Source organism: Thunnus thynnus, chromosome 6 (assembly GCF_963924715.1).
Source record: "Thunnus thynnus chromosome 6, fThuThy2.1, whole genome shotgun sequence".
NCBI classification, from domain to species: Eukaryota; Metazoa; Chordata; class Actinopteri; order Scombriformes; family Scombridae; genus Thunnus; species Thunnus thynnus.
The window spans coordinates 22579197-23155912 of NC_089522.1; the positions used below are offsets into that span (position 1 = coordinate 22579197).

At 39.8% G+C, this 576716-nt stretch overlaps 13 protein-coding genes and 1 long non-coding RNA gene across 23 annotated transcripts; 6 read left to right on the plus strand and 8 right to left on the minus strand.

Annotated features, from left to right (window-relative positions):
* Positions 1-402: 402 nt before the first annotated feature.
* LOC137184740 (5-aminolevulinate synthase, non-specific, mitochondrial-like) lies at positions 403-5380 on the minus strand. Its single transcript, XM_067592704.1, has 11 exons — positions 5250-5380; positions 3848-4053; positions 3534-3710; positions 3240-3368; positions 2918-3137; positions 2611-2795; positions 2309-2488; positions 1804-1968; positions 1444-1712; positions 1058-1220; positions 403-872 (listed from the first exon to the last, which is right to left on the minus strand). Exons 2-11 carry the CDS (start codon positions 4035-4037, stop codon positions 712-714), a joined length of 1839 nt encoding a protein of 612 aa, XP_067448805.1. The 5' UTR covers positions 4038-4053; positions 5250-5380; the 3' UTR covers positions 403-711.
* A 1934-nt stretch (positions 5381-7314) lies between these two features.
* On the minus strand, positions 7315-13292 carry spo11 (SPO11 initiator of meiotic double stranded breaks). 3 transcript variants are annotated; one of them, XM_067592707.1, is made up of 13 exons: positions 13138-13292; positions 12651-12761; positions 11760-11848; positions 11276-11342; positions 11054-11162; positions 10616-10702; positions 10155-10191; positions 9840-9949; positions 9595-9694; positions 9172-9209; positions 8701-8777; positions 8177-8288; positions 7315-7637 (listed from the first exon to the last, which is right to left on the minus strand). In XM_067592707.1, the coding sequence occupies exons 1-13, from the start codon at positions 13248-13250 to the stop codon at positions 7518-7520; spliced, it is 1170 nt and encodes a 389-aa protein (XP_067448808.1). In that variant the 5' UTR covers positions 13251-13292; the 3' UTR covers positions 7315-7517. The 3 variants fall into 3 exon arrangements, with proteins under 3 accessions (XP_067448808.1, XP_067448807.1, XP_067448809.1); XM_067592706.1 differs by having other exon boundaries at positions 12651-12764; positions 13138-13291; XM_067592708.1 differs by lacking the exon at positions 10616-10702 and having other exon boundaries at positions 12651-12764.
* A 7651-nt stretch (positions 13293-20943) lies between these two features.
* On the plus strand, positions 20944-45752 carry bmp7b (bone morphogenetic protein 7b). Its single transcript, XM_067592709.1, has 7 exons — positions 20944-21629; positions 37544-37736; positions 39291-39439; positions 41248-41451; positions 42594-42670; positions 44345-44455; positions 44750-45752. The coding sequence occupies exons 1-7, from the start codon at positions 21230-21232 to the stop codon at positions 44897-44899; spliced, it is 1284 nt and encodes a 427-aa protein (XP_067448810.1). The 5' UTR covers positions 20944-21229; the 3' UTR covers positions 44900-45752.
* Positions 45753-47711: 1959 nt separating this feature from the next.
* On the plus strand, positions 47712-55303 carry irf10 (interferon regulatory factor 10). Its single transcript, XM_067592721.1, has 8 exons — positions 47712-48626; positions 50068-50263; positions 50463-50539; positions 51118-51175; positions 53502-53606; positions 53710-54096; positions 54215-54333; positions 54825-55303. The coding sequence occupies exons 1-8, from the start codon at positions 48456-48458 to the stop codon at positions 54927-54929; spliced, it is 1218 nt and encodes a 405-aa protein (XP_067448822.1). The 5' UTR covers positions 47712-48455; the 3' UTR covers positions 54930-55303.
* An 85-nt stretch (positions 55304-55388) lies between these two features.
* Positions 55389-144544, minus strand: zmp:0000000926 (ataxin-1-like). 6 transcript variants are annotated; one of them, XM_067592715.1, is made up of 7 exons: positions 143703-144544; positions 142514-142645; positions 142170-142328; positions 141947-142051; positions 73377-73522; positions 57399-59134; positions 55389-57130 (listed from the first exon to the last, which is right to left on the minus strand). In XM_067592715.1, the coding sequence occupies exons 6-7, from the start codon at positions 58974-58976 to the stop codon at positions 56654-56656; spliced, it is 2055 nt and encodes a 684-aa protein (XP_067448816.1). In that variant the 5' UTR covers positions 58977-59134; positions 73377-73522; positions 141947-142051; positions 142170-142328; positions 142514-142645; positions 143703-144544; the 3' UTR covers positions 55389-56653. The 6 variants fall into 6 exon arrangements, with proteins under 6 accessions (XP_067448816.1, XP_067448812.1, XP_067448814.1 ...); XM_067592711.1 differs by lacking the exon at positions 143703-144544 and adding an exon at positions 143446-143677; XM_067592713.1 differs by lacking the exon at positions 143703-144544 and adding an exon at positions 143192-143677.
* LOC137184743 (dysbindin-like) lies at positions 91000-104236 on the plus strand. The gene is made up of 4 exons (XM_067592710.1): positions 91000-91438; positions 100774-100923; positions 101280-101429; positions 102548-104236. The coding sequence occupies exons 1-4, from the start codon at positions 91396-91398 to the stop codon at positions 102835-102837; spliced, it is 633 nt and encodes a 210-aa protein (XP_067448811.1). The 5' UTR covers positions 91000-91395; the 3' UTR covers positions 102838-104236.
* cdh26.1 (cadherin 26, tandem duplicate 1) lies at positions 112560-121566 on the plus strand. Its single transcript, XM_067592722.1, has 16 exons — positions 112560-112721; positions 112822-112969; positions 113222-113391; positions 113503-113631; positions 113714-113899; positions 114022-114293; positions 115281-115426; positions 115531-115761; positions 115852-116073; positions 116802-116926; positions 117066-117140; positions 117922-117987; positions 118210-118293; positions 119044-119085; positions 119570-119641; positions 119950-121566. The coding sequence occupies exons 1-16, from the start codon at positions 112560-112562 to the stop codon at positions 120166-120168; spliced, it is 2349 nt and encodes a 782-aa protein (XP_067448823.1). The 3' UTR covers positions 120169-121566.
* On the plus strand, positions 131746-141951 carry cdh26.2 (cadherin 26, tandem duplicate 2; the record flags this gene model as incomplete). Its single annotated transcript, XM_067593619.1, has 11 exons — positions 131746-131880; positions 131984-132130; positions 132283-132427; positions 132554-132729; positions 134008-134139; positions 134256-134438; positions 135042-135360; positions 135472-135630; positions 135730-135954; positions 136062-136321; positions 139080-141951. Coding segments are annotated over 11 exons (2163 nt in total), but the record flags the coding sequence as incomplete, so codon positions are not given.
* Positions 144545-144968: 424 nt separating the features above from the next.
* Positions 144969-148791, minus strand: mtg2 (mitochondrial ribosome-associated GTPase 2). Its single transcript, XM_067592718.1, has 6 exons — positions 148300-148791; positions 147396-147543; positions 146994-147109; positions 146149-146367; positions 145911-146049; positions 144969-145750 (listed from the first exon to the last, which is right to left on the minus strand). Exons 1-6 carry the CDS (start codon positions 148543-148545, stop codon positions 145353-145355), a joined length of 1266 nt encoding a protein of 421 aa, XP_067448819.1. The 5' UTR covers positions 148546-148791; the 3' UTR covers positions 144969-145352.
* A 352-nt stretch (positions 148792-149143) lies between these two features.
* LOC137184746 (calcium-responsive transactivator-like) lies at positions 149144-158274 on the minus strand. Of its 2 annotated transcripts, XM_067592719.1 has the most exons (11): positions 158105-158274; positions 157221-157297; positions 157054-157138; positions 156607-156739; positions 155924-156178; positions 155129-155293; positions 153547-153648; positions 152935-153027; positions 152643-152762; positions 152421-152548; positions 149144-151269 (listed from the first exon to the last, which is right to left on the minus strand). In XM_067592719.1, exons 1-11 carry the CDS (start codon positions 158171-158173, stop codon positions 151243-151245), a joined length of 1254 nt encoding a protein of 417 aa, XP_067448820.1. In that variant the 5' UTR covers positions 158174-158274; the 3' UTR covers positions 149144-151242. The 2 variants fall into 2 exon arrangements, with proteins under 2 accessions (XP_067448820.1, XP_067448821.1); XM_067592720.1 differs by lacking the exon at positions 153547-153648.
* A 1448-nt stretch (positions 158275-159722) lies between these two features.
* On the minus strand, positions 159723-163096 carry lsm14b (LSM family member 14B). Its single transcript, XM_067592725.1, has 8 exons — positions 162574-163096; positions 162282-162445; positions 162032-162161; positions 161712-161906; positions 161439-161525; positions 161157-161315; positions 160637-160772; positions 159723-160556 (listed from the first exon to the last, which is right to left on the minus strand). Exons 1-8 carry the CDS (start codon positions 162692-162694, stop codon positions 160397-160399), a joined length of 1152 nt encoding a protein of 383 aa, XP_067448826.1. The 5' UTR covers positions 162695-163096; the 3' UTR covers positions 159723-160396.
* Positions 163097-163184: 88 nt separating this feature from the next.
* On the plus strand, positions 163185-179119 carry LOC137184749 (transcription initiation factor TFIID subunit 4-like). Its single transcript, XM_067592724.1, has 16 exons — positions 163185-163769; positions 163925-164728; positions 166229-166383; positions 167834-167953; positions 169481-169636; positions 169782-169904; positions 170072-170161; positions 172761-172988; positions 173142-173277; positions 173786-173903; positions 175492-175661; positions 175797-175927; positions 176049-176174; positions 176410-176466; positions 176552-176671; positions 176798-179119. The coding sequence occupies exons 1-16, from the start codon at positions 163499-163501 to the stop codon at positions 176963-176965; spliced, it is 2973 nt and encodes a 990-aa protein (XP_067448825.1). The 5' UTR covers positions 163185-163498; the 3' UTR covers positions 176966-179119.
* A 17692-nt stretch (positions 179120-196811) lies between these two features.
* LOC137184751 (cadherin-4-like) lies at positions 196812-451876 on the minus strand. 2 transcript variants are annotated; one of them, XM_067592727.1, is made up of 18 exons: positions 451598-451876; positions 446441-446548; positions 440585-440696; positions 337355-337378; positions 281583-281809; positions 269476-269673; positions 247663-247818; positions 241086-241230; positions 238772-238944; positions 229564-229701; positions 224660-224845; positions 220322-220578; positions 214077-214219; positions 209083-209322; positions 208586-208822; positions 206705-206844; positions 206447-206611; positions 196812-201197 (listed from the first exon to the last, which is right to left on the minus strand). In XM_067592727.1, exons 2-18 carry the CDS (start codon positions 446495-446497, stop codon positions 200991-200993), a joined length of 2805 nt encoding a protein of 934 aa, XP_067448828.1. In that variant the 5' UTR covers positions 446498-446548; positions 451598-451876; the 3' UTR covers positions 196812-200990. The 2 variants fall into 2 exon arrangements, with proteins under 2 accessions (XP_067448828.1, XP_067448827.1); XM_067592726.1 differs by lacking the exons at positions 446441-446548; positions 451598-451876 and adding an exon at positions 442044-442609.
* A 39440-nt stretch (positions 451877-491316) lies between these two features.
* On the minus strand, positions 491317-506726 carry LOC137185362 (uncharacterized). The gene is made up of 5 exons (XR_010928842.1): positions 506410-506726; positions 502158-502328; positions 491943-492032; positions 491776-491840; positions 491317-491694 (listed from the first exon to the last, which is right to left on the minus strand). It is a non-coding gene; the product is annotated as an uncharacterized lncRNA (long non-coding RNA).
* Between the last annotated feature and the right edge of the window lie 69990 nt (positions 506727-576716).

Below are 576716 nucleotides of genomic sequence, written 5' to 3' on the forward strand. Positions count from 1 at the left end.
AGAGGCAGCATAAGAAAATCATAGAAATGCACAAAGCTTGTGCCTGATACTGGTCGCTACAAGCACAGCACCCGTTCTGACGTGGTGCTTAAACAATCAATAGGATTTAGAAAATGTTTAACCTTTAGATGCTGTAGATACTCTCAAACCTTTGGCCTCGTTCAAATGTGCATTTACTTTTTTATAGAGGTGTCTTATCCAACATATTAATGTAGATTATGCATTGATATAATTGTTGGCATGTATGTATTTGTCCCATGTTGTTCTTGCTGTTTGTTATATGTGGAGGACCACAATGAAAATGAGCCTTTTTGGCTTTTTTGTGATTTAATCATCAATGATTGTAACTATTTTAAATTTGTATATTCTGGATCATCAAATAAATTCATTCAGACAAACATATCAAATAATATGTATTTATAAATGCTTATCCTTTTGATCCTGTTGGTTCAGTTCTCCATTTTTTTTATGATTCCATAGTTTATGTTGTTCCTGAAAGTCACATTTTCACACATGAAAAAAATCAATTCATGTCATTTCAAGTCATAATCAACACATTTAACATGATCACACAAGGGTAAATACACATTTTCACCGCACATTTTTTGGTGACTCACTGGTGATTTTATATGCAGAGATAAATTAAATACAATAAATAGCTTGGATACTGGGGAGTGGGTGTTGCTGGAATTTAGTGTTTTTTTATGGATATCAGGCGACTGCTGATACCATGTGACTGAGGCCTGTGAAGTAGGACTTCTCCCTTTCACTCATCAGCTCGAAGTAAAGAGGCTGCTGGCAGAAGTTACACTCCGCTGAGGAGTGTGGCTGCAGCTCCAAACCCACCTCTTTCCACGTCTTAACCAGCCGATCTGTGGTGACGAAGCAGAGAACAAACAGGTGAGGATACTGCCATCTTCTTGCCAGAAATGATGGATGTTAGATGTACCTTATAATCTAAACAGTGTCTAAATAATCTAGATAGTATTTGGGTTTGTAGTAAATTACTTAGCTCACTATTCATTCAGACTTAAGATTCAAATTGAAATGGACATACCAACAAAGTAGTGCATCATCTGGGGAGTGTGGTGTGGTGTGGGGGCGATGCGAAGCAGTTCCTCTCCTTTAGCCACAGTGGGGTAGTTGATTGCCTGGACGTAGATGTTGTAACGAGACATCATGATGTCACAGATCTCAGTGTTCTTCTCTGCATCTGCCACCTGCCCAACAGATACGCAATATGTCAGATTCACAATTTGAACCTTGAGCCTTAAATTTTATTTTGACAGAAACAGAACAACAAGGCATTCTATAACATTGATTTTAGTAGTAAAAATAAGGTCTTTCAAACAATGAAACAACAATGGTTACAGTGGTTCCTATAAGTGAAGGTCAAACCCTGCATCAGCATCAGTTAAATGGGTAAATTATTAATTTTCTTACCCGGACAGGAATAATGTGGCTTGGGCAGTGGACCACAGGAAGGCCTGAGTCCATCAGCATCTGTCGGAGCAACTTGACACTCCTCTGATGTTTCCTCCTGAGCATCTGACCTTCTTTGCTTTTCAGGATCTTGATGGACTCTTTTGCCCCTGCCAGCAGCATGGGGGGCAGTGAAGTGGTGAAAATGAAGCCTGCAGCGTAGGAACGTATTGTGTCCACCAGGCCGCTGGTGCTGGCGATATAACCACCAACGCAGCCAAATGCCTTGCCTGGAGACGAAATAACAAGTCAGAGAGGCACATATCTAACTGATAGAAGTGTTATGAGAGGTTTCACCTCGTTAACGAGGGTTCTACTCACCAAGGGTACCAGAGATGATGTCCATCTTATGCATGACTTTGTCTCTGTCTCCGATCCCTCCTCCTCTGGGTCCATACAAGCCCACCGCATGCACTTCATCCACAAAGGTAATAGCACCAAACTTGTGGGCAATATCACACATCTCTTCTAGTGGACACACAGCCCCTGTAAAGATCATAGCGTTCATTTAAGACAATTTATCATAAAAATTAATTTGTGGATATCAAATGAAGGGATGTAATGCTTGCTTTTGTAAACACAGTAAACAAATATTACTTTTGTCATTTGAATGTTGGTGGTTTTGTGTATACACAGTAATATATGCTCTTTTTAGTAAATAATTTTAAGGAGACGATTACACTGCAATGCTATAAATCCTGTATGTCCTTGTTTTCCTACTAACAATTTATTAAAAACACTTCAATTTAGTAATGAATAAATAATACAGGTCTTTTGAATGCCCTATTAAAAACACTGACACATTAATGGAGGGCTGAGTACTTACCGTCCATTGAATGCACTGTCTCAAAGGCAACAATTTTTGGAGTGGAAGGGTCTGACTTCTCAAGTAGCTCTTGTAAGTGGCTGACGTCATTGTGACGGAAAATAAACTTCTTGACCCCGCTGTTTCGTATACCCTGGATCATTGACGCATGGTTGCCGGCATCAGAGTAGATTTCACAACCTTGAGGGATAAATAAAAAGAGGAACACGTAAGCTTTTCGATTCTCTGCTACAGATTTCAGTTTCGATAGGAAAATATATGGGAACACATACATTATGATCATGTATCAAGTATAATTGTACCTGGAAGCATTTTTGCCAAAGTAAACAATGTGGAGTCGTTGGCTACAAAGCAGGAAGTGAACAGCAGTGCAGCATCTTTGCCGTGCAGGTCAGCGAGCTCATACTCCAGTTCCACGTGGAATTTGCTTGTCCCTGAAATGTTTCGTGTGCCTCCTGCACCAGCACCATGATTTCGTAAAGTCAACCTTGTAGGAAAAATTTAATAAGTTTACTACTTAGAAACAACCTTTTTTTGTATTTGATCAGTGCTGAATATGTAATTATCACCGTCTATTGACACTAATTGCTGATCAGTGTGCCCACTCACATGATAGCCTGGGTGACTTTAGGGTGACGGCTCATGCCGAGGTAGTCGTTGCTGCACCACACAGACACGTCTCTTTTGGCATGAAGAGACTCTGAGTAGTCGTCTGCCATGGGGAACGAGGGGGCACGCCGGTTCACCGTTTTAAAGACCCTGTATGTGTGATCCATCTTCTTGCTGTCAATCTTCTCCTCAAAGAACTTGTCGTACTTGAACGTGACAGCTGATGGAGGAAGAAACGGCAGGAGAGTTTTATAAGATTCAAAGTGTACTTCCGATCTTTTTGGAGATTTATTGTTCATTTAAAAAAACATGGCTTTCTTACCCTCATGCAGATTATCCTTCAGTAGATGAGACACTTTGGAAGATACTGGTTTTAAAAGGTTTTTTGGCAACCTTGTGTTGGCCTTGTCTGCCTCGATAAGATCCACAACTGATAAATCCACGTTTTTCCCTGTTAAAAAATGGTGTGCACTGTCAGTGATCTCTAAATAAATGCATCACTGATTTGTTATGCACTTTAAATGTCACTAGAGAGTGTGTATGCTCAAAACAATGCATACATAACTGACTTACTGTATGGGTATCAAGTTACAGGTGTTGCCGTGCGACTGCTTACCTGTGCGGAAAGAGTGCATCTCCTTGACGTCCTCCTGCAGCTCCATGCTGGCCTCCCTTACTACCCTGTTGTTTTTCTGCACCATCTCTGCAGCCAGGAAAGGGCATTTGGACCCTACAGCCTGGCCAGCAGGTGGCGTGGCATGGCCTGGAGGCAACTTTACTTCATGCCTCCCATCTACAGAAAACAGCAGTACATTCCCAAATTATAATCAATCCCCAAAATTCAATATAGATCACATGTTTGCATTCAAATCACGATCTAACAATAAATAATATAAGAAGATGGAGTAAAATATTTGCCTTATAACTGACCCTCATTTGTTGGAGTGCCTTTAGATACAGAGGCTGAAGAGGACAGAGCTCTGGCCAGAGGTCTGGAGGCCAGGTCCATCATCACAGGGCAATTTTGGGCATAGCTGGCCAGCGATGACTTCCCAGTCAGCTGCAGGAAAACACTGGGCACAGCAGTCAGAAAAGGGCACCGGCGGAGCACTGCGTCCATATGAGATACTCTTGACCTGAATCAGAAAGAGAGCATTAAAATATGAGAAGACAGACTTTTCCATGAAGGTCAGATCATTGAAGGCAACTTGATCCTGGCTACTTTTGACTGACATTAAACAATAAATAAAAAGACAAATGAATAAAGAAATATGCTTTAAAATTAAAAATCCAGTCAAAGATTCATTCTCAACAATGTGAAAAGGTTTAACTATTCAGATAACATTCAAGAATATCTTCTACCAAATCTGATCCTTTAAAAAACACCACCTTTCTCTAAAGAGCAATCTTCTTTACCTGACCCCATCCCAGTCCGATTTGATGTAACAGAAGGAAAACGCCTTACGAAACATGACTGACTCCACACTTATCTGAGACCCAGAGAGGATGTTATGTTAAAAGCCCAAGAGACTATTTTCATTTACTCTGCGCTGTAGTCAGCTGTCCTTGACAAGTGTAAAAGGGAAGGCCTCTCAAGGACCTGTCTTGCTTCTACACCCGTATGATTTTACCAAAGACAGAAGAAGAAGAGCCATCTGGAGATAGCTATATGAACTGTTACAGACAGAGCCCCCACCACCCTGTATTGCAAAACAGGGGGCTGGGTTTCTGTAGCAGATCACGAGATCCACAAAGTCAAATGTAATGCTATAGCATTACAGTCTCTTGTTAGAATTACCAGTCTTACCTATGGATGAATACTTTAAGGTAACTGACCTTGACCCAGAGATCATTATTGAGTAAACACACAGACAGAATACTACTCTAATTTACTATACATTTACTTTTATTCACTTTATTACTTTCACTTGTCTTTAGTTATTATCAGAGCATCCACGAACTTATCAATTAAAAAAGGGATTTCAGCTGAAAACTGGTATTGACAGAGATATAAAGCTTCATACAGTCAGTGCCAAAAAACATCTGTTATCCCATAGCTTCCAGTTATTTTTAAGTTAATACAAATAGTGGCTTTAACTAAAGATTGGTACAGCAACATTATACAGAATCAAGAAGAACATTACATTACATTAAACCGTGTATTATCCAAAATCAGTTTAGTCCAGTATCAGCCTATCAAGACAAGGTTTAATTGATGGCAGAAAAGAAAGCTCGTTATTAGCTTATCTTCAACTAGCTGGATATAGGAATAAACCACGACATGTAAACTATCCCTGCGATATATTCTCACACGGTTCCTGTATTAACTCACCTGTTTTATCCTGTTTAATTAAAATAATGCAGTCCTCCGTTTCTTGGAAGTTGGTCCACGTTGAGGAGAATCCAGCCGGCTGAAATACACCACGTCGGTCACTGTGGTGACGTAGCTGCTAGTATGTTGCACAATCTTACAGCCACGCCCACCGGCAGTCATGTAATAGTACCGAAGATCGTCTATTCAACAGCGACAGGACGCACTACACGTTCAACATTATTTCACGAAGTTTCATTAAACCGAACAGAAACTACTTGGACACATTTATTTCTTCCTTTTTTGGCTGAAGTGGATTCACTTCCCTTACTGTTACAAGAAGTAAAGGAAATCTTAAAATGATGACTTCTTAAGTAGGGCTAAAGTGACAAAAGAAAAAAAAATTAAGCAAAAATGCATTTTTTTCCCCTCAGATGTTAATATTTTCTGGATTTCTTGGCATTTTATGATAGGAAATGGAATATTGGATTGGATTTTGGAGAACTCGCTGGAGTTCATGAAGTCATCATTGTTTTGAGTCATTATTTAAGAAGAAATGACCAAATTTCCTGATTTTAGCTTCGCAAATGTGAATATTTTCTGGTTTCTTTAGTCCTCTTACATGGTGGACTAAATATCTTTGGGTTATGGACTGTTGGTTGGGACAAAAGAAGACTTTTGAGGATGTCATCTTGGGCTTTAGGAAACAGGTATTGACATTTTTTATAACTTTCTTCCACCAAATGAGTAATCGATTAACTGAGAAAATAATTGACAGATTAAACAATAATGAAAATAAATGGTAGTTTCAGCCCCTCTTTTGTAATTAAAAAAAACAAAAATCAAGAAAGTATTTGACAGATTAATTGATGATGGAAAAAATTCTGTTAACGCTAGTTACAGCCCTAATTTGAACAAATCTCGTTAGTAAACAGAGCCAGTTCCTCTATTATTTGCCGCACTATTTTAATTAATTTCTTTAAGATCCCCTCAAGACATTTTTTAAGATGTAAATAAAATATTCTACTTTGAATAATAATTTGTGTCTGAAATGGTTTTTCCACAAAAGTTGTCTTGTTAAAATCCTTAAAATGTCACCTTCTTCTCCCTCATTAAAAACTCCAGTCTATGAATATGTAAATATATTTCATGTTTAAAGATCTCCTGCTGGACACCAGATGTCGCCTACTTCACTGTTAAGTCCATTCTCAGTGTTTGTGCAATGGAGGCTTCAACTTTCCACATTACACTTGTGTAAGTTGATATTGGACCAGGATTGACTTCCAGACTAGTAATGATGTCACAAATAATGCTCATAGGTCCACCAACTTAAAATTTGATTTTCAATGAACACAGAAAAACTTTCCCCCTTCAGCAGATGAAGTGAAAACAGCCTTCTAGTGTCAAAATCTGCACATATGTCATTCGGCACATTGAAGCTCCAACATTCAACTGATGTAAAAAAGAAGAAAAACACATTTTTCTCTGGAGGTGGACTTTAAGTATTTCTAAAATACAATGTAAAAAAATACACACCCAATTAACTAATAAAAAAGAGGAAACACTTCTCTACACTTCTTTTCTATCTGATAAGGCTCAACTTCTTTCACAGTGAGGCGGACGACTGCTGGAACACAGTTTTTGTTGTAGAAAGCTGTCCATCACTTTGTTTATGCAGTTTTTGTCAGTGTGCATGTGATGATCGCTAATGCTGACTTTAGCCACTTTTTTTTAACAGCTCTTGACTTCATCATAGTGTGTGCTCTCTACCTTGTCCTCCCCTGATGATGCTCACTACATTACCAAAGTCTACATTACATGAGCACTGTCCCCCCCTGCTGGAGATTAGATCATATAAAGAACGGCAACATGAGCCCTGTTATGCATTAATGAATGAACACACGCTCACAGATACTCCAATTTCAACCCTTGAACTCATCATCCTTGTATCCTTTGCACCAGCACACACAGTGTCATTCAGTGGTTGTGGAGCCTGTAGAATAATTCACACATTGTGTTGCCGAACCAAACAAAATCTTGTGAATATAAATAAGGCCATTGAGAATATAAAGATAAAAATGTGCTCTGACTTTGGGATTACAGTGTTTTAATGATAAGATGAGATATTCCTGAAACATAAACACAATCACTGACAAACATTACAAACCGAACAAACTCATATTTCTCTGTGACAAGGTTAGGCAGGACTGTTACATAGAAGATCTTTTCTTGGTTTTGCAACCAGTTTTAGCTGTTCATTTTTTATTCCACTAGGTGGCAGCATTGTGCTCATACCCAGCCTCCATAGCGCAGCTTGTTGGGCAGGTAGATGCTGGTGAGGAAATCAGGAGCTATGGCTGCCAGGGACTGTATTTCAGCCTTGACCTTACTCTGCTTCATTAGTTCCATCTAAGACGAGAGCAAACACGCAATTTTAAGGAGCGTGCAAGAGAGCAAGTCGTGCAAACAAGCATAAATCATCATGTGGTTGCCTCCAGCAGCCACTCCACACCAGAGTGGCTACTCTGTATCCTCAGTACCAACGAGCTAAGAGTCCTCTCACGCAAATTCCTCCGCCATGCGTCACATGAGCAAAATGTTAAAACTGTGTAAACCTCTGAAGAAGAACACCTTCTTCCTTTGGGAAAGCAACGGATCAAAAATAACCGATAACCAAAATCACATGGAAAAGGTTAAAACTCACGTTCATCCAATCAAGTAAAATTTACTTTAGTGCTTCAGTAGAACAAAATCACATGCATTGAAAAACGGTTGGTAAGAGTTTTCATGGACATAGGGAAGTTATAAACAGTAATACTGGATCACTGAATGATCTTTCAGCCCTACAACTAAGTTACTCCAAGTGAAACGTTTCAATAACGTTACTTTCACATATTACCCTTCACTCTACCTTGAAAGCACTTTCCTCAACCTTCTTTCTCTCTCACCTCTTTCTGCCACTCCGGTTGGTTAGTTAAGTACGGCCTTTGGAGGAGGCTGTTGAGTTTGCTTTCATCTCTCTTGGTGAGGGGGATCAGGGCATCCTCCGGAACACGCAATCTGAAGGATGAAATGTCGATTTTACTACACACGAGCGAATCGATTTCCAAAAAATGACAGCAGGCGGTTCTGTTGATGGATGACGCCCTTACATTATTATTCCTTTCATTCTCAACAAACTCACATTGAGGAGTTATTATGTTTATGTTTAGAGGTAAATATAAGAGGGAAAAATGTACACGCTACAATTAAACCTATGTCAAAAACCCATTTTGGCCTAAATTTGTACAAGGGGACGTATACTTAAAACTCAATACGCTCTCAGACTCAGATCTTTGAAAGAGAAAAAAAAAAAAAAAAGTGAGGGCGACAGCAACAGAAACCAAAACAAACAATCTAAAATGTCCCCAGAATATAATCCCAATTAGAGGCAGAAGGAGGAAGTAGGAAGTAGCGAATGTTGAGTCCAAACCTCTGGAGGTCAGAGGGGAGGAGGCCTAGCCACATAAGGCTGGGGACGGTCAGACTGTGGGCCTCAAACGACATGGCCTGTGGAAAAACCCACACAGACACACACACACAGACACACACACAGACACAGCATGCATACACACAAGAGTACATCTCAAATAAACACACAGATAATCAGCACTGTACCTACATTATGCGGTTATGCCCAACACATGTTCACAATGAAGTTAATGAACACAAGGATGATTACACAAACATCACAGAGATCAACAAAGACACTGCCACACAATCATTCGACATGTTCACTCCATACCATGTCAGTTTAAATATTCTGGGATGGATGATTGGTCCATTTTTTTTTTTTTTTTTTTTTACTTAAAGAGGGGCATAATTACATATTGCTAACAGAGACACTGAACAGGCCACATTGGATAATATACAGTACAGGAATAACTGGCATGGCAGGACTCACCACTGATCCGTACTTGTAGATACACATGATCTCAATGCCTGGGAAAATCAGAGGGAGAGACAGAGACACGCTGCAATCACCGACATACCAGAGCAATTATCCTCTGAGATGTGTAACGGAGCTTAGAACAAAGTAAAGCATTACATATGTGTCTCGCCATGCAATGGGAAAAGGAGAGGTATCAAGACTAATGGAAAACTGAGCCATCCTGCCTGGACGAGATCACGCTAACGGAAATAATAGCCTGACTAGGCACTATGACACAGTGGGACAGGTGCTAACATCTGCTGGCTTAGTGGCACATGAAACCTCACTGTGTGTGTGAGATGAAAAGACGAGTCAAGTGTTGTGAAAAGTGCGGAAATATGCGAAATATGCGCGAGGGGTAAAACCGGTTTGCGCTCAACAACAGATGACGTGTACCATGAGGGTCAGCATCCACCAGAGCGAAGATGGGGATATGCAGCGTGTCCCAGAGCTTTCTCACCATCAACCTGCTGTTCACATCTGGCACGCCTTTACCCTGATCCACACAGACACATCTGTTATGTATACAGAATACTGATACTGCCCCTTTGAGAGGAGACAATGTTAAAATGACTATTATTCAAGTCAGATTTACAACATCAAATAAAAAAAAAGTAGTGGCAAAAAAGAAGGAAACACACTGTGATTATGATGCAAGGAGAGAGTTTTGTGCAGAAGTCGTCATCCAGCAGTCTCTGAAATGTTGCATCCTTTTCGACTATCAGGACAAATTTGGCAGATGATACGATATCTGTACACGGTTAAGGAAAAACACCTTGATCCCCCAACCATATCCACACAGATAGTAAAAAAAAAAAAAAAAAAAGTACATAATATGACATTTTAAGAAGTATCTAGAGGCGACCAAAAATTAGAGAAGTAAATGAGAGAAGAAACAGGAACCTATTTTTATAAAGCATAAACAGTAAAGTTCACACACAAATGACAAAGGACACCTCTAATCCCACCGATGTTTGATGAAACTGCAACAGCCTAAAACCAAACATGGACATGTTAAAGAGGTTCAACGAGTAAAAGATGTCACTCAAATATTTTCCTTTCTCTTATAAACCTGGTAATACTACTGTTGGTTTGGTAGGCCACACTCTGAGGTTCCCTGTAAAGTTGCTGACACCTAATTTTTTTTTTTTTTAAAATCACATGTTTAAACCAGTACACGCATGCAGATGCACATGAACACCAAGATGGCGTGTTACACATGTCTGCTGACTAATGTTTTATAAGGTAGGAAATGTATCCAGCATAGTTTTTTGGCCTTATGGATACAAATAATGCTTTTTGGTGATAAAAACATATGAACAACTGCTTACGATGATACCTTCAGGATACGTTTCAAGTCATATGAAGACTATTTCAGTCAATGAGGTAGTTGGTGTCAGATGTTGGTGGAACTTACAGCAGAGCTGGAATGGCAGTCAATCCTTGTGCCATCCTCTTCCATGTAACAAAGATCACCTGATATTAATCCCTTGGACGTGGCCAACTGGTGACATACACACAAGTTAATGTGTGTTTGTATTAACACACACACACACACACACACACACACAGACACACATGTGTGCACATACTTCTGACAGTGCCTCTTTGAATTCAACTTTATTTCAATGTCTGTTTGATCAGGTGTTTCCACAGGTGTTTCCTCAGATATGAAGCAGAACAAAATGCTTAAAATACCCCACTGACCTAACAGATTTCATCTGTGGGACCTAAACTAATAAAGCATATCCAGAGGAATTTTGCTACAAGGTTTTAATATCTGAGGTGTGTGTTTTCTGCGGTAGAATCACACATGTACACTGTCTCTCACATTAACACACGCATGCACACTTACCACATGTAGTGATCTGCGAGGAACCTTTAGCATGCAGGAGATATCATCCACTATATTATCAACAGTTTTCTGTGAACCAAACAGCTGTGTATTGTTGTAGTAGATGTCTCTGTGGGGAAAAAAATAAAGAAACCTTCATGTGAACAAATTTAAAAAGCTATTTTCAGATTTTATCCAGCTTTAATGTTTATTTGAAATGGGAATATGTGGATTGATGACAACCTTTTTGTAGCATATGAGTTGCTCTGCACAAGTCTGTAGATGACTGAGAGCATCTTAAGAATTTGTGCTTTAAACAGAGAGACAAATATAAATAATTACTAATTTTATCCAGAACATTAAACAGTATACTTACTATCATGAGTGTTATTTCTTTAAAGGACTGGAGTTAAAAACATCAACATATTCTGTTCTTAATTAGGATATCCATGTGGTAAACCGATCCTTAAAAGCCTCTTTCAACATGTTCTGTCTCTGCCAATTTGTCACTTAAAAATAAGTCTGACTTTTACTGCCGTTTGTGCAGTTTATGCATGTGTTCACAATGAATATAAATGAAAGCCACATGAAGTACAGTACAACTGTAAAGGTTTTTTTTTTTTACTAAAAGGAATGTCGGTTGACAAGAACAGAAAAGCCGCATGTGAAACAAAATGAGAAAATATAAGAACAGAGGTGTGTGTGTGTGTGTGTGTGTGTATCTCACCAAATTTAGTGACAGACGAAGGACAGTCGCTCCTAATGGTGGTGACAGAACTTTCGGAACTCATTTGAAGCCCGATGGCACTGTCAAAACTTAAGTGGGAAGTAATAAAGTGAAGTAATGAAAGACAAACTTATGGAAACTCAAGTGGAAAACAAGAAAAGAAAAGAAAAATACACAGATCGTGCGTGATACATTTACAGCTTTGAAAATCAGCTCCCCCACCTGTAAGCCATCTAAAACTCCCCACACCCCGAGGGCTACCTGTGAGAAGGCCTCCCCCGTACCTCACCGCCCCGATTCCTCCGTGTTGGCGTTCAATCTGTGGGATTCTCACATTTGAAAGGACTGAGCCAGAATGTGCTTTAAGCTGCAGCAATGTTTGATCCAAACAAGACTAGACAGTCTGCTTTGTTCTGAGCATAAGTTCTCCGCAACCTAGTCACATTAAAGCCTTTCGCAAATTTGTGTGTGTGTGGTTGTAGGCCAGCGCTTTTTAATTCCTTATCACTCTATCATCTTTTAAGCAGCAGGAAGTTTTTTCAACTTCAATCTCGCTGAAGTTGAAAGTTACGATTTTTCTTTCCTCCCACCTGGTTTGCCCCCGCAGTCTTTTTAAACCCCCCCCTTATACAAATTCAGACAGAGGTGAAGTGTTTTTCCTTTTTACAGGAAATTAAACAGCAATCTGGGCATCTTGTGTGGCCTGACCTCTAAAAATAAGACATATGTAGGTAAATGTTTATTTATTTCTTTACAAAACATGATTGCTTGTGTTTATCTTTTAGAGGTCAGGCAGCTTACGGGGATCCCACACAGTCGGTGTGTCAAATGACTGCAGTGTTCAGGGTGGAGAAAAACTTTTCATGCTACAGTACATTGAAATGAAGTTACCTGATGTTGACCCAACTGGATCTGTTGGGCAGCGTCAGGACAGGGGCCTTATCTTCAGACAGACTGGTCACTGTTCCCAGAATTATGTTTTCGATGCGGGTGAAAATTTCACTGCTGGAAACAAAGGTACAGAGAGGACAACAATATATGAAAATCATGAATAAAACAGCGGTCAGACAAGCTACTTTAAAAAAAGATAGCCCTGTATATTGATAGCCCTGCATATTAGTATTTTATATTAGCCCTGTATATTTAATTTTACATTGCTATATTAATGTATAAGTTCTTATATAGTTGAATTTATGGGAAAAACTGAGAAACTATTAATAGATCAAATTCAGAGAGGGGTGTTTGTTTTTACTAATCCTGTGAATTAATACCGGATGACACCAATACCGGAAAACACCAATGGATGAAATGCTAACGCTAGCTAGCTCAGTTTAACATCACGTTAGTTGGCAGCAGGGTAAAGTAACTGTAATCTTACGTGTTTATTTCTTTGTCGACACGCTGGCAGTCTGTCACGACTTCAGCATTGATCAGCAGTTGAGCACAAAGTTTGTCAGTTTCAGTAAACAGCTCCGCTACATGGGATCCCATCCTGTATCATCGCTTTATTGTTCCCGCGTCAGGTTTTTTGGCGGAAGTCTCGCGCGGTTTGTGCGTTTGATTGGCAGAATTTTCGCGAGGAAGAATTTTGCCTGTTCTATTTTTTTGAAAGAGGGAAAAGACCATGGGAACTTATACATATATGTATTATCATTTCCATCATATTTCCACCACTATGTTAACTACTTAGTATTTCAATTTCCTGCTGTTACTTTATACTACTCTGCTAGGTGTACTTTTTACTCCACTACATTTCATCAAAAATACCCCAACAGGTTATGGAATCAGATCTGCCACAGCCAAATGCTGCTTATATTCTAATGTGTTAGAAATTATAATTCAGAGGTAAAATCTATACACTAATGTTTTTCCTGTTCAGTGAGTACTTTTACTTTTATACCTATATATGTGAATTTAGATGATAATGTACATCAACATTTTGAATGTAATGGAGTAATTTTACAATGTTGAATTACTACTTTTACTTAAGTAAAGGATCTGAATGCTTCTTCCACCACTGAATTCATGAAAGACACAAACTGCGACTCTATACAGACTACATATGACAATATTATTGTACCTAAGTGTTTCCATTTTATGTCATTTTTAAATTTTACTTTAAACTTTTTACTTTTTACTTTTACTTAAACATACTTTTACATTTCAGAGGCAGACATTTTGCATTTGACTCCCCTGCATTTATTTGACAGCTGCAGTTACTAGTTATATAGCATACTGAATACTTTTACTTTAAAGTCCCCCTGCACTCAAAAATATGTTTTTCTTCTGGTTCCTACAGTTGGTTATTTGAGCTTTACTTCACTTGTGCAGAATGATGTATGTGCAGAGTTTGACACTGAAAGGCTGTTTTCACATCCATCTACTGAATGGGGAAAGTTTCTCTGTGTTCATTGAAAATCAAATTTTAAAGGAGGGGCCTATAAGCATGATTTGTGACATCACAAATAGTTGGAAGCTAATCCTGGAGCAATATTCAACTTAGACAAGTGTGATGTATAAACTTGAAACCTCCAGCGCACAAACACTGAGAATGGACTTTACAGTGAAGTAAGAGACATCTTGTGTCCAGCAGTTAAACTTCTGAAATGAAAAATATTTGCATATTCATAGATTCTGGATTTTTTTTTAAATGGAGAAGGAGGAGATGCTATTTTAAGGATTTTAACAACAAAATTGAACTTCTTTTCTGGAAAAAACATACTAGACACAGATTATTATTAAAGGTAGAGTACTTTATATACATCTTATAACATGTCTTGAGAGGATCTTTAAGTATATTTTGCTATACCTCCCAACGTTTACTTAATTACACAAACTTTCCTACATTGTAGTATTGGTGCTTTAACTTAAATAATCAGTATACTATGTGTAAACAATTAATCATTCTGCATTTATGATATGCTTTCACATCTTAATAAAAGCAGCCTCTTGTGAATCCTCTCCAATCTGTATATGTGTTGATAAGGTTGCCACAGATGCAGAAATACCAGACTAAATAATCTACAAGAAGTATTTATGTTCTGACAGGCACATAGCAGCTTGGACGTGACTGCGAGAAGCTACCAGTCTTCCTCTGCTAAAGGTCAGTGCACATTTGCAACCTGCGTCCATTAATAAGATCCAGGAATGTGTGTGGGCCAGTTAGCACCTCATTGTAGAAAGGTAGTAAGCCTATGCTGGTGGTGTTTTGAAAAATCCCCATTAGCACCCTCTGTGGTGCTCAGTAATGAGACCCTTGTGACGTCCCTCTCTCTGCCTTCTGCCTGTGAGGTTGGTTTTGGCTTCCTGGCTCAGGAGCCGGTGGGTGGGGTTGGAGAGGCCGTCAGGAAACTACCTCCACCTTTAGGCCTCAGCCTATCTGGGTGGCTTCCTTGTCTTTCTTTTCTCATCCTGCCAGGCCTCCACCAGCCAGATGGGTTAGGGTTTTGTGTTTTGTTTGCACGCACGCGCACACACACACACATACTTCACTCATAAACACACTGCATTACTGACCTAGCTAAGTTAATCATTATATTTTATCTTAAGTTAACAATAAATGGAATTTTAGAGACTTTATTCATGTGTGGTTCCCCTTTTTTGTCGCTGACTCTGAGCCAGTTCGTGACACCCTGTATGTGAGCTTGCTGTTACTTGTCCAAAGGTGTGTCTACTGTATGTGTGTCTTTCTGTTTCTGTGTGTAGTGGTTTCAGTAGGGGGGTTGCCGAACTAATTGGCTGCGATTAGAGCCCCAAAGAAACCAAACACATAATGTATCTGTCAGCAATGTGGAAGTGATTTTTGAATATAAATTTGATGATAGGTGTGTGTGTGACGATAATGTTGGCCAACATGTTTTAAGAGCTGTGAGATGCTATAAATGTTGTTCTTTTTTCTTTCTTTCTTTTTTTTTTTAGCAGTTTTTCAGCTCATTGTGTCAGACACTTATTGGCTAATTACAGCTGTTTTTGAGCACCAAACATTCAAATAACATTAAATAAGAACAACGCCTTGAGGAAATCCCACATTCTGCTTTATCAACAACCTTTCAAAACCTGTTTTTTGTCTCTTCATTGCATCATCTTACAATCATGTCACTTTATTGTTAAAACAGAGAAATTTGCTTAGATTCTATAACTATTAGGTCATCCAGAGTCCCCACCTTCAAGAACTGCTGGCAGGCATGCTGTGTGTGTTTGTGGAGGCACTGCAGTCTTTCTTTCACAGTGTGAAGGCCTGGTCAGAGTGTGTGGGAGCCAGGATCTAAAGAGAAGAGGTCTGTGCCCCTGACCTGACCCTGAATATTTCCTAATGTGCAGCTTTACCAAAGGTACCCCTTAGTGGCTTTGACAAGCTGCTTCCGTAGTAATGGCTCTTAATTTCTGAGTAATTGCTATCTCTAAGTGATGAGGGACAACCCCTCACCCAAGCTGAAAAAAATCTTAATATGTGGAAGACCACAGGTTGTGGGGGTCCTTTTTCTTCTGTTCCAGAAAGGCTGAGACCCCTGCTGTTTCTTTGGCCCGGGAGAGATTTGTGTCGAGTGTGAGGCCCTAACCTGAGGAGACAGAGTGCAACGAGTCATGTGCTTGTCTCGGGATGAGTGTTTGTACTGGGCAGGAGGGGGGAACACGGGGGAAGTAGGGGGCTGCAGGGTCAGAGGAAAGAGAAGGGGGGCACCCGCTGCAGGTGAGGGGGATTAGCTGCAGCTAGAGGCCCAAAGAAACTAAATACAGATCTGTCAACCTAATCCTCACAAATAGAAAACAGAGCTGCCCTCCCTTCCCAATCCACATAGTTCAGCACATCCACCTCCTGCTCCTCTGCCCCCACCCCCCACCCCCCACTTTCTACCTCAGGCTCTCTTGCTCCTCTGTTTCTCATCAGCTTTTGGCCTGGGCCAGTCTGCCAATGCCGCCTCCTCTCCTCTCCTCTCTAATGGCTACTCAGACCAGTATCCCTAAAGAGGAGCTGACTGATCACCCAGGGTCCTCTCTGATTGACAGAGCTACACAGCCTTACAGAGTGATGAGAGCAAGAGTCAAAGGGGCAAGGCCTCTCACTGCAGAGACAAGAATCTAAATGGGACCTCAGCTTAGAGCTGCATGGAACTGGGAAGACCTTTATCAGGCCCTCACACCTCAGTAATGGATGCTGATAAGTATGTGGCTGGGTGAGGAGACCAGCTCAGTGTCAAACTCTGCGCTGATGACACAAGTGACAGAGTGCCTGAGTGATAACATCCTGCAATGGATAAGCCCAACTAAGTCGGGCATTATGGGAAGCTTAACTAAAACGGTATCTCTGACTGTCCGTGACACCAACCATAACTGATGGGTCTGGCTGGACTGCTGAGAGCTATGAATCAGATCTGAGCTACTTTGGTGTTCCCAAGTGCCATATCCGGCTGCAGACAGACATGCGAGTGACAGAACAGGACCGGATACAGGTGAAAGTAGGTACTGAGTGATAGGAAACCTGCAAGGTGCAGCATTTCAAATAAGATAGACATGTATTATTCAGCAAAAAATCTCTGCATGTCATTTGGACATGTGATGCTGTCATGAAACTTGTTTGTTATGCAAAATGAATAGTGTGGAAATCCCATAAAGACTGGGATAGGAGTTGGGTTGCAATTGCTAGCTCCAAATTGGTAAAATATTTGGCTAATCCGTGTGGAAAAAATTGTGTTTTAGTTCTTTGAACATCAATCTTTGGAGATTTAGTTCTTAAAAATTAAATGCTTTGTAACTGTTTTTTAAAAAATGTAAAACGAGAGACTTGACAAGGGATTTGAAAGGATTTGGATTTGATACATGGATTCAGTGCTGGATCCAGATTTGCATCCAAAATGCTATCAAACCCAAAAACTAAATTGGATATACAAAGTGAACTATTTCAAAGATGTTTCATGTACCCACCCCCTCTCTCTTTCTTCTGCCTGTCTCACAGCTGTGTCTCATATGTTCATGAGGCCCCTGGAAGTGTGAGACACCAGAAGGGGAGCATTTGCAATAGCTCAGCTCCACCTGGTTAGGCTGTTTTAACAGGCCGCTGGTCTGTGCAGCGCACGCAGTGGGGTTACGCCAAAAAGGTAGACAAGGGTGGGTAGGACAGGCAGACAGGGGGGAGAGGAAAAAATGTGCCTCCGCCCTCTGCTGTCCTTGCACTACGACCCCACACTGCTTCATTTGAGGGTCAGTTTACCCTAAAAAAAAGTTTTACTGTATCGTCTGTGGGTCTGCTTGGCTAGACCACCCCCCACCACCCACCCCCCAATGAACCTCATCCGCCTCCCTGCATCCACAGGCCTTCAAAGGACTGCTGCCTGCTGTTCTCTGAGGCAACACATGAAATAAATATTAATCTGACCTCTGACCGCATGCTTTGAGCTCCTAAATAGAGATAACTAGACAGATAGAAAGAGCATCAGCTCTTACCATGGAGAAAAACATAAATAAATAGAGGACATTATTACTTGGAGATTGAGGGTGTGAATTTGTCTTGTGTTTGTAGGGGTGTGAGACGGTTTCCAGGGACGTTTCACTGCACTGCTGTGTGGTCTTCTTTGGAGCTTAGTATCATGCTCCAACCTGTTGGAGTGTAGTGGGGAGTGTGTTTGTGCAGGTTGTCTGAGATCATAGTGGAAAGTGAGTGTGTGTATGTGCGTGTGTGCACTCCAAATGCTCCAGGCCAAATGCTGAATTTGAGCTAAATGATATGAGGATTAAAACATATGTAAAGATTTTGTGAGCTTACCTTTGTAAGAGCCCTAATATTATAATCCGTGAATCAGTCATAAATGTACAGCTGTCCAGCTGAACACAGTTCTGCCTTCAAATGCTTATACACATTTACACTGTATTATCAATTCATGTATCATTTTACAAGCTTATTGTCGTAATGGTACATTTGTACACTTACTTAAATAGCCTACGTTACATTTTGTGTGTATCTTATCGTCTGTCCACCACTTCAGTCCCTACTAAAATATCTCAACAGGTATTTGATGGATTGCTATGAACTTTTCTACAGACATTCGTGGTCCCCAGATTATGCGTCCCAGTGACTCTGACTTTTCCTCTAGTGCGACCATGAGGCTGATATTTTATTTCTTATTAAAATATTTCAACAGCTATTGGATGGATTGATTCATTTTGTCCAATACTTTTGTTTATGACCAAATAGCTGCAAAATCTGTTGTACTTAGCGCTACTTAGTGTGTTTAGAGCTAATTAGCAAATGTTTGCATGCCAACACGATAAACAAATATGGTAAAAAAAAAAAAGATGTGCTAAAAATCAACATGCTAGTATTGTCATTTTGAGCATGTTAGCATGCTAATGTGTGCATTTCGTTCAAGTACAGCCTCACAGAGCCGCTAGCATGACTGCAGACTCTTAGTCTTGTTTTTCTATGTGTGTGTTGTCGATAGGTTCAAGCACTGTTTGTTCTGCTTTTCTGTTTTAGTTCTCCTTGTCAAAGGCCTCTCAGTGAAGCTCACCCAGCCTGGCCTCCGCCTGTGCCCACTGTTTACTGTGACTGTCACCAGGCCCATGGAGGCCTAAACAAAGGGGGGTCTGTTCCTATTGTCCTGCCCGGGATTGTCATCCCGTCTCTGGGCACAAACTGAGCTGAGGGCTAGGGGTTGTTGGAGGAGCACCGGGGGGTTTGACCTCACCAACCCTACAGCAACGGGAGAGGAAGGGTGAGAGAGCAGGAGAGGGAGTGTTACAATGAGAGAGAGAGAGAAAAGAAAGTGAGAGAGAGAGAAAGAGAGGAAGATGTATAGTTATAACTGAAGGCAAGACCCTTTCATGTCCCCTGTCGGAAACTGCTGTAATGTAAACACCTGCGGCCATTAGCTGATTCTATCTGAGGCACCGGATAGAAATGTTTATATGTTACAGGCTACTACTGAAAGGCCATTTAAAAGCAAATAGAGGATTAGATATACAGAATGAGTAGGGGAAGGCTATGTAAGCTTTCAGGCTTTCAGCCATGTTGAATTGTCATTGGAAAAAGAGGAGTGGAACGCCTTTGAAGACAAGAACAACCACATTAAATGGGCAGGAAGGTGAGCTAAGTGTAGAAGACCCCAAGACACGCTCTGCCTCCTTTCCTCCCTTCCTCTGTTTGCAATCATAGCTTAAGCCGTCTGGCAGCCTCTCTTGCTGTGCCATTGAAGTCTAATTTTATTGTCATAAAAATCACCTGGCAAGCTGTAGCCCTAAAACATCTCAACTACAGAGCCTATAAAACTCCACTCTCTATGTAGTGAAAAGGTTTTAGGAGTTCTGTCTAGATAAAGCAGCCGTTCCTGGTGCAAGGGCCATCTGAAATCCCTCCGCCTGTGTCAGCGAGAGCAGAGCGCACAAGAGGGTCAGGAGCGTTCCATTAAAGTGTGGTGTTTAAGAGGTGCTGGGGCCAGGGGGGCAGATGGAGGGATGAAGCAGCTGCCAAACATCTGCACCCCTCCTTCGCAGTCTGCGCTCTGTCTGTGCACCGCTGCCTTTGTCACAAACTTCCTGCCCCAGCAGTGGGGATAGAAAGCTCGGATATCTTCAAAAATGCAGCGTGAAATGGCAGTTGTACGGGCCGCAGTACTAGGTCTTTGACATCAAAAGACAACTGACTTTTAAGTCTCACAACCCACGTGACCCAAGGTATTCAGAGAGTGCACCTGCAGATCACTGAGTAACTATTATAGTGGCAGCACTGCAACTGCATGTTGCAACCTCTCCCACAGAGGCAAATAATTACTCTCTGATATGAAGTCTGTTATTTTCCATAAGCACACTAACACTGAAAGGTCTATTGTCACTGTCTGCACATCTGTCATTATTGAATCCACACAGGCTCATGGAATTGTGGGAAAGGAATGACGAAATACGCTTTATCATAAACTGAAGCATCATGATACAAATCCCGTGATAATCCGTTTTGTATTTGCACATGTAGCCTCAAGCCCTTCTCCAACAAACAAAGGCCAACGCTCTATCTCTATTAGACAACCACAAAACTCTCTCTCTCTCTCTCTCTCTCTCTCTCTCTCTCTCTCTCTCTCTATCTCTCTATCACTCTCTCTCTCCCTCCCTCTCTCTCTCTCTCTCCCTCTCTCTCTCTCTCTCTTTCTTTCTTTCTCCTGCTCCTCCCAGCACACAGAGCGCCTCCTCAGAACTTGTTCGTGTCTCTCCCGTGTCTCTCTGCAGTTGCAGGCTGCACTACAGTTGGTAGCTGTTGGCCACAGGTTGTGGATGAGGGCACGCGCACACAATCCGCCTGAAAACCAATCAATAAAAGGACTCTGAAGTGAAGTTGATGTTTCATTTGGGAGCACTTCCCTCAACATGAGGGTCCGTAACTGATTTTGGATATTGAACACAGGCTACCAGTTGCTAAAAGTTCAATATCCATTTTCTAGAGTTTCGGCGAACAGAACTGGGCGCAATTACGCACGGCGTTTACTATGGCACCGATTTTGGATAGACGAGCTCCCGCTTTACTCTTGGTTTGGAGTTACTGCGTACTGGCGGATACTGCTTTTACGAACTTTACTTTGGACAACGAGTTCCACTCCAGTTTTATCCATCGTCGGCTCAAGAGCCAGGAGCGCAGAGAGATGCAGCGGGAGATCCTGTCGATCCTGGGGCTGCCGCACCGGCCGCGACCCCACCTCCACGGAAAGCACAACGCTGCCCCGATGTTTATGTTGGACTTGTACAACGCCATGTCCACTGAGGGGGACGAGGACAGATACTCCTACCCCTACAAGCCCGTCTTCACCACCCAGGGGCCCCCGATAGCCAGCCTGCAAGACAACAACTTCTTGAACGATGCAGACATGGTCATGAGCTTTGTCAATTTAGGTAGGCTGCATGTTCTCTCATCCCTTATATGACCAAAAACTATTGTTTAGTGTAGATAAAACTGAAAATCAATTTTTACAAGAGTTTAATACAGCAAAACAAGCACCTGAAGGATAAATCAAGCTATAATGATGGCAAAGATTAAAGCCACTGAAGTCAATATTGTGTAAGTGTCAGTTCTCAAGTCTCTCAAGTACCATATTTTAATGACACTATTTTAGCATTAAAAAGTAACGTATAGTGTGACTAGGTCATTATTTTGGCACCCTCAGGCACGTGAGAAAGTCATGAAGAACAAAACAGAAAGACTTATGTAGTTTTTGTTAAGGATACACACTGTTTTCATACATTTTTGGTTTGTAGTCAGTTGTCAAGTGATCACCTGCAGGTCTTTATATGCTGTAACTGACTGTCAGGGTGAATTAATAACCCTAAGTACTGCTCTCCACTTTTTGCCTTTAGGGCACATCATGAGTATTTTAGACAACAGTGATAGGGCATTTTATCTTGTTATCTCACCTTACAGAGCAACACATGTATTTCCCTGATGGTACACCTGCAAGCACACAGAAGAGGCGCACAATAACCATGTCTACACAAACTAGGTGCAGTTAGAGTCACATTCCTGCACCCTCCTCTGTTTAACAGCTGTGCAACCAGCTAATGTTCAGGTGCTCAAGCTGTGGATGATGGAGCAGCCAGCAGCTAATATGTCAACCATGTGTTATCTAAAGAATGAGTAAGTCAACAGCAGAGTGGGATCAAAGTGCACTGGGTCCTCCCTTCACTCTGATTTGGAGACATCCATATAAACACTCAGAACACAGAATGAAACCAGTCAATGAAGATCCAAAGTTAGTTTGGTCAAGGAGATGGTCACACAATGAGTCTTTATGTTTCAGGATGCACTTTCCGATAGAATTGTTGTTTTGTTTTCTTTTTTAGTTGTTGGTTGTTAAATATTATCTCCTGGATGTTTGTTCCCTGTTTATCTAATCAGTATGTTTATTAAATTCAAAAAATCTATTTTATGGCTGTCAGCAACAATCAGAGGTTGTCAAGAGCAAATAATAACAGCATTAGCAGGCAGTGTCTGATTTATGGACGGAGAAACACACCATAATAATTCAGTTTGCCCAACAAATCATGCAGTCACAGCAACTCTCCCAGTCTTGATGATGAGTAGTCATACTTCATTCGAGCTTATTCGTCTTTACCATAATTTGGCGCCTGACAGGTGGTACAGGAAATGAAATTCGGTGAAGGCATACTGTAGTTACATGTTTGCAAGCCTACAACATTTTAGTGAAGTCCTGCTTGCAAGGAGCTGGAAGTTTACATTCAATCCTGGAAAGATCATTGTTGGAGTGTCTTGGCAAGAGAGAGGGAGGTGACACTGGTTCCTCCACTGCACTGTGTAATTACTGTGGGAGCTGCTGCATTGTGACTATTTTTGACAGGCTGTGACACAGATGGATTTGACCACAGAGCTTGCAAAGTCAAGGGCCTCGCAAAGTAAAGGACCGAGGCTGCAGTAAGCTGACAGAGAAGAAGGGAGCTTTTGAGAGAGAAAGAATGATGAGAGATGGTTGGGACTCGGGGGTCAGTCTCTTTTGCAAGAAAGATGCTTAAAGCGCACAGAAAATCTAAACAAAGACGGGTCACGTCAGCTAGGGAGAACATTTTTATTTAATATATTAAAGTATCATGGAAAGAAAGTCACACTACTGTCCTGAAGCTAATGCAATTACCAATGGAACTGGCCCAGGTTGAGTCTTCGTCATGGCACATGTTCAATATTCCCATATATATCTCTAATTTGGATATTAAGTGGGCGTTTGTCATTAAATAGAGTACGCTATCTGTCACGTGTTGCATCTGTCGGTGTTGTTCATTGTTAGGTTTTTCCCTGAGCCTCATGTGATACCATCAAATATGTATCCAGACAGCTTGATTCAAATCAGCAGATAATATGCTGTTTCATTACCCTTCACATGAAAGAGAGAGAGAGAGAGAGAGAGAGAAAAAGAGAGAGGGACACAGAGAAGTAAGTGATGGCTATCAAATGGATTGACGATTTCCTCCAAATTCCTTCCTTTCCACATTTGCTCATTGTGGGTTTGTTTTCTTATTTAGGTTGTCTGAGAGCAAAATGAGTGTGGCTTTTATTTAAAAACTGTCCCTCTAAACGCTGCATGTCTCCATAACTACCGTGCCAAGGTACATTAGTCAGACTTTGTACACTGGTTACTGCTTCCTGAGAGGCCTTTTTTCATGCACTGGTTTGTATTTTTATTTAGGGCTAAAAACTACAACAAGAACAGAGAGCTACAGTCATTGAATGTAAATTACCCATCTAAGTCATCACAGCAGTGTTAAAGAACATATGTCAGTACAATGAGCCACTTAATTGTTTTAAGTAAGCCTTAATATGAAAAAAATGATTTCCTCTTCCTTCCTGATTGCCACTCAGGGGAGCTGAAACACTTTGTTGTCAGTTTGTGTGAGTGCGGCAGAGTCCAGTGCAGCCAGTTAGGGCGGGTGTTGGGCTTTGGGACAGACCCCAGGCCAGGGACGTCCTCTCACTGAGTCACTACAGTTTAAAAGCCCAGCTGTGTAAATGGCTTACAGCATACATTCAGAATGTACACTGCTACATGCAACACAGGTCACCCTGACACTGGGTGTGTGCCGGACATGCCATGATAACACGCCAGCAAGTTAACTCAGCACACACACACTCTCTGTCTTTCAAGGTGGCATTCACTGTCAACAGAAAAGAGGGGAAAATAGATAAAAGGTGGATTTTAACATATTACTTTCCAACATTTATAAAGAAATCTATCAATCTGTCTGCTGGTCAGTTGTCTATACAAACATACGATACACTCATACGTATCCTTTTTATAATTATTTAATGTAATCCCAGTGGTCTCTGGCAGCATTAGCCCTCACCCACCGTGAATTAAGGCATTTCCTCCTTAACAAACCACAGCTTCCAGTGCTTTTGGCCACTATTTTGGCCTGCGCTGAGCTGTAGTTCAGCTCAGTTCATGTTAAACTCTCACACAGGCCGAGCTTACTCAGCCATCCGGGCACTAGCACAAACACTCATAATGCTCAACCTCACAACCTCTATTGACACCTCCCAGTCCACAGGAAAGGACTGTGACTTTGACGTCTGCTATTTGCATCCTGGATGACTGAAACAGTAGCAACATCATCATCTGTGTTTATGTGGGAGGGAGGAGGGGATGGGGACTTCTAGCCTTTTACTGTAAAATGTTATCATGAGGTATCATTAGTCATTAGTAACAGCTTTCCTGTTCTCATAAAATCCTGCATGGATTAACGTAGCCCTAGGTGAGTCTGAGGAAAAGACGCAGCTCTACATTCCATGTTCATGTGTGTGGACATTAGAGCTAGGTGATAATTCTGTATAGCGGTTTATTCAGCGGATTCATATTATGATGATATGGTCTTAAAGGATTAGACAGATGTTATTCTACATTTTTCTAATCGTCAACTATTCTGAGCCCAAAACCAACAATGTGTTAGTCTGTCTCCGTTCCTCTATGTCTGTGGCACTCAAACCTAAGGCCACTGCCTCCTACTGAAGATGTTAATCTTTAAAAACAAGTCACAAATATATACTTCCATTTTTAAAAAAGGCTCAGTAATTTCGTAAAACAGCTGGTCACTGTAGTTTTTAGCAAACATTACTCAATCGGGAGTAAATGGTGCATTTAGTGGACACTATTTTCAGCCGCAGACTACTGTCATACACATTTTAGAGAGTGTGTACCGCAGCAGGACAATTATGTGGAAATGACTCAAAATAAACTTCAGTGCGTGTGTCTTTTTAATCGTTTTTTGGAAAACAATGAAGGTCTATGGCACAGAGGAACCATCATGATTTGGCTATACGGACAAATCTTGATCAATTCATTGTTGGTTTTGGTGTTTTATGAGATTTGTTGACAATAAGAGAAATATATCAGCAGCATCAGCCTTTAATGATTCATAGCTGTAATTAAAAACTAACTAAATTAATTACTGAAGATTTTGTTTTACACATAAAGTAGAAGGAGTTTGGGTTTGCATAACAGTAACACAGTTTATAGCTTTAAACATATATTTGAACATTTGTTTATATGTGATTTTGCCAAATGATATGTATCAACATAAAATATATTTATTGATATCATGATAAGGACTTAGACCATATCACACAGTTCTTGTGTGTATGTTCAATCAATCACCCATTACGTTCATATGTGTGACTGTTCTTTCTATATGTTCCTGTGTTTGGAACCTTGTAGATGTTCATATAAAGAAGGTTTTTGGTACCTAAACTCTTACTGATGGGTCTCTGCATGCGTAACAGTGATGTAAGTCAGGCTCTATGTCTGGACTCTCAGAGGGGGTGCTGTTGTAAACTAAAAGCATCTAAAAAGTGAACAATTATCAAGCCAATGAAAAACATGCGCTACCAGGGTGCATTTAATTTCTCAGTGCTCTGCTGCTGTTAATCAGCACCAGATGTGATACATTTCACTAAATGGAGCTGAGGAGGAGTAAACAAACAAATCTCCTCTGCTTTCTTTCTCTCTTTGTTGAAATAAGCAAACATTCGTATCTTTGTTATCTCACCCAAACCAAGCCGTGACCTTACACATGGTGAACAGTCCAGATGAAAATGTGTCATGTCCAAGCTCCATCTATATTTAACTAGTGATTTAAGGCTGTGATGAGAGAAGGAAGAAGTATCGTACAGACTTGGCATGCGAGGTGAGTCAGTGTACTAGCAGGTAATTATCCTCTGCGTTACCTTGGTGACCTGACAGGGCACCACCTGGCCCTCCACCATTCACGGCCCTGTGTCTGCTCCCATAGGAGCTGCCACACGTTTGTCTGCTAGCTCTCCCTGCTTTATAGAACATGTTAATCGTAAGGTAATGGAAAGCAGAGAGTTGAAGAAATGTCTAACTGGTAAATTAGTTTGGATTTATTAGAGGCTTTGGCTTTCAGACAGCATTGTATCACCGGCACACACACGTATGGCTGCATGCTCAGAAGCAGTTGTGTCACACTACAGTCACGCTAGAAGCATGTGTTTAACCCAGCTTTAGTTTTATAGCTGATAGCAGAGAAGCAGAGTCGTCCACGTTTGTAATTTCAAGTACTCCAATACCCCCTCTTTTTTTAAAAACATATCTCCCGTTCATTCTCTCCCCACCCTTCTCTCTATTGCTCCTTGCATTCCTCTCCAGAGTGGGCTGCCCGTGGTGCTGAGGTTAATACAGATGTTTCCCTCTGTCTGCAGGCCAAAGCAGCTGTGCAGAGAAACTTTATCTTTTCAGAGTCCAGCAAGTCCCCTCATCGCGACCTCCACCATCATGTCTGGCCCTGTCTCCACTCCATTCCACACGCAGGACCATCTGACACCAAATTTCCCTTCCTGCCTTCCTGAACTAGCAGTATTGATTATCAGCACTGGCCTCCTAGCTTTAATTAGTTAGTTATCATATGGTCCCAGTAGTGTTGTGCGGTGTTTAGTCTCCAACCTCCAGCTCTGGCCCTCACCTCCAGAGGTTTAAACCTCCCGTGCTCCCAGACATAAAACATTTCAACACTTTCTCAAGTTCTTTTGTGTGTTTTTCCACTCCCCACCTCTCTCTCTCTCTCTCTTTCTCTCTTTCACACACACACACACACACACACACACACACACACACACACACACACACACACACACACACACACACACACACACACACACACTTTCTCTGAATCTAAAACACAACTTGTCCTTTCTCTGTACTTCACTTTTCTCTGTTCTCACTTTTTTGTCTATGTATCTCACATTGTTGAGTTGTTGTAATCTGTCGATCTCACCATTTCACGCCAGAAGCTGCTTCCCCAAATGTGTCTAAAGAGGCTTCACATGAGGGCCAGAAAATTAAAACACAAGTATGTGTTGAAGGCCGGTCATTCCTCTGTGCATGCAGTCTGTCCTTGACACTGTTAGTATGTCTTTCTCCTTCCCGTAGATTTATGTAATCGCTTCTGTATACTCTCCCAGCGGACTGAAAGCGCACGCATGTGTATGTACACGCATGCACTCATGTGTGGACATGGAGAGAAACACACATACACTTTTTTTTATGGCCAAAAGGAATGTTTCTGGAGCTAATTAGTGTTATTGAGTGCATGTTTTATTGCCTTCTGCAGGACAGGGAGTGAGCAGAAGCAGAGGAATGTAACAGTTGGTACAGATAGCCCTGCCGTCCTGTCAGGTAATTTCTCTTAATGCACTCCACAATTTGATGTATTACATGGAGGTCTGGTGTGTAAATAAATACCACAAATGGAGACAAAGAATCTCTTCTCGCATGCGCTTCAGGCAGTTTTACAAAGTCCACAGCCGGCAAGATCCAGGAAAATCCTGTTTTTTTCCATTTGTTATCTCTGAGATTCACCTGTTGAACCCAGGAGTCCAGAATGACATCTGGATGTACATAGCAGAGCCTCTGTGCTCTTGGCCAGGCCGGGGCACTTGCTGGGAGAGATGATGAAACACTCCACGGGTGGGACTTGACAATGTGGCGAGTGGTCAAAAGGCCCAGATGTACTAAGCAGCAGGCGTTCTCACTCTGCTTCAATGATGGACGGAGCTCCTTCTCTGCCAGGAATGTTGGGCTCATTTTAGTTTTTTTTTTAATAATTTTACTGTCTTGCTCTGCTGCTTTCTTCTTTCTCTCTGAATGTGGCTCCAGTTTTGTGGTATACTGACAATAATTTGCCCATCAGACAACATGTGACCACCACAAAGTTGCATTCAGAAAGAAGGGAAAGTGAGCTGTGTGATTATAAAATGTGCACAGGAAGACACCCATTCAGCCAATTTTCTTTCATCTGGGTTACTTTGGCCTTGCCTTATCAGTGACCGGCAGCTTATAAGACTCCCCTGCACTTCCATGACGGCGGGTACCAAGCAGTGAAGCTGTGAGAGCAGATGTGGGCCAGAGCACAGCCAGAGATCCTGGGACCAACAGCTCTGCTGCTTTAAAAACAAATACGGCACTCTTTGCTTGGTACTGGGGCACTGATGGGGAGGAGAAGAGAGGAGGAATGAGATGAGGGAAGAAGGAAAAGAGAGAAGTGGAAAGGAGAGAGAAGAGAAAAGGATAACGGAAGAGGAGAGGAGTGGGGAAAGGTGGATCACGAATGGATGCCATGAATTTCTTTTCTTTCTTTCTTTCTTTCCTCTTGGGAACATTGTGTGCTTGAGAACATTTGCGTTCGAGCTGTTATGTGTGTGTTTGTGCAAAGTAAAACACTATTTTAGAGCCACCTACCCTGCCCAGTCACCAGCTGCACTGTGTGATGTGTGTTAGGTCTCCTAACGGAAGATTGCGTTAGCGGAAGCCCATAATACTGACCAGATTCCTCACCAGACTCCAACAGCCAAATCAAAGATTGTAAAAGCCAAGCAACAACTGTATGCGAGTGTTTTTACGATAAGTGATGAAATATTGCGTCTGTGCAGCATGGAGTATGAACTGCATGTGGTAGGTTTCTATTTATTTAGGCAAGCTTGCAGCTGTGTTTCCCTTGTGTTTCCTCCACAGCTATTTTGTTTATTTTAGAAAGGAACGGGCTGTAATTAAACAAAATAAACAACAAGCTGTTAAAATCAGGGTGCCAATGTGCCTGTCATGTGTGCATAAGATGCCACTCTACCACTCTGGGATGCAGGAGGTTTTATGTAGACACCGGGAAATGTCTGTGTCTCTTTTATGCCAATGTGTGTATTGTATGTGAATTTTCCTGAGGTCTATAATAAGAGGCGGCTTGGCTGGTTGAGGAGGGTGCGGCTCCTGTGGCCGCAAAAGGATAAAAACAAGGGGATGAGGGTAAGAGTGAGTGGGGGAATGACTGTGGTTCCACGTCTCAGAGTTGTTTTATCCTCCAGCTAAGAGGAAGTGCAGATGGTAATAGTGGCATTAGCACAGAGAGAGATCCCTGTCCACACTCCTTCACCCCTGTCTCTCAACACATCATACATCACACCACAGCGCAACGACCGCTGAGCATGAAGATGAAAGATGTGGGTTTTGTTTTGTTTTGTTTTTGTCACCATCGCTTTTCACTAATGTACAATCTCGCTTGACAGACCTCTGAGGGAACGTGATGATTTCAGAGATGACTCAATTTGTCCTGCAGGGCTCCTCAGATTCATCACTTTAGGTTCACCCAAATTATAAAGAAATTATATTTTCTCACATACCACTAATGGTGCCTAGTATAGCCCCAACAAAGGATTTTTTAGGCCGATAGCAAGACTTCAATTTCTCATCAGTTATTGGCTGACATATGCACCAATACAAATATACAGTACCAGTCAAAAGTTTGGACACACCTTCTCATTCAAGACAATGGGAAAGTGTCCAAACTTTTGACTGGTACTGTATCTGCTATGAGCTAATATTGGCCGATATATTGGTCGGCCTTTAGTATCTAGCCCCGCATTTATCTTTGGGTCTATGGAACTACTTTCCACCATGTGTATTATACAGAGTAACTGTTACACTGATTTTGGAAAGAGATGTTGCTGTTGAATTATAAAAGGGGCATATCATGCACAGTTCCTGGTCTGTATTTTTATTCTGGTGCTCTACTCAAATATCTTTGCATGATTTACAGTTTAAAAAACTCCTTATTGATCTTAGACTGGCCCTTTAGGCAGCCCCTCAGTTCAGCCTCTGTCTGAAACAGGCCATTTTAGCTCCTGTCTCTTTAAGGCCCCCTCCCCCTGAGGCTACTCTGTTCTCATTGGTCAGCTTCAGTAAGATGCCCCTGGGCAGATCCCTCTGGCTCCAGAGGCTACATTAACAAACAGTAGTTGTAGGAATTCACCTCTTTTTCTCGTTCTTTACCCAAATTGTTATATACATGTGTACGGATGTTCAAGCTGAAATCCGATCTGAAATATGTGAGTGAACAATGTGAAAAACCCATGGAACAACCTTAGCAAAAACCTTAGCAACAAAGGATGTGGAACGGACGGCCATTTGTGGGCATGTGCGAACAATCTAAAATCAGTTCAATGGGGAAGTAGAGGTAACATCGAAGACTGAGCATGTTTAACCTAGACATTATAACAGTATACAGAATAACAGAAAATCACAAAAAGCATAATATATCCCCTTTAAATGTCATTTTTCAACATTGTGTGCACCACAAATGAAATTGCATTCACTACTATTGGATTGGAGTAGCAGCAGACATGGATATACTGTTTCTCAAAACCTATCTGCATAGCTAAATACCACTATGGGAAAGTGAAAAAATATGTGTTTTTGTAGATGAAGATGAACTACCCCTTTAACACAGCCGCTGCCTGAGTGCTGTGTAAAGGGCAGAGGTAGAGCGCCAAAGAGTCAGATACATTCCTGTGAGTTCCAGGCTGTTACATATCCAGTAAATCTCTGGTCCATGATGCCCAGCGAAGCATGAGGTGGAACCCAGCACTACAGTTTATGGGTGCAGAGGGCAAGCATGTTTGATGGCTGCAGTGAGAGGGAGAGGGAGAGGTCAACATTGCCGCTGTGAGTATAATCTGAGACCTGTCAATGGCTGACAGGCTAGAGAACTCAGAAAAATTTGGTTTGACCACAAGTCTTAAATGTAAAAGACTCTTCTTCCTGTGGTTACTGCCTCTACTTGCACACAGGCAGGAAGGCAGGCTCAAAGGCATGTGTACATGATCGCGCACACACGCACACACGCTGCGGTGAGTTAATGATCGTTAAGTGTGAGTTAAGTTATAGCATGAAACTCTTTTGACCCTTTCCCAGGGAGCCAGTGCTGTCAGGCCCTGCAGCAGTATAAATACATCACACAGGCATGATGTCATCAGTAGTCGCCAGTGGGCAGGATGTTTCCTAACGTGGTAATCGCCCTACTGTGGGTAGTCACCCGGTACCCAAGAGATCAAACCCTCTTTACTCTTTATAGGATAAACATCTTGAGCAATCTGCCCCTTCCTTGCACTCCGTTTTTCTTCCTCTCTCTCCTTTTAGCATTCGGAAACTATGACTTACTTGTTCCCAGTACTGTAATTAAAACATTGTTGGCGTAAGAGCAACTGAAAGGAAGAAAGAGACAGATCGTTATGGTGCATCAGTCAAATCGGCATGACTATGTAGCGTTACAGTTCCTTCATGATCCTCCAGATCACTGTCATAAAACTATCTGAGCCTGATTCGAGTGACCTCGCCTTGATGCTTTACTAGTGTCTGTTTTTAGGAATCAAGTGTGCTGTTAGAGTTAATGGGCTCTACAGGGATGCAGAATGAGGTGCAGATAGTGATGGCACAATTATCTCAAGAGAACTGAGGGCAGGAGGGGAGGGGGCTAAGCTTAAGCCATCGGTTTAGAGAAGTGAGAGCAGTGCCAGGGGTGAGATCCCCCCTGTGGAGCAGCGGAAGTGTGCAGGGCGGGACTGAGGGGTGTGAGGGTGCTGAACAGACACTTGGGCTAATGCGAGCCGTCAGATCTGTCCGCTGCTGCTCCGGAGCCTGAGGTGTTGGAGAAGTGTCTTAGGTCTACAAGCCCGGCAGGAGAGGGGGATAGGAGGGAGAGGAGAATAAAGGAGAAGAGAAGGAAGCATGCAAGTAGAGAGAAAAAGGAATTACACTGATGATATTTGATATTTTTGTTGTTGTTCAAAAACTCCCATGAAAAGACCAAAACCATGTGTTTGTTCGTCTCTCAGTACTTTTCTCCAGCCTGTTTATGCCTTTCAGCCCCAAACCCAGTAGTTCCATGAGACGTAAATATTTAAAAAGAGGTCATAAATGTATGATTTTATTGTTAAAAAAGGCTAAATGATTCTTCAAAACAGATGGGCACTGTAGTTTTTTAGCAAATGTTATTCAAAAAGGAGTAAATGGTGTACTTGTTGGGGACTATTTTTAGCTGCAGATTGGGTGCGTTAGCGAGTATAAACGCCACCAAGATGGTGTATGTGGGATCAACTCAAAATAAACTACATTGACCATTTTCACGATATTGAAGCAACATGTCATCCAGTGCTACAGTGTGGCCCACTGATGTGTTTTTAATCATTTTTGGACAATCTATGGCACAGAGGAAAAAGATATATAAGGCTTTCATGCCACAGACAATACTTTTTAGGGATTTGTTGAAAATAAGAAATAAATAACATATCACCAGACTTGGTCTTTAAAGACAGCCAATGGTTTACTACAGACAGAACAAGTTTTCATTCTTTTTGATGGATTTAGAGCTTTTTAGAAGAAATATATTATTTATGAAAGAAAAATAAAGCGAATTGAAATAAAATTGGGAAATCATTGCAAGTAGAGCCTTAAATAACTGTTGATCATTTTCTGGGAAAAGATCTGAGGTTTTGACTTTTAGCAGGCGCAGCCTCTCTGTTGTGTAGAACGTGATAAGGAAGCTGTATGCCCCATGGGGAAGCATAAATCTTGGAAGATGCGAACAGAGTGATCATATGGTAGTAACCCTCTGGTTGCCAGGTGCACTGAAGGCTTGGAGGATGGTGAATTCATCATCATTTCGACATCTCTGATGTGCGCTGCTGTGCACGTGTGTGGTCTGCTCAAGTCAATTGATGTGGGACAACTGTGCATCATCAGCAGTTTGTATAAAAAGCAAATCAGACGTCAGACTGAATGATAAAAGCAGCTCACAGTGTATGTGTATAGGTTTGTGTGCTTGTGTGTGTTTGTCTGTGTCTGCATGTATGTGTGTTGTTGCATCTCTAATTATGGATTACAGAAACCCATAATGATTGTGTTACCGTGTTGTGACGCACAAGACCATTCACTTCACAGGCAATACTTTATGATAGTTGTTTGTGTGCACGGGAGTGTGTGTGTGTGTGTGTGTGTGTGTGTGTCCATGTGAGGAGCAGCAACTGATCTGGACGCCGGGTGCTCTGAATGAAGGGCTCATATGGCAAGAGAGGGTGTGTTTGCCATGTTTGCGGTGTGTGTATGTTTGTGACACAGGTGGGGCGATGGCTACTCACTTCCTCCCAGAGGAAGTCATAAATGCACCCGCTTGGCTTTAACTGTGCCTCTTCCCCTCATCTAATGATTGCCATACTGCTATAATGGCCTGTACGAGAAAGAGAAAGAAACAGAGAGACAAACGGCAGAATCACAGCAGAGGATAAAGCTACACTCGATCTAATTTTATCTCAAACTATACAGATGAAATTCATGCATTGAGGAGTGGAAATGGAAAGCGATGTGAGAGAAATAGTCAGTGTGGGAGTTTCACAGCAGCATCCAGCTGTTCTCACAAGCACAAAGATAAAGAGCTTTTACAGTTAAGGGGTGGGTCGGCTGCTCCGGAGGCTAAAGAACAGGTCTGGCTTTCTCCCTAGAGGGAGTGCACCTGCACTGGGCTACAGGAGGAGGGAGAGGTCCCTGATGTGGTAGAAGAATAAGCAAGCCTTGGAGCCAAGAGGTATGAAGGAGAAATGAAAATGTGTGAGAGGGTACCAAAAGCATGAAGTAATTGTTTCCTGGCTGAATAATAAAATGAAAATGGTGGTCGTTATTTTTTTATGGTCCTCCTTTGAATACAGAACACATCCTCTGCTATGATCTGTGTGTTTGCAGTAAGGCTGGGAGTGATCGTACAACTCAATATTACCATATTAGTGAGAGTATTTTTTGTGATACCAATTTTTTATATGTTTCTTGTTGTCAACACATTTTATGTGCAGAGCCGAACCCAAAATGAACTGATCCAACTTACAAGTATTATGTGTGTATCCAAAGTCTGATATATCATTTTCCAATTTGCTGTAGGCCTCCATTGTTGTCCAAAAATGATGAAAAACACATCAATGAGCCACACCGCTGCACTGGGTGACATGTTCCTTCGCCACGAAGATTACAGTGAAAGTAGTTTGTTTAGAAACAGCTCCAAAGACTAATACCAGCGATCACATTTTCAGTCTCAGGAGAGTAGTTCTGTGTAAAGCATGCGTGAGAATATGGTTCCATTTACAGAGCTTTTCTAACTTGTGCTACATATCACAACCGACTTTGGTCTCAAGAACTCAAGTTTTTGGATAACAACAGAGGTCTACAGCACAGAGTAACAAGATATATCAGGCTTTGGATACACACACACAATACTTGTAAGCAGATCAAGTCATTTTTGGTTTGGCTCTGCACATGAGATTTGCTTACAATAAGAAAAACATAGAAAATTGCAGCCTTATCCTTTAAAACATGTTTTGCTCAATAACCCATTTTCAACAACTTACTAACTAACAGTGTGGTCATATCATCACGATACAATTCCAGTAAAAGATAATGAACTAGAAAATGTTGAATTATTGCCCTAGTCTGCAGGCTAGTATAGGAGAACCAGACTGTGAGGTGAGCTGCAGGTGTTGCAGTGTAAACCAGGCTGATGACTCCCGTGAGATTTAGACTTTTACAGCAGTAGAATGTATGCGTTGTCAACACACTCAGTGTAATGTTGTAAAGTGTTACTTGGGGGGCGGGGACTCGATGAAAGCCTGGATTGATCGAGTGATTCATCAGTGTGGACAGAGAGTGGGGCTGGAAGAATGAAAAGAAGTAATAAAATAAGGGGGGGGGGGTGATGTAGGAAGTGACGTTGAATCGATAAAGGTCTACAGTGAAGTAAACATAACCTTGAACTCCTTTGTTTTCAAGAGGAGTCAAACAGATTTCCAAACCAGTCCAGTGTGTGCCTATAGCAGATGGAGGACAATGGGAGCCTAAAGCTAGAGCATCTAATGGCCAACAGAGAGCAGAACTGTCCCTCATTGAAGAGTAATTAGATCCTTTCTGTTGCTCCTGCTCCGGCCAATCATCTCACAGTGCTGCCTTTGTATAATGTCCTTCAGCAACTGGGTTTAATAGAGGCATAAATGAAAAGGGGATGCAAGGGAGAGAGTCTGCTGGGAAAACCACATAAGAGGCAAGAGGGGAAACAGGGCTGAGGAAGACAAAGAGGCAGGTGTACAGTGAAGGAAATAACAACACACTAGCAGTGTAGTGAAACTTGCATAACGTTTAGATCATTGCACATTTATATTACTGACAGCTGCTACAGAGCAAGTATGCTATCATCAGAAATTCTTTTGCATTGTAATAGTGGTTTGTATGTGTTGTTGTCCATTTATGTACATATGTGATGTTGGCTTGGCAGAGATCCTCAGATGTTTTTCATGCCAAAGTTGTGCAGAGTTCAGAGGCAGTCGACTTTGATGAGGTATTGTTGAGTAGCAGTGGTTGGTCGATGGATGGTGCAGAGGAGGGAAGAGGGTTTTCCTATGTCACCTATGTCAACTCGGACTCAGGCCTGCAGCGGCATGTGGTTGAGATTGGAGCTGACACAATTAGTCAATTAGTTGATTGGCAGAAAATTAATCTGCAACAATTTAGATAATTGCTAAACTGTTTAAGTCACCTATAAAGTGAAAATACCAAATATTCTCTGGTTTCCGCTCCTTCAATGTGAGGATTTCCTGCTTTTCTTTGTTTAATATAATCAAAATATTTGTTTGTTTGTTTGTTTCGGACCGTTGGTCGCACAAAACTGTATTAGGACTACAAACAGTTATTTTCATTATTGATGAATCTGTTTTCAGAAATCATACTTATATCCAGTATGTATAATGTCAGAAAATAGTAAAGAAAAATGCCCATCACAATTTTCCAGAGCCAGAGGTGATGCCTTTAAATAGCTTGTTTTGTCTGACCAACAGTCTAAAACCCAAAGATTTGCAATGGTATAAAACAGAGCAAATATCTACACACTTATGCTTTCTGGCGTTACCTGCTCTGCATTTTTTGCTAATACATTACTTAAAAATGCAATCAAAAATCACTATTAATTAATTTTCTGTCACTAAATCAATAAATGAATCCATTGCTTTAATGTATAGAGGGATGTCCAGGTTAAAGAACAAAAAGAAGACAGATGAAATGCCACCATGACTGGATAGATAATATATTGTTTTTATTTTGCAAGTTTATAAATCACTTAGTGTGTTTGTGTGTGTCTTTATGTATCTGTTTGTATGTGTATGGATGTGTGTGGGGTCTGTCTGACAGTTGATAAAGAGGGAAGTGGAGGGAGAGCGAGATGATGAGAGACAAGGCACTGACCCCTGGGATGTCCTGCTGGGACATGAGAGGAGCAGGGTCAGGGTGGGAAGGGGGGCATGTCTTGGGGGTACAGGGAGGGGGTTGGAAAGCTCGGACGTAAGGAAGAGAGAGAGAGGAGGGGATGGGGAAGGGGTACACCAAGCATGGAGCCCCAACTCATGAGAACCAGATGAAGGGCAGACTGGATGACTCTCTGGGGCTATGAGAGGAAGAGAGGGAGAAGAAAGGCACTCATAAAGCTGTCAGAGTCCGCCTGCATCTCTCTATCATTGCTTGGTGTGCGCCAGATGCATTTCTCCTAGTCCTGCTCCTCATGAATGTTTCAATCATAAGACAACACGTGTACTGCATATCTATAGATGTGTTTAATCTGGGACTGACCCTGAGTCTGACAAGCTATGTCAGCTCCTTGCTAACAACTAAGCGTAATGGACTGTGGTGGAAGGATAAATCTGAGAAGAAAAGACGTCTTCTCTACCTCTTTTCGAAAAATGTAGTTTATTTCTAAGCAACTTAATGTCACACAAAAAGCTGAAGTCACATCATCCCAAATTGTCTCCTTGCAGTCATTTTGTATCCCTGCTGGTAAGTGACTCAATTGGGGATGCAAAATAGCTCATGTAAAAAAAAAAAAACAGTCTCTGCATACATAAAATCTGTCTGACACATTTTTCGTTTCATGTTTACTTCTTGCAGTGGAGCACGACAAGGAATTCCTACCAGTGCGGCGGCATCATCGAGAGTTCAGATTCGACCTATCACGGATCCCCGAGGGCGAAGCAGTCACTGCTGCTGAGTTTCGTATATATAAAGACTTCATCCATGAACGTTACGATAATGAGACCTTCCGCATCAGTGTCTACCAGGTGCTGGAGGAACACTCTGATAGGTGAGCATGGGTATATGGTTCTGTGGCCATTTTTATTATTGATTAATTGTTAAAGGATAAGTCTGTTGATATTCTGTATTATATGCCATGAACAGACCAACAATGAATTGATTCTACTAACATATTTTGTCTGTGTAGCCAAAGTCAGATATAGCATTATCCCTCTGTGCCATAGACCTCCATTGTTGTCCAAATTTATTAAAAACACATCATTGAACCAGTTGCACTTAGTAAAATGTTCCTTCATTGCCAGGAATATGGGAATTTATTTGGTCAGTCCCATGTACATCATCTTAGTATAGTAGTACCAAATGTAGATTAATCCATGCCTGGCTGTTCTAGGAAATAATTGTAAAAAAAAAACAACAACTGTATTTGTGAGCTGTTTTTAAAGATCCACATCTTGAACGGCCTTAGGGTTGAGTGGGAAATCAGCAAGAATTGATAGATGGACAAATACATTGTTGGGTTTAGAAAAAATGGCACACACTTGCTGTTTCCATTTTTTTTAAATGTGAGGAATTGCGACTTTTCTCTGTTTTATATCTTTGTTAATTGAATCTCTTTGGGTTTTGGACTGATGACTGAATTTGTGATTGGCCTTTTTACTATATTCTGATATTTTATAGACTGTAGAATTAATGAATTACTAAAGAACACAACATATTAATCAATAATGAAAACAAGAATAAATCCCAGTCCTGTTCTGGAAGCTTATCCAATCAAAGCAGGATTTTGCCCCACCTTCTCCATGCGTCTAATCCGGGCTGTCCAGAAGGTGTATGTAACTCTGGAATGGCCCATGTCCTGCTCTCTTCGACCCCTCCTAAAGGTTTCTGTTGTCCGGAGGGAACAACACAGTCATTTATTCCTCTGCCAGAGACAGGCCTGGGTACATGAATGAAGCAGAGCTCTGTGACACACTATCTGCCCAGTCAGAAAATAGGTCGGGATACATGAATGGCCACATGAAGAACAAGGGATTTTAGTCTCCAATGGTGAAAGAGTAGAAAATCCAGAGTTCAGAGTTGGACAATAGGACTGACTTGGACATGCAGTATTTCACTCGCTACTTTTCACACAGTTTTTTTCCTCTTTCGCAGCTGTGTTTTCTCTCTCTCTCTCACTCTCTCTCTCTCTCTCTCTCTCTCTCGCTCTCTCTCTCTCTCTCTCTGTGGCTTTCTGGCTCTCCCACAAAATTCCAGCCAGTGATGGACTGTGCGTAGTGTATGAAAGGACCCGTCGTTTATAAAGCCATTATTGTCAATTAAGAAAATGAAGTGTTCCCCTGGGCCTCACCATCTGGAGCCTCCCTCCCCTACCTCCCTCACTAGTTTCTTGCTCCATCTCTCTCTCCCTTTGTTTCACTCCATCACACTCCTCTGAATCCCTCTCTGCGCTCCATTACTTTGCTTTGCGCTTCGGTCACTTGGTTTTACACTCTGTCACATGGTTTCGACCTATCTTTTGTAATTGTGCATTTAATCCCTGTTGACTTATGTTCGTCTCTGACTGCAAGTGTGAACTTTTATTGTCTCCTGTGTACTTTTTCAGGGAGTCTGACCTGTTTCTCCTGGACTCAAGGGTGATCTGGGCAGCACAGGAGGGCTGGCTGGTTTTTGACGTGACAGCCACCAGTAACCACTGGGTCCTGAACCCAGGCAGAAACCTGGGTCTACAGTTGGCTCTGGAGAGCACAAATGGTGAGTGTCACTATCATCAGTGTATTCCATAAAAAAGATGGATGTAGCAAGGTATGATGTCAGCCACTGGTTTTCACTGGAGCCAGTATGAAGCCCAGATCTGCAGCTTATGGTCATTGCCACCTTTTCCATTTGGAGCCAGGACCTTGCAGGAGTGCAGGGTGTTGCCTTTCACACTCTGGAAACATGCTCCGCTACCTCAGGCTGAAGTGAATGTTAGCTACTTTAGCTCAATTGTGCTAACAGGGCAGGTATCATAAACAAGTCACATTAAACTTATCTAAATATTGCAACAATAATCTGACTCAGTATGAGTCCTGGAGCCAGGGAGAGCAGCAGGCAAGCGAACTGTCAATCAAAGCTGTCAATCAACGCCCACATGCCATCAAAACCCACTATATGTCTTCAAATCTTATTAACAGAGCAATAATTTCCGAAATGACCACCAGCACACTTATTAGACGGCCCGAATTTAGCAATTGAGACCTTAATACTCATTGAAAAAAATGATCGACTGTATTGTAGTGATTGTATTTCTGGAGAGAAGTTGACACTTTTTGAATGGGAGCCAATTGGAGCCCATGATTTTTTTGGAGCCAGCATCTAGCAAGTGTTAGTGGCATTGCACTGGTGCTTCCGCATTGGCTTCAGCCTCAAGCATTTAGAAAGTTATAGGTGGTCATGTTGCCAATGTGAGGTGCTGTGTACATGAAAATATAACAAACTTACTTTTTTATTATTGTAATTAGTTACCACTCCTATGTAGAAACCACTCAACCATCACATTAACATATTTCTCAAACAGATCCAAGTTAACCATTTGTATTGCTGTAATGAGGAGTTGATATTGTTGGACATCTAACAAACAAAAGGGTCTGTAGTATAATATAACATGTATAAGCCCACATCATGGCTGTTTAGGATTTAATATCCTGAAGGCCAAAGAATCAGTTGATTCATTGTCTGTGTTTACACAGCAAAGATAAATCAAACCCTGCTTCTCGTCATTCATCATCAATCATTCATCACCATCATCATCCGTCATACCCTCAGCATCATTAGAAGGCATGCAGAAAATACACTGCGTTATCGTAACGATAACATCTCAGCGGGAGTTTGTCATCACGAAGCTTGGATGTTAGTCACTGGAGAACTTTGTCAACAAACACTGTAGAGCACAAGAGTGTGTCTGAGAATATTATCTCTAGCAAGATGGCAGGATGTTACATGTTAGGTGAGGAAAACAGACACAGTATTGCTTTCATGTTGCGGGAGGGGAGTGCTGGGGAGGCTGTATCCATGAGTGTGTGTTTGTGTGTTGGATCGGGTATGAAGGGTTAGCGAGCATGTACAGACAGGCACACGGGACGTCCCGTCGCCAGCAGCGACCAGAAGCCTTGATTAACCACCAAACGGTGATCAGACACACATTCTTCCGCGTGAGAACAAGATAGACACTGCAGACAACGCACGCACGTGCGCGCACAAACACACCCACACACACAAACACAAGCAGGGCGGCTTTGATGTTCATTGCTACGTTTGTTCTTGGCATTTCAGAGTTAGAAAGGGGGGGAAAAAAGGGAAAGGAATTCACAGAGGAAAATCTCATTTGTAAAACTGAATGCAACATTATAAACACAACAAAAGTGGTTTCAGTTAGAAAACAGAAGACCACACGCACACCAACATTTATTGGATTTCAAAAGTATTCCCTTTCTCTTTGTGCATTTCCATGTATGAATAAAATCTAGATTTCTTTGACATGCCAACACCTGTTGTACTGTTCTCTTCGTTGCCCCCTACAGGAGAGAGTATTAATCCTCGTGTGGCGGGGTTGATTGGTCGTAGTGGGCCTCAGAATAAACAGCCCTTCATGGTGGCCTTCTTCAAAGCCACTGAGGTGCACCTGCGAAGCATCCGCTCAGCACCAGGGGGGGCCAAACAGCGTAACCCCAACCGCTCCAAAGGGGCAAAGAGCCAAGAGGCACTCAGAGTGGCCAACGTTGCAGGTAAAGGCAGAAAATGTGTGTGCTGTATATACAGTCAGTGCTGATTTATACTGTTGTGTTGGGCTGACTTCTGGTTTAATCTGGCTTTTGTTGGCTCTGTGAGGAATCCATGGAATGGCACACAGATGACTTGTACTTGTCGGTCCATATGAGAATTCTCTACATTTACACAGTACAATGGCCAACACATACAGTATGAACACATATACATGCAAACAAGCACCCAAAAATATACAATAGGTGCAGAACAAACAATAGTATGTCATTGGAATTTATATGATTCTTGCACAACAAAGCATGCAATGTATATTTGGGGCCTTTGTTTTGTAGGTGTGAGAGGGCTGTGTTTATGTGAAGCGCTGAAACATTAGACTGTAATGCCTGAGCTTCAAATATCCCTCTGCTGTCTTTGTTTATTTACACAAGCATTACAGAGCAGTCGGGGCCAAGTTCCCTGCATGGAGGTAAGGCAGCGCAGGCTTTTATGGCAGAACACATCTGCGGTGTGCTGTGGGGCAACCGGGGCCACAACACATGGGCCAAATGGGCCTGTTTGGAACTTTGGATACCAGCAGTCTTTAACTGGATGATGAGAACCAGTCGCTCATGATCATTTCCAATGTGAACCACTCTTAGGAACTAATGTACCACAGAGCCCCAGAGATCACTAGAAAAAAAGAGAGATACCATTAGATAGAAAACAGACTATTCTTATTTAACACACGGATGGGGTGAAAGGAAAAAAGAATCATGAAGAGAAAGGAGAGAAAACAAATACAAGTAGAGTTATGAAAAATGTGGAGAGCCTTCTCTGTGTGCACATCTGTTTCAGCCAGTGGAAACTCAAAGCCCAGCAGAGAGTGACCTCTAAGCAGGGTGGCCCATTCATTTGAAACAATTACCAAACTGCTGCTGTATCTGGAGGTGATTTCCTTCAGCCATTGTTTAAATGTTAATGTTTTGTATGAGGACATTTGCTGTGTTTAGGTCTGTTCTTTATCATCTTTTACCTAATTGAGGTCTGACTGCAGTAAATAGTTACTTTTGTCGCTGAATTGGATAACAACACGTGTACTAAAGTATACTCTCTCTGTTTCTTTCTTTCTTTCTCTATCTGTCTGTCTGTCTATCCTCTTTCTCAGAAAACAGCAGTACTGATCAGAAGCAGGCGTGTAAGAAGCATGAGCTCTACGTCAGTTTCAGAGACCTGGGGTGGCAGGTATGGAAAGCATTCCTCACCCAAGTAGCCAAAATTGCTTGGCCCAACAGAAGCCTAAATCAGGCACTCCTGGTTGCAGGTTTTATCCAAGAAATCAGCTTGATGTTCTCACTGAAATCTAAACGGTGTCTTACTGTCCAGCTGCCACAATCCAGATGAAAAAGGTTTTGGGTGATAAAAGATCTACAGATCTTACCTCTGTAAAAAAAAAAATAAAAAAAATACATCAAACCCCTTTGCATGTTAAAAAAAGTCATGTAGAACTGAATCAATTAGCTGATCAATTGAATCAATCACAGTTAGTTGACCAATTGAATCAATCACTCGATTGGCACAACATTAATTAGCAACTATTTTGATTATACTGTTAATCATTTTAATAATTTTTCAAGTAAAAATGTCACTGGTTCCAGCTTTTCAAACATGAATATCTTATGGTTGTGGGGATTTTTTTTCTAACATTTTATAGACCAAATGATTGTGATTAATTGAAAAAATAATTGGCAGATTAATAGATAATGAAAATAGTCTTTGGTTGCAGCCTTAAATGTATGTTTTGATTAACAGTTGACAATGTGCAATTATAATACTCCCCTAAAAGATGCTAGAATGGACTATTTAGTAAAGATGCAAAATACAACAGTATTTATAATCAAGTGCCTCCATTACAGAAAACAGCATAACCAAATTTCATCATAACAGTATAAACAAAACAACTACATAAACTTATGTTTATGTAGTTGTTTATAAAAGCAGGAAATAGCATTTGCATAGAAGAACCCTTGACTGCGTTAAGCGGGGCAGAGCAGGTGAACTCAAGTGCAGACACTCATGGCGAGGGGACAGGGATATGGTAGAAACAGATTTATTTATTGTGAAGGCTGGGGAAAGGGAATGCAGTCCTGGGGAAGTTTAGGCTGGTAACTAGGGAAACTGGGTCTGGGGCTTGGGCTGGAAGCTGGGAATCTAGGGCTGAAGCTTGGACTGGAAGGTGGGAAGATGAGGGATCCAGGGCAGGGAAGCAGGGCTGATGAGACAAGACGAGGGGCTCGAGACAGCGGCTGGAACCAGAGCAGACAGGACTGTGGGGAGACAGGGTTAGGCAAAGGAAAAAACTGGCAACAATAGGAAAACTGATAATATATGAAGAAAAAAAAAATGGCTCAACACATCAACTGACTGGTGCAGAGGCTATGGTCTGGCAGAGTGGAAGTGGCAGGGCTGAGTATTTGTAGAGGTCTTGATTATTGAGATGAGGTGCAGCTGTTGTGGCTCTGCTCTGACTCCAGCACACCTGTCTCCACTCACACAATCAGACACACATATACACACACACACACACGGGGATAGAGAGCCACTGGGAGAGTGGCAGCAGGTTAAGGAAACACAGAATCATAACAGACTTCATTGTGTCTAAAACTAAATCTATTGTTCCAGGCCCAAATGTGGCTCAAGCGCCAATAACTGGAGCCGATATTCAAACGAATTTATAGCCGTATATGGGCCAGATCTGTCTTAAATTTGGTCTTCAGACGCACAATCACACCTTTAGTGTGCTGAGGGACGCTCAGCTGGGCTCTTTCTTTCTCTCTCAATGTCTGTTTTCAACACAATACGCCCTTTTCCCTAGTCCCTGACCTAAATTTCTGTCCCTGTCACCCTCCCTGTTCTCAGGACTGGATCATCGCTCCAGAAGGATATGCAGCGTACTATTGCGAGGGAGAGTGTGCCTTCCCACTGAACTCCTACATGAACGCCACAAACCATGCTATTGTGCAAACCCTTGTGAGTAACCATGAAAGTAGGGAACACAAACCCAGCAGTCATGTTAAGAGTCTAATCATCTCATCAACTGTCAAGACAATGTAGCCGCTGTTGGAACTGTTGTATTTAATGATCCAAAGCAATTGCAGAGTGTATTTTAAAGCAAACTGTCATCAGTGATTTGTAAGTGATGTGACACAAAAGATGTATATGACCCTGTGTGACCCATCTTTTTTTTTTTTTACCATTTACCAATATTCATTTATGGCATAATTATTAATTTAATATTTGATTTTCCTCTGCTCCAATACGCAGGTCCATTTCATTAACCCAGAGACGGTTCCGAAGCCTTGTTGTGCTCCCACGCAGCTCCATGCCATCTCAGTGCTCTACTTTGATGACAGCTCTAACGTCATCCTCAAGAAATACCGCAACATGGTGGTCAGAGCTTGTGGCTGCCACTAGATTGTCAGCATCTTCACATAGAGACACACACATACACACACACACACACACACACACTCAAACAAACACACACGAGTAGAGAGGGCTTCTCTTTGCTGTCAGACACCATTTGAAACTTTGAGAGCGAATTACAGTGCATGCTCATGCATTTTATGAACGTTCAGAGAGTTCAAGACGGTTTCCTGTGTGGAAAAAGCTCTCATTTCATTCTCAAGGTTGTCTTGAAGTAAACATGATGTTGTGTGGCCAAACAGGGATTTCAGTCAATTTTAGATTCCTCTCCACAAGTACACACACGCACGCGCGCAAACAAACACGCACATACACACCCTTTTGTGCTTTCTACTGTGTATACAAGACATTTAAAGCAGTGATTGTACTGTATATTCATTCACAGTCAACAGTCTTTTGTTTATTTCAGTAACTGTTATTGTAGTTCATTCTTTTACTGTAGATTTTATTATATATATTATATTTTTATGACTGAGAGACCCGGATGGAAGTTCTGAATTTATGAACTCTTCTATGTACAATACTGTGTAAATAATTTTTCAAACAAAGCAAGAAGTGTATTTATTTCCTGGAATGTCAATAGGGTATGTGTTTTCTCATGTATGTACTGCTTCCTGTTTTCTTTCACATGATAGTACATATATAAACTCTGCAAAAACGAAAACAAAGTTGACAGGATACTACTTTGACACGAGTTCAGGCTCACACGCCTCTCTCTGCCTGACGTGTGGTGGGAGGCAATTTATGACAACTTGGACCTGTGGAAATGTCTACAGATTTTTATCATTCGAAGCTGTTACATAAAACCTGCACATTTTCACGACAACAATCAACTGAACTGTCGGGGGTGCGGGCGGATGGGGTGGGGTTGGGGGTGGGAGGGGGGTTGTTTTGTGCGAAGCATCTTGTTCTGTGTGCTAGACATTTTCAGGTTTATATTCCTCTGCTGTAATACAATCTGTCATATTTAAAAGTTCTATTTATTGAGAGCTGGCTAAGATGTTCTACAGTGTGCTCCGATATCTCAAACATGTTTTACTGCTGAACTGGTACAACAATAGACTGGGAGAAAAGCAACAAAACCACCTTGAGATGTATTGTTTAATCTGGATGAAAAGCAGAATTAAATTGCCAAGTTCAAGAAGGACTCGTGCTTGTATTGAACTTTGTTTCACACGTTCCTGCACAAATATTTGCTTGGATTGTAGCTACATCTTTTACCTGCTGACCTGAGATCTGTCTCCACATTCAAAAGCAAACTGAAACCTTTCTGTTTTCTCAGGTTCATGGTGAGTTACTGTGGTGTGTGTGTGTGTGTGTGTGTGTGTGTGTTGTGCATTGCTGTATCTGTGAGGTGGATGTGGATCTTTACTACCTTCGGGTAGGTGGATGTTTGCACATGCATTTTTAATGAAAAACACATCGAGTTTACATGTAATGAAATGTGCTACATAAATACAAAGGCCTTGCATAGTAATTCACTGACATTATGCATACTGTGCATACAAGCAGCTTGTGTGGGCGGTATTGTATTTCTTAATAATAATACAAATATGAATAATGATAATTGTTTATACTTTTCAAAAGTGTGTCACACAAAATCAATGAATCATAAAATAATCAGATTCATAATGAAACCGATAAAACAATTCCTGTAATGTAAAACAGAACAAAAGAAAATTAAAATGAAATAAACACAGAAATAAAAGGCAGTTTTAAGAAAAGAGAAACGCAAGTAAAATCAGGAAAAGCTCTGATGTGATCACACCAGTTCTGGTTAAGAGCCTGACAGCTGAGTTCTGTATAGTCTGTAGATGATCAATAGATGTTTGGTTAAGGGAAGTAAAACGGCTGTTACAAAAAGTTTTGTCTACCATGAATCCATTCACAGCTATATTACTTTTGCCATGACATGAGGGAATTTTGGAGTGGCTCAGTATAATCCAATACAACAGTCTCGTATCAAATACCCATTTGTCATTTTAAATCAAAGAGCTGTTACCTAAACTGGTCGTTTTTGAGGCAGATGTTTATGGTGTTGTGTTGGACATAATACATTGAAAGAAGTTTTTAATATTTTGCTCACCCCATACCATAGAGCCTTTAAAATGAACCCCTCTGTGACACGGTGTCAGCAATTAAAGGTACTCGACTGTTATATTGGATTGTATCAGGAATTTCTATTTACCATTGTATTTCTATTTGCTGCTGTTCTTTTACTCACTTGGTGTAGTTAACTCCAACCAACACCACCTGCAAGCTGCCATGAGACAGAATGTTGTTTGTTAGTGACGGACAAAGCAGCTCAAGTCCTGGTTACACTTGAATACAGATGGATTTCGATAACAAGGTGATTGCATCCTCCTCCAAACTACATATTAATTTTATTATTTTTTTTAAAATTCACAACATGTCTCTCCTGTGCACAGTTGCTTGTTTGATAACAGATTACTTATGTGTGATATGTTTGAATAGGCAGTAACACAGATTTATACTCCCCTCTGCTGGTAAGAGCTACAAAGTGTGTTTGTCTTCAACTACTTTGACCTCTGTTTATACACTTTTCTTATCAAGTGTCTGAACTTTAGATAATTATTATCTGAATTCTCAGTTTAAGACATGGCTGTGTCTTCAGTCAGCACCATAAACCCTGTAAAATGGAGGAGGGGCTTCTGAGAAAGAAAAAAAAAAAACCGCTTACACCCACATGCTTTCATTTTCACATGAACGTTTCGGTATGATTCGGGCAAGCAGGGCTTCATGTGTGCTTATCTCTGTGAGTGTGTGTTTGTGTCATTTTGTCTACGTGATTAATACGTACTGGTCATGTCCTGTTGATTTTCCTGTGTGGGCAAATCATAAGAACATTTCCCAATAATAAAACAAAACATTTTTATTTAGTTTTACGCACTAGGAAAGATACCTGCCTACACTTGAATTTCTGCTGTCTTCTTTTTTAAATTTATTTAGTCTTCTCGGATCTTATAAGGAATAGTTATAAGAGTGAGTTATGTGATCAGTGTCATATAATAACGGGTAAAAATTTGATTAGGTCATATGGCCAAATAAAGTTCACTTTAAAATAATCAAAAACATGGCATTGGCCCTTTAGTTCATTCTGTCACTGATTTTAAACTCAGTGACCTTTCTGTTTATCGGGCTCCGTTATGTACCATGCTTGGAAATGATTAAACTTTCGCTGCAACCGTACATGCAGGAGGAAACCGAAAGTATCAAATGAGCTCGAAGCTTTCGCTTTCGCTTCCAAGAGCGCACTTAATTTTAGTTACGACTTCTGCATTTAAGTTTGCGGTGGGGTCTCAGTCTAGAATTTTTTATCAACGTCATTGTATTTTTAAGCTATTGCATTGTGTTTACAAACATATTGGAAGCTGGAACGGCGTTAAAAAATAATAAACTTGTTGATAATTGATATTTCGTTTGCGGTGGGAACGTGATTAAAGTGCGCTCGAGTCACTTTGCACATGTCTCCCTGACATTTGAAAGTAGACTATTGTTGCTGTGAACGCGGTATGTGTTGAAGATGGAAACAGGAGTTAAGATGCACCTGAAAGAGTGGCTGGTAGCTCAGGTAGACAGTGGACAATATGAAGGACTGTCCTGGGAGGATGAGGACAAAACCATGTTCAGGATCCCGTGGAAGCACGCAGCCAAGAAGGACTACAAACAGACTGAGGATGCGGCTCTTTTCAAGGTCAACATTTCACTCAGTTTCTAATATATTATATCATATCATAATACATATAATGTGGGTCTATTTTAGCATGTTCTGGGTTTATTATAAGAAAGAAATTGATCCGCATCTGCCCCTGGTAAGGTTGTCAGGAGATGTTCCATATATGAGCCTAATTAAAGTCCATAATGTCCAAAATGTTGATTGATAAAGGGGAAAATCTAAATTATTATCACATTCTTATCAGCTAAATATGTACTATCACTATTGGACAAAGTAGCAATGCCTATGCCGCTTTCTAATATCCAATACGGAGGCAGCATTGTTGTTCACTTCCTACACTTATAAAACATTACTACAAGGAATTGTTTATGAATATTATTTCGCAAAGTTGAAAGTTAGGCAGACAGAAGTGTCTGTGGTTTCAAAGCGCAAACACACATCCGTGTCTCTGTGGAAGTTACTTTTTGCAGCCCACCCAAATCGTTTCTTCTCACACTTAACTAGATTTAAGGAATGTGTTTTGTAAAACAGTGCCTTAATGTGCACGCACTTTCCTGATAAGACGTACATTTTTGCTGCGTTGCGTAAGTTGAACAATGGTTCGACTATGATTTCGCTTTTTTCTTATCATGTCGGAACAATGAAACGTGTCATTTTATTGTGTTGAGCATTTACAGAGAGGTTCAGAGTGTCTCTAAAGGAAAGATTGAATGAGTGAGTGAATGAACGAGGTAACCAGAACACTGTCATTATACCCCAACTCTATTGAATGACTTCAGATGATCTTTTGTAAATAAAGTCATTAGTTTCATCAACCAAACGTTTCTAGTCGTCACGATCGGAACCACTTGGAATTAGTTCTTCTTATGAACCAAAATGCTGAGTTGACTAATTGACCAACAAGTTCACAAGTTCAAGTTCACACATGTTAATTCAGTGAGACTGTTAACTGTGCATGTCATGAACAAACTGAACAAATTATTCAGCAATCGTTCAATAATCTAAGTTTTAAGACTATATAATAAATTCCGTTTGCTGCTGTCAAAATACTCTGAATAGATGTAGCCAATGATTATTAATAACAACAGAATATAGTGTTTTAGGCAAACATTCCCTTTGATGAAAATGGCACTGCCAGTCAATGAATTACTACAAATGATGTAGTGTACATGTTGAAATATATGGAAAAGGATTAGGGCCTCATGTGAAAAATTTATTTGAGCTCTCAGTTTAGTCAGAATTCTGACAAACTCAGAATTCTGCAAATAAAGTTTTATTTCAGAAATGTCAGTATTCTGCGATTAAAGTTAGAATTCTGAGTTTAGTCATTTTTCACGTGGCCCTAACCCTCTTCCATACAAATACATTTAACCAGTACTTAATTATTTTTTTCATTCAGTTCATTTTTCCACACATGTAATTATGCATAAGTATCTGATAGTTCATTCTTTACATTCAGGCCTGGGCTGTGTACAAAGGGAAATACAGGGAGGGAAAGGATAAAGCCGACCCCACCATGTGGAAGACCCGTCTCCGCTGTGCACTCAACAAAAGCACAGACTTCCAGGAGGTCCCTGAACGCAACCAACTGGACATCACTGAGCCCTATAAAGTGTACCGTATCCACTACGATACTGGGCCGACCAAGCCAGCAGGTAAAGAATACAAAATCTCTTTTTCTTATATATATATATATATATATATCGTCTTTTTGATTATATCTGCACTGTTGAGCAGCAGTGTCCTCTTTGAACTCCTCATAGAGAGACGTACGATTAAAAAGGAAAAAAGAAAAAAAAAATCAAGGATTGAGACTCTGTATTTACATATTTTCTCATGTGTTTTTCTCCCCAGAGTCTCCTCAGATAAAGGATCAAGTAATCATCCAAGCTAAGAAGTCTCCAGTGAGCCACAGTTTTCTGGACAAACAGGTCAAATAAAAACATTACCAAATGTCTCTAAAAGGAAAAGCCTTTAGCACTGAATAATTCTCTGGTCAGCCAAGGGCTGAAAAGCTATGAATTGACAAAATGTAGCACTGAAAGTGCTGAATATTTGGATTATATAATAAATTTACACTGGACACAGTGTCCAAGAGAGGTGAACAGCAAAGTCACTTCATACTAAGAACTGCTGTAGAGAGATTCTGTTTATTAAGAGTTTTAGAAAAAGGGGGAAATCAGATTTGCTTTTGGGTTTTTTTTTTGTTTTTCTTTGTGGAAAAATTAGAAAATAACAGTGAAAATTTGCATATCTTCTCTGATTTACATTTCTTTCCATTTTTCCTTTGACTTTACATCAGTGGCAAGTTTTTTCTGAACTGTCCTCATCAGAGGACTTTATGCTGTGTTGAATAGTGTCCTCTTGCAGCAGAAAACACAGCTTTTGAACACAAAATTCATCTGATCTTTTTTTTTTTTTTTTTTTAATCTTTGATATACAAAAAGAAATCCTTCGCTGTAAATCCCATGCTATGTTTAGCTAATTTTGGTTTCTGTTCCTGCTGTAGCTTCATTATCAAAATGAATCATTTCAAGTGAATAAAGAAGAAGAAAAACCACTGACTGGTAAGTTTTACTCACAAACAGGTACTCTGTCATCCTTTACTATGGATTTGTAAGTAATCTTTAACCATTTTGCTTTACAACCAACAATTAAGTTGAGTCTACCTGTGACCCTCAAAACAAACAATAAACTCAAATGATCAAGTCATCAAATGGTAATTTTTATCCGAGTCAAAATATCCATGTGGGCATAGATTTGCTTTGGCATTTGAATCCCATTTGAGCCATGCAACCAGGGTCATTCACCCAATGAGTGGTTGCCCTTGTGGGTTGCTAGTTGGGCTAAGGTCAGCTACAAGTGGTACTCATGTGAGATATTCTCACCAGGCCCCATATTGGCTCCCTTTTCGTGCCCCCTTACAGTATGTGAGATAATTGGGTAAATGCAGGCATCAAATTGGCTGTGTATGGGCAAAAGTGGGCCCCAAATGGGATATTGTTGAGAGTGACTATATTACAGTAGTTAATACTTTAAATAGTGTGATAACTTAAATGTTTCAATTTTGTGTTTGTTTGTTTGTTTGTTAACCTTCTGGCTTGGATTTGGTCAGTTCACGTACTGACAGATTAGGTCTTAGACTGGTTGTAGACTAGTTGTTTGTGCCTGGGTGGTCCAGAGAAAAAGTACTCAACTACTACTAAGCCCCAGTGGGGGTTAAACCTCGGCTGCTGTGCCTCTGGTTTCAGAGTATTTGTGGATGAGAATTTGGCAATGAAACGTGTCCTTGTCACCACAACAGAAACTCCTACTGTGTGAATGGGATATCTATTTAGGGGGAATGGATTTTAAAAAAGTTACTAAAATAGATATGTTGTAGTCAAAGTTGGTCCAGTTTTTCCTAGAAGGACCCCTACGTAAAACTTTCCTGGCCCCTGGCCCCTGGCCCCTGGCCTGGATTAACACAGTGTTGTGCCCTAGGGTGACAACACTTGAAGTGCCCCTGTCCTCCCACTTTACATGTAAAAAAAAAAAAAAAGAAATTTACTATGGGTATAAAGACCATAGATTTACATTAACTTATTGCTGAAGTACAGGATCAACACACATACTACAGAAAATTATAAGACACAACCAAAAAACCTGACACCATAGATACATGTGGCTACAAATACCATGCTAACCCTTACACTGATGCTCAAATCTGAACGCAACTCATATCCCAATGCAACACGTCATGCTAAATATCATTATTTCCATCGTAAATGGCCTGTATGAGGACTACATGCAAAACAATTACAGAGTATGTCTAAAAGAATCTTTACACACTAAATAAGGCAAGCCCAATAACAACTGTTGCAAGCAACCATTTCAACAGTTGAATGATCATAGAGCGAGAAAATGTATTGCAATGTGATGGCTTTTAAAAATTATGGTTGTTGTGTTGTTTTCAGAAACAGAAATTAAAGTAATGAAAACAGAATATTGATTTGATTTTCATTTCAAAATCTACAAACAAAAAGGCATTTTTTGTTTTACTGGCCAGAAACAGCAGATACAACATTTATAAAGGACTTGATTTTCCTTCTCGCCTTTGTAAAACAGAAAATAAAATAGTTAACTAATGTATGAACTGTAGCACTCGGGAATACGAAGGTGTACTTATCTCACGCGGGAGGGTGGATTAGTAAAATGGTCTTTGAACATTCTATCAGCAATAAAGTAAACTACTCTTATTATTGAAATAAATAGCTTCTCTCTCTCTCTCTCTCTCTCTCACCTCTCTCCACGCCTCCGCGGTGCTGAAAGACGCACAGCAGCGGCTACTTTTCAACTGCTTTCTTATTGTAACGATAAATAAAAGCTAAATGAAGTTCTTTATAAATGTTGTATCTGCCATTTATGACTATGAAATCTATTTACATTTTTCATTTTTTTCATGCTGCCAGCACGGCAAATTGGCTGGTGCCCCTGGGCACTTGCCTGATTCAATATATGGATAATCCAGCCCAGTTTGGCTCAGCTATGACTCTAAGTATAGAATGTGTACCATGTGGGGCTTGGGAATGTTTGCTTTCAAGGGCCCAGCTTGTATCCCATTTTTGCCAACATTTGGCCCCCATGACATACTTGGGGCTTAAATGGATCCAGTGAACAAATATTCACTTGCTTTGCTCAAATGGGACTTAAATGTCCCCCATCTAACCCATGTTAAGCCCACATGGACATGTTGGTGGGGACTCTCTTCTTGCTAACTTGTTCTTGTAAACAACAACAAAACACATTATTTTTCTAACTCCGTAAGTAATCTTGCAGCTTTCCCTGCAGGATCCCAATATGTTTACAGTATTGACAAAGTGCTGACTGAATTATGTCTCTGTTCCGCTTTAGAGGATCTGATGAGGGAGCACATGTATTGTGAGCTCACAGGAAAAAGAACTCAACATCAGATTCCTAGTCCTTCAACCTTCCTCAGCCCCCCATTTACTGTATCAGGTAAGAGAACTTTTGCGGTTACACACAGAAACAAAACCAACTGAACATATCACTGACCAGTCCATTGTATGACCTGGAACCTAAATTGCAATTGTGTGTGCAGACTTTCGTATGCAGGTGACGTTGTTGTACCACGGACAGAGGGTGACGAGAGTGATCACCAGGAGTCCCGATGGATGCTTTATCCTGCAGGGTCGTGTTCCCTTGGGAAATGAACGGATATATGGACCCTGCAGTGCCCAGCAGCTCTCCTTCCCTTCCCCGAACTCCATATCCCTGCCACCGAGCATGGTTGAAGCGATGAACCGCCTTCTTTGTCATTTGGAGAGGGGCGTGTTATTATGGGTGGCCCCAGATGGGGTGTTCATCAAGCGGTTCTGCCAGGGCAGGGTGTACTGGAGCGGTCCCATGGCCCAACACACCGACCGACCCAACAAACTGGAGCGAGAGAAGACCTTCAAACTGCTTGATGTAGCCACATTTCTGAGTGGTAAGACAGTGTTTAGCAGAATAAAAGCTACTTAAAAAGCAGATTGAATTCAGTTAGTCATGTAAATCCAAATGTGTTTATACATTCAGTCTGAATATACCAATTCATATTTGTGCAGAGCTTCAGAGCTGTTTACAAGGGAAGGGACCTACACCTTCTTATGGCATTGAGCTCTGCTTTGGAGAGGAGTATCCAGACCCAAACATACCTAAAAGCAGGAAGCTGATCATGACACAGGTGGGTCACAATTAATATATAATTATTAATATTCAATATGTTGGAAAAAGGGTCAATCATTCATTTATTTTTTTTTGCTGAAACACATTTACTCTGAATGCATATGTGTAGATTCTGGGTGTAGACAAGGTGTCATATTTAAATTTTTGATTTCATGTTTGTAGATCAGGAATTGACTGTAGAAATAGTTTACTTCTCCTCTCACAGTCTCACACCTGTAGATTTTTGTCATTTAAATTTGTATCTTTTGTTTAAATTTTTGTATGAAGTGACGGAAAGCAGAGTTGCATTCAGACAAGAGAAATGTGTCGGTGTGATTTGCTTTTTCTTAAACGCCAAACACTATGAGTTACAATTATGTCAAATCTTTGGTGTTCAATCCACGGTGAATACTCCCTGTCAAGTCGAAGTGTAGCGGTAGTATTTTCAACCACCAATAGAGGTCCTCCTAAGCGTACTGATTGGGCGCTGCACTGTGTCCTGTTTGCCAGGTGGTGCCCTTGTTTGCGGTAGAGCTGCTGCAGAGGTTCAACTTGGGGGAGACCGAGGAAAAGCGTCCGACTCTTACCATCAACATAGACGGAGAGAAGATGTAAGAATGCTGGGAAGAGCCACCCTGCGCCAGAGCAGGCATGAACAATGTACAAGTGAAGCTGTATTCCTTCCCTGTCATCATCACAAACGACAGCCTAAGGGCAGAGCAAAAAATACAGAGAATCGTCAGTGGAGATGTATATATGATGAATCTATTTGTAATGCATCAAGGGAAATTTAATGTAATGTCCTTTATTATTACCTTGTAATTGATTTTTTTTCTCTGTCCACCATGCAGCTAGACTTGCAAGAGTTTAATGTCAGCAAATAAAATATGCTAACATGTATGTTGACTTTTCACCACACTTTTTTGTCAATCTCATATTTGTCATATATATTAAATGATAATTTAACTGTATAGTACTTTACAATGCAAGCAGGGAATAAATTGACACCTTTAATTAAATCTATAAAGCTTTTTTCCTTTATTTCTAGCGAACATCATATAACAGATTCACAATTTTTAAAAATATACATTTTTGTAGCTATAACATTTAAAAAGAAAAATCAACAGGTAAAGTTTTCTTTTTGAAAATAAAAAAACAAACACAAAAACTAAAGTGAGAGAGTGTGCTGAATCAGAGGAGATACCCGTATCTGAGTTTAAAATACTTTCATCATTTTCCCTGCCTTCAAACATATACAGTACGTAAAAAATGAGATGGGAACAGAAGCGTACAGTACATGGGGGTCAAGAGTATTCACAAAGCATCATCTTCCAACGTGTTATTAGCACCATTACTCTTCAGCCATACTGCACTTTTTACTCTTTCCATCACAGTTTTTAATGGAAAAACACCATGAGTGTCGAGGCGATGTGGTACAGACCTGCCTGTGTAGGTGGGATTGTCTGTTACGCAGTTTCATTAGTGTTCTCCCTTTCTCAGAGATAATGTTAAGAACATATTGGAGTGTAATGCCTTGAAGAACAATTGTTTGAAATGACTCCCAGTGACGAGAATAAAAAAAGGCGAAGAGTTGCTCATACATTCACCTTGCCTGCCCAGGCCGACACGTAGACATCGGCTCAGAAGCAAGATAATAAAAAAACAAAACAAAATGCATTGCGAAATTGACAGAGAGATTGCATTAAATCTGTTTAGCATATTTACTGTATATAACATCTGTAATGTAATATATAGTCAATTTTTGTTCATATATATCTGCACTTTTTCAATAGCGTTTACTTTCATAACACTGATTGAAATCGATACCCTGCAGGAAACACTGTCAGTAGGTAGGTGTGTGGGACAACCATTACAAAAACAGAGTGAACACAGACAAGTGCTTTGATTGTCTCACTAAATGTCTTCAGTGTGTCTGTAAGGAGCCATCCATAGATCCTTCAGCTGCTGCTCCTTTCAGGGCTGTGCTAAATAAAGTTGAGGAAAGTTGAGAAAAGTTGAGGAGAGGAGAGGAAAGGAAAGGAAAGGAAGGGAAGGGAAAGGAAAGGAAAGGAAAGGAAAGGAAAGGAAAGGAAAGGAAAGGAAAGGAAAGGAGAGATGCAACAAGGGTTAGACTAGAGTGGACTAGGTTAATCTTTTGGGCAGCAGTGTGGACACCCGTAATTGCGTTTTCTATTGTTTTTATTCCCTCCCTGCAACCCTGCCTTGAGGTCTCCCCATTGTTTGTCTTGGTGGGTGCAGCAGAGACAAGGAGGGTGTGTATGTGCTTATGTGTGTGTGTGTGTGTAAGTATGCATGTATTTGTATGCATGTGCAAGTTTCTACTGCCACTTCATTAGCTTGGAGCCATGAGGTAAATCCAGGAGGCTGTCATCAGTTCTAGTTGAGGGAAGGGTGTCTGGGGCAGACCAGCGCCGTTTGCGTGGACGCGCCTGCTCCTGAGTGGGAGGCTCTGCAGCCAGGGCACGTGGAGGGGCCGGCACAGCAGGAGGTGGGTGGTGGGGAAGAGGGGGAGGAGGAGGGGGAGGTGGCATCTCCTCCCTGTGTGAGCTGCTGGACTCTCCTGCGGGCCGGGAGGGGAGTTGCGTGCGATGGGCCCTGGAGCTGGTACGCGTGTGTGTCCGGTGGGTCTGGGTGGGTGTAGGGGTTGGGGTTGGGGTGAGAGCCAGGCAGACGTCCCCCTCCATGAGCTGGCGACAGGGCAGGCCATACAGCTGTGTGGTTCTCTGGGGACAGCAAGAAGACCAGCCTCGGTCCTGCACAAAGAATGGATACTCCACCAAGACCTTCAGTAACTCCTACACAAAACCACAACATTGTTATACACTAAACCAAGAGGTTCTTGCATGTATTTCACTTATTATCACCACAATCTAATAAGTGTAAGGAGGTAAACTGATCTGGATTGGTTCACTTGTCATCTAAAGGCTAAGCCGATAATTCACAGTCATCTTTTCATGCAGTTATTATCAGTGATAATGCTGTATTGAGATATCTGTTACTAAAATCAGAATAAATAAGCTGAAGCATATATATATTATATATATATATAAAGAGAAAGCTGACCTGAGTGTTGCGGTCTGTGAGGTGGACCTGCAGGTGACTGAAGCCCTGTGCACTGCTGGGGGAAATAAGTAGCACAGTGCAGGTGCTGAGGTGGAACTCTGGGGAGGTATCTGCACTCCTCAGGAAGTCCTCGGTCCGCAGCTCCTCCACGTGCTTCAACCGCCCGCTGGCCAACTCAATCAGAGAACCCTTGGTGAAGTGAGGTAGGAGCGCAGGGGGAGATGGGTGAAGGGATGGTGGTGAGGTGCGAAGATTGGAAGGAGATAAATCTCTTCCTCTGTCTCTTTCCCGATGTCTCTCGCGCTCTCTGTCTCTTTCTGGGTCTTTGTCATGTTGTAGGTGCTTCTCTTTGTCTTTACTTCGCTCCCTGTCCCTTTGTGGGAGTTTTTCTCTGTCTCTTTCTTGGTCTCTGTCCCGGTCTCTTTGTGACCTGTCATGGCTATTAGGCAGACCCAGGGGTGAATGTGGTGAGTTCCTTAGATTGTGCTGCCTGGGGCCTGGCTCCCTGTGCAGGTTGTACAGAGGGGTTCTTGAAGGGCTATAGAGTGGGTAGCCCTGAGGGCTTGGGTGGCACACTGATTCCAAGGAGTAGTAGATGTGGGCTTCAGCTGGTGAGGCCCCCAGGGGGTCTAATAGTCCCCCTCTACCTGCCCTGGGGTCTGGTCCGAGGGGATGGGGACTGGTGGAGAGTAAATTCGAGCTGGCCTTAAGTATTCCATGCGGATGTCTGTCCTGCAGTGAGGAATGTGGCTCAGGGCCCTCCTGAGCTTGAGAGTCTGACAAAAATGGCCCTCCAGATTGGACATGGGATGTTAGATCCTCCTGCTGTCTCCGTCCACCATTTGTATGGGAGCTATGTGGACTGAAATCCAATCTGGTTCTGCTGCTGTCATTTACATATTCTCCTGTGAGCAGAGGCCTGGAGGTTGAGGCAGTCCTGCTGCCCGGCCCATCCAGTCCGTTGTGCCTCTTGCCCAGGTACCTGTGTCTGGCTTCAACTAAACTTGGGTCTTGGGGATAGAGAGAGTGGTGGCCATACAAGTATGACGGGGAAAAGAGAGAAGAGCTGTAGTCCCGTCGGCCACTGTTAATGTAGGACCACATCTCTCTAGAGTCGGCTGGGAGGGGAGCTTTAAAGGAGGAAGCGGAGGAGGAAGATGGCAAGGAGAGGGGGCCTTCCCCTCTAAGCCACCTGGAGTGGTGGGGCAGGGAGGAGAGAGGATCATCTCTCCAAGCAGGAGACCCTGAGCCCCTCCTCTCGCCTACCTGTGCTGGGAAAAGGGGAAGAGAGACAGAGGGAGAGTAGCCCAGGTGCCATGGTAGGGGCAGGGGGAGACCTGGTGCTGGAGCAGGCAGGGGTGGAGGAGTATGTAGGAGATGGGGGTTTGGGTTAGTCAGAGCTCGGTCCCTGTCACTGGCCTCCCTGCCTCCCTCCCCTCTCCCTGTGCTGGTCCTACTCCGAAGTGGCACAGGGGGTTTAAATTCGTCCAGGGGGACGTGGTGTTCTGCCGATCCTTGCCGAGACTCCCTCTTCTTAGGAGGGAGGCACTCTTTGCCACGGTCGGGGCTGGGATTCATGGGTGGGCTCCAGCGGCAGTGGGGGCCCCCTGTGAGTGGGTGTAGGCTAGGTCACATGGGCCTCACGGGAAAACGAGGGGCGCAGACAGAGGGGAAGGCTGCTACACAGCATCACTGTCAGATCACTGTTGAGTCTTCTGTACTGAAGCACCACTCACCTAGAGAGCGGATGAAAGAGGGGAGAAACAGAGATAAGGTCGGGAAAAGGAGGAAGGGGGGCATGGAAAATGGACAGTCTGTCAGGTCCTGGCATCAGTTGTAGTTAAGATTTTCCCGTAAGTCTGGTCAGACATGCAAATAAACATTCAGCTGCATCAGACAGACAGAAAGAAATCAGCCAGTGACTACCTCATTCAAACTATTTTAAACAGGTTTGCACTCTTAGTGTTCGGATAGCTGTCACTAATTAGTCACTACCTATGTGGACTGTGGCAGGACTGAAACTACCCAACTTACTTGTTTCATTCAAACACATTACTCCCACATGTGGGCTAAAAATACATTTTACAGCCAATGAAGTTCAGAGGCAGTGAGGCATGTGTGTGTAGAACACACACACACACACACACACACACACACACATACAGAGCACTCACACAGCAGGAGAGTTTTCTTCTCTGACTCTCGGGGGATGATTAGAATATGTAGATATGTTTTTGTGCCACTTTCATGAACCACCCCCACGACACCCGCGGGTGTTCTCTATATTCTATATAAGATTACTACTAGCACCCCCCACCCCTTCTTTTTCAGAAACACACACGGACAGCAACAGACACACAAATACTCCCTCAGGCGGCTGTACTTACTCCCCCAGTGATAGGCAAAGCTGGTCACCACCCACCCAAAAGCTGACAGAAACACTGTTGATATTACCACCAGTTGTTGTGGATACAGGATATGTGTCTTTGCATATTAATTATTTGTCACAGCAGGGGTGTGTGGAAAAGTGTGCGTGTGCATGCATGTATGCTGTTTGTCTATGTGCGTGTGTAATTTTTTTTTTTCTGGGAGAATGTGTTTATTTGTTTAGGTCTTTGTGTGTGTGTGTGTGTGTGTGTATGTGTTTGTGTTTGAGTCCTCGAATGTGTCAGAGATTTTTACAGCCTTGTTTCATTCAGTGAGAAGTGCGGGGGAGCTCTACTAATTCTTTTCCAAACGTTTTAAATGAGCTCTTTTGAAGTGATGGCTGCCGCGCCGCTAGCCCAGCTATTCCCTCCACCACCACTACCACCACCACCACCACAATCGCTGCTCCCGCTGCCGCCACAACACCACAGTGCCATGCTGCCACTCAGCCCCGCACTCACCCGCAAGTCTGTCTCAACAGCCTACCAACTCCCTGCCGTTTCACCATCCGCCACACTGTCACCATGGCAACTGTGTCCACACACACATCCAGTCGGTTGGAGAGGTTAGATGGGGATACTCCATGGAGAGGCGGATAAACTGTTACTCATCAAGTGACTTGGTCCAAAAACAGAATAAGTGTTAGAGTGGAGCAAGCTGTTTGTGCATCTGAGTGGAAAACTGAAAACTGGGCGGTGAGAGGAGGGGGATCCATTGTCCCAGACACTGACAGGACGGGTATGACGGAGTAGAACATGAAAAGGGACCTCAGCGGTGACAAATGCCCTTACTGAGTTAATGACAATGTTGCTGTTATGATGTGAAATCGTATAAGTCTCATTTTAGTGGTATATTTCAGTTTAGGTCAAAGTTAAAATGGTCCTCTGTGGGCTCAAAAAACCCAATGAACCCTCTTGAGTTCATGAAAACTGATAATGTATTCTGGAGATATAGTGTAAAGCCGTCTGCCAGAAGCAACATCTGGAATTCATTCCTTAAGTAGGTCTATGTTACGTCTAGAAGAATCCCCTTTTGATCAAATTAATTATGACGACCGTATAAGACTAACATGGCATCAATACTCTCACAATTAAGCAATTTATTGACTAAATAGAAAAAAAAAAGTGAAAACAGCAAACATTTTTTCCATTTTCAAAAAATCTGTGTTTTATAAACAAAGAAAAGAAGCAATAACAACCCACTTGGAAAAGCTAACTCAAAAAGGAAAAAAATGAAAATTGTATAAATTTTAGTTATTTAACTAACTTATCACATTTTTTTTGTGTGAAAGAACTCTTATGTGTACTTTGGCTGCACAACAAGTTGTTTAGACCCATGTTTCTAAAATTAAAAAAGAATCTGGTTTCAGTTTTTGTCCTGAAATGACTCTTACTCTCTTGTCATTTTGAAAGCCCTCGTGAAAATGGTTGACCAAACAGACCTGAAGTAAACTTGCCAAAAAAAAAAATACAAGAAAACAAAGAACACAATTGTACATGTGGAGGAGTTTGCAGAGAAACGTCTTCTAACAGAATACTCCTACACTGTGCAGACATGCACGCAGAGCTGGAGTTTAGCTGGAGCTACTGTGCTGTGGTACAATTTAAATATATCAAACCCAACAAATTATAGGCATAATGATGGTACACAGTCCTTTCAATGAAATATTCCTAAAAGCTTTTGATTTGCCACGTAAGCACAAATACAATTAATTTGAAGTTTTTTTCACTTTTTTTCCTTAACAGTGATAAAAAAATAAACACTCTCAAAACATATTTTATGTTCGAACGTAAAACGCTCACATTATTCAACATAATCTCAAGTAATTTTTTGATTTCCACCGCTCCTCCTCATCCCGCCTTTTCTCTACATGCATTTATCGGGAGATCTCTCAAATGTACCTCCATGCTCATGACTGCAAACCTCAGAAAAACAAAACTACAGAACATAAGTTGCTAATTTATCATATTGTACTGTCAAAAACACATAAATTGATATACCAGTAGACCTAATGCAATAGAAAAGCAGCTCTTATTATCAACAAGAGTAGTTTGAGAATGTGGGTGCAGGCAGACAGGTTGATGGAGTTGGTAGTTGTTGTGATGTGATGTGAGACTGACCTTAGTGCTGGCTGAGCAGATGTCCCAGTATTGGCAGTCATTCATATTCCAGTCCTCCCAGAGGGTCAACCCTCTCCTCAGCTCCTTACTGTGCTACACTGCTCCTCCACAGCACCACCGCTAGTTACAACACCCGCAGATATCAGCAGCCTCCAGCTACACACTGCCTCTGATCTCTGTGCGCATGAAATAACACCAGCGAGCCCACCAAACTGAGGGAAAGAACTGAGAGCCTATCTATCTCTGTGTCTGTTGTGTATGTGAGTGTGTGTGTGTGTGTGTCAAGAGTGTGTGTGTGTGTGCGCACGCTTGTGTGTGCAAAGGGCTGAGGAAATGAGTAATATCTAGCAGTGAGAAACATGTCTGCTATGCAGAGCCACACAGGCAGACCAGTTGCTGCTGCCGCCCACTTGCTTTAATCACTGTGAGGGATACAAACATGCATACACACACACATATATATATATATTTTTATATATATATATATATATATATAAATGCACACACATATACAAGCACACAAAAATTCAAGGATGCAGCACATACTGATTATATATTGGGCAGTTGACTGTATGCTGCCTTTGTACTGCTCAATTTTATGCTTTCCACTTATGTTTTACCAGTGAAATGTGTCATTTAACATTAAAAGTCATGAATCAATCAACCATTAATCAAATCATTAAAATCGGTTACTGCGTTTACTGTCATTAAAATACTGTGTTTTTAGAAGACATGTTGGCACAGAAAAGAGAGGGAAGGACGGAAGGGAGGCAGAGAGACAGTTGATGAGAGACAGGGAGGGACATGGTAGGAGGCTCATCCTACACACACTCTCAGACTCAGGCTTTCGCTGCTGCCTCTGACTCAAAACTAAACTTCACATCCATCATGCACACACACACACACACACACACACACACACATACACACACATACACACACACTCACACACTTGTTCTTTTTGTTTGTCTGTAGTTTTCATCTGATTTTGTGTCCTTTGTTCTCATCAAAGCACTTTGTGATGAACCTGCTTGTTAAAAGAGCTTTTATGAATAAATTTAATTTGACTTTGAATGCGTGCGCGCGCACACACACACACACACACACATACACACATACACACAGGCTCATACGCTAACAGGAGCGCTGCGGGAGAGCTCTGAATGATTTGCTTCAGCGATTCAGTCAATGCAAGTGAAGTGTGTATGGCTGGTACGGCTTATTAGGACTGAATTGGTGAGAGCAGTGTCATTCATTCACAGCAAGGAATCAGAAACCTGTCAGTATAAAAACTTTTTATAAAATACTGAACAGGCCCAAGGTTGAAAATGTAACACTATGTTAATAACCCTATCAAACTTCACAAGCTTATTTTAATTATCAGCACAGAAATGCAACAAAAGGAGCAAGAACATAACTTGGAGCACAGGGGGAAAATAGGATTTAATGAAGCAATCAAATCATTATTGGTGACTAATCATAAAAGCAATATTTATGTTCTTTCATATTTCATATTTCTTTCTTATTTTATTTAAGAGAAATTCAGCCTTGCAAACACAGAGCAAAATGTAGACTCGCATTGACCAGCTGTAAATTAGAAGTTAACCTTGTCTAACTTCTCAACCTCGATGGAATGGAAAGCTAATCAGACTTGGAGGTGTGTGCAGACACATCAGCTAGAAGGCCACATTATAACATTCTCGCAGTGAGGTGACAATTGCCAAGAAAGGCTCCTCTGACATTTAGGAAAACATTACATTTATTTTTCACACTGAATGCTTCTTGAATATGACATGCACTGAGGTTGTGTGGGCCTAGGCACTGCCTGCCGTGTCATTAGTTGTATTTGTGTGGGTTCATTACAAAGTTTCAAAATTAACAGAGTCAAGACTCATAAATAAAAATTTTGTAACATTATAGGTTGAGATGATACAAACGTGAGATTTTTTTTTGGACAATCACATGGAAATTTAATCAATCTTCAAACTTGGCAAACAAAAGTAATAAAAATATCCAGCTGTTCAGCTATAAATTAGAAAACAGTCTTTAAAAAAATGAAATGAATAAAAATCTATTTATTCATAATTGCATTAATTCATATTCAATAAAAAAAAGTTCAAGAATAGCAGCTTTCTTTCTTATTTATGAAAGCTAGTTTACAAACAGGAAATTTTTCATTTTATATTTTTTAAGATTTAAAAACCTTAATGACTGATTTAATTCCAGAGTCAGCAGCAGCAAAAATGCAGCTGCTTTTATCATTATTTTTCTATGATTATATTACACAAAGCAACACACCGGTCATAAGGGGTCAGAGTTAATTTGGCAGTTTAAATTAAACTATCCAACACATGATTATACGAGATAACAACCCGCATAATGAACACATTCTTAACTCATACTATTAAAACTCAAGGTCAGTAAGTTAGTGAGGAAACATACCTCGTATATTAAAATACAAAAAGCAATCAATAGGAAATAAAAAAAATATAATGAAGAAAATAAAATAATTACTTTCCTCTAAAGATCCTTGACTCCTCTGCCCTTCAATCAGCATGTAGTACTAATGGATGCATTCATCAGATTGAACAATGTAATTAAATATAATTCTAAAAAAAATCATAACACTTGTCAGTGTTTGGTGTAAATTTACAGTCCAGTCATAGTGAAAGAGAAGGAAATAGAGGAAGGACCAGGTTCATCAAAGGGTGTTTACTACAATATAGAGATGTAGAAATGACTGTTGTGCTCTACTTATACACGCACACTTTGATATTTAGCATATTGAACCCACACACAGACAACCATCAACATGAGCAAACACACCGTGGAGTCACACTGTGCTGTCAATCATTTATGGCACCACTGAGGCATTTGGCGTACACTCTTCCTCCACCTCATGCTTGCTGTTTCTGTCTGTCTCCCGCTCCGGCTTTGCACTAAGTAATCTGTCCATCACACACACACACTCTCACACTCACACACACACACACACACACACACACACACACACACACACACACAGACACAGGGTCAGGCCGAGACAAGAAAGGTCAGATGAGTCAGACTTCACCCAGCAAATCATAGCAGTAGAAGTGTAAAGTAGCAACAGAGGTCAAATACTTCCACAGGTGAGAGTCTGGCAGATATGAGCATGGGGAACTTTCTTTGTCATAGTTTGTAGTCCTTTTTTTAAAAAATCAAAATGACATTTTGCATTGTTTTTTATTATTTTCACCCCCCCTTCCTCATGCGTAGCCTTGGATCGGGTGTCTGATCACGTTTCAGGCTGAGTGGGGGATCTATGATGGACGTCTGATGCAGCAGAAATTTGTTGCTGAATGTAACAGATCTGAACAGAGGCGGGAGTAGAGGAGAGGGGGGAGATAGAGGACACGGCAAATAGATAGATAGAAAGCTATAGATAGATAGATAGACAGACAGCAAACTTAGGTAGAGTTGGAGTGATGGAGGGAGGGGGGTGAGGGGGTGAGGAGGGGAGTACTACTAGCCTTGTGTGGTGGCTTACTCTACAAGGAGCCGGGATAAGCTGATAAAAGGACAGGGTGATACGGGCGATAGCTTATTGGGCAAAGGGCCAGGTCAGCCTTCAGGGCCCTGACCCATTCTTCAGCAGGATGAGCCAGCAGCCCTGCCCGCAGCCGGCTCAACCACAACGAGGATGGGCTTATGGCTCAGGAGTTACTATTAACACCCACACACACACACACACACACACACACACACACACACACGCACCCAGACACCAAACAAGGTATACTGCATGTACACAATAACATAAACATGCATCCAAAGAGTAATAGAAAGGTTTATTCTTTGTGTATGTGCGCACTCATGACAGACTTGCACACATTCCTGTGCCACAAATTGATGAAAGTATCAAGAGTGTCTACCTTAAGTGCAGCAAAAAAAACCCCCATAAAAACAGAATATACCATCTTCTAAAAAGCAGAAATGTAAACAGAATATGCTAAACATTTAAAGTGAAGAGCAGACAGGTAGAGAGTAGAAGTGTGAGTGATGCAGACTACAGGGTGACGCTTGTAATGTATTGCTGGGTTAATCCCTGTGAATCCTAACTGGTACGGCCTAAGGCGGGCTTAGTATAGTTCTGGGAGGAAATCCCCCTGTGTAGTGGTACAGGCCATTAGCCCCTAGGGTATAAATAGGGCAGCTATGGCTCCTTAAGCTGGCTTTTACGCAATATCAGTTAAAAATATGACTTGACTAATTACATGCAGGTCAGCCAGTCAGCAGAAGCAAAAATTCCTCCACCTCGTTCTCCTCTTCCTCTGACCACGGCAGACTACTGCAGTGTCTGTTTCTGTAAATACACACAGACATGTTCTGCACACATGAATGTGCATGCAGAGGTCAGCAGAACAAGTGGAACAGTTAACAGGTATTCTGCAAACCCTGTGGCTGACATTTTCTAAAGCGGGTGTTATGTTGTTGTCATTCATTGACATTTAAGTGACTACTGATGGGAGTTTCATTTTTGCTCTTTTCCACTGTCTGAGTCTGATAATATGCCTCTTATGCGGCATCTGTACCAGATACATTTTCGACCACAAAGAAATGACTTTGGTTTCAATTTGTTGGCATCATATGCATCATAAAGACATAAAAAACATGAAACACACTATTGGTGAGGTGACAGCAATTCTTATGCAATTGTATTGATGTCACATACTGCTAATGCATAGTCATGCCTTTGCATTTTCATTCCTGCATATAATTATGTTTTTTTTTTTTTTTAAATTGGCCTTTTTAATGCTTGGCTTTACAGTCTCATAGGTAGCAGTCCCTCTCACTAGTTTATGACATGATTAGCTCAACTCAGAGCCCTTGATGTGAGTAGTACTCTCATGCTGTGAGATCAGTATCTTACGATGGGGGTGGAGGGTAGAGGAGAGGGGAAAAAAAGAGAGAGAGGGAGAGACTCGGAGAGTAAAAGAAAGTCTAATAGGGAAGAAACAGCTTGGAAGAAAGAGGACAAGTGTGTTTGTGTGTGAAAGAGTGGGGAGATTACTTTTCATTCCAAAGATTTGTTGTTTTTGGCACTGTCCCCTGGCGACTGCCAGTCAAACTGGATTTCTGTTGGTTCTCTGGTTTAGCAGCAAAATGTCAGCAAGCTGTAAGCAAACATAGTGATGACATCTCCATGGAGAGACCATGGCCAGATCTCCCATTGGTAGCTCAAGTGCCATTCATTTTCAGAGAGACTGTCTAGACTGGCTGCACAGATACTGTCTGGAGTACCTTTATCACTGCTGGTATTCAAGGCAACATAGCTATACACTGCTATTATTGCTGTTGCTCTACAACCCCTCCTACACCAAATCTGCTGCCCAGCCACACACAGTCACAGCCATTTACTCAACACATCGCTTATGCTGTTTGTTATAGAGGGTGCTACAAATTATATTAAACAGGATTGAGTGGGCTTAATGCTTGTTTTCAAAATGAAAACGGGGAGTTCCACTTCAGAGAGAACCGCATCACTCTACTACCTGATAATATCTGCCAATAATTACAAAAAAAGAAAAATTTAATTAGATAAAGATGTTTTGCTGAGTGATTTCCATGTTGCACAGGATAGAAATAAAAAGAAAGAAGAAAGCATTGCAAGGGTAGGGAAGGTAATACACATCCAACTTCAGGACAGGCTGTCAGGACACTATTGATGCTAAAGGCTACAGGATGTCTCAGATGTTACACTTTCTGTATAGTGATACCAACGCCGATACTTTGCAATATATTGTGTTTGTGCAGGTTGGGTCTGTCTGTACGAGGGAGCGGATTAACTTGCATGGGCTTGAGCAGGCAGAGAGGCAGGCCTGGTTGAAAAACTGTGGGTGTAAGCGGTGGGTGGCAGGGTTGAAAGGTCGTTGACCCCTATTGTAGATGAAGTGTGGAGGAGGAGGAGAACATACTGATTGATCGTACACAAGGGTTAGTGAGTCAAGGCCAAAGACAGCAATCTTTACAAACACAAAGTGCGAAGAAAAGACTGAGATAAGCGACAGATTGCACACACAGCTACATGTTTTCATATGCACACACACACACACACACATTCACACACACTGGATCTGAATGTAAATATATCCTATGAAATATAACTTCCCGCACCTTCCTCTCAAGGGACGCCCCGGCCGACAGGTGTGTCTGTCACCTTAAAGTAGTCTGGCACGGTGTCAACTGTATTCAAACACCTGCCTGTGTTTGGGATTATTCATCACACTCCTGGCTCCTCGGCTGAGCTCCCAAGCCAATTCTCATACCCGTCCAACTGTGCTGATCTGGGAACAGCAGGTCCTTTTGACTGACTCAAAAATACCATAAACTGTCCTGATCAGCATGTAGTATGAAGGGAAATTTGTGAAATACAATTTAGCTATAACACTTTCATAAGTTACAAGACAGGGTTAGCATGTGGTGTATTGACAAATATTGCTTGATTGTCAGTTCACTTTCAGTGACATTAAGGCTGCACTTAATAATTATTTTCATTATTGATTAAAATTACTTTCTCAATTAATTGATTAGTTGGTCTTTAAAATGTCAAAAAATCATAAATAAATGTTTGTCAGTTCCCAAAAGCCCAAGATGATGTCTTGTTTTCTCAGTCTAAAACCCCAAAATATTCAGTTTAAAGTGATATAATACAGAGAAACCAGTGAATATTTGGCATTTATGCTAAAAAAGGGACCTAAACCATTAAACAAATTATTGTTATCATTATTATCATTATCATAATAGTTACCAATTAATTTTCTTGTTGACTGACTAATTAATTAAATGGCTACATGTGTTTGAAAATGGTTAAGAATGTTGATCACTGTTTCCCAAAGCCTAAAATGCAACCAAAAAATTGTTTTGTCCCAACCAACAGTTCACAACCCAAAGATATTCAGTTTACTATCATAGGAGACCAAAGAAAGAATAAAATATGCAAATTCAAGATGCTGGAACCAAAGAATTTTAGAATTTTTTCTTTAAAAAAAAAAAAGACTCAAAACAATGAATCAGTTGTCAAAATAGTTGGTGATTAATTTTCTGTTGATCGATTAATTAATTAACTAATTGCTGTAGCTCTAAATGACATGAAATAAAAATTTTGATTTTCTTCTAGATTTATCAGCTGTAAATCATTTTTCCCCCCTCTAACAGGTTCCCAAATTTAAGACAAAATTATAAGAGCTGAACCTGTTAACATGCAAAGACATGCACGTCAGCGTTTGCCGATAAGGTGTGACTGTGAGTGACAGTGAGTGATTATCCATCACACATGCTGCGATGAACTGGTGAGTGTTTCCCTCCCCTCTGAGACCCTGAAGAGGGTAAAGAACAGGGTGGTAAATAAAATGAATACTAGAATAAGGTTATGTGGGGTTATGTAGCCTCGAATACCTGCTAGTTTGCTGCGCCCACAAAAGGTTTCAGTGGGTGGCAGACTGGAATTTTCCCAGAGCAAACATATAACATACAATCCTTAAAACAGTCATACATGCGTAACACAAATGAAGGGATTCATGTAAATGCTTAATCTTTGCATGAATGTACACTTCACTCTATAAGTTTTCCCACTGTCTCTCTTTCACTTTCAGTCCCCCTACCCACCCCACCCACTCTCTGTCTTCCTCTGTCTTTCCCTCTCACTCATCTGGCTGGCTGTTTGAGAGCACACACTCAACGTGGGTGAGAGTGCTAGAGTAGAGTATATGACTGTCAACACAAGGTGCAGGGTGTGTGTGTGTGTGTGTGTGTCTGCCTGTCTGTGTGGTACTGTAGGTGGAGAGGCACAGCAGGGCGTGAAGGAGCGCTGTGATAATGACAGGCCATGCATTATATAACATGCAGATTGCATAAGGAGAAGATTATTTTAGGTCCAGATATTGAGGATGTATAAGTAATTTTTTTACGTGGGTGTACAGCACTATACGTGCCGCTAAGTGCATCGATTTGTATAAAAACTGTTCTCTGAAATGTTCGTTTTTGTGGTTTCTTTCGAGGAGAGTGTGGGTGTAAGTAAACTAAAGTGTATTATGTGTTTGTAAGAAGGGGGCATGAATGTTTTCAGATTTCTTTCATAGCTATCTGCATATCAAAACAAGTATGTGGGAATGTTGGCACATTTGTGTACAGTGTGCATAAGGGTGTCTTTATTGCAGGCTCCCACTCATTATCACTTTTAGACATCAGAGGGATCCACTTGAAAAGGGCTGATTCTCCTTGTTGGATGGAAACCTTGTAAGTTTCAGTTTTGATGATTTTCATGTTCGAGCTTGCGTCAACAAAACGTGTTCCTCTACGGACTGAACTGGAGTTTTACGACTCTCTCTCAGTCACTCGCGGTCCTATAGGATGTGTTGTGTGGAGTCATAGAAGTGAGGCAGAGCAGATAGAGTCTCCGTATGCCACTGCCTCCTCTGTGCGCCTCGCTCCATGCATGAGTGTGCCCCTGTAAAAATAGAACTCTTAAAGGGCCAGCAGCCACTCAACCTTCTCCCACAAGAGGCCTGTTCTGCTCTTCAGGGTGGCACAACTCTAAGAAACATGGGATGGGAGAACATGCCGTATCTCTCATTCAGCCCACAGAGACGAGCTGATTTCATTTCCCCAAAGGACACAGAAACATATCTACATTCAGTTTTTCTTTGTCATCTTTACATCATTCACAAGAGCACTTTTTCCTGGTACAGTCGCATAGCAAGAGTCATAAAATAAAGCTCCAAGCTTCCTCTTAGCAATTACTATAACACAGATATTAAACACAGATCTGGCTTACCTGACTACAGCTAAAGCCCCACCTTGGCACAAACTTTCACTGATAGGCTACACCAGAGAGTCCTTTGTTCAACAAGCTAGTGACAAATCCAACATCAAAAACCAACAGATGAGGCACATTTATCTTCTCTCAGAACAAGCATTTCTGGAAGCAATCTCTCAGTGTCATACGACTTCCTGTGCACTCGTCCTCATAATTGAAATAAGTGAATTAAGTCAGCAGGGACAAATGTACATCTTGCTTGAAAGACATCTATAGCTGAGAACTGTTTGAACCTGTGAAATGTTCCTATATGCAGCATTTGGGATATCACTGAAGCAGAAGGACAGCGCCTGCCGTAACAGAAATAGACATACAGAAATCATAATCGTGCACACTGGCGTACTATTTCTCCATGGAGAATGGTGAGAAATGAGGCGGTTATTGAGTGGAGTCAGTAGCGGCACCACAAACGCAGCTCTGTATTCTCAATAGGGGGGGATGCAGGGAACGGATGAATTTAAAGTCTTTGAACGAGCAGAGTTACAAGGTTGTGATTAAAAATTAACGGTGACACTGGAAGTTCTCCCAGTGAACGTTTTCTTACTGGTACTGGCACTGGTTGAATAAGAAGTTAGATTACAAATGCACCTGAACACCTGCACACCCTCGCTTTGACAGTGTGAGATCTTTTCCCAGACTTGCCCCCAACATCTGCGCCTCCTATTTTCTCTCTCCTCCTACCTCATTCTGTCTCTTTCCAAATTTTACCCGACTCGACTATAACCCCACCCTCATCACTCTAATATCTATCCCTCCCAGTTTAAATGGGCTCCTCTAGGGCCCCTGGCTATCTCTGGACCAGGGCTATTTAAGCCCACTGCTCTAATTCTGAAAGTCCTGATCTGCCGTCAGGCTGAGTGATGAACCTCCAACTCTCTCTGTCTGTCTGTCTTTCTGTCTCTGTCTTCCTCACACACTCCTTCTCTCTGGATCAGTCACACTCTTGTTCACACTCTCTCTGTTATTCTCCTCCACGCGCCCAAACACCCCCACACACAGGTGCCGACTTACATGAGTGTATACCACACTCTCATTCACACACACACACACATACACACACACACACACGCACACACATTTCAAACATATTCTCTCCCTATAATTAACCCCACTCACTTTCAGGATGACTTGTACATACAGCAACTCCTAAACCTGCTTCCTCAGAGCATTTCAGCACACACACACACACACACACACAGACACCACGCTCTGTTTATCCCTTCATTCAAAGTTCATAACACACCTGCGCTCCCTCTCTCTTACACACACACCAACACACACACACACTCAAGAAGAGGAAGCGGCGTGGTCACATACCTCACCGGGTGCCTTTGCGTAGCAGGTAGCAGAGAGTCTACTCATTGGATCAGGCAGCAGCAGCAGCAAGCACGTAGGAATATCCAGTTTTGAGACTGCGAGTCTCTTCCTCTTCTCTACTGCTCAGCCTTCCCTCCCTTCATCCTATTCCTGCCTCTCCTCCTTCTCACTCTCTAAACGCCTCTTTGCTCTCTCTCTCTCTCTCACTCTATCTCCCGGTGAGAGCGCTCTCTTTCTCTCTCTCCTCAGCTTGCCTGATCTCTCCAACCCCCTCCCTCCTTCTCTCTCTCTCTCTCTCTCTTCTTCCCTCTAACTGACACACACCTTCTATCTCACCCTTACAACTTCAATCTACACTCATCCTTCCTAGTAAGTCTCTCTGACACACAGTGACACATGATAACTTTTTCTTTCCCCTACCTAATATGCTCTCTCTCTCTCTCTCTCTCTGGGAGTGTATAATTAGACAGAGCTCAGTGGTAATACAGTCAGGCTCATTGTGGGAGCCTTAGCATTGCTGCTCATGTTTGGCTGATAGCCCAGCGGCTTCACTCATTAACCTCCCTCGAGCTGCAGAATGGACCAGCCCACAGCTCATGCTATTTGCTGCAACACCTCAGCCTCTTAGCCCATCAGCCAATAGCAGCCCATGGGGATGAAAGGAAAGGTGCGCTTGCCGGGAACACAGTAGGCCTACTGTAGGTGCGAGAGCTAAACATAATCACTAAGTATTGACATGTTACAGCAGGTGAAGTGCCAGCTAATCAAATCTGACACATTGAGAATTTCATCACAGTCATGACAAGTCAGTTCTTTTTTAGCTTAATCACTTGTTCATGATCCGCGTGCAGTGGCATCATGTGCTTTTCTTTCAAGCATGAAACCACAAAAGACCACTCACACATCTTATTGTGAAAGCACTGCAAGGTTTGTCCTATGTAATGTGGCAATAAGTCATATGCTCTGTTTACTGTACTGCGTGTCCCAGTTCCCATCACATATGCCTTCGTCTGAAACCCTTGAGGGAAGTTTCATTTATCTAAATGAGACAACTGAGAAGGAAAACGATCATTACATTTTGAACAATTATAGTTTTATATCAGATTGGATTATCATTAAAATGCTTATTGGAATTAAATCACACGCTCTCTGAATTAACCAGCATTTATGGTTAAAATCCCAATTTTCTTACTAGAAAAACAACTCATTTGTATGTCTTAAAATACACCTGGCTGAGTACCGTTACTATCCTTTTACCTTTGTCATCATGGCCAAACATTTGACTCAGGGCCAGAGCTGGAACTGTCAGGACAGGCCAGGCCAGGTCACATGAGCAGCTTACATGGCTAGGATCTCTCTGAAGTGCAATGTCAATGGGAGTTGGAATCTACGACCTGCACCTGCTGAGTTGAAAGTGAAGGGAGAGCTTAGTTGAGATTCCACATTTGCTTGTGATCACAGTCCACCCTGCTGGATCCCGCAATTATCCATTTTACTACTAAAACTGGCAAGTTTCTTGAGTTTGTTTTATTATATTTTTGTCCTATCAGGTGTAACCTGTAAATCCTGGGCATGGAAAAATTTAATAAATATATTATATTTAATCATAAGTATGTATTGCTTGGTAGAGGCAGCTACCATGGACCTTACACATACTTATATATTGTTCATCTTTATAACCATGAGTCAAACACTATTGCTGATTCATCCAAGTGAGAACACATCAAAATGACTAAAGCCCTCTAAAAATTATGTCCAAATTTGGTGACTAGGTGACTGAAACAAAAGTAATCCCTCATTAGGAGAAAAAATAAAATAAAAGAACAAAGAAAGAAAAAGCAGTGTATCAGTCAGGAAACATGTTCACACTCAATTAAAACAGTAAAGAAAATACAATGCTTTAAACACAACAATTAAAGTGTTAATTATTAAACAGCCAAGGGTTTTAAAATCACTTATATTTCCTCACATTTGTACATCTGTATTTCATATTTTTTTTGTGCTTTCACCTACATTACCAGGCTCAACTGAGTAACTCCTAAAATAAATATGATAATCCATTCACCCAAATGAGAGTGAAGTCATGATTCCAGCTACATTAGTGGCTTATAACCGACATAGATCATATTCTCTTTTAATCAGTCTAATAATAGTCAGAGCTATCATAAGCTATTATATGCACCTTTAGATTTAGAGTCATTTAAAACACAAGCTTCGACTTTACAGATATTTTTACAGATGTTTAAATATGTTTTTATGTGCGAGAGGAGATTAGTTTTTGTAGCGTCAGCCAAACATTTTCACTGAACTTAAAAAAACTGAATATCAAAGTTATTTTAATAAAGGTCATCACTGATTTCATGTCAAGCAAGCATTATCTTTTGAAAGTTTCTGTATGACTGGAGCCCGGGAGTAGGAGGGAGATTGTGATCAAACAACCAGAGAGAGTGGGAGGGTGTGACTACAGCACTAATCGAGAGATCACATGGGGTGTGTGTGTGTGTGTGTGTGCGCGTGTGTGTGTTGTGTGTGTGTGTGAGTTCACATGCGTGCATGTATCTTTTGCTCTTGTGATCATTAGGCACCTCACAGGCCAAACGTCTTAGTATCATTTCCTCTCTCCTTCTTTCTCTCCCATTCTCACTTCTGCATTCACACTACAACATCCTATAAACACTGATGTAAATAGGACTGGGAAAAAACATTACTGTGTTCACCAAGTGAAAATTTGTTTAACATTTGAAAAAATACAATTCTGAAAAGTTAACACTATTTTCACTTGAACTTGGGACTAAGCATTTTGACCTTTTTGTTACTTCCGCTCAGTCATGATACAGCTTACTCTGAGTGGCAGTAAAGATAACTCACTTTACTGACATACAAACATACTATATAACAATGTACGGCCCAGCTCTGATGATAAAATCAGCACAGAAATAAAAGACAAAATGTGACCCCATGAGGATGTTATCTGGCAGTTAGGAAAATGACGCACAGTTCCAGTTGAATATGTTGTGTTCATCATACATTCAGTAAATAAACAAAGATTTTATGATATTATCAGTATCAGTCATGTATAGTAAGTGGATGCATGTGTGTATAGTGTGTTGTAAGGGAAAATGGACCAATCAGAGAATTTCAATCAAATAACCAGGCAAAGTACAAATGCCAACAGACTGATCAGGCACTGTCACACAGTCAGGCACAGTAATACACAGCAGGGGTTTCAAGACTCTCTGAGTGAAACTTAAACAGTTTGATCCTTAAATCGGTGTGTTTGGAGGAAATCCAGCACCTCAGTTTCTGATTCTACGGAGGCCTGCTGAGCTCACAAGAGTGTGAAGGCTAATAAAAGACTCTAATCCATTGAGGAAAAAAAAAAGGTAGCTGAGCTTATAAAGGCATAGTGAGTAAGTGGCAGTTCCTTGGGAATCTCTCACAAACTGAGAAAAAGAGCCAATCACATGGTGGCAAGACACAAACCCGTGATTCCTGCCTGCAAACACACACTCAGCAGTGACAAAGCCAAAGAGAGACACTTTCACAACTCTGTGTGTGTGTTATGTGCTTTTGTAATATGCATGTGTATGCTTGTAGGTGTATGAGCATGAGCACACCGCGTGTATGTGTGTGTGTTTGTGTGAAAGTGACTCACCCCGTGTCAGTTACTCCTCTACTAAAGTGTCCTTTCCTTTTTTACTTCACACCTCTCCAGTTTGCTATTTTTGGGCCATGTTAGCAGAACTAGTAGTATCCAGCAGATCACACATACACATATGCACACACAGACACACACACTCGCTACAACATGCGAAACCCATTGGGAGTGTTTTGGATGAGCGAGAGGATACGTGCATCTTTTATGGTGCACTGGTACAACGGCTGATTCGGTGGAGCGGACAGAAATATCCAGGGTTACTCGCAAAGTGAAAAATATCATATTGCATAAGATGGTGAAAGGACCTGACCACGTAAATGCAACAGTAGCTCTCTCCCACAAAGGCACACACACACACACACACACACACACACATACACACACTGTGATGTCCTAATAGTGTCCTGCAGGCAGGCGGGCCGGGGTAGAGAAACTGGAGCTGAAGCAGAGTGCTGACTCAGGGAACAAACCAGTGAGAGAGAGAGAGAGTGTGTTTGTGAGAGAGAGAGGAGGACATTGTGCTGCACAGAGGCCTCACAACTTGCGTGTGCAAACCAGAATGTCCCAACCACCACTCTTCACACTTTATGTTGTTTTACCCGCCACTTTGATGTAAAGGCTAATGCTGACTGCTGCTGTGACAACGGAACCCAAAACCAAAGTCTTACTCTTGTAAGAATTCCATTGAGAAAAAGGAGAAGTAGAAAGAAGAAGTTTATCTTGGTTGTATTATTTCACTTGTCATTTGTTCTTCTCAGTAGTTTTTTTTTTTTCAGTGCTGTGACTTAACTGCTAACAACATGTCTGATCATCTAACCGCTTGTGTTTCTTGCCTTGGGCTTGGAAACTTGCCTCGTAGTGTTGTGTCTGTGTTTCCAGATCTCACTAATTACTTTGGTGAGAACAATGTTATAATAACTAATAGAACTGATGGGGGCTATGAAAAGAAATCCTAAGGTTTCCCTTTAACTTCTACATGAAAGGATAATTCACAAAGTTAATTGCAGCAACAATGCTATAAAGAAGTCAGGACGGTGCAAGAAATGCGAGCAGTCAGATGATCATGGTGTAAACAAATCTCCAAAAAAAGGCAAACGGTAAAGTTATTACCCAAACTGTCCGCTGTAAACACCATCAGTTTACAGACCGACTCCCTGGCTCGACTTTGACCGACCATAGTTTACAGCAATTACTTAAGTGAATAAAATGTTATCATAATAAATAGAAATGATGACCAGAGCTTTGAAAATCTCACGATTCAAGTTGTTATTGAATTATCCTTTAACTTCTGGCAGTGTCTGAAATGTTAAAATCTTAATGCAAGGGTTTGGATGTGTGTGTGTGTGTGTGTGTGTGTATGCCTGAACACGAGGTACAGTATGTGTGGGTATGTGAGTACTGCATGTGTAATGTGATGTATATAGACTATGCTCTAAACAGAAGAGCGGCAAGTCAGCAACATCCAGTTGGTTTTGGTTTACCCTCAGATTTCACTCCTCCCGTTTCTCTCTCTCTTTCCCTTCCTCTCTCTTTCTCTTCCTCTCTCTCCCCTTACTCGTCCCCTTGTTGTCTCCCTCTGTCTTTCCTGCTTCATTATTTGTCCTTTCTCTCCGGCTAAAAATACTTGCTGTCCTGTCACTATAACAGATCACCTCAGAGGAAATTTGCTGCCAGCAGTGGACAGTGTTTGATACAGCAGCAACACCACCCACTACAAACACACACACACATGCCATAAGCCTCGGATCATAATGGTGTCAGTAGATTAGTATTTGCGACTGTGGACTGATACATAAAGTGTGTTTGTGTGTGTGTGTGTGTGTGTGTGTGTGTGTTAGACAAACAGGTGCAGTAACCTCAAGAGGCTGACTGAGCTGTTGGAGGGTTGACAATGTAGGTGCAATTGTTACATTAGGTCACAGCAGTCTGGAATAACAGATACTATCTCACTTACACACACACACACACACACACACACACACAAAGGCTTGCACCTGTGCTTTGGTGTTCAAAATAACAGGAATATATTGTGTGAGAGAACTACTCGGCAGTGGGAAGCAGACAAAGAAAATATGTGTGAGCAAATATCCACAAGGGTATGTGTGAAAATGGGTTTTTATGCAGGAGAGAGAAAGAGAGAGTGCGAAGAAGAGAATATGGGGTTGACAGGCCACTCTTGTGACTCGTAAGAAAATTAAATAAACAACAACTTCTCACTCGCACTTTCACACTTGATGTGCAACTCAACCGAGTCTGTCGGAGACGGTGAGAGGTGTCACTGTTTGGTGCTCAGGAGAATTTTCCTTCGTGTCTCCTGTTCCCATGGCAACTGAACAGTGACTTGTGGTGACCCGCGAAGACTGGAGTGGGACAGAGGTGAAGCTGTCATTTAGCACAGGTCAGTGCGTGAATATTATTGCATTCATCACTTCGTGCGGGTCATTCTGTTGAGGTCGACAATCAACCTTGAAGATACAAATACACTGATTCGCTATGGATCAACCACAGCACAACATGTGAACCTGTATACTATAAATGGATTCATGTGTCAGTTTATGATCATGAATGCAAAGGTGTTAAGACTATTAATTAATTTTTTTTAGAATGATATGTTTTCATTGCAGTTGTTATATTTGTTTTATGCATTTAGGGCTGCCAGCCTCTTTCGTTTTCTTTCTTTCCCCCATCTCTCCATCGATCTGTGTGTGTGTGTGTGTGTGTGTGTGTGTGTGTGTGTGCGCATGTGTGTAAAAGCCCCGCTACCTGTATTTCAACAGGCCCTGTTGTCTCATTATCAGAGTGACATTTGTGCAGTCCTGCGGAGCCATCTGGATGCGTCCCACACACATGTGAGAGAAACCAGCCTGGGTTTGGATCTGACTCACATCAAACAGCCTCTCTGCCCACACACACACACACACTAATGCACACACACACACACATACACACACACACACGCTAACACACAAACACCAAATACAAACGGCACAAATAGAGCAGTTTCCAGAAGCAAATATCTGACATTTAACGAATAGTGAGGTGACACAGAGATTGAGACAAAGATTTCAACAGACGCTTTTCACAGTTCTTAACAGTTGCAGACTTTCCAATCACAACAACAGAGGCTCACTGAAAACAGCTGCAAATAATCCTCTGGACAGGTGTAAAGAAAACACGGATAGTGGTAGATCTCTGCACTACACCAATCTTAATGTGTGCATAAGCACATGTATATTTATGGGACAGCCCCGAAATGAATATGAATTGTGTTTTAGTGCCACAAGTTGGAGTTGTGAAACTGCGTGTTTGGCTCACTGAAAAGCTCTCAATGCCACAGAAGAAGATGAACATCAGCTTGAAGTAATGGGCTGTTTGATTGTCCAGGAAAGTCCCAAAAATGAAAATGTGATCAAACTCTACTTTTAGTTTCAACAAGATAAAATTATTACAGTAACAAATAATATGGTATCAGAATGAACAAAGCATTAATCAGAGAGTTCTGAAGATGGCACTATGAATTTCTACAAGTAATAACTGCATATATTGAGTACAGTAAAACCAGCATCAAACATTCTTAGTAATTAAACACTGTTTTGTTGTGATGATCATGTAGTTCTAAATTCCTAGAATCACTACTGAATTTACCTCAGAAAATCTGTTTGTGGTCTGATATGTGTAACATACTATACAGTAGTTATTAAGAGTGAAGAAGACAGACAAAGGGCTTGTGTGAGTCAAACATTGACTAGATTGAAGTTTTAATTCTAAAATGCTGCATCTGGACCAATTTTATATCCTGGTTTCAGAGCAAGCTGTAACCTGCTGAGGGGACGCTATGACTGTCGCTCGACATTTGTGAAAAGACCAAATGCAGTTTCGCTATGACTGTATCGGCGCAACGAGCCATAGAAAAACACAAGTGCACACAGAAGTGTACCAAGGGACTACAACGTTACCATACTGAGTCATTATCAAATAAATGCTATTGGTGTGAGAAAGGTGCATGCACACGTAAAGAGTTCTCTCTCTAAGGCTCTCTGCGAGGAAATCCTGGGCCTCGAGAGTCCATTACCTGAGTCACTCTGTGCATGCAAGTTGCCGAATGCCACTGTGATGTTCACTGACATGCTAAAGCTCTGCTGCATGCAAGGTTGGCCTCTCTCTATCCCCTTCATCTCTCTCTCTCTCTTTCCCTCCTACCTTCTCTCATCTATAATTGATTGCTCCCACTGTACCAACTTCATTTGCTGGCTGTGAATAATGAATGAGACACGGAGTGGAGGCGCTTTTTCCTCTCCGCTGGTTTGATACCCGATTAGCGGTTTACAGTGTATCTGTGCTATCCATGACCAGGCCTGGGGTTCCCAACGTGTGCCACCAAGTGAAGAAACCCTGCCAACAAGGCTGCTCTGCCTGAGGGAGAAAAGGCATGACAGCATGAAAATAAATTGAATCAATCCTGTTGATTAGCATCATTTAAGACCAAGAAACAAGAATCGTTTGTGACCAAGCAGCAGGCATGTGCTAAAGAGACAAGCGTGTTGTTTTAATACATGATTGAAGCATGTGAGGTGGTGAAACAGTTGGATTGTTGTATGGAAATGAACCCTGTGACTTATGGTGAGTGCATAATTCCCAATATAGCATTCTCACACTCTGTAAGCATCTTCACACACGCACACATGGGTGCACATCCTAGATACTGTAAGTTGCACACGTTCACACACTTTCAAACACACATGCAAACCCACTCGCACAAACTGTTCTCTGCCGCATTGAGATGTGCTCTTCTGAGGTGCATGCCATGTGATGCAGATGCCGCTTACCTCCTCTACACAGCTCAATGGACTTTCAAGCTGTGTCCAACACGCACACTCACTCACTCACTCACACTCAACTCACACTTAACCAGGATTATTAATAGCGCGTTTCAGTTCCACAAAGCACCACGGAAGTGCAAGCGAAGCAATTCAGAACTCAGGGGCCAAAGATGACGTTACTGTCTTTTGGGGGTAAAGTTACGTCAACCAGAGTCTCAAAACAGTGCATCACACTTCCTGAAAGGGCAGAGCTGACATGAGTGACATCCCCCAACCCCCTCCTCCTGTATCTTACTCCCTTACCATCCCCAGGCACAGACTCACGCACACATTTCTTCATTCATGAAAAAAAAAGAAGGAGATTTGCTGACACAGACGTGCACACAAACAGATAAAAGAGCCACATTGTTACCAGTCTGCTGTTGGACAAAGTTGTAACTGACAGAAGGGGCTCAGTGTGGGCAGCAGAGGGCTGATGACACAGCAGCTGTTCCACTTTCTGCAGCCTGATCAAATGAGCGTGTTTGTATTTGGAAGGACGACCATGGTGATGGCAATGATGGCATTGAGAAGATGGGGATGCGGGAGAAGAACACACAAGTGAGGAGAAGGTCGAGGTTGGAAATGAGGATGGTATCGACTCCATCTCAGGTGCAAGGCTCAAGTGTGTGAAAAGCACCGACATTCTTTTCTATCATTTTTAATTCTCATTCCGCTCCTTTACTCTGTCAGCTCCTCTTTTCTGTCTGTCTCTTTCACTGGCCACGCATCTTAAGACTAAAAGAGACAACCCTAACATAGAGAGACCCTGAGTGTCTGTCTGAATCCTATAGAGTTAGAGACTGTCTGAGTCTGAATAAGTCTTGATCTGCAGAGGTAGATATACAGAGGCACCGTTATAAAGAGAGACGGAGGAAGAGTTGCGGGAGAAAAGACTTATAAACACAAGAGAGCGTGAGTGCATGAGAATGAGAGATGTACTGTAGGGAGCTGGAGGGAGATGGAGAGAGAAAGCAGGAGAGAGAGACGGAGGGAGAATAGATGAGCATGAGAGTGTGTGAGAGAGATAAATAGAGACAGAGAGAGCAGGAGGAGGGGGAGAGTGTAAACAGCAGAAGGTTCACTGGGTTCAGTGTGCAGTAGAGGAGCTGAAAGATGGGCGTCAGAACTCGAAGCCCAGGGGGTTGGATAGTGGTGCGTGACTCACATACTCATGCATACATTCACGCATACACACAGGCACATGCACGCAGACAAACGCTCTGCGATAAGAAACATCCAAATGCTATTTTATTTCCAAACATGAACCATTACACACACAAACCCCAGGGAGAAAATCTGAGACATAAATAATACAGTCATGTAAAAAGTGTGGCATATTGACACCTTTTTTTCATCTTTTTATTACAGTGCTGCCCCCAAAAAAACATTTCACAAGTTCTCATTATGGTAGCATTCAACATTTCCAGACTCAATGACTGTTTTGATACCTATGTATAACATAAATACGTCTCTACAATGTACTACAATGTGGTTTTGGTTTTGTTGACTCACAAAATATACAATATCACTCACACATAATTAACGTTTTCACATACAAGAAGCACAAAATAAAGTTGTCCTTTGTATTTACAGTTCACACATAACATTTTACTGTGTGGTTTGCTTTTTCTATATGGCAATGACTAATATCCAAAAGAAAATACTAAGTTCACTGTTGTATATCAGTGGCAAAGCACAGCATGACGAGTCAAACCGATACTGTCAGTCACCCAGTTCAAGCAGCCTGTTCTCTCCACATGAGTCACTAGATCTCATTTAGACATTTAGACAGTGCACACACTTGCAAAACTGACATGACAAACCATCATGTTAACCCAAAACCGGTCTTTTCAAGTGTATACTTTCACAGCTTGTCCGCAGAGTAGCATAACAGAATCAAAGAACAGTGGCTCCTTCAAATTTCAGATTTTTAGATTACAACATACACAGCAACAGAAAGACAAAACGCAACTGAGAAATACCAGATTATACTGAGACAGAATATTTTAATGACATAACAGGTAGATATGTACTGTAACTGTCAGATCCTCTGCTGTCAAGGACAAACAAAGAGTACTGAATGCAGTAGTTGTATTTATAAAGCATTGCTGCATTCAAAGAAGCTGTCACTCATTGTTTTGCATTCTTTACAAAGTCTGGCTAGACAAAGCTCTGATTCACACAAAAGGTTGTGCATCTCTTAGCTGAAGCAAGCACAATCCTAACAACTTTCTAGTCTCACAATAGCTAATTAACACCTTGACAGAGCTGTGTGCTCCTCTATCTGCGAACAAAGGCATTGCTATTGTCGCCTCTCCGTCCTGCCACATTTAGCAAACACCACCTAGATACTGTCTAACAGGGAGGCTCAGAGGCACAATTTGGAACACTGTCAGGCAGGTGTGCACGTTCGTGCATGTGGCACTTGGATGTCTGTTGCCATGGTGACCCCCAGAATATCCCCACGCAGCACAATGTGATATTTTTAATAAAGTTTGAGGGCTTTGACTTTACTGTCTGGTGCGGCTGTGAAGATGTGAAGTGAAGATGTGAACTTCTTTTTTTGTGTGTGTCTGTCGCTAAGGCTTAGTTGTGTGTTGTTCACTCGAGAAACTCCAGTAGCTTATGTCAGCATGCTTACTGTGTATTGCTCAACCAAAGTGTAATGTGAAGGCAAAGGGAATACTATGCACTGTTTTATATTTTAATCTTGTATCCTTCTAAAGTTTTTTTTGTATGTATCTCTTTGCACAATGGGGGGAGGGAGGGGGGTGGGTGGGTGGGGGGGAGGAAACATTTCATAGCCATTTTCCTCATAATGAGTATGTGACAAATAAAACTTGAAACTAACTATAGTGACCATGAAAAGTGCGTGTACTATGTGAATACATGTGTCTGTGACTCTATCTTTGTGTGTGTGCATGCATGTGTACATGCGCAAATGTGTATATTTACCACAGTATGACTCACAAGCCACATCAGAGACTATGCTGCAGAAAATTGAGACAACACAGTTTCAAAGAGGAAGCCAGCACTGATAGAGCTGAGAGAGCAACAGGCACAACATACACACATGCAAACACACACACTCACACACACACACATTAACACTGTGAAACAGTCACTGGAAATCCCCTTTTGTTCACCTGAATGAATTAAACCTGGGAGTATCTGAAACCTGAAATACAAATTTGAAATGCAATGATGATTTTGTTTCATTTCCCAAATACACATTTAATCAAAAGCAACTGGATCCCAGACACACATGCTAACAACAAAATTGAAAAATATGATTTTCCTCAGCTAGACATCAAGTATGAATGATCCTTCATTATGAAATTTCATGTATGGAAGCCACAAAGTATTTTCTGTGTTGTAAAAAAGTGGTGGCATTTTTGAGTTAACCATTGTGCTTGCACAGTACATTTAACTGCACACAGCAAGTGTTTTCCAAGTGTAAGCTAAAATGTAATACACAGTCTTCACCAGCAGATGACAATATTGACTCACCAACGAGATTAAGATCAGGACCCTTTGAGTGTTACTGTAGTGTACTCTAAAGAGGATGAGGTGTCGGCATATGCAGTGACAGGAAAAATCTTCTCTCATACCTTTGACAAATGTCAACAGTAATATGAGTTCCTGTCAAACCCCAATGTTTGACTATACAAAAATAAAGCTGACTTGTGGTGGTTGCAGATCGACCCTGAGCACAGATATCATATCTGATGCTAATCAGAAGTCTAAAAAGATTGTCTGTGAAATTGTGCAGCTGGAAGAATGTATCAAGTATCCTAGACTTCATGGACCACTGCAGCATCAGGATGTAAGCAGAACAGGCCATGGATCATATATTATTATATTTCTCTTTCTCCTTACGTAGTCTGCAATGAGTTTTCCATGACATTAGTGGTTAGGCTAGAGCAGCCTCTTCCAGCTGAAGTGTGATGTAATTGGCTGTTAGAAGCCTCTTATTAGGGAAGGGGGAGTCAAGACCTGCAAGAGTCCATGATGCTAAGTGCCTATTAACCCCCGTGTGTGACAGTTAATGTGTGCCTTTACACCACCGTGTGTCTTTGTTGGGGTGTACATGTGTTTTTTATTGTGTGTTTGTTTATGTGTGTCTGCTGTGTGCATGTATAATTACATGCTAGTACATGCATATTTATGCTATTGTTCACGGTTGTATTAAGAAACCTCTTTAACAAAGGCTATAAAAAGATATAATCTGATTTGATTTACAAACAGCAAATAATTTATGTAATTCTCTTTACTTTTCTAAGTTATATACAAATATGGATCATGCGTGGTAATATCAGGGAGCGAAGGACCGTCTACTGCTATTAATACATAGTTAATGGCTTACTTTCTAATATGCCATTAAGCCAAAATCCTATCCAGTCATTAATGAAGGGCAATGGATTTCTCACCTTTAATTAACCATCAAGTCTGCAGATGTAAATGTTAATAAGTGCAGATGCTCTGCTCTTCTTTTAAAGAAGGCAAGTGGTCAAACTGTCCATTAGACAGGTCCTCCTGATGACACTAAAAAGACAAGGCAATGCTGGAGGAGAAATTACACCAGCCAAATGGATTTTCCACAACCTGAGAACTGAAAAAGTTATTAATAGCTCAACTTTAAATCAATGAAGAATTCATAATGGTTTTGTTAACAATTAAAGGACAACAATTTTACACATTGATCAGTTAGCTTTCTTTGGGGAGTCAGTCTGTGAAAAGACTTATATAACGTGTTCTGTGGCTCTGGAGGAGCTTTTTCAAGTCTGAGAAAATAACCCCTGATTAGCTGAGACAGGCTTATCTCAGCTTGAGCTTGGAGAATGCAATTTTGCCTTTATTTGATAGTTGACAGGGTAGAGAAAAACAGGAAATATGGTGTGAGAGAGAGGGATATGAAACGCAAAAAAGGTTCCTGGTCAGAATCAAGCAGTTGAAAAGAAAGCCTGCGTTACAAACTGGGTTTTTTCAGACAGGTTTGGTGTAACGTAAAGACACTATTGAGTTGAATTATTGGAAGTGTAGAATCCAGTGTTTTTAGCCACGTTGTTGGCGTGGCTCTAAGGATGGTAATGTCAGTCTGTTGGTCCACCACTTTGGTACAGAATGAAATGTCTCAACAACTATAGGATGGAATGCCATGGAATTTGGCACAGGAAATCCTGTAACCATAAGGATGTACCCTACTGACTCTTCCTTTAGCGCCACCGTGAGGTTGACTTTTTCGGTTTTGAGTGAAATATCTTCACAACTTTTGGATAGATTGCTGTTAGATTTGCTACAGACATTCAAGGACTTTAGTGATCCTCTGACTTTTCCTCTAGTGCCATTGTCAGGCTAAATTTTTAATTTGCTTAATACTTTGATTTATTTCCAAATACCAGCAAAACGAATGAAATATCCATCAGCTGCAGTTTGTGTTTAGAGCTAACTAGAAAAAAAAGTTAGCATGCTAACAGGATAAACTACGATGGTGAACATGTTAGCATGCTGATATTAGCATTTAGCTCAAAGCACTGCTGTGCTTAAGTACAGCCTCTCAGAGCTGCTAGCATAGATGACAGCAACATATCCGGGTACTTTGCCCTTGCGGCATGCTCCCCAACCTCTTTTGGTTGAAAACAGTCCCTCTAATTTGACTGGCAGAAAATACAAAGTCCGAGGTCTTTGCCAATTTAATAGCATAAAATAAGAAGACTGTTTGCTTTTTAGCTATTAGGAGCCCAAATCCTATGGCCAGTCAGGCAAACAATTATGTTATGTCATTGCCGACCAAAGATTGCCATCATCATATAGAAAAAATAAAAAGGGTTGATGAGTGGCATCACTAACTGCTAAGCTAGTGTTAACTAACTAGTGTTACTAGTGCTAAGTAACTAGCACTAGTAATTAGTGCTAGCAAGCTAGCAGTTACAGGCTAACATTAAATTGGGATTTCCTTGGCTTTTCAGTATGTTCTATGTACTGCTCTTTCAATGCAGCATCAACATTCACTACTTTGGCTTTTTTTATTTTTTTTATTTTAGAATTTTCAAATATGTAAAACAGTACAACGTATTCCCACTAAAAACTTAATAAATCAATAATATAATACACAGATGACAGAAAAGAAGGAAGTGAAGGGGGAAAAAACATGACCAATACCATGACGTACTTGTCACTGAGATACCTCAACCATTGTACCTGGATGTTAGTATTGGCCTATGCTGGAACCAGTTCAAAGATTACATCGAGTCCGCAATTGACAGAGGCAATGTTTCCATGTATTCAATAAAAGGCTGCCAGATCTTTAAAAATACATCATATCAGTTTTTCAGGACATACGTAGTTTTCTCTGAGGGCATACAATTAGTCATTTCTGACATTCTGCTTTAGAGAGGGGGGACTTCCAAGTTAATGCAATACTTTTTCTATAAGCAGCAAGAGCTATATCAATGAATTTTCTGGAACTCTGGCTTAGTTTCATGTTTGTTACGTAGGGAGATAATGTTCTGGGTCTAATGATGACTAAAATTATGTATCCATAATTTTAGTCAGCATGTCACATACGTCACACCAAAATGTTGTGACTTTGGCACATTGCCATTTGCAGTGTAACATTGTGCCCTCAGTAATGCCACATCTGAAACACATATTTGAGATTGTAGGTTTGTACTGGTGCAATCTCTTAGGGGTGAGGTAAAGCTAATGAAGAAAATTGTAGTTGACAAGCTTAAATCTGGCATTTAAAGTGGCGAACATGCTGTTCTGACATAGATCAGACTCGAGGTCCGCATCTATAGTAATGTCTAAGTCAGATTTCCACCTCTCTCGACCGATGTATGTTTTGTTTTAGACAGCAATCCATCACTGTTGAATATACCCTGCTAATGAATTGCCTTGAGATTTTGTTACTGTGAAGCACCTCTTCCACCCTTGTCAGGTCAGGTAGTAGCAGCTGCTCACCCCAACTTTTTTCAGGAAGGCTTTCAGTTGCAAATAACAAACAAAGTGTTTGGTGGATAAATCATATTTCTCTTTTAGCTGTTCAAAGGACATGAAAATGCCATCACTATAACAGTGTGCCAGGTATCTTATCCCTCTATCATACCAGAGCTTAAAAATTTTGTTATCAGAAATCACTGGTATGAGTTTGTTTTTCCATAAAGGTGTTTTAAGTTGACAAATCATTCCTCACTCCAAGAGTTTTATGGACCTCATACCATGATCTAACCAAGTGGACAATGAATGGGTTTTTGGATTTGCTAATAATACTTTTTGGATTCCACTTATAAAGTCACTTCCCACTTCTTCATCAAGGTTCTGTAATTCAATTTGTGTCCACGAGGGGCAGAGTCACGTTCAAACAAAGATGACCAAAATCTCATTTGTGCTGCCTGTTGTGGAGAATATTTATTCAACACTTGGCCAAGCAGAGAACAGAAACAGTAAACATCAAGGTGTTCTGCAGATGTTGTTTCTTCCCGTTCTGACTTCTGAAGGTCTGACTTTTGGTCTTTAACCCCAACAAATCATCCCATGATATGAAAAATTAGTCTTATTGGCTCATTTAGTTTCTAAACAACGAACTGCATTTTGCCTGTGTTAGTTCAGGTCATGTTGCATGGAGCTTCAGGTCACTGTCAGCACATTCTGGTTTGAATGTCTGATTATGCCTATGAATCTACACATTCACCTATCTGTATTCTCTAGGGAGTTTCGGGCCATCTCCCCGACTTTGGTTACCGGGACAACGCCGGTTCACTCTTTATCAGAGCGGCTCCTGCTTTCCCCAAACATCCAGACAGTTACTCTGAGTCTCAAGGAGAGGAGAGAATGTCTCCTTCTGCTTAAGAATTGTAGTGTTACCTCAAGGCCCATGCTTGACCTAGTGTAACCCAATTTGTATCCCCTAAAGTTAGGATTTTTCCATAACACTGCCCCATAGTAAAATTTGAAATTAGGGAGTCGGAAGCCACCCATCTTGTAGTCCCATGATAATATCTCCAAACTAACCCGAGGTACTTTACGATTCCAGGTGAATTCACTTACAATTTTGTTAAGAGTTTTAAAGATACTATTGGAATGGTGGATAGGGAGAGATTGAAACAAGTGTATTATCCTTGGCAAAATGTTCATCTTTATACAGCTGACTTTGGTAAATAAGGACAGGGATAGGTCTGTCCACCTGTTTAGGTCAATCTCTATTTTTTGAATGAGCACAGGGTAGTTGAGTTTAAAAAGGTTCTTCAAGATGCTATCCACCTGGATACCCAGATATGTAAACCCTTTTGGAGCCCACTTAAAGGAGTCTGGCTGGCACAGGTCTCTGCGATCAATTTTAGACAGAGGGAGTACTTCACTTTTCTCATAGTTCACCTTATAGCCAGATATTATGCTATAATTGTCCAGAAGAGCTTGTAATTTAATAACAGATCGTGCTGGGTCCGTAAGAAATAAAATTACATCGTCAGCAAATAGACTGATTTTGTGAGTTAATTGACCCACTTGGAAGCCTTTTATGTCTGGGTCTATGTCTTGTCTCACAGCTTGTGCCAGCAGCTCTAATGCCAGGACAAAAAGCCTGGCAGAGAGCAGACAACCCTGTCTGCTGCTTCTTTGCAGTGTGATAGGAGCTAACCTTATACCATTTCTGACTATCTTGGCTTGTGGTATAGGGTTTTCACCCAATGAATGAAAGATGGGCTGAACCCAAATTTGCCCAGGACCTTGAGCAAATATGGCCATTCTAGGCGATCAAAGGCCTTTTCAGCATCTAATGACAGCACAATACTAGATTCGTTTCTGGTATTTGCTTAGAGGATAATGTAGAGAAGTCTAAAGAGGTTGTTGGCCAAGAGTATAAAACCTGTCTGGTCTATATTGATACATTTGGGGAGGAACCTGTTAAATCTGTTGGTTAAGGCTTTGGAAATTATCTTAAAGTCTGTATTAGAGAGGACTCATAGGCCTATAATATTTTTTTGGGTTTTTGTTTTTCCTGTGAATAACCATTATTAAGGCTATAGAAAAAGAATAAGGTAGTGTTTGTGTTTCGGTTGCCATATTTAAGACATCCACGAAGAGAGGGACGAACAGATCTTTAAACTCCTTATAAAATTTGGGAAGGAAACCATCTTCACCTGGAGATTTATTAGATTGTAATGAGAATATTGCTTTTTCAGTTTCTTTTTTTTTTTTTGATTAAAAGGACAGTTTATCTCCTCCTGGTCCTCTGTGTTAATCTTGGTGGTTCAATAGTTGATAAGATTGTATCTATCTTGGAGAGATCACCTGGGGATTATGATGTATCTAAAGAAGAGAAGTAGTGTTTAAAACCACTACTTTGACTTTTAACATTATAACTGTTGACTTTTACATCATTAAATAAACTGTGATGAAGTGTTTGCCACAGGAGTACATGTTTTGTCTGGCCGGGTCCCACATTTGAGTATTTCATAATCTCTTCAAATGGCCTGAAGCCACAGATCTCTTCTTTTACTGCACTTCACTCTTTGGGGAGGTACATGAAACTGTAAACTGTTGCATGTTGCCACTAGTTTTTCCAATTTGGCACCAGCACTTTTACAGCACTTGTTTTCACCCAAAATGGGGTGTGGTCATTTGGGGCAGTGACATATGCCTGCTCTCATGTATGGCTGTAGACTCCTAGTATTGTTTAAACTTGATCCATACTGGGTACTAAATGGATATCTATCCCTCTGCTACATCAATTGTGACCATTCTTTCTTTGACCTATCTATCTCAAGTCCCCCAACTTAATACAAATTTAATGCTATTTGTTACTTTCAATACTTTTAATAAGGCTGTTAGTTAAAACCTATGAACCTTTTAGAATTATGCCTTATCAGAAAGTGGCACTGTTAAAATTAAAGCAATATATAAATAATGAAACAAACATAGATTAATAATAAACATAACATTAGGCTACATGACAGGGCATGACATAATGTAACACAACACAATACAATGCATAGCATTACATGAGTTTCATAACATTTAGTCAGGTTATATAGTCAGTCATGTAACCTGCAGATTTTTTTTCCTGACTTGCTGAGAGACTGTGATGATTTTATATATATGCAGGACCTCTGATCCTATCACAGTTCCACTTCTAAAGCTTTCATCTTACAACAAAGCAAATAAATAAAAAAATATATAAAGCAAAGCAGTAATGGTTGAGAAGGGAGGGGTTAATCCTGGTATATTCCTAAATATTATGTAAAAACCTTATATTCCTCCTGATCCTACTGACCCCCTTGTCGTTACCAGTTGGTACAGGCCACAACGCTGTAGCCCACTATCAGTCACCCCCGTCCCTAAGCTGCACAGCTCCCTACAACCCTACTGAGCCTGTCTGACAGAGCAAGCGAGCGAGCGCGTGTGTCTGTGTGTGAGAGAGAGAGAGACACACACACACAGAGGCAGCCGAGATGAGAGTGTGAAGCAGTGAGAGGGAAACCTAGAAAGAACAGCAAAGGCGATCAGAAAGGGAGGAGGGAGTCAGCGAACACAGCAAAAAGGCTGAGCATAGTAGAAAAAAAGAGGAGAGGAGAGGGTAATGTGAATGTACTATCTTTGATAGTCCTGGTGCCAAAGTCAAAAGATGCAATGACTAGATGACCAGCCACTACACACACCAGCATCCTGTCCTGGAGCCTTGACAGGAGGGGACAAGACAAATTAATACGCACTAAAAGGCAAACACTCTCTTCAAACAGCCCTACATCACTGGATCATGTCGACTACTGGGTCAACCAACCACAACAAACATCTGGCATGTAAGTAACCAACAGTGTATGAGTTAAGAGAAATGTAGCTGCAGACAAAGTGGTAGTAAACAGACTTGCAATATTGTACAATATTAATACTGTAACTTTACTGTTCTGTATGCAGAATTACTCTGCATAGTTGCATAGTTTAACACAAATTTCAGTTCAGTTCAGGGCAGTGATTTACCACATTCATTTCCACAGTATGGTCTCTTCAGATTTTAAGGGAATATCTATGCATTTCCCGACTGAGGGAAGTTTTATTATAAAATTGTGCAGAGGATATTAACTCCTTACTACTGGTTCAGAGTCCTTCACGAGACATGTTTAATCCAGCTACAGTTACCTCTTTGAAAAGATAACAGATCAATACTGGGTGTAGGCCTACTTTATGTTACATACAGTGCTGCCTGGCTGTTACATAATTTTCTCCAAGCTACACTGCTGAAAACTGTCCCCCCCACCCCACCCCCAAGGATTCATCAAATTAGTACTCACTGAAATACAATAAATTACACATATTCAGTTGACCCTTATCCTCCTTGATTCAACCGTTAAACCAATTCTCATTAGCAACGACTGTAAAAATCTTATTGTAACAACAGCCATACTAGCCAGGCTAATAACAGCCATAGGCCATCTCTTTTTAACTAAATTAGCCTGACAGCCTTGATAGTGGTTCGGCACTGTTGATGCAGATAAGGTTTAATCCCAGTGAAGGTATAACAACTACTTCTTAGAGTCTGACTAAGCTAAAAGAAGAATGTCTTCACACAGAGAAACACGAAAGACATGCTAACTGCTACCTGCTTGCTTCCTAATTGACCTCACAAGAGCAGTTTTTTTGTGTTGAAGTGTCAGGAGAACAATCTGCTATTTGCCTACTTGCCTCTTTAATGAACATGTATTTGTGTACGGGTGCCTATGAATGTTTGTTAATGTGTACAGACTAGAAGCAGAGCACTACATATGAACTCTGTGGAGACTATTGAAAGCCCTTTCGACTGATCATAGGGAGCAGTGGGCAACGCTGGAGGTCATCTTTGCATTTAGCCCTGAGTAAAGTGCCTTAATGGCCTCAGGAATGGGAATGGCCAGGGAATACAAAATCTGATCAGACACTTATAGAGCGCGTGGTCAGACAAGGTTCAAGATAGAATCCCAGCACTGGGATGAAAGGGGCTTGAAGATGGGAATTAACTAATGCAATGGATGTAGACTTCAACACAGAGGGGGTGGAGGAGATAATAGAGTGATTGATCATGCATACATTTAAATAATATGTTCATAGAGAGTATTCGTTGGATCTGTTCTTCAGGTAGCACTTCCTGCAGTATGACGTGGTATGATGATGATGCTGGTGGTGGGTGTTGTTGAAAGAGGTAGAACACTGCTATCAAAACTGACTAGACTGGATTTACTCTCTACAACATGGTTTTGTGCTTATGGATACGAGTGTGTGGACGGTGAGGGGAGTGGGGAAGCATGGCGGGGGAGGTGGCTGTTGTGGTGCAGTGATCTCACTCATAAATGATTTATGCTTGATGGACTGCTGTGGCTGCGAGGCCAGCAGAGGAGAACGATTGGCTCTGTAAATAATAGTAGTAATACCTAAAGATGATGTGGCTGTACATTGCTGAGAGCTGGGTGACACCATCATCGGCCCCCAGGGGGAAGTAGGAGCTGCAGGAGAGGAGGGGGGGGGGTGGAGTTTGAGATAGATGAGCTGTCAAATGTGACTGGCCATGCAGTGCAACTGCCTTACTAGCTCTTTCTCACACACATAAACACCCAGTTTCTGGTTCATGAAAACAGAAAGATGATCATGGGATTTCTTTCCACTTGCCACAAGGGGATTGAATGCTACACCATGTGACTCTCTGGTTCAATAGGAACATTTGTTCTCTGCTTCTAGTGCAGTTCTCAGGACTCTTGATGTATGACTGCACCGTTAAAATGACAAAGAGTGGCTGGTAACACATGTATTCAGAGTTTAATGTTTTCATCATCAAAAGATGCTGATAAGGTAGCCAGAGAACACATCGTATGCTGGGAGCAAAATAACATGACAGACCAACATGTAATCTGTCATACTTGAAAGAACCAGCAATGAGTGTTGATTAACAGGAGCAGAGGAGTGGAAGAGGCAAAAGGGTTAGACCCTAGAATCACAAGTATGGAATAATCATGTGCTTCAGCTCAACTGTCACCTCTGGCCAATTGGACCACCCACCCCCACTTCGTCTAAAACACACACACACACACACACACACACACACACACACACACACATCAATGCAGGAGTGAAAATGTCTGAGGGAGAAATACTTAGGAGAGAAAATGTGAACTGCAAAGACGATAAAGAAACACATGCAAAGAAAGGTTTATCATTAAATGCTACATACAGTTATTTCAATCCTGTGTGTGACACACAACAAATACACAAAAATTGAATGGCGTGACTGCACCCTTGTATTCGTCAGTGTGAAGCTTAGCTGAGGCAAGCAGACTCAGTAAAGCCTTTGCCTCATATCACTGACACTACAGTCACTTTATACCAGGAATAATGCACAGCAGGCTCAGGTTGCATAACACCACATTCTCCTTTCTTTGACAAACAAATTCTTTCTTTCTTCCTTCCTTCCCTTCAGACTCAGCCAACACGGACATCCTACATGCATGTAAATACAACCAAGGCAGTAAGCTGAGTAGTCATGCACTATGATGCAGTAGGAATCCAGTGTTGTAGAGAGTGCAGTTGAAGGATTGTACGAGCATTATGTAACAATAAGCCCTAGGTAATTATGGTTCAGTGTGGGCTGAGGTGGAGTGGGGGGTTTCCGAGTAGGGGGCATAGGTCCTGTCACAGAAGATGGGTCTTAAAGCTTAACTTGGTTAGTGGCCTATAGCATTTGTATTTCTGCTTCCACCCAGAGTGAAATCCTCACTCTTATGTTTTTCAAAATAGTGGCACAAGATGAAAAAAGGAGCCTCTATAGTCAGTTCAATATAAATGTGTTCCATTACAGAGGCTACCATCTCCTTTAAAGTTTGTACCTCAAAAGTGTCAAAGTAGGTCAACAAGGCTGTCCTTTCCAAAGGCTCCTCTGATAGCAGCTGAGTACCGAGCCCTAATTTGGAAACCCAAATTTGCCACTTATATTTAGCAAATTCTTGGAGGGAAACTTGGATATTTCTGACTTTAGGAGTCGATGAGGATTATTTAAGTTTTGGTCTCTCTGAGGCTAAAGATATGGCTACATTAGCCTTCTGTACAATGAAATTGGCAATTCGCCAAGCCCAGCCCCCAAACATCGTCCAATCATAGCTTAGCAACCGTAACTAGGCAAAGCAGGCCTGTCAAGCTGTCAAAGGATTTCTTTAAATGTTGAAACAGTGTACATGGGACCGTATTGGACACTCGGTATCTCAAGAGTTTGGAGGATGGCATCTTTCATATACCCTTTACAAAACCAAAAACACAACAGCAAAAGTGAGAAGAATGGGTTACACTTAAGCGGCAACTACCACAGCTTGAGGCTGAAGCCAGTGCAGTAGTACTTTTTAAATACCTGGCTCTATTGACTCCCATTCAAAATATGTCCACTTCTCTCTAGAAATACCATATATTTCTTATTTTTTTGAGTCATTATGGTCTCAATTGCTAAATCCAGGCTCTTAAATAATTGTGCTGGTGGTCATTTAGGAAATTATTGCTCCATTAATAAGATTTGAAGACTTGTAGTAATGATTGAAAGTCTGCTGGCACTCTCCCTGGCTCCGGGACTCACACTGTCTCACACTTTCACACTCTTGTTTAAAGAATAAAAAGTGATTTTGTGGTTAAGGTTACACTAACAACACCCTCACAGGATTCAGTCAATATTTTGGTAAGCTTAATGTTACTTGATCATGATACCTGTCCTGTTAGCACAATTTACTTAAAGTAGCTAATGTTATCACAAGTGTGCACTGGTTGATGTTCCTGGTAAGACAGAGTTTGCTTAGGTCCAAAGCAGCTGAGCATGTTTCCAGAGAGTGAAAGGCAACACCCCACACTCCTTATTTGGAAGGTCCTGGCTTCAAATGGAAAATATGGCACTGACCATTAGCTGCAACTCTGGGCTTCAAAACAAACCCCAATGCAAGCCAGTGGGTGACATCACACCTTGCTATGTCCATCTTTATATATAGTCTATGTTTATACTGTGTTTATCTGCTCTAATGTAAGCTGCAAATGTTAACAGCTTGCTACCCTCAGTAATAACCTAACCTTGTTTCCAAAGGCAAGGGGCAAGTCATTAACAATACTATATCAGGGGGTTACAGGTTACGTCAGAAACCTACACTCAACCCCCCCCAGAATAATCTAATGTCAGTAGTCAAACATGGATATAAAAATATTTAGCAGAGCTATCATGAGCTGGAGCCACTGAGAGCAAAGCTGGACTTTGTAGTCTGGCAGTGTAATATTGAACAAAGCATGCTGAGGGCACACTGTTAGACAAATGATTTCTCGATTTTCAAACACAGTGCATCGCTGTTTCTATTGGCCAAATGCACATAACGTCTGTGGTGAAATATTAGTTTTACTTGGGAAGGAGGTGCAGGTTAGATCCATAAGCATTCAATACTGTTATGCAGTGGTAAGGTTAACAACACCGCTGTCCCAGGGTAATCATCAGCAGAGCGAGTTTGAGATCTAAGACACTGCCAGATCCTCTTTTTGCAACAGCAGTCAATTATTAATTCTGTCTTTCTTTGAAAATAATATTGTTTTTACTGTCCATCAGTGGCTGTTTCAAAGCCATGATGTGTTTTAGTGCAATATCAGCATCGACATTCATTACATCTGTTAAATCAGTGTTGAACCAGCAGATTTGAAGCCTAGTACCTCACGAATTACAGTATATTTTCTTCTTCCTCTTTTATAAGCTATGTCTCTTAATATCCTGAGGCCAACACTTCCCTGACAAAGCAAGTGTTGGCCATCAAAGCTGTTCTCTGTTACTTGACCCACCTTCAGTAAATCCTTTCCATGTGACCTGTATTTCACAGTCTGGATAGGGGTAAAGCAGCAGCTTGGTAAGAAGTGAATGGGTTGCCTCATTTAACACAGGGACTGTTTCATGTGACTTTGTGCTTACTGACCCATGCACGACCATGTCTTGAACATCAAAGTCGCCCGTTTACTGGCAGTTCACTTGCTTTTATTCGTTATGCAACAGTTGCTCATTTTCTCACAATGTTTTTTCCCCTTTGGACTGCCTCCGATGATTAAAAAGGGGAAAAATACTTTACTTAATGAGCCAAACAGCCGCATAAGGATTGTTGATGTTTAATAACGCCTGTCAAAAGCAAGGGATTCCCCCCGTGGAGGCTATGAACACCATCTGGGTCTCACATTGAGCATGGTAATAATGTAGCCTCAGCCAATTTGCATGGACGCCTCCTACACATCTTCCACAGCAGGATGGTAGACAACTCAGAGGTTATCTTTTTTTTATCATCTTTATTACACAAGGACTATGCACAAAAAACATTAATCTCAAAAAGAGAAGAGATGATTTATGCCAGATTTAGTTATTAGATAATTTCCAGGTACACACAAAACTATCACCAGACACTAAAAACATTCATTTACATGCAACACCATTACTTAGTCTCTATAACACTAACAATTACAAATCTACAAGCACACATCAACATATAAATACCAGCACATTAATCCAGTACAACTATAAAATTACAATTCATTAAAAATCTGAATCATGGTCAAATTAATGTCGACATGACTGATTGCTCAATATCCATTTTTTTTGCACCATAGGAAAAAGAAAGACTGTGCATCTGGATGAGTCAATCTTTTACATATATGTTTTTCTCCCAGGCAGGGGTAAACAGAGACATGCAGCTGAACCAATGCGTGGGTTGGTCATGTCCACTGGCTATCTCAACTTGAGTAGTGAAATTTGATTTTTAAAGGAAGGGACTCTGTGAGAGAGGAAGAGCTCAACGGAGGGAGAGACCCGAAAAAGCCAGTAGGCATAGCTGAAGTTTACGTAAGCTGTGTAGTTTCATCATCATCAGAAGCCTCGTCACTGCTCTAACAAGCCTAACTGATTTATTTATCTAAAGCTTCCCACTGCTGCTGAATAATTATTGCTGAATATTCATTGACACTGGCAGGTGGCATCCAGGTGGCAGAGGTTTGGGCAGGTTGGCATGTTGAGGCAATTGGTGTCCTTTAGATATAATTACCTTGATTGACAATGCCAGAATAATGCAAGGCAATGGACAGAAGTGCCTTGGTCACACAGTTCTTTTTGCTGTCTACTGTTTTACTGGACTGATGGGACATGGCTGAGGCAGTGGACGTATGCAGTGGTATGTCTACATTTATTGAGGTTTGGGATAATGGTGGCAAGGGTGGATTTTCCACAGCATTTTGACTATTTCAGATGTCTATATATTTTAAAGGCATGCAGTTGGGTAACAATTTAATAGAAAAGCCATTATAGAGTAAGGTGTTGGGCCACCACAAGTCTTTGTTTGGTGTTTTGATGATGTTTGTGAGCGCTGTCTAACATTTCAGTTTAAAATCTCTATAAGTCTTCAAATGTGTTCAAATCTGGTGACAGACCATGACAAATGATTCATTATCATTTATATTCATTAAATATTTCAATGACCCTCCGTGTCCTGTATAGAAGCATCTGAATTTGCCATGTTTCTTCACTCCTTTATTCTGCTTTTTCCTTTTCATTTTTACACCTGTCTGTGGTATAAAATGAAAATTACAGCTTGTAGAAGGAAAGCCTGCACTCAACAACCTTGCAAATAAGCAACATATGCAGCTGTCCTTTGCCACCTACAACAAATCACCATAAAACATTCAATATATTCAGGGCATTGCTTTGCATTGCATGTATTTACCTTAGTAAATGAGCACCACAGGTTTTGATTAAAGATGGACCAGTATTTTTTTTTCAGCTAAATTAATTTACCTGCTGGAACTGGAACTGCTTAAATTTTTAAGTTTCCAGACTTCTATAACCTGCTCTTCATCTCAGCTTGAGGCTAGCAGATCAAGACTACATCAGCCATTACTAGCATAACACAACTGCATCTGTACAGTGGAGTGAATTGAATGCATTGTGGGTAATATAGGCATATTCTTCTTTCTTGACAAGAGAGAAGAATACAACAATTCTGATCCTTTTTTAAAAACTGTCCATTGAGAGTCCGACTGCTTCTAGTACTAATACCACATACAGCGTGTGTAGAACATGATGTGTGCATGGATCCAAGTTGCACAACTGCTTGTGGGAATTACTAGGATATGACAATTTGGATATACCTCATCCAGTCCAGCTTTAATAGATTAGATTTTATCATAACAGCAAGAACAAGTAACGAGCAAAATCTTTTTGAACCAAGCTGATTTGTCACTTGTCTCCATTGGACTGTAATGTGAAGTGGGGTTGCAATTAAGTTAGAATTTTAAATTATATTCCATACAACAACATCACCAGTGTAGTTTGGAGTTTGGAGATCTGATATCACTAATACCAGTATCCAGTTAGTTAGACATATTAGTGATTTATTACTTTAATGTTGTGTAACTACTTTACATTTTAAATTTGTGTCTGGCCTCTAGATCATATTTAATCTGGATCACTGTAAGCTTTACAGCATTGACTTACTTGTTGAAACATCAGCCAGAGAAGTTTCCTGACTTTACAGACAACTTGAATAACAGAATAAAGGGCTGTTGTCAGCACATGGCAGTGGACACACACCCCACCAGAGCTGTGGAAGAGTGACTGACAGATTGACTGGCTGAATCTCCAGAGACTGAGCTGTCTGATGAGGGAGGCTGGCTGACACAGATGTGCTGCCATGTTTGTTTTCAAACAGGAGAAAAGCAGCACTGGAATCATGTAAACATGTTAGTCATGGAAGCTTAGTACATGTTACACACAGGGTGACAAAATGAGCATAAACTGAATTATACACACACACAGACACACACATACACACACACGCAAAAGCACATATAGTTTGCATGCTCACTCTTACAGATTCATATACACACGCACACACATACATAACAGCACTACTGACATGAGTCAAAGTGTCAGCTCATGGAGGCCAGTGGGAGAAGGCACAGTGTGTTGAGGAGAATGTAGCGCGGTTACACAACCACAGCTGGTCAGCTTGGCAGAGGTTGATGCCAGGGGTAGACCTAAGGACAGATGCCTTCTTGTTTTTCATACCATGTTTGTATTTTCACGCATTCCTCTTTTCACGCTTCCTTTTCTGGACCCTTTTGCCCATACATATGATTCTGCAAACATTGAGACAGACAACCTAAAGATATTCAGTCTACTGTCACAGAGGACTAAAGAAGCCAGAGAATATTCATATTGTAGAAGCTGGAACAAGAAAATGGGCATTTTTACTAAAAAAAAAAAAAAAAAAAAAAGGAATCAAAATAGCTGGCAATTAATTTTCTGTTGATAGACTAATTGATTAATTGACTAATCATTGCAGCTGTAAATTGGGAGCAGCACCAACTCAAACCAAAATATTCAGGAAACAAAGAAGAAACTTGGATCTCTCTCTCTCACACACATGTATCTGATGTGAACAACTTTTTGTTTGTTGGCATTCAGATTTTCAAGCAGCATGGGTGTTTGACTGTAACCACTAGAGGTCAGGCTAATACCGTGATGACATTTTCTTTGCCTTGAGAAATGTCACAGAAAGGGCCGACTGAAAGGAAATGGCAAGAGAAGAGAAAAGACAGGAGAAGGGTATTGAATGCACTGACTTGTGTTTTAGGAACGTGAGAAATTGTGACCATTGTAATGACAACTGATGAGTTTACAGTATTAGTCTATTAGTCTACAGTATTAGGTTCCTTTAATAGGTTGGCAAACAATGTTAGGCTACCACAAACATTGCCATGTCAATTAACCTCAATTAACTTAATCTCATTGTAAGTCTTCAAATCATATGTTCTTTTTTTTCAAGCATGTGTGGTTTATTGATAGTAGACTGTATAGAGAGGACATGAAATGAGGACAGAGACAAAAATGGGGAGTGACATGAAACAAAGGTCCACAAAATGACAGTCCCTCAACGTAAAGCAGAATAAGGCAGTTCATTCTTTTTCCATCTGCAATTAGCCATTTTTGTGCACTGGAAAAAGAGACTACACCACCAATTAAACACATATTTTTTTTTCAACAAACATGACACAATACCTCAATAATACAATTTAGATTAATGGGTATTTTTTATGTTTTTGTGTGTGTGTGACTTGTTTTGTTGGTCAGCGGAGACAGACAACTCTCAGAGGGTGTTGGACAATGATTCTGCCCAGCAGCTGAAGTTGAGGGAGAGACAGCGCTTTTTTGAAGAGGTCTACCAGCATGATGTGGACAACTACCTGCCCTCTGCTCACCTGCAGATTGACTGCAGGAAACGTGAGCGACTGTCTACTTTTACACGCCATGTCGAGCTGGAGGCATAAATAATTAACAACTATTATAAATTGAAGTAAATGAAAAGTGGGAATGAAATGTTTTGAAAGTTGCTTGCTGTTGGGCAACTGTTTCATATCTGGTTTGATCTGAAAGAACAATATAATACAGAATACATTATACCCTTAACTGTCACTATTTATTAACATAATTAACACATCAAAACATTAAAATACTATTCAGTTGAGAATAACTCAAAAGCTGGTATTATATTCTATTTACACATCAAGATTCAAATGATTTGTATGGCTTGTGATATAAACAGTGTGTATTAATGGGATTTCTGCCTGTATATGCAGCCCCTATGGGTAGTATATCATCTATGGAGGTGAATGTGGACGTGCTGGAACAGATGGACCTGATGGACATCTCTGACCAGGAGGCCCTCGATGTGTTCCTCAACTCTGGCTCAGGAGCAGATGAGGGAGCGCTGGCATCCCCACTACCAGGTGCACTGATCTACTTTTTCACTGACAACATTTTGAGTTGTTGCAGAAAAAAAGCACAGCTTCAGTTACTAAACTTTTTGATAGATGAATTTGTTTTACCTCCTAAAGCCATTCTTGTAACCAATTTTCACATGAAGATTTTAGAAAAGGAGGCATAAAATAGAGGTTCCAGAAGCTCAGAATGTCAAGATTTGACATATTTGACATGACTGATATTCTTTATGTATACTGTATCTTGTTTTTTTTTTCTTTTTTCAAATCATTAGGTAAACTTTTTTTCTTTTTTACACACGATGAAACCTTAGAAAAGAGATGGCATGTCTACTGGAATGGAACCATTATTTTGTTATTATTTACACCTGTGTTTTTCCTGGTTTGACAACTTTGTGTCTGCCCTGAAAAGGGTCCATTGTATCAGTGGTTACAATTAATATAGAATTCATATATACAGGGACACAAACATTTTTGGCTGCATTCATGAATAAAAGTTAGTAATTCTCTTTATTCAAAATTGATCAATTTTATGGTAAAGCTTTGGTAAAAAGGTACTGTAAGATTTTTTTGACATTTTGGGTGAAATTGATCAAACTCACATCCTAAAATTAGTGTTTAAATACTGAAACTATTAAATTTTGATATGCTCTCTACTTTAGTTGCACTACATAGTGAGGGAAAAAAGATTCAGGAGAGTCATATGAAAAGTTTTGTCATTTGCAATTGTAATTTTGGCTTTTCAACATCAAATATTTTAGGTTTACCACTGTTGCAGGTTGCACAGTCACAGAAAATCCCCAAATTGCTTTGATGTGACAAATACGGGATTTCCCACAGGTCGAGAATTTATTTGTGGTTTGTCAAAACTTACAATCCACACTTGAGAGTTTTTTTTACGAGGGCAGTCAATTTTCTAATATCTTTTCAGCAGACTTTTAAATTAATCTGCGCTTTTAATTGCATTACAGGAAATCAAGAAAAATTGCATTGCAAGAAATCTCTTTTCAGTGTTGACAACTCTATTCATTTTGGCCAACCATATCAGTTAAATAAAAAGGAAACATTGAGTAATGCAGGCGACAGGTAACAGGTACAGGATATGTTCTAACAGCTTCTGTTCACAGAGGATGAGGATGAAGACGAGGATGAAGAAGATGAAGACGCAGAGGTTGTCTACAGGGAACATGCGCCTTTGAAACGGCAAAATGAAGTTCACCGTGGTTCAAAGTCTCGCATGTCCTCTACATCATCTGGTTCTAGTGATTCCAGAGGAATCGACACACCTGTGATCCAGTCGGATGATGAAGAAGTCCATGCTGACACTCTGCTGCTGACCTCTGTTCCCCAAACCAGGGATGAAGAAACAGAAGAGGAGGAAGAAGAGGATAGATGCCTTGCAACTAAATCTTCATAAAGACTGAATTTTACTCTCTGTAGAGATACAGACAGAGGGTTAAAAGAGTCTCTACATTTCTCTACAACCCTCTACATTTGCATTCCTTTCTTTTGAGGAAAAACCCTAGCATGGTTGACCTGGCTGTGATTCGTGTCTTTTGAATATCTTACAGAGTACTATGGGGTTTTCTGTACAACTTAAAAGCTAATCTATTTTTCCTAGTCACATGGTAAAAAAAAGTTTGTTGCAATGGTGTCTAAAGTTCCTTCTCTGTATATGCAAATTATCTCGTAATCCCACGCTCATGCTCTAACATGTTCTGGTTGAGATGAAAAGCTCCCTCCTGCCTATTTTGTGTCTTGAAGGCAGATGTCAAACAGCCATGAAAAACAAGAAGGCTAGAGTGCATCTTTGCTTTAGAGACATTTAAGTAAGAACAAAAGTGAAGTAAAGACATATTCACTGAACAAATGCAGAGATAGTCAAAGAAAAGGAAAATCCGAGGCACCTGTAAAAATAACTAATAAAAGCTTTTTAATTTTTACTACACATGAACTCGTACATTGAGTACATTGGATTTTCCTCTTTTTGCGTCTGCTATATTTGAGATTGACATTTAGATTGTGTCCCCCTCATTATTAAATAGACCTCCTCATGAACACATCACCTAACACCTGATCTGTGGCATGGTTCATCTTAAACTGTAATGAGCTATTTCATTGTTCTGTGATGATGTTTCCACTTTTGTCTGCAGTGTGAAATGGCTTTGAGGTGAGCATTAAAAACAGAGATTTAAAACTGACAGCTCCTAATTGCATGGCTTAAAGACTGGACCGAGTTCAAAGGCGCAAAGATACAGTTTTAAGTGCAGGCATCATGCATTTAATAATGCATGATCATGAATCTATTGACGTGTGCATGTGTAAACTATTTACAGTATCATGGATGGAACTGTGTTTGTAAATGCATGCCTGTTTGTTAGTGAATACTTTATATTTTTTTAATTATGTAACTACAGTGTGTTGCATTACTGAACTATGCAGGTGAAACCTGTATAAAGTACTTAGTAAAACATGTCGCTCCTCTCCTCCTTGTGAGATGTAAATTGAGATTTGGATATATTCAATTACATAGAAAGTGAGTGATTAAGCAGACAAGTATTGTTTGTTTATTCATTCACTCCTGTGTGTGTCTCTTTGTACGGGTGTGTGAGTGTATGGGGGTGGGTGTGTGCATGTGTGTGGGTGTGTGTGGGTGGGTGTGGACGGGAAACATTAGAACAATACAACACGTATTCCCTTGGTTGAGCCTATGGTTACATTCCTAACAACCTTTTTATAGTGTAAAACTTGATGTGTATCTCTTCCCCATTTGACCAACTTTAACTCAATAAAAAGAATGAAGGTTAAAACGACAATGTTAACAATGAATTTATGTTTGCCTATGTTGTCTGTCCTTCATTCATTTGTTTCTCCTTCATGTGTTTTTATATTGTCTCGCCACACTTGAAGACATGACGAATAGAAGGCTGTGTTGCTGTTCTAAACCTCAAACTAGTAATGATAAAATAATATGTAACAAACAAATGGAATGCTTCACATGCGGGCAAACATTTTAACAATGTGTAAGACGTCTGCATACTGTATAGTTAAAGCAAACACATGACAAGCTCAGTCTGTATCTCAAACAAAAGCCCAACATTGTATTCACCTGTGTAGTATGCAAGGGAGAAAAGAATTTCCCCACAGGGAAAATGTAAATGTAATATCACATGGATTTATAAAACTGGTGCAAATTGGCAGTTGTTTTCTAGTTCGGCTAGTTTTACAAGTTTGTGTCTGCTTTACTCTCAGTTGTTAAATGCATTTTCTCAGATGTCATTGCAATCTTTGGTTGGTTTGTTTGTTCTCTATCATGGCAAGATCTGGTTTTGCTTGCTGAAATGTTTGCCTGTGCTGAACTGCTGACGAGCTACGAGACACTGCATTGTGCCAAATGTGGTTTGTTTTTGTCATCCACTCAATGATAACAAGTGTTCTTTTTGATTTCCCTCTTGGCAAAGAGCTTGCATTGTCTCATAATCGCACACATGTGAGTCAAATCATTGTCTGGGTATTCCTACGCTTGGACCTATATATAGTACACAGACATTTTAACTTGACTGACATCCAGTTATCAAAACTTCCCAACAAAGTGGGAAACACACTGTTAACCTCTGTACCCTGGGGAGGCCAAAATGTATGGAGCATATTCTACAAGTACCTTCAGTGTCTGCACAGTGTATTATGATTATATTCCTCCTGCTGCAATAACGATACATCCCATAAGAAGGCACAAATTATGTGCTAAAACCTATCCTCATGTAGCATACCCAACTGTCTCCAGGTACACTGAAATTTTCAAATCCAGACATGTTTTCCCCCTCAGGTCAACCTGTTGAGGTGAGTACTGGATCTGGCAATGATATTTCTCTAAACTCTCTGACTAACCACTAATATGCTCCCTGGAGCAAGTCAGGCCTTCTGGCCTCCAACACCACTCCTGCATGAAATGTCACTGCTGAACTCATGAGAATGAAATCCACTGGGTATTTACTTAGGCACAAACTTTGGGCTCAAGTCAAGTCAAATCATGCCAAATTTATTTGTATTGCCCAATAGCACAAATTTGCCTCCGGGGGCTTTACTGTCTGTACAGCAATACAACATCCTTTGTCCTTAGACCCTCGATTCGAATAAGGAAAAACTCCCTAAAAAAAAAGGGAAGAAACCTCAGGAAGAGCAACAGAGGAGGGATCCCTCTCCCAAGACGGACAGACGTGCAATAGATGTTGTGTGGACAGAATAGTCTTGCAAGAGGCATGTTTAACCTTTTACTCCAATACTGTCAATAAAAATCCTGGTAATTTAAAGGTTTCATCATCTCAATAATCAGTGTCTTCAGATCCTGATCTTACTCTGCTATCAAACTTAAGACCATTGTAAGCAATGCAATGGGTTCCTAAAAACAGAGTCAACAACAGTTAATCTTCCTTTCCATTTATATTGCTCTGCCGCCATGCAATGCCCCAGTAGCTCCCCTACCCTTTTCACTGAGATCATCCAGGGTGAAAATGAGGCTATAATTAAACTAATGAAATGATCACGATCCTTTTATGCCTTGGATTCTGATCCAATGGCCCAATAACCCCCCCCCCCCCCCACCCCCCTAAAACTTCTAACAGCCCCCACAAGCTTGAGTATGAGAAGCAACAAAAAAATCACTAATTTTTTCAAGAGAATGGGATCATACAGGACTGAATTAAAAACCCTTCAGTATCCAAGGTGCCAGCACTTTCAAACTCAGAGAACTTGTCCTCAACTTCTCATTACACAATCCCCTTTGTGAGACAGTGCAAAAGCATACGTCAAATGATAGTTATTGTCGTCACAAGAATTGACAATCTTGTATTTTATTAGGCAAAAGAATCAGTGATGGATCCTCAAAGGTACACGCAAAATGTCAGAATGACATGGAATGAACTTGTGATTTAATTGGTTAAGTATCACATACCAGGACACCAGGACATGTAACAAAAGAATAGCTCACCTAATAATTACCTGAAGAGAACATTTGCCTGCAGTCTAAACATCTCCAGTTGTGAGTACTATCCAGTGGTGGAAAGTAACTAAGTACATTTACTCAAATACAACTTTGAAGTACTTGTACTTAACTTGAGTATTTCCATTTGATGCTACTTTATACTTCCATTCCACTACATTTCAGAGGGAAATATTGTACTTTCTACTCCACTACATTTATTTGACAGCAGTTATTTTTCAGGTTTATAACAAGCTTTTAAAATACAACACATTGTTAAAGATGAAACCAGTGGTCTCCAACCTTTTGGCATTTAAAAGTCTTACAAAAATCAGTGTGTAGTCACCTTTCACATTTCAGATGTCTATGAGTTAACAGCTCCACCAAATAGTGATTTTTCCCTCTAAACTTTTCACATGGTTTCATTTCAATAGTTGTTTTACCACTCCCATTAATCATCTCACAACCCCTCAGATTTATCTTGTGGCCCTTTCACTTTCATACTTTAAGCACATTTTGCTGATAATACTTATGTACCTTTACTTAAGCAGAATTCTTCATGCAGGACGTTTTCTCGTAATGGAGTATTTTTACATTGCTGTATTGGTACTTTTACTTATGTAAGGGATCTAAATACTTCTACTGGTACTATCTCATTGCGTGACAAAATCAATTGGGAGGAGGTTAATTTTCCTGCCAAGAGTTGTTTTCAGTCTCCTCACAACGGCTGTTGAGTTGATAGAAAAGTCACTTTAATTACATTCCCACACTGTCAAGACACTGACTAGCAGAGCAGGTTTGCATTTCTACATGGAAGACAGAACATCTTCCTATTGAACTCAAAGTTAAATATCGCAATTATGTATGTCACCTGACATGGGAACACCTCTAGCCCCTCCTGCGGGAGGGGCTAGAGGGTGTGGCTGGGAAGAGGGACGTCTGGACTACTTTACTCAAGCATCAAAAAAATGGATCGATGTTAGGGTTTATTCATTTGTAAGATCATAACGCAGTAGTTATTTATTTATGCATAAAAGCCTACTATCAGTACAGAGGAGTGGGAAGTGAACTGTGGACTGTAATGAGAATACTAATAATTTTAAGTATCCTGTCTCTGAGTGCTAGGTTTCGAAACCCCAGCTATGAATCTGTCAAACTCTCAAAGGGCTGATCAGGATATTAAACATGTGCCAAACTTAAGATGTGAGAAGAATGCGATAATATCACAGCATGTCTGAGCTGGTTTCTGTGTGGACTGTGAATATGTTCCCATGTTAATGTGAGTTTCCTTTTAGTGAACTCACTGCAAACTGCCCAACAGTGAGAGCATACAGTACACATTAATGTTTCTGTGTGTGTGTTCTCCCTGACCTCTGATTAATAGCCTACAGCCCCTCTATGACTCTTTGTGGGTATGGAAAATAAACAAATGGTAAAGGACACAAACAGAATATGTGATTATGTTAGCAAATGACATGAGAGTCTTTACTCAGACATTACACCACTGCTAGGGAGAAGCTTCTCTAGCACACTAGTTAGTTTCCATAAATAAAAGAAAATATATAATTGCCTGTCATTAAAAAAAACAATTAGCCAATGGAATGGGGTGGTAACTATGACTCAGACAGTTTCTCCTTTGAATACAACTGCAGCTGTATCAAGTTTTTCTGGTCCCAATCCAAGTCCTGTTCGTCCTGTAGTGGGTATCTGCTGATACTGAGTGAGTTTTATAATTACATTGTAGCAAAGGATTGGAAATGTTGATCTAATATGTATCTTTCACATTGAAATAACAAGTGTAACCTACTGATGTAAACTGATCATCTTGAAGTATTGATATAATATGAATGAAAGTTTAACTGGTGTATGATACGCCTGAAATTCATGTGATCCACTAGAGAGATAACACACCATTCAGAGTAAAGAAGCTACTAGTTAAATGTTTTGTACACTGCTACTCTTTGACCAATGAGACAGAGAGCACTTGGGTCAGAGTTTAGTGAATCATGAATGTCAGAATTCAGTCATTCACCCTACTGTGCCCACATAATTTTTCATACACACTCTAATTTTCATTCGGATATATGTGCGAAATGCTGACAATGTAGGCTGTTGTTAAAGGAGAGGAGCATTGCAACATTAGCAGGCTGAAGTGGACGTGACACTGTAGAGTACAGCAATAAAAGGATCGGTACTCGATCGACTTTATTTTAGCCGATTCCGACCCTTTAAAATATGCTTGAATCAGCCCAGATACCAATCCATTGGATTGGCTTGGGACATATCTAAACACAATGCATATACTCATTATGGAAAATTTTGCGATACTCATTAATTTGCTATCATAAAGAAAATAAAATAAAATATGGGGTCAGTTTATAAAATTTTCAGAATTCAACTCACTAATAGTGAAAGTCATTGACATCATTGGACAATAACTCATTCATATCAGCTTACCCAGCAAAATGTTATGAATGTATTCTATTATATTCAATTACATCATGTAGACTGGAGTTAGAAGAGTGTTTTGGTCACAATGCTTCCTCTCTTCATTCTTTTGTACTCACTAACCACAGTTATCTTACAGTTGCGGTTAAGCCTTATCAAATTCAATCATACTTGTACTTGAGTGCATTCAAGTACTCTTTTAATGCCCTATGCCAACGTCTTAAAAGAGTACTCCACAGATTCAGAAAAAAGGAGATATTGTCTCTTTTATTTCATTCTTCCCCTGCCTCTTTTTCAAAACCTTGCATCTACATTACTCAAGATGTGACTTGATTCTGTACATATTTGGGTGTGTCATGTTTGTTGTGGCAAAAGAACCATCAAGCCTCAAGCCTTACGCAGAGAGGAGGAGGGGACTACAGAGACCTGGTATCCTCACTTCTTTCCACCTCCAAAACTCCAGATTTCTTTCATTTTCAAATATGTAGTCTTGTGACAAGTGACAACACTTAAGGCAGATTTTGTTCCCCTTAATTTGATGAGAACTGTTCCACGTACAGTTTTGTGTTATGCTCTCTGGCAACATTGATATTTACACTGACAGAAAAAAAAACCCATTACATAAATGGAGAGGCTCGAGATTAGATAATAGGTTTGTTATGTGCAATTTAATCCTTTGACTTTGCCAATTTCAAGTGACGTTTCATTGAGACGGTACAATAGGAAAACTCAGATAAACTTCATCTCATACTTACAGGACCTATGACTTTGAGCTACGTTTGCATGCAATGTTGCCACATGTAAATAAGACATGGTAAGCTGAGCTATAGCGCTGGAGGAGTGTACACCTGAGCCGAGTCTTGTTTCTCAGCGCACCCAGAGAGTGCAGTACATGTTCAAATTACCCCATTAACTAAAACACTCGCTCACAAAATACATTTTGTTACAGAAGCAAATACACTGGTAAATACAGAAAGCACAGCTCTGACTGGTCTTTCCCTACACACAAACTGTATGGGCAAATATCACATAATTACAATATCACATAACATATTATATCACACCTACACACATGAACAAACACTCCTTTGTTATCAGGGAAGTCATCCAACCTGCTACCTGAGGGCACTGTGGGCTGTCCTCTCTGCGTTAAAGCTGTTGCTGAATTTGGAACAGTACTACAGACGACACCAAGCAGAGTGGATCAAGATGAGGACCATTTCTCTCCTTCTGTTGGTAGGCATGACATTCTGAACTATCTATAATCTTAATAAAGCATCATACCGTTTGAAAATGCAATTTAGGACAACACTGAACTTGAAAAACAGAGTGAATGTCTGGTTATTTTTATCATGAAGTATTTGTTTTGAGAGAGTTGTGTTTATTGTGATTGTAAACTTGGAAATAACTACAAAATGTCTGCACATATAGAACATGTAGTTTCTGCTGTAAGTTAAAATGGCTGCAGGCAAATGTAAATGGATGAATACATCAAGCAAAACCAGTTCTATGCATTATATTGTGGAAATACAAGTTGTGGACACAGTAACCTGAGTTCCTTACAATACAATGGTATACGACATTACCTCCATATGCTTAATGAAGGCACACATTTTCAACAGTTATTGGATTAGACTGGTTTATAATCCAGATGTGTTCCTGTTATTAAGTGAGTCGCAACTTAAGAATCTTGAAGCATGCAGTGTTTTGAATCACTCACTTCCCTCTGCGGTCTCATCTTTTGCAATTACGCTTCAAGGAGGTTTTGCGTCTTTTTATATAAAAATCAGGCTTTTCACAACTTAATTCTGAGCAACTCGAGAATTTCTTTTGTTTCCTAAAAAAATACCACTAATTACTTGTATTGTAGCTTAATTCGCTGTGACATGTTTGAGGTTTTAGCTGAGTAATTTGCTCCGAGGGGCCTGCATGAATGAGCCTGGATATTTAGGGGTGTAGGTGTTTATTTGTAAAGGTGTTCTACAAGAAAAAAGCACACTGCAGGCTTGTAGGTAGAAATAAAAAAAGGAGGATATGGCATGTTCATGATGATTAGTGTGGCTGCAGACCTCTGAGTAACTTTCCACATTTCCGATTTTTTCAGCGACTTGAATAAGCAAATAACCAAATTACAATCACTCTGATTATAAGGTGACATGATGTTTGGCCTGTGAACAGTGATTTGAAACACCTATTCTATGCACTATAAATGTCACTCATATGATTGCCAGCTTTTATTGTAAAAAAAGACAAGATCTGCCAAAACACTGATGTAAAGATAGAAATTCTGAACTTGGGGCAACCTGGTAGCGCGGCTAGGATTAATCACGAGCTGAAATTTCCCCAGTTTGTAATTCTTAAAATTCTAAACTCATGGTTCAACCGGAGACTGTGGAGTTTGGATTTAAGAGGGTTGTGGGATACAGTCAAAAGAATATAAAGAATAAAAAAGTTCCAACATCACTGTCAGTAAAAACATTTGCAGTGACCCACATGCTTCGCTGTTGATTGAAGTTTTGTTAGATGTTTTTCCATAATAATTTCTGTAATTGCCATAATAGGGGTTAGTCGATGCATCAGTTACAGGCCCTTGACTCGACTCTCATTCTGTCAGCCACGTCATCATACACAGAGTAACACGGGGACAGTACAACAGGCTGTAAACTTTTACAGATTCTGTAAATGATCTACATACAAAACTGTGATGAAAACAGAGAGAGATGATGGAAAAGGAGGACAGCGCGATGAGAGTGTCTGTGTTTCCTGCCTCGAGCACTCGGCTCTGGTGTTAAATGTAGTGAAGTTGGCTAAACTGTTGCTTAACAGTACTGGCGTCTCTACCGTCTAATGTGAGTTAACTTTGAAAATCCTGAGCCAGGGACCGCCCTTGTACATTCCTGCTCAAAGGCAAATTGAGAATAATTGGTTGGTTGCACTGTTTTTGCCTCACAGTCTAAACTCACAAGATAAATTGGAAACAAGATTTTCGTAAGTAAGTCTAAGTCTAAGTCTAAGTAAGTCTAAGTTTGCTCTCTGATAGAGGGGTGTTCACCTAGGATAAGTGAGTTAAGAAAATGGATGAATGGACCCATCTACGTTTGTTATCTCAGGAGCAAAATACAGTGAAGGAAATGGAGGGAGAGTCAGAGGGACAAACATGCAGACAGATAGTTTGATGGAAAGACAGCAAGGCAGACAGTGAGACCACGGCAATAAATTAAACTCTAAAGGAAAAAATAAGAGTAAATGAGCAGTGTGCAGCAAGTGTGCAAAGAAAGTTCTTAAAAATGTCTCTGTGATGACAAGAATGAGTATTACTTCCCAGTTTTCTTATTATTGTAGGTTGCATTAACAGCCGCAGCAGAATCTCATCAAGGCAGCCACAGCAGGCGTGGCAAGCGGGTAACTGATTCATGTTTGGAATTGTAATCTCTTGCCATAATGCTTTGCATCAAGCAGAAACTGTACCAATCCTGTATTAAATCTCCATTCTGGGTTCAACAGGAGCTTTTGATACGTTCCAAAAGAAGATGGGTTTTGTCTACGATTGAATTAATAGAGGAAGATCCAGGGCCATACCCCAAAAGGCTTTCACAGGTGAAGACATAATTTTGTGGATGAAATAACCATCAATCAACAATCAATATGGCAACTCAGTGCTCATGTCAAACAGGCAGACAATAACAGCTCAATTGTTTGTGTCTTGACACTAGATGTTTAATGACAGGACAGATGAAGCGAGGCAACACCATAGGTTTCAAATAAGTGGAATGGGTGTGACTAAGGGGCCACTGAACGTGTTCTCCATCGATGAACAAAGTGGGGTTGTTTATGCCCATAAACCCATCGATAGAGAAGAATACAGCCTCTTCCATGTGAGTTAATGCTGAATTACCAGCCACCCTGATAATAAACATACCTTATATTGGCTTGTAACCACTAGAAATAATCTTACATGAATACCTTTACCCACAGATCAAGTTTGACATCTTTGACAAACACACCAACCAAAAAATAGACAGGGAACTGGCTTTTGATGTAGAAATAAAGGACATCAATGACAATCCTCCCATATTTTTCCAACCTGAAATAAAAGCCAATGTGAAGGAAAATATGCCAGAGGGTGAGTATACAATAGTGCAAATGTGCATATTTTCTGCTTGCAGTCACTGACTATCACACATCAAAAAAATGAAAAAAATACCACAGCGAAGGCTATTCATGAGTTCCAATAAAGTCTAGACGGTTTAACAGAAAGATGAGAAAATAATCGTTTCAACCCTGGGCTTAGTAATAATGTGTATTTTCTCTTTCATTTCCATTCTTCACTTAATTAAAACACGTTCCTCACTCTCCTTTCCTCAACTCTTTGCAGGGTACTTGCCAGTGCAGCTGCAGGTCACAGACAGAGATCAGCAGAACACGACAAACTCTAAAGTTACACTCAGTGTGATATCACAGGACCCGCAAGACCCCAAGATTGAAGTAGTTCAGATCGATGGCAGAATGGCACAACTCTCCTTTAAAGGATGTTTTGACTATGATGTGAGGCTCAATGACTTACTGTACCTACACCAGTGAGCAGTTGTATATACATGCACACACAGTGATTTTTCAATATGCTATCTAAAATATTATCTTTTATATATGTTTCAGAAAGTAAACAAGTATGAAATTATTGTTGAAGCAAAGGATCATGGAACACCGTCCCTTTCCTCCACTGCTGTTATTACTCTCAATATTGTTGACGCAAACAATCATCCACCAACATTCAAGGAGACAGAGGCAAGTATTATAATTATTGTTATTAAAGTTGCTTTTTAGATTGATTTATGATGTTAAAGATGAAAATGTTCTGCCTGTCCAGTACAATGGAGAAGTGCAAGAAATGGACATCAAAAATGATGTTTTGAGAGTTGGGGTGGAGGACAAAGACACTCCTAACACCCCTGGCTGGCGTGCCAAATACTTCTTCATTAAAGGGAATGAGGAAGGAAACTACAAAATTGAAACTGACCCTGAAACTAACGAGGGCATTCTGAGTGTCATCAAGGTAATTCTGCGTTTCTCACTCTAAAAAATATTTATAGTGGGCCAAGCTCCAACAAAGTTTAATTATTCATCATAAAAAGCAGCTGCACCAGTACTGATCTTGGATTTGTGTCTGTCTTCCAGGGGAAGGATTTTGAGCGTACAACCTTAACAACCCTGCTGATCGGGGTAGAAAATGAGGAACCTTTATTTGTTTGTGGAGATAAAGCAACTGGCGGAGCAGCATCCCCACCTGCAAATTCAGTTAGCATCAAAATGAAAGTGGTTGATGTCAATGACGCACCTGAGTTTGAGAAAAAAGTGGTTGACGTGTATCAGAGGGAAGAGGAGGAGCCAGGAGAGGTCCTGTTCACTCCAAAGGTTCATGATGTTGACTCTGACATATCCAATATAAGGTTGGTGTGTACATACTGTATGCCTACTGACTGAGCTTGACCAATACTAGATTTTTCAGGTAGTAACTGATATCAACATTTGAGAGTGCGGTTATCTCAATAGCAGGGTCAATCTGGGCATATTTCAATAGATCTGTACCTGCTAAAATAAAACCTGCTGCAAAGCTACTTTCAACGGTCAGGCTCCACAGTACATATTTTGCTGCATATGCATATTAAAATTAGAGTGTGCCAATTTGAAAAAATATTTGGGTGCACTGGTGTGAGAGAGTTCTGACACTGTGACTGAAAAATGTGTTTAGCTAAACTCCAACATTAACAAATTGGTTTCTTACTAGCAAAGTGTACAAAACAGTCAGGGAGAACCTTCTAATTTTTAACCAGACTGACCATCACTTTTACCAGTTAAAATGACAAATGTCTCCAGTGGCAGGTTATATTAGTTGTTCACAATTAATTCACATTTATTTTGAGAGTGACTTGATTGACAGGCAAAAATAAAACTTAAAAACCTAAACTTCTCAGTTCTCTCTAGTGGACTTAATATTTAATGGTGACACTGTTTCTAAATTACCACAAATATAGGCTTGGCAATTTCAATACTGGGAGGCAATTATACCAAAACTTATATATCTGCAATAACCTAACTGTTAATGTATTGGTATGACTGCAGTCAACTACCAGTTCACCAGGCATAGCATATAAAATAAAACTAACATTACTTCAATTACACACTACCTCAGGTAGTGCCTGCCTTTGTGTGCTAGTGGAAATATTAAATATATAAAATGCCAGCCTAGGAGTTGCAAAAGAACATTTAAGTGCATGCCCTTTCTCAGTTAGTCTTGCCACCCACATGACCTCAGATTCACTGTGGTCACAACTAAGCTAAAGCTTTTCCAGCAGTTTCCAGCAGCTGCAATTCGAAATTCATATTGTCACTTAATATATGCTTTTCCACTCTCTAATTTCTCCTGCTATGATCAGGTATGTGCTGTTAGACGATCCAGCTGACTGGGTGATCATTGATAACAAAACAGGACAAATCTCATCGTCTAAGAAGATGGACAGAGAGTCACCCTTTGTTGATGACCAGGGCAATTACAAAGTCCTCATCGGTGCCATAGATGATGGTATGCAGGACCACTGGTAAACTAATATTAAAAAAAAAACAAAACAAAAAAATAAAAGCCAAGATTAATGAAGTGGTGTTTTTTTCTTTGCTGCGGTTACTAAGGTGAGCCTCCAGCCACAGGTACATGTACTGTCATGGTTCACCTGGGGGATATCAATGACAACAAGCCTAAGCTGGTCAACAATGGCGTCATTTTGTGTGGAAACAAGGTTGACAAGGTCATGGTGGTTGCAAGTGACTCAGATGCGCCTCCTTTCAGAGGACCCTTCAGTTTCTCCTTGGAAGATAATGACGGAACTCTAAAGCAGCGATGGAAACTAGACCCTGCCTTTGGTGAGTACATTCCTCTAACCCCTCCTTATTAAAAACACAATTGTTCCAATCAAATAGCCACTACATACCTGTCTTTATATCCTTCACCAGGTGAGGAAGCTGGGCTTGTTAGCCTGAAGTCACTTGCTTATGGAAACTACTCAGTGCCCTTGGTGATTCAGGATCAACAGAGTATGACTGGACATGATACTGTGGAAGTGATGGTGTGTGACTGTGGAGAAGGAGAGGTATGCCGTAGCAAAGAGCCTCTCTCATCCAGTCTTGGGGCAGCTGGCATTGGACTGATCTTAGCAGGATTTCTCTTATTTCTATGTGAGTATGGCAATCAGCATCAGTAGAACATTAACAAAACCAAAAGATTCATGATCATTAAACCTGTACTGACCCTCAAAAGGTTTTAGTATCAAGTACATGCAAATAAACTGTTCTGAGAAAATCTAACTGTTAATTTTCGGCTCATTCCAAGACCGATTAGTCATTTAACTAATAGAGGGGTGAAGAATGTCACTTATTATTTCTGTGCGACCTGAAGACAAACTTTGTCTCTAATTTGTGAATTAGGTTTAGTGTGCAGGCATTACCCTTGTAATAACTTTGCATCTACTGGCTCTTGCTCCTGTGCTGATGTGTATGCAACTCTGCCTGTATATGACTTAGCATTTCAAGCCATATTCCTTACTTTACTTTAAACCTGTATTTATTAATGGAGGTTTCAATGAGAGCAAGGCTCCTATTTTCAGGAATGCCCAATCCACAGATACATACATTCACACCTGGAGGCTGACCAAAACAACCAAAGTCTCATTTAGTGAACACTGAGCATCTTCACTGAAGCAATTAGGGGCAAGGGTACCTCATTGTTGGTAACAAAGGAGGGGCAAGCACTGCTCTTTCACTTTTCCCACCTAGATTTATCCTTCCCGTGTGGTGATTGAACCTGCTAGGCCACTACTGCTCATGATAATTATGTGGCAGCTATGTATGTAGAAAACACAACATGTACACTCTGTTTTCAGTGTTACTTTCATGTGTGTCAGCAGTACTGCTAGTCCTCTTTATATGTGAGTGTGGAGGAAAGGAGTTCAAGCACATCCCCATGGTTGAGGACGAGGGCAACCAGACACTCATCAAGTACAACCAAGAGGGAGGGGGCTCTGAATGCAAGGTGTGTTGATTGCGTTGTGTGCGTGCACATTATAAGGACAGCAACATTATGCTATATTACTCAACCAACCCTACTGTGTCACCCATTTTTTGGGGGCTACCCTATTACTTATTCTTTTTTTTTTTCTCTTCTCTGCCAGGGTGAGCCCACTCTGCTACTGACACCTACACAAAGTGTAGCTGTACTAGATGGCCTAAAACAGGGCAGCACGCAGGTACTCCTCTCCTCTCTCCTTAGCCTATTATTCCCCTTTTTGTGATTGACTTTTTCACAGCAAGGTCTTAGGTGTGTCACTGTGAGTCCAATATCAGGGTGTGTCAAAGGGCAAGAGTTAAAAAATGCTTCAGTAGAGAAAGAAAAAAGAGTGTAAGGGAAGGCAAGGCAAGTTTATTCTTTATAGCACATTTCAACAATAAGGCAATTCAAAGTGCTTTACATAGAACATAAAAGCAGCAGAAGTAAAAAGACATTTAAAAACATATGTGGCTACTAATCCTGCTGCAAGATGAATGACAGCTATAATCCAGTAACTTTGTTACTTTTCTTTGTCTCTCTGCTAGAGGTGATGGCAGATAGACAGGTATGTGATGTAAGGCTGTATGTTAGGATGTATGGTGTAGATACATTTACAGCATAAATTACAGAGGTTGTCAAGAATTGTGTAATTAGTAGGTAACATGGCGAACTTGAACAGAAGCATGACATGATTCAAGAAGACATCTTGGATTGCCTGCTTCATTTATTTTAGATATACTGATCAGATTTACTGCAGTTAACTGCAAAACACTGTAGTAGCCTTTGAACGTGAGTTTTTTGATATACCAATAGACATACAGTATAAATTTAAGGAGTTGTTTTTTTCCATAAATTGATCTTGCAAGTACATTTCCCTTTTCAAACATTTATTTGAAGGCTTTGCTAAATGCCACAGACAAAAATAATTTTACTAGGCTATGCTTGTGATAAAGCTTTATTAATTTGCTCTTTTCAACAAGATGTATCAGATGCCTGCAGTAAATACCCAGGACATGAATGCCTACAAGAGTGCAGGGCTCATGCAGGTGAGTAACAGGACTTTGAATAATTTATGTTTCCTTTATGTGTTTGAGCTTCTTTAAGACAAACGACTATGAAGATTTAGAGGAATGTTTATAACAGCAGGACTTAAATGACTGAATAAACAAACAAGTGTCTTGTGGTGCATGCAAATATGACCTAAAAATATACAGCTTGTTGCTGTCCTCTACTATGCTCTTCCACCCTGATTTAACCTTAACGTATAGTCCCTACAGACTAACTCTAACATGGTATCAGCGGGCAGGCAGCATCAAAGAGAAACTCTCCGAAGCCATGGAGGGCAGACCATGGTGAGTGGTTACAGCTGTGTTTACAATAACTGCCTCTGATGAGTGAGTTTAACATTGTATTTGTGAGCTCTGTTGCTCTGATAGGTGTGTTTTGAAGAGAATGCTTGCTTGAATCCACAAGAGGGTGCCACAACCTGTATTTTAATGTTACGTGAGCAGCACCTGTTTTCTACTGTCTGTGAAACACATACTGAGTATCAGCAGGAGTTTTTTTCCCGGTCCCCTTTGTTGAGTGTTAATCTGAAGACATCTGAAAAACCTGTTGACTGATTTAAAAAATACATGATCGACAGGCAGATTTCTTAAAATTATTTAGAGATTTTGGAGAATTTTTTATTTTTGCAATTTTTTCATGATAAATTATTTGCATGAAAACATGGTACATGTGTCTAATAATTGTCTATCCTTATGCATATGTTGATAAATTTTAGTGTATTTGTTTGCACATTAAAAATATAGCAGCAATGTAAATCTAGCAGAGTAAAAGAAATAACTTACACAGATACATTCAAATACACACACCTACGCACAAATGCAGTTTCTGGTGCTGTTAATTTTTTTGTGTGTGTGTTATACTGAGAGATGTTTCTAATATTTCAATCAACCCTCATTTATATTTTATAAATGATAGAAAAATTTCACAAATACAACAACTGTCAATAAGCATGTAGCAGTATTACGCACACGTCTCCAGATAAAATCAAGTAAAGCTAGTGAGGACTGAATCAGTGTTACTTTCCTTTATTTCAGTACTCTACGTGGACTGCAAATACCAGGACAAATACCTACCAGGTAAGTGGTGCTTTTCATTCATTTTAATATCTCTTAGTAAGTAGTAAAATACAAATATAGGGCTTTATCATCGGTTAGTCTTCCGATTTTTAAGAATGCCAGAAAATAGTCAAATATTCCTGTCATTGTTCCAATATGATAGTCTCTAATAGCTCATATTGTCCAACAGTCCAAACCCAAAGATATTCAGTTTACTATTATATGTGACAAATATTCATAAAATACTATGAATATTTGTATTTAAGAAGCTGGAGAAAGCAAATGTTTGCAATTTTTACTTGAAAGATTGTTTGAAAAATAACCAAAGCTAAAATTATTAATTTTGCAAATGAATTTCTATTGATTAACTAATCATTAAGTTCCTATATAAAGTATAAACCTCTTTGATTGAATTGTATACACTTTCTTCTGTATATACAGTGCATATTATTTTGACTATATACTGTTTTTGACTATACTGTATGATCCTCCTTGCTGTTAACAGGGAAGCTCATCAAGGTACCAACGCTCTTTCAGCTTGCGGTCAAATCAACACATTGCAGATCACATCGACAGGGTAAGAGATGTTGTCTCACACCACACAGAGCTAAACACAGGTTTAGTACATGAATGCCTGATTATTCAATAAACTGCACTGGCTGCACTAATTGGCGGACAGACCACAATCCTGCTGCAGTGAACTGGATTAAATTAATCTTCATGTATATAACATGGATGAGGATAAAATTACTGAGTTTTTTTTTTTTTTTAAAGAAATGAAAGAATAAGTTAAGTGCCATGAATATAACATTATACACCTAGACTGAATGTCTTTTTAGATGTTTTTAGGTAATGAAATCTATTTTTAACTCCTAAATTCCGCAGAGACTGCAAACGATTGATGGAAACCATGTAGACCACCCGGTGTACCAACCCTATGAATATGCCTACGAGGGACAGGGCAGCAAATGCCAGTCACTGGACGAACTGTCACTCAGCAATTTGGGAGATGATGTTCAGTTTCTGGATGATTTGGGGCCAAAGTTCAAGGCCTTGGGAGCCATCTGTAACCAGACAATTCAAGAAAAAAACATACAACTTTGAAGGGCAAAGCTGAACTGGGATGTTTTGGTTTTTTTTTTCCCAAGCAAGTCTCTCTTCACTTCTTGTTTGTGATTGTGATTATGGACTGATCTCACTGGAACCTTGGAGAAAATATATACCACAATGGTTGGATTTTTTACTTTTTTTGGGTACATTTTGGACTTAAGCATCTCATATATTCAGAGCCAGGCATTGTATACTGGCATCTATCCACGAAACAAGAATTATGTAGTAAAGGCTGTATTTTGCTTCCTTGCGGATGGAATTATTGCACTGCCCAAACTGTCATGCACTGGCTGTTTTGAAATGTTTTGTTTTGACAGCGACTGGGTGTGCTTGGTTTTTACTTTGCTATTTTAAGAGTGATTACTGCCATGTCTCAGTGCTTTTAACAGCACGTCGTTTCTAGTTCTGGTGATTTTGTAAGGACAGTATTATATGTCAAGACACACATGTATCTGTGGAAAATCTGTAGATATTTCATAGTTCAACCACTGTATATGTTTCCTAAATAACTCCTGTCGTGCTTTATTTTTTAATAATGATTTTTGCCTCTGTTTTAAACATGTATTCCATTAGTAAAACAAAGTGAAATGTGGTATTTGGAGAAATATTTGCCATTACTAACAGATATGGTGGTGGAGATCTTTGGGGCAAAATCTTTTTACTAGTATTAGGTGTGGGGGAGAGGGGTGTTACAGTATAATTAGTACAATTCTATGTAGGACGATACTATAATATAACATCACAGTTTCATTTTTAATCCCTGTAATTACTTGTATTAAATTCTTTTTTTACACTTGCACACTACTAACTGAACCCAAAGATCGTGACATGAATTGCAGAAGAGGGAGAGGTTGTCAGCGAGGGAGTGGTGGCAGCATAAATGTCATGCAGCTTGTCAGGAGGGTAGATAGCTCAGTTGAAGCGACTGTTTTCTTACCCCGCATATAATTCCTGCGATAATCCCACCTAGTATTGTGTAGTTTACTTGAGCCAGTGCCTGAGAACTCTTTTCAAAACTGATGACAGCATCGGTCTATGGTGTAGGTATAAAGACTACATGTCTAAATGATGTTTGTGTCATGTCCATTTCCTATCAACAACTCCCTATGTCAGAGCCAAAACAATATTCAGTCTGGGTGATTTTATTTGAGATATGTTTTGATATTTTGCCTCCCTTGGCAGAACTTGTTTTTTGATTAATGTAATGTGTGACAAGGGACTCAACGCATGAGTCAACACAAAACATTAGTGTGTATAGCTCAGCGTCATCAGCAGTGACGGCAATACATGGATGTGTGTGTTATGTGCTGTAGAGGTCAAGATATTTTTTTATTTGTCTCCATGGGGAAATTTGTTTTGGACTCTACGGTGGAGTTCCACAATAAATTAGCAAATAAACAGCACAGACTAACAACACAAGGTGATGAAGGTGTTGAAAGTGCAAAAGAAAAAAGGAGATTGTGCAGGGTGAATGTAAGCTGTAGAGAGGGAGAGAAAGAGTACATGGGCCAACTTTTTCTTACCTGGAAGGCCCAGGTGAACTAAACCACCTGAGTTGTCTGACATTTCATATCAATAACTCTTTGTGTCAGTGCAAAACCAATCTTCAGCCTGTTTGATTTCATTTGAGATATGTTTTGATGTTTTGCCAATGGTCCAATTATCTCAGGTACAGACAGCCTTCAGCTCCAATTCCCCGCACCCAACAACCTGAAATCATGAGGAGCACTTCAAGAGCGAGAAACCTACTAGCAATCGATGCAGATAAATTGCAAGCAACAGCTGCATGAAAAAAACTGATGCATACTGATGCATGGAAAAGATTTGATGAGAAGAGATGGACACCCTTTTTAATATATATATATATTAATTAATATTAATATATATATATATATATATATATATATATATAAATATAAAGGGTATAAAGACTAAACCTATCTCAACACAGCAGTTTGGTCTTTGCAGTAACAGGAAAGTGAGGAACAGATAATAGTGAGGAATATGGTCAGTATGGAATGAGGTTCAATCACTGACCCGAAAGTACACATCAAAATGTTGACAAAGCAAATAATTAAAAATGCTCTGCCTTCACAAAATTCCAGCAACCTAATAAAACTGGAATTACCAAATAAGCACTAAAAAAGTAGAAAACCCAAAGGTTCCTCTAAAACAAAATCTCACTAGCCAACCCAAACATCTCAAGATGCCTATACGCAAGAGACGTTACCTAGCTACAACACAACTCACACAAAACAAAAGCAAATCATGAGCTGTACTGCTTATTAACGTTAAGCTTAACAAAGTCCTTATTGCCAGTTATTCTAGTTCCTCATCTACTAAATCAAGTTCTCGGAGGCATACCAGGTCTGAGCCTAGTCAACAATGCAACACACAAGACCAGACAAAGGCTCTTACTTTTAGAATGGTTACAAACCCCACAAAGAAACACTGGGACATGAGCAATGGTGAAATCAAGGATGCCACAATAGAGCCCAGCCCTATCTAACTAATCATACCAACTAGCTAACTAGTTCCTAACCCCTGTCTTCCTACAGATACTTGTGGAGGATACTTATGCACTGACTCCACCGGAACTAAAAGGCTGTAATCTTTAGGAATATTTTAACTTGCTCCCCTGCTTCCTTTGGTGCCTTCTCTACCTTCTTAGTGAATTTTCTGAGCTCCTTTCTGTTGTCATATCAAGATATGACAGGCTTTTAATTTTAGGTGATTTTAATATACATGTCTGCTGTCCTACCAATACACTGGCTACAGATTTTTTGCATCTTATTGACTCTTTTAACCTAGTGCAATCTGTGACCTGCCCAACACGTTAAAAATTATACTCTGGACTTAGTCCTTTCCTATGGCCTTTCGCTTAGCAATTGTGTTCTATGTGACATCTGTGTGTCTGACCATAAGGTTATTTTATTTGACACTCAGTTTCCTCTATCCATACCAAAACTGCCTGCCACAACTCACTCCCATATAATCAACTCTACCAAACCCATCCTGTTTTCCAGTGCCTATAGTGCTGATTCCACATTCCCAGTTATTGAATCCTCCGCTACCCGTTTAAATACTAATGAACTAATAGACCTCTCCCATAAGTCTTGTTTGTCTATCCTAGACTCTACTGCCCCTTTTAAGACTAGAGCTAGAAAGACAAAAGCAGACCCCTGGCTGAATGAATCCACACGCTCTAAAAGAAGGGATTGCCGGAAAGCAGAGCATAAATGGATAAAGGATGGACTGCATGTCTCCTATGACATCTATAAGGAGCTTCTCATTAAGTACCAATCCTCTGTTAAAGATGCCAAAGCAAAATACCTCTCAGATATCATCACTAAGAGCAGTCATAACTCCAGGATCCTGTTTAGCACCATAAACTCTGTCATTAACCTCTCTGCTTGCTGCACTACAAATTCAAATCAGCTGTGAGCAGTTTAAGGATTTCTTTATAAATAAAATTGACAGCATTAGGTCAAATATTTCTCACTAGCTATTGAGGACTCTCCTGTTTTTAATCTTTTCCACTCTGTCTCTTTACCCCTGCTTGTTTGCATAATTGCAGGCATGAAGCCTACTAGCTGTCAGCATGATGTAATTCCAACAAAGCTTATAAAATGATTTTAACAGTTCTCTAACCACAGGCACAGTCCCGTCTTGTTTTAAACATGCCATAGTTCAGCCACTCCTTAAGAAGCCTGGTCTTAACAAACAATGTTAGGCTAATTTCTAAGCTTTCTTTTTTATCAAAGGTTTTATAAAAGATTGTTTTTAATCACCCTTTTGTGCTGTGGATGCTGGTAAATGCTCCATCTTAATTCTTCTAGATCTCAGTGCAGCCTTTGATACTGTTGACCACACAATTCTCCTGGATTGCTTGCAACGCTGGGTCGGGCCTCTCTGGATCCGCCCTTGATTGGTCCCACTCTTACATTTCAAACAGAATATCAACTGTTTCCATCAGCAGCTCATCCTCCACACCTGCAAATATTTCAGGGTTCAGTTTTAGGTCCTCTTCTTTTCTGTCTTTACATGCTCCCATTAGGAAGAATCATCCAAACTCATTACAATCACTTTTCACTGTTATGCAGATGATACTCAAATCTACCTACCCCACAATTCCCAAAATCAGGCTGATGTAACTAAATTACAAAACTGTCTCTAAGACATTAAAGACTGGTTAGCCCATAACTTCCTTCAATTAAATGAGGACAAGACAGAGATCATAATCTTTGGCCCCCCCCACATCATACCACTGTTATTACTCAGAACCTCAGTAACCTCTCCACCTACATAGTGACCTAAATTTCAACAAACAGGTAAATTCCGTTGTCAGGTCCAGCTTGCCCCTACTTATATCTCAAAACTTCTCACTCCTCTTAGCACCGCCAGACCCTTCAGATCCTCCCACTGTGGCATGTTGGCTGTGCAGAGGCCATTAGACAGGCTTTTTTCCGTGAGGTTTGCTCGTATGAGTGTTCCAAATCAGATTCACCAAACTCTCTTGACTGCCAGAACTTGTCATAAATGGCTCATTTTAGCCTGATGAATGTCAACTGTTCATGAATAGGTGTGTGCTCATGTGATGTTATCAATAGCGTAATCCACGTCCCTAAAATTGCCATATTAGGCTCCATTTGAGTAAATTGGCAGCCATGAGGATGATGATATGGTCAACAGAATATAAACTCTAAATTAATTAAGCAGGATTCAAGATGTTTATTGTCACTGCGGATATACAAGTAGCCTACAATTGAAACAAATGTTTCTGCCCTTGTGAAGAAAGGCAGAGATGATCTATTCATGACTTGTAGGACAGGTTTGGGCCACTCATAAAATCACTGAGAAAATTGATCAATGTCACAACTAAGCAATATTACACAGAAGGGTGTGCTTTACAGTCATTGTTAGCACAACAGTGATGCGGGCAGGAACGAGGCGCTTCCGCCTACAATTGTGTGAAATACTCTGGTTGAAAGGCTTCATTAGTGTACAGTAATATATATAGGTTAGGCAGAGATGATCTATTCATGACTTGTAAGACAGGTCTGGACCACTTGTAAAATTATTGAGAAAAATGATCAATGCCACAAATTTTCTTAAATCACTTGTATGTACCTCTTAAGAACAAATCTCTTACATACCAGTGGTTTCTGCATGAGGCCCATTGTCCTTACCCACATTCTCTGTCACACTAAAGTGAAAACAATAAACTGGTTGAGATCAACCACATCAGCCTACAGAGGGGATACATGGCCCCTACAAACTAAAATGTGTCCATAGTCACCAATTACATACACCAGTGCTGACCTTAAAGGATAGGTTGACAACTTTTCAACTCTGTTTTAAAACAACAGTCAGGTGCCCGTATGAACACTGAAAGAGGTTTTCCTCGCTGTAATCATTCCTCCTGTTCATACTGGCTATCAAAAGATCCCCTTCAAATGTGCTTTCAATGTATCTGCCACAGTTCCAGTCTTTTTAGCATAAATTTCCCTCTTTCTGTTTCCTTGGACAGTGTTTCCCTGTTGAGCTGCGGTGGAAGTATAGTAACAAAAAGAGGGACTTTGGCACTAAAAAGACTGTAAAATTGAAAGATATCTACTTGATTTGACTAATTTGGACGATTTCATATTAGCTTCAGATAAACTTAAAAACATTTTGGCACAGAAGGAGGCCTGTTTTCATTGAATTTTCACTTGTGATGGAATATTTTAATGGCCAGTATGAACAGGAGGAATGATGGCAAGAAAAACCTATTTCAATGTTCATTTGGGCACCTGACTATTGTGAACCCGTCCTTCTTCAAAAGAAATGGGTTTGCATACTACACAACTACATAAAATACTTGCATGATGCTCCCAAAAATAATCCACAATGCTAAATACTAAAGGCAATTTACACAGCTAAAAAGTGCTTAAACTCAATTTAGCATTCACAAACCAAATTAGTAACTAACCACATTGGTCAATAACACTGACTGTCTAATTCAACCAACCGAGCCGCAATTTGTAACATAAGGCTGGAGTGCGTGTATATAGGTCAGCAATGAAGGCAATGCATATATGTGTGGGTTACAGTATTTGCTGTGGAGGTGCTGAAAGTGCAAAACCAAAAGAAAAAAAAAAGGGTAAATGCCTGCTGAAGGAGAGGAGAGTAAGGCTGAATCCCAGTATCCACACTTGACAGCACTTGTAGACTTGCAGACTCGGCTGCATTCCTGGGAAGTCTGCAAGTGCTGCGGGATGTCCAAATCCACCTTCCATTATGTCCCCAAGGGAGACCACCTTAAGCAGACTTTCTGTGGACTTCTATAGAGTCCGCTCATTGTTCAGACTTCACGCGGCTTTGCTCTGAAAATGATCCTTAATCCACAGCAATATGGAAGTGAAGATGTTTTATCAATAATAAAAAAAATCATCATCATCATCATATGTAACATATTTACTTTAGTAGAAATTTGTACTTTCATTTTTGTTTTATACGTTTATTGCATAAGTTGTTAATAACAAAATCATAAAGAACCATTCAGATAAACTGTTTGTCACACAAGATACAGCTGTGCAGCAACAGGACAGCAAAGAGGTAAAACACAGAGAGTAATATGCAAATTTACATTTGATATCAACAACTCCCTGTGTCAGTGCAAAAACAATCTTCAGCCTGTGTGATATGTTTTGATGTTTTGCCTCTCTGATCCTTGTGTAGCTTTGGCTGAAAGGCGGTAGCAGAGCTTGTTTTCTGATTAATGTACGTAATACATTTTAAGTGTAGCACAGAATAAAATAACAAAATAACCACAAACTTGCCAACCAGCCCTTTAACCCCGTATGTCTGTGAGTGAGTGAGTGACTGAGAGAGTAATGAAGTTACACCACTGGTCGGATAGCTGAGTGTGGGAGTTTCCCCAGAAAAATGGTTCAGTGCAAACAGTATCTATTACATCATCAGGGAGTGTTTACAGTCATGTTCCCAAGCTCTCAACGAGACTGAGTGCCTGTTAGACCCGAGTGTAGCTCATTCTCTGCAAGACTGAGAGGGAACGTAGCCCCAAAATAAGTTTCAAAAACACACATTTACCGACCGAAGCATCTCACACAGAGGCTCTGACACTGAGAGCACCAAACCGCAGAAGGTCCGCGGACACAGTCACGTTTCACACAAGCAACACACTGTATTGGGGTTGTTTACACTCAGCATTAATGATTGACTTGATAGTTACTGCATTAAAACTATTTTTCAGGTTGTGGGTAAGTGAAATAATATTATTAATTAAATATATATAAATATATATAATATTATTAATATGCTGTACACATATGTGTACAGCACCTTGAGTTACAAATACAGTATGAAAAGTGCTGTACAAATAAATAAACTTAAACTTACACAAAAACAAACATTTTAAAAATGCTGCAATGTCCATGTCTGATGGTAACCAGGCAATGTACAAATCAAATTTCATACACGGTCCAGCCATGTACTAGGTTTTGACCCAGGTTTTGACCCAGGTTTGTTGGGTGTTGTCCATTTACAGTTCTTATCTTTTTCCCTGAGAAGTGATAGCATCAGGACTGCTCGTAAATGGTTTGGAACTGCCTTTCTTTATTGCAAAATGTCCCACCCAGGTTTGTACGATGTTGGCAGGAGTGTCTCACTCACTCAACTAAAATGATTCATGTGACATACGACGCTTCCTTTGATTTCCTGCGTACATTAGATATATGAGTCATTCTCACTGTTGCAGTGGAGCAATAATGAACTACGTGGGCTCAGTAGATTTATGCCCACAAATCTAATCAGCAAATTTGTTATCTTAATGTATAATTTATCTCTTATATACATAATAAAAAAACATATTATACCACAGTTCTGTTTTTAGCCTTATCGCTTGTTTATTGTCTACAACTACAAGTGATCTCTGAGCCTTTCATTTCTGTTTCTGCTGCAAATTGCTCAAATGGTATGTAGTAATAAAAGTGCATAACAGAGGTGGTGAAACATTCCTCTGTATGGCATCTTATGGAGACACATCCAAAAAACGCTTCTTCATATTATAGCAAACAAAGCTTATGGAACTCACAGACGGGAGGCCAGTCTGAGGGTAATTTTGTTGTCAGTCAGCATATTTCCAGTACTATCACAAACAATACAGACAAAACACATGATCTTTTTAAAACAAATGAGATACACAACGATGAACTGAAAATAACAAATATAAGCAAGCACCAATAAACAAAACAAAGGGTTGACGAACACTAAAAAACACAAGAGCATGAAAGTAAGTCAAAGTAACTCTACTAGTAACTCTAGTAAGTCTACTGTCAACTAATCACAGAAGGAACAAAGTCTTTATTTAATCTTTATGAATAAAATGCCATTTTATTGCTGTAATTGATTGATTGACATTTGTAGTTTTTTCCATATCCGATCTCTTCAATATTTAATTCCTATCCACATAAAAACAAAGTTTTTCTCTTTATTTTATAAAGAAAGTGCCATGCCAAACTGTATTAAACTGCATGAAATAAAGCATATGTTATTCCATATCTAATTTTTATCAGGAAAAGAATCCAGCCTCAACTGCTACAGGCAGGAATACTTTCCCAAATTTAACATGTGTGCTGTATTAAAAGAAAAAAAATGCCCTCATATAAAATCAATTGCTAATTGTGTTGGTATAACTGTCCCAAAACTGTGCTCAATTCATATGTTTTAAGGGAATAACAATGAGGACAAAATCAGTCCTAAAGCCAGATCGATGACGATAACTAGAAAGCGAGTCAGGACAAATTTATTTGTGTAGTCTGATGCTATCTCAATGGGCTTTACAAGAGCAGAAAAATGCCCCGACACAAGCTCACTAAACCAAAAGTGTGAGAAACTTGGCTTTGAAAATGAAAAAAGGCTTCAGGTTTTTTTTGAGCAGAATATAATAATGATAAATAATAATAGTCACACACATACATGCAATGTAGTCTACTCTGTACACACCAAGGCTGAACCTATAAGCTCCTATATGTAAACAAGTCAAAAGGTATGTTTTTCTCTAAAACCATGGAACAAACCTCCTAATGCTGATATTCTCATCAAAGGTGAAAAGACTGACATAGTCACTGATTTTAAATATTTTGGTGTGACATTGGATCCAAATTTGAACTTAAAGAAACATGTTAAAAAAAAAAACAGTTAAAACCATAAAGTACAACTTAGCAAATTTTAGACATGTTAGAAACTGTCTCTTTGGACGCAGCCAAGATTTATGCATGCTATGATTCTTTCCCATATGTCTTATTGCATCACATGTTGGGGGCAGGCTGGAGAAACAGCCATAAAACCTTGAGTCCTTATACAAAAAAACTCAAAAAGCCAATGCATTTCCATCACTGTAGGGTACTGGAGAAATTCAATTTACTAAGCTTTGAGAATTTTAGATTATTCTCAAATTTGTGCCTAGTTTATAAAATTTTAAATGGTTTGGTCCATCCTCCACTATGTGACTTTCTGAACACTTGCTCAGTAAGTTCTATTAGATCCTCCAGAATATCCTCTATACAAAATTGTACCATACAATTTCGTCACACTACATTTGGGCAGTCAGCTTTCTCTGTGAAAGCCACAACTCAGTGGAATGCCCTACCTGATGATATGAAGAACTGTAGTTCCATTAATACGTTCAAAACCAAATTAAAAAATCTACTAAAAGCCACTCAGCTCTGTAACCACTGAATCTAAATTTCATCTATGGTCTTCTCATTAACGCAAATAATCTTTCTTTTAATTTGACAAGTTTACATTATTAATTTCTAGTTGCCATTGGGGGTGTATGTGATGTGCTATTGTGTGTAGTTTTGTATTTTGTATGATGTGTTCTGTGTGTTTTTTGCTTTGTACTGTTTGTTATTGTGCTGTTATATGTTTTAATTGTAAGGGACTGCAGATGAAAATTAGCTTGAAGCTAAATCTGGCACAGTACATCAAATGTCAACATTTATATTTCATACTGTACATGATCCCATTAAATAAAATACAACATATACCTGTGGTACATTGAGGCTTTAGCATAGCTTGCCTGAAGTTCACGGAGAACCACAGTGTTCACTATCAAATACAATGAAATCTTATTTGATCGTCGTTTTTTAACAGTAGCAGAGTTTAGTGCAGGTCATTTTGATTTCCACAGGCTGTCTGCTCATTCAGACCAAAGCAAGAGTCAATCACATGGCTCTGTTCTTTTGTTTTGTAAAATTTAAACAGACTAAAATTAGATTTAGAATTAAAAATGCTTGAGTTAAATAGAAATGACCTGCAATAAACTGTGTTATTTTGAAAAGAAGTAGCAATAACATTTCATAATATTAAGCATTTAAAATGTATCATTTTTAAAAATTCAATGGTATATATTATATAATATTATATATTATATCATGAAATGTATCATATATTTTATATAATATGTTTTGTTTGTAATATGTGTTTATTCATTGAATATATAGCTCAGAAAGTTTTATTTGCTCATTTAATGTCAAACAATTTGGATCTCTATAGCTGCTAGCAAGCTAACTGCTTTTAAAGCACATTTAAAACCTACTCCAGCAAAGCTAACTGCTTTTAAAACACCTAAAAAATAAAAATAAAAATATTCACCTTAAAAAACCTACATTGAGATTAATTTTTTCTTATGTTGCATCTGTGTGATTTTAATTTATTTTATTTATTTGACTGTGATCTGTGTTGTTTTATTCATGCTTGCTTTCTTTTACCAGTTTGCACATTGTGAAGCACACACACACACACACACACACACACAATAGTTTGTACACATCTAGCTGCTGTGAAGTGTCTCAGCTTTCAGCTAGGATCCTGTAAGGCTCATGTGAGGTAATTTGTTGTGACGTAGGCCCTCCCACTCGCAGGTATACTGCAGCCAATGCCCGCACTGGCATGCAGTCATGCTTGGACTCAAGTGTATTTAAGGAATAGTCTATTATCTGAGGGACTAATATCTATAACAACTCATCATCTGGATACAGAATGGAGACAATATACTTAAGTTTTTTCATGATGCTGGTAAGGACTTACTTTATTTTTTGTGGCAGTCTTTCTGGACAGAAGAATTAAGCTTACTCACACATAGTTCTGCCTTAAATTCCAACATGACTGATTGTTTTTAGAAACTATGTTTACATCCAACAGATGACATTATTACATAAATGAGGACATACAGGTTTATTATTTTAACCTGCAAGGTAAAATTTTATATCAATAAACTGAAAGAACAATATACAAATGGGAGCTCTTTTTTCTGATTGTAAATATTCAGAACTGCTATAAAAGTATAGCAATTTAGAAGTTACAAATCCAATATTTATCAATTATTCTAAAAATTTTGCTCAATCATAATAAGAACCATTGCAGCAGATGCAGGTTATGTCAGTTAACAGGTTACATCTTATCCATTTGACCTATACAGAGGTGTTCTGTTAGAGCTGTAATGCATACAAATAAAAACTAAAGTGTTTATAAATAATAATAGTAACATACAAATTGTAATGCAATGTTTGTTTTGTGCAGTGTTTGGGGGTCCACCGGTCTACTTCAGAAATTTTGCAGCGACAAAAAAGAAACTGGATCATAGAGTCCTTTAATATTGATGAAGGCAATACAAAACCTTACCCATATCATCTGGGCAATGTGAGTATCAAAGAATCACAATGCATGGTTATGAACAGCACATAATTATGATGCAGAAAGATTATTACAAAAGTTGCTGCTGTTGTGTTTTGACTCCCTACAGATAAAAAAAGAGAATAACCTCACCCTTTTCAAGATAAGTGGTCATGGAGTTGATGAGGAACCCATAGGAATATTACGAATCAACGAATTCACAGGAGAGATTACTGTCCATGGCCCTGTGGACTATGAGAAATACCAAACTCTTGAGGTTAGAAGGAGTTCACTAAAATGGCATTGTTACAACAACCTCCTGGAAAGCATAAAGGATGTTTGTGTGTGTGTGTGTGTGTGTGTGTAATTGGGCAGTGGAGAATGGTGGAGGGTTTAATTATTTTGCATTGTTTTGCTTTTGCATCACAGGTGAAGTTTCAGGCGTTTGATAGAGAGAATCATTTGTTGGACACACAGCTGGGCATCGAGATAATAGTTAAAGATGCAAATGACAACCCTCCAAAGTTTGACCGTAAAATGTACGAGGTCACCATAAAAGAGTCCACATTACAAGGTAATTTCCTGATGTAATCTCTACAACTATTATTATAAAGTGGTAATTTACACAAATTAAAATTGTTCTGCAAGTCACAATGGCCAAAAATATAATAAAACAAAAAACTTTTTCTGATGCTGACAGGCACTGAAGTGATCACCATTAAAGCAGAAGATGACGACTCCGATAAGATTAATAAAATGTTTGATTTGAAAATAGTCTCAGTCATTCCTCAGCAACAAGACCTGAAGTTCTACATAACCCAGAAAGCTGATGCTCAAACTGGAACCATTTCATTTTACGGGTGTCTGGACCATGAGGTGAGAGGAGTCGTTGCTTGATGGCATGATTCTCAAACCAAAAAAATATAATCTGTTGATCTTGGCACTTTCATCTCCTTAAAGGCCGAATGAGTAGGATTTTCTTAAAAAAAAAAAAAATGTATAGACTCATACAAAAATAATCCCTCACAATCATCACTTATGACCCACTAGAAGTGTGTGGCGGTGTCTGTATCTGCAGAGACCCTGCCCTCTGCCTGTATTTTCTTATTTTGCTGTGTTTGGGACATTTCTGGGTGTCAGCCTTTAGGCAGTGGGTGCATAGCCCCTAGCAAATAACAGCGCACAAGGTGTGAGGTCAGGACTCTATAAACATGTAGTGATGGGGGACCTTATTAGTCGGGTAGGGCTGTGCAATATGACAATATATATCGTGTGACGAGAGAAAAATGTCTATTGTTTAATATTTTTTTTATTTTTGTCTATTGGCAACATTTTTCGTTATTTATAGTCTGTCCATCTTTTGCACGGATTACATCGATAAATTACTCTTCTTGGCTTCTTACTCATGAAGCTTTTATTGCACTTCCAGTAACATAATGAGTTTAGTTGCTGTCAACTCTCCAACTCTCTACTGCTCTGTTTCTACAATGCTGCACTGCACACATGCTGAGAAAGAGCAGAGAAGCAGCGAGACAGCGACCGTAAATGACTTATGTTATTTACCTAATTTATGTGCACTTGTTTAATTTCAGCTCAGTGTGAGAGTCTCTGCTGCGTTTTGCTGTCATTTATGGTCACGCTACTCTCCTCTGCTCTCTACGATTCACCGCGCGTGGGGCTGAGCCCTCCGTGTGCGTGTGCTGCACACACAGGAGAGACAGTGACGCAGGTGAAGTACTGGAGTTGACGACAACTACACTTGTTACGTTGCTGTAAGTGCAATAAAAGCTTTGGGAGTAAAAAGCCAAGAAGAGTAATTTAATTTAATCCACACAAAGGATGGACAGACAGCGGTGGGAGATGGAGGGGACAGACCAACTATTTACGCATTGAATTAAAAATGCGTTATATCGAGATAGGCATTGTTATCAGGATATGAAATGACCTATATAGAGATATGAGATTTTGCTCATATCGTCCAGCCCTACAGTCAGGGGGCATGCGCTTCTGATGTCATTGAGCCGGGGAGGAGAGACCAACTTTGAATGTTGTATTTACAAACTGCAACCGACAAATCCTACTCATTCTGCCTTTAAATTTAAAATAACTTGTCTAAAACAAATGCATTTGACCTGCATCTTTTTAATTTGTCAGAAAGCAGAGAAATACACCATTTTAGTAGAGGCCAAAGATCGTGGAGAACCAGAAAAACTTTCAAGCACCTGCACTGTTATAATCAATGTAGAAGATGGAAATAACCACCCTCCTGTGATCACAGGACAAACTGTGAGCAAGCACTGTATTTCTTTCAATTACCTCAAGTAAGGCAAGCAGCAGCAGCTGTTGTCTAGAATACAACTGTCTCTTTTCATAATAAAGGTTTCATTTATTTTGCACCCCAGGGTCCTGGAAAAGTTAAAGAAGGACAGGAAAATGTCCTTGTTTCACGTCTGAAAATTACAGACGAAGACACCAAAGGCACAGCAGCCTGGAGAGTCAAATATCAAATCCAAGGAGACACAAACAACAACTTCAGAATCACTACTGATCTTGAGACAAATGAGGGACTACTGTATGTGGAAAAGGTATTTAAAAAAATGCATCAGAACATCACAAACTCTTAGAACATCAGTGCAATTTAGTATCTTCAAAAACCATTAGAGAAAAAAAGAACCAGATATAATACGCACTTTCAGTCACAGTTTACAGTGGACTTCAAGTCCTGAATATGCTGTACAGTACTTGATGTCTGCCCTTCAGATATCATGCAGTATTAATTTTATCAACATCTACATCCTATATGCATCCATTTCAGCCTCTAATTTTTCCTTCAGACATTATTCTCTTTAAATCAGTGAACCTCATAAATTCACTCTCCGAAAATCAAAACAAATCTTTGTTTTGCACTTTTAAGTTTTTAGCCTTTGACAAAATGTGTACTAGCAGTGCTAACACATCCTAAGGAGGGGGTGAGACTTAAAGGAATATTCTTGGATGTGGTAATTAATGCATATTTCTTGATTTTAGTACTACATTGCAGAAATTGCAGACTACCATCTACTACTATAACATTTTCTTATTTACTTTATGGCTTTTTGTACTCTTGTGGTATGTGATGGTAAGATACATTGTGGCATGAATTTCAATCTTTGTCTCAAACAACCATTCAATATTTACTTTTTTTACAGCCTCTGAACTATGAAGACGGTGCTGAGAAGAATGTGACTGTCATTGTAGAGAATGACATCCCTTATTACTCATGTGAAGTGGTGAGTCGCAGCGCCACTGGTCTTTGGAAATTAATCACTTTTAGTGGTGTCACTAGTGGTGGTGCGTCTTTGACAGGGCAGGCACGAGGTTTAACCAGCCTCCTTGTGACAATTACTGTCGAGGATGTCAATGAGTCTCCAATCTTTGACAAACCTTACAAACAAATTAAACTGGTTGAGAATGTTGCTGCGGGACTGTACCTGGAGACATTTACAGCTAGAGACCCTGATGTCAAGAGTGCAAACACTTTTGTGTAAGTCATGAACATACTAGCCACATGTCCATCTTAAAAGATAACAAGATTCTAAATTAGTACGTCAATAAATAAACTGAAAATGTCTAACACAGCGCGTGTATGTTTCAGATACATGAAAGGAGAGGATCCAGCTGGCTGGGTCACAGTGGACCCTGTGACTGGAACAATAACCACATTAAAGATCATAGACCGAGAGTCATCCTTTGTGAAAGACAATATCTATAAAGTCACAATATATGCTGTTGACGATGGTAAGTAATGGATGACTATTTACATATTTTATATGTTTTAAATCACAATCTCTTAATCACATTACTGAAAACTTGCAATACATGTTTTTTTGTCACCAGGTAAACCTCCAATGACAGGCACTGCAACGCTCAACATCTTTATTAGCGATGAGAATGATAATGCTCCATCCCTGACTGTAAGCACAATTGACATGTGCCAATCTAGTGGGTCCTCTCTGGCCAACATCACAGCCTTGGACCCGGATGGAGATCCTTATGGCGGACCTTTCTTCTTCAAGCTAAGTGGTGATGTTCAGGGCAAGTGGAAGGTTGACCCTGATAAAGGTGAGCACTTGAGGTTAAAGCATAGCCAAGATTATTTAACTCACAAGTCTATGTCTAGTTTATACAATATGTCACAATGAATTTTAACCGACATTCTGTATGTGCAGGCTACTCAGTCAACCTGGTGAAAGAGAACACTGTTCATTCAGGATACCATGAGTTGTTGCTGGAAGTGTCTGACCGTCAGGGTGTAACTGCTGTCCACAACCTGTCAGTCACTGTGTGTGACTGCTTAGATGCAGCGAGGCCAAACTGTCACGTCCGCAAAGTTACTGGCTCCACACCAGGAGGAGGAGCATTTGTAGTCATTATTTTCGGCATGCTACTATTTGCAGGTAGGCGGCATTCCCATAATAAACGGATTAGTGATTAAGAACACCTTATTTTGGAGTTTGAAAGTTGAAAAAAAAACAACATATAAAATATATACAATGCATATAAATATAATAGAGTTTTAAATTTTGTTCATGTGCTCTTCCTCAGGTAAAAAATAATAGCCTTATTTAGGGCATTATTCTGTATGATTTGAGCTGCGTGTGTGCTCTTTGTATCCCAGGTTTTCTACTTTTGGCTTTTCTGGTGTCATGTGAGAGACCCTTACCTTTACCCTTCCCAGATGACGGTTCAGGACAACATCTGATTAGATGTAACACTGAGAAGCCTGGAACTGACTGCAGAGTAAATGCTTTTGTTACAATATTATCTGTGTTTGAGTCATACTATAGGGTAATACAGACTATTTGTTTTTTCTTTTTCTTCAAGTTGAATATTAAGGTCAAAAGTTAAATGTGCTCCAGTCTATTAGAATTTTTTTTTTTTCTGACTGTTAAGAGGTGTGCATTTTACAGCAGAAGGAATTTAGTCTGCAAAATAAGGGAACTAAAACTGTGACTTGTAAAAAAAAAAAAAAAAAAAATCTGTTTTAAAATTTTAAACAGGTGATGTTTGAGCTAAACCAAGGACACAGTTGCGACGAGAAACAAAAAAATATATACCCAGGCCAAATGAGGCGGGTATGTATACTGTATACTGATATACTGTAAATATTAGATATACTCTCGATGAACTTAATAACACCCTTATAAAACACATTTTTTGTAATCTGCTATGTATAATGAAAAAATGGACACTAATCAATTTTTTTTCAGTTACTGATGTGTGGTGATAACTTGATTTGAAATTACTTTTTTGCAGTTAATCCCTATGCCAGCATCTGGGACAGCAATACACGGCACTGATTTCATAATAGGGCAAGATCAAGGGGACTATTTGCATAGGGTAAAGAAATTATTATTATTATATATATGTTAAATATGTTAAATTTGTGTATTTATTTATCTATAAATATATATATATATATATATATATATATATATATATATATGTGTGTGTGTGTGTGTGTATGTATGTATGTATGTATGTATGTATATATATATATATATATATATATATACACACACACATATATACACATTTGTATATGTATTTATTTATTTATTTGTATATTAATTCATTTACTTATTCATTTATTCACACATTTTTATCTAGTTATAATTTTATTTTTTTATTTATTCATTTATATGCATACTGACTTGAAAAGTCAGGGGGCGGACTCTGCCCTGCAATTGGTGGCTGAACTTGAATCTACTGCTTTTGCCTAATTCAGGATGGATCTTAATGAAATCTTGCATGCCACAATGGTAGATATGTTGCTTTTTTACATCTGATTGAGTGCTTCGCTGAACGAACTGAAATGATATCGGCCCTGACTGACATAGAAATGAATGAAGCTATGTTCACGATCCCAGATCCTGCTGGGTCTGTTATACTGTTCATTCACCAATCAGGCTTTAACCCGCCCCCTGATTTTTAAGGGATGAAGTTGAGACATTTATTTATTTCGCTGCAGCAACTTACACTATGGATAAATAAATGTATATATATAAATTTAAAAAAAATATATAAATAGATAAATAAATGTGTGAATAAATGAATAAGTACATAAATAATTTAATATACAAATGAATGAATGTATAAATACACAAATACATTAACATTTATATATTTATTTAAGCATTTCATTATATAATTATTTGTGTATTTATATATTTGGTTTTGGCCCTTAAAACCCACCATATGATATAGCTTATTTCTCTGTGCCATTGACCTCCATTGTTGTCCAAAAGCAGTAAGCCACACCCTTGTTATAGGTGACATTTCTTTTTATTTATGTTTTCAGTCGAACCAAATAAGCTCAGGAATGGAAGCCACGGATAGGATGGTAAATTTGGTTTTGGTTTTTTCATAAGATTTGTTGGCAACTAGAATATATAGAATATCGCCAGCCTTATCCTTTAACATTATTCTTATATTATGTTGTAGTGACAAATGGAGACTAATTAGAATTATTTCAAAAGTGATGGGTTGTAATGTCTCAACATGTTTTTTTTCCCCCAGGTGATATCAGTAAGTGGAGCATCACAAGACTGTTCAAAAAGCCACCTGTCCCAAAGTAGAAGCCTAATGGAACAAAGGTTTACCTACGGCAATATGCATAGGGTACTGAAAAAAATATTTATATATTATTATTATTGAAACTGACTAATGCTCAATCAAGTTTAAAGAAGCAGATGTCAATAATTTTACCCAGCCATGAAATTTTGCAGTTCATTCAATTCTATCATATTTCAAAAGTTGCCACAATGTATTTATTCATCAGCGAAATGCTTAATTTTGCAGTCAATGGATGTATCATCGACCATGGCCTTGAGACAGCATGGAAACTCTACTGGCAGGGTACTGCAATCTAAACTATAACCTCTTTTCCTGTGATTTCTTTCCCTCACATATCCATACAGTTAAACTACAAATGATTGTAAGTTATTTAAAACAACTGAATTCATCAAACTATCTATTCTGACTTCCCAGGCTTGGATGGGACACAGTGACTATTCTGAATATCAAAGAACTGATGCTATCCAACAAGAAATCCTGCTCAAAGTACTAAATAAGGTAATGAGTAATGCTCTTTCTTTTTATTAATGTATTTTAATCATTTATAAGTTCTATTGTATTCTAATACCACTGTATTCCATCCTTTTCTTTTTTTGTCATCTGTATACTAGATGTTGTACACTCTCCAGGCACCAGGAGAGGAGCTGGGTGATTACGCCCCTCATGTGTATGCTGAGGAAGGAGACATAGAGACCAATTTTGAGGTTGATGCCATTTCCATCCCTGATATTCCCTTTGACCCAGACTTGGACCTGGACCTGGATTTGAAGTTCAGTACTCTGGCCAAAATCTGCATGGCTAATGTCAGCACTGCCTACAGTGAAAAAAACTTCTATGTAATAGAAAAACATCAGACAACAGGTCTGATCCAGGTGGAAAGTCAACTAAAATGAAGAGCAAACCTTCCACCACATTTGCAAATTATGTGTAATTCTATTTTTATATTCATGAATTGGAAAGGTTACCTGAATACGGTATAAGGTGCTTTTAGCATAATCCTTAGTTATGCTACTTTTAGCAATACTATAAAAATTAATTCATCTTCTCTAGATTCTGTATCTGTCAATGATGTTGGGGACAAAAAATGAATGACTATGTCTGAGAAAATATGGGAATTAGCACTTTCTTGTACCCATAATTGATCAGCAAACGCCACATATGGGTTACTACAGTTCTTGGCAATTAATAGTTTCCACTATTCATAAGTAATTTTACCAAAATCGTACTCGAGGGTCTCTACTTTATGATAGATAGAAAACTGTTACATTTATTTTGGGATTGTCCGGTGTTACACTCATTTTGGTAAAATATTTTTTATATGTTTGTATGTTAATATATAGAGCAGGGCTGCCTTTCCTCACTAAGACTATGATACAAGCAGTGTTGATGGTGCACAGGGAATTGTTTCTTAAAGGCTGGAAATTATGAAATATTTTCTGTTATACATGCAAAAGAAAAAAAAAAAGCTTTTTAACAACTTGAATTTTTGGATTAAATGGGAGAAATCTTGGGAATCTTTACTGCAATGCCTGAAGACAAACTGAAGGTACATATTTTCATTTATAGCTTTTTGATAATCGCTGTGTGTTCAAAGTCAGGCGCTGAGGTTCTGACAGTGTGATAAGGATGATGTTTTTATGTTCACTTATCATTATAAGATAGGGGACTTTATTCTCTAGAGGTCACAAATAGTTAACAAAGATCAAAAAGAAATAGCTGGACATCAATGTTGATTGAAACTGCACTGATTTTATCAGTAATAAACAACAAGTACAGAGAATAAGAGAAAGGAGACAACATGTGTCATAATGCAACCTGATGGGGAAAATGAAAATGACTGAATAATCCACATTTCCAATGAATTCTTTGTTTCCTTTTCCTGGTGACATGATTAATGACTATGTTGAAATTGTACTGCATGGCATGATAAACAAACGATATTCGTTGGAAACAGGACAAGGCAGGACAAGCTCAGTTGAATTGCTATCAAGAGCTTCATCAGCAACTACAACATTTATCCCTGCATAACCTTCCTTGCGCAAATGTTGCTGGACCGGTTTTCAAGTACAGTGGGTCCCTGATAAAATTCCTCCAGAAAGTCAATTAAATTTAGCGATGCTCCAATCCATGGAACCAGGAGACGTCACATATGATGTGGAAGATTTAACTATTCATGATTGACACATTAGGTATGCTCCTTTCATTCCATTTAGGCTTTTTTCAACACAGCAGCATTTGACACAAACTGCAGAGTGTATGAGCTACACTGATCAGTGCTCATCAGGGTGTGTAGCAAGCCAGGGACATGGTATGCAGAGATAGGATCTCACAAAAATGTTTTCTTTCTTTCTTTCACTAAAGGCCGCATTGAATGAGTCAAACTAGCATTACTACATGCAGGTATGTCTAATGTAAATAAAGCACTTCCAAGGAAGAATGATAATTACTGACGCGTCATGATTCTGTGGAATCCTATTCAACCATTACCGGCTTGTCAAGACAGTCTGGTATTTGTTGTTTACACTTTAAGTTACAAAAAGGTTTGTGGTTGTCTGTGTATATGTGTATGTGTGGGTACATATCCACATCTCATATACTCTACATTCTATAAAGGGTGATGTAAATCTGTTTTATTTTCTTCTTACCTAATTCAAATGTTGGCATATAAAATATATTTTTAGATGCAGTTATGAAGGGGCACAGATCAGACAGATCAGAAGTCAAATTTCATACTTCACATACAATTTTCTCTGGAACGAGAAATTCACGTACATACACACATACATGTGTCAATACATCTGATGCCATTAACTGCTCTAACACTGGGGCTTTCTTAATATAAAGCTCAACATTATAATCTATTTTATCAAAATATTTCCTATGAATTGCTGACTCCTTGTGGCTTTTCAAATAATGACATTACCTGTAGCCATGAAGATTGCCCTAATGAGCCATAACGACCTTACAGTCATTCTATATGATGCTTTTCCACGTACCATTAACCATGTATTCTTAGTGCTAACTTTGCTCACCCATATTATTTTTACGTGATTTGTTGAACCTAAATAGGGTTTCATTTCTGGCTCATGGCCATAAGCAGAGCTACAAATAATTCGGGGGTGATAAATGATGTGATGTCTCTAACTTTAGGAAAAAATGGTTTGAGTGAACTGTCCTTGGGCACGGAAATAACATTTTTTTTCCAGACTTTTTTCTCAAGCAAGGTACACAAGTATGAATTCCTTGTGTATTGAGTAATATCCAAAATTTTTGTCTGTTTCTCTGCTAATATAGGCCTCAACATACAGTAAATATAATGGGTAACTAAATTAAGTCTAAAAATCAATCACTACACTACACTTGCAGTAGTATGGGATGAAAAACCTAATTGATTTGGATCTCTAGAGAAATCACTGAAACACTGACTTAATGTATAACTGCACACTTTTCACCAGTAAATACGGTGTGTGTTGTTTACTTGGAGCTGTGGCCAGCCTGGAAGATGCTGACAGGACACTGGGTGGGTGCTGCTTTTCCAAATGGAAGCCTTTAAGAGGATAGTCCCCAATTCTCTCCACCGAGCCTGGACAACAGGACCATAAAAAAAACAAAACAATGAAAAAACATACATGAAACAACACATAAAACTTAACAGCACTCCATCTTGATCACACAGTGATAGCATTAAGTGATGACAGTACCAAGCATGCAGCAGATGAGATCAGAGGCATTGCAACAGCGGGGTGAGGGTATTCAAAGATGTCCGACTCGGGTAAGGTTGCAATAGCCCAGAAAGATGCAGAAAGGTGGAATAAATCTTCGCTAGATGAAGGGCTGCTGCACAAGGATCATCCTGGGAGCTGTGAGAGAAAAACAATGTCAATTGCACAACCATAACTGAGAAAGGTATCTATTTGTGAAGTTGAGACAACTAGGATAACTAAGCAAGAGGTTCAATGTATAGCAGGTAGTCATACTCTGCTGCTTCCTTTGTTCTGTAAAATACTATAGCAATAATTTGCAGGCACAACTAGAGATCTCCCACCTGGAATATTGCTCTCCTTAAGGACTTAAAGAAGAAGCGTAGCCTCAGACTCCAACAAGATGTTCCTCCTGGGAACCCCCATTTTCAGAGCCACATCCAGAAAAACATCAGGTTCTCGATTGGTCCACACGCCTGTTTTAAAAAGGCACAGCAGGTTACTGAAAAATAGTGTGCGTATGTGTATATGTGTGTGTTTGTGTGTGAATGAAAAGAAAAAAAGAAAGAAGTCACTGTTTAGGGAATCCTTATGTAGGATCATTTTTTACTTAAGTTGAAACAAGACATGTGGTGACAAATTATTAGATGCTTTAAAAAAACAAAAAAACAAAACACTATAAAGTTTTTAAGGTTTTCTTTTTGTTTGTTTGTATTGACGTTTGTGCTCTGTATTATGTGTTTTCCAGCTTGCCAAGTGTTTGTAGCATTGGTGTGTGCATGTTTACTTACTTACTTGCTCCAACAAATATAAACATGAAAGCATGAAAGAAAGAAAGGATATAACACAATGTGCTACTGTCAACAACAAATGTGTTATCGTTGTTTGTAAAATATGAATCTGCATTAACATTTATATGAACACTGAATGAAATGACTAACATTCATGTAATGTGAAAGTGTTTGCTTGTAGTAACTATAAGGGAATTATGCCCCACTTATGAATCCCTCAGCCTCTTTTACCTTTCAATTAATATGGCTGCCAAAGTTACTGAGTGGTCTAGTCTCAGCAGCTGCTTTCAGCTAGCTTAACTAAGCTTAATTTGCTGGATAAACCCACTGTATGCTACCTATCTAGCACCACACACCAACAAAAGTTAGTAACTAATCCAGCTAGCTAGCTGGTGAAGAAAGTTCATGAGCTAGCTAACGTTAGCCAGATTTTTTTCTCAGGAACTGGTGGAGTGCAGAACAGAGCAGAAAGGTCAGTATCTTACACTCGTCTCTTGGCCAGAAACATGCTGCAGTGGCTTGGAAACGTTGCTTTGTGTCAGACTAATGAGCAGCAGTCAATTATTAGCACAATGTTAATTTTAAGGTTTCAACGAGTGCTGTGTGCTCATAGATATAAAAACGTTTTGTTTATGTGTGTGTTTGTGAGCTTGTTTTGTGTGCTCTTCCGCCCCAACATGGTCACATTTCGAGTGACGCACATCCATGATAGATGCTGCTAAATGAATTGTGTGTAATTTACCTTGTGAAGCAGCTGAACTCGCGAGATCACGACATCACGAGATCATGCGAGATTCCATTTGGTACTTAAGGTTAGTGTGCAACATCAGTTTCTTCAACGTGCGCTGTCTGATGATAACTCATATTACTAATAGAAGTGTTAACCTAATGACATAATGTCAAGTGAGTTATTACATTTATTTGTATCATACAAAGAAAACACTTTCGTTACATAACATTATCTTGTCCATATGATGATGTAAAAGTAGGCAGTCCCATAAGATTCAGACTTCGTTTTAATGAATAATGAAGCTATCCTACATTAGTCATGTAAGGTCCACTGACATAGTAAATATAACACAGCAGCCTCTATAACTGCATCAGGCTGATGTAGGCCATCTTTTAAAAGAGCAGGAAACCACAGTGGTTCATCTCCACTTAACCTTTTACTTCTTACTAATACATGATAAAACATTTATCCTCCAATGTGTCTATTCATTAACCTCCTCTTTCATGTTTAAAGAGCAACATCTTCCCTTATTCATCTCTCCCATTCTAATTCTACAACCATTTTCTGAGTGACTTACTGGAATATACATCAAAATCCATGGTTTCTTTGCCTTAAATTGTCCTTTTTTAAAATCATGTTTTCACTGAGAACTACATAAATACATACGTAGCATTTTTATCATTAAACACAAACCCATTATGGGCTGCCCACAGATCAACCCATAAATACACATGTGCGTCATTGTAATTGCTGGGAATTGAGCAAAACACCCCTCTGGAATGACAGCCAATGGACAAGCATAACAGTGCTTCTGTTTTGCTTATCTAGCAGCTTGCTTATTAATATAAATGTGTGCTACTCATCAGTATTTCTCCAATAAGCATGATTTGCCACCTGAGCTGAATTACAGGCAGTGAATGAACAAGGGACATCATAACAACCCAGATATCATCATTTGGACTCCACATGGCTTCATTCACTTTATTTGCCAAATAAATATTCCATAAAAAATGTAATTCAAGTTACTAAATTATGGAAGATGCATGCTCTTTTGGTTCATTTTGGATTTGCTTGGTCCTAAAAAAAAATCATTCATCAAAATAGGTTATAACATCTAACAAAATTCAGATGATGCATTGAAAGCTTGTACATGTATGTTTTCTGTAAATCCTTTATCTGTTTTGTCACTGCTGTACACCTTAAGTTTCTGGAGAGTAGAAGAAAATGACCAAATATGGTAAATGGTGTTACCCCAAGCAATCAGCTATTCCCACACAGTTATGATGTCTGGTCTTCTTTTTAATCCATGACATGCACAAGTATAATTTTACAGCCTTCATTTTCAATGTTTGTTTGCATTCATATGCTGACCCTCTAAGGGCATTTGTTAATCCTGACATTTAAAAGTATGTCTACTCTTGACATGTAATATGCAGTCTTTGCCAAAATCTGTGCTTGTTGTGTAGCATAAGGCTGTTACAAGCTATATTAAAGCTTTAAATAAGCTCTGAATAAATCAAAAAAATATTAACGCAATTTGTTACAAGTCACCAATACCATTTTTTTAAAAATATATTTATTAAGGAAATAAATACATTCTTCATCTTCAAGGATAAATGTACAACATATAAATCTGAGTAGACCAAGAGGAAAAGCTCTTTACTACCACCTGGTGGGCTTGTCTTCCCCACTGCTGCCTCCTCCTTGGAGATAGCCGTCATACAGCTCTCTAAGGTGGAGGATGAGTTCCTCTGTGTTCTGCCCTGAGAGAGCCGACACAGGGATAACTCTCTGGGTGACGTGGCTCTTTAGAGTCTCTAGCTTCTCCCGTGCCTCAGGTAGGTCCATTTTGTTGGCTATGATGGCCTGAGGCCGCTGGGACAGACCGGGCTCATACTGGTCTAGTTCATAGCATAGGTGTTGGAACTGGGTCCAGGGCTCTGTAGTTGACATGTCCAAAACAAAGAGGAGGACTCGACAACGCTCGATGTGGCGCAGGAAAGAGATGCCCAAGCCTCGATTCAGATGTGCTCCTTGAATGATGCCTGGGATGTCAGCAACTGCACAGAGGAAAGGTAAAAGTGGAACCAGACATCTTACTGCATGTTACAAAGTTTGAGAATGATCAGAAGAGATACTATGAAAACTTTAGTATACGGTTTTAAAATATAAATAATAATGATCCTATAATATATTAATGGTTTGCTTAAAATCAACTACCTGCAACCTGTTCATGATCCCTGTACTTGACAATTCCTACATGTGGGTTGAGTGTTGTAAAAGGGTAAGCAGCCACAGCAGGCCTGGCATTGGAGATGGCTCTCAACAGTGAGGATTTCCCAGCATTTGGAAACCCAACCTGAGGCGATAAAGATGAAGAAAAATCAGTTTATTATATTTGTGGTGTTGAAAAGCAGTATGCCAACGTTCTTTTCACACATGAGCAGCTTTTTCTCACCAGTCCAGCATGGGCCATGGTGCGCAGCTCTAGATGAAGGGCTCTCTCCTGGCCCTCCATTCCAGGGGTAGCTGTCATTGGGGCACGGTTCTCATTGGACAGAAAGAATCGGTTTCCCTTCCCCCCGGCCCCTCCAAAAACAGCCAGATACTCTTGACCATGTTTAGAAAGGTCCACAACTGTCTTCCCCTGCTCCTTTACCACTGTGCCTAATGGAACCTTTAAAAACAGAAACACATCACAGGTAAGGTTAGGCAGTAGGTTAGCAACAAAAACATGAGAAAACAGTGTGAGAGTTATGGCCAGTTTAGACAAAAGATTCACAACAAGACAAAACTGTTTTAGAACGTTGCAGGGAGAAGTTGCGGCAGTGTAAACTGGCCCATTTCAGCTCAACTCAAGCCGGCTGGTGGCCTGCGACTCAGCTTGTCAAGTCACCAGTGGCTGGTTTTCGAATGTAAGGCAAGTCACCTGTTTCAACAGTCAATCGGCTCAAAGTGTCAGCTGGTCGAAATGGAAGAAATTTGGATGGAGGAAAGAGAGGATCACCTCATCAGTTTGTTTGAGAACAGCCATGTCTGTATGACAAGCCTTAAAATTTGCAATAAAAGTGTAATCCTAATTCTCAACCCTGTCGGGTTTTTTTAATGTTTTTGCTGTTCCATCAATATTAGAACTGCAACTGTAGTAAGTAACTCATTATCACTATCCTTACTCATATTTTACAATGCTACAAAGTGTCCAGCTACAAAAAAGCCTGAAACAGAAGTACAGAGAGTTGTTGCTCTGGAAATGATACACCACCACACTTTACATATCATTTTTGATCAATTGCATGGACTTACATTAATGTAGGTTGGGCTGCCATTCCGACCATAACAATTCTTGCTGCCACCAGATTGCCCGTTCTCTCCCTTGTAAACTGGAAGTACTTGAGCCAAAGATTTGACAAACCGGTCAGCTGAAAGGATGCAAATAAGGAATTTAGATCAGAAAATGCATTGGCATAATAAAGAAGGAAGTAGTCACTGTACAGAGACCCTTTAAAAACTAATTCTTAGTAAACCAATTGTTTTTTAGTCTTGATAAAATAGTCCTAACCAGTTGGGGGAGCAGTTCTGAATTTCAACTTAAAATGGTTCGGTGTGTGGGGACAGAAGGGAAAAGTTGTTTAATACACATTGCAAACCGATTCTTTTCAGTGTCAGTACATACTATTCCTTGAACCAACTGGACACTTCACTCACCCTTGATGATGATGCTTCCTCCATCACCTCCGTTACCTCCATCTGGACCACCCCATTCTTTCCGGGGCTCACTGTGAAAGCTGCAGACCCCTTTACCGCCTGATCCTGCCAGCAGCTTCACACGGCGATGGTCTACAAAGTAACGGGTCTATGGGCCAAATCAAGGAATATTTAGACAGTTGGCTGACCCACGCTTCAAGCAGAGATGGTAGCTTGCAAGTCATCAACAACACAACACTTGGGTGGATTACACAAAAAAGAATATGCCATCTTTAATGCTTTGCCAAGGGGTGTACTACTAAAATTCTACAACTGGTGGTTCAGCTGTGGATTAATAATATTTTTATTGTATTTTCTTCGGAGAAATTAATATCAAAATAAAAAAATCATGTCAGAAATATCACAAGAGATGTAACTCCTCCCCTGGGGAGCTGTTTTGAGCATCCCATAATGGAGGATTGACTTTTTTTAAGAGTGCCTTAACTGACAAAAACAATGCTCAAATACATGTCCAACATATCATATGAGATGTAACACTTCCTCTGAGGACATCTTTTGGTCGTCTCTTTATGGAGGATCGAGCTGGTGTAAGATATGGTTAATGATAATAAATATTGCATTCGTTATAGACAGGTTTCTATGACACATTTTCAGAAATATACTGTAGACCAGAGAGATTTAAACTGGATATTGAATATTCTTGTTATTTTTGTGAGTAAAAAAAGAAAACTTTTTTTCATCTGTTCGCTCAATGTCACAAAATTATTATGGATGGACGTTGAGCAATTTACAGCATCCAACCACAGAAAATATATTATTTGTTTTGATGGCAACGAGATGGATAAAAACAGTTGAAAACACAAGTGTTTGAAATATTGATAGAGAACATAATTCACACACATACCAGCTTCTTTTCAGACAGCTCTTTCTTCTTCGTGTTTCCTCGGACCTTGGCACACAGCGTACCGGAGGTGCTGACATCTCTGATACCACCGGTGACTTTCCGTCTCCATGCCGCTGATACTGGAGAACTACTGTGACTGAACAAGCTCAACTGCTTTCTTCTAATCTCTTGTGTTAATAGGTATCCTAAAAGTATGTCCGGAGAAAGCCAACGAGGGCTTTTAACTCTCCACAATGTCGCCAACATTATGACGACTGACAGTACAACGTTAGCTATATTTACTGTAAGTAGCTAACAACAGCTGGACAGCATCACCTCGACCGTTTGCCACAATACACATAACTAGTGGTGAGCTAAACAGGGATTCTGGTGGGAAATACCTGATATAAAGCTGGTGAGGTTATGGTGTCAATTCAAGGTGGACATGACTAATCCAATCAAACATGACCCACCGTTACTACACGCTTGTACCTTGCGGAGTACAACTACGGAACCCGTGGAGGGACAGTTTGTATGCGTTTGTTTTGGTCATCTACCGCCACCTTCTGTGCTGGAATGTGTGCTAGCAGCAGGAAAAGTTTAGGAAAGGAGAGGAAAGGAATTAGGACAGAAATACCACTTACTTCATTGACTAAATGACATTAGCTACAACCATATACTGTGGCTACAACCCACTTAAAATTACAGGAACTTGAGAGCATTAAGGAACCTCTTACTAATGCACAAATGACCTGAAAATAGATAATACTAAAACAGAATACAAATAACTATACAAAAAAATATATATGCTGATAATAATAATTACTTCTGACAGCTTAATAAATAAACAAAATGCAGACATACAAAAGGTGAATGCCAGTTTATTTTATATAACAAACAGTAACAAAAGACAGCAGAAAATATCAGGCAATGCAGTCTTGCAATAGACAAGAAGATAACATTCATATTTGGATTATGCACATCAAACCTCTCTCTCTCTCTCCCTCACTCACTCTCTCTCTCTCTCTCACACACACACACACAAAACACACACAGATACACACAAACAAGGCATACCACCCAAATCAGTGATGACAGACTACAACAAACTGTAAAAGACTTGCCATACTTGTTCTGTACAGTAAAATGAAACACTGACACAGATTCATTGTAGTATAGAGAAGCCTGTGATTGTCACCGTTGAGTGGTACATAGTTATTTTAGCTGTTTGACAGCCAAGTATCTCCCATTCTTGATTAAACCTGCACAATGACTGTAACTATTGTGTTATTTTACCCCTCTGAGGTAAGTTGAGTTACTACAGGATATACTGTACTGCAAAGGTGGACCCTCACCATCACATTGATAATCCTTATTACTTATGTAAGAAACAGTGTAATGACCAGAGGTATTGTCTGACTTCTTTAAAATAAATAAACATCATAATATATGCCCATTTTGTAATCACAGGCAGATAAACTGATAAATTACATAAATAAATTAATATGTAAAATACGACATATAATTCATACACACTTATCTAAAAATGTAACTTCTATACCCCTTTAACACATGTTGTCTTATTTTCAACATAATTTCTTCAACTAATACAAAAGATAAAAAATGTTTGCTAAAACAAAAAAACAGTAGTAGGCTTTATGTTTGTGATGAACAATCTGACATAATCTGTCCATTAAGTCCTGTAAATACAGAAAATAATTTTGCTAAATAAGACACATCAGTTGAAACCTGCAACATAATATTAGACAAAACATCCCTAGTCTTTGCCATCATTGTGTGTCTGAAACTACAAATAATGATATACAGTGTAAATTCACCATGAGAACCAACCTCAACATGACTGAGTGTATTGCACTTATTGAAGTAGAGGTGCAGGACACATTACTGCTCTGTTCCTGTGTTACTTTGGCTTTTTGAGGATCATTTCTTAAACACAGCTTGAGTCGCACTACAATAAAAAATATAGGACAATACATACACTGTCACTGCAAAATAAAGTGTAGACAAAGTGGCAATGTGTTTTAATGTCTAATTGTTACTGAATGGCATCAGAGTAGTGGAGTAGTGTAAGCCCTCTTGTTTCTGCACAATAATGTCGTCTGTGCAGATCAATGCCACTGAAAATATATAGGGTAAAAAATACTACCACAATGTATGATTATCATGGACAATGATACACGCTTTTACATCTGGGACAGTCAGCTACCTATTGTGTCTATTATCTCAGTAAGACATATGTAGAGAGTGAAAACACATTATGTTAGACCACACAGCAACACGTCACAGTTTGACTAACAGACAAACCCCCTGATCGAGTCAGGTTTCAGGACCAATGTTTTCACCTTCATAAAATTAATTTCCCTTATCATGAAATATAACAGTGTCTCTACTAGGACTTAAAGCAAGAGCTGGACCTAGTCTATTCGATAAACATCAAGGAACATTTCTTTCAAGGCTAATTTGCTTTTTGTAGTCTCAAAAGCCATTGACCTTCTTTTTACATCAGAAGAAAAACAAAGAAGCTTGTAAAAGAAAATGAACTATAAAATCAGGGGATAAGATCAAGACAAAGTGAAACTCAAAGACAAAAGAGAAAGATAAGGATATAGGCAAGTTGCTAAGACTTAATTAATGACTTAACATTTCCTTTTTAATACCCTATTTAATCCATATGAAAGGTTTACATTAACTGTCTTGATTCTACGAGCACCCTGGACATTTTGTAAGGAGACCAGTAGCACTTTACACCTTCAACTACATCCCTGTACAGATGAGGAAAGCATCACATTTGACTAGATTATTTTTTTCTTATATAGAATAATGATTAAAGAGAGGATAATAAATATGATGCAGCCAAATCTTTTAATCCAAAACCGAGCCAAGCACATCACTGGTGAACCGTTCCTTTTTCATTTTCTTCCATCAGGAAAACAAGGTGGTACCTTATTGCTGATAATTTCCGTACTGACCCTGCAATGTAAAAAAGATTTACACTGAGAGATTAGATGAGGTTTCATACATTGTGTTATTCGCTTTTATGTTCTTTCCTGTTACCACTGAGACAGACATACAGTATAAAAGTACATTTTTAATTATTATTCCTACATGCGGCAAAATCCCTGATATTCTATACTTAATCATGAGTTGGATTTGAAACAGTAGGACCAAGAAAAAACATTTAGATCATAGTCTCTCAATTGAAGGGAATGGGGGGGGGGGGGGGGGGGTTCTGGATAGGTCCCTGTGTATTTATGCCTTAAGTTATTTACAATCATTGCATTAGTATACACTGCATTATGTGAGCATACATACTATTTTGAAAAAAGAGCAGCATAAGAAAAATAAAATCAAGCACAGTGTGAAGCACCTGTTGTGGCAAGCAAAAGCATAATACCATTATTTCTAACAGTTACTCTAATTTAAATAATTCAAAATTGACTGATGCTTTACATCATCATCATCTAAAACGAGCCTTCAAATATATTTTAGGATTATATACAGTATTTTGCAAAAGTTTTAGGCACTTAAGATGTTTGGATTCTTATCCAAAATGCAATACAATCAGTAAGGCATCTGATTGGTGCCAAATTTATTCTGCAGCATGACAATGACCCCAAACATACAGCCAGAGACCTAAAGAACTATCTTCAGTGACAAGAAGAACAAGGAGTCCTGCAACAGATGTTATGCCCCCCTCAGAGTCCTGATCTCAACATCATCGAGTCACTCTGGTATTACATGAAGAGACCATAGCAACTGAGACGCCTAAATCCACAGAGGAACTGTGGCAAGTTCTCCAAGATACTTGGAACAACCGACCTGCCAAGAACCTCGAAAAAACTGTGCGCAAGTGTACCGAGGAGAACTGGTGCTGTTTTAAAGGCAAAGCGTGCTCACACCAAATATTGATTTCATTTAGGTTTCTTCTGTTTACTGCACTTTGTATGAAGTGAATAAGTGAATAAGTAAAAACTATTCATGGCCTTATTTTTGAAAGCAACCTCACTTTACTTTTTAGTGCCTAAAACCTTTGCACAGTACTGTACATATATTAATTTGGTAGAGAAAATATCTGTACTTTGTTAAGAAATCTGAAAAAGGAATGATCTAATTTCATGTACCTGTTCATAGGCGTAGGGCCTCTGTGTCTGTGCTCCAGGGCCTCCCTGGGAGGAGCGGTAAGAGCCATATGGTTGGCTTTGACCCTGCTGATACTGAGAATACTGGGAAGATCCACCCTGGCCAGGTCCTATAATGGAGCGGTTACACACAGTTTATTTGTTTATTTGTTTTGTGTGTGTGTTTATGTTTGTGTGAATACACACAATAGCATGTGTTCTAACCGTATCCTTGTGGCTGTCCACTGTAGCCTTGTTGAGAAGAGTACTGCTGCTGGCTGAAGGGCTGTTGCTGACCAGACCCCTGCTGATATTGGGCCTGCTGTTGGCTGTACTGAGGGTTACCTGGAGGTATATATGCACAGGTACATATGTCAGCTATTAATCCTATGAGTTAGTACTTCACTATAGTTTTGGTTGGACACATTTAGACAAACGGAGGTGAGAAGTTGCATGAAGATATTTCTAAAAAAAAGAAAAAACATGGTTTAAAATGACAAAAATGAATAGCTATTACCTCCTTCATAGTAATGCTGTGAAGATTCATCAAAGGGCCTCTCGTAGCCTTGCTCACCATATGAAGATTGTTGATATGAGTACTCCCCATGACCTGTAGAGAACATGGTTCAACACATGCAAAAACTACTCTGCAAAATCAAAACCCACTTACATACAGTAGAGAAAGTATTATTCTCAGTTTGAAGCCAATACAGTCATAATACATAATACAAGCACAAACAACATGTCAAGTCTTGTTACTTCAGCAATAACTCAGAATGCACAAAAAAACACACCCTGGAGGAAGTTTGCGCTCTGTCCTCAACACACTGCTATAGCACTCTCTGAAATCTGAAATTTCGGCACACCAAAGGGGACAGTATGGACACAGACACACTGGGAAGAAACAGAATTTAGACCAACGACAGTCTTTTGCAATTTTGTTTCGATATTTTCGTCTTCCCCAATAAGGGAAAAAGATGATGAGTGAGAGGAAGAGCTGAGACTTGAGCACTGCAGTAAATCTGGTTCAGGCCTGTGGGATGGTGCTAAGAGGGAATGTCATGACCTGTAATGGGGGTTTGTGTATTTGAGAGCTGTGTGTATGAAGTTTATGGCTGTGCATGATTACCATCAGGGTAATACTGCTGGTTTATGGGCTCGCTGGAGCTCTGAGTGTGTCCATACTGCTCTCCGTAGAACTCGTCTTGTCCCATGTACTGCTGTGCAGATCCTGCAAGACAGGCGACACCACGATTGGTTAAACAGTTGGTTGGACCAATTAGCTGCTGAGTTGGAGACTAAAGGTGTTGTACTTGGGCAATTTAGGTAGCCTGAAGAGGTGCGTGTGCGTGCGTGTGTGTGCACGTGTGTGTGTGTGTGTGTGTGTGTGTGCATGTGTGAATATGTGTGTATTAAAGAAAAGTAAAGACAAAAATAAAAGATTGAGAAGAGAGGATATTGTGAACAACTTTACTGAAAGCCATCATTTAGCTATGAAGCTGTTATGAATAACCATGAATAGAGTGAATTAATCTATTATTATAATTTATTGTTATAATTTTGTTCATAGTTTATGATTAAATATAAAGAATTTCACTGGTGATTAACTGTCCATGGGGTGAAATAATATGTGAAGGAAGCTATTTCAGGCCAACCCAAATTTTAGAAACACTAATTAAACTGGAGCATTTCCAATGAATTATATGAAAAATTACATGAGATGTAATTGCGGGGAGAAAAAGAGGATTATAGAAAGCCAGTTATCAGGGAGAATCTGATCTCTGCGGTAGTGGTGTGCAGAAACTCCAGATTTCACTCCTTCCCTTTTCCTTTCGATTTTATCCCACAAACTCAGAAAACCAACAGAACAAAACATCTTAGGAAGATGCACCAAAGACACATGCGCAGTCTAATACTTTTCAAACCACAGTGGACCCAAAAGTTTCCAAATGCAGAGATAAGCTATACCATAAAAACATTTTCATCTCAACTTTTGCAACAACAGCAAAAGAATCAGTTCATTCCCGATATGGCCACGGAGCCACAGTTGATAGATGAGCCCCGGCAACAGCCCCAGGACCAATCAGGGAATGGCTGATGAGTGAGTCACCTAGCTTAACTGTGGACACAACTATTCCATAACACAGTCTGGAAATACTTCACCTAGTCATGCAAGGATAACCGTGTACCAGGGTGAATGAGGACTTACAATCATGGCCTGTTGCCCTGGAAACAGTATCCCATCCTTTTTATATATCTGAGCTACTATGTGCTTAGCCTACACCTTTCAAAATGACATAACAGAACAGGGTGGAACTATTATTAGGCACCTGCTGACACAGCACAAGTTAAGTGATTTACAGAGACAGGAACCTAATTTGACACAAGTGATACATCTCTGGTCTGCCTCTTAAAGTTACAGAACTTAAATATCACTATCACTTTATGATTTTTGAAGTCAAACGCCAATAACATGAAAATACTTATCAGGAGCTTTCGTAGCAAAATTAGCATTTCTATCAGTCTGGACAAGGTAAGAGACTGGCATCTATAGCCGCACTTGATAAAAATCTGTTGATTATTTCAGTCCAAATAGCTCCAAACACTAGTGACACATCCATGTATGTACTGTAGCACTCAAACACACACACTAACACATTTGTTGAGCCCACTGCCAAACTAAAGTAGCATGGAGTAGTCTTACCACATACCTTGCTGTGAAGAGCGGTAGGATCCCATGGGCCTCTGAGACATCATACTGTTTCCTTGACTGCCCTGACCCATCATGCCCATAGCCTGCTGTCCCTGATAGTGTTGGCCCCCAGCCTGTGCTGAGGGGTAGTGTGGAGTGGCAGACTGTTGGTGCATCATGGAGACTGGGAAAGAGGTGGAATTATGGAAGAAGAGATCTCATACATTAATATACACAGATACACTTGACGCACGGATCAGTGTTAGTATTCAACAGCATACACAATGTTGTCTGAAGTGAGACTGGCAGAAATGTGCATAATTAAACTGACAAATAAACAAATGCAGGAGGAGGTCCATGGCAATCAGGGCATAGGGAAAAGCCAAAAGGGGTCCATAGCAGTCAGGGGTCAGTGCATAAACAGAGGTGCAGTAAATACACATGGACATCGAGGGAGAGGAGGGCTGCATCTCAGGGTCAGAGATTAGGAGAGGAGGTAAAGCCTGGAGCAGGGAGAAAGGGGAAAGGAATCTCTCTGATGAACTGAATGTGTTTGGTTACTTTGATGGCTACACTCGACTAAACAGGAATTTTGATGAGAGTAGAAGGATACTCGTTAGCAAATGTGTTGTGCAAGATTAATGGGGCGTCTGTCATGAACACATTCAAATGGGATATCATTCATTTTAAGACTATAATCTATGATAACTAAGTCCTAAGTGTTTTGATGTGTTCAATTTATAAGCATGAAAGTATTCCTTTCCATAAAAATGGACCAACTCCTGGCGATTGGGCTCCTCTATACCTGGCTCACCTTGATTGGACTGCATGTTGAGGTTGCTGCGGGAGGAGGAAGAGGAGGATGAGGATGTGGAGGAAGAAGAGGAGGAAGAGCCATAGCCAGGCCCAGGGCCCTGGATCATGCTGGCCTGGGAGGAGGGCGCAGCGTGGCTGTAGCCGGAGGCTGAGGCCGAGCTACCGTAGCTGCTGGCTGGCAGGCTGAGGGATGTGGAGGGAATAGCCGACTGCACCTGACCAGACTGCTGCTGCATGGGGGCATGGCTGGGGCCTGACGACACACACGCACAGTCAGAGCAGCCAGCACACATTCCCATGAGGTACCATATCATGTTAATCATGGAACCACATTCAGTTCATCTTTACAGGAAGCTTACATGGTTGTACAAGGATAGAGTAATGAGTATTAATGATGTGTGTAATGGATAAGAAACAGACAGAAAGCAAACCTTGTTATAACTGCAAAAAAAATCTGACTATCAGATCATTAGCTTAACATCAGACCAAAGGTACTTGCAGACAATAATGAAGAGAAGCATTGTGACAGACAAGACATGGCATCTGCAAATAAGCATGCAGCAAAGACAGGATCAGACGAGCACTCAAGACAAGGGATGAACAACAAGATGGAGCTGTATGTGTGTACATACAGTAGGCCAGAGTCCATCTGTACAATGCACAGTTGTGATTGACTCTCACCATTGCTCATTTGACTCTGCATCATGGATGTGGGGGGCAGTCCTGGTGCCATGTTGTCATTGAGGTTGCTTGGAGTGTGTCCTCCACTCTGGCCCATTCCCCCAGGACCCATAGACATGTTTGGAGTGGGAGGCTAAAAGTGAAAAGACAAATTAATTAATTAAAACAATCATTGAAAGACTATGATTATGACTATTTTATATTTACTCTCTTGAATAGTGTAGGCTATTAGGATCAAGAGAATATTTTTGTTATAGTTTGATCAGTGGACAAATTACATGAAAAGCTTCTACTTCTGTGCCGTACAAAATTAGCTTATTCTAGTCTACTCCAAGACTACAGTATGTCTGATGTTATGAAGATTTACTAAAAATAGGAGAGAAGGTGAGAGAGGTGGTTAGATGGCAGGAGCTTACTGCTGTTCCTGAAACCTCATGACAGACTCACCGCAGGTAGTAGTGACTGCATGTTCTGATTCGAATCCGCTATTGTGGCCAAGTAAACAAGATTTCTGTGCAGGATCTGCTGATACCTGTCAAAAGGCAAAATGAAACATTGATTTGTTTAATCACTTTTACAAGGCATCACTAAGGAAGAAAAAAAAGAACACTTACTGTGTGCATTCAGCTGTCTTGCCTTTGCTTTGGTAATCCATTATACATTGTATTAAATGATGATTTTCATCCAGCATCTTTGGGAGACAATGGAACAACTTCAGTTCACAGTAATAAAGTCACAGTGCATGGTAAATTATGAAGTATGCCCTATTAATACATTGCAGTGGTGTTGTCCTGGATTCTCAGAACTTCAACCAGCCTAAGAACATTTTTCTGGGTCATTTTTTTATTTTCATAATGAAGCCAAATGAAGCAGCAGCTTCTCACAGTCTTAATTAGGACATCGATTGAAAAACCGTGTCTCCTGTAGGCTATGGGTAGTGCGTTTGTAGGTACCAGAAACATCCGTAAACGGTTAAGTCAAGGATAAAAGCAGCAGCAGTCTGAGGAGTGTGGGTCACCTGCTTTACCCAGTTTCCCTCCATCCTATACTACCCCGCCTTTTCTCAGTCAATGCTTATATATTTTTTGCAACAAAGCGCATGTCCATCATGACACATTTGCCATTGACAAGGACTTGGCACCTGTAAAAACGCTGCAAAGGTGTTGTTCCTTTAAATTCTTAGAAACAAGTCACAAAATCTAACTCTAGATATCCATTTCACATACAATAATATTCATCATTTAGCAGGAAAAAGGAGCGAGACTGACACACGCACAAAAAAAGGCTCCAGTGTTGAGCCTATAAGGAGGTCGCCTACAGTACATCACCGTCGTGGCTTTGTTTGGTTCGCACCTTCAATTGACTATAACGTTACAATACCAGTTGCCATTTCTTCTGATATTCACCACAGGCTACTCTGTCTGCACTAGCGGCGGAGCTCACACTCCCATCCAGACTAGAATAATTAATCACAAACGCGACGCGTAAAGATTTTTACCTTTTGGATCGTTTGCTGCGTCACCTCCCCTTTACTTCTGGGGCGCGCCGATGAAAATGCCACCGACATGTTGTCATATGGGAAATAAAAAAGCGCTTCTTTTATTCTAATATTTATTATCTTGAGCGCAGCCTTCTATTTGGTTACATAGTTTCTCCATTGCCAGGAAACAGGGGTATTGACAATGTCAGCTCTCTGTAATCAAGGAAGGGAAATAGGAAAACGCTTGATTTCTTTGAATGTGATTACACATATGATTTTGATGAACGTATTATTCAAGGTCTGCATGCAAATAATGGCAAATATAATAAGCTATTGCATAACAGAGGGAAATCCGTCTCCCTCCATTTTTGGTATAGCCCGGACAGTGAGTAGCCTACCACTTTCCCACATCCTTTGATTCATGAAAGCCAATCACTCCACATTGTACGCGCCGCTCAGTACGCAGAAGCTCCGATGAGGACCAGCTGTGAGGAGTGATTGCAAAAGTTGTTTAAGCTCCCTCGGGAATTTTTTTTTTTTTAAAATGCCAATTAACAGTCTTCTCATGTTTAGTACAGTAGTAATACCATGGACTTGACATTTGTCAGCATCTTCAGTTTAAAGACCCCCTCCAGACATGTTTGTGTGTGATGTGGATTTTCCTAAAGAAAAAAGATTAGCTTGTTGATTTTTTTATGACTACATCTACCCTTTCTCCCTGTTTGAACCCATAACCTATGAATATGCAAATATTGTTAATTTCCAAAGTAGTAAGATGTCTATTTTACTGAAAAGTCCATTCTCAGTGTATTTACACTGGAAGCTTCAAGTTTCCACATCACACTTGTGTAAGTTGCATTTACAGTTGCAGTGAGATTTACAGATACATCATTTTGCTTAAAAAAAAAAAACAATGAAATACGTTAATATGTTAAATGTACATGTATTCCTTTCATTTTCTTCAAATAAAAATGAGCTTTTTAAGATGTACAAGGAAAACAAAACAAAACTCCAAAACATACTGCAGGCATTTTAATGGAACATGAGAGCTGCTGTAGGTGTTGAGAGAGAATAACCTTTAGGTCTGACAGGACGTCTCGTCTTTACTTGCAAAACCCCGAGCCGGAAAGCGTGTTGTTTTATTATGACAACCGAGAACCGTAACCTGTCACGTCAGCTGCGACTATATAACCGCAAATTAAACGGGGTTTTTAATATAGAGATTTTGGTTTCTATTGCTTATTCTGTTTGTTATGTTCGAAAACGTAACATAAACGTAGTCGATGTAAATGTCACCGATTCCTTTGTAAATGTGGTGAAACGTTATTAAAACACAATAGTCTATGAACAATGATGATTAATCTCACCCACTTTGGGAACCACTGGTCTAGAATTAGAGTCTGAGGGACACCTTACTGTCTAAAGACAATCAATTCATCCTGGTCAGGGAAGCTGATTAAGTGCACTATAGCACTGATACGATCCCATAAATCATCATACATAAACCATTAACTACATTAGGATAGCCCATCTCCAAGTTTACATGTGATGCTCACTTATACACATGCCAGTGACTAATATGACCTCAGGACAATGTGATGTAACCTATACAGCCTCAGAAAGCATGACAAGTGCATCAGCAATTTCCACTTTATTTACATTATCTCACTTGTTGCGTCAATATGACAAAATAAAGCATTACACAAGATTTAGCCTCATATACATTTAAGTCTAGTTCATTTTACATCTACAGTTCAAAAAACATCTGTTAATGAAATAAATGTAGCTACAAATTATAATACATACTTCAAGAGGAAAAGCAGAGCTTCTTTAAACATTAAACCAATATATTCTAGGGTGAAATTCATCAAGTAGTTGAAAACAAAACAGAAACTTAAACATTCACTTCCCATTTCAAAGAAAACAAAAACCAGACTCTTCAGTCAAATATTCTGAGGGGAAAGATGTCACATACAGTGGACTATTTAGTGAGTCATCCATATCTGAAATGGGACAAAATGACAAAAAAAAAAAAAAAAAAAAAAAAAAAAAAAAAAAAAAAAAAGTAGGCCTAATAAATATATGGGGACAGAGTAACTGCCAAAGGGAGGGGAAAAAACAAACAAAGACCAAAAACAAAAAAATCCACAAACAGATCCTTCTGCATATAGTGCCAGCAGAGTTGCCTTTGCTGATCAGAAAAATTAAATTTAGACAGGTAAAAGTAACCAAACCCCATTTGTTACTCATAAGGAAAACAATCATTGGAGGGTGGGCATTACTTTAATGCCTTTGTATCAACTCTGACCTTTACAGCTGTCCACTCCTGGCTCTGAGAGAAGGTAGAGTCTGAACAGCGCCCCGTCCTCTTCGTCCAGTATATCCACCTCTGAAGCCTTGGCCCCTCAAGAACCGTCCAGGGACCCCAAAAGTCTCCAGATTGCGCTTCCGCTCCTCTGCCCATGTTAGTCTGAAACCAATGGTTGACACAAAGAGGTATACGCAGAGACTACTTTTTGGAATTTGAGGATAAAGAGATCACTAGTTTACCTGACTTTATTATCAGAGGAGATGTTGTCAAAGAAGGACTTTGCCTTGTTGTAGTAGCATTTTGGTCCAAAATGATCATCCTCTGCATTTGAGTGTGATTCCTCTCCATCTTTTTCTCCTATCTCATGATTTCCATCTGCAGACAGAACATGTAGTGCATGTGACTTTTCCTGAATTAAAGTTTGTTTAAATTGTGAGAACCTGGGCCAAAATGAAAACACACACGCAAAATTTTTCTTAAAGTACCATTCTGTCAGATACTATGACATGCCATTCATTAATACTGTCTTGCAGGCAAGCTCTAACCCCCTAAATTGTGGGGGGTTATGTTCCCCCACAAACAATTTAGGGGGTTAGAGCTTGCCTGCAAGACAGCATTAATGAATGGCATGTCATAGTATCTGACAGAATGGTACTTCAAGAAAAATTTTGTGTTAAAAAAAAAAGAAAGAAAGAAAAAAAACAAAAAAAACAAACATCAGTTGAAAACACAGTGGTGCATTTTGCCTGATGAACCAACCTTTCACATTCACTTTGTCCTGCTCCTCCCTCTCCAACTCCTCCTTAATGAACTGGGCGTTTGAAGAATCAAAATCAAAATCTGTGTCAAACTTAAGGGTGGCAAATGGAACTTTTGCCACCATCAGCTGGCCTCTAAGGTTTCTGCGCCTTCGAGCTCCTAAGATTAATTGGGAGGGAGGGGGAAAAAATCATTGTTATCAGACAAGAAATCCCAAATATTCAGTCACTTGTACTCAGTCTTTTTTTCTTGCCATTTTAGAAACCTGTATGTAACCATTACCTTTTCTTCTGATAGGTGGCCTGTTTTCATCATTCTGCTGCTGCGAAGTTTCTCGCTGAGCAGTGGACACACCAGGGCCTGACTTCACTTTCAAGTAAAACATTTATGCTCACTGTTCAGATTGTATTCAATTAACACAACTGGACATTTAACTCCCTGCAACCATCCCACACAGAATTGTATGAATCAGTCCCACCGGTGACCCTGCCATTTGTTAATTAATAGAAACAGTATTCAATTTTGTCCCTTATTGCTACAAAACTGCATGCTTACTGGTGGCTCTGGTGCTCCCTCTGGTCTGGGAGGTTTCTCCTCTGGTCCTCTGGGGCCTTCTCCTCTCCCAGCGCTGCTCCTGCTCCTGGGGTGCAGTGAAACCTCTCCTCTGCCACGATTTTTCCACATGGAGGGTTTGAACAGCTTTTTCCACCATAGGGCCCCTTCGAACATGTAAGCCTGGGAGTACAGGCCCTGCATGAAGAACAAAATCATGAACTGCAGTACTTATGCAGCCTACTTAAAAAAGTAGGCAGCTACGCTTGGGGTGTGGGGTTATGGTTAGTTCACTAAGATTTAATTTGCTCTTTTTGACTTACCAAGGCCGAGAGCTGCAGCATACTGTTGATTAAGGAGAGAGCTGGCAGCAAGCTGGTTGTAGGCGGGCATCCCTAGGGGACTAAATGGTCCAAGAGCTGAGTAGGGGCCTGACGGGCCTGCACTAGATGACTGGAAAAAAAAAAAAAAAGTAAAACAATTTAACACACATCATCTGAGCCTCCATAATGCTTATACATATACTTTGTCCACTTATGTGATATACTGTGTTGAAATACAGTCCTTGTATACCTGCACTATTGCTGGATCTGGTGGCAGGCCATGGTGAGACCTTGGAGGTTCACATAGTGTTATATCCTTAATATCACTTCCCCGGAAAGTGATATACTCATAGATATCATCCTTGGGTGGTGTTGGTCTGTCAGTGGGTCGTCCCTCTGTTCCAAAACACTTGACTAGTCCAGAAAAAAAGTTTGATAAAGCTTAATAATCCTAAAGCGACGTTCTTATATAAGTTGAGCTGTTGTCTTTGTAAGCAAAAACACAGCAAAGAAACTGCCAGGCACAGGCCTACACCACTCACCTTTTGCCAGCACTACCGTGGAGTTCACTTTATCAATTGTATACAAAATGCCCTCGTAACGATTTTGAGCTTTTGAAATTAATCCTATTTTACAGCCAATGTACGGCTTTGTTGAACTCATGGCTGCTAAGTTTGTAAACTAATATATTTAGAACAGTTTCTAATACTACAATAACTCACATCATGTGTCAGCATTCAAGCCGAGAAGCGACTGGAAACTATAAGTGCCCCAGGTGAATTGAAACCACGCCCACTGAGGCTTAAACGCACCTGGCGGTAATGAGAAAACCACTAATTGACCAATCGGTCCATCTAACGAAATGTTTCATTCCTGATTCATGATATTGGTTTAGGCAACTGGCATGATTATCTGTAACATTTATTTGGACAGCGTGTGTGTGTGTGTGTGTTTTTGTTTTTTGTTTTAATTAGAAGTTACTCTAGATAATAAATGCACTCATCTAGGGTGAAGCCTGAGCAGAATGCTGCAATATATCAAAATGAACTGATAATTGCTGATTTTCGCGCTCAAGAGTTTGATATCTAGATAATAGCACTGCTGTCTGTCAGTGAGTGAGCGCTACAGGCAACAGCTGCTTTGAAAAAAAAAAATAGCTCCAACGCAGCCATTTTGAGTCGTCTAACGATAAACTCAAACGGATATAAAATGCTTCGATACTCTGAATAAACCTACAAAGACATGTAGTACAACACAGGAACTCTCTCAGAGAATCTCCTCGACACACTAAAGTCCCGGCAGGGGTAGTTCTCTGTGCGGTATCGTTGTTTTCTCGTAGAAGTGTCACACAGCGCTGGCACACCAACACTGCACCTCGCAACCATTTGTTCCAAGCTTTATTTTCTTCGATCAACCAATCACAGCGTCCTTTGAGGCTGCGTCACGGAGGGTGCATCCAATCGGCGCATGCGTCTCACAAACCAGCGTAGCTGGGCAAAGATGGCGGCGGGCTCCGATTTGCTGGATGATGTTTTCTTCAACACAGAGGTGGACGAAAAAGTAGTTAGTGATGTAGTCGGATCTCTGGAGTCTGAGCTAGGAGGAGCAGGTCACGTCGATACAACGGGCAGGGTCCAGTCTGCAGCAAATCACGTCAGCAACTCAGCCGTAGGTAGTAACGTTACTTCCAATGTTCAGGGCAGCAAAATGGGACTTTCACAAGAGCTTGCTAAAGCAGGTAAGATAGCTGCCCACTCCGGTTAGCTAACAGTAGCTCATTTTGGTCACGTTGTTCTGCTGATTGTAGCTAACTTGGCTTCACTTGTGTGTTTCCCGAAACTAATGCGAATAGGAGAGTTGTTCCCTTGTTTTCATGTGTTTCCGCTGCTGTAGGGACAGGAGTGCAGGGAGGTGTCATTAACAGTGCGGGCTCCAACGGTTCAAGCATGGATGGAGCAGCTGGGACCACATCGGCGGCGGGACCGAGCGTGACAGCCGCTCAGAGTCAGTCCAAGCCGGCGACCGCTAGCGGAGGCGTTACGGTAGTATCAGATGCAACATCTGGTGTTGGGAAACCTGGAACAACTGGTGTTCAAACTTTGAATGGAAGTGCCGTTGTGACGAACTGTCATATTCCCGGAGGCGCATCTGTTGACAACAACTCACAGCCCACTGTTACGGTTGTCAACAACGGACCTGTTTCGGTGAACAAAGGAAACGCAGCAGTTTTGCCTGCAGCGCCCAGTACTATCATACGAACTTCTTCGACGAGTGCACAGAACGCTGTGACTTCGCTTGTCATTTCGTCTCAGTCCACTGTGAAAGGCGTACCCACGGTTACGCTTGTGAGGCCACCTATGCAAACACCCACTAACAACTCACAAAGCGGAACCACCGTTTTAACATCACCAGCTGTCAGTGTCACCAGCACCACCGGCTCGCTTGTTAACAAATTCGACTCCGCAAAGACTATAATACAGACCGGTGCTCACGTTGTGACTTCAAGTGTTGCGACAGGGACAACAGCGACCATGAGGAGCCCGACTGTTTTGCAAAACTTGAGGACTTCAGTACCATCACCAGTCGCTGCCACTGCTCCTGGTGGAATAAGAGCTATTGCTCCACAGGTGCTGGCCCCTCGACTCACCCAGCCGCAACAAAACGCTCCAAACATCCAAAACATCCAGCTCCCACCAGGTAACTTTTGGAAAGTTATCATTAGCTCTGCAGTAACTTTGTCTGAAACACAAACACACCTTTGTTTCATTTGTACAAGTTTTTTAGCTGCTTGTGTGTGAATAGGCAAGAAATGGTTTGAGACATATTGTAGTAAGCAGGCAGGACACAGACTTGTCTATTGAGGCCACAAACAACAGATTAGAGGTGGACAACATATCTCCACTATAGTATGTCAAACTAGCATTCTGTTGCAATCTGTTGATTGATATTACAGACAGTGGCGAACTGTTCTTACATCAGCAGCTATGTACTGTGTATCTATAGTCTCTCTCCCACGTGTATCTGTGTGTGTTAAACCGTTCGCAAAGGCTTATGGTGTGACTGTTTGCTTCTGACCTCAGATAGATTTTACCCTCTGGCTAGTTGATGATGATTCAGATTTTCTTTGGCATAAAGTTGTATGAATTGCTCAAATGTAGTCAGTGGTTCTGTTTGGGAGTCATGTGTTGAGAGTTATTCCAGCCAGAAAGTGACTGGTCAGATAAGCCACTACACACAAGGGTCCTTAAACATTTTACCTACAGCATTTAAATACATGTATCCACCCACAACTCAGCCCAAAAAGTCCTTGCTTTTGCTGCTTAATTCTCCTGTTCAGTCACCCTTTAACTTTTTAGTACTTTGCTGTAGGCCAGGGTATTACTATGTACTATAGCCTGGTCTCTTATCACACGGCTAGTCACCTGTTCGATGGGAAGATTGAATGAAGTACTGGAAGGCCAAAAAAAACAGGCTCCAATGCATAGTAATACATTTGGCTGCAATAAAGTATTGGTGACAAGAAAAAAGTTTAACTTTGTTGTTTTCTTGTGGGTTGGAATGTTTTTGAGTTATAAGCAAGGCAGGGCAAGTTTTATTTGTATCGCACATTTCAACAAGGCCGTTCAAAGTGCTCTACATAAAACATAAAAGGCATCAAAACAGAATGTAAAAGCCACCCAAGGCAATATAAAAAGACATTTAAATACAATTTTTAAAAAGTGTTAAATTGGAAATAAAAAATAATTTAAAATAGAATAAGACTGACAAAACAGGAGAATAAAAGTTACAGCGCAGTGTAAAATATTAATCAAAAGCCTCACATTTGGTTTTAAAAAAAGGCAGCAGCAGCAACAAGAAAAGTCTGCAGCCTTGATTTAGCAGCAGACCTGCACTTCTCTGGGAGTTTGTTCCATATTTGTGGAGCATAAAAACTGGACGCTGCTTCTCCATGTTTAGTTTTGACTCTGGGGACATAGCACCGCGTTTGAGGCTCATTTTTGTCTGACCAGTCGCTTCCTGGCTAGAAATTCCCAGCCAAAAGGTAATATCCATGCATCAGTGGAGCTACAGATGAGTAAATCATACCCCCTCATGTCAGAAACTCCATGCATACATACATATATCGGTGAGACTGATCAGGACAGACAAGCCATCACCTTTGACATCTTAACCCCCCCTGACATTTGCCTCTTACAGGCATGGTCTTGGTTCGCAGCGAGAGTGGGCAGCTGCTGATGATTCACCAGCAGACCTTGGCGCAGATGCAGGCTCAGTCTCAGTCCCAAAGCGCCATGACACCACGACCTGCAGCTCCGACCAGCACTCCCCCTGTCCAGATCACTTCTCTACAGGTACCAGAACACACAAAAAATGTGACTCATTCATGCTGGATCAGTATTGGTGTGGATACTGAGCTTTTTTAGCAGACTGCATATCAGATAGATGTGACTGATACACATTAAACACTGTTTCTTTGTCACTATATACATTTTTAACTGTAAAGTCTGCACACCACGTTTTATGCAGAAAATATTATTTAATGCTCAGGCATTTTGTCCTTTTCAGTTTGACTAATGTATCCGTTTTGAAGTTCAGGCACCCATGAATTGAATAGAAGAAGAAGAGAGTCAAGCTCACATTTATATTTATAACTGTAACAACTCTGTGACCTTCTCATACAATATAATTCAAATGAACACAAGCTTTAAAAGAATGTTGGTTTATTAACATCTTCATTTGTAGTTAGGAGGTGAAGTGTAGTTACAGCCTCATGTTGTGTCACGGATGATCCCGATCAGTTCCACGTGGTGAAGTGTGCAGATTTCACTGAAAACAAAAACAAAAAGAGCCCTGATGATGATGATGATGATGATGATGATGGATCTGTACTCAGTATCAACATTACTCTGAGTTTAGGTGTCAGAATTTGTTATCGGGAGACAAAAGGCGAGGCAAGTTTATTTTGTAAGGCACCTTTCAATAACAAGTGCTTAACATAAGACATAAAATACAAGATATAAAAGAAACACAAGACAATATAAAATGACGCCTATAAATAGGATTAAAAGAGTAAAACAAGGTAGACAGTTAAAACAAGATAAAATATAACAAGACAATAAACAAGAGAATGAAGTGGGATCGATGCATCCATAACACGAGGGCTGAGCAGTACACACACATCACAATGACAACAATCATGTACACATTCTTTAGTTTTTAGTTTTAGGTGCCATGCATAAAATGATGCCTATCATGGTGTACAATGTATACAATTTTACTGTCCAATAGAAAATGAAAACTCATAAAGTTTACTTTTTCATTACAAATTGTAAAGAAAAATGCCCAAGTCAATCTGATTTAATTTTATAATGCAGCTTGATTTAATTACGTTTTGGTTACTGGCTTCACATACACACATAAATGACCAATAAAAATCATTATCGCTCTGAACTGATTTTTATTTAGCATGTGTAGAGTTTTGCATCCAACTTTAAAATTAGTGAAGAAACCGACAGAAAGGAGAACTGTTAGTGGATGAATCCAACATCTGCTTTTTGAAATTAATCTGGTTTCAAGACAAAAAAAAAAAAAGATGATACAGAGCAAGAAGAGAAACATTTTCTTTCTTTCCAAAGGGAGCAACAGACATTAAAATCAGGATATTTATAGTGAAATAAAAGTTTTTGCAGTGTTTATTGGAGAAAACACAAGTAGTGCAATGTTATTTTTCTCAGTATTGCTGCGTTTGTGTATCCTGTCATATGTGTAACACCTCCTTGCATACTCCCTGTGGTTCTGCAGGCTCCAGGCGCATCGCTGCTGGCTCGTCCCGTTACCCCCACCACTATTATCAAGCAAGGTTCCACAGTCCAGACCACTGTGACGACCACCACAACACTGCAGAGGCCTCCTGTGCTGCAGGTAACTCCACTTACACATCCCTTTGAGTATTTAGTTCCCTGTCCAGGGTATCAAATTATTAAGCACCTAATGCCAAAAACCTTAAAAAGTTGTCAGGTCAATCGCTAAGGCTTTAAAAAATGTGATTTGAACGACTCCAGTTCAGTCTTTTGTATTTCTCAAGTAATCCTAAACCTTGTTAAAACAAGGCTTAGGATTGAATTACATCTGTTTGAACAGTTACAAATACCAAAGAGAACAATTTGCTCTGTATGACACACAATTTGGCTTAAATTTAGCTGCAAACAACCTAACATAAAAGATATTTTGCAGCATTCTCAACTGGCTGCTGTGGTAAGTAGGAAAAAATTTCAACATGCCACTTAGAATTTTTACCTGCCACTTCTGAAACCTGGGTGCCGCTACTTCTGCACCTCCTGTGACTCAGAGAGACCGATGACATCAATGGCAACAACATCATAATTTTGTCTCCATCCTCCCTCCTGCCCACATTACTCTAGCCATAAAGTGCTGTCTTCATGGCCTCCTTAAAAGCAAACAGTCATGCTATTTCGCTTTTTCCAAACTCCATTTTTCACTAAAAGACCTTTTTCTTTCTTTTAATGTTTCCTGCGTCCACTAACCTCACACGGTCAGCACAAAAATTTAGCTTCTCTCATTCTAGTTTGGTGTTGCTCTAAAGGCATTTACTTCCGTTAGAATTGTCAATAATAGGCACCAAACAATTTGATTATCCGGGACAGAGACAAAATCAGTCACAAGAAGATGAAATCAAGTATGTGTCTTTGAAGAAGCTTGTTGTTATTTGAAATGAATGTGCTCTTGGAATGAGCACATGATTGTCCTGTCGTTTTCCACCTGCTGAGAACAGGTTAGCAAAGCTCTGAAGCTCTCTCACATCCAGGAGGAGATGGAAGTAATGCCTCAAAATGAGAAAAATAATATAATGTTTTTACTCCCATGTCTAAAGTAAGACTTAATATGCATCACTTTCAGCCATTTGGACAAGTTAGGACTGATTTATTACTCAGAAATGCTTGATAAAACCCACTCTGAATCTGTTTCATATGTTGTGTGGTCATTTTGGTTTTTCTAGTAACTGTTCATTGAAAGGATGATTTTTTTCTATGCATCAATACCAGAACATGTCTCTCTTCTCTGGATGGCCTGTTTGTTTGGCTACTTTGAAAACCTTGCTGGCTGTTTTCATTTTTCTTGTGATTGTTCAGGTTGTCATGGATTTCTACTTGAGGTTGTCATTGTCTGTTATGCACATCATCTCTTTACAGCTGCAGTATTTCTGCTGTAATTAAGGGGTGGGAGAGGAGCGTTGTGAATACCCCATGTATATGTTGTATACATAGTGTACAAACATACAATAATAACACAATTCTATCCTAGAAAAGTAAAGCTTGAAAAGGATTATGTCCCATTAAGGGGTGAATGTACTGTACCGGAAACCGTTATTCTGACCTTGTCATTTTCCTGAGTGTCATCTCATAACCGCATATTCACTGACTCATATAGAACACCATCATGCTGGGAGGAACTGCCGCCACCCCAGGACAGCCACTAGGAACGCCCACCACAGTGCAGCCCGGATCTGCAGCCACAGCAGTAACGCAGAGGGTGGGGACCCTCGGGGCCACCGGGAGCCCTGTCACCCCAACAGCAGTCTCAGCTGTAAGAGAGAAATACTAACGTTGAATGCTTTTATCTGTGTAATCTGTCATAGATAAATAATGAACTATACAGGTATTTTTAGGGTGTTTTTGTGCTCTGCTTTACATCTCTACTTAAAGTCTGATGTGTATATCTGTGTTTGCAGGAGACACTGGAGAATGTGAAAAAGTGTAGAAACTTTCTGTCCACGCTGATCAAGCTGGCATCCAGTGGAAAACAGTCCTCTGAGACCACCGCCAACGTCAAGGAGCTTGTAAAGAACCTGCTGGTACTTTTTTGTTTTCATCTCCCCCCCCCCTCCATCATCTCCTTTATCTCTCCCACCATCTCTGTTTTAAAACTTGATCTCTCTGTCCTCATCTTCATCCCTTTCTTGTCATTCTCAACTTCTATTTTTTCTGCTTTGATCCATCCTTTGTGTTTATTATATAACAGGAAGCGAAGATAGAGCCCGAAGATTTCACCAGTAGGTTATACCGGGAGCTCAACTCCTCACCACAGCCGTACCTTGTGCCTTTCTTGAAGGTGAGATCAGTGACATGCAAGTAGATACACAAATACAACGTGTTTGACATTTCATTTTACAGGCTCTGTAAACTCAGTTACAATACAGTTATTGCAGGGTTACTATTATCCTATTCTAATCTTAAATCTCAGAGATACAGTACACAAATAATTATAGAACGCAAGTTGTTTCCTTTGTAAGTTATGTAAGTTATTTTCTTTTTCATAAGACCAAATAATTAAATCCTGTAAAATTACACCATTTCTCCTCCAGGGTAAACATTGCAATTTAATTAACTAAAAGTCAACAACTCTGTTTGGCAGACACATTTACACATAGACTGGTATGACTGGTATAATTATGTGATTTAGAAGTCATGAGTATGGAACTGAAGTTGCAGAACCAGCTCTTGTTTAAAGTCTGTGTAAAGTCAATAATAAATATGTGTTTTGAATTTGTCACACCACAGAAAAATGTGTAATTAACCAGCTAGTCAAATTTGAATGATTTAAAAAAAAAAAACATCAAGTATGTAAAATTAGGTTTCAAAACTGTGGAAAAATAATCAGTGTTCTCTGCACTGAACGGCTGGGGGCGTGTCTGCTGAAAGCGCTGAAAGCACAGCACAACTAAACAGCTCTCATACAAAACTCTTATATAAAAATACACAATTTAAAATAGGCCCTGTTGGTAGGTGTGAGGCAAGCAACGTAGATGATATTTTAAAAATTAACGTTAGTTGCCACTATTTAATTCAGCGCATATTTTGTAGGTAAATGTGGACTCATTTCAGTAAAAATGCAACTTAAATAACTAGTTAAGCGAATCATCATCTATCATTGTTTTATTAAATTGTTGTTTTTTTCAATGGAGTTTGGTGCACTTAACATTCATTCACTTCTCTGCTGAAACGTCAGCATTCATTATGGCCATCACGCTTTGGCGAAGCGCTGCCCAACAAATGCTCTCCCTCTGGCCGGGGACCTCCTAGTCGCACAGCCAGTGCTGAAGCTGAAGCCGCAGGTGGCGGTCGGTGTCAGCTGCTGCTGGCCCTGCGTCCATTAACTCTACCTGTCCTCTCAGCCAAACAGCTGGTGCTTAAGCCAAAGCCGCTGCCGGCTTCACTCATCAACAGACGCTTCAGCTGGGTTTAAGTTGATTCCTTTAGCGCTGTCATTGACTGCAATGGTCTCATTCACCAGTAACAGGGGATTATCCAGAGTGAATCCCAGTTGTGTCTGATGAAAGTTTGTAAAACTACCCAGTGTAAGTAAAAATAGTAACTATGAGTACGTGCACTCTAGTGTTTATATTTAGTTGGGGGGGGGGTGGGGGGGTCATGCTAGTAATCCATCTACGTCATCAAGCCACCATTTCAGGCTCTCCCAAAAAATCCTGAACACAGAAGTGTAACGCTCAGCTCAGCAGTTATTTTCTAACATGTATATAATATTTTCCTTTAAACAGACTTTAAACAGACTTTAAACAGTTACAACCTGGGAATTTAACCAGTGACACCAGTGGGGCATGAATAGGTTAAACAATGGGTTTATTATCCTGCATCAAACACAAGGTTTGTTTGTTAAAGTTGTATAACGAACACCAGCATGCTCAAACTGCTTCTGAAGCCCTTCTGAATTGCTAGTAGGGACAGATCGTTCTGACAGAGAGGAAAAAAGGAACGTTTTCTCTTAATGCACAGTCTGCTCTGAAAGTTGTGTATGGCATAATATACTTGCGTCCTGCTCCTGCCTCTTAATAGGCATTAAATTAATAAATAGGCATTCTTTGTCTGGTTATAAGTGTAAAATAAGCGTAAAACATCACTGCAAACTCAGCATATGTGCACAGATGGTGATATGGAGACTCTTAAGTCTCACCTCTCACCGTCATCAAACTTGTTTCCAACAATCTTCTTCCACTGTATGCCCTCATCCAACAACACTGGGTTGCAGGAAGTGCAGAGCATCATCATCCCTCCCAAAGTTTTCCCGAAATGGCAACTGAAGGATGGCTTTCAGCAGGCTCATTGGAATAGAAACAGGCATAATGTTGACATCACTTAATCCCAAATTTAGAAATAGACATATCATTGTGTACATATAAACTTCAGGTAAGGAGAAATTGAGTGATTTACATGTACAATGATGCAGGAGTACATTTATTGTCAGACTTTTTCCTCTGCTAGTATGAGCTGACTACTTAATAATCAGATCATTATGTCAGTTTAACCACAATCAAAACAAATCTAAAAAGATATTCATCAGTGCCCTATTTGTTGATTTAATAGTGGGAAAACACTTCTAAGCTATCACAAATAGCTCTCACACAGTTTTCCCAGTGGGATCTCCAATTTTCGGATATTTTAAGAAGTGAAAACAAAGGAAAAAAAAAAATAAAAAGCCTTTATGAACTTTTCATTAGATATAGGCTTGGTAATAAAACAAAAACAAAATTCTCTGCACTTCTGTTTGTTTTCAGTACAGTATATGATAGACTGTACCATTTATCCCTAACCGCTGCCACTTTTACTTTATAATAACCACATCTATCCTATGTTGAAAGGTGACTGTATCAAACTGAATATATGCTCACTCTCTGTCCTCTCTCGGCCTGTAGAGAAGTCTCCCAGCACTGCGTCAGATGACCCCAGACTCGGAAGCCTTCATCCATCAAAGCCTGCTGCCTCAGCCCAGCACTCAGCCCGCTGCGGCAGCTTCCACAGCCCTCACCGCTGTAGTGCTGCGACCTCCTCTCTCCACCGCCGCCACTACAGCCACCAGCACTGCCGCGACCAAAACCACAGTTATCAGCCTCACTCAGACACCGCACAGTAAACCTGGACTGGTAATTTTGCCCGCTAGTGGAAATTATTACCTTTACTCGAATTCAGTGATTGGCATTAGAAGTGGAAACCTTGTATGTGACAGTTCATACTTCTGATCTTGTTCGTGATCGTATTCCGTGTTTCTCATCGCGTCTCTCTCTAATTGTGCGTAGATAGTGCCACAGCAACAGGGGACGGTGGTGAGGCCACAGGTGACCCTGGCTCAGTCTCCCATGGTAACACTCAGAGGACAACCTCACAGTCGCATCATCGTGGGCCAGCCGCAGGTGGTCAAACAGCTGCATTCAGGTGTGTGTGTGAGTGTATGTGTGTGCTAATCCTCCACAGTCACATATGATTATTTTATTTCTTCCATACAGTGATCTGAATATGCTTCATTTAATTGTTCAGTACTCGTGCTGAATGTTTTATTTCTGTACTTCCTTATTTGAATCTGAACACACAGTCTGAGGCAGTGTCCAATGAGCAGATGCTTATAAAGTCACATGTTAAAAAATGCTTTGAAGAAAGTTACTGGAAAACATTAAAATGCACTGGTTCCCTCTGACTGTATGTGGTCTGACTCCCATTCACTTTGTACAGTAATGGAAGTGCTGCCACCTTGTGGATAGTCTGTATAATTGTAAGCTTTGAACATAAGTTGCCAAATTTGATTCCAGGCAATTACAAATTCGATTAATGTCATAGTGCAGAATGTAACTGTACACTAACAAATTTAACTGTAACTGCATTTAATTATTCTTAGTTAGCAAGAAAAATCTGAATTTGCTTTTTTCCCCTGTGTGTTTCTTATTAGTTCCCGCAGTGAAGCAGACGTTGGCTCCAGGGGCCAAAGGAGTACAAATCGTCAGTCAAGCTCCTCTCACTGCCGCTCAGAAAAACAAGCTGAAGGAAGCAGGAGGGGGAACCTTCAGGTCTGTGACAAATCCAGATAAATATCGTCAGTGTCTCTTAAATACTGGTCCCCGAGTAGTCATCAGCAGAAGTCTTTAGTGACATATTTGCAGTGTTTTATTTCTCTAAAGTCTTTAAGATTGCTCTGATTTTTTTTTTAAATTGATATTTGATGTTGTTCAGCAGTTAGCAAAAACATGAGACTCATAAATGCAACATTACTGATACTTTGTAAGTGGCTGTGTATCTTACCAAGATTTTTTAAAAAAAATTAAACTCTGCTTTAAAACAGGACCCAGGTTTATATGCTTTCAGGCTTTGTTTAGCGTAACATTACTTCACCGGTGTTGAGCCATGCATTTCTGCATGTGTCCAGAATTTTTGGCCATTCAGCAGCGCAGCTCTAATGACATAAGTAGGGTGCTCTGTCATAAAAATGAGTTGGTTTTTGCTTTGGGAGATTTCAGTGTGCTGACTCTATCGTCCTAGTTTCTGTTCATATTTTGCCACCCTTCTGTTGTGTAATGATAAATTCATTAACACAGACACATTTGCTAATTACTACAGTAATTATCTGAATTAATGACCTCATAAGCAAAACTGGTCATGCGTAATTTATCATTGTAGTAACATTTTTCTTCATTTACAAAGATAGGAGTCGTTACATGGCTGTTGTACCGGGTTGCAGTAGACTCTACAGGTGTAACTACTAGACAGGTTTATGCTGTAAGATGAATTTATGAGCATAAAATAGTGATTTGATTGTGGAGCACATGAATTTTTGTTTTACCCTGAGTAACAGGTAGCAAGTATGACTGTTGAAACTTACTGAAACTTGTTAATGAGAACACCTATGTTGTGTGTTTGGACTGAAACAAAAAATAAGTTGTCAAGGAGAGCAGGAAGTGACAGCACAGAGGTGAAAACTGCAGAGAGAAAGCAGAGTAACCCTGATGCGTGTCTGTCGGAAGACCGTACGCTTTCAATTCCTCTTTTTAGCAGATGATGATGATCGATATGGACGGTTTTGTTATTTGCCAACTGAAAGATGGAGAAAAAGAGATTGAACCATTTGTTGTGCCTGACGTGTTATAGTTCAGAGCCGCTATGTGTAGAATTTTTCTGCATATGATCTGATTATAGAGTCAAATTATTCTGATGGCATATGTTTTTGTGTGTAGGAAAAATTAGACAATCCAGTTAGATTAGTGCAGTCGCAGTGTTTTTGAAGTCTGACAACGTCTTTTTTGAAACTACCACTGAGGGACACCAGAGTAAATTTGTGTGGATATATGAACTGCTCTGATTAAATTGCAATTGTTTGGCCGGACTCAGTAATTGGGCAGCATGATAAATTAGCCTAATGTTTTTTCTAGCTGTGGGAGTATTTTTCCAGCTACAAAAGAGTACTGCAGCTAAATTAAAATATTATGAACTATTATTAATTAATATATATTTTGAATAAATGTATGCAGACAAAAAAAAGATGTCAGATTTAAATACAAAATATCAGTTTATGTCTCGTTCAGTTTTTCCCATAAAACCTTTGATGTTTTTTTTTTGTTCTTTTAAATGATGATGAGACTCGTCACTTTTCATTTCACCCAGGGATGATGATGATATCAATGATGTGGCCTCCATGGCAGGAGTCAATTTGTCGGAGGAGAGCGCCCGTATCCTAGCAACCAACTCAGAGCTTGTTGGCGCGGTGACTCGATCCTGTAAAGATGAGACCTTCCTCTCCACCTCTTTACTCACCCGAAGAGCCCTGGAGATCGGTGAGACAAACACACACACACACACAAAAACACGTGAACTTTGGAGAAAATGTACAGCACGTTCTTGCTTTTAAAGGTAGACATGGTCTCTCACACTGTCTATATATTTATCCCTCTCTCCCTCTGTCGTGACAGGTAAGAAGTTTGGTGTCAGCGAGTTGGGCTCAGATGTGATTAACTTCATTTCCCACGCTACACAGCAACGTCTACAAAACCTGCTGGAAAAGGTGTCACAAGTGGCACAGCAGAAGAACGTCAACCTCAAGGTGATAATTAACGACTGTAATCTGAGAGTGGATGAGACCCATCGCCGTTTAACCTGTTTTCATTTTTCCTGTTGTACCTCTCTGTCCTTTCTTGCGATATCTTACTTTATTCATTCCTCAGGAGGACGAGCGGCACGAGCAGGTCAGCGATGTGCGAACCCAGCTGAAGTTCTTCGAGCAGCTGGATCAGATGGAGAAGCAAAGGAAGGAAGAGCAGGAGAGAGAGATCCTCTTGAAGGCTGCCAAGGTAACAGTACATAACAAGGACACACAGAATCATTGACAGGAACAATCCTACCTGCTACCATGATTGCAAAGACAAGGAAAGGAGTGACATTGTGTCATTAGCACATTTCCTCTGCTGCTAACAGTCACTAGAGGACAGATAGAATAACTGAGTGAGTGAATGAATAAAATAATTGATTGAATAAATTTAACATATCTATCTTGAAATATTAAAACGTCTTCTACCTTAACTGCAGTCTCGGTCACGGCAAGAGGACCCGGAGCAGCTCAGACTTAAACAGAAGGCCAAAGAGGTAAATGCATGCTAATATAACTAGTAACGGCATTATGACGAGTCTGTCTGTGAGATTAATCCGTGTGTTCTTGCTTGTATTCCAGATGCAGCAGCAGGAACTGGCTCAGATCAGGCAGAGAGAAGCCAACCTAACGGCGCTGGCAGCAATCGGTCCGAGGAAAAAACGGAAAATGGACTCTCCTGTCAGGGGTGCCAGCGCAGAGGTGAGGAACATATAGCAATTTGCCGTAGACGTGATGCATTTATTTTGAATTGTAAAACATTTGCAACAAAAAGATTAATAAAAGAGTAAAAGTCTTTCTCGTATTTGCTTTTTTTTAACCCCTCAGGGGTCAGGGTCGGGCCCCTCCCAGCCTGGTGGCTCCAGTGGAGCAGGCTCCAGACAGTTTATGCGACAGCGCATCACTAGAGTCAACCTCAGGGACCTGCTCTTCTGCCTGGAGAATGAAAAAGGGACCAGTCACTCACACCTGCTCTATAAAGGCTTCCTAAAATAGCACTCGCATTAAAATGACTAGTCCCACTCAGTGGCATTAAGGAAGCGGAGTTGAACGGCAGCTCAGACCCTTTTTGCCGGTACTTTCTTTGATCACTCACTGCTGAATGACGAGACATCTGTCTGTGGGATGAGAATGATCTGGAACTCCGAAGAGACATCAGCTTTTAAAAGCCTCTTCAAGCACAGGCCTTTTTGTATTTTCAGCGCAGAGATGGAGCAAAACATCGGAGCTCGGCCTTCATTTCAGCATGCCCTTCAGCTCGGTTCGCTCTGCAGAGAACTGTTGCACCCAAACACACTTCACCCATGCACTGCCCCATGCTGCGTACAAGAAAAATGTCTTTAACTGAACTGAGCACTTAAGATCTGAAAACCTTGTCAGTGTCATTGCACTGACATCCGCATTGTAGCAGCAAATCTCTGAAGTGGTTTGATTTTTTTTTTTTTTTTTTAGATTCATGTGCAACATTCAGGTGCAACAGCCTGATTTTTTACAGTACTGCAGTAATGCTAATTTTGTTGACCATGTTAACGTAAATAGAGATTTTAATTTATCACACATATATACTATATTTTAGCACAGTTTTGATGCCTGTGGATTGTTTTACGGAGACTAATAGTCCCGTCGTCTGCTGAGTTGCCTTCTTACCAAATTAAGCCATATGGATTAGAATGTGTTGATCATTTTTAAAAAAACTTTCATCTGTCCGACACTTCTCTCCAGATTTGTAAGGATGCGTGCTTTATCGTTTTGTCCTGTGCTTATTTTGTTCGTCTTTGCTCGACTGGAAACAAAAAGTAATTATTTACATGTCATGTGTCGTGCATGATGCAATCACAGGTGTTGGTATTTGAACTCTCACCACAATAGCGCATTTACTGTGAGCGTTCCTGACACAGTGGTTGAAAGAGAAACTCCACATTTTACTCAGATTGTAGCACATTTACTACACAGACTACAGATACTTTACATTCCTATCTATCTTTGCTGAAGCATATCACACACATACACACACATACCATACATTCGGAATTTTTTTTCCCCCACCTCAGCAGTCAGCAGTTTCCATTCAGTTTGTCAGTGACGGTATGAAATTCAACTTAAGGAAGTGAACCTTCTGTCACAGCAGGTGTCCTTACTAAAGTAATCATTTTTCGCTACATGATTGTTGCACACAATGACTGTAAAATCAGCAGGTTTTCTAGTGTGTGCTCAAGGAAATCTAAGAACAGTGAAACATTTACATTATGAAAATGATAATGTGGACTTGGCTCTATGTTACTTGAATTTTGTTACTAAGAAGCAGAGCTATTAAGTAATTTTTTTCGGCCTTTTATGAATGTCAACCAAAGAACTGCAGACTTTTCAAATGTTAAAGTATCCTTTGACTAAAATATCTTTGTGCAGGATGTTTACTGTGATGGGTTGCCTGACTCAAGCACATTTTGCTCTGCTTTTTGTTCCATTTTAAAAAAAAAAGGAAAGGGATGACTGCCTGAGGTGACATTAAAAAATCGAAACTCGTATGGTATAATTTGGAAATTAAATAGTTATTAGTAATGTAAAGTATACAGGCTGTGTAGTTCATGTGAGTTTGAAGAAAACAAGTCCCAAAAATATGTTATTGATTACACTCATTGAAGTGAATGACACATTTTTCAATAAGTTAGATGTCTGCATTTTTATATTTATGAGTGATAGAGGTTGAGGTGGGTAAACATGGACATGAAATGCAGAACGAGAACTGCACTTTGACAGATCAGTTTTCTAAAACAAGTTGATCAGATGAACATACCCACTTTATAACTTTTTATATTTTTAGTACACATACTAATTTTGGTCTTTATACCTTTGTCATTTTATGAAAGAATGTTTATTGGTAAATTTTATTACTGTATATACTTAGGTTTGCTACTTGTAGATTTATCAGTTGACAACTTCAAATTGGGCAAATTTGTCGTAATTGTCATATATATACACAGTATATGACAAATAAGACAAATGTATGACTTTTTTTTTTTGCCAATATCTTGTAAATTTTGCACAGCCACTTGTTTATATGTAAATATCTGGATTTAAAAAAAAAAGTTTTTAATTGCTATTTTATAATGGATTGAGAGAATGAACTCTATTAAAACAAAACTACAAATATCTCCATTGTGATTGTCTTAATTTATGTGGGAGGTCTAACATTTCAGGTCCTCATCGGAGCCTAAAATACTGTGGCCTGTCACCAGGATTTGTGATCTGCCCAAGAAACAGGAGGTACTTAAAACAAAGCTTTAAAGTGGACTGTTTAAGAGGATCTAAATGGAGTCGGAACATTGATAATCGATCTGGATTTGATGCTAAATGGTTCTATTTATAATAAGTATTTTAGAGTCCATCGCATTGGAAAGGGCCTGAAAATAGTACAACCAACTCAGTCTTGATACACATTGACATATTATATCAACTGGTATTTTTTTTAACACAATTGCTTTCTTTTTAAAGATTACTTTTTGGCATTTATATCTTTATTGTAAAGTCGATAGTTAAGAAGCCAACAGGAATCTAGCTGCAGAAGCTTGATAAAGGTAAAGATGATGTCTTCTCTTGTATGCGTTTGTGTTTTTTGTTTTTTTTGTTTTTTGAGTGCGGTGTTTTGATTTAAAATGCTTTTGATAACTGGTCCCATCTGCTGCTTTTCAGTTCTCTCACAAGCTGCCAGCTCGGTGGGATATCTTCATCCACAGGATCTGTAAACTGAGCGACTGTCCATGCATCAGTCTCAGTACCAGCATGCAACTCACTTATGTTATATCAAAAAATCTGAACTATCCCTTTAGAGTGTTTCAGATTTGAAAATATTCCAATTTTCTTTTTTTTTGTTTTTCTTTCAAGCTACAATCTGAAAAGATACAACTGAGAGGTAGATTGTGATTCTTTCCCACTGAAACACTGACATTTGTGATCGGATGGGAATATATAACATAATTGTCACCTACCTGAAAAGCCCAAAATGAATGAATTGTCTTTGTTTTTCATACATTTCAATGTCACTGTTAGAAAAGAGGAAGAAGGAGGCACACAAGCCTTTGCAAACACTTACACAATTACGAACATGTGAATTAAAGAAACATCTAAGAAACGATCTTTCACTATCTTGAGTGTTCTGATTAAAATCATAATTTCTATTCCTAAAATGATCATCTCAAACAGTTTTTGTTGTGCATGCTCTTCAAAGTGTCCTTGCCACATGAAATCCATATCCATAAAAACATCCATGTATGATTACATCACAAATTCAAAAGGCCTCCCAGAAAAAGAGAAATATTGTGTTCTAAAGGCTGGCAGGTAAAGTGGCTGTAAAAATGGCTGAAATGCAACCCTTCGTACATACTTTTCCCTCTACAATTACAATTTTTAATATCTGAAGCTTAGTCAGCATGCAGAGGGAGAATGATGAAGGACAGTCATCAAAATCAAATTATTAGCAGCCTATTTATACTTGACAGTACACTAAGAATGCATTTCTTTCTAACCTTGAAACATGATCAAATAATTTTGTTTTTGTCCATATTTAATAAGATTTTAATCTCTGGATCTCATATCACCAGCAGGATGTTAATGGCAACCCTTGTCTGGATAGAATCAAGGTTTATGACATCACAGACCAAAACTGGCAAATCAGTAAAATTCATCTGAAGTTTAGTGGTTCATTCAGACGTCACTATGATGCAGTATGTTTTTAAATCCCAGTTAATGGTGTTAGGTAGAGGAGATAGATGGAGGGATGAAAAATTGAGGAAATGAGAAGTTTTGTTGTACAAATAATATTTTAGTTTTTCACGTATGAATACCGTCAACCATTTCCAAAGTTTTGCTGAAACCCATTCACTCATCACAACAGAAGACTGAGGGGGGAAAAGTGATGTTATTTCATGCAAAGTCAGAGTTGATATAATACAAACTGTATTCTTTCATTTCACATTGACGTTCACGTTACGGAACAGACTGTGAGAGAAACCAAAAATTGAGGAAAAAGTGAAAGAAAGAAAAAAAATTGGATTTTAAAGGAAGCGTAACCACAATAATTTTAAGCTCATTCCAGTATGTGCAGACTATCTCTGAGGCTTAAGGGCAAAACTGAAGTCAATCCTTCATTTCTGTTAAAATTTACAGCATGAACCAAAAATACTGTAACCGCACTTTCATCACCATAAATTCATCCGTCTTGACTATATATCTCGATGACTAAACAGGCCTAAATCATTGGGCCCTTGTCTTATCATGCTCACAAAAGTGGCTTAGCCTATGCTAGACCATAAAATTGATATTTATGAGTTCTGGGAATGGATGAGTAGATGAAGCTGCTCATGGTACAATAGTTACAATATTCCGTAGTCATTATTCACTTGCTGCTGTGACATTTTATGGATATGAGTTATTTTAAAGTGATCTCCTGCGCTGTACAGAATGAGGGGGATTTTGAGCTTTCTTGGCAACAGTGCAGTGTGACAATGGCTCAAAATCGAGCTCCCAGTGTTTTACATGACAAGATGAAACAATGTGGACACTCTTTTCATTATACATCTCAGCTCTCCACATTGTTTTTGTTCGTGGCCTTTCAAGCTGATGTTGAAAACCCATTGTGTCGGGGCTGTTCATAGTTTAAAATAATTGTCTGTGATTCATTATTATACTTGGCAGGTCTCTGACCAGTGAAGAAAGTGGATCTGTAGCTGAGGTGCAGAGCAAAATGGATCCACAGGAGGGCACTGTCGCACCACCGATGATCCAAACACATTTATGTCTGACTCTCACAGGCCCTGACAATATGAGACATCTGTCATTGTAGCTTGTGAGACCTGCGTCCATATATTTCATATCCTTTATCACCATGTGTTAGAAAAAAGTAATTTCTTTTGAAATGAACATTAATAGGTAACTTTTGTTCTAAGGAAACCAGCTGCTATATGATTTCATGCAAGCACTGACTTCCTGACTTCTGATGCGTGGAAGATCTGATCACACAAAACACACACACACACACACACATACACACACAGATGGACATCTCCATTAAAGATCACACCAAAGCACTTCCTCATATCCTCATATTGCTTCAGATTTGGTGGATTTGAGGCTTAGAAAGTTGTTTGTTCTGTTCCCTCTGCAGACAAAGGTATCATGTGCCTGTAGTTGCCCAAACCGTCGTCTTGATATCCAGACATAGGCAAACTTCTAAGTCTTCTCCAATATGAGTTGTCAGGCTATATTTGCTTATGTTACTCTGGGACACCAAACTCAATTCCGCTGTCTTGTTTGATTTTGCATAATGAGAGACTGCTGGCTGCTCACAGGATAATGTCTTTGAGTGACAGCTATGAAGATGAATAAATTTCACATATTTAGATATATTCCGCAAGTAAAACGTGGTGGTTGATAATCCATTGAACCCCACCCATACCTCTTAGTCATAGTCTTGCATGTGGTTTAAATATAGCAGACACCTTGTCCTTGGTGATTATAAATTAGTTTCATACATTTTTGAGAGGTATGCACTTTAAAACATAAATTATAGTTTGTAGTCGGGAATAAAGTGAACACTATTCTTCTGCTATGAAAAGATTATGAGGTAATAAGATGAATTAGACCTTTTATCACATTAAAATTTCACTAATAGTTCAACACTGACAACTCAAGTTATATATATATATATATATATATATATATATATATATATATATATATATATATATATATATATATATATATATCAGGACCAACAGAAATAAGTGCTGATGCAAAGTGCAGCACTAAGTTCTTGATCCATCAAACAATGTAATTAAATTCAAATTTTGTGTCAGATCTGGTATTTCTCTCAATAGCATGAAATATTTTACTTAAATAAGCAGCAATCAATGATACAAAAACACTCAAAGCTCTAATGAAATCTGCTGCTAATTTATTGGCTTCATTACGAATATGCATGTATGGTTTGATTAGAATTGATTGACAGCGGTGTCAACAACCCAAATGTCTTCAGATTCAGATTATTGTACAGCTAAACCCTCATTTTGGTGTCCCATCATGTCTGCTTCAAACCAGAAGAGCACAAACAAAACACAAGACTCTACAGCCATGCTACACAGTGAGTCTGCACTCTGAGCTAAATGCAAACATCAAACATTCTTACATGCTCACAATGACATTGCTAACATGCTGATGTTTAGCTGGTATAATGTTTAACATGTTCATCCTCTTAGTTCAGTGTGGTAGCTAATTAACAAAAATTACAGTTGAGGCTGATGAGAATTGTGTTAGCTTTGCAGGTATTGGACAAATAAAAATTTTTAACCTGATGATGGCAGTAGATCACCAAAAGAAGAAGACCAGGGCTCACCAAAAATATTACAATTCATCCTGACAGGGAAATGAATGTAAGTACCAAATTTCATGGCAATCAATCCAATAGTTGTTTAGACATGTTACTTAAAACCAGTAATGTCAACTTCAAGGTGGCAGTAGAGGAAAATTCAGGCAAGGAACAAAGTCATTAGGAAACATCCTCTGGGGACCATGAATGTCTGTGCAAAATTTAATAGCAATCCATCCAATAATTGTTTATATGTCAGTCAGGACTAAACTAAAGGATCGACTGTCAGACTGACCATCAGACCAACATGGCCATCCCAAAGCCACTCCACCACCGTGGCTAAAAATCTCTCATGAGGAACAACCAGTGGCCATCAGACCACATCATCAACATGAACTGAGTTTTATAGGCATCAATGTTTTCTTCACTTCCCTCACTGTGCTTTGCTCAACAGTATATAACATAATACAAAATAATAACACTAAATCCAAGTCCTCTGTTCAATGCTGTTTGACTGTTAAACTGTTGGCTGTCAACTTTACTATAGTAATCAGAGCCAATGAATAATTTAACTAGACAAGTCTCCCCAATTGCAAATGTTCAGATAAAAAACAAACACAAAACATGCATACCTGTTTAGCAGAAGCTCAGCATGAGTAAAAAAAAATCCTTTATTTCCAATGCCAGTGTTTTGTGTTTGTTTCTGACATTTCTCTGTGTGAGGATTTCAGAAAGCATATGGGAGGTTTTGGCCTTACAACTGTCAGCCTCTGTATTTTGAACTTTGCTCAGATCGCTGGGGGAGATAATGCTAGTTGAGCCTTGATGGTTAGAAGGTGTGAATGAAGCTCCAGCTATTGTAGAGGCTTGTGTTTTATGGCCTGTAAATAAAACCTTAAGTTTAAAATGAGAATGAACACAAAAATAATCCAACATTAATAGATTAGAAATTAAATCCTCCACTATGTCTTTTGGTGAGATGAGAAATGGTAAGAAATTGCAGTCTTTCTATAGGCCATATTACTGTAAAGGTTTACTCTGTGACTTTGTTACAGCAGCATCCAATAGCACCTCCAATTCCAAGATGTCCTCTCAGCTACACTTTTGACATTTTGAAACTCTGCTGGAATGACTTTTTGATATTTGGAGAACTAGGGCGCAGAAAGTGTACTTTCAAGTAATGTTGAACAAAAATGGGCTACTCCTCAGCATGAGAAGTGACTTAAGCCCAGTTCATCAGGCTTGAAGGCCGATAAATACATATATTTAAACATGCAGCATTGCCTTGATGAGAAGCAGGTATACTGGCAAAAGAATGTGGTCATCCACCCTCACAACCACAAAACTTTTACATTGCATGATTTTAATGGCAAACTATGGCCTGTCTATTTTTCTAGTGGGAAACAATATTTCTCTCACTTTCCATGCATTGAACATATATTTAAAGAAATCATACTCGTGCCACAAAAGTTGTGGATGCCAAAATAATGGTTTGCTAAATGGACTGTGGACTGTTGTCTCATATATCACACAAAACAAAGCTGCATTAGTATTGTACAACTGATCATCATCTTAATCTAGAATTAAAACTGTAATCAAAATCAGTGAATTCTTGTCTATGTGTAGACTTTCAGCAAATAATGAGTTTTGTTCATTGATAGGTTATAGAATTGGGCAGAATATATAATGAAGACAGACATGCAATTGCTTAGTACAGCACTAAAATGTTATTGCATATGCAGACTAAAAAAAAAACTGCCTGACAAAACGAAAGAAGTCAGAAAATATCTAAAATTGAATTTGGATGTTGAATCACTGAAAACGAACAGATATGTCAAGATTATATATTATCTCACCAAATCAGAAATGCCAGTTTGATTTAGTGAAGTTAATAAGCAGGGGGAAAAAATCTGTCTGTTCTGACATTAAGTAGCTGTCATATCTAAAATGTTTGGTTCAGGATTATAATGAAAAACATTAAAGCTTTTAAATACTGGTGCTGTTTGCTACTTTTCACCTGACAGTACTACCTCCCTTCCTCCCTCTCTGTGTGAATGTGAAGGAGACCATGAGAGAGCACAGTATGCTTGTAGGAAGCAAATTTATTTTTAAGTTGTTCTGCAGTCTCAAAGTTATCTTGAAAAACAAAGAGAAAGGCAAAGAGGTTAAATGCACAACAGCCATAATTATCAGCTCGAATTAGTGGTGCATCTACTGTGTTTTAAAGCACTAAATTATCTGCAACACATTTCACTTCTCATTGTTCATTCATCATATTAAAGCACTACAGTAATAATAGAAAACAAGAACACCGTTAACAGCCGTGTGATTTACTTTGGACAGAAATAACTGTGGATTTTTTTTTTAGGTTATGCTACCTCAGGTTGAAACAACTATGATTATTTCCACTGATGATTGACTGGTTGGAGTGGTTTTACTGGCTTGATTTGGCAGCCGTGCAGGAGGCAAGTTCCCAAATCAATTTTTTCCCTAAAAGGTCAGGATAAGCCCATGTTGTAGAGGAAACTTCATGGCATCAAATCAATCTGGGGCTAGACAATCTCTCATCGCTAACAATAACATTATACTTCTGAGTGATCTCCATCATCCCATAATGCATTTTTCTTCTGTACTGAATAGCATTACTCTTTCCCAGTGAGGCCGGTATGGTTATCCATGGTTTCTTGAACATGTTAGATGCATCGTTGGACATATGATGTTGCTTTCTCACAAGCCTGATATAGTCACCGTGGATCATTTATCAGGAATACACTGCATTATACAGCATTTCCAACCCACCGTCATGAAGACACAGTGCTGAATGATCACACAAGAAATTATGCTGGAAGTAATTTGCATTGATGTTATTCTCTGTGTTGCAAAAGCATCCTGAATCAACACAGACCCAATTGTTTCTGTTGCTGTTTTCTGTATTGTGACCATACTTTATATGTGGGATATGGATTTCCATTATTCAGCCCATTCTGTAAGCAAAGGGAGAGGAGAGAGGAGGTCCCTCAGGGCCGAGAAACAACCTCCGCCTGCATCCTCTGCGCATAATTGAACAAATTAGCAATGAACAGCTGTTACCTGTTAAAATGACCCGCTTTCATTTTATCGCCATGGACAAGAGGTCTGATAGCATCTGCATGCTACATCTGTCAGCTATTGTGATTAGCTTGCCGATTCCTGCTTTCAATATATCATGACAAACATAATTACCTCAACATCTCTTTTTATGGATTCTACAAATCGCCAGGCGCACAGAGCATGCCAAGTGTCCATCAATTACGGCCACGGTCTCCTGGTAGCCTGTCCACTTGGCTGCTTCGACTTTGTCAAACCACTTTCCCTTAAGAGAAATAAGGTCTCTAATGATTCTGTAAGTCAAAGCTTTAATGTGATTTCACTTTTTAAAATCAAGATTGAGGGTGCGATAATTGTGGAATACATGAACCTTGTGACTTGACCCTTCAGCCTACATGCTAGGGCCCCATCAATGGTTCAACCTCCTGGAATCACATGAAGCTGAAGAGCACTTGCTGATGCTGATCATCCTTTTACTAATCAAGCAGAGTGAGTTCAAGAATGGAGACTTGGGGCAGTTAATGGCCATTTATAAAGTTTTGGCATTCATATGGTTGAAGTTAAGTGGCTGTAAAAGAATGGTTAGCATCAAAAGTGGTGCACCAGTTAATTGCCTGAAAGTGACTGTGCAGCACTGACCTGATGAGGGATTTATAACATAAGTGCTCCTCTGGGGTGGACATTTCTATCTGTTATCTGAATAAAAATAGGGAAAGTGAAATAAAGAACATACTTTGGATAGAGTTATGCAGCCATCCGCTAAGGTCATATAAATTCACCTGAAGTTATGATGCAATAAAGAACTACTTTTCAAAGCATTATACAGTGTATGTCATCTCAGAGAAAAAGAATACCACAAAACTTAAAGTTGCATTATTACAAAACATTTTGTTAACAATGGATCAAATGACTATGTAGGTGTAATGTGAAAGGGCTCACTAGTAGTGACAGTCCCACAAATAATGGCGATGATCAACAACGATTAATTATGTATGAATCAACTTGTTTCCTTCGGCTCTATGGAGCATTTTAGCATCTTTCAGCTCATAGTTTTGGTTTTATGGCTCACAACTTTACTGTTTTCTCAGGAGTTAGTTGGTGGAGACCAAAAACATTCATGAGGTGGCCACCACTCACAATACACGCTAATGTTGCTTTGTGTCTACTGGATGTGTAAATCGGCCTATTTAATTTAATTTGCCTTTAAAAACTTATACTTAGGTGACATTATGTCAATGTTGATTTTACAGTTTGTTGCACTGCCCCCAAGTGGCCAAACATTAGTTGTTTCAGGTTTTAGTCAGTATAAACAAATCCATGAAGTCCCTAAATTATCAGCATCAAAATCTTTTCAGTGCTCTTCTTTTAAAATTCAATTTGGTCTCCAGAAGGTTTGTAAAAAAGATCATGATGACAGCTAGTAAATGGTAAACAGACTTCATTTATGTAGTGCTTTTATCCAATGCGCTTTACAATTTGCCCATCATTCACCTATTCAGACACACAAACATATGCCAATGGCAGAGAGCTGCCAGCTAATAAGTGAGAAAATACGTTTTCACAACATGAAAGTATTACCTGAGAATTTTTAAAAATCAATTTAACACGTGTTAAATTAAACAGGTGTCATTTTTTCCAAATGGCAGATATCTCTTTTTTCTTTTTTTAACAAAGGAGTTATGTTTATTGTCCACTGGTGACATTCCAAATGCAAAGTAAATGTCTGTCATCCATCTATTCTGAATTAAATCTGCATTATTGCTGTAATTTCCATCATAGTACACTAATTGCCTCGATTAATGTCAATTTATTCTTAAAAATGAGAAATGACCTTATCTGCATGTGTATATGTCATATTTTTCATTCATCACTTGAAGTAATGCTTGTATCATTACTGTTTTCTTCTGAATCAGTGAAATTTGCCAAAAATGAGGACACGAAGAGCATCTTTTGAAAAAATGCACCCAGCCAGCTTCGCCGTCCATGAGCCAAATGATGTCTCATCTTAGAGGCAACTCAAATTATCCTCCTCCTTGATTATGTGGACACATAGTGCACCAATCAACAGCTGACCTTTTACTGCAGGAACAGTCATAAACACAGCGAGAGGAATGTTGGTTTGATCTGTACATCTTTAGCAGTCAGAGTAAATGGGGTGAAGTAGAGAAAATCATATTCACAGATTGTCTCATTTGTGCAGAATAGAGATTTAGAATAGACATAATTTTGGACAGAACAGTATTAAAACTTAAAACTTATAAAGTTCCAGTCTAAGTGGCTGCGGTGATTACACAAACCATTGTGAAATGATGTTAAAAGAGCACAGCGGTAACATAAAGCAAGCCAAAGGAATATAGAGACTCAATTAGTTAAGTCCCCCATAAGGGAGACTGTAAACTCTTGAGGCTCTATTTGGTGTGGAAATGAAGAAAATTGAAGATTTGGAACTGAGCAAGAAAGTACAAAAGGGATTTGAATGTAAGACATTTCACACCCAGAAAACAATTTTTTTTCTGTCTGGGGTTTTCTCAGCGTGCTTATTGTCCAATTCCCAAAACTGTATCTTCAGATTAATATTTCAGATTTAAGTTTTGAGAGGAGAGAGTTTATTGTTGCACCAAGATCTCACAAATCAAACATGTCCACTTTTCTGCAAGCGTTTAACTGCAAATAAATGATCTGGATTAGATTTGTTTATTTCTTTCACACCAGATGAAATCTAAAGATTTAATCAGAAGACACAAAAGTGCTGCTGTTCATTCTTGTTAATATAGTTGAATATGTTGATGCAACCATTCAGAGCTCTGTATCTGTTTTCTACACCAAAGCACGTGCAGAGCAAAGAAGATGTCATCGCAGTAGTTAATATAGTAGCTCCATCGGGGCCATATCTTGAAGCTCTGTGTAGGTAAGTACTGACAGATGGTCGTATCATGTTGACAGTGTGTGTGTATGTGAGTGATAGATAGCTACTCTGTGAATAACTGTGGAGCATAATATGATTTGGATGTAAGAATGGAATCTAAATCTGATTTCAGGCAGTACTATGGGCCCAGAGCTTCACTCCTTTATCTCTGTCCCTCGTCAGCTATAATGTGGTCAGCTGCAGCTGTTCTCTCTGGGGTGTGGTCTCACTGACCCGGGAGGGAACTTTATCGCTTCCAATCTCACCCTTTAGACGCTTTTATACCTTTTTGAAATGACTCTCATCATATCATAACACTCATCCTACCTGCCACTGCCGTCCAAACTATGGTTCTTTAGAAAGCTTTGTATGAGTTGAATATCTTTTGTCAATATGGTGACCGGTGTAAAAGGGCAGTGTAAAGTTTCAGGATTGTTTCCCTGCATGGTTTTGTGCTTCTCTTGACTGTTTGAACCCTCTCTCATTTCTCTTGAGAGTCCACTCCTCCCCAACAGTGCAGTTACTCTCTGAAAGGATTAGATGAGGAGTTCACCACGGGGGCATCAGGCAATCTGCATACAATAGCCCACCACGGCTCTGAATAAATCAACATCGATGTAAGATAATAAAGCCAATGCGGTACGGCTATTTGTTTATTCTTATTACACAGAGGGGCGCACTTTGGATCATTCGGAGTAAATGCATTACTTTGAGAGGACTCAGAACACAGACCACCCATGCCATCTCTATTTCACTCTATGTCTGTTATGTCTGGGTCCAGAGGCGGTCCGGCAGCCCACTAAAGCAGCCATTAGATGGATATCCAATCAGACTTGGGCCATTCCCTCCTTTCCGTATCCTCCTCTGTCCCTCACATCCTCAGGCCATCATAGAGGAAATGAAAGTCACTGATGGAGAATATGAAGAAATAGTATGGATAGATGGATGACTGGTCTGACTGTGTGTAAAGAACCCCCCTCAGGGAATATATATATATATATATATATATATATATATATATATATATATATATATATATATATATATATATATTATATATATAGATAGATAGATATGTATGCAATGATTAGTTGACTAATTAATTAGTCAGTTGACAGATAAGTAATTGGCTATTACTACTATTAACAACTATTTTGATGATTGCATGATCATTTTTTAAGTCATTTTTTAAGAAAATATGCCACATATGATGATTTAAAACTTTTCTATGACATACATGATAGTAAACTGAATATATTGTCGATTCTGGACAAAATGAGACATTTGAAGAGGTCACCATGGGCTCTAAGAAATTATAACATTAACATAACAATCTTCTGACATGTTAGAGACAAAATGATTAATTGAGAAAATAAATTGGCTTAATAATTGATAATGAAAACAATCATTAGTTGCTGCCCTAAATATATACTTGACCGTATGCTTACATTACATTTTGAAAAAGAAGATTCTAAAATGTTGCAGCAATGTGTTTTCCAAGGTAAATAGAGATTTAATTATGTAAGCAAATGGGAAACATCTGGAACATCAGGCTGAGATATATTGTTAGTTCTGATCTCAAGCCTTCTCTCAGACAGAATGCCCTCCTCTGACAGTCTAAAGTTTAATATTGGGATTATGAATTTTGTTGTTTGTTGATACAGATTATTCATGTCTGTGACAGTGTTATCTCACACAGTTGTGTGATTAGTTAAAAAAAACAATGTAATGCAATGTCTGTTAGTCTGTTATTTCTCTTGTGTAACAGCATCTTTGGTGTCAAGTTGTGTTTTCTGGTTCAGCTGATAAATTCATCATCTGGAGAAAGTATGAATAAGGAATTAACAACTCTGAGAAAACATCTAAAACATGAAGCAACAAGCATGAACACACACACTACACACATTAGAAAGTGTTTAAAACACAGATGTCCAGTGATGTAATTTAAATAAGAACATTTACTCAAGTACTGTACATATGTACAATTTTAAGGTACTTGTACTTTACTTGAGCATTTCCATTTCTGTTACTGTCAACAGTTACTCAGCTATATTTCAGAGGCAAATACTTTTTACTCCATCACATTTATTTGGCAGATATAGTCACATGTACTTTGCAGATTAAGAATTTACAGACGACACATATGAACATCTTTCAAAATATACATAGACTGACCAACAGTCTATAAACCATCTACAACACTAAAATGCTACTAGCACATGCATTAGCAATAGCAATCCAACACTAAAGTATATGTACACTCACATGGTTAATTTTTCTGCAGGATGATGTCTTTTACTTTTGATACTTAAAATAAAATTTGCTGATAACACTTAGATAGATTTTCAATTACTTGTAATGCAGTCTTTGTACATCGTGGTATTCCTATTTTTACTACTTAAGTAAAGGAATACTTCTTGCATCATTGTGAATATCATTTCAACACAGTTTTCCCTATAAAGATGATTGGATTTCAGGGCATCTTGTTGCATATATTTATACCTTGTAATGAGAAAAATCATTTTCTGTGGTTTTCAACTGGCGGTCATTGCCCACCAGGAGATCATTTTAAGGGTTTGCAAGAAAACTTGCTGGATTAAAAAAAAATTTTTTCTTTCTCAACCTTTTGCCTTTTTTCTGGACATATACTGAGTAGCTTTAGCCTGGCATCATTATTTAGTTGAATTCACCTCACAGCTGTGACAAAGCTGTACTTGTACACTTGTAGGCATCATTTGGACAAACATCAATAAGGTTTAGAGACTTTAAACTACAGAGTTTATATTAGTACCATCCATGTGTTGTACAAAGATAAGTATGTTGGCAGAAAGATTAAGGCCTTAATTAGCTTAATTAATGATGTCGTTACCATGACTTGTTATGTTTAATATATCATTGTGATTATAGTGGGACATTATGTAGCCCAAGCTCAACTTTCAAAAAATACATTTTTTGATTTATGAACAGTAAGAGGGATGAAAGCAATTCTTAGACAGAGAAGAGAGAGACGTTAAAGCCAGTGTAGGTAAAATAGATGAGTCAGAGCAGGTTTGGAGGGGATTTAAAAATACTTTGCAGAATACATCTCTGAGACTCACCAAATGTTACAAGCAGTGCAAATTGGAATTCTTTCTATATGCACTTTGTTGCACTTACCTGAGCACCCACGGAGCATGTAGGAAGTTATACACATTCACTTTTCAAGAGTGCCTTAGTTTTTCCAATATTTTTTGTGCCTTTTTACTAAATAAGAGCACCTAAATGAATTCAGATTACTGTTGGCAGCCTTTTTACAAATATGGAAAGATTAATTGGTGCTTTTATGGAGTCTAGAGTTCGGTTAATGCTGACCTGTTCATTCAGCAGGGATATAATAGGCTTTCATAAAATGCAGTTACCAGTGATGTCAGTGACATGAACATCACGGGGTGTTCCGGTCAAGTCTTTGGAGGGAGAAAATACAGCACTTAATGTCCCCCACACTCACATTGTATGACGATATCGTCTCTCCTGGCAACAGTACCAATTTGGTGTGTGTGGGTGTTTGTGTTTCATCTGGGTCTGCCTTATCCGAGCTTGAGTACAGCAGACAAAATAAAATCCAACCAGACGGAGACTTCATTTGCGATGATACTTTGTGTGTTTAATGATAGATCCAGGCTTCTGTGTGGTGTCACATGAAGTGCGAGAGAGAAGCTGTTCTTCGTTTCATTGTAGATTTTGCCAGATAAACGAATAGTTCGACATTTGGGGAATTATATTTTGAGTTCTGAACATATTTCCCAAAATAATTTTTAATTATATTTTGGAAAACACGTTTATTCACTTATTCACTTTATCAAATTACACACACAAAACTGAGCCGTTAAGTTAGTAAAATAAGTTGCAGTGCAGAATCGATGTCAGCTGTAAACCACCTACCTGTATAAATCAATACAAAGTCAAAATTCAGCATGGGGCAATTCTGATAATCATGTGACTGTTAACTGAATTAATCTATTCTGACCTATCCTGTCAATCCTGGAGTCGTGCTGGTTGGAGAGCAGGAGTGGGTTTCCCTTTACTCTCAGTTTTCTTGTAGTTTGAGGAGAGAGATTTGTGTCTTCATGTGTGCTTGTGTGAGCAGTGTGTAACAGCAGGGCTCACTCTGTCTGAGTGTGCATTGACATGCTCTGACAGGTCAATCAATGAGGAGGAGATGCAGTGTGCTGTTAGTTCATTGACCTGCTGTGGTAAAAGAGAATAAGTAAGGGTCATCTCCTCCTGCTCCTCGTGCAGCCCTGCACTGATTGCTAACTTCTTATCTGTTCTACCTTCTTCTGCTTTTATAGAGGCTATTGTTGAATTAAGATTTAACAAACAGCTGAAATGTTAGTAGATAATTGTGATAAGTCACTTTAAAGGACCAGTGTGTAGGATTTAATGGTAGATAGCGATGAGGTTGCAGATTGCAACCTCTCCTCTCCCCTCCTCCTCCCCTTCCAAACTTGTAGGAGACAGTGGCCTCGAAACTCGTGAAAAACGTGAAGGGCTCTCTCTAGAGCCAGTTTGGTTTGTCTGTTCTGGGCTACTGTAGAAACATGGTGGGCTCTGTAGAAGAGGACCTGCTCCCTATGTAGATATAAAGGGCTCATTCTAAGGTAACAAAAACACAACGATTCTTATTTTCAGGTGATTATATACTAATTAAAACATACTTATGATTATTATATTCCATTTCTTCCAAGTTCATTCTGCTAGATGCCACTAAATTCTACACATTGGTCCTTTAAGGTGCACTGCCAGCAATGTATTGTTGAAGAACCATACAGGTGGTTTTGGCCTATAAACTACAAATAATGTATTGTCAATTGCCAGTATTGCCAATATTACAACACTGCCTGGCAGGGTGTGTTTCAAAAAATCATGTTGGTGCATTGAAGGATACTCCGATATTTCAGATTTTTGAGATTTTTACGCTTTTGGGCGCTTGATTATGAAGCACTCCAATGAAGTTCTTACTGTTTATCAAAGCTATACACAATTTTATTAAAGTTCTTTGACAAGCAATGATGCTTTTCAATGCTGATCAACTGACTCATTTCTTATTGTCTGTAGTGTATGTGTCCGTTTCACAGTTTTAAACATAAAACTGTTCTAAATGTACCCAAATTTATTTCCTGTTGCAGTGTTTCCTGTTTCCTAGCAACACAAATCCAATGAATAGTTTATAAAACCTATTACAAACATTACATTCACTTGACCAAGTTCAAACATTTTTTTTTCTTGTGCAGCAATAAACAAGGTTCAGGGAAAATTTAAAAAAAAAAACAACCAAAAAACATATTTGCAAGTGTGGTATTGCTCAGCTGTAGTTTGTGTAAGAGCCACATCTGTTTTAGATTTCCATGGTGACAACATTTGCAGCACAAAGGGGAAATATAGATGGACATTAAAGTTTAAAAAAAGGGAAAGGAAAAAGAAAATCAAATGCACCACTTTGTATTTTCATACTGGGTTGATTTGTCGCTGCTTTTCATCTGCTTCAGCTGGGAAAGACTATGATCCCACCGTGGAAGAGAACCCCGTCAGACACAGTTGACAAATGAACAGCCTTAATTGTGTTGATCATTTTAGCTTATGTTTGTTCACGGCTGGCACTGAAACTAATTTTGAATAAGAAACTCAATCAACCACATATTAGATCAGTGAAAACAGAAGCAAATCATTTTAAATTCTCAATGGTTTTTATTCTAACATTGTGAAAATGTTTCTTGTAAAAAATTGTGTATTTTATGCAAAACTAGTAAGACCATTTATATGTGAGAATCAAGCTACTGTATAATCTTTAATTAGTATACTGTGCATTCAGCATTATAGCTCTGTTTGCTTATTGTGAAACTGTAAACTTGAAAAATGGCATTGTTTTTGATCATGAATTCATTCTACTTTTTAAAATTAATAATAAACTTTATTTATTTAGCACCTTTTAGAGCAGCGTTCCAAAGTACAAAATTAAAACAATTCAGCACCACAATTAAATGAAATCCAGCAATTAAACATATGGAGAGTAAAAATGAATAAATAAATAAATAAAACCCCAAATATAATAAAATAAGATAAAACAGTGAATTAAATAAATAAACTACCCACAACACTGTGGAACTGAAAATATAAAACTTTGAGCTATGTTTTAGGAAGTGATTTAAAAGATGTGACTGATTCTGTAAGCCTAAGATCTAAGACTCTTCCTGAAAATATAATTAGGAGCCCATCCATGAAGTGCTTCAAATGTAATCAATAAAATCATAAAATCAACTCTAAAAGTGATCAGTAAAGAGAGACTCCTCAGTTGAAGGAATCATGATTGAACTCTTGTAATTTGTTGGTCAAATGATATTTTCTTATATATATATATATTCATACACATACATATATATGGACATTTTTGTTTATCAAGGCAGGTGTTGCTCTATACACTATAGGTCTCAGTGCCTCCCATTAAATTATGCTCTGCTTTTCAGGCCTTGTGTGGTGCCACCACCTCATATAAAGGGCAGATCATTTGGCACGGGAAACTTTTAAAGGGATGTTGATGGAGGTCGGCAGGCAGGAGTATGTGCAAAAAAAGGTGATCTATTAACAACTATATTAATGAAACAGGCAAAAATGAACCACAGCAAAAAAAAAAAAAAAAAAGAAAAAAAACTTAAGCTGAAGCAAAACAAAAAACTAATATCTGCAGCCTCACAGAAAACTGCCACCTTCTCTCTTCCCTTGCTCGTCACAATTGACTGGTGACTGGCCTTTTACCTTCTCAGCCTTACCAAACTGGAACGTACCATCCACTGAGGTTACCATAGGGTGAACTAGACTCATACCAAGCTTTCAAAACATATAGAACAACATCGGTGTAAGATTTCTCTTTTACTGCTGACAATGACAGTTTTCTATGGGCACACATGCACAACCACAAGTTCATCAAATTATATGGAATGTAATTTGCTACAGAACAGTTTTGTCCTTACTACCTCAACTTGACAATGCCTAGTGACTCACTGCTTAGTGCAGGTAATGATGCGCACCTGTTGTCACTATCACTGATTAAGCAGACGATCTGCCCGACCATCACAGAACAACTCTCAAAAAAGAAACATCTCAGCATCTCAGCAACCAAATTGTGAAACGCAAACTACTCAACTGAAATCCGTATTCCGTTATTTGTGTAACACAACTGATAAATGAACAGAAACATTGGACTAACATTTGTGATTTAATACACAAAACACTAGTAATGCTGGGAACGATGATATAAGTTGTTTTTAGTTAATAAGTAATATTTTATGTATATGCTATAATGTATCAAATCATTATAAAATCATACAAAGTTGCAACAATTTACAATTTATGGTCAAAATAACCACATTGGCTGTTTAAAAATAATTTGAGTGTGAGGAAATGCATCACTTTGCAGAAATCAGCGGGTGACAAAGAAGAGACAGGAGGCAGTGTTCATATAAGGAGGGGAAATGTTTATTTATAACACATGGTGCTGACAGGGAGTCTCCAGCTCAGCGTCTATATTACAAGGTTGATCTGCAAGGCTGCGCATGTACTGTACGGTATTTGGAAACCAAGATTGCAGTGGCACTATAAACACACGCTTGAAACAACAGACTCTTTCCCTTTTTTTTTTTTTTTTTTTTTTTTTTTTTTACATTTTCTTACAAAATGGTACAAACAACAATACAAAATATTTGTGCTGTTGACAATTTACAAAAAAAGTCTTTAGACTCGATAACTGTGCAATTATTTTTTCTGCTTTTTTTCTCCTCCATTTGAAACTATGTGAGTATGGTACACCAGAATCCCTTCTGGACTGCAACCTCGGTCATGCGGGCTGCGACACATTTTAAAATGTTGTATGGTTACTGTAATAGAACTCATCTGTCCATTATAAAAAGACACATGCAAAAAGCTCCAATTGTACAGTTACAGTTTGCCTAACTTGGTCTGTTTAGCTTCAAGCAAATACTACATTATGTACACTTGGACTTGAGCAGTATTGGGAGAACTCGTATGAAACACTGCTGCCTGCCTTTGTAGCTCTGGCCATTGCAGGGCAAAAGTCTGGCTTCTGCAGGAGCCTCCCATCATGTGTGTGTCCACGATCAGGCAGTGTCCAGACCAAGTGTCTGTCAACTATCACCAGTCAGAGAGGCAGAAGAGCTGTTGTTGACACAGCCGGGATGGACTACAGCAGTGCAATAGTTCTTCTTTCATTCATTTGCTAATTCTCCCCTCAATTTAGCAAAGAAACATCAATAAGACAAGTGGACCAACTATGTAACAAGTAATGATCTATCTTTCCTCCATTTCCCCTCACAAATTGCATTTAAATGGAGGGTCAACTTTGACTCCACTGATGATTTGCTGCCGCGTGTCATCACGAGTCATTGATAACATTCAGTATCATAATGGCATTGTGTCATGTATGTATGACACAGTCATAAAGGTCGGTTACCCAGTGTGTGTGTGTGTGTGTGTGTGTATGTGTGTGTGTGTGTGTGTAGATGGGGGGGTGGGGGGGGGGGGTGCCTCCTGCTATGTTTGGCCCTCACTCTGCTGTGAACATCTGACAAGAGAGCACGAGCATTTCATGAAGCATGTCTTTATTCTGTGAACGCTGGATGGCCTTCAATAATGTTGGAGCTCCGCAGCTGAATTCGAATAATGCTGAAAGAGCTCATATAATACAGAACACTCATGTATATACAGTAAGGCCTAGAGGAGTGAGTGTGTGTGCTAGTACAGACTGTACAAGTTGGTTTGAAGTGGAACCTTTTCACCATGAGGAAGCGAAGATTGAACAGCGACACAAGTATGGCTGTAAGCTCATATAGAATCATACAGATTCTCTTAAATGCACATGGCTTTTTGTGGTGAAATATACCTTGCCAACTATCGATTTGAAACAAAACTGGAGTGAGAGAAAATGCAAAGACCACACAGAAACAGATGAATCATGTCACCAAATGTATAAAAATGTTCTGTATATACAACATTTATGTGTCAGAAATAATCACAAATAGCAGAAAGTAACAGCTGTGTTTATTTTGTGAAGATATTCTGCAGGCTGAGGAGCAACTGGATAGACAGGAGCTTATCCAGCAGCAAGCTGTGGAAACCACTCCTTTTCTCATGTCTACTCTGACTGAGCTCTAAGCTGACAGCTGTCCTGAAAATCGCCGCTGTCAGTTTCTACACCGCAAGGTGCAATTTCCACCCATTTCTCTATGAATCTAAATCATGAGATTCCTACCCTGTTAACCTTGTTAATTATACTATGACCTTCCTTCCCTTGTTTATAGTCATATCACACTCTCATCCATATTTCTTTTTTTATGGCATCATGAATATGTATTAACAGGTATACTCCAAAAGAATAGTTACTTTTTTTTCACAGCGGGCTCATTTTCCATTACCATTGTTAAAAACTAAAGATTGTTTTTTTTTTTTATTTATATCTATTCAAATGAACTGTGAGCAGGTGAGGAACAGTTGAAAAGCATCAGGAGAAAAAAGAGCATGAGTGGAGGATCCTTTTCATCAAATTGCTTGAAGAACATTTCCTCCAGGCATTAATTATATTCACAATTAAAAGAGGATCTGGTCAATCCACATCAAGTTGAAGCCGGCTACCACTGAGGAGCGTTTCAATGGGCACTCAGAATATACGGAATGATTAAATCTTTCTATCATTCACCAGCATCTCCCGTGATACTCTGTGGAATGTTTTGCACATTTAAATAATTTAATACAAAGACTAAAACTCTTTATTTCAGCTCTCTATAAGCAGTGCTGGGGTATATTCTGAAATACGATTACAAAAGCCCATGGGTAGTCCTGCTTTTTCATTAAGTTAAAACAAAATTGTCTTTTAAAATGTCTGTCTTTTAAAGCTCTATTACTGAAGCTTTAGTTTTGCAAGTCTGCTTTGATAAAATGCAAAACTTCATGACAGACTTTTTCCTTTCTCTACCTTTTTTTTTTTTTTTCAAAACCTCTTGAAGTTGCAGCCAAAATTTTTCAGGAGAAAATTTCAGATGAATGAAATGCTGCCTGAAGAGAGACAGATTGTGAAGGCGCTAAATCCCTGGCTGAGGCTCAATTCTCCCAGTTTCTGTGACAGGGACCAGCACCAAAGTTTGTATATCAAAAGTTTGTCAAGAAACAACAGTGAATCAACAAAAGAAAAAAAACAAAACAAAAACAAAACAAAGCAAAAACCAAAAGAGAAAGGGACTCAGAATGGGGCTCACACAAGCTCTGAACTCTATATGTAATGCTATCAGAGCTATGTGAAGTCATCTAGTATTTTCTTTACCCTCATGTTTGTACAGTTTATATAGTTTTCTTTGACATATTTACCACACAATAACTGGCGATGGTAGTTACCTTTGGGTGTAGGGATAAACATGCAAACCTTAAATGATCTTAAAGGCAAAGTCTCCTTAAATAACCCTCATATGTACTTCATATACAGTAACATTATAGAGGTAACACACTTGACTTGTCAACCTTTAAATTTTAGTAACAAGCCTTATCAAGCTTTAGGTGCAAATACTGAGAGCTCAAAACAAACACAGCTGCTATTGAAGCCACAATAAACAAAGACACGCAATGCATTTCTTCTCTAAGACAGTCCCATAATGTATTTTTGTGATTTCACCAATCACATTCAAGTTGGCTGTGATCTAGGAGCACAGATATGCCTGACTTGAAAAGTTAATGATTTGTCCATAACTTACAGACACACTGTAGGCCTATGTACAGTATGTCTACATAAAGCGCCCTCTTAAGCCAGTGCTCCTCTGAAACCAGCACTGACATCTCCCGCAGCTACCACAACCCTGCAGGACAATAGAAATGACAAGGGAAGGTCTGAGTTAAAGGGTCAGGGGTCATACGGGGGCATGTTAGCCCAGAAAATGGCAACCAATCCTGAGTTAGCGGGAGTCTGCTAAAATACGCACCACTGAAGGCACTTTTTAAACAACAGTGCTTCTGTTCTAAGTAATTCAAGTTCAAGAAAGAATAAACCAGGGCCCTCCATGCAGGAAGGACTTTCATATCATATCTGTTCTGTTCTTTTTTACCCCTCTCCTTTTGTTCCCCTCAGACAAAGCAAGCAGCTCAAACCTAAAGCTTCTGCAGAGAGGCAGGCGGGGGCTTACAGCGAGGGAAAAGTGAAAACCCTCAGGAATAGGGAACGTCTCGAATCGAAGGGGAGTGAGGACAAAAAAAGCTGCGCAAACTAAAGGAAAAACAAAATCAGACAAAAGTAACCTAAGCCTACATCTAGCATAAAACTGAAAAATGAAACAAAAGCTCAAGAGTTTGAAAATACAAATTATGAGAAGCCTGCAATTCAGAGCTTCTGTTTCAGTCTTAGACGGGCTTAGAGCAGGAGACGGTTGAGAAGAGCACCCAAAACTGACTCATGGCACCGGTCCTCTGTGGTGGGTAATTTGATTGGTTGGTTGGTCAGTCAGTTGGTCAGTGTGAACATGTCATTGTTAACTTGTGTTCAGTAAGGGTGTAACAGCCCCATGTGTTATAGGGACAGAGCATGGCAGGCCAGCTGACGGGACGAGGGTGTGTGTGTGTGCATGTGTGACTGGGTAGATTTAATCATCATCCCCTCCTCCGTACATGTCAGCCAGCTTCTTGAAGCGGGGGCCCCAGTCGTTGAGGTAGTCATAGTCCTGGTCCCCCGTGCTGGAGGAGTTGAGGGAGCTGACAGAGCCAGCGGTGGAGCCGCTGCCCTCGTAGTCAAACACCAGCAGGGAGTCATACGGAGGGGCTGTGGGGTCGTTGTCTGCTGCTCGCAAACCCTAAACAGGATGAAGAGGAAGAAGAAAGACAGTGGTCAGTATTCACATGCCTATACAGTCAAGGGTGATGGAAAAGCAACACATTGGTAGAAGTAAGAACTCCAAAAATCCTGGATTCTTCATTTCCCATAATGCAGCCAGTAGCATTTTTATTTCATTAGACCCTCCCTTTCTGGTAAATGCCAGAAAGGAGGGTTGTATCTTTCAAACTCCATGCCCCCATTTAATGCAGGAGCCACAGAAGACATTATACAACTGTTCACAAACTGAGCTCCCCGTGACCAGTAAGCTTACCTTTATTTGTAAAGCGATATTCATTGTAAAGAATGGTCCCTTTCATAGTGTTACATTATTGTATATAATGTTTTCATGATTGAATTATTATCGGCATTTTAATGTCGTAGCTGGTCGAGGTGGAGTTCATTTTTACCTACTTTACATACGGCTTGGTGGTTTTGTGTGTAAAATCTCAATAAGCTACTTCTAGTAACTATAGCTAAATATAGCGGTGTAAAAAGTACAGGTGATATGCTACCCTCGGAAATGTAGTTGAGTAGAAGTATGAAGTAGCATGAAATGGTGTCAAGTTATGGAGCTTAGCGTAAATTCAGACAGGAATACTATCTTAACCATTCATTCATTTCCTACTCATTCACTCTCCCCTGCTAGTCCCGCCTTCACATCAGCTGTTTAGGGGCGTCACTTCTAGTTATCAAATCAGATTCCTCCACGATCTCTAACCGCCAATCACGGCTCAGCTGTCAAACTCCGTTTTCCCTTTCTGCCGCTGTCAGCTGTCATTTCAGATCAACCATCGTGACCCTCCTCCACCCCATCTACGTCCACGGCGTCCAGAGCTCGCTCCTCTCCTCTTCATCCCCCATCACCATCTCGCCTCCTCCTCCACGCACTTCAGCACCAGGCTCGAGTTCACCAGAAGCAGCGACCTACACCACCAAGATCCATGCCATTCATCACCACCACCAGTGTCTAGACTCTATCGGGGGGTTATCCTATTCTACTCTCGCATTCCCCATTGTGAAATCACGATGGGGTCTAATCACCAAAGACATATCCACTTCATCCAAAGACTTTTTCACTTCACCTTTCATGCTGTTCAAATAAACATCTTTTACTCCATGAATTGAGTCTCTCCTGATTGAAATACTAGGTTTTGTTCAGCTCCTGCCCGAACTTGAAAACAGCCTGGTTAATTTCAAAGGATGCATGGGACAACTCACTGTTCTTTTCGTCTTTTTATTTTCAATCCAATTCCACTTTGCTTTGTTTCTCTTTATTACTGTCCAGCTTTTGTTTTTTAGTAAAAGTAATAAGATTGCTTTGTAGGGCTATTGACATTGACAGTAGAATTAGTCAGGTTGATAACCTTTAAAGAAAACAAGGGGAAAATGTACAAAAATACCATTACTTTCAAACAAAGACATTTACCCTTTAAATTAGAGATTTTCTTATTTACCTGTCCCCTTGAAATATATAATTACAGTGTGTCCATTTAGTTATACTTAATCAAAATAGAGAAAAAAAACTTAATTCTGTAAACTGTCTGTCTGCAGCATTGTGCTCAAACAATAATATACACATGACTCATAACCATCACTTATAACCAAGGTAAGTCAACTCATAACAGAGCTACAAAGTACAACCATAACCATTGTTTTGTCATGCTATCTGAGTTTTAACTCAACACCTCCCACTTGAGCTCCTGGTTCTTGAACCCAAAGAGGTCAAACTACTCTAATCCAAGTCCTGGTGTTAGAAGGGCTGAGCTGAATCCTCTGGTGGATTTGAAGTGTAAGTTGTTCTGCTGTTTGTCCATCCTCTTTACCATCTGTAGCCCCAGTGTTATTTTGCTCCTCTACAGGAAGCAAGACAACTATATGCCTGATGTCTCTGTGAAGAACCATAGCAGGGGATTTTTTTCTTTGTTTTGCCAACCTTGATTGTGTTGCTTTCTTGGACAGCCTTCACAGTTGAGACTGAGTAGCTTGGGAATGTTCAGACATTCACATCCTTCAAGATTCCCTTCTTTTCAATGTCAACACTGATCACCCTTGTACTGCTTGTACTGACCCCTCAAAACATAATGGTCTGCTAGCCAGGCGATGTCTCTAACAGCAACATTCCACTCCTTGTGTGCTACTTACTCCTCACAAACAAACTGGCTCCAGCCGACTGACTCCACTTCTTCCAGAACTCGTTCACTTCTGCCTTGATAACTCTTAATCTCTTGTAGGAATAGCCTTCAAACTCGAAGCTTCCTAGGTCTCCTTTAGGTCTAGCCCTAACTAGCAGTACAACTTACTTAAACTGCTGAACTTCTTCTCCTCAGCAGGTCGCTTAACTACTGAGCCAGCTGGAGCTCTCCAGATTGCAGCTTCTCCTATACTCTCAGAAGTCCTTGGAAGAGTCACAAGTTATTTACCATCAGGGTTGTTTTGCAGTGCACTACTCTGCTTTCTTTTTGCCTGAGCTCTGGTTAGTGCTGCTGAGAAAGCCTTTCTCTGGAGTTTATCTATGCCCTCCTTGGCACCTGCTGCAGCCTCTTTGACTGACTTCTTTGGCCACTCCTCCGCTGATCGCCTCAGGAACCCAAGTCCGTTCTGCCATTCAGAACCTTCTCAAAGATCCTCAGGAGTTACTCCTCTTGTTATAATGTCAGCGGTGTTCAGGTCCCCTGGGATCCACCACCAGTCCTCAACAGGTCCAGCCTTCTGAATCTCACCAACTCGGTTTGCAAAGAAGGTCTGGTATCCATAACTGTCTCACTCAATGGCTCCCACCACCGCTTGACTGTCCAATACGTGATACCATCGTTTTATCTCCATTCGGCTGTGCTTTTAAATCTATCTTCTAAGCCAGGCTGGAAAGACAGCACCACAGATATCTGCCTTGGCTGGTTCTCCTTTTTGGTCCAGTGGTTTAAGCTTTGCCTTGGATTCGACCAATCTGACCTGGATACCTTGCTCTGTTTCCCACCTGAAGTACACCACAGCACCGTAGCTCTTGTCACTTCCATCAGAGATCAGAAGATCCCCCAAGGTTTTCCAAGCCAGCCAGCTGGTGTGAGACTTCTGTGGAAGGTGATTTAAGCCAGCTACTTGGCTTAATAGTTCCCTTCTGGTAAACTGTCTGTCTGCAGAATTGTACTTAAACAATAATATACACATCACTCATAACCAAGGTAAGTCAACTCATAACAAAGCTGCAAAGTACAACCATAAATCAAGCAAGCCAGACTGACATGTATAATGCTAAACATTAATACCAAAACCAACACTTCTCTGATCAATATTTATGATTCATTTCATACTAGTAGCGTCTTTTGATTAAGCCGCGAGCTGAACACTCCTTTCTTTTCTGTGTCCGTCTCTCTGTTGAGACGCCAAGTTTCTACACAGATGTTTTCACTTCACTTAATGAGCCGGCTTTTTCACCGTGATTTGTTTTTTTGTTTTTCCTTCAGTGGTGTGCTGATTTAGTAGCTCTGCCAGAAATGGAAACCAAAAGTGAAAGTCAAGAGTTTTAACACAACAAACGGTACTACTCAAGCACCTCAGAATTGTACTTATTTAGAGTACTTGAGTAAATGCATATGTATAGTTACTTTCTGTCACTGGTATGTATCAATTCTATCTTTGTCAATAGTCCCTACAGTATGTTTAGTATTATGTTGACTTGAAAAACATGTATGATATTGTGCATGGAAAACTACTGGACATACATGACATTAAAGGGTGTGCCAATGCTCTGTAACAAAGCATAATAGCATTCATCATGCTATCATTTTTGTAAGGCTGATCATACTTTTCCTTCCTTGAATCGTTTTGTCTGTAAAATGTCAGAAAATATTGAAAAATGTCCATCACATTTTTACTAGGAGATGACATCAAATGTCTTGTTTTGTTTGGCTAATAGTCTAAAACCAAAAGATATTCAGTTTACGATGATATAAAGCAAAGAAAAGCAACTGATCCTCACATTAAAGAGGGTGGATCCAGAGAATATTAGAGGCAATTACTTAAATGATTAACGATTACCAAAATGATAGCCAACATAGTTATGATTTACTAATTGATTAATCAACTAATCTTTGCAGCTCTACATTTTTGTCTCTATTCTTGAGTTTTAATATTTAATACTCTATAAGATACCTTTGTTGAAATATGCATAAATAGTGCAAATAGCCTACTTAAAATGGAGATGTGCAGCATAAATGGCTACTTAAACACTACTGGCTTCATATAGGCCAGTTCCTCTGGTAAAGCTCAGTAGGCTTTAATTTTGTACTACATGTAGGGTGAAATTTTCTGCATTAAAACCTTCTTTGTAACATGCCAAGAGTCACTGTGTCTGTATAAATTAATTATGAAAATGCATGAGGAGCTGCTTTGGCCAGTTCTTGTTTCTAATTTTAATTTTTTTGTGCAATCAAACCATCTTCATCAATATTTTGTTGGTGTTTCATAAATAAGATGTGAAGAGGTCTGTTTGTGTTTTCTGCCAGCGCTCAAACCTGCACTTGTTTCTAAGAATGACAAATGAGTTCCATTGACCTGAAGGTTAGGCAGGTGAAGATAATGGACTTCATCCACTTCACTGGAATACAGAGAGAGGCTATGTACAGAAACCTAAAAAGCCTCAACCCCCAGGAGTACAGTGGGTGGTAGGAACACCATGTGTTTGTTGTGTTTGTGTTTTACCAGACTGCTGGAGCGAGATCAGGTGAGTACATATGTGAGAGGGGGAGAGAGAGGGAGAGAGAGAAAAAAAGAGAGAGAAAAAAAGAGGGCGAGAGAGAGAGAGAGAGAGAGAGAGAGAGAGAGAGAGAGAGAGAGAGAGAGAGAGAGAGAGTCAAGGCTGGATGGATCAAAGCTGAACAGCTGCCAACACCTCTCGAGTGTGAACGTGTTGTCACGAGTCTGTCAATCAGCATTTTCTCGCATCAGTGTGCCAACGCTGGAGTTATGTGTGTGACAGTGTGTGTGTGAATAAACCTGGCACCGTGAGAGCAGCTGTAAAGTAAAACAAAACTCTATGTTGTTTCTATCACCATGCTAGAGTTTACATATTGAACAGCATCCAGAAACAAGTAATCACATTAAATGTCAGATCAATGGAAAGTGAAAGTGAGAGGCCAGTTCACTGTGGGGGAAACAGTCTAATGACTGTTGAGCTCTTGTGCATGCAAGATGTAATGTTTGTTGTGTCCACAGCTGTGTTAAATTCACCTCATGGATGAAGTCCCCTATGTCTCCAGGGTGGGGCACGACAGGTCTGATTGGGTACTGGGACTCGGGGATGATGGGACGTTCGTCCACCCTGCGTACACCAGGCGGCTTGCTGATGATGTGCTCCAAGGAGTCAGGCTGCTGCAGCTGGCTCAGGTCGTAGTCCTACATATCCACAGGGATGTACAGATGTAAGCAGGGCACAGTGGGGTCAACTTAGAATGTGATTGTGTGTGTGTGTGTCTCTCAGGATCTCACCTGGTCTTCCTCTCCTCCTCCCTCTTCATCGTATTTGAGGATGTTGTCTCTGACATCGTCTTCGGGGTCAATAAGCAACTGCTTGGTCTGCCTCTCCTTCTCTCTGCGCTTGATCCACACCACAAATAACAGCACCATGCCTGCGACAACACACATGAACATGATACATCATAAACCTTTAGGGTACACAGCAACAACCTGCATCAAAAACAAAAAAAAAAACAGGAAGTAGTTTCTTCTCATCATTAAAAGGTCTACATACCAATAAACTTAGATTTATAATGTATTTAATGAGATGTTTGCTGGATTACTGATGGTTGGGTGTGGTCAGAGCTGTGCTTTTTGTGTGTATGTGTTTTTTTGACAAAATGAAATTTACAACAAGGGTAAAGAGAAAACAGGATACAAGCTATCTGATTCACATATCACAAAAACTAGAATGAAATAAAAAAAATGTAAAATAAAGGTGGTGCTGGGGGTTTAGCTCATATGAGAGACAGTTTTTCACATATAGATATAGTTCTTGTGGCCTTACAGTTTTTACTAAGTTTCAAGGTGTTTAAATATATATATAAAAAAGTGGCTTTGAATACATTGTTTGGTTTTTGGTTTGAGAATTTGCTGGTGTGAATATAATACTTCCCAAAAATCAAGTTTACAATGTATGCAACATCACAGTCTCTTAAAATATGAATTTCTTCCTCCAAACAAGCCCAAGTGATTCCTTTAATCAACAACTGTGCTTCTTCTTTGAAGAAAGTTCATCATGTCAGTCCAAAAGATTTTAGCGTAGGTGCAGTAATAAAACAGATATGCTTCGTTGAACCTGTAACCACACCCGACAGTGATGTTACAAGATCCTGGATTACACCTGTGCATCACTGCTGCAAGGTGAGAAGTTACACCACTGGAGGTCAACCAAAACAAGATTTTTATGTCTTGTTCTTCAAACCTCTCCCATTATTCTTGATGGAAAAAACTGTCAAGAACAAACAGTGTATGTTTAAGTTTACCTAGTAGTAGCAGTAGCATGATGTAGTTATACCACCACAAAACTTCTTAGGGAGGAGGTCAGGTGCATGGATGGGAGAGCATGTGACCTTGACATGAGAGACTGCTGGTCACATCTTCTTTCCTACCACCAGTTGGTTTAACTATGGCCACGTTCTTTCTCTAACTTAACCAAGTAGTTTTTGTAGCTTAATCGTCCTAGTGTGAGATCAGAAAACATAGTAATATGAATCAGTTTAGTCGTCTTCCTTGCCCTTCCCTCCCGTCCTTTCAGTTTTCTTTTTGGCATGATTTTATTTTTTGTAGTTTTATTGTTTTGTATGTAACTTCCCTTTGTGTTAATAATAAGAACAATGATAATAAACTTGTAAAGCTTTATGATAGCAGTAGTATTAAAAGGATGGATCATTTGCACACAATATGACATTTTAGAATACTTTGGAAAAATCCTGCAGCTGGAGGTGAATTTGTCTATAAGAATTGTCTGTGTGTATGAACAATGCAGCCCTCAGCAACAATGTGAGCCAGCAGCATGAGTCACAGGCTTGATAGCAGCCAGACATTTACCCTACCAGGAAAAGAAGACAAAAACCTCCTTGTCAAGAGGCGCTGGAGAGGAATCCAGTAGTCAAGGCATTCATCCATTATACAAACTATTGTTCGTGTTGTTGTATTACAGCCCGGTGAATGTTTAATTAATGAGTTTGCCCTGAACTGCTCTTTTTTTTGTCAGAAATGCATTTTAAAGCCAATCACAGGCAGCTTTTAGCTTTTTGTGTTTTATATGTGTGATACATGTGTGTCGGTGCGACATGTCCGAGAGTATTGAAGTGTCAGTGGATGAATGCGATATAAACGGCTGACGCTTACTGAGCAATATGATGATGCAGATGAGGATGGAGATGATGGCTCCAGTTCCCAAACCAGCGGCTGCCACAGCCCCAACGGTGGTGCAGTCTCCGTTTTGATCGCACGGACACACCTTCACTTTGATGACCGACCTGTTGGACAATGGAGGGTTCCCTGAGTCCGACACAATTACAGGGACCTCATACACCCCCGGCTCTAAATATATCTGGTACCGTAGACCCAGACGAGCGTAGTTGCCTGTGTAGAGTGAAGAGGAAAGAGAAAAGTTACTAGATGTTACTAATAGTCACATGTATTATCCAAAACTCTAGCGATTCTCAACCTGGCGTCTAAATGACCACAAAATGGTTAATTATGACCAAAACCTTAAAAATGGCTGGTAATAAATGGCTAGACTAGTGCTACATCTTGTGCTATACATTTATGCATAAACCATTCCATGTACTGATCATAAATTCATTTTTATCTGTTCTCTGGTACTGCTGACACCTCCTCACCACTGATCCTAGAAATCGTCCAGTTGCGTCGGATGCTGGTGGGAAAGCTGGGCAGCTCGAAGACAAAGGGCCCAGCATTGGGGTCTGTGTCGGCATCAGCGGCAGTGATGTTGACACCGTTGGCGTTCTTGTTCATCTGCTCACAGATCTGAGACTCCCTAGGTATGAGCACTGGGGGGTTGTCATTAATATCTATCAGATAGATCTGCAGTGTGCCTGTGCCGCTGGCTGCAGGAGAGCCTGAAAATGGTGAGAAGGAAGAAAAAAATAGTATCATGACGGGAGGAAAAGACGACAAGAGAAGATGTGTGCAGTGAAAGGGACAGTTGAGAGGGAAGAGAGACATGAGTTGTGGGCCGACAGAAAAGAGGCAAATAATGAAAGAGAATATAAAGAGAGCTTTAAAAAAAAAAAGGGAAGAGAGGAGGTGAAAGGAAGACTGTTTATCTGCAATGGTGATGGTAGGGGTGCTGGAGAATTTCTGTCCTTGACAGAAATACGTTTGACAGTTGTGCTCTCCAGCTCCTCTTTTAGCCTTACAGCCAAATCAAACCCATCACAGTTGATCCAGATGCAGGCACAGCTCATCCAATTGCCTAGAGAGGGCTTATGCACAATAATGATGACTGTAACACAATCAAACAAGTCCTTGTCTTTGTGTATTTACAGGTATCTGTGATTCTGTAGATAAAGACACTTCTGCCTGCAATATTAACAACGTATTTCTGAAAGATGAACAGTGCATTTTGATTGTGGTGCTCCCTTATCACATCACACACACAATCACTTAAATACACTTGAAAATGCACAAACTATGTGCTTATGTGCTCATGCATTAAGAGCATACCTGCACCGCATGCTCACATACATAAAAATAACTCCCTGCTCCCCGGTAATCAAGCACTCTTGAAAATGATTTGCACAGTTTTAAATGACCTTTAGGGAGATCTGCGAAATTGTTTATAATGTTACCTGATTAATTCAAAGCAATTTGAAAGCAACTGCTATTTTCCCATAGTTACAGGCTATAAAAAATACAGGCTCTAAAAAACTAAAAGTTACTATCTAATAATGTATCTATTTATTTAATAGGGACAATATGCATTAATTTACATCACTATTCTGTGATGGACATGTGTCACATTGAACATAATAGCGCATTTTTGTGCTTTTTTTTCTTTGCCAATTAAAAAAAAAGCATTTGTAACAGCAGAATTCTAATCCTGTGTAAGTGACACTATTAGGTTCGAAGTCTGTTAAACACAATTGAAACGACAATTGTATTAAGAATCTTCAAAAAGCAATATGCAGATATGGAGATGTTGCATATTAGGCAGCTATTTAAGTATTATTCTCTTAAATGAACTCTTGTAAGCTTAACACCGATGTTTCACTGGAGTATATATTCTAAATCTACCGTATGTAAACTGTTAAGGCGATTGGAGAAATTTGGTCTGATGCTACTGTAGCCAGCTATTGCAGGTGCTGGTTCACTAGAATATTGTCAGCCTTGGACAGTAATAACATGCACTGGTGCACACAGACACACACACACACGCCTCATCTGCAGAAACAATCCTGAAGCCCTTTGCGTTGATTGAACAGAGAAACAGACCATCTGCAACAGCATTTATAGAGAACTGGGAGTAAGGAATAGACTTTAAACAATCAGAGAGCGAGATGGCAGAGCAGGGAGAAGAATGCATGAATGTGTATGTGTGGTATAAATGTGGCAAAGAGAAATCTCTGGAAAAAAAAGAGCTCTTAGCAGTATAAAGCTCAGAGCTGTTTATTGAGTGTGTGTCAAGGGGTGACAACCCTTAGCTGCCTCCAATTATGAGTCATTTCCTCGCCATGCCCCACTGGCTGAGCCATTGGATGGAATCAAGCAACCCCAGGGCCCATCTCTGGGATGCGATAAGGGCGATGTAATTTACAAAGATTTATGCAAAGCTGACAGATCTGCCAATTAAACATGGCAACAGAGCAAGACATTTGCCACAAGAAGAGTGAGACGCAGTTAAAGACACAGGGGGCTGTAATTGAGTGTGTTGACAGTTTGAGCTCTGTCCAACTGGTAATACTACGATTAGTACTGTAGATCACAAAATAAATTACAGCTGATTGATAAAAGCCTATCAAGTGATCACTAATGAATGTGTCATCAGAGTCTCACGGGAGTCTGGTCAGTGTTAGGACAAGACTAAGTTTAAATTTTCACAGTGAGGCGATACATAAAATAGACAAGTGACAACTACAAATAGACAACTTTTCATATCTACTTTAAATGTCAAAACTGGACTATCCACAATAATGTAATGTAATGTAAGAAAGCCTGTTAATGTATAGTTATACTATAATCATTGTCTACTATTATAATTACATCACCAATTGAAAATCACACACTTTATGAAGTCATATTCACCAGGTTACATAATAACTTCTCTTTTTTTTTACATTATCCAATATCGAACAGCATCTAACAGCATTAGTTACACATTATCCAACAGCTTTATCATTAGCGGCTACTTGCTATGTTATACACGTACATACTTAATATGCAGTATTGAATGCAATAAACACACACACGCACACACACGGACACACACACACACAGGCTTTCTCATTCTGCTGGTTTGTTAATCCCAGCCATGTATGGGGGACATGTGGAAGTAGCTTGCCACAGCTGATAGGAGAATTATGTGGGTTTTAACCAGCTAAATAAATAATTATGTTTGCGTAAATTCCTCAAAAGGATTTGTATTAACTCCTTTTTTTTTGATGGTGGCTCAGAGATGTGAGGCATGGTGAAAAGATTTGTAGCAAGCCTACCATATGTTCTTTGAAGAACACATAAGCACATAAACAATCGCATAGGTGTTTGAAAAGGAAAAAAAAAAAAAAACAGTCAGAGATGTCAGAGGGGTCTGAGGCAGTCAGATTGTGTCAGGGGTGAGACATAAAAATATGGTTGAAATACAAGTGTAGTTCTCACCATGCTGTCACCGCCTCTCCACGTCACATCCTACTATACTTACTGTCTCATAGTACTTCTTACCATAATCCCACTCACTTATGACGGCTGACACTCCAGCACCACCCACACAGTCGGACTAAAGCACAAACATAAACACGCATACACACACACACAAACACATATCACCTGAACTGCCGGCTTTTGGACTTGCCACAGTCTTAATATCAAGCAAACCTCGTAACATGCCTGTCTAAACTGTGCTCTTTCCAGAGGCCAGGGGAAGAAAAAATAAAATATAATCACGACAATAAAATTTTACAACATCCACAATAACTACACACCCTCATAGCCTTGACAGTAGTCCTGGAAGCTGGCTGTTGCTTGACTGACAGATGTAAATAGAGGTTTATGGAGTCATACATTTCTAAAGTGCCTATAGGTTCTTCTAGGAAATAGCTAATGTATTGAAATGATAAAGGCCGAAAATAACAAGGAAAGGAAAAGCAGGGAGTAAAATTAGATGCTTGTGAAGTCCAAACAACAGAAGCACGTCGACCTTTAATCCATCTGCCTCCTCCTTCCTTCTAACCGCACAGCAGGTTACACATCATGGTGTCTGACATTGTCAATCATAGTAAATAAATGTACAGAAATACACACATGTGCTCACATAAATGTGTAGCAAATGAGAACATTCATATGTGCTCACACCTATAAATAAACCAATGCATCAAAGCCAACTTAAGGTAAACACACCAGTGCACTGCACGTCACTGATAAGGCAATTTGGGAGGGGGAAAAAGCATTCCCTTTTTACTTGAGAAAAAGCACTCACTTCTACTTGAGAAAAAAAAGGGAACTTATTTGTTTGCTGTGATTGAGTTTGTGCTCGGTTAAGCTTGAGTTTCAACTTTGAGGCTGAACAAATAATATATGCCACACGGATTGTGAAGGGAAAGAGAAGGCAGGCATGGACAGATGATAAGGAGGAGGGGAAAGAGGAGGAGAGGAGAGGATCAACAGTGTGACCAGCTGTGTGAATCCTGGATTTCCTCTAACTCTAACCCAGCTGCACAACACATGAATGTTGCCGAGCTTCCATGTCCTTGTATCCCTCAAAATCCACATAGATGTCTTCATTTTTATTAAGCTCTTATAAGTATATATTTAAGTAGCTTAACTAAGATCAACTGAGATTTTGTTTTCAAAAGAAACCACACACACACACACACATATATATATTTATATATTTTTCATTCCAACCTGTATTTTTTTAATGGTGATTGAGATTCACACCATTCCAAGCATTCAATTGCAGCTCCACTGGAATAAAGAATAAAGTGCCACTTTGACTATAATCATTGTTTGAGTGATTACAGGCACTCATGTTCATTTTGTAAATTAAATTTAGAGTAAAATAGACTATAAAGCAGGGTATGCTTTAGGGTGTGGCTACGTTGTGATTGACACGTCCCTACCACGGCGGTGTGTGAGGTACTGTAGTTGGACCCTGGGGAGCTCCTCCCAAGCTCCACGCTCTCATCCAAATATGGTCACTTTTCATCACTTCTGACTCCAAAAAACCAAGATGGTGACCGTCAAAATGCCAAGCTTGAGGCTTCAAAAAGTGAGTCCACAAACCAATGGGTGATGTCATGGTGGTTACATCCATTATTTTTATAAAGTCTATGGTAGTACCAGATAATTATACAGCAAATCAGACAGAGAAATATGTCCAGACTACAGATTGGACAATGTGTTTTTTTTCACTTTTAGCAAATCCAAGCTTTATATTTTTAAAATGAATAGTTGTATTTTAATTTCTTATACAGTTTTAATTTATCTTATGGTAGTAGCTGTTTGGGTATATAAAATGAACTGTGCATTGCTAAATGCTAAATCATGTGAGTGAATATAAAGGTTAACAAAAACAAAACATAGGACTAAAGCAGCGATTTTGATCACTCTGATTTAAAATTAAATAAATGATAAAACATGCTTAAAAACAGACTCTTACCATTGTCCGTTGCCAGGAATGTGGCTTCATATATGTTGTTTTTCACGTAGATGGACTCTCGGTCGAGCATCGCTGTGGTCACTATCTGACCATTGGTTCTGTTGATGGACAACCAGTCCGCAGGGTCGTTCAGCTTTGAATACCTAAACACACACAGGCATAGATCGATGGAGAAGTTAGCGCTACCGTTTCCATGTTTACAAGCAATTATAAATTTTCTCTCGCGTCCGTGAATGCATAGATTGCCTGCACATACACACAGTCACAAAATCACAAAAGCCTGACCTTCACACAGTTTAATTCTTCATTGACTTCTCCTCCAGAGCCTGCAGCCTACAGTCAATTTCACCTCATTTTTCACTCCTGTGTACCAGGCATTGAAGTCAATTACCTCCCTTGTTAAGCACTGCTGCAACCGCCTGTGTGTGTGGTGCATGCACATATTCTAGGAAGTGTTTGCTTATGCTAGGGAGGACTAAACTGCCTGACAGGGTTATACAGTATATACATGTTTTAGTGCTTGTATGTTTGCAGTGAGGAAGCTGTGTATAGGGTGGAGACAGGATGATAGGATCTTGGTACTGATCGTCAAACGGGAAAGTGGATGTGGTAGCTGGTGGTGACACTCCCCTGGGATAAAGGGCAGGGAAGGAACAGGGGATCATCTCCAGGATTGAATCCCAATCTCACTCTGATCTAACTGTTCTTGTTTCTCTGGCTTTTGTCGCTTTCAGCTCGTTCCACACTTTCAATTCTATCTGATCTCTCTCAACCTGTGGTGCCTCACCTCATCTTGCTGTGCTTTCGTATTCATACATTTTCTTATCCCTGTCTGTATCTTCTCATCCTCGTCTCATTCCCTCTGTGATACAGAGTTCATCAACTGCCACCTCTCTCGGCTGCAATCTCACTTTCACATGTGCAGCATCATCCGTGAACATATGACACGTTAGCCTTACACAACAAGCTTTCTATATCAATTCTTTTTTTTTTTTTTTACTGAATGTCAGTTTGGGCTATAAGGTTATGTTGTTATGCGACATACACTTCCAGCTTTTAAATCCAGACAAATTGAGAAGGATTTGACCTTAACCTTGCTTTTATATTTATTGAATTGTAGTGTACTTAGTGTCTGTGTACAGCCCACTTGTTTATTTGAGTTCGATTAAATACTGCATGTACATTTCTACTTACATGGAGGAGAATGAAAGCCTGGAGGGGTGGGTGGTGGTATGGAAGGGGGGTGGACAGAGAGTATAATCTCTTTCCTGCAGTGAGGGAGGTGGGATTTTCCCAGCAGGCAGTGGGCATGATCCCAGGCGTAGCGCAGTGCGGGGAAGGGGATCACAGAGATGACATTCCCACACTCTAAACGGTTTCACACAGGCAAGCCAAGCCCACAGCCACTAAGTGGCGGACTGTGAAATCACCACCAGGACTACAGTGAAACCATCACAGTGGGAGGGTGGGATAAAAGGGTGAGGGAAATGATCAGGACTGGGTGGGAGGGGAGAGAGGGACAGGACAGGGAGAGGTGACATTCGGAAGTAGCAGCATGGCTGTATGATCTGGTTTTAATATCCTCATTAAGACTAACTTGATACCTACTGCTATTGTGTGTCCAACTGTATCTCTCTAGGCTTTGCCGTGCCAAACTAACTCTCTCTGTCTGGGCTGAGAGAAAAGTGTTCTCTGTCTTTCCATTGGAGGGCAGACAAGCCAGTTCTGTTTTTACTGACAGGGTGGAAAATAAAGAATCAGCTCATCCAAGTCATCCTAAAAAAGAAAAATAACGTATATCCATATACAGTGTATGTATAAATATATATTTAAATGTGAGATTTTCTCACTTACCCCTTGTGGTATCTAGCAGATAATTGTGGTTTTATTTGCCCTGGTTTTTAGATATCTGTGTCTGATATTTCTGCCATCACTCCAATACAATGCAGGTAAATGGAATTGCATTTGCCGTGCTCAAAGCATTAAAAAACTCCATTTTAAATAATTCAACTTTTTCCAGAAACAGTGTGTCTGCTAGGCTTCAATAATCCACATAAAACACTGTTTTCAGAGGGAATATTTCTTCAGGTGCAAGTACTTCTAAACAACTGTTTAATGTTGAGGTGGGTGGATTATCCAGAGTAACAGGACGTTGTCCCTGGAAAAAAAACAAAACATGTTGCTGTTGAAGATATGAATATTTCAACATTTTGGGAAATGTGTTTATTTGACTTTTTGAATCGACAAGAAAGTGAATAAATGCATTTCCCAAAATGCCAAACTATTCCTTTAAATATTTACCTCCACTGTTTTCGGGTGGAAGCAAAAATCACCAAACCTGGGCAAATACAAACCTAAACTATCTGCATGGCTAGACACCACTAGAGGTAAGTGAGAAAATATGTAAAAATATGTTTTTTTTGTGGTTTGGATTAGCTGACTTAAAAATCAGGAACACATAAGAGTATTAAAAAAGACAGCGGGGAAAATAATGTGTGTGAGTGTGAGTGAGAGAGAATTTTTTTCTTCCATAATGGGCTATAAAATACCACTAGAGCCTATTGTTTCCCAACCACACTGCATGATAACACAAGTGGATGTGTGGCCACAGATGATAAAAGCCATAACACAAAGGTTGGCTCCAAAAGCATAGTGCTCTGTCCACCACTGCTCCCAAAGCAGAGTGCTCTGTCCACCACCACACTTTAATTAAGTCTCCTAAACACTCCTCAGTGCAGATATATTAAACCTTATATAAGGCAAATGAAGTCCTGAATTAACAGTCTTTGCAGCCAAGCTAATTTCCAGCACAGTGAATTGTCCACTGCATTATTAATCCTTTTCTTAAGGAAAACTCCAGATAAGTTGTGCTTCAAACAGCCCTTTTCACTTACTTTTCCCGATGGTGCTCAGTAAACAATAAGGCTACTCTGGCTATTAGAATGATGCCTGTGAAAGCACCCACAGTGTTTTTGATTACAAGTCCCAACTGTCAACAATACTGTTGGCAATTGGCAATCCCCATCACTAACTTTTTAATGAAGCACTGTGCCAATTTCTTGTCTTAGTAAACAGTTCTTGTTTATGAATGAAACAGTTATTGTTTTTTCAATGAATAAAAAATGGTTATACTCTGTGTGAAAGTTTTACTATTCCTTATTTCCAATGCTTTGCCGAGCTCTCCTCTCACCAAAGGTTTCTCTCATTTGGGAGTTGGCTGGTGTGTGAGTATAGCTGGATGTATGATTAGGCCTGGCAGGTTAGTGATCTTAGCAAGCAGCAGGGAGAGGTATGACATTTATTTTTCAAACCCCCGACCCTGAGGATGAAAAATGCATGTCTCAAGCTTAGCCAAGGCGGTTTGGGTAATCATTTATGCCAGTGTCTCCAGTCCTGTATCTCGACCTTCCTGGTCGGGTGTCTGACAGGTGATGCATGATGCCTCACTCCCCCCCTCGCCTCCCCCCACCTTGCTCCTGTCCATGTTGCCTTCTTCCCATCCCCAACAGGACACTGTCAGTCTGTCCCTCCTTTGATAAGCACCTGTCAAGTTCAAACCTTGACCTGGAGCCAGCTCACCATCCTCAGCTCCCACTCGTCTCCCTCCATAGTGCCTTCGGTCTTTTTTCACCTTACTTTCGATTTTTACGTCTCCCTCTAAATCTTCACTTCATCTCTCTTCGCTTTATGTATCTCCACCATCCATTTCCGAAGACGTACAGCTCTTTGTCATATGCAAAGACGTATGCCATAAATTACATGTAACACAAACTGTGGTGTCAAATTTAAATGTCTCTTCCAAACCTCCACACAAACAGTCATGTCAGCTTACAATTTGATTGATGGGGTTTGAAGGTTTCTACAATGAGCTCAAGTCTGTGTGATGAAAGTATGACGGTGAAAGTTTTATAGGGTGATGCAAACATTGTACAGGGTTTTAGCTGATTGGCAAGAATAAGCCCCCGAACGTTTCTTCAGAATAATGAGGATTCAAGAGACGGAGGGAGCAGCTGTGATTAGTGTCCGTGCTGTAATGCTTTTTTTTACAGGTCCTTTGATTTTATACTAATTTCCTGGAAAGTTTCGGAGTAATTTACAGACATTAGCTGTTAATTTTTAGGACATTTTACAGAGAAGTTGGTGCAAGCTAGTACAAATTATAAGACAAAACAGAAAAAAGTGATTTAGTCGCTAAGTACCCACTTGTTATATTTTGGTACACAGACAGTTGTTAATTTGTAAAAATTCTTAACAATTCTTTACTTGACAGAAAATACATCGTTTTCAGTGTGTAGTTTTGTGTGTCAAAGTCCATAGTAGCCTATTAGGTTGTCTCTTAAACAACCTAATATAAATATAAAAATAAAAACTCAATAACGAGCATATTTCCTGTAGACTACCAAATTAGATAACCCTTCCAAAGAAATGTGTAAAGAGTTAACAGTTACGCAGCAGCTACTTTTAGGAAATTATTGAAAAAAAATCCCGGAAATTAGTGGGAAAGTAAGGGATCCGTTAAATAAAGTTTTGGATGCTCAATCATCATAACAACTTAATATACTAACATATCATTTGACATACAAAACTACACACTATTAAGTATTTTCTGTCTGTTAATGATTGGTTAAGAATCAAATTAAGAAATGCAAATTAACAACAGTAAATATGATGACTGGTTAGTTACCAATTTAACACTTTTTTTCTGTTTCCTCTTATAGTTTATGCCAAATCACACCACTCTACTGTGTAAAATGTCAAATTACTGCAAACATTTTCAGGAAAATTAGTATAAAATTTCTGGAAATTAATAGGAAAGACTTGTAAAATAGCGCGTTACCGTCCGTGCATAACAGTTTAGAGCAGATCCTATCCATATGGATTCAAACGAATGAGGTTGTGAATTTGCCATCTCTACAGCCCTGCTTCCTTATGTGGTGAGCACAGAGAAAGGAGATTTAGTTTGTGTCTGTGTTAAGGAGACTGTGATAGACCACAGCATGCTTGTAAACTTAATTCCATGATGTGCAGAACTGCAGTCTTGCACTGGTCATGGAAAAACAGAGAAGAAACCAAAGAGGTCAGAGTGAATTCAAGTGAAAGAGCGAGAGAGAGAGAGAGCAAGAGATAGAGAGAGTGAGAGAGAGAGAAAGAGAGAGAGCCCAGCTGGTGACTTTGGCGTCTTCCTAAATTATAATGTACACCCAATTTACTCTCATTTGCTGTGAAATTAGCTGGGAAATTTGTTTAGATCTTTTCCCCAGACAAAATGGGAGAGGAAGGGGCTGGTGGAGTGTGAGGGTTGAAAGGAGGTGGTATTAATGTCACACCAAACAGCCGTGTTATCAACTCAATTGCTGCGCTATACTGTGCCAGTTATAAATCACACAAATAAACTCGCTATAATCTATAGGGACACTCTACACGAGAGCGTGAGTGGAAACACGTGATCCTGCAGTTGGGTGATGGTAATGGAAATGCTTCTCTTTGCAGCATCAATACTAAGCAAAGCATACTTAATAGATTACCTCTAAGTTTGCCATAATGCAGTCACTGCTACTGTCAAGTTGACAGCAGGACTGAGGAAAGGTCTGCTGGTCATTTAAAGGTTGGTTTACATTTAAAGTCCAGAGAGGCATTGCGCAGAGAGAGAACACTGCAGGTGGACATAATGCTGTGTCAGGAGTTTGGGCTCAAGCCAGCTGTTCTCTTTATTCCCCACCCTCCCTCCATCTCTCCTGTTCTCTCTCTCTCTCTTTTTTTTCTCACTGTGTGTGTATGTGTGTGTGTACACTTGCATGTATGTGCGCATGCAATTTACAGAATACACACACTTCTGATTACACCAGAGACTATTACTCCCTATTAACCTTCTTACCCTCCTTACTCAGAGTTCTTCGCTGGCTCATAAACTTTGCACAGTAAGACTTTGAGAGATGGGTAATGCCAAAATATAGCTCCCTTGTTGAACTTTGACCCCTAACTACTGACATAGAACCTATTCAAGAGGCTCTTTAGCCTGCTGCTGGTGCATATGGAAGGATTTCTGCCAGATTTCTGCACTCATAATGCAGCTAGCAAGACCTGAAGGCTCAATCAGACATTTTTTTGGCTGACCATATGTAATAGAACTTATTTTATTGGATCTAAATGATTTTGCACCAGCAGAAGTTTAAACTAATGGCACACTATTAAAATTAAAACGTCAGAATTAGCCCAAAATTTGATCTATTGTATCCACTCAGTACCTGATTATCTGCTGCATCTGTAGTCGGTCGGGATCTGAGGCTGAGAAGGTTGTCAGGCTGGTACCAGCAGGGACACCCTCCTCAAAGCGGATGTGTTTCGGGTTCGTAGGGAAATAAGGGGGTTCATTGACATCCTGGACAGATATGGTGACTCCAGCTGTGGACTGAAGCGAAGACTGGATCCCACTGGCTAGGTGGGCCTGGTTGGACACCACCACCGTCAGCATGAAGGCACGGTTCATCTCAAAGTCTACTGGCTAGAGGGTGGAAGGAAGGAGTTAATGACAGTATGAGAGAAGAGAAGGTTTAATTGAATTAAAGCAATTTAAACATTATCTTCTTCATTATCTTCTCTTTGTATACAGTCAAATATGGTTTGTAGATAATTTGATTTAGCATGAAGGATCAAATTACGCACTGTGTCATCAGTCATAGGCGCCTGAGCAATGGAACAAGTGGAGCAAATGCATCTCTATTATTCAATTAGGGGGAGCAAAGTTATGGTTTTGCTGCCCCACTTTTTGTCTTTTCAAAATCATCATACAGTCCCTGCAATCAGGTTATTATATTTAAGCAGCCTATATCAATGATCATTTCACTATTTTCAGCAAGTGACAAAAACAAGTAATAAAAAAAATAACACGTTTTTGGACCACCCTTTGAGTTGTCTCAGTAGAACTCGTGGCTGATCGATACGAGTAGACTGACAGCGCAGTCAGAGACACACAGACAGACAATCAGAATGGAGCTTTTACTCAAAGCGTGTCTGAATTAACAAACAGTGAAATGTTCAGTGGTGGAAAGTCACTTATTTAGACTTCTACGGACTACTTTGTTTTAGTTTAAGTTTTAGTCAGACTTTGGATAGAATTATTTTTAAATATGAGGACGTAGGACATGTAATGATCTCTTCTTTCATCCAGCCACTTTGCACTGCGTTTTCATTACTATGATTATTCCACTCATTTTCTCATACAGGCGCACATTTACTCTAAGGGGTGATTTTGCAGTAAAGTCTACTCCTCGACTAAAATGGCCCTTTTAAGTCTTGAGGGGCAAAAGTCACCTGAGTTGTGCATTAAAATAGTCCTTGATTTGAGATAATGTAGGTTAAAATGATCTGCTTTTGAAGTTATGATTATTCATTCCTGTATAACATTACAACTAAATCAGCTAGTGGTGCTATTGAGCCTCTAACAAACCCCCCCCTCCACCACCACCACCAATTATGTATCTTTCAAGGTTTACTCTTTCATTTTAAAACATAACCAGGCACCTGTGTCATCAGTAATCATTAAAACAGTTTTCTTCATAGTCATAATTTTAAAAAATGTATCAATGTGACACAACAAAAAACTACACTGCAGTATAAAACGTTTGTGTCTTTGTTAGAATCTAATTTAATCACAAGACTGTCTGAATATGAAAAATCTGTACATAAATAAATATAAAGCAGGGACACACAATAACATGAACTCTTGTAATGCAATGAATAACCACTACTATGACTGTTTGAACAAGAATTTTACATTCTAATTAATATTTATATGTTATTTATTGTATTGTAATCATTATGTCCTCCTGTACAAATAATTTAATCTGATCTTTTTAGTGGGAAAAATATGTGAATCTTTATTAAATCATAAAAAAACAAATATATTCTTTACAAGGAAAAAAGAGAAAAAAACATCTTGTTCAGTCCGTGATTATACATGTGACTATATTACTATTATTATCATTATTACTTTTTATGTGCAAAGCTTGTCAAGTATTCAAGCATACGGTGTGTACTATAAATATTATGCTCATTATAGTGTTAAAAGCCCTGTCAACATTTCTTTCTCCGCATGTAGCGGGGGAATCTGTGTTGAGCCTTGTTGATGATAAAGGACATGATAAATGAACAGATGCCATGTCAAGTGGTCCCTTGATGAATTGGACCCATAGTCTCTCTAAAAAAAACACAACCAACACACACACATGCACACACCCTGAGAAGAGGCAGCAAGGCTTAGACTATTCAGGTGCTGTCATGGCTCTGCCTTTTGAATGAGTCAGTGTGTGTTTGTGTGTGTGTGTGTGTGTGTTTATGTGTAATCTACAGGGGGTTTTGCCGGCTGAGCCTAAACTAGAGTGACAGTTCCGTGCTCTCCTAATGAAGACTACACGATCAGGTTCAAATGACAACAACAACAAGCAAAGAAATAAAAAAGAGAACAAATATGCTGCTTGTAGGTACTGCTGGCACATTTCTAAATAGGCGATTGATTATTACTGCCGCAAGGCTTGTGTCTGTGGTGTGTGATGGTGATGGTGATGTTAATGACTTTGAGCACATCTGTATGTTGCATTGCCTGACTGTTATCAGTGGACAGTGGCAGCACAGCTCTGATATTAGAAAGCATTCTTAATCAGGCAGCTTGGTTGACAAGGGCACTGGAGTGGATGTGAGTGTGTTTAGTTGATGTTACAATTCGCCTGTGCATGTGCATGCACGTAGGTATGAGTAAATGTAAGCACACAGATGTGTATTCGTGTGTGACCCCATGGTGCACTGGGAACCCATTTGCAGGCTAACCACGCTCAAGGCTCTTTGATCTACAGCCAGTGGTATTCAGAGCACAGGGAGGTCTAGAGTATAGCTGTAGGCTATCTAAAACACACATACACGCTCACACAGGCCCTGAGGGAAACCAAAGGGGTGAGAGGTCAATAACACGACTTCCATCTTTTGCCCATGAGCCATCACATCTTACATCTCCTCTGTATTGCTTCACTCGCTCCTCTTTTTCTCTTTTACCTAATTTGTTCCACCTTACTCCAACCTCCCACCCCCACATCTTCTCACCTCTGCCCCCCCGCCCCTCCACACTCACTGTGATCTATGCTCTCTGCGGTCTGCATATCTCAATCCTCGGAAATCTATCTTCGCCTCACTTCACTCCTCCTCTCCACTCCCCCTGTCATCTTCTATGTTTATCATAAGCTGTGATTTACATATCTTAATGACTCATTTGAACCAAGCGGCTCTGTTTGTGTGTTTTTATGCGTGCTTGTTTGTCTACTGGCTCTATTACCGTTCACCAAAATGAGAACGCCGTCTTATAAACTCTCCAGAGAGTGGTGTAAATGTGTGAGATGTTCTGGTTAAGACCTCAGCCCTTGTTTACAGAAGAGCTCAAGTCCCTTGTGGGAGATTGCCACATACCTGGATGTCAGTGTGATTCGATGTGTCTGTGCTACCAGCCGCAGATGCCTTGGTAAAAAAATAAGAATTCCAATGTAGCGCCTTCTTATGGCTTCTTGACTTTACCTATCTCATGTTGTCTGATGTGAACCATTCCAGCTCCCTCTCCCTGGAGCGAGCCAAAGCCTCTCTGTTTACTTGTTGAGACAGTCTATTTCTCGTTCTTCCCAGGGGGCGTCCTGTCTCTTATTTTATGTTTTCCTGATAACCTCCCATGGGTCTCGATGGAAGCTTATGGCTACCCGGCTGCCTGCTGAATTTTACATCAGGGAGTGCGAGGAATGGATTATAAAAGGCAGTCATCTAGAGATAATGAAGAGAAGCAAAATGCCAATGCTCATTGCTCAGGGTGCTGTGGGAATTATAGGAAGATGTTATTGCTATTTTTTTTAAACATTATTGTAGGATAGGAGATGAGATTTGCAGAAGTCACACATACGAGGAGAATACCCCAGGGTTCTCAGGGTCACGCCAATAAACAAGTTATTTCTACAAAACATATGTGACATGATAAGTACATTTACAGGGAGCCACACATGGATTAACACACAAATACAAATCCTGAAGGCTGAGACAACAGGACACACATCTACACTCTCTTTACTGTCCATTTCCTGTATTTTTTCTTGTTGGTAAACAAGTTAAAACTCTCTGGACAACCTCCGTGTGAGAGGTTGAATGCTAACATATCGGGCTGTTACAAGACACAGCTTTCTTGTTGTTGTCATTTACCACAGCAGCTAGAACATTATGAGTGTATAAAAACCGTTGCCTTTGTAATTGAGAAATCAATACCTCATTTGCTACAGTGGTCTCACCAGCCATTGTGTTTAAGTCTGTGTGAGTGTACTGTATGAGCTGTTTCTAAAGGGCGCAGCAGTCTTCAATTCCTCATTTGGACAATAAGGGGCATCTGAAAGGCAAAGACCCCAGTCTGTCCCTATTTAACTCCGTAGTCTATTATTATTTCTTGTGACTAAATCCAGAGGGGATCTGACATTCAGCAGAGAAAAAAGAAATGACACTGTTTCTTTTCCAGTGACCTCTATAAGGCCAGAAGCTGAACATGGTCTGATAGGCTGGTTTCTTACCTTCACAACAGTCACCATGCCATCGTTGCTTACAGGGTCGGTGCGGATGGTGAAGTGCCCGGATGGGTCTCCACTGATGATCCTGTAGATGGCGTTCCAGTTAGGGGAGTGCGGTTGGTCAGCATCTATCACCGTCAGATTAGCCACCACAACATCCACTCGGTTCTCTGGTACCTCGCCAGAAAACTGCAGAGAGTAGAGTAAAATGTTACCTTGTGATATGTTGCTTCAAAATATCTTTATTTTGACTGTAGCTGAGGTCTTTGGGGATCCATTGAGCTGTTTGAGTGTGGCAATTTCTACAAAAAGCCACTGACTGCCTAACTCTCGTTTCCATTTTTTTCTTAATAGAGGCAGTCCTCCTTTCAGGTTTTCAGGTAGAGTAAATTTAATGATTCTGCTTTTACCACTGCTGAGTAGTAAACAAGCAGTAAACACAGTTGCACACCAGCAAACACATGTGCACAGGAGAGTTGTTCCACTTTCAATGTTCCCCATCGTTGATGAGAAATAATATTCTATTTCTTTGAAAGCCAGAGTGACAAAGAAGGAGAAAAGGGATGAACAGTAAGGATTCAGCGGTGGGGAGGGTTGAAACAGCTGTTTGAGTGTATACCAGTAGCTTTTAGTTGTCCCCTTGCTGTACAAACACATGTGCTTTGTCCTGATAAGCCTGATGAGGAGTGAGCCGCCGTCTGTCATGTGTCTGTTATGGTGGGGATTGATCAAAGCCATACAGGCTCAGGGGATAAAACCCACAAAGACGACCCAACAGCAGCAACTGTACCGCTACCTTGTAAAACACAAGTTGACCGCAGCTCCACCTACACGAGTAACCCATCAACTCTTAACCAGTCATGCAAGGTCAGAGGGTGAGCATGATGGCGTGTCTTCACTTCATCTGGAGGCAACAGGCATGTAGCACCATACAGTCACCATGTCACCATGGGTAACAGGCGTGGAAGAGCCACTGAGCCGCTTATGTGAGTGTAGGATATCAAAGAGCAAAGCCCCAGACCAAACACTCCAACGGACCATAATACTCTGCCTGGCAACCCTCGCATCACCCAGCAAACAGCCGACAGCAGCGGGAAGATTAGGGGGCTGTGTCAGGAGAGCTATTCAGAGACTCAATGACATTCTTAAGACAACAGACAAGTCCGGGTGGTCCTGATGCACTGCCTACATTGGATAAGTAGGCAGGCTGTCGTATGTTTATGTCAGAGTGAGTGTGTGTATGTGTGTGCTTGGACAGTTTATTACTGTGGTTTGGTTGAGGGACTCCCCAATGCCAATTCAATAAAATAAAACTTCAGAGATGACTCTTAAGCTCCTAAGGGCCCTTGAGCATTTTCTTTCTCAGCACACAGTAACAACTAGGGTCAAGTGTTAACCAGATCTGATGGAAGACTTTGAAGGGTCCACCACAGCTCTTGCTAGTTTATGATTCCTCCTCTCATTCATCCTCTCTTTATAGAGTTGGGGAGAAATATAAGCCTTTATCTATCTATCTGATAGGCAATGTTACATGGCAGTTTAAACATCCCTCACACTTATAACCTTACAACTCTCTATCTTGAGTACAATCAATTAGCAAATGAAATTGTTCATTGTAAAAAGGGTTAAACATGTAATACTGTGAAAAACAACAACTTTAGGAGGTACAGTAAGTCAACTATGAGTCCCAAAGAGCATTGCAGTAAATAACCTCCACTCCCTAAACTTAAAATTATATTGTCTATGATATTAAATTGCAATGGTGGAGCATTCAGAATGTGCTTAAACTCCAAAGGGCAGCACACATTGATGGTGTATGAAACCACTGTCCTATTTTTCAGCACTGACAAGTGCCAGATCTCCAGAAAAGCAGAAACTTTATCACATTCACTCCCTTGATTGGCACATTGGCTACTGTACATTGACTAGTTCTATATTACGTCTGTATGACCCATTAAGTGTGTGCTATGGGGGTCAACTGACATCAAATAACGCTCTGCAACACAGAAGATTTGTGTTGCAGTTTTTAATTTTGCAGCTCTTAGAGTTACTGTAATATTATGCTGCCCCTCAGCACACCAAAATAAAGCACAAAACTTGACAAATGCAGTTGACATGAGCATTTTCCAAGAGACAATAAGCTTTTCTATCTGGAGTTGTATTCAGGTTATATTTAAGAGTAAACTGAGAAATATTTGAACCAGCAGTTTCTTCCAATTCTAGTCAACGTTATGGTTGTTCTATCTCCTTAAGTCTCCTGCTTTTATTTTTACAATATTGAGCTTGTGGGGTCAATCGCTTTTGGGGAAAAAAAACCCAAAACAAACTTGGGTTTTTTCTCTTTCTTTCACTCTCTAAATGATTTATTAGCCGACTGCTATTCTTCTTCTTACTGGTTTTGAGTGTACTACAGTGGTGTTTGTTTCAATGGTAAATTGTTGTACTTTGGTGTTTTTCAGCAGAGGCTCAGATTTTCTCTGACCAGGTAGTTTTTCTTTCCATGATGCTATATGTTGTCCCAAACTGCTGGACTAAAGGAAAGCAGTGGCAAGCTCTTTGATGGTGATTGGCACAGAGTGCAGTTGGCTTTCTCACAGCACTTGACAAAACACCTCTTGCCAACACCCTCGCCCTTCTGTCACTATTTTGGCAGCGGGGAAAGACTAAATGAGGCAAGGGGAGGTGAGAGGAGAAAGAGGAGAAGTGACAGGGAACTTCATCATAGGAAGTTTGTGAGGATGGTATAGGATGGAGGCCAACGAAACACAGCAGTAAATCCTGCACAGAGATCCCCCTGATTGCATGATTGTAGGTCTCTTACATATAACTACAAAACATCCCATACCGTATGAGATACAGTCATTGCTGCAGTATACTGTATGCATAAACAAACAAAAGAGATAAATAACTTTTTTAATTCTGTCTCATCTATCTGCATCACAGAAATAATGTAAGCATGTATGCACCCTGAATAAGCACCCAAAGCCTTCACATCCACACATACACCACCCTTTGCCGCCTTGAAAAATAGGCCAGCCTCTGATAGGCATGATGAAATATTAATCATCAACATTAAAGACAAATTCCCCAAACTTTATATTTCTGGGACACATTGAATGATCTATGGGGTTTATTGCAAACACTAAATATTTGCATAATGGCCTGTATTCTCAACAAAATGGCTTTTATGTTATCCCACCACTAAAATGGGTGATTTATGAAAGGAGTGGGTAAAAGTGTTCTGCTCATCATGGTTCCAAATCCTCCACTAAAATTTATCATCAATATCCATGATAGTATTAACTTCCCTCTGTGGCGATGATGGAAATGCACTTAAACATGGTGGAATACAGTTAGAGAATATTAATCTATTACTGGCCACTATCATCAATACGCCACCATCAGTAGAGAATCTTAATGCAGGGAGGGGGGATGCCGAGTCAGGAAAGGCCTCTGATTTACAACAGGGCATGTCTATGCTTTATCACTGCTGCTGGAGAAAATAGCTCCTGAGACCAAATAATCCTTCATTCTTTCTCATCACACCATCATTCTCTCGTCACTTTTTCTTCTCTACATTTTTCGTCTTGGAGTCTACATGGTGGTCCACTCATCAACTCCTCTCCCCTCTTTGTTCTTTTTCTGCTCACCATCTTCTCTGTGTGTTCTTTCTTTTTAACTGTCCTCTCTCTGTACATTTCCTGCTGTGTATAATGTAGCAGCTCTCTGATGAGCTCCATGGCTGACACATGCTTAATGCCAATGCTAACTCATCATCATAAGGATCTTAATAGCCCCCAAGGCAAATGCTAATGCTAACTCTGCTACTGCCTCAAAGAGCCGAACCTACTGTACTGCTGATGGCGCCTCAGCCGCTATTCCTGCAGTTGCAAAGCTAAGCACCTTGTCTACCCAACAGGTCAATGCTCTTTTCACTACTGACAGGAAAGCACACATACTGAATAATTCACCTGAACCCCTGATGCCATACTGACACCTCGAAAGATTTTTCATCATAACATGAAACTAGAATGCAAACAAACAGACTCCACTTTGGTGCTTTTTCCTCACTTCTCTGAACAAATGCATATCTCTGGCACATCAAATAATACCTTTTTGCTCTTGAGACTTTCAATCAGAAATAACAAATGTGATTCTTTCCACTTTCTGCTGTCAGTAAGAAATACTGAGGCCACCTCAGCTGTTCCACCTGGACATCTGAAGATTTTAACACCGCGAACGACCAGAGTAAGATCAACCCAAGAGGGAGTGGAATGAACAACAACAACAATAAACAACACTAAATCTCATTCCTCACTACTTCATTCGGTGATGATATTGCTGAATTGCGTCACCAGTGATATGATACATTACATATAGTGCATTACTTTGGACTTTTAATTTTTACCTCATTCTCAATAATGACCTTCTGTAATGTAATCATCATTCTAAATATCACTATCACGACAACAACCATTAACAATTTGCTGGCTCTAGTTTTCTTGCTGATTAAAGTCAATGATATGGATTAGTTATTTCCGTGTGTGTGTGTGTGTGTGTGTGTATGTGTGTGTGTGTGCATCGTCTACAAGGAAATGAGTGAGTACTCTTTGCACTGCACAGCCCTCCTCCTAACTGTCCTTGTGTAAATCTTCCTGTGTAACAACATAACAGTCTTGTAGTCATTTCCTTTCTCCTTTTCCCTCCTTCCATTTCTCCCTTCCTTTTCATTCTTATTTCCATCTCTTCCCCATTCCTTCTCTCTTCTTCAATATCTTCCTATCTCTATCTTTTTTTATTTCTTTGTCTCCAACATACTCATCATTTCCATCTTCCTCCTTGAACCCTCAAATTTCTCCTTCTGTGAAATGTTACCCTTTCCCATTTCCTTATTTGTAACAACTCACAGTTCTGGAGGTCAGCATTGGAGGATTGTCGTTGATGTCCGTGACAGTGATGATGGCAGTGGCTGTATTGGAAAGGCCAAAGTTCAGGTTGCCCTCCATGTCAGTGGCCTGAACGATGATGGTATACTGGGACACTTTCTGTAAAGGCAAAAAAAGAGGAAAAAAAAAACAGTTATCCGTGTGTAAAAAGCTTTCTCTTCCTCGAGTCTACAGCAACAGCTACAGACTGTGACTCCCAGAGGAAAAAAAAGCTGAGCCTGTGTTCTCTTCTATACTAGCTGTTCATGGACTTATTTGAAACACAGAATCACAAAGGTGAAGTCTTTCATTCGACTGAGTTGAAACCTCCTCAGCCGAATGTATCCAGACTTCACACTATCTGAAGGCTGCGCTGTGAAGCCTCCCCATGGGTATGTCATCAAAGACATCGCTTACTCAGTGCCACTGATGGACAGATGTGAAGACAATGATCCAACTGACAGAGATTAATAGACTATCTATGGAGCAATAATATGAGGGAATGATAAATGCGATTTCGTCTTTTGAGATGACACAGTGTCACTTCAATGGAAACTGAAAAATATGGTTCTCTTATGTTATAGTTGGGTGCATTTGTGTGCTTCTAGATGTACATATTCCTTGCCAACGTTCTTCCCTCCATCCCTCGCTCTCTTCGTTGCCATCCTGTCTCTTCCTCTGTCCCAAGGTGCAGTTAATGGGCTGCGAGAGGGATAGAGCCCGGGAGCCGACTGTCTGGATAATGTGTCTCGTCACTGAGATTCCCAATTACATTCCCAGTGTCTCTCTCACCTGCTAATTACTGAGTAAATATCCCAATTAGGCCAGGACGCCACATCATGAGGATTAGACAGCGCCTCTCAGTTTCTCTCATCTTGATGCTAGACGAGATGCTGAACTCCAACCTTGTACACACATCCTCATTAACACCCGTACACAAACGCGAGCACCCTCAAACACACGTAAACACACACAGACACACACACACATACCTCTCTTTCTCCATATCTTGTTTAGAGGCAGTGGTTGACTGTCCCATCAGCCAGTGTACAGCATGTACACAACACTCTCACTAATTAGACAAGGGAGTAATTATGTAGAGCTCCTCTGAACCTCTCAGCATTGCAACAACACCGCAGCATACTCAGATTCCTCTGGAGGACTGAGGTCTGTTACTGTCAACAAGCTCTTAAAAGTCCACTGCAGACCGGTGGAAACCTTTAGAAGAGAATCAGTGTGGGAGTTTATAAAGAAGAGGAAGACGACATTTCAGAAGTGAAGAACAGAGGAGAGGATAAGAGACAGCAGGGGATGCAGCTTAGACGCAAGGGAGGAGGACTACCAAAAATAGATGCTTGTGTGTTTTTTTCTTTCTTTTTTTGTCGCTCCTAACACCTCCAACACCCCAATCCAAGAAAGAGACGGGAGACACAGAAAAGTTTCAAAGGGCCAAAGTGCTGACTAAAAGTGGACCAGGGAAGCACCGTAGTGTGCTGTGTAGCATCTTCCTGTGAAGTCTATGTACAGTATATAAGTTCTATTTTTCTCTCTGCTCTCTAACAAAAATGTTACAGGAAAACAGAGGTATGTTTGTACTCAAAGAAACTAAGTGTACATGCATGAGTATACTAATAAACTATAATAACACATATAGCCGCAAGTGGCAATGATCAGGGTCTAAACAGATTGCAAGCATTTGGATGCTTGTTTGACTTAATATGACCTCAATAAACACTTGAAAACATGCATGAATAGGACCAGTCAAAATGTTCGTTTACAACAAAAACATACAATTTAATGGTGTGGAGCAAAAATAAATGTCAGTTTAAGTTGGTAAAAAAGTAAACAAAGAAACATATGTGAATAAGTGTAAGTAAGTATAAGCAATAAGTATTTAAAGTAATTAAAAGTAAGCATAAGTAAGTATGAATGTGTAAAGCAATGGTAAGGCAGCTTCCCATTGTGACAGAGGTAGCTAGCAGTTAGTCTGACCGGCGGTGAGATGTTGCTGTTGGGTAGATTTGGTTTATCAAAGACCCAACACAGAAAGAGCAAGCAGCAATACTGATGCAGGGCAGCAGTGGCATTAACAAGGCTGCCTAAATAGACCGCCAAGTTGGTAGGGTGTGTTTGGTAGATGATATGGAGATGAGGCATGTCACATGTGTATGTAGCAGTGCAGCTCGAGTTGACTGCCTGAACTAGTTCACAGGCGTCACTCCATTTCAGTCAGACAACTCATGTTTGAACTGTTTATTACAACAGCAAAGTGTCAACAGTTTGGTGTCTAGACTCCGATCTCATCACTCCCTGCAGATATGTTTACTAGGAGTGTGCCCGAATACAAATATGTTATTTAGCAAAGCACAAATAGTAGGTTTTTTATGAACATTTATTTCGTACAAATATTTTAAAAATGAATTCTTTTCGGAAAGAAAAAAAAAACATGTTAAATACCAGTGTGTGGGTCAGTTACATTGCTACTTCAGTCTGTCTCCTTTGCTCCCCTGTTAAATGTATCAGCAGGTATCAACGAGGGGAGTCGCATCAACCTGCTACATGACAAACATTTCCTTATTTGGACATCACTCTTGGAGTTGGGGGTGTTCCCGAAAGATAAAGCTGAGCTACTAACACAATTGAAGGACTTAAAGAGACTCTCCATAACCTGTTGTTCCACTTCTCCTTTCCACAAAGTTAGGTTGTAAACAATAGGCAATAAATGAAAAGTGCAAAGCAAGAATCGCCTTTGAAGTTCTTCTCAACACATTACAAGCTGTTCTGTAGATTAAAAGCATAATAAAAACAAAAACAGGATTTTTACGCCTATTTCCACTTTTATTCAAATACAAATACAGATATAAATTTGCTGCCTCAACAAATATATTCAAATAGAAATACTGGGTCTCTGCACATCCCTAATGTTTACATGAGATATTTGGAGTGATGATTAAATATCTTCCCTTCCAAAACTGCACAGATTTGGAGCCTGAAATTACTGATGTGAAGCTCTTCTATGTGTGGGCCTAGGCACCAGCCGCGATGTGGCCATTCCCCATGAGCACCTCGGCCATGAGGGGAATATACTATCTAGTGAGACTGATATGTGTGGGCCTGGCACCAACCATCATGTGGCCACTCCCCATGAGCTCCTCGGCCATGAGGGGAACATGCTATCTAGTGAAACTTTTATGTGTGGGCCTAGGCACCAGTTGCCATGTGGCCATTCCCTATGAGCTCCTCAGCCACGAGGGAAATATTCTTTCTTGTGAACAGCAGTCTTCCTGTTCACACTGATTACAGGAAGACTGATATGCTAAGATGGATGAATACTCTAACCCAGCAACCTAGCAGCTACAAATATTTATTAATGCTGTAAGGGCTGCAGGAGCTCATGAGCTTTTGTGCGGACAAGATCTCCTTCTTGTGGAGCCTGACATAGTGTTGGTAAGCAGAGGATGATCAGCGGCCAAGGGATTTTAGTGTTGAGGTAGGCAGATGGAGAGCTGCAGTTGTACCTGCACCATTTCTTAGGGAGTAAGGGTAATAGTGTTCTGGGGGTAGGCCGCAGCTCAGGCAGAGATCACACAGCTTTGAGGAGAACCAGGTTTGCAACTATCAATAATTAACAAGGGTGCTGACTGATGGGTTAGGGAGTGATAATGCAGGAATTTCATTATGGAAGAGAAAGGACAAAAAGTCGTGTTAGTCTTAGCAATGATAATTTGGGTACCTTGGCAAGATCTATCAGACTTTGAGTGTTTCAGGAAGATAGAGTACATGTGCTCTTCTTATGTTAAATCAGAGAAAGTGAGATCATGCTTAGGATTAAAGGAGAGAGGTCTGATGGTATATTCACCACACCTGAAAAACCCATAGAAGGCCATTAGCAGAACTGCTTCCGACATTATATCAATATAAAGTGAAAAACAACTTTGCCTTAAACTTGACACCGACTTATGCACCAGTGAAATAGTGGGAGGCAGTCTTTTATCACTGCCTGGAGGACACGCTTTTTTAAGGCCGTTGAGGAGCAGCTGAATGGAAGGATTCCTGAGAAGGCTCTGGGATGCTGGGTCTTGACATTGAAAGTGAAAGTGAATACCTGCTAGCATGGCTTTGATACTTTGCATTTGAAGATTGAGGGATTCAGATGAAAACACAATAAATGCACAAACTACAGAGATATCTACTGGTAAAGGACTAAGGAGGAGGTTGGCACAAAAACAAGAGAAGAAAAAAAAGCTGAATCATAGGCTTTGATTGTGCTTTTGGCTAAACTTAGTCTCATGTAATTGGAGGTAGAGTACAAAAGATCCTGCAGGGGCTTGGTCATGCTTAATCGAGAGCCATCTGATTGAATGGAGGGCATGGAATGCCGTTAAAACGTTGCATGAGACTGTTTATTATTGGTATTTTTTAGCTGACCTTATTGATTATTTCTACTGTAGCAGCTTTATCACGAAACACCATAAACAAGCGGTGGATTTGTTAATATAGTTAAGGGACTGAATTTCAGTTGGCCAGACATCTGCAAACCACTCATTATTGTAAAAGCCCCCAAAACCAACAGAAGGTGCCGCATCGGTAAAAAAACTGGAGGGGATCCGAAGACTCCACAAAGTCATTATAAAAGACAGAAATACTGTTCCACTCGTCACATAACAAGGCCCAGTGTGAGTGACAGCCTTTGTCTAAGACTACAACGTCTTTTAGATTTTGGACAGAATTAGCTAATACTAGAAAACGTGATATAAATGAATGACCATGAGGGATGATGCACTTAGTGAAGTTAAGGTGGCCTAATAGAGATAAGAGATCTCTTTTAGAGAGAATGGCAGCAGCAGACTAGAATGTGATATCTGCTCTGATGTGAGACAGCTTGTCTTGTGGCAGTGGTAGTGTGCATAAGCACACTATTGAGGGTGATGCCAAGAAATTCCAAAATTGTAGGAGGGCGTAGGTTTTTCTCTTCTGAAAAAGGTAAACCTAAGTCATGGAAAAGGCTTTTGACTGTGAAGATGCTGCAAGCTGGCGGGGAAGAGGGGAAGTCAACTACTAAAAAATCATCTAAAAGATGCAGGACAAAAGGGAGTTTGCAGGTGTTGTAGGGAATCCATCACAATGCTTCTGACAAGGTGTTGAAAATGTGAGGGCTACTGCAGCAACCAAATTTAACAGAGAAGTAAAACTTTGAACACCATTTTACACCAAATAGATGCAATTGCGAGGGGTGGATTGGCATGACTTTGAAAGCATCCATAATGTTTGCTTTTCCCAGCCATGCACCAAGTCCTGCCGACTCATCTGCACAGCATTATCTACGGAGGCGTAGAACAAGGAAAAAGGTTCTTGGGGAACTAAGCTATTCATATTCTGAATGGAAAAATTGTGATGGAAATGGAAAAACACCTATGGGGCTTACCCTGAAGATGGAGAAGGGAGATTTTGACAATGGACCTATCATTTATCCCCTTTTAACCTCTTTTGATAGGAGCTTGTCTACTATTTCTGGCTCCTTAAGGGCACACTGCAGGTTTTTACAGACATGGGTCACTTTTAGGAGCCAGCATAGACCTGCTATGAATCCTTGAACTAAGCCAGTGAGGTAGAGTAACTGACAAAGCATCTATAAGGGTGATTTGAAAGAGCTTAGAAAGAGCAGGGACATTCACTGGAGTCGAGGGATGCTTCATATTTATTTCCCCAATTTTGCAGGATGAAGCCCCTTGGGACACACAGAGCGTGGGTGGCTGTCTCCACGCCATCTACACACATGCATAAATTTATGGTTAGATAATGTTCAAACATTCTCATTGAAATTAATGCAGATAAGAGACTTAAATCCTGAAGGAAAAGGTACCTGTTCCTTTGGAGGATGGCTTACAGAATTTAACACTGAAGTTTTTGGCTGGGGTTGAGATTTCGAGGTGGACACTTTTTGCAGAGCAGTTCTTGGACAGAGAAGGAACCACAGATGAAATGTCTGCTGATTCGGGGCACGTCAACTAAAGACCAATCTACTCTCTGATTAAATTGCTGCCAGATCTGACAATCTGGGATTGCTATTTTTGAGAACTACAGAATAATCCCCCACAATCCAGCAGTCTTGTCAGCAGATTCAGTACCGCATAACAGAATCTTCACCAGATTTATGTCATGGCCTGTAAAAATTAGAGCAAATTATTGCTTTTTTAATTTATGAATATATATAAATACATAAATTGCCATGTAATTTCTCTGAATCTTAAACTAGTAACATTAACAGAACAGTTATTTTGCAAATAAACAATGATCTCTTTAATTAAAACGTAGGCCTATAGATCCTAAGGCAAAGGTGGTGAACCCATGGTTGCAGCTGGGACTGCAGGTCCCAGGGTCCTGTGGGGAGTGACATCAGCAGGAAGTGGGGCAGCTTGAGCCATCTCAAAGGTTGAGAGGATGGCCCCGAGTTGTTTATATTACAGGCAGAGAATCGCTTCGATCTTTTTTTGAGGGAACATTGTCTGGTAGGGGCTGGTTGAGAAGCAGTGCACCTCTTTGCTGCAGCTTTACGTTTTGGAAGAGTGCTGTTTGAATTACTGGCGTTCATGTTGAACTTTTGGGCATCGATGTAGCTTTCTTGACTCAGGAGGTAATTGAAGAGCTCCTTATGGTTAAGGCCAGATGGAGCTGAGATATTGTGGGCGTATAACACTTCCAGGATGCGGTGCACAGGCCATCCGGCAAGTTGCTAGCAGGTGATGTGGGAGGTGCAGCACAGACGTGGAGGGACCAATTCATTCACGGAGAGAACCTCGGTGGACTGAGCCTGGGTTTCGGGAATGAAGACAACGTCTTCCACCGAGGACCCAGACTCACTCTCCGAATCAGAAATGGTGAGACATAGCGACCAACAGAGCCAGAGGGTAGGATGGCAGTCACAGGAGCAACGATAGCAGAGTCTATGATTTGAGAAAGCTGAAAGAGCAGGCAGCAATATTGATGCAGGGCAGCATTGGCATTGGCAAGGCAGACAGAAAGGGGAAATTTTGCAGCTTAAATGGACTGCCAAATTGGTAGGGTGTGTTTGGTAGATGATATGGAGAGTGAAGCATGTCACATGTATATGCTGAAAATGACAAGAGAAATAGACAAGTTTCACATATCTCCGCAATTCAAATCAACTGCCAGTTGTCTGTTCAGAAATGACTGTATGACATCACGGTGACTTGGTCTGTTGCTAAATTGTTGGCAAGTAGGACTTGGCCAACTGGGGATTCAAAGCTGTACCTTTATATCCCCAGAGAAGGTGACTTACTGACTGTGTCACTGGGGAGACATGGTTTTCTATACACTTTCTCACAAGTCTAGGCAATTCTAGGGGCATTTTTGTTATTTAAACTTAAATGCGACAAAAAAAATTGGACCAAATTCAAAATGGCGGAAAATATATCTAGGTGTAATTTCGTTTGTGAGACTTACACAAAATATAAACTTCTCAAATACATCTGTGCATGTTTGAGCCCGAATCTGATCTGAAATATGTGAGTGGACAACGCGAACAACCAACCCATGCAACAACCTTAGCAACAAAGGCTATGGAATGGTTGGCCATTTGTGGGCATACATGAAGGATGTGACATCAGTTTGATGGGGAAGTAGAGGTAACTTTTTAGCATTTTTACATACGTTCACCTCAAGTTTTGGAAATTTGACCATGTTTAAGGGTGTCTAATTTGTGCATTCTTACTGCGATGCATTCTGCATGCACTATGGTTACAACAATTATTTTCATCATAGAGTAATGGAATCTGTTAATACATATTGTATTTTTCTAAGATTAATCACATAACCTCCAACAGTTAATTGTGAAAATAGTGAAAAATAGCCATCACAATCTCTCAGAGCCAAGGTGATGTCTTCAAACTGCTTGTCTTATCTGAGCAACAGCCTAAAATCTAAAAATATTAAATTTAAAATGATATAAAACAGATCAAAAAGCAGATAAGTCTCACATTTGAGAGGCTGCCCATCTCTCATTACCACCACTGAAGTGCCGTTGAGCAGTGGAGCTGCTCAGTGGTTGAGTTGTAACATCTGGTTGTAAGGGGCAACTTCCAGATGTAAATATGTGTAAGTATATGTGACTGAACAGGGAATTCCTGAAAAGAAGTGCACTGCTCTCAGTGACACTACTCTAGATAAATATAGGTAAAAAATAGTTAACTGCTAAATATAAATTATGTCACTATGGGTCCTTACAAGTATAGAAGTACAAACAAGTGTGTGTGAGTTTAATCCTACATTAGGGGTGACTGGCTGGATTGGCAGAGTACAGATAAAACCGAGTAAAAATAGGAAGCAGAGGTTCAGTTGAGTCATTTTACTCCATGTTCAATCCATATTTCTCTCCCTCTGGCATCATCATCATGTCTCATCCTACTTTCTCCATCAACCTATCTTCACTGCCAAATTCACACTCACTTCCTCCCAACTTATTGTAATACCCCGTCTGCCCAGCTCTGTTTTTGTTCTATTGCTCCCTTCAGTTTTCTTTTTTCCCCGACATTGCTTGTGTTTTATCGAGTGTAGATGTGATTATATGGGCTTTTGTGTTTGCCTGACAGGTGTCAAGGGCATTCTATCTCACATATTCCCATTCTATCTTTACCACACAAACACACACACACACACACACACACACACACACAACATAACGTGAGCAGCACAGTGCAGCGGGATGTGTTGTTAATAGGTCTGTCACTGGTGACAGTTTGGGTGGATGATCTGTCTCTAAGATTTCTTTGCAGACTTGTCACTGGCACATCCATGTCGCTAGAATAAACACATTTGGATCTTGTCACAACTTTTATAGCTCCATAAACAAGGTGACCGCAGAATAAGGCAATTTACTGTAAAAAAAAAAAAAGGATGGATGAGACTGTGTGGTGACAAATGGCTACAAAGCATTTGTAAGTCGTATCTCAGTGTCATCAGAATAAACAACGTTGTTAGGAACTGTGCTCCATAAACAAAGATAAAAGTGCATCTTCTGACCAGCGATAGTTCATTCAGACTGTCATGATTAAAAGCATTATACTCGCTGCAGTTGTGTTTATTATGTTGCTTAGTTTTATGATATTTTACCTCTGTAAAACATTTGCTTAACAGCCTTTTCGTGAATGCTTTGAGATAGATGAAGACCAACCTCTCGATCAAGACCAGGTGCCACCGTCACTATATCTCCATTCTCACTGTTGATGGTAAACATGTTAGGGATGGGGCTGTGCGGTGTCTGGGACAGGATCCGATAGCGCACCATTCCATTAGCTGTAGTGTTGTCGTCGGCATCGAACGCTGACACGTGCATCACATACGTTCCTGATGAAGAAAAGAATATTTGTTAATGTTTCTGTTCAAGTAGCCAAGCATGCAGTAATATAAGGTAAAGGTGGACTTAAATTTCCACTATAACACGCGTGAACACAGTTTGCTGGCTTCATGACTTTTCTGTTCTGTGAGACTGTTTCAACGTGTGACAGATAAACATTTCAAAGGTTTCAACACGCAAGGATAAAACTAGCAACTGACTCAAGAGAATCTTGAAAAATTAAGGAAAATTATGTAATTTGTGGCCACAGTAGCCACTGTTCAGAAAAATGAACATACATTAGTCTCACTTAAATTTTTATTTTCTAATTACTCTGTCCCTATGTAACTTCATTCTGTGCTAATCTGTATTTTATTGGGTAGTTTAAAGTGAGACAGAGGTAGAGACTGTTATATAGCTAATAAACCACCTGGATGTTCCATAACAGTTTAAAAACACTTACTATAATGTACACATTCATTGAGCTCTTCATATTTATGCCAGCAGAGAAATGTTGGACACCTGTTCTGTAAATAATGACTGTAACAACTATACTCACTGGATACATTAAAGATGCTGCAAATGTGGTGTATCCCAGTTTTTCATAATTGGCTAATTGATGACAGATTTTGGTAAGCCTTAATCACATTATTCTGATATTGATCAGCATGCACATCCGTTTAGCTCAAGAAAAACATCTCCATGTTTGATAACACTTGCTTAAATTGATTTATGCCAGCCTTGAAATAGTTGGGAACCTGTTCTATAAAGAATAATGACTCTGACTACAAGCACAAATAAGAAAAGTCATATGCAGACACAGTTCTGTTGCAGAGAATAAGCCAGTATCCCTCCATGAATGCACCCCTTGTTTGCTTTTCTGCCTCCACACACTCATATAACTCTGTCGGATCACTGCCTGTCACCCAATCTCTTCATCTCTCTCCCTTTTGCTCTCCCTCTCTCATAGCTGATTCTAATTGTCAGAGATAGTGATATCATGCCAGTGACAGCCCCTGTCCGAGGATAATTGTAACCGCAGCTCCCATTTCAAACTTCATTACATTTCAAAGCAACATTTGTCAATGACTCGGCCAGAGGGAGCACTCTAAAGGCCTCTCAGCGAGACGAGAGAAAAAAAAAGCCGACAGGAACAGAACGAGGGAGAGGAAAAGAGAAATAGAGGACAGACACCATATTTGGTTTGATTCCAAGTGGAGTGACTACCAGTCCTTCACCCATCGCTTTTTTTTCTTGAGATGGAGGGATAGAGAGAAGGAGATGAAGAATCACAATGTGTCACACATCGCTGGGGTAATTTCATTAAGCTGCACTCTTAGGGGGTTTAATGTGGACCCTTTGTACGGGCGTCCTAAGCTGTGCCTGACAGGATTAGGTCTCCATAATGACTCTTTAATTTGCAAACTAATTCAAGTCTGTAATTGGCCTTCCATTGAAACCACTGGAGCTCTAAATTCTAAAACTCTCTTTTTTATGATTATTGTTCAGCTGAATGTCATGCATGCCACAGAGACTTGTCTGCTGTGTGGGGCAAGGCTGAGGGGGAGGGGATAGCGGTATAGCACAGAGAAAATGAAAGAAAGAAAGAAAGAAAGAAAGAAAGAAAGAAAGAAAGAAAGAAAGAAAGAAAAAGAAAGACAAAAAGAGGAACACCTGAAAACCTCCTGAGATCACTTCTGGTGCAATAAACTCTGGCTCATCAGGCTCACACACATGTGCATGCACACAGAGAGCTCATCTCCGCGATTCTTCCGCTCTGAGGTTAGGCATAAAATGACCCAGTGGTGCTACAGCGTGGTACATTTAATCCTCAATCTCCTCTCCAGCCTGAGCACCCTCTTTGGTTTATGGCCACTGCTGCAGCCGGCTAAATGAAAAGCCACTGTAGAAGACGGATTCTCTGCCTGTCGGCTAAATCAAGGGGAATAGACAATTCTCGGTCGCGTCAAAGATTCACTGGTGTAGTCATAATTTTAACAACACCAATCTCTCCTGATATACTAATCGCTCCTCTACTGTTCACCTGTGTCTTAACATCGTCACCCCCCTCTACTTCTTTAATCTTTGAATAAATATTTACTTCTATTTATTCCTGTTTTGCCCATCTATCCATACATGCATATTTCAATACCTGGTTTAGACCCTTCATCCACTGAGCCATTGTAGACCTGGTTTTTGAATTCAGGTCTGTTGTCGTTCATGTCGATAACGAAGATGTACAGATCAATAGGGTTCTCAACTTGGTTCCCATTCATGTCCACGGCATGGGCTCGCAGCTGGAAGACAAAGAGAAAAAAAAAACAACATAAACACAAGAGGTTCACTTATGACTCTCAGTTATTTATATGAGAGCAGAAAGTGATGAATTGATAATGATAAGTCTGTTGTTTTGTTTTATATGAGGTTTATTTGCTTTTGTGCTTGTATTGGTTGTCTAATGTTTTTAATGTTGTTTCTACTGAAAAGACACTACAGTTGAACATCAGTCAAAGCTAAGGCATCAACAGACAGTGTTCCTGAGACAAATATACAGTATTTATTTTAATTCATACAATTTCTTGTATTTGTGGTTTGTGATTAGAGAAGTTAATACTGGGGGGCACAGTGGTACAGTGGTTGGGTACTCTCCGGGTGCTCTGGCTTCCTCCCACAGCTGTCTGTCTCTATACAATATGTTAGCCCTGTGATTGACTGGTGACCTCTCTAGGGTGTACCCTCACACCAGCTCCCTTGTGACCCTACAGGATAAGAAGTATGGAAAATGGATAGATGTAAATACTCTTATGTATCTTACATGAGCTCTCTATCAGTGAAACTAAGTACCATGCATGAATAATACAAATATTTATGCCACATTTCAAATTCTTTTGTTAGACTTATAAAGGCATAAAGACCAGTTTCATTATAAAGTATTACTTGCTAGGTTAATATAAACGCGTGTCCTGCCCCAGGCTTTTTTACTGTGTTTTAGCACCTCCTAGTGGTGGTTTTGTTTGAACAGGAAGTAGCTCTCATGTGACCTGAAAGCAACCATTTCTCCTCATGTAGACCAATGAGCAGACACTTGTCTTATCTGCGGCCATCCTTTCGTTTAAGCGTGTGAAAGCATCATATGTAAGTTTCTGTGTTATGTGACCTCCTATTCTATTTGGTGATATTTGTGAGGAGGATGCTTTTATGAACCTTGTAAGATATATGCTATAATTGATGAGATGTAACACGTGGAGCTGATATTAGATAAAACAGAATGTAGGCTGTTGTGAGAACTATGTTGTATGTTAAGTGCATGCACATTATTATAATTTAATATAAATTTATAGTAGAAATTCGGAAATGTTGGTTTATTAAAATTCATTTAGTATGTAGCAGTAAACAATCACCTTGTCACTGCACCAGCTCTAACACTATTGAATTGCTTATGTATTGTGTTTTTCTACAGTTTCACTCTTGATCCATGAATGCATTTACAACGGCATCTTATTGAAGACACAACTAAGATGAACCCAGACTCTTATGCATTTATTGTTTAAGTTTGGCTTGCTGTTAAAGTTACTACAAGGAACTTTCATTTTGTGTTGATTTTGGCGGCCCCTGTGGACAAAAGCAGTAGTGTTTTTGCAGAATGAAGACTGCATTTCCCATGAGCACCACCGCCTCATGTCGCAAAGATCTTGGCTATCATGTGCATTTGTTTTGGAAGCGAGTGAAAGACAGCTGTTTGCAGGATGCATAGTAATGAGATATTGTATCTGTTTGTGGCTATGTAAGATTAATAATTGTAAAATGACGATGGTGAAGCAAAGTAAACTTTGTATTAGTGCCGTTCATACACTTATGTTACATGTAAGGCTGCATCCACACCATATTTGGCAATGCGGCATCTTCCCACAGAGTTGTGTGGACGTGTGCAGAGGTGTGGGCATGTTTATTTGTGCTTTAGAACGTAACCGCTGTGAAACAATCAGAAAAGAACGTTTTATTTCTCAGATTAATTCCTTTATTCTCACTACACCGCCGCCCACTCTCTTAAATCACTCTCTAGCTTGCTCGACCGACGCTGCTCTCTCTCTCCCGCTCGTGCTCTCAGCTTTCTGGTGTACTCTCTCTGTTTTTCTCTTCTTTTTAAAAATGAGTCAGGAAGCCGGCAACAAGTCTGACCTTACTTTTAATGCTATCAAATGAAGACCAATGTCCTCCCCTCGTCCTAGCAACGTCTTTGTACTCTCTCATGATACCATGCTACATGTAATGTAAACATAGGCTCTTCCGGTCTGTGTGCCGTAAATCGTCTTATTTCGTGGGGAATCTGACCGCATTTAGAAAAACTATATAGCAATCTTCTCGTTTGCTTATGTAGGTCATATAGAGGCATCAGAGGCATCATGAGACTGTTTCATAAACAGATAAAAGTTCCTTGTAGTAACTTTAAATTGTGTTGCCACATAATAAAAAGAGCATGATGCACATAAATTAACAGTAAATAAACCAACCATACACTCTTGATACACTCTTGATCTACATTAATTACATGAATCATTATATGGCTAATTTTAACTGCAATTCTTAAGTTGTTGGCATGTTTGAATGACATCCTCATCCTCTCAGTTTATTCCCAACTGTCTCCATTCACTGGAGTAGTCAAAAGAAAAGGAGAAGCAACATGAATAAAACACCAACAAACTCAAAGCAAGTGTTTTCATCCTTCCAAGCTGACTTCTTTCACAGCACCTCTAATGCCAAAGAGAAAAAACCTCCACACCTCCACACTGTTTTCTGAATTTTTTATTTAACCCTGCTCACGAACACACAGACTGATAAAATATGTATAATTGAATTATAAAGTATAAAAGTTTCAAAAATATTTCCTAAAACTAAACAACATTATTAAGTAGGGTCAGAGGTAGAAAGTCAAAAAATTTGGTTATTTTTCTTGCAGAGATCATATATTTTCTCACTTAGTCCCCAATAGTTTTTATCTGAGCAGAAGCCAAAACAAGAAACATCTTATTTTATTGGAAGTTGGTTCTGTTGTAAAGGCGAGATGTCTGTTTCAGGTCTGTATCGGATCCCAGGCCAACATTCTGTCTGCTTTTGTTTGAAAGAGAAATCTCTGACTCCACAAACACAGTCAGTCCATCTCAAATTCAACTCAGCAGTGCTCAAATCAATGGAATCACCAACTAGGATTTCTCACAAAGTTTGGACATGAAGTTATTACTAAAATCAATACATGCTGTAAAATGTGTCCTGACTGCTTTGCCTCTTATGAAGTCTGGAGGAAAAGAAAAATGAGAGCTGAATGAATGAAAATGAGAGAGGAGAAAATAACTGAATTATCAGAGAAATGATGAGTTCGGGGGGGAGAAAAAAAAAAAGCTTTTGGTTTGTTTTTTCACTCCATACATGAAGGTCAAGCTAACAGTCTGAAGTGGCATTTCAAAATGAACTCCTCGGCTCTCTCTAAAGCTGTTCTGATTCACTTCACCTTACCTGGGAATGTTTATATCCCTGAACATGACTTATTCAGTGATATTACTGTCAGCTGGAAGCAACAGGGATGTTTAGTTTATATCATATGAGGGGAAAAAAAACAGAATTCAGATACTATCTACATCCTGCTCCTAACAACATAGGCTGGTAAATATTTATTCTGTTTAAATGTCAACAATCAATTTCAGGAGAACTGTCTACACAACCAATGAAGGACCCTATGTCTGACTTGACGCTAGGGATATTCATCTAAAGGGAGGCCAAAAATAGGGAAGGAAATGTGACAAAATTGGAAGAAGCTGAGGGAAAATTTAAACCATGTTAGGAGCAGATCGAGAGGAAAGATGAAAAACTGTAACATGAGCAGATTTTTTCCCCCTGTCATGTATGGAGAATTGAGGGAATGGCACTCCTTCCATCTGAGCATGCCTGATGGGGAAAGTGCCACCTGGCCACTGCAAGAGCATGAGAGCCTGATAAGTGAAATAGCCTCCAGGCTCGTTGTGGCAGGAAATACAATAAGTAGCATTCTCCATCGGCTTCTTTTCCTCCGAGAGGTGAAGATCCTCTCCACTGCCGCCCATTCTCTCCTCTCCGCCTTCTGCTTCCATTCTGCACCTCTACCGAAATTGCGCCTTCAGGTCTCCTCGAGGTTAATTTGACTTTACTTTTTCCACTGCATTGTCTGATCTGTCCTGCACCCAATATCCGTGCGCTGCCATCGCATATCGCATCTTGCTGTGCTGTAACAGGCTAGGAGCCAGGCCCCTTATCTCTACCCACCCTCATCCCTCCATCCCTCATGCACCCACACCCTAATTCAATAACAGCAGGAGTCAGAGATTACCGCCATGTTTAAAGAAGGCAAAATGTAATTCTGGGTCCACATTAAAGTTATTATCTTGAAAGGCAGGGGGAGAAAACAGACCGTACCAGGCAGTGCTCTGCATTTGGCAAAGAGGCAGCATCCTGATAGAGATAACAGCAGAAGCTCCAAGGTGTTTTCCTCATAAGAATGCATCTTGTTGCATGGCTGGTTTTGAATTTCAGAGTGCTCATTCTTTTGAAATAAGAAGAACTAGACCATAACTTTGTTCTGTCCTTGCATGAAATTTGAAGTAAACAAATGAAAGAGCACAAAGTCAAATTCTAACTTTCTGTGTGTGCTATTGCTTTCCTGAATAATGTTGCTCAGCAAATAAAATCCAAGTAAAAAAAATCTTTACAGTTCGTGGATTGAGGATGTTTTATTTTCATACAGTTGAATTGCTTTCCTGTTGCTCTCACAGCATTTAGTGTGAGAGGCCTTCAATTGATCTGCAACAACTTTCTTCATCTGTTTACTCGTACATCTTTACCTTGTCTCATCTGGTTTCTCCTTGCACTTTGTATTCCACTCCAACTAACACTTTTCCTCTACAACAAACACGGAGTTTAACTTAAGCAGCCTTTAGCAAGCCTCTGCCTTCCTTAACAAATCACCTCATTGATTGGAGCTCCCCTTGGGTATAAATCTGCTCAGCTCCCACTAAAAAGGTTGGGCTTGCTTGCTCACCAGGACTGTAACTCAGACTAGGTTCACATAGAAATAAAAGGATAGGGACAAGTACAGAGACAGAAAACCAGAGATAGAAACTTAAACTGATGAACCCCGTGTGGTTTCTCGTGATATCAAAGCATTGAGGCTCTATTTTCATGAGAGACTAGTTCAAAGATTATCTCAAAGACTAGTGCAAGCAGCAATACAAGTTAGTACATTTTGCCAGACTGCATACACAGCACAAAGGTGGGAGGAGAGGTGCAACAAAATTTGTGTTTCATTCAAATGAGGATTCGCCAAGAGAGGTGTTGGTATATTGGCAAAAACTGCTAATATGACTCAGTGGCATATAGGACAGTGGAACAAGTGGACCCAAATACATGAGATAGCAGGCAGACAGGATCAAAAGCAGAACTATTTATTGAAAATCAAAAGAACTGGTGATACAGGAACAGGCAAAACGACTCAACAAAGATTGAACTGAGAACTGGACTTAAATACGAACTGAACTAACAAGGAGATGAAGTGCAGGTGGGGAGAACACAGAGCAGGGCAGGGCAGGTGTGTAGAAGGGCAGAGGGAGAAGCAGGCTGGGGAGGAGCGCAGGAACACAGTAGGCAAAACACAGAATAGAAAACCAAAAACCCAGAAACACAATCCTCTTCCTAATAAAACGACATGCGTAGATCTGGCACATAATACACATAAATATAAGTCAAATACACAAGCAACACTACAACCTCTCTTATCCTTAATAAACAGAAAACCCTTTAAATAACTGAGACTGAGTATAAGCTGTGTGAGTACAGACCGGAATGAAAACAAAGACAGACTAAGTAATAAAGGCAACTGATATAAATCATGCCAGATAGTCGTTGAAAGATACAACTTAAATCAACCATTTCCATCACGGTCCAGTCTTCACATAACATATTCATTAGGAACCTTTAGAGATGCTGGTGGGTTGTTTTTTTTTTGGACAGAGCCAGGCTAGCTGTTTCCCTCTGCCTGCAGTCTTTATGCTAAGCTAAGCTAAACACCTTCTGATTCCAGCTTCACAGTGAATGCACATGAGATTGCATCAATCTTCTTATCTCACTCTCAGAAAGAAAGCAAATATTTTTCCCCAAAATGTTTTTTGTTACTCCGCACCATCCAAGCAACGGTATTAATTTCCTGCTTACGAAGCTGTCTCTCCTTTCTATTTGGTGAGCTTTTTCGTCATGCACCACTGCAATTTGCACAGCAGTAAAAACTACGAGACAAGTAATGTGACTGGCTAAGAGTTTAATGATTACTTAGCACATTCTCTGACTTACTTCACCCACCTATATGAGCGAAAAAGGTGCAATTACACACACACACACACACACACACACACACACACACACACACACAACTGTTCAGAGAAATGCTGTATTATTATGTAATGTTTATAGAATGGATTAAATGAAACGTTTTTTTTCTAAAGCTAAAGCTAATATATCTTATAATAATTCACATAAAAACAATGGTCTGTTGTCCCATTAATATTTTACATCAGGAAGTTGAAAAGTTTAAAAAGGTTATATGGTTGTATAATAATGTTTCTGGGTTTCATGTTTTGTATGCATGAACATGTGTGTATGTGTCTGTGAGTGAGGGAGAGAGAGAGAGAGAGAGAGAGAGAGAGACTCACATGGTAAGAAGACCGATGTTCTCGATCAAGAGGTTTGGTGACGAACATCTTTCCCACCACGGGGTCGATATTGAACACCTCATTGGGTGGCTGATCTGCTCCCACCCCAGTGATGCTGTATCGAATCGAGATGTCCTGGTCCTGGTCTGAACGAATCTGCATCACAACAAACAAACAAACAGAGAAACACTCAATCAATACATGTTCATCAAAGCATCATACTGTGTTTCAGCGAACCACACCCCATTCTCTCTTATTAATTTTCTGTCTCTATTCTTCCGTCGTACCCAGAAAACTAAAAAAAACAACTCAAACACACAGTTACCAACTCGCATCTTTTGGTGCAATATTTACTGTGAGGTCTTTATTATTCAAGGACCAGTTTGTGATATACAGCCCTAGAGTTTAATAATTTTGTCCTTACACAATCATCTCAGAAACCTGATATTGCACATTACTCACTAGAAACATGCGCCGGCACACAAACGGAGGGCACGCACTCTCACACACACACATTCATCACAGTTTGGCATTTCTAGCCACCACATATTCAAGGATTCCATTAGTGCTGCCGCAGGGAGCACTATGCGTTCTGTTTGGCAGAATTGGACTTCATCAAAAGAGAAATTTGAATTCAATATTTTGCGGAGGGAGAAATGAAATCAACATATATTTACTGCTAGCCTTTACAGTCAGGTGGCGATTTATAAAGACTAGCTGGAGCCACGCTGGGAATACAGACAGGTTGTGAACACAAATGACAATTAGATAGGAAACTGAAAATATGAGGTTGTAATTGTTGTGAAATTAGGGAAGCAACAACAGGCAACATAACAGTAAACACATTTTCAGGAGGCAAAGAAGGGCCAGAGGAAAATAATAGTCTCAGAGAGCTTCAAATCCAGTGGTGCACATGAGAGGAGAATTGTATAATAACCGTGGGAGATAGGAACCAGAATGTTCTTTAAGAAATAGTCTGGTATTTTGGTTCAGTTTTCCCTGCCAGATAGACAGCTAATAGGTGCATTAAGTGCACTGCCAGGCCTGTGATTTGGACTGAAGTGCTCGTGTAACTGGGACTCATTTAGAGGAGTTTTTCAATTTAGTGCCCAAATAGAGTCCAAACCACCAATCTCTGTCCATTAACTACATGACAACATGTGAACATCACCAGGTGTATCAAAATGACCCAATCATACACTTACTCCCGCATGTAGGCACATCCTGTACATACACACACACACACACACACACATAGGAATAGCCAACCTTTTCCTTCTAATCAATGACTATTTCAGTGGAGAGCCTGAGTGCACTAGAAGAGTAAGACTGTCCAAAGTTGTCTCCATCTTTCACCACTCGAGGAACCAATTTAGCCACACTTTTGACACACCAGGAATTCTGCCCTGCTGAGAAAATAGCTGGAGCAACTAACAAGGACAAGGGAAGGACATACAGTATTAGACAGGTGTCATCCTGACTCTTCCTCCTGGCGGAAAAAAAAAAACAAAAAAAAAAAACTGTCACCATCACTGACGCTGCTATTATCACTATTTTCCATCTCCTGCTCATCAACAGCATCAAGATGATTATCAACTCTCGATTAGAAAGATCTAGTTGAGGTGTGGCTTTCTAATCAAACCAATGTGATCAGTTATAGACACCTTCCCTGTAAGAATGCAAGAAGAAGCTGTCACAACATCCCGCTAATGCTATTTGTGCATGTCTGTATGTGTGTTTTCTTTGGGGAATAGGAGGAGGAGAACATCAGAATGCTCTGCACATATCTCAGCGAATTACTGCTGACAGCTATGATAATTAACGAGCTGCAGGCACTGACTGCCATTACTTCAAAGAAACTCTACCCGTTAAACACCACCAAACTAACAAATATCCAGCGAGCGGCTCAGTTGAACTCTCAGTGTACCGCCATTACCCTCCTCTATAGGCAAAGCAAAGAGACTGCAGCATGCTGACTCCATCTACCTATCCTGTCGCATTAGAAAATACAAGCAATTATTACACATCCGACTGCCAAACTGTCTCCCCCTCTCATTCATCCCCGTTTTCTCCTCCTCTCTCCTTGTCTATCTTTTCCGCTCCCCTCCCTTCTCCTTTCCAACTCCTTTTCTCTCATCTCTACTCCTCCCCTTTCCTCTCATCTCTTCCCTCTGCTGTACTCTCATCACTCTCTCTCTCTCTCTCTCTCTCCTTCTCTCCCTCTTTGCTTCAGGTCTCCGTGGGGACAGAAGGCATGCATGAAAAATGAAATTACTTCAATCCGTTGGCCTTGGCAGTGGCGTATAAATCCTCACCAGTTAGGAAGTGATAGCTCTCCATAATTCCATTTGGGGTTTCCCCGCCCCCCTGATTTCTCACCCATTTCCAAGTCGTCCTGCTTGGGGGGGAAAAGAGATTCAGCTGCACGTTTCCACAGTCATTCCAGCCAATTAGCTCTCCCTCCCACAACGTTCACGTAGACACTTTCAAAACTGCCGAGAGACAGCGCCAGAATCCTCGTCCTCATCTGTTTCTACCAAACATTCGTGCATGGTTGCGTATGCACACACAACAGCGTGCACAATTGAGCTTTCTCTGGCGCTCAAAGATTTTGTTTATGTCAACTAATGATTACAAGAAAGGATTAGACTTGAACATTGTTTCACCACCACCACTTCTTACACTACGCTTGTTTGGACAGTTCAGAGTTGACAAAGAGCGAAGTGATGACACACTGCTGCTGCCATGATGTCTGACTCATGATTAATAATGTAATAAATCACATGCATATATACATGGTTATGCATTAAGAGACCCAATAAAGGCTGTCAAAGGAAATGAATCAGCTAGCTGTTGTTGCATTTTATCAGTCTCCTCCTTTTATCACGGAATATTGTGACAGGAGGGATGTCATTTCAATAGTGAGCAGCTCTCACTGTCATTCTACCATTTTAGCTTCAGAAAGGGAGGGAATGTGTTGAAAAAAACTAAGCATGAGAAGAAAACGAAGAGCTTCTCATGACTGCATATAAGTACTTTTTATTTCCTTTCATGAAAAGAGGGAAACTCTCTTTCTTGCCACATTCCACTATCTTGCACCTCATACAGGAATACAGAGCACACACACACACACACACACACACACACACACACACACACACACACACACACACACACATCCATAAGATGTCTCCATTGGGTAATAAATAACAAAGGAATTCATTTTCAAGCGCACCAATAATAATCAAAAACATTTATTCTTTCTTTCTCTTTTTCCTTTTTTCCACAGATTTTCCTCTATTGTCTCGATAGTGTGAGTGTGAATGTGAGAGAGAGAGAGTGGGTGAGAGAGGAGATGAGAAGCGCTCAGCTACAGTGAAGAGAGATTGATAGTGAAACAGAGAAAGAGAGAGAGGCAGAGTGAGAGAGAGAGAGTCATGACTGTATCATCCGGCATCAGAAACCAGACACTGTCTAAATGACCTATTTGTCGACGGATCAAAGCAATTCCCTTCATTACTGACAACTTGTCTGGTTCTTAAGGAGATCTTATCAGTGAGCTTAGCTCCCTTCTGCCAGGCAAAACTGAATCAAATGAGAAATTATCATGCCACCGGGTCTTCGGGGAAAACAGAGAAGAGGAGATGAAGAGAAGGGAATGAATAACACAGAAGCGCTGTTCTACCACCACAGTCACTGGGGTGCAGAGGAATTAAATCTCACTGAAAAATTAATGTTAACTAACACTTTTAAAAAGTATTCTACTACTACTACTTATATATGTGACTGCACGGCATGGTGTGGATATACATATTTTAATATGGTGATAAAATATATTCAAATGAGATTATTGCAAATTGCAAGTATTGATAAAGTCATCTATACTGGTTGACGCTGAAACTGTAACATTAGTTTGAGTTAGAATATAAATGCAGGTATAAAGATATAGGAAATTGCACAAAAGAGACAACAGAAGTAATACTGTTTATGACTGAAAATAAAACCATAGTAATGGGTGTCTCTAATATTTCAATCACACCTATAAACACACACGGGGTTATAAAAACTACTAAAAACACCTAAACTACAGCCAGGAATGATCATAGTCAGAGTCAGACTGGCCAGCGGGAGTACCGGGAGAAATCCCGATGGGCCGGTCGGTATGTGTGCCGCTTGAGCAGCCCGTTATACAAAAACAAGAGTGAGTGTGCCGCTTGAGCAGCCTGTTATAAAAAAACAAGAGCGAGAGAGACGCGTCGGCTGCCCAGCAGTAGCAGCAGCACCCACAAGCACCCACCCACACCCCCCCCTCGTTGGCCGGACCGGTTTGTGTCTCTGTTTGTGCGGACCGGTGGGTGGTAGGAAGGTGTTAGGGTATTATTGTTTGTGCATATGGAAGTTAATTTTGCAAGTTATTCTATTATTGTTTTATATAGTTATAATTGGGTTTCCAGCAAATTATCAGTGTTTAGTTGTAGCTTTGTTAGGTATTGTGTTTTGTCCATTCCTCATGTGTTGAAATGGTTTGGCTGGCCAGTATATGGTTCTCCCTGTTTGTCATTTAGTTATGTCAGTTTGCTGTATTTTGCGCTCAGCTCTGTTTTGCTGACCTTTAGTATTTTAGGGACCAATTTAATTGATATTTACTATTTCTTTATGTATATTATTTTTATACATACATAAAAACCAACCTTTTAAAAAGTAAAACCTGCATCCTTGTGTCTACCTGTTTAGTCCCTCAAAGCCTAATTCTTTAGCCTGTCTAGTCTTGACTGGTTCTAATCCTGTTGGTGTTTAGTTCAAACTCAGCCAATAGTTAGTGTCTCTGCTTTGTGTGATACCACAGCGTTCCTGAGCATATTATCATTGCATTTGTTTGCCTCAGCATTCAAGCTTTTCCTCAACCCACGCAACTCTCACCATGGCTGATTAGGAGAGAAATGCGCTATATGTAAACAAAGGGGAGGGACACGGAGAGGCTTGGGGCACTATTGCACAATTGGAAATAGAATTTGCCGCGTTCACAGATGCTGTCGATGCCAGTATGCTCATTGCGTTTCCAGGTCTGTCCTTTTCACCAGCGGGTGGAGTTGCTGTAATGTTAGTGGAAAACCTTTTGTGATGAAATTCAAACCAGAGAGGACTGGTTACAGCTGACAATAAAAGAGGAAAAACTTGATTTAGAAGAAGCCGTGATGCTGTTTTCACAGAAACACAAAAGGAGAGATGTTTGTTCCCTGAACCAAACAAGGAGATGGAATGGAGAGATTATTGTATGGATGATCGATGGGGAGGTGAATGTGTGCCAGTCAGATTGATGATTTTACAAAACCAGTGACCCCTTTCATTTAAAACTTCCTATCCATCCATCAATCATGTTAAAAAGCAGTCCCTTGCATTGACAAAAATGTAGTCATGAAATAATAAACTCCATATCATTACCTTGACTCCATGAGAAATGTATTTTCACCATTAGGAAGCCTCACAGTAGTTCAGGGAGGCACAGAAGTCATTTTCTAGTCACATGTTCTATACATACTCCAATCATCTATGACCACGACCTTTCTCTTTCGATCGGCGATCCATATAAACGTCTTGCACTCATTCATTCTGCATACAACGCTGAGCTCTGCATCCTCACTACTGCACTGCTGCCTGCTTACTCCACTCCACCTCCACAGCCTCCTCTTGTATTAGCATTTTAGTTGTTGGGGAATTCTGAATGTTGCTTGTCATATGTGCTCATGTTAATTATGTTCAATCAGTAGCTGCGATTACATGCACACTTTTTTTTCCATTCTGATAGAAATTATTCTGATTGAAGATTTCAGGTCAACTGTACACATGGGATTTGATCTAATACATTCTGGTGTTTACGTGCGCTGATACATTTAATCGGAACAGCTGTGTGACATGCTCAGAAGTGATGAATACATCAGGGCACTATGTCAAAATGTTCCTACCAGCCACCGTCAGCCCAACAACAACAACAACAAAAAAGAGACTGGTGAGAGACTCAGCAGCCAGACATTTGTCTGCTTTCTGTTTAGGAGCAGCTGAGACTGTAATTACAGTGACAACAGCTGGTCCACCTTAAGTCAGTCCACCTTAAGTGAACTGGTCAGGTTAGGTTAACCGCTAACTTCAGGGCTAACCTCCCTTCACTTTAATCAGCAGGTGGCAAGCAGGACACGGGAACTTGGCCTGTAATTGTAGTATTTATTCACTGTCAAATAGCCTAAACTGTGCACACATTGCACTGCTACGTTCACAGCTGCTAACTCCATGCTCTCTGTCACACACACACTCTCTCTCTCTCTACTGTCACATCATCTAATGTTACCCCCACGTGGGGCAAACATGTGCAGAAAGAATATATTTATTCTAATCAGAGAGAAACGTTCGGATTAAGCATTTACATGGTTATTAGGTGTTAATATTTTCCTATTGAACGGATTATCAAAGGTTTACATCACCCTTCTCAACCTGATTGAAAATTCCGTCCGACGGGGACAGATTGGCCAAGTCACATTAGGCATTTTTATTCTGATTAGGCTATTATTCCGATTATTAGTGGAATATTAGGGTCAATGTAAACGCAACTACTGTTGTGTATTTCAGGCTCTGCCAGCGAGGTTTGTGAGTTCAGGGATGCTGTCTATGTCTGACTTGCTGAGATTTGTTCCAGAGCATCACATGAGCAGAGCCACACTGTCAAACTAAAATGCATATTGTTGCAATAAATGATTGAAACATCAAGTCCTGGCTGAAATACTATATATTGGTGTATTCTGTATTTTGATATGGATTAGATTAAGATTCAATTTTTGCTATGCTAGTTTTCTATACGCTAAATTTGATTAACGGTATGTGTTCCCTAATCTGCAAACTATCTGAAAGATGCATAAATAAAAGAACTGATCAGGTGCTTTCTGTTTTTGTTCTTTAGTGAGCTGGTTATACAGTAGGTACAGCCATAATACTGTACATCAGCCCAATACATATTATAATTGATCTTTCCCGAACTTGAAAGCTGTTTTACAGCTGTTGTTGCTGAAGTACGAGTACTATTAAAGATAATCTGTGGTTTAGCATGCACAGAAAACTGCAATTACCATATGCAGTGATATAATGTTCACGGGGCATTGTGAATGGAACTGAAACAATTATCATAGAAATTATAAAATGTGAAACAGCCTTTGTAGATCCTTGTGTATTTAAAAAGTTGATTCAAAAGATAAGTTTCTTTCTCATGTTGGCTGGTGTCAGAACTAAACAGGAAACATAACCATAACTAATTACAGTTAATTAAAAAAGTGCAGCTGACAGTGCACACTTTCCTTTTTTATGTTCTATAGAGAACAGCAGAATATTACATTTCTCCTCTTTACTGTTGGAGGAAACTGTTGATATTTGGAGTTGTAACCTCAGCTAAAACACAGTCAGCTAAACTTTCTCCTTTACTGATCCAGGTCAGTCAAAGCACATCAAGCCTGCATCATAGTAATATGAAGTAAAACAAGAGCAAAGGCCATGTGCATTGGATTAGTCTCTGACATTGTCTCTGCATTAGATACAATTTTTTTAAGACCATGAATCGATTTGTTAATGGAGAACAGCCTTTATATTCATGACTACTCCTATTGTGTTTTTACTTATCCCACTTAAGTGAAGCACATCAAATAAGACAGCAGATATGTCAGATGTGGCTGACAGTGGTTCCAGTATGGAAACAAACTGGCCACATGTTAGCGTTCGTGCCACAGAATGGTGCAAACATAAACCACATTCAGACTCGTCTATAAAAACACTACGAATGAGGCAGACATTTCTGGAAATCGCTTTGCATTCAGCTGAACAAAACCTTCAATTTCAAACACATTAAAAGGAAGGTGTCCTTTCAACTTGAATTGTCTTGCAGCTTTGTGCATTATATCTTTCAGACAGCTTCAAACGATTGGTGTGTTGCCTTTGTGAAGCTCTGTTTGAAAAAAACAAGACACCTCGAGTTTTTAGTCTTTTAGATGAATGAAAAGTAATTTTTTCTCTAAGGTTTTAAAAACATGCATGAAAAAACAAATAATACACTGTATATACAGTATGACTATATGGATTAAGCATTCACATTTATACATTAATACTGTGAGAAATAAAAACAGAAAGCAAAATAGCAAAAAAAAAGGAAGGAAAAAACCCCAAAACACAGTAAAACTCAACTGCTTTTAGTTGGTATTCTAGAAAATCTTCAAAGAATAAAGTATCACTATCTGGCTTTACGTCACAAATTTTTCAAAAAAACATACAGGCATACACAAAAACATACAGAGGCCTGTCATGACTGTGCCAATTAGGTGTGCTGTGGTGTGCTGGTGTCTCAGAAAATGACACTGGTTCAGTGAGCAGTAGGACAGTAGAAACAGTCTGTCACTTGCAGACAGCAAAGTTACAGCATACCCCTAAAGAGCTGAAAGCCGGGCCTTTCACAGCTCTAAAGCCCAACAAACTGGGATAGCTACTCCAAACACAAATGCCCAAAGGAACAAACAGAGAGAATATGTTCCTTCAACGGTACAGTAAAGCCTAACAGGCAGAAATACAGGTATGGGCCAACAGGTCACAAACAAAACGGTTAACGCTGAAGAGAAAGAGCCTCTACAAGAAAAAGGTTTTTAGGTGGCATTGCATATCGCATACACACTCCATCTGTCAAATGCACTCTGGTGCACGCACAAAGATAAAAAGACACCTTGTGTGTTTTGCTGCGAGTCAGCAAAGTGTCTTTCCAAAGAGCAAAGAGCTTTCCTGTGGCCTTTTTAAAACACAGACTTTTGCTTAAGCTTTGATGTTGAGCATTGTATCTCTTCAAAAGGTAGGGCAGGATTGATGTTGAGTATCTTAGTCTGAAGTTGGGATTTTCAAAAATGCACTTACCACCCTCATCATAAAACACACACTACAAAACATCTTGTATTCATTAGCTGGCCAGGATTTCATGGAGGATTTTATGAACAAATGCACCTGTGGCTGTATATTTAAGAATGAGAGTCTTTGACATTAATCTAAATCTGAAAAAGTTTATGTGTGAGAACGACTGTGTGTGTTTAAACTAGGGATGGGAATGTCGGTCTGTTGATCGGTCCACCACTTTTGTCCAGACTGAAATATTTCAACGAATATAGGATGGATTGCCATGGAATTTTGTACAGATCCTCCAGGTGCCCAGATGATGTATCCTAATGACTTTGGGGATCTCCTGACCTTTCCTTTAACACCACCATCTGGTTTACACTTCTGTTTTTTTAGTGAAATGTCTAGGAAACTATTGGATGGACTACCATAATATCTGGTATGGACATTCATGTCCCCCTCAGGATCCCTTAACTTTCCTGCTATGATCAGGTCAGAAATGTGTCCAATACTTTGGTTTATGACCAAATACCTGCAAAATTAACAACATTTCCCGCTAATTGGTGTAATTAGCAAATGTTGGCAAACGAAATGCCAACACCCTAAACTGAGATGGTTAACATTGTAAACATTAACCTGCTATACATAAGCATGTTAGCATTGTCATGTGTGAGCATGCGCATGCTGATTTAGCTCAAAACACAGCTGTACCTAAGTACAGCTTCACCGAGCTGCTAGCTTGGTAGATTCTTGGGGTGTTTTCAAACCTTTATTTCATTTGCTCCGGTCTGAATCAGTGGATATTTTGGAAAACTTGGTGCGTTTTCCCCTTGGTTTGGTTTCTTTCCAAGCAAACCAAAATGTATCACTACAAGCCATGTGAGAAGTAGTAGTTTAGGCCGCACCTGAGTACAATTGCTGTGTATGAAAGAGTACGATTTAGTTGTTCTCAGGTCATTTTTCTGTTGTCAAACAACTGAACAATCATAAATAGTGTTTTACCTATCTCATAAATGCAACCTGTTAACTAGGCAAAACCTTCACACCAATCAAAACACTATTTTATGACTGCAAAGTCATCAGTCAAATTAAACATAAATGCAGCTTACCAATAATTGCTTCAACGCTCAGTTTCTACTTGTCCATGCTAAAACGCAAGGATGTTGTTTTCAGCTTTACAGAGGGGACAGAGAGGACAGAGGGCCAAAAATACACATTTTCAAATTTATCCGGCTTAGTGGTCTATGTGAGTGTGTAACAGAGTGAAATTGAGAGATAGTGTCCTCAATGTGCTTTTGTGTCATTTGAATGATAGCTAGAAGTGACGCAGGTGAGATTATTAAAAGACCTTCCTCCACATTAGTGAAAATAACATGGAGTAATGGAAGTTAAGCAGTGAATGACTTTTCCAATTATTGCAGTGTGAAAGGAGTCTGGTCTTTAATAGTGCAGGCTTATGGCAAATTAGAGGTGCTATTCTCCCCGGAGGTAACAATGGGATGACTCGCCCTCCTCACTCCCCTCTTCCAAGCAGTGAGAATGAAAATAAGGCAGCCATTGTAGTGGCAGACAAAGAGCGGCCGCACCCTTTAGCTTTGGCTTAGCAGGGTGAGAGTGTGAGGGCTGCCATCTCACTATTACTCCTCTCTCTTCCTCTCTCTCTCTGTCACTCTCTTTCATTAGGGAATTGATTAAATTGTGAAATCGGGAGTGTGATGGATGCATGAATGACTTCTCCGGTCGCTCCCCTAGGCTTTGACAAGGACAATATCAAGGACCCCCTGTAACTCCTTTTTCCTCCCTTGTCCCTTTATCCCCAGGAACCCAATCTGGGTAATTAGAGTAAAGAGTGTTAGAGACTTGTAGGGTAGAGAGAAGCAGAGCGAGAGGGTGACAGTGGCACAAAATGTGCTGCTATTGCACTTTTCCCAGCCATTTACTCCCCCACTCCACATACACTGTCCACCTTTTATACACACTCTCTCCCTCTTCTTCCACCCCCTACCTTCTTTTTCTTCTTCTCACTTTCTAAATCCGTCAGGCAGAAGTGAAGAGGAGAAATGCAGACTAGAGGGAAAATGGAGGGAAGAAAGAGTGAGGAGAGTGAGAGTAAGGGGGGAAAATGAAAGTGGCTGTGAACTGACTGCATCAGCAGAACTCTGTGGCAGAGCTTGAGCCCTTTTGGCTGGAAAAACTGGACACAGGAAGTGTAGAGAAGTTGCCAGGACTTGTTTGATTGCACTTTGGTCTAGCAGGATGGATCTATCTTGTGAGAAAGTGGGTAGAGTTTTCCCTCCTGACCAGATGTGAACTTTGTGGGATCCCATTCCACTGGACTAATTTTGTCTCGCACTGTCTTTGTCAATCTAGTCAGAGAAACATCCAGTTACATCGTTGTACAGACAGATTTCCAGTGGACACAGCTGAAGGGCTGTTTGGAAGGAAAAGTATACAGTACATTCCTCCCAGTCCACAGGGACAAACACTTCGGGGGTATCATGAGGTAAACAGATGTCTAAGGACACAGATGTGAAGGGAGAGGGGAGGGAGGAAAGGTGTTCAGGTAGAGCAGTAAGCACGTTTGATGTTGACTGGAAGCCTGACAAAATGGGCTGCTCCCTGCCAAGCCTGCTCCTGCCAAGCACAGGCAGAAACTGAAGAGGGGCTGGACCTTGCCATGCTGCTGCTGGGTGTTTTGAAAAGTTGCACATTCACACGTGCATGCATGCAAACACGAAGGCACACTCGCTTGCTCGTGTGAACCCGCACACATACATACACAATCGCACTGCAGCCTCTAAGTGCGTGTCAGAATGTTTCCCAGGATGTTCTGGCTCCCACTAACCATGCGAGGGATTCTGCTTGGCAAACTCCACCTCAGCAAGAGTCCAGCTGTCATCTTGACAAATGAACCTTGGAAGAGTGAGGAGGTGTGTGTGTGTGTGTGTGTGTGTGTGTGTGTGTGTATGTTTGCGCAACCATGCATGTGTGTCTGTGCAGTCACACCTGTGTGTTTTTGCTGGAGCATATGCATATGTTTATCATAAGGATGACATACAGATGGCTAGCGTACATGTGGTTTTTGCTTTTTTCAAAAGCAGCTGGCCTGTCATGCCTTGATTGACACAGATCAGAAAGCGGATCTGAGACAGCAGAGGTCAGTTTCTGTGAACCTCCTTCTTGTCTCAATAGTCACCATGAAAACATTGCAGAAAGTCTGGAAATGCATTAACCTTCCCAGCTGCTTGGCTCGACACTGAGTCATCTTTAAAGTGACGCTGACTATAGAGCAACCAGTACAAATCACCTTATATAAAGAAGCGTTTTGCGGGGCCTCAGATGAACCATAACATCGTCTCCTGTATGCCGCGATGCCAGACGCTGTGCATCACTCTGGTTTTATGAACAATGTGGGACGTTAAAGCTTTTATAGGGTGTTAGGAGGAAATGTTCTTTTCTCCTGAAAATGAAGAGCAAATAAAAATGTGTAAGGCAACATAAAGGAGCACTGCCCAGAAATACTCATAAGCGAGAAGCAATGATAAACCTGCAAAGTTAAAGGACGAGTTATAAAATACTGGCAACTTTTTATCTGGTGCTAAACTGCTTATCTTAGGAGCTGTTTCATCTTGAGATGCTGTAAAGCATTTCACTGCACAGTGAGGAACTTTATTACACACATACACAGGGGTGATATGTGCTTGCTTGTACCAGATCTCATGTGTGTGTGTGTGTGTGCTATCACGTGTCAGCGTGTGTGGTTACGGGGTTTACCAGCATACAAAAACACGATCACCCCATGACAGTATCCATTATACTTGCATGAAAAGATTCTGACTGAGGCCTTTCATTGTAAATGACAAAGTAAATAGGATCAGAATATTCTGGTGCAGGCCTCAATTTTGATTTCCTTCACATTTTAACTCCAGGAAAGAAGGAGCCAAAGAAGGGGAAATGGAAAAATACAAGCACATTAAGTGAGATTAGAATTTTACATCACATGACTTGCATTCGAAAGCGCTTCAATTCAATTCAATCTCATGCCCAAGGACTTTTCCTTTCGCAATTACTCTTTTCTTCCATTTCCTCTAAATGCTGTGGCGTTGTGTTGAATTAGACTTTATTTTGTTAGGTTTGTCTCTCAGGCAAACATGCAAACATTACTGAGCAGAGGCGAGGGGAGAGTATTACCTGATGGGTCTGTGTGTCTTTCTTCTCTGTCTGTCTGTCTTTGCTTAATCTGCTTGTCTGTCTGTATGATTTCCTCTGTATCTACTTTTCTGCTCTACTGTCAGTCGGTCCTTCTGCCTATCTGACTGTCAACCTGTCCTTTCAATTTGACCGACCTTGTCTCATATCACCAACAATCACTGCCACTCTCGCCCCCCACTTCATCACCGGTCCCCACCTCCCTGAGTCCCCTTCCGAATATCTTTCGTCCAATTTCACTGCACATTATTTTTTCATGTCTTCAGAGGAATTGAGATTCTTGGCTCTCCTTCATCCTACCGATCCACAGGGTCGCTGAGGCCAACCTCCAGGGGACCAGACAGAGGCTGTTTGTTAAGCTGTTATTTATCTCCTTCATAAAGTCCTCCTCATCTCCTATTAAAGAGCCCAGAACTGTTGCCCTTGACTCACACATAACTCTTGTGTCTTTTGGTGAGATGATTTACTGTTTAATTTAACACCAACTGAACCCAGGAGGGAGCCCGCCTGGTGCTGCCTGATGTCATATCAGAGAAGAATGTGTTGGGGGGGATTTGAGTGAACATGTGTGTTTATCTGTGTGTTTGTGTGTGTGTGCAATCTGTGCCGTCTGAGTGTGTATGAGTGAGTGGGTGGCTGAGGAAGGTTTTTCGTTGTTTGTTTTGGTACTGTAAAGCTGTAGTAGTAAGGCCTGGGTCTGGGTGTGCGCAACAAGGCCCTGGCTGGAACTTTTTTCTCTTGAAAAATAAACCAAAGCTGAATATGCCTGATGAACATGTTTACCGGGACTTCACGCCACTAATTTCAAAATAATGAGATATTAAACAGTGAAAATTACATTTCAGTCTCACTTCCCTGAACACAGGAGGAAACAAAGGCCAAATGCTGCTGACAAATACATGAGTGTAGTAACAATTTGTTTTTTTCTCATCAATACCCTGTGATTATAGGAGACTCCATTTCCTGGGGCTGATAAATGTAATTACATTGATCTCCCTAATTTCATTAGAGAAAGGGAAATGAACTTCATAAGGTATTTGCTGTATGCCAAGACAAGATTGTACAAAGAGTGGGGGGTTAGGCTCTTCGTAGTGGATCACTGAGTAGGAACAAGAATCAGAACTATGCATATAGAAATGGAGCTGTCAGAGAATCCATGAAGCGATTCCCTTCTTGTTTTATGATTGCCCTCAAACAGCTCCTTGCATGAGATATTAATGTGCCCTCATGTGCTCACCTCTTCTCTTGAATACCTGAGTCTCATGCTATTCAGAAGATGGTCAAATTGCTTTTATGGTCATATGTTTCATTAATGATCTGACCTGTCAAAAAAGACAGGAGGGAGCATGTTCTTCCATCACAAAGACTCCATTAGCAAGAGTAACAGTGTAAAGCACTCTCAACTTCCACTGGTGTTTTCACTCCTGCCATCATAACTTATGGCTGGTTATCTAGCTTTCATACCAGCTGTCACAAGAGCAGATATTTAAAAAAGAGAATACTATACCTGAAAACCATTACTTATATTTTATACTTGTGTGCATCAAAGGTTGATGTACCAGTGCATGAATAGAACTGTTATTATCTGAGATTATATTTTTTTCAAATAAATGCATTATTTTACTGACAAAAAAATGAACAATAAAAAAGACTAATAGTCTACAGCCAAGCTAGCGACTCTGTGAGACTGTACTGAGCTAAATGCTAATGTCGACATGCTAATATGCTTAAAATGGAAATACTAAAATACTGATATTTAGCAGGTGTACTGTTTACCATCTTCACCATCTTAGTTTAGTGTGTTAGCATGCTAACACTTGCTTATTAGTACTAGATACCTTTTGCATTTAGACATGTCACAAAGTATTGGGCAAATAAAAATGTTGACCTGATGATGGCCCCACATGAAAAAAAGAAAAAAAGATTACAAAACACCGTGGAGGAAACATGAATGTACCAGCTTTCATTGCAATCCATTTATCTCACTCAGAATGTCAAACTCATGGTGGTGCTAGACAAAACGTTAGTGGAGCACCAAAGTCAATAGGATTGATCATCTGGAAACCATGAATGTCTGTACAGAACTTGATGCCAATCCATCTTTAAGATGAGATATTTCACTGGATAAGTGAAAACTTTGACCTGTCGGTGGTGCTAGATAGGGATTACCAAAGTTATTAGGATCCATCTTCTGGGAAACATGGATATCTATACCAAATTTTATGGTAATCTATCTGATAGCTGTCAAGACATTTCCTTAAAGAACAAAAGTGTCAACCTCGGGTTCTACAGGAAAAGTCGGGGGATACTCAGTGTCAGGAGGATTAATCCCCTCGGTGCCATGAACATGGCAATCCATCCAATAGCTGTTGAGATATTTCAGTCTGGACCCACTGACATGCTGACATTGCTGTCCCTTGATTAAAGCTGCTAGCTAACTAAAAAAGAGGATCAGTAAATATCAAACTGTATATTTAGCCTAATGATTTGTAATGTCCCCAAACAGGGGCTGCTTGTGCTGGAAGAAACTTCACAGCTGGAGTTTGGGAAGGAAATATGTTGAGTGAATTCTTCAGGAGATGAACTCACAAAAAGCCAAGAGTTTAAAACTAACCAAGATGTGTTGCTGAGTAACAAAGAGCATATAAAATGCTGACATGACTGTTTGTGCTCTCCCCCACAGTGGACATGGGTTATCTCCCTCCATTTTCCTCCCTCTTCATACTTTACAGGAGGTTCACCCATATCTGAAAGAAGTCTATTGTTTCTTCCTTTACTTCCCTGGTTTGATAGAGTTTATGTGGCGTGTCTGTAGTGAGTATTTGTGTGTTGAAGTTGTACGCCTGCCAATGACCTTAGTAGCACAGCGAACACGGAAAGAAAACAAGAGAAAACACAGCCCCGAACAAAATATGCTTGAATACATATACAGCAGTGCACATCCTGTACAGTTCATGTGTTTGAGAGACTTAGTGTAGCCACACATTTCAGTGTTTTCACAGCCTGAATTTATTTAGCCCAGAAAATGAGTTCTGTGTAGTTCGACATTCATAAAGCGTTCCATATGGGCAGCAATGTGGTTTCCTAGTGACCGAGCTCTGGATTTGACTGTGATCCTTAAATACTTGCATCCCTGTGTTTCACCATCCTGCGGTTTCTCTGGTGGACTAGGTTAAAAAAAAAACAACAACAAGATGGAGTCCTGTGTTTCTGGCATAGCTTTTCTTCTCTTTGTTCAGGGATAAAGCAGTAATGCGACCAAACAAAACCCCAAACAATGAGCATATACAAAGGCAACAATGCGGCACATGCGCTGCACTGATTGTTTGCTGCCTGTGTAGGACAACTAATTTCGTTCTGTGCCTGTGTATGCATGTGTTTGTTTGTTTGTGATTGAGTGTGTGTGTGTTTGTGAGCGTATGTCTCAGCAGGAGGGAGTAGAAAATGATGAAGGGGGCAGGCTGGAGCAGTGCAGTGCTGGTGTTGGCCGGGTGGTGGGGTGGCAGATGCCAGAAGGCTTCATTAGACTCAAGGGAAGAGGCCGTGAAAAGCAGTTCTCCGGGAAGTCTATCAGACCTAAACACAAACACAGACGTGCCTCTAATCCTGGTCTAGCCCTACATTCCCTTCTCTCGCTCCACTCCTTTCTTTCCGTTGCTTTCTCTTGTTCTCAATCCCACCCACCCGTCTTTGTCCCCCCTTAAATTCTCCAATGCAATCATCTCCAGCTCACTTGTACAGTATGTTGCTTTTTGTTCCTCCTTTTCTTTCAGAATTTTGTTTTGTCTGTCTTTCTGGTGTTTTTGTTGTTGCCGTGTCTGTCAGTGGAGCGGAGCAGTCATTAATCACTGGTAAATGTACACAGAGGAGAAAGCAGACACCTCAGGGGGGAGTTTGCTCATTCTGCTCCGAAAAACGCTTTTCTCAACGTGCTCCACAGAGAGAGATATAGAAATTGGAGCACAGGTGCTGCAGTGAGCACAATAAACATCACCAGATGCACTGCATCACACACCAAATCAGATACAAATGCTGGTATTTAGTGCACTGTTTAACATGCAGGCTCCTTTTTATTGTTATTAGACATATTTTCTGAAGCTACTACCAGGAGATGAATGCCTACAACAAATTACTGATGCAAATTACTTTTCGATAAAGTGCAGGATATTTAATAAAAGTCTTTCTCTTCATATCAGTCAATAAAGGGCTTTAGACAAAAAAACGATTTATTTTGGCTTATTGCTCTCACGGCTGCTGTACCCCCCTAAGGTATTCCTGTCAATATAACGGCCTGTGATTATTGAGGGATGCAGTCACACTTTATCGGAATATCTGGCTTCTCTGTCTCAAGGACAGCCGGCGGACAGAAAAAATGTCTTCCAAAGAAATATTATCCAATAAAACAACAGTTTAGCTGAAATTGCAGTCATTTTCATGTCCCTTACTCCAGCTCTCAAAATCAATGTCTTCTCTCTCAAAATCATATCTCGGTTAGACAAACACTTAGACAATGTCCACACTAATATGTTTTCATTTTAAATTGGCGTTTTAAAACAAAAACAATCTCTGTCCATATGAATGTTTCAGCACCATTTCAGAAATAATCTCTGTCCAAACTAACACGTCTGTAAACGCATATCACACACAGGGCATGCACATATCGGTGTAAACAGGAAGCAGATTGTCTACTCTGCAGTTGATTGCTTAATGCAGAAAATACTATGGAGGAAGAACAGCATTGGCAAAAAGTAAGACCAGAGATTTCTTTGCTTGGACTGACGACGAGGTGGAACTGTTACTGAAAGTAACACGAGTCAAGGTGTCAAGGCAGCGGAAAACATAGATTGGGAGTTGTCACGTGATAGGGGCATGACGAATCAGGGAAGGACACGTCGTGACTGATTAGACCCAATCAGGAAGTGACTGTCCAGACTAAAATGCAATCCCAGAGTTTTCAAACTAAAACAGGATCAGCAGTGTTTTCAAAAGTCTCCATTTTAGGGGTTCAAAAACACTGCAGCAGTGTGCATGCTAGGTGTAAACATAGCAAAAGTTATGCGTTTTAAAATGAAATCATATCAGTGTGGATGTAGCCTAAAATATTACAGAGAGCAGCAGAAACTTATGGAATTAATCGATGACGGGTTTTATAAGACAGACGCTGAAAAGAAGAGGGAGGAGTGGGGACAAGAAATTTTGCAAAACAATGAACAATTGGAAGGAAGGAGATGGTGAGAAAACGATGAAAAGAGGCGAATGCTGTGAAAAACAATTCTTGTACCAACTGTAGATGTCTAGATATGTGTGGAAAGAGCTAACTAGCAATGCTTAAAGTCACATTTTATGCCTTAAATGTTACTAATGCTTAGCAATGAACAGACTGTTAACTGTGTGAATAGCCAGACACATGGAATAAAAGCAAACTTTTCTTTTGAATGTGGTAGCCTGACCTCATCTGCACCAGCAACTCTGACAGCCAAAACCACATCTCTCTCTCTCTCTCTCTCTCTCTCTGTTATTTTCACACAGACTAGAGTCAGCGAACAGTGCAATGAAAAAGGTATTTTACTGGACAAACATTTATTCATACCCCGTCTTGCTCCTCGGCTAAATTGTTGTTTCATCAGGTTTTTGTTCATCTTTCTGCTGACGGTTGTTTTAATAGGGGGTCAAGGGAGTTGGGGGATGGTGGATAAGAGGGGGGCGGTTACGTTGAGTCTTTATTTACCCGAGCAAAAGAAATCGATGGCTCTCTTGCTGTAGGAGAAGTGTGTGGATCAATGGAAGGTTTCAAAAAGCCCCTGTGAAAAATCAATGTCCCTTACATGCTATTGATGGCTGTTTGGCCGCAGAATAAAGAGAACGACAGAAAACACCTGTTTATTGTGAAAAATTACTCCCCTCACTCCTTGTTTTAGTTTTTCTGGATCTCATCCTCTCTTTGTTTTCACTAGAACCGTCTTGTGTTTCTGTTTCCTCTCCATTGCTCTCTTTGCTAGCCTTTCAGTTTCACTTTTTGTTAAAAGTTATGTTCCACTCATTCCCGTCTGTTGGAAGGAACTGTCCATCATCTGGGAAAAAAGAGGGGAAACCAGTGTTGTTACTGCCACAACTCTGTAACACATGAGGCTAAAAAAGGCTAGATCTTGATGCACAGTCAAGGAGTCTGAAGTGCTGAAGCAATTATTTCAGTGCTGCTATTAATAAAAAGCAGTCAATAACATCTCAATGAGCTCTGACACTGTCTTGGCTTTAAAGAGCGATGGGAGTACAGTTCTGCCAAGACTTTGCAGTCAACATTGCCCTCGAGCCATGTCAGGCTACGAGCTCAGAGGCCAGTCGGTAGGGCCTCTGTCCTGACACCTGCCCGATCCTGTGCTGGCCTGATCAAAGTGACAGTGCTGCAGACCTGCAGAGATTCAGGTGAGGGCTGCTGTCACCCCGCCTGTCCAACTGATGGCAGCTTGGTCAGGGCAAGGAGGGAAGCGGCAGGATGGTGGGGAAGGCCGCTGCCTGCGTGTCACTCAGTGCTGCGCTGGATGACAGAACAGCCCATTAGGAAAGGGACTGACTTCACAGGCCATTAGGGGAGGCATCACACAGCCACAGCACACAGAGCACTGATGGCACAGTAGGAGAGAGACAGAGGAGGAGATGAGAGACAGAAAGAGAGACCGACAGCATGTTTCATATAAAACTAGAAATTGTGATTAACATATTAAATGTCAGAAAAAAAAACCCCGTAATGTTCCGTCTTCGTGTTGACATTAAAGAATTAAATATTAATCTTTGCTTGGAGTTTCAATGAAGGGAAATGAAAAAGACACACATAAGCCTTAATTCCCAACAGAGGACCAAAGAGGTTATAAAAGTGGACTAAACACATAAACAATAAGTATGGCAAAATCATCCCCATGCCATGCACCCCCCCCCCAGAGCTGTCTCCTTGTTAAAATCTCTAGTTCTCAGTATGGCCCTGCCTGCCCTCCAGTCATCATTAAAGAGAAAGACTGGAGCCAGAGAGCCCAACAGAGGCATCAACACGCATCACTTCTCTTCTGCTCTGAGCGTTCCACTCTCAGCAATCCACCAGCCCCTGACGGACCTATTTACTGCACAAAGTGGATTGTGTTTGGCTGCACACTTTACTTCCAAATGTTCCTTTGATACCTTCTCTATTTCTCCATGGCCCATCCTCTCTGGTTCTGACCAGCTCACTGAAACAGCAGAATTGTCTGGCCAGTTTATGGCCGGTGTAGCACCACTGAAGAGCTCAGCATGCTCATATGAGAATGCCACACTGTGCCAAGCTGATGGGACACTGTAGAAGTACTCAAACTCCAAAACAAAGACTTACAAACTCTCCCCTCTTTGACTTGATGTTTTTTTTTGTTTCACTGTAAAAAAAATGGAATAAAAAAGTTTCCTTCAAGCAGCTCCTCAGGCTTTTCCCTGGGGATTGGATAAAACCCTGCTGAAAAACAAAGAACAGACACAAAAGAGAAAAAAAAATGCTTCTTTTGCACAATTTAAGACCCAAAAGAGATAAACTGTAAGAGTTTTGTAAACAGTGAGGAAAAGCTGATGGCTAGATATTCCAGATAAAGAGAGAAGGAAAGTGGGAGCAGGGAATGAAGCAGCGGTCTCCTGGAATGATGTTTTTTGATGAATTACAGTGCGTACCACAAGCGTAAAGCCTAGAGCTTTGCTACGAGAGAGACAAACCGCGCATTCTGTTGTGACAGAATCTCTGAATTTTAAACACTCTGCAGCTCGAGCCTTTGCACAACAACACATTTACACAAACCTTTATTTATTCATGCTCTTTTTTTTTATTCTCCAACAGGCTTGTACTGGCTCAACCTCCAACCCTCTCCATGTTGTGTTCATATTTTGCACTTGTAGTTTTGCAGAAATGAAATTTACCGTAATGGGAGCCAGTTGTTGTTGCCACATTCCAATCATGAATGCTAAATGAAGACAGGTTTGTAGAATAATGATTAGGCACCAACAGCTGAGGTGTTTCTACTTGTATATTTCTTGTTCTTCAGATATGGATTTACATAGGGACAACACCTGCAGGATGAGGCTATGGTCAGGACATTTTTCATGTTGTCAAGGTTGAAAAAAAAGTTACCTCTGATTTATTTAAGTTTTAAACCAACATGCTCTTTGAGGCCAGCTTTTTATACTTTATCCTTTATATCTCACAGGAGGCCCAGAGTTATGGCTTCAGCAAAGATTCTGTGACAAATTGTATTGTTATAAAGGCTCTATAAAAATAGCATTGAATTGCAGCCAACCATTCTGAAATAGCCTGATAAAGGAAGGGATGAATGCATAAAGGAGCAGAAATAATCATTCGTTTCACTGTGAACCCAGTGGACCTCACACTGTGGGAGAGTTTGGCAGCTTAGCTGTTTTGGAGCCTACTCTGTATCTGAGGGGAAAACTTCTTAGGGCCAATCAGGGCTGTTTAAATACCTTAAGATTTTGTGGCTATAATTACATCAGAGGAACACAACATAATCATCTGCAAGGATGTAGAGAACAAACCAGTTATGCTAATGTGTTTCTGTTCTTTATCACCGGCCATCACACACCCCCAATCAGCGTGAGCCATGAAGTGCCCTCAAGAAATTCCAGCTGTAAATTCAGAACAAATCAGTGATGCAGCCCATCAAATTTGTCACTTACACTGACGAGCATCTGAGGGAATGGTCCTCGAGAATTTTCTGCCACGTTGATTGGTGGGATCACCCAGTCCCTCTTCTGCCTCCGTAGACCCTTGGAGCTGTTCAGGCCTGACCCTGAGAACATGATGACAGGAGGTGGTGCTTGGAACGCCTCCTTCTTCTCTTTTCTCTCAGCGACTTTCCCCTCTTCCTTTGTGACCTTTAAGACAACACAAGGCTTCATTTAGGAGGTTGGATGTGCTTAATGATAATAGTAAGTGATGTGATGCCCAAGTATGTAAAGTCTCAAAGTAGAAATTCACAGGACAACAAGAATAACATTTTACTTTTGTTAATCTGGTTAAACAGATACGTATATTTTTTGTGAACAATGAAAAAGTGTTAAGAGTGCAAAGCCAGACTGCATAAACCACCTGGCTTTGCACAAGTGGTCTGCATTTTGAATGTGCGGCAGCAGGGCATAAATCACATACATCTGACCTTACTAACAACCTGTACCATACACCACAGGTCTCTGCTACCTGCTCTAATCTAATCATGCAACCAACTACAACAGGTTGTAGCTTAAAATAGAGGAAATTGTTAGTAATATAACATGATTAATATAGCAAGTTTAGCTAACTAATATCCCACAAGTCCTCCAAATTAACCAAATATGTTGTTTGGTTGTCGGTTAGAGAAACATGTGGTGTGGGTTAAAGTTACTACTTCCTTAAAGTTAGGTGACCTCCATTGTCATGGCTACAATAATAACCACAGGTTTAAGGTTAGGGGAAGAACATAGTTACAGAATTTAAAAAACTGTCCTGACTTGAAGATGGAAACAGGAAACGAACAGCTGTTTCCTGTGGCAAAGGCCATTGTTAGGTTATAGCCCCCATCCATCCCTCCTTTTCTGAATGAGGAAAATTGTTGACATGTATATATAGTACAGTTGTGTCCAAACTTTTGACTGGTACTGTATATATCAATGGAACAGCACCACTGCTTCGAGTCGTAATTATTATGGCTGCTAGATGGTGTCTGTTACTCAAACGTAACTATAGGTTGTTTTTGGGGGACTGATATTACAACATATTGTGTTGTTTTTCTTGAGAGGACAGTCTCCTAATATCATAAACTCCACATAATCAGACTTTGAAGGTGATGTTGCTCCAAGACTGCTATTGTTCAGATGGCAACGGCAAATGCAATCATGCTTACATTGGAAAACAGCATAAGAGATGGCAGCAGCATCCCCTCACTGTCTGAAAGTACTTCAACTCTGAATATTAGGAAATATATCTTAACAATAACTGTTGTGAGGAGAGTGTGTATTCTACAGTAAGTCTGTCATCACTATACAGCCGAAGATAATGCATGGTGTTGCCATGGAAACAAAGTGTACAATGCACATCCTGTATTTTGAATGTGAAACATCTAATGGATACACTCACACATTAATTCACTCTTTCATTCATTCACTCACCTGCTGGCTCAATCACTCATTCATTCATTCATTTATTCATTTATTCACTCACTCACTGACAGTTAAGTCTTTCTGCACCTACAGTAATTGGTATTTAGGAAACTTGGTAACCATGCAGAACAAAAGATAATTCACACACCTCCATGCTCTAACACTGCTCAAATACTGTGTATGTCAAGCACACGTGCAGTCTATAATAAATAGACTATTTGTCTGAAATGATGCTGCATAGGAGAACATACTTGACCAAGGCCTAAACAAAAGGCATATATAATTGATGTTTTAATAATTTGACCACATTATTTGGAACTGCATGGCAATTAAGAAATAAATTAAAGAAGGAAAATAGAAACAAAATATAAATTACAACCGTCAACATTCTCCTAGCAGATCAGTCACTCCAAAATTCCTGTTACTGTATATAAATCTACAAAATTCCTTCCTATTTACCACTTTGTCTGTTTCATGTTTGATACTGAGTTAACTGCAATATTTCCAAAACCATCTGAAATCATCTTAAATTACAGGCCCCCTAGAATCCTCTGGTCCGTTATTTGACTGGCTTGATAAAACTTCCCAAACTAACCAATTTGGTTAAAAAAAAACACCTTTTAACTCTTAAAATCATCAAATCAATGGTCTCTATTGTGCTGTTTAAGCAACAAACATAATGTGTCAAATGATGTTTGTTTAAAATCTTATCCAGTTTATTTGTGCCATTACGCATCAGGTCTGAGCAGAGCAGAGCTGTAAAGTGTAAGCACACAGGTATTAAGTCTTTTTGAATCCTGAGTGTGTGTGTGTGTGTGTGTGTTAGTGTGTGAGTGTGTGTTAGTGTGTGTGTCTGTGTGTGTATATATGTGACAGAGACCATAAACTTCAGACTTTGCCATTTACAGCAGGAATAAAAAGCCTATTAACAGAGAGCATGTCTGAGGTTGGATTTACAGCCTCTTTCACCAGACTGTGACAACTGAGTCACAGACACACGTTTCAGTCCAACAGTATGCTCCCATCATACACTCCCCTCGCACACACCCTGCAGGCGGAGAAAAATGACCACCACAAACCTGTCTTTTTGAAAGATGCTCAAATAAGGAACTTGAAAGGAGCACATTTTCAATCTCCTCATGAACATTAACTCACCCATGAGTCAGAAGAGATGCTGGAGCTATCAAGCATATCACCTATCCAAATGAATGCCCTTATGTGGAAATATTGCAGAATACGTGAACGCACCACAGAGATTCTGCTTCATTATAGATGCTTCTGTGCGAGTGGGTACAAACAAACAAAAGTCACTGACAATGCAGTAGTAGAGCTTTAATTGTGTACCTCAGGGCTAGTTAAGGCACCCGAGTGCGGATAATCAGATACAGCATGTTGCTTCTTATGTTCAAGTACATTACACATGTCAACACTTCTCTGTCAAGGTCATATAGGGTCCATCATCTCAAGGCTTACATTTTAACAACTACACCACATGTTTAGTGTCCCAAGGGCCATATTAGATGTGTTGTACATAAGCGATCTAAAGGTTATATTAAATTGACAATATGGAGAATTTTTCTACAGCAAGTTTACCAACATATCTCAAGGTTACAAGGTAGTAAAAACATGTCAAGAACTGAGTCACAACCATCATTGCTGAGACAGAGTTGCACTCTCTGTCTCAATCACGTTCCTCTGAGCTATCCCTTGCTCCCGTGCTTCCCCCCTGCCCTTCTCTTGCAATGTTATTGTTTTTCTCCCAGTCAGTGGGTCCTGACAGCTTGTCTCAATAACTGTGATTCCTCGAGCACTGTGCTGTGTTTGGCTGATGGTGCACCAGCAGGTAGAACAGCAGCACAACCCTTCACCTAAATATGGTGGCTAATGTACACATAGGTGAAATCTTTACCAAAATAATGTTATCAATCCTTACAGTTAGTTAATTGTGCCCATACATTTTCAATTTGTGATTACTGTGCATTTGTTTAAGTTCAGCCCTGTGCTAGCCTAGTTAAAGGAATAGTTTGACATTTTGGGAAATAGGCTTATTCAATCTTTTGCCGAGAGTTAGATGACAAGATCGATACCACTCTCATGTCTGTCTGTTCCTGGAGTCTTGTCATCACTGTGAGGTTGGCAGGCAACCAGAGGAGACTCTAGGAAGTCACTGCTCCCAGCCAAGAAATAGTCTGGCACATAAACCCCCGTAAACCAAAACCTGTCATTTTAACACTTCAGTTTTTGTATGGATTACACCAACCACAAAACATGATAGTCAGTGAGAACATTTTTTACCTTTGGACAGAGCCAGACTGTTTCCATTCTTTAAAGTTAAGATAACCGTTTCCCGGATCCAGCTTAATATTTAAGAGATATGAGAGTGGTATCAATCCTCACATCTAACTCTTGGCAAGGAAGAAAATAAGCATATTTCCCAAAATGTCAAACCATTCCTTAAAGAGAGAGGATTTGGCAAATATTCTACGTGAGGTGAAAGAGACAGGTGCATGTCAATGTTCTGAAAACATCGAGAGGTTACTTATAGTGTTTGGCCCAGTGATTTGGCTCACTGACCCAGTTAGCAGTTGCGGTAGCAGCAGTGGGGTGAAACAGCAACAGGCAATTGAGCTACTTTAACCTAATTGCTGTAATATACAGTACTGTATGTCAAAAATCACACTCCTTGGAGGCATAACTCTGTCAAATCTCTAACTTAGAGCATGATTATCCCCTAAATGGAAGTAAGACGAAAGAATAATTGGTAAATGCAGCTGTCTCGACTTTGTTCTGTTAGGGTCCTCACAGACTCACAATTCGAAAACCCTTGCTTTAAAAGAGTATTTTTTTTAAGTACCAAAATCAATGTACTGGAACCAATGATATTCTCATTTTTATGGCCGAAATCAAGTAACAAATATCTTTAAACTGTACAAGTGTTTTTAATGAAATGCTACAGTAAATAAGGGCAGTGCTTAAACTGAGGCCTCTGGTAGGGATGTAACTGTACACCTTCACTGTACTGTTATATAGAAAGAAAATGGGTGACAATGCTAGACGGGGTATGGGGAAAAAACAAAACAATTTAAAACCACTCACCAGAGGTCATAATACTGTTCAGTTCCATTACAGTAAAGACAACAGTGCAGGCAGAGAGTGGAGTGGAAAATATATATGTGGATACTCCATTTCTGAATGTATGTATGTGTGTGTATGTGTGTGTGTGTGTGGGTGGGTGGGTGTTCATGTCAGAGTACAAGAAAAATCTAGGCTCGTGAATTCATGAGAATAAGAGAAAGAGGTTCAATCACCATACATTTACATATAAAGAGGCTAGAATTTTTAATACCTCTTCCAATTTTTCATTTTATATTACTTCTGTGCAATATGTTGCCTTACAGTTCCTCCCCAGCAGTTGACATTTGAGAATAAAAATAAAATGCAACACAGGAGCAGGCTATCGTGTTGGAAGATGGCAATGGCTTCTGGCACATATTGAAAGTTGAGGGTCCTGTACAATGTAGTCTATAAAAAGTTCTCTTTGTCTCTCTCTCTGTTTGTTCTTGCCTGGTCAAGGTCCCTCAGAGGGCTGGCTTGTATCTGCCAGCAGAAACAATGCTTTCAAAGCTGACTTCATTAGATGGACGCCCAGGAGAAAAGCTTTTAAGGCTGCTTTAAAGGAAATGTGTCAAGCAACCTGGCATATGGTGTGTATGTGTATGTGTATGTGTGGGTAGGTAGGGGTGTGAGGTGTGATGGGGCATGGGTGGAGGTGTCATGTTCAGTTTCATCAACCAAGCGGTACATTTGAGACATGTACAATCCAGAGCCCTTAACAGGGAAGAAGAGGTGGGATAAAGGATTGTGGTAGTAGAGGAGATCATATTTTGGCATTAAGCTGAAAGAAAGACAGGATTTGCTGGGCATGAGGGTTGGAACAATCTTGATTCTAAAGCCTACAAAATTTATACGCACAAATGGCTGCAATTTTAAATGTTGGCCTAACCTTTTGGCCACTAGGGGCAGCAGAAGCAAGCTGTAAACACAATGCTGACATATTAGCACATTTTAGGTTCATATGGCAAACTTGTTAGCATACAATTGGTTATTTACACATGCAGCAGACACACAGCAAATAAGATGAATGTACGCCCATGCTTACCCCTCCTTTAGCTCTGTTTAGCTCTCCACCTACTCCTGAGGGAAATATCTGGTGCTTTAGCTGCTAAATGCTCCACTATGTTAACCAGCTTATCACTAACCTTGTCATTATGATGTTTGGGGCTGGGAAGGTAGTGTACAGTGGGTTAGTCAGAGTTTTTTTTGCTAGAAACAGTTGCCTACTGCATCTGTAAAAGACACTGATGAAGTTTTTTTTTATTTGTTTTTTTTTTTTTTTTATCAAAAAGCCATAAACAGAAAGCAGAGTATTTTTTATGTCTTGGAGGGCATTTTTAATTATAGCAGCTTTAGATGTGTGTCAAAGGAGATATATAATTGTGTATCATCGGTATAGAAATGATAACTGATATTGTGTTTTTACATAATATGACCAAGTGATAGCATGTAAATGGAAAATAGTAAGGGACCAAGAACAGATCTCTGTGGATCTCCATATTTTAGTGGTACTGAAGCTGATAATTTCCAATTTCCACACATAATGACCTTCTTGAAAGATATGAGCAGAATCTTCTAAAACTAAACCTGAAATGCCCACCAAATGTTAAAACGTTCAATTAAAATACTATGATCAACAGTGTAAAAAGCCACAGACAGATCAGGAGTAATAGAGTATGTTGAGCACAGTCGGCTGCTAAGAGATCACTTTGAACCCTAAGGAGTGCAGTTTCTTTTTGCTATAACTTGCCCTAAAATGCTGCTGAAATTTCTCAAAGAGACCATTACTGTTCATGAAAGAAATTATCTATATAAGACCTTTGCAAGGACTGGCAGTTTTGAGATTGGCCAGAAATTATCAAGAATATCTGAGCATAGTGTGGGTTTTTTAAGGAGAGGTTGTACTACTGCTGTTTTAAAACAATCAGGAACAGTGCCAGATGAGAGTAAGGAGTTTAATACATCCACCAGAAATGGACAGGTTATGACAAGGGGTTCTTTAAGAAAGTGGGTAGGAATGATATAAAGAGAGGAGTTCTTCATTTTGACAATGGTCTCGATTACATTTTCAATTGTTAGTTTATCAAAGGAAGTTAAAGTACAGTTTGTGCTAGGATGAGAGGGTTCAGTGACAGTCTGGGCAACAAATGAAATATTGTTTCTGATGTTTTTGATTTTGTCAGAGAAAAAATATTGAAATTGTTAACATTTGTCAATTAATGGTTCAATAACACCAGGGGGTAGACTTGATGTATGACTTACAACATTGAAGAGGAGTCTGGGGCTAGATCTATGTTTATTAATAATGAGGTCTTTATAATACTTTTCTCTGGCCATTTTCATTGCTTGATTAAAGGTCTTCATTAGGTCTCTCAAAGTCTGCAAGTCTACAGGCTGTATAGAACCCCTCCATTTTCATTCAGTCCTATGACATCTGCTTCTGAGATCTGATGTCATTGGTTAGCCAGCACTGAGATGTAGTGTTCGGTTTTCTAGCTCTTGAGGGAGCCACAGAGTCCAGAATATTAGTACATGTTGAATTGAAAAATAGTAGTGGCATCATTAATACTCAATGAAGAGTCAAAATCTATGTCAGAGGAGGTAAAAGCATCACAAAATTTAGCAGCTGAAGTGGAATTAAAAATGTGGGAATAGGACAGGTCTGTATTATTATTGACTGCATTATGGACCTAAGTATTAAAATGGAGTATGGCCCTTATTGTCTGTATCAAGCTTTACAAATTCTATGGCTAAAATATTGTTTGGACAGCACACATGGATGTTAAAGTCACCTAAACTCTTTTTCTATTATGGCACGATGATGGAGAGCAGTTCATAAAATTAATTTATAAAACCTATTGTTAGTTTATCAAACCAAGAAGTCAAGAAGGAACTTTCAATACCAACCTTTAACCTAACATGGACAAGAATCTTTTAACCCTTACATACTGTTCATATTCTGACCCTTCACAGTATGGAAGTACGGCTCAACTATCCCTTTATAATTAGTCCCTATACCAAATTTTGAACCACAAATATAATTTTCATCCACATGTATCTTATTGGTCATTAATAAATGGGTGAATAATTGTTCGTTAATGTTTCAGAAAGCAGAGAGAATGTTTTCTTTAGGTCTGAAACTTTTCGGTTTTAGAAAAAATACTTTAACAATCACACTATATTATGATCTCATGTTATCTAAAACAGTAAAACATAACAGCCATAATTAATTCTATTAATTATATTGAAAGTAAAGGGTGCAACAACATTTTTGAATGGCAGGTTTCATTATAACCATTAAAACCATCAATCAACACTGCCTGCAAACCACACGCCCTCCTTTTCTATCAGTTGTACACAATCAACTCTGCATTGAGTGTATTATTCACTTAAACACAACAACTGGATTGCAGATTTTCAGGGCAGGGGCAGATTGATCAGGGCAAGATTCAGACCACTGTGCTGCTGTGGCTGGTGTGGCTGGCATGTGGGGAAGGTGGTGTCGCCTTTGCATGAAAGTAGTCACAAAGGCCTTTCTTCCATTTCCTCCATGTTGTCCTCCTCTTCTAATACTTTCTCTTCAACTCACTGTCTCATTTCCACCAAATCACTCCTTCCACTCCACCACATCAGTGAAATACGGGCTTAGGTACTTTTTATAGCCCTATGACAGCTGCCCTACACTATAGGGAGGACTATATTGGGCAACCACTATGCTGGTTGTATAAAAGCTTCAGATAATATATTAAATGCTTTTTTGCACAAAATGACTGTGAATTTCACTTACATTAAAAGCACATTTGAAGGGGATCTTTTAATAGCCAGTATGAACAGGAAGAATGATTACAGCAAGGAAAACCTCTTTCAGTGTTTATATGGGCACCTGACTGTTGTTTTAAGACAGACTTGAAAAATTGTGAACCTGTCCTTTAAGTATGGATGTTTGCCAAAACTGTGGAAGTAGCAGTAAAATGCAAAAATGTAAAAAATGTATAATGTATAAAAAATGTATAAATTATCTCTGTCTGTAGTTACTGGTTGAGGGAAAGCAGCACATCCTCATCCACATTTGGCCACTAGGGGAGCTATAACCCCTGAAACAGAAAAAAATTGATCATGCTCTTTTTGGACTATGAGCCTGAGCAGCTTGTTCTCATGCTCACAGTCCAAAAAGCACCAGCACTCACCCTATCCTCCTTCACTTACTGTGTTACCAGTCTTTACAGGAGATAGATTAGCCATTCAAACACACATGTTGCCATATTCCATGTTCGGTCTACTGTATGACAAGTTCACTGACATACACATGATCCTTTGCATTCAGTCCATATTCAGGAGACCAACCCCTGCCAAGCGCAACATGCCTGTGTGCGCAAACAGGGTTTGTCAGCAGAGCGGGATGAGACAGATGTGAGCCGAGTCTGGACAAATGTATTCTTTTTCTTCATAGAGAGGAAGGCTTAGTGGGGTTGACTGCAGGGTATGGATGCCCCACATCCCACCAGTGCGGTGAGGGGCGGCAGAGGTGGAGCGAGACATGTTTGGGATGGAATGAGAGGGATGACGAGAAGGCTTGTCAGAAGCAGATGTGACCCCCCACCCCTCCCTTGCCTAAATAAGTCATGCTCCAGATCCTTTTATCTACACATGCTAACAGGTACTAGTGAGTTCCCTGAGGAGAGATGTAGAGAGAAAAAGATGTAGAGGAAAAAAAACAGAGAAGGAGACACGGAGAGCTAGAGAAAGAGCTGTGCCCATCACTGCTGCAAGAGGCTTAAATGGGCTTTTCTCTGGCCACGGTGTAATTCTAATCAAACCATGCACTCTTTTTTATTCATACTCACACAGAAACAGAAAAAGTACAGTAAGGTGATGAAATTGATTTAAAAAAGAAACAGGTTAAGCGGAGATATCTCTGCACTTACTCAAACGCAGAAGCAAACTGGAGTCAGATATCAGAATTTCTAACAGCAGCTTCACAGATTCCAAAGATTTAAAGGTTGAGTTATTTCCCTCGATCCTATTGAGGGGGGCCCACACTTTCTGACAAGCAGTCCTGCATGTCTATAGTCAACCTATAGGTTTCAAACCTAAGACACTGTATGCCCTAAACAAAGATACAACCTCTCATAGACCATACACAGTGATGCAATTTCATTGCAAAATTAGCATAATTCACACTTGATCCGACATAATATATCCACCCAAAAAATACAAACAAGTATCATTCTAGCACACATACCAGACTCACATGCTTACACACCCTAATGCTATGTGAACAGGAGTCACTGAGTGTGAAATGGATGCGGCCCCCCAGCCCTGGTGCCTTCAGCCTTAGCCAGCTGGCGGTGGTCCCAGCTCTTCCCCTCCACGCCAGTGCCTCCCCAAAACCCTGCACGCTTTGATATCAGCCAGCCCCTGGCTACCCAGACATCTGGAAGTTATTATTCAACAGAGCACGCCACAAAGCGCCATTTCCATAATGAAACATCACATTTTGTTTCAGCGCCCTGCTTTCTGCTCCTGCTCTCGCTGCATACATGTTTGTTCCAATGTGTAACGTATTTCTGACCTCTGACCCTGTTAAGCTCTCTCATTGTTTGTCTCTTCATGGCACCTCAGGATCTTCTATTAATTGACTCACTGGAAACTGAAGTAGAATAGCCAGTCATTTGACCTTTAACACCTTGTATTTAATAGTGAAGCTCACACCATGCTAACCAGTGTGAGCTACGGAAGTGCGAGAATGAAGGCCAAACTATTCAGAGCCAGAACAACATACTCATCTCTACACCCACTCCCACTAATAGATCCTTTGTTGGCCGATGTCCCACTCCGCCTCTCTATTTGTCTCTATGAGTCGAGGACTGACTTTGTGCCATCTCTTCTGTTTTCTGGGCATGCACATTCCAAAAAAATCCAGCTGAAAACTATTTATTTTCTGGTTTTAAATAGTTTTAAGTGTGGGCTCTCAAAATCAAAGTTCTAAAAGAAGTTAATCCACTTGGAAAAGTCAAATATTTCCAGTCATTCAAACTAACCCACCAGAGAAGTTTTGAGGTCCTTCTAAAATGCTGTCAAGAGCTCTCTGTTTATATATCTGCAACAGTGATTTGTGTGTGTGGGTGTGTTTGTATATGCTTGGTATTATAATTAAATGACCACTTTTGAATCAGATCACCCTGAAATAAAACATGTGGGCAAAGCAAATTAAGGTCAGTTTAATTCAGTCCCAAAATGTGCATCTTAATTCATGAACTGGTTGTGGGAAAAAATCCACATTCAAATCGTGAGAGCATAGATTTTGTTCAATACCCTAACTAGTAACATTAGACAAAAGGATGTTTGTCTGCAGTAACAGTAACAGATTTTTGGCCACAACACAAGACAGACATATTAGCTCCCCTTATAAGTTGTGTTTTTGTCCACCTGATGAATGTAAGTCCAACATTCACTTTCCATTTAGCTCTATTTTAGTTTCCACCAACTCCTGAGGGAAATATCTGGCTCCTTAGCTCCTAAATGCTTGACTACATTTGCCAGGTATTCGCTAACTTTGTCTGTTTGCCATTTGGTGCTGGGCAGATATCACACAGTGGATTTTTTGCTGAATTCAGCTGCCCGCTACAGCCCAAAAAGACGAGAGCGGTGGGACCGAATCAAAACAGTTAAGTTGTGGGCCACAAAATCAAAACGAGTTGAAAAGAAGCTACAATACTCTGTGGAACCAAGCGGAATTACATAGTAGGGTGAAAATTACCTGTTGGTTCATCACTATGAGCCACCCTTTACCCTTTGCTTTAAGCATTATTTTCATCAGTTTATTTCAAACACAATCTTAAACTGCTACAAAATTTCAGCAAGTTTCTATGGCCAAGGAATTGATAGCTGGTTCCTGCCAGAAATCAAGTTTGCCCATCAAGACTAAAAGGTTTCTTGTTAGTCATTATGTCTATTAAGTGACACATCCGACTCAGCTGGTTTTGATCTTGTCAGGAACTTCCTGACCCATCTCCTCTATGAGATGTCTACAATTGCACTGTGTTAATGAACAAGGGTCCTTAATTATGTTTGTTGTTGTTACCTAATATGATTAACACTCATGCTGATACTAACTATCAGATCTGGCCTTGTGGTGGCTCTGTAGTCATGGCGACAGTTGAGCTCAGGCTGCAGTCCTCGCATGACCTCTGACAGCTTTTAAATAGAGGAGGAAAAGTCAAGGACCCCTGGGGTATCCAAGGCACAGGATGTTTTCCAATAACAGCTTATGGCTGAGGGGAATCATACTCTCCCCCTGTGGCAGTGTGATTCTATCACTTTTAACCATGTGCTGCTGCTACTTCTTTATACCCAATCCCTCGCTCTCTAGCTCTCTCTAAAACCCCAAGGAGTTTTGACCTGATTCTTGGCTGTTACTATCACCAGACCACTGGAGAAAATGTGATAGGAAGAAGAAACTCTGGGATGATAATTGAAACTTGAAGCATGTTATTTGAGTGTCTGTGCTCGTACTCAGTAAGTGCATAACTCACCTCATTTTCATTTTGTTGTGGTGAAGGTAGGTCAATCAGTGCCAGTTGGACCACAGTCTCCCAGACATGTGTGTGTGGACCGCTTGCTGTCAGTTTAAACTGGACTGGTTCGTCTAGGCTGGCTCCCTCTCGCTGGGCAAAGATGGATCCATCTGTCCGCACGCTGAAGCTGGGGTCACTGCTTTGGAAAGCCACCGCCTCATTCCCCATGCAGTCATCAAACTTCACTGTAGACAAGAGAATTGAGGGGATTCAAGTGATTTCAGTGAAAACTAAGCATAGAAATAGACACAAAGTATGTGATGGCAAATGGGGGATCAGTTGAAACTGCTGGTTACACACACACACACAGTCATGCGAACACACACGGTACACCTGCAGTGCACCTCAGTATTAGAGATAGATAGCAGAGTGAATACTTAAAGAGATTGTATCATTGTGCCTGGTTTGACCCTGATGCATCTCACCATTATTTGCCATTGGTTATAGGTCAGAACATCACAAGGATAAGACTCTTGAGGATTGTTCTCTACAGATGCATGTGAAAAAAATAGCAGACTGATGGTGTGCTGTGCTGTTATTGTGGAGGGGGTGAGACACCGGTCTTCATACAGCTTGCAACAGAATTTATTTGTAGGCGGGCAAAGCAGGATGTCTAGTAATTAACTGCTAATTAGAGAGAGGAAGATCTAGTCATAAACTAAAAATAAAACCCTTATTAGCGAACATAGTTGCAACTTTGAAAAACAGAGTACCAAAGTGAAATTAAATAATATATCTAAGGAGCAATTTGCAGAAAATTACATACTTTGCATGTGGTATACTCATCTATAAATGTTTAGACTGTACTGTTCTCTAAGGATATATTGATTCTCTTATGTTGTGGAACTTAATGGTACTAAGCTTTTTTCCCCTCTAAGTGACAAATACTATGTTTTTAGCTTTTAATCTGAAGGCTTAATTGCTCTATGTCTGGTCTTTCTCTCTGGAAGCTCGGTTTTCCTTCATTTCATAATACAGTGAAAATGTGCTTGAGGAAACTTAAAACCAGCTTGAGATAGGTGTCATGTGCACCTACATTTATCTACTGTAAAAGGTTTGTTGTCGTTGCATGACAGCCTGTGTATCTTGATTCAGGATCCCAGTTTTCCTCCTTTGCTCTCACACCTGATGAACCGAATCCACTGTTTTCCTCTTCATTGGCTCAGTCTTTTTATGAGAGGATATAAAACATTAAACCCAGGCTTTTATCTTTGTTATTAGTTCAGCCCACCACACAACAACTTTCTGGCATTAATGCAATCTTACTAATCCGGTCACAGCTAATAATAACTCAGGGGATTGTTTACCCTGTAGCCTATTTATGTCTGTAAATATTTTACATTATTTAATTTAAACTAGAAATACCTCATCCCTGTTGTATGCCTCTGCCAACCAGTCAAGTTGCAGTTTACATCCTTGTCTGTCCAGACTCATATAATATTTGTAGTGAAGACTTTAAAGGAATTTAATAAATTCTAATTCAAATTCTAATCAGTTCATCCTTGAGTCCAAGTGGAAGCTTGTGCCAGATGTAATGAAATTCCCTCCAGTTCTTAAGATATCAGATTCACGAGAATGGGATGGACGTGAGGTCACAGTGACCTTGACCTTTGACCAACAAAATCTAATCAGTTCATCCTTGAGTCCAAGTGGACATTTGTGGCAGATTTGAAGAAATTCCCTCAAAGTGTTCCTGAGACATTGCATTCAAGAGAATGGGACGGACGGATGGACAACCTGAAAACATAATGCCTCCGGCCACGGTTGTCGCCAGCGCAGAGGCATAAAAAATGTATGTGTGACTGTTTCTATGTCACACGAGTGTTTCAAACAGTCACCTTTGGTTTAAGTATTACACAACAAAGACCCACACACACATCACATAGTAAAGAGAGCTCTGATAACATTGAGACAAATAATAGTTTTAAGTTAACAGAACATGAATTGACCCATAATGACTATTTCTACTTGATTCATATAAACAGTCTAGCACTAGCATTCTTCATTCCCTGAGAATAAAAATACATACAGAACGTCTATATCAAGTGTCACTAATTAGGCAGAAACATTAAACAGAGGTCTGTTGGGATGCATGTAGGAACTGAATGAGCCTGACTTCTGAGCATCCTTACACTATACACAAAATATTGATTTGAAACAGTAGCTAATATGCAGCAAATGAGCTTGAAATATAAAAAATGTCCTAGTCCACCTTCTTTAAAACAGAATGTTACGTACAAAAGGATGACATATGGTGAGGTTCAGATACTCAAGAAACATCTGTGATGTCAGGGCATTCTCGTGCTTGATCTGTTATAAAACTCTAAGATGAGAAGATGAGTCGCAAATAAGTGTAGCCCATATCAGTGTCCCATCCTCACTTCCTTCCTTCCGTCCTCATGGCACCCGCAGCCTTCTCTCTGGGATTACAATGTCTAGACAGCATATCGTAGGAAACCCTATAAGCTGAAGGCCTAACTCACTGCTGTCGCTTTCACTTTTTTTCTTCCCATGTCTGTATAACAGCTGAAACAGGGCTTCCATTACAGAGAAGAAACTGTGGCTTTTTTGTTTTGTCTGACCCTTAATATGTCTGTGATCATGTCAGTGTCCTTCTCTCTAAGGCCAGAGAGACAGCCACTCCAAGCTCAGTCAGAGAGGACAGCTCTTAAACAACACTCTGTCCACTCTGTGAAGCAGGTGTTGCACAAAATGTCCTGGTCTAGACAAGAGAATTTGGGGCATAAGGGATAGATTACATCAACCCAAAAGGCAGAAAAAAACTATGCTGCTCAGCAGATTGTTTTTCTCTTTGTGTAGCTGAACATCTCTAAAGACAAACCGCTAAAAATCATGCTTGTTGTTTTCTGTTTGTCTTGTCCCTTTTGTCTAATCCTAACTCATTTCTTCTACCATTATTTTTGCAGATTCTCAAAGATTAGCTTTGGAAGGGTGAGTGGGGTGGGAGACAATAACAAATACACCAGTTGGCAAACATGTGTCTGCGCAAATAGATTTTTGGAAGGCTGCCTGATTATATTAACAATGAGGAAGTTAGAACTCGAACTCAAAGCAAGCTTTTTTGTAATTCTAAGTGTTTGTATCTGTGAAACAGTCAAACTCTGGTAAAAAGAACAAGCAGCAGGTGGTCTGTTGCCCTTTCTCTTACCGTCCTCCAATCATGGTCTCATCTCTCTCTGAGCTAGGCACGCAGCCAGCAGTGCAGCAGCACTGCAGTCATGGCTGCTAGAGCCCTTTAGGCTGAGGCATCACACTGAGGATAGGGTATCTTCAATCATAACTACCATATAAGAAGGTTCTTTATTTACTTATATTTTCAAAAATAATCAGAATTCATTATTTCAAATAAAAACTGGTGAAAATAAGAGATCAATAAATATCAGAAATGAAAATAGTATTTTTAAAACCCAATTAGCAGCACAAACACATGGCAAGAAGGTCTTCAAATGTGTGTGTGAATGATTATGTGTCTATATGTGTCAGCCGTGTGATCCACCCTCCTTTCACTCAATACATGCTGTAATAGGCTCCATACCTGGTGACCCTGCAGAGGACAAGTAGGCATGTATTGATTATTATTAAGCTGTCACAACAGAACCTTGTTTACTGTAAACTAACTACTTTTGAATGCAAGGGATTTTAGTTAAGTTTCTTTGACAACAAAAATGCCTGGCCAGCTTGTTTGTCAATGATAATACAACTAGAACTGAAATGATTGGTTAATTAATCGATTAAGCGATTGATAAAAAATGAATCAGCAACTATGTTAATAATCAATGAATTGTCTGGGTCCAGCTTTTCAAATGTAAATATTTTCTGTTTCCAGTTCTTAGTCTTCTTTGGCTCTGGGAACTTGCACTGAGCATTTTTTGCAATTTACTGATATACCAATATACTGTAGATCATAGGCCAACCAATTAATGTAGACAATAATTGATATAGTAATCAATATTGAAAATACTCTTTGGTTCCATCCCTAAATACCATTAAGTCTGTATCACACTTTACTTCTTTTTTTCTCCTTATTTTTTCTTATTCTTATTCTATAATGTTCAGATGCACTAATGGTGTCAGGATAGAGCCAACTAAGCACTAAAAACCTATTTCCATTGTGGTCCTTAATACATAAACAGCAAAAGCAACATATGAACATCAAATCCATGTAAAACAGTTTAAATCAATCAGTTGTTTTTAATGAAAGTATTTTTCAATGAAAATCTGTAAAAAAGTGAAAATGATGAGTATGATGAATATGTAGGTGTATAATCAGTCCCTGTAACTGTGTTTGTGTGTACGCATTTATTTTTTATGATTGCCTGTATGTCTCAACAATGACAAGCTGAACTAACTGCACCAATACCCACACACAAATAGTGACAGGCTGCGCATAGAGTACCCAGAGGGTCTTGTTCTTGCACCAATTAAAGAAAAAGACAGTGCCAATTCTACCCCTCCATCAACACACACACACGCTCAAACCTCCAATAGCTCCTCTTTCACTCACTTGGGTCGATACTGCTATAAGAGAGATTATAAAAATCTGCCAACAACAGAGCAATGAAGCCCAACGGCACAGTGCTGCACATTAACAAGTCATCTAAAGCAATGGGCCCAGGTTGTGCATTGATCTGGCAAATAACACAGACACCCCAGTGTGCCAAGCAACGAGCCCAGCACTTCTCCACTGTCTAGTCAATGTGAGCAGTCACACCCCTGAAATGTTACAAATACTACCCTGGTATGTGCATTCTCCCACAGGGGTGTATATATATATATATATATATATATATATATATATATATACTGTATTAATATATTATTTTTTATGACTATTGCTTGGAAGTGGCAGGGAAATGGTGCTTAGTGTTGCTTAGAGGATATCATACCCAAAACACATCTTCACTTTTCTAATTAAAGTTCCCTTCTCCCTCAGCAGACAAGGACAAGGAGGAAGGGAACGCTGAAAAGAGTTGTGACCTTCTTGTGGTGTTCTCTGGACAGCCTGACAGGAAGTAGGTGACAAGTGTTGAAAGGGAAGTGAGAAAGGGATACAGTCAGGGGAGAGGGAGAGTGCTCAGGAGTGACAGAAAGAAGGTGAGAGGAGAGGGGGAGAAGGGAAGGGCAGAGAGAGAGAGAGAGAGAATGGATGAGAGGATGGAGAGTGAGTAGAGGTGGCAATCAGAGTGACAGTGAAATGAATGGAAGAACATTAGAGGAGAAAGGAAACAGGGGAAAAGCTCATAGGGATATTGCAGTTACTAAAGTGGGGATCTCCAGAGACAGCAGAATTTAAAGCTGCTGTTGAAATTGTTGAAAATATGGTGCATTGAATGCGTCAGATGTCACCCTGCCCTACAAAACAGTGAAGAAACCACTCTAAGCAGTCCAGATCTCTGCTACAATCAGGCCCATTGAGGACAAGAGAGGGGTGGGTAGAAAGAGGGGGATGAAGACAAGGAGGAGGAAAGAGGAATGGGAGGTGAGGTGCAGGTGGAGGCTGAGGAGGGCAGCGGATGGGGGCCTGGCACTAGGATCCTGGCTCAGTGAACTGGCTCTCTCTCACACAGCCACATTGAAATGGATGGGATGCTCAGATGGCTGTTTAAACAGGTTAATTGGGCTGGCCTCCCGAGAGATCAGGACAGATGGATAGATGGATAGAATGAGAGAGGAGAGAAAGAGAGAGCAAAAGTGCGACAAAGAGAGAGCGATGGAGCTCACAGAGATGGAAACAGAGGGTGGGATGAAGAGATGGATGGTGAGAGACGAGTATGGCCGCTGATCAGAGGCACCATGGGGAGTGTGCAGTCTAATCAGAGTAGAGCGGAGCTCTACAGTAGGCTGGGCCCTGAGTGACTGACTAAACAGAGCCAGGTCCGCTGTCCACTACTGATAGAGTATGAAGGAAGAACAAACTTGTGATGGGAGGGTGTTTTAAGTAGTGTTAGAAGCCCATCAGGGAGGCTGGTTCATTGAAGTCAATCATGGAGACTGGCTCATCCCTCCGTCTTTCCCAGACACCTACAAAAGGATGATGGCAGCGACCAGTTCCCATTACAAACAGTGTGCAAGAACACACAGACACAAACTAAAAGGGAACATGTACTAGACACAGATCTGTTTCAAACTTTGTATGACCATTCAGAAACTGAGTTCAGTGACAATCCATCAAACAAAACATATTCTTTTCTGAATTGAAACATAAGATGTGCATATAGCACAAAGGAGAAATATTAGAAGTATTAAACTAAACTAAAAACTACTTATCTGTCAAATATGCATCAAAGGAATGGTTGTGTTAGTACAACTTTTCAAACCTGCTTGTATTGGTTCAGTTATCTGACTGTTTTATGTTTTTTTGTGCATTTTCCGTCCATGTGCCCTCAGGAAATCCAGAGAAAGAACTAATGCTATGTTTGACAAATATAAAGCCACAACAAATTCAAAAAACACTTTTAATGAGGTGTGAGTTTTGAAAGTCCCAAAGGCAAAACTGTGATGAGTAATGTAATGTAATCACAGCATCACCAAGTTTGCTGTTTCACTGTTCTACTTCAGTGGTGAAAGAGACTGAAAGAGGCTTTGTTTGGTTGGGAGGAAATAGAGAGCTTGCAAGGGAAAAAAGATCGTTTGTGTATCCATCAGTAGGCACAGGCTGAATGTTCATTGAGAAAGAAATGAATTGGAATGAAAAAAGTGCTATCTCATTAGTTTTCTTTTTGAAAAAACACTTTCATTCTGGCCACTTTATTATCTTCTTGTTTTGAATTTTGGTCATGTAACTAGTTTGTTGTTTCCCAGTTTCTATTCCTCTAAACTTTCCCAGCATTGCTTATACAGCAACACTGTACTACTGCAGTGGACCATAAAGTGAATGTAGAATTGTGTGTGTCCTGGATATGGATGGCCTGTGGTGTCTTATGTAAAATTAAGCAGCTTTACTCTGTGTTTTGTTTGGTTGAACATCGATACACTTTACTTCACCGCACCGCTTTCTCTCGGTGAAAATCCAAAATGTCAGCCTGAGATATTAGGTTGTAGATAGAGCTTGGCAACTTTTTACCCCAAAACACCTCTCTTGGTTTGCTAGAAAATCCTATCGGTTATCACTGTCTTTTTAAATTTTAACTGAATGTATGAGAGAAGGTTTGCACTTAAGTATGGACTTGAGACAAACAAAGACACTAATAACAGGATGTAAGTGCACTGCTGTGAAATCTGGGGGCATTCCTGCAAGTGTGGAGGTCATACGCCTCGTCAAAACATCTGTGTTTATTTTAAACCTCTTTGAAGCAACGGTTTAACACCAATTAAAAGTTGCTGCTTATATGTATAGCTTTGCCAACTCATTTTTGATGTAGGTTAAGAAAAATATTGTTGAGTTAGAATTTTTTTCCCCTTTAAATTTAAACTCACTTGAAATGGTGTTGGGCATTTTTAATTGGTGTGACATTAGTACTATCAGTAGCCAGCCTTAGAGCAAAAATGTTGCCACTATTCTGATCTAAAGGTCCACTTAAATAGTGAGTGTAGAATGTAAAATTAATTAATTAGCCTACCTGACCAAATAGATTGGCTTTTGTCAGAGGATGGCTGATCTCAGAGCTGCTGGAGACTTGGCATGCACACTGCTGGCTAATAACAGACTGAAAGAGTCACACTATTTTAGTCTGTATACCTAGTGTTTTAAAATTTCTTGGGCTGCTGGAAGGTGATAAACACAGGAGGGTAGGGTCTTGCCTACTGTAATCTTCACTATATCTATCATATACTCTACTCAGCATGCCCATAGTAGAATGACTATAATTCATAATTGTGCAAAGGTACACATGCACAGTCATACACATATTCACATAGACATATACCACAAAGACATTGTTTTCCACTAATCAGCATCTCTCTAATGACTGATTAGTATTCCTCCAAACAAGCACAGAAGTGCTTGATTGGCCTTCATCAATTCTCAGCCATCTCTCCCAGTGAGGGGAACTGAACTGTTGCCTGAGCTGGTATCAGGACAACACACAATCACAGTGTGTTGTTGCCTGAACAAAAAAAAAACCACACATATAAACACACAATGCCTAAGGATACCTGTGACCATGCCTGGCATAACACTTGAATGATAAATGACTCATCAAACTAACATGAAAAATACCAGTGTCAAACAAAAAACTGCCAACTACAGAGAGTGTTTTACATTGACATAACCATCTCGATACTCCTGTAGCTATCAAGATATAGCTACATTTGTCCCTAAAATGACAACCAAAGACTCATAATTGCTTCATTCTATATTAATTTTAACATTCATTTCCCTCCTCTTTGAGTCTGCATTGTGTGTTTGTGGTGAGATATGGAAGACAGACGCAAAGAGAGCTTGACAGCAAGAGAGAGAATGAGAGAAAGAGAGAGAAAATCGAGTCTTTTGGCAATTAGGGCTGGCTTTAGTGGTGATTAGGAGAGAAGGCAGTGAAAGAGAGAGAGGGATCAGGCAGAATAAAGCCTCTCCCAGGAAGAGAAAAGCCCCTTTGTAGAAAAAAAGAAGAGGAAATAACAGCAGAATTAAAGTAAGCACAAACTTCCCCAACTTTCAATAGTGGCTAGACCAAGCCCCTAGGAAGTTCACCAGGCTTTGAAGCCAATTTGACATAGTGGACAGACCATGGACTTACAATATTTTTCCCACACACAATCATGGGAAAAGAAGCAGCTGTAAAACGGTGGATACATTTTTTTGAGCATCACAACCCCCACAAAATGGCTCATTTCACTATTAGAATTTGATCCATTTGGTCTGATAACATTTGGACAGCTTAGAAGAGTCGCACAATTGAATTATTTTATCCCATTCAAGTTAGCGGAGGGCTAAACCGGAAGTTAGCCAAAGTCTAAGTCTCTGGTGCGCGTGCTCTATAGGCACATTGGGCCCATAGAGCACAGTATGCATTCATCCGGGTATTCATTTCTTTACAGCGGGAAGTGGCTTTTTGGCTTCATGCACCACTGAGCAACTTTCAGAGGAATGAACGAGGCCCCACATTCGACACTGTATGCAGTTCTCTTTATACATCCATGGGCTGGACGGTAAGTTATTCTGGAGCACACACACACACACACACACACACAGACACACACACACACACACACCCAAACACACACACGTAGTGGACACAACTAACACAATCAAAAGGTATTTACACAGCCAGCCACAGCTTATATCCCTACGCTCCTCTCGTTCTCTCACTGCAGTCACTTGGCCTTTTACTCTGCGTTTCTGTGGTTATAAGGGGAAAAAAAACAAACTCTAAAACACTCTGGTGGTTGCGGTTCAGCCTACAAATTCAATGATGGATTTGATATGTACAGTATAGGTTAGTGTTCCCTTGAGACTTGGCCCAGATTTTGTATCACTGCTGTATGTAGTGCTATACTGCAATGCCCAAAACCCTGCAGCAAGAGTCTGACCAACTGGACGTAACACAGAGGAGTGCGGTAGACTGAAGTGAGCGTGTGTGTGTGTTTGTGTAACATGGACTGGCGTCTGCAGGACTGTTCATGGCTCTTGAGGATAAGAGATGATAATGGACGTGGTGTTAATAGTTATGCTAGGCTGGAGTAAGACTGAGGAGGGGTGACGGCCGTGTTGTCTTTGAGAGTGTACAGTTCACTCTGAGGGGGACTGCTGTTGTCAGCAGTTTGCATAAAGTCAGGCTCTGCAGGATTTGGGTTTGCATTCATGCATTTTATTTTTGCTAATCTTATTTCAACCCATTTGTCTGTTCAGTCCACCCTCAAGAGCCACCAAGATTCAGGTGCCATTTGTCTAGGATAGAAATCTCAAGGTCAGTACCAGGGGTGTTGGCTGGACTGTTAACCATCAGGCCCAGATTCTTCTTCATCAAAAAACTTTTAAAAACGTATTTCTAACTAGACTGTTTCCATGCATTTTTTCTCACATGTGAGGGCTACACATTGCTCAAAAAATGTGAAAATTTGAGAAGGAAGGAAGGGTTTGGATTTGATTGACCATATAATCTGCACGTGAATATTCCAGCCACTCGAATTTCTCAAACCAAAATGAGCATCATATCAGATAACTACTACTATTATTAGTAGGCCTACATGATAGAAAACCTTCAAAACCCCTAATACAATGGCAATTTCATGAATGAGAATTGACAACAGCTAACTACTCAAAGTGACTGAGTAAACTTTCATAATTTGGTTGCTAAATCATTGCTGATGGACCTACTTGATATGAACCACAGTTCCCACCTCAATGGTACAGGTAGTAAAATATGAGAACATATTGTTACCTGTGGAAAAAGGAAGACAATGATTGATTTCTGTCTTTTTAAATTATATTATCTTGTTACTTCAGTATTGTTACGACCCAACTTGTCCAGGCAACAATATAAGAAGAGAAACAAACATAAGGTTAAGATCTAACACAAGACTAGGCGAGTTTGTTGTCGCTAACCAAGGGGAGGCTCAACTAAGCTATCATTGCTAAAGGTTTAGCTGGCTACAGTGCAATGCAAAGTACGCTAGCTGTATATAACTTATGCTCTGCTTTTTATACAGTTAGTTATATACAGCTCACGTAACTTGGAACTCATAAAGACATTTACACAGACATTTACCACTGCTTCAGCTTCAAACCCTTTACTGGTAAAAAAAATCTTTGTATATCCATTTTTTCCTCTGACTGTGTGGGCTACTGTTTGGTATAGTTACCCCATTAATTGAAGAATTCACCGAAACCTGTCAGCCAATAATCCACATATTTTCCTGTAAACCCTCTCTGATTGGTCTTGCCTCCATTCCGTTCACTGAAGCTACAAAATTCCAACACTGCCGTCATCTTTGATGATAAGCCACTCAAAGTGGAGAATTGTTCGGGGCTAAAGAAAAAATCTTCGGGGCTACAGCCCCAGATGCCCAGGCCAGGTGACACCCATGGTAAGTATGTGTGAGTCTTAGCCTCCCCAATATACTGTATCTATCACCTTCCCCTGAAACAGCTCCCCCTGCATCTCTTTATATCTGCTGTTGCACTGGAAAACAGAAAGAAAAATGCAGATGCACTAGTATAAAAAAAGTAACAGTAAAGGCCATGAAAAATAAAGGCTTCAACTTTGCCTTTATTTCAGTGTTTGCCTGCAAGCATCAAATATGCTTGTTGTAAAGAAAAAGAAATCATTTTCATATTGTTTTCTCAAGCTTCCCCAAGGAAGCAAACAGCACAAAATTGCTTTCCCCGACTGCTGGAGGAAATACTGTATTTCTCAAATCTAATCAACATCTCTCCATCAAAACTTTAAGAAAAGGTTCTGTTTTTCCAATTGTAGGGGTCAGATCATAAACTAGAGAAATCCCTCTAGCCTTTAAACCATGGAAAACATACATGTAATTACACAATCTGTATGGAGGATAAGGAACATGGTTTTTCAGTAGTACAAGGCTATAGTACTTCTTTTCTCCCTTGAAAGATAGCCATTGGGTTGTGATCCTTGAAATCCAGGGGCTGATGTTGGACTAGGATGGCTGAACCATGCAATTAGTGGTTCTGAAGTTTCACTGAGGTAGGAACTGAGCTGAAAGTTCAACAAACGGCCAAATCAGTGACATGACTCCAAGGGCGAGTAAAAACACCACAGATATGGAGCAGTAAATATCAGTGGTTATCATAGTACCGTAACACTTTTGTATTTAAAATCACAGCACTGTGTATAGAGTTCCTGGTTTTTAAGTTGAAACTGGATCGAACACTACCTATAGTTATGTTTCAGTGGCAGATGCCATCTAGCAGCTGTAATTATGATGTAACTATGATCGTCCCTCAACCTTAAACCTGTTATTATTGTACGAAGGTTGCCTGACTTTAAGGATGTAGTAACTTAAACCCAGACCACATAGTTCTCTTACTTTAACAAAGTGATCATTTCAACCCAAACCATGTTCTTTCCCTAAACCTAACCAAGTGTTTTTGTTTTTTTTGCCTGAACCCACCTTCAGATATTATCAGCTCATTAAATAGCCTAACCAAGTGGTTTTTGTGCCTAAACCTAACCAGACCTTAACCACTGCATTATCACATCATAAAACACCCTTATTTTGTAACAGCATAGTTCTGGAGTGCACGGTCAAACAACGCATTTGGTCATTCAATTTGGAGGACTTGTTGCTATGAACCACTTAAACTTAAAAACTTCATAAATAAAAATGTATAGAACTGATAAACTCATGACAAATGAGTCGTTAACATGTTGTTTGTTATTGCTAAAGTAGCTGTAAATACTATGGCTGTTAGATTAATTTAAACCACCCCAGCATCCCTAAGGTTTACATCCATATTGGAGAATTTACATCCAGTGCAAATAGTTCAGTGCCGATGCTTGAGGCAGTGTGCCCTTTATTTAGCGAGGCATAAAGCAAGGGTGTGGAGGTTGGGGTGGTAGATGGGTATGTAGTGCATCTGACTTTCATGCAGGATACTTTAGGTTTGTGTCCCAGCATAGATCTGGAATTAATTCAACTTTTATTAACTTTTACTAACCGTAACCATAATCTTTGCCTAACCTCAAACAAGTTTGTTTTTTTTTTTGTTCCCAATGCCAGCATACTGTATCTGCAGAATCTCCCAATACTGACATTTTTGTCTGCTGATAGGATTGACTTAGACACTGTAAAAATTGAGATCCTGAGAACAATAAATTTACACCTCACAGGTAATTGTGGTATTATGATTCGACAAAGGACAGAAGTCACCTGTATTTGGGTGCATGTTTGAGTGCTTACAGGTTTGTGTATGTGTGTGTATAAACCTTTGAGCTAGAGCATAGTGTCATAGAGCAAGCTAAAGGAGAAACATTAGTCACTGATGATTGCTAACATCTTCCTGAGGGCATCTGTGTCATTATGTGTGTGCAAGTACATGGTGTTTTTCTATTATGTGGCAGCACTGAGCCTTTATTGTGGGCTGAATGAGCAGCATTTACAGAGAAGTGACTGATGGGTCTTAAAACTGTCAGCTAAATGTGTCTTAAGGCTTGTAGACAATCACGGGGCATAGCCCAAGGAATGACCAAGCTGAGTTTTGGTGTGTTTGTGTGTCCACATAAGTGTGTGTGTGTGTGTGTGTGTATGTATGTGTGTACACAAACAGGTTGTACACGAATATCTCTCGTGTGGGTGAAAAGTGTGAAGTACAGGAACACTTTGCTGCAACTGTTGATAAGGTGTACACTGATATGACGGGCCTGTCAGGTAACACCCATACACTGGCAAACACCCTTCTTCAAGTCTCTCTCAAAAACACACGCACACAGATACACATGCACACACCCAGCATGGAGAGAGAATCACAAAAGCTGGGGGCTGAAGGAGGCTGGCAGAGAAGAGCTCCCAGAGGTACAAACACAGACAGCAGTGAAACAACCCACCCTCTTCTCTACCTCCCCAAAACAAATCCTCCAGTAAACACAAACAAACACATATGCTTTGCAAACAAATGCACATATATCATTTGTCAGACTGTCAGGGATGCGGCACTAACATTCATTGCAGCTAATTGTTGTGCAATCTAGCAGGAGAAAGCCCTGCAGCTCTATTGGATAGGCCATGTGGTGTATAGCTTTTATGAGAGGAGGGTAAGTGTGTGTCTATATCTATGTGTATCTATGTGATAGATATACACATAAATACGCACATGTGCGTCAGCGTGAGTTGAAAGTGTGTGTGTGTTTATGGTCTGCTTATGGTATGTTTTGTGTGTACAGGGGAAATAAATTAGCAGTGCTAGCAGGTTGCTCTGACAAGTCCTATTAATGAGAACATCCTCCAGAGCCTTTTGGGCTGGGGAGAGAAACCAGAGGCCGTGATCATCTGTTCAGCCTGGAAGATGGCATGGAGGGAGGGAGCCTGCAGAACGGCAAAAAGCCTGCACAATTAGACCATACCATCTGCAGAAGAGGTGCTAATGTGTAGTTGGAACTACGATCAGTGGAAAAAGGAAAAGGGAAAACAACTATGCTGTATAGAAGGAAGACCTGGAGATAATGGAATAAAGTTTTACATAGATGGCTAGTTGTAAATTAAACAATATAATTCTGTATGTAGTGTGGACATTTGAGCACAATGCACTCCTAATACTAAAAAAGCCTATGATGCTTTGAACTCAGAAAGCCTCTGGGCAAACATGCTTTAGTGATGTAAAACAATGTAGCAAAGTCATAAATTGCCAAAGGCAGGTTGTCCCCATAGGGTGCAACAGCTCTATTTGACAAGGTGAAACAGAGTTAAACATGTTATGACAGTTGTTTTGTACTGTTGTATTAAAAGTCTAGAAAGTAAAATAATTCAAAATTTTGAATATTATATATTATATAATATATATTATATATCCCTAAAATGTGATTTATGTACTGCATGTAAGTGTACTATATGTACCTATGTCTATGCATCTGTGTAGGTGTGTACTGTATATGTGTGAGAGTTAGACATATGATGTGTGTTTGATGGAACATGTGTATATACAGTATGTGCGCACACACACACACACACACACACACACACACAAGTTGAGTTGCCAATTTGGCCAGAGTTGACTCACCTGCACCTGGCTCAGTGAGGCAAAGCCAACTGGCTCCTCATGTGTTTGGAGAATCACAAACCAAGTAGAGGGGTTTAGAAATGCATGAGGCGCTTCGCTGTGTAGCATTACCATGATTCATCTTCACAAAACTGCGAAAGCTTGTGATAATCGCTTTAGCTAATCCTTGCACGCTTCAGGCAAACAAGCATGGAGAGAGTGAAGGGGTGGTTCTTTAACCCTGGGGGGAGGACTGAACTGGGTGATGGTGCCTGTGTGGGTGCAACATGGTCAGGGTTGGAGGTGTGTGTGGTTTTTTTTAATGTATGTGGGGTGTGTGTGTGTGTGTGTATGTGTCATAGCATGCCACACGTAGTCCTCACAAGTATATCAAAAATAAGTTCAATTTAAAGCATGGAAACTGTCCATTGGAAATTAAACCAAAATGCAAGATCATTTAGGATGCTGGGGTTTTATTATTAGACAAAATGAAATGTGCAGGCATGTGCGCAGGCAAAAAGCACACCTACTGTACATATGTGTGTGTTTGCATAGCTTTGTGATCTTGAATCTATCTGTGCATCCTACAGTATCATTTCCATCCAGGCATATCCATCATTATTTATCACTCCTTTGACACAATCATCTCCTCTCATTCTCAGCTCTGCCTGGTTGCAAAGCCTCACCTGTGCTGCTTCTATTCCTAGACTTTGGTTGCCTCAAGTAGTGCAAAAGCACAAAGGTTTACACCCAGACTGACATCTTTCTGGGATATGGCCTATAGATATGGCCACAGGATCACCTCATTAGCATCAGAAGGCACTCTGCTCCCTGACAAGTAAGATTTCACTGCACAGCTCTCACAAAATAATGAGCAAATATAACCTCTAATGGCTAAATATAGGTAACCATGGTCTCAAGAGACTTGGAGCAGAAACCATATACTGCAAGAGGTATCTTAGAGGGCCTTTCGAAGTTTCGTTGCGATGTGGGCGTGAGGAGTGCACAAAGTAAACAAAAGACTTTAAGAGGAGGAAGTGATAGTTGAGCAGTGTTTGATGAGAGCTCTTAGCCTGTAGCTATAGCGCATTAGGCACAGATGAGCCACAGCCAGCTCCCACACTGTTAATGTGGAACACATTACAACTGCACAATGAGTTATGATTGCCATTAAAGAGCAAATGATTCAGACTTCACAGCTGGATTTAAAGGGCTGCCACTGCTGTGCCCTGTCCTTTCTCATTCCTGCCCACGCTTACTCCAACGACACTTCAGTGACAATCACTCCATTAAACTCGCTTGCTGAGTTTGTCCACTTGCATTTGGCAAGCGTTTCCAAATTTTGTGAATGCACATACAGTTTGTTTGTATCACTATGTATGGAAAGAACAATGAGTGGTGAAGTGCAGGACTACATTGACTGTTTGCAACAAAATGAACAGCGAAAACACCTGATTAGTTTGAAAAACTTGCACACCTGAGACTCCAAAAATCTCTCTTTCGATTTTGCCACTAGGCTAGCTTCACCTCCTTTTCTCTCTTGAAACATCCCGATTCTTTTTCTCTCTCTGCCTCTTTCAGTGTTAGCGGGAGACCTAATAATGGCATCATGCATTTGGGTAAACCACGAAGGAGCAGTAGATGAGGACTAGTGGCGAGAGAGAGGGGGAAGAAGTGGGAAAGTGCAGAATCACAGACGAAGAGACCTCTCTTCCGATTACTCTCTCTTTCTCGCCCACAAGATCTATCTCTCCCTCTGGGGCCAGGAGGCTAGCTGTGAAATGAATGAGAGGCAAAGCGTGGGCAGGCGCTAACGCTAAGATAATGACGGAGTTTTGTCAGCCCTGGCCTAAAGCTCCATCTCTTGGCACATGAAAGAAGAGGGAGATGGCAGGACAGTATGATGGAAGAGAGGCTATGAGGTTGTAAGCTAACAGTACTGTGTGCGTTTCTCAAGTCTACAGGCGTCTGCTGTAGACAGGACAGAAAAGCATTTGATTCAGCTGTTTGTTCTTTGAAAACACAGCTAACAGGCTAAGAGAGTTTTCACACTGTGTCATGAGTGTCAATGGTCAAAAACCTCAACAGCTTCTCTCCATCTACACCGCAGTTAGGGAAGACTGTGAGCAATTACGGCAAAGTTTCCCTCCAAGAACATGTAATGAGAAGTATCGAGTTAGGAGACAATTCTTACAGTCTGTTTTAATATGTGGACCCCAGTGAGCTGGCCTCGACCGCTGTGGAGAAAATACAGAGAAGAAACCTTCGTTTGTTATTAGGCTGCGATTCGAACTGTGAAAACCTTACCAAATGAAACCATCAAAGCAACGATTGGTACTAATTATCACTGCTGTTTAACATCAGACAAACAAACAAACAAACACACTGCAAATATTAAATGTGTTCTCCATGGGTTAGATTGAGCCTCATTTATTTTAAGTCCTGCTGGAATGTGATTTGTGGCTGCGAACACCCATGCTGTGCTTCAGATACCCGGCAGATGCTTAGTTACGACTAAACCAGTAAAGACGACACTTAATGGTACAGACACGCAACCGCGAGGGTGGGAGGAGGGGATGAGGGGGACCGGAAAAATGATAAGCTGGGAGAAAAATCATAAAGAGCAAGGCTTTGAAAACAGATAATTAGATCTGTAACAACAGAGCACAATAACAGTGTCAGCGGGGATGGAAATGCCTGCATTGCATGAGACACCAGCACAATGCGCCTATCTGAACGATTATAACATATATCATGTTCAATGACAGAATCACATTTCGCATTATCCGAGCTGGTAATATGACTAACGATGCCAAGATAAAGAAGAGAAAAGTTTATCGTTCAATAAATCACTGAGTTTTTGGCAAGTCTCCCTGAGTCATTGGGTCTTCTCCCCGTGTCACAGCCAATCACTGACTGAACAACAGCACAGTAAGAGACAAAAGTCCTGTCAGTGCCTCATTAGGCTGCTCATTAGGAGGCTGGCTGTATATTCAAACATTCTCTACGGCTGACCATTTGAGTCAAGGCTAAGTCATCTCTTTTGCTTTCGCTTGGCTGAGGCTAAGGGCACGGGGTCAGTAGGATCCATCATTATTAGTTCCGTTACATTTTCTCTGACTGGTCTGGATCTAACGACCTGATCCTGGGGTCAGACAGCCTCAGGCCCTGTCTGCATGCCTAACCTCCTCTCCTATAAAATACAACTTTGCATCGTCTTGATGCTGTAAATCCCTTCCTTTGATTTTCTTACGTGACCCTTGCCTGCAGGCTCCTGACACTACAACTGGAACTGAACCATGCACTTCGACCATTCCACTGTCAGTGCTTGTTTTCTGTTTATGCTACTGTACATGCCGTTCATTAAGCTGAACTACAGTAAAAAACAAGCTCAAGCGTTATGTATTATTGTAACTCATATAAAAATTGAGATAAAATCAAACATTATTGCTAGCTATATCACTTAAAGGAGATAAAGACAACTGTCAATCACGACTGCATCGGGTCTGAGAGTGTAAGTGGGTTGGGCTGGTGGGTTGGGTCCCTGATGCTGCATACTCCAGTGTTGGCTGTGGTCAGGAAAGGACATGTGTAGGAGGTGGCACTGTCTGCTCCTGCCAAAACAGGCTTTCTGCTCAAGTGTTTGGCACCTGCCTGACTAGCAGCCAAGCTATGACTCAGCATAAAAGCTTTCCTCCATATCTCTTCCCAAATAATCCATATTGCTCTGAAGAATTTTGTACACATGTACCTTACTTATTTGTTACCTTATCTGAAGGGACTGGTAGATACTCGCCTTTGAGTTGAACATGTCTATTATAAAACTGTGAACTGCATGGAGATGTTAAGTTGTAAATGGGCTTTGAGAGGAGTGTTTACTGTACAGTGTAAAATGTACAGTGGGAGATGTTGGAGGTCTAGTTTTGTGCTTCTGACCTATATTGGATATGATCTGATAATAACCAGCTTTGATTTTGTGGCTGGTGTTTGTTTTTATCTACAGTGAATGAAATAGATACATCTGTGCTTATTGGTAGAACATCTGAGTAGTTAAATAAAGGAGATTTTTAAATTCTATGTTACCATAACCTCTCTCATTTCTACGCTAACTCCCTCATATTAGATTTAAGTGCTACAACATTGTCTCTTCGCAACATTTGTGTTTTTCCTGTCTGTACTTTTCCTGTTTCCCTACACACGCAGGTTACAGGAAGTGAAAGTGATGGCAAATTACAGGTAAAACCGACATAAAGTGTCTTGGAAAGGTGCTGTGCTACTCCAATCCACAGGATCAGCTTCAGTGCTCATTTGCATAGACTACCCAACTCGCTGGAACTCTACTGGAGGGATGAACACCATTCATCTAAAAGACATCCCCCATTTTGTGCTTTAATGATGGTGGTGGAGAGCGCTGTCTAATACCTCAGTCTAAAATCTCCTATAGGTCTTTGTGGTATCTGTGAAGCTTTCTGCTTCCAAAAGACTTGCGACACTGTAACAGGCTGTCTTATAAATACATAGAACAATGTTTCAAGCCTGAATTGACTCTTCATCAGTATATATCTTTATAAGGGAGCATTTTACAGTGTTGTGAGTCCTTGGGAAGCAAACAGTTTTTTGGGGCGACTCAGCATCTGGATATAAAAGATGTGTGTGTGTGTTCTGCACTCTGATTGTTGGTATTTGTGAAGGCCATAGCATATGTTTCACATCATTTTCATATTCATCAAAGCCCTCACGCCCTATATCAGCATTTTTTGTGCCTCCCCACTCTGTTATTCTGTTTTTTCCTTTCATTTATCACCCGCTTAAAGAGAGACAAATATTGGAACTAATTCTTTGCAAATCAATATCAATTTGGCATTGCGAGATGCAAAATGCCTAATAATGAGGTGAGCAGAAAGTAGTTAAACAATTCTATTTATTTGCTTCCTTCCACTTCCCATCAGAGCAGGCGAGCGACATAGTAATAAGGAACATCAGGCAGGATTTACTCAAAATGTGAAGGAGGATAACCTGTTGAGGAGTGGTGTTGTGTGGAAAATAGGGGATAGAAGTAATAGAAAACAGGGGACCAACACAGAGGTTGAGGAAGATGAAATGCCAGAGAACCATCAACTTGGTCTTGTGGACAATCTGGCCATGTAGCGGAAGCATCTGAGGAGGAAGCTGAGGAAAAACAGCAAGAGGCAGGAGTGGAACAGGAGGTGCGGATGCAATTAAGGCAAGGTCAGAGGTGAGGGAGGACTGGGGGTGATTAATACCCTAAACACGACAGACAACCTCCTGACACACACACACACTCAGAGATAACGTCTTTTTCATTGTTTTGTTTTCTTCTCCCATTCAGCCCGCTCTTATATTTCAAAATTCTTGCACCGCAGTACACTGAACTGAACTGTAAAGCTTTTCGTTAAGTGAAAAATAAAAAGGATGCACTATTCTTTAAACGCATTCACTGATAACTCGGGACATTCAGTGGTGGCCTGTGGTTTCAAACCACTCTGGGAGTTTACTACAATAGCAATCTACTGTAAGTTGAAAAGCCCTTTCCCACCACAGTCCATTATAAATTAAATTACAATGGAAAACCAAGTCCCCAATCACACTGAATTGGTTTTTCACACTTAAATGGTAATATTGAAAAGCAGAATAAAGAAGTGCAGATGCCTAATTTGTGTGCTCATTTGTTTTTGTGTATTCCGTTTGCTTAATCTGCTTTTTCCCTTCACAGTGGGTTAGAGCAATGGCGCACACTTACAGAGGCATAATGAGTGTATCGTTGTGGCATAATTACCGGGTGCAACACAAACTGTCGATACACTTGAAAGGGTGAGCTTCCACACACACACACACACACACACGCACACACACAAGTATGGGAAATGGACAGGCGTAGAAACGCTTTGGCACGCACACATGCGCAGAAACACACTGGGAGCAGAACAGGTAAACGGTTTTCATATGATCATTGATCTGTCCGTTCAGCTGCTTCACAGCCAGAAAGAAGATGAAAATAGCACTTTTGTTTATGCCGTCGTGAATAGTGAGCTTATGTAGAAAAGGAGGAGGAAAGAAGGCTATATCGATAGCAGCCAAATGGCTATTTCTTGTTTGGCAAGGATACTGTGTGTGAGAGAAGAGACAATAAGCCTTGACTTCTACTATATGAAGGTGCTGGAGGGAAAACAAGGTGAGGGGCAAAATCAAATTGATGCGGCTCACAACAGGATTAGTCATTGGCTCAATTATTAAATGAAGATTTAGTGATTTGTTGTAAGACGGCAGGTAGGTGTTGCTATTTGGCTGAGCCAGTGTGTTTTTTTATGATAGCTTGTGGGCATACTGTATTTAATATCAGTCCAGTCACCTCACACAAACCTTCATTCACGCTGCCTCACCAGGTGAAAGGAGATTAGATTATAATATAAAGCTGGAAAAACATATTTTTCACACTAGTTTTAAATGAATATTCCCACAATGGAGGCTAGAGGAAAAATAGTGAATATATGGTTAAATCTGGATTGAAATGGTACATCACATCAAGAGAATGTCTCTGAATTGTGAGTGTTACTGGTGCTCCGAGATCACTCAATATGAGTTCAAAATCAGGTGAGATCTGGAACTTGCAGTATAAAATAATCTTATTATCATCTCTGCAATGTTATATTTAATGCAATGCAATTATAAACTCTTGTGAGGGAAGAAGTGGAACTACTGGCTACCTTCATGGTGGGGAAAAACATAGTTAAAAAAAACTAAAATACTTTGGTAACAAAATGGTTTGCAGTAACGAAATATATGTGATTTAAATGTTAAACCATGCAAAAAAAACCTGGCAAGGCCCCTTAACAACTCTGGAAAAGCCATAGAACCAAATCTAATGAAATTACTGGTTACAAATCAATTCAAAACTATTCATTAAGAAACATACAAACAATGGCGGCACAGTTTAATATATGCAAGTCCAATATCCATGCTATCATCCAAATAAAGCGTAATGCCTTGGCTGAGCCAACAGAGACTGCTTTCCAATTAATGTTGCTTAGCAGCACTCCAGTTTTAAGTACCAATTACTACTGGCAAAACTTGAAGATGTTCCCAGTGGAGCCCTTCTCTTCGAGTGAAAACACTATTCCCACAAACACCCTGTGTGCACGGAACAATGAGTAGCTACAAGTGGAAGGTACTACCTATTAGTCAGTTGTCAATGGCCTCAAGGAATAGGGATGTGATTTTGCTACAGCACCTGCAGGGAAAGAAGAGAATGCAGCCCTCCTGGATTCCCTCTGAGGTCAGAATAGAGCTGTCACTGACAAACCTGCTGGACACTGCTGCACACCTGGAATAGACTCCTACCTCTGCCTCATACAAATAGTGACTGATGAATTAAGAATGAGCCTGGACAAAGGCTCAAAAAAGCTATCTATTGTAAAACTGGACTGCTGGAGGGGTGAGGATAAGAGAGGAGGGTGTACGGTTTGGATGGGGGTTTGGTTGCACCGCTGAGGAATGTCTGTGAGGACTGCCCATTATGATTTTCCTGGTGACAATACAGAAAAAATTATGCTGCATTCTCTTATCCTTATTTCTGCCCCTTTTAAAGGGAAAGTGGTTCCATTATGATCAAGATTAACTTAATGACTGACAATGATAGTTAATGAAAGATAGAGAACAGCAGAGAGAAAAACATGGAGTAATTGGAGGAGTGCTGCAGTGGAGGCAAGAGATGGACGGGAGGAGATGTGTGGTCTGTCAGTGGGTTACTGTGTGGGGAGTGTAATCAGAGGGAGGGAGCGGTGCATCATTATTCAGAGTGAGAAGCCGGCAGAGAGACGCTGAGAGGTAAACCAGATGATGGAGGAGCCTATGATTCCCCTACTCCCCTCTATCGCTGCCCCCAAGTCCACCCCTGTTAAACCCTGAATCTAGAGCTGAGAAACGAGGAGTGCGCAGCAGCAGGCGCAGTGCTACCCATCACTATCGCGATGGGGAACATGGTGCCGCATTTACTCTTAAATCAGAACATGGCAGGGGGTTGAGTGAGCTCATTGGTTTGTGTGTGCTGTATGTGTGTGTTTATATACAGCGCATGAATGCATGGATGTGTAGAATGCTATCTATCTATCTATATATCTATCTATCAAGATAGGTAAGCAGATGGGTGTTAATTGAAACAGTCTGTTCTCCATCTATATGATGTGAAGAGAGATTATTTGAAGAGACGAACTTTAGTTCATTCTTGAGTTGTCCTTGCACCGGATCTCAGGAGCCAAAAGAATTACAGGCTACACTAGAACAATTAAGTCTGCCTCCTGTCCAGATGCTATCGGAGCTGCACACAGTAAACAAGAGCAGATAGGACCAGGCCCCAGGAACTGAAATGAATCACGGTCTAGGTCTGATACAGACACTACTCTCTTTCTCTTTCCTTCACAGATAAAAAAACAGTATAGCTCCTGCCTCATGCTCCGTAAGTGTGCACTGTGTGTGTGAGCAGATGGTGCGTGTGTGTATGGATACTTGCGTGTGTGAGTTTGTGTAGGTGCAAGCATACACAAAAAAAAAAAAAAGAAGAAGATGGAGATTGTGAGTAAGTGTGCCTTAATATTTATTTAAAGTTCCCATTAGTGTGTGTCCTCCTGTCAGTGTGTGCCAGAGTATCTGTATGTGAGCTTTTCCAGTGCTCTATACAAAGTACAAAAAAGGGAGATAGAGATGACACATGAGGCAGACAGACAGAGCTGAGATAGGCTCTGTCAACCCAGAGGTGGCTATCTGCTGCTTCACAAGTCTTCTCAGCTTGTCCCGCCAGATTGACTGTCTGGCATGCTCAGCCCAGTTCTGTAACAGACAAATGTGACTCACATTTATGACTCGTGATTGATTTGCGAGGGTTCATCTAGCCTGCCAAATAGACGGAAACACAAGAATATCAACAATGCAACAGTTGTTTTACTTTCATACTCAGTGGCTGGTTTGCTTACATGAGCTGAAATTTCTGGGTAAAATAGAGTTAAAGTAATGCAGCCATATGCTGAAGAGGAGCTGACAGAGGTCAAATCAGAGCAATAATGTCTCACGTTGGAAAAGGCCAAGGTTCCATCATTTACTCTTCACCTGTATAACTGTAATCATGCGGCTATTCCTTGAGCTGTTATTAATTTTCATTGATCTTCTTCATCTTTTTCTTTCTGTTCATTTCTTGCAGGGAAATCCTGCCAGCTTGATCACTGAAGTTACAAAATAGAATTTTCTCCTTAGTACAAGCATAAATAGGATGGGGTACTGATTAGGATATGATTCAGTTTGAGCTATATTCTGTCTTCCTCACACAGTCTATACTTGTCTCTCAAACCTGTCTGCATTCACATGCTTGCTTGGTTTGGCTAGCTGAAAATGTTCCGTTATTGCGCAGAAAACAATATATCTCACAAATAACACACAGCAATGGAACATCTCTTTAGTCCTAAGATTTTCACATCCAAAAACATGCAAATTCACAGAGTTGAAATGTGAGAGCGTGCATGCAAAACGTTTAAAAGAGCTGCTCACATTATCCCCACAGACATCTGGCAAAGTGAACACAGTTTGCACCAGATCATAATATCGTCCCTGACATCAGCAGCTTTCAAACCATCACTTCATGAATAGAGTAATGTTTCATCGCTGTTGTGAAGAGGCACTCTGTGTGCTACATAATGCTGCTGCCTACAGTGGTGCAGGGAACAGGATGCAGTTGTAGACCTGTGAACTCTGTCATCCGTTATTGAAGATGACATGTACTTTTAGCACACATCGCTCCCAGGCTTTCTCCCCTGCACTGTCGGTTTTAAACACACTACTGGGAGTGCTCGCTGAAAAACAGAGAGCACTTCAGAAACACATAAAACACACAGGGGCTCATAGTCTTTGATTCTGCAACATAAAACACACTTGGATACAGATACTTGTATGCACACACACATACATGAACACACACTGATTTAAGTGTCTCCTGGGTCATCCTTTTCTGTACAATAATCCTTGTTAGAGATGCAGAGGCGTTGTAATGACAGCCATAACCATTCTGAAGCAGTTAGTCTTAGTACCACCTCAACCCCCAAGTCTTCTGGGAGAGCTACTTCACACACTCTTTTATTGCCTTCATGACCATTAGTATCTCCATTTTATTGCTGTCATCGTCACCATTTACCTGACAAACGCAACCTCAGCAGGAATTCCCTTCACTCTCCTCCTCTCTCCCTCTCTCCGTCTCTGTCATATACATGCGCACGCACACACACATACAAAGATTAAAACTTTTCTTACTTGGTACAATAAGTGATTGAGCAAGTATTGATGAAGCTGGTTGTATTCACATGAATAAGTGCAAATCAGTGACAGATTTATGGTGTTTTCATAGTTGTGATTAATGTTTGGATCAAAGGAATCATTTGATCCTGAGCGTTTCATGCTTTTCCCCTTACCAAATGCTTTGGTTAATGCTCAAACAACTATATTTAATGGATTAATTGTTCGTCGGAAAATGTATCTGATAATTTAGAGAATCCATTAATTCTTTAAGTCATTTATCGAGTAAAAATACTAGCTGGTTACAGCTTTATTAAATTAGTTTTTGCTTGCACACCATATTAATTGGATTATTTTGTGTTTAACATAAGCAATTTTAAGAAATCGCCTTAGGCTCTGGAAATTTGAGAGGAATACTGTGATTTTTTAAAACTTTAAAACTTTAAATATATATAATAAGCAATTAATTAATTGAAAAAAAAAAGATTTGTAGTCGCAGCCCTAGTTTGGACATCATGATACGCACACTACTATAATATGAATATCAGTTTGAATGAATGTGATCCCAACAGAGAGGCATGATTTCAGTGTTGCTATACAGAGTGTAGTGTCTAGACTGCAACTTTTGACCTCTGTTTATGAACTAACACACAGTTCACTAGGCTTGCGTGCTCTGTATCCTAGAGGAGAGTCTTGAAAACAACAGATCAGAAGTGCATTCTTGATGTTTTTCCATTGCAGTTGTATGGCGGCTCTTCAAGGACTGTGGTAATAGAAGATAGTGCTGCAGAGGTACGGTTTTGGGTCATGTAGGGCTGAGATCAATACTGACTGATCCTACCATGCTGACAGGCCACTGCACATTCCTCTATGGACACTTATGTCTGGCCCCTGGCCTGATAAATGCTGACATCCAGAAACATGACACTGCTGTGATGGACAAGCAGCTGTGTGAGTGTCTCTCTCTCTCTCTCTCTCTCTCTCTCTCTCTCTCTCTATATATATATATATATATATGTGTGTGTGTGTGTGTGTGTGTGTGTGTGTATGTGAAGGAAGATATATGTGAACAGGAGGATCTCCAGGGCTGCTCAGATCTATCCAGGGATTGCTCTGATGGTGTGCAGTGTGTGGTGGCAGTAGTTAAGTCCAGTCTGGCTGTATGTCTCAGATGTCAGGGATATACTTTCCAGCCCTATAGCTCCATTTCTTCATTGGAGCTGAGATTACTCTTAGAGACAGCACGCACACTATAATCCACAAAACACCTCTGTTCCTGTGGCTCTCTTAGAGCTGTGGGTTTTTTCACTGATGCAGGTGTATGACTTGTGTGTGTGTGTGTGTGCGCGTGTGTGCATGTGTGTGTGTGTTTTTGTGTGTGTGTGTGTGTGTGTGTGTGTGTGTGTGTGTGTGTGTGTGTTTGTGTGCGTTGTACCAAAATGCAATTATAGAGAGATTAGAGCAGATGATGTGCTGGCCAGAAGTGACAAATACACACATACTGAATCTGAGGATTAAATCAGAGAGGGGAAAAGTGTATGTGTATGTGTGTGTATATTTTTGTCCAATGATGCAGTAGAGTGTGTGTGTGTGTGAGTGAGAATGTTTGTAGTTTTGTGTAGTTTTATATTTGTGTGTGTCCATCTAGCTGTCATATATGTATGCATTCCTTCATTCCTTGTCTTTCTCTTTATCTATCTTTCTTTCTCTGTCACCTCTTCCTCTCTCTTCATTATTTCTCTCCGTTCTCTCTCATCATCCTTCCATTCTTCTGTGACACACAGTCTAATAAAGACCATTTTAAATTCAATTACAGATTACAGATATTAAAGAGATCTTTCCTGTCCTCTTTATGCAGAAAATACTAAAAACAATCAACTCAGGCATGAGTGATACCTATCTTGTGAATAGCAACCCACTAAATGGACCTCAAAAATGTATTTTTATTGTATCAAAACATTCAATGATTACCATACCATGAAACCATCATTTCATAGATGTCATCACATTTGTAGTTAAAGCTATGATAATACATTTTGGGAACACTTATTTGGAGTCACTCTCCTTTTACATCTGATTTTGGTTACACTGGTTTTACTGTGGTAAATATCTATTAGCTAAATGCTCCACTATTTCACTCTCTAGTTGCTAACTTTGTCTGACTGCCATTTGGTGCTGGCCATTTAGCGCACAGTGTGTTTATCAGAGCTTTTTGATGAAAGTAAGCTGGAAATTAAGTTGACGAGAGCGTTGAGACTGAACCAAACAATAAACTTATAAAACCAAAACTCTGGGCTGAAAGAAGCTAAAACAGTATGTGGAGCTGAGTGGGACTGCTAATTTGGGGCTAATCCTCTGTGGGTTCGTCTTTACAGACAACGCCTTTCACATACACATGGTCATTTGATCCATTGTTAATATAAAAATATTGATTAGTGCAGCTTTAAATTTTGTTCAGCCCACACACCTGTGGAGATACAACTCAGGGACTCTCTTGTTGACTATCTGCTAACATGGTAGGAATAATGAGTGGACTGTGAAATCCTAATCTGGGAATAGGACACTGTTTACTTTGGATGCTGGTGGCGAGAAATTGTTTTGGATGAGATGTGTTACAATGAGGCAAGGAGCTGAGTGTCCTTCAGATTCCATAGTAGCTGACAGCTATACAGTACACAAGGCTAATTCACAGTATTGCAAACTACATGCAGTTTTTATATACTCCTCATATCTTTATGTCTAATGATAAATTAAGTCCCATGCAATTGCAGTGAAAAGGCAGAGGGAGCATCGAGAACTGGATGTATGGAAAAAATCATGTTATAAATGATGTACAATTCCTTCATTCAGGGTGCATAGGGTTAATTGTCTTTATTATGTCCAGTAGGATACACAATGATCAGTTAATTTGCACAAGCAAAGTTCATTCCAGACCCAACAAAAAAAAACGAGGCTCTTATAAACAGTCTGTTTTTAGTTAAGCAAGAGGTGTATACTTAGAGAGAAAAACCAGGGAATCATGCTGTATTTAAGATAATAGATTCTCCATGTCAAAGAATGTTCTGCCTCAGGCCATTCTCTGCTTTTTCTCAGCAGTAGGATCACCTCCATTTGCAAGAGTTTGAAAGCCTTGGAAGTTCAATGATAAACAGTCTTCTGACAAGTTAGTTTTGAACAGGCTGTCCATCATTACTGTATCTTACAAGCAACCTTTTGATCCTTACTGTATTAAACACAATCTCACAAAATGCGTGGTAATCAAAGTTTGTGTGCAAATACACATCAGTTTTTTTTTAAAACTGATGTGAACAAAAGCAAAGTTGCCTGATTTTTACAATAAGAGAATTAGCAAAATGATTTTACTTGTTTTTTTTAAATAATGATTGATATTATTTGTTTTGAGTCCTGAATGTAGTAAATAATTACATTCAACTATCATGGAGTGACAGCAGTTGTGTAATCTTCTATTGAATGGATTGCCATGAAATTTTGTACAGGCATTTATGGTCCCAAGAGAATGAATCCTGACTTAAGTGATGATCCCCTGGCGTTCCTTTATAGCGCGACCATGAGGTTGACATTTTTTCATTTTTAGAGAAATGCCTTGACAAGTAATACAGATATACATGATCCCCAGAGTATGAGTCTCCAGGACTTTGATGACCCCATAACATTTTGGTGGATTTCCATAAAATTTGATTCACACATTCATGTCCCTCGCAGGATGAGCTGTGATAACTTTAGTGATCCACTGTTTTCTCCTCTGGTGCCGTCATCAGGTTAATCTTCTAATTTGACCAATTTTTTGGTTTATGACCAAATACCTGCAAAACAGCCTCAGCTGTACTTTGTGTTTAGTGCAAATTTGCACATGCTTTGATGCTAAAACAAGATGTTGAACATGATATACAGTATACCCAAAAACATCAGCATATTGGCATTCTCATTGTGAGCATGTTAGCATGGTGATGTTAGCATTAATCTCATATAACTGCTGTGCACTGCTCTGTGTGAAGTACAAATTCACACAGAGCTGCTGTTGCATGACTGTAGACTCTTAGCCTTGTTAATCCATGACACTAGAGCTCTAATGTAAAGCTCTGAATATAACCTTGTACATACTTGTACTTTTCCTTAGAACTAAGTTTTATAATACATGTATATCTGTTAAGCTGCAGCTTTCACATTTTCTATTATTGCAGACTGTTCTCTCAGTGTGTCTCATTTTCCATTTCAGATCAGTTTCTTTTATATTTTTTCATTTCTAACATTCACTCAAAACCCCAGGTCTGCCATTTGTCTATAACACTCTTCACTCTAATTGATTTTCCATTTTATCTTCAAGTTGGTGTTATGATTCTCTCTTTTTTCTTTACAACAATCTTCACTTACTTTTTCTACATTTCTTTTTTTTCTTTTTTTCTCTAAGGTATAAAGTTTTCTATATTCACTATATTATACAAGTTTGCAGCCAACATCTATAATAAAATGTTGAATAGCTGAATTATAGATAGAAAACACAATGTACAGTATGAATAAATGTCTCTCCTGCCCAGAAGTGAGCAACGAAGGCTTAACCGAAATTACAATACGAGAAAGGAATTTTAATTAGAAAACCAAATTTTGAAAAATGACTGAGAGTTAGATTGAAGCTATTACATTTCATTCTGAATTGTGCCTTTCAAACTCAATCTTGGAATACCTTCCCTGAGCAGATCTTTTTTTTTATTCAATTGCTGAATGCATGAGCACGATATATTCAAATTTCTGCAATTCAAATAAAGGCTCTGCAAGCACAATTCTTTTTCCGTAGCATAGCAGGTTAGACAGGAAAAAAACACTCATTTTCTGTGCAGCTCAGCTCAGCAAATAGTTGGACAGAGGGCAGATAGAGCACAGAACCTATGAACATGATTTTCTTATCCACGCTGAAGCATTGTTGATATGAACTGTCAAGTCTGGAGAAGGAGGAAAAATTAAGCTAACACAACTCTCTTCTACCCATCCTATTCCTGCCATGTCTTTGAAGAGAACGCTTTGTTCAGCTGTGTTATTACATTATCAGCTGACAGACAATTTGTTTGACAGTGCTTCTAGAGAGAACTGTGATGTGCAGCACGCGTTGCCTCATTCCCCTTTTCCTGGTTTCAATTAACAGTTTTCTGCTCTACAAAACAGTCAGCACACTTTTCCCCCCATCTGTCTTTTCAGTAAGTCAAGGACAGGATATTAGGAATCCGCAGAGCCGGCAAGTTCGCGCACACGCTAATTGCTTGAAAGAGGAAAAAAGTTTTTAAAAAACGTAAGATACAGTAGAAGAAACAAGCACACAAATCCCTGCAAAACCTAACAGGGTTAACAGCTTTGAACAATACCGTGTGTTGAAGGGAGAGCTGACTCATGATGTTTTAACACCCCTCAACAGACAGCAAACTCTGAACACAAACACTGTGCTGGCATTACTACTATTTTCACAACTGTTTGTAGTAGATACTGTATTTATTAGCACCTTGTCAACATTAATATGCAGCAGATAGCGAGCTGTCAGTGGAGTCAAGTAAACATGTTGCATTTGGTCTGACTGTAGCAAACACAGGGAGTGTGTTTGAGTGGAAATACAACATGTTACATGTGATTTTAAAATCCTCAAATGTTGTATGACCAGGTGACTCCTAATTAAAGCTGAGAGAATGTCAGGCATTGCGGTTGACCTATTCCCTCTCACACTGTCAGTGTAGCAAGAAGACATTCATTATAGATATTTCAAATGACAGGTATGTCAGGAGAATGTCAAAGATAGACATGTCCAGTGTTACTTCCACTGCTTCTACTCATGATTTCTTCTTAAATGGAGTAATACTATTTCCTTTTGAGATGGAAATCTCACTGAGGTGCTGCAACCATTGATTATCTTCAATATCGATCAATCTGTCAATTATTTTCTCGATGAACTGATTGTTGTTTGGTCTATAAAATGTCAGAAAATGGTTTCCCAAATCCCAATATGACGTCCTCAAATGTCTTGCTCTGTCCACAACCCAAAGATATTCAGTTTACTGTGAAAAAGGACTAAAGAAACCAGAAAAAGTCACATTTAAGAAGCTGGAATCAGAAAATTTGACAAAAACAATTAATAGATTATCAAAATAGCTGCCGATCAATTTAATAGTTGGCAACTAATTGATTAATTGTTGCAGCTCTACAGCTCTACTTCATATAATTCCTCACTGAATTAAACCACTGTGTTAACAATTCATAAGTCTCGCCAGTCCCTTTGAGGTGTGCAAGTGCAATAACACACACATACGCAGAAACGCAAGCATACAAACACAGTGTCTGTACGCTCTGAATGACAGAGTTATACAGGCTTTGCATGAGAATACAGATAATGCAGTCAGATGGCGAGGGGAAAGTGATGTCAAACAGACAGGCCTTCAAACGCGGCACTGAGTCTCCCTCTCCCTCTCGGTGAACTGACAGCCGCTGGCCTGAGATTCAAGCAGCGTCAGGATGTCAAACTCCACTATGTTTTGACACCCATTGCTGTCCTCAGCAGAAAGAAAGAGGCAAAACAGCACTGAGGGCTTTTGTAAACACAAAATTCACAGTCCATTTGTGTTTTAGTTCCTATTGAATGCACAAACAGACCTCGCAGAGAGGCACACACATGCATACACTAAATATACACACACATACACGTACTTGAGAGAGCAGTGAGACATAAGTCCTTTTCAGACATTCACAGCAATTAGCGTACCATTTCTCTATCATTTACATGACTCAAGCATGAATAAAAGTGGTCATACTGCCAATAAAGACTCACAAAACATTAAGATGTTCACATGTACGATGTTTTTCAATAAATGTGCAAACCAGTTGCAATGGATGAGGAAATTATGCTATTCAGTGCTGCTCCTTGGTCACAGAGAGTTTTGAAATGGCAGATTGGACTTTGAAGTGAGATTTTGTCAGCTTCACAAACTACGCTACTTGGGTATAAAAATGCCTGGAGATTTGTCTGATGGCAAAATTACAGAACTGTTTTCACTCCATGCCAAGGATTAGATAGCAAGGCATCTTGGCGCCACGCTACAGTAAACAATGTCTCACCTCATGCATTATACTCAACTTCCTGTGTTGCTTAGTCTCACGTGCCAGATTCCAAATATCACATGAGCATCGCAGCTGTTTCCGTAACGGTCCTCTCGACTTGTAACTTTTCCTTAACAATTACCTATGTGTGACAACCTGAAAGTCATTTCTTTAACAGATAAATGGATCCAGCAATGTTACAGACTCCATGACCGAAAGCAGTCCGGGAAAAACATGGAGGTGGAGAGAGGGAGGGAGTGAGAGAGCGCTAGAAGAAGAGAGATAGCAAGGAAAGGAGACTGAGAGCAAATCTATTACTGATAGTGATTTGGTGCTTGCTGGAGAGGATGGGGAACAGAGGGGTCCATTCATGTGCCTCTTGTCCCAATAGAAGAGATAAGAGAGTAGTGAAGCTAAACTAACTCTGTAATTACACTGCACACATGTCTGTAGAAAGGTTTTTCTTTTTCTCTTGCTGAGAGCTCCATAAAACACACTCCATCAGACACAAGCGAGGGTTAAAGGGATTTGAGACTTAGGTAATCGTAAATATACTGTATCACCTTTACCATCTGATATAATTTGTGTGTCCAGGAGGATTATGTTTCCACCATATGCAGCATAGCCGTCCTTTGGCCCCAGCGGTCTATGTGGATATTTGTCTTCACTAGCTTTCCAGAATGGTCCCCATGCAACCCTTTCTCCCCGTCTACTGTCACAGGAGCACTGGCAGGAGGCAATTTTGTGATGTTATTTGGGTGATTTTATTTGCTCAGTAGGGCACCATGCCCCCTACTACCACTGACACATTTTTAGTTCTTCACAGTCTCCCCGACGCAAAGCCCACCTGAGACATGGTAAAATCAGAGTAATGAAGTACACAGCACACTGGCAAAGGCATCAATCAGATGACAGCAGGAGGACAGACAACAAAGGAACAGAGAGGTGGAGTAGCAGTGTAGGAAAGGAGAATGGGGAAAAAAAAAGGAAAGCTGAAAATCAACCAAGGGATGAAACCGTAATGTGAAGCAACATGAGATGAAGAAACCCACGCACGGCTATGAAATATTACACAGCCATACATTAAGGGAATGTAAGAGAAAGTGAAAGATAAATGTGAATGGGCCTGGAAAAGAAGAACAAGGCCAATCATTTGAGACCGGATATACCCTTTATGGACAGTGTCTGGTTGGGTTCCCCTATCTGACAGCTTATTAAAGTTTCATGCTAAAATGAGTCAATATGACATTTTCAGGGTGAACTAGTCTGGGGCGGATATGGGAATAGGGTAAGGCTCTCGTTGCCATGGTGGCCAAATGACCAGTTCTGGCCAGAGGGGACCCAGACAGGAAGAAAGATGCACAAGGTGCTTCCATGTCAGAAAAAATAATCTTGCCTCAGTTTCAACTAAAAAAAGATTACAAGACCTTAATCAAACACTGAATAAAAGTTAAGCTTCTTGAAACATGATGAGGATCAGCATATCTATCTATAAGCTCTCTGTCCATTTAAACAGCAGTTAACACCACTACTTTCTCGGAGACAGATACAGACACACACACACATGCACACACACACAAACCTTTTGAAATACAAAGCTTTATATGGTGTATCCTGACACTGTTCTCCTATTCTTTCCATTTGTAACCTCTGATTGCCATATCTGTTCCTCATTACTTCCCTTTTGTCTTATTCTTGTCTTTAAAAAAAAGAAAAGAAAGACGTTGTCTTGATCATAGGCAGCACAAAGTGACTGGGATCAATCTGTTCTTTGCAAACCTCCAATGTGAAGTAAAATCAGTCGTGAAGATGGTTATACAAAAGATCCCTGGGTATTTCCTTTCCTTTGAGAAGAGCGGAAGAAAGTGAAGATTACATCTAAAGCTAAGAGCGCACTCAACCTGATACAGACTTATAATTTGTTGCATTGTTTGAAGATATTAAAGGGAAAACATACTGCCAAAAGACAGAGCATGACATTGAAAACAGTAACGTGTGGAAAAATGATGACGCTTAAGTTTTGTGAGAGACAAATGTCATCCTCTGCCCTTTCAGCAGTGTCTCCTGCTCTTCCTGTCGAACCTTTAAAGAGGATGTTTAACAGACCTAAAGCAGGCCGTACCGGAACCAACCAGACTAACCATCACAGTGCCTAACCTTTCATTTCAGAGATAAGGGAAGTTAAAAGGGGGAGGAGAGAATACTTCAAGAGAGGTGAGATACATGATTGACAGTAAAAGACAGAGGTGACAGACTCAGCAAGAGTGAGCTTTATTTCACTCAGAGTAAAAAAGGTTGTGGTGGAACATCAGAGAAGCAGCAGGAAGTCAGAAGAATTGGCGGACCAATTAGTTTCAGTGGTTCAAAGTTCAAAATCTGCTTTCTATTCACATGTTCTGCCTTGAGCTTTCTTCAATCATGAAAGAGAACGCACACATATCTTCATACACGTTACGAGCGTTATGCACCGATGCACATATACAAGCTCAGGGACTTTTGTTAAGTTTATATACAAGTGACATTCAGGGTTGATCGGAAAAGTGAGTCGCCTTAATTAGAGGATGAGCTTATTTACATGCTGTGTCTTTCATGTAGCATTAGGACTAAACACAAATTAAACATGCCACATGCAAATGAATGCAAATTGTGACCGGTGGTGTGATCTCATCGGAACAGTTGGCATATATGTGTGTTCACTGAGCAAGGACGTCTTATTTCACTCTTTATACGCTATCCACTCAGCATGCTTTGATCTGCCAATATCAATCTACATGGCTGCCCACAAGGCCAGGACCACAGACTAAATCAGACACACATGCTTCTTTTTCATCTCTTCTTGTTCAATCAGTATACATTTGAGGAAGTTTCTAAAAAAAATAGCTAATGATAATAAGGTGAGACAGTACATTAGGAGCTGCTCTGGTTTTAAGTTGGAGAGGAGGAGATAGTGTTAGGTTTTAATTTCACACCTTAACTTGCATTCCCATCATTTAGTCTTTTTTTTTTTTTGCAGCTGGGGAGCGAATACAGAGAGAAATGTTTAATTTTGTTTCTGAGGAATTGGCAAATGTGGATGGTGAATTAGATTCTCACCAAAGGGGGGAGGGGGGGTAAAAAATCCCATTTTGATTATCAAAAATGTGAGTGTGTGTCCTTGTATAAGGATGTGTGTAACTGCACTATGAGGTGAGAGACTACACAGTTTCCACTGTGTGTCTGCAAGGGGAACTGAGATGTTGGGACTTGGCATCTCTCCTCTTTAATGAGTATCTCTGGAGATGGCAGGTGCATGTTCAGCCATTATTTTACAAGCTCAGCAACAAACAGGCCAGTCCTTGCTCTCCCACTGCAATTACCACTGTCATTAGCAGAATCACATTATCAACAACACCAAACAAGCGATATTGCTAATAAACCCACACAAAACACTTGTGAAGTACTGGCATCAGCATACACACCTACAGAATCATAGGAGTAACAGTAAATAAGAATACATAGTAGAGGTTTCCTGATGTGTAAGAATCCAGAATTATTGAGCCATCGCCATCATGGGGTCTTTGCTTTATGCCTGTTTTCCAGAATAATCTGCCTGATGAACTTGGTTGGCTCATTCAGTATCATCTGTTAAAAGCCATTTTTAAAAGCAAACATTTATTGTAATTATCTTTACTCAATAGCCCTTGAACAGCCTTTTTCTGTTTTACTTTAATGATCACTATTATGGCTAAGTCTCATTTTTAATGTTAATTTAATTATTTGAGTTTTCTTTTACATTAGTTCTGTGAAAGTCACTTAATATGCTTTGAAAATGGCCTTGCAAGTAATGATGATGGTGATTCATGGTAGTGGTTGTGTCATGTGAGACTTTTGCCCTAATTTTAGTCTTCCTCTCTTCCTCTGGAGTTAGTTAACAAAGCAGTGTTTGGAGCTGTGCATCCCATAGTAATACTGAGTATGACTAGGCCCTCCGCAAAGCCCGAGACACCAACAGGTGAGCACTATTATTATGTTTACTCTTTAAAGCCAGAGTGGTAGCAGGGGAAATCATCTACTCTTCTCTTTCACTGCCAATTTCCCTCTCTGTGTTTTCTCTCTTTAGTTCAACTTTGTTCCTTAGACTATAGATAACAAATTCCTCCTCTGAGGTGCAGGGAGGCGTTTAAAAACCAAATAATGAACACATTTTGAACTGAAAACTCCAAAGGGGGACAAATCGGTGATGGCATACAGAGGACTTTCATCAGCTATTTTAAGTTTCAAGGTTGAGGTGAGTTTGTGGCCCTTCAGGAAAACCACAGGGCGGGATAATTACTTGCTGTGTATCCTGTGGAGGTGTTTGTGCGTGTGTGTGTGTGTGTGTGTGTGTGTGGCAGGCATGTCTGTCTAGATAGATAAATGGTAATCAGCCCGAGGCAGCGGTTGAGAGATGGTGAAGACGTCGCCTGTCATTATTGATCTCTGATTGGGTTTAAGTCCTGTATGGTAGTGCACATGGTGGTTTTATGTGAAAAACAAAAGTCCAGCATCCACTTTGCTGACTTAAAAGGGAAACTCTACTGATTTTGTCTGTAGCATACAAATTTGTATAAAGCCTTTTGTGGCTCCAACGGGAGCTGTGCAAAATCTGATTATCTGCCTCAAATTATATCATTTGAGTAAGCGTCGTCTGGGGCTGAAGACTGCAAGTTTGAAAATGAAAAACATCTGGGGAAACTTGCTCATCATCTGTGCTTGAGGCTATGGCAGCTTGAGGCTACATTAGCCGCTACTAGCATAACACACCTGAATCTATGACCGAACTGTCAGCTGTTGGATTGCATAGTGAGTAATGCTGTCAGCAGACTTTGACAAGGAAGAAGAATACCTGGAATAGAAAAAAAACAATATCTCTGGTTCTGCTGCATTGATTTTGATCCCTTTTTCACTGATATAATACACAGAACTAATATTTTATTGACAAACTAACGATGGACAGTTTGTGCAGTGTTGTAGGTGTGCAATACTAAGTAATACTCAGTAGGGTGTTCTTTTGAGAAATACATAAAAGCTATGAGAATAAAGAGAAAGTGAAGCAAAAACAAGTTTGTCATGCCGTAGATGTTTTATGTAAGTTGGTTAACCTGCTCACACAGAGATGCAGAGAGCACAGGGACCATTAGCCTCACTGGGTGGTCACTTCTAGATGGAAGATCACATACTCCACACAAACACGCACATAGCCACTCCCCACCTCCCACTCCCTCCACTGGGTTCTGTGAATCAGCCAAGCAGGAGTGGAAGGGAGGGTTGAGGTTAGTGGGTCTTCATCCCTTTGAATTCCATGAGCGGCTGGAGTTGAAGTCTGTTCTGTGTTTTCTCCTGTCATAGCTTGCCTGGGGCTGCAGGGAGCTTTATTTACTGGAGCTGACACGCCAGGGGCGGCAGTGAGCCCTAATTGCTTCACGGCCTTCTTGAGCTGTGCGATGCGTTCACTCTGAACATGGATATCTCACAGAGAGAAATTAAGGGGCCGTGGCGGAGGAACGTTGCCCGTGTCCACTTTTAAAGACAACCCTGATGCACGCATGTACACAGAGATGCACTGACACACACACAAAGCCTTTGCTCTATGAGGTGTAAGCAGAGAGGTCCCTAATAGCCTAACTGGACCAGACTGAGTGCCGCAGAGAGCTAAAGCCCGCTACGCAACACTAACACTCAAACAGCAAGCAGACCTCGGCACAGACTCTGTCTCAAGTTTACCACGTCTTTTAATGCTTTATACTATAACGAGGGACCCATTACTAAAATCTCATCAGTTCTACACATTATGATGATGTACAGTGAAACAGACCACTGCACATAATGCCGATCCACTCAAACTGCTCCGATACTGCATAAACCCTGTTTTAATCAAGTCTAATTGTCGAGATTATGAGGACTTGTGTATGTTAATGCTTCAACAAACACCAGAACTGGAACAAGTATTGTCCCTTAGGAGGGTTTACACATTTTCCTCCGCTATTAGTACATGTTAAGCTGCGAGTCAGCTGCAGACAAATATGATAATAGCTACAGGATTAAAGTTAGCGCTGCCTCATAAAAAGTCATCTGGCTTTATTCATGACTTCAGCTTCAAATACTGTATTCTAGGTCAAAGTTGCGACTCGGAATTATTCATGAGCATGTTATAAAGGATTAATAATGCAGACGTGTTTTGTGTGTCGTGTACAAATATGTGTTATGAGCTAATTGATTGAATCAAAGAAAGAATTCAGCACTCTCTGGTCTGCACTGTGGAGACACCGGCATGTTGCCAATTAGCCATTTTCTTTCCATTTGCACCATAGCTAAAACTTTATGCTGCAGCCACTTCCCTTTTGAACACTCTCATCCAAACAGATAAGAACAGCATCTGACAGGCTAATTAATAATGAAAGCCTCCCTGCAGCCTGGAATTCTATTCCCCCAATAGGGTTTCTATTAATGTTGATTGACCCTGGCTCACTCAGTGCCACTCTGGCACAGCTCACTACTACCCCTGTGCCTTCTTAGGTGCCAGTGCAGGTTAGCTGATACATGAATAATTCCCAGTGGACATTAACATTAAGAAGTAGGGCAGAGGATTCAGTGGTGTGCTCCTCTTCCCACCCTCGCTCTCAATCCCCTCATCAGCAGGCTGTTAATATTTAATTATACAAGCTTCATTTCACACTCTCCATCTGAAACCATGAGGTGGAGATGGAGGTGCAGGGGACCACTATGGGGGAAGTGATGAAATAGAATACTGGGGGTTGATTGAGGATACAAGAAAAGAAGAAAAGAAGTAGAGCATGGAGGAGTAAGATGCAAGTGCCACTATGCAAGTTTAACCAGGCAAGTCAATTAAATACTTTAATATTGTATCTGTAGTGCCGGACCCATAAGAGGTGAAGGCCCATAGAGCTGCAGAGTGGGAGGAGCCACTGGTTCTGGAAGTGTTTTTCCTGTATTTTTTTCTGTATTCCCATCTCAGTTTTTTCCTTTAAGCAATATCCTCAATGTTACTTAACATAGAAACACAGGACTGTCCCACATAATGTTATGATCCTGTAGTTTTGTATTGTGACCATCAGTTTCAATTATTTAAACTTTGTCTCTGAGAAATCAGGTTTTGTCCTTGATTTTGGCATGGAGGATGGCTAGGAATACTACAATACCCATGAGCCTCAGCTGCCGTTATTATGGAAAAGAGGCCAGTTAGAGGTGTAAATCTGAGCGGTAATGAATTCAAAATGCTTTGTTATTGATGTTGTAAACAAAATGCAGCATCATAGTTGCTGAATTCATTCAAAAGTGATCTGGAAATTATAACCAAACATGCTCAGATTGTAAAATCTGTTTTCTCAACACCATAATCTGTTTCTTGCTGAAATGCACCTTGGGAGTTGTAGTTAAAGGGAAACTTCGGTATTTTTTTCAACCTGGACCCTATTTTCCCATCTTTTTGTGTCTAAGTGACTAATGGGGACAACAATTTTTGAAATTGATCCAGCATTGAGTGAGAGCGCTGCAGCCGGCAGCCATGAAACGGGCTGCAATGTAATCTTTTGGGACAATAGAGCCCAATGTATGTCAACTAAAAGTGCTTGTTTTTGCCACTGACAGGCTCAGATTGTTATTATAAGTGTCTGACAACAACATGGAATGAACAATATAGAGAAATATAATGTTTTTCTTTACTTTTTGCTTGATCCCTTCTGTTTGTTAATGTGTCTAACCAAGTCTCACTCAATAAGAAGTCTCGTTCTGAAATCTTGCAAGAGTTGAGTTGTTGTCGAAATCAGCTAAATATTCTAACGCATTCTATCTAACGCAGTTGTTCATCTTTTGTCCTGACAATTTAAGCGAGAGAGTTTCATGCTGATCCAAGCCATAGAAATGCTCAAACTGACGCAGTCATGCAATGTTGTCTATGGAAAAAGTTAATGGGATTTTTACTTTTAAAATCAGGGTCTTCAGAAAACACCTTAATATGTAAAAGAAACATAATTCATTTCATTATTTTATCAACATAACAATGATATTTTTGTACGTGCAAAATTTCATTTTGTTTTTATTTTAGATATCATATTCTGCTAAATCTGTGTATTGTCCCCCTCATGCTAATGCAACACATACTACAACATTGTGACAAATGGTCTCACAGATTTTCTTCTGCTTATCATGTATCTATTCCTTTTATCTTCTCCTCTCAGGCTCCATGAAGGCGTTTCAGACCGTGGGTGCTTCTGTTGCCCACTGAATATTTATACAAAATAATAATTTTTTTGTAAAGTTCAAACTATAAACTACAGATAACTCAATGTCAGAGCAGAAAGTTTCTAATCTTTGAACCATAATTAATTCTAATAACAGAGGATAACTCAGTGAGGGCTTTCCTAAAATGTTTCTCCATTCATGTTGCCTTTTTTCAGCAGATAAGTGCTCGGGCTTTTCACAGATTATCTGACAGAGGATAGGACTTTAATGATATAAACAGACAAATTAGGCTGCTGTGTACATTAGGATTCTTCCTTGTCTGCCTCCACACTCTGTTTACATTTTATACATGACCAATTTAGACTAGTGATCCCCTGTCAAGTTCCACAAGCTAATGATGAGTAGGTTCAAGGCACTGCTAGAACTTTCTAGCAATGTGGAGGTGATGTGTACAGTTTTAACGGAATTATTCAAGAAATATGGAACGCGCATGTAGAGTATTTAATGTTGAAAATTCATCCTAATATTAGACCTTTGGGCTATTTCCTTTTTAACAAATCTTGGAGGAGTGAGATCTTGCAGATGAAGTGGTAGAGCATTAATAATTTATGTCTGGGCCTTTTTATAGAGCACAGCCCTTGAGATTCATAATTCTATTCACATTAGGCCTCAGAAAAAAGTTTAAGTTTTAATAAATAGGTATTAAAACTTTAACTGATATTAATAGCACCAATTAAAGGGCATACTGTGGAGTTATGCATCATTTCTGTACTGGTAGAGTGGAAAACCCACTCAGCAGAACCTCCCTTAGCTCTCTGTGTCTTTCATTTATCTTTCTCTGTCTCCCTCTTTCTAATTCCTACACACATATTCTTTATCTTATTTATCACTGTCGCCTTTCCAAATAAGAGATGATATCGAATTGACACTCCATCGCAAGCATAGTGTAGACATTAACATCTGTGCAAATCTTTTATGGCCATAATAAAAAAAAAAAAAAAGAAAGTTCAGTCCATATAAATGTGTGAGACACAGCATTTTACTCCACCTCATCATTCCATAATCAATTCAATGAACATTACTACTACAAGATGAGAGCGCCTGACCATCCGTGGTGGTGATTGATGAGCAATTTTCCTTGTCTCCCACATCATCGTTTCCTCTAGTGTGCCAGGTCAAATGGTGTGTGTTAGTCAGCCAATAGTCATTCATTTCAGTTTATGAAGTGGAACCTGTGCTGAATGGTCATGCCATTAAAAACGTTAGCATGCATATCTTTGCCACAGGTACCTGAGCACATGCGTGTCAGGCTGTTTTAACTAAAGCTCTATTTCACAGGTGAATGAAAGAGCCTGGATGCATGTCACTGCTGTTTGTCTCCACTGGCTCTCCACTACAGGACTTTCGCCATTGCAAGCTTTAGTAGCACTGGGGCAATCTCTTTCGGATTCTCATTTTCTTTTCTTTTTTTGTGACTCTGTCTCTTTTTGGTTTGCTCTGATGCACTACTGTGCCCAGGGAGATATGGTGGAAGGGAGGAAAAAAAAAGAAAAAGAGTGTGTTTCTTTTGTTCTGCAGTTCTGAACACAGAACTATAATTTTCCTTGCTGGAGAAGGGGTTGACTTAAATAATGGCTTCTGTGTTCTAATTTGTGTTGGGATTTATCCTGCTGCTTGGCTTGTGTAATGCTCGAGTGTCTTGTGAGCTGATCAGTACGAGCAGTCTGAGAGGAATGAGATAGCAGAGCAGGGGGAAATGAAGACAGAGAGTAATAGAAAGAATGAGACAGACAGAAAAAGAAAGAAAGGGGAAGAAAAAAGAGATCCTCAAAGACAGAGAGAGAGTGAGAGGTTCTGCTTCTTTGCTCCGGTGATTCCCGATGAAATTGATTCTCGTACCTCTAGAGATCTCCCACTGTCCCCCTTCTCCCCCTTCGTCCCGCCTCTATTACATACCTGTCCAGAGGATGAATGATCTACACATTACCCATGAGTATCGCTGACCGGTACACGCATCAGCGACTCCCAGTGCTCAGGGACCTCACAGACACGCTGAAGAGACACAGGGAGAGATGGGGCAGGAAAGGGTAGATGGACACGGGAAGGATGGGTAGAGGAAAGAGAAATGATCAAAGCTGACGATGGAGATGAGCAGGTGAAACAGAAAGTCAAAGAGAGTGAAGGGAAACTACCAAAGTGACAGGGGTGAGAAAGAGTGGAGGTGTGATTAGGGCAGTGGATGGAGATGTGCAGGTGAAGGCGATAGCAGGAAAAGGGGATAATAGAGGCAATGAGTTAGTGTATTAAGAGGTAGGCAAGGGAATGAGGAATTAAGTTAAAAAAAGATTTAGGGATTCCCACTGAAAGGAATGAAGATCAGATGGAGAATGAGGCACGGGGAGGGCACTGGTGCGCAGTGTTGGTGAGAGTAGATGGGAGTTAGGTTCTTCCACCAAATAGCTCGAAGGGATGCAATCAGGGATGGTGAGGGCTGTGCCTGTGGCTTCAACTCTGTAGTTCACTGCTGTTCTCCCGGGGGATAGGTTTCACTCGTGTGGAGAAAGAGAGCAGCCACTTTAATGAATGGAGCTCTTTATCTGAGCCTGAACAGCGAGTTATTACCTACTGAGTATAGACACCATAGAGCAGGCTCTTTTTCCACGGCAGTGATCCCCAGGGCTGGGGGGGGGGCGAAGCAGGAGGGAGGGAGGGGTGGAATAGGAAAAACGAAGCTCATATTTGGTGCCTTATTTTGTAACAGGGTATGACATCTCTGGCCTCCGTGCTATAACAAAGCCCCGAAGCATGGTCGGGCATCACTGACGAGAGGCACATTAGTGTGGAAGGCTGCAGGAAAACCACACAATAATAACACCCACTGGGAAGGCCTCAAACTGAGTTGGATATCTGCTTCTCCTTTCTGCATTTCTATTAGGGAGACGGCAATGTTTTAAAGTACTCAGGCACGCATCCTCATAGCATTGAAAACTTATTTCTCGAAAATCATTCAGTTTTTGATGGTCAAAAAAAATAAGGTCATACAAAAAGGATGGTATACACTAAAGAAGGACTCTACTGGATTGGAACACATGATTCATGGCAAAGTACACATTTTGTTTTTTTTTTCTTTTGTGAAAGAACTGACATACATTTGGAAATGTAGAATTCATGTAACAACCTTCCACAGCCCCAAGAGTTGGAGATTCTAAACTGCACTTAAGAACAAGTATGAGCAATCATTTGTTTACATGTGTTAACCCTGTAATTGACTGACCTGCCGTTGTGAGTAAGATTAAATGGGTGAAGACAATGAAAATTACAATTATCGTCATGATCTTTATTTATAAAGCATATTAATGCAAATAGATGCAATGCTGTGTGCTTTACAAGAGTTAAAAACTAAAACCAAGAAAAGGAAATGCAAAAAGTATAACCATTGAGCTTATTAACATCCTTGTATCATTTAGTAGTGTGTATTCCTGTAATTGTCTAAGGATCCCTATACTGCCTTTCTGCAGGCAGTACAGAGCTGATCGTGGAGGATGGAGCCAGTCTAAACCCTCTGTTCTCCAGCTCCGCAGGCTCTGAGAGCAGCTCAGCTCCCCTGACGCTGCCTGATGGCTTTAATTGGTCTCCTCTGGCTAGGAGCGGAGCGCAGGAATCCCTACCCGCTAATGGAGTGAGCTGCAACAAGAGTGATAACTCTCGTGGATGGAGTGTGCACATACATGTACAGTACATGTGCACTCTTATCTGTGTGCACATACACACTTGCTAAAACACACTTACGCAGCTTGACACATATACAACGTAAGCATTTAATCCACCCAGGAACCCCTTCAACTCTTTCTATTTTACTCCTCTCTGCATTGAGACATAAATCCATATGCCTGAAATCCAGCCATGAAAATCTGATCCTATGTGAATATGCTTTCCTCCCCACATAAGATGTTGGAAAGACGAGCTACTCCCCCCAGGAACTCACTGTTTGATTTCTGCCTGTTAGAAGTTCAGGGACTATTTACCACATCCAAGCAGGGGTTAAGGGAAAGGAATGAGTTCCACACATTCTTAAGTTAGAAAAGCACTATTGCAAAGACTTTTCCTTGTCTTGTACTTGTCTAATATGGTAATTCTCAGGTTCAACTCTACAGGAAATCCCATATTGGTGTACTGATAAGCTATGCTTCAAAAGATGTACGGAAGAGAAAAAGTTAAATATGTAGAAAGAGAGTCTCTTACAAGAGATAATGTGAAATTTTTATCACCACTCATATGAAACTGATGCATTTACAGAATATCTTGTGTGTGGTGTCTTTAAATTATAGTGAAACTTTGAGATGCAAAGTTTAAAAAAAAGAGCAAAGAAAAAATCTGTTTTCCACTGTTGACTCTCTGGGGAACGATTATAGATGTTATTATTCTCCCGGACAGATGCTGTTTGCACTGAGTAGACCATCTCCAGAGCATTGAAAGATGAGAGAAAGAGCACAAGAAAGAGAGATGTATACACACAAATTGTAAAACCACTGGTGGAAGTACAGTACATGAACCTCCACTTTATCTAATGAGCATCCAAGGCAGACAGAGACACAGACCACTCCCTATCTTGCATTGCTCAGGTGGGAATTACAGTGCTGATGATCGGCAATTGCTAAAAGCTACGTAAACATACCACACAACCAGCAACTCCCCATAGCCTCAATATCACAAACAGACCTTGAAAAAACACATAAAAAGATGAGAAAGGAAAAACTGGCTAAATGAGAGGGAAAGCCAGTGTGCAAATTATACAGCAAAAAAGAAGAGTTAAAATGAACTATACAGTGGGAGCATGATCCTCTTTAGCATTTAAGCTATGTGCATTTACTGACTGAATGAGAGCACAAGTCTCCCATATGTCTGAAGTGCACAAAAACAAAGCTGACAGAGAAGATCAATCCACAAAACTCAACACATCCCAGCACCAGCTGTCACTCTAATTGCCTCCCTCTACTGTCATCTTTAGCATCAATTTCATGCTAATGCTGCACCAGGTAGTACCGGCTATAGGTCTGCAAAAGCCCCAACTCTCTCTAATGAGCACTGGATTTCCATACAGAGCACATACATTTTTTCTGTAGTGGTTACAGACCTTCTGTATGTAGAGTTAAGTTGTGTACAGTATTCGTGCCATTATGGCACTGCGCCAATCTGGATTCTTAATGGGCTAAGCAGTGTTTACTTTTCAAAGACTTCCACATGAATTATTGATGGCTGCGTGCTGATTTGTGCTTGGAATTAGTCTAGAATAATCCATCTGGGCCTACCTCACTTCCTAGGTACAATGTCTCTCTCCAGGGTAAACAAGCTGACTGGAAAGTTACGTAGCTTTGCACAATAATTTGTTATCCTCATTTTTGATGAGTGTAGAATGGTTACTTTAAGTGGCACTAAAAGCTAAGATTAAGAGCACAGTGAGGGGCGGTGGGGTGACCAAATGGCTTTAGTTCTCTTGCTGAAACAACAATGCTGTAAGACATGCATGCATTTTTATTAATTAGTCCCTAATCTGAGTTCATGCTGTAGACTAATAATTTTGCAAATATTTTTTATCATTTGTCAGCAGGTCCCCTGATCCCATCAAGGCCTCAGTGGATGGTAGCAACATTCCCAAAGACTCCTTTTGCTCTGGTGCAAGACTCAGTGATTGCCCTCTTCTGTCATCTTTAGCATCAATTTCATGCTAATGCTGCACCAGGTAGTACCGGCTATAGGTCTGCAAAAGCCCCGATTTCCTCTAATGAGCATTGTATTTCCATATAGAGCACATACATTATTTCTGTAGTGGCTATAGACCCTCTGTATGTGGAGTTAAGTTGTGTACAGTATTCGTGCCATTATGGCACTGCGCCAATCTGGATTCTTAATGGGCTAAGCAGTGTTTACCTTTCAAAGACTTCTACATGAATTATTGATGGCTGTGTGCTGATTTGTGCTTGGAATTAGCCTAGAATAATCCGTCTGGGCCTACCTCACTTCCTAGGTGCAATGTCTCTCTCCAGGGTAAACAGGCTGACTGGAAAGTTACGTAGCTTTGCACAGTAATTTGTTTGTAAAATGGTTACTATAAGTGGCACAAAAAGCTAAGATTAAGCACACAATGCTATAAGACATGCATGCATTCTTTTTTTAAATTAGTCCTTGATCTGAGTTTATATGGTAGACTAATAATTTTGCAAACATTTTTCATCATTTGCCAGCAGGTAATGCCTGATCCCATAAGGTAACGTTAGCAACATTCCCAAAGAGACCTTTTGCTTTGTGTAAGACTCAGTGATCGCCCTAATCATCCTCTACTCTCACCCATATCCCTTTTGTAACTTATTATAATGTAATTTAATGAATGATACTGTTGTCTCTTTCTAAATCTTTAACCCTTTGCTGTCATTTTTCTTGTAAGCCATCAATTTCTGTTTCTCGACTTCGTAATATGTGATATGATTTACTGTGGTTGCCTTCTCTTGCCCCAGTGGTCTCCAATGGAGGATGCATCTGGAGCGTTTCTTTGTTTTGTTTCAAAGCAGGGAGGGAAGGGAACCCTGGGGATTCTTGGATGTTGGGAGAAGGAAATGTGGGGCCTGAGTACCTGATGCAGCAAATATACCACACAATGTGATACTTTATCATCCTCTCTCTCTCTCTGTATTCCTCTCTAATAGAACCATATCTTATTACATTAGCCCAAAGGGAAGACAGCACTAACAAAACAATTTGCTTTAAACGTGCCTGTGCAAAAGCTTGTACTCTACGATATATATTCACCATGATGCACTGTGAATGTGTGACTGGTGAAAAATAGAACAGTTATCAGAAGAAGTCTGAAAAATTCTGGAGAAGAGTTGAAGGAAGACACAACTTCTACATTTTAAGTATTTTTTCCCATTGCGCTCGTGTGAGTGATGCCAATTTGTCCAGACCCCGATTCATTTTCTTGGCCCTCTTTGGTGTCAGAAAACGAACAGGCTTTGCATCTGAAGTTTGATAATAAACTCTTGGATTAGATCCATCCCTCGGACAGAAATGAACCAGCCCAAGCAAAGAATAAAGACACGTTTCCTCAGCAGTCTGTCAGAGGCAACTGGCTCTGCTTTCTTTCCTGTTAGTGTGTGTGTGTGTGTGTGTGTGTGTTTTTTAACCATTTCAACTTTCTTATTTGTGTTTGGCTTGAAAATACCCATCTGCCATTACTGTGGTGACATGCCTTTGAGCAGTTGACAGGGTCTGAGAGCACAGTACTGTAGAAGGAATAAGCCTGCTTAATTAGTGTGACTGTGGAGTCGGGGGATGTGTTTACCTCATTATGGGCATTTTGAATGTCCTCACTCAGACGTTTATAGCCGTTGTTAAATGTAAAAAGAAGAAATCCAAAAGTGTGAAAAGGGGCAAAACTATTTCAAAAGATAATGTGGAATCTTATGTGTAATTTATTGCTGATTAGTTTGGCTCTGGGTTTATAGCAAAAAGGTGGCAGAGGTTTTGATGTGTATTGTGCAACAGTGTATGAACCAGACTCAGCATGATTCTCAGCGGCTCTTTCTCTGGTTTCTCAGGTGTCTGTGTACTGAGCAGAGATTGATGTACTCTTTCTCCTTCTCCCTGTCTGTCCCTCTCTGTCTGTATCCCTCTGTTTCACCCTGCTGAGCTAATCCCAGCTGGCCAAATCCCTCTGCCCTGCAGGCCTGCATAGGAGCTATCCTGCTGGGTGCAATATGCCACCCGCTTCCCTGGCAATGCCAGCCCTGTAGAGCTTCAAGCTCAACTGTGGTGTCTTGTCAGTAAACAGACAAAGATGTATGAATCATCTAAGTGACTCAGAGCAGGTAGTCCTGTGACAATAACATGTTGTTGAATCATGACAAAGAGTTATTTGCTCCATGGGATTGCCGCAGCTCTGTTCGTAAGGGCCGCCAAACAGCAACGCGAACATCTCTGGGCTTGCAACCACGCTCTAATCTTCCGGATACCTGCCACACACCATCAGATACAAAGCTGACGCACCTTTTAAATGAAACTGCTCTACCAAAGAGAGAACGGTTATGATAAGCTGCAGTCTATCTCTACGTAGTCAATTACATTTAGCTGGCATGGATGGCCTGAAAACTCCATCCACCAGTGCAATCAGTGTTGCACCCTACTGAGCAGAACACAGAATATCAAATTAAGTTCATCCGTCAAGGGAACAGGCTGTTCCCGGATCTAATTGGCTGTTGAGGCTTAAGAACAGGATTCTATAAGAAAGAGTGGTGATCAGTTTACTTCCGTCTCCATTCTTTTCGTTTTACTTGTCTCCGCTTTTATCTGTGCTCTGTCTCTGCCTGAGAAATGTTTCAATGCCCAGACAGCCTTAATGAGCCTAAGATGTGGGTCTGCTGAGGCCCGCTTTGTGTGGTTTAGTCTTTATCTCTGGCTAACACTCAATTGGACATGTTGCAGGGTTTACCCGGGCAAACAAAACGCATTATCAGTCTCTTGTGAGCAATAACGAAGAGCCTTTGACATTGTTACAGAAAAAAAAAAAGTTACTTTCTGCTTATAATTGAAATCTCTGTGATAGAATTTGTGAAAAAAGACATAGGTGGTGAGTACTCAATCCTGTCACAGAGATTCCAACTATACTTGTTGAGGAGTCCTCCGTGAACCTACAATGTCTTCTGTTGGCATTTAAATCCCATATATGCTAGACCTTATTAGTTGCCTTGAGGGAGGCAATGTAGACAAGATCATGTCTATAATGACCCCTCTCCTGCAGAACAGACACAGCTGAAGTACAAAAAAAGTAAAGGTCAAAATAATCATGGCTCTCGTCACAGGGATCCAGAGAAGCATGAGAAGGACGCAGCAGAATACAAACCTTGGCATGTTTGCACATACTCATTCAGTCATTACTGCTACATAGGAAGCCTGAAAGCAACTCCTGTTATTGGAATACACACACTGAGCTTTGAGCGAGGTCACTGCATCTGATAGAAATGCGGGATTGGGTTGACGGAAGTTCAAATACATTCAATTAAATTAAAACTGCAGTGTTTTATTTGTAGTTTTGCATCTTGGACAGCCAGAGCAGAATTTTGAGCTGGACTGAAAACTACAAGTTAAATTTAAACTGGCTTAGCGATTGTATTTATATAAAAGTCAATTTAAGATGGTGGGATTGTGATGCCAATCCACTCTTGCACATTCAGTGGGCTTGTGTCATACAATATAGTGTGTAGTGACGGGAAAGCGAGACTGTTGGAATAAGAGGTGGCAGATGGAAGACTAAGAGTATTTGTGCTCCTTTCCAAAACAACACATTCATTTAATATATTTTGACACTTAGAGTGTAGACAGTTGGGAAAACATATGAATTGCAGTAAAACAAAGCACCACCTGTATCACCATATGATACTATGTGATCAAAATAGCTCTTTAAATTCCCTCTGCTATGGATGGAAATGTCTGAAAATAATTAATAAAATTAATTTAGCTTATATGATTACAATTTATCAAGTCATCAGTAGGATATGAAGGCAGTCAGTTGACATTGCGTCATATAGATAAGTTCTATTTTTATAATTTGTCTTTTTTGTTCTCATTACCAAGCTTGTTATCTCTTGTTTGCTTTATTAACAATGTTCATCATGTATTTATTGTCACCCAATTAAGTCAGCAAACACAGAAATGACACAAACACTGAACTATAAAAATAAAACATATATTTATTACATGTCTAATTTATCAAAAGCTAAAGACATCTGACTCAATTTAAGAGTAAACGTATGAAAGATAATGAATTTGTATAATCCCTTCACATCATAAACTACGCTTGAAGTTGTGAAGCTCAAGGCAATTATCATTCATCAAATCAAAGTCACAGATCCCACCCACTTATTGTCACTGTTTGGAACAAATGGAGTGATGAATTAACAATGATAAACTGTTCCGCTCCTGTAAGCCAGGAGTACAGTATATGAATAAAATTGGATTTCACATAATAAAGTTGGAAAACACAAGTTGCTTGCATACTAATTCCTTTCATATAAAACTGAGATTCAGGATAACTTAAAAGGCTATATATTGTCTATGCACTGCTTCTGCAGCAACTATTTTTGACAAATAAAGAAATAAAATAGGATATGGCAGGTTAAGGTCTACTCATTAAAATTACTAAAACTATTAAAATTGTACTTGGTACAATGTAAACATAGAAAAATGTATTTTCTGTAGAAAACATTGTAATAAGCGTAAAAGTTTTTGTGATGTTTGCTTACTGATTACTAAAATTATTATTAATAAAAGAGCTACAAACTCTATTCCAAGTGTAATTATCACTAATGAAGTCGTATATTTTATTCTGAACTCCATATTGCATTATAAAGATTTCCATTTATATTTCAGCTAAAAAAGTGAGAACAACTAAATCCTCCCAATTGTGAGCACAAGGTGTGAATTTTTAGGGCCATGTTCTTCCACATTTAACCCTTTGACATTTATTGCATTAACTGCAGCCGTGTCAGTGCTGTGGTGAGTGTGTTTATCTAAAATTCAGTATCAGTAAGGTAAGAATTTATCTCACTAAAACCAGCTAAATTGGATGGAAAATTGTGTTGTTTGTGAAGCAGTTCAGAGGTTAAGATGTTGGTTTTCCAATGGAAGCTTTCAGGTAATGACCAAAACTTCTACCATCTCATCAACTGAACACTTCCATACAAAAAAAGATGCCCATGATAGCATCAAGGAAGCGGGATGAGGCTTTAATTACATGACTTTGTTCATGAGCCCAGGCAGGGTCTCTCACGCATAAAAGCTTGTAGTCAACTCAGTGTTTATTATCTTATCTCTGAACAATAGTGCAAACTCATCACACTCTGATGTGGCAATGGTGTCAGGGAGGCTTTTTCAGAGCTGAATTTATGAGGCTGTTAATAGCTGAGAAGATCACATGAGGATTACTGTATTGTTATTTTGAGAATTAAGCTCACTGCGTGTTTCTAAATGCTGTGCTAAACAGAGAGGCGCTCTTTTAGAGTGCCAAAATAAGCCAGTAGTCTAGTTTCCTCTCTTTACACTTAGTATTTTGTTAAAGAAAGATTTAATTCTCATTTGATGCATTCTTTATAAGCCTGTGCTGTTTTGCCAGAATTAGCCTTTAACTAATTATCAAAGTTACCAAATCATCACAAGACAAGGGAAGAAAGATAATTTATTAATAGACTTAAAATTCTCAACAGCTTCAGGCATAAGATAACATTCCTTCACAATCACCAATTACAATGGATACATCAATTATTAGACCACATGGGATCTTTAAGCTCTTCAGATGTAAGTCCACACACAAATATGTTGTATATAGCTCAACACATTGTGTATTACAAAGAGGACATACCATAATGTCCTCAACCCTCAGTATAAAATATAATAGTCCAACTATAGCCTACTTCTCCTCATGGTAGCTGTGCTGTAATCACACTTTTTTGGATGTGAAGAAAGTGCTTCCTTATAAAAACCATACTTTCATGTAGTTTTCCGAAGTACTTTTAAGGAGGCTTTGCAAACCAAGAGATACATGAGACTCTTGGAGCAGCAGCACATAGGCAGAACTGCACATACATTCCATTTAAATCCTATGTCTTAAGATTCCTCAACTGGAGCTAAACAGGTACTTTCCCAGGAGGGAGAGGAATTACTGGTGTGAGGACAGAATATGTTTCCAATTTAGCAGTGGAAGGAAGATATTGAACAAAATGTAATGAGGGAGAAATCTGGAGATAGAGATTTAGACAGGAAGGGGCTAAGGAAGAGAGAAAAAGAAACAGAAAGAGAGAGAAGTTGAGAAGAGTGTAGGTTCCTTCTGTAGATGTAAGTTGACAGGTAAATTAGCGTGTGTGGCTAATGGGGCAAAAAGTGGTTAAGCCCTCACAGCCACCCTCTCACTCTCACAAACAGGCAGCTTGTTGACCCAAACATTGCCTCTGTCACTCCATTTTTCTGCTTTAGCATTTAAACACACAAACAAACACCCTCCCACTTTGACACTGACACGCTTACTGACATACTAACAGCACTCACTACCACCACAACCACACATTAAGCTGCCACGCGTGGGCACGGAGAAGGATAACTTAATCTAATAGGATTTTGAATTAATCAGAGATTAATCTTGAAATGTTCAAAAAGGTTTTGAGATGCTGGCCTTTTGATTGATCCTCTATCACGCTTTTTTAGCGAGAGTGAGAAGCGGTGAAAAATCATGGATCACAGCATGCATCTTGAATAGAGCGTGCAGAGTTGTTTACAATCTGTTCATCAAGGCGAGGGGAAAATCTCTCTCATGCAGCTTACTTTTTTCTCCACCTTCCTGCACATAGCGGGAATCAATAGCCAGACTGCTCGTTCTCTGACTCTCCCTGTCATTCGTTTTTTTTTTTATCCCCATCACTTTGCTGTGTATACCCTCGATGCTATGTTTGAGTCATATATCAGCACCTTTTGCAAAGTGGGAGGATTGGGAGCGTATGTGTGCATGCATATGTGAGTGCGTGTAAGTACTGTACATGTCTGTGTGTGGCGGGTTCATGTGCATGCATAAATGTTTGTGGATCCGCGTAAGAGAAACCACGATCGGGTATTACCACATATCAGTGTGCCTGTCTTCTCGTAGCGGGTGTCTGAATGTTTCATCTAATCATTAAACGCTGACAGGCTTCACAGAGTAGGGCCACTGATCCCCGTCAGAGGAATACGGGGTCTGACTTCATTAGCCCTGTTAGTACTAAGCTGCTTTACCCTCACTCACGCCTGGCTTAACCTGCGCAGCGATAAATGCTAAGAGGAGAAGGAAAGATAAGCAGAGGGAAAGAGGGGTGAAACAAAAGGAAAGGAGGGACGAAAGCATTTAGAGAGTGAGGCAAAGGTGCCAAAGGAACTGAGAAATGGGAGGGGAATGGGAGGGCACGGAGCGTGTGAACCTGAAGTTTTCAGAGGCAGGAGAGAGGATAAAGCTCAAAGTGGCGTTTGAACTGAGAGGGATTTACAAATGCAAACGTGAGTAAAACAATCAATTAACTTGTATTGTCATTAATCAATTATTACGCTGCCACATCGACAGCCAAAGTGCTTAACTGAGATTCCAGCCTGAGCCTCCTATGTGTTGAAAGAATTAGCACTAACCTCTATGCATGCATGCATCCACACTCATGAACAATCTAAAACATGCTCGCGCATATGTTTTTAAGCACATAAAGATATGCACACACATCTTTGGTCTAAGTATATTTCTCCAGTACATTCATCTGGTTTCCCTTCCTACCAGAACCCCCCCTCCCCTCTCAACACTCTGTCTTTTTCTCCTGCCAGCAGAGGTTTTTGGCTGGCTTAAGTACGCCCACAAGCCCCCGAGGGACAGCCCATGACGGATGGCACTGCGTGTGACTCCGATTCGATTCAGCCCATTTGATAAATTTATTGCTGGCATTTTGAAAATGAAATTAGAGGGACGACTCCTGGAGACTGTTTTTCCAGCACAGGTGCCATAAATATACTTCATTTGGCAGAGGAGAGGGAAGGAGAAGGAGAGAGTGTTAGGGGGTGGAGAGGTGTTTGATAAAGGATGTCATAGTAGGGGGGCAGATAGTGGGAATGTTCCACAGAAGTAGAGAACTAAAGAATAAGGTCACATTATAATGAGGCCCTGTATTAATCATGATATTGGTGAGGAACAACAGTAAAGGTTATTTAACCACAGCCTGAATACTATCTGGACCTAAATGGTATGTGTTGCCCTTCAGTCTAACACGTGTATTGTAGCAAAGCACACTTTTAAAAGACATTGAGACCGTTGAGACATCTCTCAATTTGAATATTAACTGATTGATACCGTGGGGACTTGACACTGTCAGTGCACACAAATCCTACTTTGTAGATCTTTCACGCTCACATACACACAAAAAAACACACACACATATATGGCAGTCTTCTGAGAGATGTGCACACACAAGTACATGGTTTATGTACATTATCTTTGCCTCAAGGCCCCATGGCTCTTCAGTACCGATGGCCCTGTCATTGCTGCATAGCCATCTATAACTCAGACTGTATGAATGAATACAGCCGGCTATTTTTCTCCACGGCACTCTTGATGTGTGGCACCGAGAGGCAGACAGGGAATGTTTTTTGTTGATGCTTCAGACTAAACAGGTTTGAATTGGACATATTGGATGGGCAAGAAAAGAAAGACATACAAACACACAGAAGTCAGACGCAGACATGGACACACACAAGCTCGCAAAAGTGAGCGTTCATTCACCGTCAGGGTGGCTCGGCCTTATTTATCTCCCTCTAATTCAGAAACATATGCGAGTGCGGCTGTGGAGGGATGATGTACACCACGCCAGCCTCTGCTCCCCTTCAACATTCATCAAAGAGCGAGGCTCGGGCAACCCACATCACTTACCTTTATAGGCCCGTCTGACAGCATCGTACACCACATAGTCATCACATACATAGGCCTCACAACAGTGTGTGTGTGTGGGGGTGAAGGCATACTGAGTGTAACCTGTCACACAGATATACTCTATCACTGCCTCTTGTACTGTATCTACAAGCAGCTTCGATAGATCTGAAGCTTTGTAAGGTGAAAAATGTCGCCATGTTCCCGAAGACACACTCCTTCTGTTAAGGTTTTACAGATATACATGTTGTGCACATTATATCAGATCCAGGTGACAATGAAAATATTTTCACCTGTGTTCTGTTCTGCTCTGGTAAGAGCTCATACAAAACACCACCTAAATCCTTACAAGCACAGCAGGGGATCGAAGAAAGTTTCAACAAAATCAGCAGGGAGTTCTCCTGACTGATTGTCTGCTCCTGCTTTGCAATCACAGAGCGTGACACATCCTCTGCCATTACTGTATCTCCAATATGAAGAGTAGAGGGCTGCGACTGTACGGTGCATACACCTGCAGGCTGCCACTCAGAAAAAGACCCCTGGAGCTGTTTAGACAGTTTGACTGTCTGTCCCTATCATCATGCCAAATCAAAACAGCCTACAGGTACATTCTTACAAAACACCCCCCCCCCCTCTACTACACCTCCCGCCTCTCCCTGAAGATCCACTATGCTAAACAATCACCTCCCCCAAAACTTCACATTTACATACACATGAAAGTGTGGAGGAGTTAAAACAGAACTGTGATTAGTCTGAACATAACACAGACTGTGGGCTGTCTATCATCACGGGATAGCAGGATAATTTAGTCTAGGTGTCAGTGGGTGTGAGTGATTGACTTTGTAATCAAACTGATTGTTCTGTACCACAAACACTGAATGACTCAATTTCAAATCAACATCAACAACACCGTGAAATGTTTTTCATCTCATTAGCAAAAACTGAGTGCGCACGCAGACACACAAAGCAACACACCCGCACGCCACCCATCTGAAAATGCACACGGATCCACAGGTGACTGATTGAGCGTTGTCTTACCTTTTTGTGATGACACTGTGGTATCTGTAGATAAAAGAGAGGAGACACACAGAGGAATGTGTTAGGAGCTGACAGGCTGCTGTATAGCAGACACACAAAATGCAGGAGATGACAGCCAAGGCAGTGATTTGCTGGGGGGGAAACAAGCCACCCAAGAGGATAGATAGATGGGGGGGGGGCTGTACACAACCAGGGGGGTCTCTCATCTCAGACCTGCGAAGAATACCCATTTTACCACATTCATGCATACTTAAGTCGTTCCTGAATATGCAAACACACAGTGTACAGTAGGTGTGAGCACAACACACAAATACTGTACACACAGCAGCTTTTCTCCACTCCTCATGGAGAGACCAGGTGGAGGGAAAAAAAAACAAAAAAACATCTGCAAATACATCGAAGAGAAGCCTCAAGTAGAAAGAGGAGAGTCTCCAGACCCTTGGAAACCCTTGATCTCCTAAACAATTTACCCTGAGTGAGCTTTCTAATAAGTAAAAATAATGCTTTTGAGAAGAAGTGAGACAGAGCAAATCAAATCCTTTCAGTAAGCATTTTAGGTTCTTACTCAAAGCCCACAACTCCTGGCCCAAAAGATGTGGATCAAAACACGAGCTGCTCGGAGGAAACAATGTACTGCAGCTCTTTTTTTCAACAAAATATGGAACATTTTCCAAAAAAAAGAAGGAGGTGTATTTGTGAAGGAGAAAAATACTGTAAATTTAGCTTATTGTCCTCATAAAATATTTACCAAGACAATGTTTGGAAGCTCCCAAGGTTTCATTTTTATTTAATAGACTTGTCAAACTTGCAAGAATAAACAAAAAACAATGAGAAGAAAAATGCTTTTATTTTTATAAATAACTTTTTATTTTCAGCAGTCCAAACCGTTGGAAACATTTATTCTGGCCATGTGCCCAAAAAGCCCAAATGGCCATAGACATGGAGGGGGAATAATTGAATCCGGATGGATTTATGGTGTGCTGGGCTGAGGAAGTGATAATCCAAAGCTTTGCCTAATTGCCAGAGTAAAGATGGCGTCCATTGTGGGGGTGGCGTCTGTGTTTATCAAGGCAGTGTGGCGTGGGATTGGACTGAGCATTAGGGCTTTACACACTTTTGTTTTGTGAGGTGTTACAGTGGATTTGAGCAAATATTGGCCCTCCGGTTATTACATGGTCTGATTGTCTGCTATGCGACTGTCCATAAGCTCTGCATGTCTACCCTAATCTGAGAGGAGGCTTCAAATAATTAGTTAGTGAAGCACTCTCACAGCCCAGTGCAGTCAACCTTATCACTAAAAGAAAATCCTTGGTCCATTTCCTTCTCACCCAAAAGGCTTACAGTCTCTCACCACTGTTAAAACCTTCAGGGTAGCCACATAGCTGATAAAATATTACCCAACATGTCACAATCACTGGCTCCTATCCTATTCTTTTTGTCATTTGTGTCAAAGAAAGACAAATAGATGTCAAATAGAAATGTCCTGGCAAGTGCTAGGAGTGCAAGCGGACTGTCTTTAAAAATGTGACAGCTAACTACTCAAAGTACATGTGAAAATTTTCAAAGATCATCAAACATTTTCAGAAAAAAGAGAGACAAAAAAAGAGAGGAACCACCAGCAAAGAGCATTACAATTACATCAGTGACAAATATACCGACATACAAATATATCCATGGTTCTAATGTTTGTGCCAGACTACAATCTTTGAATGTGCACGTTGTTCTATGTCTGTGAATTAAACAAAATCATCTAATTCTACTGTTATATCTCAGTTTAACTTAAAGGGGACATATCATGCACATTTCCAGGTCTATATTTTTAATGCAGGACTGCACTGAAATATCTTTCTATGATTTACAGTAAAAAAAAAAAAAAAAAAAACTCCTCACTTATCTTATACTGTCCCTTTATGCAGCCCCTCAGTTCAGCCTCTGTCTGAAATAGGCCGTGTTAGCTCCTGTCTCTTTAAGCCCCCTGTTGCACTGATCAAAAGGTCAAAAGGCCAGGTTAAAGCCTTGACTTGCATGAAGCATTTAAACATATGTTAACCTCAGGTTTTGGAACTTTGACTATGTTTAACATAGATATCTGACATCATAACATTATATAAATGACAGAAAACCACAAAAATTATGACATGTCCCCTTTAATTTTAGTTAAACAAAGTAACTGGGTAAAATGTTATCATTTAGCAGCCTTAATTAATATCCAGTCTATGTATAACAATAAGTTGACGAAGCATTCTGGACATGTGTATGTAATGGCTAAACAAAATGCTTGAGACAACACAAGTAGTATAACAAGGCATAAATTAAATGATGGATTAATTAATTGCCCCTGTGTTACCTGAAGTAAACAGCAGGGCGCTAATCCGAGCCTCCCTCTCTGTGTGCACACAAAGATAATATATTGGGTAAGGGAGAAATTTGAAGAAAATGTAGTAACATGCTCTCCACCACTGTTTTAATAATGGTAAATAATGAACACACACCACCTGGATGATAATAAATAATCAAAATAAAGCACTTCTTTCCTCTCTAGAACTTGCTGTGTTGCAGCAGACACACCATACTGATTGGTGTCAGTACACATAAATAACTGCTGTTTAGGGAGGTAAAGAAAACCTCCGTCATTGATTCCTGCATTCCTTCCCAGCTATCAGCGGCTTATATGGATTTGGAGACTAATTTGCAGTGAATATGTGAGTGGCGTTTTGATGTGCCCATTCACCCGCAGCAGCACTCCTGTGGGTTTGAGTATTATGTAAAGTAGGGCATATGCCAATACAAGCTTCCCGCCCTGTGGATGTACACAAGCCTAGTAAAGTTAAAGCTGCCCAAGAGCACGCCCAAGGACACTAAAAGCTACATTTTGAAGATACATTTACAAAATAAGGAAAATAATCGTCTCCCTACTGTTTTGCTTTACCTCTCAGAAATGTAGCCGCTCACTGTCAAACAGGATGAAAGAAAGATGGAGAGGAGAAGAGAGCGATACAGAGGAAGACTGATACTTAGGTAAACATGTATCCTCTTATCATAGACTTTAATGTAATATGATTTCTATGGTTTGGAAGGAAAACAAGTCAAGAAGCAAACATAGACCAAACCACATTTTAGTATTTCAAATAACTTATCAGGCATGTTTACAGAATATTCGTGTTGACGTTTATTATATTCACTGACCATTAAAATCACATCTATTTGCCCAATGACAACTTAAGCAATAAATAGACATGATCAATCAACCACAACATGAAAAACTGTCAACTTGAAATGGCACTAAAACACAGTCTACATTTATCTTTTTTCCACTGTAGCAGATATTGAATGCTCAAAGTAAGGCAAGCCTGTAACTGACATCTACAGAAAATGGGTTTACAACCAACCTCTGGATCTGAAGAAAGATCATAAATAAAGAAAAGTGTGTTTGGTGCTTGCACACAGCTGGCAGGTGCTACTAACTTTGCCACCCTGTGATGTTGGCTGTTGCCACATTTTGACTGAGAGTTAACAAGGTTCAATACTGCTTTTGTGGAGCACATCAAACATCACAAGATTTAGAGCGCTGGCTAATTAGATATACACTGTTTCCCATATAAATAACCAAGCTCTGAAGCTGAAGTTGCTTCAGACTTTATGTTTTAAACACCTTTGTTCACTTGTGAAGATGTATCATATAATTCAGGGTACTCCCAGGTGTGGTTCTTACGGTTGCCATGGACACACTTAAATGGCACACAAGAAAGGTTGAACAACCACGAAAACATAAACCTCTTTCTGCTTGCCATTTCAGCCTGTCTCAGTGGGAGGAAATTCATATTTGAAACACCAGAGGTGGCAGTGGTAACTACCGGCTAGTTGAAGAAAACTTTCATATCATCTTCTCATCTCATCATCTACAGCTGTCGAGTCTTTCCTTGTGTAAAGTGATTTTTAAGTAGACCCACACACTTCTTCAAGTTGAAGTTGCATTTTTGCACTCTAATGTGCTCATATGACAAATACCACAAAAGTTGACAAACTGCAAAAAGTGCTGTGCTGTACAAGTTGACAAACACTGTGTACCATAAATGACTGTCAGCATCAGTTTTTTGTCAGCACTTTTTTGCACCATCTGTCACATGTGGGCATCAAAATATAGAACATTATATGCAAGGCAGGCTTCATCTTGATTGAGAATGCTTTCTCTCTTTTGTGACCAATGAGCTGGTTCTTTCTACCTTACCGCATGTCTAAATGAAAAATTGCCACACCTGTGCAAGACTAGATTGAAGCTATAAACAGTATGTGATGGATTTGACTTTAGTTAATGATTATAGTGATGAAATGATGAAACTGAGATTGAACCTTCTTTCCCTCTCCTCCCCTCTTCTTCCTCTTTTCTAACCTTAATGTCACAAACTCTGTGAGGACAGCTGAGTCATTTTGACGCACAAATGCTGTAGAACAGCTGTTTGTTGCGTCGTTAAAAATGTAACATCTCTGAAATTACATTCACATTTATTCATTTAGCCAACTACAAATTCTCAATTTGAAAATGGAATGGAAACAAAGTTCATTTTCAAATTGCTTGCTAGCATTTCTTGAAGTTGTACAGTTGAATTTCAGAGGTTTTCAGATGCTCTCAGGTCATTAAACTCAGCACACAAAAGATAATAAGTGTACATGAAAAAAACAGCTATATAATTAGTGTAAAATAACCCCAGTTTTAGAGACATTTTAAATCAAATCAACCAACAGCAGTCACTGACAACTCGTAGTACAGATTGTCCATTGCAGATGATAAGTAGCCAGGCCCACAGGTGAGACTGTAGATGTATGCTGGCTCTTTGATACTGCAAATGTACACTCAGTACATGCTGACATTTAGAAATCACCTTCCTGATCCTTAACATACTGTATACATCCCAGACTGATTGAATTAGACTGCTATTGGAAACCTGTCTTCTATTGACCTCTTAAAGTTGTGGCCTTCCAGCAGTCCACTCTGGGAATAGTTTTAATTACAGCCAGAAATTGGGTTCGATTTTATCCCCATCATGAAGTGAGGAGCCTTTACAGCTAATCATCGCTTCATCAAGACAAAAATATCATTACTGGAAGGTGCTGTAAGAATGCATGTATAAATAAATAATTATGTGTGTGTATGAGTGCATGTACACATGCCCATAAATATATTAATATACTGTACAAATGGAGCCACGTGGACGGTGGTGTGCAGTAAAGTGTGCAGACTGCAGTGCAAACAAATGCGACTGTCTTCAGATGATTAACCACTATTGATTTATCATCACTATAATATAATTAGGATAAATTCCAACACTGGAGCTATTCATCTCTTAATCACACTCACTGGTGGACAGTGACAGCCCATCATTTAAAGTTACGAACTAAAGAAGCCACTATGTGATGGATGATGACACCAGTCATTTGTGACCGTTGACCTGGATGTTAATGACTCTAGGAATACTAAACGATGATACAGCTCATCTCAGATGAGCTAAATAAATCACATGAAATCATACGATATAGACAGAAATCATACGTATTCTGCTTAAACAAGCTAATCCAAACATTGTTCCCTTTCAAAATGTCCTACATGCCACAGTGCACATAGGTGGTGTACATTCGTACATTTGTACATTTGTTGAATGGCCAATCTTCACTTCCCGGGAAATTACATCCTGAATGTCCATCTTGGATTCTTTTTCTCCACATCTTTTGAGGAAAAAAAAAGAAAAGAAAAAAACCCCCAGCACCACTGTTATTTAACAAGTGACAACAGGTGATTGCAGGAAACAGGAAGATGTCACCTTTAGCAGGAAGCTCTAAAATTGCAGTCCTGATGAAAAGTCACTGACAGACAAAGACCAGCATCCAGACAGATAGAGGCAGCTTGTCACTGCCTTTAATCATTACATTTCAACTTTTGTGTGTTTAACTATTGGAGCGAGATGGACTTAAACTTTAAGTTGGTGGGATTTAAAAGTTTAGACTAGTGACCAGCAGTGTAGAACTGAGCTTCATCTTCACTGAATTTCAGCTTATATTCAAAAATATAAACCACAGACATCATAACCTAACTGAGAAATTCATAATAGTGGTATTTTAGAATGATCTTTTTTACCCCTGTTAAAATGTAAACTATTAAAAAGACTATATTTCTTTCATAAACAAGACAAAAAAACATGAAAATAATAACAGTGACAACAATATAAAACTTTTAATTGCACTTGTAATTAACAGTTTGGACTTCAGTTGCAAGTTGTTGTGGGATATGCCATACAGACATATATAAACATACTGCACATGACTTATGTTTTCTCCTCTGCTAGCTAACACTTACATACCATGATTCATTAAGCTTATGTTTTAAAGATATGTCCCTGTGCTCTTTCTGGAGCAAAACACAAGGAGACAGAACACAATCCTAGGTTTTAATTAGCTGAGTGTAGCGCATGCTCCTCTGCTATAGGCTAGTGCACAGGGAGAGAGGGGACTGCTGCCTTCTTGCTCATTATGTACTAATGAGTTGTCTATTAATGAAAATGGAAAGCATTTATTTTGTGAGCACAAAGGGTTCAGCTGGATTAATTACTGCACTACAGCAACAAAATGAAAACAGAAAGTGCAGCATCACTCTTGTGTGGCACATTACCCATTAACCAACTGTTATCAAGGCCTGGCGCATGGCGCTGCACGACACAAAGTAGGAACAGAAAGTGTTCGCACAAGCCATTAAAACTTCATGTGAACTGCACTTTTGGCATATTTCACGTACCTTCTGTGATCCATAGACATGCTTACTCTCATATGAATCCATACATATCCACTTGTAAAAACTTCTTGTCAGTTCAACATTAACACTTTGCAAGATCATAATGACGCATTTCATTAACAGGCCTGATTTTTACAAAAGCTCCTCTTTGTGTTGTGCTGTAAAAAATATATATATTCCTCAGTAATTGCATTACTGTTTGCCCGAGTGCTTGCATCTATATCTGTTAATCAGGATAATCAAAAGGGATAAAATCTACCGATTAAATGTAGTGTTTAGATTTTTTTTTTGAAAAATCAAATACTGTCGACACAAACTGCTTTTTGGGGCAAAGATAGAGATAAAGAACTGTGGAAATGCTAGATTATGAGTTTGAAGGGGACAGGCATTTCATGCTTTCACTGGTGAAGATGTATCATAAAATTCAGGGTATTCCTATAGTTGCCATGGACACACTAAGTAGCATGTGAGAAAAGCTGAACAACCACCAAAACACTAACCTTTTTCTGCCTGGCACTTCAGTCTGTCTCAACGGGAGGAAGTTCATATTTGAAATACCAGAGGTGGCAGTGGTAACCACCGGCTAGTTGAAGAAAACTTCTATATTATCATCTCATCTCATCATCTACAGCAGTAGAGTCTTTCTTTGTGTACAATGATTTTGAGGAGACCCACATACTTCTTAGAAAAACAATTATATATCAAGTTGAAGTTGCATTTTTGCCGTCTAATGCGCTCATATGACAAATACCACACAATTTGGCAAACTGTACAAACATTGCTGTGCTGTACAAGTTGACAAACACTTTGTACTATAAATGATTTCTTTTCACATGGTGATCAGAATCATTCTAATAGCCTGCTAATAGCTTGATCTCCCATTGGGTTCTCCTTGGAGAGGTCAGACAGTGAGAAGCGGTGCAGGGAGCGTGCGGGCTCTGGAAGCCTCAGCAGATGGTTCTTGATCAGATATTAGAGGCTGGGCAGGGAGGTCGTCTGGCCATGAGCATTTTGCCCTGCCCGGGGGATAGCAACCCCATCTGAACCTCCAGCTCCAGCTCCGGTTCCAGCGCCAGACGAATATCTCTGTGTCCCAGCCAGACTGCAGGGACATTGGAGCAGTGACAGACTGCTGTCCTTAAGCCTTGTGACAATCTGGGCAAACCAAACTCAGAAACATGCTGTCTGCTGTAGTTTATTTTTCCTCCAGAAATTTGTTTCGCCCTATTTGGGCTGTACATGATTTGATGACAAATGGTTATGTAATCGCTACCATTGTCTGTTCTCTCTTGTAAAAATAATCACACTGATAACCGAAATCCTTCTTAGCTGGATTTGAAGAAAAGCTATCCTCTCAGTCCCATCACTCACAATCCCTATTGTCGCAATGTCTGGAGGAAAGACAAATCTTTAAATAACAGGAATGCATTTTAAAAAACATCAATTGTGTTGAATTAAACAATGGGAAACATAACAAGGAAGATCAAGTCTTTGTTATTAAAACTGAATATTAATCTGAGAATGTCAGCGCAAGAGTATCTTTTGTGAAAAATACATACGATAAGATAAATCCTACTTAGACAACTCTGAATCATCTATTGGCGTTCCTTCCTTCCATTTTCTTCAACCTGCATCATCTGTCTGTCTCTCCCTCCACAGAGAAAGCTGGGTGAATAAACACGACAACCTGGGCTTTATTTATCCTTTCCCCTGTGACAGAGGCAGTCTAAAATGGCAGGACTTTGGATATGACCTTCAGTTAGAGTGCTTCTCCATCAGTCATCGCTGCCACCCACAGATCATACAGTGGATGAGAAGTAGAGGCATCCTCCTTCCTCCTCCCCATCTACTCTCCCTTTTTAACCTCCCCCACAGCTGTCCACAAGAGACTTCTCTTATTTTACTTTCTGCTAGGTTTTTGTCTTCCTGTCCCCCATTTTTAATATATTTTTTCCCCCTGCCCTTGACCTATCTTTATTCGGCACTTATTTCTTTCTCTTCATCACCTTGCCCCATTGTTTTCCTCTCCTCATGGAGTATCTGGCATAAGTGGTGAAAATAGTGGATACATATTTTGCATATTACAGACTTCCCTGCAAACACCATATAATAGAGTGAGAGAATGAAAGCGCAGGCAGGGGGAAGGGGAAGTAGACCATTACAAGAACAAAAGGAAGCAGTTTATCCAAGTATGGCGTCCTCACTTGTCCGTGTGTCAACCCTATTTGTCAGCCAGGATGCTGTCAGGGCCACTAACCCAATGTCTGACTATGTTACACTACAAAATACTAACTTATTATTTTTAATGGTTTGTGTTGTTGGATCCTCTTTTATCTCCAAGTGAATCAGCCATGATGAGCTGCTAAGCTTTAGCTTGTCTGATTACAGTATTCAAAAAGACACAATAGTTAAGAGTGCCCATTTTACATAATGTAGGTATAAAACCCTCATGCTAATACTCTCGAATCTCCTCGACAGCCTGGAACCTCATCCTGTCCACAGTTCTCATAAATCCAACAGCCTGTGCTCCATCAAAGATATTGTTTGTGTGGAAAACAGTAATAAAAGTGTCCACTCTACTTAATAACAGATATTTTGCTGATGACACACTCTATATTGACATGAGTTTCATAATCAGAACCAACACACATAAAGACAAACTCTCAAAGAAGCTTACACACACACACACAGACACACACACTGTTAAGAGACACACAGAAAGCTTAAATGTCAGAACACAGACAGCAGCAACAATAAAATGCTTGAAATACGTTAGAACATTGTTTTTTTATCTGTCGCCCAGTTGGGGACAGAAGGTTTTATTGTCGGTGCAGGAGGTGGAATAGAGTTTTCAGTTGTTTATGCATTTTTCTTTGTAACATTCAAACAAATTATTTTAGTTTCTATTACTTTACAATTGTTATCAGGGCATTTTTATTATACCATTGGTGCTCTTTCTCACTACTTGTTTATTGATCAAATTAATTGATTAGTCCATCATGCTGCTGCTGGTGTTTGTGTTCTCTCTCTCTCTTAGGGTCTGTTCGAGTTTTTCTTTTTATGAAAATTAATTTATGCATGTTGGGTTCGGGTAGGTTTTCCACAGGTCCAATAAAACCTCTACATCAAATAAACAGTGGCTTAGAGGAGATGTAGCTTACTTCTTTTTAATAACATTGCTGTTCAAATTATGATCATAAACGTGTAAATGTCTTTCACACACATTGTGTTAATCTCAGTGTCAAACATTTTCATGACTTTTGGTGTCTTTTTTTTCACAAAAGTAGGAGAAGACATAACTTATTTAAATACAAGGTAAAACCGGAAACCACAAATATACAGTAAATGCTCCTGAATTTGTTGGCCACATATAAGACTGAAAGAATGAATTAATGAAACAGAAGACAGAGGTAAGTAGTCAGTCTCAAAGAAATGAGCCATCTTGTTAACTGCGTTTTGAGACCTCGTGTTGCAATAAGTCATATCACAAAATAAAATCCAATGTAATAATCTCCATCTGAAGCACAAAAGAAATAGCTTTCAGAAAATGTTTTGGTGAATCGCTGCATTCTTTAATAATTGTTTACTGTCATTTCATATACTCATCCACACAAATATTCATAACAAATTTTCACATTTTCACCCTCGGTGCACTTCTCTATAAAACATTAATAATAAAGACTGGGTTTGAGCATGAGGCAAGAAATTACACAAGCCTGAGGCTAGATTATGCATCTCCAACCAATTCATTCAGTCAGAGCACACAGTGTATAGCTGTAGGACATCAGGAGCTTATATTTTATGTGGGACATTTTGGAATTAAATATAATGCCAATGTTAAACATAAATACTGTCCTATTTTTCTCATTATTAACTTATGACAAAAAGCTGAAAGAACTACATAGTTAGTGAGGTATAAAGGTCAATGCTTTTAGGCAGACTGTCAGAATAACAGAAAGTATGAATAAGAAAATGTGAACATTTCCAGTAACAGTTATTGTGGATGTATTCATAAAAAGAAAATGTACTGAAGTAAAATGGACATATAAAAAAATGAAGAGAAGAATACATCATATTCCTTTTTTATGCATTCCTCTGTTAAAACAGCCCTTTCTTTTATGCATGCAACACATTTACAGTATAAGCGTGGAATGAAATATTCAAATTTGCAAATCTCAAATCAGTATACAAAGCCTTTTTTATTTTATTTATTTATTTTGAAATGTGACATAATCCATAATGGGCTTACATTCTACAACTCAATAAATCCTGCTATGAATCCAACAGTTATAATATTCAGTTTTTGTTGGAACTGTTTAAGAGAGGCATTGATTCAACTTAAGGTTATTTTAGTGGCTGCAGTTTGTGATGCTGTTGAGTTGTATTGCATTTTATTATGAGGTGTTATGCGGTGGACTTAACAATGGCTGGGTTGCACAATGGCGGCAAATACTGTAATCTGGGAATTCTGGGGTCATTGTTGAGACATTCTCTGCTTAAAATGATGACTGCCCTGGTTAAAACTACTAAGTCTGTCATATTGATTGAAATATGTGATTGAGAAAGCCCTAAAGTAGTACTTATTTCAGTTAATTGTAACCAAAACTCTTTCCCAGTGCCGAATTTCCTGCAGTATAGGAAATCTGTGTTAACTAAACCAACACTGGCTATTCTAAATTAATATTAAGTGCCACTATATAGTGTTGTTTTCTTCTGCTTTATCTCTTTCTCTCTATAGCAACTCAACTTTGCCCTTTGGATGAATGGAAACCACCTAAAGAAACCTATAACACTGTGGCTGATTCATGTGAGACTTATATCAAGTAGGCTTCAACCAGGACAGATAATAATTGAGGGTGTTTAAAATTTCATTTTGTGTAATTTGAATGAAAACCTGTGAATGAAAAAACAATTTCAATATTGGTTTTAATGAAAAAATACTTTTCCTCTGTGCTAAAAGCTGTTTGTCCTTACAATCAAGACTTCTCCTTCTGCTGTGAAGGCAACCATTCATCCATATTTATTTATCAGTTTTTGTCATTTTCTGGGATTTTGGAAGATGTGACGCCTATCTTGTGGATCTCTGTGTGTCAAAGTACCACAATTCTGTGTGATAAGACTGAGTCATGCTTCCCGGAGCTGTATGTAATTCACAAGCCATTGGGTGCCATTCACATGCAAGTTTGAAATTCGGTGAAGTGGCAAAGTCACATCACACATACAGGTTCAAGTCAGGTCTAGTCAACTCTCAAAGCTTTTAAACAATTTGCTTTCACGGTGCATTACTTAAGACAGGATGAATGCAAACTGAAAATTAAAATTCAAGATGTTAATCGAGGGAAGCTCATAAATACTATCTTGGATGGTGCAGCTTCAGCTCCATCATCACCATCCCCTCATAGGGATGCCAATAAATAATCAGCCTGCAGGTTTTGGTATTTTTGATCACCTTTTTATACAATGAGAGACAGAGAGCGAGTAAGAAGAAAGAGTCTAGACTTGCTTCCTTCAAATTCAAAAATAGTAGTAAATAACAGACTGTCTAACTGTCAGTGTCCAGCGAGACATTTCCACAATCTGTTGTCTATCAAAGCGTGAAACAAATACTTTTGGTTTAGTTTTCTATAAACCACTTGTGGATGCACTGTAGCACAACATGAAAAACAGACACACAACAGCCTCAGGGCCGACAGAGCTACACTGGCTGTTACCTGAATGTCTAATTCAGAACTAAGGATGGCTCCCCAGGCTTGAGGTGGGTGAGGCGCTGCTGCAGTCTATTGGCTGTTAAAGTCAGATTTAGTCTTCTCTGTCAAGGTATTCCAGCAGTCAAATGCTGCACAAGCTTCAGGTATTGGAATTAATTTCAGTTAAGCATTAGATTTAATATGATGATGGTCGGATTACCTTTACAATTGTCATACCTTGTTAGACTACAGTGTGCATTCATTATGACTTCAGAAATTGTGCTTATAGTCTTTCATTCACTTTGTGATAAAGTGAGACAGTGGGTAGGTTTGAACTGGAAACTCACAGAAATACAGATATGTCTGGCTACTGAAAAAGAGATTTTAAGTGTGCAATCATTAAACTGTGAGTAAGTGAAAATGTTTATATTCTCTCCCTCACTTTGTGATAGCGAGTGATGTTCACAAATGAATCTAGTGTTATTAAAGCCTTTCTTCAACTTGCTTCATGTTGTCAAAAACAATCAACATTTCTAGCAGTATTAAAAACATGTAGGAAAAAACACCCAATCACAGTACCTTGTGGTCTCCGTGTGATATCTCTGCGCCATAATTGTATTTTATTCGGAGACTCACGTAAGATCTGGCAATACCTGCAGAAGCTTCTGTAACATCCTGATGCAGAAGAATAAATCCAGCTTTAGCCCTGGACACATCTGAGGCCCATCATTTTATCAGTGAAGCCTTAAATCGCCCAGCGTGTGGAAAGAATGGTTAGTCGGTTGGAAAGAGAGAGCCAAGCAGACAACAGCTCAACAAGACCAGATCAAGTGAATGGGTCCTGCTGAAGCTCAGATGCAACATTTTGTGATCTTGGAAAACTGGTGGACCCCCCGGTGCTTTTTTTGTCTCTGGCAATCAAATGTTTCTCTCTCTTATTCTCTCCATACCTCCTCACTCAGGTACAAAACCAATGTGCTTGGTTTAAGAGGGAAACCTAAAACAGCTGCTCTTTGAGGGCTACAGTATCTGCTCTCTCTGCTGTCCTCTGCAGGGAGAACTGTAGCACTCCCCCATGGTGACAAGGACTGCGGGATTAGATGAGATTGTGGGATTGCTAATAGCGATAAAAGGACATTGAGGACAACAAAAAGAAATCTAAGATATATTTGCCCAGCGGAATGAAGAGGAAGATATATACAGAGAGATGAGGGGAGTGAAGTGATGAGAGAGGAGAAATGTTGTGATGCAGGGCCAGCCGAGGGATCAGCACACTCTGTCACACTGTCACACCCAAAAGGCACCACTGTCAATCACACACACATACACTTAAGGAATAGTACACTCTCACAAAACACACACAGTCACATAAATATTTGCAAGCAAAACTTCACATGGTTATGTATTTACATGATATATATAAAGTGCACACATTCAGTAACACATAACGTGCTTACAGCCAGTATAAAGAACAATAATGCAATGAGAGCCTTCAAGGTTTTTTGATTCCTCTTTTTGTGCACATTTCATAGTGTGTCAGTATATCATAGCTTTTCAGTGACCACTGAGTAAAACAGATGAAATCAATTATATATACTATTGTGCAAATATCAACAGTAAGTTTTTCGTTCATCAATAGCCCAGGGGAAAAGAGAAAGAGGGATATTGGACGAGAGAGGTGAGAACATGAAATGCGTCTCTCAGGATGATCTTGTCTTGAAAGAGTGATAAAAGCAGTCATTACTTCAGTGTGATCTCAGCTCCTTTCATGGTTTATTGCATTGAACTCTAGTCATACATTTGATAATACAAGTTGTTTTGAGTTAGTTCTTTTGTACATGTGTCTGCCTGTGAATTCAAACCTTGGCACACACTCAGACAAAGTGCTAGAGGTCATGTGAGTGTGTGTTAGTGATGGTGGGCAAAGAAAAACAGAATAATGCAATAGTCATGTTTCTTTATTACTTTAAATATGTTTCAATAGGAGCTACTGGACATAAGCTGCGGAAATACTGTTTACTGTTTTGGAATTATAAATGATGTCAACATGAATAATGTAATATTGTAACGCTGAATAATCTATTTACAAAAAAAATCACATTGCTGCACTTCATGGCTGAATTATATTCAGTGACTGCACTTCTCAAATAAAGTAAATCTCACATGATGTGAAGAAATATTTACAACAACAGTGACACCTGCACACTTCATAAAATTATATGCACTGCACCAGAGCCAAAAAACACTTGAAAATCTGCCCCCATAGAGTCTTCTGGGAACTCATTTTATTCACAGCATTAAACCTGTTATCACATGCACATATTAAACTGTGCCAGCTTGTCCAGAAGTACAGAGGCAAAGCTTTTAAGCAAATGGCAGTTGTGTAAACTAAAATGGCAATGTTGAAAGTCAATTCAATAATAGCTGAAAGCCATTACAGCATTGTCATTAACAAGGTTGCTGGAAATGCAATTAGCCCCATCATACTGCTCACGGCAACAAGCAGGGAGACGTTTCAATTTAAAAAAAAAAAAAAAAAAAAAAAAGACCACAAAAAAATGAAAGAGGGGCCTGAGAGAATGATGAGATAATAGAGAAACTGAACAAATTTTTTACAGGAGATAGAGTGAGTCCAAATCATAGATATGACGGAGGAGAGAGAGCAACCTACAATAGTCACCAATTTTCTCAATATTGAGCTGTTTATTTAGCAAACCTGAACACAAGGTACAACAAACACTTTTATCTTTTATTAGCCCCAGCAACAAAGCACTGTCCGTGTCTCGAACTATAATCAATTATATATATATATATATGTGTGTGTGTGTGTGTCTGTGTGTGTGTGATAGAAAGAGACAGAGAGAGAGAGAGAGAAAGAAAGGCAGATAGACATTACTTCATTTTTCAGACTAATATCGCTTTCACAGAGTCACAACCTCTGCTGTTGTGTACACATATTAAAGTTTTCAGGGCCCTTCTTGAGTGGAAAGTCTTCTCTTTACCCTCCTCGAAGGTTTAGATGCTACGAGACTGTATTTGTTTAGATGTTAGTGAAGGAGGATGAGGTTGTGGCTAAATGAATGATAGGCATCGCTGTCACACAGCAGACTTCCAGCAGGTCTCCTTGGAGATAAGAACCAGCTGTCTATTCCCAACACACTGTTGTCAAGGTCACTACTCTGCTTATTATGGAAAAGCCACTGCTCTTCAATTCTGAATCACAAAACTCAGGTTGCTTTTTTTTTCTCTCTTACATTTTCAAATCTGGCTGTTAATAATTATAATATGGCTCCAGATCTTAGTTTGGCAACAACACTTTTTTGTTTAGATATCACAACAGCCATTTTTACATCAGTAACATCCGGGGAGACCTCATGGGTGTAGTTATTAACACTTTTACACAATTCAGCTGCATTTACACAATATTTATACTGAGATTTATCAAGGGAATTCAGTGTGTACTCAGCTTTTGACAGTGTGGCTGCTTTTCGACGTCAGCATGGGTCTGTAAACATAGTAAAGCTATCTGAAATGGCACCGGTTCATAAGGAGTGTTCCTAGTGCATAGTATTTGGCGGTGTGTTGTTCTTGTATGGGGGGGGGCATTTGGCTGCCATTGATATCCCAGCACAGCACTAAGGCGGCAGACGGGAGGGTAATGAGGAGGCAAATATGATTAAAACCATCTCCTCAGGCTGCCTTGGACCTGCCATTAAAGCAGCGGACACTCCTCATGCCTAATCCATCACACTGCTTAGCTCCCACTGAGAGCAAGGAGAGAGACGACTGTTTGTTACAACGCCCTCAAACCTCCAATCTCTCCTGTCTAAAACATAACTAACACTCCGGGAGGTTCACTCTTTATTAAAGATCTGCCACTGAAGCCCCTGGCAAAGGTCTGCTGGTATAGGGTTGGTGACATCTTGGGTAAAAACTATGATGTCCTAGGTAGTGGGTATAAATCTATGTGAGGAGTAAAAGCTTGTCTCAAACAACTTTAAAAGACCAAGTCTACCCTACTGTACCTATTATAAATCTGACTATCATCAATCTCCAACTGAAAAAAGAAAAAAAAAACTCACATTGAAATACAAAACAGATCATTAAAGACTGAATGTGTAACATACAGTGGTTGGTACCTCCAGCCATATACCGTCAGTGAAGTGAAGACAAAAACAACTCAAATGCTGTTTGGAAAATAAAGCAATGTTTCCAGTGTTAGAGATTTGCTGCCAAGACACCTAAGTGTGAGAAACAGTGCGTTCCAGCAACAATAAATTACACAGGAAATTAGCCTGAGATAACCAAGCAAGCTAGATCATCTCATCAACCCCCCCATAGACTGCATCTACTGCCAGATAAAAACATTGGGATCAACATAATCTACTACTAAACAGAAATAGGCATGTGTACTGTGCTAGTGTTGGTCTATTTTTTCTCTAGAAAATGTACAAAAGACTATTTTGGCTATTGACAATAATACTGATGTAGATCTGAGATCTGTTGTCCACAGCCACTTTTAATTCATCCTCTACACCAGAAACTCCTGCAGTCAAACACCAAAACACCCCTCATATAATCCCCTAAAGACACAAGAATCATGGATTACAGCTGGAGAGCATCCACAGGCGGCTCACTGTTGAGCAGAACATGTTGGATTGTTGTGCAAAGCCTGTAGGATAATTATCAGCAGGAAGCATAGCCTGTGGAGAAATAAGGCATCTTGTGCCCTAGGCCCTTTAAATGAGCCATGCAGACCAGATGAAAGATGCTGATGCCTCTCTTTATTGAGGAAATGAGAGGCAGCTCCATTAAATGAACGAGGACTCCAGGTTTGCACAATTTGAGTGGAACACTAGTTACGGGAGTGCTGCGTGAATAGGACTGCAAATGGAAGTAGCCATAACTGAGAATGCTATAGGCTTGTGTGAATGGCCAGCACCTAAAGAAAGAGGATATACAGTATATAAGGTTACAACTTCAGTGAGAGTTATATTAACTCTTTGTAAAATGGTGAGTATTGATATACAGTGTTTATCAATGCCCACTGCCTGTGGATTCAAAGCATGAATACTGAGTGCATTTGCAGCTGTACGACATTGCACAGTGCATAATAATGCTGACACATAAACAATCAGCACTAATGCAAACATTTGTGCTCTCTCATTGACATATAAAGTATATAAGGCATTAGTGTGTGTTTTTAGAGTAATGGTTATTGATGACCCCTTTTTATTGCACTGATAATACTTAAAGGTCGCTGTATAAAAACATATCTTTTGATGAATATTTCAATGTGATTTTGTTGTGGCTGCTACAATGCTCACAGTGTTTGTGACTATGCTCAGGAGCCCTGTCCATTTATTTTATCTTTTCAATTTCTGACGGACCTGTTTGTGGGTATGAAGCATGGAAATACAGTGTTTGACTTGCTGGTGTATCCTTACAAAACAAATATAGAATTAACATAAGGTCTCTATCTTTGTGCTAAAAATTCTGTACCCACACTGAAACCGGTGAATTTATGCTGACAGTCTTGTCTCCTCACATTGCTCCGTAACCTGATTTGTTGTCTGTCCTCTCAGCTCTGTGCTTAAATTAGCATATGAAGTGACCTCATCCTTTTGCCAGAAATTTAGTTTCTTGATTGAAGACTTTCTCCCTTATCCCTGACAATATTTTTGAACCAAGACTTAAAATGCATAGTAACAGCTGCTCTAATCTCTCATTATTATGTTTTATAACAACACTTACAAGTCATTATAAAGCATGTTCATTATACTTTACAAGGTCAAATATCACAGTTTCTCATTAGCACTGTACCAATTTTTTCATCAAAGGCTGTAGGTATTCTATACATCATGGTGCGTTCACCGATAACAGAGAATGAAGAAAGGGTGTGTTTATAACCAGCAGCCATACTGTACAATAAGTGTACATGACATTGTGTTTGATTGCATGATGGCACTTGTTGACCATGATACTAGAGCCCACATTCAAAACCTTGAGGGACATGAGAGATATTTAAAGTAGAAGTATGGTGACAGATAACCAGATGTCTATCTACAAAACAAAACCATAGCCTTGTTGAAAGTGCATCTTTAATAATTTATAATCCGGCTTGTTAGGATCCAAACATATACAGTACAAGACATCAGAAAATATATATACTCAATACAAGACTTGAGATGTCCCATGTCCTTAGCCAATACTCAGGGAGTCCCAGAAATAGGAAATCTGAGTCCATATCCATAGAAGATCAAGCCATGCTTGATGAGCCATGAGTCCAGAAGCATACAATTGCCACCTATCAGCATCGCTGGTCTATAACCATCTTCCACAATATGTAAACACACTGAATAGCAGATATCAATACTCTATTCACTTGAAGCAGACACGGAACTGTAACAAACCCATTATGGCAGCCATTACTGCATGACCTTCCACTGTAGTTACTGTACAGAAAGCACCATCACATTAAGTTCATAACTTACAACCTTTAATGCAAAATAGAGCAATTACAAGCAATTGTTAAATCAGCTATAACCAATATTTTTTTATTATAACAGTGTATCAAAGGACAGTATGTAATGTTGCTCGTAGTGACGAACCAACAGAATTTTCACCCGACTTTGGCTCACTTTCAGCACTCATATGTTGTTTTTGGTCACTTCAGGTAGCTGTTCTTCGAGAAAAAGCTCAAAAAAACCCAATGTAAACTACCTGATCAGCACCAAATGGCAAACAGACACAGTTGGTGACTAGCTGGTGAACATAATGGAGCATTTAACAGCTAAACAGCCAGATATTTTTTTGAGGAGTTGATAGGGACCAAAAACAGAGCTAAAAGAGATATTAGACTTTCAGATTCATCAGGTGGACAGAGACATTACTCCGAATGAATGATAATGTCGCTCTGAAACTGCTTGATGTATAAATAAGCAACTGTTTTCTAACAAGTACATATCCATATCAACTTAAAAGGTGATGATAGTATATATGTGTTGTGTTCACAACTTGTTTCCGCTGTCCCCAAGTGGCCAAAAAAATCAGTTAATGCAGGTTTAAAGGTGCAGTGTATTCAATTTAGTGGCAGGTAGCGGAACAGACTTGGTAGAAACATAATATAATATTCATAAGTATGTTTTAATCAGTGTATAATCCCATGAAAATAAGAAAAATGTGTGTTCGTTACCTTAGAATGAGCCATTAATATCTACAAAGGGAGTGGGTCCCCTTCCACAGAGCCTGCCATATTCCACCGCCATATTTCTACAGTAGCCCAGAATGGACAAACCAAACTCTGGCTCTAGAGAGGGCCTTTCACATCCTTTTCACATCCACCGTAGGAAGGGGAGGGTGAATGGAGGGGTATTCAATTGGTTGCAATTGGTTGCAATGTGCAACCTCACCACTAGATTCCACTAAATCTTGTACACTGGTCCTTTAAATAGTGTACTCAAAATTGATTTGGGCTTAAATTAACTAAAATCATTAAAGCACCTCAAGAAGTATAGATTTAAATTTGAAATAAATGCCACTAGGTCATTCAGCAAACCCCAACAAATTTCAATATACAGTAGATACTCAAAAGAAATTTTTAAATACCTAAATAGTTACACATTCATCTTGTGAGACACAACTTAATTATAATCAGAGAATCAGATACCATGGAAAAAAATGACTGTTACAAGTATTTTACTTTTCTAGTCATTCAAGTGTTCTTTTACCTTTCTCATAAAGACGCTTCGTTATCCCACAGGAATTAACCTTATCTGGAGGTAGATAAAAAGCCAACCATCCAGTGTGGGAGTACCTGGTGTGTGTGCGGGGGCATTTTCTGTCATTGTCATTGCCTATGAAAAATGCTGCAATTATAGCTCAGCACAGTACAATCCCTCAGCTGATAGCAGAAGCCAAGACCAGCAGTGTCATTACCATGTTTTGAAGGAATCAAAGAGGATGGTGTATTTGGGGCTGGTAGGGAACATTGACCACTCTGCTTAGTTAGGCACAGAAAATAAGAACTACATGCTGTTGTGGAAAGTTTGGTGATCCAAGTTTTGGATCTGTCTTGTTCCTGTATTTGATGGGGAGTTGAGAAGATGGAGGCGGTTTGTTTTACAGCTATGACTTGAACCAGAGCCATATGTTTGATCTGGTCCTGATATCCCCCTCATGTAAGGGGTTCATAAATCAATTTTTACTGCCTAATGATGACAAGCCAAGTATGTCACCTTTCTCAGAGTGGATCTTATGCCGACACTGGGCCAAGTTTCCCACTGAAAATATTTAGTGGGTTGAGCATGTGTGTTGCATTAGCACTCTCCCAGGGGCAAGTCAGTTTAGCTGGGACACAGAGAGAGATGAGAGCCAGATAAGTACAAGACCTTAATGTTTCATGACACCCAAGGATGCTTTCATCTCCTCTGCACTGACTCACACAAAATATAAACACTCATACATTGAACACAGAAGCATATGTGCTCGTACAAACACACGCGCACACACACACGCAAACACACACGCACACACTTCAGCCGCCAGTTACAATTTAATCATTTCAGTCAAGCATTGCATTGCTTGTCCAACCAAGCATATCTCTCCATCTCTTTTTCTATTTCTTTTCTTCACTTGGAAGAAATTTCAATTTTATGTGTGTGCTCACCGCCACTCTGTCTACTTTCACTGTCTGTACTTCCTGATTCTGTTTCCATAGTGACTGCGACAGAACATTTCCTCTGCAGTGATGGATTCTAAACTAACGTAGCAGCCATGATGACACGCAGATCAACTCTGCTGACAGCAGTGATAACTTTCTCCTCCTGGGCCTCGAACTCCCTCTCCCTCTACCCCTTTCCTTATTCCATCCACTCATTCATTTACATGTAAACATTTCGAGCGCTGATGGATATGCATCTTACATGCTGAACTGCACTGTGTGTCAGCCAGTGGTAAAATATCTAGTTACAGGAAAGAGTATAATCATCAGGCTTTCTGGTGTGCCATCAAAACTGCAGATGACAGGAAAATGGAATCTACTCATAAGTCAAAAAATGCAACATGCACAGCAATAAATAATTCTAATCCGTAGCTCTTGCAAAGGAAGCAATAAATCCTAAGACAGATTTTTTCTCATACACCTGCTCAGTTGGAATAGATTTACAGCTCAATACAGTGAATGCTATAAGACATATTGACATTTACATGCAGCACCTTTCTTCACCTACACCAGCAGACCCCTGGATGACCTATATGCTATTTGTTGCCAGCCTAATGAATTTGCCATTATTAATTATTTCTTGAGAGTGGAAACAGGTACAGCACAACTGTATGCTGCAGGGCACTAATGGGAAGACTCCACTCCACTTCCCTGTGCCTGTTCCTTTTGAAGTGGTAATGGGCTTAAGGTGCGTGTAATTTCCTGCCGATAGCGGATGTGGGAGAAGGCCACACCTGAGTGCGCAGGATAAGGAAGTAGGACTCGGGGCTCTCCCAGCGGCACTGCTCACCATCCCTGCTATCTTGTGGCTGATAAAGGAGCAGGTGTGGCACTGAAGTAGGATACTGATAATACTAGCAGAGGGAGTGTCCTTTAAACTGTGACAAGATGAAGTGCCCGAACACTGAAGCTGGGATATGTTGAGTTAACAGTCGCTGGGTTGATTAGAGAAACCAATGACAGGAGTTGAATGGGGGAATAAACTGTAATATTCTGAGGTCATGAGTGGCTACACGGGATTCTGGAGAAGCATGCTGTATATAGCAAACTCATGAATATTGTTAACGGATACGGCATGAGAATGATACCTTAGATAGTGTGCACTGAAAAGTAAACCTGTGCTTTATAATCTCTCCCGATGACACATGACATTTAAGGGAGACACGGCGATGCAGTGCCTTGACAGTCTGACAGACCAAATTATAGATTATCATGAAATTTACTAGAACAAAAAATCTACATGGGTATTCAAATGTATACCAGGATGCTACAGTGCACAGTAGAAATTCCAGTATGCACTACAGAGAGTGCAATGAGAGTTTAGGGTTATGTAGGTGGCTAGGAGGATGGATGGCAGCCTCTGTGTCCTCTAAAGTCTCTTGTTGTAGGCCAGAGCTGAGTTCACCTTCATCTATCAGCAGCATCGCTGTGACCACTATAACTCATCTTCACCTACACAACAAGATATGGAGGGTGAATGCGGAGGTGGAGAGAGAAGACAGAAAGTGGAAGAAATAAAGGGAGAGATAGTGGCGAAGGCGATCACTGGCGCCCTTGCTTGAATACATTGAATGTCGGGTTTTCTCTTAAATGGGTGTGCAGATGTTACATTCTGTCTCTCATGGACACATAAAAAGGGGGGGGGGGGGGGGGGGGGGGGGACAGCCAATTCATACATAACCAGTACAGGGACACATAAATGTAAACGTCTACAGACACACACACACACACATATACAGACGCAGACACACAAAGACAATGTGTGTCTGAGCTGGCTCTATTGGATTACCTGAGGACACACTGTCTGTCTTTATTGCAGAGGTCCTTGTCGATTAAAGTTGCTGATAAATTGATTATGCCTCAAGGCCACCTGCTGGGCGCCGTCTGGCAACAATCAGGCTCAATAGCAAATCAATATGGCATAAACTGGTTATCATAGCCCATATTGACCTTATCAAGGTATATGGAGATAAACATCAGGGTTTAAAATATGGTCAATGAAAAAAAGGGACAGGGTTAATCATGTCTGACCTGTTTCTTTGTATAAATGCTTAAATAAACAACTCATGTGAATCAAAGGCTTCGCCCACAATGACGATTCACCACGTCTTTTGGCTGAGAATTTTTAGAGCCAAAAGCAGAAAGATTTACCATTTTTGATGGGAAGCAGACAGAAAGATATTGTGTCGATGCCTGTGTGTATGTGTATGTGTGCGTGCGTGTGTCTTTCTGTCTGAGCAGGTGTTCCCCATCTCCTGAGGAGTGTTCTACATACAGTCACCTTGGGCGGTGTCTGTCCTGGTACTGAGCACAGAGCACTGGGACGACCTGACTCAATAACCGGGGGATTCCTGCTTATTGTCAGCAACAAAGATCCAGAGAGAGGTAGTGAGAGAGGAACAGACAGACAGAAACAGGGTGAAAGAAAGATGGCTAGTGAAAGAGGCAAGAGACAAAAGCACTAAAAGAGAAGAAGACAGAGTGGGGACAAACACACAAAACACCGGTTGCCAGAAAGGACTATTCAGTAGAGGATAATGCATGCTAGCCGTCAATATTTTGATTTAGTATGGCGTGTTTGTGACTGTTTGACGGAAAGTATGATAGCAGTGCTAGAGATTGTGTGGAGCTGAAAATAAAGGAAGCAAAGAAAAAGGAATAAAGAGGGCAGAGTGGACAGACAGAGGGATAGAAGGGTCTCTGTCCCTGTCTCCAACTTTCACCCTCCTCAGCAGATACTGTCAGATGAGAGCAAGGAGCAGGGCTGTGAGTGAAAGTGGTTAGTGGAGCAGAAAGATGAGCAGAGGAAGCGAGAGATAGGGAACGCGCTGCAAAAAATGTACATCTTAACGACTCATTTAGTCTCACATACATTTTTAAATCTGTCGTAAATCCTGTTTTAATTAAGAGGAACGAAACATTCCTGCCAAATGGGCTGTGATAATTCCACCTGTTTTCAATGCAGTTTCACTTGATTTCTTTTTTTCCCTACAAAACAAGTGTAAATATCCCAAGGCAAATATAATAAATATGACACCTAATTTAAGAAAATCCCGAAATGTGTGGGACTGTATCAGCAGCAAGTAAAATTATCTTTCTCTTTTTTTTTTCAAAGAAAAAAGATTCAGTGCCATCTGACAATTTTTTTGCAGTGTGGAGTCAGAGCCTCTGGGTTCTTAAATCAAAATAAAGGTTGTGAAAAGAAAAAGAGAGCGGTAGATTGAGACAAGTGGGACTACAATAAACAAAAGAAAAGCACAAATCATAGTGGGAGTTGGGGGGTTGGTAGTGAGGAAAGTGGGGTCCATTTTCATGCGGTGTGGGGATTAGGGTCATGACACCAATCCAAACAAAGCTAAAGACTAGAAAAGGAGTTAATGGAGCACAAACAGAGAGGGGAGTCGGTGTTACACGGTCATACACGAGCACACACACACACACACACACACACATAGACAACTGCTACTTGGAGTGACACACAATAGTTGCTTTGGGTCATGAGAAAGATGGAATAAAGGGGAAGAGGAAGGCTGAAGGAAAGGCCTTGGGTCAAGCATGGAACAGAAAAATATGATTTCACAGAGAAAAATCATATTAGGATGCAGCATTTTATTATCATAGAGATGGCTGCTTGAGAGGGAACACATGCACACATGCACAAAAATAGTCTTGAGTTTCCTTATAGGGTGGTCCTGAAGCATATCCTTATGTCCTCAACATGCGATTGGGTCTCTGAAGCTGTGATGATGAGTGATGAAACGATAAAGTTGGCCTCTCTCAAAAGAGAAAGGTGTTTCTGAAGATTGAGAGATACAGCAGTCGTCCATAGAGAGCACGGAGATATGAGTGTGGAGATAACGGGTGTACAGAGGAGATCGCCCCTTTATCATGTTTCAGAAAGGTGAGAGATGAGAGCCCGCGTCTCTGTGACGAGACCTATCTGCTCAATGGTATCTATAAAGACTGACACACCTGTCTAGTGACGTCCCGTCTATTCTTGATCTTTCACTTCCAAGTATCTCTGCAGGGATCTTTGCTGTCAATGTGAGAAAAGATATGGGATCACTACGACCATGGCTGGATTTTTGCATTATAGGCACTAATGCCTAGGGGCTCATTGCCACTAGGAGGCCCAGACAGATGTGTAAAGAACATCGACTGCCTACATTAAATAATGTTTAACATCTATTTTAAGATATTTTATTATTCAAAAATCTGATCTAAAACGTTATTTCAATGGTTATATATTAATTTATTCTTTTTTTTTTTAAACATACACAGTGTTAGCGCCAATGTATGGGAAAAAGTATTTCTGGTCCAGTGAAGATCATGGTTGTGTGTTATCAGCAGCTACATATATGGGATAGCAGCTTTTCGGTATGCTTTCGGATGCAGCAAAGTGCAAAAAAAAAATCAAGAGGAAGAAAGAAAACTACAGAGAGGGCCCTGCAGATTCAAAGCCCACAAGTCAGCCTCAATTACTGGCTGCAAGACCCTCCACAGCCAAAGACTCAGCAGCAGGGGCAGGTGATTTTTAGCCCCAAACGTTACATTAGCGATAGAGCCGCAGCATGACGACATAATGTGTGACTAACAAACCCTGTCAAAATATTGGTGATTTTTCTGCATCACTTAGAAAATATGGAGACACTAAAAAAACTGAACACCTCTGCCCTGTTGGCAATTGAGAATGGATTTATGACCTTTTACCTGGATTTTGACAACATCATCAAGAACTTCATCTCATTGAAAGTCAGGAGAGTCAAATGTAAAATACATATAAATGAAATGTATAATATAGGGATATACTTTCCACGATAAATAAATGACTAACAAACTGCATATGAATACTGAAACATAAATAAATAAGCTAAAATATACACCTAACTAAATTAATGAGCATAATAATCATGTGGCAGTTAAAAGTCATTTTGTTTATTTACCAAGTATCAAAATTTGAGATAAATGTGTGAAAAATAGAGCCTGCCTACGACATTTTATCACACTGCTTAGAAAAGCAATGGTTTCAGCCTACAGACACTACAGTGTTTTAAAATGCTAAAAAGCAAACAGGACAGTCTGTACAAGTGGATTCCAAAGCCAATGTGTACCAAGTGTTTTCTGTTGATATTTTAACCTCTCTCCCCATTTCTACATAATTTAGTGCACCTCAGAAAAACTTCACTCTCCACTCTGAAATGACAGCTATAAAAGCAATGTCCTTTGCCTTGGGCAGAACTGAATGCCACATACCATACGAGCCCATAGTAAATGCCTGAGTTGTGCCATCTAGCAGAAACACCCTCTCCCTCTTCACTGGAATGCGATACAAGAAAACTTGCTTTTTGTTATTCCATTTCCATTTCCATTAAAACTGACATTTCATCTAAAATGAACCCTCCAGGGGAATATAAGAGCTAGGGAGGAGATGAAGCAATAAAGATCTGTGTGTGTGTCTATAGAGTGTAGATTTGTGTGTATGTGTTCTGCACACTCTAAGAAATAAAATAAGTTGAATAAATGAGATGAAGAATAGAGAATTGATCATTACTAAATACTGTCGAGCGAATCTCACCAAACTGTATTAATTAAATGCTACATCATTCAGTTATGTGGAGTTAACTTAACACACTAATATCAACTTTACATAAGACATTTAGGTCGGATTTAAGGAATGCAGTTATGTTTGATGTATTGAACACAGTTGTGTTAAATTTAGCTAACACAGCTGAATGACTGAGCGCTACATGCTCCATCAAGGTGAGTGAGTGAAATAAGTACAACTTAAGTAACTGTTCGTCACCTGACTTTATTTAACAGTGTCAGGTAAGAGAAGGTTGAGAAATGTGCTTCATAAAAGTGACATTAATATATTTGCCATAATACATTACGAAAGAAGAAAGAAGCAAATGCAGAAAGATTTACCATTTTGTCACGCATTACTTAAAATAGAAGAAAATACACAATCTACAAAGAAATGACCATCTTTAATACTCTAGTGCATTGCCTGAATTATTTATTTTTTAAAAAGTCAAACTGCCATTTTTGTGGTGTGCTGGCAATGTCAAGAAAAAATGAAAATGTTTAACTTTCGTAAGCTACCTGCAACGGCCTTCTCAAGTCTAACATCAAGATAAACAACTTATCACATAACAGTCAAAAATATGTATCGCCTGTTGTTGTTAATGCACTGATAAATTATATTGTTGCAATAATTCAACATACTTACCAACAAAATTGATGGATTGCTGTAGATTGCAATAAAAACTTCCACCCAACAGTTGCTATTAACACATGGTCCAGTTGCTAACCTGCACGTACTGCACATGTGCAGAATAGTACAGAAAGCCGGTTGGGACACTCTTTATTCAGTCTAATACGTCCAGTATGTTTTAAATGTCTTGATTAGGTAGCTTCAAATAAGCACAATTATGTATTCCCAAAACCTTACACTATTATGTTAATGCAATGAAACATTCTTGTTCTGATGGTCAAAACTGCAATTATTTAGTAGTTTCACCATAAAACAACTATGTAATGCCAACAACATCAAAGCTTCATTTCTTAGAGTGCATGCATGCCAGTGTGTATTTACTCTGGATCTGGGCTAGATGGGAGGAGATGATGACCTGAATGTGTATGTAGGCAAATGTTTTGGTGTGTGTATGTGTGTACGCCTGTGTGATATAATGTTTTTAAAAGGCATCATGAGCTAGAGTCAAAGCGCATGTAAGAGCCTGCTGCCCTTGGGCCTCACAATCCATCCTGTTCTTCCCCTGGATCAAGAGAAATGTCAGTATTTGTAGCCATCAGTAAGAAATCAATGCAATTATGCTTTGAGTCTCCTCTTGGCTCTTGCCTATAATGCATAATTTGCAAAGTCATAAACGACATTAACACATGCTCCCTCCAGAGCTCTCCTCTCTTAACCCTTGATGGTGTGATATCCTTTGATAGAAAATTAATTATTCTGTTTGCTGTTGAGGGCTTGCGAGCCTGTTCAGCTTTTCTCCACAGTGACAGGGACTAGGGATCTGACACTATGATAGCACTGGTCTAGTCAAAGCTTTTGTGCTTTTATTCTACCACGGGAGAATGAGTGACAGGGATGGAAATGCAACAAATATACGCTGAACCTCACAGTCAGAAATGCACATACATTCAGACACACAAACCACTGCAGAATGTGGAAGTAGATGGGGAAGAGCTCAGTGGCATTGTAACACAAAGAGACATGCTTCTGTTAGCTTCAAGCAAGCAAAGCTCAATCTGTAGTTAATCCTCAAAAACACCCTGGAGTTTGTTGGGGGTCGTGGTGTAGAGACACGATAGAGACATGCCTCCCCTATATACCCAAGGATAAGATCAGGAGAAGCTAATTTTAAGAGAATGGAAACATTCAAATAAAGCCTATTCCATTAGTTTTGCAGGATAGTGGGGAAAAATTATATTCTGACAAGCAACACTAAGAGGGAAATATTGATGTGGACATTCTTTTACACGCAAACAATAATTAATCATGAAGAACATACCAATTAACTAGTTATGAAAATCAATCATTGCTGAATTGAAATCACATGTCCTCTCCTTATCCCACCCACTCATTAATAGCATTTGTGAATTAATAAAGTAAAGTGAATGTAATAATAACACAGCCCATCATTGCTTTTGTTTAAAAAAAATCCCATTTAGATTCTGGCAACATTATAATGTTTTTGATTTTCTGTCTTTTGTTCTATCGAACACAAAGATTCTGAAGCAAAATATAAATTAAATATGTTTTTGCTTGTGACACAGTAAACTGTGAAAACTGGTGTGACTCACTGAGGACTATATTGCAGCTGTACATTCTGACAGAAATCCCAGGCAGAAGATGGAGGCAGATAAAAGTACCAATCAGTAAACGAGGAAACTGAAGCAAACCTTACTTAGAGTGGAGGCAAAACTAACTTTGGCACTGCTTGTCAACCAGCCAGTGCTGCCTGTCATGCCAATCAGATCTTTTTATTTTCAAAAGAATGACAGCCCGTCCTTCCAAGAAAAATGACAGTATAAGTATAAGTATAAGTATAAGTATAAGTATAAATTCAGTGGCAAAAAATGACCTATTGTTACCTTTAAGTGACACATGCCAACTAGTGGCTGTAGTAATTATGACCTGGAGAAGTGATTTAGTTCAGATGACGTCTATATTAAGTGACAAATTTCCATATTTGGAGGTGGCAGGTTGGGTGGATGGCTATAAAGATATAAAGATAGAAGCAAAAAGTGGACTTAGCCGCAGGAGACGGCTGTTTGCTTCCTGTCTCCAACAGTGAATCATGTTTCCAACCACGAGTTTGGACAGTTTTTGAAAACCGTAACTATGATTTTTGTGGTGTTAACTGTTGCCATGACTACAAAGGTTGCCTAACTTTAAGGAAGTAGTAACTTTAACCCACACTATGTTACTACTACCCAAACCATAACATTTCCCTAACCCTAACCAAGTGGTTTTTGTGCCTAAACCCAACCACAGTGTTGTCACACCAGGAGTTTTTACAGCATCATCTGTACATCTATCCCCCAGATTTGATAAAAACTGAATACAGTAGAGAAAACACTACCCAAAAGCAACTATGCAGTGCTCAGTTCAAAATTACTCAAAGTATGTTGGCAAAGTTAAGTCAAAACAATAAATATATAAGTAAACTGAAGACGATGTAGCAATGTGAATCAAGAACAAGGACCCCTTAAAGAAATTCCATTAATGGTGTGGATACAACCTGAGAACCCTTGTCCATATAATACTGTATAATTTGTGGTATTTATAATATAAATACATATAGTAATTCATTAACCAAGCACATTTTCTGATTTAAGGCCTATCATCACAACTATCATGTTCCAACCACGTATCACAAGGTTGTCTATCTACTATCTACTGTAGACATTCTTAAAGGACCAGTGTGTAAGATTTAGTGGCATTTAGCAAAACAGACTTGGCAGAAATGGAATATAATATTCATAAGTATGTTTTAATTAGTGTATAATGCCATGAAAATAAGAATCATTGTGTTTTCGTTACCTCAGAATGAGCCCTATATATCTACATAGGGAGTGGGTCCCCTTCCACGGAGCCTGCCATGTCACACCTCCATGTTTCTACAGTAGCCCAGAACGGACACACCAAACACTAGCTCTAGAGAGGGCCTTTCATGTTTTTCATGGCCACCGTCTTAACAAGAGGTCAGTCTTGCGTCTACAAACTAGAGACTTGAGACAATGTGCACAAACCATACACTCTCTATGAATGTCCCTTTATTCTGGCTCTCCATTCTCACTAAAGGACTGACAGGAACAGTTGGTCGACATGATCTTGTTCTCTCCAACACATTTACATCTGACTTCATAAGGGAAAACCCAATCTGCACTCTGCAGGACATGACAGTGTTAGGTGACAGTTTTTTTTTTCTGTTCATTTATATTCTTAACTGTCTGGGAATCATCCAGTGTTTGAGATCCATCGTGATTGAAATGGATGTGGTTATCTGGTAGTGGTTGTGCCAACTAAATGTTGCCTGATAGACTGAGGCATCTCAATGACAAACACCTTTCTGGGTTCCAGGTGTGAATCAAACAGGTCAGACAGGTTTCCCTGATCTGTGCTGTGGTTTAGATTCTATAGGTACCACTGACCTGTCCTTGTGTCCTCTGTACCATTGAGACATGAACATAAGTGTCCTTTGGGGTCTATTGTGGTGAGTTAGTCACAAGGATGTACCAATGCCATATACAGTATCTGAGTTTATTAGATTTTGTCATTACTATAGAAACTAACATGCTACAGGTGCATCTAATTGAGTTAACAAGCATGCTGATTAGTAATTAGTTCTCATTAGGGTAGTATGAACCATAGTAATTATCTAAAATGGTCACCTTGCAACACAAATTCAGTATACATTTAATGCCTATAGCCTACAGCCAATAGCATGACTTGTAAAGTGAAATTTAAGGACAACACTCTTGCCTCTGATCTATCCCACTACTCCTAAAAGAGGCAACTACCCTGCAATTAATGTCTGTCTTTTGCCTGGAGAGTCACCACAGAGCATGGGCAATGTCTCCTCCCATTTAGGATGAGTCCTCATTTGGAGTTCCAACAATCAACAACTGGACAAGTGCAGATTAACAGCAGGCAGTGAGGAGGAGTCCTCAGTATGAGCCGTCAGCAAAAGCTTGTTGCACTCAAAATGCAAGTCTCTATCACTGGTGAAGTGTGGCACAGCACTGACAGTGTCCGTCTGTGGTGTGAAGACACGGCAAAGTGGTTTTATTCAATTTGAGCCTCTTTAGAAGTCCATTACCAGAAGATAATGGGTAAGGGGGTTCAATTGCGCTTTCTGCAAAGAGTCTCTTTTCTTGAGCAGCAGTTGGGATGAGGACATTGCCAAAACGTAGAACAGCTGGACACCCAGCAGTGGGGTAATGTCTAAGCCAGGCTCATTTGCTTCCACCGACCACTGGAATATTTGAGCTGCTATTGAGATGAAGGCTCCAAAGAAGTGTCACAACACAGCAGGGCATCAGGGAAGCTGTTATTTGGATTTGTGTTTAAGGACAATCATATCAAGTCACACAGTATTGACTCAGATAATGGACAGGGCCATGACATGACACCTAATTGGAGCAAAAGCCCTGGTGGGGGTGTTTGTCTGTCTCACCATAAGGGATGGTAAATAAAGATTGTGAGCTAAAAAAGATGTTTTGCCTGTCAGCAGCTGTGACACACACATGCCTATTAGCTTCAGGCGGGTGGTCAGTGTTGCTGACCAATGCCTCATAATGGAATGTATTCACCACTAACTAGCAAAAATGCCTCCACATACAGTACATGGAGATGTTATCCAGAAGGTCAAACTGCCCTATAAGAAAAGTGAAGTAAAGTAGGAGGACAGAGGTGGGAACTGCAAACTGACTAAGAAAGAAGGGGCGTGGAAAGTGCACTTACTGTGTGACCAAAGACAGATGAGGTGCAGTATCTGTTGACAGCAGTATGTAAAAAACATTTGTTGCTTCAACACTTGACATCTCTTGCTATGACATGATAAAGTTTATGTTGCAACCGATAGAGCAGCAATGTTTTGGGACAAAGCTTGACATTCAAGAATAGGATCACTGAAGAATGTTTCAAATCAACACCCCACTTTTTGAATACAAGCAATTTAAAATAAAATAATGATTTTTTTAAAAACATATTGTAATTATAGGCTGCTCACACATGTGACACATCCTGAACGGCTCCATCAAACAGCTGTCAGACAATAATCTTAGACTGAGGTCTTTCTCTGTGTTCTCATTCAGATGAAGTTGTTGAGCTACATTTAGTCATTGGGTGGAAGCTCTCAGCCACAGATGCCACATTATGAAAGCTTTCTTCATGTTCACTTGGAGGAGGATACTGGGAAAAGGTACATAAAGGTCCTGAGGCAAGTGATGAAAGTAGACACACGCAGTGTAAAATTTAGTATGGGTTTGCAGGACATGGATACTGTACAGCTTTTGTTTTTGTACAATATGTATTCATTGATAAGTCAAGTGACAGAAAAGTAACCTATGATGATCTTGGTAAGGAATTAATGGCTTGCTACATTTATCAAATATAAATAATACAAACTACTTATGAAACATCTCTGCTCAAATGTGAGAGTTTGTGACTGTACTGTTTATCTTTTTGTAAATACTTCTTGGTTTTTGGATTGTTGTTTGACTTACTAAGGCATTTTCAGACATCACTTTTAGCTTTTGTAATGTGGGATGGGAACCTGTCATTATTGTTGATATTTGTTTGTTTTACAGTGCAGTTCATAAGCATGTTTGTCATAAGTCGTCTATGGACTGCAAGGCAGACAGAGTCTCGGATCAGTCAGTTGTGAGATTTGCTAAACGCCAGGGATAGCAGTCTAATTTATTTATGTGTATGAAATTGCTTTATAATTCATTACCACATGTTCCCTTATAAAATCAAAATGAATGTACGCTGATAGGCTTGTTGGTGTACTACAGAGTACTTACAGATCATTATCACAGATGTAGATGTTGATTCATTATCGAATAACTAAAACTTCTCCTACCACATCCCCTCAACTCCTAGCTGCTGCCAGTGAAGCTGGCTCTCCTGCTATCTTTAAATCTAGACTTCTAAACATATTACTCTCTCTTCATTTGCATCTTTTATTTTTGCTGGGATTCAACACATCTCTATAGTGCAGTAAAGGGATAAACAGTGTAAGTTTGGTTAAAGCTTAGCTAGCTTAGCAGTAGTTCAGTTTAGTGGATGAAGCACAGCACATATAGCCAGTGAGGTCCTCTCGGCATAATAAGGTTATCTAATATGGAGAGGTTTGCAAAGGATCCTGCTAACACTGTTTCTCCTCCTCCTCAGATCCATCAGAGGCCACTGCCCCTTGTGCATTATAGTAAGTCTAAACTTTGTTATTGCTCATTTTAAAAATGCAATCTCACAGCTAACCATAATATGTTATTTATTTAAAATGAATTAAAGTGTCTCTGCTTTATCATGATGATTCATTTCAATATTCACATCTCTATTCACTCCAGGAAATTAAAAAAAAACACACAAAAAAACGGAAGATGGAAGACGATGGAGAAGAGAGAGGTGGAATGAAACGATGAAAAGAAAAACTGTAGACTGACAGAGAGCAGGACACAGAAGAGGAGAAAGTAAGGACTGTGAAGACTGCTGAGTGTTAGTGGAGGTCAGAGTTTGGGTTGTTCAGTGAACCCTTAATGGAGGCTTAATTAGTGGACTGAGAGGTCAGCTAATTAAGGGTGACACAGACTAGCATCATTCTACCTTAATAATTCAGCCTCTTTTGTAAATTATTCATTAAAACACCTGCATGCAGCCACCCCCCTTTTCTGGAGGGCATAGTAAACACACACACAGACACACACACACACACATACAGACACCCAGGGATATATACGCATACACAACTAGTGCTGGTAGTGGCCAGATTTACTGAGGGGGGCACTGAGTTCAAGGGCATTATTACCTAAAAAATAACATAAATAGACCCACATGAGAGTATAAATCTTAGCAAATGTACACCTTTGATGTATCAGCTGGAAGAATGTTTTTTTTTCTTTTGTCTAATTTCTGAAGATCATGCAGTTGACAGTAAGTCATATAGTTTATGTCTGCATAGTATCAGCAGGAGAGATTTAGTATCCTATGTAGGATCCTCATCCTTCCCATGATTGAGAATGTTGGTATTGGCAGTAGTAGAAGTAGTACTCAGATCTTTTACTTGAGTAATACTATTGACATGAAAATACTCTGTACATCCAGCATTCAAAATGTTACTGGATTATTATCAACAATATGTACTTAAAGTCTATTTTAAGTTCATTTAACTACTTTATACACTGCTGGATGGTTGGATCTACAATAATGCATCTCATTTTATTTGTTAATCATACATTTTGTGCATGAAATCAGAATCTGCCAAGTAACTACAGTAGTAACAAACTGTAAGATAAATGTGGTAGAATAACAAGTACAGTGTTTCCCTCTGAAATTGAAGGGACAGAGTACTGTAGAGGTATGTTGCACAAAATAAGTAAGGTACAAGTACCTCATAACTGTATTATTGTTATACTGTATATCTGCAGTGCAGGTAGTTAAAATTATAATGTTAAAAATAATATTAAAATGTTGCTTACATGCTATATGTGTGTAATAATAATACAAGTATACAATAATATAACACCTGTAAAGCTTTGAATGCAGTCTGCGACCAGCATGTCTCTCCTGAAAGCAGTTTTCTTTTCTAGAGGCTACTAGTTGCCTTTTCTGCTTTCTTCCTCTTTCTTGAATGCAGTTTTGTTTTCTCATATCATCATTATCTGTGTCTGTATTCATGAGGATCAGCGTGAGAAGGGGGTTGATGCTTCCATCATCTAAGATCTGAGTCAATCCTGCAAGAAATCATTAGTAGCTCTGGCCCTGCTTAGTTACATTTGGGAGTTTTGCAATCAATATTTTACTTTTTGACTCGTTTTTTTCTTACGGAATTTTCGACTGCAATAACTGTGTTGCTCTGTTTGAAGCTATGTGAAATAGTGTGTTACCTTGGGGCTTAAACACTGGGGATGCAGCATCCTTAGCAACAGGTGTGTGGTGCGTAGTAGTCACAGCGGCTCATCTAGAGATGCAATAGTCCATTATGCAGTGTATGGGGGTATGGGGGCATTTAAAGTTATTGCAGGGTATAAATGAATTAGGATAGTAACATAATTATATAGGTTTTGTATGTTAATGCCACCATACATATATAATTGAGTATCAACATCTTATCTAGTAAAGTCAACTCTTCTCAATAAAAAAAGACAGTTCTACAAAGACCGAAATATCTATATAAGACACATAATGGAATATATATATATATACACATATATATATGTATACACATATTTCAGTCACATTAAACATGTAAACATTAATAAGCTTTACAATTCAAACTGCAGTGGTTACAAAAAGAAACACCTCTATTCGTGAAAATTCATACATTTCTATGCATATGATAGGTTACATACTAGTTTTCAGTGGACACCAGGTCCATATTTTAAAATTTGTTGTTAGCCAGTACACATGTTGATCATCAACTTATTCATCCTTAAACGGCCAATTAACCCAGCTCAGGCTAACCTGAGCAGGTATCAGAGAAACTTGGTGGAAAGTTAGGCCACTGGCTAAAGGCCAATTAATGATTCCCTCCCGACGTTCCACACTGGAAAACTAGAAAACAAGGTGGTGACCTCTCACCAGCAAGAGTAGGTGTAAAAGAGTTGTTTTGTTTGTTGTATCTGGCAGAACAACAAGAAAAAATTGAAAAAAGAAAATTGTGTGTGCGACCGTTTAATGAGAATCGGACCAAGGATGGGGAATGCAGTACATACTGTACATAAAATAGACTAGACTAAACAAGTGTCCAGTGCTTTTCCAGCACATGTGCAGTGAGATTCTTCACCAAATTTGGCACAACTTATCACACAAAATATTACTTGGTTGGATTGTTTTTCATGTTTAGTACTTATCACTATGCAGCTCTGGCTCCAGATGCAGTTTATAAACTTTGAAGCATTTTATATTATGTATAATCATTCACTCTCTGACTGCTGTCTAGTTTGATCAGTGAAACTTGCCGAGGATGCTACACTACCAGAGAGAGGAAGAAAGTGCCTAAACCAAACTCTGTTCCTCTTTGAGTTTTACTCAAACACACAGACACAGACACAGACACAGACACACACACACACACACACACACACACACACACACACACGCGATGTTGATAAGTAAAAAACTGCCCTTTCATCACAAACATCCTCAGCACAACATTTGATACTTTGTGTTGAAGTGTTGAAGAGAACTAATCCAAACTACTTAAAATTCTGTCCTCATTGCACATAAAACATTATATTAACAGCATCAGATTCTATTGCTTCACCTTTATTCGACTGCACCGGCAAAGCCACATCTCCCCTCACATTCACTCTCTCCTTCTCATTTTCCCTAACATGTTGCCTCGGATAAGTAATGTAATCTTGGAAAAGGTTACATTTCTAAAACAGGGCAATCATATTAAAAGCTAATGGATACATAAAATCAAGAGCTCATAGGTGATGATTAATCAACTGCTGAAATGCACTGGGTTTAAATCAGTTTAGACTGAATTAATCCCCAGCCAGCCACTGTTCTTCTCCTCTGGGCAATTTAGTGAGAAAATACAATTATAGCCTATGAGTTACACCTCACTGGTTCATCTCACCTCTGTGTTCCTCCAGTGTGCCAAACCATGCCTGTATGACTCAGTGTGTGCCTGCCACAGCCCCAGCTCAGTAGTGACATGATTAAAAAGAAAAATATATATATTTATCAAATCTTATGATGGAACCTTTGAAGCAATGCATAACAGTAAAGTTTAGTGAATGTCTCTATATTAGTGTTTCTAATTTAGTAGATTAAACCCAATTTATTTTAAGTCGTTTTTCTGACTATGCCTTTCATGTCCATATCTTGTCACTCAGGTTATGACAGTCTCTGCTGAGAGGGAGACTTTAAACTATACTTTTGGAGGCATGATAAAGAAGGGAACACATGCTGGGTCTTATTTTATTGTGCCCTGAGCTCTGTTCTTGCCTTTTTCTTTTTTTTTTAGCATATACCACATAGTTTGAGGGCTATTCTCTGAGTGCCTTCTTCATAATCGGACTTGAGCAAACTCTCACAACATAAAGCCACACATTACACCCTTAGTTTCCTACTACCAGCTAAACCAGTGCACTAGAGATCTTTCTCCTCTGGGCCTTACTGCAGAGTGGGTCAACATGCAGAGCTCTGCCCAGGGAGCAAGCTTGGTGTATCTTTGATACCACCCATTTTTTTGCCATATGTACAGTAAGTGCTTGTGTGTGTGAGAGAGAGAGGGAGAGAGAGAGTGTGTATATGTTTACAACTAAGTTACAGGCCTTAAAGTATTAAAGCACTGTGTTGCCCGGGGAGAAGAGGCATTTCCACCTAAATCCTTTAACTGCAAATCCTCACAGCAGCCTCAAACGGGCTGTCCATGCCTACATCAGTACTGCAGTGGACATTAAAGTTTATGTGTCTCAAGTGTTAGAAAATAAAATAAAATTTGTGATAACTTAGAACTTGATCTCCGCAACACTCAATCTGTCTATCAACTAAGCTTTGTGAGACACTGCTTTTTCTATTCATCAAGTGAGTGAAACAAATAACAAATAGCAGATATGTTGGAATGGATATTTACCAAAATTTTAGATGACTGGAAAAGGAATAAAGCAATAACTAAAAACACTCCACCAAAGCTGCTAAATCATCTAAATATATTCACTTATTTTAAATAACAGAATATTTGTCTTTAACTGCAGCTTGACCCAGATTTGCATCAAAACACACACAGAAACAGTATTTTTGGAGAACACCTATATTCTGGGAATATTAACTCTTACATACATAAACTAACAACTAGCAAAATGAACACAGCCCCGATGTCAGAGGCATTTAAATTCATCATTGCTACAGTATCACAAATGGGCAAAATGCCATCAAATGTTGCATGCTGGCTTGTCATCTGTATTTGCATCTACATTTCTCATCCAAATATGTTACCAATTTAATAAAGATTGGTTTAATTTAACTCACTCTGATGTCGTAAACCGTGAACAGTACTTCTACAATTGGACCCTTTTACAATTTGTTCTTAGTAATTGAGGGAGCCTGCTGCTTTCATTTTTTATATAGTAAAAAGTAGATTCTCCACAAAGCTATATTTGGATTTGCATTCACATCTGAGCCAGAGCAATGTCTGGAAATGAATATAAGTATTACTTACATCCTCTTGAAGCCGAGGGTGGTTTTAATGTTTTCCTGGAGAGGGGCACTGACATGATTTGTTAAAGAATGAATGGCAGCCAGACAGATGTCTGGCATTCACCCACTCCACACAGTATCACAATCCTTAAAATTCTAAAATTTAAGTGAACATCTCCACTTCAGTGAATCACCTCTCTGCTCCCTCTCCATATTTCTTTGCACGTTCTCTAGCCTTTCATCACGCTAAGAACTACAGGATGTGTCACGCTTGTTCTCATCTCCTCAGGAATTTTAAAACGGAATAAGGCAGTGCTGGACTCCTGTAGTACGATTGTGTGTGTGTTTGTGTGCACGTATCTGAGAGTGTAAATCACGCTTACTGTTTATCGGTCGCTACTTGTCTCTAAATGTGTTTCTAGGAGAGTGTGTACTCAAGTGTGTACTCATTCTGTCATTCCGGTTCCCGTTCTCTCAGATGCCCACTGAGAGAAACAAATCCACTCAGAGAAACGAATAGTCCCCCTGTTGTGAGTGTGAAGTGGCCATAAAGAGAAAAGGCAGAGTGAGAAACAAAGGAGAGAGAAAGAGAAAGAGAGCAGGTGCCTACAAGTGTGAGTGTTGGTGAGGCCAGGTACAATGTGTACTCTCTCTCTTCCATCATCTATCTGTCTATCCTGGCCATTCTAGCGTCTCTTTTGCCTTTACCTACTGCCCTAATTTGCATGCTTTTTCATGGGAAAACATCCCCACGTTTGACAGTGGAAATGAATATCGCTGAATATACTATAAAGAGTGAATTCTAAAGTGGTTTGCTGAGGAAGGATCTTGCTTTGGAATCCATTTATCCATAAGAAAACCCCATAACTCAGCTCTAGCTTGCTTTGAAACACACAGATAATAGCACACAATGTTGTGTTAGGAGTTTCTGCCTTGGCTTACAGTTTAGCCCTGCTGCTGTTATTACTGCGGTCAGTCCCTTTGTACTTGGATCCATATTCAAATATTGGGGATTTATGGGTATTGATGTTTTTAACCTCTTTCTGCTGACATGTTAGAATTCAAAACAGCATTCCTGGGTAATGGCAAAGCAGTGATGCGGAGGCATATTTTATGGATACTGTTTGAATGTCAAACTGAGAAAACCACTAGCACAGCATAAGAGACAAAAGCGGAGATAGGGAGCGAGGGGGAGATGCAGGAGTAAAATACTGAAAAGGGGAGGCAGTGAGAGAAAAAAAAAAGACACAAAGACAAAGAGAAAAGACACGGAAAAAGGACAAAAGAAGAAAGGAAGATTGAGCAGATTAAGAGAGCATTGCTGTGTGTGAGCTTCATAGGCATATAAGCTTTATTCATGCAAATCAATGTGGATGTCAGCATCTAAGACATGACCACAATGGTCCTTTTATGCTGGCTAAAGCTAAGCACTCTTCTTGATCGCTACAGGGCAATAATTATTGAACATATCCAGCCATACGCCGTGTCTCTGGTTACAGAAACTGACAACCCCCACATTTAAATGACGGCAGCTCGATAATACCGGAATACCAAATAGAAATGTAGCTTTGCTTCATCTTGCACGCGTGCACACATGCTTCCTTCTCTCTCATTGACTCCTATTTTGAATTTCATTCTGTCAGCTCTCTTAGCATGGCTAAACACCAGCAAATGAATTCAGTAGGTGGTGATGTGTGTCGGGTACTGCATGTAATAATGCATATTAAAATTCCATAATTGGAGTCTAATAAGATAGGTAATACAGTCTTCTCTCAGCAAAGTAAGCAGAAGTCTAACTTTCCTCCCGAGAGGCAGTTGAAGGTAGAGAAGAAGGTGTCTCCACCATGCTGCCATGGTGACAACAGTTCACCTGGGATTCAATTTTACTTTGGATGTTTCTGTGCTAAAGGTGAGGGCTCAGTTTTAAGAAGACTCCAAGCTTTGTTCTGTTGTCAGGAAGAGATACTGTAGCCTGAGACCTGGCAATGACGGATGTAGAATGACCCTAGGTAACAGCAATCTGTCTATCGCTTCAGTGATTCATGTCTATCAAGACTAAACTACAAAATAAACTAAACATTCATGAAAGATATACAGCAACAGTGAGAAGTTTGAACACACCTTTCCATTCACTTGAATGAGAAAGGGCGTCCAAACTTTTGACTGGTGCTGTAATTTATGCCATAAAAGCTCGGTATGATCACAGGCCATCCAGGTGTTCATGAGAAAGTGTTTCCATTGCTTTTTAAATGCATCATTAGCACAAGTCATCGCAGTAACACCCTGCACACAGGATCCACATCCTTGTGAAAAGATACATTTTCCATCCCAAACAAATGTGAAACTAATGGAGTGACGCTGGCAGTGTTTTGGCAGTGTATGGACTGTACACCTCATATACTACTCAGCTCTGTTTCATCCTGTCAGCAGTAAAATGCTAACACCTTCTGCACCATGTCCCAGATTTGGACCATTTGCATAAACTGCCATCTTAAATTATTCACAGCTGCTGTCTTGGCTTTTCTGACTAATTATATTTTGAGCTCCTGTGCTTTCTTTCTACCTTTTAGACAGGGAGAGAGTCCCGGCACAAGCTCCTGCATAGCAACCCCCCCCACCCACCCCACCCCCAGCACACAACACATAGATTACATGCATGTTCAACACCACATATTGTAACCACAAAGGCAAGTGATGGTTATTTAATTTATGTTAATTTGTATTTAACATTAAAATACACATTTTCACATAAGCATTTTTCTTACCTTCTCAAAGTTCCACCTTCAATTTGAATTTGTATTTTGCCTGGAATCTAGTCGATTACCAAACACATAAGATTTAGTCCAACTAGTGTAAAAGATTGACGAATTACCAAAAACATTCCCTGGAGTAAACTTTCTGGAAGGCCTCAACTTCCGCCAAAACTTATATGTTTGAGAACAGAGAGAAGATTTCTAAACACACATTACTTTTTAGGAGCTACATAATGTCAGAGGAGATTCTACAGGTTTGTAACTTTGTTATGTTGACATCATGAATTAACAGCTGTTTTCTCCCATACAGCTTTATCCCTTAAAGAAGGGAACATAACTGCAGCTTCAAATATGTTTGTTTCCTCTACTTATATTAAAAGCTCAGTAGAGAACCTGGATTTTCTTTAGTGTAAACAGTCTACCACTAGGTCTTAATTAACAGTAGCACATTTAAAGTAGCTCTACTGTGGCTGTGCCCACTGTTAGTACATACCCCACTAAATTAAAAACATGTGGCCACACAAAATTTTGTGACTCTGAAGGTAATTTGCAGTAGGCTCAGTAAATCAACTCAGTGGTCTGAGTGAACACACAACTCATGCTTGTAATACCCTACATAAACAAAAAAGAAAAAAAAAAAAAAAACTGGTGCAAACACACATGCCTTCATGGTATGCACACTTAACACGGCTGGTAAACATTTATTCCACTTCTAAGCAGCATATGTGGCAATTAATCAAACCAGGTTATTGCTACTGTAGCTGACAATCTGGCACACTTGTGTTCTCTTTAGAACCTCAGCTTTTTCCTCCTCACTCACCGATTTTCTTATTATCTACTAATCTGAGTTCAATACATGAACTTGACAGAACTTGACAATTCTTTAATTACTATTAGGTCCCCCTCATCCCTCCGAGCAAATACTGATTCATATTTTTATTAGAAAGCATTAAGGTATCTTGTCTTGCCTTCCCTCCTTCATGGCCATTTTGTTCCCTCTTTCCTATTCCTGTCCCTTGTGTGTGTGTAATTAAGTATGTGTGCTTTTGTGCATGTGTATCTGTACATTTTTACATTATATTTATAATGTGTATATAGTGGTGTGTCAGCGACAAATGTACCACCGAAGGGCGTTTGTCATCATCTCGTGGAAATCACAGATAAACACTGTCATAAAGATAATCACACTGTTGTCTCAGAGATTACGCATGCGCATAACACTAACTTAATGCACATAGTACACATATGGTCACATGTCTGCTTGTTTGAAGGTTTCTTTTACGCACCACCTCCAATAAATAATTGAAAATTCATTTACAAGCGAGGATAACAGCTTTTAATATTTCTCCACTTACAGGATATTTCAACTGTCACCCCTGATTTATCTTCACACTCACACGTTGACATATGTTACTCTCTGTGAGGAGCTATCATAGGATCCCTCACATAACTCTGACTCTCACAACGGCAGATAACATACCAAGAATTTCTTTTTTGTTATTTTGAGCATGCTTTCTAGTACACACTAGCTACATAAGAGCCATGACAAGTTTGGAGAAAATAGAACCAGAGAAATAAAAATGTTTCAAGATGTTTATTCTGGCATGTGGGAATAAGACCTCTCCCTTCCTTCCTTTTCCTTTCCCTCACTCTGCCTCTCTCTAGTCATTGTTACCTAGGGAGCTGTTTTGCTGAATAACTATTTCCACATTAACATATTCTATTGCCCGCTTACCTGTTTTGTTATGCAGGAAGCAGGCACTGGTATTAAATATTAAACTTAAGTTCCAAAGAAAAAAGATATGTCACCTCTCTAACTGTAGATAGATATGGATGGCCTCTCCAATCTATATAAATGTAGTGGAGTGCAGAATGAAGTGCGGTTGGAAGAGGCGAGAGTGAAAGCACAGCATGAAATCACCTCCATAAATCAAAGTGTTTACTATTGATGGCATATCTCATTCATCAGTCTGAATCCATCATGTAAAATATGTCTGGGCGTGATAATGAAGCTGCTGATGTCTGAGTCAACAATAACCTTGTGTGATTGAGCATGAGCGGGTGTGTACTGTGTTTGGACGGAGCTGTGTTCTCTGATGGTTACAACTGATGATAGTTAAGTTATTGTTTCGGACAAAATGTTTTTTCTAAAGATATTCAAAGGGACACTGATGTGATACCAAATAAGGTGACAGTCCTTATAGGGTCTTTCTAAAACTGAAAAACTTGCCAAATGTATTGATTTTGCCGAGATACCCAGTTTTCCTTTAAATGTTGTTTTGCAAAGGCTTGCGAGATTCGAGGTTTGACCAACGGAATTTCCTATCAGAGCAGGAATCTGTGGACATGCTGTCAGTTTGTCAGCTGTAGCAGAGCTAATACTGTAAACATCCTTTCACTCTAGTGTGAGTAAGAGTCGCTTTGCTCTCCTCCAGCCCCTCTGTTGTCCTTGTGTCACAACATTGGTGGAAAATATGCTGGGTTTCCGTCTCCCTGCATGTATCGAAGGCTCAGAACATCTGCGACTGTGACTGTTTGTAACACTAGCAGACGGACGAGTGGTGTAGTGCGTGATGGCAAACTTTCATGCCTACTGTGGAGTCACATCATCATAATACTTTAAGTCCAACTGTTAATTCACATTTAGCCATCACTTTTATGTTTTTATCATTGAAAGGACAAAGAAAAGTTCTTTGGGGAAATATCAGAAATGCTGCTTTTCCATCTCAGCTGCTGTGTTGGCGTGTTGGTCTCTGTATTTATATAATCTATCTGCTGTTACCTGTCCATTTGCACTATTGCACGTTGTATATTTTTTATGTTTTTAATGGTGTGTTATGCTATGTGTTCTTTTGCTGTACCAAAGACAAATTTCCAATGAGGTGGACAATAGAGTCAATCAATCAATCAATCAATCAATCAATCAATCAATCAATCAATCCATCAATCAATCCATCAATCAATCCATCAATCAATTGACATCAGTTGGCAGGTTCATATCTGGCAGGTCAATGTGAGACCAAACAAACAAACTTGTGCTGTAGCTTACAAGCCATGGGAAGACAATGTGTTGTTAGCAGTGGTATTTGTGTTGTTAAATTAAGTCATTTGATTGGCTGTACGGAGGCAAGTTGGAGATGAGTTGGAAATAGTGCAAAAGATAAGAGGCACCATTATGAAATCAAATTTTGGATTTCATTAATAATACTCTCTATCTGACAGAGGATCTCGAGACACCCTGAGTGACTAACAGTTCCATAAAATTCACTGGTCTCTGTTACGTCATTGTTTGTCCTTGTTTACTTTGAGTGTTGGCTTGACCCAAATCCCTGAGACTGTCATTTATCCTGCGCACATACTGACACTGGTAGTTCAAAGAGAGAGGGGCTTTCTGGTCACATATGAAACACGGCAACAAGGCAGAGCTTGAAAGTAAAGAGGGAAGGCTTAGGAACTGACATAGTTACAAACAGTAAATGTTTCAGTCTTCACCCAGTTTATTTTCCCTCTGCGGAGTGAAGGGTGCAACTGGCATGCTGCACACTGCATCACACTCCCAGAGATCAAGCACAATCCACAACAGCCTCATATGAAGTGGACTAATTTACAATAACAAAAACAAACAAATAAATAAATATGAGCAGAAACCTCCCCATTGTCTTAAATATGCCAATCTACAAGAAATCACTTGATGGTAAATATTCACTGTCTCAAAATCCATGAATGCCAAATCAAAGTGTGGCTTTGAAAGTAGCTTTTTGGCTTTATTATGAATGAACATTCATTCTATGAATAGGGAATAGTGATCACTGTTGACTTTCAACAGCAAAATGTTATTAATATATAATATATATATATATTCTGAGTCTTCAACAGTCTGATGTCCACAACGATCATACAGTGCTGCTTCATGTAAAATATGCAGAGAATGTAAGAGCTGAAAAAACAAAACATACATTATAATGTCCCTCATAATGACTATGCTGAATGCAGTTACTCCAGGGAATCTTTCTAACCTTTACTCCTCCCTAAATAATAGCTCTAACTGCAGCTAGTTCCAACTCTGTAATCTAAATATAATTGGAGGGGGACAACCACTTCCTTAAGCGGGGAATGAGTCTTTATAGCTATCTTCAAATTAAACCCTCCCTGCTGCATATCTGATCAGTATTGCCTCAAATGCAGCTTTTTGCTCTCAAGGCTGTGATGATATCTGTGGGAATTTGTCACTTTAGTCTGTGGATAGGCTTACGCACTTAGGCATAGGCATTTTACTTTCACCTGGCATTAACATGCACCTTTGTATGAGTATGATACAGCAGGATTGTATTTACAACTGATATTCAATTGCATCAGTAGTATACATGTAGACACCAAATTCTCTTTCCCTTACAAAATGGAGATTGGCACATCACTTTGCTTCACAAATATAAGCTTCCCACCACCATTTTGCATGTGTGTGTGTGTGTGTTTGGTTCTATGATTGCGTCTTCATTAAAAAGCTTAAGTATGTACCTGCTACGAATACAGATGCATGCAATCCTTACTTATATACAAACATAACCAAATCACTTTCTGTCTGACTCCTGAAGTTATTTGGATGATGACATCTTCACAGTAGCCTGACATTTCAAAATTCCTAAATAAAGAAGTCTATAAAATTGTTGTCATACCGCCACAACTATAACCATGTGAAAGCACTGGGTGTGTGAATTGCTCTGTGACTCTTATGAAGCAGGTGCTAAGATCTTCTGGCAGTGAAGAGGGGATTGTTGGAGCTCTAGACAGAGGCTGTGAATGCGATGGGTGAATACCAAATAGTTAGTAAATGCAAGCTGAGGCTAGGTGCTGCTCTATGGCACTGATGAAAGAACTTCTAATCCTAACAAGGTGGCTGCTGCTGCCATTTCACAAAAAAAAGCCTCTTTGTCATTTGTTGTAATACATACACACACATGCATGCACACCTACTGTATATAAAAATAAGACAAACCAACACACATTTAGTTGCACAAGGGGTTACTTTTCACAATCATAAAGAGGGATACAAAGAAGAGAATGGGGTTTTTTAGTAACCAGGCAGCCAATAATATTACTGTTTACACACTTTGTGCATTTTCACAATTAGATCAATCCATAATTTCTTCATTGGAAGTAACGCTGCACATGCTTGTCAAAACAAGCCAAAACAAGACTTTGCAATCCAGCCCATCACGTATCTAACCACATAAGCTACGATTTCCCTCAACCAGTCCTCTCCTCAAGAATCAATGGCTGTCAAGACTTCACACTGCTGTTAGCGCTGACATTTGTTGGCCCTTACTTCCTTTGTCACTTCCTCTGGGGAGCTTACTGAAGGAGGAGACAGAAAGAGCAAGGGAAGAACACGGATAGCCAGTTGGATGGGAGACAAATAATTTTATTCTTACCTGGGTTGGAGGAAGCCAACAAGGTGGAGGGAAGACATGTAAAAGAAAGAGTTACTGTTAGGGATACATTTATAAATACAGAAATACATTTAAAAAATACATAGCATTGTCAAAATGCTTCCAATTGGATTCAGTTCTAAATGTAGGTATGCTTCGGCTTTGTTGTATTTGTTTTCTCTACTGAATATTGCATTGGCAGATGAATGTTGGCAACATCAATAGTGCAAGAGATCAAGCCCTGTGTTTTTACTTTTCTCTCTTTTCTCTTGATTCTCATTCTCTCTCACTTTCTTTCTTCCTCTCTCTCTGTCTTTCGCTTTTACATACACACAGAAAAAAAAACTGGGAATGGTCCCGTACCTCTCAAATATTCTTTAACAGATAACACTCCACAGAGGCTTTCCTCCAACAAAATATCTCCATGTCCCTTGGCACAAACAGCCATGCACCAAAACAGCATAAAGCACTGGTGTGAATAATTTATAATCTGTGATTGTAAAACTCTAGCATAGTGTATGCATTGTTACTTTTTATCTTGACAGATTTTTGGGGTTGCCCCATTTGCTGGCACTGGACAGATTGTGATTTACATTGTTCAGCCATGCAGCACTATGCTCAAGCCTGGACAGAGGGCTAATGGAGGCACACACGCAGCTTTTATTAGCTGTGAAATCCAATGGCATCAAATATTAAACACTTCATTATGGAGCACTGCTTGTCTTGTTCCACAGAACAGCCACTTAAACCTACAACAGCCAGGAGAAAATAAAGAGAAAAGGAATATGTGATGACAGCGGTAATTACTGGAAATCTATTTTATAAGATGTGTTTGTCATGGGAAATTGCACTGTGTGTGTTTGTGTATGTATATGTACTGCATGTGTGTGCATGTGCTTGTACTCATCAGCGTGTCAGTCTACAACGAGCATAATGTTGTTTGTTAATAATTAATCCTGATACATCAAAACAACAATCATTTTCTCAGTGGACACAGTGAAGAGTGTGTTTAATAAAATGAAATGTTCCCAGTACGTCTGACGTCAGAGCCTCTTGGAGCCTGACTTAGCAGCTATGCGCCAAGCAAGTGTGGGCAGCAACGGTGAGGGCTGATCAACAGGAGGAGAGAGACAGAAAGCAGAAAAGACAGACGGAGAGAGAGATGGAGAGAGAGAGAAAAGGTAATGTAAAGAAAAAGAAGAACGGACAGACGGCGAGAGAATGAGACAGGGAATTGGAGAAGAACCAGACAGACAGTCGTCCAAGTGCATGAGTGACAGCTTCACTGATGACCTCTGAATGATTTATCCCTGGACACGCGTCTGTCTATCGGAGCATCAGAGGCCATTAACATCAGAGAACACACTGAGTGGGGACAGAATGGAGCCTTAGCTCATCTGTCATTACTTAAAAGTTGACCCTCAGGACGCAGGTACGAAAGTGTTCCCTCCCTACCAAAGCCCTCCTGTCCCTTAGTATGCAGATATTCCTCAGAGGAACAGTTACTCAGAGTTAAAGGTCTCCTCACTTTTTCTTTTATTTTTTATTTTTTCATAAAAATGATCAAGCCTTCGCAGTGTAGAAATTTAATCAATTGTAATCCGGTCCACCTTGACCATTGTATCACAGAGCCTGAGGAGCTGTATTTGATTTTAAAAAGCACAGGCGCTCACTCTGGCTCCCAAGTGTGATTGATATTCATAGAGCTTTCTTTCTAGCAGTTCTTATTTGTCTGTTAAAGGAGGGGTTAAAGCCCACTTTTAAAAAAGCGCTGCAAAGAAGTACGAAGAGTTTTAACTTTGCTCGTGCTGAGACCGTGGTTGTTTTATTCATTAATGTACTTTATTTTATTGAAAATTATTTTACTTCAGTAAGCGATTTGGCCTTTAGGCCCACCAAACTGCAGCAAGCTGTGCCAAGATTGAGATCGCAACCCCAGCAGCTTTGGTGCAGACCGCTGAAAGCCTACTTTTTCTGTAAATGCACAAAAGAAGAAAAGCAAGAAAAACGCAGAGTGATAGTTGTGCTGACATCTGTTTATGACGGTCTCAGCTTTGAGAGTGAATGTTACGCAGTTAGAGTTATGCTCACACATTTTCATCAACCAAATTCACCGCTAACAGACGATTAAAACAGTAATAGGATAACAGCAATTAAGCCCTGGGCCATGGGAGGGAAGGAACCACTAGAGATAAAAGTGATGAGAGGAGGAAAGAGGAGAGGTGCAGATGGGGAGAAAGAACAAAGAGACAAATAAATTGGCAGACAGAAAAACATTGAAGTAATAACAAAGTCTAAAGAATAACGTCGTGCTGACCTAGAAGCCTGAGTTTTAACCAATCCCTGCAGCGGAGGTGGGAGATCCAGGGGTGATGGAAATTAAAGACAGTGATAAGCAGAAGAAGAAAGTGTTTAGGATTCAATTAGCCTTGCTTCTCCTCATTAGACTGGGCCAGCGCTGACAGCTGGAGGGGAGGGCAGCGAGGCCGACAGGCACTTACATCCTTTCTCTACTGTGGCAGGTGACATCTCAGCCACTTGCAGCATTATCAGGTGGGAAACTGTAAACAATATCTACAAAGACTTGTTTACACCTATCAGCATCACTGATTGAATTAAGCTCTGTCAAAATGAATGTGTCTCTCTGCATCTGAATATAAGTGCTGACAGATCTGAAACGTATCACATCAACTTGCACAGTCACATAAAAGTTATCTGACTGCTGAGCGTGTCAAATTATTTGTGTACAACTTCTCACCAGTCATGGCCATGAAACACAGGATCAAACCAAAATGTCAGATCACAAAGTTGTTTTTCCTCCATCTCCAACAGAATCAAAATGTTACATCCTTGATGTGGGGAGGTGAAACTTTTTCATCATTTGAGCTTGGCTATCATGTGGACATGAGGGAGAAGACAAATAATTGATGCCAAAAGACACTGCCGGAGTGTGGATGTGTGGATGATGCAGTTAATGCTTAAGTGAACTATGGACAATAAGACCTGACCCAAGGAGGCAGTGGATTATGATGCTGTTCCTCAATGAATAATTTGGACAGGGCCAATAATGAAGTCATAAACAGGATCCATCCCCTGCCCTCGGATCAGTTAGGAGCAAGCAGAGATGGGAACCATTGATTTTCTCCATGGCCCTGGATGTTATGTGGATCTTGTCTGCAGACTGCCAACTATGTGCATCAATACAGACGTGCCTTGCGTAGCCAATGGCACCCTTCAAAAGGCTGAAGAGGGAGGAGGGAGACTGTTTGTGTCCAGGGGTCATCTTAGAAGACGTTACTTGCCCCGGTTTGCAGTCGATGAGAAACTCTGTGTGTCCAAGTTGATAAGGACAAGTGTGTGCGAGTGTGTACTTTTAGACCTGATCTGTAAATCATCAGTGATAATTTTGCATGCCTAAAGAACCCCTTAAGATAATTACTATGTTAAAATCTTTAAAACAGCATCTCCTCCTTCTCCCTCATTAAAACTTCCAGAATCTATAAATATGCAAATATATTTCATTTCAGAAGTTTACCTGCTGGAGACAAGATGTCTCCTCCTTCACTGTAAAGTCTGTTCTCAGTGTTTGTGCACTGAAGGCTTCAAGTTTCCACATCGCACTTGTGTAACTTGCATACTAGACCAGGATTGGCTTTAAAACTGGTTGTGATGTCACAAATCATGCTCATAGGCCCACTCCTTAAAATCAGATTTTCAATGAGCACAGAGAAACTTCCCACTTTCAGCAGATTAATGTGAAAACAGCCTTCTAGTGTCAAACTCTGCACATACATCATTGTGCACAGTGAAGCTCAAACATTCAACTGAGGGAACAAGAAGAAAAACATATTTTTGAATGGAGGGGGACTTTAAATTGAGACAGTGAAGCATTAATACTGTTTTATCACCCAAAACTAAATGAGAGATATTGCATGGGCAACCAATTGATAATAACTAAATCTGAATCATTATTTCTTTCTGATGCTGTAAATTGTTTGACAACAAAGTTTTCATTTTTTTACCACTTGAGAAATGCACAAAATGTTTATAATTAATCTGAAAGTCAAACTCTTCAGTTGTGAGAATGTATGTGTCATCTACCACAAATATTAAGTTAAATATTACTGATAATAAAGAGCAATTAAGAATGTATCAAGAAATTTGTCCTCGGGACAGATTAATTATACTTCCATTAGTTTTTATTGTGACTGGTCTGCATATTACTATTTTCATTGTCAGTGTTGCTGTGTTAATTATGTGTATGGCTTCTAAGGCTATGCAGACAGGTTTGTGTGCGTGTGCGTGTGTATGTGTGTGTGTGTGTGTGTCTGTATGTTTGGATTTGTGTGTGCACTTCAGTGTGCATGTGTTTCCAGCTGTGCCAATGAGAGACTGGACATCTTCCATTAGATCTCTAATAAAGCTCAACCAGGTAAGAGCGTGCTGCCTAATCAACCCTGCCACTACACACATCACCACCGCTGTTTATGTTTTTAATTAGGCCCTCATTCGCCCAATGTTTTGTGTGTGTTTGCGTGTGTGTGCATGTGTGTGTGTCTGAACCAATCACTTGTACAGGTTGCAGTGCACGGCACTCAGCGGGTAATCATGGGACTGTCAGTGACATGCCATCTCTGATGGGCATCCACCATTAATATTTATGGTGCTCTGAATCAGCCTCACACTGAGCACTGTGACAGCAATCACCCCAGTTTTTTAATATCCCCATCCAGATCAATTCTGATTAGCATTTCAAGGGCTTGGTGGAGCCACGCAGTCTGCTGAACTTCTCATTGTTCTCAGAGATTAAGAGAGACAGAGAGAGGGAGGCAGAAGAGCAAAACACAGCTGACACCAAGCTAAACTAGAAATGAAACGTTTGCCATGAAACAACCAAAGTGGAGAGAAACTGACGTCTTGTTCTTATATGAAAAAAAATGGAGGTGACAACGTTGGGATTTAAAATATGAATAAAGAACCAAACAATAAAAAAATATTCAGCCAGTGAAGCAGCCACACGGTGAGTCTCATGCCAGCAGGAGACCCAGATGTAAAGCCATGACAAAAGTACCTGGGTAGGAATTTGCATGTCTTTATTGTTGATATGGGAAGTGACATTTTCTGGCATTAGAGGTAGGCTTTGGAGGCTCCTATGAGCTTGGTCTCTTCTCTACCACCGTGGTGGTGCCATTTTATAAACCTTTGTGTGGACTGAGCTCCTTTTGTCTTCTCCAAAAGACAAACCAATCTGCTTATCTCAAAATCCAGAGGGAGCGAAGGCGTTTGTTTCTGCAGATCGAAATAATACGCAGGAGAGGATAGTAACCTTCTGAACAACTGAATGGGTGGGAGGAGGTGGATTGTGTGTCAATGTGTGTGTCTGTGCGTGTCTCTGCATCTGTGTTATCGAGAGTGTGTTTATGTGTAAGAGAGAGCCTCTGCTGGCCTTGAGGCGCCCCCACAGATGTTTATTTGTAGTGACAGCGAGGTTTGTTCTCTCTGTGTTCCTATTTATCACACTGCGCTGATTGTATGGCTGTGGCCGGATCCCACAGAGAGCACACAATCACCGCCACAACAGATATACAAGCAATACAGCTCTATGAATTCACAGACATAATCTATCAGCTTGGATCAGCAGTCCTCACTGAGAAAAATGAATATAAGCAAAGAGGGGCAACAGACCATGAACTGAATATGGAATGTTAATTTGTTCCTTTTTACTATGTAATATTTATGAGGAATACACTGAAAGGTTTGAGGTAAATCTTAAAAGATCATAGACATTCCCTGAGCTCCAAGTACGGAAAATTCATCTGAAAAACAAACAAATGATAGACACTGGCATCCTGGAAGAAAGGAATGGGAAATAACAGGCAGGAAGGAGGAGTGGGTAGGAGCGACTCCTTTGGGGAACAAAATGCTCTTTGCGGCTTTAGTGAAAATAATGACTCACCAAATGGAGCACTTTAAGGAAATTCACACTCAACTCTCTTGGCTCTCTTCCTTTTCTATTCTCTCTCTTCTCTGCTTCCCTCTCGCTCCTCGCTTCACTGCTACATTGTCTTTTTGCCTCCCATGAGGAATATCACAGGGCTTCCAAAAAGCAAATACAGGCACTCTCATCACTGCCACTCTTCCATCTGCTAACACACACACACACACGCACACACACACGCAGGTAGGTGGCATACACCTGCAAATCCCCGGTGTGTATCGTGACCTTTTCACTCGAGTCATGTTTCCCATAAATATCTTCTTTTGTGCGTTTGCTTTTCAATGTGTCTATATGTGTGCTTATCTCTGTCTATATCTTATATGTGTGTGCTTGTGCGTGTGTGTGTGTGTCTCTATCTCTCTGTGTTTACTGCAGAGTTGACCTTTCCATCCCTGCTTTGTCCCAGATTAGAACTGACACCGCCCTCTGCTACAGACCAAACTGATACACATACTGACACCAACACACACACACAGACACACACACACGTAGAGAAACACACACTTAGGGAATCCAAAAAACACACATGCAGACACATTTGGGCACGCAGAAAACTGTTGACAGGTGAAAACCCTGTATCTCCAAAATGTCAAATGTTAAGGACTTTCTTTAAAGCTCAGTTAAAAATACCTTTTGACATTTTAAAGCTTCCTGAATTGAATTTATACGAGTTTGAATCGTTTTCTCAAATCGCAGAGAAGCTTGTGATCTTTCAATTTATCCGAAAACACAAAATATGGAGATAAAAGAGAGATTTTCGATAATGATACATACATTAACTTACAGTGTGTGTGTACTGATGCAGATGAGCACAAGGACACGCAATCGAGGCGCAGCAAAAACACGCAGGGGTGAAAGCAATTAAAAAGACATTACAATAAAATCCATTACAACATAATTTGCTGTGGCCCCAATAAGTTACCACAGAGCGAACGAAGTCAACTGGACTTGCTCACCCATGAGGATGAGGTTCTATGTGGTGTTGGTGGCGGACGCGGCTCTGTCTCAGTGGGAGAGAGACCAGAGAATAAAGCTCAGTCTGAGCTGAGCAACACTCCATTTCACTGATCGCTGAGCAGCCTCTCAGCCACTGCCGCAGGGGGATAAGCTCACTTACCTGGCCTGAATGTGTGTTTCTGGGTGTGTATGTACATGCATGTATCTATCTATCTCTGTCTATATCTGGATGATGTGTGATTTTCTATTGTTCCATCTATGTGCATGAATATACGCACAAGTGTGTGTGTGTGTGTGTGTGTGAAAGGGGTGAATTTGACTGGTCGTGGGCATGCTTTTTCTCTGTGGCAACCGGGTGACTAGCTGCTTGGAAGATGGGTTTAGAGCCCGGTCATTTAACCTGAGCACTGACCCTCATCGCTCATTGCTCCGGTGACAGGAGAGGGGACAAAGAAGTCAAAACCTCTGGATCACATGGGGTTCAGGGCGCAGCCTGGCCTGTGTGACCATCAGATAAATGTGTGTGTGTGTGTCTGTGTGTTTTTGTTTTCGCATTAAGTAAAAAGACACAGACAGAGAATAATGATGAAGAGGCAATTCAAGAGTGAATTCTGCTTGCACAAACACACCTTTATTGCTTTCATCTCAGACACATGAGCTGGCCATTTTACTGCTGACCTTGTCTATGCACTTCAAAAAGGTCTGAGTTTTTAATGTTCTGCTCATATAAAGCCTCTATGGAGACACGTAAGGACAAGGTACCAAATTAGTATAATACACAGTATATGCTATGAAACAGTATATCCATCAGTTTTCTATACTAAAATCATCTTTTACAGAAGCTTATATCCTGGCATGCACTGGGTGAAAGGCAAGGAAACACCATGTTACTAGTACATAACGCTAACAGACAAACATACAGTTTGACAAATATGTTTAGAGTTTCTAGTCTATTTTAAGCAAAAATGGTTGCAGCTTCTTAAATGTGAGTATTTGAGGCTTTTATGTGTCGTACTTGAGAGTAAACTGAATGTCTTTGGACTGTTGGTCAGACAAAACAAGACACACAAAGACATCATGAGCTGTACAAAACTATAACAGCCATTTTTTTTTAAAACTATTTTCTGATATTTTATAGACAAAACGATTAATCGATTACTCAGCAGATTAATAATAATGAAAATAATTGTTAGCTGCAGCCCTAAACATGAGCATCTGGAAAAAACTGACACAACCACAAGAAAAGCTTGAAAACTTCACACATAAAGAGACCAGGAAGTGTATCTAACTCCAGGACCTCCTTATTCTGGGGTGACAACGGTTTTTAATGACTTGTGCGCCGGAATCCCAAACACATACAGACTCAAACAAACACAACAGCCACACACACACACACACACACACACACACACGTGTAATTGCAGATAGTCCCTGCAGACAGAAAAGAGTATCGTCAAGGCAAAAAATGGATAAGAGCAGGGAATATGTAATATGTATGAAAATGAGACAAACAGAGTTTTGTTAATATCGTAGGCAAGATACATATGAGAGGAATATTAAAACAGCTGCCTCAAAAAAAAGACACAAAGGACAGAGAGGAGAAGTTTATATCTGCCTTAAGAAGAGGTTAAGAACTGATACTGAGAAAATCCAAAAGGCCAGATGGTTCACTGAGCAGTGATTTGATTCCAATAAGGTCTTCTGCTGATCCTCATTTTACCATCGTTATCTACAGCCTGTGTCTCCATTTCTTATTTCAAAAGCAAAAGCAAAGCAAATCAAAACCATGATATCACTTCAACTTAAATCCCCCTCCTGACAATATATTTAGTTCAGCTAATGACTGTTTTGCATCATTGTGTCAGGACACCACGAAGACAGAAAGCAAAGATTAAAAAGAACGGAAGGAGGAAAATGGTATGACTGATGAGGAGCTCTTATAAACATGCTGATTCATTCATCTGCAAGCGCCGGGAAGCACTTCCTTTGGGAGAGAGGGGTCAAACACATTAGCTCCCTGCATTGAGCGAGTGCATTGCTTTTAGAGAACTGCTAGTGCTAGCCTGTCAGGGATGCGTCAACTCTGCCTCCTCGCCAGCGTCTCTCAGGACAGAGTGACAGAACTCCTGGGAGTACGCTTGGGAAAAAAATGCAAAGTGAGCTTTCAGTTTACCTCACCTTCATTAAAGAACTAACTTGAATAAATAAATAATTAAAAACAAAAAATGATTCTCATGCATGTATTCAGGTGTCACAGGGCACTCATCACACCACATGTATTAGAATAAGTAAACAAAGAACACAAGAATGACTAATAATAAAAGCTTGTAAAAGAACAGCGAATTCCAAAGGGATGTCAAAGTGTTTTTTTTAATTACAGTAGTACTGTTTAATCACATGTACGCTTGGCGGTGGGATATTTAGAGTTAATAAACTTTTCATATTACTTTTATGTTTCATACATTTTTCAGAAATCCCTACAGCCTTCTATCAAAGGCCTGGAGGTCTTACTAATCAGAGCCCAGCTTTTTATGAACACATCAATATTAATACAAAAACAGAAGCATGGATTAACTAAACTTTAATGCCTGCTGTTACAAGTGATTTTGTGGCCTGGTATAATTAATGGAAAGGATTGTAGTTTATATTGCATGTTAACATCTCCCTTAGGAGTCTGCATGAGCCACATAGTCATGGATGGTTCCCAGGGCTATTTATGGTGTTATTAAGCATAAATACTCTAAAATTACAAATTAAATATTACAGTTGATTTTCCCCCATTTGAAATATATATATAAGTATCCCACCTAGAGCCGACTGCATGCACCTATTACTATAAATACCGATGGATGTAAGAGGACAATGCAAAAGACGTTTTACTGTACAGATGGTCAAAATATTGCATCTGCTGCAAGCAAACAATTATCTTCATTATTGACTGAGCAGTAGGTTATTTTCTTTCAAATAATCGATCAGTTATTCAGTCTATAAAATGTCTAAAAAAAAGAGTACTGTAAAAATTGCCCATTGCAATTTTTCAGAGCAAACAGTGTTTGATGGCCAACAATTTAAAACTCAAAGATATCAGTTAATAATGATATAAAACAGATAAAAGTAGCAAATCCGTACATTTGAAGCAGTTGGAACCAAAGAATTACTGACATTTTTCCTTGATAAATGACATGCACGATAAACAACAATTAACTGGTCAAAATCTCCACGTCTCCCAGTGTTGCTGGTCAGTAGCCAACTGAAACTGTCACACCAGGCAGCTCCCATATGTATTTTAAGTCAAAGTGTTACTGAACGCTCCCTGGGTAAATGAATCACTCTTATATTTCGTCTTTATTGGAGATAAACTTTTCCCACAACCTCCATTTCCCTGCCAGTCAAACATGCCCACAGCCAGCCAGGCACTTGAATTAGGAGGAATCATGGCGTGAAATGCACACTCCAGAGCCATGCCTCAGCACCGAGGCCCCCAAGCGGGAAACTGTGTCAGTGGTGGAAACCATCCCTTTGCCACGGCCAAGTGAGACGCCGTCCCCGAGTGAATATAGATCTCATTTATTACTTCTTATTCAAATGTGTCATTATGCCCAATGGGCAACTCTAGCTGTACTGTGATCTGCTGCTAGAAGTAGTACATAAATCCACCAGCTAGATTGGATATTGCTTTCAGAATGGCTCTCTGGAGTGGTATTGAGGCCATTCTTGGTGCAAAGGATTCATTGGTATTACACATATGCTTCGTCTGTTTTTAGTTACATGTGAGTCTGTGTTCATTAATTGTGAGTGTGTATCCATGCATTTAAGTGTGTGTGGGTGGGCGCACACCATGTGAAGAATCAGGAATGATTCATATTTTCAGTATGGCATTTGAGAGCTCCTTAAAAACCTGACAGGCTAAGATGAGGTCATGGCGCTAAACTTCATGTCACTTCCCATTTCCCACGTAACAGGTCTATGGGCGATGTTATCACAAGGCCTCTGGGGCTCAAATGGACTTGTATAGTCAGCTGGCAAAAATGATTTTGTATGAAAAATGACTCTGCCTTTTTTTATTAGAAACACTCCATTACATCCTTATACATTAACTGCATTGTATGTAAGGTGCTAATGTTTCCCTGCTCTCCTGTTGGTGTCCTCCCGACCCCTCTCCGAACCTCTGCCTCCAAAAAAACAGCACGCATGCAAAATTTATTGGATGCGTTGACACCCCGCGCTTTGGCTGTGTTGGTGGCTAAATGAAAAGGTATGAAATTAAACAAATTAATTCTGCTCTTTGACTGGCTGACAGCCTCACTGCCTGTCGCTGCAGCTTAGTGTGATGCTGGCGGGGAGAGGATGAGAGAGGCCTGTGGTGGAGAAGCCAAGCCTGGACATCAACTGTCAGACCTGGACACGACACTCAGCAAGCCTGAGGGATACCAGCAGTGCAAAGGCGCTTGAAGAAGGGAAATAGGCAAATAAGGAGAGGACGAAAGCGGGAGGGAAACACTGAAAGACGACAAAGAGATGCAGAGGGATAAAGACAGGAAGAGAGACAAAGGGAGCAAGAGAGAGGGAAGATAGATAGGTAGAGGGAAGTGAAAAAAAAATCAGAAGGAAACGATTAGTGGGGAAGGCGGTGGTAGAGGGGGGCACCTTCAAAGTGTTGAAGCAGTTGAAATTTATTGCAAATAACTGCTCCTGATGCTCCGCCGTTTCAATTTCACACAACACAATTCCACAGCTCTGGAGCAAATGTGTCCCTGTCAGCATCACTTAGGCTTCCGTTGCTCTCTGCCTCACACCTCTGCCCCTCCCTTCGCCTTCTCCTCCTTCTCCTTCACCTTCGCTCCTTCATCTCTCTCACTCTCTCTCTCTTTCTCCAACCTTTCTCACCTTATCCCTCCCATCTCTTTTTAATGTTCCTTTTAAATGGTTAGGCCACCGCAGACAGACAGAGATAGACAGAGGCGGGAAAGACAATAGACAATAGAAAAATGGGAGGGGAGGGAAGATAGAGGGAAACAAAAAAAAAAGTGACTCAGGAGAAACTATTCTATTCTGAACTACTGTGACTCAGAGAAAAGACAAGAGCAAGAGGAAGGGGGATCTTGATTATGCCAGCCAATATTCAAACCAGTGTTTAAGCACAAATGAGATGTGCGGCAACCAGAGGAAGCCTATTAAAGCTTTGGTAATAAAAGACTCACTGTTCATTAGTGGGCTGACACCAAACTGTCCTTTATTCAAGGTTCTGACACAGGATATTCGCCGCAGTCCCCTTCCTACACCCTCACCACAGTGGGTGAGGCAGGTTGGAGGGATGGAGAGATAAAGGGATGCACAGAGGGTTAAGACGAATATTATTCATTTGGGCCATGTTGTGAATAATTTATCCCTAGGATGAGGAGCAGCTCTGGATCCATAATGAGGTGGAGGCCACTGTTTGGAAGACTTTCATCTTCCACAGTCAGAATATCCCTTATCCTGGCATTAAAATTGCCAAATAAAAGCTTTGGTGTAACTTTAACTGTCTTTCAATATACTGAATCTCCATACACCCATGCACACAAACCACACTGATAGAGACCCTACAGCACCACTAAGCCGCATCAGTCAAAAGCGACACTCTTCCCCACAGTTATCATCATCGGGATGAGAATCAGCAGTGCTGGCGACGTGGTGCACCACAGCTGGATTACCGCTGTATGCTTCAACAGCAGCATCACAAGCACTGGCAGAAGCATCTGAGTGGCAGGAAGAATCAGTCAGGGAATCAGCCTGAGAGACGAGTGCTGAGGCAGAGAGACAAGCAGCAAAGACAAGGAGGCAGAGACGAGAGAAAGAGCAAAAGAGAGAGCTCCACTCAGTCTGCAGTGGTTTGATAAGAGTTATTATTTCATTATCTCTCCCTGGGCCTAGTCCTGAGCTGGCATACACACACACACTCACACACATACACATACACATATACATACATACATAAATATACACATATACACACAGACAAGATAGAGAGAGGGAGAGACGGAGAGAATGCAGATTAAGGAAATTTTAATGAGGGGGATAAGGAAAACAGGCCACAGAGCACTTATCACAAGTTAGCACTGAAACTGCAAGAGAAACAGTTGTTCCACCTTTTACTACTCGCCCATTTATTTGACCATGTTTCATCAGTCACATGCACACGCACACACACACACATACACACACATACATATACACACAGCACAACATGTGTCTGTAGACAGGGTGGTTGCATCTGCCTGCATGGTATAACAGTGGCGTTTTCTGCTTGCCCAAGCAATCTCTCCTGAACTGCTCAGAGTTTGGTCCTGGGCCAGGAATCAACTTTGGGAACATTTGTTTTATGTCCCTTTAATGTGGATACGATGGACTGATATTGTCAAAATACCAGAATTCGGACTGTAATCAAATGAAATGCTACTATGATAACAAGATATTTTCTCCATATATTTTAATAGCTGAAAAAGAAGTTTGCTTATATTACTTGAGTGCCCATCACAGTCAGCACTGTAAGCAAATTAAATTTTTCACTTCGCTTAGTCGACCAGTTTAGGAAGAAATGGGTTCAATTCAAAGTATGGTGGGCTGTTTGATGCTGGTACCATATCCTCAGTGGGATGTTTGTTCTCATTAGAGATTTTGTCCTGCTGTTTGGCATGGAGCCATGCAGAAGCTGTAGGCCTCTTTTTTAAAGCCCCAATCCACCATCAGTGTCAAGCTTGGATAGTGCACCTACTGTATATACACTTCAAATGCAATGGTTGGCACTACAAACTCATGTATTGGACTTTTCATAACTGCAATGTAAGTTTCATACCCACCCTATCAATTTTACAGTTTTATGTAATAAAAAAAGTAGGCCTATCCATAGTTTTTAGAATTCTGTGGTTTAAGTCCATAGTGTGCTGTGAAACATCAATATGATCTGATATGGAATTGTTGAAATTGTTTGGTTTCTTTTGTTGTTGTTTTTTTGTCAAAAGGAAAAATCAGGAGGTCAAAAAAAAGGAAAACTCAAGATCATTCCAGTCACCTACAGCTGACAGACCAGTGACAGGCAAGGACCACGCTCTGACATGCTCGGGGCATGTCAAAACAAAGGCATGACAACAGATGTGGAATCACTGATGCATATAAAGAGCAAGAATATGCACTGACAGGTACGTACTCTAGTGCAACCCGAAACGCATACACATTGAAGTGCACACACACACACATACACCTGGCACCACCAACAGCGAAAATTGTACATGCAAATGCCAGTAGCTCCTCTGGACATGACAGCTGACACACACAAACAGTGAATATACTGTATCTCCTTCTTTCATGTTTTCTTAGCTTCACCATTCCCACTATTTCCTTCCCACACTTACAGTAAGACACCAATTGCAGATGCACTGAAGAGACGTGAGGAATAGAGGAAACACTTACAGTATTTTGTGAAAATGAGATATACTTTCCACTCATGCTCCAGTTACTGATGACGATGCACACCTGTATCAATTGTAAGTGAGTTTGTATTTGCTCAGATAGGTGCAAATACGAACTCACGGTTAATTGCACCGGCGTGCAAATGCCGCAAAATTTGCTGGTGTAAATGCTGCACAATTCATGGTGCTATAGCATTTGCACCAACCTTTGCCCCATTTTAAGGTCCTATTCAAAAAAGATATTGCGCTAATGATACGCCGGTACAAACACGCCCATAAAGTTTTGCAGCTGAGTGCAATTTTTGTCCTCGTTTTGTGTCTGATTGAGTGAACGGAGCTGTTTCCAGTGTTTCAGGCTTTTCTCCATATTTCGGCACATAGATTGGTCCATAATGAAAACTGCAGAGAGCACAAAAGCCTCAAATTGCATGTCTTTAATTAAACGAGGTGTGCACACACAGAGCTCTCCACAACCACAGACCAACTTTCATGTATTTTGCTTCTTTTACTTCTCTAGTATTTCGCATCTGACATAATTTACTGTACTGTCAAATGTCAGAATATAGCAATTAATGACTCAGGCAGGTCTGAAACATGTTAGACTAATGTCTGAATATTACAGTAATGTTGCTCAGGTGTCACTGATTATATCTGTGATTTTGAAGAAACATCAGTAGTGATGTTCTATTTGTTGCCCACAGCTGGCTGTGTGTCACAGCTGGCTGCAGCATTACACAGCAGCTGAAACGATAAGTGCGTCTCCAAACTGAGAAAAGGCTGTGCGCATTTACACACGCAGCACAGCAGCGGTAACTTCATTAACACCGGATTGGTCAGGATCTGACGGTAATTAATGTTCTGTGTTTTGCTACACATCTACACAGGTCAGCTGTTACACACAGATTCTGTTTGTAGTAAAGCAGCTCCTTACTTTATGGATGAATCCTGAGCTCCGTCAATGCTGTTATTTTTATTTGTAAATCCAAGATAAGGCCACAACCCCACTTGATCCAACCAATGTCTGACTGTAGATTTTGCCCTTAATATCATACAATATCAATTCAATATCATTCAAGCCTCACAAGCTTGAAGATTTGGAGAGAGAGAGAGAGAGCGCACAAGAGAGAGAGAGAGAGCTACTGAGGAGTGAGTGTACGCACAGTTAACGCCAACTATCTGAAGACGCTAATAACTCCACCTTAATTGCATGTGGCAATTAGCACTGCTCTTTGTGAATTTGACTGTTCTTGCAACAAGGCTTATTGGCATAGAAAGGGACTAATTTTGCGCTGAATGTATTCATATTACCTAATTTACATACAAGCAAATGGAACAGGTGCACCATGACGCTCTGCATTTCAACCTTTGCGGGTGCTTTGTGAATTGCTATCTCTTTGTCTCATTTGCACAGGTTTAGCAGCCGCAAAAGCTACGTAATCCTTTTGTGGATTTGGCCTGTAATGTGATGTACTGTCAAACCAGTGAGATTGCACAGTTAGCAGTGGTTGTATTATTTTTTCAATCAAGCCCTGACACATGAAGAGAAGAAGCCCTCTGGAGAAAAAACTACCAGTATGGACTAGAAGAGTGAGATTTTAAGTAGCTGACAAATCAGAAAACAAGTAAAACCAAAGGACATGGGAACAATATACGCATAAGTTGATGCTGTCCTCATCAGTTCACTGCATCAGCTGCCATGCTCAATAAGGAGCAATTTATGTCCACTTTCACATAGGATGCACTTGTATTTTCTTGCTCAAGCCTCCTAACTTCCTTGCTTCTTTATTCTCCAAGTACAATTAAGGGAATTGTAATGTACTTAATGATGGGCCTGATTAATTGCTGGATATGAAGCAGATATGAAGCAGTTACAGATGATGTCCTGTCAGCTAAATAAGCTCACTTCCTGCTTAACTGTGACCATACATTAATAGAGCAGAACGGGGGTAGAGAAGGAGGTAGGAAAGGATGAGTCTAGACCCTTCACAAAATAATTGTGCTTAATAGATGAGGTATGGTCATGCCACCATACACTTGGGTGGACTTGAGTGTGTGGGCACTTAAAGACAGGCATGTTTAAATAACAGGAAAGGAGCACAGTTGAGAGCAGGTTGGTTGAGTGATACAGTAATAGCTTTGACATTTTTGCAATACCATTTTTAAATAGCTCTACAAAGTGCAAGGTACAAAGGGGTGAGGAAGTGAGAAGGGAAGAAACTTTAAAGCCTCCCCTTTAATGAAAACTGTTAAGTTATTATAATAAAAATGCTCGGGATAAAAAGGAGTTATTGTTAAAATTGTTTTTGCCTTTTTTCTCTTCAGCGTAAGATTTACAGTCCTTTCTCTCTAGAGTGACCCACCTCCCTCTCTGTGTCCCTCGGGCAGGTAGAGCTCAGGGAGGGAGGGGAGGTGGCGCTTGGCAGGAACCATGCGGCCATGCTCAGCCCTTCATACTTCATTAGTGTCTCCTGTTTGCTCCCTACCTTTTTTTTCTACATCCCCTCCCATTCCACCGCCATCCCGACCTCATTTATCGCCACAGTCTCCTGTGGAACTTGCTCTCCCTCAGGGATGTCCAACAAAGGAAAAGGTGTTTGTGTGTAAGAGAAAAGGTGTGAGTGTGTGTGTGTCTGTGTGTGTCTGTGTGCTAACACCATGCACCTGAGCTACAGAAACACTGCACTGTGTTGAAGTCCATACATTTGGTGTTTCCCAAGTCCCCTTGATCATGTTGTATCTGTTGTATCTCTCTCTTCCTTCAATCTCATGTGCAGTCTACCTTAAGTCAGAGGTATGAAAGGCATGAAGATGCATCCTTCCTAAGCCAGTAAAGCTTGGAATTTCTCATTGAACTACTCCAACCCAAGCACTACACCTCAAAAAGACAATCCCTCTAGGATTTCGCAGTTTCTTTTTTTTTGATTATTGCAGTCAAAAATACTTATGGATTAAAGCATACTGCATATCACAGAAACATCTATATATTTCAGTACATTTTTAAAAAAAAATGTATTCTCTGAACATGAGAACCATGGGCCCAAAGTTAAAAAAGAAAATACTGTTCTTGAGATCCATTTATATAAGCCTTTATTAAATAAATGTTCACCTCAACATCAACACTAAGTAAAATCAGTCAATAATGCCATTAAAATAAATCTATTAACATAAAAATATAGTTTCATTTCCAAAGTGCCCATTTTTATGCTTGGTGGTCGATTATGTCCATCTTTTCAACATCAACAACATCAACTTCTAACTAACTGAATGCAAACCTCATTTGGGAACATTTGTGAATTGTTTTGCATGCTTTATGGCAGTAATTTTTGTTGGCAGGTGAGATTTGTTCATCTTACCACAGCATGAAATGTGACAATTGGTCCAAATCACAAGCGGTCTGTTGATTTGGCCATATCAGGCGGAAAAGTTGCAGTAATTGCTAAAACAGTGAAGCTATCGCTCTGATATTATCTGTTTGGTCTGCTGTTAAAAAAAGGAAATGATTGATTATATTTTTAAAAGTGTTCATACGCATTTACTCATAAACATACACATGTATGTAATGTACATTGAAAGAGGAGAAGCATACATATGTACCTGCAAAAGTTGGATACTCTGAACCCACTTAATAAAAGCAGCAGGTGCACTCTCTCTCTCTATCTCTCTGTCTATCTCTCTCTCTCTGTCTCTCTCTCTCACACACACACACACACACACACACACACACACACACACACACACACACACAGACCTATATATAAACTAAGAGAAAAATGAATAAGTGGTTTTGGACCCTTTTAGCATCTCTCCACTCCTTCTTTCACTTTAAGTTTCTCATTCTTCGATTTATTTAAAAATAAATCATCATCTTATAATAGTAAAAAAAAAGATAGTTTTCTTTAATTCTTAAATTGCAGAGGGTCTTGGCCTGCTGATATTTCTATTCCACATTTAATTTCCTGGAAAAACAAGCTATTTAGGGTTAATCCAAAAAGGAAATGCATCTCCACAAGGGGCATTATGTATCGATGTATGTGTGGAAATCACATTTACACCAGAAAATTAGGTAGAAATTCACTTGCTATCTCACACTGATTGGATCTAAAGTAACGGTTTTCTTGACCCAACTGAGCTTGAAAAGGCTGATAATTGAATGAATTTACCTACTGCTCTCTCTACACTGGAGACAAAAGGAAGTGTTTTTTTTTAAAAAAAACAGATAACGCATGGTCTTCCCATGGCATTTACTATAAATACAAGACATGTCACAATATCTGCTATCTTAGTATGAATTATTTATACATAAACATTGCTAAAGCTAAAATGTTAAAAAATTCTAGTGGTTTGTACCCACAATGTTTCCAGTTCTTCTAACCATGGGAACCATCTTAAAGACACTAACATTTAAAGAGAAAAGAAAATAATCCCACCACTTGTCCATGTGCCCCAGGAGAAAGTGGTCATGTTGGCCTCTATCACGTCCACACAGTGAAAAACATTTCCCATGGTCCCTCCAGGAAAATTGAACACCCACAATTTAACTACAATGGGAGGACAGCATGGTCAAATGTTTACTTGCCTTGTTAGGTGACTGTCACCAGTGATGCATATTGTGGCCAGGAGCATGAAACGCAAAGAACATACATTGGGTTGCATTTAATAGCTACCTACACTGTGGAATATATGCCAAGGCCTTGTCACTGAGATAGATCTGTGATTACTGTATAAAGAAGACCAAGGAGTCTTTGCCCACAAGAAACAAAAGCAGACACAGAGGGAAGATCAAGGATGAGAGCAATAATGGAGAGGAGCGAGAGAGCTGAGAGGGAGGGACGAACGTGAAGCCGAACAGATTGAAAGTGTCAGCGCCCCACTTTACAGCAGATGGGGATTTCACGATGCACAGTTCTCCTCTCGTTCTCTATTTACTATTCTCCCACTTAGGCTTAGCAAGAAGCAACTCTTTAGTGAGACTGTCATGGCTCTTGTCTAAATACATTCATATTCTGCTGCACAAACAAGTGGAACACAATTCAGTGATATGAATTCGTCAGCAGCAATATAAGGTTACTTGTGTCTATAAGAATAAATAACAGCAAACACACAAGCACAAAACATTCTCTTCAAGCCAAAGAAACCAGAGGCATTACAGTGTAATTGGCTCAATATGCACACACAAACACACATCCCGCTGTCTCCATCCTTAAGGACTGCTGTGGGTTCAGGCGTGGAGCACCCAGCTTGGTAATGAGGGAGAAAACTAATATTTGGAGTGCATTAATATTGTTGATCTGAGGTGGCGCTGAGGCTAAGCACACCAGCCAGCGCTTGTTTGTAAAATGTGCTGCTGTTTGTGTATCGGAAGTGTAGGGAAGATCAGGCGGAGAGCATCACTCAGCCATACGTTGGGCAGCTGAACCTTCCAGATCCGCTTGTACGCACTCAACAGCAATCCATCCTCAACCCTCCATCACTCACACATGCACAGATGCACGTGGTGTCACACAGGCAGACATACATTACAGGCACACAAACGCACGGGCACATACCCATTTACAGAGTAGGAAAAATAAATTGATCCCTTTTACGTTGGGTCGTTTACATTGTACACCCTAAAAGCTTTACATCTGCTTCTTCTCTCAGTGATGACATGAACTCTCACAGTTAAAGTCACACTCATTCTGTGCTTTCTTTACAGCAAGAACATCTATCAGCTTTCTTCTTATTATTATTACTTATACATTTTTATTTGTGAAGAAAAATCCAGGAATTTACATTTACTTTAGATATTAAGCAAATCATGAAAAGATCTATATTGCAAAAATCTGGGTGAAAATGAGATTGTATTTGATCAATATGTGCAGTTTTCACTGTTACTGAACTCTGATGAACTCTGGATAGTCTGCAGCATCGTCAAGTGTTTTTCTATCCACTTTATTTTACCTGAAGCATTTTCTGAGCTCTCCTCTCCATGAGAGGCCCTTCTCTCTGCAAATTGCAGTGAACAGTGCTTCTTGCAGCAGGAAATTGTACAACAAAAATGCAAAAAACTGAAAATAAGATGTACCTTAAGAAATAAATTTAAATGAGTATTTTTTGGTTAAAATCCATAAAAAAACAAAGGACTTTCTTGTACTCCACTGTAGAGCCATCATTTCACCTCCAAAATCAAATGCATATTCATAGGCAATTTTAGCATATAATAATTCAAATATGGTATATATTGGTAGTACTGTTTTATCACACTAAGAAATTCTACAGTGAGACCTCAGAATTAAACAAGTCACAGTTACAGATAACAGCAAACATGACATTTCCTATACAATATATCATTGCCATTATCTTAGAATCACAATGATGGTTGACACTCATACATCATCAGCATCAGCATTTCATAGCTTTTCTCCAGTCTGGTCTTGAAAAGCTCTCATGTACAACAGTTTCCCTGCTGTGACAGGCAACAGAGCAGCGGAGGTGCTAGTACTCTGTAGGGAATTTGGCCCGAGGTCACTTGAAGGAATCCAGAAGGATACATGGAGTGTCCCTTCCATTTATTCCTGGATCCAGCAGTCTGGTTTATAGTGTTATGGTGAATCTGCTGAGCGGAGGGAGGTGAGGAGAAAGGAAAGGAAGGAGAGGGAGGGATATCGTATTTGAAATGTTGAACTTCAGCTATCGCTCCTTTACCTGAAGAGTGATTGTGTGCGACTCAATTCAGACATAATTTCTAATGAAGCTTTCTCTTCTAACAGAGGACCTGCGAATGACCTGCTAATCCCAGTGTCTCCTTGTCTCAATCACTAGCGTGTCAATGAGCCCAGTGCCAGGTCATGCACACACAGATTTGTCTTGTGCCTGCGCCAAAGCAAAGGTGACAGCACCATAACAAGGATGACTCACCCTTTCAAGCTGGGCATAAAAACATCAGCCATTTGCATTTGCCAGCCCTAGGTTAATTTGTTTTGACTGGAGAAAAAAAAAAAAAGTTCAGAAAAAAAACATAATTGCACCGCCTCTTGTTGTTTTCTCACTGGCTCTTCCCAATCCTTTTTCTCCCACCTACTGTAGGACGTCCACATCCTGGTGGACAGTGTGTGTCTCTATTAATAACTGTTATTTTAGCTCTCTTACCTCACTGGACTGCCTGATTAAAAATGAAATGAAAACTCTAATGAAGCTGGTATCTTTCTGGCCACCAAAATTTCCCTAACGTGCTAAGGAGGCCAAATGAGGCCCAGTCCCTAACCTCCTGTAAATCCCCCCACACACACTTTCCATGCCAGAGACTCCAGTACCTCACTATCTCACTAGAGCAATCCTGGCAACCACAGCTTTCATACAGATTGTATCTCAAGCGTAGCAGTGTCAGGCTGCATCAGGGCCTGGTGCAGGTATCAGCACATGTGGCTAACCAGGGAGGCTACAGATTGAGTTACGGCTCTGTCTCATGTGGGCAGAATGAGCGGAAACACATGTGTCCCTATTGCTGATTTAATGAGCATATTAAACACATCAGCACACTTACCATAAAGCGTCTGCACAGACATCTGCATGTTGTTGGAATAAGGAATCCTTTTACGGGATGCAAATGAAACTAATGCATCTCATTCTTTTTTCTGTGAGGAGATCTCTGGGAAAGATGAACACCAGGTTGTTGTTTTGGAAAAGATGTTTTCCTGTTAACACTAAAATGCACGGCAAACAACAGTTTTTTAAGCTTACATTTATGGATCTGAAAACACTTGGTCCTATGTGGACATAAGGTTAAAATGTCGAGGAAGAGAGATATTTTCATGTCAGCTTACTTTGGAAATGGCCAAAGAAAAGAGACCACAGACACATGCTAATTTTAAGCTAGCAGGGATAGTAATGGTTGTCTGCTGCTCAGTCTGTCCACTACTTTAATCCAGACTGAAATATTTTAACTATTATTAAATTGACTGCGATGAAGGTCAAAGTTTTCACTTACTGCACCTACTAGATTGATCGGTCCAAATTTTGTACAGACATTCATGGTTCCCCAACTATGTATCCTGATCACTTTGGTGATCCTCTGACGTTTTCCTCTAGAGCAAGCGAGAATTTTTGAGCGAAATGTCTCAATAACTCCCTACCTGCATCATCGGGTCAAATATTTAATTTGTCCAATACTTTGGACAGCTGCAATTTGTATTTAGTGGTAATAGCAAGTACAGCCTCAAAAAGCCGCTAACATGGATATAGACTCTTACTCCCACGGTCCTTTAAACAGATGGATGCTACAAAAGCACAAGTTTATCGATACTTCCAAACAATCTCTGTAAAACTCTAAAACTGCAAACTGAAGTTCCTGTGAGGAACATGCACAAACAAAATCAGTACTACACACCAGGGGCAGCAGACAAAGGGACCAGTTAGCACAATAGCATCTTAGCTAGCAAGCTTCAGTTGGCCCAAATCAATAGTTATTTACTCCCTCCAACTGGCTGGGGACAAAAAAGGAGAAAGAGAGAGAGGGGGAATATGTGTGTGAGTGAAAGAGAGATGCTGAGTAACAAGGCAATCAATTTCTGTTGTAAAAAAAGAACCTAAGTCCAATACTGCAAGGAAATGAGAAAATATCTGAACTAAAAAGCAACTAATAAATGTCAAACCATGTGTTCTTTTATAATCACTCCATCCATCTTGCTCCATATGCTGCATACACTCTATGGTACATGTGAGCAGCCTGGTGGAAACCAATCAAACCTGGTCTCTGGACATGGGTGATGCTGCCCCTTGATAGGCTGCTTTGCAGAAAAAAATGCCAGTTTTATTCTCTAGAGCAAAGAAAGAGTGGGAGGATGAATGGGGAAGAGAGATCATCTAAAGGTGTGTACGTGTGCGTTTCCACATGTGTTTGAGTGTGATTGTATCAGTAGGTGTCCTCAAAAACCTGTGTGAAAAAGTGTGTTGGAGAGGTGAAGAGTTGTACAAATGAGGAACTGTATTGGCAAGCCTGGACTCAGAGAGACTGAGATGGCGAGGGCAAGGAGATAAGAGAGCCACAGCAAACAGCAAGTCAGACCAAGTAATGGAAAAAGGAGGGGTTGAAGAGAGAGACTGAGAGAGGTATTGGGTGGATATGAATACCTGGGAAATTCTGTGAGGAAAAGCAGGCTGTCTAGTCCTGACATACAGTCTAACAGTTGTGAAGTTTGAGCCAGTGTTGCTCTGTCATGCTCGGCTCAGACAGAGACAGAATGGACAGACATTAGAGGTCACATCCCATCCTACAGCACCAACCCTGTAATTGAATCTAAATTAAAGCCAGTGCTCAAATAATCCATCCCACAGATCATTGCTGAGTATGTTACAACCAAAGTCGGAGTGCTGTCCTGTACAGTACATTAAAACCCTTCATTACCATGAATAAATCGCCTAACAAGATATGAAGTGCCACTCCACATTGGATTCTCCTCTATACAAGGAGAGCCCAATGTACCCTGTGATATGGAGGGAAAGGGAGAAAGGGGGGTGGCAGGAGGCACATAGAGAGAGAAAGAGAGAGAAGCGAGATAGTCCAATCACTGTCAGCGACTATGAATTATACATGAGTTGTAGTTTTAACACTGTCTGCTCACTCCCCCGCTTTGTCACTATTAAATATTCACACCAACATCTTTGTAGGCCATTGTTAATTACTCATCACAACAACAAAAGGTCTCAACTGGAAATTGCCCATGTCAACATCCATTAGTATGTGTATGAAGCCTACAGCTAGCACTATCAGGTCTGATCGGTGGTGGTAAGTCTTCCTTTTCTCAGAGACTGTTGAGTTCTGTGCTACAGTATTCCTAAAGTTTGCCATGGCACACATGATACCTTGGGCAAATCTAGAAAACATTTCTTAGTTCATGTGAATTAATGATGCTATAGTACAGTAGAACAAGACTCTGCCAAACTGGCGAAGGTAGACCTTGTTTTTGAAGAGTTTTTATGCACACCCTCCTGGCTGACCTAGAACAGAGAAATGGTGAACACATTACAAAAATGGTGTGCTTGGCATGTGTGAGTATACTTTTGGCAGGCCAACACTCAAAAGGTTTTGGAAGATCAGGAGGAAAGGACTGAAAAATGCTGATATGTTGAAGAGTCAAACAGACAACTCCCTCGACCCTACTAAAGATATATTTGGTTTTGAAATATCCACATTAGGAACCTCACCCATACTATGAAATTTAATTTCTTACTTACATTAATCAGGTTGCAGAGCCTGTTGTTTTCAACAGATATTTAGGTTATTTTACAGAAAATGTAATACTTTTTTGTACTGTTTCTTGTTTCATGTTGTACTTCATTAGCATCAGGTCTTAACTGTTACAGTATGCAATATTCAATCATGTAAATCATGTTTACATCATGTTAAATCAAATATATTAGTCTGGTTCCATACCTCTGAACCACCTCCTGCATCTCTGATGTGTTCAGCAATTCATATAGGTCATAAAGGTACTAATCAGAGCTTAATAGGCAGGATTAAGAAGGTCGATGCCATCTTCCTACCTAGATAGCTAGCTACCCAACAGTATAATGGTGACAAGCATGGATGAGATTGCAGCTGTACTGGTTGTTGCACGTCGACTTACAGGAATCGTAACCCTTTAAACCCTAAGGTGTTTTTGCTCATTTTCAATTTCCTGCATTTATAGGCTTATGACATAGTTAATATATGGGTCACCAAGGCACGCCATATATCATTTTTTTCAGGACAGGTCAGGCTATTGAGACATGACATAATTTTGCATGTGAGCAGATTAAACATGCTTTAGAATACTTTTTATGGAGGTGTTTAAGTACAATTTACAATGCAGGCCTACTTAAATACATTTACTTTAACTGCTGATCGGGATGTTCACAATCATAACTTACATTTCACACCAGAATTTCACATCAGACTTTTCACATCCTGATATTTGCTGGAGTCAAACTTCCCTCTGCATTTGGTGTAAAATTGAATACTGTAAATATCTAGACAATATCTCAACCATAGATGTCATAACACTCCCACCCTTGCATGTACACATACTGAAAACATGAACATATAGTTAACAAGCACTCAATATCCTTAACATTGACATAGGTAAAATCTTACTGTGGCTGACCAATTATGTCTGGAAACTACTGCTATCTGTCACACAGAAAAGCCATTTCTTTCTTTCTTTCAAATGGGAGACACAACACAACACCGGAGTGCTGACAGACACCCTTTGAAAAACATTGTTTTTTGCCAAGGGAGAGAACAAAGTGAACAGGCAACAAGAGGTTTTGCCCCCAGAAGCTGAAATTTACACACTTTAATCCTGAGCTAAGCGCCAACACACAGGAACCTTGAGCTGTGTGGCCTGGCTAACAAGGCTGCTGGGACATGCTGGAAAGTCACAAGGCAGAAAAAGTAGAAATGCCTCTTAAAAATACAATCTGTATTTTGTCACACTGAGTGCTGCAAGTGTATCCACACATGCAAATTTGGGTCTGCACAAATGTGTGATAATGTTTAATAGTGCCCCAGCGTGATTCCGTTTCTCCAGTCAGCCGCTGACCAAAGCGAAGGAATGTGTGAGTGTGTATGTGTGAGTTGTGGGTGGTGGCGGTGTGGGGTGGGGGTGGGGGATAGATGGTGTAAACACGCCAGCCTACATGGATTGGGCTAATATCCAGTTTGTTCCCTCTCGCCTCAGCTCCACGGTGGCTGCAACGCAATTTCTTCCAATTGACCTCCCTGCCACCGGCACAATCACTCTCCACCGGAGACACAACGGCCCCAGAATACGGAGCAGCCAGCAGCACTAGCCTGACGCTGGAGGAGCCAGCACTGAAAGGAGGTGGAGATTGAACCAACCACGAGGCGGAAATGAGATGAATTAGAGAGCGAGAAGGAGGAGGCACGGGGAGGTGAAAGAGTGAATTTATTCTGTGGTGTAGTGGCAGTGACAAAGCACAAGCATTTAGAGATCAGCTAAGGAGGAAATTAGAAGCATTACAGCCAGCCCTGGTTGTTTCCGAGCTTTCTTTCTGTCTGACTTTTAGTTGTTTTGGTCTGAATGACATTAATGAAACTGTCCAACTATAAGGCAACTGATAAAAAAATCACATTAATGGCCGACCTCAGCTGGAAACTTGTAGGTGAGTGATACTAGCATTATGACATTATAAGAGAGCCGGATTCTGTCTGTATACAAATGTCGATAAGTAAAACTGCAATAATACAAACATGAGGGAATCGCCCAAAGGCCAGGAACTAGATTTATGAGAGCAATAGCCCAGCCAAAGGCTAAAAGGCTTTATAACGGCAAAGGATTTCCAATAAAAGTGAGGTTGGAGCCCTCTAAGAGCAGCACTCTCGAGTAATAGGATTAGTAGAAGTCAAGAGCACGGCCATCTTAACTCTTTATGTTGCAGAAATCGCTGAGAAGAATCTCTGCCACAGCCAATATAGCTGTGCTGATGGTGCAAAAAAAAATCCTCAACCCGCTCCATGACGCTGGGCTCTGGCCCCTTTGAACTCGAACACACACATGAACACGTGTTGTCTGCCATGCCGACGAACAGCATGCGGGAAATGACCGCTGAGAGTGATTTGTAACACTCGTCTGGATCACGTCTGTGTTCAGCAGGGAAGAATTGATGAAGAAGAATTCAAGAGATGTAAAGGGATAGTTAAAAATGAGTAATATGTGGAGTAATGAACTGATGGCTCCCGGCTTATCTCTCATTCTCACTCCATTCAACATAAACTGCTGACTGCACCATGTTCCCCCCAGCTCCCCTCCTCTCTTCCCCCCACCTCCACCTCGCCCGTGGCAACTCTCTGGGACCTGTTCTTCTCATTTCTTTAAATGTTAAATGAAATTAGTGCAATGCATCAGTGAGTTCATTTTTCCCACTGAAAATCACTTCGTAATCTGCTCTGCACATGAAAGGAAGGCGCCGGGGCACCTGAAGGTCGGCCACATCTCTGCGCTCACCATGCGCTTCCCTTTTTCAAACAAAGGAGTAAAATCATTGATTTTTTTTTTTATCCACCTCCCTGTCCTGTACACCCCCCCCCCCCACCCCCTCTTGCAGACATATTCCTGTGTTCTCTCTCTCTATCCCTCTCCCTCTGTCTCTGTGCTGCTCAGCTGAATTTGTAAGAGGCAGTGTGTTTGGCTCTCCGTTAAATTTAGTGAGCCAGCAGATGAGCAGGGCATCCTCACTGTGCCAGTGTTTATGTGAATGTCTGTGGAAGCATGTTGGCACGTGTGCATGTATTTGAGTATGTGTGCGTATATACAGTATGTTTTCACACACGTGCCTACGTACACACGAAGCACGCTGCTGTTTTCCTCTCTCTGTCTTGTGAGTATGCTTAGGTGCAGCCTGCGTCTTTACTTCTAATGCCTTGTAGGCTCATTTCTGCACCTTTTCCTATTCTTCCAAATGGCTTGATGGGTCTTCCAGTTCCAATATCTGGCTGTCTAAATCACCACCGCCAGAATCCTCGTGTACCACTGCAAAAAAAAGGAGCACCCCTTTGCGTTCTGGGAGCATTCACAAGGCCGATGGCTCTCTTCTTCTCTCCCCCACAGAGACAAAAAACTCTGCTGCAGAAGTGGTAACCACCGCTGGGATTTCAGCAGCAGGAGGATAGAGCAGAGGAGAGCAATGAGTGATGGAATTGCGCAGAGATTTAATTCACCTCTAAGGAGATGGCAGCTTAATGTATATAAATGCACTATATGGAGAAGGATGGGAGGAGAAAGGCAGCTGCTGCCTGGGTGATCATGGCTATCTCAAAGCTAAGCAGTAAAGACATAATACAAGATAATTCAATATATTACTACCCTAGTATAAATGTACACCCCCTAAGCTAAAGATGGCACACTCCGGCTGTTTGTTTGCTGCTGCTGCTGCTGCTGCTTCTGCTGCGGGGGTCGTAAGGAGCTGATTTCTTTTGACAGGAACAGATAAGCAGATGAAAATAAAACCATTAATTTTTTGCTTTGATAGACTAATTGTTTAAAAAGTCAAAACAAATAGCTTTGCTGAGCATATACCATTTGTAGTATAAGCTTTACACCCAGAGGCCAAGTCTTTTTAGATTCAAAGGTGTACGTTCTCTTTGTGTGTGTGTTTGATGGACAAAATAGCAAAGGTCTGTTAACAGTGAGCTTTCTTCTGTGGAGTAGATCAGTAGTGATGGCACTCAGGCAGGGGGGGTGGTTGCTCTTTTGCTCACTGCTCCCAGTCAGTGTGCCATATGATGCCCAGACAGAGCCCACCGCCAACAGGCTATGTCTTTCCTGACCACCTACTGTCCTCACATCCCTATTGGCTTCCCTCCCTCTCCTCATGAGGCTTACGTCTACAAAGTTTGGTTTCATCCACATCATGCAGACAGCTAGCCACTGTCCCCAGCTATGGGCTCCAGAGTGTCAGATCTGGGGCATGCTATGACACTCGGGGCTGGCTTTCATTCCACGCTCACACACTGACACTTTGTTCACTGTCACACTCCGCCAGGACGTGCTAAGAAAACAAAACTTAGACTGTCCACTCACTGCTCGCCCAATGTGCAAACAGACACACATATGCAGGCACAAATAGATACATTCTCACACATGCAAATGCACACACATTCCCCTCCTTCTCTAAACTACTCAGCTGGAAGAATATTGTGTCAGCTATTGCTCGGTGGGAGAGGGGAGCAAAAAGATAGACAGAGACAGAAAGAGAGAAAATAAGCTCTGATAAAGAATATGTAGGAGAGAACTCATGAGGAAGGCAGCATGAAAGATGCACAGCGACATGAAGGAATATAAAGAAAAAGAATAGAGTGAGAGCTTGAAAATAGACAGAGACAGAGCGACATACGAGGGGAAAAGAAGAAAAGGAAAGATGGACAAAAAAAAAAAAGCAATGCATCAGTCTTTGCTGGTCCATTTGGCATTCTTCTCGCTGTCCTGTCTGTCTTGTCCAGCTACTCAACTGTGAAGCTCAGCTATTCAAAAGCCTCTCACATAAGACTTTCGCATCGGGCTCCAACGTTTTCTTCCCCTTCCTCCTACTTCATCTTACTCTCTCTGTCTCTCCGTCTCTTAACCCCCTACTGCCACCTCAGCTCCTCGGTGTGTGACTGTCCAACAACACTTTTGGCACAGGGGGAAAGGTTCTGCAAGTGGGAGGGCTTTCACATTTACCTCCTCCTCCTTTCTTCACCACTTCACCTTAGTAAAGGAAGAGTTTACAAGGACAGATAAATTCGTACGTAATGGAATATATGCAAAAACATGTGCTGCTATTGACTTCACTAAGTGCTAATCGTGCATAAACATACGATATTCCTGTCCAGCCATTATATCTCGGTTCTACTATAACCCCTCATCCAACAACATCTCATGAAGTAGGGAAAGAACACTCCTGCGTTATAAAAGCATGGGGTGAGTTTAATAAACAATGCTAATGAGGAACTAATTAAAAGCTTTCCGATCAAAACAAGCCAGTAATTGGAGCAGCACCTGGAGCAGAGATGGATAATGAGCACACTACAATCACTGGCAGACAGGCAAACCCATGGAGGCCTAAGTAGATCAATTCCCTTAGTATTAATGACCACTCTCTTTTCTCAGCCTTCGTTCCCCCGATGTCTCTCTCTCTGCTCCAACTCTTTCAATATGTCAGAGCATAGAGAAGATGAGTGAGGGTTGACATGAAGTCTAGAAAGGAGCTCTTGAGGAAATACTGTAGCTTGAGTGTTGACAGAAACATCAAACATGCGTCTTATGCCAATGCCACTCACTCAATGTCTCTCTCTCTCACATACACACACGCACACACTTCCGCTATCTATTGATTCTAATCTGCTTTTCTTCTTCTCTAGTGGGTTCACTGGTCTCAGATTTTCTCTGTGAATGGCAATTAGCTGTGTGGAGGGAACCTCTCTTGAGTGACTCTATGGTGACAGAATGGTCTTCACTTTCTGACCACATTGACAGGTACAGGTATGTGTCCGTGACTAGTTTCCCTTTCTGGAAAATCACGGCTGACAGGGTCACTACCACAGAGACTGGGGGAGTCACCACATCTATACCACTCTGGGATATAACCACCGCATACCTCGTGCTGTATCCTAGGCCAGCTTGCAATAAAAAAAAGAGAGAGAGAGAGTGTAGGAATGGCAGGTGAGAGCAGGGAGGGAGGGATGAAAGACTGGGAATGATTTGAGTGTGAAATTCCACTGATAGAAAAAGAAGCCCAGAGGCCAGTTAGATCAGACAGGAAGACAGGAGATGGTGATGAAAAGAAGAAAGGAGCAAGACGGGAAGACAAAAGAGCAAGGAAGCGATCAGAATGCGGTTGGACACACGAATATGATGAATGGCCAGAAAGAATAAGGCAGGGCATGCGGGATATGCAGAGATGGATCCAGCGACGGGCAAGAGAGATAAATAGATGGATAGATAGCGATGCCCTCTCGGCATTTTTCTTCCTTTTGATCCTCAGCTTGCAACTAAAAGGATTATCAGTTTCTCAGAAACGCCTCAGTCAACAGGGAACAGTCAGCATCATCTGTTTCCTCTTGTCTGTCTTTGCTCTCAAACAACCTGACAGAAAGCTTTGGAATGTGTGTTATTGTAAATCTCTGTATGACTGGACAGCGGTGTATTACATAAAAAACGTGTCCATCTTCTTCCCATCAAATGAAAGGGTTGACTCTTAAGTGGATCCGAACCGGTATATATTTAATACTTCCCAAGCCACCAGTATTACTGGTATCCTTGATGTATTTTATTCAGTTAGTCATGACCTATGCATTGCAGCACATAAACACACAAAGCTTTGAGAGTTTATTGCTCCATCCTCCTTGCACTCCTCACCCTGGGTGTGTGAACTGTTTAACCAGGTAGGCAGATCAAAAAAGCACCTGCTGAGGGCTATAACTGCAGCCAATACACATTACACATTTATTCTGCCATATATTTTAGCTGAAATATTAACTGAAGCGAGGAAAAAACACCCGATAAAAAAAACAAGGTCAGTGCAATACACATCTTCACAAGTTTTTATTTAACAATTGTTTAAAAGGTTTAAAAGGCTTTATTATTGATGAGATAATCAATACTACACAATTAATGCATTTATTATGATATAATTTCAAAGAGAGTTTCATAATTTTCTCTTTTGTTCCAACTATGCAGCCAGAGAGGATGAGTGGCATGCAAATTACCCAGCTAATACAGAGACCTTCTGTAGCTTGATGAGTTTCACTGATGAGGCCCAAATGATAGGATCATGTGGTGAGGCATTTGAAACTGCACGATACCTAAATGCTATGCTAATTGAATGGACATAAGCTTCCATTTAAATGAAAGATGTAGATAAAAAAAATATACACACACACAATTTTCTATATATATCGTTTTTTTTTTTGTCAAGAGCTGAATAAAATGTTCCAGGCATCAGAGCCTCTCCGACAGAATAACCTCTTGATAGAGGGAAAATGTTGAATTGTGGGAACTCTGTGCCTGCAGCTGATACTACAACCCAATCTCTCTTCAACAGAAAAGGGTGTGAAGGGACAAGGTCACATTCAGCCTTCCATTTGAATGTCACACACCCAAAATGCAAAAATAAATCATTTAGTGGATTTTGTTAAACCAGTGCAGACAAACCTAAGCCAGTTATACTCGCCCGAGTGGTCAGGTACTAAGTACTGTATTAATATTGTATAGGGCAGACTGCAATGACAGGTCTTGAGGGTGATGAACTTTAACAAAGCTCAAATTCTTTATGAACAGGCATGCAAATGGACAATGGATTAGCATCAGTCCATGTTAACACTAACAGTGATACTATTGCGATGTCTGTGTTAGAGCTGTAAAAGCAAATAGGGCAAATGATTTATTCTGAGCTTGTTACACAGTGGGTCATAGAGAACACTCTCACTCGAACATACTCAACACAGATTTAAATTAAACAAAGAGCTTTCACTGTGTCCTTCCATAAAGCATCCATTGAAATATGTAGATGCATTAACAAGGTAGGAATGTATTTTACAAACAAGCTGTGACAGATGTTCATTTGAGCTTCTGTGTGGGCAGCTAGTTTCTTTTTTTTTTTTTTTTTACTGTTGTGTATTTTTTAGCAAGACAGATTAAAGTTACACATTTTAGCAGAATGGTTGATATAGAGGTATAAACAGATATACAAATATATATGCAAATGTAGAAACGCAATTCTACAATGTATACAAATGCAGTCTTAACAAATTGAGACCATGCAAACTGTAAGTTCCCACTATGTACCTTATTTCTTGATAATTGTGGCGATTAAGATTTTATCGCCATCATTTTCTTTTCTTCTATTCTCCCCTAAACACCATAGCAGATAGATAATCGTTCATTATTTGTAATAGGCTCTAATGGTCTCTGTGTTTCACATACTGTATATTGGTGACCTGGATTCATGTTTGCAGCTGTTAACGGTTTCCAAAATGTGTGTGAAGCTTCAGCCGCTGCAGGACAAAGTGGCAGACTTTGGCAAGCACCTCGGATCACACTACATGTATCTACCTCCTCTCTCGCCTCCTCTCATCTCCTGTCCTCTCTTTTCCACTTTTCTCCTCTTCTCTGAGGAAGGGGGGAGGAAAAGACAGATAAGGCTGCTTCCTCAGAAATTACCTATCACAGCTTGGCAATGTGTTCACCAGTTCTGTCTGGGAAATGCTGAATTTGTCAATCCAGTTCAACTGAAAAGAATGTGTGAGCTCAATTTTAGCTGTCGTTTTAAATGAGTCAAGTACTGTAGGTGTATGGATATCGGAGCGCACGCTGCATACCTAAAATGGGAAACAAATCATGTTCTGCAGCTTTTGTTCACTTTTTTTTTGAACACCAAGATTAACCTGAAGTGAAAACCTTCACAACCTACGATCAGAGGACACTCATCACCGGCGGCAAAGCATACAGGTAAGATTGCTCCATGGGGCTGTATGGCAGTCTCCCTCAGCTACACACTACAGTACAGTAGATTTATAACTACTAAGTTTTCTGTAGTTGTGCTATGAAAGGCCATCATAAATTATAATAAAACAGCATGGCAAGCCCCGCCACATTGTTATTACCAAATCTGCAGTTATAAAGCACAGAAGTAATTGTGGTTAATGTGTATTTATTACAGACTGCAGAGGGTTTGCTTATTTATTATCTCTCTGTAAGAGAGGTACGTTTCAGCTGGAGTTGTGAAGGATGTATCCCAATTATCTACAGATCCTCCACTAGAATCATGGACCATCATCAGCTACTACTCCTTTAACCCCAACTACAGATGATGAATGGCTCTGTCTCAGTATCCAACCAATATTTTTTTCATGTGAACCTTGGGCCTTTAGGGACCTCTCATTCACAAAGGCAATTTCCATGATGTTCAGAGGCTGTAGTCACTCTCCTATCCAGCGTAGCCCATTCTTTGGTTGACTAAGTGTTTATAAGAAACGTCTGCCAGCTCTACTCCGACTCTGTGTATGCCTGGGAGAGATGTAGCGCTGCTGTGTTGCGTTGATGTTTTATGCTCTATCTGGGACGCATCTCTTCGTAACATGCCACAGCCTAACTGGATCACAGATGAAGTGATGTGTTTGGAACAGATGGTTCTAGGTTCACTCAGGCATCCTGTAAAGGCCCAAAATAGACTTGAAAGGACAAAAATGCCAAAGGTGACAATTGCTGAGGTGTGAACTGTCACACTGGAAATGCCCATAAAAGTCGTTGAAGGTGGCATATCTTCGAACATTTCACAAGTCGTCTCACAACAGTGGGACACATGATCATACCATAGACTGTAAAAACCAAAAACACAGATTTGTGAAGAGGTAGTTGAAGCCTGAGGTTTGGGTTTACCACTTGCTGCCATCTTGTGAGTTGCTAGAGCCAGAAAATCCAAATGTGAGCAATGTTGTGGAGCGTTAGTTGAGCTGTGGTATGGGGACAAGCAGTTTAAAACTCCCCGCCAGACATGTTTTTCAAAGACAGGAGATTACAGTTTTAAATAATAATCTGTCCGAATAATAAGACAAATGTTATGAACATGTAAAAAGTTTACCTGCTGGTCACAAGATGCTTCCTACGTCACTGGAAAGTCAATTCTAAATGTATGTGCACTGAAGGTTTCATGGTTCCAAACTGTCACAAAATCATGCCCATATGTACACGCTTTAAACTCAGATTTAAGGTGAGCACAGAAAAGCTTTCCTTCTTCAGCAGATGAATTTTTGAAAACAGCCTTCTAGTGTCAAACATCCAAGTGAAGTAGCTAATAATAAGAAAAACACATTTTTGAGATAATGGGAAAATAGCGCAATCACTATAACTGACATAAACTCTATCAACTTGGATTCACTTCCATACAGTAGAGAAATCTACCATTGGCTTCAACACTCAACTGTCACTAGTTACTTTTCAGAACACACACATCAAGCTCCACTGAGATTATTCTGATTCTCTCTGTTTATACCACTCTGGTCTTTAGCGAGTCCTGGCTAGTAGGAAGCAATCACTAATTCTCTCTCATCAAATACTGATGAAAACCTCTACTCTGATCAACAAGGCTGACTGAAAGTTGAGTCGGCAACGTTCCTGGTAATTCAAACAGGACATGAAAACTTGCTTCAGAGCAGAGTGGACAGAGTGACTAATGTAACATCTGGTACTACAGGGCTGATTGTGACACCTGGGAAAAAAGGGCTATGCTGTACACGTTGCCCCTCTCCAATCAGGAAGACATTCCTCTCATCACAAGAGTGAAATACAATTCTCCATTATTACCCGCCAGCATCCTAAATGTCAGGCCTGATTTGTAAATGATATGCTACAGCTAATTACACTGATATTTCCAAGAGCAAAACAAACCTCTCTCCTTCCCTCTCTGTGTTTCCTCTCCCTCTAAGAAATCTCATTTTCTTCTTTTTATATCTAAGATTTTACTGCCTTTTGGGGGAAAAGATCATTTCTTATTAGCACGAAGAGCATTTAAATTAACATTTAAGAACTCTTTTTGAACAGGTGTCCTTTCACATCCAAGTGTACCAATGTCCTGAAGGTTAAAACAACCATCTATCAGAATCAGAGTAACTCAAACCCCCAGTACAACTAGGAAAATCTATGTAGTGGAAACTGATGAGTAAAACACCCTACTCCCAAAAGAACCTGAGAAAAGCAACTTCAACTGCTCTAATGGAGCTGCCAAATGCTCACCTACTGTACACATTACAACACAGCAGCAGCAAAGGGAAACTCTCAGTTGTACAGTAAGTCCCTGAAGGTGCGCAATCCTCCCTCCATGCAATTTTTTTCACAATGTGGATAAGCTTAACATTCAAAAACGAATCCAAAATGTTGTTCTGTGTTTGATTTGTATTGTACTTTCAAGTCCTTCCACTGTGATGGATGTGTTAAAACTTTGGCCGCATCCATTACCCTCCAGTGTCACAGCCATTGTGACACTGGCTGTGTGGAGGATGTGCAATTGTGATATATGAGTGTACAACGGGGGGTTAAGACAGCCTTTGAGCTATGTCAAATAAGTCTCAGTGTCTAACATTACTTTTTTTCCCCCAATGGCCCACTTGGCCAGTAGATGAGAGTTTTATTGCCCCCTTGTATGTTTTCACTGGCCCGACAGCCAAAAAATGAAAATAACAATTTTTTCCATAATTTTGGTGATTTATTCATTGGATACATAATACATGCATAAGTGAAGTTCCCTTTAGATTTGGTTGTTTTCCTTTACTTATGGATATGTAATGTTGATATTTTACACAAAATATGCAAAATTAGGCACATATTGGATCAGTAAATGAATGACGCATAAATGTAGGTTTTTCCATTTTGTGTTTAAAGCCAGAGAGTATGGAATACATAAGAAGAAGAGAACAGACTTCACGATGATAACACTTCAGCCAGTATGGGTGACCTTGATAATAACCTCTTGTGTCAAGAACTGAGACGGTGCTGGCAGATCTGCAGAAATGTGCTTGTTAAGATAGAACAGAGAGAGGAAGAACATCATGGCGTTTGTTTTGCTTCAGTCTGCATCCGCGAGCCACCTGTCCACTGCAGACATGGGGTTGAACTCTAATAAATGAATGAAAAGGAGAAATGGAGAGGAGGAAAACGAAACATAAACTAAAAGCATCTATCTCCACAGTAAATCGTCTGTTGAGTGTTTGATTGCTTATTTATTTGTGCTTTAGAACGTAACTAATGTGAAACATATCGGAAAATAACGTTTTATTTCTCTCATTCACTCTTTGTTCTCGCTACCGCCGTTCGCTCTCCTCGCTCGACCAACACTGTTCTCTCTCTCTCTCTCTCGCTTGTGCTCTCAGCTTGCTCGCACTCTCTCTCTCTCTGCTTTTCTCTCATCTTTTTTTAAATGAGTCGGGAAGATGACAGCAAAGCCTAACTTCACATTTAATGTTATCAAACGAAGAGAAATGTCCTCCCCTCATCCTAAATTATATACCCATGACTCTGATTGGCTATTTGCCCTGCATAAACTTTTACTGGCCCCGGGTCATCGGTTATGTCGGACCTTGAGACTTCTGGCTCCAATAGGTAACATTTACCCTGAGGGTCAAAGAATAGGTCACGCTAAGGCATCTCATGGGGGATAAAAGATCGTTTCAACATCTTAACCCACTGGGTATTACTATCATCATTAGAGATGTTTTTCACAACATAGCCTTGGGATAGAATAAATGAGCCTTTAGACAGAATAAATGACTGATCTGAAGGAGGTCTTGCTTTACCACTGTAAGGGCAGAACTCCATGAGTCCCTGGCCTCCATTAGGAGAGACAATGTGATTCTCTTTCGTGGCCTCCCCATGGCCCTTTCTCAGTGTGTGAAGAGTTGAGTCTTCAGCTGCAGCCACCAGAGAGACACACAGACAGCCACACTGACTTCAGCTACTACCATTCAGACATAAAGACTGAGTGAAAAGGCTGGCACATTTGAAAGACGCTGTGTCTGGAGAGAGAACGTATTAGGGCTCCAGACGGTCTGAAAGAGGAGTGTGGGCTAGTTCGTCCTGATCTGAGAACCCCGACAAAGAGCCAGCATGCGCAGGGCAGACTCAGGCATCCCATTAGCCTTTGAGTCTAAATGTCAGTGTCTCCACTGGCCTAGTTCAGCAGGCTATTCCCCTCGCCCCCCTGAGACCCACAGAGCAAAAATACAAATAGAAGCTGGAAAAATAAGTCAAATGTCATATGAAACTATTACAATAAAGTACAATCGCTGTCTCATTTAAGCCTCCTGCCCATCATGCAAATGTGTAATCCTTGAGACAACACAGGTTGTTTAATGAGTTGTAAAAAAAATGGTCAATGTCAAGATTTTACCAAAGATGGAAGAAAGTTGCCATATATGAGATAAAGGTATATTATAGGTACAGGTATATTTTGTATGTTACATAACACAGACTGTGTTATTGTACGTGTGTGTGTGTGTGTGTGTGTGTTTGTGTGTGTACTGTGTTCATCTTGGTTGCTTTAGCCTCAGGCTCTGCCCTGAGAATGGACCTTGATGCCTGAGTGCTTTGTGTGACATTTCCTGGTAAAGGCCATTGTAAACAAAAGCAACTCCACAAGGAGTAACAACACAAATTCTCTACCTTCCTCAGTGAAATCATAACCTCATCCAAATCTCTCCTTCATAGATCTCTTTTTATAGCACAAGAAAACCTCTTCCTCCTTCTTGCCAATTTTCCAGACTAAAGATTTGAGCGGACTGTGGATTCTCAGTCTTCTATTACTTTTCCTGTAAGCTCTTCTCTCAGTACTATTAACTGGTGAATGGCTGTCCAGACGTTATGCATACTTGAGGTTAAATAGACCGCTTGAGGGGGAAATATCTTTTTACTTAGCTTTAAGCAAACCTCCGCAAAGCAAGCTATTTAAGAAAGATCCCACAGTTGGTCTATTAAGGAACCATAATGATGGAAACAAATGGACACTGAGGAGGACAGTTTGTGAGCCAGCACACAACTGCGGACCAATTTATACACTCTAAACATGGCAACAGAAGCTAACTGGTGCCTAAAGACTTGCACAGCATGCGACTGGCATGCAAAGCACTTGCTCTCTTTCTCTCTGTCTCTGCACTAATTGCGTGCGTGCTGTTTTAGCAGGCATAAGTATACTCCAGCCAATTTGCTGGACAATAGAATCACATTAATGACATCTACATTGTACTCCCTGCCCCAATCCATACCCTGCTCCCTTTCACAGTGACACACTCTCTCTTTGCATCATTACTAGTAGCATACGCTGTGAACAACAATTGTTTAAATTTGAATGCCCCAGCTATCTTCCAGTTTTGTATTTATTACCTTAAATGCTCTTGACCTCTTCTCCCCTTTTCTTCATCTCTCTCTCATGCATACATTGATACATTACACACAGTACCTACCGATTCTGCTAGAGTGCAAGAAAAGGTAGGAGAAAATAATGACTAGTGTTGGCTTGTGTTTTTGCCATGGCAACATATCACTCGCTGGGTTTCCATCCACATTCAGAAAGGGCAAAAACAGTTGGCGTCAGCTTCCATCCTCATGTTCAGAGACCATCCGTTGCATTCCATCTTATCTCATCCTATCCCAAACAGCAATTAGCTAACCCAAGCCACTATGGTCTAAATCACATCCAGCATCTCACTCTGGCCTTGGTTCACCAACCCATTACACACATTCCACGCAACTAGCCTCCTTTTTATGACACACACCCCATCCCCTCTCCCCTTGCGGTCACACCACTCTCACACACTCCCATTGCCTGAGTTGGAGGCTAACCTATTCACCGTAGAATGTGCTCTGCAGTGCAGTGTAAAGGTTAAACATTACCGAAGGGAGTCTGGGTTTTAGAACAACTGGCGATCTTCCATTAAGTCGCCAGTGTGGTCACAGTGGTTTTAGCTTTAGCACAATTAATAGTAACATCTCCTCTCCTTTTCAGCAGCAGTGGGACACAGTTGCTGTACACACAGCCATAGGGAGGCTGAGTGTGGCGTGGGATGCAATTTTTTAAAGATAGAAGTCTGCAAAGAAATATCACTTGTGTGTAATCCATTTTTGGAAAAACACATTACAATTTCACTGAGATGCCTTCTAGCTGTTGTTGTTTGGAAATTAGATTAAGCTGCTGTTAGCAACTTTAAATAGACTGCATGATTCAAATTAAATACAGAAATACATACATGGAAATTAAATAACAACACTCTTAAGCTCAATTACCCCTGGTAGAACTCAATGGGATGTGGAAAAACAACCACAACCACTCGCACACACACAAACACACACAAGAGACAGAGGCAGAGAGAGAGAAAAAAGAGAGACAAAGGACAAACTGAGACACATTGAGACTGATAAAAAATGCAGGAAGCTGGTTTAGCAGTGACTGCGATGTCGCCAGGGAATTCACACAATTGTTGACTTCCATGTAGAGAGAGACAATGAGTTCAGCTTCATTGACTTCTACAGAGGCAGTGAAGCACAGTAATTACCATGGCTCAGACAGAGGAGGCGCTACCACCACAAACACTCAGCACTGTGACAGCTCAGAAACAAACACGCGCACGCACACACATACACACAAACGGGCTGACACACACGTTAACCTTAACTACATTTTTAACTAATGCACACTGGCGCGCAGAGACAATATACAGTAACAAGGCAGAGATTATTCTTCAGCCCAAGAAGCAGAAGAAGAGTAGAAGTAGTTGCAGTTGCAAGTGATAGAGCTGGATAAACAATATCACAGCGGTAGGAATGTGCTACAGGATAGGAACACATAGACCAAGAAGTATGAAAAAATGAGGAATGAGAATCCCCAAACAATCTAATCTGTCCTTGAGTGCCCTCCTACTGCAGCATTGTTCTGTCAGAGCCAGATAAGTTGGGAGGCGCTGCAGTGAGTGAACAGAGGAGAGGAGAGAAAAGAGAAAATCAATGATAAGAGTCTCCACTTGCCACAGTAAAGGACTGAGGTGGGGAAGGGGAGCAGGCTGAGGGGGGGGGGGGGAGTTGGGGCAGATTACAGGGGATAGAGGGAATAGGGAGAGGGGTGTGATGCTAAGAGGTTGCCTGGCATTGATCCTGGTGTGAGTGTGAGCGTTGTTTCATCCCCCAAACAGCTATTAACAATTCAGAATATCCTAGGATCACTACACAAGGCCCGATGTTGTAAACACGTCTTTACTTTCCTGAATGTTCAAAAGCACATATAATTCCAGGGCAAGCACTCCCTGTGTGGGTAATAGGTGACAGAGAGAAAAGGAGCCCATTCCACAGAGTCCAAGATAAGCAAATCCCTTTTCCCCTGATGATGACATGAGAATACTTTATGCTAAATGTGCAGACGTCCCATCAGATAGGTGTAATATATACAACCTCTTTGTCTTCCACCTCAGGTCACCCATCCAGGGCCTGCTTAATTCATTAAACACTATCTTAAGTGGCTGAACTGATGGACTTCCATTATTCAGAAAGTTTCAGAGCAAGGCCCCCAATACAATTACCTCCGAGCACTGGTATCTAAATTAAAGTTAAATATTTAGAAAATCTTCCTAAAGCTGCTAGAGGGATGGGGGCTGGATGTTTTATGTGTTCATTTCCGAGATAAATCTGACTGCAAACAGATGAAGAAGAAAATAATTTGCGATGAGTCTGTTTTGAATTTCCTGAGCGCTGTGTTGCTCTCTGTCCAAACATTTGGTGGTTTGGAAAGAAAGCATGCTTGTACATGTTCATATTGAAAAGCACACACACACACATGCATCAGGACCTGATGGTGGATTTCTAACAGGACAGAGACACCTGTCATCATTCCAGGAGGCTCACACTGACTAAACCAGTTAGTGAAAAGGGCCAACTCTGTTTCTAAGCCCTCTATACATAGAGGTAGTGAAAATAAGATGCTGGCAAAACTGATGGGGAAGCAAGGACAATCACTCATCGATTCATTCCATCAATAATGCTAATTGCCATCCAGTTCCTTACTTTAGTCAACTGGGAGGTTGTTGATAGCCTCGCATGGTGAGTTCACAAATTTTGCTTCTCTCATTGTGGCCTGACAAGGTAGGCATTTGCATTGTTTAGGGCATTGTCACTGAGTGTGGATCAAAGTTACTCTGCAGGCAATAAAATCAGACACTGGCAGATGACTGACAAGTACTCTCCTTCACAGACAACTTCAACATGAATACTTCCTACACCTGTCTGGACAAATGCCCAACCTGCTGGTCTGTCCTTGGGTTGCACTTCAGCTTTTTAAACTAGAAAAACAGCAAGGTGGGGAGTCAACACTCAAATAAAATAAAGCATCGCTCACTGTTGTCATCATCTAAAACATTCCTGGAAGCTTGTTCATTGACTTGGCCGCTGCTGCCAGACTTCATCAATTATCAGCGGCCGTTTTACCAGACTAATTTCTCATCTTAAAAAAAAAAAAAAAATCAGGCGAGCCAGTTAGCGGGGTATGGGGGCATAAAATGTATGACGTGGAAAAACATATTTACTTGATCATCTATATTACTGCAGGAAATTCCATCACATCAGTTTTTTTAAACATGATTTGGGACATCTGACATTAATTTTTAATAATCGGTCAATGGCCAAAATTACAAAAGCATTCTAGGACATTTTAAACTGCAAAGTTACAGTGTGAGGCTCACATAGACCTGTTGCTTTGACGACATTGCCTGTTTTAGTGTGTGTGTTTGCAATGTGTCTTAGAGATGGCTCTGCTGTAAAAAGCGCAATGTAAATAGAGATAATTCATTTATTTGTTCATTCATTAAGCTAATAAACATCTATGTGGCGTATTGTCATTCCTCCTCTTGTTCTCTGTTTTCCTCCCTGATGTGATTCACTGCCTGCAGGTACTGCTGGTACACAGAGAAGGGACTGGTTTGTCTCAGCCAGTAGCTAAGTTTACAGAGAATGTGACTAGTATTAATATATGCGGCAAACTAAATCTAAACAGGCTACATACAGACAGCTTTCGTTTTAGCTTGTTCGTAACACTTTGCTATTAGCCTAACTAGTGCGCTGAGGTTGTGTAAAACATGACGAGAGACTTCGGACAAAACAAGTTGAAAATATTGTTCTTCTACATGCTTGCTGAACAGGTGGTTTGATAGTATGTAAGTAAGTACTTTTTACTTTTTATTGCAGTCACAGTAACGAACGCAGTTGTTGTCATCTCGAGATATCTTCGAGTTATCTTCACTTCACCTGGTTCACTGTGTCCACTGCAGCCTCTGTGCTGTGCTGTGTTCGCTCCGTGTGTGGGTGTGTGTGGAGCCCGCCCCGGGCAGAGAGCAGAGGACAGGACAGAGAAGCAGACCGTAAATGATAAAATAAAAAATCAATATTTGGTGGTCAATGTTGATATTGCTCGCAATGTTTTGTTTTGTCGGAGGTTAGTGGTTGTAAATGTACACGCATAGTGAATCACAACTTGTTAAAATGAGTAGTCAGTTGTTTGGCCGGCAGCCGGTACTTATGGGAGGCTCTGAAAAAAGCTTGCAAGAATTAAGGTAGCTTGATGAGGCTAGGTCACTGAAAAGTTGAATTATTTTTAATTATTAATTGGATCTATCGATCTACACACATAGAGTACATGCACACACACAGAGCCACATATATGTTCTGTTAAGCGGAAGGACTTTCTTTGTTTTTTGGCATAGATTAGTGCTTCAGCTGTGAGGAAAGGACAGCCCAATTTGTCAAGAGAGTGCATGGAGCTAATCACATCAAAAGAACTGCTACCCAGGCTAATATCAGCCCACGAGCAGGACGCCTCATTCATTAGTCTGCATCTGCAGGACAAATCATTTCTATGCTGACATACAAAAGCAACACACACGCAAGCAAGATCTTGCCTAGTAAAACTTCATTGCGCTATTGACATTAGATAAACAATGCCGAAGATATTTGATGTGATGAATTCGATGTGACATCATATTTAACTTTCTGAATTGTTTTCCGTGCAATGCCTCGCACCGTGACTCCCTGCATGGTAAAGCGGTGCTGCAATGCACACTGCAGCAATCATGCGAATGCAAATGTGTGTGTGCTTCAAAGAAAAATGGCCTTTTCTCCATGGCACACTTCCATTTAGAGTGCCTTACTCTCTCCTCTGCTTGAGTGGAAATACCGATCAATTGGATGAAAGATGTTTCCGCCTCTTCTCTATAAGGAGCAACACGGCAGCGCAAGAAGAATATTCTACCTTCTTAGCCATAACAGAACAGAGTTGTGCCCTTAAATGCAGTATCATTTGTCTCTATTTTCTCTGTCCAGTGGGTATCACATCCGAGTCAGCATTTCTACACACCCTCCTCTGAGAAGACGAACCCTCCTCTAGGGCTTTTCTGGCCAGAGATGAGATTACAGTTAAGGTAAAAGACCACAACTATTCAAACTCCTGGACCAAATGTTGCCATTTGCTGGGTGGGAACCAAACCACTAACGGGCTTATTTACTTAACATTAGAGTCATTATACTGCAGCACGTTGACCACAAATACTTTATAGTCAAAGATAGCATCAGCCAGCGAGAAGCAATACAAAATTCTTATTTTGAATAATTCACATCCTTACCAGTCCTGTCAACTCAACTGCCTTGATTTTAAGAAAATACAAACTGTACCTTTATTCAACTGACAAAAAAAACATGCCTGAAATGAGTATATGTACATTGTTTACGTTGTTACACACCTAATATAGCGGTCATCAGAAATGAGGATGAGAATGTGTGTAGCTATATAAAGCTTCTCTGACTGGCAGCTAATTCAAGCTCATACATGTTGCCTGTCACATGGCTGAGATGGTGTTATGCACTGCTTCTGTTCCGTAAATCCTTTTCATCATAGATACAACAATGTTGTTGTTGTTGTGAGGTGCTGTAGCATGATGAGGCCAAGTCTTTTATCACCATCCAACTGAGTGTCTTTATTCTGCTCTTCTATTTCATTTTCCTCAGTTCATCTCACTCTGCGGAAGAGAAAACAAACTTTCTCAAGTTCAATATTCATCAACCAGCATCCCCGATTTTACACACATGTGCGCTCGCACCCGTTTGCACGCAAACACACACACAGTGATGCGTGAAGAAACAAACAAAGAAAACATCCCTGATTCCAAACCTATTTTCTTAAAACACTACAGGAACTGTCAAATTGCTGTCGCTAAACTTTGTGATTCACCAAACTATGAATAATGTGTGCATAAATTAAGTGAAGGGATAATGAGAAATGCCACGCTTCTGTGATGAGAGGAAATGGAACGCAGCAGTGGCCAATCAACTCATGAAGATTGGAAATAGAATCAACAACCTCACCTGACATAAGAAACATGCGGGGATGAAAAACCTGACTGGAGAGTCAATAAGTTTTCATGGCTCTAGTGCCTGACCAGCTGTAAAAGAAGGGGCAGGGACTTCTTTGTGGACATGTGGAGATGAGCCGCTAAAGATAAGATGCACTGCCTCCTTTAGCTGTCTCTCCTAGCTGGGGGAGGTGAGGGGGGGAGGGGGGGGTTCTGTTTCTCTGTTCTTTCCCAGGCTTTGAAGCTCTAATGCCTCTGATCTGTCATCTATCTCATGCCTCCCATGCTGTCCAGTGCACGTCTGCTCATGAGTAGGACAATGTGACAGCACTGCAGCCAGTGCACAGTGGGAAAGGTGGCCAAGCCTGTCTTTTGTAACAAGCAGAGTATGGTAATGTAAATTCATTAAAGAACTCGGTTCTGATGCGACAGTTAAATATTAGCCGGCTGCTGTGCCGGTGCTGTCATTTTGTTCAGATTACCCCTGTCGCAGCCTCCTAAAGCGTATGCATTTATAAACATGAGAAATCAACCGTTTCACAGCGGGGTGTGCTGATGTTTTCTTACAGAGTACTTTTCCATTTACCATTGGGTACTGCAAATAGACTGCCAACAATACTATGTGCAAGGCCACAAGTATGCTAGAGGCTGAAGGATCAACACTGCTGAGTGCTCAGAGGATCGAGATTTTGTTTAGGTGCTGGTGGTCTGTCAGCAGTGGTTCTGAAATACAACCGGTGAAGACACCCAGACGATATCACAATAATCTCCTTTCGCTCCCACGCCCTCGCCCAATCTCCCAATCTTTCTCCCCCCCCCCCACAGCCTGGGGGTGTCTGCCTGGGAGGCACATCAGCTTGTATCTCCCTACGGTCTGTCTCTCTGCCACCCTGGCAAATCAATTCTTAATAAACCATCTGAAGGCTTCCTCTGCTATACCTTTCATTTCCCCTCCTCAAAGCTGCAGGGCAAATTAGCCTGCCAAGAGGATGAGAGGGAGCAAGCGGCAGAAGAAAGCAAGAGAGAGGGGGATGAAAAAAAAAACGACCCAACACCTAAATTAACAAATCACTGTTCTTAATTAATCAGGGAATTACAAGCAGATCTGTGGGTTTGAGACGTGACTGACATGGCTAGCGCTCCATGCATCTGCTTTTGTTATTGCTGCTGGGGTGGAGAAGCAGAGAGAGGAAAAGGAGGAGAGGAAAGGCAGATGAAAGCTTAATAAAAACTCTCCGCAGAGCCCCCTGAGCAGAATAGCGAGGCTGTTACCTCTACTCCTCCTCCCCTCCTTTCTTTGGTTTCCTCTTCCTCCCACTCTCTTATATCCTCGTCATTCCTCCCATACTTAGTTTCTCTCCCCTCCCACTCGAACTATCTCTATCCCTCGACTATTCCCCTTTATCCACTCCTTGCCCCTCTCCTCCCTCTATACCTTTCACTAGTTCTGAAACCTATGTTTGCTAATGAGGTGTGGGATTGACAGCTGGATTACACCATCGCTTTGTAATCCTTTCCTTTCTGTGTTTAGGATAATCACCCCCCCCCCCCAGACCAGTGCCTTGCCTCTTGCCTCTAGGGACAGTCAACAATGTATGTGTGTGCTTGTGTGTGTGCATGTATATAAGCACATGCATATGTAATATTCAATTTTGTGTGACAAACCTTTCCCGAAGCCATGTTCATAGGAGGGCAATAAAACATTAATTATCTCCACTGTGCACTAAGGCCAACAATACGCCAATCATCATGCAGGACCACCCACACTCTGCTATGTAGTTCATAAACCGTTGAACGCTACAGAGTTAACCCATCTTTCTGTCCATCTTTCAAGTCCTTGCTTAGAGCAAAGAAAGAGGCCCGTCTGCCTGCTTCCCAACGTTTCTACATCTCCTCATCCCATTCTACCCTAGAGATGAGCAAACACTGTCTTCTCTTCTAAGTGTGACTGCTCCTCCAGCCCTTCTCCTCCTCCTCCTCCTCCTCCTCCTTTGTCTCTCCTCCCTCCTTCCTCTCTCCCCTTCCCTTCTTTCCCTCGCTCCCTCACAGGAGCTTGTTCCCTCGGCGGCCACAGGATTCACTTTGTTTTTGATCATTCTCAGACTTAGAGCTAGACAACTTATCTGCTTCTCTACATTCTCCCAGGCCCAGAGGAGGAAAGCAGGGCCTTTTATTACCCTCACTCCTTGCCTCTTCCTCTGATGTGCTGAAAAAGACAATAGACAGATAGGGAGAGTGAGAAGAAAGGGATTCTGGCCAGTGTGCTTTTAAAAGCACATTGGTCCCAAGGCTTGAAACGGCTGGCTCACTAGCCTACATTTAGTCATGGAGTTTGACCAATAGTATCACAAGGCCTTTTTAGCCTTACAGCCAGAAATATGCTGCAGTGTCACATAGCAATCTTCAGCTTCTGGCTCAGAATATCTTAGCAAAAGCAATAATTACAGTTCTCCAAAGCAGAACGCTCATCCACAGTAATTTAGAATAAGCATGTAGCTTTCATATTAAAATGAACTGTGCCCGTGATTGTTAACGTTCTGAGAAGAAGCAAGCCAGACAAACTTCAAGGCTAATGGGTGCAAAAACAAAATTGCTGTTCACACTCAAGTCTGTACCCTGCTATGTCAATGTGTCGGCATAAAATAATTGAACTTCTTTTTTTTTTTTACATCAAAGTGGTATGGTCTCTTTACAGTACAGTACTATATTTGAAATGACCAGACTGCAAAAGCAATTGGTAGGACTCCAAAACAGACTCAATACACCACTACAGCCTCCACTGTAAATTATTATAATCTTACATTCAACAACCATCATTTCATTAATTTATACATGCATGTATTCATAGCTCAGTGGAGTGTTAATGTTATCTGAGTGATTGAATATATGCAAGTTATTAACACTTCATGAAAACTGTTGCCACAGCTACAGACTGTGACAGAGGCACATCACTTAGTTTCACACTTAAAATATGTGATTTCTTTTTGGACATCTCCTGCTGTCTTCCATAACCAAATGCCAATGATGACATATAGCTTAAAATGTAATTAACAAGCAAAACAAATGGCAAAGTCCATATAAACAGCGTCAATGATTTTTAAGAGATAAGATGTGTTTTATTGTAGAGGTGACTGTTTCACTGTAATACAAACCTTGCTCTGAAATGTACAGTACAAATCTACAACATCAGCCTTCACTTTAATGGCAGTGATTCAATAATCCTGTAAATTCTGTTCTACCAAGAATCATTTTCTAAAACAAATCAAACAGTATCTCCTTATGAAGCTTTCTCATCCCTACTGCCTGTAGCCTTTTTTGTGCTTTACTTACCACATGCATTGATTTTTGGCCAACATGCTATCTTTCCCACATTGCACCATAGACTATAAAGTTTTTTCATGGACTTTATTAACAGTCAGTGCATTACACATATATGGAAATATATTGATGCCCACATGGATGCATGTTCTGACACAGACACCCTCACACATAGAGACCTTTTAATTCTTCACATCCATATCTAATATTTTTTTCTTGCATTGGATTAAAGTTGAGCTATGCATCCAAAAATCAAAGATCAGAGCATCATGTACTCTGGTCTTCTGAACTGCAGCTCATTTCTCCACTGCCATGACGCCCACTCACAATTCTATTACCATAGTGGTAGATACTATACGATATCATATTTAATCAAAACAGGACTCCTACCATTACATATAGTGCTGGCATGACCAGTTCATTCATCAGTTAATCTTTTGAATAATTTATCACAAAAAATACCAACTGGTTCAAGTTTCTAAGATGTTAGGATTTGTTGCTTTTATCAGTTTTGTTTTTCATTTTTCTTTCTAAATTAATTATCTTATCGTTTATGGAATGTTGGTCACAGCAAACAAGACATCCGCTTGGGCTCACACAACTTGTGATGGTAATTTTTTATCATTTTCTGACATTTTATAAATGATTAATTTATTAAAAAGAAAAAAATAATTGACAGATTCTTACATGTAAATTAGTGTTAGCAGCAGCCCCAAATTAATGAGATCTAACGAATCAAAATATGTTTTTGAAGTTTTCCACACAAACCTCCCAAAGTATTCTCGAGCAATACATTCAACCCCAACCTCAGATAACTCTGCCTCCAACCAAAGGGAGATATAAAGAATCCCCCTTTGGGGAAATCAATAAAGTCTGTCAAAAAGCCAACACCTATCTTGACATGAATCATTACACACTGTTTGCAAAGACCAAGCTCCTCTGGAAGCGCCTTTGTTAGCCCTTTATTAGCTTTTAGCCTGTTGAATAGCGTCGGCCCAGACACCATGGGACTCATCATTGTCTTCTGATTAATTAACATTACTGGCACTCTGTTTGTCGACCCCCAACTCCTCCATCCTTTTCTCCCTCTGTCCCCTGTGTTCCTGCACGGCTTCCTTGTTCAGAGGCGATGATTCGACTGTGTGCTGAACTTAAGAACTTAATGGGGAACATTCACAGGGAGTTTGGGACACAATTAGTGATTACCAGACAGCCATGTCTTCTGAGGGCTTCCATCCTTCGTTTCATCCTCCCTTAACAAAGACGAGGGATCTCCAAGCAAAGGGAATAGCATATGAGGATGTAATGCTCTTGGATTTGTCCTGCCCACATTCTCAGAGAGATCTTACATTTCTTCTGGCTGATTAGAAAAGTGTGAGAAATGGACAGAAGTCTCTTTAATTAACAATAATGATCTCACCTCAGTTTGAGGAAATCAGAAATGGTAGAGAGATAATGAAGGTCTGGGTTAGAGGTGAGAACATTTTCTTCAGGTTCTTTTTATGGGGAGTTTTCATAACAACGGCTGTAAATTAGCTTTTAGCCCACTTCTCATTAATTATGCTTTGTCACAAGAAACCTGAGTTCTGAGGGGAGGAAGAATGCATTTTTAATCTGCACAGTGCTTAGAAAGTGCAGAAATCAAAAGTTGAAATAATACGACGTAAGAATCTCCAACCGCAAAATGGTGTCACCCATGTCCCTTCCTCTAGGGCTGCCTGTGTTTATCATCAACAAAATAAAAAGTGATGAAGCTGTGATACAACAGCTGAATCATCACCTTATTGGTTGCCTTCACAGTGGCTTCATTTCTAACTGAATCAATTAGGCTGTAATTAAAATCCATAGCCAAACAGAGGTAGTGGAGGAGTTCGGAGTGAGTGGGCAGGAAGAGGACACCACAGTGTTTGGGCTTAGGCCAAAGCTAGTGGGCGGCCTGGGAGGGGAAATCTGGATCCCATTTGTTTTACAGTACCATAATGGGTTTCTGTGTTACTTTTTGTGTGTTTGCGGGTGTGTGTGTTGCCATGAATGTACAATAACAGTGACTAACACTTCATATGATAATGTGCTAGCTGCTTCAGGGTACAGAGCATTATCTTATTCTTAAAGTCTTTCTCCCTCCACTTCACCCTCCATTTCACCCTCCCTCTGACAGTAGCCTAGCTGAAGGACATGGTCAGTGTGACTCTCGAGCAAAGAGAAAACAGCCTTGTAGGCTTATCGTTATCCTGCTGGTGTAATCCCTGTCCACCACATCCCAGCAAAAGAACAGCCCTGGGAGCGCCTTGCATCGCTCTTGCTCCTCATGACAAACTATTTTACCAAAGACAGCAGGGACACCTTACAGCAGCCGCAGTGTAGTCTTAATCTGACACTACCAACAAAAACACCCGTCCTAACCTCTGACAAAATGTGTATGTGTGTGTGGGTGCGTATGAGAGAGAGAGAGCTTGTAGTGTCCCTTGTCATCTTACAGCCTTCACAGCCCATACAGACCATCTGTGCATTAAAGAGCTTGAGTCCAAGCAAAGTATTTAAACGGGTTTAATGTCTTCAGGAGTGCCATAACCTTGGTCCTGTAGGACCCCAGAAGGCCCATCATACCAAGGCAGGAGGTCTCTTAATGTACCAAGCAGATGACAAGGATGCAGAGTTCACAGACGCCACAGAGAAACTCAATCTGCAGGAAGTCGTCCCCTCTTTTTTTTTTCATCCACTCTCCTCTTCCCTCCCTGTCGCCTTTGTCCCTCCTCTCAAAACAACAGGAGAAGGTGTCAAAAATCTCATTAAAGAATAATGGCCTCCACCTGCTTGCTTTCTTCTTTTCTCATTCTCTCCTGCTTGCCTTTCTAATGACCAGCTTGGAAAAACCTGGAGGATACCCACTATCCGCAGAGTGCCGGACAACTACCTCAGTGCACACAGCACATTCAACCACAAAAACACACAGTCACACCAAGCACACAAAAGCACATAACTGTTCCACCACATGGGTTCCCAAGCTTAACAGTATTAATCAAAGGAACTCCTGCAGGTGTAACGCCTGCCCCCCCTTGCTTATCTCATAAACCACTCATGTCTAGACCTTAACAGGGAAAAAAAGGCTCAACCATGTGGCTAAATCATCTACAGTATGTGAGCCTCTCTGGAAAATCCATGCACAATTCTTTAAAACTATTGGACATATACATCAGGCTTGAGGTTACACGTTAAGTAAGTACATGTCATCTGGCTATTTGTAACAGCTCCCTGTGGTCAGATTAGCCTTTGGCCCGAAGAGCATAAACTAGCACCTAGGTATGTCTGTAGTGTCTTCACCACTTCACAAGACATCCAACAAATGTCAGCCTCATGCGTTTCTGTAATTAATAACCATGGAAAAATGGATGTGTCTGAGCCTGTCTCCGTGACTGAATATCCTCACAAAAATTAGCCGTAAACCATGTAATGGTTCAAACAGATGGCGGAGACAGAATAAGGATTTGTGTTGTTATTTGCAATATAACAGAAATGAGACGTTTATATGGACGGGCTGAAACCAAACATGAATGATTCAGAACAACGGCAAGCGAGAATCAAAGAGAGATAGGACTTTGCAAAAAGATTAGAATAAAATAAGACACCGCAATCCAAAACTAATAAAGACACAAAGTAAACAATGAGGATGATTTAGGCAGTAACAGCAAGAAACAAAGGAGGCTATATTCCAACAATGTCTAATCTCCATGAGGACGCCTGTCTGCTATCGACCCAGATAACACTGCAGGCTGTGTGTCATGAGATTTGGGGCAAAAGGTAAACAGGAAATCAAAACAATCTAATTCTCTTTGAGGGTGAAGGGAAAGAGAGAACTGATGTATTGTCCATCCCTATAGAGCGTGCAAAAAGAAATGGCATCTTTTATTCTGGCTACTGTGAGTCGCTCTTTTGAAGCGGACTCGTGTCCCCACATCGCCGGCACTCTGAACTGTAGTAGACTTTGTGTCAGCTCTGATTTTGGGTAGAAGGGAAGGTAAAAGTACGCTCACTCTTGATGTATTATCAATACCAAAGGCAGAGGATCCTGTGAGATTATTTGTGATATTGAGCTTTTTTTCATAGTAATGTGCATTAAGCTGAGCATGAAACTGATACTCACTGTGTATCAACTAATGTGCTTCAAGTTACGAGCGGATGTTCATAACACAAAGCCTGCAGCAAAGTAACAGCTTGGCTATTGGACTTTGAAAAATCACCTAAAGCGTAACAGCAAACTTCAATAACCAAGGCAAGTGAGACTTATCAACCAGGGCCTTCTGAATGCCCGCTGGAAGAGATTTTTGGAAATATTATCCTGAGGAAAAGTACAGCTCAGAACAATTTGTTTTATTCAGACTGCAAAGCTCTCTCTACCATTTCTCCTGGTTTCTAGTTATCATAGTAGTGAGCAACAGCCAGCATATGTGAGAATATGATACGAATATGACAAAAACAAGGTGGCACTGAGGGGAGAGAGAAGTGATCTAGGTCATAGAGGGAGGCACAGATTTAAATGGCATCAACTGCATAGTGAATCTCTACTGAATGGCAGCGTATAAAGATGTGTGTGTGAGAGTGAGAGTGAGAAAGAGAGAGAGAGAGGAGTGCTTACAGTGCTTCAGAAAATGTATTTATGAGTACAATAGCAACGCTGAGCCTGGCTAGGGAGGGTTATAGGCCGATATGGTCACCTCAATACAGACATTCAGGCCATTCGTTCTGTCTGATGAGTTACTGGAGGGATCTAATTTTCAAAATGGAGCCAAGCATCAGTGGAGTTTCTAAAAACAAAGTGATGACTGCGGAGAAAAATCTCCAGTTCCGTCTGAGAAGCTGCACTGTGGACGTCAGCATCCGTATAGCTCAGGTACTGACTTCTCCAATAAAAGCACATGCACACATCAGAATTAACCAAATCTGTATTTCAATCCCCTTGACCTCTCTCGCGCCCTCACACACACACACTAACATAACCGCAGTCACACACAGAAAATGAGGGCTGCCCAAAACCACCAGAAACCCAAACAAAGTCCAAGGTCAGCAGAGTGGGCTCACTGAGCTGAAACCACCATCCCTGGCTTTCATTACCAGGAACAGAATCAGCAGAGGGATGCAGGGACACATGGGATGAGGTTACGTTCGCTGGCTCTGTTTATCTGTGTGAGTCTGGCCCTGGCCCAACTCATATTCTCTCAACTGTGGAACACAAAACACTCCAAACATCGTGACAGCATCTATTGTTGATCCAAATATCAAACCTTCAGATTATTTTAACAGCAAACTGTATTTCTCTACACATCTGAAACAGATTCTAACTGAAGAGAAACTCTGTTATTCTGTTTTTACTGCAGGGGAAACTGTTTAGTGTGTATGTGTGTGTGTGTATCAGTCATTCAGTGTGTAACGTTAACCAGGCCTGGCAAAGCTCTACCTCTAATGGTGCCTTGAGTGTGTGAGTGGTAAAGAACCTGTCATAGCTATAATGAAAACCAGGCATAAAAGACAGCGGGTGTCCTCAGCGGTGAATGTGTCATATGTACATGTATGCACACACGCACACACACACACACACACACACACACACACACACACACACACACACACACACACAAACACAAACAAACAAGATGAATGAGACCTCTCACCCCTAAAACCTATTATCTCACCTCTTAGATCCCTGCTGTTTCTCTGCTGTTCATGTAAAAAGGTTTTTTGTTTTGAGAATTTTAAATAGTTAAACCAACATCAACATCAATACTCAGTGTTGCGGATATGAAAGTCAAATTTTAAAACCATCCTGCTTATAATACATTTGTAAAAACTAAGCAGTGTCATTTTAAGTGTGTTTCAGCCATTAGGTTTGGTAACCAGCAGGGGTTTTCCTGATAAATAGAAAGAGAATCAATTCATTCAGCAGGAACAATACAGTGTGCAGACTTATGCTTATAAATGTTTATTGGACAGACTGTGTTTATCAGTGAAAATCCCCAGTTGGCCAGAACACCCAGAATTTTTTGAAAGTGATCTAAATGAGCATCACTGCTCATTAAAGCAAAATTAATCAAAAGCAAAGTCACGGTAAGCTGGAAATGATTCATGAATACAATAGAGAAGTAATTTTTTTTTTACACACACTTGCAATCACAAAAAGGGAAACTAAATGATTTCATTCACTTTGGACAATAATTCTAAAACAGCGCCCTTATAAAACTTGCAATGTTGCAAAGATTTAGTCTTAGCTTTGTTGTCAGCTTTGGCTTTGTCATCATATTTGCTGTGGTGGTTTTGATGACTGCACTTTACATTTTTGGCAATTTGGTACATCAGAGTGACTCAGAATGATAAAATGTGAAATGCAACACCCTCGTCCTCCCTGCTGACCTCCTGTCTAGACCCAGGCATCCTCCCTATCATGGCCAAGGTCCTAGTTCTGTCCTTCCCATTATTCCCCCGGTAGCTAACATGAATATACAGTATATATGTTTGTGTGTGAGTGTGTGTGTGTGTGTGTGCATTAGTGGGTGTCATTACTCCTGTCCCCATCTGACGGTTTTGGGTTAAACAATGTTATTATTAAAGCCTTTCCTGAGTAGCTCCTTGCCTCCCTCCAGTGACACCATTACCAACTATAAATCAACTGCCTGAGCCCTGTAAATCACATATGATGTGTATGTGTTTGTGTGTGTGTTTGTGTGGATGTGTGTACGCCTGGCCGCTGCAGCTGTGCTGTCAGACACACATGAAGGCGACATTGCAGCTGTGAGTGTGCCACGGCATAGACGAGCCTGTGTGACTTACGTTACATCCTTTCAAACAGCACAGAGGAAACAAATGATGAATGTTAAACTAAAGCATATGCTTTTACTGTGAGGGAAGGGAATACTGTAAATGGATCGTAAGTTTATATGTTTTATGAGTGGAGGCTGTCATGGTTTATTTGGTCTGATAACACATCAATGCTTGAGGCTGACTTTAGTGTGACTTTCGTTGGAGAAAAGTGTGCAGTAAAATCAAATGTATTGTTAGTGGTAAATTGAAATCCTAATACTGAAAACAACCCTGTTAGACCGGTAAAGAGTAGTTTATGTCTCAACAGAGACACACAGACAATTTCATCTCCCTGAGACCAAAGCAGATAAATAATGCTCTCTGAAATAAATATCTCCTGTGCAGCAGTGATGCCTCATTCTGTGATTGTTTCTGATTGTGTTGACACCCCCTGCTGGGCTGAAGACTTCACTACCACACAGAGAGCCAACTCTCTACAAGTGACAATGTCCCTGATCCAATCCCATGTTGAGCCAGGCTACAATACACTAAAGTTAATGAAACACTAAAATCAAGCTGATACCTTCCTCTAGACTCATATCATTCCAGCAAAGGACAAACATAAATATAGACACAAAATAGAAAACAACCAAAAAAAAAAAAAAATACTGTACCCTCGTGTAGTGTATATCCTTAGTCTAAGAAGCCTGTGTGTGTGTGTGTGTGTGTCTGCGTGCATGGCGCGCGCGCACTCAAGAGAGAGAGTCTAGACAGCTGTATTCCCGCCAGGTCTCTCACGGCTAAGGAGAGAGAGAAATATATACTGTGCAGCTGCCGAAGACACAGTCGACCCACAAAAGAGCTATTGTGCGCCCACAGCAAAACAATACAGCTTAGCTGAGCTATGAGGAAAAAACCATTGGGATCAATAGAGAATTGCAATTAGCCCACATTGGCAGGAGCAGTGCCAGATTAGACACAGGATGTCGATTCCATTTCCTGCACTATCGGGCCCTCAAACTTGGTTGGCTCACTGTGTAATTGGAGCAATACACATAGAACTGGGTAAGACGTTGTAGGGTGATGGTGAAAATATATAAGATTATAGCTGTGAAGATAATGATAGTAATAATAATGTTGACGAGGTTGAGCAAGGTCAAAACAGCATGCAGACGAGCATTTAGAGTGTACATACGCAACAGCATGTACTGTGTGCGCAAACATTTTGGCTTGAACATTTTAAAAACATGTCAGTCTGCTGTTCTTTGTCTGACACTCTCCGTTACTACATCTCAACACCACACTGCAACGGCAGACACGTGTACTGACTTTACAAGACTGAGTTCCTCCTGATCAGTTCATTTCTGTTGCAATATTTGATGTCATCATCAGCTTCAAACACATACATCAACGTGACTGAATTTAACCTTTCAATTTTCTAAGTTTTACATCACCGTACGTATTTCCTTTCACCGGCTTTAATGCAGCGAGGGAGCTCTTTTACTCACACTTTAAATCTTCCTGAAGAGATGTAAAAGAACTGACTTGCCAATTAAAGGCCTTACCTTTGAGTATGCCTTGGCCTTGCAGTACATCCCTTGAAATCAGCACAGAATAGAAGCTTTGTGAGAAGCCAGGTCGGCATGGACCCTTGGAAGCATGCTCCCCATTATTCCTCTGGAAGGAAGAGAATACAATGTAAGACATCGATAAACATGGATTCCATTGATTTCTGGCTTCTCTTTGGCCCTGAGCCTTGGAGGAAAGCTGCGTATGGCACGGCAGTTAGTAGAAATATATTCAACAAGTTTATCAACTATATGCTCCTGGGTATAGCAACATTACTGATTAAATTCTAGCACACTGCGATGTCAGTGATAAAATGTGTTGTGTGGCTCGCCATAAAGAAAGCAGCGTGGATGAATGAGGACAGTTCTCAGTCTCTAACTACTGTGCTCAGGGTTAAGTGAGACAGACAGACAGACACACACACACAAACACACACACACACATAGCATATACACATGAAAAAAGGAAAATGCAGGAATGCAGCAAAATGTTCTCACTCCTCACACTACCAGAGGGGTCCAGAGAACTATAAAAGGACTGAACAGTGTATGAGTGCATGTGAGGTGTGTGTGTGTGTGTGTGTACACTCAAGAGGTCTGCAGAAAACTTTGCACCCAACATTTAGTGCTCACTGTTGGTTAAATTGAACGACCTGACCCAAGCCACTACCGGCGCACAACTGAATGTGCGCAGACACACACGCCGGTGCCAAGACTGGCTGGAGTCTGACTGTAGAAAAGGCATTACCCACTAGCCCTCTCCTCTTGGGAGAGAATAATTAAAGTGTAAACTACCGTCGTCTCATTTCCCTGCCTTAGATGGTAAGAGCAAAGGCTTTGGCCACAAAAAAAGAGGAGAAACATTTAGGAAAGCTACTTGATGCGCCGTTTGGAGTAGCCCGCACCGGCGCCGACTAATTCAGCTTTCACTGATCAAATGGCGAAAAAAGAGGTGGAGAAGCACCTTACAACTTTAAATTTTAACTTGTGCTTTTCAGTCAGGAAACCTTAAACGAAAAAGGGTTGTATAATGTTAAAATAAGCGAGATTATTACATTAGTTTGATAAAGAATAAAGGTTTTACCCTGGGTGATTAAATTGTGCAGTGTTTTTGTACTGTATTGCAGCCCATTGATGAACCCGCAGCGATCCAGAGAAAACCTAACGACAATATCAGAGCAGACAACACTGGATCTTTCATTCTTACTTTTTTCTTTATTTTTCCCTTTACAAATTGAAATTCATAAGGGAGCCAATTAGCCTACTTGTAAAGAAATAACGACCAGCGCTGCGTTGCTGCATCAGCGCACTGGACTGACACTGGACTCCGACTACATGACTTTATTTAAGCTTATGTGCTATTGCTTTGAAACCCTGCACCTCAGAGACACCGTATTTCACACTCTCACAACTCCTCTACATATCTCAAGCCATACTAAAGAATGAGAAATCTCACCCAGAATGTGTCAAGAAGAAGGGCTGCTGTCAGGACCAGAGCGAAGTCAGTTCTCATCGTGGCGAGCAATCGAGCCAGGGCTGCCTGGACGAGGAATCACAAAGAGGGTCGATTCGTAATTCTTCTCCAATAATTGGGTAATTCCCCCCCCCTCTTTGGTGAGACTGTTCGTAACGTCCCTCCTTGCGCTCCGTGAGTGTGCTGCAGCTCTGCCCCGAGTTTCCCCGGCTCTCTCATCTGCAGGTGAGCGCTCCGCTCAGCACCAAGGCGCAGCCAGCGTCACTCTCCAACCCCTCCTATCACCCGGTGCAGGAAAACTCCACACACGCACTTAAAGAAACACTCGTTGGAGCTTTGGATCAAACGACCACACCACCTTACGTCTGCCTGAGGATCCCAATATTTTAGTCCCTATGGCGACCTAAAGGGCTACGCAGTTTTATGGTTGCAAATGAAAGGGTCGATAAAGCATAATTGAAGTCCCTGAGCCAAAGTATGGCAAACGCATTAACCATTGGCTATGAAACTTCCAACGCTGCGGTACGAGCATGGTTTCAACATACTGTATGTACATTATTAGATTTCAACTGTTAAGAAATTGCAAACGTGCGCAATTTTATGCATGAAATATTGCAGGATGTATAATGGATGTCGGTTGCTCACCATTAAAAAGTCCCTACGGTTTTATGTGATTAGTTAACACTTATAGGCTACACTTTAATATCATCAATTAATAAATGATCATTTAGTCAATTCAGACATTAATTAACACCAAAACAGACTGTAAAGCATGTAAACACAATTACTGTGGGGTATAAAAATGACAGCACAATACACCCTGATCTACAATAGGTTACATCCCTCTAGTGTTGCTGGCTTGTGGCTTAAAGACCACGAGGTCATGCATCAACATGTAGATGTTTGCAGCTGCCCACCCGTTTAATTATTTTAAGCTTCTGTATGACCTCTATATTCTATAAAAATATGTACTGATCTGCGCCAGAGTCTGATGAAAGGTCTGATATGCCCGTCGATGCAGCTAATTTAGTGGTATATCAATGAATGTATGAGTATAATTAACATTCAACTGATTATACTTTAAAGTGTTAACAAATCACAAAAAGTCATAGTGACTTAATCAGGTGAGCAACGGGAATGCAGTAATGTGTGCATCAAATTATCATTTGTTATGCATTAGTTAAAGGTGCAGCATGTAGAATTTTATTGGCATCTAGCGGCATAGACTTGGCAGAAATGGAGTATAATATTCATAAGTATGTTTTCATTAGTGTATAATCACCTGAAAATAAGAATCGTGTTTTCATTACCTTACATTACCTTAGAATGAGCCCTTTCTATCTACAGAGGGAGCGGGTCCTCTTCCATAGAATTGTATTCATCTATATCTCGGTCATTGTGTTTTTAATGTTTCTTACCTTGCTCTCATGCACTCTTTATACATTTACCTTCTCTGTTTTTCCTTTCCTTTTTTCTTGCTGTTGTTTGGCTTGTTTGTAAAGAAATATGTCTTTTCTCTTGACTTTCGGTATAATGATACCTTTCTGTGTGTTATGTTTACCTGAATGTACTGTAACATCATTTCCGCCATTGATGATTTAATTCCATCCTTGTTCTGTACATTTTCCTTGTGCTTAATAATAAAAAAAAGGTCTTCTTGACATGTTGCACCGCCATGTTTCTAAAGTAGCCCGGAACGGCAGTAGCCACTAAAACCTACACACTGGTCCTTTAAGCATTAATTATGTTTTGTACCCTTATTATAAAGTGTTATCCATTTTGAATATGGCCTGAATATTTGCTTTCCATTATTACAATTTTAAAAAATGAGCACAATGAATCAGTATTTAGGAAAGCATGCTATAATCCCCATCCCAACCCTCGACCATGCTCTATGTTTACTGCTATAAGACTACTTACTTTTCTGTAGAAATGAGAAAACCAGCTCATCACATTGATGAGTTCTTAAGCTTGTCCCTGTATGATAATACCATAACTCTCTTGACAATTATGTGACATGTGCAACACCTGTCTTCTTTGAGAGAACACACCATTGTGTTATTTTTCAACACAAGGGTATCTTAACAGCATTTTTTTAAATGATATGATTAACACATCATGAGATGTGTTGATTTTCCCTTCTAATCCAACTATTCTTGCAAAATTCTTTGAATTATGAAATGCCATTAGGTGATATCTGTGACACGTATTAAGGTATATACCTTTCAATTGTTTGTTTTTTTGTAATATCTGAGTGATAATTACTAAAAATACTTTTGAAAAAAGGAGAGGGATGTGCAAGGGTGACAAATAAATGCTTTATATAAATGTACAGAACTGAATTTGACCCTGTTTTTGAGTGGAGCTTTTGTATCTGTTGATACAAGTCTGTGGTATTTGATCATTTTTATTACATTTATAAATAAAGTCACGGAATGAAATGAAGCAAAAGTTTTCTTTCTGAAGAGATGTTAACTGTGTTAGACTTTGATTATAACCCACGTCTGCTACACTTGCTTACTTGATGAACTCACCCAATAGCCTACCTTTTTCTGCAAATCTAATACTGTCCCTGAGACTGAGACTGTAAAAGATGAATTTCATCAAAAGCAAAAAGTTGAACAAGGTCAGTTCCAAAGGTTTTCGATGTGAATCCAAATGGCTCAAAAACTGAACTTAGCTGTCTTTGAACTGAGCTCCATTTTTCAAAAGAAAATTCTTCTGACTAAAAAGAGTTGAAAAGATCATGGCAGACTATTACCTTGCATCTGTGTGCATGTGGTTCAGCACTACCTCTTACCATTAGCAGTTTTTGTGCTTGCACAGTGGCTCATGACTATATAAAACATCTCTCTGAACAAAAAACAGCATAATATAGAGGTTGGCCTGCATTTTGAGGAGACTTTCGTCCAAAAAAAATCCCTATGAGAATCAGTCATTTCAGCAAGTGCCCAAGTGACTAAACCTTGTAGCGGTTGTGATTATGACGAGAGCAAAGTCAGACATTATTACAGAGCTACAAAGTCATCCTCAGGAGGAGGTCAGGATGGATGGATGGGTCAACAAAACATCAGACTTTATGGCCCCATTTACACCTAGTATTATCAGGATAATGACATCCAATCCATCAGTCTTTGGTGACCTTTCAAGTTACTGGGATGATTTTTTTTCTTATGAATGTTGTTGCACTGTATAGACTGCATTTCCACCTGGCTGAGATCACAATTCGAGCCTGACCGCCTCCAAATGTGATCTGGCTGATCCAATTACAATGTGCTCTGAGTGCATTTAAAACTCGCATTTACATGTGTTTTTCCTCATCCAGAAAAAACACCCAGATACAGATTGCATTTTAGTACCAGGTGTAAATGGGGTATAACATGAAATTCCTGTTCATCTCCCATTTCCAACTGTTTTTTTTTAACCATGACCACAGTCATCCCCTAACCTAAACCACATGGTTATTATTGTAACCATAGTAGTCATTTTTACCTACACCATAATGTTTCCCTGACCTTAACAAAATATATATTTTATCTTAAACCATGATCTCCTCCTAAACCTAACCAAATCATTTTGTGCCTAAACCTAAGCAGACTTTAATTATAGCATTGTCCTATCAAAAAAAAAATTCAACAGTGATTTGTAACAGTTTTGGAAGGCAAAGACAAATGATCTCATACTGCAAATAGGGGCGTCAGATCAGAAAATGCTTCTATGTGTCATTCTGGAGTGCATGGACCAACAATGTGTTTTGTTGTTCAATTTGGAGGACTCATTACTTTTGAGCTCCTAATGACCTTTATAGTGTGCTGTCTCTGATTGACAGACTTGTCTCCATATCTGCTTATTGAGCCAACGGGCTCTAATCCTGTCAAAAAGAGCATGACTCTGCATCAGAGGGTGGCTGCTCAGCCAATTTCCTCTGTGTGACATGCAGGCATTTTACCACCTCTCTCATCCCAATCCCTTAGTCCCCAGGATGAGCTCCGACACTCCTATCCGCAGTCCTTTTTATTCCTGATGGGCTCTGTGACATGGTTATGGTTTTTGTCCTGTTCAGTGCTGTGATTGGTGTGTGTGGCCCAGAGTAGGATTCACTGTCTGGCAATGTCAGAAAAAATCACCAGTCAGAACACTGATATTAGATGATTCTGCTGAAGCCTTGAATTACAGAATTATTCATTGAAATTATTTATTTCTATGATATCTGTACATGGCAACTACAGTATGATTAGCTAAAGTTCAGCAACTAAAATTTGGTCAAGGTGTGATGCTACTAATACCGAGATAAGCCAACTGCAACCATTCAAGCTGTGTTGACACAGTGCAAACTGTTTTCCACAGGGCAGTATGGCAAGGTAAAATGCATTGTTTACCTTGATGACATGCTGGAGGTGCTTCACACAAACTGCAGTAGAGTCTGTCATCTGCATCTCTTCATCTAAACACCTCACTGTATTTGCTTCCTCTTGCACTATCCCTCTCTGCAATATTTAAAAGAACAAATAGCAGAATAGGTCAATATCTTGTGTAGACAAATTTGTATTGAAGAATCAGGTAACATCCACACTTTAGGTCATGGCCCACAACGTACAGAGTAATTCTTCTCAGTTTACACATATGTGGATATACTTCACCTTGATGGTTACAAATTATACAACAGAAATAGACTTGGCAGACCAGGTGGTGGAGTGCATCTAAATGTAGATTCAGGACACTCCATAAATGTTTGTGATGACCTCATTATTGAAGATGGTCACTCAGATTCTCTGTTCACTGAGATAAATGTAAAAAAAAAATGGTAAAAACCTCATTGTTGGAGTCTGACTCTGACACTTTCAAGATTGATCTGGGTGAACTTTTATACGGCATAAATGAAAATAATAAAAATTGTTTTATTCTTGGTGATTTTAACATCGATATTTCTAAAGAGGATTATGCTAAAATTGATTTTATTAATACTCTATATTCCTCATACTTTTCCCCACCATAAATACATTTACTAAACTAACAAAATCCAGCAGCTCAATTATTGATAACATCATTACAAATATTTATAATGCTTGTATTGACTGAGGAGTAATACTTTTGGACATTAGAGACCATTTTTCTGATGAAAGACTGAAAGACTGATGAAAGATTGATGATTCAAGTCCTGAAACAAAAGTTAAAGTTCTGAGTGAAAAAACCTTGCAACAACTATGCAAAAACCTGCAAGCCAAAACATGGGACTGAATCGATAACTGTACAAATCCAGACACAGCATATAATTTTCTAATTGATTAAATAAATGACTCCATTGATCGTCCCATACCTGAAAAGATCATTAAACATCGTGCTGCAGATCAGAAATTATGGCTTACTAGGGGTATCTTAAAATCCATCAATAAAAAGAACAAACTTCATAAACGCTTTATCAATAACCCAAGTGATGCAAATAAAGAACCATATACAAAATACAGAAATAAACTCAAACACGCTATACGAATGAGTAAGCGAAGACATTACACCAAGCTTATTAAACCTTCTCAGGGTGATCAAAAGCAATCCTGGAAGGTGCTTCCGGACACCAAAATCAAATACATTGCCAGAAACTTCAGCAATGATTTTACAATGCAGATCTTGCTAACAGTTTCAACTATAATTTTATCTCCATAGGTGAAAATCTCTCTAACAAAATGAGCCAGCCAGAGGGTGCTACTTTCAGACAATCTCTTCAAGGCAATTATTTGAATTTATACTATTTGATGCCAACTGACAGAAATGAAGTCTCTAAAATAATTATGAATATGAAAACCTCCCATACAGCTGGCACAGATTAAATCTGTAGCAAAATTCTTAAAGCTATTGTGAATGAAATTGTGAAGCCACTTGTTCACTCTATCAATCTTTCTCTCTGCTTTGTGGGCTTGTGCTTAAAATGACAAAGATTGCTAGAATTCTTATTCTGGTGATAAAAATGATATGCACAACTACTGACCTATGTCTATATTGCCTGCTCTCTCCAAAGTATTGGAGATAATTGTGTATAGTAGTTAGTCATTACTTAGATAAATCAAATATTCTTGTCACATCACAGTATGGATTTAGAAAAAAGAGCACCATTTGTATGGCAATTCTTGATCTCATCAACAAAAAAAAAATCAATGATGCTATTGAAGAAGGCGACTGCGGCATTTTTTTCAGTTTTCCTCGATTTATCAAAAGCATCTGACACTACTAACTTTGAACTTCTTCTAAGCAAACTACAACATTATGATGGCGAAGGCACAACACTCAGTTGGTTCAGAAGCTATATGTATGGGAGGAAGCAATATGTATTTGGTCACAAATCTCAAAATAAAACCATCAAATATGGGGTCCCCCAGGGATCCATTTTAGGGCCACTCCTCTTTATTCTGTATGTAAATGATTTATATATGTATAATGAATTCCTCTAACATTCTACATTAAGTATTATTTGCTGATGATGCAAATTTATTCTTATCACACAAAAATCTAAACCTGCAAAAAAATCTAAATGAGGAAATGGTTAAGGTGGATACATGGTTTAAATGCAATAAATTATCCTTAAATATCAGCAAGATAAACTTCATTGTTTTCCACTCCAATAGAAATCAAAATAATATTGAACATGTTATGATCAAAATAAATGGTGGGGTTATTGAGAGAGTGACATCCACCAAATCCCTGGGGGTTCATATTGATATTTTTTTAAACTTTAAGGGCCATATTGATAAATTGAAAAAAAAAAATCCAAATACGTTGGTTTATTTTTTCAAGTTGAGGCTCTTTCTTCCACTTGACGCACTTCTAACCTTATATCTGTCTTTATATGATCCTCATATAAATTACTCTTATGTTATATGGTGCAATACTTTTCTTAGTTATCTGATACAACTACAGAAGAAAGTTATACATGCCATATCTTGGTCTAAGGTACATGCTCACACTGACCCTCTTTTTTACAGCTACAGCATTCTAAAGCTTACTGAATGTAATATATTTTGCATTGCTTGTATAATGTTGTATGTATGCTCAATGACAGACTTTGTGACCTTATTCCGACTTACTTTCCCTCTCATACATATAAGACTAGAAAAAAGCATCTTATAAAAGGTAAGAAACATAAACTTAAATGTATGGGCTTTAGTGTGGTTTGCAGAGGTTCACAGGTGTGGAATGAGCTTGATAACACTTTAAAAATGTCATTATCTGTGTCTGTTTTCAAAAAGACCTTAAGGCAGCAGTTGCTACTAAAATATGTCTAAGCTTGAATACCCTGGGGACTTCTAAACTAGTTACTCTACTCTGAAATCCATTTAAATTGTACCTTACTCATTTAATCAATGTTTAGACTGATGGAATAAATGTCTTAGGACCATCTAGCTGTACGTTTTAGGGTCTTAAGATAGTCTTAGGTGTTGTGTAGGTTGTAAATGTTACTGTATAATACATGTACTTTGTACATGTACAACTTGTACTATGGGCGTAACAATCTGGACACTCAAAAATAATTTATATTGTGGCTACTTTTTTTAACTAACAGTATCTACTCTAATATTAGGGGGTACAGTTTAACCTACTGACAACAATCTGGCGTTTGGAAGGAATTTAATTGAGAATTCATACTGTAAGTATTTACAGATTACCTATACCTATCTATTATTACAGGGTGGAGTATTACCATTACTGAGCAACGAAGCTGGAAGTTTGAGGGAACCTGGGGTAACGAGTTCTGTAATGCTTTATAAATCTGCTATGATTTATTGCAAAATGACACTATTTACCAACACTGGAGGGGTACAGATGAGAACAAAAAGAGGATAGGGAAACTACATAGTTCTGTTTTTAAACTTGGGACACCTCTATGGGTGTTTTTGTGTTTTGTGTTTTTACTTTGGAACAAACAGAGATCCAGGGAGAAGAGTATTGTGAGGAACGTACTGTAGGCTTGTAGCCTATATGGCTTCTTTTAGATTTTTTTTTTTGGCTTTTTGGCTTTTTGCCTTTATTTGACAGTCTGTGCAGAGAGGCAGGAAGCACAGGAAGAGACAGGGATATGACAGATCCCCCGACTGGAAGTTAAGCTGTGGACTTTGCGGGTTATTTGGTATGTGTCTTAACCATTAGGCAACTTGTAGCCTTTATGTTATTTTGTATGTTGTAAAGTAGGCCTACTTATGGGGTACAACACTGTACTCACAGGGGAATCAAAAGAGTGAGATGGTACAGGTTTATTTGGGTTGTTGTTGCACAGGGTTCTATTCATTGTTGTTGTTATGGAGTACAGTGGGTAGAAAATATTTCTATGATGAGGTTATTACAGTCAATACAGCTGCACTGAAAATTCAGAAAACACTTTTTGCTAGTCTGACTTGAGAAGCAAATTTTGGTCTCAGTGTGAAAATCAGACACACTGCCCATCCACTGCCATGACCTTGACAACCAGTACCAGCCTGTCCTCACAATAAAACAACAGTATAGGTCGAAAATTCAGCTGGCAAAAATGACCTATAGTTACATTTACGCCATGTAGCAGCACCGTATTATGAACCAGGGAAGTGACGCAGTTCAGATGACATGAATATAAGGTGATCAATTTTCATATTGGGAGGAGGCAGGTTGGGTGGATGGATAGATAGACTGTTGGCAAAAAGTGGACTTAGCTGCAGGTGACCACTGTCTGCTTCCCATTTCAAACCGCGAGTAGGGACTGTTTTTTAAAAAACGTAACTTTGATTGTTATGATGTTTACTATTGCCATGACAATGAAGGCTGAGTAACTTTAAGGAAGTAACTTTAACCCATACCACGCTTCAAGACAATCTCAGATCATTTTAACCCAAACCGCAATCCTGACTGACTTTATACTCTATTCTGACCTAAATCTCAGAGCTCAAAAAAAATTTTCACATGTGGCCCTAATCCTCTTCTGTAGTGATCATTGATGGAAAAAATAACTTAAAAGTTTGTGACATAGCGGTTTGGTTAAGGGAAATTATATGTGGTGCAGTTGATTAAAAGCTATAATGAATTAAGTGTAGTGTCCTTGCATAGATCTTAGAGTCTTCAGTACTTCAAGAGTAGGGTAGCCTTAGGCATTGATTGGGCATTTTTATGTGCATAAATAAGCAGTGAATTGTCTGCCAGTTGAGGAAACAACTTACTGGATATGGGTTTTCATGTTAAGAATATCTTGATGAATATTAACTGTAATTGTGCAGTAGAAGCAAACGTTTTCAAATAAGCAACACCAAATATTGGCAAAGAAAATGTAATTTTCTACTTTTAGCTTAGTCAAGTTGAAGACTTTTGTTCTACACTGTTCCCTAGAGCTTACAAAAGTGATTAAACGCTGTATTCTGACCCCACACTATGACATCACCTAACATAATAACATTTGTGTCAAACAATAGCTGGCATTAGCAGCTATGTAAGCTATGTTAGCAACAGTAACAACTACATACTGTAAGCACAGAAGATGACATTATAATTACATTGTTGGATAAATACACATTTGGCACACTTACTCAGTCAGTGGTTCCCTTGTGTCTGCTGTCATTCTGCTTATCTTTAGCCACAGATTCAGACATTGTGTCTACTCTTTCAGGCTACCTGTTTTCTTATCCACAACTGAATTGAAAATAAACAATCCATGGTGAAAGTTTTGATTTACACTCATGGCTTTAGACCTTTTTTCACAACCGACATTTTGACTTGGCATAGCTGTAAAAGCACAGGTGGAGCTAATAGCATTAACGATGGCTCAGTTCCATGTCCCTGCCATGTACAATACCCTAGCCCTGGAACATGACTGTGGCTGGTAAATGTCCCTCTCGGTCTTCCGTAGGGCTAGATAGGCCTTAGCACCGCCCATTTCCTGGTTGCCAATTTGTTTGGTCTAATCATCATCCATGCTAATCATAGACTGTATATATAGTCTATGGGTCTAATATATACTGAAAAGACCCAGTATGCTGCTGTTTAGAGTCCTTAGTGCATTCACAATGGGAGAGTTAGTAAATTAAGTATACTCCAAAAAACATTTTGCACACTAAATAGTGGATGATTTTTGAGTGTGCCGTTGATGTGCACTACTGGCCCACAATGCATTGCAAAAAAGGAAGTGGAGGAGCTCAACCAAGCCCCCGGGAACAGCGCCGGGCTTTGAATCCAATTTGACATAGCGGCCAAACCACATAATTACAACGTCACGTGATGCTATTGGGCCCAAAAAGACTTTTTCCCATAGACTTGCATTGTGAAAGAGATTTCTGTAAATCAGCAGATAATTTTATTTGAGCATCACAACCTCCGTGAAATGACTGGTCTCACTATCAGAATTTGATCTGTTCGGTCCGATCACATTTTGACAGTGTATAAGAGCCGCACCATTGAATTGTTTTATCCCCACTCAAGTTAGCCGGAGGGCTAAACCGGAGGTAGCTGGCTCGGCCGACGAAAGTCGCTAGTGCACATGCTCTATGGGCCCAATGATCCTGGAAGATCCAGGTAATTTTATATGCGGAAGTCAAACTTTTTTGGCTTCATGCGCCACTGAGCAACTTTAATAGGAATGAACAGGGCCCCGCCCGACACTGTATCCAGTTCTTTTTATACATCCATGAACTCAACGCAGTTGGAAAAAAAATTGCAAATGGTGGTGAGACAGCTCCAGAATTAAGTAGTTAAACAAGAAAGATAAGTATTATCTTTCTTGTAAGTATCTAAAGTATAAGTATCTAATTGGTAGTAGAGTCGGACATCAGTTTGGTTGACATTTGATGGCACATGTATTGAATCATTTCCTTTTAGCATAAAATGATATGTGTTGATTTTTTGTATACTAACTGCAATAACAGCATGCTACAATGACTAGTATACAGTACATAGCCTACTGTATAGGCTACAGTGTGTAATATACTATATCAGTATGAAGTATGGAATTGGGACACAGCATAAGTATTTTCTCTAGAAACACAGCACAAAAAAAGACTCTAGTTGTCTTAAAAACCTGGTATGGTATGGCTCCAAGATCTGGACACTATTTGAGAGTGATGACAGAAAATCCAAAATTATATTTGAAGACATATATTCTAGTTCAAAGGGACATTGTCTGTTTGAAGGTGAAATTTCTGCTCTGAATGAGTTAAAATCTTTGTTGCATGTACTTTAGATACCACAAAAGCTTATTTTTATGTAGGGAGAATTTTATTTCAACTGATCATTCCCACACACAAGCACACATTTCAAAACAAATCTCTTGAGTAGCCAATTTTAAAGCAGGGACTGCCCAACACAAACACATGGAGAGGGCGCAGTTATCAAAATCTGTCAGCAGAAGTTATAGGAGCTGGGAGCAATGAGAGCCCTTATTTCCTCAAAAAACTGCGTCTATCTGCCAAACTCCCATAGAGGCTTGCCACTGTACTGAGTAAGTAGCAGTTCATTATGTCATCTCTTTTTTACAGTATTCAGAATAGTCAAATAAACTCAAGCCCAGGGAGTAGTAAACACCCAGACAGCCTGGGTCTAATGGCAGTAAAGGAAAGTAGGGGAGACAGGCGGCATCGCTCTAAGTCGTCTGTAAGCATATTCTAAGGGGCACAGTCATCTTGCTCTCCTGATAATGATGCTTTCATTAGCCATTGGGATGCCAGGCATGTCCCATACACTAAAATCGGTGGAAATCTCTCGCTCTTTTACTCTCTCCCTCTCCCTCTCTCTCTCTCTCTCTTTCTCAGTGAACTGATTTGGTCACAGTTTGGGTTCCATTCCTGTCTCCTGTTGTATTCCTGTCTCCACTTCACTCTGAGCCCATTAATGTAAATTATACCGAGAAAAGAAAGCAAGTTAAAGTGCAAAGGGTAAAAAGTAAACCCACTAGTGTGGTACCAATCTTTATAAAAACTATTAAATCATTCTCTCTTTATATTCCACCAAGGACCTGCCTTTGTGTCAGAACAGTCACTCAAGACATAGAGATTCTCTTGTCACCAGCCCACTCGCTTGTAAGAAAGCATGACTGATGCGTTTTTGGAAAATTGGATTCTTATGGAGGGCAAGGATATGATCCCATCCCATTCCTTCTGGATTATGTGGTCACTGGGGTTTCCTCGTCCTGGCCCCAGTATCCTGTGGTACTGTGCATGGTTGACACAGGAGGCAAGGCACTCAAAAGTTGATGATGGATTCAAAGACTCGTTGACAGCTCTGGAACAATGACCAAGGCAGGGATCAGGGAAATTCTGGGCTTGGAGCAATACAGAATACTATTGTTTGATTTCCCATCTTTGATGGAGACACAGTGGAAAGAAAATGCAGCTGGATATCCCCAGTGGCATAGCAGTGGCATGAAGCCTTATGATATTCAGACATCACAAAGCCAGCTGCAAAATGGTCAGCTGAACAATGTGGAGCAGTGAGTCCCACAGCCTGTGTAATTCACATGGCAAGTGAATAAAAATGGTCCGGGGAACGTGGCATTGTGCCATTCAAATTTATTCATCTCTTAAATGAGTCATTCAAATCCTGTTGATGTATTTAAGAGCCGCCTCAAAGTCCTAATGCTGTTTTAAAATGTGTGAGGTAATATATGGAATTGTAAATGCAGGCTACATATATATTCTTTATAAAACTCCTATCCCACAGGTATACCATACCATAGTTTAGCATTGGCTTTCATTTGCAGCTGTCAGTCACATTTCTACCCTCAGTGCAGCTGGACTACGAGTACAGACCGATCTCTCAGACCATCTGAAAATCATCTCCCATTCTTTTTCATTAATAAAAGTTCTATTATATATTTCTGCTAATGTGGGAACATGGAAACCCTGGCAACATGTACAGGTGTTTTCATGTGTAGCAGGCATGATGCTTGTGCTATGGCCTATGAATGGACAAATATGTGAGGGCTATGAGAGGAGAGGTGGTAAAAATTATTCCTAGGCAGGGTGAATTTTTAGCAGCTATGGGAGGCACTCAGTGGAGATGCCCCTAAGGCTGATAGGATGCTTTGATCAGAGATGGAGGGACACGCCTGTTAAAAATCAGCAGCCGCCCGTTCCCCCTCTATCTCTTTGTATTCCTCTCTTCCTCTATCCCTCTTTCACCCTCTCCACTGCTGTCTTTCTATCTCCTCTCTTTATATCCCTTCCTCCCTCATTTTCCCAACGACCTCTCTGTCTCTTCTGTCTCTTCTTCTCTCTCTTTCTAACTCGCTCATATGCAAACATACACATACCTAAGGGTCAGAGGAGCCGCCTTGTCTCCATCATGCCCCAGCTCATTCCAGCTCCCCAGGTGGTTGCTCAGTCATGCCCACAGGAGGCAGCAGCATTGGGCAGATGACCCACAGCACTCTCTGACACCCAGCAAACCCTTAAGACAGGCAGTGTTAATAAGCGCACAGCACACAAAGTAGCAGGCTCACGCACATAACTTCCTGCAGTATGCATACACTAATAAATCATACAAATTTAATCCAGATTCAATAAATGTGCAAAGGCAGAGACAAACTCACAGCTGCAGCTATAGACTGATTGCACCCATATTTCTGTGTTGTTCAATATGATATTTCAATTGCTTTGATTTCACGGGAGCATATTTATTTCTGAAAACACTTTCCCAGTGATTTGTTTTAGTGGTTCACTTTATGTCTTTTCCAGGGTTGGTGCAGTGTGGGTATTCTCTGACACTGAGCAACAGTAGTGAGTAAATTATTCCATTCAATTATCTGAGCATTTGCTCAATATAAATACCATCTGGGTGCTTGAAATAGATTAGTTTAAGGCCATACTAAATTATTAAACTATTCCCAGTGAACGAGTCCCCATTCCCCTTTAAATGAGGCAGACTTATGGGGTTCATACTAAGCCCCTGGTCGTCTGACGCGCTCTGCACTTAAATCGTGTCTGCCTGGAACACTGCGACAGGATTCCCAACAGGAACATGAAAACAGGGGCCACCACTTGACCCTCACTGCCCAAACAGTTAACCCATTTCCCAGACTAACAGGCCTTGCCTAACTAGCATGAGGACAGAAACAGAGAAAAGTGTGCTTAGACTAACTGTATCTCAGACTAGGGTGGGTTATGAAATATTAGCTCTCTGATTTTGGTATATTACTCTAGACTATAATGTATTTGACAGGAAGAGTTCTCTATCACATTAGTTCATACTTCCACATGACCTCATTCACTCTCTTTCTCTCACACACATTTATTCAGCTCTGTCAAACAACAGACCTACAGCAAAGTATTTCTCATTTATTTGACACACTCCCTCCGGAGGTCCAAATCAAAATGTGAACATATGGCTGTGCTGCAATGTGCAGACACTACTATCCTCTAAACTGCCTTAGCTCAGTGCTTCAGGGGCTTGAACGCCCTGACAGTACACACAGCAACACACATCCAGTACACTTGACATCCCAAAAGCTTTCAGCTCTGTGTTAGAGGACTTTTATCCATCTTATGACCTGTATAGCATCAATAAAATGTCCTTGCCAGGGAATGTTTTTTTTTTTTTTTTTACTATTTTATCAGATTCCCAGACAGAAAAATTAATATGAGCCTTCATGCTGGAGAATTTGTCTTGAAGGATATACTCAAAGACAGAATTCGAAAGATGTCTAAAAAAGACTTTAAAAGAGAATAACATAATCATAATAATAATCACATTTAAGATTTTGTATCCACTAAATATTACTTCTTCTGGATGAACGGTAAAATTATTACTTCTTTAACTCTTCAAACCAAGAAAACAGTCTGAAAACTCAACAGCATGAAAGATTTTGATTCAAATTAGTATGCATTGCTATTGGATATCACATATAATCAGACTGCTCATATAAACAAATCGTTTTCCTATATCTGTCCACTAAGGAGCTCAATTTTACAACTTGCTTGCACTTAGATTTATGATTTTCAACTAGATACTATATTTTGCTGTACACAGATTTACCTTGAAGTACAGATTAAATGTGTGTTTGCGTACTGTGGGGAATCTTTTTAATTAATATCAACCTCCCCTACTTTTCCCCAAGTATACTTTGGTAAAAGCAAATCTTTTCTTTACTGCACACAAATAAGATCTAGGTGATAAGTGTTTCCCTGGTGTGGGTAGGACTAGTAGCTGGGGCTTAGATCAAGATATTATATCATCAGATGTATGTTGTTGGATGCTTCTTCAAAGATAGAATCTCACAGGAGAAGGCACAAATCTTTTTAAATCAATTATGTACAACTGCCAAATTTATCCAGTAGCCACAAAAGTTGTTTTTACACGCTTTCAATAAAGAAAGTTGCATAAATAAATAGCATCACTCAATCCAAGTATTTTTTTTCTTCAATAACATAACATTTTGAGTGCTGATCCAAATAGTTTCCTGGTGCCCTGAGTGAGCGTTCAAACGCTTTATTTACTTTTCCCTTTGCTGTATAAAGGCTTGTCAACAGGCGCTTCACTGCACGTCTTGTGCTGATCTTGGGGCTCAGGTGTCCCTGAGCAAGGCCTCTTCGCAATAAGATCCTTCATTTATCACTTCCACCTACCATAGAAATGAAACACAAAAACAAAGCACTGTTACCAACATTTTGGAAACCAGGGCTGAGACACTCCATCAAACAGCACATCATCAAAACACACTTTGATAGAGAAATAACTTCCTCTATCTTACCACAGATCGTGAGAGCCATTTTTCAAAGACCAAGTATAATGGAAATTATGAAAAGGCAATTTCACGCTTGAGTAGAATTGGGGCGACGCAATGCTGCCATTGTGCTTTATAATGTTGGGTTGTAAACACTGAGATGCGGCCCTGCAAGTTGTTGACACATCTCCTCGGTGCATGGTAATGTTAGCCAGAGCACCAAAAAGTCCACAGTTCAGAGAGCAGAATAGGTGGCAGTGCTGCAGCTCAAAGCTCCTTTCATTTGTGTGATGACAGTAGCATTAACGTCACTCTATGTTTGCCCTTCACTCTTTATCTTCACTTCTTTTAAATTATGTGAAACCTAATATTGTATGTTTGTGCTTTTCTGTTTCACCCAAAGCATTGACTAGAGTCAGGTCAAGCTGTGCTAGATTTGCATATGTTTAGACTAACAACCTTTTTACAAATTCACATGAAAAACTGGTTCTTGTCCTTAACATGAAAGTAATGCATCATGTTCTATCTTTCTCTGCACTGGAGAAAATATATGAAAATCAATCCAGAGGCATTATGGTGATACTGTCCTTCAGTGGCCCTTGAAAAATTGTGAGGTTATTCAAAAGGACTGACCTTTTCTTTGAGAAATTGACTTTCAACTTTACCAGTTATTCAATTATATTTTTTTCATTCAGCCATTTATGAAAAGGCAGAATTTGACAGACCAAAATGATTTAGTAGGAAATGCAGGAAGAGTGACAAATTGGACAAAATAAATTTTACCTCCTGCTACATTTAATTTTGTCAAACTGTGCACTGCATTGCATGAATCATGTAGACAAGCCATTGCATTAGATGGGGTGTAAGGATATCTTACTCAGCTCAATTAGTTACATACAAAAATGTGTTATAATTTGGTTATAATTTGTGGCTCATGCACACCATAGTTGTTTCTGTTTTGATCACTAGAAACACAAGCGTCATATAAACAGAGCCCTGCACTGTGTGCTGGAATTCATTCTTTGTGTATTTTCTTATATGTCTGCAGCTCAGAAACTGTAATTCCAAGAGTGTCTGGCCTTATAACTCCCTGGCACTCCCTGACACCTTCCTTATCTTCCAGGTTCTTTAACTTCTATTCTATAAGTATAAAATTGTCGAAAAGCAGCATCACAAATATTTTTCCCAAAAAAGGTAGAACATGGAAACATATCACAAATTCAATAAGTACAACAACTGAACACAGTTGTCCTATCACTTAACAAACAAAATTAGGACCATAGACTGTATAAAAATAATGGACATAGCCACTGTGACATCACTCATTGGCTGTGTTGGACTCGCGTTTTGAACAAGCCCCCATGAACAGCACCGGGCTGTGAAGTCAATTTGACATAACGGCCAAACTGTGTAATTACAACGTCACGTGACACTATCGGGCCCAGGAAGACTTTTTCCCATAGACTTACATTGTGAAAGAGACGTCTTTGAAACAGCGGATAAAATTTTTTGAGCAGCACAACCCCCACGAAATGATTCGTCTCACTATCAGAATTTGATCCGTTGGGTCCAATCACATTTCAAAAGTCCAAAAGAGCAGCATGATTGAATTGTTTTATCCCCATTCAAGTTGGCTGGAGGACTAAACCGGAAGTAGCCAGCTTGGCCAGCAAGTCATTAGTACGCTTGCTATATGGGCCCAATGATCCTGGAAGATCCAGGTAATTTTATATGCGGAAGTCGAACTTTTTTGGCTTCATGCGCCACTGAGCAACTTCAATAGGAATGAACAGGGCCCCGCCCGACGCTGTATCCAGTTCTCTTTATACATCCATGGTTTGAAGCCTCGAGTTTGGCAATTTGACTGTCACCATCATGGATTTTTAGAGCCAGAAGTGATGAGAATGGACCATATTTGGACAAGAGGTGCATCTAACCCTAACGCTAGCTGCTAGCTTGATTAGCACGGTGCATTTACAGTCTATGGTTAACTTTTATAATGCTAATGCTAATGCTAATTTTCACTAGCGAAAAATGGGCTTAAAACCATTAAAACAAAATGTACTTACTAGAAAAACTGAACATCGGACTCTTGAGTTGGTCTTTTAGTACAACCAAACACTGAACAGGACTTTTTTAGGCCACCAAAATGTTACACAACTTTCATGAACTGAAAACTCATTGAAATAGCGACGGCTACGGCTACGCCTACACTCTGTGAATCTGGGGTTATGCCATGTTTACATTACCTAACCAACGTTGTCATTGTGGTAGCGATTTGTCAATCACAACGTAGCCATGCCCTAAAGCATACCCTGCTTTATCATCAAATTTAAATGTACTCTGAAGTTGGATTGATGTTTGTACATTCAGAAAGCATTTTGGTGCAAGAAAAGAGAGAGAAAGAGTGCTTTCAAGAGGGCCATTTGAACGTCCCACTATTGTGGTTCTCACAATTATGTAACCAGTTTGATAGCTCTCTAATAGTTCATAAGTTATGATATGGGGTCTAGACATGCAAATAGTTTTGGTTTCATTTAGACTTTGAGATCTGCTGAGATTTCTGCTACAACAGCAATACAATTATGAGGAATGGACTGCTTCTTGTCCTCAAAGCATTTGGAAATACTTTACAGAGATAATGTTGTAATGTGATGACTGTATTTCAGTGGAGATATTTGAAGACTTTTAAGATTTCAGTCGTTTTCTTTGAGCAAGGCGGTATTAGAGGAACTTCAGCTTGAGGCAGTTCCACATTGGATTCAACATGTTTTAGATACTCACAGAGATTCATATTCATCTCTGTCATGTAAATAATATATTAAGTTATACACAACTTGACAAAACACACTTATTTGAAATCTTGATATCAAGTTTAATTCTGGGAATTCTGTAATTTTCTTGTTGCCTGCATAGTGAACTTTACTGGCTGACTGAAACTCAGGCAGTAACATCATGGCATGTGTCTAATTTCATTTGCCCAGCTCTGCAGCTCTGACTTAACATGCTTCAACTTACTGCTTTTATCCTTGTATCTGCTGGGGATGTTGGATTTGTTTATCCACTGAGCAGTCTAAGTCTTGGTGTTAGTCAAACTGGTGTAGCATTTATGTCAATCCTTGTTCCACAGTAGGAGTATACACATACAGTAAAAGTATTACAGGGTATTTTTTCACCCACCAAAATGTATGCTACTAACTGTTCAGTACTTATGGGCAATTTTGTGACTCCAGATCTTGACCGTCATGTCTTTAGTGGAAACGAGAGCACCCATAAGAAGCCTAGGTAAACTATGAGTGAACATAGAAACCTTTTGGAAATTCACAGCAAGCGTAATTCAGTATTCTTACAAAAAAGTCACAGCCATTATTCCTATGCTGCGATTGCAGCTCAGCTAATAAGTGGGGCTGGACATTAAGTTTAACTATAAATGTAACTCCTTATCAAAAACTATGAATTGTCTATTATTCCACTTTTTTCAGCACAACTTGGACATTCTTAGGCAATCAAGATGCATTATGGTCTGTAAATGGCCTTAATTAAATAAAACATGAGGCAGTCATAAACCAGAGGATTAAGAGTAACCTTACAGGCCATAATAGGCCATAACTCATTTCCCTGTCCAACCCTCATATGCCTTAGTACATACAGTGGTGCACTTAGTGGGAAAGTAAATGGGCTAGTAAAGAGAATTTTACAATTTACAATTTACTGTAGTCTCACAGTAAGTTAATACTAAATGTGTGCTCTGTTGTTTGGAATTAACACTTAGAAAGTTTTTTGGAAAGACCAAAGAAGGTATGTAGACTGTTTGTACAGGTTTTTGTTTTTTTTCCTGCAACTCTCAGTTCTTTAAAATCACAGCTGAAGACTTTTCTGTTTGCCACTGCCACCAACTTTGAGGTTTAATATCTTACACTGCGCTCTAACTTTTATTCTCCTTTTTTATCTTTCTTATCCTACTTTAGCCTCTTTTTATTTCCAAATTTAACACTTTTTAATTGTATTTAAATGTCTTTTTTACATTGCCTTGTGTTGCTTTTATATTGTCTTGATGCCTTTTATGCGCGATGTAAAGCACTTTGAAATGTGCCATACAAATAAACTTGCCTTGCCTTGCCTTACATACATCTGCACCTTACTCACTATAATCTTTCCCCTTGTTTAATGAGATCTTGTCATTGCTGAAAGCATCTGTCTTTTTATTTCACCCCTCAGGCCTTGCATAAAAATAAATTGAACAAATTGCAAAGAATACCAATAAAGCTGAAGACCACTGTACAGTATGTCAATAAACCACAATAATATACATGAGATAAAACTTGAAACTAAATAATTGAGGGCTTATTTATTTTCTTGTCAGATTCTGGAGGTCTTATTTTCACTTGGGAAAACTGGGATTATAATTTTTGCAGTATTGCCACCTTGAGGTGAGAATCTGCTTTCTCCTCACTAACCTTTGGCTGATAAGACACGAGTCTGGAATTAAGGTGAAACATTGCCTCAGTCGTGGGTTAGATTTGATATATTGTACATAATCTTCCTCTGCTTATATCTGTGTGCATAAAGTATATGTGTGTATGAATGTATTTACACATATTGCAGATCCATGCCTATGAATTATGTATATGGTTGTGCAGTTTTAGGGCACTGCCAGTGATGCTGTACTTTATTGGATAGCTAAAAGAAGTTAAGCATCTGGAACTGGCTCATTTTCCTGCCAACTCTGTCTCCCACATCTGCATCTGAACTTAGCTGATCTATTGTGTTTACACAAAAACAAACAAATAAATTGTAAACAGGTTTACTATCTGTTTAAGTCTTTGCAAACTGCAACAAGATGCGCTTGGGCTCCCTTATACCTTACCATGATTATGATTACACATTAAACATTACCACTGATGTTAATGGTTTTAAGTAAATACACTAATTAATGTGTCAGTTAGAAAACTCTTTTATGTACTGTAAACATACTTGTGTTCCAATAACATGTTGGCAAAATCAATATGAACCACTGGCTTAAAACATTGATGGGTTACAGTACAGCTTCAAAGAAATAGGTTTTCCTTCATCAAAATGCAAAAGTCTGCAGCAAAAGAATCTAAAATATAGACAGATCATTCACACTAATAGAACTGCAGTTTGGACACACTTTCTCATAGTATAGGTGTATCCAAACTTTTTCTGTATATGAAAAAGTGTATAACTTTTGAGTTACTGTATTTATAAGAATATGTCTCTACACAAACAGCCATGCACTGAGATGACACCATAACATAATTGGTGGTGGGGGGACATAAAATGAATTTATGGCGACTCTAAATATTCTCAGAGGCTTACTGTACAACAAGCTTAGCTCAGTTTTGTTGTCACTGGCCAGTCTGAAAGCAGACAGGCCAGGTGTGCATAAGGTCAATACTATGTCTCTTTGTTGTGCTTGTGGTGTGATTAACCTGTCTGGCACCTGTAACTCTGGCTGAACTCAGGTCAGTGACACTGTTGGCAGGGATTGTTAACCCAGCTGGTGTCTGTGACTCCAGGTACTTAATGCCTGAACCTGGATCGGTTAGACTTATTAGTGCATGGCAGCCCACCTGGGAAGCTGAACTTAGGTCAGCTGGACAGTTAATAGCAGACTAAGACCCATTTCCCTCTGTGTGCTGTCATGTAGCCCTGACAGCTAGTTTGACCCCATACAGCGAGTTCTGTGTGTTGACACCCTGATCCGCTACATAGGGTTTAATGCACAGCACTTTTTGAGGTCAGTAGACAGGTTGGACTCATGTTGAATCTCCACTTCAGTGTACACACATCCACACTGTAACTACACAAGTGTACTTATAAGGATGTATAGAGTTGAGATGACTATAGGCAAGGTGAATTACTCACATTCCTGTAACACATTGGTACTGTATGTGCATGTAGTATGGTCTACATAAAACTTCAAGGTCTTAAACACTGTAGAAGAATCAACTCTCTCTTCTGGAGTTTATCCTGACTTGTTTTCATAAGAAGGGCAAAAATGTTAAGAAGCACATCAAATATAAGACTGATATTTGCTTGTTGTTTTTTAATATGTGGTTACCCAATGAATAAAACATGAGTCATCCTTAGAATAATGTTGCTTCATAATATCTGTATGCATTCATGCATATTGTACAAATGACACTAAAGCAAAGAACTACACATATTGAAGTGTTACAGATACAAGACATTGCTCATAGATACTGAGGCACCTTCTAATGGCTGTGCGATGACAAAGACACAGAGGCAGAATTACAAAGAATGGATTGCGGCCACTGATAGCACCATGAAGAGCGCATCATCTGCAACTGCTATCTGCCCCGTCTCAAGGTCTGATTCACAAAAGACATTGCGCTAATGATATGACGGTGCAAACACGCCCATAAAGTTTAGGTGCTGAGTGTAATTTGCTCTCGTTTTGTGTCTGATTGAGTGAGTGCAACGGTTGCCAGTGTTTCAGGCTTTTCTCCATATTTCAGCACACAGATTGGTTCATAATGAAAACTGCAGAGAGCACAAAAGCCTCAAATTGCATGTCTGTAATTTGCAGAGGTGTGCACACACACAGTTCTCCACAATCACAAACCAACTTTCATTTATTTTACGTTTTATACTACTTTAGTATTTCGCATCTATAGTCTAACATAATCTACTGAAAAGTCAAATGTCAAAATACAGCTATTAATGTAATCAGGAAGGTCCGAAACATGTTAGATTAATGCAACAAACAGAACATCAGTAGTGATGTTCTGTTTGTTGCCCACAGCTGGCTGTGTGTAACAGCTGGCTGCAGCATCACACAGCAGCTGAAACGATAAGTGCATCTCCAAACTGAGAAAGAGGCTGTCTGCATTTACACATGCAGCACAGCAGTGGTAACTTCATTAACATCGGACTGATCAGGATCTGATGGTAATTAATGTTCTTTGTTCTGCTACACAGCTACACAGGTCAGCTGTTACACACAGATTCCAGGTTTATAAGGTGGAACTGTTTGTAATAAAGCAGCCCCTTACTGTATGGATAAATCCTGAGCTCCATCAGTGCTGTCAAGACATTTTTATTTTTGAGTAGCTGAAAGTCCGAAATAAGCCTCTCACCCCATAACTACTATGTAACTGAGTCCTTACTCCGATACAGCAAATCAAATCTCGCATAAAGCAACAATGTGGCATTTGATCATAGGTCACACTGAGCCTGATAGCACCCTGCTACACAACACAAGAGCCACAAACTCTTAACAAGCCACTTTAGCTTTCCTGCTAAAGTCTCCTACTCATCCAGTGTACAACTACTACTACTAAAAAACACATACCCTGTCCTGCACCTTAGCTTGTTGAACGAGCCGCCAACATATGTGGAAATGTCACTTTGGACCCATTAGATGCTGGTTTGGTCATTACTCTTCAAAATCCCTGTTAGCAACGCACTGTCACACTATCAGCCAGCTGAGACAAAAAGGAGAATTTCTGATATTTTCCCAAAGACCTTTTTTCTTCATTCTAATAATACAAAACTTAGAATTAAATGTGATTTCAGTTGGACTTTAAATATCCATCATATCACTGTGTTAATATTTTCGAAAGCAAGGAACGTGAAAGGTTTGCTAGTGTTTCTGACTGCACTGAAAATGACCACCAAACTCTACAGATCTTTGTAGTTTTCAACCCACTGTGTTGGTTTACTACTCCAAATGGTTGAGACATACCAACCTAAGATCAGGTATAGCCAAGGAACAGTAGATTGCCAGATGGTCTTGCACAAAATAGTGCATTTATTTACTACATTTTTTTTAGCAGTTGGTGAACCAAACCTCACAAGTCCTGTGCAAATGGCATGTAAACTGTTACTCCAGCCTGTTGTGCCTGTGTGAATCATACATGGTATATTTCTGGGGTTGTGTGTTCTCACCTCTTAAAACTGTCACAAAAGCCTTAGTACATTTGGCTGAGAGTGCACTAATAAAATCCAAGCCCAAATGCACCAACAATGACACTGGAGTAATCTACTTTGTAGTGGTGTGATAGAAAACATCGGGAAATGGATACAAGTAGATGTAAGAGTGGGTTATTACTTTTGATAACACTTAGTGGTGGTTAAAATGTACATTTGTTGGGCTAATGAGAAAGATATTAGAAACATCAAAGATCCTCTTAAAGTAAAGTAACAGGTGAACTCATAACCACTAAATTTTCCATATTACCTGCTTCACTCTGCGTTCTTCATTGACTGACTTAAAAAGAGATCAAAGACACATTTCTGATCCTTTGTTGAAGAAAAAATACTTGATGTCCATGTTAATGGATATAGTTCTCTTGAGAATGATCTTTTCTTTGATTGTTTCATTTTCAGCTATGCCTATCCAGTTTGCCTTTAAAAATTGATGCACATCAAATTCTTTACTTTGTCTTATCTGGATGTTCTTTCATGAGAGAATGAACATGTGAGAAAGAAAGCTGAATGTTGCAGTGTTTGTCATCAGGACAAAAGCAGCATAATAAAGATACTGTATTTGTTGAAGTTGAAATCCTTATCATCATGAAATCCTTGAATACTACACATAATCTGTACAAAAAATATCTTCTCAGTTCCACCTGCCTAGCAACCATAGTTCTCTTCAGTTTATGAACTCTCCAATCAGTAATGATTTTCATTTCTTACCAGTTACAGAAGATGAGGTTCGGAGATCTTAATCAATTGAAAGATTCTTCTCCAGGTTATGATAATATTGACCAGAGCTGGATCTACGTACAGGCATTCTAGGCACATGCCAAGGGTCTCATTACCACTAGGAGGCCCAGACAGAAGGGTAAAGAACATCAACTGTATGTTAAACATATATTTTGAAATATATAAAATATTTTTTTAAATAAAAAAATCTGATCTTAAACTTCATTTCAATGTTTATATATTTATTTATTTATTTATTTGAACATACACGTTTACGTTATTATGTTAATGCCAATGTGTGGGAAAAAGCATTTCCGGTTCAGTGGAGGTCATGTTCATATGTTAGCAGCAGCAATATATAGGCTAGCAGCTTTTTGGTATTGGTATTCTTTTGGATGCAGTAAAGCGGAAAAAAAAGAAAAATGAAGAGGAAGAAAGAAAACAACAGAAAAGGGCTTCACACAAGTTTGTCTCGGGCCCTGCAATTTCAAAGCCCACAAACCAGCCTGCTGCAGGACCCCCCGCACCCAAAGACTCAGCGGCAAAGGCAGGTGATTTTAGCCTTAGAGTTAACATTAGCAGAGCAGCACCGGGTCACGACTTTGACAGATACTGAGGATGATTCCTCTACAACGACATAAAAACACCACCACAAGCAACAAGGATGGACAACAGATGAGGACAACACATCAGCATCATAGAAAGGGTGTTAAAAGCAGGTAAAACTTCAATACATATATCCACCTGTGAAGACAACTCACAAATACACTATTCTGAAAACAACAAACAATATGGGGGGAATACAGTCTGCCTAGTGTAATCTATCCATTTAATCTGGCTCTGACATCGATATCCATTTCATAAGTACATTGTAAAATCTCTATTTCACATTATTAATCTCTCATTTGAAAAAGGAATTGTATCTCTTGAACTAAAAATTGCCAAGATTATTCCTATTTATAAAGATGATGACCCAGCTGTCTTCAGCCATTATAGTCCCATCTCCATCCTGCCTGCTATATCAAAAGTACTTGAAAAGCTTGTCTATCAAAGATTAATCGAACATCTTAATAAGTACAAAACTATACACATCAGTACAGGTTAAGGTGTTAGATGATGAACTTCTTAAGCTATCTATTTGGTTTAAGTCCAACAAACTATCACTTAACATTTAAAAACAAGCTTCATCTTTTTTGGTCTTAAATCAGAGATTTTTAACTCCTCGTTTAAAATTGCAATCGATAAAATAGCTAATGTGCATTCTACACAGTACCTTGGCATTCTGCTTGATGAATCCTTATCTTGGTAACCTGATATCATGTTCATGACCACGAAAATGGCCAAGAGCACTGGTATACTGGGCAAAAGCCCTCACTTGATCAACACTGAGGTGGCCACTACATTATATTTTTTGTATGGTTTATCTGTATATGAATTATTGTAATATAGCTTGGGCTGGTATTCATTAGACCAAAACTGAGCCCATATACTGTCTTCAGAAATGAGCTCTAAGAATAATAAGTTTGTACATCAAAGACATTCCTCTCAGCCTCAATGTTTATCAAGTGAAATATCTTCAGATTGGTTTATTTGTTCATAGTTCCTTAAAAAGAACCCTTCCCCCTTTTTTCGTGAAGTATTTGCATAGAATTATCAATTCCATAATTACTCCTCACATAGCTCCTTAAACTCCCCAAATTCCTGTACTTCCCAATCTCAGATTATTATATTTTACCAAGCGCCCAAAATATGGAATTCTCTGCAATCACATTTTTTGAATTTGTCTTTACAGCAGTTCAAAAGACCCCTGAAATCATACAATTGTCATAGAAGTCCAAAAGCATTCATTATTTGTGTTTGCTGTAACTCTAAGTGATATAACATGAGTGTATACTCTTAGTCTGTTAATGATAGTGTTCGTGTATACTTACATGTATTATGAACAATTATTCTTTGTGTGTGTGTGTTTGTTTGTGTGTGTGTGTCTTATGACTATGACTGATTCAAGGACAATGATGACTCATTATAGTTGTGTAATAGATGGATGTTAATGGGATGCATTGTTGTTAAGTGCTATGCTAAACTATGTCTTCCATTTTAACTATGTCTAAACTTATTGATAGATATATTCTAACTGTGTACTCTACATTGTGATTATTTCCTGTAATATGCTGCCTGGAGAATGCCACTTTTCAAGCCCCTGGAGGGTGTTTAGGCAATTCTCCTTCACATTCCTTTGCAAATTATATATTGTATCTTTTTTTAAAAAAATTATATGAGTTAATAAAGAAACAGAGGGAAATAAAGTTTATCAAGGTCCAATTCTTTTGATATCTGCTGTCACAGAAATGCTGTGGATGTTACTTCCACCTCTACCTAAACACATAATTGTATCAAAGAAATTTCAAGTTTAATACTTTCAACTTTCAATTGGTATCAATATTTTCATGGTCAGAAGCCTGAAAATCACTGTCCTCATGAGCTGTGTTATATACTGGCAGTTGTATTATGAACATGTTTCTTGCATTTCCAAAACACTACATCTTACAATTATATGGTGTTTTATAGTTGAACAATGATGAAATATATTTTGTCTATATCAGAGCCAAATCATTTAACACTTAAATGTAGCATAAAATCAGTTGTTTCAGCAGCAGGGCCAGCAAACATCAATTCTGTAACACACTTTAACAATTAAAGTTGTAAATAAAAACTCCCTCTTAAAAATAATGAAAAATCCCAATACCCTTGCATAGAAGAACTACTCCAGTATTCAGTGATTCATCCCACGCATCTAAAAGGGACAGAAGAAAAGCAGATGAAGAATAATTGATTCACAGAGAAGACAAATGCATACACTCAATTAAAGTTTGCATAATTTGGTGAGCGACTTTATAGATGACAGAAAGCTTCAGCTAGGTTTCCACTGAACTGTGAATTCACTGTTTTTCACTTAAGTCTGAGCACCAGCTCTCCCTCCAGGTATCCTCTCCAAAAAGCAGAGAAATATGGGTGTGTAAAAATAGAGAAAAGTAAAAAGAAAGTAACAAACATTGATTTGCATCATCCTTTGAGGTTATGCTTTTGAAATGTATTGCAACCTGGAATAAAATGTGCTAAATATTTGCTCAGCAAATAAACCCAACCCATGCTCATATGTCACGGTCCTCATACACAGTAAAATAGCATTTATCATTAAGTGTCTATTCAAGGTTTTCTTGTCTAAATGATGTCTAAAGCATGGACAAAGAATGGTCTTTTACACTGCCGGCATTTATTCACCCACAGTCTGAAAATCCACCATCTGTTTGAGTCTCATAGGCATTCTCAAGGTTCAATGTTTTCTTCCCTTTAGAAAAGGAGGCAGAGATTGTTCTGTCCTCTGACCAAAACAAAAAACAGATTAGTATATTGTAGATAGACCTCTTGATGATGAAAAATGGCAACAAGAAAGAAGAAGTTCACTCTTATGTGGAGTAAGGAGAAAAGGTGTACTAAAAGGCTTTATTTTATCAGGAATCATTTTGGTTAAAAACAAAGGACAACAAAAAGTTTCATCCTCACAGGGTCTTCACAGTGTGTAGTCAAAGAATAAAGCCCCCGGGAGGTTGTTAAGAGTGTCTGAAGAACTTTATTTTTCTATCAAATTTGGGACAGAATTGGCTCTGAAAAAGAAGTTCCACATCAGACAGTGGTGAAAGAAGTACTCAGCCCTTTTCTTACTGTAATTAAAAAGTACTAATACAGCAATCTAAATATACAAGTTAAAGTCTACCTGAGTAAAAATATAAAAGTATCATCAGCAAAATGTACTAAAAGTACTTTTTCTAAAGAAAAATGTCCCCTGTGACTGATATATATTATTATATGTTACATTATTGCATCTATGCTTAAGTGGCATTTTACTGTTGTACTGTTGTTGGTTGAGGTGGAACTAGTTAGTGTAGTCTAGTGGTTCCAAACCTTGTGGTTGGGCCCCCTCTTATTCTATTTTAGATTATTTTTATTTCCAATATAACACTTTATAACTGTATTTAAACATCTTTTCATATTGCCTTGTGTTGCTTTTACATTCTGTCTTGATGCCTTTTATGTTTTATGTAAAGCACCTATAATTGACTTGTTGATGAAATGTGCTATACAAATAAACTTGTCTTGCCTTGTCACAAGATAAATCCGAGGGGTTGTGACATGATGAATTGGTTAGGAAATAAGAAAACATAAGTTTGTGTTCATTTTTATGAATTTTCTCTAATCTTTTTAGATTAGTTTAGAGAAGAAATGTCTCTTTGGTGGAGCTGCTAACAACCCGACATCTGAATTGTAACAAGGTAAGGGTTCACAAGCCAAAAAGCTTGGAAATCGATGGTTTGATCAATTAATAAATAAGCATGTCGTTTGTAATGTTTATTTCACAGGGACCATATCAGATAAACACTGTCAGATGTGCAAAGCAACAGATGTAATGTATAAAGGGCATCTAGCTGAAGCTAATTTGCAGGCCCCGATGCAAAATCTGAATATGCAAAGTAACCAGTAACTATACCTGTCAGATTAATGTAGTGGAGTAAAAATTATTATATTCGTCTCTGAAATATACAGGAGTATAAAGTAAAGCAGCCACTAACAACAGAGATAAGGGATTCTAAGGTGACATAAAGAAAATGAAAACTGTATTAAGATGCAAAAGCTATAGTATACAATTGATTTTGTATTACATTACATCAAATCAGTGTCACAAACTCTCAAAACACTGATACCATATCTGGGAACTTTCTTTAATGATTTGTCACTGTGAAGTACAGTATGTGCATGTGATTACTTTTACCTACAGTACCTACTGCCTTATATCTGTTATTGATAAACCACTCAGATTTGTCAAATCTGATGAACTGTGTCATACTAATAATGCAATCCGGATCTCGATTCAAGAGACAGAGAAAAAGATAGGGCAAGAGTGGCAAGGATGACTGTGGGAGACAGGTGGGAGGAGGAGAGGGAGCTGCTTTGATGTCAGGAATATGTCTTTGAAGCCTGTTAGCTTTGTGATGTGCTTTAAACGTTTCCATACCTGAGCAGAATTTCTACCTCTAATGGTTTTCCTAGTTCAGGTATCTGTGCCTAACCACAACATTAAGAACAAATTCCCATAAGTCCTGTGATCCCACAAGACCTTCAGATAGCAATACTACACTAGCAAAATTATATATTCACACTGATGTTGTGAGGAAGTGAATTTGCCACTAAACTGTAGGCTATCTCCTCCTTTCACTCCTCTCTCCTGTCTTATCAGATCTCTAAGTCTCGTAGTCCCAGGTTTCAGCAGACACCAACAGCAAAGACAAGATGCTTCATTTCTGACACATTTGCAACTGAACAGCACCACAACAAGCTGCAGTGTCTGTGCCGCTTCCTGTCACCTCCCCTCCCCGTGACCTAAACCAAATACAGTGTCACACCTGAGGCACAGGGACCATAAAGAGCACTAATCGACAGATGCCAGGGTGTTCTGCACAAAGTGCTCCAGTTTGACAGTCTGTTCGTCTTGTAATTACTGCATCTTGGTTGGGATCATTAAATATTCATACGCCATCAGCTGGGAGCTGCTCCAACTCTGCTACTCCAGTGGCAGCTCTCTTCACACTAAGATTGGTAATGCACCCTTTTCTTTTGTATTCTCTTCTTATTCACATTTAAACTTTTTACCTATAACTTTGCACAAGAGTTTCACAACTTTAACTTAATTTCCACTGTATTTTCTCGATGTTCCCTTTTGGTAATTTTATACCTAACCAACCTATTTCTTTAAAGGGGACACATTATGCACATTTCCAGGTCTATATTTACTGTATATTCTGGTATACTGGTACTACTGGAATATCTTTGCATGATTAACAGTTCAAAAAACTCATTATTTATCTTATACTGGCTCTTTATGTATCCCTCAGCAGATTTCCACCAGCTCCAGAAGCTACATAAAGAAACAGTGGTAGTAAGAATTCACTAATTTCTTCTTCTTCTTCTTCTTCTTTACTTGATAAACTTCTTAAATACATCTGTACATGTTCAAGCCATAATCCAATCCAAAAATATGGACAATGCAAACGACCCATGGAACAACTTCAGCAACAACCTTAGCAACAAAAGCTATGAAATGGACAAAAAATCAGACGTCATCACAAGTAGAGATAACTTTGCAAATGGAGTGTTTAGGGTATGCAGAACCCTGGCTTTTGACTTGCAGGGAGCATTTTACATATGTTCACCTCAAGTTTTGGAAATTTGACCATGTTTAACACCCCCCTTTAAGTTAATTAGATAACTTAAGTTATCTGTAACTTCACATACTGTACATCACATTAGAATAACATTATCCATTTCAGAATGCTTTAATCATAATTAATATTTAATCTGATATATTCACAATGTGCAGAGAGGAGAAACAGACTCTGCTGTGATGTTGCAGACAGACATAAAGAGGAAAAGGGAGGGGCAGTGTGAACTCTTACAAATGTTAAGGCAGCTCTCCTCTCTTCCATGAATCACAGCAACAAAATGTGAGAGGGAGATGAAAATCACCAGTATCCGACAGGATTAAGTCTGAGAATTACTAAAGCATGGGTAACATTTGGGTTAAACCTGTGTGAGGGAGGTGCATTTAATATGAGAGATGGGTCAATTCAATATACTCAGCTTTATTACTCCTGTGCGTTTTTAAAAACAGACCAAAATACCTACAGTATGAGCAAAGGGACAACTGGAAGTTTAAGTTCAAAATGGTATTTGCTAATTGTATAAATCTTCAAATTCTGACAGAAAACTCAGAAAACTATTATCTGCCTTGATATTTTTTAACAGTGAATGAGCTATAGAGAATATTTTACTTTATGATTTGTAAACCAATGATAATAGTTGCAAATAAACTGTAGTCTGGCTTTTGATATGGTATATGTGTATTTTATTTCATGTGAACTATTATGGGTTTTTATGAAAATTAATGTATTTATTATGAACAGTTATTTTGATAATGTTATACCTAAATGAAATATTAGAAAGATGTATTGTATGTGTCTGGTTAAGGTGCTGGCCAATATTATAGGTATAACACATTAAAAATAAAGATGATAAAACAATATTGCCTTCCATTACCTGTGCTGATATTTTATCCACATTCATATTTTATTCATTACTTTGTGGTTGAGACAAAGGTGTGATAGTGTTACATTTGAACAACTTTAATGCTAATTTGAGCCCTTCAAAAGTCATGTTTATTCATATAGCCCTTTATCACAAACAGGCACTACACTTTTGAGCCTACTTAAGTAATCAACAATGGCTCACAAAAGAAAATGAAGGAATAGAGCATGTTTGCATATTAGTTTGACCAGGAATGTGTCTAAAAATGTTTTTTTTTTAAAAAAGGGTTTGAAAGGCACATTCACCATACAGAGATTCGATTCATTATGTCTTGTTTTATTTCGTGGATATTGCTAAATGCACATAATGCACATGGTTATCTCATAATTTTGGGGGTTGTTTTTAGATCCATTAGACATGGGGCCTGTGAATGTGGTTGGCCCATCCTTTTGTGGTTCACAGCAAAATATCCCAACAACCACTAGCCACACTGCCATAAAATTTAATATGGGTATTTATTTCCAACCTTTTATGACTTTATGACATTACGTAATCTAACAGCCATCTTGCCATTACAGTCATGCTCCCTAAGGTACAAACCTTTTTGGTTCATTGCCTTTCCTCAAGTGCCACCCCTTGAAAAACCTTTACTTTTTTAGCCCTCCAAGGCTCCTCTGCCAACTCACCTTGAGGATAACAAAATCATTTTGAAAAACATCAGTACAGTTTATACTGACACACAATACAAAGCTGTGATATGGTATGTGTTGATAAAGACAAAAGTCCACTCAAAAGTCTTTAAAGTCAAATTTTATATAATAACAGCTGTCAAACTGCAAAGCCTAGGATTCATAAACTGTCCTTGAAACAACTATCTCCAAAAATTCTGTTTGGTTCTATGATCTGCCACAGACAGAAAAGGCCTTTATGGCATGGAATCTGAATAGCACAAAGGATAAGCAAAAAAAATAAAAAATAAAATAAAATTAATAAAGCTAGGATTTTTTAAATAGGCTTACTTAAAGACCTTGGCTACATAAGAAGTTTATTCATATGCATCAAAGCAGCCTATGTCTAATCACAACAAGCTAAATACAGCTGCACTGACAGGGGTTTAAAAGGTCACAACAAGCACATGGCACAACAGCTGACACAACACAAACAAAATGTACATAATGCAAATAAGAATGAGTTGAACTTACTGTTTTAGGTGCACTGAAACATAAAGTCCATGCTCTTGTAGTCCTCCATTTTGGCCTTTCTTTTTTACTTGACTTTGAGAATGGCCAGAGCTGAAAACTGTCCATGACAAGTCAAGTCTTTTGCATCATTTTTTTTCAGTTTTGCAGGCTGACATGATTTTACCTTCATTTATAAATTATTATTCTTATTATCATAAACAATTCCCTTGAAGAGACCAGAAACAGTGATGAATTTGGTTTGCTAACGTGTCACATATATATAATGTGATATATGTGTCACAGACATCACTAGGTGTCAGCTTGACACATGGGGTGGGGGGTCATATTTACATTTATCTTCTTTGCTAGCTTGCTACATTCAGGAATCAGCTGCTTCTGTTCAGAGTTAGATCTTATGGAGTGTCCAGTCACCTGGGCTAAGATTTATCTGGCTGTTGATGGTCAGAAATCACATCCAAAACATAGGCTGGTTGCTTGTTAAACCACATGTTAAATGCAGAATATGTAACGTGTTAGTATAACGGATTTGGAGTTGTGTCAGTATTTTAAGAATATAACTGATTACTTATTCTGTTAGTAAAGCAATGAAATTACTTTTAATGAGCAGAATGTAATGAGTAATTGAGTTCATTTTTGAGGTAACTTGCCCAACACTGATTGGGCCATCCCAATGCCCACTCTTAGTAGCTACTTGTATGATGTATTTCCGGTAACTGACACAGTGTCCAAGTATCCGTTAAGACTGCAGTGTGGAGGTTTATCAGAGCTCACTGGGACACTCTAAGGGGTTAATAAGGACATCCCATCACTATCACAAATACAAACAGGATACTGTATTTGGCACAATCGAGCTCAGATGATTTGTATCAACCGAACAGTATTACAGTTAGAGTCCAATGACAGTACAAAATGCACATTCAGGAGCTGAAAGGAAAAATACAAAGCAATTACATAGATTTAGGCTATCTAGAAGCACATAGGTACTGTATATTAAAGAGACATAACACAGTATTATTTTGAATGGTTTCACACTGAAGAATGGAGAATATTTTCCAGAATCTCTTATAATGGATATGACATTAAATATTTATCTTGACAGTGTCAGATATACATTATTATTCTTATCAGTCCCATCAAGAAGAAGAGATTAATTGTTAATATTACGTGATAGCCATCCCTGGAGGTACTGCCCTAAGACAGACATGTCAGACATGTGACACACTTTCCTACTACCTGGCAGTGTGTGAACACGCACTTAAAAGCTCAAGACTGCAAGTGAGTGAATTGGGACGGATCCATACAGTATTCTTTCATTGGGCCAATAATTCCTTCATTGACTGAAGTGCTGCTCAGCACAAATGTACTCAGCACTGACACTTCTGGCAGGAAGCTGTATTATATTGTAACAATATTATTTTAGCATGTGTCATATTTAAACATCCATAGAGAACTGAATGTCCAATACACTGTACAGATCATTGTCAATTCCAACAACCTTGACCTTTTTTAAGATAACGTTTTCCTTCTGTTTCCCCACTCCACAGTTATGAGATATGTCGTCTCCTTAATGTCGGACTTGTTAATGCTTTCTGTGTCATGTGTCTTTGCTTTTGTATTGTACTGCCTTTGCTTTGTCTGTCAAAGCACTTCGTAAACTCTGTTTTTGAAGGTGCTATATAAATAAAGATATTATCATTATTATTATTATCTTGTCCCACATCTGGGCAACCAAAAGCATAAATTATACATCATTTATAAATGTTTCTACCATATGTGTGACTCATATCTGCAATATTTATTCACAAACATTTGTCAAAACAATATTCACAAAATGTCAGCCCAACTATACATTAACTGTTGACTGTTACCAGTAAACACCTAGATCATTGCGGCACCCCTGTGGCTTGGGTAGTGGTTCTGGTCCTGCCGGGGGCCTTTGTCATGTCTCTCTCTCCCTCATTTCCTGTCTGCTGTCACTTCTTAATTAAGGCATAAAATATTCAAAAGCAGACAAAATAGAGTTAGCAATCTTACCAGACTTCTTACTACTTTCACTATATGGAATTTCTGTTGCTTACTGAAAATTTAAAGGAAAGCCTTTACACACATATGTAGTTTAACTTGTGTAACAGCACTGACAATTAATTTAGTAACACACATGTAGACAGGTATAATTTAATCAATTAAATGTAGTAATCAGAATCAGAAATACTTTATTGATCCCAAGGGGAAATAGGGTTATGTTACGGTTGGTTACATTCTAGAAGAAACATATATATAAGCATAGAGAAATTATAAGGAAAAAAGACCACAGACCCCTGCATATTAAAAAGAGTTTTTAATTTATTTTTATTTTTATATTTATTGGTTATTTATTGTCTTGTAATGTTAGAAAAAAATGGTCTAGTTAATGTAAATGTCGCCATTTTTTTATGTGGTGAAACATTATTAAAATTGCACAATCAAGGGTGAAATAATAAAAGATAGTCTTATGATGGATGAATTTTGATGGAGCTCAGAATTTATCCTTAAGGGCTGCTTTATTATAAACTGTATAAAGCTGGAATCTATGAGTAACAGCTGAACTGTGTAGATCTGTAGCAGAACACAGAGCATTAATTACTGTCGGATCCTGAACGATCTGGTGTCCACTGCTGTGCCACTTGTGTAAATCAAGCGGCAACCTCCGGAGCTGAAAAATTAAGCCAATGTGGAAGTGCCAAAAACTGCAGTTCCTCAAATGGCCACCTGAGGCTGGCTTCAAAAGCGAGTCAATCCCTATAGACCCCCATGTTAAGACGCCTAACTTTACAGCAAAAATAGACATGTTTACAGTCTTACAAATAATGGTTTTGGTCTCTACAGCTAATTTCCCATTTCATAAGAACTGTATGGGGGGTGAATTTTTATATAGCTCACCCATTTAAATTTCATTAAGGCTTAAAGTTATGTATAATTAAGGGCGTGACTGCTTTGGTGACAGTTGGGTGCCATCACAGGCAAGTTGTTACCACAGTGACAACATTGGATAGGTAACGTAACCATGGTAAGTGCATTTTGTTTTAAAGGTTTTAAGCCTGTTTTCAATAGCGAAAATTTGCATTAGCATTAGCATTATCACAGTTAACCATAGACTGTAAATCATGAATGCACCGTGCTAACCAAGCTAGCAACTAGCGTTAGGGTCAGCTCCACCCTTCGTTCAAATATGGTCACTTCTAGCTCCAAAAATCCACAATGGCGTTGGTCAAAATGCAAACTCTAGGCTTCAAAATGGCAGTCCACAAACCAATGGGTGACGTCACGGTTGTGGTATTTTTTACAGTCTATGGCATAAATGCACACATCATTCTCAAATTAAAGACGCACTTAACGTTATAAAGACTGGAGACAGCTGCAGAAACCGCTCCACTCACTGTAAAAGTAACTTTATGGATCTTATAATACATCCACGGCCTGTATGCATCTTGTTATGTGCAGCACCAAATTTTTCCCCCTCCCTCCGACGCTCCACATTAAGTTCTGCTCTGTTACAATAAAATACCAGTTTTGAGTAGCAGAAATATGTGGGGCTATGTTCAAAACATTCAGGGCTGAAGCGGTGGCAGCCCACAAGACCTACAGGACAGACCCAAAGCTTTGGCACGGAGCTCACAGCTGCTTTTCACTGTTGCTGAACATGAACAGAAACAAGATGCAGCAGGTTTTTTGTGAATGATACACATCCAGTGCGTGAATATCGAGGAGAACAAATCAACTTTTTTTCAGCTTCTGGGGGAATCTGATGTCCAGTCAATTACAAATAGTGCGGGGGACAAATTTCATTGTTTCGTATATTATGGTCTAAACTGTGTTGACTGAAGGTTGGTTTATATATCATAACATTCTGAAATTAATACTGTGTAACATGTAAGTATACTGTAAAGGCTGTGCAGAAAATATAATAGTACTGTGACTCATTCCCAAACAGTTTCATGGCATTTTTCTGTTCCCCCCGTCATGTCTACTTGCCGAGCATGGTCACAATTTTGTATTGACCACCCTACAGAGACAGCCCGACACTGCATCTGAACTGCTCACGTGTGCCACCTGGTGGTTGTTGTGCACACTGCAGCTACTCCTGGATAAATGATTTCAACCCACTTCACTGCCGCCACAGCATTACTACAGTATTACCGCAGTAATCATGTCAACTGAAACATGTGACATCTGTATTTAAACTTTTTTTTTTAAATAAATATGCATTAATAGTGACATATCAATATGGCACACAAAAGACAAAGAAGGGCAATATAATATGTAATGCAGTGGATTTTTACAATAAACTTACCCTTATACTAGCTTGCATTCAGTACACTTTCTTGATTGTCTGTTTTTTTGCACCTTGTAAGAAGTCAGTTACTTGAAAGCATATAATTTCTTTAATTAGTTTAATACAATTGTAATCACTCAGTGTTTCCTTTAGTGACAGATTCAATCTCAAACTGAGACTTTGCTCAGCATTTACCATCGCACCTGGGTGTCCCAGCCTTGGTGTCACCTTGGCTTTCATTATTCAAATCCTTCCTTCTCCTATTTTCATAAATTTCCACAGTAAAGGACTCCTCTAGCCTACACCTTTACTGGAGTTTGTCCACAGGTGTACCAAAACACTGTCCTTTTCTATTTATATATATATTTTGTATTATCACTAAAAGCTACAGTAAACCTACAAGTATTTTGACACATAAAAGGAATTTGACCAGGGTTCTCAGTAGCTGTCAATATACTATACACCAAACTAACACATATAGTGTAACTTTAAACATATAGCCATTATATACAGAGAAAAGCTGGACAACAAACAGGTCAGATTATTACTATGCACTGGACATAAAGGGTTGTGGTACAGGTAGTGCAACGCAGTGACTAAGAGCTGGACAGTGAATGCTTTGAGGGTACAATATACATGTGCTTTGTTAGCACATGTGCTGTATGCATTCAGACGCTGGTGAGGTTAAATATCTTGTCAAAGATGCATTTTTAAGCTCGTAATATTATTTAACTTTACTGCTAAAAATGATGGCCTTGACTGAAAGACCAACATTAAAAAATTGCTCTTTTTTAACTCTTTGTCGAAAATATACACCGTCTGTTCCATTTTCTCACCATATCCAAGGTTTTACATGCTGCAAATGCTAGGGAAAACTGTTTGTTTTACTCTTTTTTTATTTGATTAATACTGTTGGCAGCTAAATAAACATGTAAAAATCCTCAGAGTATAGTAATAAGCATTTTCTCCATTGGCTGTTGGGAAGTGCTAGAGACTGCAGCAGCATTCAGTGAGGAGCACTCTCTGAGGAAGCACTGCTCTGCCGGCTGTAATAAATTGGCTGTTTATTACGTTACAGGAAATTAAACAGTGGCCCAGGAAAGGCTGCATGTTCAATTTAAACTCCTGAAGAGAGGAAGAGGTTTAAAGGACCAATAAAGTCACTCTACAATTCCTCCAAAGGAAAGTAGGATGTCTCAGAAAAAGCCTTTGTCTTCCCGATTGCCTTTGGTCCCCTATTTCTTTAATGTCAAATTTGCTCTCTTATCTTCATCCTCATTAACAGTGTTCTCCTGCTCAAGTCTGATCTCCACTAATGACTTAAAGGAGCCAACTGAAACAGTTAGGCTTACCGTGGTGTTTATTCACTGCTCCCTTTGAGAACTACATATCAAGAAGAACAATGTTTATTGTTATGCTGATAACTCACACTTTACAGCACCCACAGCAAGCACCACCACTAGTATAGTCAAATTACATTTTTTCTGTTGTTAGGTACACACATAAAAATTATTTCATATTTTTGAAATACATTACCAGCAGAGAGTGCTGCACATAAACAACAGGAATGAAATACTTATAGGTTGCCTAAAGGTAAATGAAAATATGTGAATGTGTGACAGAACGGAATGCTTTATTGCAGAAATGGAGGGAGAAAGAGAGACAGTAAGTCGTCAGAGGAGGCATTGCATGTGCATTATCTACTGAAGCAGTTGTCGCAGTTGTCCTATAGCCGCCCCCTCCTCCTCCCTCTCCTCCTCAACCTCCTCCAGAATAAACCATTACAGAAACAACAGAGGGGAATTTAAAGAAATAGTCTCAACACTTTTAAAAAGGTGTTACATTTCATCTGAACAACAGTGTTATGGAAATTTATCAAACTGAGGAGTAAAAATATGTTTTCACATCTAATCAACATCTGAACTACTCTGTCTATGTCAGAGGGAGGAATCAGATTGCCTAGCCTTCCTAGAATAACAAACCGGCAGAGAAACAGAAAGAAGGCAAGAGAGAGTATGAGTCAAGATGAGACAAAAGCAGGCATCTGGATATCATTACGTCCACACAGTCAAGGTCCGAAGTTATTTTAGTGAAAGACTGGCACGGACAGACTTCCATCACTTTAAGCTTGGGTCTGCTTCATTAGCTACGGACAAGTTTGCACTCAGGACAGTGTGGATAAGACTGTTCAGTAAACAAACAGTGTGTGTGTCTGTGAGTTGGTGAATGTTCAGGTGAGGGAGAAGTGATTATGTCTGACTAACCAAGTGATAGAAAGAATGGATATACTGTACAGAGCTTCAGAATAATTCACATGCTCATGGAAAAGACACTGCACACACACATGAAGTTAAATAATTTTACTTTTAGGCCCATTATCCAGGCTTTTCAATATGACACTTTGCTTGATATTATCATAAATTATGCACACTTTTTACCTTAAATAAACAATTTTTTATGACAGATGCAGATGAAGTTGTTTACCATGTATAATCAGACACGGAAACAAGTAGTTGTGTTTCAGTGTGTTGTACTAATCATTCAGAGTGCAAGGTTTTAGCAAGCAACACAGCACAGCATTTTTGCATTACATTATTCAAGTCACTCTTGCACGCATCTTTGCATATGTCCAGGATGTAATACATGTAAATAGACCAAACTGGAAAGTAAGTAAGTGATCAGCAAAGTACAAATCATTAAGTGGATATTTCAAATGGCAGATTAGCTGGAATTTGTGTCACAGTTATTTTCTCAAACCTTAGAGAGCTCCCTCCAGAACCACAGAAGACATTCCAACTGTTTTCAGAGGATGAATAGTACTCCTTGTGATGAGTGACCTTCATGTATAAAATTTGAGTGTCCCTTTAACCCATCAAATTACCTGCTGCAGCACTGAGCCACTATGTATTGTACAGTAGTGGCTGTCAGCTAGCAATGATAATGCTAGAGTTGCCCAGCTTGCAAAATGTTTGCCAAGATTAAATTAAAGCTATGATTTAATACATTTGCATTACATTGTCCTTATTTCTCTTTTATTCTGTCTATCTCCTTCGCTCTCTCTTTTTACCCGCTTTATTTACAACTCCCAGTCATCTTTTTTATTCCATCCTTCTATTTTCTGTTAATATTCTCTCCAGTTTTGTGCATTTCTCAATTTCCCATTTCTCTTTTCTCCCTTCATCCTCTCCTGCCATGATGAGAAAATGATTGCCTATCCACAGAGGGGATTCTCATCTGCTTTATTACACAGGTGAAAAAGACAGGTTATTCCATCACTGTTCTCACTCGGCTCCTACAACCAAAGCAAAAATAATAATGATGATGATGATTTTGTTATTTTTTAGATAGAATAACAAGAAAGCCATTCAATATTAATCTGTCTTTTATGGTGGTTGTAGAGTGGGCTGTACATGTAGAGCCTCAGTAGAGAACCGAAGAATATGGAATTGAAAAGCTGGTCATGAATAAATATGACACCACATTTTTCCTTCTCCTTATCGAGGTTGCCCAGAGAGAGGTGGAAAAGGAAGCACACTGATTACTGCAACTGCTGCTGACTCTCTGACAGCAGATGTCTTGTTGATGATAGGGCACATAACTACATGAAGGCAACATACAAACCTGTTGAGAGTTAGCATACAACCTCACAGCACTGTCGTTATGGTATAAACCAGCCATTTAGGACTATAATTCTGCTTAAGTACAGTCATAATGTTCAACATCTCAATGAAAACCTTGAATACCATCTCTGGATTTTGAACTGCTGGTTGCATATTTGCGGTCTGTATATTTTCAAAGGGGTTGAGTATTGCTGGTATGACTGGTATGGCATGGTGTATGTGCTGCATCCATCAGAGTGGAAGTTAGTACGCACTGCTGGGTACATTCTTGCTGAATTTCAATTAACATAATCTTTCTTTTTTCACAGATGTCAGCTGAAAAAAAGCAAAAACAGTCAGATTTAAACATCCAGATTTAAAACAGCCACCTTTCAAAACAATGCATCACAATAATGCTCGTGTGCATCTGCCCATTGCCATGATGATCTCCTGCTGTGTCCGAGAGGCTTAACAGGAACTAACTGTACTTTGTGGAATTGAATGAATACAAAACAGAGGACGAGAAAAATGACACAAGAAGACACATGGAGATAGGCTGCCACTGGTGGATGAATTGTTTGAAATAATAGTGGTGTTTAATGCTCAGGCAGGTCCTTTTGTGGAAGGGGGTAATATAAGCCCTGTTGGGCCTTGCAGTGTTTCTCTAAGGGCTATTCTCAGCACACCATAATGCTCATCAGCTCCTTAGACTCCTCTACACACACCCACAAACAAACAGTAACAGGCACTCCCACACATCCAGCTCATGCATTCTCTTGCTTTGTTTATGTTTTGCTGCCCTTTTTTTCTCCCCCCAATCTCTCCCAGGTGATTGAACAAAAGATTACAGATTGCTGTCTTTAGACGAGAGGAGCGAAGGGAGCATTATGCAATAGTCACCAAAGTTTAAAGAAACTGTAGTCCGCCAGTCAAGGCAAACTGGGAATGGGGGCATTTTTATACCATGCAGAAAAATCAGTCAAAGTAAGTGAAAAATGTATTCTTTGCAAGCTATAATGCAGACAACCAAAGCAAGGTGTAGTGTATTCTGGTGGCTTTCACCTTTGAGTGATGCTTAGCAATTGGATAACATACCGTCTGGAGGACGGACAGCATGAATAAAAAGCAGATGAACTGACATCTCACTAAAATCAGTGTCTACCTGACTGACACACCTGGATGCTGAGGCAAATTGTGTGTGTATATTTTTACTGAATGCACTGCAGAAGCATGTCTGCAAAAAATCCTGTCGCCAGGTCTGTTTTCCTGGAGATCATAAATAAGGCAGAGTGTTTATTTTAACCCTTGTCCCAGCTGATTTCCAAGCTTGTACTGTTGTTTCCACTCCTGAAGGGTGGTTGCTCTCTCCCATGCCCCCACACACAATCTGTTACTCCTGGCTCTGATATGTAATGCACTCCAAGAGGCTGCTCATGGTTATTTGAACACTTCTACATCTTTATTCCTGGTCATCTGGCTGAGCCTCTAGTTTGAATGACACCTCTCTCCATCCAGGGAAAATGGCAAAAAAGGGATCAAGAGAGGTGTCCACTTTGGGAATTTTAAAAAGATTTTTTACTTCTACCTTCAAAATTTTGGATTAATCACTATATCATATCAATTACCTGAACTGTGTAATTCAGCATGGTAAATAGATAATAACTGTTTAAAGTTTCATGATACTGTGATGGGCATTAATGCTATTTCCAGTACCATTACCCTGGTACTTGTATAAGTAATACATGAGTTACTCCTGCTTTGATTCACATACATGCCAAAGCACTGGGGAATATGACACATTCATGATTATTATTTTGAAGATATAAAATTAAGCAGAGAAGCAACACAGAAAATCAGCCATATGATACTACTTTTCTGTTTTGCTATAATTGCTAAGGGTGAAATCATGGATATATTATTACTAGATACCGGGCTCCAAAATTGCCCCCATTCATTCCAATGAAAGTTTCTCTCAAAAGGTTTTCTGTCTTTCTGATTTTGAATTGTATTGTGCACCCCACTGCACATGTGCATTACTGTGTGTTTCCCATTGACCTAACATTGAGATGGCAACATACAATAATAGCCCTTGTTTGCAATTCAAGGTCTGCTTTCATCAGTTTTACCAATCTCTCTTGGAATAACTGTCTAAGTGAAACTGCAGACTGCAGAAACTTCAATTTTACTGTACTGAGTTGGAAAAAAGCCATGATTTTAAACTTGCATTTATTAGTTTTGTTGTTTCTTGAGGGCAGAGCAACAAGCTGTAAACATATTAACACCTTACTATATTATCATGGAATTGTGTTGATGTCCACCTGTCCAATATCCACACTCCCTCTAGCCCCGTTTTGGTCTCCACCAACTCCTGAGGGATGTGTGTCATTAGTTGCTAAATGTTCAGTCCTTCCAGGAAATTGTGATATTGTGATTGCAATAATTAACACAAATTCAAGAAATCTCCACAATATTTGCGAGAGCTCGCAATTTTGCTAAATTACCACAACCTTTCCTCATGAATGGACAAAACAACAGACTGCTTGTGATTTGAACGAGTTATTGCATTTTATGTTGTGGTAACTTATACCATCGCAGTGCACGTTCAGCAAGGATTCAGACCTTCTTGTAAGACATCCGTGATTCAGGAGTTTGGACAAATCTCACCTGCTAACAAAAATTACTACCATAGACTGTGCAAAACAATTCCCAAATGTTCTCAAATGAGGTTTGCATTCAGTTAGTCAGAAGAATACAAGTTAATGCATTATTCAGACAGCAAAGATGGACATAATCTTCCTCAAACATAATAATGGGCAAGTTGGAGACAATTTGTGCCCAGTAGATACTGATAAGCCCATTCTCAGTGCACTAGTTTTGATGTCACAAATCATGCTTGTAGGTACACGCCTTAAAGTCAGATTTAAGGTGAGCACAGAGAAACTTTCTCCCTTCAGCAGATGAATGTGAAAACTCTGCACATGCATCATTCTGCTACTCAACTGAAAAGAACTTCATTAATCCCACTACGGACAATTAGTTCCTAGCAGCTTGTTGTACACAGAAAAAAAACCCAAAGTAACATACAACATACAAACAAACAAATACAACAAGGAGCTAAAATGTGGAGATAAAATCTATAAATGATGTTGATAAATAAACAGTGAAACTCAAAAATCCAACAGAAGTGACAATAAGCAAAACACATTTTTGAGTGAAGGGGGACTTTAAAGATGCATGTGCTCCATGGGCCTGGATGAGTTTTGTGTTTATTGTATATTCACGAAGGCTGCTGCTAATGTAACTACTACAGTAAGCCTTGACTTCAGCTTATACAATTAAGTGCAACACTTCCTTTGGCTACTTCAAATTCTCATCTCCTCATGGAATGCAAATCTATAAATCAGTGCTCCTAATCCTTGATCTCAACAGCAATGTAGAGTGCAGGTATGTCTTATCTCTGATCCTAGCAGGCAAACTCAAAGGATAGTCTTAATCATTAGCCTGCTAGCTAGATTAATACTGATGTAGAGTATTACCATCCTGAAACTCAGATGAGAGTGAGAGGATGGTTCCCGTAATGAGGCACCCATCTAAGTGCACCTGTTATATCTGTTTTATCCATTTTATCTGTGGACAGGAGTGAAAAGAAGACAAGAGAGGAGAAGAGAGGAGGTATTCTCTCATGTCCCCTGTGAATTTGCCAGGTAAGATTCATTGGCTGTGTGTCTGTCTCTGCCTCATTAATGGGCACACTCCCAATTAAGGACACTAAGGCTAATCAAAAGCTAGATATAGGACTGTACTGTGGTTCCTTCCCTTTAGTATTCCCTGTTTCTGTCTGTCTTTCTTCTTTCATTGACATCTTGATATTGTTCTTATAGAGAAAACACAAACCAGCATTTTTAAAAAACAAATCTAACGCATCAAAGTGACACTTTTCTTCTTAACGTATTGTTGAGAGTCAGTGTTATTTGAATTTAGCTGAGCACCTGAGGCTAATGCCATCACTGTGTAGAACTCTGTCACTGAACACCACAGGATCAGATACACTTGGCTAGATGAATCGCATCAAGATTGAGAGAAAAAAACATTTTATTCACAATTGCCGTCCTTGCTCTTAGTGTGGCTCAGTATTCTAAAGAATAAAGTTATGTTTATTTATTTAGAGGTTATTTTAGGGGTATGTGCAATGTATAGATATACCCTGATGGACACTTGAAAAAAAGTATTTTCTAGTCGTGTTCAGTAATTGAAATTGGAAAAAAATAGACTAAATGGAATCGAATTCTCATCTTTTGTGTAAGGAAATTACAAAAAAACTATAAAGATATATGTATAGTTAGTTATGCATAGTTTGCAATTTTTCAAAGGGGGATAAAACCATGTTTGGACATATTTGGGTGGATGTTTCTCATGGCAGCAGCTGACTGACATCTGACAGCCAATAATCACATTTCCATCCAAATGTAGCGCAATTATAAGCCAGTTTTCAGAAAATCCTCAAAACAAAATGTGTTTCCATCCACTACTGTTATGCTTAGAAGTTGGGTGCATCAAGATAAACATTTGGTGGCACTAATTCTCCAGTCCGGCGCCGTTAAACCATTGCAGAAGAGATGACGTGATGACATGACTAAAAGAGCTCCAAACCTCTAACAGTGTAAAACCAGTTAGAGAACATGATGGAAATATAGCATTTATGTTTGTTAAATGTATTATTTTGAGAAATGTTACAATCTTCTCATCATTCCACACATATCAAATGTCTTTTTCGCCTGCTATTTTTTATCTCTCCAGTGGAGTGGAAGCTAGAGTGACATTAAGTCTCATCAGGGCCGGCTATAGACAACAGGGGGCCCTAGGCAAGATTTTCTTTAGGGGCCCTCCTTACTTTATCTGAAACCAAGAACTATGGAATAAACTATAAACTATATATATAGTTTAACTATATAAATAACTATATAAAATTATTTTGTTTTATGGGGACAGGGGGACAGGGGGCCCCCTGTACTGGGTCAGAGCCATTGATTGGCTTTATGTCTCCCAGCAACAGAGGCGATTCTAGAGTCTGATGTCCCACGGGGCCCTTCTGACTGAGTTTCGTTGCCATTATGTTCCCCAGAACACCTGTTAAATAATCAGATATTAATTAATAAGCATTTATAGAATCTAAACATTTTAATTTTTAAACACATTTATATTAACAGCAAAAAAACAGATGTAATAAACTCCTAAGTTACAGTAGAAACATAGTTAAATATTAAAGAAATAAGATAAATGTAAACAACTTGAAAGTATAAAGTAACTAAGTATACAAATATCTATCTATCTATCTATATATCTATATATATATATATATATATATATATATATATGAGAACATTATGTGATCATGTAGGAATCACTATTGCAAAAGAAAAGAAAAAAAAAAATTATGATACCATTCTCTATTTCAGTGTGAGAAAGAAATACACTCAACTTTGAACTTTTCGACTTGCCTTTGACTGTGCACCTCTCAAATTCCCAATTTGGACATGAATTTCCACCAGTGCACAGTTCTATTTACCAGTTCCACTCAGTTTGGCAGCCACTCCACAACTACTGTCACTGCAGAGTAGAAGAAAAGAGAGAAGAAACGGGAAGGGGGTTTTAATGCTTCTCGAAAAAAATCTCCAATGACAAGGCCAGCTCATAGCAGGCACGAGAGGCCTAGTTCTAAAACCCAATCCAAAAACTTCAGACACCCCCAATCATTTATTGACTTTGTTGTTTAGCAGCTGATTCACTCCTTGCTCTTGTCTTGTGGGACAGAATTGGGGAGATGGAGTGAGATCTGCTGTCTCAGAAAAAACTGGATAGCCTATTATTTGAACAGAGCAGAAGCCATTGGTGATGTCTGGGAAAATGGGATGAGATTACGAAGTGCTGTGTGACTTGAACAACTCTTGTCCTAAGGCTTGTTCAAACTGATTTGTACTGCACAGTGCTCTGGAGAGATTGGGCTAGAGAGGCACTTTTTGTTTGGTCAAAAGTCTATGTGTCATCTATATCAAAACAGACACCAGAGATGCAGTTTTCAGGAAGGAAATGTGTACAGTGCAATTGGTTTGCATGAAAAAATCTTTCTGATAAGCGTGAAGCAAAGAACTACATAGCCATTAGATAGTAATAGATATTGGATATTGGAAATAACACAAAAAAGAGAGAGAACAGAGAACTACTGTAGTACTGTATGAGAGACTCCAAAAGTAATATTTCAGCCAGTGCTTTTTGGAAAAAAAATCCCGTTGATGTGTACAGTATATTAATGAAAATGAATCATTCTAATCAGGGCTAAACAGAGGATCTTATCATAGCCCACTGAGAGGCTTATCAATATCCCAGCTTCAAAGGCGAGGGCTAACAGCGTGGGCCTGAGAAATATCTTCAATTTACTGCAGTTGTATCAAGGAATAGCCCTCCTAATGAAGGAGTGAGGCATAATTATAGGGTAAATAATAAAACTGGCTGACATCAAATAAGTCTGAAATGGATTTCTCACCGCTGGCATGAATTTTGGCATTTTTCCGACATCAGAATATACTGTGTGATGCATGACTTGCAAATGTGTTTGGCCTTGTCCATATTATGATTTTCTCGAGTGAGCTGAGAGCACCGTGAAGCAGATTTGAAGAAATAAAATTCAGTGTCTTCAGTAAGCTTGCAACAGATTCCTCTGACTGCTCACACATACACAGTGACAGTCATATAGAGATCAGAGGATAGCTTAATTGAGCATATGAGCATACCGCAACACACTTGAGCTCCAATTATGCCCTTTTTTGTTCTGTCAGTGTCAGCTGTTAATAGCTTAACTTATTGTTCATTATAACCACAGGTTCACCTTTCATTTGGATGGAGTGAAAAGCTGATTTAAACATCTCACAAAACTGCATATGTAAATTCACTTTGAAGCCAAACTCCCATCTTTTTAGCAAGTAATCTTTTTGACTGAAACACACTCACACACTTGGTGGAGCTGGCAAGATGAAAGGTAAGGTAGCTGCTTGTCAAAAACCATTAATGTGGGAGTAAAAGTAATTATATTGGCATCTCTTTGAAAATCAGACACATTGTGGTGAAGTGCTTCCAGTATATTCAGTATCTTGTTTGTACTTGCAGGGTGTTGCATCCGGTTGAAAAGTTATTAAAGCAGCCAGGCTGTAGTATAAGGAAATGAGTGAGAAGAAGGTCATATAGCTGAGATTTCTGACTACAGGAAACATGAGTGCCATCATTTCCTATTTCCCATCTCACATCAATATAGTTTAACCTACATTATGAGAGCATACTCACAGTATGTCACTAAAAGCCCACAACAAAGATTCATAATTCTGCATATTGCTGCAGTGAGGTATTACTTGCTACTTAGACTAAATGTCAGATAAGTCAAATAAATCACTAGAGACCATTAAAAGAAGACCCTCAATAGAAAGAAATTCTGTAATAGATGTGTTTAAAAATCCATAGAGCTTGATGATTGCCAATTTTAAAAGATGACTGCAGCACTAAAAATGTTTTAAGTACCTGCTGAGAGCCATGCTGGCAGTCTGCTTAGTTATCTTTTCCAATGGCACATCAGGGAACATCGTACAGCAAAATCAGGTCAGGCTGGCATCCACTTGATAGTTATTGGTGATTGTAAATGAATGAATGAATTTGTATGTGGGATTGTGTGTTTAGTAAATCTATGATATAGCTTCAGGTAATATGTTTACAGCTCATTGCCATACAATATGTGTCTTGCTACTACACCTTAAAGGGGACTTATCATGCTTTTGGTGATTTTCTGTTAGTTTCACAAAAACAAAAGCCCAGGCTTCAGTCTTCTCTGAACTCTGTTTGAATTGTTATTTCTTCTTGACACCAGGTTGCATGCCCAGGATTGGAACAGATTCAGACTTGAAGATGTACGGATGTATTTGAGAAATTTCAAAGTAAAGAAATTTCAAGTAAAGAATGAGAAACAGAAGTAAAATCCTATTACTGTCTGTTTACATAGCATCCAGAGCTGCCAGAAGTCTGCCAAGGGGCAACTTCCGGGAGCTGGCCAATCAGAACAGAGTTGGCTCATTGGGAGGGGGGCCTTAAAGAGACAGGAGCTATAACGGCCTTTTTCAGAAAGAGGTTGAACTGAGGGGCTGCATAAAGAACCAGTATGCAATAAACAAGGAGGTTTTTTTACTGTAAATCATGCAAATGTGGCAAGAGCAGGGAAAGTTTTTAATAGTGTGAACTACACTGCCTCTGGGAATTTCACCCCAAGGAGAGTCTTGAATTTAACCACTTTGGGACCCAAAACAAAAAGAAAGGTCACATAGGCTCAAAAACACTCGACTGAGACGTGATTCCAAAGAATACAAATATTAATTTTATTGATAATGTATATATTTAAAAAGATGACCAGAACACTACACTGCATGCAAAAATCCCCCCCCCCATCAGTCAACTGTACTAAAAACACAGCAAACCACACACACACACACACACACACACACACACACCTCAAACACCCAGCTGACCAAATAGAAAGCAAAAAAATCTACAACATCAAACACAAAGGAAATAAAAAGGAAGAAAAAAAACAATAGTAATAAATAATAATTAAACAAAAAGTACAAAAATAGATTAACAGAAGATTAAAGAAAAACACACCTTGCTTATTTCATGGCAGTGAAACCAATAGAATTCCTAGTGTCCTGCATGGGCAGCTCAGTTCACTCCTGGCTGAACTGAGTGGAGGCAAAGCTGCAGAGGCGAACCAGTTGCGATGCAAAAACAAACAAACAACAACAAAAAACAAAAGAAGTGAAATCAGTCCATATGCAGTAGGGATAAAACAGCTGAGGCAGAACAGTTGACACAGAAATGCAGTAAAGTAGAAACAGCTGATGTAGTGATGTAAAGACAGAACAGCAGTTGCTCAGGGAGTGGGGGCTGGGAGTTTGGAAAGGGCCACCAACTGTAGCGTACAACCTGGCCTCAAAAATACCTGCAAAGTGCACAAAACACTAAAATTACCAAGTGGGAACTACATCTGAATTAAAAGTAATGCAAACTCACATATACATACCAGAGAGTGAAAGTGCAGATTCCCAGCAGCGGGAGGGGGGGAGCCGCAAAGCCGCAGCTCAATCACTATCACGGCAGATCAGAGACCAAAAAGAAAAAGTTACGTTTAGCTGGAGGCCAGATAAAAGTGGCCTAAAGTTAGCAAAAAATAAAATTAAGCCAGCTTACCTTGACACACAAGCGATGCTGCGTTAAACATGGGCTCGAAGCAAGGCAATATTACTCTGGGTCTGCCGACAGGAGATGAGCAGACTAATACTGCAAAGCAAGAGAGCAGAGGTAAATATAACCTCAATAATGCACACTATGAACATGCAGCACAGGAAGACTGTAAAAATACACACCTTAAAATTGCTGGGAGACAAGATCACAAGGAAACATGGCAGACATGCAAGTACGGCAAACTGTGCACACGCCAGCCACATGGAAATCAGGCTCCAAAAAGAGGCAGAAACATTAATCCGAGGAATAGTCACTTGCCTAGATGTAGCTCTGAACGTGCTGCCCACACCTGATTTATTGAATCCACCCAGTGACAATTAAGTGTGCTGGAAAAAAGAGGGGAAAAGCCTAATCTGCCACACAAAGATATACCAATAGAGCCCCAGAATATTAATATAGCCTTGACATGTGCATATAATGTCCCCTTTAAATTTGACTATACTTGTCACATATCATGCTATTTTTTCATCGATGTGTATGTCATCAAATAGTCTCTGTTTTACATTATGATGATTACAGTCTTGCAACACATAAACGGGAGACATAAAATTTCAAATCACAAAACAGTACAGTACAGTGTATCTCAGTCTGGAGACATTACATACTTGGTACTTTGTGGGATTGTGGCCATCATTTTTTAGCACCAGGACCAGTCTTTACATTGCTTCTCTGTTATATGCTAACATAAACATCACATTTTGTGCTACAGGCTGGATTATGACAACATCTGCATCTAAAATAAAGTTTCAAGAGAACTGTGAATTGAAAATGATTAGTCTAAACAACAAGTGAGACCCTCCACAGGAGTCTATAATCAGAATCAGAATCAAATTTATTGCCAAGCATAGAAGGAATTTGTCTTGGAGTAGTGGTGCATAAAAATCAAAAACTAAAAGGTATCTATACAAAGTGAGAGAATACAGTACAGCTACCATAAAAGACAGGTAGTATAAATATATAAATAAAATTTTACAAGAGTTTATTAGATATTAGATAATTTACAATTTAAAATAGTTTAAAATCTATAATGTACAAGATATTGACTAGGAATGTGCAAATATTCACCGTATAAACAGTATGTGTGATATGCAAGTGTAATAATACAAAGAATACAAATAATTGCATTAGTGTAACAGTGTTAGATGTGATGATGATGACATTAATATGACATGTAGTGACTATGAGTGGGATAGAGTCCATGTCAGTGGGGGCCCCGGACCTTGGTGATGCGGCCAGCTGTAGTCGGGAAGAAACTGTTTTTGTGGCGTGAGGTTTTGGTCAAGCGGGTAGCTCCAGGTTTGAAAAGTGAAGCCAATGCCGAAGTGCCTTAAACCTGCATTCTTTCTAATGGCTAGCAGGGGGCAACTCCACTGGCTGCAAAAAGAAGTCCGATTTTATGGATGTCTATGAGAAAATGACCCTACTTCTCACTTAATTTATTACCTCAGTAAACACTTTCCTAATGAGTTTATGGTCTCAAACTCTAGTATCAAGTCTTCTTCAATTCATTATGATGTACATTTTGTAAATTGTGGCCCCATTTAGAGTAAAATAGACGGTAAAGCAGGGTATGCTTTAGGGTGTGGCTACGTTGTGATTGACAAGTCGGTACCATGGCGACAATGTTGATTACGTAACGTATCCATGGCATACCCCAGACGTAGCTGCTGCTATTTCACAGTGAGTTTTCAGTTCATTAAAGTTAATTGTAACATTTTGGTTGCATAAAAAAAGTCTTGTCCAGCATATGGTTGTGATAAAAGATAAAGAGTCAGATGTTCAGTTTTTTCGGTGAGTAAATTTTGTTTTAATCGTTTTAGGCCTGGTTTGCGCCAGCGGAAATTAGAATCAGCATTAGTGTTATCCCAGTGGGTGATGTAACAGTGACTACATCCATATTTTTTACAGTCTATGGTTTTGGTCAAGATAGACATCAGCCTCCTGCTGGAGGGGAGTGTTTGAAAAAGTTTACATCTGGGGTGGGAGGAGTCAGTCATGATTCTTCCTGCTCACCTCTGTGTCCTGGAGAGATGGCAGGATGCAGCCAATCACCCTCTCAGCAGAGCAAATGATACATTGCAGTCTGCCCTTGTCCTTGGCAGTGGTAGCAGAGTACCAGATGGTGATGGAAAAGGTGAGAATGGACTCAGTGATGGCGGTGTATAAGTGCAACATCATTGGCTTTGGCAGATTGAACTTCTTCAGCTGCCGCAGGAAGTACATCCTCTGCTTTCTGTGGACCACTCTCTGAAGTCCACAACCATCTCCACTGTCTTTAAGGCATTGAGCTCCAAGTTGTTTTCACCGCACCAGGACACCTGATGGTCAGTCTCCCACCTGTAAGCGGATTCATCCCCAGCAATGATGAACCCAAACTTCAGGAGCTTGACTGACTGGTGAGTGGAGGTGCAGCTGCTTGTATACAGGGATAAAAGTAGAGGGGAAATGATGCAGCCTTGAAGGGAACCAGTGCTGATGGTCTAGGAGTCAGAGACAGGTTTTCCCAGCTTCACATGCTGCTTCCTGTCAGACAGGAAATCGGTGATCAATCTGCAGGTGGAGTCAGGCGCGTGCAGCTGGGAGAGCTTGCCCTGCAGCAAAGCTGGGATGATTTATTAAAGGCGGAGCTGAAGTCCACAAACAGGATCTGGGCATAGGTTCCTGCAGAGTCCAGGTGCTGGAGGATGAAGTGGAGCACCATGTTTACTGCATCCTCCACAGACCTGTTGGCTCTATATAGGCAAACTGCAGGGGGTCAAGGAGTGGGTCTGGGATGGATCTGAGGTGGGACAGCACAAGGCGCTCAAAGGACTTCATGACCACAGAGATCAAGGCCACAGGTCTGTAGTCTTTCAGTTCTGTGGACCTTGTTCTTTTGGGGACAGAGCACATGGCATGTCTCAAGTGAGGTATTAAAGATGTCTGGTCCAGCTGCTTTGCGGGGGTTCTGTATCTTGAATAGTTTCTTCCATTTCCAACCTTAGCTGTCTGAGTTTAGCTGTAAACCAGGGTTTGTCATTGTTGTAACTAACCCTGGTGTGTGATGGTTCACAGCTGTCCTCACAGAAGCTGATGTATGATGTCACAGCCTCTGTTTACTCATCCAGACTGTTGATAGCAGTCCTGAAAACATCCCAGTCAGTACAGTCCAAGCACGTGCGAGGATCCTCCATAGCTTCACCGGTCCACTTCTTAGATGTCTTCACAACAAGTTTAGAGAGAGTTTTAATTTCTGCCTGTATGCAGAAATCAGGTGGACTGTGACATGGTAAGAGTGTCCCAGCGCATTACAGGGAACTGTATAATATGCACTGTTGATTGTAGTGTAACAGTGATCTAATGTGTTCTCCTCTCTGGTCGGGTATTTAATCAGCTGACGGTATTTAGGGAGTTCATGGCTGAGATTCCCTTTGTTAGTCACAGAGGACAATAATGAAAGAGTCTGGGTTTGTCTGCTACGCACACAGTATCAGACCAGATTGAATGAAGCAAACTCATGGGGGGAGTAGAGAGGTTTACAGTTGATGATAAAAGTTTCCAGAACAGCCATCCACAGCGCCATCTTGATCTGTTTTAGGCTTAATGCTCAAGTCTGTACTGAACCATGTTAACCGTGTTAACCACCAATTTTGTGCTTATTTAAAAAGGAATTCTACTAAAATGGGACCCTTAAAGGTGCAGTGTGTAGGATTTGGATTGCAACCAATTGAGTACCCCTCACCTCCCCTTTCAAATGTTCGGGAGAACCTATGGTGGCGAAAAACTCACAAAGAATGTGAAAGGCCCTCTCTAGAGCCAGTGTTTGGTTTGTCCATTCTGGGCTACTGTAGAAACATAGCGGTGCAACATTGCGGGCTACATGGACAAGGACCTGCTCCCTATGTAGAGATAAACAGCGCATTCTAAGGTAACGAAAACACAATTCTTATTTTCAGGTGATTGTACACTAATTAAAACATACTTACGATTATTATATTCCATTTCTGTAAAAGTCAGTTCTGCTAGATGCCACTAAATTCTGCACACTGTGCCTTTAAGTGTAAGACTTACACAAAAATTACAAACTTATGTCATATAGGCAACTATGTAATACCCATATATTATTGCTTTCCATATAGTGGTTATTTATTCAGGACTGATTTATTTGCACTTCCTGTGAGAAACCTACCTTGAGAAACTTTTAAAGTTCATTGATCCTATGGGCTTAAAACTCTGACATGTTCACTGACCATTATGGAGTCATGTTCATTGTTAGTGAGGTCACACAAGCACACAGAGGAGCAGCTGTCTGATTGGCTACTTATCACCATGACATCAAGACATTCCAGTGGACACGACTGCTGTCAAGTTGATTCTGTCTAAGTTGACATTGTGCAAAGAGGGACGTCTGCTGCGAAACAATTAGAAGAAGAACATCGGCTGAGGCCCAGAGAAATAATGCTGTTTGAGGATGTTTTCCATTCTAAGATCATGGAGTGTGTCTCCTCTGATATTCCCTTCACTCATTCACTGATGTGTTCATTTATTTATGGATCTCACTAAGCAACCAACAGAGACTTTGCATCAGCCTTCCTCTTGAGGAGCCCTGTCACATCTACATATTTTTAATAGCTCATAACTCAAACGATCCTGGCTTGACATTTTCCATCAAAAAGATGTAACACTTTTTCTGACATCTAACTTTCTCTCTAAAACCTTTGGATGTGTGTCCCACTAAACCTTCACTTCTCCATATCCAGATGTTTGTCACCTCAATGATGACCACCAACTTCATGTGCACTCAAATAAATAGTGCAGATGCTTTTGATGCACAATCTATACAGCTGCCTGGTAAAACTTCTTTAAACTATGGTGAAATCATACAACAATGATGATATAATATATAATAATTATTGTAATGATCTGATTGTTTCCCTATCATTATTGATCATTAATTGCAGATATGGCTTTGACTTACATGAAAATAGCCATAAGCCATTAATTCCAAGCTCTAGTAGGTGGAGTGCATGTCCATATCTATCCCACCATTGTTGGCCTGTTGCCATATACATATATTCCACCTCCTCCAGCCTGGAGGATAAAACTGTTTTAACAGCCAAATGAATCAGGGATGCAACAGCTTCCCGCCAGCTTTGATTTCAAGTCAATATTTACATTCAAGATTAAGGGAAGTGAAAAGCAACAGCAGCTATTAAACAGAGGATTTACCATCAGCACTTAAGACACACTTGCTTCTTCAAAAATATAGGGGTGACGGTGAAAAAGATGAATATGCAAAAAGTCAAATGACCAAAATGAAAAATGAAAAAAGTTGTATGCTGCAAATCACAATGGGAGTAGTGACCTAAAGAACAGAGATTATATAGAAGTCTTGCTGTATATGTACAAAAAAGTAGTCATCTCACAAGGTGAATCATAACATTTTAGGGGTTATTACTTGGTTTTTGGTTAAAGTTAGGGTTAGGGTAGGTGCTGGTGATAGGCACGTAGTGGTTATGATTAAGCTTAGGTAAAAATTCAAGACCTTTTCTCTAACATTTTGCCTCATGCATCTTTGGGTTCATATCTGCTATTTATTCTTACTCTAATCTTCTCTGTCCACTGTCAGCATCCATACATTCACAATTCTGCTGTCACCACCAATGACCAATGATTTTTCCTTGAGCCAGTCGTTTTTTCTGCTCTTTATAAATGATTGTATTTCTGTCATGTGGTCTTTTAGATCTATTGCCCACCACCTCCCCATACAGCACCATTACATCCAGGATGTTCAGGGAGATTTAAGTGAGAATTTCCATCAACCACCTGCTGGCTTTATTCCACCACCACCAGCATCTAGACTCCAGGGGATCCTGCTCTATCTCTTATCTTCATATAGGCCTACGCTTAAAGGGTACCTATTATGTTCATATCCAGCTCTATATTTTTATTTTTGGACTCCACTAGAGAAGCTTTGCATGATCCACAGTTCAAAAAACTCCTTACTATTCTTATAACAGCCCTTCATGCAGCCCCTCAGTTCAGCCTCTGCCTCTTAACAGGCAGTCTTAAGAGCTTTTGTCTCTTTAAGGCCCCCCTCCCAATGAGCCCATTCTGCTCTGAATTGCCAGTTCTCCAGAAGCTGCTGAGGGGCAGCATGTATCAGAGTTGTATTTAGTTAAGTTAGGAATAGCACAAACAGAAACAGCCACCATGAGATGTTTGATGAAGAGCTGCAGACAACCAGCACACCTCCAACAGGTAAACAACTAATTTTACTTTGCCCTGCTGTGTAACGAAATCATGGCTCGGCATGACTACCCCCAAAACAATGGAAAAATGCCATAATGTTAGCGGAGTGGAGCAGTGAACAGATGACCATATAAAGAAATCCATCATGAGCTGACGTCGGCTTGGGCTGAAAGTAGAAAAAAATGTTGGAGACCAAACATTCAGAGCAGTCTGAAGCCTGTGCTTTTTTTCTCAAAGGGATTACCTCTACATACGTTTACTTCATTATTTGACACATTGGCCACTTTTACCATGAACATCTGACATTGTAACATTATATATATGACTGAAAATAAGGAAAAGCATAATAGGTCCTCTTTAATGAAGAAGCGTCACACTGATGGGGTCAAATTGCTGAATTTGTTCTCCGTTGCATTCCTTAATAAATACTGTTATTCACTTCCAAAGATCTCTCCTTAATGACAAAAACTGTGTGTTGTATATATGTATTGCCTTGTATTTCAATGTAATACTTCATATGGTGTCAGACATTCGGTGAGGATGAATGGGGAAAAAATACCAACTGAATTCATATCTTTATAGTTATAGTAAGTTATGATAACACTTTACTCTTCTGTATCATTACTGAGATATACTGTAGGAACACTGTGATGCTGCCAGACACAGCTTTACAACACAGTCCATTAGGACGAGCACTGACAGTGTTTATGAAGAGCTGAAAATGATTGATTTTAAAGATTAAACAAGATTATATTATGGAATCTATGCGGTAAATTACCACAAGCTGGCAAAAAAAACTACAGAGAACCCGTTTTGCTGTAAAAGCATTTTCAACAAACAACTTGTGAAATACTGCCAGGAATATAATAATATATGATGTCACAAAAATATTGTCCACTTGCAATCATAAAACTTTAAAATTATTCTCTTTTTTTGTCCCCAGCTGAGCAATAGATTGTGGAAATTGAATTTCTGGCCATTGTACTGTACTATCACACTGTATATTTTTGCTCAAACTAAATCAACATTATTATGTAATAAAAACATCTCTTTAATTGTATGTTGAGTCATGTAAAATGTAAACCTGCGTATTGTCGATGTGCCTGAATGAGTAATGAACCTAAGTTTTCCTTATGTGTAAGATTAAAAGTGTGTGTGTGAGTGAGTGAGTGTGTGCACAGTATTATAATTGATGGTGTCCACAGAGGAGGACATTGAAATAACTATGGTGTCATGAGCACGGTGTACCTGAGAGAGGATCATCCATCAAAAACTATGGATAAAGACAGTCAAAATCTATGACACTGTATCACCATTACCCTGAGAACCTGGGAGCATTGTACAGCTAGGAGCATTATACTGTATTCACTGGTAGCTTTACAGTGAAAGTTGCCTTTATGAAACACATGTCACTGACATGGGCATAACTAGAGGTATATCATGCAAAGCCTCACCCACCCACGTTCCAACTGATTTTATGTCAGCCATGCTTCAACAGCTATTTCCCTTTAACCACTATTTAATGTATACAATTTATTTTATTGATCAAAACAGGACAAATTACTTTTAATATTATTAAACTACGAACAAATATCCATCTCTTCTCACACACTGAGCCGAGTGTCTTAACATGGTGATTCACATTGTGATTTCATGGGAGTGCAATCGCTCCATCTCTCATACTCAAAGAGCCACTGTATGTGAGTCTGACAGGAGTGAGTTATGAGATTCTATGACTTTAATCTATTGCAACCACACAAACATTGGCTGACCTTAATTTCTGTGCTTATAACGCCTGGTGCTGCAAGGTATTAGAGCTGGAACCCTGTCTTGCTTGTTTTGCTCCCTCTCTCTCTTTTCTCTCTTTTTGTCTTTCTGTAACTCATCAGTTGTCTCATCAAAAGCAAAGGGTAGACAGGTAAATGGAAGGATGCTGGTAAGTGGGTGTGTTTGTCTCTGACCTATTTCACAGTGCTTTGTATATTTTTATGGCACTCTGAAGTATTAGGTCCATAATATCTGAACGTCACACCTCATACAGTATTGTAGTTGGTCTATTCAGTCAGTGTGAGATATTCATTAGATCAACCTAACTGTCCTTTAGAGCATAGCTCAAGAGCATAAAAAGCATTTCATTTTTCATGAGACTTTCTCAAGAGTATCAGATTTATTTTATTTAATATTCACAGGCAGTCTTCTGCTGTTATTTAACACATTTACAAGGTAAAGGAAAAAGAGGTAAAACTGCAGCCGGTGTCTTTTTTTTTTCTGTTTTCTTCACCACATGAAGTGAGATGGTGCACAAGAGTTGGCAGAAATAATCTCTTGTAGAATTGAAAGAAACAATAATGATTTGAAATGAAAAAAAGAAAAATCCAATTGCTATAAAGAGTCACACCTGGTTTTTCAAAAGCAAACTGTGCACAGGGATGACAGGATGTAATTGCATTAAAAATCTCAAAGTGTAGTGTTAGAAATGGCACCTGAGAAACAGTAATGTACAACAAAGCAGACAAACAGCCAGCTATTAGCAGAGATTTAACCTGAGGGGTAAATTATTTAATAGTTAATTTAGTATTGTTGCAACATTCTAATCTACATCTCAGAGACACAGTATTTTTTGTCTGTCAGCTGGTGCCTGACATACAGTACTGCCATTTTAAGCCAGTGACTATTTCGTCCTTGTAGTAAATAACTGCTAAAAGCCCAAATGTTTTCAAGGAAACCTTAATTTGTAGTTTGGTTGTGTGAACATGTGCAGGTTTGGAGGAATTATCATCCTTTTCTGTTTGAGCGTGTCACGGTGCAGGCCCATGCCGTCTAGTGAGTAATGATCATGGATGACTAGACTGGCTGGCCCTTGGCTAGCAGGTTGACCCTTTGGCTGAGTGGCTAGTGCAGTCATCTGTGGTCTAGGAAACCAGGGTTTGAGACCCAGTGTGGGCGTCCTCCTTTGCTACATTTGATGTCAGAAGTGGGATGGTTGGACTGTAAGGCCATCAGAAGCAACCACGGATGGCTAGACGCACTTGGCCCTTGGCTAGTGGGTTGACCCTTTGGCTGATTGATTAATGCAGTTGTCCATGGTCTGGGAGACTGGGGTTCGAGCCCTGGTGTGGGATCTCTCCGTTGCTACAGAGCAACATAAAAAAATAAATAGGTACTTTAAATTGTTGACTTGAAGCATGACCAGATGTTGTCAAACCAGTGGGTCATTCTGACATGTTTGTGAAATGTGGTTGTTCTTTTACTGTAAGTGTCTTTGTCATCTCTTGATAACTATCTAACTATAGACAAAAAAGATAGTGAAGCAAAAGATGAGTCACTGCTTGACTGAATATAACATTTAGCAATAAAGCCAAAATTAGTAAGCAAAATATTATGCCAACACGATAAAAGCTTATAAGTATTAGGTGAAAGACGAAATTACATCAGCACTCGGCTTGTTATTTGTCACAGAGTTGAAATATCAACAAATTCTTGGCAGTGGTATTCCTCTCTATTGATAACAACATATCCTACTCATGTACAAAGGACGCTGAATTAATTATTTGGCTGAATTACTCTTGAAACAAAGGCTGCTAAAAGTTCTTCCTCATATGTAACAAGTAGTTTTAAAAGTTAGTTTTGTCAGGTTTTTATATTTATACCATAATGAGTATTTTTGGCTGGACTGCAACAACTGCGGATGTCTGTGACTGACTGACTGAGTCACTGAGACACTGAGACACTGAGTGATGAAGTTACACCATTGGTCAGCCAGCTGAGTGTTGGAGTTTCCCCACTGGCTGTTGCTGTTTCAAAATGAATCGATGCAACCAGTTTTCGTTCTCAGGAGGCGTTTACAGCAGTTCCACTCATTGACTGCAGCTCATTCCACATTTATTGCATGTTAAGAGTACCCTGCAGCCAAGCCAGTAGATGCCCTACCTTGGTCTGCACCTGGACTCCCACGCCATGATTGCACGGCTGTCAGAGGAGCATGTGGAGGCGTTGTTGTGGCTGACCCGGCGCTTGAGGTCTGTGGCCTTGTTGCCGGCGGGGAGTGTTTTGTTGCTCCTTAGGATGTCGGCAGCTCATCCATTGGTGTGCCTGGGGCTGCTGCATATGATAAGTACACAAGAGTACACCTATCCATGAATATCCAGGAATTCACATTATAGACACTACCACTGACTCCCCCTGAAACAAATTGGCCACAATTTTGCACATTGACTATACACAGTCCAGTCATATACTAGGTTTTGAACTAGTCTTGTTTACCAATTTAGCCTTTGATTCTTATCTGAAACATGCATATTGCCCTTTGTTTTTGGTTCAGAATAACTTTAAACAGACAAAAATGTCATATTGTGACTGCAGTTAGTCTCATTCAAATACAATATATGATAAATCATCTAGTATATATTTATATAGATTAGTACAGGTGTTCAGTGTGTAATCTGCTTTTTAAATCATTGGCCAGGGCACAAAATGCACTTTAGTGAAGGTTGTAGTGATCTGTGGCACTACAGTAATTTGGATATTCCCTGTACCACTAAGTGCAAAGACTGACAATTCATTCTGTTCTCTGAGAAAGGAACATCAATGTGATGTTAATCACTGAAGTCATTTATTTCCCTTAAACTCTGGAGCCAGCTGGAGGCTGAAGTAATAACAGCACTCTGATACCCCTCTCCATAGCCACTCAATCAGGATATTAATTGCCCAGCTATGTCCCCCTGTTATCAATCTCTACCAATCACACTTTATTAAATAAAGATACAATTGCCTTCTGGCACACACACACATACACACACACATGCACGCACACGACTGTGGGCTTTATCATTGTGTATCTACAGTCGACAACTCTGCAGCTCTGGATACATAAAGATGATCAGCTCAAGACTGATGAACCATTGGTAACTATCAACACTAAACACATAGTGCAGGCTTTCTAATTAAAATCTCTTTTACAGTGCTTCTTTCCACTGGAAATTGGTGTGTTTGAGTGTGTGTGCCTATACGCATATGGTCCTACATGATAACGCTGAAGGCTGAAGCTACAATAGCATGTCTAAAATACTGTCCAATACTTAATGCTGTGAGGAATTGTTGCTTACCTTGACTGATGTACCCCGTTATTTGTTGTCTGTTCTTCCCACATGGGATGACTCAGTGGCTTGTGGGCTGCCATAGAGACTGCTTTAGTTTGAAATTATGATCCTTTTAGTTGATCAGATTTGCTTTACTTCCCACATGAAATTCAGTCAAATATTTCAGAAAACTTGACATCTTTAGATGTGTTACATAATGTGGAAAAGAACAACCTTGGTTGAGAGCTGATTGTCAATTTCTTGTATTTTGAAGACGTGGAAAATGCTTTTAGTTTGATGCCGGTAATTGAAAATAAAGTGCTCAGAGTTCTGTTTTCTGCAGAAAGAATATTTTATTTATTTGAGAAGAAGTAATGTAGCACATAACTTTAGTTTTTGTAAACACCTTGTAGAAGGCCACTACAGTCTCACTTTCGAAGCCAAAGACGGCAATTGTTCTATTGTGTCTAATTGTTTATTTGGATCTTTTCATTTCAACTACAACCTGACACTATGAATATCTTTGTGATTGCAGCTTTGTGAAAAGGCCTGAAAGCAATGCAACAAACAACAAAAGCCTAATATCAAAAATTAACTGATGCCTCTGTGTCCTTGGGGTTGTACAGAAATCATACAGAGGATTCCTTGGATGCAAGTAAAGACTGCACATCCAGATGGCTTCATTTGAGTTTGATTTCAGGGCTCATGCAAATGTTAGAATGTAGAACACTCCAGGCTTGGAAACATAAAGTTAAATATAAAAAAAGTTTTATTTCAGTTTGTCAACTCTTCTGACTGAAGGCTAAAAGAAAGTGGGACAGAAACATGTCAGGAAAAGGTGAGGATGTTCACATCATTATCAGTGAAATGATTTCACTCAATGTTTCACATAGCCTTTGAGCACAGACAAAATTGAATGCTGGGTTCAAATTAATTGCCTTTATGCTGTTATCATCCTCCCACAGAATGGCTTTTATCAAAATCATTATCTAATGGCTGAAAAACTCTGGTTAAAGCTTGCACAGCTAGCAACAACTCACTCATATTCTGTTTCATGGAAGCTTATATGACCCACATCCATTTTCCTCCCACACCCTCGCCTTCCTCACTGGCACCACAGTTAACAGCATGCTGCAGCACATTACCCAACAGAACCATGACAGCAGAAAGAGAAAAGGAACAGATTTGTACCTAATAGCAATGTGAAGGTTCATTCATCATTATGCTGACCCTCCCACTCACCTTGTATTCAGGGATGACCCCATGTCAATCACGGGCCAGGTTCATTATTACCCACTGCAGCCAATCACAACCGTGCTTTTGAATCACTCTCAGACTGCCCTGCCTTTGAACCTAGCAATGAGGTCATATAACATATAATATATTTCTGAATTATGAATGAATGTAATGCCTGTATCTCTCAGAGAACCATCATTGAAGTTTTGGTATCTGACTGAACAGACTCTCAAATATTGTGAATATACAGTGTGCCTTTCCAGTGATGCACAAGCAATTACAAAATTTATAATGAAATAATTTATCCATATTTCATTTTTAAAATGGCTTTGGAATTGACGGATCAAATGCTATGACTGCAGTAGCTGACAGAGTGAAGGGGCAGGAGTAGCAGTCTGTAAGTTCTAGCCAAAGGTTAGAGCCTTATTACTGTTATTCAGCAGGTGTAAGTGCAGGTAGTTTACAGAGGCCACGGGTCATTTGTGTGATTGCTGCAGGTGCAGCTGTGTGAGTTGTGAGTCCGATCCCTGCTAAGGGCTGCACTCAGTAGAGTTGAAGGTGACAAAAAATGCAAACGCATACAGGTGCTCCCAATCTGCTGATTGAGACTGCAGAACACAGTTCTTCTGATAAGACTCCTCTCCCTTTCTGTTTTTAAGTGTTAGTCACCTCAAACCTTCAGGTTTCATTCACAATTCAAAACTGCGTTCATCTCACAAACGTACAATATATTCAATGACAGGTCAAGCCTTGTTCACACATATTTCCTAGTAAGTTACTGGGATAACATTTTAGGTATTGATAGTGATTTTCACACATTCCTGTTCACACATGCAGCTACATTCATGAACATTTGCGTCTTGTGCCTTTTCACACATGCCGGAATAGATTGGGCAAAGGACAGTCCAGCAAATGGTGGTCATGCAACACTTATGCATGGCAACTGCCATAAAACTCAACAGAAGAAGAAGTTGGGATAAGGATGGACGTACACGTACGTGGCAGAAGACGTCTCTTATTATTTTTAGGAACACGGCAGGCAAGGTCCTATTTCTGTCCAGTGCCAATGTTTTCATAATTTATTTAATATTCAACAAGTTTGCAAGACAAATCACCCGTGAAATCATTGGCAAGGCAACTGTGAACAAGTTGTGGATTCAAATACGTCATCAGCAGAGATTGATGTGATTGGTTCACTCACTCCACATGAAAGCATCTCTCGACAGACAGACATAACCCTTTACATGCTTCTCCCTGGGATGTTACTGCTTTCATTCACAACACAGCTGTACTGGAATTTTCCCTGAAATGTTAATAGGTCTTGAGGTGTGAAATCGGATGGTACAGATTTCCCTGAATATCGATTCCTGCTTCCATTCACACATGACCCCATGAAGGAAATGTTCCTGAACATTTCAGGGACAGACTGCATGTGTGAAAGGGCTTAACATACTGGCTTGCACTGGCACAAACACCCCTCCTTGTCACCTTGTCTCTTCCTCTCCTCATAGTAAGTTGTTTAGAAACAGTGTTACCTTATTTGAATATATTTCCCAGCATACATTACAGTGGTGTGAAAATTGTCCAGAAAACTGTTTTGCTAGATAATTTACATGCTAGACACCTTTGTGTGTCTTTTTAAACATTTGTCAGTGCAGTTAGTTGGTTTTCTCTCTGATCAACATTAAAACAATTCAAAACATGATATAAGATAGAGATAGATGGATACTAGGTGCGTGCCCGAATACAAATACGTTATTCGGCAAAGCACAAATAGTGTATTTTTTTTTTTTTTTTTTTTACAAATATTTGTATCATGCAAATATTTGAAAAAGAATTTGTTTTCAGGAAGGAAAAAAAAAACATACCAGCATGCAGGTCAGTTACATCGTTATCTCTGTCTCTGTCCTCTGCTCCGCTGTTAGGTCTATCAGCAGGTCTCAACGAGGGGACTCACATCCACCTGACACACATTTCCTAATTTGGACATCACTTACGGAGTTGGGTGTGCTCCCCAGAGATAAAGCTAAGCTCTTGACGCATGCGAAGTGCTCCCAAGCGACTCTCCATAACCTGTTGTTCCCCCTCTCCTTTCCACAAAGTTAGGTTGTAAAAAATGGGCAATAAATGTAAAGTGCAACGCGATAATCACCTTTAAAGTTCTTCCCTACATGGAGATGGTGTGCTGTCTCTATGTTATGAGTGTATAAATAGGTAGAGGGCTGTCTGCAATGAGGTGATGAGTAAAGATTTAGCTCAGTAGTCAGCGAAGTCGTCTATGATCTGGGAGACTAGAGTCCAAGACCTGGTGTGTACCTTCATAGGGTAGTTTATTCATGAACACTTATTGTAAGACTAAGTAATTTTCTAAAATTAAAAGCGTAATAAAAACAAAAACAGGATTTTTAAGCCTCTCTCCACTTTTATTCAACTACAAATACAAATAAATTTGCTGCCTCAACAAATACAAATACTTTCAAAAATTTCTTGAATTATACATTAGCTATAGTTGTAACTTACCATACCCACCTTGCTTTCAGGAGACAAAAGGGGGAGGCAATTAACCACTTCCTGCTTTTAAGCTCTCACTGACATCACCAGTGATGTCATAGGTCAGACCAAGTATGGTGGTATTTATTTTATTTAGTTAAATATTTGGTTTTGTAGTTATATTGTTTGTACTTATTTTGGTTTATGGTAAGGACTATGCTGTGGTTGATATGTGCATAAACAATGTTGACATTGTCATATACTAGCTGTTGGTATAAGGGAAAGGCCTCCCCTGCTAGAAATATGGTTCTGCCTAGATAGATTGGAGGGTCTATTTAAGGGGAGAGTTGTTGGCATGAGAAAAAGCAGAAAAGAAAGAGGATGTCAGTGTAGCTGTGTTAAGGTAAGTCTGATTTCCTTGATTTCATTCATTTTTTTGGAGAAACTTGTTTTTGGTTACATTGATGTTTGAGGGTAAAGATGTCTGTTGGTGGCTTCACATCCTCGTTATGAGTTCAAATTCATGATTTTATTTTTATTTGAAAGCCAGAGTCTAGGAATGTCTCTGTGATTATTATTCCAGATGGTGGCAAGAAAATTCAATTTTTTAGGTTTTATTAATTTTGGTTAAAATGGAGAGGTTCGGTGATGCTTTGCTTTCTCACTGACGAGGCTGACTGACATGCCAATGAGGAGATTTGATTTTTGGTCATTATCTATTCATAAGAGAAAATGAACAGAACATTAGTGGGTCACCAAATGTGGGAAGGAGGGGAGGGAAAGGCAGAGGATGGGTGAGAGACAAACAGTGATGGTCAGTAGACACAGAGTAAAAGAGAACAGGCAGCTTTACATTACAGTGCTGTAATGTATCTTAATTTTGGGATTGCACTAAAAACAATCCTTTCATCCACATGTCTAAATTGTGAGAGTGTCAGCATGTGTGTATGTTATACTGTAGGTCAAGGCTGCAAGCTGCAAGCAATCACACTATTGTTAGTGTGAAACGTTTGGCGTAGAAACCTCATGGAATGCCAAAATCTGTGTCTTCTTCACGAGATGGTAAATGGACTGCACTTATATAGCTCCTTTCTAGACTTCCAACCACTCAAAGCGCTTTTAGACTATAAACCACATTCACCCGTTTACTGGCATAGCCATCGGGAAATTCCAACCAAATTTGGGAATGTTGTACATACAGTCATATTGCACAAGTGTGTAACATTTCATACAATTCTACCCACAGTCGGTGATACAGTAACAATATAACATGATATTCCTGTTCATTCTGTTTCTGACAATTCTGTTGTCTATAATAAAATCAAATTTGGTACACAAGTTCTTCATGAGAATGCACACAACATATTGAAGCATGGCACCAAGAGCCCCACCTTGTTTCCATTAATAAAACACCACCATATCTCTTGAATGCATGATTCAATTACCACCAATTTTGGGTGGTATCTTCAGACATTAATCACCAACACTTCTTGCTGAGATTTTTTCAGAAGCTGGGCCAGCTAGGAGCAGCCACTGCAGCAATCACACATTTTCTTCAGGAAATTCAAATATTCTAGTTGTTTATTTGCTGAAAAAAGAAAGTAAATGACCCCTCACTAAGCCCTGCCCCCTTAGTTAATGTTGCTACACCTATCAAGAGTTCAGCACAGCACTTATGCAGCTTACAATGATAAGATTTACCTCTCAAAATGTGTTAATTTTGAGAACAATAAGTCCATGATTTTATGCCAAGGTAGACAAAGACTTCTCCGTTTTGGACGGCAACTTTAAAATTAATCAAGAATAGATTACGGAGCACTACATCTTGAAGCTTTCATGCTTATGGCTACGGAAAAAGACATTTTTTGGCTTTGGACACTGATGAAATAATTGACAGGATGGCAGAGAAGAGTGCACTGATGAGACGTCTACTCACCGCCTAAGGTAGGACACGCTATTCTATTCACTGCATAAGGCTGCTGTGCTAGGCTGTTTTTTTAAATGATGTCAGCTGATTAGTCACTCTGGTTCTGTGCCAATAGGGTGCTGTTTGTCACAGCTTAACAATAGTAGTGAATGAATGTTTAACTAGTGTCGGTAGCATGAAATCCTGACTGTTAAGCCTGATGTGTGAATAGCATCAGATCAGCTGCGAACACAATGTCAGATGATTGACTATAAACAGCTCTCACATTTTCAGATGAAAGGTTTTGTCCAGTGTAAAAATTAAGTTTTGGCTAAACTACATTCATGACATATGATTATGTCATATTTGTTTTATTTGTGAAATTACTGATTATGGCATATATACGCCAAGAGTTGAGTTGCCCATATCAATTGTCAAATGAATAAAATCTTAAGTGCACCTCTTGGGGTGCAGACTTTTCCTCTAGGCTGTTTCTTGGCTATTTATTTATTTATTATTTTATGAAACCCTGTAAGTACACCTGTTGTTAGGGTGTCAATTTGATATCTATTGCTTAGCCTATATGTTATAAATAGCCTTATATTGCTTTATGTAACTAATAAGTGCCTGTGTTGGGGAAAAATGGGGCCAGTCCAGACGAAAATTGCCAGGGCTGAATTTTGTTACCAGTCAGGGTAACCCTGCAAATAATGTATTTGTATTCGGGCACACTCCTAATGGCTACATAGAGTATATGGTGTAATGCAAACTCAGCACAATGTAATGATGCAAAAAAGATTAAAGGCTAAAGCTTACAAGTCCCAGGTGAAAAGTCAGCATCTTCACCAGTTAATAAAACAGCCTTTAAGCCTTTGTATTATAGTGCAGTTATATTAAGTTAGTAATATAGTCCCTTTTTATACAGCCTGTTTGAGACAAGAGTGTTGCACCATTATTCTGCCTCACTGTTCTGTATAAAAAGTACAAACAAGGAATGGGAGACATAGTTGTTCTGCCGTTAAGCTGGCAGCAGAGGTAGTAACATTGCCGAATCAACATCTGTGTAAAAGGGAGACCCGGCAGTGTGGGACAGGCGACACTAGATGCCGATGCTGTTGTGTTACATGTCGAGCCTCTGATTCCAGTACATCAGCATGCTATCTAAAATAACACACAGGGGCAGCATTATGACGGCTTTGTTTGGTTCAGTGTAAAAAAGCAAGACCAGCATAATGAGGGGTCTTCTTTATGGCAATATTGCAGGATCTGTGTTAAAAAGATTTCTTTCTAACATAGCCCCTTTCAGGTCACTAAAGAAATATATCATATAATTGGACAAACAAGGTTACAGTACATTAATTGTAAGTATTATTAAAAACAGTCACTTTTTCACGAAAAAATGTTTTGAGCATGAGGATTATATTTAGTAATGTGGTTAGCTAATGATATGCTAACTCTTGGCCTTTGAAGCAATGCTAACATTAGGTAACCACTATAGTACTATAGTAAGGGAGTTAGCCAGGCATGCTAATGTAAGTGGCTAACACACTGTTAAATCCATTCCTTATAGCTATTTATTTTATTTTTTACTTTTTTGTGGAAACAAAAATAAAAAAGACACAACCTTCTGAACTCTTGGGATACTGAATCTCCCTCTTTCTACAGCCCCAAGCACACTTCGTCATTTGTGGAAAATCACAAGCTAGACAGTTAGTTACAGTTTCTAAACTCAGTCCTGGTGCCAGCTTTAATTTAACACTTTAATTTAATGTTTTGATCGTTAACAATTTCGGTTTAACTTGTGACCATGTTAACTGGTGACTTTCAGCTAAATGCATCATGGTTGCTTGTAGTGACGGCAGCTGGCTCTTAAAAGCCTTGTTAATTTTACTTTCAGTGCATACTCTGTGATCAGCAAGAAGCATTCACCTCGTAATACTGTATACTGTATCGTATACTGTAGGAAACAAACCATAGCCTATAAGTTGGCAGTGCAGCCATAGTATATCTTGTGCTTTTATACCATTATCCTCAATCTGAAAGTGGCCCATATTCAACCAATTAACCTGCTTTGTCATTGAATAGAAAAAGTAAAAGTAGAGTTTGTAGCTAAATAGTGTGTAAACTGTGTGGTCACACGGCCAGTATTCACAGCACAAACTGACAGCACAAATGGATGAAAAAATGTACAAACGAGAAAGGAGTTGTTTATTTCCTCCCTGTGAATTTTTTTTTTCCTGAGCCTCATTTTCTGAGCCTTTTTTTCCTGAGCCTCCTAAGATATTAAAACGACAAATATGTCTGATTGGTAAGAGCCGTGACACTGTTTACATAAAAGTTGGTAAACTCTTCAAGTAAAGGCATGAATTGCCCGTCCACTTCAAGGTGTAATTATTAGTCTTTACAGCTTGAGCACCTGGTGTGGAAGTTAGTATGCACACAGACTATTTCGGGGGGGCTACCCATAATGCTGGGACTGACTAAACTATGATTGAACACTTGCTGTTAGAGGGATGACTTTAAGGAACAGTTAATTGTGGGAAAATAGCCTAATATATTTCTTGAGCAAACACTAGGCCACAGAAGATATTGTATTATAATTATTAGTATGAAAAACAATGCTAACATGCCCCAATTTTTATCTGCACTTTAAGATTGTAACTCTTTTCTGTGAGCACTATGCTTCCTTACAGGGATGCTTGTACTTACTGTTGGAAGAGAAGGGCTGTTTTGAAGAGGACCAGACAGAATTAGAATAAGTGACTCGTAAGTATTGCTGTTCAGTGGACTCATTGCTCACTTAAAATCATGGCCATTAGGGACCTCATTTATGGCTGACTAAAGGTTTGTAGTCAGAATCTGAACTTTAAGCTATTATAATGGTAATAGCCAAAAAATCAAATGCGCTTTAAAAAGCCACTGGAAATGAGAGCTTAAAGGCAGCTTTTTAAAAAATTGCATCCCACAGGAATGTGAAAAGAGAAGGAGTTGAGGTCGAGAGAGAGGCAGGGGGAGGGAGAAAAGGGGAAAACCAGACGAGCTTGGTGTGGATTTTCACTATAACTTTAACCTGGGCTGTCTCCCTTCCTGTTTCTGACTGCTACAGACAATGGGACGTTAGGCATGCTTCTGCCGGTGTCATTGGAAGACTAATGAGATGGCACCAGGCCCATGAATGGCTCATTGGCCTGATGCACAGGCTGTCTGTAAGTGTTTCTTCATCCCGTTATGGCCGGCCATGCAGCAGATCTTCTACCTGTAGCAGAGATTGTGATGAATAACAAAAATGCACAGCATGATAGCCCACAGTATACCATCATTACAACCAAATGTTAAGGCCTGGAAGGCGTTCTTCCTACACCCACCTAGTGTATTCAACCGTGACCATTTGCTATTCCAGATGCAGTGATTAAATTTATTCACACCTTGGTCACAGGGAAAGGATGGTATCATGTCAAACTCACTGTTATGGATTAAAAGAAAACAATGAATTAACAAAGGAGGCTACTAATTGATGTTTTATATGTTCTCTGGATGTAACCACAATAAATATTTTAATTAATTAATATCAGTGAAAAAATGTGCAGGTCCATACTCATACAACTTTGACTTCTTGCCATTTTTAAATGCCTATGTTTAAACTATGATGATTTGTATGTTGTGTGTGTATGATTAAATGTATCTCGCCTAACTTACCTTATCATTCACTGTCATATATTTTGAAATTAAGAGGGAAAACATTCTGTAAAATGCACAAGTTCCTAATTCACCTATATGGAACTCAGCATGAGTGCTTTAGTTTTCTGAAGTTACTGCATAAGTGAACAACAAGCAATTTAAATTTGCTTATTGGTGTCAACTCTATTTTGCCTCACATCCATTTAGAACCAATCATACATTTTCCACTAAAATGAAAAGGCATATAAACACCCATGCTGGTAATAGTTTAATACATAATTTTAGCAAAAGTAAACATCTGCATCAGACTAAAATTGTGAGATTAGTCATCAGCTTTTCAAAATATAGTGGTTGTTTGGAGCTGTGATGTTTTCATGGGTAAAGGGTGTCAAGCGCAGGCATTACAATTGCTGTAAATATGAACAATAATAATAATTACCTGACCTCTGACCGATCCCATCTGAATGTGGATTAATAGGACAGGGACAGTTCAAGAACTGTAATGATAATCATCTATTTTGGTGGCTAAAAAGCCGTTGCTGTTTGTTTATTTCTATTAAATCAGTTGAAGTCATATCTCCAGCCAACTTAACACTTAGGTTCTCAGAATATCATCCATAAATAATCAATGATATCTCTCTCCTTCAGCCAGTCCCAAGGGACCCTTTACTTCTCTTCAAGAATTTAGTGCTTCTAGATTGAATATTCCTGTTCTATTTTATGCCATTAAAGAGGGGTTGTGATATTTGCCTGATTATTAATGCACCAGGCTAGATTCCAAAAGGTAAAAGGAAAAGTGAATGTATATACATACACACATATATATATATATATATGTGGATGGATGGATGTATTCAAGTATATATATGTATATTTACATAAGTATATATATGTGTATATATATATAAATAAGTCAGATACTATTACACTCCATGACATCGTGTTGCCCCGTACCCCGAAGCTCATCTCCAGGCTAGATATGCTTCTTGGATCCTCGGGCATGGAAAGGAGGGCAAAGCGAGAGCAGAGTGAGGCAAAAAATGAGAACACAGCATTGGGTGGTATTTCAGCATGGGATGCCCAGTCAGACTTCAGGGAGGTAATTAATTAACAACAACAACAAAAATGTCCAAGCTGGGACCTCCAGGGGTACCCTATGCTTCCTCAGATCTCCGTCCAGGAAATGGATGGCGGGGCTGGGGTGGGTTTATGTGGAGCGGGGATCCATCCAGACAGACACCTCGTGAGCAACCACGTGCTGTGAGTCAGGCATCACAACAAAAGCCCAGTTTATGAGTCTAAAGTTAAACCCAATAATCCTGGAGATATCAAACATGCTTCTAGGCCTAAAGGTGCTTTAACAATTTCTGTCGCTTTGTTACATAACAATATTTGAAAATTGGCTCATTAAAGATGGAATTTGAGACCTTAATATCTGTCATAATTACTGTAAAAGCAATGTATATGTTAATGACTGTAAATCTCATTTGGGTATGTAGCTATATATCATCATTAGTTCATGGCCCCCCTTCTATACTGTATAAAATCAGTCTCATTAGTAGATAACCTTTCTCTTGATATTTGATTTGATATTTAAATATATTTCTTATGACCATTTTTTCATGCAAAAACATTTGAGAAGCTTTTTCTGTCATTTACTGAATATTAACTTTAACAAGAAGGATTTTCTATCATTTTATTTTAGCTGAATATTAAATGGAGATGTTGGGTATGTGTGGCATAAGTTAGTCTTGTTTGTAAATTGAATGACTTCTTCCACATCCACAAATTGACAATACAATTTTGTTACTTTTAAATGTATGTTAAAAGGGAGGGACTGATCTGGGCATATTGTGAACATATGACATAATGATAATGTGGATGATCACATGGCTGTGAAGTTCCGCACATTTAACCTCTATTAAGTAAATCAGTAAGTGTTCAAGCATGTCTGTGCATAATGTAATAATGAGAGTAGACTATAAGGACAGGAAGTGCTAGATGTAGGTATTTGTAATGCTTTTCAAATGCAGATTTTACATTAAATAGCATATCACATGATGAAGTAAGATGTTTGATTAATGCTACCATCATTTGAGGAATTATAACTCTAACATAGCCATATTCTAAAATTATGAACATTGAGCAGGATCTCACTCCTCTCCAGTTTCATGAAGACACTTTACTGACATCAGTGAGACAAAATATGCTTGTCACATATGAAATGGAGAGTAAGATGTATAGAGAAAGCCTGATGAGGTCTATCTGATACAAAAGGAGACAAAGTGCAATCACTGATAAAGCCTTAGCTTTTGGCATCCTTTGATGCCTGACCAGTTCTGCAAAATAACAAATCCCTTATGTCTTAGGCTGCACACTGTGAACCTGTCAACTACCACATATCTCCTCTACTCTATTAATAAATCAAATAGATGGAGGGTTTGGGGATTTTGCTATGATGAACTAAATTATTAACATAGTGTCAGTAACGTAAGTGTTGGGTCTACAGCTGGAGTTCATGTTGATCCAGAAGGTCCTGGGCATGGCAAGGCAGTATCATCAGTTTGTTACAACCTCACAGATTACTGAGCCACTCAATGCCTTAAAGAAAAAAGGAGCGAAGTTGTATGTATGCATTGTTTATGCATCTGGCCCCCACAACGTGGGACACAAATTAACATCTGCCTATCATCCCTAGACCAACCAGAGTTCTGGTTTGCTCTCAACTTGAAAGTTGTCCACATTTCTCGCATGAAACCCTGCTGCCCTGGTGCTAAAGACCTGCAGGAGCATGAGCGCAAGCATGTTCTGGAAATCTTGAACAAGGAGTCAGACACTGCATGTTCTGCTCCCAGTGGTGGAGGGCAAAATGAAATGAAAATGAAATACCAGGAAAACCCTTGATGTCTTAAGCATGTGACGACCCCTCCGCTCCACTAGGTGCTCCTGTGTTTTTGGTTCGTTTGCTGGTTTCTCTTTGTTTTGCAGGATTCGGCTTCATGAGCCACACCTGGGCCCGGTGTGGTCTCGTGTATAAAGTATGGCCTTCCACAGAGCTTTCCTCTCTTCCTCCTCCCCTCCCAGTGCGGTGCAGCACGGCTGTTTTGTCTTTTGTTGCTTGACTTCCATGTTTTTTCCATTTTGATTTATTATTTTTAAATAAACATACTTGTCCTAACTGGTAAGCTTGTCTGGTCTCCCATATTGGTCGCAGCCTATGAGCTGAGCTGTGACAAGCAGAAGAACTTATGGATATTTAATTGATTAAGGAGACACTTAAGGTACAGTCAAAGTGCGTTCTGACACCGTGAATGCTACTCCCACAGGTCTGCAGGAAAATCCTCTGTATCACTAGTTAAACTTTCAGATAAGGATTTGCTTCTTAGACAGCCTTGGTTCAAGACAAAATATAACACCCTAAAGAGAGGTCCAGCTTGACCCAAGAGGGGATATCTGGCTGACAAACTGATATATGGAAAATTCCTTCAAAATGATGATGAGGAAGACTTCCTTGGCTTCTCAGACACTGCATGTTCTGCTCCCAGTGGTGGATGGGCAAGAGGATCTGCAGGAGGACCTGACCTTTCCCTGATGAATCAAGAACACATTAATCAAAGCCTTGGGATTGTAATTCTAAGAACCCCAATATTTTTGGGACAACTACAGCACCTTACCTTTGGTTAACTTTCACTAAGGGGGGAGGAGTGTACCGACCACCCATCAGAATTATGTTACCCCCCACCTGTCAAGAGTTCATTCATGTTTTCTAAAGTTAACACCCACAATCTTCCAATTATCCAATCACAACTCCCCAAATAACCCACGCAGCATGAGACCAACCTCCAGGAAATGTACTTTTAGGTCTCTGAGCCGCTAGTGTCCGTTGGTCAGCTGAGGAGATATTATCAACTTTACTGTGGGCAATCGGATCACATTGTTAAATCCATGTCATTAGCTAACTCGTGGTGAATTGCTAAGCGTTGTCTCTGGAGTCTGTGTCAGGAAGAGGAATTATTCGTTGGAAGTGTTTATTCCCCTTTAAATTTTGTCCAGGAGTTGCCAGTCTTGACACTGCAAACCTGACTGACTGACTGCTGACTGACTGACAGATCAATGGTACCGTGAGTGGCCAGTGTATATTGTAAATAGTTACTGAATTACTGAACTGCAATTATAGACCCTGCCTTTTCAACTTGGTTTAATTTGTTTTGTTGGGATCTGCAGTAAAATCCGGAGCAGACTTTTGAGCTGTCTGTCTTTTGTGTTTGAGCTTGAATTAATACACCCATTGAAAATTGAATTGAGTAGTTGTCTATTTGTTTTTGCAGAGCTGGTTTTTGGTGATGCATATTTCATTGCTACTTGCTTGTTGCTTTATTGTTTTGTATGGTTTGACTGCACTATTTTCTCATTATTTGTTAGATGTGAATGACTGGCACCCCTCTTAAAAAGGGTCAAACCCGCTACAGTGTGAGCAATAAGAGAAAGTAATAACAACACCATATCCCATCTCAATTATGTATGATTTGAACAAAACACTTACTATATAATGCTCCCTGAACAAACAGATCACTTAAAAAAAGTTTTAAATACTGGGATTAAAACATGCAGTATAGTCTTGACAGAGAATTTGTCTTCATAATCAGGAAACAAAACATTTCACCCGCTGCCTATGACCACATCCAGACCCCAGTGTACATAGATGAATGTACAAACAGCAACCCAAGAGTACGAATCACATTGCTGATCAAGAGCCACAGCAATCTTTTAACGTGTTTTCCCATCATGCATGCATTGTATGCTAAGAGGACATAGTGTTGTATGAGGGTGCTACGGCTGTTTTATTAGCTCCCTCAAACTCAATTTCCATTTAATTTGTGAGCTGGCTCCCCGAGTCTGCGCCTGGCAGCTAAAGGTATAAATCTGGCCTTATCTGGCCCCGGCATGCACAGTTCATATCCACACACCCTGTGCCAACAACAGATCTATAATTCATGGCCAAGCACACCCACGTTATTGGCTGCCCATGTATTAGAAAATACAACACAGGAAAAATCATTCAATGCAGTGTCATCCAAACAGTTCAGAAGGCAAGGGGGTATGTTTCCTCTCCCCAGAGACAAACCATGTGACATAAACTTCTCTGAAGTGCTGTTACACATAAAAGACATGGATGTACCAGATCGAACTTTTTTACATTTATATTCTGCTGGGTGGTTTCCTGTGTCGTTAGGTGAGGGTTAACATCAATGTGACCCCACAGGTGAAAGAGTGCTGTGTTTGACAGATGGGGAATTATTCCTCCAATTAGGCTAATTGGATGAGACAGGTCAGGGCATATAAGCTGCTGAATGAAGTTGAATAAACAGAAGGGATGGTGGTAAAGTGTCTTGAGGAATAATTCTGTAAGGAACGAATCAGGCCACTGTTTCTGTAAAAATCTATATTGGGAAAAAAATTACTGCTTCGGTGGTGACTGTCCTTGTGAGCAGTTGTCTGCTTTTGATGAGTTTTGTTAAAGTGCCATCCGTGAATCATTATCCAATCATGCTCTCCAGCTCTTCTGTGTCTGCCTCGTATTGCTTGCCTGCCGTACTTCAAAACTGCTCACATCAATAGTACTGTAGTACAAAGTTTTAAACTTTTGTCAAAGAACTGACTGAATCATCAGTCATGAACATTTTTTTCAGTTTTTCATTTGTCAGAGTAGAAATGCCAAAATCAAAATCAAAATCACCCAAATGAGGGAAGATAAAGACTTTGACAAAGAACAAAAAGCACTTACACTTACATGGCAAGGCAACAGGCTTCCCTGCTGCACATGTTAACACCCCAGCAGGAAGGTAGTGACAGTCAGCTTCTCACGCTCCCTGTAAGAGCAGGAGGTTTAGAGCTGTGGCATGTAGACAGGTGGTGCTGGAGGGAATTTTCAACAGGCCACTCCTTCTCGGGTCGTGCGAAAGTGAGAGGGGAAATGTAGGGCAGATGATGAGAATTGAGGGCCAGTCCCTCCGGTTTCCTCCTTAATGAGCATTACTGTGCCAGCAGAGGAGGAGGACGGCTTCAGCACAGCAGCGTGGCATCATGGTCAGCCCAGCGTTAAGATAACTTCCTCAGCCCACCAAGGGCCTACAATGGGAACAGACAGTGAGATGAGAGAGACATCAGACACTGGGTAATTAGGACCACTTGAGAAAAGAGGTGGGGGAGGATACCACAGCTAAACACCTCATCCTCTCTTATTCTCTCCTTCTCTGATTCCTTGGGGTCGTGCTTGTTTTCGCCTTGATATCTCTGTTAATGAATGAGCGCAGCGTCTATTGCTCAGAGGGGACCGCTGTTTGTGTCTGAAAAGGGAGGCAGGGAGGGAGGCAGAAGAGGATGGGGGGGCCACACAGCATTTTGTTTGTGTTGTTCTAGAGCAGCTGGAGGCAATGACGGGGAACACAATAACAATTTTCATGCACTGAGTGAATGCATAAGCACCCACTCATCACAAAATCATAGGCATACAAACACAACTGTAAATGAACACCTGCTGTGATGTACAGCATATGAAATAACACATCATCAATACTATACAGTATGTAGCGTAAGTGTCATCAAATATGCTTCAAACCACTTGAGAATGTAAGTGTAAATAAAATCACAAGTGCAGATGAAAGAAAGGCCTTGCTAGACTATATAATAGAATTTTGTACTGAAAGGTACTGACTCGTACATGTGTACAAACATGTCCACAAATCTACATTAAATACACTTTGCTCTGTTCATTTACAGTAGTATGTTAACATGAGTATAGCTACTGCTGATACTTCCTGCATATGCATCACAATAAATGCATTTTAATGTGAAGGCAGTGGTAGGCCTTTACTGTGAAATCGCAAACACTGACTTTCATGGTCAGCTAACATTATTAAAGATCTACTCCATGTAGTTTTCTAACAGTACAAATTTTCTGCTTTTTTGTCGGGAGGTTGTTTTGAAACTTTCCATGGACGGAACATATTTTATCATTATTTATTATGATACACACCCACAGACACACTAATTAATACAATCACAAATATGATGAAAAGTATCAGCTGGTAAAACTTGACTTCCTCAGAAGAATGAGTGTCTAACTTCAAGCTGTCTTGCAGTTCATTACAGTATTGTAGTACATAGTATCCCCAGTTCAGAGTTTGTATGAGGAGTCAACCTATCCAGTGATCTGGTGTCATGGTTATTACCTCTGAACTCAACTAAGGATGTTAAATATCTTGGAAACTTAGATAGTAAGGCCTTAGAAATAAAGAAACAGGTATGCCGGTGCCTTTTGGGTGTCTGTGATGATCATCTGACCTCTTCATAGAATTCACAGTAGTGAGTGCGATAGCTGTCTTCTGAATGAATTGAATAGCATTGTGATAGATATCCAGTGGATTAAGACTAGTGGCAACAGCATGACCATACAGGATATCTCCATAACCCAATATATAAAGTATGGTAAATTATATAATAGTTTTGTTTGTTTTGTTTTGTTATGAAAGAACAAACAAACTGCAAAGAAACTGTAGAACTGCTTTCTGACGAAATTCCTGATGCTGTACTGGATAAATTAGATGTTCATTTAGAGCATTGATAGTGGATGGATTGCGAAATGCACACAATTTGTCTCTTTGGAGTTCAGAACAAGCTTTAAATTAAAGGTCTCCAGAAATCTGGAGGTTGTCAAAAGCAGACTGTAACATGGAGAAGGCTTGGTTTGCATTGGGGCCAACGGCAAACAAGATGGTATCATCTGCATAAAAATGGACATTACAGTGCTGAATTAGAAAATAAACATTATTTATGTATAGACTAATGAACAGGGGGCCTAATATTAATCCTTAAGAGACACATTTATCAACAGTTTGGGGGCTTCATATGAAACCATCAGCAACAACAGTTTGAACTCTATCACAGTGATATGATTTGTATTAACTGTTAGCAGGCACCCACTGAAAGGAGCTTATTGAACAAAATGCTTTGATCAACAGTATCAAAAGCCTTGGACAGATCTACAAATAGTGCAGCACAGTGTTGCTTTTTTATCAAGTGAGTTAACAATGTCATCCATAACAGCTGTTTTAGTAGTTATTGTACCATGACCCAGTCCAAAGACTGACTGCTGTGACTGAGGGACTTTATTATCCTCAAGGAAGGCAGGTAGTTGTGACCTGAACAGTGATTCTAGGAGTATGGACAGACAGGACATCTTGGATAGGCCAATAGTTGTCTGGGTGTCAAGTGTCACCAACTTTATGCAGTGGAGGGACCTTGGATGTTTTCCATATTAAGAGAATTTTGCCTGAAGTAAAAGTTGATTTAAAAATGTGTTCAAGTGATACAGTAATAACAGGATTACTGAGGCATTACATACCCTTATACAATATGTAGGCATTTCATACCCCTAAGTATGTAACTGGTTGGAGTGAAAAGCAGAACAGGCAGAAAACTAGGACTGATGTTACAGATTTATTACCTAACACTATTGAAGGAGCAACACTGCTTAGCAGGTTGGTTTCGGTCTGACAAAAAGATGGAGCCATGCACAGGTGAAGTGATTTAGGTGAAGAGATGTAGAGGCAGATAATTACACTGAGGGAAGCCTTTCAGTGTGGACAGTGAATACAGCACTTGGCACTGTTTGAAAGGTCTGTATCTGTTCACAACACCAGTAATCCTACAGCAAGAACTGTGTCTTTTACATGAATTAGACAAGAATGTGATTGTGTGTCTGTCATTATGAAACTGATTTATTGTGAAACATAAACCTTCTAAACAATATAGATACAATTTTTACAAGCCTTAAAGCATGTTGCTGTATGAATGTCTCCACTTATAGTTAAGAAGTGATCTGTAGTTACAGTCTCAGGTTAGCTTACTTATCATCATCATCAGTTCAACTTGGAGAGGTTTATAGATTTTACATTTTGAAAAAAAGAACAATGGTATTGGATTGGTACTCATATTGGCTGATACTTTGTGTTTGGGTATTGATGCTGGAGGAGAAAAATTGGTGCATCCCTCATACAATCCTTAACCTCATGTATTTGATTTGAGTGGCATATACCCCAGATCTTCTATCTATTCACCTCTTCCGAGGCCTCCATCCAGCTGTCCAGATGTATGTACTCATGTACCTGCTGAAATATTCACACCTGGCCTCCTCTTGCTTGGAGCCAGAGTCCCTTCCACAGATGTGTCCTGTCAATCTAGATAAAGAGGAACATGGCCAGCTAATCACTATGCTGCTGCGTTATATAATAGTGCTGCTCCGTGACTTTTTTACAGAAACATGATTTTTATTTTATTTAAATTTTTCTCCTTTCTGAAGCATGTTTCTGCCAGCATCAGGATATGTCTCAATGGAGTCTGGCTAGTGTGCTTCAAACATGCACAATACCTGAGTATATAATGGCATCATAAAATGTGTTTATGGTTGTAATGTTTGTAGAGATCATTTGAAATGTGAAAGCTGTTATACTGTTAAGCAGATTATGCTATAAACACTAGTGTTGGAGTCAAGGGGAAAAGAAGGGGAGGGTTTGAAGAGCACCCGTGGGGACAATAATGTGTTGTACAATATATCATTTACTGTAGTTGGCTAAGTACTATAAACAATATGATTAATATTTCATGTTCTGAACATTGATTTAATGGATTATTAGATTATAAACAAGCAGGGAAATTAGAGTTTAAACAGAGTCATCACATCAGATTTATTGGTAGGTCAGTTATCTGGAGATGACAGGGTCACCTTTTATTACATCTCAAGCTGGACGAAGGATATCATTCGTTTTCTTCATATGACCGAGAATAAAATGAAATTCAGTGCCCCCTCCCCTCCACCCCTACCCCAAAAAAATCAATCAATTCAGTCCTACTACCATTTGAAACCTTCTGAATGGACAGAAAGATGATGGTTATCTCAATTCAGACAAAGAATCGGAGGACAGCTTTAAAGTGCGTTCAGCCTATTGTCATCTGAAGCGGGTCTTCAGGAGCTCCCTGGAGAGCTCTGAAGGGCTTACTTGAACTTTGGCTGATGAGAAATGGCTAACTGAGCACAGACAAATATACACAACCAAAGATAGCAGATTAATAGGGGTCCATAGTGTGTCTTCCAACCATATGAGTGGATTTAAAGCCCAGCAGAGCACTACAGTATGAGTGAGGAGGGAGTGGAACAATGACCATATGTCGAGCTTGGTGCAGCCGCAGGGGGATCAATTGGTGAATATTTCATTAAAGTATGAGCTAAATTCTTTCCAAATGAAAACATACATATCTCCCTGAAGGTGGGGCTCCACCATATGTGCATGTTTATTAATATAGCAGCCTTGCTCTTAGGATAGGGTGATGGATATAGGTAATTACTTTTTTCTGATCCCATTACCGGCTGTTACTACACTGTGTTAATTGCAGAAAACTCCACACTGTGAGAAACTTACCCGGATTTTTGCTGTAACTAACTGGCAACAATTGACAAGCAGTCAATCTGTAACTGTAAAAAATGAAAAAAGTAATTGAATGATACTGTACTTAAAATCGCAGTAAGGAAATCGTAACTGTAAAATGAAACACAGTCATATAATGATACTGTATCTACAGTTACAGTAGCTGTACGCAACTATAAAATAAAATAAAGTTATTTTATGTTACCGTATATTGGATTACAGCACCAGAAATTTTGCAGTAAATTAGATTACAGTTACTCAGGTAATTCTGTAAACTTTGTGACCAGACTTTTAAATTTCAATAAATGAATACAGAACAAACATATTTACTTATTTTCATTGTGCGCAGGGATTGTGCATACCATGTTTACAGAAATCTAATGGCCTTCTTCCATATGGCAGATATACCCACGCTGTAGTAGTGAACTGCTGCAATTATATCTGTGATGTACAAGGCAAATGATTTTCCCTTGGACAGGACAGCAAAACAAAATAAGTTGTTTATCTTAATGACATATTAGATGTGCACTGGTTCACACAAACTGCAGTAAAATTGCCTAGCACAAAACATTCTGCTGTGTAGACCAATATTTACTGACCAATGGCACCAGTGCAGTCAGTTCTGCAGTTCCTGTATATGCTTCATAATAAAAGCCACAGAGTGGTAAACCAGTGAGAAGCTTTTGATGTGAAGTAGCAACAGCAGTTTGGACTGCATGGGTGTCAACTTAACACAGTAAATAAGAATTATTTCATTGTTTCCAGTTGTTATAATTTCTGAAAACATAAAACATGAAAGAAGCAGGGACCATGTGCAGCTTTCTGTCCTCTAAAAATCTGTAACTCACAAGGTCAACAAGATATTCAAATGTATATATTACATTAACATTAGCAAATGTTACAAAGACAACGTTAAAAATCCAATATGTAAAAAGCTTGTTTAAATCTGTAGCCACAGTAAAATAAATCAAATCACTGAACTTGACAATATATTAGACAATGTAATTTCCTTAAACCAAAGCACTCTCTGCTAATCTAAACATGAATATCAACTGTGGGAGGTTTCAAGTCATCAAGTTGGCAGGTGTCCATAAAGTCTTCAAAATGTTTTTTATGCATGCATGCTTGTCTGTAAAGAGTCCAAAAGCCCACCTCAAGTCCACTCGACCAAAAGGCTTTGGATCCTTGCAGGTCAGGAGCCGGGTGATTTCATTTTGATCCTCCACTGCTTCTTCATGTATTTCAGCAAATTGAATCACAGCTACTGTAGATGAAAGAAAAACAAAAATGTTTTACCATTACTGTCAGTGTAATTGCCAAGCCAAGATTTGAAACACACATTTTTAAGACTGTCAAACATAGAGGTAAGCTTTTGTAAAATAGGTTACACCTAACAAGGTTTTAATTACCTGTAACCTTTGTTACCTGTAATTGTAACAAACTTTCAAAGACATCTTAATAGCAATCTTAGCAACCACAGGGAAAATGCAAGTAAAAGAATGTAAAGGAAACAGGATGTGATGTAAAAATGTTGATGAGTAATACCTCTATTGAGGACTCCAGCAATATCAGCAATATCATTGTTTCCTCCTGATATTCAACGGTGAACATATATTAAAATATTAAAAGGACAGCCAAGGTGGTGGTGAAGTCAGGTCTCCATCAACAGCATCCATTTGGTCGCACACAGGATCTCAGGTTCAGGTAATAATACTGTAACCATTTTCTCTGTGAAAACTAAGGAACTTACACAACCGAAACAGCATTGTTTGTGTGAGTTAGTACATAAGATCAGGTCTAAGCAGATGACCGCTGGGGTGCTTTTGTTTAAGCCAAAACAAATATAAAATATAAATATAAAATGTCTAAAAACAGGCACATAGTATTACAAGCACAATTGCCACAAGAGCTGACTTAATTGGCTTTGTCTGTGGATTTTCAAAGAACTAATAAATAATAATAAATAATTACCTTACAGGTAAATTGATGAATTTTACACTACTGTAAGGTCTTTTGTAGACTACTGCCCAACGCAAGTGCCTTTTTTTTTTTGGCCCTCATACCAAAAAGAAGACTGTGACTGAGTGGATTTACTTCACACAAACAAGCCAATTCACTAATGGCAGCAATTCCATAACCACAAATTTTGTTGTTTTAAATGCAGCAATGACCAGATCTTAAGCGAAATTTGAAGATCGTTTCATCTTGACTATATTAAACTGGTTTAATAAAAATAAATTAGAGGCACCACTGCTATGTGCTGAAGACGTGCAGAAGAAATTGGAGGTGCTCAGTTATTATGACACTGATGTCATGGCAGGGAGGGTTTATTGCAGTCATGTCATGACACATTTCTCTCATGTGACAAGAGACAATTAATTCTTTCCACTCTCAATCTCCTGCAACAGCAGCTCAAAGAAGTGGAATAAGAGGAGAGGTTGGGGGGAAGGGGGGGGGCAAGAGGGCAATAAACCCTAATCAAAGCTCTTTATCTTTGTTTTCCCCTTCTCATCTCTCTACCTGTCCGTCCTATCTGTCCTCCGTTCTTCTCAGTTTCTGAACCTTTATCTACACATCTGTCTCTCTGCAATATCGTCCCTCTTCTTCTTCTTCTTCTCTTGTCATTATCTGCCTGTCTTTGCTTTGTTTCCACCTTGTTTCCACCTTCCACTCTGTTGTCCTCTATCTTCAGTATTTTTTCTTTCTTTGTCTCGCACTTCACCTTCTCCTCCCAGAGTTCTGCCTCATGCATCCGTATTAGGGATTGTTTAACTGGATGAAGACTCGAGAATAGGCTGAACTTTAAATAATCTACAATGCTGTTTCACCTGCGCATAACCTCGAATCATTTTCAACAAATTACTTTGTAGTATTCACTGGTAACCTATCTAATGCTGTGATCTGGAAGCATTGTGTTACTCTTTTCCTTTAATCAAGTCCGCAATACGCAGTACCTTTTTTTTTACTTCAGTGGTAATAACTCATATTTACATTTTAATATAGCACAGGCAGCACAGTTTCATTACATTTCTTCACAAATCGCTCACACTGAATAGAATACCTGCTTTGTCACAGCCTTTTTCCATATATAGCTTTTCAGTCTCATTCAAACACATTCAAACATCTCATTGTGTTCTCATTATGCTGAAGGGTTGACTTCTTAAGTCAATTTAAAGGCGCCTCCAGCTATCTGATTTGACTAAAGATACTCTAGCTCTAACTGTTCCTGTCAGTATATCATGACAGGGACACATTTTCAGGTATTACTGCTGCTGAGCAGGAAGAATACAGGATGTACATAAAGCTAGTTAAGCCTTTAACGATATTTTTTAAGCACATACAGTATAGTGACCTCTCCTCTCTGACATTGCCTGCACAGGGAGGAAAAATGAGACTATTTGACATTCATGCCCACTTAACATAAATTATACATTATACATAGCATACATGCACTATGGCCTTAAAGAAACTGAATAATAATGTAGCATGATTTCCTTCTAATGAAATAGTTCCATCGACGGTTATTTTTAGATTTTTCAAAATCTTCTCTTTCTTCTCCTGGAATATTTCCCCAGTATCTCACATTCTTTGAAATTAAAAATACACTCTCTTTTAACATAAATCTTTAATTTCCTTTATTCTGTCCTTCCCCTTACACCTTTGATTTTTGCACACTTCCTTATTATGAGCTGGATGTGATGCCCTTTAAGCTTTGATGTTACACACCTCACCGCCTAAGGAAAAAGTTTACTGTCATAAAGACATCAAAGCCTTACTTCCATTATTAATGGTTTAATGCATTAATATTGATGTTTATTTACAGCAGCCATGTCAATACATCAAAACAGGGGAGAGCTAGGAAAGAATGAGAGTGTGGCATCTGAATCATACACCGTTCATGTATTTTTATGCTTATGCTTGAAGGATCAGCAAGGTTGCACAATGATTAGAGAGTCTGTTCTTAAATGGCAGAGTACATATTCAGGTAAACAAATGAATCCCTAACTAATTCATTTACTAACTAATTGACTGGATGACTGAAGGAATGACAAACTATAGTGTTTATATTTTTTATTTATTGTATTATATCCTTAGAAGAAGCAGTCAACTTAGGAGTTTAGTACATAAACACACAGAGAAATGCAGAGCTAGTCAAATGGGTCCGCCTGAGTTGAGTAAAAAGACACATCTGTTTTGCACATCACAGGGGCTTAAGCTGTTTATTTGTAAGTCAGTTTGCAGAGATAGCAGTGTGTGTGTGTGCATGTGTTCGTGTTTGCTGACGGGTAAGAGGAAAGCAGTTTTAATCACCACTAACCCTCACACCCTGCTGACAGCGTCAGAGAGGACCAGCCTCACCCTCTTCCTATGATCAGCCTCATCAGCTGTCTGCTTAGCCCTCCATTCATCTATTTATTATTTATTTACCTCCACTTTGTACATACATATTCCCTTGGGAGCACATCCTTTGAGCATTTAAGCAGGGCCCAGCTAAAGTGCTTCAGCAGAGGAACTTTTCCACTCTGTTTGTGTTTTGTGTGAAAACCAAGATAGCTCTGAGTTTAACTTTGACATGAGATGCCTGACTTTAAGTAATGTTTGTCTTGAATGCTTTATCTTGACATATATACTAAACTAACAGATGGCTCATTCATAAGGAGTAATCACGCTAATGGGAGACCAATTAGAGGCACCAAATGACAGCGAATTTGTTTGTGCTAGTATTGATTTTGTATATACCAGATCAAATAAACACAGTCAAAAGACAGCCTTTCTCTTGTCTTTGCAGTTTTAGCTACAACAAATCAAGCCACTTAAATCAGTCTTTGGAAATCATTTTGTCTCTAGACTTGATACATCACTTTAATTCCCATGTAGCCACCAAAAGCAGATTTTGTTAGATTCATTAGATGAGGTCATCCTTTGTGGGCACCAAGGTCAGTTTCTATTCTTTGGTTTCTGTCAGGGACCTAAAACCTGCTGTGGGCCGTGTCATGTGACACCACCTCTGGGCAGGAAACCAGAGAGTCTCTCCTCACTTTGTTATTTGTTATTTCCATATAAATTTAAAATACAGTCTTAAAATATTTTCACCCTGCGGTCATCACAAAATACTTCCAAATTATGGAACACAGTTGGGAAGCAACAGTAGTCTGTTTTCTACAGTTTAATACTAAAAATGTTATATATTATAGATGTATAAAGCAATGCTTGACTTCTTATCCTCAAAAAAAGTATTTTTCCCTTTGTGTTTCTTAGTACAGTACCTGCCTTACTGTTTTTGTGATTTATGTGAAATGGCTGCTATTATATTGCGATTTCCCTTTGGGATTAATAAAATACTCTATTTCTATCTATTTATTTAGTACTTCAGCAAGTAACTCCATAATTCAAAGGGATCAGAACGTGATGGGATCCACCAGACCACATTTAGAGGTGGCCAGGCTCACATTATGATCAGATCTCAACCAGGTGTAAATGCAATCCATACAGCTAGACCACATTCATAAGAAAAGAAGTGTTGAAAGGTCACCTAACTCTGCCTCTTCCTGATAGCTTAAGCAAAAGCTAGTAGTAGCAATAACTAGCAAGTCCTCCCTTGCAAATGATGTAGAAATAAATGATGTTCATTTATGGCATTGCTTCCCTTGACCTGTCATGTCACCTTGACCTGTCATATCATTTGACAAGACCGCCAGCCCCGCCTAACTAATTTGCATATTGAGATCTAATCACAACGTGAGCACAATCGAGGCAAGAAGAACACATTTACTGTAAATACTAGGGGTGTGCCTGAATACAAATACATTAGTCGGCAAAGAACAAATAGTGGGTTTTTTTAACATTTATTTCATACAAATATTTATTTGTTTTTGGGAAGAAAAAAAAAACATATTAAATACTAGCGCGCAGGTCGGTTACATCGCTGTCTCAGCCTCTCTCCTCTGGTCCGCTTTTACGTCTATCAGCAGGTCTCAACGAGGGGAGTCACATCCACCTGCTACATGATGATAAAGCTGAGCTACTAACACAAGTGAATTGCTCTCAAGGGACTCTCCATAACCTGTTGTTCCCCTTCTCCTTTCCACAAAGTTAGGTTGTAAAAAAATAGGAAATAAATGAAAAGTGCAAAGCATCGCCTTTGAAGATCTTCCCTACATGTTACATGCTGTGCTATCTCTTTGTTGTGGGTGTATAAATAAGTAGAGGTCTGGCTGCACATTTGCGATGCACTTGGTTTTAGCTCAGTAGTCAGCACAGTCGTTTATGATCTGGGAGACTAGAGTTCGTAGACCCAGTGTGGGGACCTCGTTTGTAAGATAGTTTATTCATAAACACTTATTTTAACACTTTGATATCCTAAAATTAAAAGCACAATAAAAACAAAAACTGTATTTTTACACCTATTTCTACTTTTATTCAAATACAAATACAAATATAAATAATTTTGCTGCCTCAGCAAATACAAAAACAAATACTGAGCTCTCTGCACATCCCTAGTAAATACAAAGATCCATGGATTGGATCTCATTATCCAGATAATGTATCCAGAAACAGATCACATGTTAATCCCAGGTTTAAACTGGTCCTATATGTTGCATTCACAGTACTGTTAAATACAATTATGTTGCTCCACAGCTCTCTCTGTGAGTGGGACTGGCATGAGAAACTGTAAGAGAAAGGGAAATTTTGGAAGTCCTGTGTACATTCCAGTGCAGAAACATGATCTCAACCCACAACCACAACTGAAATAAAATTCTCTCATGAGATTGTTCTCACGGAGAGAGTACATGAAGGCTTCTGGATATTAAGTTTCATGCTGTCCCATTGTGAAGTCTGGAGAGTCCCTCATGTTTGGAGTTGCTCCATGGAAAATTCCAACTTTACAAGTATTCTGGCCATTTTTCTCATCCTTCTTTTTGCTTTGTATTCTAAAAAAATATCAGCTGACATAAACAAAGGCAGATGAAGATCAAACACATATCAAAACATTAGGCCAGTTTTACCATTAGAAATCACAGTGGTAGGTAAGTACTGAATATAGATTAATTTCATCACATCGAGCCACAATTCTTTTCTGCTGTGAAAGGCAAATGCTAAGAAACTAGGACCAGGCAAGTAAAATCAGCCCACAATTAGTCTTGCAAAGCCTGACCTTGATTTACCTTGGCTGTGACAACATCTGAGGGGAATCTTTTGCCATTATAGTGGTGTGTTCTGTAAAATATCAAGTCAGGTAGGACTGTTCTGTGGGAGAATTATACAGAGTAAATCAAAAAAAGAAGGTCAAAATAGTTAGCACTGGGCATCTCACAACAGCAAGATAAGGGCCATTACAACCACTACAGAGGTTGAAGAATAAGTTAGCTTTGGATCACAAGAGACAACACACTCCTACAACACATGGACCCCTCTTACACCTGAGTGGTAGGGTCATAATAAGACAGAGAAAACACAAATGAAGGTGTAAAATCACGCAAGACCCATTGTAAATTTGTTGAATTTGGCCACACTGTCAACAAAACAACTGAAGCAGCAGGGAATTTGCACACCAACTTGTAAAAATATATACATGTGGATGGAGGACAAAGAAAATGAGATACATGCTGTTTATTAAGGACATAAATTGCAAAATGAGAAAAAAACATGAAAAACAGCATCCATCCTCCAAAGCAAGGAAAACAGGAAATTGATTTCACTGTACTATATTAAATATAGATTTAAAGGATACGTCTGGTGAGATTCTATATCCTAGTTATTGTCAACATATCCTATGAAAAGAAGAAAACTAACAATGAATAGACCCTACTAACAAGGATTTTCTGTGTAGTTTAAGTCTTACATATATATCTTATTCCTCTCTAGATCTCCATTGTTGTCCAAAAATTATTTAAAAACACATCAGTGATCCACAGCATTGCCCCAGGTGACACATTCATTCATTATGATGAAAATGGGCACTGTAGTTTATTTTGAGTTGATCCCATATACACCACCATCCCGCTACCCGTGAAGCACACCAAATCTGCGACTGAAAATAGTACTCTCCAAGAATGCACTATTTACTCCCATTCAAAAAATGTTTGCTACAGTATACAGTGTCCAGCTGTTTTAAGAAATAATTTAGCATCTTTTAAAAATGAAAATATATATCTGTGACCCATTGTATTAAGAATTACTTCTTCAGCAGGAACACATGGGCTTAGTGCTATGCACACACACACTGGTGAAGTCTGAGAGTATTGAGAGACAGACTAATGCATTGTTGCTTTTGTTCTTTTCATGGGAGTTTTTAACATATAGAATATCTTCAGCCATATCTTTTAATGCTCGGTAAGTTCAATAGATTCCAGCTAGATCACATCTAGACAATACAGAAAATGTCAATTTTGACATTACTTTGAATTATCAACCTGAGCTGAAGTGTTTACTGCTGAAATAGATGACACAACCAGTGTCTGCAAGTTACAACTCTAATGTGTTCAAACCGAAAGACGAGGTATAGTATATGTGATCTCAAATTACACATATTCACTCCCACACCATGGATGATCTTTATTTTAATTAAATACAAGCATATTGTAGAACAGTATAACAGTACATCACCAAGTGGATCAATATGCAAAGCAGTCAACCTCTTTAAATCTGCAACATGCAACAATTCTTTACAAGTCAATGCTTGTGACCATATTGATTAAACTGAGGAAACGCCGACATAGCACATGGTTCGCCCAATAAGCGGAAAGACACATGTTTCTCTTGATGAAGACACACAGACATCCAGATACCACTGTTTTTAAGTCTCAGTTGTCAATGGGACGCAGATCCTGCAGATGAGGCACCATGGTTTAGATCACACATGAATAGGTCAGTGTAATGACATCTGCTGTGGTGCTGTGCAAAGGTTAGGGCAGCATAAGTCACACATTCTGATAGTTCCAGTCAAACAGCATGCAGTTTTGATTGATTCTGTGTGGCACTCATGTCATTTTTCCTGGCCTTTGGTCTGACTAATCCACAAACAGGTTACACTTCGAAATGGCTCTCTCAGTTATCTGAAGGGATTCAGATATTCTTGTTAAATCAATCAGAGAGCTAATCAAACCAGTGTCTTTTAGAGTGACCAAGTGTGTTATTGTCCGAATCAATAGACTGCCTCTTGGAGAAAACATTTTCAACTAATGTATCTGCTAGGTTACAAAATATTGTAAATGTTTACTGACTACATATACAGTATGTAACCATACAATACTCACTCATGGCTCAAACATAATTGTATGGTTATGTTAAGGCAATTAAAAGCACTTGGTAGACGACAGATAATGATCTCAATTTAAGATTTAAAAAATAATCTGTGACATGAGACGAGATGTATATTACCCACACTAGTGGTGTGGCTCTAGGGATTTAAATGAGGTAGGTCCATGACTGTAGTCCAGACTGAAATATATCAACAACTATTGGATTGCCAGTAAATTTGAATTGATGGTCTCCAGAGGATGAAGGCTACTGACATCCCGAACTTTTCATCTAGTACTACCAACAGGTCAAAGTTTTCTTTTATCCAGTGAAACATCTCCACATTCACGAGATGTATTGGTTTTTATGGTTTTTATCAAAATGTCATGACAACTATTAGATGGGATTCATGTCCTCCTCAGGATGAATTGTATTAACTTTTTCTCTTGTACTATCATCAGGTCAAAAATGTAACTGGTACAATACCAAATACCTGCACCCCTGGGGTTAGTATTATACTGTACTTTGTGTTCAGTCATAATTAGTGCATGCTAAAACCATAAATTGAGATGGGAAACAATGAATGTGTTAACATGCATATTCGTATCCTGGTTTTGAATCTTATCCTGGTTTCGATCATATACGGAATATGGTGTTTACATGGAACATAAGAAACCTGGTTATTCATATGCCTGTATACATGATCATAACGGTATCCAGGTTTCAGAACATCTCCTGTTGGTGTGTCTTGATTCCTCTCTGCCATTAATTTCTGTACTCCATGAGTTCTATCAACAGTTGACAATGAACACAATTTGGTTTCTAGCTGTCTCCGCCTCATCACTGGTAATAGAAAACAAGAGCCACAATATAATTAAGAATGTATATGTATGTATGTATCACTGAAGTCACACTTCTCCTTTATTTTAGCTTGTTGATCATCATTACATTACTAATTACTCATTACATTAATCATTTACCATCAAATGTCTTGTTTTACTAACTAATTACTACCTAACTTTAGTTGATGGTGTACCTGTACACAAGGTAGACAATGATCAAAAACCCGCATAAGGTGTTTACATGCCAGTTTTCTGATCATTTTCTGCCATGCTGTAGACTTAGTCTTTTTTTTCAGTATTTAACAAAGCCACCATCTTTCCCTAATCAAAGTACTTCAGTAGCGTAAATGTAACCACATGCAGGACACCAGTCTCCAGTGTCAAAGTCCTGCTTTGTACGCCCATTGGCCATCTCATTCACTTCTCTTCATCATCCGTGTGGTGCAGTACAAGGATGTCACACCTCTTAGACTGGAAAAGACATGTTTGGCACACTAAAATCTTCAAATAAAACTGAATTTCTGGTTAAAACATAAATATCTGTTTTTTGTCCTGACACTTGTAGTATATATTTGTCACGTAATCAGAATTTGTTTGCTCTATAATTCAATATGTCATTTTTTGAACAAAGACTGTGATTATCGGATAAACAGCAGCTGCAACTATATGGAGAGCATTGTGTAAGTTGTATGTATTACACAGGCTAACTCTCTTGATAGAATTCTACACGCCTGACAAATAATCTCCTTCAGTGCTGTTTACAGAATGCCTAACAAGTGTTAAATTTGTACCTCTAATCGGGAGAAACTGTGAAACCACGGCTTTGTGTACAGTGCAGTAATCTATTATGGAATTCCATCATTGTTATTCAGCTCCAATCTCATTACCTCTATTCAACATTTAAGTATGTCGAAGATGAAGACTGGCACTGCTGTACAATAAAAAGCGTTTCAGAAACGCAACACATTGGAGAAAAAAAAAAACCCCACTGCATCGCTTTCATTTTTAAGCTTGCTTCTTCCATCACACAGTGGCATCTCTCTGATGTATGAATAATACAGTAATAAAAACATAGCCAAGGCGTTTCATATTCATAACAACTTGAACAATGTACTGTATGTAAGCACCTTTGGATTTCATGCATCTAAAATTACACCTTCTCAAGGTTTTTTCTCCCCCGTAGCCAATGAAATTCATTCACTGAATGTTTCATCATGTCTCTGCCGAAGATGTTATTGAGAAATTACAGTGCAAGCAATGAGTCAGGAAGCACTGTGACAGTGGCCCAAGTGGAATCTGGGGGAGATGTATTATTATGATATTTTCTTGGAGGAATCTGGAATTGAATTCTGATTCAGTGGAATATGATTTTAAAGCGAGGTTATGTTATCCCCTGATAGATGATACACAGGCAACAGTCACGCTACACAGAGCATCGCAATAGATACACTGAGTACAGAGCTGGCCATGCACAACACCAGCGGGCTGCATACAGATGAGGTCTGAAGGAATGGGATCACTGGGGCATAAACACAACAACAAAGGATGTAATGGAGGGTTTACCACCCAAACCCAGTTAATCCACTTTGTTATCTATGAAATATAAGTTTCCCAACATTTTCAAAGGGCTGGAAATTTTTACAGTAGGAATTCACTGTATGCATTATAGTATGTGACTAATGGAAGTTAAGGACAATGAGTTTCCATGTAGTCTAATCAATAAATCCTAATATTTCATAATACCAGAATCTGTTGGTTTTATAGTTAAAGGCTAAACTTTACCATTCACACACATGAAAAATAGATTCGTTACTGAATTTTTGTGTGTAACATCTCACCTATGTGTACCTGAGCATCTCAGTTTACTGTTTACAGGACATCCTGGTCTCACAATAAAAAAAAGTACAAAAATAAAAGGGCAGTGTGACCTGGGCAGCCATTGTGGCAAAGCAGGATTATTCTATGCCTTAGAGCTGGAAATGGAAAAAAAAAATGTACTGGAATACTTTGTGAAGTTTCCTGACTGAAAATGGAGCTGTACAATCATTACAAAAATTGTATTGTATTGTGAAGGATGGATTTCGAAATAGAAGAGTGAGTCTGAGCATGCAATTTTAAGGGTAAAAAATATATCTGGTTGCAGCACTGGATCCATCCTGTGTTAGCGGATGCACCATGGGATCACATCAGTCCTCCAGGGGCAGATTCAAGTCTGATAAATGACTCGATACAGGATAGCACTGATTAACTCTTTGCTTCCCTCTCCTTTTTACAATAACACACCTAATCTAAACTAATCTTATTGTTAACTTCTATTTCCCTCACAAAACCATACCATTTCACTCATGTTCTCCAAAAATGCAGCGTATTACTTGCAAGCTACTGATGTCATAAATCACATGTTGTAAAGTAAACTGAAGCAGTTCTATATTCATAATAATGGCCTCACCTCATGAGCGGAGTTTCAGGTTACAGAAGCCCCAGAATAGTGGTTGATGGAGGATTTCATCAGGTGAATGGTGCTATTTATGGCACACCTGTACAGTACATCATGACCAGTGAATCACTTGCTGGTGAATGAGAGGAGAGCTGTGGGTGATGAATCTGTGCTCTGTATACTGGGAGGTCATCCACATGACATCAAGAGCGATTAGGGGCCTTGTCCCCAATCTATCAGGGGACAATCGGTGTATTTTATCATCACATCTACCCCCTTTTTCCTTCCTCCCTCCCTCATGGGAAACCGCTCATCAGAAACACGGCCATTTAAGTGCGTGGTCATGGACAAGGTCACAGCCCAACTGTACGCATGTACGTTTTCTGTGTGTATGTGTGAGTTTTCACCTGCCGATGTATACACTACAAAGACAAAGGGAGACAAGGAGCAGCTCAGCCCTCTCTCGTACCTGAGGAGTCATCCATCAGAACTGGATCTGACCCTGGAGGACAGACGTGGTCCCGTGGTGCACTCACTCACCCTGGATGGATCCAAGGCTCCACTGCTGTGCTCAGGGAGCCAGAGGAGTGGTTGGACTCATCAGGCATACTGTAAGGTTTGGGATCCTGTGGTTCCGTCCTTTAGTCTTGAACAGGCATCAGTCTTTATGACTGCCTTTGTGTCATGTGACCCCTCTGACTGTTTGTGTGACTCAATGCCTGTCTAAGACAATTTGTTTGGCAGGTCAATAGATTTCCAGACAGCACAACTCCTACCATATGATAATTCTGATGATATTAAAAGATTTTAGAGTAAACTAAAAATTAAGACTGTGCTGATTGATTTTCCAAGAAAAGGATTCTACAAACATCCACATTACTCTGTATAATATACTGTATGTATATGCAGTATATCCATCTGTCAAGAAACTATACAGAAATGGTTCATCGCACATAAGCGCGTAAGCACATAAGCATATAAGTGTAGAGGAGTTCAAGGTGAAGTGAAACAAACTTATTACAGTCCCAGACTTTATCAGACATTTTCCCATTTCTCACCGTTTTAAACAGAAACAAAAATGTGAACCACCTAGTTACTTTTCAACTCCATTTTACATGATCAAATATTGGTTATCACAGATGAATTTGACTGGAATGAGTTAGTAGAGTTGACATAAAAATAATTGGGAGCAAACACTATCTGGCCACTTCAAATAAAATAAACACATCATCCACTGTCCCTGATAACGACGGAGCAACTATAACAAAAGAAGATTAAAATGTTTATTCAATATCAATATTTCAATAATTTCCCTTAAAAGTCAGCGCTTTCAAGACCGTCTGTTGTTTGTCAATGGCACAAATTAAAAGTTCACAGTCCACAGTTGAAGTTGAAAAAAATGATTTACTTTGTTCCCGTCATCGAATCCACTTATCACCGATTTCTCAACTGATTTCACAGCAGAGATTCATCATTTTGAATGCTGGTGTGATGGCCTTTGGTTTCTAAATGGATGAGCCTTTTATTTAGCATTTTAAAAATTGTTCTAAAGTTGACAAACAAATGAAAGTTTTACATTTTGCTCATCAATATACCCAGCCTATTGCATTTACAAACATCAAACAAAATTCTTATGTCAGATTAAATCACAATGACTTTTCTTATATGATCATTCAAGACTCTTCATGTTGTAAACAACATTGGCAGACTACTCTGCTTTATGTATTCTGTTTCTTTCCTCCCTTGCTTGCTTTACGCTCTACAAGGATCTACCAGCTCAACTCATGGCTACTGAAATGGTTGACCAGCAGAGAAAAAGCTCTGTGCCACAAAGAACATCAACAGGCTCTACATTTTTGAGTGTTAGGTCTCTCTCCTTTTGTTCCTCACTGTTCTTTCTCTCACTCTTATTCTCCTGGAACACAGCTGAAGGTTACTATGCTTCTGTGTTTCTCTCTCTCTGCATGAATCCCTCCACCTCTCTCTCTCTTTCTCTCCATCCTTGGTTTCACAGTATCCATCCCCGAGGGCCGATCAATAGACTGCAACAGCCTTTCAATGAAATCTCCCCTGTGCTACTGGAGAAAAGAAACGTCGTTCAATCGAACCGATAACTCTCTCCCTCTGTTCCTTTTGATCGCTCCCTCTCTCCCTTTCTATATATACAATCTCCTTTCCTCTCTGTTTTGTGTTTAGTGTGAGTAGGATGATAGGGAGGCGGTATAGGCAGCGGTCAGAGGCCACGGCTGGAGGCTTGTTTGATGATCAGTGGGGAGGGATACTAAGAAACCATCACGCCACAGGCATTGTAAATTACCTCTGAGTAATGCAAAAGAGATAAAGCAGACAGCGGAGGGGCCGAACAGGTAAGCACATTCAGGCTTGTGGTCAGAAATCCCAGAGAGAGGCAATAGTCGTCAAATAAAACAGGACACGGTCAATATCACAAGCCTTTATATGGTCAAGCTTCGAAGCTGACACAGCTGCAACATGTATGTGCATGTGTGTGTGTGTGTGTGTGCCTTTACAGCTGACGAGCATACAGAAGAGCTGATGAACAGGTTGGTGATAAGATTTGTAGGTGTGACACATTACTGCAAATGTCAGCATATTTATTTCCAGGAATTCACAGTCAACATCCTGAATTCCCATTGGGAGCTATGAGCAAAACAGCAGCTCATAAAATCCGCTTTAATGCTGGGTAAGTGGGCAGCTGTGATATCCAACTGTGAAACATATGTGTTGTCCACAGTAGGCCCAGTGCAAACCTGATTTGTCAGTCACAGCTAATTGTGATGAATCAGCGAAGGAGGAGGCTAAATGATTTGTTGATCAAGTTGGAGTCACTTGGTTTCTCGTATAGTGTGTGCTGTTAGTATTACATATGAATTACAGTGGAACGTAATGTACTGTATGCATCCAGGTCTGTTTATTTTTGTAAGTGGGAGAGACAGACTGGGAATGTATTTAATGTATAAAACTATAACGTATATAGTGCAGTTGACTTGTGAAGTTGTGCTAATTGTTGTTAATTTATGTTAAGGTAATGCTTTTTCCAAGGCCAGTGACAGGGGTGATACAAGATCTAATTTGCGAATTTAAAGGTATAAATGATAACTTTTAAAATTTAGAGACACTTTATATTAGAAAAGACCAAGGCCGCATTAAAGTACCATGGGCCCCGGGGCTACATCTTTTTCAAGGCCCCCACCTCCCTAAAGCACCATCATAACTCAACTATTGCCCCGTCCAACCTGCACAAACAACAGCCACATTTAATTTGCATACAGTAATGCATTAACAATCACTCATGACTGCAGTTCAATTTTATGACTGTTGCTGCACCAAATACAAGTCATATAATCATTATAAGCCCATAGTGAAGCATAACTATACAATACAGAAATTGTGTCACCAAAAGGTACATGCCGGCTCACTGTAGACCAATATCCATCTCTCTCACACATAATGCACACATATGCACGCTTATATACACACACACACACACACACACACACACACTCACAGACACACAAACAAACACTAATGAAAGCGTGCCCTCTGCCTAATAAATTCAAGTGCCATAAAGTCTAAATGGCCACAATGAAAGGGAGCACCAATGTCCAAAAACAAAACTCATACAACACTGGTAAGTGAAGCCTGCATGCATCATTCTGTTCACTCACAAGTTGTGCAAGCATAAGAATATTGCACGAATCAATCAGTAACAACCGCAGGTATTAAAGTCAGTTCCTACCTTTAAAACAACTTCCTCCTGATTTTATGCGTTGCAAAGTCCTTGATTAGAACGGTAGAAAGTCCAGGGCACAGTCTGTTCTTGACAAATTCAAGTTTTGAAAAGGAGCGTTCTCCAGAGGCATTGGTTACAGGGAGAGTTAAGTAAATCCTGAGGGCTATATCCGTGTTTGGAAAAATTGATGACAGGTTCATCTTCTTTATTAGTTGAAGCATTTTTATTTTCTTCATTTCTGATGAATTCTTTGAACTGCTCTATTTCATCAACAAAGTCCTCCTGTAAATCTGAATGATATTTCTTCTGAAGTAGTGTAGCTGCTGAACGAAGTTCTTGAGATGAGAGGTGTTATGACCCCTCCCTTTCTGCCTGCAGTGGTTTGACTGGCCACTTCCTGCAGGTGCTGGCAGTCAGGGAGGGTTGTTAAGGTAATGCCAGGACACCTGGATAGGCCTCCACCAAGGCTATAAATACCACTCTGATCCCATTGTCTCTCTCCCTTTCTCTCTCCCTCTCCTAGGCTACACATCTCTCCTGGTTCTGGTTTGTTTTGGTATTTTCTTTTGCATTCAACAGAAGCATACACACATCTCACTCATCCACACATTACATTCACTACTGATGCAATTACTCTCCACACCTCATGCCTTTTGTATATAGTTTTGTTGTTTTATTTTACAATAAAATGAATCATTGGCACCTGAATTTGACTTGCTTCCCCTCTTTGTCACATGCATTGAGCTGGTTTATGATAAGTGGGAGCTCGTCCAATACTAGGAGTAAATTAGCTTGAGCATTGTTTAGCCTGTACTGGTAAATTGACAGATCTGGTCTAGCTCTGCCACAAGTTTATCAATGATCACAATGAAAATATTCACTGCAAATTTTTGTCAGCCAGTCATTGTCATTCCAACATCTGGCTCAGATGATTCATCTGGTGTTTTGTTACGCCTTCTTCCTCTGTCTGTGCTCTGTCTGTGCTGGCCTTGTAAGTCTCTGTGACACTCGGTAACAGTTCCTTTGCCGTAGACTTGAACCTGTCAAATCAATCCCATAGACCTGTGATAAAATCCCTCAATGAGCGTAACAATTCTACTGCCTTGGAGAGGTCAAGCTCAACTTCTTGGAGTTTGATGCTTGTTTTCTGGACATGCATGGAGAGTGTTCCATAGACTGCATAAGAAAGCTATTTCTAGCCTTTTCATCTGCCTGCAAAGAACCAGAGCTTTGTTGCCTGTGGTTATGTTTTGATTAACATCCTCTGCGATTTTAAGAAGCAAGTCGTGGATGTTGCCATAATTCAGACATAATGCACTGGTAGCCTGGGCATGGGCACACCACCTTGTGTCAGATAATGACTTCGTAGTCTGAATTCTCCTGTTTGTATTCAGTGCGAGGCCAGATCTGACAATCTGCCACCGCAAAGTGGAGTTTGAGCAGAAGTTGAATACACTTTGAACAAACATGAAAATATCATCTGTTTGAAGGCAGAAGTTCACTATATTTACTCCAGCTAAATTCAGCCAATGCACAGCACAGGCACCCATTCGGCCAGTGGATTGATGTTTCTTATTTGTGACTGCACGCCTTTATATAATCCTGACATATTGCTGGCATTGTCAGAGCACTATTCAAGGCATTTGTCGATGTTAATGCCAAACTCACCCAGAACAGAGACAATAGCATCGGCAAAAGACTCCCCTGTGTGACTGTTTATCGGCAAGAATTTCAAGAAGCATTCCTGTATAGATCCTTCTAGGGACACATAGCGCATAATAAATGTGAGCTGATACGTCACACACTTATGGAAAAGTACTTGGCTATTTGAATGTTATTTATAATTTCTGACAGAGCTTGCTCCCCCATTAATTGAACAAACTCATCACAAATCAATTCTAAGCACCCCAAATAATGGCTATTATTGAGCAAGCCAAATGTGTGTATCCCCTCTAAAGGCAAGCTCATGCTCAGATAGAAATGTCACAGCGGGTACAACCCTTTTTTAGCACCTCAGTCCAATACTGGCACTGAGTCTCAAACTGTTGACACAGTCCAAAATCAATTTGTCCTGTCTCCATGGTTCTGTTGATCCACACGAGCATACTCTTGCAATGGGCCTCCGACCCTTCATACTCAACAACATGCTCTCCTGCTTGCTTCCAATCGTTAAAACCACAACCGGCAAACTTGGAAGTATTCTCATTTTTACCAAACAACCGGCAGACAAGGCAAAATACATATCCCTTTGACAGTGAGTCAAATCATGGGTACAGATTCTCCTTTGAAATTTGAAGTTTTCAGGTAAATAAACTTTTTGAAAAGCTTCTCTTTTGATGCATGTATTGTTGTTCAGATCCTGAAAAGTCCATTGCATCCTCATTGATTTTCCCCCAGTATCCTAGGTCTATGCTAGTGTATGCAGGTGCTGTGGCAGGTAGTTCGGTGGCTGGGACAGTTTGCAGCCAGTCAGGTTCAGTATAAGCAGCTGTTGATGTCTCAGGGCTGGGTTCTTCCGTCACCGTCAGGATTTCAGGGTGTGATTCTGAGGCTCCAGTGTCACTGGGTGTGGGAGCTGACAAAATCACTACCTTGAAATTAGACTAGACAGGCTAAATTAAAACTACATTATCTAATGCTAGCCAGCTAAGCTGGGACAGTTATAGATTACATTTGTTAGCCTAGAACTAGTTAATGTTAACTAACCTAGCTAACGTTAAAGCACAAATTCATGACTATCTGGAATTGCTCATGATAATTGGTTTGGGCCTGTCCTGACTCCTGACTGTTATTTGTTCTCTAAATTCGCTAATGTTGTCAAGCTAGTTAGATAGTTAGTTAGCTACCTAAAACCTAGCCTGCTAGATACCTAACCTGTGGATGCAGGTGATAATTCCTGTCCCCATAGTTGTTTCATTCACCGGCTCTGCTACTAGTACTGCTGCTGGAGAGTTTTCAGTCCTCTCGACCTCAGGGCTTGCAGTCAGCTTGAAGATTTTTCTTAATAGCTGTGACTCCCGCTGCCCTTTCTCTCTTTGATTTTTGCATTTTTGAGCTCCACTTTAACATTTCTTTCCCGACATTTTTGCAAATGTGGCTTTTGAAGTAAATTTCCATTCAAGCAAACTACCATGTGTATAAACAGTTGAAGTTGCTACTCATTCATTGGACAATCACAGTGGCTTTTATTTATTTTTTCCAAGATATTAACCCCACCCCCTCCCCTCTCCCTGTGAATTTTATATTATTTTTTCCCCTGAGCCTCATGGGCCCTTTCACGTTATTGGGCCCCGGGGCTTGAGCCCTGGTAAGCCGGTGCATTAAAACATTAATGGAGAAGATATCTTCAGCCACAAAAGCTACACAAGTGCAGCTCCAAACAATAATAGGGTCGAGCTGAAATGCCTGGAGCTGATCCACTGAAAATAAATACGACACTGAGGGCTCTATTTTCTTTCTCAGTGGGCCTGTGGACCATCAAAGTGACATTGTTGTTAGCTATACACAGGTGTTTTTTCCCACTTGTGCAAGCTTAGAATATGGTTGACCTATCATGAACTGGGAGGACAGGCACCGTCTGCTGTCTTGCAGAAACAATAACAATTCAGTAGCCACTATAGTGCAATTTAGGTGTCAAAATCAACAGGATCCATGCTGATACATTTTCCACTGGCAGGCTGCCAGAGGTACAGTTAGGGGAGGAAAACCCTCAATGATTCTGGGGGCCCAAAGCTTGACAGAGGCCCTGTGACATGCCTGCCTATAGTTGAGAGTTCTTGTTGAGCTGATGTCAGGGAGCATAACATTTCTAGCACTGCCCCTGAAAGGCTCAGCTATCATATATCCTATTTTTGTGTTTGGCTTGTAGAAGCAACCATATGACAGAATACACAGAGGTTTCAAAAACAAGTGTGTTTTCATCAACAGTAGTGACCAAGAACTCTATTAACTGCTTCTCCTTTAGCAATGCATATGAGGCAAAACTGAGAGTTAACTATCTTTCCACATCAAAGTTTTAAAAGCAACAAGCTAAACCACATTTTTCATTCACTCAATTTGAAGTTTAAGTGTTCAACATAAAATCCCATCTATGCTACTTTCCCTTTCAGGAATCATATCTTATCTCCTCCCCTAGGTGGCATTTCCATTACTCCCATATATCTGAAAGCGCTAACATTATGTTTGTGTCTGGCTACTGAAGATTTAACTTTATTTCTAATTGCAATTTTATGTTCACTTATTCTGATCTTTAACTCCCTGTTGCTTTTACTATAACATTCACATATTCTGCATCACATGTAATGGTGCCATTAGTACAAATTTCCTTTCTGTTTGTGGGTGAGAGAAATAGCCTGATTTTATCACCGCACTGCAGTTCATACGGATGTAACATATAATTAAGGCCTAAAGACCTAAACTCAGTGGGAAGGGTATTAATGATGGTCTTTACTCCCCACTACATTTCTTTATCTTTTATAGGTGAATCTAGATTTATCTCTAAACATGTCACCAAGAGGGTCTAAACCTAATAGAGTTGGAAAGTAGAAGGGCCCACTCATTCCTGTTTCTTGTGTTTTTCCCCATTATATATTCCCATTTCAAATTTTCTTTAAACAATGTCCTCAGTGTTACTTAACATACATAGATACATGGGACTCTTACAGATAATGTAACAATCCTATAGGTTTACATTATGACCAATTATTTAAACGTGGTTTCTGAGAAATCGTGTTTTGTTTATTATTTTGGCATGGCAGACGGTTAAAATACTACAACACCTATGACACTTGGCTGTCATTGCTATGGAGAAAAAGCCAGTCAGAGGCATGAATCCATAGCCGTAGTGAATTTGAAACACTTCTAACGCAGCCCAATAGTTGCTGAATGAATTCAAAACCAGAAATCCACCAGAAATCAAAAATTAATTGAATTAAGCTAGATATCATGTTTCCTCAACAGTTTAATATTTAGCTTCCACCGTCTTTAGCAGCATGCATAACATAATTCTACCCTCTCTTCTAAACGGAATGTTTCTTGCCGAAACGCACCTTGGAAGCCTTCTCCCCGAAGTCCTTATGTACACAGACTTGTACCTTCAAATATTTTATCTGAGAACCAGGTTATTTTCTCATGTGGTTTTTAATCTTTTGTACCTATGAGTCAACTGGGAGAGTTTCATGTCAATCCAAGCCTTGGGAGTGTTTCAACTTCACATAGCGGAAACTGAATGGGATTTTTATTTTGGGTACCAGGGGCACCCAAAATAGCTCCTCTGACTTTTCTGTTCTATGCAGTCTGTGCCCATGACATTGAATGTTTATCTTATGATATATTAACTTATTCAAACAACTATCATTAACTCTTGTGTTACAGTATATAGTACTTCTACAAAATTATCATATTGTACATCTAATTACAAACATCTAATTTTGATGTTTTGCAAAACCTTCAAGATAAAAATAATACACTGTATGTTCATGTATTTTAACATCACTTGCATACACTTGTGACTTTAATGTGAATAACTGTAGTAAGCATGGCACGCAGAGTGAGGATTGCAAAGGAAGTTGTTTGCTCTATAGATGTGTTTGATTGACTGGCCAGTACCTTAATTCCTGGAAGTATGCTACCAAGATCTGTTTTTCTCTTTTTCTACAATCACTGAAACATTTCCTGTTCTGGGAAAATGTGCTCTGTGAACCACAGCTTGATATGTAATCTCCTCCCCACCTTAAATGTAAGAAGCTGTATATATTTACCTGTTGTGATTCAGCACCTCTTCAGCACAAGAGTATTAGTTTCCTCTGGAGAGAAGCTTTTGAGGATCCTCTCCAGACTGCTCTTGCCATTATGAAATTGCTTCAGCATGGTGGCAGAGTGCAAAGCTTGTAAAGGGAACGGAAACAAGTGATTTGATTGGTCATGACTAATGCCAACCACTACTGTAGCCACTTGTTTATCCCACCTTGTTACCCTGTCTAATTGCAATATGTGCCAATAGCTACTAAAGCTAGCTGAAACCAACTAAATGAAAAACAAACATTTGCTACTTTTGACTGCTGTATTGCTGTGTTTGATTCTCAAAAATCAACACTATTATGGCCTTTTTGTAAAAGATGAGGTTTGGATGCACTTTACAAACACTGCATTCTGCTATAGTCCATGGCAGAGAACATTTTTCAGTGTGTTTTCTAAATATATAGCTCATTGAAATATATTGTTTTCTTTTTTCTTTTTTTTTTTGTAGTTTCTTAATCTGTGATTTGTTTTGCACAAATCCCACCCCCATACAATTTGTAACTCAAGCATGTTCACAGCCCAATTATTGAGTGTGAGCTGTTCTTCGTCTGCTGTAGAGACCAGATATACAAGTCAGTAGGTGTCAGGAAGTTTTGCTTGCCTTTAGGGGCTCTCATAATGAATGAGCAGGATTCTCAGTGCCTGATCAGCAGAACGATGACATTAATGCTCAGGCTTGCCATCCCTGCTACTCTGGCTCCTCCTGCATTATTACATGTCCAGATACCATCTTTAATTCTACTTCCTTTAAATAAGGTTGATGTGAGGGTCATTAAACCTCCATTCATGACGTTAATTACCTGATAAGGCTTGCTGAGGTAAGATGGACAGAAAGGCTTTCAGCAGAGAAAGAGTGAACAAACCAGCTGATTTCCTCCAACACTGAGCAGCTGTACACATTATTCTCCCACCTAATCGCATGTACCATCATCCCATATCCGAAAAATGCCAAGAGAAGTCCATTTAGTTAGTGTGTCTGGGTCTCCAGAACAGGAACAATGGATTACATTTGGGCAACAGTGCATGTTTGCATACAGCACAGTTTCTCAGCCTTTTTTTTTTTGGCTGTGACCCTATTTTTAGGTCTCCAGGTTTATTAGTTAGTTTTAGTTAGTTTAGTTAGTCGTATATAATTCACAAATCTGTGAGCAAACAGCATCTTTGGCAAGTTTGCTCATCGAGTAGAGTATCGTTCATGTTTGAGAGCATGTCATGTCATGTCAAGAGCATGCTGGGAGCTCAAGGTTGACTAATCAAATGAATGACAGGCCTGTATTTGAAATATATTCAACATTTTAAATACAAAATTTATATAAAAATAGTAGAAATTTTCCAGGACCCAATCTGCTTTAGTAAGTAACCACATGTAATTTAACTAGAGCTGCATATTGTTTTCTCAGTTAATTGATCAATTGTTTTGTCATTAAAACATCAAAAAATACTGAAAAATGCCCGAGATAATTTGCCAAAGCCCAAAGAAGTGTCTTCTAATTCCTTGTTTTATCTGACCAGTAGTCCAAAACCCAAAATATTACAGTTTATATGCAGTTATATGACTAAGAACAGCAGCAAATCTTAAAATCTGAAGAAAAAGATCCCAGTGCAATCATTCTGTACCACATCCACCGTACCTACAAATTAGATATTATTATATCATATTACAATTTAAAATACACATTGTGCAAAAACATGTACATATCTTTCATCACTGTAAAATTCAATTCCAAGCAGGCTACAGTGCACATCAACATGTATACATCCATATAACCACCCACTATATGCATATAAAGTAACTTACCACTGCACATTACCCATTCAATATTTATTCCAGCACTCCTTGCACTCTCACACACCCTTGCACTATTTGTATACTTGTCTTGTCCACAATTTACAGAAACAGTTTGACCTGTATATATTATGTAGACAATAGTAATATGTTTATGTTTGCTTATCTTTCTTCAGCTTTGTTGCCTCCTGAATTCCTGTTCTGGAATTGTGTATAATTACATGAGAGCTACAAGAAACTGGAGTCAAAATAAACACATTTGGCCAATAGAGTCTGTGCAAAATAACTCAAACAATTAATTGATTGTCAAAATAGATGCTGATTATTTTCCTGTCAATCGACTAATCATTTCAACTCTAAAATTAACACAGCTCTGATATGGCTGAAGAGGGCTACTGTGTCAATGAACAGGGACACTTCTATCAATAAGAGAAAATTACAAACTTTAACACTGAAGTAATGATGATAATAATAATAATCTTTATTGATATAGCACCTCCCTTAACATAGTAATAAGGTGGTGCACAAGTAAAAGCAATAACATAGAACTTAGCATATTTAATTGGTAGTAGAAGTAGCTGTGTGAACACAAGGTATAAGAAAGTATAAGAAAGGTGGACTCCTCTAGTAACAATGAGGCAGTTACATAATGTCAATACATTTTGAATGTCTATTGCAGAAAACAATCCAACCATGAATAGTATAAAAATGAGTTTGATATAATGAAAATATTATAAGTTTAAAGTCACAAAAGGTTGTGAAATATGCATTTCCTGCTCTTACTCTGTCTGTACTTTCTGCACTTTCACCAGAACACCCACAGTGTTGACTCACAGGGTAACAATAAACGCTAACGAAACATAAAGCTAATTCACTTTAAACTCCATCAACCATTTTCCCCTGTCGCCGGTAACAGTGCTGCGCAGTGCCTGCATTAGATAGGCTTCCTTGCATGTAAGTAGTCAGCCATCTGCTCTGGCTGCTGTAGCAAACAAGGGCCCAGCAGAGAATTTCACCCATAGGAGGCCTTATTTGGATGAACAAGGTACAGACAAGATGGTCAGAAGCTCAGCGACGGTCAAATCATCTTTGCGCCCAGTCACCTGTGAGACAATCCCTCAGCTTTATATATAGAGAATGATGTATTACTGTCTTCTCAGCTCTGACCTGACTGTAACCTGAGGTTGACCTGGTTGTGACTCGGCTCTCTGGAGAGGAGAGCATCATAAGCAAGCTGAGGAGTTTCGGGGGAGACTGCAATATGCTGCAGGCGTTTCTGCTGTAAATATAGAGCCAAAACAATTAGGGATTTGTTCTGTTCTGTTTATGGTAATTTTCTGAGACAATCAGACACAAATCCATCACACACGCCACAAATTCCACCTACAATGCCAACACACAAAACCACACTTACCCTTTTCTACTCTCACCATGGTGTATACACACCCACACTGATCCCCCTACACAAATGCACGGATGAGCACACACACACGCATACTCGGAAGCCAGTGCAGTGTGCAAGTTGAGTAGAATAGGAATAGTTCAGGTTGAAAAGGGGCTACAGTGCAATCAGTGGAAACGCAGGGGGAGATTCAATTAAATTTCTCTCTGCAGAGGAAATGCCATACACACAATATAACCGTCTCTGTTCGCATTCCATTATGTTGTCACCAACCATGAATCACAATGAAAACAGCTTCAATTTTCCTGAAATGTTGAGTATAAATTATTTTTCTAACCCCTGGCTATGTTTTAATCATGTAAGCAGTTGCTTTGAATCATCTGCCCACTGAGGAATCATTTCAGTTTAAGATGAGAAAATTGAAATAGATTTTCAAATACTTTTTCAGGAATTCCAAATAAGTTTTGCAATCATGTATTCCATGACTTAAAAGTTTCCTTATTGCAATTTACATACGACGATTCCCAACAAAATTATCATCAACTTGATTTCCGCAGGCACATTATTTCCACCTCAGGAGACCAAGCCCTGTGCTTCACTGACACAATACTGTCGCCAATTCTGATAGAAGGTGTTTGTATCTGAAGATACTCTGTTAAGTGAAGAGAGGATATGAGGAAAATATTTCAAACACAGAGTGAAAAGTCCCTGAGGACCATCAGTCAGAAGACTGCAGCACTTAGGAACTAAAATAGAGCCAGGCAGAGAGCATAATTAGGCATTTTAAGTGCTTTACATAATACAGTCAGTCATAATGAAGGCCCTGTGGGATCCAGTGGCTGGGCGGCTATTGTCACTCTGCGGCAGGAGGAGCATTCGTATGAAGGCTGGAAAAAGAGATGGAAGGATAAGGGGAAATGGAGAGGTGGAAAGTAATAATGCATAAAAAAGCAATAGTTACAAAACATAAAAATGAAATAGGGAAATTGAGTTAACTAAATTAACATACAATACCATTACCCAGAGAAGAAATGAGACAAAATCAGTGATTTACATTTTTTAACTATCCCCTAGAGTGCACAGTAAGTCAAGACAAACATGATCACTAGAAAATATGATTTTGTAAAATACATAACAAGGACACAGCAATACTGTGCCATAACAACACCCTCCTCTCATTCTCGCTCTCTCTCTCTCTCTCTCTCTCTTTCTCCACCTCTCTCTGTCATTCTTTGATAAGTGAACCACTTGATGTTGACAGCGGATTGATACAGGCTCTTAATGAATGATGTTTTATTAATGGTCCCATAATCAGATTACCTGCAGGCGGACAGGCTCCATCCATCTCTCTCCTCGGATGTCTAACAATGAAGGAAGAATAACACATCTGGAGGAACAGAGACACTCGTCTGGTCCACATTTAACCTTAATCAGCTACAGGAGCTCTGCTTGTACTTACAGTATGCTGCAAGCAAGAAACAAACAGGTAATACATGCTTGTAATAATCACAAGCAGGAATGCAGTTGCAAGTAAATGATAAAGATCTCAACAAGTAAAGCTGTCCAAGTCTTTGTTTGTTTTTAATAGACAAAATCAGCTGACATATACATATGGTGGGGCTCTGGGGATGGTGTTGGTCAGTCAGTTCATCAGTCCAACATTTTGGTCCAGAGTGGAATATCTTGACAAGTATTAGATTAACTGCCATGGCATATTTATGGTCCCCAGAGGATAAATCTGAAGAATTTGGTGATCTAGTATTATATCATCATTCCTAGCCAGAGCCTGAAAAGGATGTCAGATTTACTGATTTTATGTAGAACACGTATAGGAACTAGTTAAAAGCTCTCGCCCTCTCCTGCCTTATCGGCTTTAATATTTTACCAAACTCATTTCCAGCCATATAAATGAAGCATTACAACATGTAATAGTGTTACAAATACTCTAGAGTACTGTGTGACAAAGTTTAGATTTAAGCACTGCGGGTGGTGACTGATTGATTTGTGTTTTCCCCCTGTGTCTTACCATAGCCATATGCACTCACTGCTGAGATTGTTCAGTACTAGTTATTTACAGAGAAAGTAAATGTCCCTGTGTGCTCAGTTATGAACTGCTACTTGACCGCTGTGTTTTTTGTGATTTTGGTGTTGTCAAGACCGAGTTTCATTTTGTATTCAACACAATGACTTGAGGAGTCATTTGTTTGAAAAGATTCAGTTGAAGAATCCTGATTTGTTTTGGTTGTCTGAAGGCGATAGCTAGAGTTGGCTCTTTAATGTGAAGATTTTTGTTTTGGCAAGATTTATAAAAGATGCATGGCAGCTAAGACAGCGAACAATGTGTCCATCATAACAAGAGGTTTCTGTCATGTTAATTTAATGTTTTGAAATTTACTTTTTTTTTTAATTTGTGAAATTTCACATCATTATTCATCATGAGGCCATCTTGGTTATTGTTACTGTCAAGTGTCTTGTAAACCCATTTGGGCTGGGCACCAGAAAATGTGCTGGAGACTCAAATGAATAAATCCATCAATTAAGTACAAACCCGTATACTCCACTTGACCTGACTTCACTCAGCTGCTGCTGATACCAGCTGTCAGACATATTCACTGCCCTCAAAACTTCACGTACACATAGAACCGCTGCCCACATGCCAAAGAATACCAAAGTGACAATTTGGGGGCTTTGGGGCTCCCCTGATTCGTTCTTGTACCAGAGTCAGACAGTAGACTCTGTGCTTGTTAGCCAGTTAGTTCCCTGCTGCAGCTTGGTTGATAGTAGTACTAATAATAGTTTTGCATTTTGATTTAAATACTTAAAATACTTTCAGGTATTTAAGGTCATTTCTTTTTTCTGCTTCTATCAAGTCAGCAGATACAAGTCAGCAGATTTTGGTTTATTTACTGTAAAAAAAAACAATGCACATGTAGCTTCAACGCAATTATTACAACAAGTAAAATAAAAAACTTGATTTCGCTTCATGTAGCTTACAGTTTAATATATTTGGAGGATAATGAAGCTAATGCTTTACTTCCACTCAATACGTGCATATCCTATTTGTCCTGGACTCTTGTGGCCTGAAAGATGCACAGCATCCTATACACAAAAACACAAAATACTTAAGAAAGTTCAATATAATTAGAAGTCCACACCCAGGTATACAGAGGCAACATAAGGCTCAAAGTTCCTGGCACTATCAAGTGTTTTAGCTGCGACTCACCACTTCTGTAATTTGACTGAGTTATGACTTTGGGAGCAAGTGATGTGCTGTTTGTCAAAAAAAATGTGGATGCTGTTCATATCTATTCAAGAGCACATTATCTGTTCATATTCATGCACAGTCAATTTCTTTACACCTAATCTTTCCTATGATTGTCCCTTTACCTTTTTCACAACTAAGGAGCAGCTCTTCCAAATTAGAGACATTTACTCTGATTTATTTAACTTCCCTGGTCTTACTTATCTCACTAAATCATCCAAACAATCTGACTCGTCCTCCACACTGGCACCGACTGTTTCATCACTACAGTTATTGATGGACAGAGCCCTGAAAATGGATAGAGGGGAGGAGTTTGCTTACAGGTATAAAAGTTGACATCCAAGGTTAAGATTTTGATTATGTGGCTGAACTCATTAGGAGAAGACTAGGAAAAGAACAGCCCTCTTAATGTCATTAAAGTTACCCACAAGAGAAGTGGTACCTGGAAGTTAGCCTACAAAAGTATGAAAAATGAGAGACCCAGTGTTCACCAAGTTCCCTCCTGCAGCAGTTTTCCGTTAGCAGCCAGGGCAGGAGGAAAGTGTACATCAGATGCAAACTTTTTAAGTGTGATTTATGAAACTGCCGTGATTGAGGTGTCAGGATTTATGACCAGACCCGCTGACAGCAATTACTCCCCAAACACTAATGCAACTGAAAACTCCCCTTTGATAGATCTGGTTATTAATGCAAGTACACAGGTACGCAGTCACTAAGGGCTCCCCGGAAAGGTTAGATTTATCATGGTGACATTTTACTTGTATTATGCACCCACAATCTCTCAATGTGGCCAAGGAACGGGAAAAGGAGGTGCTTGGTGATAGCGTCCAAAAGAACACCAACCCCACTACTACGAAGTGCAAGAAAAAGCTAAGCATTTCTAAACCAGATGTATAGATTTGTTATGGCAAAGTCACCCCCAGAAATAATTTCACCACCATTTTTACAGGAAAAAACTGATCTAATAATGAGGTTGCTGTCATGTGCTGTAGCAAGAGAACTGTTTGCAAAACAGTTTTCATCTGTCTGTAAAAAGAAAAGAAAATAAACAAAGGTGTACTGACAAAAAGTTGACTGAAAAAAGACCAAATGTTCTCATTTAGTCATTCTGAAGTGCTGCCAGGAAAAAGTCTGGATGAAATAATCATTTTTGTAATATATTTAAATGCTGTTTGAAATTAAATCACACCAGTTTCCACCTCAGGACATCAGAGTGCTGTCATGTACTTACTTGTCTCATTATTTATACGAATTGGATAACACACCTGTGTGCACCGCCACAGTTGTGTGTGTTTGTGTGTGCGTGTGTGTGTGAGTCTGTGCTTTAATATCCAGTTTTGTGTCTGCGGGTTTGGCATCATGTTCTGTGCAACCAGATAGAAGCCGTACAACAACAATTTTAAGGAACATAAATGAGAAGTTCAAAGTAACTATTTATGTTTCCTGCAGGACAAGAAGAGACTGACAAAAGTAAAAAAGAGCGCATAAAATAGAAAGTCGTCAGAAGTCTGCACAGAGGATTACTTGATAGTGCCCACAAAGAAAAATGCCTTTACAATCCCACTTAGATTTACTACAGAATAGTTTCCAGGAAAACCTCGTGCAAAGACCCCTGCCTGGCTGTTCTCTGACCTCGTGTTCATTTGAACCCATGTAGTGAGCTACGGCCAGTGGGGAGAATACTTCTCGTTTTCTGTCTTCTTTCCCGGTGCATTCAACACCTTGGGGTTGATGTTTTAATGGAGTATGGGAGGCAGTCTCCTGGGTGTTTCTGCATGATAATCTGGACTCTCCGGAGCTCTGCGTGGCCTTGTGTGTTGACTACTAATGCAAGGCGAAGAGGAAGCACCTGAATTCTGAACTCTACCTAAGATTCATTTGTTCACTCTTTCCGAACACTGACCTGACTTGAAGATGCAGTGCACTTTTCAGAGACTGCTATGCTTCTTTAGAGTAACTGCAAGTCTGTGCTGTGGTACATAACCTGTCATTGTCTGGAATTTAATTTTTTCTGGTGATATATCCCTTTTCCCACTAACTTCTACATAATTCAACCATTATTTCATGTAGTAAATGTATCCACAATGTGTTTTAGGTGTCATTTTATGATCTTATATTGACACACTGATATACAGAATGTCCTATGAATTGCAATGTTTCCTCCAGACAATTCAGGTGGGAATGAATAAAATCAGTAGGGATAACACCAGAATCAGCAAAGAAACAGTGTCAAAACTCAGTAAAAAAAACTTTTTTTTGTCTTAACTGTCCACAGATGATATGCTGAAATGGCTGCAGAGCCCATGGGGAGCTCTGCATGTGAATGTTTTAAGATGTGAATATTCTCTAGAGACTGATCATCCCACAGGAGTAGACACTATATACAAAGACATTCACACTTGCACACAAAGATACACAAACAGAGACAAATGGAAAATGCAAGTTACACATTTGCAATCATGCCACGTATGAGAGAAGGACAAAAAAAAAGAAAAAAATGGGAGAATGTAATAGTTAAAGTCACCATCCCCCAAAGTTGTCATTTCTCTGTATAAGCATTTATGCAGTTAAGGCAGAGAAAAAACACTTGAGAAAGGATCGGGGAGGCAGAGGAAATGAAGGCAGGGAGGGGGAGGAGGTGTTGCAGGTGAGAACCAAAGCATGCAATAAAGATTAGGGAGGCAAGATGAATTATAAGGCTCCAAGGCTATGGCACAGAGGGACCTGACAGATCAACTGTTTCCTTGGCTTGGCCACTCTTCTGCAGGGACAGCTGCATTAAAACCTCAGGGATGAAGAGGAAGTTTTCTCCATACCGCAATTCTCTCTCTCCACTCCAACACTGTATTGAATGTTTGGCAGGAAACAAGTTGAGCTAAAGAGGCTTTTGACCCTGAGAACATTTCATTATTTAGAGGTGTGTTGTGCAGCTGTGTCGTCTTTTGAGAAAGAAAGAGCCAAAGAGAAAGAGTGAGTGTTAAGAGTAAGAGAAATCCTCTGTTTGCATTCTGCCTGGTAAAGCATTACATATATATGTGTGCTACCGTGTGAAAAGTAAACATCTCTTTCTCCCTCTTGGTAAGACTGTTTTGATGTTTTTGCATATTTGCGGTGGCGTTAGACACATTGTACAGGGTGCTGTGTATATTCACATCATTACATACTCTGATTGAATCGGGTGGGCATTCATTACATATTTTCCATTTCTCTGAAATCCTCCTCTCATTTCAACATTATGAAGCAATCAACAACAAGGTAATCTTAAGCAGTTTAATCCATCTTTTTAAATCACGCTGGAGGGTTAGAGACTCTTCATTTAGGTAGAAAGCTTGATTGTGTGAGAAGATCTCACTTTTTACATCTTTTTAATTTCACATTTGTTGGTTATTTTTCTCTCTTGCCATGTGTGGTTCCATCATCATTTTGCTATGATTATATTGATATGTTTGTCCAAGAGGCAACTTGGACAATTATATCTAACAGCCAGAGAGCATTTGCAACCAAGGTCTAATTTCTTTCTCTCTTCAGGAAAATCAATTACTGTTGATCATTTACAACTAGTGTAAGGGTCATACTGGGCTATCACAGGTTCTGGAGATGGACAATGGACTGAAAGAAATGATCAACCTTTACTTAATTACCATATGGCCTTGGAGAAAACTAAATTCCGATTGGTCGGAAGGTAGGCTTGAATCATTTAAGATACACTGTATATTATTGTATGCCATATATTTGAGAATTTATCATTATTTATTCATACTGAAAATTAGACAGCTGGTGGAAAAACTGATGAAAAAATCAATAATGCAAAAAGCTGATTTTAAATATACAATTTGCAGCCAGTATTCACTTTCTGTTCTTTAACCCTTTTTCTGTCGGTCTGTCAGTTGGTCGATCCATCTCTTTGGTCTGAACTAAAATGTCTTGACAACTATTAGATGGATTGCCATAAAAATTTATACTGAAATTCATGGTCCTCAGAGGATGAATCCTGTTGATTTCAGTGATCCCCTGACTTTTCATCTAGTACCACCACAAGGATGACATTTTTAGCTTTTGATGACATGTCTTTATGACTATCAAATTGATTGACAGGATATTTTGGACAGACATGCATGGTGCCCAGAGGATGAATGCCCAAAATTTTGGTGATCTCAAACTTTTCATCTAGCTCCACCATGTGGTCATATTTTTAACTTATGAAGTGAAATATCTTAACATCTATTAGATGTATTGGAACAGAATTTGGTACTTGGTGAACCTCTGACCTTTCATCTAACGCCACCATGAGTTGAAAATTTAAATTTGTCCAGCACTTTGTGTCATGAATAAATGCTAACATGCTAAAATAAGATGGTAAACATAGCAGACATTATGCCTGCACTGACACTGACGGCATGTTACAATGCTGACCAGCTAAAAACACCATTTGGCTGCAGATTCTTAGCCTTGTTATATTACTATGAGGGACACTGTAGCATGATATGCAGCTGTTTTGCTTTTTTTTGTTGGTGTTATTTTCTAAGCTGTCATCACCAAAAGAGGACCCTTTTGCCAAGCTGCAATGAACAGCCACCTGATATAGCAAGATCCACATGACAAAAAAAAAACAAAAAAAAAACAGTTCAAACAAATGTCCATGTCCAGTGGAGTATATTCTAGATCTATTAATTTAAGGAGCCTGAGATTAAGGGTGATGAGTGGCAGTCACAGTCATCTGGTTTATAGACCTTGTATGAAAGGCTGACAAGCAGCTAAAAGAAGCTGAGTAAAAGATGAAAAAAAACCATTCCTCCCTTTTCCTACACCTTGTAAATACTGGATGGGTTTATAAAGTTTAAAAATGTCTAGGAGTCTAGTGGCCAAAAACACATATATACTCTCCTTTTCCTCATCCACCTGCCCCTGTGCTCCTGCCTCAGTCAGGGTGAAAACAACATTCTGGAAAACCAAGGCCAAATGGGAGTAGCAAGCACTACTGCAATTGTGCACCAATATTTTATCTGCAGACTGATTTTTCTTTTCTTTCTTTTTTTTAAAGTGTAGAACTCAGCCCCTAAGTGCTTTTGCCACAGATCTTGTCGACTGCTAGCATACATCCCCTAGCTGTCGACTCCCCTCCGTTCCCCCTCTTTTCTGCTCTGTTACCCCAACTGTGATTATTTAACTCTCCACAGGTGTTGCAGAAATGAACAGAGGACGGACAGACAGAGAGAGAGAAAGTGAAAGAGAGCAGAACAGGCAGCAATGTGAAAGCAGGTTGATCCCACAACGCTCAAACAGGAAGAAAACTCATGTGCAATCAGGCTTACTGTTGATGCACTGATGGACTTGTTTAGGGAATCAGTGGTCACTTTTCTCAGAATTTGACACCTAAAGGAAAATATCTTTATTTGTGGTTTCTTATAGTTTAGTATTTTCATAAAGACAAAGAACTGTATTTTAATTTCTCAAAAATGGCACAACATGAAAAGAATTAGCGTTTGGCTCTCATTTTGGTTTCATAAGCCCTGCACAGAAGTGATTACAAGTATTTCTGCAGAGGTATATTTGTGCATTTTTATTGTTTTGACAGTATATCTTATTTTAATTGTATTCAATATAACTATGTTTTTATCAGAGGGTATAAATGTGCTACACCTACCTAACTGCTGTTTTCTGTATCACAGAAATATTCCTTATCAGTTTTTCTGTAATGTGTATGAGGAGCATAATATACAGACATTTTACAAGTTGTTTAAAACTAAGAAAATCTTCTACCTAAAATCTAACAAAATCTCGCCCTTTTAATGATCAGTGGGCGTTTTAACTAAGAAAAGTTTGGAAGGCACATGGAAAATACATGTGTGCTTGTACTGTTGAAGTCTGTTATCAGCTGTTACATTGTAAGCTTTTAAAACCATGTTTTGCAGTTTATTTATACATAATTTAGTTGACCTTGTTTTAAGAGGTTTGTCTCAAAGTGTGTGAGAATTTAACATTTAACAGTTGAACATTTACTTCTAAAACATTATTAAATACATTAAGTGCTAAGTCTTGGATGTCTTCACATCATGCACTTTGGTCCTCTTCATTTCCATTTATAATGGATGAATCAAAGCCAAACAAACAAAACAGTCTCAATCCCTCACTGTTTTAACAACTGGATACATAAGAGCATTTCTGTAGGATTTAATTAAGCAAATGTCTGAGAAATCAGTTGTTTTATCCTCCAACCCACATGACAAGTATGAGCTGAATTCACAAAACTCACTCACATATGCCCAGATATTAAAGTTTCAGAGCCCTGTGAATTAATGTTTAATCCTGGAAGTGTTAGGCGGGGAGAGCAATATGTTCCTTGTCCCCCCCTAGGCTAGTTGGCAGCCATGAAGCTTGGAGTAGCTCGAGTCGGGTCCTGTTTATAAGAGGGGGAAGAGGGGAGAGAAATCACAACAACACAAACGTCAGTGGTCTTCCACGATTATTTTTGTTACCTTTAAGGCAGATTATATCCAGTGAGAGGAGTTTCTAAAGAATGTGAGGAACACAGATGCCTTTGGGTTCACGTTTCTGGAAGTTACCAACAGTTCACCTACACAAGGAACATCCATCCCAGATGTAACTTTGGAGAAACACTCGAGCCTCCTCTGAGCCTGAAAAGGGCTGAGGTTGGCTGAGTATATCCAGTATCCACGGATCGCTCTCCCTCAGGATGATATGCACTGCTAGAGGCTGATTGAAGCTGACATTCACAGACGCAGATAAATTGTTAGAGACTGACAGAGATTGATGTCGACCACAGAAAATTAACAAAGACAGGTAGGGTAGACAGACAAAAGGCACAGGCTCTAAGAAGTTAAGTAGAGTTTTTATTTTCAAGTACATCATAATTTCTTCATGTTTCATTGATGCCTCATCATTTCTCTGCTTTGATATTACAAATACCGATCAGAAAATACAACTGACTGAAAAGTTGACAGAAACTGTACTGCACACTGTGGTAAACATGTTGTATATGTGTGTCACATTTACATACTACTAAACTGTAACAACAAATACGTTTTTTAACCTAATGGGGAAACATTAATTAAGATATCTGGAATATTGCAAAATGCAGATACTAAATGTATTGCAATGAATGTATTTCATTTGTTTTCCTACAATATCCGCTGTTTCAATACAACATCCGTTTGTAGCAACTAATGCATGGTAAGACATCCTATGTTTAGGCACTCACTGCACCTAGTTAAATTGAGGTAAAGATAATCATCTTGGTTAAAGACTTACAAAGTCAACACTGACTTGTAGCACAACACAGGAAAAGTTGACTTTTTCGAGCATTCAACCGAAACCACAACTTTCTCTCAACCTTAATGGGGCACTCCACCAATTTTACACGCATAGTTCAGTTCACTCATTAAACTGAGTACTACTCAGCCTGTGAAAACAGTTGTATAATACCTTCTGTGGCTCCAGACTTATCACAGCTTGGGCTTGAGACTTGAATTTTTAACTGAGAGCCTACTAAAAACTACAAGTGTGGGATCTGAAAGAATTGGGGGAATCTGATGAAAGACACTCTAGTTGCATTATGGAAAATGTATAGGATCCAGTTTTTTTGTGTCATGAAAACTTTGGAAGGGTTCAGAATGTTTTGTGTTCTGATCAACAGGCAGAGTTTAAAAAAAAAAAAAAAAAGTCAGGATATCTCTGCCTCTGTTGCTTCAATGTTGACCACTTTTTATTAGTGACCGAGCCCAAAAGGCAGAGGACTACTGTAAAACAGTAGTCCTCGCCCTTAGACTATTGTTTTTCGTGTGTTTGTAACAGGTATAGAATGGACCCAATTGCAGCACAAATGACACCGGTATAAATTTTACAGTCTTTATTCCACACATGGTCAAGACAATAGTAGCATGGTCAGAGAAACACAGTTCTGATGAGTATGAATCGAACCCCGATCTTCCACTCCCAAGGCAGACAAAGACCAGGGAACAGGCAGGCAGAACTCAGAGTCAGGGACAGAAGGCTGGTGGGTTTACTGGGGCAGAGACAAGGAGCGATAGTCGGAGACAAGCTGATCAGGAACCAGGAAGGCAGTCCAGAGATGAAGGCAAGATGGCTTTGCATAGTAACATAGACAATCTGATAAAGAGGGAGTGGGCCGAGGCAGCTTATATACTGGCTTGATTGGAGATGATGAGCAGGTGAGAGCGCCAGGTGAAAGTGGTTGAACTAATGAGGGGTGTGGCAGAGCAGAGAGTGAGACTGAATGATTGGATAATTCCCACAGCAACAGGTAAGCGGGAGAGCAGACTCTGACAGTGTTTGTTTCTTTCTTTCTTTCTTTCTTTCTTTCTTTCTGTCTTTCTTTCTTTCTTTATTATTACGCCACTTAAACCCTTAATTTGACCCCCTAAACATGCTCAAAAACTCACTAAATTTGGCACACACATCAGGTCTGGTGAAAAATTTGATAAAATGTAAAAATTAATCCCCAAAGTGCCAAAATGTGCTCTCTTGCGCCACCTATGTAACTAAAATGGCCGCCACGGCCCGTAGGAATGTCGTAGAGAGATCAAACCAAAACTCAATTATTTGTCTCATCAAGACCTACAAATCATACACAGACACCCCTGATCTAAATCCAACAGGAAGTCCACAATTAGCCTTTCAAAAAAAGTTGTTAAAAACTTTGTAATAACTCGAACGGTTTGGATTTTGTAAGCCCTGAAAGTTGTAGTGCCACATCACCCTTACAATGAAAAACAATGGGGAGGCATGATTTTGTGTCAAACAGAGGCTTCTGACATCTAAACTATAAGTCTGACCACTTTCAAACCTGTATCAACGGATTCGCCACAAAATATCCTACTAAAATATGATTTTTAATGTAAGATTTGACCAAAGTTATGGGATTTATGTGGATATTTCACAAGAAGTGTTCTCTAAAATCCTGCTCTCAAACTGCTCCTGGTGATGTCACTCCCTCAGTGCTGTGAAACATTCTGCAATACACACTCATTATAAGATCACAGGAGGAGCAAGAAAAGACTTTAAAAGTCAAACTCTGACCAACACTGCTTGCAGCTTTAATTTAAATCTGTCTCTTGTGCTTCAACTTGTGCCTCAATGAAGACAATGCATTTTGCTAACAAACAAAAACAAACCATGTATCCACAGCTTAGTGTTAATGGACAAATAATCAAAAATGTTAATGAGGTTAAATATTTAGGTGTGATTTTGGATTCCAATTTGACTTTTGAAAGACATATTAAAAAGATGAGTAAAAAAATGAAGTATAACATTGTTAAATTTAGACATATTAGGAACTCGTTAACAATAGAAGCATCAAAAACATGTTTGTGTGCTATGATTTTTTTCACATATTCATTATTGTATATCCTGCTGGTCAGTAAGACTGTGCTGAAACCAACTAAGATTCTTTTTAAATAAGCCTTAAATGTTTTTGATAGGAAATCATTAAATCATCATCATTGTAGCATACTATCCAGCTACAACCTCTTAAGTTTTGAAAATCTCATTCTGTTTTCAGAAGTTCGATTGGTATTTAAGATCATTCACAGTGCTGTTTCTCCACCACTCAAGAGTTTTTTTCAGCTTTGCTCTCAGCAAATGAGCAGAACCTCTCGATCTGCCCTAAACTCAGACTTAAACATCCCTCTGCGGCAGACTGCCTCTGCACAGTCTGCTTTTTCATTTACGGCCATCAAACACCAGAATATGCCTCCAGCTGAGCTTAAAACTTGCACAGACTTTCATTCTCTTTCCCATGGTGCAAAAAGATGGATATTGAGCAACCAGTCATGTCGACATTAATTTGACCGTGATCACATTTGTAGTTGTACTGGATGAATGCGCTGGTATTTATATGTTGATGTGTGCTTGTAGATTTGTCTGTATAATTGTTAGTGTGATAGAGACTATGTAATGGTGTTGCATGTAAATGAATGTTTTTAGTGTCTGGTGGTTGTTCTGTGTTTACCTGCCCAAGGACTGCAGAATTAGCTAATAGCTAAATCTGGCATAAATCATCTCTTCTCATTTTGAGATTAATGTTTTTTATGCACGATCCTTGTTTAATAAAGACTAATATTAGAAATAACTTCATAGAAGTGTAATACTTAAATCATTTGAGTGACCTTTAAGTAAAGTGCTTCTGTTGCCTAAACCAAACCACATGCAAGACATGCAAACCCTGGTCTCTGGTGTCAAATTTCTTCACCTTGTACATCCACTGTCCACCCCAACCACCTTCTTACAACTCACCTGCACTGTATTCCAGTGTAGCACTTCTATCACTGGATCAAACATCGCCAGTGAACATTATCGAGACAGTGATATCTCTTCTTTAAAATGTATTTGGTAAAACAAATGAGATGTCTATGAACAGAATTTCAAGGATACAGGGTTTGAAGAGCTGACATAAACTGTTCACATTCACATTATATTTGGTAAATATGAGCAAGAAAATTATATATAAATAGCCTTAAGACTTGAGCAAACATAAGAAGTGCTACAGCCAATATGAACAAATGTGAGAAAGCAGGCAAAGACTGGAGATTATCGTAATATCACATCAAACCTTTTATCCCTGAGGCTGCAGATATTTGGAAGATGGTGACACTACTGGGAAGAATTGATTGGATTCCACTTGCCTTGTTGCTACCTTGAGATTAAAGAATTAGCCAATGCAGGCACTCTGACTACTTCATGGGACTGCAAAATTGCTGCATTGTATGTCCATTTGTGTATTGATTCACGTGTATAAGCCAGCATGTATGATGTGCAGGTACATGTATATGGGTTCAACTGAACTGCTTTCACCTGGTTTTTGAGCTCTAGCTCGCCCATCTTATTGACAGATACTTTCAATCTCTCAGCATACCTGTGTTTATCTGGTGCAGTCACTATACACAGCTCCTCACCTGCTAACACCTTTCTTTTGAGCCGGTGCTGGCAGCGTGTGCGCTCCCTCTGCCTCAAAACACCGCTCTGTTCGGTTAGAGTGCTCTTTGTATAAAAGACACCCCTCTGCGTCTCTGGAATGGTTCTTATTTGCAGTCCATCTCTCTTCTGGTTGCCACCCTTTTTTTCTGAATCTCACTGTCTGTGCAGCCAATTCTGGCCCTCCAAACAAAACATGAAAAACGTTGGAATTGAAACGACATGATTGTTTTACATTGAAATGCAATCAAGCTTTTGATGAGTCCTTGTTCTCTATTCCATTGCCATTTCATCCTGTTTTGCCAATATCTGCTGTTACAGATACCAGGTTCAAAAATAATTTAAAACGATGAGGAGATATTCTTAAGCTCCCAGTCCGTTTGACCTTAGACTGCTATTTCAAACACACAATGCCTGATTCCTCCTGATAGACAGAGATTTAGACTGAGAATTTCCCTGTTCAGATCAGTGCTTCACAAGTGATACTGAGAGCCTTAAGAGGATTATAACAATGATGCTCCATTTTCCATCTGCATGGTAAACCATTTAACATTAAGGCTACTCTACTAAATATAGTGCTTAAGTCTGTTAGTCAGGCATTTTGTCCTGCTTCCCTGTGATGAAATTAAGGATAAAATCAGTGAGAGAAAAGTGCGTTCTCTTCCTTTCAGTGTGAAGAATGGGCATGGAGATGTGATTTACAGACATGACTGTCAGATTACTGGCTCCAGCTGTGGAGAAGAAGATGCCATGCGTTCACTGTGTTGTCTCTCGTACCTCATTGCAGTACAGCACAGTGTGGGGCTGTGTTTTGTCATGCAGTGACTTCAAGAGGGTCAGGACATGAGCTGTTTTCCCTCTCTGCTCAGAAAAAAGCCACGCCACAGTCCAGGGCCAATTTTGTCCTTCTTCTTGTTCTTTCCCTCCTCCTTGTTCGCCTATCTGAGCTTAATTAATCTAAGATGCCTAAGTGACCCTGAGAGAAGCCACTGTGCATGATTGAAATGACTCCCTGCACACTGCACTTCAAATTACAGCCATTGAGGACCCTCACCTTTCCCCATTCTTAGTCTCTCACTCTCTCTCTCTCTCTCTCTCTCTCTCTCTCTCTCTCTCTCTCTCTCTCTCTCTCTCTCTCTCTCTCTCTCTCTCTCTCTCTCTCTCTCTCTCTCTCTTCTCTCTCTCTCACTCTCCTGCGATTCCTTTATCCTTTCAATTTGGCCATCACGCTTCTCTGGAGGTCACATGGTACATGATTTACAATTTTTCTCAACTGCTTAAAGGATAAGCCTGTTGATCTACATGCATTTGTCTTATTATCAACAAATCCCTTGAAAAGACCAACACCAACTATGAACTGATAATTTTAACAAGTATTGCCTGTTTAGCCAAAGCCTGATATAGCTTATTTCTCTGTGCCACAGAGCTCCAAAAGCTATTAAAAACACATCAGTGAGCCACACAGTTGCACTAAGTGACATGTTCCTTCATTATGATGAACATGAACATATACACTGTCCTGCAGCTGTAAACACTCACTAGAGCCGCAAACCCACAGCTGAAAACAGTTCCCAACATAATGAACTATTTACTCAGTTTGAATAACATTTTCTAAAAACTTCAGTGCCCAGTTGTTTTAGGAAACTACTGAGTCTCTTTTTATAAAAATAAAAGTATATTCAGTATATCTGTGTCCTGTTTTTAAAAGACATCTTCAGTAGAATTGGATGGGCTGGAGCTTAGACCCAAAGACAAGCAGGGGAAGTCGAAAAGTAAGCCTTTCTCAGTAAAAATAAAATAACTACATTGTTTTGTTCTGAGCAGCACAACACTTAATTTCTCCCATTCAAAACATTTACCTTGCGTCAAAAATAAATAACTTCATCAGCTGCCTCACAGCCACCAATATCAATGTACCAGAAAGTTTTATGTTATGTTATAATAAAGTTAAATATCCTCTGCAACCAAATGAATAAACTCGTTTCAACAGTTTATTCACAGGTTTTTCACTTTTAGTGTTATGTGTCCTTGTTACAGTAAGTAATGTAAAACAGAAAATACAAAAATGAAAAATGAAACATCTCAATACAACAAGAAGAAATAAACCTGTAAATCCTTCCCCAATACCTCACTGGCCACCCAAACACCTCTGTCTTTCTGGCCACAGCATTTCATCTGATTTTTGCTTTTTCAATACACAAAACTCTCTTGGCATGGTGCAACCCTCCCCTATGTATCTTTGCTGTGACGTCCTCACAGGCAGCATGGAGGCTCTGTCTTCTGTCTGTTCCTCTATCCACCTTTCCCTCTGACCAAGCATGTCACATACAGTACATTTTCCATGTTATTATTATCTGATGTCTGCCTGGTCCATATTCAGTACAGCTGTGGTGCAGAAAACTCAGTATTGCTCCCTGTGGTGTAAATGTGTTTGAGAAATGATAGCTGAGGTGTTGCCACTGTAACCTACATTTGGCAACATGTAATGAGTTGCCCAAAAGTTGGAGGATAAACTTGTTTCTACTGAAATTGATTTAATCTAAACAGCAGATCACTAAAAATTTATGAAATATTTGTGTTTGAAGGTTACAACAATTGACACGTCTAAAGACTAATAACAGTGATGTAAAGCAGAGGCCACTGCACATTTGCGGGAATGCGCTATGTATCACAACCTCTTGACTTTGTATATTTTACACTGTAAAGGACTTTAGTACAAAGTCAAGAGGTTGTGTAGTACAAAAAGCTAGCGAAGCTCTGTAAATGGTACCGCATTCCTGTGCATTTACAGTGGTGTTCTTTGTTGTACTATGAGAAAATAAATCATAGATTGAAAAAACTTTAATTAGATTCCTTGTTGCCGTGTTCTTTACTGATTTTGTCAAAGGTTGTTGTTGTCATTTTAATTGAAGCTGTAAATTAAATGTGGGGTGAGCTACAATTCACATATGCACTCACCTGCATTCACTCCCACACACATACACATGCACAAGGACAGATCATTAAACTTACACCCACCCACGCATATTCAAGCAATAAGCACCGTAATTGTTAACAGTAAAATATTTACTGGCGCTTGACAAATGTTACTATTGCCCTTTTTAAGAAAAACAATGTTATCTCGTCAATTTGTATAACCTTGACAAGCATGGAAACCAATACACGGTGGCTATTGTAGGCAGTAGAGGAAGAGGATTAACATTACATTAACATTAACAGCAGGAGGGTTAACATTCAAATGATTGATAAACTGCGAGTGACAACAATGTCATAATGCCATGTGTGTTGGTCTGAGTGAAATGAATGTTGTGTATGCCCCGGGCAGTCAGAGATCAGCTGTCTAGTCTGCACCCCCGGAGGGCCTGAGGAGTCCTGACCCTGCACAGAGTCTCTGCAGCCGAGCATTTCCAGCTGGACTTCCTTAACTCACCAACTATAAGGTCTCAACAATAATCCTCCGGGGCTGCAGAAGACCTTGGCATGGCAACAGACATGGCTGCTTTATCACAAAGGACCACTAGGAGATGTTCAAATGAAATATATCACCACAAAGGCGCTACCTTGAAATCAACAAACGAGGGGGGCGATATGGAACCTTGCATCTATCCCTCAAATCTGATCTGGTTTGAAATTTTGGCACAGAAATTAATGAGGTGTTTTATCATTTTTCAGCTTCAGCTGGTCTACCTCAGGAGTTAATAAAACTGTCAATATTAAAAGTCCTCACCACGGTGGGTGGAATTTATTTCACTGTTTAGTATCTGGTTATTTTCAATGTGTTATGTCTCCCATTTTTTTTTATACAGCAGTATAGGAATGCAGGCCAGATATGGAGATGTCTGTGAAGCAGTCATTGTGTCAGTGTAATAATGGTGCATTTGAGTTATGTGTCTGGGGAACACAGGATGGCGGCCCCCCCATTACCTACACTCCCCACCATCTGTGCCACATCTCACTCTGGGTAATTCTGCAGCGCCTTTCTGTCTCATTCACTGTCTCTCTGTCTGCCTCTTCCTGTCTCTCGCCTCCTCTTTGTCTCCCATGCTCACACACATGTTGATTCATTTTGTGGGATGGAGTCAGTCTATGTAGAAACTATTAATAGCACATGACTGGTATGATATTAAACTGCCTGTGGCCAAATGAACCGCCCAGAACCTGTCTAGATTATTGTTCAATAAGGTAAAAATTGATCCATACCTGTCACTGGGTTCAAACTGCACTATGTGGGGGGGAGAGCTTTGATGGAGATTTTTTTTTCTCCTGCTAAGACTAGTCCTACATTGTTAAATGGGTTCTGGTATTCGCTCAAAAGACATAATGGAAAGACTCACAATTGATGGATGTTACTGTCGAAAATGAATATGAATGCGTAAAATTAGCAATAATTCTTTTTCCAGTCATTATTAATTCTAGATTTGCTTTGGCAAATAGATTTGTTTTTTGGATTGATGCCCGAGTACTGTGTCATGAAGCATTCATTATTCAAAAATGCAACTGAAACTAGGGCGCTCCTGTTGGAAACTGCATGAGAGAAATAATGCTGAAAGGTTTTAGAAAGCCCTTTCATGTTCTGTTTATGTTAAAGGGGCTTTTTCTGACTACCACTGGAGTGCAAGAACGGGTATTTTAGCAGCTAATTTAATTGCCATGGATGTCAAAGTATATTTCAAGTGTGTCCCTTTCAAAAGCCACAGGAAAAGGGAAACTCTGCAGTGTTTATGTCATACTTAAAGATTCCTTTGGCAAGAAAATCAGTGATTCGCCTTGCACAACAACAGATGCTGTATATAAATTATTTACTAAAGTCATTAGAAAATAATTTCCTGAATGGCAAAATGTAGAAAAAAAAGCATTTGTGTGATGTGGTGCATACACTCTTCTGAGATGTTTTATAATCATGAACATGTTTTAACCAGTGCAAACACCTGATAAGTACCACTAAAACATTTTTTTTTTATTAACTTTTCGCATTTCATGCTGCTCGGCCCATGTCCCTCTGAGAAGGCTAAGTCTTTGGTGTTTGTTGATCCTAACATGCTCTGCATTTCTGATCATGTTTCAAAGGTGGTGATTGAAGTCATGATTCTCATCTTGACTGATGTTGTATAATTGGGCTGGGTATCTGTTGTTAGTGTCTGATGAAAGATCTCCTCTCATCCACAGCTGGTCTGCTACCTTTGATGGCACTTGTTTTAATCTTCGCAGTGCATCCCCAATACTCATTTTAAAGTTGAGATTTACTGATGAGGCAACACAAAGTTGGAAAAACAGTTGTTTTAAAAGAGGATTTCTATTTCAGAGTACAATCATTTTGTCGAAGTAAACTTTTAAATGCCAAATGATTAAGGTGAGATAGCCAGAACTCACACTTGCCGTTGTAAAAGCATAGGAGGAATCTTATGCTGTGGCTGAGATTTGAATGGTGATTTGTGTGGGCAGGTAACTCTAGAGAGGTCAAGTGCAGTTAGAGTCTAATGGCTCATGACAGCTGAAGATGCAGTTTCTTCATTAAGACAGCTAGTGTCAGCAATATTCTGCTCCATGATGGGGACTAATAATTAAACGGAAGCCCAAGAAAAAGTCGTCACTTGGACAGACAGGTTACATCATGTGATGACCTTTTGTTATCCAGGTAGCAAACAGACTTTAATCAGAAGAGTAAAAAACTGTAGACTTAATGAGGAAGAGAGTATGCCTGTCCGTCATGCCTGTCCATCATGGGTGAATTACAATCAACCTTCTTCTCTCTTATAGCCAAACTGCATATCTACCATGAAATGAGTTACAAAGGACAAGAATGAAAGCAACACAGCCAAGTTCCAGGTACCTGTGAATCGCTGTCCACCAGTGTTGGGCAAGTTACTTGAAAATTGTAATCAGTTACAGATTACACATTATTCATTATAAAATTAATCACATTACTCATTACTGAGCAGCAAAAGGAACATGTTACATTACCAATTTTTACTTTACTCAATATTGCATTGAAACCACTCAAAATCTTCCACACCCACGCATTGCATCTTTTGTATTTAACATATGTAGAGATAGAAAGTGAAATGTTGTGTTTTAATGAGCAGGTAGGATACAGTTGGGAAGGATTTACTGACCATCCAACAGCTAGCCTCAGTGACTGCACACAGCACTCCAGAAGTCCTGATCCTAGCAGCACGATTCACACACCCTCCAATTCTGAATTCTGAACTAGCATTGACACCTGAATACATGCATACCCATGGCTAACGTCAGCAAGCCAGCTAAGAACACACAACATGTGAATAAGACAATTTTGGAATTATCGCAAGTCACAATTTGTCCTTTGTCAGATGAATGCAGAGACCATATTGATAGCAACTTCTGTGTCGACTAAAACTGACTTCAGTACATGGCTACCGATTGGTTAAGGCAAATATATCAAAATAACCTCCCCTCCCAAACAGAACTAACACCAACACAATGTCAGGCAGAATACTGTCTTGTAAACAAACAAAAGTTCTGTCCATTCAGTGTTTATCATCAAAACAGATTGTTTGTATCCTTGAGGTCTAACAAACGTGCTGAATGCATTTCTATCCTCATAAGACACTTGCAATATGTTATATATGAATATTTTAAATCATGCAGTGTTAACATCCATATTTTCTGTTCAAAATATCCCTACTTTGTCATGTTTAAGGGATTTTATCACTGAAGCATAATTTTAACCATAAAACCAGCAAATAGCCTGGACCACGAGACAGTTTAATGGTTCTTGATTTTTTTTCTAGACCTTCTAACTTTATATTTGACTAATCGTACTTGTAATGGCAGAGAGTTGAGTGATCTAATCATAGGCAGGCTGCACAAATGAAACCACCATTTATTGAGAATCAGTAAGGGACTCATTTCAATCCTCTTGTCAAACACTTCTACCAAACCTCATCAGGATTACCTCTTGAAATGATGGAGAGCATTAGGTGAGTGCATGTTCTTCTTATATTTTCATTGGCTTACTTTTGAAATCGTGAGAAACAGACAAAATAGAAGACAAAATAAAAAATCCATTAAATAAAAAAGGATATTAAAACAAGAAAAGTGTATGGAAAGGTTTTGAAAATACTCTTATTCAAGCATTTTGTTTTGGTGAGCGTTCCTGCATCTGGAGGAGGTTTGTTTAGGCATTTGTTGCATCTGACTTTGCTAGCTGCAGTTGTCATCTTCTGGTTAAATGATGCGTGAAAGTCAATATCCATCTTCTGTGATCAAAAGCGTTATGTGATGGCAGTACGATACATGAGTGATGCTCACAAAAAAAAAGGGATTTATGAGTTGAATAATTCATATACACATCCCACATAGCAGAGACATTTGGCCCAGATTTGGCATGAAGCTGGCACAGCTGGCATTTACTGGCATAAGGCATATGAACCAAACATGGCCCAGGTGTGGCAGAGGTGACACTGTCTTTAAGGCGGCAAACAAGATATGGGCCAGTTGTTGAGCGTAGTATCTGGCCCAGATGTCAAATTAGAACTGTGGGTCACATATGTATGGCCGGTCTTGTCTCACAGTTAAAATGTAATTTCAGATATTTTTGAGTAAGGTGCCAGTATTTTCATACACACAGTCAGCTGTTTTCCCCTTCCTGTTTGCAACATGGATTTAATGATTTCAAGCTAATCCATCCATCAATAAATGTTGCATCAAATAAAATGCAAGATAAAGGGATTATCTAAAGTACCCGCATCAAATAAAATACAAATTAAATGTTAAGTATGAAAAACCGTCAACTTTAATTGTGTCATTTCATGCACAAGAAATTTTTGGCCTATTTCTGCCTGTTTTTTAATGATTGTGTTTGAAGTTTAATAATGTTCAATAACTTTTCTTTGTTTTACATCACAGAACAATATGACAAAAATTAAAGAAGAATTTTATGCTGTTAATTTAGATCATTGGACTTTAATTTTTTTATCATTTATTTACAGATTTATTAACTTTTCATACTGTTGTGCTTTTTGCTTACTTACATTGTCAATAATTGTGTTGTTTTCTTTCTTCCCTCGCTTGTTTTGTAAAACAAACAAACAAACAAACAAATAAAAAACCCCATATGTTCAGAGTATTTTTTTCTCTTTTAAAATATGATATGTACACAGTCTTGTACCTTGCTCTTTTTTAATGTTTTTCAATTATTATTTGTTCAGGGGCGTTGTATTGTCGTTGGCGTTCAGGGGATTTTGTTCAGTGGATTCATGTCAGTCAGGCTGTCTTGAATTGCTGATTTTTTTGTTATTAATGGGCAATTTACTTCCAGAGCCTAGCCGCGACGAAGTGCGCATTAGCTATTTTAACATCAACCGATGTCAATCAGAATCATGTTTACTTTGAGAGGTCAAAGGTCACTTCCTTAACCCTCTGTATTGCCATGTCCTGTATTATTAAAATTACATTTGTTTTTTGGTATTATTTTTCCAGATGACAACAGTGAAGCTAGGCTTAAACTACTTCAAGCTGTTGATCATGCTGACCTTGGAAGTGATGGACGGGACTCACCAGTTAAATTCAAAAGAAAAATAATGTAGGTTTTTTTGGTTGTTGTTGTTGCTGTTGTTGTTGTTGTTTATTAATCTGTGGTGCACAACATTTGCAAATAATTAAATTTCTTGAAATTACTAAATGTGTTGTTAGATGCAAGAACATTCTTTTCCCTAGGGAAGACGATGACCATGATGAGATGGAAGGCGCCCTGAAAGTAACAAAGTCAAGAAAAGGAAAAAAGAAACTTCAATCATTTTAAATTGTAATGTATTTTCTCACAGCAGATAAAATACTAAGATTTGTTTTGTACTTCTGAACAGACGAGATTCATTGTCCAATGCTCCAAAGATCCCTAGGCAGCACAACATGTGGGCTCAGCCCAGGACTATTTGTATGCCAAATTGATACTTGAGTCATCGGACAGAATATGGAGTGACAATAGTAATATTTGGAATTTGTGAAAAAAAAATAGTTGCCAGAATGTCACATATGATATTCCTAGTCTTTGATGATTAAAATACTTAAATGTTAAACCATTGCTGAAAAAATCTAACAAAGAAATATGATTTCAGGTAAACACACTGAGAAACAGAGATGGGGCGGATGTTCACAAGTGCGTTTGGAGGATTATGCAGCAACGATTACAAACTCCTTGGCGAAGAAAATAAACGTGAGAGGAGTAAATGGTAAGATCTGCTTCCAGCGCCTATAGATATGAGAAGTTGTAATTGGTAAGTTGGCCTTGATGCCAATACTTTCCATATGTTTAAGAATCATTAAATGTTTTTTAAATTGATAGTTCAGGTTTTCAGGGAAGGAGAGGAAGAAAGCAGGGGAGGACAAGATGAGGAAATAGGAAGAGGAGAAAACGAGAGAGGAGGAAAGGACGAGGGGATGAGCAAAGGGAAGGACAGGAAAAGGGGAGGAGATGAGAGGAAGGGACAGGAAGAGAAATGAGAGGAGGGGACAGAAAGAAAGATGAGGGGAGGGGCAGACAGAAAGAGAGGAGAGGGGAGGACAGGAAGAAGGGATCAGGAGAGGAGAGTGGGGGAAGAGAAGAGAGGTGAGGTGATGAGCAGGGGAGAGGAGAGGAAAAAAAATGTGATTAATCTTTTATTGGAATAGATACAACGGATCTCAGTTTTGTTTATTTAGAGAAAACTGATTTGGGTAATAGAAAATGAGAATGGGTGGTTATTTTAAAGGACAATTCCATTAAAACTGTACCCAGACCCTATTGACGGACATTTTGGTAATATATCTGCACACATAGACCATAATTTTGCAGTTCAGTTTAAATAAAAGTAGAAAACCTATAGGCAACCATGACTGGTTCACATGGTTCATACTGTCCTCATTATGTTTTCCTGAAGAAATGGTGTCAAACTGAACATCGTATCGCATGGCACCACGCATAATTTTAAATTAAGTACAGTCATATGCCTTCCTGGGTTCCATACTCTGACACTAAGGAACCCGGGAAGGGACATATGACTGTACTTGTTTTTATGGCTCTGTGAGATACAATGCTCAGATAAGCTTTCTCTTGGAACCATACTGGAGCCTAATAGGAGGATGGTGCCAGCTCATTACTGAACTGATCTGCAAAATTACGGTCTCTACATGTAGATATCACATCAGAATGTCCGTCACTAGGGCCTGGGTTCAGTTTTAGCGGAACTGTCCTTAAAAATCCAGTAGCCACATTAGCTGGTGATACAAAAAGTTAATTTCAAACCATGTTTGAATGTATGTTTTAGCTGCTGTGTGGCGTGACCATCTGACATCTGGGGCCACAGACCAAGAAATAGATTCCACCATCAAAAGATGGCTACATCTGGCTCCGGATAGGGATGGTGGCAGGAGAGAGAAAAGAGCATGAGGAGAGTATGACTGGTTAATGGACTCAAACATGGCATAGACACTCAAGAGTTGTTTGCAGAGTACAACTGGTTCATTGGTTCATGGACTGAAACATGGCATGGATATTCTAGAGTTGTTTTTGTGTGTGTGTGTGTGTGTGTGTGTGTGTGTGTGTGTGTGTGTGTGTGTGTGTGTGTTTGTTTTTGTGGCAATGGTTTATGAGTGTTCAGTGTTTAGGCCTAGTGTTTACTGGTTGAATTTCCCCATTTAACTATTTGTCTACACATTACAGGATAGATTCTGAACAGGAATAAGACAGATTTTATTCTGGTCAAAAGACTGAAAAACAAAATGTTTCTGTGAGAGAAAGGACATTGGGTATGTCCTAAAAAGTAACTGTAATAACATGGATGACATATTATGTTTTTGAGGAACCATTTTACAATGTGATAAAGCAAACTGCTGAAAAGAAACGACACATGGCATTCACTCACTACTGTTTACAACTTTTTCCTGCTGTGTTACAGCATAATCTGTTCATCATGGACCACACTCGGGACCCGTAACACATGCATTATAGACAACCTGGCTGCTTGTGGAAGTAAAAATACACACTGGGCTCTGTACTTCCGTGAGAAAAACACACTTGTTCAGGCTTCCTTTTATGTCTACAACTTGGACAACATATTTTGAAAATACTGTTACCTCTACATTCTTTGTCCAATCCATCACATCCTCCCCCAACACACCTACGCCACTGAATTTGACGATGTTGCAACCCCAGGTCCCACTTTAAAGACCAACACATACAATTAAAAGCAAGCCAAGAAAAGGAAAGTGAAACATTTGTTCACATTAGCGGTTTGATCCAAGAATAAATAGCCTGCTGTGTCAGGGTAAGGGAGCATTATGTGATGTAACAAGCTTATTTATGAAAACACAAGTGGAGAAGTGAGGTAGAGTCAGAGCAAGGGTTGCAGTATTAAAGTGCACAGCAAGAAATCACTCAGCCTACGTGAAAAAGTCTCCAGACGGCAGACTCAGCTGACTGGGGAGAAATACCATCGCCATTAAAGCCCTCTCAACACCTGTGTGGATTTCTTAAATTGAAACTGTGCAACGCTGGGAGTGAAAGAGCGAGGGGGGGTCCGGTTGTACAGGTAAAAACTGGGATGGAAAGTAGAGTTTGATGGACATTGTGCTCAACAAGAAGTAAGAGCAAAACAAAGAAATGCCCATTTCTGTGATTACAGTGCTATTATTTAAATGTCAGTTTCCATCTGTCTGTGCATCAGCCTTTAAAGAGGTGAACTCATGTGAACATTAGACAACATGTTAATGTCATCTTTATTTCCAATAATTTAAATCAGAGAAAAAACTTTGGACTCCAAATGTTTAATCGCTTTTTCATTAATTTGTCCATTCAAGTACAACCTTACCATGTTGTGTATCTGTGTGTGTGTGTGTGTGTGTGTGTGTATGTTTGTGTGTGTGTGTGTGTGTGTGGGTGGGTGGGTGTGTGCGCATTAGAGAGAGAGAGCACTCTTGTCTCAGTCCCTCTGTTGATGCACACAGAACAAGGTTAATTACTTTTCTGACCTTCTCCAGAAGCTTAAAGAAATATTCCAATCATAGCCTGAATAGATAGCGCAACCAGAGATGCTGAGTCAATGGCCAAACAGTGAAAAATGAAACACTGCTGAATCTTTTAAGTGTAACCTTATTTACCTTCACCATTACTTATCAAATGTTTCAATAAAACTGCCTGCATTGCTGATTTGATGTCACAGAGGAAAAGGATTGCTTTTTCCCCACCTGCAGGTGCTTGCTTACTTTGATAAAATATGTGTGCAAAGCAACCTATTTTTTTACACATTACATTTGTCAAAGTGCTTAAAGGGGACCTATTATACTAATTTCCAGCTCTATATTTTTATTCTGGAACTTCACTAAAGTAGCTTTGCATGAGTCACAGTTCAAAAAAAATCCTTATTTATCTTATACTGGCTCTTCATGCAGCCCCTCAGTTCAGCCTCTATCTGAAACAGGCCGTTTTAGCTCCTGCCCCCCTCCTGATAAGCCCACTCTGTTCTGATTGCTTAGCTTCTGGAAGCTGCGTCATGGCCGACTTCTACCTGCTCCGGAGGCTACGTAATCAAACTATAGTGGCAGTAGCACTTCTCCTTTTTTACTCATAATGTCAACTTTTCAAATCCATCCATACATGTCCAATCTCGAATATGATAGTGGACAACATGAACATCCACAGCAACAAAGATTACAGTAAGACGTCTCTGTTTGGTAAATATTAGGCTCATTATCTGCTTATTGTTTGACATAACGGTGTAAGTTATGTGTGGGAAAAGAAGTCAGAAAATAACAAAGGTAGCATAGCTAGTGAAATGTTATTCTGCTGTTACCAAACTACTGTATAGTAACTCCCTGCACCGTGGATGCTGTGCCTAGACCAGACAACCATATAAAGAACTCCATCATGTGCTGAAGTCAGCTCATGATGGAGCTTGAGCTTTCAACTCATGGGGATTACCCTTTAAATACATTTACCTCATTATTTGAAACTTTTGCCACATTTAATATGAACATCCAACATTGTAACATTATATATAGTGAGAGTGATTTAAATAGTGGTTATCTTTTGATGTATTGCTTGTGTATATTATATATTTTACAAATGTTGTTTTCAAACTAAGGGGTCAATGTTAGTCTGTCATGAGATGTCTGCTCTACATAACAAGCTGTGTCTATCTTTAAGCTGACAGTAGGCAGGCTACTCTGTTTAACAGTTAGTTTATGTGGTTGTACTTTTGTCTGAGCCGGTGGTAAGACAAATCATAGTTATGCAGATCTCTATCTCTTTAATATGTTTATCTGACAAACTGTTAGAGGACAGTGTTGTTTGTTCTCAACTCAATGTGATAGTAATGTCACTGTGTTATTCTGGCTTACATGTTTGTGAAGAAATCCTTTTCCTAGGCTAGTTGAACTCTTGAACTTGTTTCTATCTGAGGGTTGTTTGCTGACCTTTGGGGTTAGCTGCAGATATCTTCAACTTAAGCCTACTGCCTTAGAAAATGTGTGGAGGCACCTAGACAAGCTGATATGGCAAGCCGTTTTAACATTTATTGGCTAGACTGGATATGTATTGCAGATATCTGTAATTCGATTCTTCCTAGTCAAAATGAACATTTCAGATATCCACAATGACATTCTCTCTATCCACAATTGCCATTTCAGATATCCACAACGTCATTCTTCCTAGGACAAATGACGTGACTTTTGCCATTTATGTGTATTGGGCTTTCAATTTCAGATATCCACAACTACATTTTTGATATCTAGAATGAACATTCTGGATATCTGCAATAGAATTCTTACTAGGAAAAACTCTCATTTCAGATATCTACAATCCATTTGTTACTAGTCATAACTGAAATCAGCATTTGCTTTCGGTGAAGAAAGAAAAAGTCCTCCAAGTGTGGTCACTAGATGTCACACTACACATGTCCTATAAACTCAGAGATGATTTTTGGCTGGACTGCAGCGGGGCCTGCCGAATGCACATGTGCGTGACTGAGTGATGAACTCAGATCAAACGGTCAAACTAGGCTGTGCTGATCAAAAATGAATCAAGATTCTGTTACTGCATTGCCTATTTCTCATCTCAAATGTTTTCAGTTAAATATTTTAATGTTTAGCTGTAAAGTGAGATCGTTTGTAACGTGGCTGCCATATTGAAAATGG

Coding starts and splice junctions, on each gene's coding strand:
- LOC137184740 (XM_067592704.1), bottom strand. CDS start 4,037: ATGGACGCAGTGCTCCGCCGGTGCCCTTTTCTGACTGCTGTGCCCAGT. Junction 1,221..1,443: donor GCCACATTATTCCTGTCCGG/GTAAGAAAATTA, acceptor TCTGTTGGGCAG/GTGGCAGATGCAGAGAAGAA. Junction 873..1,057: donor GATGATGCACTACTTTGTTG/GTATGTCCATTT, acceptor TCGTCACCACAG/ATCGGCTGGTTAAGACGTGG.
- LOC137184743 (XM_067592710.1), top strand. CDS start 91,396: ATGTCGACTACTGGGTCAACCAACCACAACAAACATCTGGCAT. Junction 91,439..100,773: donor CCACAACAAACATCTGGCAT/GTAAGTAACCAA, acceptor TTTGTTGGTCAG/CGGAGACAGACAACTCTCAG. Junction 101,430..102,547: donor GCTGGCATCCCCACTACCAG/GTGCACTGATCT, acceptor TTCTGTTCACAG/AGGATGAGGATGAAGACGAG.
- spo11 (XM_067592706.1), bottom strand. CDS start 13,250: ATGGGATCCCATGTAGCGGAGCTGTTTACTGAAACTGACAAACTTTGT. Junction 11,163..11,275: donor AACTCATATGCTACAAAAAG/GTTGTCATCAAT, acceptor TTTTCCCCACAG/AGACATCTACTACAACAATA. Junction 7,638..8,176: donor AACCGGAGTGGCAGAAAGAG/GTGAGAGAGAAA, acceptor CTCTCGTCTTAG/ATGGAACTAATGAAGCAGAG.
- LOC137184751 (XM_067592727.1), bottom strand. CDS start 446,497: ATGCAGATGACAGACTCTACTGCAGTTTGTGTGAAGCACCTCCAGCAT. Junction 281,810..337,354: donor CACAGTGTCATCACAAAAAG/GTAAGACAACGC, acceptor TCTTGTCTACAG/TGAAGTTTGATGACTGCATG. Junction 229,702..238,771: donor CACCTGGTCTTGATCGAGAG/GTTGGTCTTCAT, acceptor TTGCCTTTACAG/AAAGTGTCCCAGTATACCAT.
- irf10 (XM_067592721.1), top strand. CDS start 48,456: ATGGAAACAGGAGTTAAGATGCACCTGAAAGAGTGGCTGGTAGCTCAG. Junction 53,607..53,709: donor CCCCCCATTTACTGTATCAG/GTAAGAGAACTT, acceptor TTGTGTGTGCAG/ACTTTCGTATGCAGGTGACG. Junction 54,097..54,214: donor TGTAGCCACATTTCTGAGTG/GTAAGACAGTGT, acceptor ATATTTGTGCAG/AGCTTCAGAGCTGTTTACAA.
- cdh26.1 (XM_067592722.1), top strand. CDS start 112,560: ATGTTTAATGACAGGACAGATGAAGCGAGGCAACACCATAGGTTTCAA. Junction 113,632..113,713: donor CAACATTCAAGGAGACAGAG/GCAAGTATTATA, acceptor CTGCCTGTCCAG/TACAATGGAGAAGTGCAAGA. Junction 119,086..119,569: donor CCAGGACAAATACCTACCAG/GTAAGTGGTGCT, acceptor TGCTGTTAACAG/GGAAGCTCATCAAGGTACCA.
- LOC137184746 (XM_067592719.1), bottom strand. CDS start 158,173: ATGTCGGTGGCATTTTCATCGGCGCGCCCCAGAAGTAAAGGGGAGGTG. Junction 152,763..152,934: donor ACAGCATTACTATGAAGGAG/GTAATAGCTATT, acceptor ATATACCTCCAG/GTAACCCTCAGTACAGCCAA. Junction 152,549..152,642: donor TGGACAGCCACAAGGATACG/GTTAGAACACAT, acceptor GCTCCATTATAG/GACCTGGCCAGGGTGGATCT.
- LOC137184749 (XM_067592724.1), top strand. CDS start 163,499: ATGCGTCTCACAAACCAGCGTAGCTGGGCAAAGATGGCGGCGGGCTCC. Junction 173,904..175,491: donor GCAGGAGGGGGAACCTTCAG/GTCTGTGACAAA, acceptor CATTTCACCCAG/GGATGATGATGATATCAATG. Junction 175,662..175,796: donor CCGAAGAGCCCTGGAGATCG/GTGAGACAAACA, acceptor CTGTCGTGACAG/GTAAGAAGTTTGGTGTCAGC.
- lsm14b (XM_067592725.1), bottom strand. CDS start 162,694: ATGAGTTCAACAAAGCCGTACATTGGCTGTAAAATAGGATTAATTTCA. Junction 162,446..162,573: donor CACGGTAGTGCTGGCAAAAG/GTGAGTGGTGTA, acceptor TTTCTGGACTAG/TCAAGTGTTTTGGAACAGAG. Junction 162,162..162,281: donor CAGATCCAGCAATAGTGCAG/GTATACAAGGAC, acceptor TTTTTTTTCCAG/TCATCTAGTGCAGGCCCGTC.
- zmp:0000000926 (XM_067592715.1), bottom strand. CDS start 58,976: ATGAATCCCAGCCCCGACCGTGGCAAAGAGTGCCTCCCTCCTAAGAAG. Junction 57,131..57,398: donor TCACAGACCGCAACACTCAG/GTCAGCTTTCTC, acceptor GGTTTTGTGTAG/GAGTTACTGAAGGTCTTGGT.
- mtg2 (XM_067592718.1), bottom strand. CDS start 148,545: ATGTTGGCGACATTGTGGAGAGTTAAAAGCCCTCGTTGGCTTTCTCCG. Junction 146,050..146,148: donor CCATGGCCCATGCTGGACTG/GTGAGAAAAAGC, acceptor TTATCGCCTCAG/GTTGGGTTTCCAAATGCTGG. Junction 145,751..145,910: donor GGATCATGAACAGGTTGCAG/GTAGTTGATTTT, acceptor TCCTCTGTGCAG/TTGCTGACATCCCAGGCATC.
- bmp7b (XM_067592709.1), top strand. CDS start 21,230: ATGGCACCGATTTTGGATAGACGAGCTCCCGCTTTACTCTTGGTTTGG. Junction 39,440..41,247: donor GGCTCTGGAGAGCACAAATG/GTGAGTGTCACT, acceptor TGCCCCCTACAG/GAGAGAGTATTAATCCTCGT. Junction 41,452..42,593: donor CAGAGTGGCCAACGTTGCAG/GTAAAGGCAGAA, acceptor CCTCTTTCTCAG/AAAACAGCAGTACTGATCAG.